Below are 413216 nucleotides of genomic sequence, written 5' to 3'. Positions count from 1 at the left end.
CGAAAATATTACCTATTTGCTGCCTTGTAAAATGTTCGAATGTGACATACCCCTCTCCCGTAAAAAAATCTTCCTGAATTTTTAGGAAAAACAAAGAAAATCTGAATTTTAATATACAAATCTTACTCTATTTGCAAAATACTTTACCAGATTAACCTATGCAATAATTTCTATGTTTCTTTCTGGTACAAACTATTGCAGATTGATCTCGTGTTTGAGTTTTAACTCTGCTTACCTCCTAGAAAAAGGTAAACTGCACAAATGATGACTACTACTGCGATTATACTAAGGGCTGTTGCACTAATTGTAATCATGTTCTGCTTTCATTCATGGTGATGTTCCTGAGCAGGTCTTAACATTTGATCAATGCAATTTACCCATTTTCTGCATCAGTTAATTTATCTATGCTCTATAGAACCATAGCATGTAGTGTATAACTTAGAAAGGAAATATTGTGAAAAGGAAAAGTGCTGAAAGGATTTTCTGGACAATACAATGTTGATTTTATGTTAGTAATTACCATAGTATGCATGATGGTTGCTGATTAATGGAAGTCTATTCCTGGAAAATCACATTCTGTTCCATTGATTAATATACCACTAAGCTGCAATTGTATCATTACTAAATACCATGAGCAGTGATCGATCATTGTAAATACGTATTTGTTACCTGACTTAACTTCTGTGAAATGGTCCCATAATATCACCTCCTACCTTCTGAAATGGGTATTCGAATGCTGATAGTCTATGCAACTGCACTTTTGATGGCATAAACCAGCACATTGTGCACATGGAATACAGTTCTTGACATTGCCACTTCTTGTTCTCCATGAGACCCTTGATCATGTGCTTTCCATGATACTTCTGTCCACAAAGTTCCTGGAACTACAACACTTGGTCCACACTTCGTTGATATACACAATATCCTATCATGTATGATAAAATGTAACTGTTTGCAATACACCTGATACTCTTTATCACTTGCTTGCACCCTCTTCAGATCTTTCAGATAAAATGCAGAGACTTGCAATGCCCAAATCTTCCTGCCAAGCGTGTCAGCATTTGTGTGTTTCACACCCAATTTGGGGATTACATCATATTGGAATTCACTTAGTTTCAAAGTCCAACTCATTAGATCACTTGAAGGGTCTACCATTTTAATGCTGCATGATCAGTAATCACTTACGACTTCATGTCCATCTAGACAACTTCGAATATAAGAAATACCTTTTCAGTGATATAATAACTTTACTTGGCATTATTAAGCTGATGAGATGCATATGCGATTGGGTGTTCTTTCACATCAATAATTTGCCACAAAATTGCTCCTAAAGCTGTCCCACTTGTGTCACACAACAATATGAATTCTTTTCTAAAATCTGGAACAATCGAAATTGGATGCAAAGTAAACACATATTTTTAAATTTTAAATGCTGGCTGACACTCAGGTGTCCAGCTACACGTAACACCTGTATGGAATAATTTTGTTAGTGGCTGTGCCACTTCAGCAAACCCCTTCACTAATTTTCTGTAGAAATTTACTAAGTCTAGGGAAAACCGTAATTGTTCAACTATCTGAGGGACCAGAAAGTCATATACTGCTGACGTAAGGCGCATATCTGTCCTTCCTCCATCTTGGCTAACTATATGTCCCATATAGTTAACCTGTACTGTGCAGAGTAACACTTGTCAATACTAAATATGTAAGTAAAGCCTTCTCCAACTTGTCAAATACCATCTCTAAATGCTGAAAATGTTCTTCTAGACTTTTTGAGAATGCAATTATATGATCTAGATTGACCATGCATTTTTTCAATTTTACACCTTGAGAACTCAATCGCATAAACAAATCTTTAACATAATGCAGCGCTTCAGCTACCATAAATTGTTCAGAAACTAAAAAATGTAGCCTTCATTGGCATGGTAAATTATTTAGTTTCCCTAGGTTTCAATGCCAATAATGGTATCTCCTTCAGAACCTATAAATACACCCATAGAGACATATGTTAAACATTGAAATATAACATCAATCTAAAAATTTCATAATAAGGAAAATCGTGATACATTCAAAAATTAAATTATTTTGAAGGCCAAATGCTGGCCATGTCACAGAATAAAATTAATAGAGTATAAACACACATAATCATAAGATTATCTCTGTCAATACTAAAAACAATAAGACAAATATAGACCGAGCTACGCCGAGCCAGGAATAAGGTCACATGTAAGTAACAAGGAAACTAGGCATCATCAGCAGTTGTGTGGTGAGACTCGGCCGCGCTCGCTATAGAGACAAACTGCCTCGAAATTACTTAGAGCAAAGTAAATTGTAAACAAAATGTGATGGGAAATAGTCCTGCAAATGGACGAATGCTTACCTATTGGTACAGTACATTAAACAACTTTACTGATAACTAGCTACTATGTCAGAGCATGCAAATTTATATTCAAATATTTTAATAAGAGAGCAAAACCCCACTACAGTAACTAATAAATTAGTATGAGAAACACAGTATTGTGAAGTATAAAATATCTTGAACATTAAACAGGCAATTAAAGAAACACTTTTGCAACTGGCGCCATTACCAGTACAATACAAAATACACTACTGGCCATTAAAATTGCTACACCAAGAAGAAACGCAGATGATAAACGGGTATTCATTGGACAAATATATTATACTAGAACTGGCATGTGACTACATTTTCACTCAATATGGTGCATAGATCCTGAGAAATCAGTACCCAGAACAACTACATCTGGCCATAATAACAGCCTTGATACGCCTGGGCATTGAGTCAAACAGAGCTTGGATGGTGTATACAGGTACAGCTGGCCATGCAACTTCAACACGATACCACAGTTTGTCAAGAGTAGTGACTGGCGTATTGTGAAGAGATAGTTGCTCAGCCACCATTGACCAGACGTTTTCAATTGGTGAGAGATCTGGAGAATGTGTTGGCCAGGGCAGCAGTCGAACATTTTCTGTATCCAGAAAGGCCAATACAGGACCTGCAACATGCGGTCGTGCATTATCCTGCTAAAATGTAGGGTTTCACAGGGATCGAATGAAGGGTATAGCCACGGGTCGTAACACATCTGAAATGTAACGTCCACTGTTCAAACTGTCGTCAGTGCGAACAAGAGGTGACAGTGACGTGTAACCAATGGCACCCCATACCCTCACGCCAGGTGACACGCCAGTATGGCAATGATGAATACATGGTTCCAATGTGCGTTAACCACAATGTCGCCAAACACGGATGCAACCATCACGATACTGTAAACAGAACCTGGATTCATCCGAAAAAATGACGTTTTGCCATTCATGCACCCAGGTTCGTCATTGAGTACACCATCACAGGCGCTCCTGTCTGTGATGCAACGTCAAGGGTAACGATAGCAGTGGTTTCTGAGATGACAGGCCACGCTGCTGCAAACGTCGTTGAACTGTTCGTGCAGATGGTTGTTGTCTTGAAAACGTCTCCATCTGTTGACTCAGGGATCGAGAAATGGCTGCACGATCCGTTACAGCCATGAAGATAAGATACCTGTCATCTCGACTGCTAGTGATACAAGGTCGTTGTGATCCAGCATGGCGTTTCGTATTACCCTCCTGAATCGACCACTTCCATATTCTGCTAACAGTCATTGGATCTCGAACAATGCGAGCAGCAAGGTCGCGATACGATAAACTGCAATCGAGATAGGCTACAATCCGACCTTTATCAAAGTCGGAAACATGATGGTACGCATTTCTCCTCCTTACACGAAGCATCACAACAACGTTTCACCATGCAACACCAGTCAACTGCTGTTTCTGTATAAGAAACCGGTTGGAAACTTTCCTCAGGTCAGCATGTTGTAGGTGACACCACCGGCGCCAAGCTTGTATGAATGCTCTAAAAAGCTAATCATTTGCATATCACAGCATCTTCTTCCTGACACTTAAATTTCACGTCTATAGCACGTCATCCTCGTGGTGTAGCAATTTTAATGGCCAGTAGTGTACATAGAAACACAATGTACAAACACACTATAATAAAGGGAGAAGGCAGATAGGAAACAGCATTGGCCATGCGAAGTGGACATTAATGACATTAATGTTCTCTCACTAAATCATCACTCACCTGTGTCATTTCAGTTGTAGATGAAGTATTCAAATAACAAAATCAGATAAATATTTTACTACATAATTTTTATCATCACTAATTACTATTTTCACAAACAACAATAGCAGAACTAACTTCAATTCTATATACTTAAAACATTCTAAGAATAATTTGAACCAAATATCAATGTATTTATTAAAGAACCAGAATCTGTGTGTGGTGTACATATAATTTTTATTAATAAAAATAAGAAATCTAACAAAAATTTCTCTCCAAAATTCAGTCGAATATAGACATAATTAACAATAAGTTTACATATAATCATAAATAATTCTCTATGATTATTGTTGAAAAGAATAATCTGTGGTTTATGTAAAAAAATTTCCTCACCTTTTAGAATAAAATCGTCATCAAGACGCTATCACACAGCATGTTAAAGAAACGTGTTGTAAAAAATATGAAAATGTCAGTAATGGCGAAAAAATTCAATCTAAATATTTAAAAAATTCAACAGAATTTATCAATGAACCTGGTCTATATTCTATAGTTATGAGATAAAAAGATGCCTTTTGCTGAAAATTTTGTTGTTGTTGTGGTCTTCAGTCCTGAGACTAGTTTGATGCAGCTCTCCAAGCTACTCTATCCTGTGCAAGCTTCTTCATCTCCCAGTACATACTGCACCCTACATCCTTCTGAATCTGCTTAGTGTATTCATCTCTTGGTCTCCCTCTACGATTTTTACCCTCCACACTGCCCTCCAGTACTAAATTGGTGATCCCTTGATGCCTCAGAACATGTCCTACCAACCGAGCCCTTCTTCTAGTCAAGTTGTGCCACAAACTCCTCTTCTCCCCATTTCTATTCAATACCTCCTCATTAGTTATGTGATCTACCCATCTAATCTTCAGCATTCTTCTGTAGCACCACATTTCGAAACCTTCTATTCTCTTCTTGTCTAAACTATTTATCGTCCATGTTTCACTTCCATACATGGCTACACTCCATACAAATACTTTCAGAAACGACTTCCTGACACTTAAATCTATACTCGATGTTAACAAATTTGTCTTCTTCAGAAACGCTTTCCTTGCCATTGCCAGTCTACATTTTATATCCTCTCTAGTTCGACCATCATCAGTTATTTTGCTCCCCAAATAGCAAAACTCCTTTTCTACTTTAAGTGTCTCATTTCCTAATCTAATTCCCTCAGCATCACCCGACTTAATTCGACTACATTCCATTATCCTCGTTTTGCTTTTGTTGATGTTCATCTTATATCCTCCTTTCAAGACACTATCCATTCCATTCAACTGCTCTTCCAAGTCCTTTGCTGTCTCTGACAGAATTACAATGTCATCAGTGAACCTCAAAGTTTTTATTTCTTCTCCATGGATTTTAATACCTATTCCGATTTTTCTTTTGTTTCCTTCACTGCTTGCTCAATATACAGATTGAATAACATCGGGGAAAGGCTACAACCCTGTCTCACTCCCTTCCCAACCACTGCTCCCCTTTCATGCCCCTCAACTCTTATAACTGCCATTTGGTTTCTATACAAATTGTAAATATCCTTTTGCTCCCTGTATTTTACCCCTGCCACCATCAGAATTTGAAAGAGAGTATTCCAGTCAACATTATCAAAAGCTTTCTCTAAGTCTACAAATGCTAGAAATGTAGGTTTGCCTTTCCTTAATCTAGCTTCTAAGGTAAGTCGTAGGGTCAGTATCGCCTCACGCATTCCAACATTTCTACAGAATAGAAACTGATCTTCCCCGAGGTCGGCTACTACCAGTTTTTCCATTCGTCTGTAAAGAATTCGCGTTAGTATTTTGCTGCTGTGACTTATTAAACTTATAGTTCGGTAATTTTCACATCTGTCAACACCTGCTTTCTTTGGGATTTGAATTATTATACTCCTCTTGAAGTATGAGAGAATTTCGCCTGTCTCATACATCTTCCTCACCAGATGGTAGAGTTTTGTCAGGACTGGCTCTCCCAAGGCTTTCAGTAGTTCTAATGGAATGTTGTCTACTCCCAGGGCCTTGTTTCGACTGGGATCTTTCAGTGCTCTGTCAAACTCTTTACGCAGTATCATATCGCCCATTTCATCTTCATCTAAATTCTCTTCCATTTCCATAATATTGTCCTCAAGAACACCGCCCTTGTATAGACCCTCTATATACACCTTCCACCTTCCTGCTTTTCCTTCTTTGCTTAGAACTGGGTTTCCATATGAGCTTTTGATATTTATGCAAGTGGTTCTCTTTTCTCCAAAGAAGTCTTTAATTTTCTTGTAGGCAGAATCTACCTTATCCTCTAGCCATCCCTGCTTAGCCATTTTGCACTTCCTGTTTATCTCATTTTTGAGACATTTGTATTCCTTTTTGCCTGCTTCATTTACTGCATTTTTATATTTTCTCCTTTCATCAATTAAATTCAATATCTCTTCTGTTACCCAAGTCTTTTTACCTACTTGATCCTCTGCTGCCTTCACTATTTCATTCCTCAAAGCTACCCATTCTTCTTCTACTGCATTTCTTTCCCCCATTCCTGTCAATTGTTCCCTTATGCTCTTCCTGAAACTCTGTACAACCTCTGGTTCTTTCAGGTTATTCAGGTCCCATCTCCTTAATTTCCCACCTTTTTGCAGTTTCTTCAGTTTTAATCTACTGTTCATAACCAATAGATTGTGGTCAGAGTCCACATCTGCCCCTGGAAATGTCTTACAATTTGAAACCTGGTTCCTAAATCTCTGTCTTACCATTACATAATCTATCTGAAACCTTCTAGTATCTCCAGGATTTTTCCTTGTATACAACCTTCTTTCATGATTCTTGAACCAAATGTTAGCTACGATTAAGTTATGCTCTGCACAAAATTCTACCAGACGGCTTCCTCTTTCATTTCTTAGCCCCAATCCATATTTACCTACTATGTTTCCTTCTTTCCCTTTTCCTACTGACAAATTCCAGTCACCCATGACTATTAAATTTCTGTCTCCCTTCACTACCTGAATAATTTCTTTTATCTCATCAGACATTTCATCAATTTCTCCGTCATCTGCAGAGCTAGTTGGCATATAAACTTGTACTACTGTAGTAGGCGTGGGCTTTGTGTCTATCTTGGCCACAATAATGCGTTCACTATGCTGTTTGTAGTACCTTGCCCGCACTCCTATTTTTTTATTCATTATTAACCCTACTCCTGCATTACCCCTGTATGATTTTGGATTTATAACCCTGCATTCACCTGACCAAAAGTCTTGTTCCTCCGGCCACCAAACGTCACTAATTCCCACTATATCTAAATTTAACCTATCCATTTCTCTTTTTAAATTTTCTAACCTATCTGCCCAATTAAGGGATCTGACATTCCATGCTCCGATCCATAGAACGCCACTTTTCATTCTCCTGATAACGACGTCCTCTTGAGTAGTCCCTGCCTGGAGATTCGAAAGGGTGAATATTTTACCTCCGGAATATTTTACCCAAGAGAACACCATCAACATTTAATGGAGAATATAAAATTAAAAAAAAAATAAAAGAGATGTATAAAAATCACATAACTCACTTAGAAAATTTAAACAAAATTCAATAAGATAACATTCAAAATTTAAATGGAGTAGTTGATAGAGCTAGAGAATGTTTACATAAAAGAAAACAAGAAATCAATACATTATTAACTCATGTTGTTCCTCAAGCACTCAATGGAAATTTAAGACCAATTTTCGTTCACTTAAAATTATTTTATTATGACTGTGGCAACAATAATTATATAGAATTGAAAATAAACATCGTAATTGTGAAGAAACGTTGAGAATTAAAAACAATCCTACTTCAGTAATTTTATATCAATGAATGAGACAAACCTTAAGAATTATTTGTTTTCAGAATTATTTTAATATTTTAAATATATACACTCAAGAACAATTGATTGATGATATAATAAATCTAAGTGCAACGAATTGAGTTTATATTTTTTTTTAACATTTCTAAACAATGGACAAATAATTTCTTCTTTTAACCGATCATCAATACTCTCTTTACGAAAAATATGATTAGATTTAGTTTTTACAAATTAATGATTTTTGTTACTTAATCATACAGAACATTCATTATATTCTCAGATTGTACGATTAGCTCATCTGTTTAAGATATTTGTTGTGTGAATGACTCAGATAATACTTGATATTTTGATTATATAATCCAAAATAACTTTATCGTGTAATGCTATTATAAAATGTTCAGATAATATTTGATTACTTGATATTTCATCCCAATCAGCTATATATTGATATTTTGTTATTAAATCTTCAAAAAAGATTCTCTTATGAAAGGTTCTGATAATTGTAGGTTTCCTGTTAAGTTGTTTCAACTTAATTTATTTTCAAATCTTTATACTGTTTCATTATAAATGTCCATTTTGTTTCATAATCATTGAATATTTTTAAAATAACCAAAACTTTATTTCTGTATGTTTCAGGTAGTATAGAATATAATCTATACGATTCCTCAAAACATTAATTTTCAAGACAATAATTAATTATTGTGATGATTTTAGTTTTTAATATCCTTTAATTCCTAATTCATTTCCTGTAGCTAAATTAATTTATTTACAGCATAATTTTGTAGTTCATTGTTAATAAGTACAATAAGTAATTGTTTTCAAAGTTTATAAATTCGTTTAATTCCTCATTCTTGTGATTAAACTTTTAATTTCCTAACAGTATAATTTTTTTACTTCACTGTTGTTGTTATTGATTTCTACAATGTCATAATAATTAATCAGTTCAATTAGTTGTAGTTTTCTTAGTTATGAATAATATTTAAGGCCAAATTGTTTTGCTCTAGCTTTCAATTTGTTTACTTTAGACTATTTAGACCCACAATCCAATAAGAAATAAATTTTATTACATTCATAAAAGAAATATATAAATTTTTATTCATCTTCAGTGGTACAGATATTTAATATTTCAATGCCCGAATTGTCAATCTAAGGATTGTTCAGTGAAATATCTTGATTACAAATGATATTTTACCTTTTCTATATGGAATTCGAGGTTAGTAGTCAGGTTAAAATTTTAAATGTATGTATTTTTTAAGTGAAGATATTTGTAAATTTCGGTAGTTCATGAAATGTTAAATATCTATTGAGAAATTTTGATAGTGCCAATTTCGTACTATTAAGAGGGAATGAAAAGAAAATACAAAGAAAATGGGTGTAACCAAAAGCTACTCCCTTCGAACACATATATCAATTATTTCTCAATAGAAGCAAATTTCCAATTACTTTCCTCATATTTAATTTTTGTATAACAGTCATGAAATTATTTATATTCATCTAGTACACTAAATATATGAAAACTATTTGTTTCAAACAACACAAATTTAAAAATTTCAAATGATTCTGACATTAATTAATATTGTTAATTTTAATTTTAAGATCATAATACACATTTTCTTCTTTAATAAATCAATTAACAGAACGAATATAATAATCAATACCAAAAAGTATTAAATTATCAATAAAGCTCTAAATTTATATATATACAAGTATTTTTAAAAGCTATTTTTAAATTAGGTACTTGATGAACATGATGGTAAAATATTGACAGATTTAAATCTCGTCTCCCAGATGGGAATAAAATGTAATGAAAATTATCATAAAACATAGGAAAATTTAAGGTTGTGCGTTTTGCTCCCCCAGTCCAATGTACATCCTCATAATGTTTTTATCAATAAATCTGTATTTAAGAGAATTTAAACTCGTTCAATTTAGATGTAACAAAAAATCAACAATATTTATCTTCATCAAACAAAATTAATATAATTTTAATCCCACATCCCAGGTGGTCTTAACTTGTAAAATAACATTACTTTTATTTAACCAACTGTGAATTATCAAACACAAACCTTTTAACATATAATTTATTATCTTCCATTTTTTAAACCTTTTCAACAAGATATACAGCGGGATATTTTGTTTTCTGTACTTCATACTCATAAAAATTTCCTTTTATTTGTTCACTAGTTAAAACCCTTAATTTATATGTTACCAGTTTTGAATGAATAACATCTCGATTTCAGAAATTCTTTTGACGAATTGGCCGTATACACTTCTTCAATAATTTTCTTAGACTAATTCTAACTTTATCACCAGTCTTAAATTTGCTCTATCATTAGATGTAAGCCCCATCTACGAGATGGGTTTTAAATTTTTTTCATTAACTTGTATTGGTTTCAGTTTTGTCATTGATTGTTTTGTGTTGTTATAATTCTTCGGTTTCTGGTGATTTGAGGGAAAAGTGAGGTGATGTTGTGCAAGACTCATACTGCCCCTTGATTATTTAATTTACACAAAGTTCCTTTGCCAATCTTCTTTTCAGGATAACCGGCTGAGATAGTCTGCCCCACTTCTTCTCCAAAAATAAGATGCTGTTTCTAGGAATTTTCTCTACTCTTAAAATAACTCCATACACTCAAGATACTATGAACTCCATCCCACTATATTTTCACAACATATAACAGTTTTCACATACATGGATCATTTTTCGTAAGTTCAACTATTTCTGGTCCGTCAGATACTATTACATATTCTTTACCATAAATACAGTTCTATAAATATTTCAAAGTTCTAGTTAGTCCACCATCCGGACCTCACGAAAGTAAGTAAAAAGTAAGTGTTTTTTTTCTTTTTCACAATTCAACTGTTCTTAATAATGATGGACTTTGCACTGTCACGGTGTGTGGTGCACTTGCTCTTTGTGCTTGGTGTGTAACTTCTGAAATGAGCACTGCAGATACCTGCATGCAGAGGACAGGAACAGAATACAGGATAGACTTGAAGAGAATTCGGTGTGGAAAAACGAATAAGGAAGTAACACCGAACCCAACTCAGGATCCGACAGTCGTCGCACTGCCCGTTAACACAGAATGTTAATGTCCCTGGGGTACTGATGTCACTTTCTCCTGGACCCCATGGATCTAACATTAACTTCACTTGAGAAAATGCAAACCTGTACTTTTCGTTAATTTTGTGTGAAAGTCTCCCCATAACAAAACAATCACTACTTTACTAGGGAAAAATGTTCCGCCAGACTACTTACATTTACAATGTCAAAGTTGACTATTTCTTCCCTGACATTCTGTCCTTCATTATTTACACACGGTCGATCTGTGTTCTCTTTCAAAATATTCATTTCCTGTCTTACAGAATTCAATATATAACCTTACATACAATTTCACAAGATTCTAAACTTTCATTAAGCTCAGGTTCTTTATTATTACTTTTGGTGTCAAATTCTAGTTTCTCTGTAAAATTCTAAAATCGCTCTTCCTGTCTTTGGTTAAATTCAGTAAATAGTTTATTGACATGAGTATTTAAATAACTGAATAGTTCACTCTTTAAATCTACCTTCAGATTCTCGACTTTATTGTTCAGACTGTCAAATTCAGTCTTTAGCAGACTTATTTTTGTTGCTTGATGGTTTAAGATTTTACTTTGTCCACTTAGAACCTGACTCTGAGCATCTAATTTGATGTTCAAATGTATATTTACTGAACCTAACGTAAGACCTTGAGCATTTAAGGTTTCATCCAAAACCTTTCTTAAAGTAACACTGAGTTCCTATCTTAAAGAAGCAATTCGATCACTTAGTTCTTGTCTTACAGAAGCTCAATCTGCATCAAATCTAGCATTTAATGTTATACTCTGGGCCTTGATTAAATTTATTACTTCGGACAAATTTGGCATGTCCTTATTCACCATTCTGGCCATGGCTGCTTCTTCAGTTTCTGTAGGTTGTTGTTCCTGCCCCATAGTTTAATCTTTTTTTGACCTTGTGGTCATTAAAAAAATTCACCTCTAAGAATACTAACCACACTACATTACATTCAAATAGTTATTGTCCTTAGCTCACCCGGCATAGAGTTTTGTAGAATCGGCACCAGTGTATAGTACTGGCACTGGCAGCGTCGAACGTTGGTCTCGGCGTCGGCGTCGGCGAGCGGACGAGAGTCAGCAATTCAAACAGCAGCCGTTGCAGTCAGGTAGGATAGTGGGTTACTGCGTTGGAGTCAGCGCCTGGTTACTGCGACAGTGTCAGCTGGTTACTGCGTTGACTTCGGTGGCTCATTACTGCGTCGACGTCAGCTGGTTACTGTGTGTGTGAGGATTGCTTCCTTCCCACACTCAAATTCTCTTAATCGTATTCTGCGGACCAATTTCTATGTCTTGTTATTATGGGTTGCTATGACGACTCTCAACTTTTTCTTATCCCAATTTTCTCCAAAAAATTCCTCCTTTTCATGTCCTGTCATGATAGCCACGTTCTGGCGGTTTACAGTGATTAGAGGCAACAGTGTGGTGCTGTTGTGCAAGACTTACACTTCACCTTGATTATTGAACTTACATGAAGTTGTTTGCCGATATTCTTTTCAGGATAGTTAGGCCACCATCCGAACCGCACGAAAATATATAAAAGTAACTGTCTTTTTTTTTCTTTTTCACAGTTCAACTGTTCTCAATAATGAAGGTCTTCGCACTGTCATGGAATACGGCGCGCTTGCTCCTTGTGCTGCGCATGTAACTTTTGAGGCGAACACTGCGGATACCTGCCCAGGCCGATTAACCACCCGATACACGCCAGTCCTGCACACACATAATCATGGAGCAGTAGACGCAGTTCCACTTTCACACTCTCATCTTTAAAATATCGCATGTTCGAGATGGTGGAAATACGAGTGTCTCTAGAATTTCACCCAAAATTCTCCAGGCACTACACAATCATCAAATAATACCGACACTAGTCCATTTATAGTTTCATTGTAAGTCAAATTTTTCCACATCCTTATTTAAAGTGTTCTGATAAATCTTTCAAATATTTTTAAATCTGTAGAAGTTAAATAATGTTTAATATTATATTTTTTCATTGCATCTTGAAAATCTTTAATATAAGATTCTTTACCACCATCTGTTAGTAAATTTTTTGATTTCTGTCACTACGTTTTTTTCAAAAGCAACATCTACATTTTAAACTATTTTATCTTTAACTAGAATAGCCCAATCCAATTTTGGAAAAACATGAATAACAGTTAATAAGTATTTGTATCCGTTGTTTATTTCCGAAATTCCTTTCAAATTTATTAAAACCATTTCTAATAAATCAGGTTGCCATATATCATCAAATTTTTTCTCATTGGTTTACGTAATTCATTATTTCTTCACGGTTGAACGATTCGTTCACCCTAGCACCTGCTCCAGTACTTTGTAAGGGCGTTGCGGAGATGATGCATATATTTACCATAACTCTTTAACAAAGATACTCTTTTTAGTTTTACATACTGTACAAACACCTTCAAATCTATGTTTTTCATTTTTTTAATCCTCCGTGAGGATTACATGTTTCCACTTCGAACAGTAAATGCGATCCTCCATTTATATAGATGAAAAATTTAATGAGATTTAAATTTTTATCAAATACAATTTACCTTACATCAAGTGGAATAGTTTTTATGATATCCTTTAATCTTACAGTTAGAAAATTTGATTTGTGTACGATCATTGATTGATTGAATAGTATTTATTTAATTCAGTTTATCAGATACACTTACTATAATATCAAAATCACCAGATTCCAAAAATATCTCATTATATTCTTACCTACAACAATAATTCTTTAAGACTGAAATCATTATCGAAATTGTGTATTTTTTGTTCATCTCCACTTATAACAGCAAATTCAATTGCTTGTCCATCATATTCTATGCTTTCTAGCCTATCACACCTATCTAACACAAATGTAAGATCTGTATGCATACTTTTCAATTTTTCATTGAGCTTTGTAACTCTTTCTAAAAATGTGTTTTAGTATATAATTTTCGAATTGTGTTAGAATACTTGTATAATTAGGTTTTGTAACATATTCTGTTTCTCAGTATTGATTAGTAACCTCATCACAACCGTTTACTGGATCATTATAACTACTATTCTTCTACCTTTAAAAGCAAAATACACTTTAGCTGGAATAAAATTTTCACTCTGCAGATTGTGTGCTGATATGCAACTTCCTGACAGATGAAAACAGTGTGTTGGACAGAGACTCAATCTCGGGACCTTCTTCACACAACAGCTTAAGTGAAGTTTTGAAGGTAGGGGATGAGGTACTTTCAGAATTGAAGCTGTGAGGACAGGGTGTGAGTCGTGCTTGTGTAGCTGAGATAGTAGATCACTTCCCTACAAAAGGCAAACGTCCTGAGTTTGAAGCTCGGCCTTGCATATGCTTTAGCTGCTTTTAAAATGGCATTTAGCTCTTCGTGAAATTCATTTTTTATCTTTTCTAAATTTATCTAACCATTAATTGTGTGACCTTCAGGCTGCAGCTTATTTGCAAGAATGTCCATTTATTAGATTCAAACTATCATTAAATTTATAATTGTCTGTTAACAGTTTGAAAACAAACAGACACAGATGACCACAAGCTACTGCATCAACGCTTTACATTATCTCGATATTGTAATATAGATAATTTTTTCCTAAATGGTTAACTGGTTAACTACAAACAACTTTAAAATTTTTTGATTTATAATAACAATTCCAACATGAAGCAACATAAGCAGAACTATGAAAATTGACTATTCCACATTCAAAATTTTTTGGTTCATTAGGTAATTTGTCAATCATATAAACACCTGTTAAATATTTAATTTTTAATGCCTTTACAATTTTTTCTATATTAAAATTAGAGAAAGGATTGTTATATTTTTTAAATATTTTTTTAAATTTTTTTACAACCTTCCTTTTCCTCAACAGTTATATCTTTTTTGTTCTTCTAATGCTTCATCTGGTTTTATGTCATTTATTACTTCATTTACGATTTCGCAGAACCAGCATCTAGTGAACCAAAATAGATATGGTGATGCAGCTAAAACGCAACTTCATGTTTTGTTAATCTAAAACTTCCTTTCTTTTTTGTTCGATATTCGCTGATCTTTTTCACAACAGGAATATCAAATGTTATTGGTGATTTTCCACCAATTTTTTAGCTAATAGTAGTGGTAAAAACACAACTTCATATTTTATTAATCCTCAACCTTCTTTCTTTTTTGTCAGACATTCACTAATTTTTCTCACAACAGGAATACCTAACGTAATAGGTAAATTTCTACCACTTTTTGTATCTCTCTTTCTCTTTTGGCCATCAGTTAGAAATTGATCAGTGCATTGTAACTGTTCATTATTTACTTTAATTTTAATTGATTTTGGTTCGGATTTGCCACATGTTAGCAACTTATAGTCAATACTAAAGTTATACACTTATACATTTTATGAACATTAACTATTTTACAATCCCTATCCTTTATTTCTGAAGCTACTTTCATTTTGATTTCCATTCATGTCTACTGGAAAAAAATCCAAATTGATCATTCTAACACTTACAGCACATTTGTTTAAAATCATCAATTTATAAGTCACCACCAATAACCTCATATTAACAATGTTATGAATGTAACCCCTATAGCATTTTAATTTATTTAATATATTTTTATTCTATATTAATGGTGACAATCATAAACCTTGTTAATAACAAGGTTGCATACAACAGTAAGCAAGCATCTGTCATTATTGGTGAAAATAATGATCCATGGTTTAAAGCAAAAGATGTTGCAAAAATATTAGAAAATAAAGACCTTAACTATTCGATTAGATAATTTTCTCAAAACCGGTATTTTCTTTTTTGTGACAATTATGTAATGAAAGTGTTGATAATCTTAAAATGAGGTGGCTCACTGATAATTTGTTTATTTGTTCGATGAATTGCATGTCAATAAATAATAGCTTATCATTCAAATGTAGGGCATGAAGTCATTTACTGAAATGTAATTATGTACAGTCGTACTCAAAATTATCCGAACAATCTGAATTGCATTTCGCCTGATTCGCATACAACCCTCATATTGCAGCTGTCTAGCTGGTCCTCTAATCGCTCCTTGGTACAGTCGTTTGACAATTGCAGTGGTTCCAACAAAACACCACTAGAAAACACGGCTCTGTATCACAATAACTCAAGATGTAAAGTAATACCACGATACTACAAATATCAGGGAACATCTTATCTCAGATCAGACTGTCCTTAAGGCTAGTAAGCTTGCATTTATTACAATAAATGACATACCTGAAATGATACCACTCTCATTATTATGTCAGATAGGTAATGCATATAGTAAGTTCGTCGTATTCATGATTTCCTCTTCAAAGTAACATACCGTACTTATTATTTAACACAAAATGACATTAAAAATTTAAGTTTTTCTTGAGCTGCTAGTTGAGAATATGAATGAACTTCCTATGAAACGACGAACCATCTCGTTCTGCATATGGATTCAAACCCAGGTCATGCAGACTAAGCAAAGATTTCGTGACTGACGGAAACTAACAGTCGTTCCTGACTAGGCATACAGAGAGTGACATACCACGATTTTAGACGGTATCAGTTAGGAAATATCAACTTTAAATTACATAACGTAAACATTTTTAACGGACACGAATTCCTACCCAGCATCTATTGTTCCTGTTAACGAATTATGAGAGATGTTAAATATTGCTGCTTCACAAGTAACTTTCTTGAAATGCCGTGAGGTAAAGCTTTATGTTGGACAGGGATTCGAACACAGAACCTAATCGGATTGTTACTGACACAATCAGCTGTGACATGTTTTAACTGAAATGACGAGTCAAAATATTAATTTTTTCCTTCCCAGGACTCCAACCCGGCACCTATCGCCATTATGTTCTAGAGAAAACGAACGATAAATATGGCTTTGTTACACTAGCAGCGACATGTGAGCATATTTGAACTAGAAATAATGTGACGAAGAGTTCGGTGCTGACTGGTAATCGAATCCGACACATCTCGTTTCTGACTACACACAAAGAGACGTCAGCTACCGAATTTTTCTCCACCAGCAGCTCGGAATAACTTCCTTGAACTTACAGTGATCTCGCAAATAGTTCTGTGTCTCACTGAGAGTCAAAAACGTCATATATAGTTAGTGTTGACAACGAATGAAAATACTTTAAAAAACAAAATTATTATCCACCAGCAGATAGGTGTTCTCATGCTAGAGCTTGATTATACATAATGAAAACTTAAGTGATAGGCAAGGATTCGAACCCATTCACGTGCAATATGTGGAGATGTTCAGGAATCTGCAGTTTTGAACAAACAACAAATTGTAATCGAGCTGCCGGCTCGACTGGCCGACCAGTTCTAGGTGCTACAGTTTGGAACCACGCGACCGCTATGGTCGCAGGTTCGAATCCTGCCTCGGGCATGGATGTGTGTGATGTCCTTAGGTTAGCTAGGTTTAAGTAGTTCTAAGTTCTAGGGGACTGATGACCTCAGAAGTCCCAAAGTGCTCAGAGCCTTTTGAACCATTTTTGTAGTCGAGCTGTATTGTCACAAAGGGATCAAATTCCGCGTTAAGGGCAGTCTTAGTTGCATTCCCAGTTCAGAACCAATTTTATTGACATACAGAAGCTCAAATAAAAGATGCAATAAGTGTCCTATGACCCTACATAGCGTTTGTTTCGTCACTATAAATAAATAACTACTATAAGAAAGGATACTGGTGATAGAGTTTCTGCATGTTGCCACTCCTGACTTTATTGTGGTTCAACCTAATGTCTACTTGTTAGAGAAGGAATATCATGTTTAATGTGAATTTCAGACCACAATGCCATTATACCTTCTTCACTTGGCATAGACAGAACAGAATAGAATCCGTATCTCCCTATCAAAAATCATCGGCAGAAGTTGGAATCGAACCCAGACCACGAATATATGAATCTATCAGCAATCCAAGAGACCACCAAATCCTCTTCTCCGGGGCTCATTTTTCTATTGTAACGCCGTTGCGCCACACTGGATGAGACTGCTGACACACAGTCTCCCTGTTGTGGTTTGCAGCATGTTCGGTAAATTCATTTACTTGATTGACAGAATCGCCATGAACTAGCTGCCTCGGCTACCCAGTGCATACATTCGGCTCTATTTTGTAATCACCGAAATAAAATCACGTAACTGCCACCTACACAGAACCGCCAACAGTGTAGGATGCAGAAATTTAAATAGCAAGTGTTCCTTTCCACTTGAGCTACTCTATTGGGCTATCTGTTTGTTGAAAACGTCATGCAGTGCAAAAGAAAATCTGTAACTGTCTGTCTCTCAGAAGTCTACACCTGGCCATATGCATTATCTCACGACACTGTGGAATGCGGAAGTTCTGGAGGAATTGTAGTTGACATTTTGAGGGGCTGTAGCTACAGTTCAGTTAGTAGTGTAATGGTAAGTGTCGTACGCTGTACATAGGACGTCGCGTGTTCAAATACATTCTCTGCTAAATTTTTTAAAACGCAATTCTGCTGTCTGCTGAAGTTATCAATCTAACGGAACTCTGAACATAATTCCATTCACTTCTCAACCCAAAATAGTCGCATGTGGAAAAAGGGTCAACTACTGAGACATTATGTTCTTTTCAGGTTCAATATATGGCCAGGCAGCAGATGCATCTCAAAACTTTTGTATTATGTATGGGGAGAGCGCATCATGCCAAAATGCATCAGAAAAGTATTTTCTACATTAGCTGTCGTGTGGTAGTGGCATTTTACTCTTCTTCAAACCTTGTTTGACAGCTTTAACTCAGAACAAGTTTTCTACAGGCATGTAATCAACAAACTGCATGTTCATTTTCAGACTGTTATAGATAACATCAGAGAATTCGCATATATCGTTGATGATTAATTTCTCTCTCGTGTTTACTATTTTTCAAACAACACTAAAAGAAACCCTAAGAAAATTGTGCACTTTATTATAAAAAATGAAATAATACTACCCACGATAACGTTACAACGCAAGTCTGTTTTAATAAAGTTGAGTATCTGTACACAAGCGTGCCTCTATCAAACAGAATTAATAAAATACTACTCACTTAGATTTAGATTGGGTCTGTGTTTAATTGGTATGCTGTGTCATACTCAAGAATTATGCAAATGTAGCATTTCATAAATAAAGTTATGTCTTCCTATAAACCCAAAAATTGTTTGTCAGCAACGGAAAGAGGCATTACCTGTTGTGCTTCATTGTCAGTTTATCATCATTGCACTACGAACCGAACGTATTTTCTTGCATTTTCCTTATCGATGTCTGATCTGACTGCTTGCAGCTCTTTCACAGAAGGGATAAAAATGTCACACTCAGCGAGAATGGAACCGCGAACCTGAAAGGGCGCTTTTTTACATGTCTGTATGTTACCACAGAGCTAGCGAAGAAGAATGTACCTGCGATTTCTATTAAGAGGCCAATAGTGACTAGACCTCGTAAATCGCTATTTAAAGGACAACATTAGTTGCGATTTTTACGTGCTACGACTTTCCTGGGCTGAAAACCGTAAATTTACAATCTTTTCTTACACCTCAAGCGATAATAACTCAGATTATTCAATGGAACTGACAGGAAAAATCAAGTGAACTTTGAGGCTTAATTCCGTGCACACCAGGAAGTAACTCGTCGATCACAGAGTTGGAAAACATACCTTTCCTTGTTGCCAAATCTCAGTTACAGTACGAGCAGGAAGAAGACGAACCAATGTGTTCCTACAGAGGGCTGGCATCTCAAAGACGCTGCTGGCACGGCCTGGAATACGTAATGCGACTGATTCGCATTTCTGTAACTAGGTTTAGGGACTAGAGCGGAGTTATTAATAATACCCAGAACTAACTGTAAACTAAGCATCATAAATCAGTAACTCTCATAGTTGTTTTTATATTTCTTTTGTAAGTGTACTCAAAGCTAAGAAACTCATTCATGGACGTTTTCGTCGCTGGCCGACTGTCGAGCACAACAATTGAGGTCCATACATTAATTAATGGAAAAGTGAACGCTGTTCGAAAGTGATATTGGAAATATTCAATTGGATTTAAGCCGACAAAATTGCCCATATTTAAAGCTACCCAGAGAAAAAGTAAGTTGCTAGAGCCACTGTTACCAAATGCGTGCAGAGAGTTCCTAATTGCTACTGTGGAAATTTAGCATAGATGCCTTATAGTAATCAAGAGGTTCATTTCTTTCATACTTATCATCCTGGCATGTGAGTCTTACATGAAGAACAATACTGAAATTCGTATCGTTGACGGTCGATTCCAAATTCTTCAGAGGCGCTTGTATTGTGAAGCAGCTTGGCAGTAAGAAAGGCGAGATCAATGACCATTAATTAACACAACTTGCTGTGTCGAGCTACCAAGAGGACTTGATGAGTAAAGGTTTCTTCCAGTTTCGTTACTGATTTTTTCCTGGAAATTGGCAGCTCTATAAAATAAATCAGAAAAACAAAGCTCGCACATGCTGATCCCTGTGCCACAGTTAAATCTGATGACTCATTGAACCATTGCGATACGAGATATGGGAGGGGGCATGGGGCTACGGACACACTGCTGCTAGCACGCCACTCTCATCATGGTATTGGTCGCTCAGCCTCATAACGCATCGTAAACGATAATAACTTACGTGAAGAATAGCATTTCTTTAGCCAAAAAATTTAATATTCTGTCTCAGTGTCTAGGGGTTATATAGCATGAGTCATTCAGATGGAAAGGGAATATCAAGTGAATTTAGCAAGTCAATTCAGTACCATACATGGAAGTGATTGCACTGTCACAGAGTTGCCAAACTTTTGTGACGATGTTGCCAATTCTCAGTTGTGCTAGGAACAGCTCTGTAGCGGCATGCAAGGAGAATCACGTGTTCGCGTCATTGAAGGATATGGAGAGTTGGTGTGGGGTTTGGTTAATATGCAGCGTTTTCTCCTACCAGTTGTGTCAAACATTCAGGTGTATAAAACTTCAATCATGATTACAGTTTCCCACAAAATATATACGAATAAAACACTTACGCTGTTACTTTGTGGCAAACGATTATTTCAGTACAATAAAAAGTCTTTGGAAATCAACTTTTTCCACCTGTCACGAAAAGTAAGATAACAACTTTGCACCTCGAAATCGATTGCATCTATGTGCAATCTTGTGATCATACAAGTAGAATTTCATGAATTGCACGAGAATGTAGAAAAATGTTGGTGGCCCTGGATGCTATAAGAAACACAGTTAACTAATTATTCTGTGCCACGTAATAATCAATACATTTGAAAATTCAGAAGAGAAGGAACTAAAAATTATGCCCATTAAGACAGAAAGAAAAGTGCAGATGCGGGCAGATCTGCGCTTTTTTATCTTCAGATCTACACAAATAATGTATACTAACCAGCATATTCACTGCTTTCGTAATGTTTCCCTCTTGTTTAGTCTTCTAATGATCAACTGGATCCACACCCATGAGTCTGATTGTTTCTTTGTATCCTTCCATCTACTGTCTTTGTATGTTATTGCTCAGTGTTAAAAAAGCAAAAGGTCATGCCTGCTCCCTCAAGGTATTAGAACGAAGTCGCAAGAAGGCTAATGAAGTATAATCAAAATACATTGAGATGCCAGTTTGTCTGTCGTCATGGTGTTAATTCGACAGAAATAGTTAATTATTATTGCCTGCATCACCGGCATCCCATTGTTGTCTTCTCTTCCTGACATTTTTATATTACCTTGAACACAAGACGCCGAGATAAATATGTATATTCTCCGTGACGAAACATCCCACATTCCTTTCATCCTGATCCATTCGTTGCGTGCATCGGCAGCAATGAGTGATAGGAAAGTTGTTGTGAGGCAACGAATAACAATAACAAAGGTAGTAGTAACAAATCAGTAATCAAGGATGTTTACTGCATTACAGACAATTGTTAAAGATTAACAAAATAACCAAGAATGGCTGGGTGTTTAATTGGCAAACTGCATAGGTGTCCTTACCAGTTTGTTAGTGAATTCTGTTCTGGTTGTTTCCAGAGGGAAAAGAGAGAACCCGTAGCCATACATATTGCTAGTACAACGAGATATTACCTACCAACTATCCTTACTTTACATCATGAGACGAACATGGCATCACCGAGTTGATATTTTAAAATACATTTCTGTTTTCTCTCCCTGTCTCTCTTACTCTCTTTTTATTTTTCTTTTAATTTTCTGAGATAAGCATCAAGAAGCGCGAATAATAAACAAGCAGCCATATAATCCCTTTACAGTTATTTTCATTGTTTATATAATGCAAAAATACATCTTTTAAGTGTATTAGTCCATAATTCCAATTGTTGATAATCTACTAGTGAGCTTGCGCGCATTCGGTGGGGTGAAACCGATCACAGAAGCAAGCAAAACACAAATATTTCTTGCACCATGCGCAACACACAAACGAAACCTCGCTGCACTGACGTATTGTCGGATATATTGCTCGGAAAACATATCTGATTCATGTTGCTAAATACAGCTCTATCAGATATCAATGTGGATGCGTACCAAGTGTATAAAAGTATATCTTGAAATACACAGAAAGGCACAAAGTGGTAGTCGACTGAAACATAGCCATGAACAAGATTGTAACTGTGGTCGACAGCATCGTCGTCTACCACCTTGACAACTCGAACAGTGACAGTGCTCGGCCGGTTAGTTACGTTTACTGATATCAAAGCTACAGCATAAAATCACAAAAATGTTAATAGCCTAAAGATCATTAACTTTGGAACATATAGTAAAGTAAAGCAGTCATCAGTTAGAAGATTGGTTTGAAGAACACAGTGGTTTAATAGGCACGGTCCTGTTGGAGGTGGTACGTCGTTGCTTTCCTCCGACCATTGAGTTGATGTGCCTAGACAGTTAATAGGGGAACTTACAGTTTCACGTGGTTTTCGGATCACAGTGCAACTCGGCATTTTTCACATCAATAAACACTACCCAAAGGGAAATGAGTGTAAAACGGGAGATTAAATTCGGGGGACTGACCAGGGATAGAAGCCGAGACCTCCGTACTCGCAGTCTTGCTGTTTATCACTTTGCTGCCATGTAGCCACCTCTGTGGCTTCTGCTTGGCATTCAAATTAAGGATATCTTGTTTGTGCCTGCGTTGGCACTTGGGCGTCCCTGCACCAAAGTAAAGAGAATTGAATTGAATGTAGTGCCTTCAAGTTGTCATAAACAGAGAAGGAGAAAATTAAACGACATAAATGGTCTCTCTGTAATGCCTCGATCTTCATTGCCATTATGCGTTTTATGAGAAAAAACGTACACTGGAAGGTCATGTTGTTTATTTAAATGATTACAAAATCAGGTAAAACGAACAGTGTAGTTGTCAGTAAAAGCACATTACTGTTGTCAGTATGATGTTGCACTGCCCAGGGCCTATAATGATAAAGGGCCCGTTTAGATCAGGCGTATTGTATACAGAAGTGGAAGAGAGAGCACTACTAAATTCTACAATCCGGATGCGTTGCATACACACAGAAATTACTGTTACAGTTTATTTATGGGTTAACTGCGTATTTTCTGATGAGAAAGAACATTGGCAAATAGTCTTCGCAACATTAGGCTACTTAAACTGGTGTCACTCTTAGCTAGAATTTATGGTCAGTGACTAAGTGTAAGGTCAATGGGTCGGATGCAGGTTTTGCAACTGTGAAATACTTTCCCACATTACAGAAGCGAATATAAAATTTGAACTAATATTGAGAAAATTTTGAACTTGGGTAGCTTAGAATGAAAATCTTTCTGTTTTTTGCAAAGGAAAACAATTTATTTTCTAAAACATTCTCTGTAATACTCAACCTGAAACAGGTCACGTCGACCAAATCATATGGAAGAACTGACAGTGACGTATATTGAAAGGCAGTAAGATCCCTTGGCTTTTGGTTTGGCAGTATTCGACGGTCATTTATAGGCGCAAGTAAATAAAGAGAGACAGCGCGTTTTTGTTATCAAGTGATGTCTTCATCAATTACTTCAGTTTTAATGTAATCTACCAGTAATTGCTGATGTTTGATATTAATATGAAAAGAATTCCGTTATGAGGGTTGTATGCGAATCAGGGAAAGAACCTGTTCTTGGGCAACTACTTCTATAATGACCAAAAGGCATTAAATGATGTTCAAGCACATGTGTTCCAGCAGCGATATGAAGAAAATGATAGTAATAATGATGTCCATTATAATTATCCGGGCTGTTATGCCGTGGTCAGTTGATGAATTCTGTGGTAATGATGGTAATAATCGAATTATCCGGTAACTTCACACTTCACAGTGGATTTTCTCGAACTACGAAATTTGCTGAATTAGTGAAAATTTCAAAATGCTTCACATTGGGGCTATGATGCCTAGAAGAGTCTTTACATCCTGCTGACATGAGAATAGCATAATCTCCGTGCCAGAAGCATGCTTCTACTTAACCATTTAATAGACTGGCATTTTTTCCACAATGGCCAATTTTGTAAGCTAAGCATATGATCCGTTACAACACACTCCTGGGGCTGGGAAATGTGGCCACAATGGTCTGGTGGAACGAACAATCACAGGTGAAATGCGTGGGTTCAGGCATTTACTTTTAAGAGGCACAAACATATTTACTTTACCTCTGGTAACCTTACAAGAAAGATGTTATAATTCAGAATCCGCATTAAACATCACGTTCGTTCATTTCCAATTGGGCAGAGTCGGTTTACGTTGGGAAATGACATAGGCGGAAGACATGGTAAACAGAAATACTGTCGCCAGTAACCTTACTTACATTAGAAAATTTTATTTTATTAGATGAACCGATAGACATTTAAAGGAACATGGGTTTTACTTGCACTTGATTGAACTACAGACGTTGAAAAATTTGGGCTGGAGTGTGATTTGAATTCGTATCTCCTCTCTTGAGGATGTGAATCTCTCGGAACAGTATAGTTCAGTCATTTCCTTCCTTTTCCCAACACTGCAATCTTCTCTAGGTCTCCTCCAAAGGTAAGTATGTGAGTCGGAATACTGATCCAGTACAAAAATATTCATAATTTCATTTCAAGCCCTATCACGTGCACACCGGCCTGCTAGTGAAAATTAACATGCATTTTTAATGTCTGTTCAAGTGTTGCCAACATTCACAGTAGGTGTAGTTATTTCTGATCAAACACACATACATCTTACTGTTGGTGAGTAACCAATTGATACTTAAGCTATATTCGTGGATGATAAAGAAGGATGGTAGGTGTGTGGTTTGATTGTCGCTCAGGGACAAAAATTTGTATCCTTATTTTAGATTCAAACACCCAGCAGTTGGTAAGAAAAAACGATACATAACATTTGATTTTGCTTAGTTAACAATCCGATTACGTGTTGGGTTCGTATCTCCATCACAGAATTTCACATCATGCACTTCATCTTTAAATGCATGCACACCCTGTTACTTCTGAATGGAGGTATATCAGACATCTTTCGTGATTAGTTAACAGAGACGAAAGGGTCTTAATAGGAGTCCCGGTTTATTACAAAAACTGTGGTCTTTTATTTTCAGGTTTACATTAGGTAACCGATATTGGCGAAAATTTCGGTAATTCATGACTCTTCATGGCTAATCAGCAATATGATTAGATTAGATTAGATTATTAGATTTGATTCGATTAATATTTGCTCCATAGATCATGAATACGATATTTCGTAACCATGTGGAACGTGTCATTTTAGTGAAAGATTTCTTTACATAGCATGATGCAATTTATTTACAACAATTATTTATTCTCTAACACACACACACACACACACACACACACACACACACACACAGATTTTTATTTTTATTTGTTTATTTTGCTCGACTATCGGCCAGGAACGAAAACGTCCATGAATGAGTTTCTTAGCTTTGAGTACACTTATGAAAGAAATATAAAAGCAACTATGAGAGTTACTGATTTAGGATGTTTAGTTTACAGTTAGTTCTGGGTATTATTAATAACTCCGCTCCAGTCCCTAAACCTAGTTACAGAAATGCGAATCAGTCGAATTACATATTCCAGGCCGTGCCAGCAGCGTCTTTGAGATGCTAGCTATGGTCACTTCCCAGCCCTCTGTAGGAACACATCGGTCCGTCTTCTTCCTGCTCGTACTGTAACTGAGATTTGGCAACAAAGAAAGGTATGTTTTCCAACTCTGTGACCGACGAGTTACTTCCTGGTGTGCACGGAATTAAGCCTCAAAGTTCACTTGATTTTTCCTGTCAGTTCCATTGAATAATCTGAGTTATTATCACTTGAGGTGTAACAAAAGATTGTAATTTTCCGGTTTTCAGCCCAGGAAAGTCGTAACACGTAAAAATCGCAACTAGTTTTGTCCTTTACATAGCGATTTACGAGTTCTAGTCACTATTGGCCTCGTAATAGAAATCGCAGGTACATTCTTCTTCGCTAGCTCTGTGGTAACATACAGACATGTAAAAAAGCGCCCTTTCAGGTTCGCGGTTCCATTCGCGCTGAGTGTGACGTGTTTATCCCTTCTGTGAAAGAGTCAGATCAGACATCGATAAGGAAAATGCAAGAAAATACGTTCGGTTCGTAGTGCAATGATGAAAAACTTACAATGTTGCACAACAGGTAATGCCTCTTTCCGTTGCTGACAAACAAATTTTGGGTTTCTAGGAAGACATAACTTTATTTATGAAATGCTACATTTGCGTAACTCTTGAGCATGAGACAGCATACCAATTAAACACAGGCCCAATCTAAATCTAAGTGAGTAGTGTTTTATTAATTCGGTTCGATAGGGGCACGCTTGTGTACAGATATACAGCTCTATTACAACAGACTTTCGTTTTTAACGATATCGTGGGTAGTATTATTTCATTTTTTATAGTACAGTGCACAATTTTCGTAGGGCTTCTTTTAGTGTTGTTTGAAAAATAAAGAGAGAAATTAATCATCAACGATATACGCGAATTCTATGATGTTATATACAGGGTGGTCCATTGATTGTGACCGGGCCAAATATATCTCGAAATAAGCGTCAAACAAAAAGACTACAAAGAACGAAACTAGTCTAGCTTGAAGGGGACACCAGTTGGCACTATGGTTGGCCCGCTAATGGTGCTGCCATAGGTCAAACGGTATGAATTGCGTTTTTTTTTTAATAGGAACCCCCATTTTTTATTACATATTCGTGTAGTACGTAAAGAAATATGAATGTTTTAGTTGGACCACTTTTTTCGCTTTGTGATAGATGGTGCTGTAATAGTTACAAACATATGGCTCACAATTTTAGACGAACAGTTGGTAACAGGTAGGATTTTTAAATTAAAATACAAAACGTAGGTACGTTTCATCATTTTTATTTTGGTTGTTCCAATGTGATACATGTACCTTTGTGAACTTATCATTTCTGAGAATGCACGCTGTTACAGCATAATTACCTGTAAGTACCACATTAATGCAATAAATGCTCAAAATGATGTCCGTCAACCTCAATGCATTTGGCAATATGTGTAACGACATTCCTCTCAACAGCGAGTACTTAGCCTTCTGTAATGTTCGCACATGCATTGACAATGCGATGACGTATGTAGGCAGGCGTTGTTGGTGGATCACGATAGCAAATATCCTTCAACTTTCCTCACAGAAAGAAATCCGGGGACGTTAGATCCGGTGAACGTGCGGGCCATGGTATGGTGCTTCGACGACCAATCCACCTTTCATGAAATATGCTATTCAGTACCGCTTCAACCGCACGCGAGCTATGTGCCCGAAATCCACCTTGTTGAAAGTACATCACCATTCTGTCACGCAGTGATACATCTTGTAGTAACATCGGTAGAACATTACGTAGGAAATCAGCATACATTGCGCCATTTAGATTGCCATCGATAAAATGGGGGCCAATTATCCTTCCTCCCATAATGCCGCACCATACATTAACCGGACAAGGTCGCTGAGGTTCCACTTGTCGCAGCCATCGTGGATTTTCCGTTTCCCAATAGTGCATATTATGCTTTTTTACGTTACCGCTGTTGGTGAATAACGCTTCATCGCCAAACAGAACGCGTGCAAAAAATCTGTCATCGTCCTGTAATTTCTCTTGTGCCCAGTGGCAGAACTGTACACGACGTTCAAAGTCGTCACCATGCAATTCCTGGTGCATAGAAGTATGGGACGCATGCAATCGATGTTGATGTAGCATTCTCAACACCGACGTTTTTGAGATTCCAGATTCTCGCGCAATTTGTATGCTGCTGATGTGCGGATTAGCCGCGACAGCAGCTAAAACACCTACTTGGGCATCTTCATTTGTTGCAGGTCGTGGTTGACGTTACACATGTGGCTGAACACTTCCTGCTCCCTTAAATAACGTAACTATCCGACGAACGGTCCGGACACTTGGACGATGTCGTCTAGGATACCGAGCAGCATACATAGCACACGCCCGTTGGGCATTTTAATCACAATAGCCATACATCAACACGATAGCGATCTTTTCCGCAATTGGTAAACGGTCCATTTCAACATGGTTAATGTATCACGAAGTAAATACCGTCTGTACTGGCGGAATGTTACGTAATACCACGTCCTTACACGTTTGTGGATATTACAACGCCATCTATCACAAAGCGAAAAAAGTGGTCCAACTAAAACATTCATATTTCTTTACATAATACACGAATACGTAATAAAAAATGGGGGTTCCTATTTAAAAAATCGCAGTTGATATCCGTTTGACCTATGGCAGCGCCATCTAGCAGGCCAATCATAGCGCCATCTGGTTTCCCCCTTCAAGCTAGACGAGTTTCATTCTTTGTAGTTTTTTTCGTCTGATGTTTATTTCATGAGATATTTGGCCCGGTCACTATCAATGGACCACCCTGTATAATAGTCTGACAATGCACATGCAGTTTATTGATTACATGCATGTAGAAAGCTTGTCCTGAGTTAAAGCTGTCAAACAAGGTTAGAAGAAGAATAAAATGCCACTACACACGACAGCTAATGTAGAAAATACGTTTCTGACATATTTTGGCACGATGTGCTTTCCCCATACATAATTTTAACTGAATCGTAGCTACACCCCTCAAGAAGTCAACTGCAATTCCTCCAGAACTTCCGCATTCCACAGTGTTGTGAGATAATGCATATGGCCAGGTGTAGACTTCTGAGAGACAGACAGTTACAGATTTTCTTTTGCACTGCATGATGTTTTCAACAAACAGATAGCGTAATAAAGTAGCTCAAGTGGAAATGAACACTTGCTATTTAAATTTCTGCATCCTACACTGTTGGCGGTTCTGTGTAGGTGGCAGTTACGTGATTTTATTTCGGTGATTACAAAATAGAGCCGAATGTATGCACTGGGTAGCCAAGGCAGCTAGTTCATGGCGATTTGGTCAACCAAGTAAATGAATTTACCGAACATGCTGCAAACCACAACAGGGAGCCTGTGTGTCAGCAGTCTCATCCAGTGTGGCGCAACGGCGTTACAATAGAAAAATGAGCCCCGGAGAAGAGGATTTGGTGGTCTCTTGGATTGCTGATAGATTCATACACTCGTGGTCTGGGTTCGATTCCAACTTCTGCCGATGATTTTTGATAGGGAGATACGGATTCTATTCTGTTCTGTCTATGCCAAGTGAAGAAGGTATAATGGCATTGTGGTCTGAAATTCACATTAAACATGATATTCCTTCTCTAACAAGTAGACATTAGGTTGAACCACAATAAAGTCAGGAGTGGCAACATGCAGAAACTCTATCACCAGTAACCCATCTGATAGTAGTTATTTATTTATAGTGACGAAACAAACGCTATGTAGGGTCATAGGACACTTATTGCATCTTTTATTTGAGCTTCTGTATGTCAATAAAATTGGTTCTGAACTGGGAATGCAACTAAGACTGCCCTTAACGCGGAATTTGATCCCTTTGTGACAATACAGCTCGACTACAAAAATGGTTCAAAAGGCTCTGAGCACTTTGGGACTTCTGAGGTCATCAGTCCCCTAGAACTTAGAACTACTTAAACCTAGCTAACCTAAGGACATCACACACATCCATGCCCGAGGCAGGATTCGAACCTGCGACCATAGCGGTCGTATGGTTCCAAACTGTAGCGCCTAGAACCGGTCGGCCAGTCGAGCCGGCAGCTCGATTACAATTTGTTGTTTGTTCAAAACTGCAGATTCCTGAACATCTCCACATATTGCACGTGAATGGGTTCGAATCCTTGCCTATCACTTAAGTTTTCATTATGTATAATCAAGCTCTAGCATGAGAACACCTATCTGCTGGTGGATAATAATTTTGTTTTTTAAAGTATTTTCATTCGTTGTCAACACTAACTATATATGACGTTTTTGACTCTCAGTGAGACACAGAACTATTTGCGAGATCACTGTAAGTTCAAGGTTGTTATTTCGCGCTGCTGGTGGAGAAAAATTGGGTAGCTGATCTCTTTTTGTGTGTAGTCAACAACGATATGTGCGGGGTTCGATTACTAGTTGTTCAAACATACTCGAATGTCGCTGCTGGTGTAACAAACCCATATTTAACGTTCGTTTTCTCTAGAACATAATGGCGATAGGTACCGGGTTGGAGTCCTGGTAAGGAAAAAATTAATGTCTTGTCTCGTCATTTCAGTTAAAACTACTGCTACTGCCGAGAAAATCCTATATGTCACAGCTGATTGTGCTTCAGTAATAATCCGATTAGGTTCTGTGTTCGAATCCCTGTTTGACACGAAGCTTTACCTCACGGCATTTCAAGTAAGTTACTTGTGAAGCAGCAATATTTAACATCTCTCGTAGTTCATTAACAGGAACAATAGATGCTGGGTAGGAATTCGCGTCCATTAAAAATGTTTACGTTATGTAATTTAAAGTTGATATTTCCTAACTGATACTGTCTAAAATCGAGGTATATCACTCTCTGCACGCCTAGTCAGGAATGACTGTTAGTTTCTGTCAGTCGCGGAATCTTTGCTTAGTCTGCATGACCTGGGTTTAAATCCATATGCAGAACGAGATGGTTCGTCGTTTCATAGGAAGTTCATTCATATTCTCAACTAGCAGCTCAAGAAAACTTAAATTTTTAATGTCATTTTGTGTTAAATAATAAGTATGGTATGTTACTTTGAAGAGGAAATCATGAATACGACGAACTTACTACATGCATTACCTATCTGACATAATAATGAGAGTGGTATCATTTCAGGTATGTCATTTATTGTAATAAATGTGAGCTTACAAGCCTTAAGGACAGTCTTATCTGTGATAAGGTGTTCCCTGATATTTGTAGTATTGTGGTATTACTTTACATCTTGAGTTGTTGCGATACAGAGCAGTGTTTTCTAGTGGTGATTTGTTAGAATCATTTTCAATAGTAAAACGACCATACTGAGGAGCGATTAGAGGACCTGCTAGACAGCTGCGTTATGAGGGTTGTATGCAAATCAGCGAAATGCAATTCAGGTCGTTTGGATACTTTTGAGCACGACTGTACATCATTAACTTTTAGTGTGCCATCAGTTATTTATAAAACCGGAAAATTTTATCAGCAGATGCTTTAATTTTTATTAACATCTTGAAACTTTCCGTCAACATTAAGGTTTTTTCGTGATTTAGAGTCGGAAGTGCATCATCCATGATTATATCTTTGGATTTATTCATGGCAGCTATGTGCTTTGAAAACAATGGAAAGTAAACACTGCTGAGGTCATCGGTCCCTAGACTTACACACTACTTTAACTTATGCTAAGAACTACACACACACCCATGCCCAAGAGAGGACTCGAATGTCCGGTGGGAGGATCCGTGGAATCCCTGATAGGGCGCCTCTAACCGCACAGAAACCCCGCGCAGCAATCAATGTGACGAAATATCTACAAAACTAAGGATCAACGACGAAAGCACATAAACAAAATACACAACATAAATGGAGTGGAAGATTATAAGAGGGAGACGTTGAAACAATTATATGAATATGTGATGTCTCTTCTTTCGGTCAGGTCAAAAAGAACAGACACCAAAAGGAATCAGCAGCTGTGATGCATGTTATGTAAATTGAAGGATGAAGGGGGAGAAAGGAAAGGAAAAGGACTACTGTTATCTACTGGATCAGAACTTTGTACGACATCAGTGGCAACAAGTGAAAATGCGTGCCATACTGTGTTTCGATGGTTGGATCTTCTGCTTACTAGGCAGCTGCCATAAGGCCAATTCATACTGGCCGTCACGGCACCATCGCGTCACGGAACCGCCACACCAACCTGTATTCCCTCTGTCGGTCTCGTCATGGCACATCAAGTAAATTCAAGACACGTGATCTCAACTCACGTGGCTGTCCTCAACTGTTTTTTTGGCGGCAATTGCAATCTTCACAAAATAATGTTCGTTTGTTTTTATGCTCTGCCGGCCGGTGTGGCCGAGCGGTTCTAGGCGCTTCAGTCGGGAACCGCGCGACCGGTACGGTCGCAGGTTCGAATACTCCCTCGGTCATGGAAGTGTGTAATGTCCTTAGGGGGTTAGTTAGGTTTACGTGGTTCTAAGTTCTAGGGGACTGATGACCTCAGAAGTTAAATCCCATAGTGCTCCGAAGTACAGAGAAGGACGACCGAAGTGCAAAACAACCCAAATATGACTGTAGGTCCGAAAAATGTCAATGTGTGGAACAGAGGATAAATTTCGCACACTATACAAGGAGCTCGAGGAATGTGCATTTTATAAGTAGTGTGGAAAATCGAAGCACCAGATTTTTCATTTGTTACATCAAATTGGACCCTATTTTGCTGAAAGGCTGCCATCACATCCCATGAAAACTTGGTTTCTTTACATTAAGCTGCTTGTCCAGTGCAGATATTTGTGCTGTTGTCATATCATCACCTGTATCAGCTGATTAAACGGCTGTACATATTACTAAATAAGATGTTTTGGAAACATAATAAATGTAAAATATTACTTACCAAAGTGTTTCTCGTCTCTCTTGTCTCGACTACATGTTTTAAGAACCCGGTCTGCAGCTTCAAACCAAGCAAGGCTGGGTTTATAAATACCGCCTGTAGACGCACCACTCGTAAGTGATTTCAGTACTTTTTTATGTTCATTCATGTAAGCATTTCGAATGCTTCGAATTTTTAACTTTGTTGTAGCTACATCAATTCCAGGTACATATTCACGCATACTGTTTACTATTTCAATTAATGCAGCATCTCTCAAATTTCTGTCTTTGTAAGATTTGCTTTTGTGGTTCCAAAGGCATTCTCGTTCTTGATACACCTCCAAGAATCTCATAATAGTCGCTGTTGACCACTTTTTCGACATATTAATAGCAAATTCACAAACAAAAGCACTATCTGCGAACGAATACGCACTAGAAACGTTTGAATCCAGCCGCGAGGTAGCAATCGAATGACGTTATTCGATTGTGGAGAAGGCAAAATGGCGCAACAAAGTAGAACCACAGTCTAACATAACAGTCGGGACACTTCGCCTCGATTTTGTTGCCTACAGCGCCAGCAGCGCCCCAAGCGGCCGGTAGGTTGAACTGTGGGTTCGGCGCGATCGTGAAAGCGAGTAGTGATTGTTTATTTTGATTTATACAATGGTTTTTACCATTGGGAGGGTTTGTAGCGCAATAAATTGCAGCAACAACAGGAAGTAGACACCACAGCTGTCTCTTATTAGGTTTCCTAAGGATCATGAGAGGTATATACCATCATGCTATTAAACTGTATCGTCAGGATTCACTTGCAAACTATATGTGTATAAATGATGAATGTTTCGTTTTAGGAGAAGAAAATGGCTAGTTAATAGCAGATGAGAAGACCATATGAAGAAAGACCCAGTTTACCTGTATAATAATATTAGGTTTTGTCCGCTACATTTCGAAGAAAACCAGTTCATGAACGCAGACAATAACAAACTCGTGTGGAATCCAGTACCCACACTGTTTGACATCCCAAATAAGCCACCTCAACTGACGATGAAGAGGAAACTGCCACAAAGATTCGACAGTCAATCTAAAGCTGCAAAACAGTCGTATGACACAGAAGCAGCCAGTTCAGCTCTCCATGTATCAGTGCCAGATTCGTGCGAATCGTCACCACAGACGTGCTTTGAGGATAAAGTGGTTAGATTGAGTGCAGCTGTTCTTGTCTTACAAAAGCGTGCGAAGTGTCAGAATGTGCAGATCGAGCGAAACTATTACGGGACAAGGAAAGTGCCTACAGACAGATTGTTTGAAAATTATTCAAATATTTGGTTTTTCGTGAAATGTAATGTAATCAGCTCATTATAATGTTTTCAGCATATTTCTGCCACTATTTGGCAGTTGCTTGTCCCACTTAGAATAATATAAAGATGAAGGTCGTACTTGTGGCAACAGGCGACAATGACACACACAGTAAGCCTACAGAACGATAAACGAGCTGTCGATCGCTTTTGCATGTAGAGGTTCATGTCTGTGCTTCTCACATGTGAGTCTGTGTGTTTATATTCTTTCGATATCAACGTGGTAAGCTGCAATTCTGTACAATGTCACAAGTGTTTCTCCACGAATGTGTTGTAGCTTGCCACTCTATTCATGGTTTTTGTCCATACTTGCGCTTATTTTAGAATCATTAATAGAAACATGTATGCCTTCTGATACTACGCAAACTCTTGGAGGCAATAAAATAACTCGAATAATTCGGAAATTACGTAGGAAATGGATGCAAACAAACATTATGCTTACGACGCGTCTGACGTTCACCTTACCTGCCGCTTGGAGCGCTAGTGTCTCTCCATCTGTCAAACGGCAACAACTTTTACAGCAGTGAGTGTCGCGACTGTTATGTTAGACTGTGGTAGAACCAAGTTCAACTTTTTGTGGCGTGACAAAAGTTGCGCTTCTTAAATGGCGCCACCGAAAACTAGGAGTTCACACATGCAACTACAAAGCAACTGCAGTTCGCCATTCGCAGTGGCGATACTTTTGTTGCCTGTGTGAACCCGGCTTAATACGACACGAAAATATGACGCTTTTGGCCTCAGTACTGTAATTCCCTTTTGTTTATACACTTACAATAATCAAGAAGAGAAGGTTGTGTCATTAAAAGCGTGCATTCTTAATCCATTTCTAATCACTTTCGTTGTGTTTGTGTCGATAACTGATAAAGCCGGAACTCCAAAAGCAATGATTGATAGTTTAGAGGCACCGATTTGTATTCGTTGCATTTTCAAGGCAAATGCTAATTTTAAATGTTCAAGTTTGCAAGAAACTTACCTTATTTCCTGTGGTGTTCCATAGATGTATGCAGGGATGATATAAGCAAGCCAGCTGTAACAAAGTGAAAGATTCGTTAAATTAGGAATGAAAAGATCTGAATTTAAGATTGTCAGGCCCATTGTAGTTTACACATGTGCTTTGTTTTTAAATTGTACCTACCAAGTGACATTCATTGTGGCAAATAACAGCAATTTACAGGGTAACACAACAACACAGTGGTTAATGTAATGATCTAAATAGCCTGGACTTAGATATGGAACTTTGCTTTAACACATATGTAACCCTTTTAGTACTTATAATTTAACCACAGTAACAGGTGTTTCACACATTTTACTGAAGATTTAATTAACGACATGTAGTTACATTACTTTTATATTAAATTATTGATTTTTAAAACATTAATCCCCATTTCCAGGGTATTTCTTGCCAGGAGTTTTTAGTTACTAGGGAATAACCAAACAATGAAAACCAAGTGTCTTGCTCACCTCCAGAAAGCTCTTCGCGTTGGAGTGATAGGAAATCTAAAGTCAAATCACAGAAATAGAACCATACTGTAATACTTTACAGTGTATAAAAATTTCAATTATATATAAGAAAATAGTGCTTAAATAAGTCCACTTATGAATGAAATGTGAATTGCTTAAACTTTAGACTATAATCAGAACGATTAGTACACCCTTAAGCGACGCAAGCCGGCATTTTTTTATCAAAACACTTCACTACTACACAGAATCAAAACACCAGAAGCGAATGTCTTGGGGTAGCTAACATGGCGGATCTTCACATGGGTCGGCTTCAAGTTTGTGACGTCAGGACAACTCTTAACTGCATGTTTTTATAAGTGTAAGATTATCTCTGTTCCCGCTGGTTATTTGAATTTCGTGGACAAACCGCTGTTTTGGAGGTGTCAAGTTTGTTGCAAACTTACTGTTATTTAAACCAACCGAATTTATACAGATCACTGTGTTTGTAATTGTAAAAGAAATAATTACTTAGACACTATGTTTTCCTGACAGGCAATTTTATCACTGTAAAAGCCCAGCAGCCGACCGATGATGGCAGGGCAGTCGATTTTGTTTCATTTGGTATTCGTTTGCTGTTTTTACAATGAAGTAGTGTGAATGGGTTCTGTTGTTGCAGTGTTATTGGTGAATTAGCTCCGGTTGTATACATTAACGGATATATATGTTGCGAAATACACGATTTGTGGTGCTCCACAATTTACCCAATTTTGACTGTTACGAACTGACGCAGCGGTGTACCTCTTCTGCACACCTGTGTAAAAAAATGACATAAGTTCAGTATCTGGGGTAGTGTGTGTTATTGTAAATCCTGATTGTGGTGACACGCAGGTCTCCAACTTAGTCCGATGTCTAAAAGTAGGTCGTGTTTATTTCCTAAGCTTTATAAGCAGTTTTCCGAACTTTTTATTAGACCCCATGTTACAGATAGGTTCGATTCGAAGTGTAATATTTTGCTGCCCGTGTCGTTTGTACATATTTCGTGGTGTCAGTATGTGTTGTGGTGCGTTGTGTATTTTGAAAACATTTGATAGTTATGCGAAAAATTCATTCTATATTGTCAATTGCAAACTTAATTTGTGGCGTTAAGAAACTTGCAACAGTATGCTCGTTCAAAACCAATCATTTCAGTATATACTAAAGTTCGTATGTACGGTTCAGTTGTGTCTATGTAAATACATGTATAACGGTACAGGTATTTTTGAGAATTTTCGTTATTTATCATTGTGCGTAACATTTGTTGGTAAATCGTTGTTTGAGTTACAGTTACTGTAAATATCTAACATCGTGTCACAATAGCTTTTCTATTAATAAGTGTGTGTAGCGGCTGCATTTGTCGTGAGTTAACGTGAATTTCGAATTTGTTTGTGACCGCAATTTTAAAGTTTCTGAGAAGCAGTAAATTTTATACGAGTATTTTCCCATGTGTGTGGCTATATCCACACCATGCAAACCACTGTAAGTGCATGGCGGACGGCAATCCCATTGTATCAGTTATTAGTATTTATTCCCGTTCTGTTCGCTTAGAGAGACCGGTGTTCGCACTGGTAATTTGATATCGGCCTCATGATCCATAGGGGATCCTTCTTAATAAATATCTCGTTTTATTTGATAGTTGGTACAGTTCTTAAAAGCAAATGGTAATGCTTTTAGCTTATCACACACATAAATTAAATGAGAATCAGCACGCTTAAAGGTATTGTTTACGCTTAAAGATTGCACAATGCTGCCATACTATGTGTGCTGTGCTTGGGCACAGGATGAGTTAGTTGCTGTTCGTAAGCAAATTGAAATCGCACTGGTTGCTGTCAAATGATTGGAATGTGCTGTGAATGGGTGTGTTGCGATGGCTACTAATCAAGTTACCAGAGTTACCTCAAGTACTGTTCTGTGCTGTTCATACTGTCATATCTGCAGGAAGTACACAATATATTACTACTTGCCCACTTGACTGTGAGTTTTGTGTCAATGGTAGGGATCAGGGTGTCAGCCCCATCGTCCTAACCAGGAAGTTTGGGGTATTATCTTCCAGTAAGATAATTTCATCTGTGGGAAGTGTGCTGTGTCCCATGTCAAGTGGAGGTGAACCCGAAAGTTTAGGGGTCTGTTAATCATTGGCAGTGCAAATATGTAACCAATAATGAGACCCCTTAGGAAAATGGCAGTAAGGGATGAGAAGGAACACCATGTGCTTTCAGTGGGTATGTCTGGGGGCCTTTGTTGGGAAGACTACTATTATGGAACACACTGATGGGACAATGTGTAACCAACTGCAGATTATGGCACATGTTGGGACAAACTGGGTATGTTGTCTGGGCTCTGAGATGAGTCTTGAATCATTCCAGCGACTGGCAAAGAAGATTGAGAATTCCAGCCTTACTTGTGTAGTTTCAACAAAGTTTACAATTGGTTCGATTGTCCTCAGAATAGATTGTACCCCTGTGGTTTTCAGTTGAGTGGAAAGCTTGAATTAGAGAGTGTGTAGGTTCTGTGACAAACCAGGATGCAATTCCTAGACTGGCCCCATAGGGTTGAGAATTGTAGGGTCCCCCTAAATGTGTTAGGTGTGTACTACACATCAGAGGCTACTTCCCAAGTAGTTGACTGTGGTAATTCATACAAAGGTTCTTTTAAATTAGGTGACTCCATGCAGTCCACATAATGATAGCTGCAGGAGACCTGAAAGTATTAATATAATAATGTATTAATCTAATAACGTAATAAATGAAAGAAATGCCCCCCCCCCCTCCCCAAACTATCCCATGTCCAAAAGTATTATATTCCTAGTAGCTAACTATTGAAGAATTCGTAACAAATTGCCAGTGCTTTAATTTAAGTGCTAGCAAAAAGCAGTGAATCTTACATAGTACTGGGCACAGAAATCTCATTAAAACACTAAGTGAATAGCTGTAAGAATTTTGGGAGAAATTTTAAGGGTCAGTCAGTATCAGGGGTGGGTGTTCACTTATGGTAGGGTCCTTAATGACCACCACTCACCCCCTGATACCAGCAAAAACTTTAGAGGAGACTTCACTTTGCTTGTACAGGAATACACCAGTCATACTGTCATTGGAGGAGACTAATCATACAACAGTCAATTGGGATGGGTAGTTTTGTTGGTGGTGGATCTGAAAAGCCATCCTGCCTTCTCTGAAAATTGCCAAGAATAGATGTTCAGAACCACAGTCATTCTGGAAATACATTGGATTTATTGGCTACGTGTAGACCTGACCTCTTAAAAGGTGTCCACATTGAAATTGTGGTATGAATCACCATAAAGTAGTTGCAGCAGCGACAATTGCCAAAGAACAAAGGGCAAATAACAAAAGTAGAAATATTTCTAACTTCAGTTAACAAGATAAAGAATCAGCTGTGTCTGAAGATTTTAGTTCAGGACAGGAGTATGTAGAGGAACTATAGTTAAAGTTTGAAAGAATATGTGACCATGCATTGGAGGGTTCAGTAGATATGTACCTAGTAGAAAAGTTCACCTCCATGTTATACAGTCACTGTAAAAAAAACTTCTAAAGAGACAGAGACTACTGCATAATTGATGTAAAACAAAAGTAGATAGAGATATGCTGAAAGTAATATATGTAACTGTCAAGATGCTTACACAGGAAACTTCAATGACTGTTATAGCAGAACATTACCAAAAGATATGTCACAAAACCCAAAGAAATTCTGGTCATATGTGGAGCTTGTTAATGGGACCAAAGTTAGTATCCAGACATTTATGGCTAGCCTAGAAACAGAAAATGAAGGTAGTAATGCAAAGCAGAAATAGTTAACTGTTTTCAAATTTTCCATTAGAAAGGAACACACAGGAGTATAGCCCCAGTTTAATTCTCGTACCACTGCAGAGATAAGTGCAATAGATGTCAATGGCATTGAGAAACAGCTGATATTGTTAAAATTGAACAAAGCTCCCAAGCTTCTATGCCAGAATTGTGTCTGTGTCAAACTCCCTTTTATCCATAAGACACTGAATATCCCTTGACTAAAAAACTGTGCCTAGTAGTTGAAAGAAAGCACATGTCACACGTTTACAAGGAGGCCAGCAAAAGTATTCCCCCAAAGAACTACCCAATATCATTAATATCAAGTTGTGGAATTTTAGAACATATCCTGAGCTAAGTTTAATGTAGTTGAATAGGCCAACCTCCTCTGACATACACCATGGATTCCAGAAACATCATTTGTGTGAAACCCAACTAGTACCTTTCTCCCACGCCATCCTTGAAAGCCTTGGTCAATTCAATCAGATAACAGTGTTTCTTGATTTCTGAAAGGTATTTGACTAGGTACCACATATAAGCTTATCGAAAATGCTATTATACAGAATATTAAGCAAAGTTTATGAGTGGATTGAGTATTTTTTGGTGGGTAGGACACATTATCGTGGATGGAGAACCATCAACAGATGTAGAAGTAATTTGGGGAGTGCCCCAGTGAAGTGTGTTACGCTAATGATATTGCGGACAGTTTTTAACAGATGTTGCAGTTATGCATACTGAAATATTCGATTAGATTAGATATATTTTTTGCTTCAGCAGATCTGTAGTGTGAAAATCCTCAAGGATGTAAGAACATGTCAGAATACTGGATGTGGGAACATCTCAAATTTATACAGTCTACAGTAGTATTTGACAAGAAATGAATACACAATGAATATGTGCAAAGGAAAACAGATATCCTAATGTACCTTCCACAGACCGCAAATGAAATGGCTCTCTTGAGTGTGGAATAAGTCAGAAAACTGAAAAGTATTTCTGTTTAAAAGTTAATAGCAAAACTGTCACAAGACATGTAAATGTTTGGTATATATAGAGGCGTATATGATAATTCTTTGACTATTGTAACCATTCATCATGAAATACAAATATCATTTTCCAACATTTATGTATGCTGACCACATTACTGTGTTGAGAAGTGAGATTATACTCAGGACTCAGATTGTTTCATGGTATTAGTACTAAAAAACACACACACACACACACACACACACACACACACACACACACACACACGTCATTTGGTTCAATTACGAAATTAAGCAATAGTGTAGGAGTAGTGGGCTCCTCTTAAACATTTTATGCCTACTGGCAAGTTACTGAAGAAGTGGATAAAAAAAGAAAGGCTGTACTAATATTCAGTCAGATCCTCAAAATTTTAGAGCGGTGCAAAGCTTGGTAACTTGCTATAAATACTCATAAATATAAAATTGTACGTCTCACAAAAACGAAAGAAATGTATCTTATGACTCCAATGAGTCACAGTTGAAATAAGTCAACTCATTCAATATGTATCTGAGTGTAACAATTTATAGCGATGTGAAACGGAACAACTGTGGTTAATTTGTAGAATACCAAGGCAATGCAGTTAATCTACAAAGGATATTTGTCACTTGTGCACCTTTTCTAGATAAAGTGTGTAGGATTCTTACCAGATAGGGGTAACAGGACATACTGAACGTGTAGAAAGGCCATACAAGTGGTCACAGGTTGCACCCATGGGACATCATGCGGGTGCTGAAAGTACTGAACTGAAGGGCTTATGAAGATAGTTGCAAACTATCCCATGAAAGCCAACATAGAGAAATTTGTAGAACCAAGTAATCTATAAATATACTACACCTGCCTACACAACACCCCCATAGGAAATGTAAAGACAAGATTATACTAATTACAGCATGTGCAGAGGCGTTTAAGCAGTAATTCTTTTCACACTCCATATGTGAATGGAATGGGAAAAAGCCCTAATGACTTATGTCTGTTTCTGTGGTACTACACAATCAGATTCCAGTAAACCCTGTATTTGCATTTTCATTGTATGACATATACATTTGGAACAGTTATTTCATGCAAATGCAGCCAAGTTCACAGTAATCCCCCTAAATATGTGTTTTGCAAAGTTTCTTTAGTCACTAACGACAAATGCTGATGTGGCTCCTTCGAAAACAGCAGCTTGTGATCCATGTGTTAATGACTATTCTAGATGTGGGAACATCTCAAATTTATGCAGTCTACAGCAGTATTTGACAAGAAATGAGGTTACTGTTAATGAATTGAACTCTTGTAGTTGTCGATATTTTTGTTACTCGTAATGATGATGCATTGTCTTGGCACAGAGCTTATACACTAGTCTCCTGTTTGGGGTAGGCAGTTGCTGATTCACTGTAGATAAAAAATCAGGGATAGCTCTCTTAACAATTTGTACATATACAGCTAATTGCTACCTGACTTCGGAATGAAATTCCATATGATAAATATTTCATTCTTAAGAACCCTGTATTTCCTGTTGGTATGACAGTGTGTTGAAAATTGGGCTCTTGGAATTGTTATACTCTGTTTTTGATTAAAAAGTAACAAAAGTAACCGAATGACGGCATATAGTTGTATAATTTTGTGGTAGTTAACAAAAGTTTGCAAGTTGTACATGTGGATATGAGGAAGTCATATCTCATCACATAGTGTTATCTGTGAAATGATTCTGCATTACCGTTAATGCACATCCCTTCACTGAAGAGGAAACACACCCAGTACATGCAACTGAGGAAGGCTATTGAGTAAATAATTTCTTTTTTTAATACAGTTCTTTTACCGTTGCAAAGGCCAGTTGCAAGAGGCAAACTGCCTGCTATTTTCCTAAAAGTTGGCAATAACTATATGTTTTTGCACAGACTAAGTTTTGTAAAACTGTTCCTGTAGTCCCTCAAAGTGAGTGTGTTTTCACTTCACTGTTGTGTTTGTCATCTTTGCATTGTGAGCATTGACGCTTATGTATTGGGCCTAGCTCACTGCCAAAGAGGTCAGGCCACCTGGTGGTCCGTCGTCTGTGCTGCTGGTTTCCCAGGCTTGAATTTAGCTGATTGTCAGACTGCCTGATGCTTCATAGAACCATCGGGCAGTCTGTTTTATGCAATCCATTATCATGGTGATGCCTGATTCCACATGCAAGGCCCTGGTCGGGTAGTCTCACCGTAAGCGCAAGGCAAGCCATAGTTCTCTCCCTTGCAGCACACGATGTGTACGTCAGCTGTGTTCCCCCACACTGCAGACACGTATTCTAGCACTGGTTGGATCAGTGCCAGATATAGCATAATTCCATAGTGTGGAGGAAGCGTTGATTCTGGATTTAATAGGGAGTAAAGTACCTTCAGATGTGAGTGACCGTTCCCCCATGCCTCATAGATATGTGGCTTTGAGGTCAGATGCCTATCAAGAGTTACCCCTAGATACTTAGCCATGTGAGACCAGGGGATAGGGCCTCCCATGATTCGCAACAGCTGAAGGTCCATGGGCACTCTACATTGTGTTATTACGACCGACTGACTTTTAGTGGCATTGAACTTAAGGCGCCGTTTCGTAGCTCAGACTCCCAGAATACCGCACACTTCCTGTAAGTGGTGGTGAACGACATCAGTCCTTCAGGAATGCGCCTGGAGTGCGGTGTCGTCTGCGTATAATGCTAGTGATACCCTATCTGTGTGTGGTACATCAGCCATATACACGAAGTACAGCAGGAGGCCAACCCCTGCGGTACTCCTACACGTATCGGCCCATTAGTTGAGATGCCATCTTTGGCATGAACATGAGAAGTCCAGTCATGGAGATGTGATGTGATGAGTCTCAGTAGTTGGTGTTGCATGCTATGACTGTGCCAGAAGCTGAACTGCTCAGTGGGGATCAGCCCCTTCCTGTTTACATGCTCCATGAGTTGTTTGATGTAAATTCTTTCGAATACTTTATCCAGAGCAGGGAGCAGAGTTATTGGCCTACAGTTTAGAGGAAGCCTAACATCTTTGCCTTGTTTGGTAATGGCAACCACCACTGTGTGTTTCCATGCAGAGAGATAGTTGCCAGTGCGCATAACGTAATTGAAGGCATTTGGGATAGGCTGCAGTGCATCAGGTAGGAGATGTTTCAGCATAAGGGCTTCCACCTTGTCGCAGATGCAGGTCTTCCTCATATTTAGGGAGCAAAGTTGGCTGTCAGTTTACTTCTCAGTGACGGGTTCATTGGCATCATGTGCATTTTCTGCAAGGAAAATATGCAGCCGTTGTAAAATTTGTGTGTGCTCTTCATCTAGATCATCCTCTATCCGAATGTAGTTTCTCGCAAAGTAATCAGCCAACATATTGGCCTTGGCATAGGGCTTGCAGACAATCCCTCTGCCGTCTTGCAGAGGAGGAAGATTGTTCGCCTTCCTTAGGATTTATTTATTTATTTATTTTTTTTTTTTTTTTTTGGTTAGTCGCCAGGCAGAGCCATCTTTAATGCAAAGCATGGCTATTTTGTGTGCCCAGTCGCAATTTCGATGGGTTTCCACAGCCACCCTTATTTTGTGGGGCAACTGGTTTAGGTGGCATTTTGGTGGAGGGTGGCATGTAATTTGCCATTCATGGAAAAGCCTATTCGTATCTGAAATGACCTGCAATATTTCAGGAGGGAGCAGGCGTGATCTGTCAAGAGGCCTTAGTGTGGCACGTCTACAGCCCGGTGAGTGTCCACTGTAAGCTGTCACACTGTCTCGTCTGTCCCGACAATATCCAGATCTGGGATGGCAGCAAGAGTGTCCTCTCTAAACTGTTCCCAATTTACCCTCTCTAGTTGCCGATGTCGTTTTGGTGGCTCCACACTGTCGTGGCTCCTCTGTGTCGAAAATGACTGGCAGATGGTCCGATGAGAGAGCCACTCGACTTGTGGTGCAATGTCGAGCGCGTCAGGATGGTTCTGTGCATTGTTTGGGTAGTGCGTTGGGTTGTATGGCCCTAAAACTACTGCCTTGTGCTGCTGAACTATGCTTAGTAAATTGCGAACATTATTGTTCGCTACTCTGAAGTACCAATCAGCGTGTTTTGCATTAAAATTTCATGCAGTAAAAAGTTTATCGCAAAGCGACAGTAATGTTTCAAAATCTTTTGATTCTTGTGGTCTTCTAGGTGGCCGATAAACTGAGATGGATGTAATGTGATCGGACATTGTTTCTACCGCAGTAGCTGTGGCCTCAGTTGTTGCTAGTTGGGGGAGCTGTACAACATAGTGTTTGGGTGAGGTCTTAATGTAGATGGCAGTACCACCTCCAGCTGTAAGCCTGTCAGTGTGGTGGCAAATGAAATTTGCCACCCACGTGTGGCTGGCAGATTTTAGGAAGGTTTCCTGGATGAGGCAGATGTCAATTGCCTCATCACGAAGGAACTGATGGAACTCTCCTTCCTGGAGACATATGCTGTATGCATTCCATGTGCATACAGTTAGGCCACAAACCGTATTATGCATGGTGCGCCTGTGTTGCCTGTTGATGGTAGGCCGCAAGTGGCGTTTGCACTGCCGTCGCAAGGAGCGTGGGAAGAGTCTGGAGCAATTCTTTGATGGTTTTTAGAAGAGATCAGAGCTCATCTCTTAAATCATTGTGGTTTGCACCAGTTTCCTCATTTGCAGAGGTATTTATGTTTCGCAGGTGTCTATCATGGCTTGTTTGGCAGCCGGCCACTCCCTATTCGGTCTGCAACCACTTGTGACTTCAGAAGTGAAGAAGGCAGCTGGATGTTCCCTATTCAGTCCGCGCCCACTAACGACTTCCTTAGCGGAGATTTGTGCGACTTTCATTCCAGCCCACTGGCCAGCGTGATTCACGTCGGCGTGCGTGCCATGACCGTTTGCGTGCTTTTTCATACGTGGCTGTTCTGGTACAGCTGGAGGAGGGTGTGCAGCAGCCTTTTCCCTCCTTACATTACTAAAACTAAGCCCAGGAGTGACTCGTCTGGCTGGAGTGTTATTGGCGCTCTGCTTAGCATCGGCCTTTTGGAAAGGGTCATATCCGCATGCTAGCACTGGGGCATTTCCTCTGGCTTTGCTTTGCACTCATAGCTCTCATGCGGCCCATTGCATTTCATGCTTTTGGGTGGCATAGTGCAGATGATTTAGACCGTAGCACCAAAAACATTGTGTCTTTTGACCCTTGTCACGAAACTTTTCTACCTGTATTTCAGTGATGTTTTTCAGCTGGTATACTTTCCTGTTTTCTATATTGTCAATCAAGATAACCACAAACAGTGGATTCTGTTTATTTGTGTGTGGTTTCTGACGCAGAAACTTAATTCTTCCAGCTCCTCTTTGAGTTGGGCTGGATCCATTTGTAAAGGTAGTTAGCAGAACACTACCTTGAGCAGTTTGAGAGGCTCAGACGAGTGGGTTTAGTATGGTAGACCTTGGGCCTTAGCCACACACATAACTGCATCGTAGTCCTCTTGTGATTTCACAGTGATCTTATTAGTATCGCGGCCTGCTGTCCTAATCACCACAGAAGACTTAGGCTGGACTGCACTAGGTAAGAGCTGTTGAAAGTTCTTAAAAGCACTTGACCATTGTATAACAATGGGAGGAGGTGTGGCCATCTTTGGTCTACTTGGCTGTCCATTGTTATCATCAGATGGTGCATCAGTGAATGTGACATACCGGTTTGCAGTTGGCAGCAGCTGTGCCTGTGTGGGTGCAGCTGCCCTGGCAGTGTGCTTTCTGTTCGGCAGTTGGTAGCCGTCCTCAGTGGAGAGGTTGTCCTTGGCTGCCTTCATGCCTACAGCAAAGGACTTCTTCTTTGTGTGTACCTTAGGGGGCACCTTGCTTTTTGAAGTGGCAGGCTTCTTAATGGAGATTTCCTCAGAAAATGCCACAGGGGCTTCTTGGAGAGTGCGTTTGCGTCAGGTTGTGCCCTCGCAGTTGCGTCCACCTCCACCTCTGTCTGGTTCCTGGCCGGGATTAATCCTTTCAGGAACGCCAGACTTCCACAGACCACAGCTGTGGTTGCAGAAGCCTCTGAAGTGCCAGTGCAGCTAGTAACTGTGCCATTTGCAAAACAGGTGTCTCGTCCGTAACACAGCTTTTGCTAGCACTGACGGTGCAAGGGGCAGGTACCACTGGAAAACAGCCAGTGCACGTCAGTGGCCTCCCCCTACATCTAACACACATGCTATGGTGTTTGAGAGCAAGCCCCGCCCACCACTCGTGCTGATTTACGGACTGTGTTACCTGTGTGTACAACCGAAGCCGTGTCTGCTGGCATAGTGCTCCTCACATTGGCATCCATTACTCCCACTATAGACAAACAGTTTCTTACTTAGTGCAAATATAATATGTTATGGTACTAGACTTCTCGTGTACAGAGTGTGTAGCCAAAGATGAAAGCAATGTTAAGTGACAGAATACATCACAAAATCTTTTGGCAACGGAATCTTGAATCTTTGAATGTGTAGATGATTACTCCCAAAACTTAAGCAGTGACTATTTGTTCTCAGTCTAGCTCCTAGGCTCATTATTGCAGCTGCTGCATAATGTTCTCTTCTTATAGACTTATTTTGAGCACTGAATTAAGTGTTTGTTCGCACAATGTAAACTTTCACGGCTGGTATTGACATTGCTTAATACAAAATCCGTGTCACTTCAGGTAGGGGGCTACCTTCATAGGCTCAGATGTTACTGAATTTAGCATATGTTAAAATTCAGGAGTAAGTAGGTAACATGTATTTTTTTTTTTTGTTTTCTGCAAAAAATTTCTGCCCCAAGATACAGGCCTCCACAGATGACACTGCAAACACCATTTTGAAGATGCGAATTTTGGAAAATTTTTAAAATGTTGTATTTCTGTAACAGTTCTAGATATTTTGTTAGAGTTTTTTTTGTTTGAAATGTAGTTGCTTTATGATTACAATGGCATCCTCCATTTGGACATACCTGTCAGAATTCTTTTACTGCCACTTTTTTAATTTTTTTTTTTGTAATTTGCAGATTTTTTTTCCAAAAATCCCGATCCAGAAAAATTAGATTTTTTTCTGTTGATTATTATCTTGTAGTTCTATATTCTCACTAAGGGAGAGCTTCCTCTTTTTTGTTGGACAGGTTTTATTTTAAAAAATAATTTTTTTTTAACTTTCAGGGGTAATGTATGTCTTCACTGAAGTTGTTTCTTACTAATTTCTCTCTTACAATGTTTATTTCTATTGCCTTAGTTGCAGTTATTTCTTATCACTTTCTTTGTTGCAGTTTTTTTTTTTTTTTTACTTTCATTGTTGCAGATATTTTTTACACTTTGTTTTAGTTTCTTGGCAGTTTCCTTGTAATGGTTGTTCATTGCAGGTTTCTGTATTGTACTTGTTTGGTGCTAATTTGTTTACTGAAGAGGCTTCTAAGATATCTGAGACCGTCCAGTGAGTTCGTGTATTCATAAGGAATTTGCCACTTGGCACAGTTGCAGTGTGTTTTGTGACAAGCACTGTTTGAAATGTCTTCTGACTGCAGCCACAGGAGAGTGAAGTGTGCTGACTGTTTGCATATCCATAAAAGACTGATATATATATAAGACAAAAAAATAAAACACACTTTGTTCAAGTTGGGAATAAGTCTTCTCATTTGAAGACTCTTTCAAAGTGAAGATGTTTCCAGTGATGACTTTTTGTGTTCTAAATGTTTTGACAGAATAACAACAATGATAGTATCTGAACAAGGTGAAGCCTCCCATGGTGCAGATTTTGCATCAGTAGTGGAAGAATTACATACCCTGAATCAGTCAACTACAGAGGTAGGTGGATCATTCCACACTAAATGATCCAGCAAAATGAAATATAAAGCCCAAGGTTTTTGGATTTCCAAAATTTACGTGTGAAATGTACGCATAAAGATAAGAAAACATCCCAATCTATGGGGTTCTGAGTTGTAAAAATTTTATCTTATATTGAAGTCGAAACGAGTTTTATCTATTCAAAACATATAGAATGGCTTTTTTAAGATTCAAAATGGTTATAGTAGACGTTATGTAGAGGTTATATAGAAGTAAAAGGTTTTAAAACTATAATTTGGAAGATCAGCTACTTAAAACAGTAACTTATTAGTACATTTTTGCTATGCATTTTTAAATTGTGGCAAAGCTTTTACTGCAGTTGTAATTTTATTTATCTTTTTCGGTTTATTTAGCTGAAGTTAAAGCCAAGAAACATGCAACATTTTTGGAGTCATGAGGAGTGTGTTGAAGTTCAGACAAGGCAGTACTACTATGCAAGTATGCACATGAAAAATTCACCAGGCTGTCTGCTGTCTTCCGTCAAGACATGAAATTCAAGTCAGGACATGAAACCCACCTTCCCCCCACAGCCTGCCCGTACTGCAAGTCTGTCACTGTGCATTTGGCTCTGTTCAAGTTAACTGCCTAGTGTTTTGTGGTTAGTGACATTTTAAATCATTGTTATATAAAAACAGTTATAATTTTATTTTTGAAACTATTGTTTTGTGTGTGTGTGTGTGTGTGTGTGTGTGTGTGTGGTGTGTGTGTGTGTGTGTGTGTGTTGTGTTTCTTACCATGGAGATACGAGCAAGTTCAAGTAACGATGAAACTAATTTTAAGTGTTCAGTAGGTTCATTACTAAATTTTTATGTGAACATACTTCACTGACAAAAAACAAAGACATTTATTTATTTACGAAAAGTTGTTCTTGATAAATTCTTGTTTTAAAGATAAGTAACTATTTTGTGGTTTATAAAGGAGAACACTTTAAATTGTCATTCACTTATGTACAGCACTACACCATGCTTGGATAGGAAAACACCTGACTGACACACAGTAACTATTTCAGTATTATTGCACGGAACATGGAACATATATAAAAACACTTTGCATAACATATTACAAGACAAAGAAAATAATTAACACTTAACACTCCTCCTTAATAATTTTTCTTCTTAATTCTTGAAACACATTTACAGTCTGTGGCTTTGTGAGTATGTCAGCAAGTGGACTTGAACTGTCCACATGTTTCAGTTTGACAGTTGTTCCCGTGTGGTGTTGAACAAACTTTTGTGAAATTTCAATGTGTTTCTTGCCTCTTGTTATTTTTCCTTCATAAGTATTCTTCAACATTCGTATTGCAGCTTATTGTTTATTCAAGCCTGAAATTGTAAGTTTTTGTCCAAGGTGTCATATCAAACATATATCATCGATTGAAGAGACAGCAGCTTGGTATTCTGCTTCAGCAGTTGAAGTTGCCACAAGACGTTGCTTTCGAGCATACCATACAATGGGCCCTTCTCGTATGATAAGACTCCACTGGTGGAGCATCTGGTTGCAATATCACCACCATAATCAGAATCAGTACAAGCAAGCAATGTTGAGCCTCCATCAAATAATATGCCATACTTCATAGTTCCTTTTAGGTACCGAAAAATTCATTTCACCATTTTCCAGTGACTAACCATTGTTTTATTATTGAATCTGTTTAAGTAATTAACAGCAAAACTAATATCCGGACATGATATTGTTGCAAGCCACAGTCTCAGGACTGAAGACCACAACAACAACAACAACAACAATTTTCATGACATTAATTTGCTGATTGATGCTATTTCTGACTGTTTACTGATATGCAATGAGTCATTGATGTGTTTGTGTGCTCCTTTTTAAAATAACAGATGAATAATTACATATCCAGTTTTGTACGTGGGTTTATCTGAGCAAGCTTTTAGATTTGTCCTGGGCCCATAACCTCTTGATAAATTCTTGTTTTAAAGATAAGTATCTATTTTGTGGTAGATAAAGGAGAACACTTCAATACATCATTCACTTATGTACAGCACTACAGCATGCTTGGATAAGAAAACAACTGATGGACACAGAGTAACTATTTCAGAATTATTGCATGGAACATGGAATATATATAAAAACACCTTGCATAACATATTACAAGACACAGAAAATAATTAACACTTAACAGTTGTCTAAAGAAGAAGTAGAAATTTTAGTTTGGCATACTAATAAGCAGTACAGTGAAACAGATGATATTTGTTCCCATCATTTGTGTTATTTTTGAAAGTATTTCGAAAAGAACCAAAACTCCTGTTGTGATCCATTTAAGAAACATTCTTTAACAAAGAAGAAAGAGTTGAGGGTAATTACTCTGTAAAAAGCAAAATATTTTAAGGAAAATAAGAACATTATTTTAGTGCCAGGAAAGCTGTTGTGCAGTAAATGTGAAAACTGTTGAATGAGGCAATACCTACTTTAGATCATGAAGATATTGCTCTGTTTGAAAGTGACGAAGCAAATGAGAGTGAATTAACCAATGCAAAAAGAGTAGTAGAAAGAGAAAAGTTGAACGATACTCTTTTAGGGTTGGATGCGACACCACTTAAACTTCAGTCGTTATCTACCCAAGCGAAGAAAAAATTTGCTAAAAAGAAGTTTAAAAAGGCAAAAGACAAGGTTAAAAAAAGTTGTCATTTGTTTTGAAAGTACAAGAATCCAACGACTCAATTGAGTCTGACAGTACAACTCAAAGTAATGAATTGAAGACAAAATCTGAGGATCTCGATCATTTAATGGGTGCTATAAAGGAAAAACTCAAGACAAACTTAACCAAACGGGAAAAAATACAAATATTAACAATCACTCCAAAGTCTCGGTCTTGCAGAAAAGCAGCAGAGAAATATAATGTAGCAGAATATTTAGCGTGGAAAGCCAGAATGCTTGCAAATGAGAAAGGTATTTTGGATTTGACAGAACCCAAACAACAAACCCTTCCCCAAGAAACAATAGACACTGTCCAACTGTTTTATGAAGATTATGAATTTTTTTACATGTTGTCAGGTGCTAAAGACAAAGTTAGTATAAAAAAAATTCTTACAAGCAGAAAAGAATTCTCTTATGCAACTTAGAGGAACTATTTATTGCGTTTAAAGAAAAACACCCAAATATTAAAATCGAATTTTCCAAATTTTGCTCCTTGAGACCGAAATGCTGTGTGCTTGCTGGTTTACTTGGAATTACAGTGTGTGTGGTTGCTTGCACCACCAAAACGTTGAGGTTTAGCAAATGCTCTGAACCAGCCTGATAAAGAATCACTACATACTGTGATGGACAAATTGGTTTGTGATAGACAAAACAGAAACTGTATGTCAAGACATTGTGATGTGTGTCTGAAAACAAGCTACTTATAAGAGAAATACTAGAAGATTACGATGAGGATGAAGACATTAAATTTTTGCAGTGGGTTTCAAGTGATGGCAGAATGACTTTACAAACAACGCTACTACCTTGCAAGGAGTTTACTGATTTTACTATAAAAAAAATTGAGTCTCTGATACCTCATTCTTACATCATAAAAACTCAAAACTCTTACTACATGAAACAGAAAAAAGAAAATTTGGCATTTAATGAGGTTTTAGTTCTTATGGATTTTGCAGAAAACTATAACTTCATTCTGCCAAATGAACTGCAATCCTACTACTGAGGCCACTTGAGCTGCTCAGTTCATCCAGTGGTGATTTTTTCTAAAAAATGAAGATTCCACCACAAAAGAAACATCGTTGTGTTTCATTTCAGATGATCAAAAACATGGTGTACCATTTGTTTATTCAGTACAAGAAAAAACCATAGATGTCATAAAGCAAAACTTTCCTGACGTTGACCAGATTGAGTATTTTACAGATGGTTGCAGTGCTCAGTATATAAAACTTTAAAAGCATGGTAAATTTATGTTTTCATTATAAAGATTTTGAGTTAAATGCAAGCTGGTCATTTCATTCTACAAGTCATGGTAAAACAACATGCAATGGGATCGGGGGCACAGTCAAGAGAACTGTTACCAAAAAAAAATTGCAGAGCAGTAGGCAAAGTTAGCAGATAATAAACACTGAACAAATGTACAATTTTTGCAAAAGTTTATTCTCAAAAATAGATTTTTTTTTCTTTTTAAAGGAGGAAGAAATTGAAATTAAAAGGGCAAAGCTTGAATCAGATTTCAAGTGGGTCAAACAATACTGGGTACAAGAAGTTTCCATTATTTTAAGCCAGCTTCTTGCGAAGAAATTACAGCCAAATGAGTGAGTTCAGACTTTGAAATTTTGTTAAAACAAAATATTTTTATGACTATTCAAACTATTAAAACTAACCTACATTTTTTTGTTGGATGCATTTATTAGCAAAACTGGTGGATAGGAATGGTTCTGGGTTTCAGTGAAGAAGAAGGGGACAATGACAATCTTTTTATGCACCCTCACAGACCAGCAGAAATTTTCTTCTGGCCTTAAAAAGAAGACAGATGTCCTGTTCCACCACCCATCTTCTATGTGTAATAGCTCCTCCAGAGGTAGCATCTCAGTTCGGCAGATCATATAAGATTAATGCTAATTCCCGAAAGGAAATCATCAAAACATGGAACAGTTTCAATGCTTTATTGTAAAAAAAACCCTTAGTGGATATTTAAATCTAATTATTGTACATACTGCTTCATATAAACTTAGTATAATACTACAACTGAATAATTACTAAACTTTAAAGTCACCAAAAACTCTTTATACAAAGGATTTGTTTGAAAACAAATAATTGCCATCTCATGTATTCAAATGTAAGTAAACCTATTTTGTAAAATTCTCAATGTATGTATCTTTTATTTTGAAATAATTGATACATAAAACTAGTAGTTTGACTGTTGTATTGACTTCAGATATTTAGTTATTGTATCAAACATGTATTTTACAAAGTAAATTACAAAATTTGACTTCAATTTGTTATAAAACTGTTACAGCTCAGAACCCCACCATTTTTTTTTACACCATTTGAAAGGTAATTTTATGTTGTGTTCAAAAATATATGACTATATTGGGTTATTTGAAGAGAGATTTCAGCTATTAATAATTTTTGATGCCTACACCACAATTTTGAAATTAACAATATTTTTAATTTCAGTACAGTTTTTCAACATGAAAGAACATTATAAATCGGAATTATGTAGATCTAGCAGTTCAAGTGTTTAATTTAGAACAAAACAGTGAAAATTTTGTGGCTCTAGCTTCAAAACTAATGATTTTGCTTCAAATTGTATAAAAGCATGCACGCTTCAGTTACGTCTTAATCGCCCTCAGAAAAATTTAAACAGTGATAACTCAGAAACTACTTGTTAGAATTGGATGAAACTTGAAATATTTTCTTTTCATTATGCATACAATTCAAATATAAATTTTCATAAACATCTGTGACAGGTGGGTATAGGGCCTTGGATGATTTGGCATGGAATGACCCAGATGTTAGTTCTGTTAAGAAACTGTGATCAGTGTAGTTGAGTCATAAGCTCTGTGCATCAAGAAAGTGCAGAAAAATTACTGAAGCTATGGATGAATACATTACAGCAAAACTGACCACACTCTTCAAATTGGAAATTCCATCTTCAGAAGAAAATGAACCAAAGCGCTCTTGCACCTCTTGCGAGGAATTTTTCACAAATATCAATTCAGCTGTTGCATACTGCGCATCCTACAGTGAAAAGGTGCAAGTTTTAACTATTATTCCAGAGACATTCTCAAAGAAAACAATATTGAACCATGTTCCATCAGTGTCAAAGTGCATGGTAGACAAATCAAGAAATGTGAGGTCTGTAAAAGGAGTCCTTGGAAGACCAGATCCCTATTGTGGCCATTCTATAGAAGCAGCTCAAGTTCAAATAGTACAGCCCTTTTATCTGGAAGATAAATGGGACTGTTCTCTCCAGAGTGGCAACAAGAAGACGCTATAACTGTAACAGTCGAAGATAAAAAAGTTTTGAAAGTGAAGAGCTACATGACTCGCAGTATTGAAGAAACTTTTGCAATTTATGAGAGCAACTATACAACTCCACATATTGGAAGATCAAAATTTATGCACTACGACCTAAGTGGATAGTTCCACACCCACCTGGAGATGTCTGTTTATGCGTGTGCTACGTGAATTTTGAACTTTGTGTGATAACTTTGAAGAACTTACTGGAGCACGTGACATATGACACCTTGGTTGGGCGTGTGAAGTCATTAGTGGTCTGTGACATAAAGCGAGAAACTTGTTTGTTTCAAGAATTTGGTGACTGTCCTGGAGAGGAAGGAATGTCTTTACAGATACTTGGCCTGGAAGAAATTACATATATGACATGGGAGGAAAATAAAGTAATTAAGAAAACTGTTGCCTTTGATAGTTTCGTGGACGAACTTGGTAAATAGTCAGTGAAAGCAGTAACACACCAGCATCTGAAGAAATTGCAACAACACCACATTGCAGAAGTGAAAAGGTGTGTACGGGCTGCAGGACTATGCATAGTGCTTCACTGTGATTTTGCTGAGAACTGGTCTGTAATTCTCCCACAAGAAGTACAAGGGTATCAGTGGAGTAATGATCAGAATACAGGAGTGACATATTTTCAAAACAAGACTACAAGTGTTGCAGTTATAAGTGATGACATAGGATATGACTCAGCACATGCTTTGCTAGCAGTGTGCAAAAGTCTTAAACTGCAAACAGGGGCAGAGAAGATCATCATTATTTCTGATGGTGCTCCTAGTCATTTTAACAATCATTACCAGCTGTTTGAATTGAGTAAGTCGCTTGTGCCAACTGACTGGGTATACAGTGCTACTGGTCACGGGAAGGAGCCTTGTGATGGCATAGGAGGCCTGCTGGAGCACCATGCTACGAAACAATTTTTCCAGGCCAAATATAGCTGCGATTCAGAATGCAGAGGATTTTACGAGAGTCATGAAATCTTACACATCCACAGCCCTTATTATTTTGTCCAAAGAGGAAATTGAAGATTCTGTGAGTAGAAAAAATAAGAATGGTCCAAAGAAACTACTCAACTTTTGGACTCAAAGTGATGGGCAAACTCATATTGCACACACCTTAAAGAGCAAGAAAGAAGAAATTTTGTTTGTTCGGCCAACACCTTGGAAACAGAAGGATAATATTCAGATTCACAACCAGAGAAAGGGGATGCTTGTGGCGTGTGTGTATTACTGTGACTGGTGGATGGCAGGGATTATAGACACCAGTTATGAGTTAAACGAAATTGTAGTGAACTTTATGCTACCACATGCATCAGTTGCTGAATATAGGTTTCCAGCTGAAGGACAGCAACAATGCCATCAGTGCTCACTTCCTGCTCACAATGTTTTGAAGATTATAAGTGCTCCAGTTCCTATTGGTTCAACAGGAAGGTATCACTCTATATCAAAGGAAGATACTGAAGCAGTGGAACAAATTTTTAGTTGAAACTTCCTGGCAGATTAAAACTGTGTGCCCGACCGAGACTCGAACTCGGGACCTTTGCCTGTGCTCTACCATCTGAGCTACTGAAGCACGACTCACGCCCGGTGTCACAGCTTTACTTCTTCCAGTATCTCGTCTTCTACCTTCCAAACTTTACAGAAGCTCTCCTGCAGACCTTGCAGAACTAGCATTCCTGAAAGAAAGGATACTGCGGAGACATGGCTTAACCACAGCCTGGGGGATGTTTCCATTCTGGAAATTTTTAGTTCATTGACTGGCTAATCTCAGTACAAAACAGAGTGCACAGAAGTTGTATAAATTGAAACCTTTAAGTATTTGGACCTTTCGCACACATTTTGGAACCATTTAAAATGCTTGAAAAATGAGTCTCTTACTCATCTTTCTAAACTAAAATTATGTTTAATAAGGCTAGGTTTTGAATTTTATGAGCCTATTATGTGATAATGACCTGTTCAACCTAAAAGTGGCAGATAAGTCTGAATGGAGGATTTCTTAGTAATCATAAAGCAATTATCTTTCAAATAATAATAATAAAACAACAGAATATCTAGAACTGTTCCAGAGAAACAGCATTTTAAAATTTTTTCCAAAATTTGCATCTTCAAAATGGTGTGTGCTATGTCATCTTTGGAGGGCTGTAGCTTGGTGTGGAAATTTTTTTGGTGAAAACAAAAAAAAAAATATGTGTTCCTTACTTAGCCCTTCATTGTAACACATGCTAAATTCAATAACATCTGAGACTATGAAGGTAAGATTTTCCTAGCCTGCCTGAATTGATATGGGCTATGCCTTAAAACTTTTCGGCTAACATGCTGTGATCAATGTACAAAACTTTCTTCGAACATTTTCTCTCTGACTGTACGTTATTTATGTTTGCAGTATTTTATACATTACGTATTCAACTCAAAAGCAATTTTTTTTTCAGTTATTTACATGTTATGAATTGAAAGTTTGCACGCTTTCTTAAAATGAAGCAGTCAGTCAAACCAGTTACGGTGGCACTCAGAGTTAGGCCTTTAACAGAAAGTGAGAGAACTCGTTCCATTGCGAGCATTATTAAGCAACCTAGCAATCCAAAGGTAAGTTACTCTTCTTTGTGGGGTTCAATCTAGATATGTTAGTGATGGTCATAGTGTAAATAAAATAAATTGGTCTTTCAGTATAAGATAACATCTCTGGCCTTCCAACTTGTCATAATAGAAATAACCTAGCCAATTATCAAAGTTCTTGGTGCTTGCAAGTTCTGTAAATGGCTCATTGTTTATCACACAGTTAATAAGTGTGCCCAATTCCTAATTTTTTGGATGTGCATATTGGTATTTACTGAAACTGGTAAAAATACATTTTGGAGCATCTTAAACTTCCACACTTTCTCACTGAATGCCTCAGAGACAAACAAATCAAGAAGTTACACATTTTAGCTATTTTTATGTACTAGTGACTTATTATTCTTGTCAGCTAATGTTTTACAGGAAATAAGTTTTTTTTTCTGTCCCAAAATATGGGTTTGTACATAATTCTTCTATAGACATTTGAGAGACTTTTGCGATTTAACTATCCTATTATAACTCTCTTGACTGGTATTATGCCATTTTACATACCTTCTTATATCAGGCTAATCTTTCCATATGTGGATACGTGTCTCGTATGGCTAGATATATGTACTCTAGTCATTGTCCTCGGTTGCTTTCTTTTCAGGCATTGTTGTTTCATGTGCCAAGTTGCTATGCCCCTATAGACTGTCCACCCTTTTGATAAGGGTTTTCAGAAGGTTTCTTTTATAACCTGTTGTGTGCTTTATGTTTGCATTTTGTACTTTTTTGGCTACAATTTATATGGAGTGTCTATGCTCTGAGTTGTGCATTGTGCAGATCAGATGTTGAGAATGCATGGCATGTTTGGATGGAAGCAGTCAGTGGTTGGGTACTATGAAGTAGCCAATGTCAAGCTATTAACAGAATGATTTAATTGGATAGATAAATTTAAAAAATCTACTCACCAAGCTGTGGCAGAACACACACATACAAGGTGATTATAATTGGCAAGCTTTCAGAGCCAGCAGCTCCTCCTTCAGGCAGGAGGGTTGGAGGGGAAGGACGAGGGGGTGAAGGAAAAGGACTGGAGAGGTGTAAGAAATGGGGAGAATTGTTAGGGGAGACTTACCGCGTGGGATGAGAAGGAAAGACTGATTGTTTGGGACTGCATCGGACAAGACTTGAAAACCTGAGAGCTTAAAGGTGGAAGACAGGCTAATATGCAAGACAGAGATTACAGCTAAAACATCGTGCACGAGTTCATAAGAGTGAAAAGGTAAGTGCATTGTATGTAACAGAGGTGGGACAGGGGACAGCAAAAAATAGACAAGTCAGAAAATGAAAGATGTAGGAAACTAAAATGGAGTGAAGAAAGAAGTAGTTACTGTGAATAAATGCTGAGATGGACGGGATTAACGTAAATTAAGGACAGGTGGGTGGTGAGAACCAAGGACATGTTGTAGTGCTAGTTCCCACCTGTGGAGTTCTAAGGAACTTTGTTGTGACTCGCCGATCTTTCAAAGTGCCGCCGCGCAGTTAAGCGCGTCCTCTACATGCGGCGCTGTCTGCCAGCCATGCAGCAACTGCGCCACCTAAGTGGCCAGCCAGCCTGCGGCCGCTAGACTTGGACTCAGTGCTGATTTGACTGTTACCATGTACACATGTCTTACTTTGTCTACTTGCTCTGTGACTGTCTTGTGTGTCTTTGAAATATATGTGTTCAACTTGACGTTATAACAAACTTGTGACTGGGGGAAGAATCCAGATGGCGTGTGGTGGTGAAAACAGGCACCGAGGTCACAACTGTCATGTTGTAAAGTATGCTCTGCAACGGGATATTGTGTGTTGCCCATATGCACCCTCAACCTATGCCCATTCATCCTAATTGATAATTTGGTGGTAGTCAACCAAGTGGGATGAATGGGCATAGGTAGAGGATGTATATTGGTAACACACAATGTCCCATTGCAGAGCATGCTCTACAACATTACAGTTGTGACCTCAGTGCCTGTTTCACCACACACGCCATCTGGATTCTTCCTCCAGACATCAGTATCTCAGAACTCTGCAGGTGGGAACTAGCACTACAACATGTTCTTGATTCTCGCCACCCACCTGGCCTTAATTTACATTAATTTTTTCCGTCTCAGTATTTATTCACAGTAACTATTCTTTTCTTCACTCTGTTTTAGTTTTCTACATCTTTCATTGCCTTACCCGTCTATTTTTCACTGCCCCCCTCTCACCTCTGTTACATACAATGCACTTAGCTTTTCACTCTTATTAACTCATGCATGATGTTTTAGCTGTAACGTCTGTCTTGCATATTAGCCTGTCTTTCACCTTTAAGCTTTCAGGTTTTCAAATCTTGTCCACTGCAGTCCCCAACAATTAATCTTTCCTTCTCATCATGTACGGTAAGTCTCCCCTGACCTGCGGTTCTGGGTGACTATCCTGAAATCTACCCCTTTTCCTAGACCTCTCCAGTCCGTTTCCTTCACCCCTCTTCCTTCCCCTTCAACCCTTTTGCCTGAAGAAGGAGCCACTGACTTTGAAAGCTTGCCTAATTATAATCTTCTTTTACGTGTGTGTTCTGCCACCGCTTGGTGAGTAGATTTTTTATTTATCCATCCATCCAATTAATTTACTTATTCAAAAACTGATTGTTTTTGTTATTATATTAACAGAGATGTCCATATGTAGGAAAATATGACTTGGTCTTTGTGTACGAACAGCCCTTCCTTCACTATCTGTGTTCCTCATATTAACGATTGTATTATGAAGGTATGTATAGTGATTTTTCTTACTTATTATGTTGAAACAGTTATCAAGACCATAGGAAATAGGTCATTCAGTGTCAAGTCTGTCAAGCAACCTTGCCCACCATCTCAGATTTGTTCTTCCTATAGAGACAAATACATAGCATTTTATCTCTGTTTTCATTTTATGGCATTTCAAAATTGGAGAATTTTGGCATTTTTTAAATATTGCATGGCACGAAACAACACTTGCTAACATTTTTAAAATAAATTAAAAAAGAGTATTATTATTTTTGTTTCTTATTTTGTTAATGAGAGAGAGAGAGAGAGAGAGAGAGAGAGAGAGAGAGAGAGAGAGAGAGAGAGGGGGGGGGAGAGAGAGAGAGGGGGGGGAGAGAGAGAGGGGGGGGAGAGAGAGAGAGGGGGGGGGGAGAGAGAGAGAGAGAGAGAGAGAGAGAGAGAGAGAGAGAGAGAGAGAAAGTCCATTGGGACTATGAGATGCACTCAATGTCTGTGATATTACTTTCAAAATGATGGAGCACAGCTGTCAGTCATCCTTTCCTTTCAGGCTTTATTAAAGCAAATCTAGATTTTGGATAGTGCATAGCCATTATCAGTGCACCATTTCATAGTTTCAATACACGTCCTAGTATGTCAGTCCCCTGTTGTCCAGGATTCTGTCTCAGTTCATTCTTCTTCTTCTTGTTTCGAACGGGCTTACTTTCAACCACACTTGTTCAATTGTTGGGCTTTGGTCTTTGTCCAGTACTGTCGCATCTGCTGCCGATGTAACTCCTTCCTTTCTTTTGTCCAGGGGCTACCTTTCCTTCGGGGGCTTTACCTGAAATCCTCGGGCTTCCTTCAGGGTACGTCTCACAGAGTGTCTGTTCTGTAGATCAGTTATTCCCAGTTCTTTAAGGATACAGGGTACTTTTCCAGCTCAATATTATGTAAAAATCAACACCTATTTCTTTCAGGCACTGTTTATAATGTATATGTTTTACAGATTTTTTATTGATGTCAAGTAATGCAGCACACTTTCTAAACAGATTAGAAGTATTTTGAATATTTTTGAACCTGCTTAGGTTTATTTAAAAAATTACAAAGAAATTGATGCAGTTTTATCCCAAAATGCTTCTTCAAATTGAGGTACCATTTAATTCAATGTTATACATTTGAAGGAGACCAGATTTTTACCAGATATGCATGACATGGTGGCTGAGGTACTAGACCTATTTAATTCCACCTATTATGTATATTACAAGGATAAAAAAATATCACATCTTAATTTTAATTTTGTAATTTTTTTCCTAATAAAAATGTTATTTTTTCTATAATTTAGCTGATTCTGCAATAAAGCTTAGGTCTACCACATAAGTATGGACTATTGCAAGTTACAGAAAAAAATTAGAGCAATGCTTTATAAACTTAAGGAAGTATTTGTACCTGAATTCTGAAAAATACAACTTGTGGGAAGTTGCGAATGAAGATATGACTCCAATTAAACTGTGCCTCAGAACATTTCTGAAGCATAGTCTTCATTATGCAGTATTTCTTTATCTTAAAGCTTCCTCTTGGCATTCCTTTTGCACTTCTTGCTTCTTTGGCAATTTGAAGAGCGAATCTTTCAGCTTCATGCACTTGTTGTCTGTTACATGCAAGCAATTGATCTTCCATATTAGAGCCACATTTTATGCCTAAATTTCTCAGGACTTCCAACTTTCCTATCACTCCATCATTGAAACTGCATCTAGTACACCAACTTTTAATGTAGTTAGTCCTACAAAAACATTCTTGGGTAATCTTTCCCATATGCAGCGGTTCAAACTTTCATTTGTATTCTGAGTGCCCCCATGAAGGCATTTACTAATCAAAACAGGGTCACTCAGGTCTCTAAGAAATTGGTTTTATTTAATTCATAACAGGTGCAGAAAGAGGATGTTTATGATGGTATATTTGACCACTTTTTTTTGTTTTTGGTAACCACACCAAGAATCTGCTCCTTTAGGGCAAAGTAAGTGGAAAGGTTGGTCATCTGTGGACAACTTATGAAAGTAGGTGGCCCATACAGCTTTTCTCATTGCTGCAACATCATTCAGAGGTGCATTTCGTCTAATGGCCAGTCCATAATAATTCTGAAGAAGGTCTGTTTGAGTTTCTGTCAATATGCCTCGGCCAGACAGAGATTTTCCATCAGATAGCAACCTTCCTTTCATTTCTCCTCGTAGCTTCCTCAATCTAGCACCCATACTCTTTTGCACATGTCCACAACACTCCAGTTTTGTTACCAAGGTATCACCACAAACATTGAACACATTAATTTTATTGAAAGCTTTAGAGTCCCCATGGCCTAGGTGCTTCGTATATCTAACGTTATAAATGGGCACCGACCTCTGAAATATTTGTAGAGCTCCATCAGACTCCATGCCTCCACTGTAACCATCATAATTCTTAGAACACTGATGTTCAATATGTCCTTCAGTGTTACCATGGCAGATGTGGCGGTACTTAGATAAGCACTCAACATCAACAACTTTTCCATTCTCCAGAGAAGTAGCACTTACAACACCATTCAAGGAACGATGTCCTCGACGTTGCCACGCCCCATCAAGTGCAACAGAAATGTCCCTGCTTCCACTAATATTTACAATTTCTTCTACTACATGTTTCATAGATGCTTTAGACACAACTGTCAAGACACCTAAAAGTGTTTTTATGTACTTGCTGAGCCTACTGGGACGAGGAGGAAGTTCTATCAAACCACAAAACGTTTGAGCAGCCTTTTTTCCTTTTCCCATTGCACACATTGCATACCCTAACGTCAAATTCACATCATATGAATTATGCACAATGTTCTAAGTCATTTTCGAGGTAGATTTATTGCAGGATCTACACAGAACAACTAATTTTGATGCTAAACCCTTCCTGTTACTTTGTTGTTCAGTTATTTCCAGACATTTTTTACATTTCGCCACTTCCTTTATCAAAGAAGATAAGATGCCCACATCAACAATAACAAATCTACTACAAACAATGTCATTGTTAACACAAAACTTTGAATCACCAGGAGGCATGCCATGTGGGAGTGTTTTCCCTGAAGAACTGATACATAGGTTACTTTCAGCACTGAGGCTTGCTTTGTTTGTGAGCTGGTTACCACGGAATTTTCCTGTTTTGAATTTCTTGGTGCGTGGCATAGTTTGTATTTATTGCACACTAAAGGCTATGTACTTCCACAAATATATGTAGCACTTGGGCAACAAACATTCAGCAACACATCAACAAACTGCTTCAGTGAAACAGAGTAAATTCTAGCAAAGATAATCATTGACAGACACTAGAAACCTGCACTGTTACTAACAAATACAATGTATCATACGTGTAATCGCAGGAAACAGAAAGTTCAGCGTTATTTTCGAAATAATACTGGTTTCTGTAACAGAAATAAAGGGGGAATGGTGGAATACGTGACTGTAACTTTAAAATTTGGTATATATAGGTCATTTTTCATTTGAAACCCTATAATGTATATATCAGTGTAATCAGGAAAGACTATAGAATTTAATAAAGTCATAAAAAATTTCGATTTTTCCACCATTTATAAGTACCCTGTATCCTCAATATCCTTTTCAGTTTCTGTCAGCCAAGTGGTGCGAACCTTCTTGTTTTGCCAGAAGGTGAACAGATGGTTGGTCAATCTGTTTGGAGACAATCTTGCAACATGGCTATAGAAAGCTATCCTCCTTTTTATTGCACAGTCAGAGAACCTCTTGATATGTTCGTAGAGCTCGGAGTTATGTCGCCTTCTGAATTCCCCATCTTCTTCTATCAGGTGTAGGATCTTCCTGATTATTCTCCTCTGTCTGACTTCCAATTTGTCCATCAGACCTCTCCGGTTCATGGCATACAGGGCTTCTGGTCATATAACTGATGTGTAGTGCTTAAGTTTCAGGTTGTGTGACATCCATTTTTTGTTGTAGGCGTTCATAGTCAGTCGATAGGCAGTTCCAACTTGTTGACTCTCATGGATAATGACATTTTTCCTGATAATTTGGATTCAATCCATGTCCCGAGATACTTAAACTTCTCAGCCCTTTTGATGTTTCGCTGGTCTAGTAACATCTCCCCGTTAGCTTCTTTGATGTTGGTGAAGAACTGTTTTCTTCAGTGACATTTGAAGACCCACTTTGGCTGCCTGTTTTCTGAGGCAGTTTACCTGCATTGTTGTCATTTCAAGAGAATCAGCAATCAGTACCATGTCATCTGCAAAAGCCAGGCAATTTACAATCAGTCCTTTGTTCTTACAGCCCAGATAGACACCAGTCTGAACACCCCAATTGGTCAGTTCCTTGCGCCATCTCTCACAACCTTTTCGAGGACACAGTCGAAGAGAAGTGAGGAGAGTCCATTCCCTTGTCCCACTCCATTTTTTATCTCAAAGCTTTCTGAGTTCTCACTTCTAAATTTGACCTTAAAATGGGTGTTGGTCAAGGTTTCTGTAATGAGTCTGTGGGTTTTGTTGTCTAGTCGTAGTTTCTGGAGTATTTTCTGAAGCGTTTATCTATCAACGGAGTTGTAGGCCTTCTTGAAATCAACAAAGGTGATGACCACTTTGTGGTTTCTCATCTTGGAGTGTGCCAGTACAGTTTTAAGGTTGGGGATCTGTCCAGCACAGGATCTGGTCTTCCTGAAGCCTCCCTGATATTCTCCCAGCTGACTATCCAGTTCGTCTTCTGCCCGTGTTAGTAACGCCTTGGAGAGAATCTTGTATGTTACCGGGACAAGAGAAATTCCATGGTAGTTGATCAGATCAGTAAAATCTCCCTTTTTGTGAAGCTGGTGGATCAGGGTCGTGTTCCAATCAGGCAGTAATTTCTCTTGTTTCCCTTGTATGTTACCGGGACAAGAGAAATTCCACGGTAGTTGATCAGATCAGTAAAATCTCCCTTTTTGTGAATCTGGTGGATCAGGGTCGTGTTCCAATCAGGCAGTAATTTCTCTTGTTTCCCAGATGTCCTGGATGATCTTGGTGAGCATGCCTACTTCATTGCTTCCAGCACATTTCCAGAGTTCAGCAATGAAGAGTCCCCTCCAGCTGCCTTGTTATTCTTTAGAAGCTGAATGATTTGTCCAACTTTTTCCAGTGAAGGAGGCAGTCCAGGTTTGGTGTGGTTCGTTTGCAATCGAAGTCTTCGCTCGGTGGATCACAGTTGAGTAGGTTTTTAAACTATGGAGCTAGTAGGTGGCAGTTGGCCTTGTTAAAAACCAGTTTGCTCTGCGAGTCTCTGAAGTGGAGGCTTGGCCGATTGTATTTTCTGAGTGTCTGTCTGAAGGCAATGTAGAAATCTCTGGAGTTATTCTTAGTGAAGCTCTCTTCGATTTGGGTTAATTGGTTTTGTGTGAAGGTCTGTTTGGTTCTTCGAATTATCTTAGCTGTAAGCCTTCTTTGTTCCAAAAAGTTCTCTCAATTTTTCTTGGCTTTCTAACAATTCCACTTCCCCCAGAGCGTCTTGTCTTTGGGCTATTGCATTGTTACAGTCTTCATTCCACCACAGATGCTTCCTACTTCTTGTGAGGGAGTCGAGTTCATTGGCCGTCTTTACAAGAGTCTCCCTCAGTTGGCCCCGGCTGTTGAAATCTGTACTGTTCAGTCTCTGGCTTACTTCTTGTCTGTTCTTAAGTCGCTCTATGTCAAATCTTACCAGCTTGGAGGTTCTGTGTACTCTAGTGTTTCTAGGCTGCAGTCTCATTTTGGTCTTTGAGAGGTAGTGGTCTTACTCCAGATTGACACTTCTTAATACCTTCACATTTTGTATTTCCTTTAGTGATTTTCTTGAAATGGCTACACGATCTATCCAGAATTCACCCAAGTTGGTGTTAGGAGAAATCCAAGTCTTCTGCTTCCTTGGCAGGTGTTTGAAGGCTGTACACTTCATGACCAACCCAAAAGTCCTACAAAGATCCACCAATCTTTCCCCATTGTGGTTGGTTTTCATATGTGCTGGATAGTTGCCCACTATATTTCTGTACTTTTTCTCTCTTCCCAGTTGACCATTGAAGTCAGCAAGCAGTATGATGGTGTTTGTCTCTCGAACTTTAGAGAGAATATATTCTAAGTCTTCCCAGAATTTGTCAGTTCTGTCTAGAGTGCATCCGTTGTCCTGGTTGGCTGGAGCATGTACGTTGACTACATTGTAGCCCTTCTTAGCACATTTGAGGGAGAGTATGGATACACGACTGCTTGGGGAGGTGAAGGCAATCACTGAATCCAGTATCTTGTAACTGATTATAAATCCTATACCTAAGTGGGGTACGTTCTTCATTACCCGTTGACCCACTTTTCCCTAGAGCATTCTGTATCCTTGGGACACGAAAGCATGATCATCCGTGAATCTGGTTTCCTCTACTGCTGTCAGTACTGTGTTGTGCTGTGTTGTGTTAGTGAATCGGTCAGATGTTCCATTTTACCCACTTTGTGCAGTGAATTAGCATTAAATGTTGCAAAGAAGCTTTGCCGTCTTGCTCTGAGTTTACGTCTGGTGAATTCAGGATGCTCCAACTCATCCTCAAAGTACGTTGGTGTGGACTCCCCAGAATCCAAAGGTCCGCTAATGTCACCTTGGGTGACGGTGGATTGGTTACCACCTGGGGTAGTGCATTCAGCGAAATTTCCCTCCATGCTCAGTTGAAGATTATTTTTTGTAGGAGAGTGGCAACCCACTGTCCAAGATATTGCCCAAGTTGTTAGCTTGAGAGGCTTATTATTTGGGGTTGTCACCCCTAGACAGATTGCCTTCACCATGGCTAAAGACCCCTGTCCACCCCACTCTTTACTTATGACAACAAGTGATGGTAGGAAAAAGGACAAGGCAGGTATAGGATGAGGATAGGTAAGTTGGGACAGATGGGCTGTTGTGGGACACACTTTGTATGTTTATTCAAGTTAAGACTTCATGAAAATTTTTCAGAATTACATTGACTATCACATAAATGTAATAGGAAAATTCTCAATCCATTTTTCCAAAAGTATTCCTTATAGCAAGGGCATTCACCCATGGAAATACTTCAGATGTGTGTATTTTTTTCACCCATCTACCACATGGGAAATTTTATCTCAGTTTTTATTCAGAAATCTTGCAGTATATGTTACTGTTCATTTAGGCTATCTGTGGAAATATCTTTTTTTAACTTTTTGTTTTCATTGTTATTATCCTTTTCAACCAGCCCGTGCACGACAGTGCACGGTACCATTATGTTCTAAAAAGCTGTGTGCGAAAATGCAAGTTTTCAGGGGTTAATATCTCACATTCTGTTGATTCCAGAGATGTTTTAGAAAGCCATTGACCTAGTGATCATTTGTATACCTATCAAAAGATCTGGCATACTGCAGCTACCGAGTCAAAATTTAAACATTACACACTCCCTTCAGACCAAGCAGATCGAGTAAATCAGTTAGTTCTTTTGCATTACACGTGGTCTAGGGTGGGCCTTAGATGGCTTATAAAAGCACCATGTGTTCAGGGGCAGTTCCTGAGAAAACTGCCAAAAAACGTGATTTTTGGGTATCTAAAGTACTAATTGTGGGAATGGTCACTTCTATAATTTTTATTCATGGCAAATTGACAAAATTTTTACCATGTGTTTTTAAGATGATCTCTGGGAGCTTTGAAACATTTTTCGATATCATTATCCATTACCGAGATCCAGAGATTCAGTTACTGTACACATGCACATAATATCCAGTCTGAGGTGTAAATGTAGTTTTAACTGACAGTGAACACATGACAAGGGTTCTGGGGTAATTGTGAGTGTACCGAGGTCACCATACTATGTTTTTAGTCGTCGCCATTTTTTCACTGATAAAACTGACATGCTGCTCCCGTAAAGTGGGCACTTCCCACCTATACAAGCTGTCTTGACCTTGAAATTATTCAGTGGTGCCACCTGGCAATGTAAACACTTAACAAAAAATTTTCTCCTCATATGAAATTCTTTGTACTTCAAACCAAATACACCTTTTCTTTGGTTTACTGTAAGTGTAGCCTAAAATATTCATTTTTATCTAAAGGAGCATAAAGTGAACTGTAATTGGATGGGAAATGATTTTGTTTTAATCCTGTATTAAGTATACTTATTTGTTGTTTATGTACATTTATGTACGTCAAAGTATGTAAATGTATCTAAAAACAAAGATGATGTGACTTACCAAGCGAAAGCGCTGGCAGGTTGATAGACACACAAACAAACACAAACATACACACAAAATTCAAGCTTTCGCAACCAACGGTTGCTTCGTCAGGAAAGAGGGAAGGAGAGGGAAAGACGAAAGGATGTGGGTTTTAAGGGAGAGGGTAAGGAATCATTCCAATCCCGGGAGCGGAAAGACTTACCTTAGGAGGAAAAAAGGACAGGTATACACTCGCGCGCGCACACACACACACACACACACACACACACACACACACACACACACACACACACACACACACACACATCCATCCGCTCATACACAGACACAAGCAGACATTTGTAAAGGCAAAGAGTTTGTTTTTGTGTGTATGTTTGTGTTTGTTTGTGTGTCTATCAACCTGTCAGTGCTTTCGTTTGGTAAGTCACATCATCTTTGTTTTTAGATATATTTTTCCCACGTGGAATGTTTCCCTCTATTATATTCAAAGTATGTAAATGTATTGAAGTATATAAATAAACCATATAAACTTTACTGATGTACAGAATTCACATTATGTAAGCAGCACACACAGCTGCAACAAGGAAAAGAAGGGAACCAGCCAAAAAATGCTCCTGTCGGAGCACAAAAAAGTGAGTATGCCCCTCTTTAAAAGACTGACGGCAAAGTGAGGAACCAGCTGCCTCAACCATCATGCCATCTTCCTCACCAAAAAGTTTGGCATTCAAACATATGCACACTTTTTGTCATGAAAAAGAGTAAAGACAATATCTGTGTAAGAGAGAGGAGACAGTGCCAGTGGGAGAGAAAGATAGATGAGACAGTGTTCATATGGAAGAGAAAGTGGCAGTAAATGAGACAAGGGCGATGGATGAAGACAGTTAGCATTGAGAGCGAAGGAAAGTGGAGATAGTAATGGTCAGTGAAAGACAGTGGCAGTAGAAGATAGCTGGATGCAGATAGTAGCAGTGGGAGCAAAAGAGAGAGGAGACTGTGGAAATGAAAAATTGTAATGAGTGGACACCATGCATATTCTTTGGGGGTGGGATCTGTTGCATCCCTTCCCCCCCCCCCCCCCCCCCCCTCCACCCCCACCGGCAGACTATAACTTGAAAAAAATTATCCTCTTTCCCCATATGCCATACACTCATGTGTTGAAGTTCCTGGTCTGTGGCTCAAAACCCTGAACAAATCATCCCCAAGGACGTGTATGGGGAGGAGGCGGTTGAAGAGAAAGACAGCAGACTGTAGGCGAGAAAGAAAGAGACAGTGGCAATAGGAGAGAAAAAGAATGGGAGAAAGACAGTGGCACTGGGCCAGAGAGACAGTTAAAGGGACATGAATGGGATAGTGGTGTGGAAGAGTGAGAGAAAGGGATGGAGACAGTGACATTGGAAGTAGCAAACAGGTGAAAGTGGAAGAGAGACATATATAGACAGTTAGACAGTGGCAATGAGAGGGAGTTGCTGAGTATGAAGGCTTAGGTACAAAGAGAGACTGCACAAAAGGATGTAGAATGCTCTGTGTTAAAAGACCAAAAATATGTTTGCAAACAAAAAAATTTTTGGTTAGGGAGGCAGAAGGAAAATTGAGGCAGCTAGTGCCTCATTTTTCTGTCAGTCTTTTAAAGATCATTGTAGTCACCTTTTCTGTGCTTCGACAGGATAATTTTTCAGGTGATAAATAATACTTTGTCTAAAAACCAGGAAAAAAAATGACAGTAGTTATGATTTATGAGTGAGCAAGTGGGAATGGGGGATGTCACAGGTCCTGGATGAAACTGAGATTTTAAGTAGTTGTAAGTTTACACTAGCTCAACCAACAGCAGTTAAGAAATAAAATTAAAACAGTAACAAAATTTCTGATTATTTCACCTTTTTTACCACACTGTATGAAGGTACAGTAATTATAACAACAATTTTTTTTTCCTGAACAGAGCACATATGCTCTTCTGAGAATTGATAGGTTCTTCCACTTGTCCTGGGAGGTTCTAGAATATGAACATGAGAATGTGACACTGGCCAGATATACTGGGGCAATCAAATGATTCTCATGGATGCATAAATTGAACTGAAACATCATGTTCTGTTGTATATAGCTAAGCGGTGATCCCAAAGTACTACAAACTGTAATATTTACAAGCTACACATCTAGAAGCAAATTTTCTTTAGTCGCAAGGGTTGTCACTTTATTCCTTACATTATATTTTTGGATGTGTTCCATAGCACTATTTATTGTAGTGGTTTCCAACTTCCCCAGTCTGTCGGACGGCTTAAAGTTAAGAAAATATCCGATTCCTTGAAATATTTGAAGTCTTACAAAACAGAGTCTGAGATTCAAACTGCTTAAAATAGAAATTAACTTTATTGGTGAAAAAATTTACAGTTGCTCGCTCCATGTAAGATCTGCACTCAAAAGCTGGAAACTTGTGCAGGTCTCACTAGTACTCAAGAAAGTAAAGAGTAATCTGCTGATTAGACCCTTACCACTGATGTCAATTTGCAGTAGGATATTGTAACATATATTGTGTTTGAACATTATGAAATACCTTGAAGAAAATGATCCATTGAAACTGTCAGCACGGATTCAGGAAATATTGTTGTTGTGGAACACAACTAGCTCTTTATACACCCAAAGCAGTGAGCCCTACCGAAGGATTTCAAATTCATTCCATATTTCAACATTTTTAGAAGGTTTTTGAAACTGTTCATCACAAGTGGCTTCTAATCAAATAACATGCTTATGGAGTACCATTTCAGTAGTGTGACTGGATCATGACTTCCTGTCAGAAAGGTCACAGTTTATAGTAATTGACAGAAAGTCATGGAGTAAAACAGAAGTGATATCTGGCATTCTCCAAGGAGGTGTTATATAGGTCCTCTGCTATTCCTAATAGCTGACCACACATGAGCAGATTTCTGCGATGGGCCAAATCTGTGGGCCAGTTCTGTGGATAATTTTTACAGATCTGGCCTGCTGATCTCAGGTCTGTCGTTATCCTCTAATGTGACTCGTCAGGCCAGATGCCGGAGGCCATAGGTGATTTCAGGAGTCTTGATTGTGTCTCACTGAAAGTACTTTGTACAGTGCAGGCTTTTTAAGACATTGTTTGATGGTTATACATTTTTTGGTTTGCAAAATTCATTTACATTGTCAAGAAGTAGTTGTTATAAAGAATAGTAGGAAGAAAATTGTGACATCCAATGGCAGTTTATACACTGTGTTCTCGTGTACCTCTAAAAAGAAAACTCGCACCAAATGGGTGAAAAAATGCATTATCAAAAGGCAACATTCTAGCCGTATAGTCATGATTCAGAATCTTCAAGATTCTGAACCTGGTTCCTACAAGAGATGCTTAAGGATGTGTTGGTTTATTCATGGCATAAATTTCTTTTTGTTGATGTAGAGCAACCGGTCCGGCACAGAAAACTGTTTTCTAATGGTTAATGGTGTGCTTCTGGGTGTTCTTCGGAGTTGTTGTTTCCATTTTATGCACAAAATTTTGCTGACTGATCCAGTTGTCATCTTCAGGTGCTGTGAGTTTTGCTGTTGAGTGTACTGTAGTTGCTGTCTGGTGGGCCTCGTGCTGTAGAAACAAGACACAGTAATGTGTGAAAGTATTTCATCATGACCAAGATTTGAAGGTTTCATCCTTTGCAAAGAAAAGCAATTTGTAATCCTTGTAAAATAATGGACGTAGCACAGTAATGCATAATAAAATAGTGGAATAGGACAATAACTTTTTATTGGTTCATCCTTTCCTTTTTTTCCCTTCTTTCAGAGGCCACCACTTCTGAGTTTTTTTCTGAAAGTTGATTTGAAATTTTCTAGACTATTTTTTATTACACATTGGAATTTTGTGTAGAAATGCTTCAACCATCTCTTCATACACCCTCCTTTTTACATTCTTGTTCATGAGTCATTTTCTACAAAGCCTTTCATGGTATAATTCTCAAAATTGTTTGATGTGGTCATTGGTTCATTCACTCACAATATTGGAAGCAACTAGAACTGACTGTCACATGAAAACATCATGAAAAATCATAGACTATCTGAGCTGGGCCTTTTGCAGAAATCTGTGCATGTCCAGCCAAAATGAGGCTGGATTGCCCGTTCAGAGAACTGCAGGTAAGGATCTGAAGGTCGTGTCTCCACTAATGCACAGGCAGGGGCTGCAGGTGTTCCAGAATCTGTTGGAAATATCCCTAAAATGCACCCGTTTATGGCTCACTAATCTATATAAATGATTTTGCTGACAATATGAGCAGCCCTCTGAGATTGTTTGCAGATGATGCCATCGTTTACTACCTAGTAAAGTCATCAGAGATCTAAATGAACTGCAAAAAGATTTAGACGAGATATCTGCATGGTGTGAAAAGTGGCAATTGACTCTGAACAATAAAAAGTGTGTAGTCTTCACTTCAGTACTAAAAACATTCCGTTAAATTTCAGTTACACAATGAAAGTACAGATTTGGTTGTAGATTTGACTAAATGCCTAGGGATTATGGCACAATTACAAACAGCTTCAGGTGGAACCATCAAATGGAAAGTGTGGGGAAGTTGAACAAAAGACTATGTATTATTGGCAGAACACTTAGAAAATGAAACTAATCTACTAAAGAGACTGCCTACATAACACTTGTCCGTCCTCCTCTAGGGATTATGCAATTTTTATCTGATGGGATTGAGGAAGGAGATTGAAAAAATTCAAAGGAGGGCATGCTCGTTGTGAATTATAGTGAAATGGGGGAAGGAGTGTCACAGATATGATATGTGCGAAGGAGTGGCAACTAGCAAAACAATGAAATTTTTTTGTTGCAGTGAGATCTTTCCAAGAAATTTCAATTGCCAACTTTCTCCTCCAAATGTGAAAGTACTTTTTTGACATCCATCTACATAGGGAGAAATGACTGTCGTAATAAAATAAAAGAAATCCGAGCTCGTATGGAAAGATATGTGTGTTCATTTTTACTGTATGCTGTACGTGTGGAATGGTAGAGAAATAGTCTCAAGGTGCTTCAGTGAACTCTGTGTTAGGCACCAAGTATGGATTGCAGAGTAATTGTGTAGTTGAAACTGTCAAATTCAGTTTTTCCAAGGAAAGTCCGAGATAAAATAACAACAGTATGGAAAGGATAGATTGTTACTGACCACATAGAGAGGCACAATGAAAAAGGATTGCTGAGTATAATTAACTAATTTTTAATATTTCTAGTATTCTTTTTCATTGTGCCTGTCTGTGACTCAATACCTCCTCCATATGGTCAGTTTTTTCATGTTTAGTTGCAAAGAATGACCACTTAGCCAGCACTGATCTTAAAATCATTTTGATGTAGACTTACTGTAGGTTTATAAATTTTTCTGTTGCCTTGCACAATCATTAATACAATAGTGGAATCACAATTTTTAAATTTGATGACTGTACAGATATGTTTCATATTGTCAGTATGACACAAAGATACTTAATTAACCTTTCAGTACCTTTTTAGCTTAATTATTGCAGGATGTATAGTGCAGGAGTCAAATATTCAATTGTACCCATGGGCTGCGTCCTGGACGGTAAAACAGTAATTTTCACTGAAGTCCATTCACACTGTGATGATGTTTACCTTAGGTGGACCTATAATTGCATCATATTACTTTGATTGATACTTTGCAGTGTAAGTATGTGGAAAATGTTTTTTTCAGATTAGATGAAAGGTCCTGAATAAAGTCAGCCATGTTTGTAAAGGTGTGATTTTTTGTGTTCAGTCTGTCAGAATCCACTGAATAAAGGCAGTTGTCTTACTTCATCACAGTTTTCAGTTTTTGTTTTTTAAGAAACTTACTAATTTTTCATTTGGAGGACATTAATTACATTGGTGTAGCATAAACGCGCAGGTCAAGTTTTCACATAGTATTGTCTTTTTGAGATCCATTATAGTTTTCTTCAAATGGTACTGCGTCAGGTACTAAAATTATGATCTGATGGACGGTACAGACACATACTGAGTGGCCGCCATTAGCATGTGCTAAAATGCACAGTCTGGGGGAGAGTGAACAGAATTTACAAAAACCTACTTTCATTTCAGAATAATCACTTCTAAAATTTGAATAGAAACCATATAAAGGGCATAAAATCAACCATTTTCTTTCATATTGTTTTCTTCTCTTTGCATTTCCCATCTTTCATACCTGGTAAAATTCTAGTCCATTCAATACTTTGGTAAAAATTCATTGCTATGTCAGTTACTTCAGGGTTCGGTTTTCTCTCTCTCTCTCTCTCTCTCTCTCTCTCTCTCTATAAATATGTAAATGTATCAGTGTTTGTCACACACAGTGTTTCAAATTTTTGTTAAGACCAGTTCAGTGACATGGTGATGAGCTCAATTTGTTTCTTGTTTGTAGCTTGGTGTAAATTATGCCTAATCTTCTTGAGCAATAAGTTCACACCAATAGCCGTTTCTTCTACAGTATTTTTTGATATAGTACCATTTTTTGGCGTTTCAATTTCTAATACAGGTTTTGTTTCTTTTTTATATTTCCCTTAGTTTTCAAGTTTAACTTTTACACATGTCTTTTGACAGTTCTCATTAAGTGCATGCAGTTTTAGAGATGAGCACCTTAGTTTTGTGAAAGTAGTATTCAAAGAGTTCATAGATATGGAAAAATTGCTACCAGCATGCAGATATTTGCAGTTTTTCGATTGAAATATGACCAATCATTTGAGCCATAGTTTTTCGATAAAATATTATTTATTAAAATGAATATCACTGAAAATATAAAAAAAGCACTTAACGATTATTTTTACAGATGTTGGGGAGTGTCCCACAACCTTTATGTGATATTTACTGTAATGCTGAAGTGTATTTTTGCACAAAATAGAACACAAAAATGTAACTTTCCAATTTTTTTCCAGTCTTGGTGGCTCAAAGCAGTAATTTTGTTTACATCCCTTATACTTCAGAGTATATAACCACCAAATTTCACACATTTATTTGAAAATGAGTTGGAAACTTTCTCAAATCCCTGCCAACAATCCGTCGTGTTGCTTTGTTCCACTAAAATCCAATTTTTGTTGGATTTTGGTATAGATTTTAATGAATATCTTGTAAGTAATGTTGAAGAAGGTGGAATATCTAGCTTTTATGCGTTGTCTGTCTCCTTTACATGTGAAGTAGAATCTCTATAGTATATTTGCAGTTTTGGTAATTGTCTTTTTTCATAGATATGCTGTAAATAACACTGCAAATTATGAGTCTAGGGTTAAGCAGCTAGAATAAATTTCAGTTTTATTCTTTTGGGTGTGTAACCTTATTGTGATATGATAAATCTGCTGAATGTCTGTACAATTTCCTCTCTGCTTTTAGTTGTCTGGCCTCACAGCTGATGAAAGTTGATGTCTTTTCAACACAGGCTTCTGTTTTGTCTTCTTCATTCTGTTATTGTTTTCAGTTGTTTCTATTTCAGATTTTGATTGTATTGTTTTCACATTGTCACACATTCCCAGATAATTTTATTTATCATTATACAACTCCTGGCATCCCTTAAATGAGTCTATTTGAGATTTTATTTTCTTACTGTCTTTGTGCCTTAGAATATTTTTGTCAAATGACTGCCCCTGTCTATGCGTGTCTTCATTTACTAAGACACTAAACTTCATTTTTGATTTGATTTGGTATGTCACCCTATTTTTAAGTAAATGCTCATAGTCTACATTCAGGCTGCCTGTTTTTAATTGAGAGTACTAAGAGTCTATGATTGCTTGAAATTAAGAAGTTCTTTATACTGAACAATTTCTTTATTGTCTGGCAAAGTGTCAGTAACTTCATTTTTACTTCCATTTGGTTCTTTTCGAGTCCAATTTCTGATTGTTTTCTTTGTGAAGAAATTGTTAATGTAACGACTGTTATCTATGGTATCATATCCAATGTTTCCCATTGAAGTAAGTTTCTGTGATATTGTATAAAAAATCCTTCATTATAGTCCTATTGTTATATTTGCTGCCATTTATTGATTTTTGTAACAGTGGATTACCAACTAGGTAACCTTTTTTTTGGGGGCGGGCAACCACAGTCAAACTTTGACATTTTTTCAAAGAAAATTCCGCATTGGCTGTATGAATGATTTTTATGAAATCTGCGACTGGCTTTGCACCACTTATCGGTGCATCCTCAGGCAATATACACTATTTATAACATGATAATGTTGAACATTGCTCTGTAGCCACTCCCCACCATTCACGTCCAATATACCGTCATCTGGTGAAAGCGGAAGTTAAAATTTAAAAATCTTCTTTAAAAAAATTTTTAAACGATGGGAGCGGCAATGACCGTGCAAGTTGAGAGGAGCCACATGGCAGTGGACACGGCCTGCCTCAATTGTAGTGGTTTTCTCCACCACTTGATTGAGCTATGACATCTTTTAAACGCTTCCCCTGCCCTTCAGGAGACTTGGTTTCCAGCAACGCGTACCCTGGCCCTTCGTGGATGCTAGAGTTATTAGAAGAATTGTGCTATGTATGACACGGTATTGGGTGGAGTTTGCACATATGTTCTAAACACTCTGTATGGCGAACTTGTGCCTTTTAATACACCTTTGGAGGCAGTGGCTGTTCAGATAAGGGCATTTCAGTTTATTATTATGTGCAATGTTTACCACCCCTCCCATTGGTGATATGTCTCAGAGCGTATTGATTAAAAAACGGTCTTGGTTGCAATTCTAGTTTTTTATTTTTCAGAAGTGCGAATCGTTCAGGGAAAGTTTCCTGTGCCTTTCCATCTTTGCACCCTTCCCTTTAATTAGGTAATACATGCAAAATCAAGCACGGTAGCCATCCCATTGTGTGTGTGTGTGTGTGTGTGGGGGGGGGGGGGGGGGAGGAGGATCATCTAGTACCTGCATGGTGGTAGCCCCTGACCACACAAGGATCATAAGGCATTTCGCCTTATTTAGGCATCTTCAGGTTATCTTTTCTAGATGGACGTGGAAACACCAAGATCTGCATAACGCATTCCCGTTCACAGGAGTGAGTAACAGAACTGATTCTGTTACTCGCTCCTGTGAACGGGAACGCATTATGCAGATTGTGGTTTCTCCGTGTCCATCTAGAAAAGATGACCTGAAGATGCCTAAATAAGGTGAAACACGTTGTTGAAAAATAAAAAACTAAAATTGCAACCAAGACTGTTTTTTAACCAATACTGTTAAGCACTGGTTTGCTGTATGCCACATATGGATTGGAAGAATTTCAGAGCGTATTGTTGCATTGGTTTCTCAGCTCCCCACACCTTTCCTAATCTTGGGTGACTTCAATGCCCATAATCCTTTCTGGAGTGGAACCATGATCACTGGCTGTGGTAAAGACCTCAAAAACTTACTGGCACAACTTAACCTTTGCCTCTTGAATACTGGTATCCCCACACTCTTTGTTGTGGCACATGGAACTTCTTGGCCATTGACCTTTCCATTTTGAGCCTTTGTCTTCTCCCACCCATCCACTGGAGAGTCCATGATGACCTGTGTGGTACTGACCATTTGCCAGTCTCCCTGTCCCTCCCTTAGCGTGCTGTGGATGCCTGCCCAGATGGGCTTTCAACAGTGCTGACTGGGGTGCTTTTGCCTCTGCTGTCACCCTTGGCTCCCTGCAGCCTGGAAATGTTGATAGGTAGTCCAGAATACAACTACAGCCATTCTTTCGTCAGCTGAGTTGCTGATTCCTATTCCTCAGACATGCCCCGATCGAAGACAGTACAGAGTCCATTAGAGATCGTAGGCAAGCTCTCCAATGCCATAAACAGCACCCATCAACGGAGCATCTCATTGCCTTTAAGCGGCTCCTTCGCCCTCAATAAAACGACAGAAGAGAGAATGCTGAGAATGGTACTTTTCAACCCTTGGACTTGAGCCTCAGCACGTAAGGTTTATCAACTTGTCTTTCATGTTCTAAAACAGTGGGTGGAGTGAAAGCATTATCTTTTACTGCACACCACCTGGAGCCATATAGTACTCCATTCAGCAAATGAGAATTTGTCGGTGTCCTGATACAACTCCAGGGCCGAACTGCATCCATAACTTAATGATAAAGACCTTACCGGTGGATTGCCAGCTTTATATCCTTGCATCTTTAACTGCTTCTGGATGAGGGTGCATTCCCGCTGCAATGGCGAGAAAGCATCATTGTTCCAGTGCTGAAATGGGTAAGCACTCACTAGAGGTGGACAGTTATCGCCTAATAAGTCTCACCAATGTTCTCTGTAAGTTGCTTGAATGCGTGGTGAGCTGGTGTCTGTGTTGGCTCCTTGAGTCTCAGGGTCTTCTGGTTCCATCCAGGATCGTTCTTTCTAAGGCTGATAATCTGCTTCACCTGGAATCCGCCGTATGAACAGCTTTTGCCCGACATAAATACCTTATAGCTGTCTTCTTCAATCCTACAAAAGGCTTATGACACTACATCGTTGCTTCCTTACACGATTGGAGTCTCTGGTGTCTGCTCCTGAATTTTTATCCAGAACTTCTTGTCGCACCACATTTTCCAGGTTCAAGTTGGTGGTCCCGACAGTACACCCCTCCTCCCCCACCCCACCCCACCCCACCCCACCCCTCATATCAACCGTAGGGCTCTGTACTGAGTGTCCCTCTCTTTCTAGTAGCCATCAATGGTCTACCAGCTGCTGTGGGGCTGTCAATATCACCCTCCTTGTGTGCTGAAGACTTTTTCCTCTACTGTTGCTCATCTAATGTGAGTGTTGGTGAATCTCGACTGCAAGGTTCCATATGAATAGTGCAGGCATGGTCCCTCACACAAGGCTTTTGGTTTTCAGTTGCCAAGACTTGTGTCATGCATTTCTGTCAACATCGTACTGTTCACCCACAACCAGAACCGTATCTCAACGTTCAACTACTCAATGTGGTGGAGACTTACCACCTTTTAGGACTGGTCTTCGATTTTTGGTTGATGTGGATTTCTCATCTTTGCCAGCCTAATAGAAGGTGCTGGCTGCGCCTTAATACACTTTTCTGCCTGCACCTTAATACACTTTGCTGCCTGAGTAACACCAGCTGGGGTGAAGTTTGTGCTACCCTTCTGAAGCTTTACAAAGTCCTGATACAATCCCTTCTTGATTATGGGAGTTTGGCATATGGTTAGGCATCTCCCTCAGCATTGTGGATATTGGATCTGATACACCACTGTGGGGTTTGACTTGTGTCAGAAGCCTTTCGAACCAGCCCTGTGAATAGCTGACTCATGGATCCATTGCGGATCTGGTGCCAACAACAGCTTATCAGTTGTGCTACCCACATTCATAGCTCCCCTAAGCATCTAAACCACCATCTTCTCTTTCCAAAGCCTGAAATTCATCTCCCACAGTGGCGGCCCATATCAGGGATTAAGTCGCAATCAGCATCCAGTCCATCCTCTATGACCTCCAGTTGTTTCCTCTTCCACCTTCCCTCAAAGCCCTCTTACATACATCTCTGTGGTGGATCTCTAGGCCATAGCTTCGTCTTGACCTGTCACAAGGTCTGAAAGACTCAGTCCCTCCGGAGGCTCTCCACTGCCAATTTTTCCCCAACCTTGGAAAATCCCAGAATTCAGAAGTAGTCTATAGTGATGGTTCGATGGTTACTGGTCAAGTGCACTTTGCTTATACTCACACGGGACGTACTTAATTGGGTTCCTTGCTGGATGCCTGTAGTGTTTTCACTGCGGAGTTGGTAATGATGTCTCATATTCTTGAGCACATCTGTTCTTGCACTGGTGGGGTCCTTTCTCATCTTCAGCAACTCCTTGAGCAGTTTACAAGCTTCCAACCAGTATTAACCTCACCATACCTTAATCATTGCCATGCAAGATTTCATCTTGAACAATGTGGAGGCTAAGTGACCTTCGGCTGGACCTCGGGCCACATCAGAATCCCGGGGAATGAACAGGCTGATAGCATGGCTGTACTGTTTACCAGTAAACTTGACTCTTCAGGTCAGTATTCCGGAAACAGACGTCCGATTGGGAGCACGCTGTCAAGTTTTAGGAATCTGGAATATGGACTGGCTCACTCTGACTTTGTCAAACAAACTGTGGCTGATAAAGGAGATGACAAATCTGTGAGAGTATCAGCATTCCATTGGATATGCTATGCATCTATGAAGACTATATTCTGCTTATACTTTAATTTCACATTTCAGCAAGACATTCTGAGCAGTTTTGTCATACCATTTTCATGGATGTCAAACTGATTTTGGTCTACTGACTTTGATACCATCTGTATGACTAAAGAAATTACGTGTTTAACAATGATGGAAATTCCTAACTGGATTAATATGTAAAACAAAGAAAAGGCAACCACTCACCTATTGTTGATTGATGTATGGAGCCTAGAAATGTGCAACACAAAACTGTATTTGCACTAGCTTTTGAGCTCTTTCCCTTTCTCTAGTAGATATTTCTCTGGCAGTAATGTGCACTCACTCGTGTGCGTTTTTTTTTTTTGTTTTTTTTTTGTGTGTGTGTGTGTGTGTGTGTGTGTGTGTGTGTGTCAAGGGTTCAGTTAGTTTTTATATTACCTCGTTGCTGATCTTCAGCTCCTAGCAGTCTGTGAACTCCTGACTCGTTGTTATACTGTTTTATGTCTGTTGAAGAATGCTATTTATATCCAGAACCAGAACTCCACATCTCTGATTTGTGTGAAGGCTTTTATTATGCCTTTTACTACAAGTGTGATCTGAACTTAATCAATTCGGTACACCTTCTGTGAACCAACTCCATGCTTGCCAAGCAAAAAACGAAGAGTCTGTACATTAGCATTTACATTATTATTATTATTATTATTATTATTATTATTATTAATCTGATGGTCATTGGTATTCTATGATATCATGTTTTGTGCACAGGATTCTTTGCCAACACTGATCATTCTGTGCATCGGGAGGCCAATCGTCACTTTAATGTTTCTTGGGAGACAGGGGACACACTAAGCTAAGCTCATGTGGAATACCTATAATTAAAAGAGAGAGAGAGAGAGAGAGAGAGAGAGAGAGAGAGAGAGAGAGACACCTGCTCCTTGGCAAGTCGTCCCACTAAATAATTAAACTTTTAACCTGTGTACAATTTTTGTAGACAAACAAATGAACAGATCTTCTACTAATAACACCTGTTCATTTATATTTAAAATTGACACAAAATTTCCCCGTCATTCAACGAAATCATTTATTTTCATGAACTTTGGTCACACGTCACCTGGGAAATCTCGTAACATCACTGTGTGTGTGTGTGTGTGTGTGTGTGTGTGTGTGTGTGTGTGTGTGTGCGCACCCACTTATACTAGAGAAAGCTTCTATAAACACTAGTTTCTATTGTGTATTTCTTTGCACCACACATTAGTCAGCCATATGTGAGTGGTTGCCTTTACTTTATTTTGCAAAATGATGCCATAAACTTGTAGTTGCTGCACAGATTAAAGTGTATAAAAGCAACTATAATGTTGTAGCCACATAAACGAACAACATGCTACAGATTTCGTACAAAGTGCAATTCTAAGCCTCCTCTCTAGAATGATCACAGACAGCAACAAAATGGACATCACTGAAATGATTTCGATTGCAAAAGTGGAAATATTGTGCTCAAGCAAACCTGACAGCAATGAGAATAAATTTTAATAGCAAATTTGCTCAAAAGTAGCAAATGATATGTTCTAGTCAAGTATACCTGGACCAGCCAAACCAGGCACTCATGTAAAGAGTGTATGTGGAACTTAGCAAGGAAACTCCCATTTATCAGTGCTTGACAACACTGAAATAGATCTGAGTACATATATAAACAATGTAGTGAGTTTTATTCAACAATGACATTAATGTAGTTTCTCTTGAAATAATATTATCAGTAGATCATATTCTTATGCTTTATATACTCATGTCAGACTCATGAACTACTGTTGTAAATACTCTTGTACTTGCTTGATTTGACAATCATACTGAGATAAAAAATGACCGATTTTGTAAAATGTGAGAAATCGTTTTCATGTACATTCACATGACAGCTCCTGGCAATCACTGTTTGCCTCTACACAAATAAAATGTACACAACCATGATTCAGCAGCCATACAGACAAGCTCATGATGAGTTTAGTACTTATCAAGTTCAGGTCAATAGAAACCATCATCTATTCTGACTGTGATGAATATGACTGATGAAAATTATTATGAAAGACTCTGTAGTACAGATGGATGTGTTAATAGTCCTCAACATGCAATTTTTCTGTATGCCTTACACAATCCGCCCATGCTGAGATTGTGATGCTCTCAATCGCTGCGTGCATAAGACTCTCAACCTGTGCAATTTTAGAAGTATTCCTTTTCTCTGTGAAGTAGGGTTTCAGCTGCCTCCATCTCACCTCGATTGGGTTTTAAGGGCAATGATATGGTGGCAATTTAATTACGTGGTGCCCATGTTGTTAAGCAATGTCGTCTGTATCATAGATACTGTATGCTGGTTTATTTGTGCTGGCAGCCAGCATCAATTCCGCTCTGGTTTGTAACAGATTTTGAGAGATACTATTGCTTAATAACCAAGTAATAATATTGGAGTTCTTGGTATATGTATTAGGGCTTTGTTGAGTTGCACTGAGTGGACACTGGCATTGTCCATCACAATAACTGAATTTGAGTGGAAGTATGATGATAATTGTTTTGTAAACCATTGTTGAAATACAGCATATGTCGTGTCAGTGCAGAACTCTTAGACTTTGAAGCCTTAAATATTAATTTACTATCAGGAATAAACCATGTGTCCACTGATGCTGCACGTACAGTTGTAAGAAGACTATATATACCTGTTGGAACCAACAGGCCTATCATTCGCTTTCCGGCACTTTGCCCTAGCATGGTTCTGGTTCACGTAAGTTTCATTAATATAATAAATGCGAGATGTTCCTTGTCTCAAATCTCCTGCATTTTTCTTAAAAATACTGTCCTAGCAGTCACAGCAACACTTCTCTTCATAAGGAATTTTCTCCCATTGCTTATCTTCAATATGCTTAGCATTGTCCATCGATTGCTGCTAAAATCAAAGTTTTCAGTTGGGTACTCGTGCCTCGAATACTCTTAACGCTTTGGGCGACTTAAAGTGGTGAAGTATGTGTGAAAACTCCCACTTCTTTAACAATATGACCCACTTGAGATGGTCAGCCGGCTTTCCTTGCTGGTTAGCTTGCTGCTGCAACCTCTTTTCCTCTTTGTCTCTGAAGTATATTTGCTAGGAACAGGAATTTCTCAAGACTCATTCTTCTTGTAAAATTAAGCAGATGTATACAGTTTCTTTTGCTTCACTTAACGATGTATATTTAAACATCAGACTTTTGCAAATCTCATTCACCACCTAAACAAATGCTGTCATGTAAGTCTCCTCGTGTATCCAAAGGTTAGAAACAAAGTTCATTTACACATATGAGAAAGTTGGCTTAAAACCCAAGTCCATTCTCATCCTGAATATGAATACATGTCTTATCCTTTCCAAGTCCAAGACGAGCATTAATTAACAATATTTCAACTGTTCTTCTTTTTTGCACTACAATAGTCAAAGTTATAAAACAGCACAGAATACATAAACACTCCTTGTTCTTTCACTACGGCTTCCATGGTGCGACCGGCAAACACTTGTCTGTGCTGTTTGATCGCCGCGTCTACAGTTGTCTTGTGATAAACTTCAAACCTGCTCACACAGACAGGTGATGCGCAGTAAATAGGGTTCCTTTCTCCCACTCACAACTAAAATATCGGGTGTTCGAGACGGTGGAAGGCAGAGTGGTTCTAGAATTTACACAGAAATTCTTGAAGCGCTACAATACAAATGGAATATAGTATGATGCAAAAAAACCTTGGAAAAATTATCAAAGTCGCCTACCACCTTCTTATGATTGCATCACATTCCTGGCAGTTTAAAAGATACTGATCCAGTGGCTTTGATAGATGCAGTCACTTCACTGGGAATACACTGTACAGTTCTCAGTCACACATCACGCACCTCTGCCTCTCTTGCCTGGCTATTGGTAACATTTTGGCGAGCACCACTTGGCCACAAGTCATCTTCTTCAGACTGTCTTTCAAAGAGTTATACACTTGGGGCACTATAGCTCTTGCTTGCTTGTCTATGTCTGGGCACCTTTCTGATCCATCAACCTTAACAAATACTTTGCAAACAATTTAGCCTTTAATACAGTAGAATATTAAACAGTTCCATTCTGTAGCTTTATTAAGCCCACAACACATCTGACCTCCAAAATGATCTGACACTCTAATACTATCGAACCAATGACCCATTTTACCCTAAATTTCCTGCACTTCATGTCTATAGTCACAAATTTTTTGTCATCAGACTACTGGTTTCGGCCAGACCAAAACTGGTAGTCTGATGACAAAAAATTTGTGGCCATAGACATGAAGTAAAGGAAATTTATTCTATATTCAGGTCACTGTTCAATTTGTGACCAAGTCGCAGCTTGTGAGATTATTTACCTTAATTATTTTCTTGTTTTGTTTTCCTTTCCTGATTTTTTTCATGATGCTGTGCAGTGCCATCAACGCTTGCCATATTACTTCTCCATCTGCAGAGGGTCAAGGGCTGGAGGAGAGCTTTGAAGTATTCAAATTATGTAAAGGTCTTTTAAAAACTCTTCTGTATTTTGTTGTTCTGCCACTACAAATACAACACTGGGTGAACAGAACTCGTATCTGTACATCGGAACAATTTCTCTGTGTCCTCTTACAACAGAAAAAAATGACATTCCTCTTCAGTTTCTTTCAACTGTTTCTGGGCATTGTCATTGTTCGCAGCTTCTCTTGTTCTCTGCCTTTCAAACCACTGTCAAGCCTTGATGCCAAAGCATAAATGACCCCTTCACAGCAGATGGACACACACAATCGCTGTTATGGTGGTGGTGATCTGTGCTCGTGCAACTTGCCCTGACTCTGTGCCGAGTTCAAAGTTCTTTATGTGTGAATTACCTAAACAATGTTTTCACATGAACATCTTTCATCCGATTGTGAGGAAGAGGTGTAACAATATGTACATGTAGAAGACCTAACCACTACACATTCAAAGTACACTCAGCAATGCGTGAAACTTGCTCAGATGATTGAATGACGCTGTTGGCTGGAGCGTCATGTGGTACATTGTCTCTTGCTACTACGCATTGCTCCACCACCCACCTTCTTACCTGCACACCTCTATAACACCTGGGAGGACAGTTGTTTACTCGACCATGCAGGATCGTACAGCCACTTCACATACCAGGAGCCAGGAGACTGTCTTGGTTTGTACTAGATACGTATCCACACAGAGAGTGCGATGATTTGTGAAGCACCATGGATTGTTAGCACTGCGACTTGATGCGACAGCATAGGGTGTTGACAGTGGTGCTCCCAATGACAACACTGGACACACGAATTGTACCATGTCATCCAGATTGCTTTAGTTGTTGCATGATGTCAGCACCTGGCCTGATGGTAAACAATAAATAAAATAAAAAAATAAATAAAAGGTGTGCCACTGGTTACACAACACAATCAGCTTTGGCTCGCGTAGTTGGTAATATGGACAACAGGCATTATTTCTGTTAAAGTCCATGAGTTTGTCCTATCTTAAAGTTCTCTGTGACACATTTCTAGAAAATAACACAAGACTACTGTTGCATGTGCTGTCATGACCTCCCGTGAAACAGAGGATGTTCGACTACTACTTTGGCCAGCTCTAACCCATTGAAAACATATGGCCATCGATTGCCAAAGAGATTGGCACACCACTGTGTAACAGCCACTATGCTTGCTAAACTCTAGTCTAGAGTTAAAGCAGCATGAAATGATATACATGTAGTCAAAGCAACATGTTTCTTGCCACATACGTCTCGTGAAGTACATTTTGCTTAAGTGGAAGAAATTAGATCTCATATGGAACTTAATCACTGGACTTTCATCCTATTCAACATTTGTGCATGGAAGAAGATAGAGGCAAATGATAGTGGTACATGAAATATTCTTACCATGCACCATGAGGTGAAGTCACCATATGTGTCATCCAAGCTCAGTTAGTCAGTGCCCAACCAAGTTAAAGCAACTGTTTCTGTCAAAGGTACCAAATTTTGCTCCTTGTATATCCAAATTTCATCCACAAGCTTAATCATGTATTCTACTACTATACTGTACACACACACAGTAATAAACATTTCATTATTTGATGTGCTTTCTAGTGTTGCAAAGTTAATGGCATGTAGTGTAGTATGGAAACAGAGGTTGAAACACAAAGGACCAAACAATGAATTAAGTTTACAAGTTTGTTTCACTGGAGTTACATACAAATGCTTAAATTAAAGTTTGTGAGATAGTATACTGTAGTTGCTCAACGGAGGAAAGGTGACCGGATCTGATGGGACTCTTGCACAATTCTATACAGATTATGTGAAATAACTTTCTCTCTTCAAGTAGCAGTTTATATTAGATTGCTGTAGCAGTAAGTTATTGGCCACAGGCACGTGAATAAGCCTATAATGCCAACATCAGTATTTTGCAGAATTGTGGGACACATTTTAGGCTGCTGTGTTATGCTCTTCTTTGATACTGAAAATTTGCTCTGCAAGAATCAACAGGATTTTACAAAAACTGGTTTTATGAATTTAGCTTGTTGTGTTCATCCATAAGATCCAGAAAACTGTAAACAACTGAAGTCAACTTGCAATTATTGCTTTATGGAAAGCTTTCAATACAGTTTTGCAGTGTTACCTGATGAGCAGTATAAGAGATTGTGGAATATCAGACAAGATTTGGGATTCATTGGGCAACAAATAGAACTCAGACACTTGGCTCTTATCAAGGGGAAATTGTTATAAGTGGAAATATACCACAAGGGAGTGCTCTGAGTGTGCCACTATCATGATATGTGTAAAGTACTGGTCTGATGGATAATGCCTGAAGCTCCATCAGACTGTTTACGGGTAATGCTGTATACAGAGGGAAGTTGCAACAGCAAAATAATAGGGAAATGTGACATTTTTGTTTAGGGACTAGCTGTTGACCTTTAACATAAACTAATTTAAAGTTGTATGTGCAATTAGCTGGAAAGACTTAGTAATGGTTTTCGACGCAATTGATGATCAGTCAATAGGAATACAGTAGTCGTGACCATTTAATATCTGTCATCCTACATCACTTAACTGACTGAATTAATAGAGGTAACGTAGAAGGTGGAAAGATCAGCAGCATGTGACATGATGAGTTTGGTTAATTAGTGGAACTGAATCATGTAGGCACTTATTCAAATCCAAAGGCAGCTGCTACAGTAACGACATTAAGCATCATGCAAAGATTTGCTCTTAAAATTTTGAAAATGTATATTTCTGAGAGAGTCAAGCATTTATTTCCTCTCAGATATAATTTGTGAAGTGACCATGATGATAAAATGGAAGAAACTAGATGTCATATGGAGGCTTATCGACAGTTTTTCATCGTATTTAATGTTTGTGGATAATGGTGCATGAATACTCTTACCAAACACCACGAGGTGACTTGTGGCATACAGGTTAAAACTGCAAATGAATCAAATTAACGAGATAGAAAGAATAATCAAGCTGCTGTTGTGTACACCAGCAAACAGATAAATAAAAACTGATTAATTAAATTTGTATTAAGAATTGGAAAAAATTGAATATACTGAATACAGGTTTAATTCCATTAAGTTGTGCTACTTGGAACCAAGGATTGGAATTTTGATGTAGAAAAATAATATGTGCTACATCAAGAAATACATTTTGAAATATATTTGTCTTTCAAAACCACAGATTGAGTGAAGGATTGCCTGGTATTGAAGTAAAATTTCTGCTTTTTTTAAAAGTGTGTTGTTTCATAAAGTGTCCATTTTACTTATTTTGACACATGGATACAGATTTCTATTTTTCCATTCCTTCATGAAATGTGGAGTATCCCGCTGACCATCACATATCTTGCGTGATACTGTCTGTTAATGTTGCAAGGGTGATGTGTGATCAAAGAACAGTTGATAATATGACAAGTAGTGTAACTGTATGACATTTTTCTTTAACATGATATCCTAAGCATCAATTTTTGCTTTTACTGTGAACTGCATGTGTTTGTGCCTGTGCTCACACTTTGGAAGTGGGGAAAACATTATGTTCACTAGAAACAAAGCAACTTGTCATTGCTGGCACAAGCAATGTAGTTTTGGTATGCCATAACTGCTCATCCCGGAAGCATACAGTGTTACTTAATATAGTATTTATAGCTATACAAACTCTTTCTAAAGAATTTTAAATATGTTAATAATGTTATGAGAATTTGTGATGAGAATATTTGTTTCAGATATGCCTTTTCACATTTTATGCCACCAGACATGCATAGATTTTGTAAAGAGCTGTGTTGTAAATACAGTGAAGTGATTTTTCTTCTCTAGCTTGCCATATTGTTTTGGTATTCATACAGCATAAACTGTTTGTGGCTGAAGAACCTTATTACGATAGTTATTGCTTCATTGATCAGGAACTTCCTTTGTTTCAGGTTGTTATTATAGGAGAGCGTGGATTTTCTTTTGATCATGTATTTATCAAGGAAGGGCAGGAGACCATTTTTAATTTACTTATGACACCTGTCATAGAGAAGTTATTACAAGGTGTTAATTGTTCTGTTATTGCCTATGGACAAACAGGAACCGGAAAAACATACACAATGGGAACAGAACCACAGGTAAATACATGTGATGCTGTGTTTCCTGATTATCTATAGGCTGTTTGTTGCCAGTATTTAACAAAGTAAACCAGTTAAACTTTTATTATTTATTCTGTTCAGTCTTATGTTACTTGATTGTAGTTACTTCATTAAAGTAACTCACTCAGAGTTGGATTAGCAACAACATATGTCTTGAAACACAGAAAAATCAAATACTACGAAACATGGCCCCTAACTCATTTTGCAGACTGAACTGTGAAAGACTGATACAAATTATGAAATACAGAAACCATTGTGCACAAATTGAATTTTCTGTTTACAAATAGCTTTCTTAATAGCTAGAAGCATAAATGGACCATGTAGAATGTTGACATCCCAGCTAGGACATTGTTACATGATACACACATCATCAGCGAGAAAGAAGCTTCCAGGTGTGGGATAAACAAGATGGAAGTTGAATACCAACTCATTGGAGCTGTGTGTAACAAATGATTTATGTTGTGTAATGGTAAGCTCTAACACTGTCCTACTGGACCCAGTGGAAATGATGCCTTTGATTTGTTCTTATGGCAATCCTCCACTGATCCATGTTTCCTTAATGAAATTCTTGGATTGGCTCACAGCTAGAGACCATTCCTGTGGGGAAACTTTAACAATACTTCTTTTGTCTGCCTTTGCACCTCTCTAAGGATAAACTTTTTGTTTTTTCTTGCCATATTAGTTTTTACTTGAGGCTTGCATAAAGTCAAAATAAATGGAAATTGCACGGAAGATGCCTGGTTAAGCTGTGCCCTTTCACCATAATCAGTTTCCACAGAAACCAACTTGTTAATGCGGCTGCAAAGGAGGCTTGCTCCCTTACATGTCCTGCTCATTGCTCTGTTTCCCCTGCAAGCTGTTACCACATAATATGACCCAGAAGACCATGTTATGATGAGTGGCTCTGTGGTTAGCAATGCAGAGCAATAAGCTGTGGTTGGCGAAATTTTCAATGGGACCAGCTCCTTCTGACTATGATGAACTGAAGAAGTAGCACTTACATGTCTCAGAGTGACACATAGCTCTCTCTTACATCATGAGGCATCACCAGTGTGTCAAAGATGCGGTATGCAGTTGTCAATATGACGTATTTTAACTGAATGTTTTATATGACAACATGAGGGCAGATATATGTCTGCCACAGTATCTGCTGTCTATTTTAACTGATAATAAGGCAAGTATGGTTTGTGTCTTAATGTTTTGTGTGATGTCAGGACTCTTTCCCAAAATCGTAGTTGTGCACTTTCAGTGTTCTGGCGTAAAAGTCAAGTGCTGGCCATGGTCAGGAATGGTAGTGCCGACCATGAAGAAGATGTCAGCCAATAGTACGCTGACCGATCCCTCTCTTGGATGAGACCAAGACAGCAGCGGCCTCTAGGTGAAGAGAACATAAGTGCCTTGATGCCTGGCCATGGTCCAGCTGAAGACTAGCTGTTCTACGAGCTCTACAGCAGCGACTTAGGAACTGTTTTGTTTCACTTGTATTAGGAGTTGTATGTGTCTGTCACCCATTGTGTGCGACACACCGTTGTAAATTCTCAGAGTTAAGTATTGTCATTTATCTTGATTTGCTTGAATTGTTGTCTAGCGATCCGAGAAAGCAGGTTTCCTAGGCACCCCATACTCGACGAACAGGCAGGACACAACTTTTAGTGTGTCATCCAGTGGTTTAGTCACCAATTATATGGTTTGGTCACCCATTATATCCAGTAGTCACACAGCCACAGTAATCTGGCTCCATTTTAAATGTATCTCTGCTGGTATTTTATACTTGTTTTTAAGTAGTTATTCTGCTGTGTTCTACCTAAATTTTATCGATAGCTTTGTATGAATCTTCTGATGCCAATTTTGTATTTTAAATGTTTCTTTGTTGTTACAGCTTTGTTTTAAAATTATTTTTAATTGGTTTTCCTATTTCATGCAAATCACATAGCCAGTCCATTGACTGGATAGCTTGTTTTTTTGGCTGTACAGGTTCAATTAATGCTGACTTATGCATGCTAAGTTTAGCTTTCTGTGAGGCAACACTACCTGTCACACACTCTCCCTCCCTAACGAAATCCTAAGGACTTTGTGTAACATGATGGACTGGTGTTGCACTTTGCCCATTACTGTCATTGAATTTGGGAGGGGGGGGGGGATTTTGTAGCAGAAAAATATTAAAGTGAAAACTGGTCATTTCTTCACATTGATTCTAATTCTCCTGCTACCTATTGATACATTTGCAGCCAACAAATGTGTTTTCAGATGACCTCTTTTTCCAGCGGATCTTGTGTTGGGATGTATCACACTGCTACAAAAACATGACTCATACAAAAACATTAGTTCACATCAGCAGCTGACTAATACTGCAATGCTTGAAACATTACACTTCATTACATGAGATAAAGAACATGGAAACAGCTGATGCTCAACAGCATGTGCTTCTGTCCAAAATTGGTGTGGCTGCAGGATGTTCTCTGTCAACCTAATGGTGGGCAGAAGGGGAAGCTGGCTTGTAATTGTGATTTCTGTACAGGGACAAACTATCAAAAATCCCATGTTATTTTATCAAATTATTGATATTTGAACTTTTCTTCTTGCTGATGTTTTCCTGATATGCATCTAGAGCCTGGGGCACTGGCTTGATGTCAGTTGTAAACTCCATTTCTCAAGGAGATTTGGAGGCCTGCTTTGGCTACGTGAGTTGACCTTATTTTGACTCCGTAGGTCTTTGCATAAATTCTCTGTTCTGCTCTTGAAGGTGTCTTAAATCTCGCTTCTGAATTTTACTTTGTCTCAATCAAGGCCTGATGTGTAATTGCTCACTTTGTTGTCAAAGCATCTTTCTTTCAGGCTTTGGAATTGTGCATTTTGATCAGTAGGGTCTTAGGCCTTCTAGAAGTCAACAAAAATCACCACTAAATTTCTGTTTCTGAGCTTCAGATATGAAAGATCAGGGTGTATATGCCCGGGGAAATCTGTGAAAAAACCCGAAAATTTTCTCGTCTGGAAGAAATGCGGGAATGTTTTAGAATTCCAGGAATTTTTCATTGTTTTGGTTTTCAGTTAACTTTTTGTAATGATACTCTAAAAAAGAGTTTTACTTTAGCCCACTACTGCAGAATACTACTGCAGCAATAAAATATAAACGAGAGATTAACACCAAAATAAAACTTCAGATACAAAGAAAATGCATCATTTACAACAACAAAACACAGTGCACACAGAAGCATCTGCCAAAATCAAAATGGTCACAGACTGCAATACTTCATGACAACAAACTGCTTTCAATGCGTCTTTCTTGTGGGCCTTGTTTCGATGAGCGTGATGTCACAACTGTTTACATTTCAAACAGGCGGTGGGAAAATATTGCGAATGGTGGTTTGAGAAGTGTTACTTTCAAAGAATTATGCTACGTGTGAGAACGCGCGGTGAATTTCTTATGCCTGATTCTTCTTCATTTGCCGTTTCCATAGGGTTGCTAAGATTTTCTTTGGGGACCTCAAAGGGTGAAGACGGGACAAGTCTGTTCTGTAGGAGACGATTTGACACCAAACCACCTCCGGCGTCTCACTCAAGTACCCGAGAGGTAGGGATCCTGGGGAAGGGGGATAGGAAGGGTTTCCTGTCTTTGGGGCTTTCTTCTCTCTCTCCTTCGATCCTAGCAACCACATTTATTTTTTTCCTTTCTTACTTCTCATCTTGAGGACCTGTCTGTCATTTCACTATTTCCATATTCATAAACATCTATCCTTGAAGTCCTTCCTTATTTCCATGGTTACTAATAACCTACGTCTTACCTTTAGATAAGAAGGCTGAAGAATCAGACTACATGAACACACATCCACATATTTATTTTTTATTTTATTTTTTATTTTATTTTTTATTTATTTATTTTATTATCCATCTTTAGGCATTAAAAATGCAATTGATGTCGTCATTTGTGTACATATACAGTTTACATAACTAACAGAAATGGTGTAATATATTGTAGATCATTATTGTCTAATAAGATACAAAAATTTGTCCTTGATGCTGCACAAGGTATTTGCATTATATTTACATGTATAAGTTTAATCTAAGTGAAACTATATTAATACTGGCACTTAAGATCATCTTTAGTGCACATTATAAACTCTTCTTCTGTATAAAAAGCTTTTTCTCTAAGCCATTTCTTTGTGACACTTTTAATCTCATTAAGTGACACATTATGTGCCTCTATTGGCAACATGTTAAATAGTTTTATTCCCATGTACCTGTAACTATCTTGAGTTTTCTTTAGTCTAGCAACTGGGATGTCAATTTGTTGTTTTATACGTGTGTCATGGTGATGGATAGATTGTCGTAGTTTGTGACTATGTTGGTTCTCTTTTGTGTGTATCAGACAACTTAGTATAAAGAGGGCTGCAACTGCTAGTATTTTTAGATTTTTGAAATATGGTCTACAAGACTCGTTATTTCTGACTCCATGGATGCATCTGACTGCCTTCTTTTGCCAAATGAAAACTTGTTTTCCTCCGGGTGAGTTTCCCCACAACAAAGTGGCATATGTTAAATGGCTGTGGAAAAAGGTATAGTATGCATTGAATAATAACTTACCACTAACACAGACCTTAGTTTACCTAACAAATATGTCACACGTCCTAACTTAGTACAAATATAATCGGTATGACTCTTCCACGTTAATTTTGGATCAAGATGGATCCCAAGTAGTTTAGCTGAGACACAATCAATCTCATCACTCTTAGCACACAAGCTAAAGAGAATATTTACAGTTTTATCATGATTTATATGCAAGTCATTGAGTTGGAACCACTTGATGGCTGCTCTGAGATGAGCCTCACTTTCCTCGTTTAATTTTCGTAACTCTTTCCCTGCTGTAACAGCAGCAGTATCATATGCATAGAGTTTGGATTTACATAACATGATGCTGGGCAGGTCATTTACATATATTATAAAAAGTAAAGGTCCAAACACAGAGCCTTGTGGTACACCCTGCATGATATCCAAGGCATTTGACCTCATATTATTAAAGTACACAATTTGTTTTCTGTCGCTCAGATAGGATCTGATCAGAGATAGTTCTCAGCCTTTAATACCATAGCAGTGCAGTTTTTCTAGTAGTATCCTGTGACTGAGTCAAATGCCTTGCTGAGGTCCACAAGAGTGGCATTAACTGATAATCCTGATTTGAATGATGACAATATATATGAAGCAACATCTTAAACTGCTTTTGCCGTTGACAGGCCGGACCTGAAGCCATACTGAAAGTCACTAAGAATATTATTTACAGACATGTTGACTGATTTGGATCTGTATGCAATATTCCACTACTTTTGATATGATGGATACAAGGGAGATTGGACGGTAATTATTAGCATAAGACTTGTCACCTTTCTTGTGCAGTGGAGTAATGACTGCCATTTTTAAGGATGAAGGAAAACAGCCACTGACAAACATCCGGTTCATAAGAGAACAGAGTGGATGTGGCTATTACAACTGCTATTTTTTTTATTACAAAATTGGAGAGACTATAAATGTCTTCTGATTTTGAGTAACTTAGTTTTGCTATTGCAGTTTTAATATCTGTTACTTTTACTTCTTTCCATTTAAACACAGGAACCATATCCTCAAAATTTTGTAGAAATGAATTTCTGTTATTTGATATATGGTTGTTGTCACATTTACGGATATGTTCATTTGCAGCACTGTTATTCATACTGGCAGCATTAATGAAGAAGGTGTTGAAATCATCCGGTGTGATACAAGCATCAGATGAATTATTTTTGTTAACATCTTTATTTCTACCCAGATGAGTCTTGATAACAGTCCAGGCTGCTTTGCATTTATTTTGGGACTTATTAATATAATCATCATTTGCCATGCACTTGCTTAACCTAATTTCTGCCTTGTATTTGTTCCTCAAACTTATGTAGTTTGCTTTTTCGGCTTCACTATTTTTTGATTTGTCATAGGAAATCATAAACAGAGTTCTGTGCCTTTGTAGGTCAGGTGTGAATCAGTTATGCGCTGATGTGAGACCATGTTTCCTCATAGTTCCCTTATTTTTTCTCATTACTTTAGGGCAGCAAGTTTAAAATGTATCTGACAATGCACTAATGAATAACGCTTTTTCAATATGATTACTTTTCAGCAGAATGTAATTCCAATTTGTCATCTTTATTTGTGTTCTGTAGTTATCAATGTTCTCTTCATTCAAAAGCCTAATGTACTTAATTTTATTGGAGACAGATGCTGGCTCTTCTGTTATCAATTTTAACCAAATACCTTTATGGTCTGATAAAAAATTAGTATTGAATAGCCCTAGTTCATACTGATTTGTCTCAACATTTGTGATTACATTATAAAGGCAGGCAGACTGTCTTGTTGGGCTTTCATTAATGCAGTGCAGATCATGTGATCTTAGCGTATTCAGAAGATTAAGTTGTTTAGGTGTGTTCTGCCTTATATCGATATTTATGTCACCAAAAATTAAAATCCTATATTTAGGCCACTTATCGAGGTGACCTGAGTTGAAACAAAGCCCCGGAAGTAGACAACATTCCATTAGAACTACTGACAGCCTTGGGAGAGCCAGTCCTGACAAAACTCTACCATCTGGTGAGCAAGATGTATGAGAGAGGCGAAATACCCTCAGACTTCAATAAGAATATAATAATTCCAATCCCAAAGAAAGCAGGTGTTGAAAGATGTGAAAATTACCAAACTATCAGTTCAATAAGTCACAGCTGCAGAATACTAACACGAATTCTTTACAGATGAATGGAAAAACTAGTAGAAGCTGACCTCGGGGAAGATCAGTTTGGATTCCATAGAAATATCGGAACACGTGAGGCAATACTGACCCTACGACTTATCTTAGAAGCTAGATTAAGGAAAGGCAAACCTATGTTTCTAGTATTTGTAGACTTAGAGAAAGCTTTTGACAATGTTGACTGGAATACTCTCTTTCAAATTCTGAAGGTGGCTGGGGTAAAATACAGGGAGCGAAAGGCTATTTACAATTTGTACAGAAACCAAATGGCAGTTATAAGATTCGAGGGACATCAAAGGGAAGCAGTGGTTGGGAAGGGAGTGAGACAGGGTTGTAGCCTCTCCCCGATGTTGTTCAATCTCTATATTGAGCATGCAGTGAAGAAAACAAAAGAAAAATTCAGAGTAGGTATTAAAATCCATGGAGAAGAAATAAAAACTTTGAGGTTCGCTGATGACATTGTAATTCTGTCAGAGACAGCAAAGGACTTGGAAGAGCAATTGAACGGAATGGACAGTGTCTTGAAAGGAAGATATAAGATGGACATCAACAAAAGCAAAACGAGGGTAATGGAATGTAGTCGAATTAAGTCGGGTGATGCTGAGGGAATTAGATTAGGAAATGAGACACTTAAAGTAGTAAAGGAGTTTTGCTATTTGGGGAGCAAAATAACTGATGATGGTCGAAGTAGAGAGGATATAAAATGTAGACTGGCAATGGCAAGGAAAGTGTTTCTGAAGAAGAGAAATTTGTTAACATCGAGTATAGATTTAAGTGTCAGGAAGTCGTTTCTGAAAGTATTTGTATGGAGTGTAGCCATGTATGGAAGTGAAACATGGACGATAAATATTTTGGACAAGAAGAGAATAGAATCTTTCGGAATGTGGTGCTACAGAAGAATGCTGAAGATTAGATGGGTAGATCACATAACTAATGAGGTACTGAATAGGATTGGGGAGAAGAGAAGTTTGTGGCAGAACTTGACTAGAAGAAGGGATCGGTTGGTAGGACATGTTCTGAGGCATCAAGGGATCACCAGTTTAGTATTGGAGGGCAGTGTGGAGGGTAAAAATTGTAGAGAGAGACCAAGAGACGAATACAGTAAACAGATTCAGAAGGATGTAGGTTGCAGTAGGTACTGGGAGATGAAGAAGCTTGCACAGGATAGAGTAGCATGGAGAGCTGCATCAAACCAGTCTCAGGACTGAAGACAACAACAACAACAACAACAACAACAACATCGAGGTGTAGTATCAGTTTCTGTAAGGCCTGTGTAAATACTTCAACCTCATTATCAGGTGTGCGGTATACAGACACAATTATGAGTTTTAACATGGGCAGTAACATTGCTGCTATTTCCAGTACATTTACTATACAGTAATCATTAACACTAAGGGCACTGTAATCCAAGTCTATACCACTACTAACATATATATAGAGTCCCCCCATAGTTGTGTGTTGGTCTACAATAACCTGTTACTAAATCACAGCCTGGGGCTACATATAACTGCAGTTGGTCTTCACTTAACCAGTGTTCATTGATACATAATATAATATTCTTGTTCACGCCTAACAAAAAACTCAGGTCATCAGTTTTGTTTCTTAATGACCTGATATTTATATGTACAAATAATAATGAGTCATCTTCACAAAGGGGTAGGTCTGGATTCCTCTGTAGCAGTATATCAGTTTGTTCACTTTGCTTGTACATTCTTCTGTCACTTTTTGATTGTGTACTTATACACTTCTACACAAACATTAAATTATATAAGACAAAGCCTGTCACGATGTGATAACTGCCAGGTGTTTTGGGGGAGAAAGATGTGTACATAAGGAATTATGCTCACATATATGGGGAGTATGACAGTTCTACACCAAATATACATAAGAAGAGGTACACATACATAATGAACAACTATAAATTAGTAATGAGTAATGGATAAATAAGAAAAAGGTGTGAGCAACCTCAGTGCAATAAAAACTCTGATGAACTGAAGGATAAGGGGGTGCCAGTAGTATATACAGACACAATATCTATTGAATGGATAGAAGTTGATAAGTAGAGGAAGACTCTAGGGAGCGAATGACATATTAAAGAATGAATCCGAAGTTTAAAATAAATTTTCAGCTTTACCAGAAGATACTTAATTATGGTAGACATAGAAATGTATATTAGAGTAATGAGCTGTGAGGCCTACTCAGAAAGGATAAGGGGGGTGTACCTGGCATTCACTAAGCATAAAGGGCAGATGTACCTACCTAGAGGTAGGACGATCTGAGGAAAGAAAGAGGAAGTGTACTCCTAAGGTCAACCCACAAGCAAGGAATAGGTGCTGATCCTAGGAAAAGGGGACAGTATCGTGACAAAAGACACAAATTTTATAGGAATTATTGTGGAAAGTGTAAATTCCATCAAAGACTAGCATTATTTTGTTTCGTGGAAATAAATGAGTGTCAAAAGGACACTTTCGCCCAGAGTTCCTCCAAGCTACAGCTAATGAAAATTGTACATATTAGGAAAAAGGTAGTACAAAAAGATAAGAATAGAAAATAAATTACTCATGTGTCATAAACACTTGGATTTTACGATTTAAAAAAGGAAATAAAGAAAAGAAAAAGAGTCCTCACAATTCCTAAATATTAGTAAAGCTGACTAAAACCTCGAGTGTATGCTCGTGTCTTAATAACAAGGTGAAATAAGGAAAGAATCAAGAAACCATAAACGAAAAATTGTTCAAGAAAGAACAAAGAATTGTTACTGAAAGAAGAGATTTGTATATAAACTTATGATGTATGCTGTTAAAATATGAAATGCTATTATGGGTGGTATTACTTGCATAATGATTACATATGAAATATCGTGTGTTTGATCTGTGTTTTTGGGGGGTGGGGGGGGGGGATATGTAGTGATTTGAGAATTTCTGTGTAAATTCTAGAACCACTCAGCCTTCTACTGTCTCGAACACACGATATTCTAGATGTGAGTGTGGGATGGTAAAATCCTACCTACTGCGTGTCAAATGTCTGGTTGGACGGTAAAATCCTACCTACTGTGTGTCACATGTCTGGTTGGATGGTAAAATCCTACCTATTGTGCGTCACATGTCTGTGTGTTCAGGTTTAAAATCAGTCACGGGAAGAAAGTAGATGTGGCAGTCGAACGGCACCAACAAGTACCCATCTGGAAATCCATAAATGTGTTAGTGCGTGTGTAAGGAAGAACCATGGAGTTATTATGCCACTCTGTGCTTATTGTGTCACTGACTATTGTTATGTGAAACAAGAACAGCCGAGGAAGTACTCTTATAGACTCTTGACTCAGTCTTGGTAGAGGCAAGACGTATTTTCAGATTCATTTTAAGAATGTCATGGTAGTCAAGCCAACTTTCTTTTAACTGTAACTCATTTTATTTCTAATGTTTGACGGTACGAGGTACTTAACAGAAAGTTACATATGTATGTTGAAAGTGTGAATTACATTGTGATTGAAAGTCAGATACATTGTTAACTGACCTAAAGGAAAGTTTGTATGTCTACTCATTTTATCTGTAGAAAGAGGCTTAAATGTTCCTGTACCTAACACTATTTGACGGAGAAGAAGTCGAAAGATTTTCTAGCAGCTGACTATCCCGTAAAGAAGAGGGGCTGCAGAATTCCAAGTAAGCCACCTTGTAAAGAAGTGGAATGCGGTTTGGGGAAATAAATCAGTATAACCCACATTCACACTTTAAATCGTCAGAACGTTAGACCGCATTGTATGTGTTTTGTTTAAATGGATTGTTGGAAATGAATTTTGCTGGGGGTAAACCATCCAAAACAAAGTTAGTGAGAGTTTGTGAGAAACTTGCTCCGTAAGTTTGAACTGTAAAGAAATGAGCCGCAGAATTCATAGGGCACACAAGAAACTTTTGCACAGAACGAATGTTACGTCAAAAGCAAATGTGAAATTTATTTCTCAGTAACAATTGGAAAGTTTACTGGTTTTGTATGCTGATTTGTTACTGTCCATGTGACATGGGTTTACCACTCCACATCAGAAATAAAAAAACAAATTGGTGAGAAGAAGGAGGTAATGCTGAAGGTTTCACATTTGCAGGATGAAATCTGTTCACTGCGGGAGTGGGGGGTTTGAACAAAGTGAACTGACATAAAAGTGAACTAAGTAAAAAGTTCATTCTGACAAAAAAAAAAGAGAGAGAAAGAAGAAGTAAATCTTTCACTATTATGCCATGGCATTTTCAAATTTCCATTACTAAATGTGTTTTAAGTCGTGTATTTTGTCTGCGTCATTACGATTTCTTAATGTATAGACTACTTACATTGTCAGGTATTGGAAGAAAGCTTTGTATTTGTGCAAGTAAATAATCTCCAAACAACCCAAAAACCTTCATGAAAACCAAATATGTATGGGCAAATATGGAAATATTTTCAAAAATGTATGGAACTTACATGTCAAAAACAAGATATAAAATCAATTATTGCTAATTAGGAGGTGTACTGAATAGGTGAAAAGTTATAGCTTGCTATATTTCAGCTTTGTCAATTCCCAATCATTAGTGTAAGTATGTGTGTTCAGTAAAACTTTTCTGTGTTTGTGGCTATGTCACGATTTTGTTCTCTATACCACCGTTTCACCATCAGCATGGTGTATTTTTGCTGACGATTACAACAGCCACAGAAGCCTATACTCACTCTTAACTTTGTACAATGCATTAAGTAAAGCTAATTTTGTGAATGTTCATACTGTGTCCCACATAACAAATTAAATCTAGTTTTACAATTTTTACAGGCCTTTGGTGACACTTTAAACTCTGGTCTTATATCAAGAACAGCTGGAAGATTATTTGAAAGCTGTATCATCTCTGATGATACGCTGACCATATCTGTTTCCTTTGTGGAAATATATAATGAAGAGGTATTTGAATTATTAACTGACCAACCAGTGAGACTGGATGTGAAAGGTAAGAATATATGGAAATATAATTTTTTCCCATGAACTAGATGCAAGCGAATTGGGCCTATGTTTCTCATGGAGATTGTGATAATTCTTCTTTGTGGAGAGTACCACAGTCAGATAATTATTGAATATGGTACTTTTTTTTTTTTGACGTAGGCTGTTATTTATTTTCAGTATCAGTTTCGGCTTATGAAGCCTTGGCCAAGTATCTGTACAGAAAAGCATATTTACATTACCGGTATGAAATAAGAACATAGTGGTGTGAAGGTAGATTAGTGGAAAATACAGTTACCTTTAAATTTACCAAATGTTTAAATTAGTAGCATTTTCACAATCTGTGTCTCAATTTGTATTGGTTTACAAACTATTACTAGGTGCTTTGACAGTTTGTGAATATGGGGTGGGGAATATGCACAGGTATAATTTTGACAAAAGAATAAAGTTGCGGGTGTCCAATAATCTCATTGTATAGAGAGGGAGGGGAACTAATAAAATAAAATAACATAAAATTATTAAAAGGTGTTATTGAATTTGGAGTTTGAAAATTTTCTGCGACATTTAAACAGAGAGCTGAAAATGTTATTAACTGTAAACACTATGTCAGTGACACATTTGTTCTGTTGAATGATGTAGAATATGGAATTGCTGACATGTATATACAATTAAATAGTATGCTCGATATGATCAAATTCACCAATGATGTAGAAGTAAATAACTGTATTATCTTTTTAGGTATGACAATAAAGAAAAAGTATTCAGTGCACAAATTCAGAATTTATTGAAAATCAACAACTACACACGCATTAATTGGTAACAGATCATGCAATACAGCAATTCACAAAAAAAAGCATACTTCTAAACAATGTTATGGAGAATGATAAGTTTTCAGCTGGATGAAGGTAAAACTAACGAAGAAATAACAATCCTTCGAAACCTTGCCAAAGCAAATGATTTTTATCCAAAAATGATTTAAGAAATGTATAAGCAAAAATTAGAAGTTGCACAGAAGTCAGCCACTGAACATCTTACTCCGGGAAGAGGAATGACTAAACAAAATAATAATTTTGCAGTTGCCCCTATTACGGTAATATTCGAAACAAAGTAGCCAGAATTAAAAAAAAAAATTGGTTTCACCCAGATAACAATATTAAAAACGTATAAGACATGGCACCCACAGTAGAGAACCATTATATAAATCAGGAATCTTTAACTCTTAACTACTATAGACCATCTCTCACACCGCTGCAAATTTTTGTGACGATATATTTCTCACACCCCTACAAAGCCAAATGGACTCTTCTGTTTACCTTCCTATTGGCTGTCAAGTTACAGGTGCCAGCATTGTTGCTGCTCTTTGTTCCGTAATTATTAGCCTTCAGAGGTCTCACAGATGTACCATAGTGTTTGTGTGCCGTGTTTTTGTTGCATGCTACTGTTTCTCCATGGCGGGGAAAGCTAGGCCTTCTATGCAACGTGTGTTATGTGAGGCAGATGTGGATGTTCAGGATCTCCCCGTTGAATCTTTGGATGAAGATTTTGATGACAGCGATAACGACCCTGATTTTGAGATATTTAGTGATCACAACACTAATTCAGAGCAGGTAACTGAAAGTGACGAAGATGTGACAGCTGATGAAGACGGGGCTTACTTCTTCAGTAAGAATAGATTTTTTCGATGGAGAAAAAATCAGCCACCAGCTAACGTAAGAACAAGGCAACACAACATCGTCTTGCAGCTTCCTGGACTGCGACAGATGGCGAAAAGTCTTGGAGAAAAATGTGCTGTTTTGGAGGTATGGAAACTGTTCTTTACACCAGACATTCTAGACGAAATCATTCGATGGACAAATCTGAAAATATCTAAGCTTACAGCACAGTATGCTAACGATCGCTTATCCTATCTACAAGATATTGATGTCATTGAATTGAAGGCTCTAATTGGTCTATTAGTGTATTCAGCCATTTTCAAGTCGGGGAACGAGTCTGTTTACAGCTTGTTTGCAACTGATGGAACAGGCAGAGATGTTTTCAGATGCACTGTTAGCAAAGAAAGATTTCTGTTTTTATTGTCTGCATTACGATTTGACAATCCAGATGATCGGTGGAAAGAAAGAAAATGGACAAATCAGCAACAATTTCACAAATCTCTTTGCGTTATTGCTACTCTGTAGATGCAACAGTGTGTGTCGATGACATGCTTGTTCCTTTTCGTGGAAGGTGTGGGTTTAGAATGTACAAGCCAAACAAACCGGCAAAGTATGGCCTGAAAGTTTACGGTTTTACAGAAGACATGACTGATTTCCTCCGTGCCCAAGAAGTCAAAAGCTGCAATACTGATCTCTTCTATGCACCATTCAGTAAACAATGGTCCTGAATCAGGAAAACCTGAGATCATTCTGGTTTATAACACAACAAGAGGTGGTGTGGACTGTCTCGACCAAATATGTGCAGCTTACACGTCAAGTCGCCAGACAGGAAGATGGCACATTAGTGGATGTTGCTTGCGGTGTAAATTGTTATGTGGTACATCAAGCTTATCCAAAGGCGGAGGTAATGTTGAGATTGAGCTTCATGAAGACTCTAGCAAGAGACCTAGTTGAACCTCAAATGCCAGCCACGATGGCTGAGCGGTTCTTGGCGCTACAGTCTGGAACGGCGCGACCGCTGCGGTCGCAGGTTCGAATCCTGCCTCGGGCATGGGTGTGTGTGATGTCCTTAGGTTAGTTAGGTTTAAGTAGTTCTAAGTTCTAGGGGACTGATGACCTCAGATGTTAAGTCCCATAGTGCTCAGAGCCATTTGAACCGTTTTTGAACCTCAAATGACGCGTAGAATTGAAAATTCCCCAGCAGACAAAGAAAGGAAAGAAAATGGATATTTTGGTAGAGTCTAAAATTTTTAGTCATTTTAAAAATTATAGACAAACAAACAGAAATGAAAAACACAAGATATGTCTATAGCTTTACTAGAATTTTGCTTGCAGCTAATCAAGAGAAAAATGGTGATTCCATTTGTAATCCCCTCGCTAACAGATGAGATGAGCTGTAAGTAATTTCAGCACTGACGGATAAAATTATTCATATTACCTACATATTAAATGAAACTGAAATTTTTGAACTCCCCATTTTGTAACACATTTTAATATTTTTTTCTTATTTTATTAGTTCTTCTCTGTACTTATACGTACTTATGCACTGCAGTTATGAGGCACCCAAACTTTCTTCCATCAACATTTTATTCTTTGTTCAAAATTAAGTATGTGTATATTTCCTGCCTTATATGTACAAAATACATGCCAGGATACGTAGACCAGTTTGTAAACCAATATGAACTGAGACAAAGGTTGTGAAGATGCTATCAATTTAGACATTTGGCAAATTTAAAGGTAACTATTGCTTACCCTAATTTGCTGTCACATCATTGTACTCTTTATATCATATTGGTAATGTAAGTATTTCTGTCTGTACAAATATTCACTAGACAGTGACTTCAGAGGCCAAAATCAGTGGTGAAAATAAGTAAATAACAGCCTAAGAGAAGAAAAATGTCCTGTTCATTCAGTTGTGATGATTGATTGAGAAATCACACAATCTTTTTTTTTTTTTTTTGTGAATGTGAAACAAAACCACTTAAAATACACATGAATAGACCTTTTGATGAACATTCATTGAAATCGTTGGAGATGATCTTATTTATTTCCAGTCTTCATTCCTGAGACAATTATTGAACAAAGGGGCTCCATAGAAGACAACATAGATATATATTGAACAGGGGGCTCTGTAACAGACAACACCCATGTATTCTAATGTTAACCCATTGGCACTGCTGGTTACGGCTGCAGTGGGCACTGGATCATTGAGACTGGGTGAGGAATCAGTGGAAACATGCCACATGGTCAGATAAATCACTTTTTTTGTTACACCAGGTCGATGATCATGTTCGGATATGTTGTTCAGAAAACGGCTGCTCAAAACATGCACTGCACCATGCATACAGCTCAGTGTGGGAGTTATTGTGCAATGGGACACATTCACCTTGGGTCAGTGGTAGTGATTGAAAGAACCATGACAGCTGTTGAATACATGAATGTTATTGAGAACCACTTGTATCCCTTCTTTCTTGATGACTTTTCTGAAGGTGACGGCATCTTCCAATGGGATAACTGTCAAGGCCAGAGTTGTGCGAAATGATTTGAGGAGTATGATAATAAACTCGTATTAATTGCTTAGATACCAAATTTGTCTGATCTGAATTGGATGGAAAACATCTGGAAGATATCGGGAACCAGATCTGTACCCAAAAACAGCTGGTCTGTAATTAATAGAAATTGTGTGGCCTTTGCATAATAATCTGGTATCACATACCTTCAGAAACATACCAAGGACGCAAACATGCGAAGAAGCAAGTGGTCATAATGTTTTGGTCCATCAGTGTATGTACAGGATGAAGAAGAAATTCCGCAGTTAGCAGTTGGCATGCGATTCTTCATCCCAATTCAAGACAAAAATGTATCTAGAAAAAACAAGTCCCATCGATAGGTTTAATAGAAATTCAGTTTCAGAAATAAGACTGATAATGCTGTAACAGTGTGCAGCTTGCCCAAGAACATGTATTGTGCTATGCCAGAGCTATCCCATTAACTCAGTGAAGTTAAGCAATGCTATGTGGAATGGATATCCAAACTCTTCAGTGTTTGAGTTGTGCTCGTGATGAACTTCTTCTTTCTTTTTTTTCCTTTTCCAGTTAAAGCATCAAATTGTATCAAATTCACAATACCACAGCGTGGTATCTTGTGTATTTCTTTCCGTTATTGTTACCTTTATTCAAACATCAAGACATAACATGAGCTTCTTACAGATGTTAACTATCACTTTGTTTCATTCATGACACAAATAAACCCAACAAAAAGCAATAGTGGTTATAGTAACGTCATCTGTATCCATTGAAGTACAAAAAACACAGAAAATAGGCTACAGTAGACTGCACATTATGCTATCACAATGATTCCATTCTGTATGTTTGACATCCAGCCTTATCTTCACACAGCCAGTATGTACGTGTATGGCCAACGTTCACCTTAGAGGTGATGTTCAAAGTGACCACATTGTATTTGCAAACACTTCACCACTTGCTGGATCACACTTTGCTGGACCCTATGTGACACATCTGCATCCACCATTTCTGAAGCAGCATGCACAGTAGCTATTAGGCCGTCTGCTTCTGTGAGTGGAGTACCATAAACTAGTTCCTTTAAGCATGCCCACAAATAAAAATGTAATGGATTAAGGGCCAGGAAACATGAAGGCCAGAACATTGGACCTGCATGATCAGTCCATTTCCCTCGAAACGCTTCATTTAAATACCATATTTACGCGATTATAAGATGAGGTCTTTTTCCCATTTTATCATTATAAAAATACGAAGTTGTGTTATATTCGCAGGTTAAATTATTGCTGCTGAGGTCAGTATTTTTACATTATTTAATGGAGTGATGTATGAGTTGTCTTACATTTACTGATGTAGCTTTGGCTGTTCATTTCATACAAATTTATTTTGAAGAATCCCGAAGGGTAAAGCGTATCAAACAATACTTGTATATCTAAAAAAAAAGATGATGTGACTTATCAAACGAAAGTGCTGGCAGGTCGATAGACACACAAACATACACACAAAATTCAAGCTTTCGCAACCAACGGTTGCTTCATCAGCAAAGAGGGAAGGAGAGGGAAAGACGAAAGGATGTGAGTTTTAAGGGAGAGGGTAAGGAGTCATTCCAATCCCGGGAGCGGAAAGACTTACCTTAGGGGGAAAGGAGGACAGGTATACACTCGCGCGCGCGCTCGCGCGCGCGCACACACACACACACACACACACACACACACACACACACACACACACACACATATCCATCCGCTCATACACAGACACAAGCAGACATTTGTAAAGGCAAAGAGTTTGTTTTTGTGTGTATGTTTGTGTTTGTTTGTGTGTCTATCGACCTGCCAGCGCTTTCATTTGGTAAGTCACATCATCTTTGTTTTTAGATATATTTTTCCCACATGGAATGTTTCCCTCTATTATATCAAACAATACTTGGATTCGAATAGGCTCAAGGTTTCCTGGTATTCTGAATCACTTGATACAGTATCACCCTCGCTCGAACAATCATGTGACATTTGACTTGTGGTGCTAGTGCAAGGGTGCAGAAACTATGAAATAGTGATTACAATATTATGCTCTGCTTAAAAATGGACTATTTTGTGAAACACAGGAGGAAATAACATTAAATTCTATCAACTTAACAAACTTTCATTGTATTTGAACAAGACTGGAATAAATCTTGTCCTTCAAAAACTATTACTTGATTCTGAACTCAAGTCAATATTTTATTTGTATATGAGAAATTGACTTACCAAGTTTGTTCAAATGAGAGATTCAGTCAGTGTACACTTTAGACTGATGATGATGTTTGGTTTGTGGGGCGCTCAACTGCGTGGTTATCAGCACCCGTACAATTACCCAATCTTTGCTCAGTCCAATTTCGCCACTTTCCTGGATGATGATGAAATGATGAGGACAACACAAACACCCAGTCATCTCAAGGCAGGTGAAAATCCCTGACCCCACCGGGAATCGAACCCGGGACCCCGTGCTCGGGAAGCGAGAACGCTACCGCGAGACCACGAGCGGCGGACACACTTTAGACTACCAGAGAAAATGGTTTTACCAGCTTTTAGTCAGCTTTAAAGAAGATGATGACATTAAGATGAAATGAGAAGAAAATTAATCTAGAATCAAATGTCTAAGAAATCAAATAAATTGTATTAAACTGACTGTAATTGTTGTTGTGAGAATAAATTTCAAAATAAAGACCTGTGGTGGAGATAGTACAGACAGGTTGTTCTAGATCACAGGATGAGCAACAGGTTGATAATTGGACTGAATAGTGACTGTGACCTTCCATTTATGTATTAGTTGCGATTTGTACATCCGACCTGCACCTTAGAACATATTGCCATCCATGTTTCACTGTTGCTCAAGCACAGCACTACAGAAAATTGGAGGGGGAGCAGTGACCCAGCTTGGCTGGGAACTAGAGTGTGGGCAGGGAGAAGGGATTCAACAGGCAGAAATTCCGTTGTGCAGCCAACCATTGGAAAGTACACTGTGTACTTCGGCTTTTTATGAACATCTACCATGTTCATACTGCAGTTTGCCTGAATGTATTTGCCCTCGGAATTGAATTGACCTCAAAATTGGACAAATGCTCAACAACATACATGTCTACAGGAGGCACTAAGTCTCACATGTTTTGTATAGCCACATTGTAGATGCTCACTGTGAGTTATGATGGGAACAATGCTAGGTGTATCAGCTGCTGCTCCTACACAGCCAATGAGACAGGGTGGGCAGACAATATGTTTTGAAGCAAGAGACTCTGTAATATTCTCATGTCAGTACAGAGGGGAAATCCACTATGTGTTCAGAGGGAGGGGCAGGAGGGAACAGCTATATTCTTGGGTCCCACAGAAACCACAACCTCAGAAACTGTAACACATTCAGAAGAAACATACAAATATTTAGACAATGGAGATATAACTTTCACAGCTGTCCTGTTAGGATGACGACGATGATGATTAAAAATTGTGATATCACAGATAACAGGCTAAGTAAACAAAAAAGACATTGAGGACAGAAATAAATGTAAACGATTTCTCTTTGTTTGTTTTTTTTCTACTTGTATTATCAAAACATACACAGTAAATGGCATAAATTTAGGTGTAATTTTAACTTTCTGGACAGATCCCTTACATCAATAAAAGTTTGTAATTTTGATTAGTCAGAGTATGTTAAAAAATAAATTTTTCTCAAGGAACCCCTTAAAAAAGGTGGTTCGTTGTTTACTCAGGTAAAGATGGTAGTTATGCATGTTCATTCAAAATTGTAGCAGTGCACCATCATGCTGAAACTGTAGCTGTTGCTCAGGAGCAAGTGGAATATTTTCTAATGCCTCAGGCAAATCCTTGCAAAAAGACTTACAATATAGAGATGCATTCAACTTGGCTGGCAGTAGGTAAGGGCCCAAAAGTACTCCTCCCATGATTCCATCCGACAGGTTTATGCCAGAGCATGCCTGAAAGCCACTCTCATAGGTGATATGTAGGTTGTGTTGTGACCAATAATGGCTGCTGTGGAGGTTGAAAATACCTTCATGGGTGAAGCTAGATTTGTCAGTCCATAACATATTATTCAGAAAATGTTCATTGTCTTCCAATTAGTGCAAAAGCCATTTACAAAACTGTACTCATCAAATGCAGTCTTCTGGTCACTGGTGTTTAGTTAATGTGTAATGATAAGGATGCAGTTCCTCAACATGCAACACTTCAACAATCAGTATTTGATATGTCTGGAACTGCCTTGACATATAACTGATACTTGTCTGAGGTGATTGATGAACTGTTTCAAGAATCGTGTCCTCTGCTTGTGGAGTCCTCTGCTTGTAGTCCTTCAATGACATCTGTCCATGACTTGCGGGTGAAGTTTACTGGTTTCATGAAGGCGTTAGTTAGTTAGTTGCATGTTCCATTGATCAATCTCACAGTAATCATTATGATGTGGAACGTGTCAAACGCATGAGAATGCATGCATGAATGAAGGTTTTTTTTTAAGCTTAATTTTTTTTTTTACTTTCCCCATGCCCGTAAGTGGCACAAAGTGGATATATTATACCTATAGATTTATTTATTCCTATTCAAAAATCCATCTATAGTATAGAAGGACTTGTCGAGATATGATTCCAATTTATTTTTAAAACTGTTACTGCTGTTTATCAGACATTTTATTTCATCTGGTAATTTATCGAAGACTTTTACAGCAGCGTATTTTACCCCTTTCTGTGCCAAAGGTAGGTTAAGTAGAGGTTAGTGTAAGTCTTTCTTTCTTCTGGTATTATAATCATGAATATCACTGTTGTTTTTAAACTGGTCCATGTTGTTGAGAACAAATTTCATTACTGAGTAAACGTACTGTGAGGCTGTTGTAAGAATTCCTAACTTTTCAAACAGATGCCTACAAGATGTGTGACTATGAGCCCCACACATTATTCTAATCATTTTCTTTTGAGCAGTGAATACTTTTTGCCTAAGTGTGGAATTATCCCAAAATATTATTCCATATGACATCAGTGAGTGGAAGTATGCAAAGTATGTTAGCTTGCTAATTTCTGTATCCTCAAAATTAACAATTATTCTGATTGCAAAAGTTGCTGAACCTACTCGCTTTAGGAGATCCAAAATATGACTTTTCCAATTAAGATTGTTGTTTATAAGTACACCCAAAAACTTAGTATGCTCTACCTTGGCTACTGACTTCTGTTGATATGTTATATTTATTGAAGGAACTGTACTCCTTGCAGTAGAAAATTGGATGAACTGTGTTTTTTCAAAGTTCAGAGCAAGCATGTTCACAGAAAACTGATCAATAACTTTTCCAAAAACATTGTATCATTTTCTACTGGAATTTCTTTCACTAAATTAATAATGATGCTTGTATCAGCAGCAAACAGTGCCAGTTTAGCTTCTTGCTTCTGATAAGAAGGGAGGTCATTCACATGTATCAAGAACAGAAGGTGACCCGTGATTGAACCGTATGGAACACCTAATGTAATTTCATCCCAGCTAGATGAAGTGGAAAAGTTCCTTAAATCACTTAAACCATATAAAGGAACTTTTTGCTTCCTGTTCTGTAGATATGACTTAAACCACTCATATGCTTTTCCATTTATACCATAGAATTGTAATTTCTGTAACATAATGTCATGGTTCCCACAATCAAACGCTTTTGGTGAGTCATAGGCAACAAAAAATATTCCTTTTGGGATGGTGCCTTTGAGGATACCGTGCAGCATATACACGAGCAGCAGCAGCATATGCGCACAGTTTAATGGCTCCCACTCTAATGTGAAAAGCTATTGCCACAGAACAAAATTATGTCCTGCTTATAAATGACGAGAATTAGGGAACAAATGTCTAAAAAATACAAAAGGAACCTGACAATGATTGAAACCATAGCTCAATGGCTAAATGAAACAGCGTATTTTTTGTGATAATATAGAGGAAATGTTGAGTCACAGACAGGCACAATGAAATGAAATGCCTGCTATACGTTTAAGCTTTCTGCCAGAATGCCTTCTTCTGAAGTAGAAAACACACAAGTACAGCTCACACACATGGCCACTGTCTTTGCCTACTGAGGCTGAACTGCAACTGCACTTTATGAGAGAAGCAATCTGTGGCTGGTGGGATTAAGGAGTAGACTGGGGTGGAGAAGGGGCGGGATAGCTAGGTAGGGGTGAGGGAAGGTATAGTGCTGCTTGTGAGAGCCTGCAGGGACATGGTGGGGACAGATTCAACCCAAAACCCATTTGAATCCTTCCTGACTCAGATCACTCCTCCATCCATTTGTGATACACTGCAGCTGCTCCCAAATCACCTCCTGTTAACCGTCCAGTATTACTTATCCTGTAACTTTGCCTCACCATCATTCCCCAAATCCCTTAACATGGAAACAAACCTTACATCTTCAGAAAGAGCCGCACTCCACTGCCTGAAAGGTGGTCCTGATCTTACAATTCTACTGCTGACAGAGGCTCCACCACTGTAGTTTTAAACCACAAGGATTACTTGACAGAGGGTCTCCACTAGCTATCAGATTTGTCCACCTACAAACCCTGCCACAGTGACCCTATTCCAGAAATCTAACAGGATATCCAGTCCTCCTCGAATCCATAGGGCCATCACAGAATCTCTCTCCCTCCCTCCCCCCTGCCCTCACAATCACCACTTCCCACACTCCTGCCTGCTACATGCTTCCTAAAATCCATAAGCCCAAACACCCAGGATACCGCACTGTGGCTGGTTACTGTGCCCCCACTGAGATGAGAGAGACTCTCTGCTCTAGTCAGTGAACACCTTCCGCCTATAACAATTTTCTCCACTGAGTTTCCACAGTTCCTGTGCCATTACCACATGGTGCCCTGCTCATCACCCTTAATGCCACCTCCCTCTTCACTAATGTCCCTAATGCTCTTGGTCCTGAACACTAACTTCCCCAGTGCCTGACTGACTCCAAACATACAGTGTCCATCCTGGTCACTATCAACAACTATATCTCTTCCCATAATTCCTTCTCCTTTGAAGGAATCACCTACAAATAAATCCATGGTACAGCAGTGGCACCTGCGTGGCAACAACCTATGACAATCTATTCATGGGACACTTAGAGGGATGTGATGTGATTTTGTAAACGTCTCAGTGTTATCTTGGGTCTGTAGATGGCTACTGTTGTCGCCTGCAGCTGTTAGTGCTGTGCAATTGAAAGTGGGCAACAGCTCTGCGAGTTGATGGGGATCTTCTTATGCCGTCTCAACTCCAGAAGTAGGGGTGATGTACACTATCCATACCATAACTTAGTCTTAGTGCAACACTGAAAAGAGGAAGTTCTCAGCTGACCACTGAAAGATGAGAGATGAGCAGGACCAGAGTCAAAATTAATATTATGAGTATTTGCATTTTTTAAAATCTCTCTCTTTTCCTTTCTGATATTTTCAAAAACCAAGTGTCTGCTATTCACCAAACCAGACTTCATCCATCATTTTGTTCCTCTGATTGCCACTGCTCCACTTCTCAAAATTTTCAATACCAGAATGCACATCAATAGTTATTCTATTATTCCTTATTATTCTATCATACATTCACTAAGATACTTCTTCCATTTTGGAATGACAATGAATTTATGTTACATATACAAATACAGTTGTCTTGTTTTAGGAATAGTCATCCTCCTACTGAAAATAAATATTTACAATAAAATAAATATTTGAACATTTATGATACTTGAACATCTTTCTGGACTACATTGGTCTCATTTAATTATTATTGGCACTGTAACAAAACTAACTAACTATACACACTCTTGCTGATTTATCAACAATGAGGGCAAGGAAAATTTCTATCTTAACGTTAATGAAAAAATTTCTGAAATTAATTATTGGTTATGAACTGCAGAATAAAATTGAAAAAATTGCAAAAAAAGGACATTTAAGGAGATGAGACAATGATTAATTGTAAGAACCAGAAGTTTTTGATAGTTTAAGGAGCATTAGATAGTTTAAGGAGCATTAGACAACATTGGACTGAGGCAACATTGGACTGAAGTGGGGAAAGAAATACAATAGAAGATGAATGAATAGTTTTGAGAGATGAAATAGTAAAGGCAGCATAGGACCTTGTGAACAAAAAGATGAGGCATGGTAGAAATCTTTGGATAATATAGGGGATCCAGAATGAGATTTTCACTCTGCAGCGGAGTGTGCACTGATATGAAACTTCCTGGCAGATCAAAACTGAGTGCCCGACCGAGACTCGAACTCGGGACCTTTGCCTTTCGCGGGCAAGTGCTCTACTATCTGAGCTACCGAAGCACGACTCACGCCCGGTCCTCACAGCTTTACTTCTGCCAGTATCTCGTCTCCTACCTTCCAAACTTTGAAGGTCCGGGTGTTGAGTCGTGCTTCAGTAGCTCAGATGGTAGAGCACTTGCCCGCGAAAGGCAAAGGTCCCGAGTTCGAGTCTCGGTCAGGCACACAGTTTTGATCTGCCAGGAAGTTTCAATATAGGGGATATTTAGTTTTTGGATAATATAGGGGATATTTAGTTTAATTGGCAAGACAAGGAACTGTTAAAATGGAGCAAATGAAGTAGATGAAAGTGACTATAGATGCTAAAAAAATGATATTTACAAAATGTGCAAAATGGCTAAGCAGTTATGGCTACAGGACAAATGGAAGCCTGTAGAAATATTCATGGAAGGAAAGACATGTGCTGCCTATAGGATGATTGAAGAGACCTGTGGAGAAAAGAGAAGCAACTGTAGTTAGTTAGTTACGTGTTCCATTGATCAATAGCACGGAAAAACCGTTATGATGTGGAATGTGTCAAATGCACAAGAAATGTGCACAGGAAACAAGGTTTCTTTTTACATTATAGTGTTATACCTAAATATTTCTATTATCTATCCCAGTCCCTTAAATGGCACAAAATGCATATATTATATCTCCAGATTTATTTACTCATATTCAAGAATTCATCTATGGTATAGAAGGAGTTGTCAAGGAGGTATGATTTCAATTTGTTTTTGAAACTATTACAGCTGTCTGTCAAACATTGTATTTCATCTGGTAATTTTGTCAAAAAGTTTTATGGCAGCATATTTTACCCCTTTCTGTGTCAAAGATAGGTTAACTAAAGGATAGTGTAGATCTTTCTTTTTTCTGGTATTGTAATCATGAATGTCGCTGTTGATTTTAAACTGGTCCATGTAGTTGAGAAAATTTTTTATTACTGAGTAAATGTACTGTGAAGCAGTTGTAAGAATTCCTAACCTTTTAAACAGATGCCTACAAGATGTGCGACTATGAACCCCACATATTATTCTGACTACTTTCTTTTGAGCAGTGAATACCTTTTGCCTAAGTGTTGAGTTACCACAGAATATTATTCCGTATGACATCAGAGAGTGGAAGTATGCAAAGTATGTTAGCTTACTAATTTCTACATCCTCCATATTGGCAATTATTCTGATTGTAAAAGTTGCTGATCCTAATCGCTTTAGGAGATCCAAAATATGACTTTTCTAATTAAGATTCTCATCTATATGTACACCCAAAAACTTAGTATGCTCTACCCTGGCTACTGACTTCTTGTGATGTGTTATGTTTGTTGGAGGAATTATATTTTTTGCAGCAGAAAATTGGATGTACTGTGTTTTTTTTCAAAGTTCAGAACAAACCCATTCACAGAAAAGCAATTGATAACTTACCCAGAGACAAATAATTTGTATCATTTTCTATCAGACTTTCTTTTACTGGATTAATAATTATGCTTGTATCATCAGCAAACAGTGTCAGTTCACCATCTTGTTTCACATAAGAAGGGAGGTCATTCACATATATCAAGAACAGGAGGGGACCCATGATCGAACCTTGTGGAACACCCAATGTAATTTTACCCCAGTTAGATGTAGTGGCAAACTCCTTTGAATCACTTGAAGCATATAAAGAGACTTTTTGCTTCCTGTTCTGTAGATATGACTTAAACCACTCATATGCTGTTCCATTTATACCATAGAATTGTAATTTCTCTAACATACTGGCGTGGTTCACACAATCAAATGCTTTGGATAAGTGACAGAATATTCCTACTGGTGACAGTTTACTATTTAAAGACTCTATTATGTAGACAGTGAAATTGTATATTGCTGTCTCAGTGGAACAGCATTTCTGAAATCTGAACTGTGATTTACTAATCATCCCATTACTGTTGAGATGGCTAACCACTCTTGAGTACATTACTTTCTCAAAGATTTTTGAAAATGCTGTAAGCAAGGCTACTGGCCATAATTATTGACATCTTGGTTTCCCGTTTTTTGTAGAGAGGCCTGACAACGGCATATTTTAACCTGTGTGGAAAAATACCCTGAGTCAGTGATGCATTACATATGTGACTCAAATCATCAGCTGTACTTGCTCCACATTGTTTTAATAACTTGTTAGAGATGTCATCTACTCCAACAGAACATTTATTTTTCAATGATTTAATAATTTTCCTTATTTCACAAGAGGTTGTTAGATGAAACTTAATTTGACTAAAATTTTTCAAAACTAACTCTTCCATGTACTGCCTGGCTTTTTCTTTTGAACTCTTCTCACCAATTGTTAAATACATTGGCTACCTGTGTACTGTTGGTTAAGATGGTCTCATTCTCTTTAACAGCAATACTACCTACCCCAGTGGTTACTTTTCCTGTCTCCCTTCTAACAACATTCCATATTGATTTGATTTTATTGCTGGAGTTGTTAATTTCTTCTCTAACATACATATTTCTTCATTTCCTTACAACTTTTGTCAGTATGTTACAATAATTTTTATAGTGTAACACTACTTCTGAATCTTTACTAGTTCTTGCTGTCTCATACAATTTTCTTTTTCTTTCGGAAGACACTTTAATACCTGTAGTAATCCAAGGTTTCTTTGAAAAGTCTTGTGGTGTTATATTTAGTAATTTTCTTTGGAAAACAATGTTCAAAAAGGGGTATAAATTTATCAAGAAATATGCTGCATTTATCATTAGCCATTTGGCTCATTATATACATCTTCCCAGTTTACATCTCCTAAACTTTCTCTGAGGTGATCTATAGATACCAGGTTCAGCACCCTCACACTTTTACTTAATGGTTTCTGAAATGTACGCCCTGTTAGGTTTTGTAAGTTAATCAGTTGTGCATCATGGTCAGATAATCAGTTTACCACTACATCATCTTGCTGTACAAATTCATTATCTATTGGAGTACTACTGTCCTGAGCTATACGTGTTGGGAAATTGATCACCGATTCTAAGTTATTTGTTGTTAACAACACTTCTAGTTCACTTTTCCTGTCAGAATTGCTTAGAAAGTTACCACAGATTAAGAACTTCTTTTTTTTTGTCTGACAGACAGCGTAATAGGGAGTCAAACTTTTTTATGAATAGCTCCCAATCTCCTAGTGGAGACCTGTACATTGTTGCTAATATCAACACAACATTATCTAGCTGAAGTTCACATGCACAAACCTCAAAGTGCTGATCAACACAAAATTTGCTTACTTCAACAGTTCTGTATTTATACCCTTGTTTTATGAAAATGGCAACTCCTTTATCCATACTACACTCCTGGAAATGGAAAAAAGAACACATTGACACCGGTGTGTCAGACCCACCATACTTGCTCCGGACACTGCGAGAGGGCTGTACAAGCAATGATCACACGCACGGCACAGCGGACACACCAGGAACCGCGGTGTTGGCCGTCGAATGGCACTCGCTGCGCAGCATTTGTGCACCGCCGCCGTCAGTGTCAGCCAGTTTGCCGTGGCATACGGAGCTCCATCGCAGTCTTTAACACTGGTAGCATGCCGCGACAGCGTGGACGTGAACCGTATGTGCAGTTGACGGACTTTGAGCGAGGGCGTATAGTGGGCATGCGGGAGGCCGGGTGGACGTACCGCCGAATTGCTCAACACGTGGGGCGTGAGGTCTCCACAGTACATTGATGTTGTCGCCAGTGGTCGGCGGAAGGTGCACGTGCCCGTCGACCTGGGACCGGACCGCAGCGACGCACGGATGCACGCCAAGACCGTAGGATCCTACGCAGTGCCGTAGGGGACCGCACCGCCACTTCCCAGCAAATTAGGGACACTGTTGCTCCTGGGGTATCGGCGAGGACCATTCGCAACCGTCTCCATGAAGCTGGGCTACGGTCCTGCACACCGTTAGGCTGTCTTCCGCTCACGCCCCAACATCGTGCAGCCCGCCTCCAGTGGTGTCGCGACAGGCGTGAATGGAGGGACGAATGGAGACGTGTCGTCTTCAGCGATGAGAGTCGCTTCTGCCTTGGTGCCAATGATGGTTGTATGCGTGTTTGGCGCCGTGCAGGTGAGCGCCACAATCAGGACTGCATACGACCGAGGCACACAGGGCCAACACCCGGCATCATGGTGTGGGGAGCGATCTCCTACACTGGCCGTACACCACTGGTGATCGTCGAGGGGACACTGAATAGTGCACGGTACATCCAAACCGTCATCGAACCCATCGTTCTACCATTCCTAGACCGGCAAGGGAACTTGCTGTTCCAACAGGACAATGCACATCCGCATGTATCCCGTGCCACCCAACGTGCTCTAGAAGGTGTGAGTCAACTACCCTGGCCAGCAAGATCTCCGGATCTGTCCCCCATTGAGCATGTTTGGGACTGGATGAAGCGTCGTCTCACGCGGTCTGCACGTCCAGCACGAACGCTGGTCCAACTGAGGCGCCAGGTGGAAATGGCATGGCAAGCCGTTCCACAGGACTACACCCAGCATCTCTACGATCGTCTCCATGGGAGAATAGCAGCCTGCATTGCTGCGAAAGGTGGATATACACTGTACTAGTGCTGACATTGTGCATGCTCTGTCGCCTGTGTCTATGTGCCTGTGGTTCTGTCAGTGTGATCATGTGATGTATCTGACCCCAGGAATGTGTCAATAAAGTTTCCCCTTCCTGGGACAATGAATTCACGGTGTTCTTATTTCAATTTCCAGGAGTGTAGATCTACAAATGTAAGATGAAAAACTATATCCATTTATACTGACATTTTCCATCCCCACAGTTACATGGTGCTCAGACAGACAAAGTATATCAATCTCGTTCTTATGTCTGAGATCATCTAAACACATTATCAGCTCATCTACTTTATTTTTTATTCCCCTGATATTTTGGTGAAGTACGTTGATACCGCCCTTAGCTTTATCCCTATTTGCTGTACATGAAGTTTCTTTTCTTCTATTTTCCTTGGTTGTTGACCGTTTGGAATTTGGCTTTATCCTAAAAAACCTGTTGCGTGGTCCCAGTAACCACAGGGATCACCCCTTGTGTGACTGTGGCCTCCATTACAGTATCTGCTAATAGAGAAGCTAACTTATCTTTTTCCTTCCTATTAAGGTGCAGGCCATGTGTAGTGTAATCCCACCTACCAATAGCATCAACTGGAACAACACTCATGTGAGACTTTGCCGGTGTCTGGAGCATCCCATTCAGCTCAGTGTTAACACGCCTTACAGCAGTGTTTCCCCAGGGCTGATCATGGTGCTGAAAGACCTCCACAAACCCCACATTCGTGTGCCCAGTTTCTGCTCCTATTTTATCCAGGTCACTCCTAATACTATATCTTGGATTCATAGCCAGGCTGTTTCCTGCTCCCCTATGAATATCAAGAGCTCAGTATCAAGCTAGTGCTGAGCAAACAAAGGAAAACTAATGGTGGAAGGAATGTAAAGAGGGTCTGTATTAGAGATGGGTTGCTCGCAAATGAACGGGTCCAAAGCAACGGTTCACCAAGATGAACGAAAGGACTGAGGAACGAATTCCAAGAAACTGTCTTTCATAGTTCTCTTTGGTTGCGGCATTCTGCTTATAGTTCCCAGAAGCGAGGAACGAACGGTTCATAGTTCACTTCGGTCACGGCGGTGTACTTATAGTTCCCGGGAACAAGGAACGATCGGTTCATAGTTCACTAGTTCACTTCGGTTGCGGTGGTCTCTTCGGCAGTTTTCTTTCCAGCCTTGGTCCCGTGCTCATCTCAGTCTCGGTCTCCCTCGGCCGTACCCATTGTTCTTCGCTTGACCACCTGTCGCAGTTCCACTGCCGACTGCTTCTAGTTAGTTCAGTATCCAGTTGTTCGTTTTGTTCACTGCACTCGTCCATTTTACATGTGTTTCAAACTGTTCTTGCACTTGGCTCTGGCTATTCAGCGTCCACGACCATTAATTAAAAAGTATTTTATAGTTACGTAAATTACATAAAAATTACGTTGTATGTAATAGGTATGTCTTTTCAGGTAACAAAAGGGCATATCAGCTCACTTCATTATATTGATGAACAGTGGAAGACATACTTATAACAAGACTAGATTTTTTAAAATTTGTATATATTTTGGTTTCATCAACTTGATTTAGCAACTAACTTTCAATAATTTGCTTAGTTTGTAGTGTAAGAAATTTCATATAAAATGATTTTCGTGTATCTTTCATATACAAAACATTATATTTAGGAAGGCTCCAATTATTTTTAAGTTTGGTTGTTTCCAATTTGCATTACCTGCCAGTTTGGTTTCTTTGGAGAAAAGAAAAAAAAAAAAAAACAGTGTGGGTTGTGGGTCATTTTGGCTCTGTTGAAAAGACATAGATTGCCATAAAATCGTATTTACTTATCATCACAAAAACATTTGTTCAGAAGGAGCTTTCAAACCAAAAACGTTATTACTGCGAACTTAATTATTATTATTGCTGCATTAACTTTAATAATGCAACATAAAAACCTAATGTTTACTAAGTGTGTGAGGCGATTATGATGAGAAAACCACATTTTATTTTAAAACTATCTATTCTTCCATAAAGTCTCCACTTCACCTGGGAATTCGGAGATAACGTGAAGTACATATAGGGTGTAAATGATTTTGTTTAGAACATAGCATAGCTGTGTAGAGGAAGTAGAGACGAAGATTTTATACAGGACACTTGTGGTCTATTAAGTTGGCAAAAAGCCACCAACAGGTTTAGAAGACAACATGAACTATAGCCCATGTGCGTTGTGTGAGATTTTCATGTTCTCTTCTCCAGCTCTCTACACCCAAACTATTAATGCTAAAAAAAATGAATAGGACCTTTTATGTAGGAAATTTAATGTAGTTAAATATTATATCGGGATACGTTTTCACTAGAGGCCATGGTTTTCCACTTATAAAAGAAAAACGTAGAGAAGTAACTTTGAAACCTTTTCCATATTACAAAATTAGAAATTAATTTTAATACCTTCAGCTGCTGACGGGTGTTAATAGGCATTATTATATATCAACGGGAGCAGGTGAAAATGTGCGTCCCGACCGGGACTCGAACCCAGGATCTCCTGCTTACATGGCATACGAGGGCACAAAGGGCACAGAGGATAGTGCGACTGCAGGGACTGTCGCGCGCTCGCCTCCCGCGCGACCCACATTCTGAGCTTGTACGTCCACACACTACATTTGTAGTGTCCCACCCCAACAACACACTCATTACTCGTGGAAGACATTCTTACCAAGTCTCGTAAGAGTTTGGGGAATATGTGTGCATCCGCACCGAAGAAGATGAAGGTCATGCTCGGTATTGCCAGAACCATACACTTATATGGATATGATGTCTGTTCTGTCGGTCATATCCGAAAGAACAGACACCATTGATGACCTGCAGCCGTCTAGAACGAAATCAGAAATTAATTTTAATACCTTCAGCTGCTGACAGGCATTGATATACAGGGTGGTTCGTTGATTGTGACCAGGCCAAATATCTCGCGAAATAAGCGTCAAATGAAACAACTACAAAGAACGAAATTTGTCTAGCTTGAAGGGGGAAACCAGATGGGGCTATGGTTGGCCCGCTATATGGCACTGCCATAGGTCAGACGGATATCAACTGCAATTTTTTAAATAGGAACCCCCATTTTTTATTAAATATTCGTGTAGTATGGAAAGAAATATGAATGTTTTTGTTGGACCACTTTTTTCGCTTTGTGATAGATGGCGCTGTAATAGTGACAAACTTATGGCTCACAATTTTAGACGAACAGTTGGTAACAGGTAGGTTTTTTAAATTAAAATACAGAACATAGGTACATTTGAACATTTTATTTCGGTTGTTCCAATGTGATACATGTACCTTTGTGAACTTATCATTTCTGAGTTCACAGTCTGTTACAGCATGATTACCTCTAAATACCACATTAATGCAATAAATGCTCAAAATGATGTCTGTCAACCTCAATGCATTTGGCAATACGTGTAATGACATTCCTCTCAACAGCGAGTTGTTCGTCTTCCGTAATGTTCGCACATGCATTGACAATGCACTGACGCATGTTGTCAGGCATTGTCGGTGGATCACAATAGCAAATATCCTTCAACTTTCCCCACAGAAACAAATCCGGGGACGTCAGGTCCGGTGAACGTGCGGGCCATGGTATGGTGCTTCGACGACCAATCCACCTGTCATGAAATATGCTATTCAATACCGCTTCAACCGCCCGCAAGCTACGTGCCGGATATCCATCATGTTGGAAGTACATTGCCATTCTGTCATGCAGTGAAACATCTTGTACCAACATCGGTAGAACATTATGTAGGAAATCAGCAGACATTGCACCATTTAGTTTGCCATCGATAAAATGGGGGCCAATTATCCTTCCTCCTATAATGCCGCACCATACGTTAACCCACCAAGGTCGCTGATGTTGCACTTGTCACAGCCACTGTGGATTTTCCGTTGCCCAATAGTGCATATTATTCCGGTTCACTTTAACGCTGCTGGTGAATGATCCTTCGTCGCTAAATAGAATGCGTGCAAAAAATCTGTCGTCGTCCCGTAATTTCTCTCGTGTCCAGTGGCAGAACTGTACACAATGTTCAAAGTCGTCGCCATGCAATTCCTGGTGCATAGAAATGTAGTACGGGTGCAATCGATGTTGATGTAGCATTTCCAACACCAATGTTTTTGAGATTCCTGATTCACGCGCAGTATGTCTGCTACTGATGTGCGAATTAGCCGTGACAGCAGCTAAAACACCTACTTGGGCATCATCATTTGTTGCAGGTTGTAGTTGATGTTTCACAAGTGGCTGAACACTTCCTGTTTCCTTAAACAACGTAACTATCCGGCAAACATTCCGGACACTTGGATGATGTCCTCCAGGATACCGAGCAGCATACATAGCACACGCCCATTGGACATTTTGATCACAATAGCCATAGATCAACACAATATCGACTTTTTCTGCAATTGGTAAACGGTCCATTTTAACATGGGTAATGCATCATGAAGCAAATACCGTTACATGTTACCACTTACTTATACCTTTGTGACTATTACAGTGCCGTCTGTCACAAAGCGAAAAAAGTGGTCCAACTAAAACATTCATATTTCTTTACATACTACATGAATATGTAATAAAAAATGGGGGTTTCTATTTAAAAAACACAGTTGATATCCGTTTGACCTATGGCAGTGTCATCTAGTTTCCCCCTTCAAGCTAGACAAGTTTCGATCTTTGTAGTTTTTTCGTTTGACGCTTATTTCGTGAGATATTTGGCCCGGCCACGATCAATGGACTGCCCTGTAATATCCTGCTTACATGGTAGATGCTCTATCCATCTCAGCAACTGAGGGCACAGAGGATATTGCGACTGCAAGGACCATCTCACGCACGCCTCCTGCGAGACCCACATTCTGACCTTGTATGTCCACACACTACATTCATAGTGTCCCACCCCAACAAACTTATGACTCGTGGAAGACATTCTTACCAAGTCTCATAAGAGTTCGGAGATTATGTGTGCATCCGCACAGAGAAAGGTCATGGCCGGTATTGCCAGAACTATACACTTACATGGATATGGATATGGTATCCATATAAGTATATAGTTCTGGCAATACCGGCAATGACCTTCTTCGGACATGTCCGAAGGGAACAGACACCATATCCATATAAGTATGTAGTTCTGTCAATACCGGCCACGACATTCTTCTTGTGTGCAGATGCACACATATTATCCAAACTCTTACGGGACTTCATAAGAATGTCTTCCACGAGTAATGAGTGTGTTGGACATACAAGGTGAGAATGTGGGTCTCGCGGGAGGCGTGTGCTAGATAGTCGCTGCAGTCACGCTATCCTCTCTGTCCTTGGTGGCTCAGATGGATAGAGCGTCTGCCAAGTAAGCAGGAGATCCCGGGTTCGAGTCCTGGTCGGGCACACATTTTCATCTGTTCCCGTTGATATATATCAACGCCCGTCAGCAGCTGAAGGTATGAAAATTAATTTCTAATTTCGTTCTAGATGGCTGCAGGTCATCAATGGTGTCTGTTCTTTCGGACATGTCCGAAAGAACAGGCACCATATCCATATAAGTATAAAGTTCTGGAAATACCGGCCATGACCTTCTTTTGTGTGGATGCACACATATTCCTCGAACTCTTATGGGACTTGGTAAGAATGTCTTTCACGAGTAATGAGTGTGTTGGGGTGGGACACTACGAATGTAGTATGTGGACATACAAGGTGAGAATGTGGGTCTTGCGGGAGGTGTGTGCGAGATAGTCCCTGCAGTCGCACTATCCTTGAGTCTGGCTGTCGCATCTGAGCGATGCAGACGTGCAGTGTGTGCTCTCCGCCGTCAGTCGGGCCCGCGCGCCTTGTTTACTTTCTTCGGGTGACACTATCATGATGCCTTAGCGGTACAAGACCATGGCAAACCAATACAGAAGATCAACCTTGAAATTCACATTCCGGAATGACTTTACCCGACCAAAGACGCTCGAAGTCAAACGCTTTTTAAAAGAGGAAGCCAAGATCCCAGCTGACGACATTGTCGGCATTCAGTTTTCTATCGCCAGTAGTACGGTCTATGTAAAACTCATAAATGGAGCTACATGCGACAAGGTGCTTCGTGAGATGAAACAAGAACTCCGCTTCTGCCACGCAGACGGAAATGTTGGCAATGTTGAGGTCTGCCATTCCGCAATGGAACTGGGGACTATACGCATATTCGAACTTCCATTTGAACTCCCTGCGGCAGATGTTGCGGTGGCGCTCCACCCCTACAGCACGGTACACGAACATGTTGCTGAAAAATGGATCGAGTTTAAGACGTATCCAGTACTTAATTTAGAACGCCAACTGCGCATTGATCTCTGATGACACGTGCCATCCTATCTACCGATAGGAGGGTGCTGGGCCATAGTTATTTATGACAGCCAGCCGAAGATGTGTTCCGGATGCTGCAGGGAAGGTCACCTTCGTTCCAAGTGCCTCCAGCGTCGGATCACACAACTCCCATCAAAGGACGTAGCACCTCCACCAACAAAGACTATTCTCCTCGTGACTTACGTGGCGGCGCTCACGACGTTCTCCACAAAACAGACACAGCTGACCGATTTAGCGGTACAGGAATCACCTTCCATGGACAGAAACCTGGATGATCCACCGGCCTGGCCGGTTGTGGGAAATAGTACTATGACTCTGGAGCTGCCGAACGCGACAGACATTGACGACAGCAAGATGGCAATTGATTCCCTTATTGTACCAGCCGAAGCATTTGTCCTGGCGGGGCATGAGTCAGTGCCGTCTTCTGACAATGGAGGCCACGTACGGAAACAGCGATCACCAAAGCGCCGAAAGCGCCGTCGCCGGACCGTGTCGGAACACGGCGGTTCACATTCGGCTGGGTAAGAACAACTGACCTCTCAAGAAGCCAACCACGAGGCTGAGGCCGTTTCCAGTGCCTCCAACCTTGCAGAAGAGACAGAGAAACATGCAGCTTTCGACTACCAGCCCATTGACATAAACAGTGTGCAGCAGGAAGGTACCAGTGCAGGCAGCGAAGTCGCCCGGTCCCTTACTATCAAACATTCCGAGGCTATGGTACATGAACAGACATCCGCACCCGCTTTGTGGGCCGAGGACGTCGAGACACAAGATTCCAATCCGGGGCCAGCTGAGGCACCGCCAGATCATGCAGCATGAGGACTGCGCTCAGCGGGGGGTGACATCACTTCCAATGTTCGCTTCTCTCCAACATCAACATGGATAACTTCACCCAACCAACATGTTGCCACGCTTACTGCCTGGCGACAATGAATATCAACATGATAAATTCTCCTGTCAAGATCCAACTTTTGAAAGAAACAATAAGAGCCATGGGAGTTGATTTTGCTTTCCTACAAGAAGTGAAAACGACTGCACTCCCAAACTTTTATGGTTACGCCACATATGTGATGCCCGGTAGCCTTGCAAACACCAGAGTGGTAATATTAGTGCGTGATGGTATTGACATTACTGACGTCACGTATCTTCCATCTGCACGAGGAATAGCACTTACAGCACTCAACACACGATTCATTAATGTTTACGTGCCGTCACGACTGTGCCAGATTCTACACCACAGATGTCGCCCCCCTTTTCCTTGGACAATACAACAACAGCGTCTTCGCCGTCGCTTTTAATTGCGTACTTCAACCCAAGGACAAATCCCACACTACATGCCCTGTTCGGAACTGGGTGCGATGATCCAAGAACTTCACTTGTGCGGCACATGGGAAAAAGTCCACGGTAATCGCTCTGGCCACGCTCATCTTACCTGCCATTCGGCCAGCCAACTTGATCGCATATATGTGTCACAAAATCTCACACAAGTAGTGGTGGCCACCAAACTATGGCCTCAGGCCCATTCCGATCATATTGCCTATATCTGCGCTATACACCTACGCCCCCAACAAGTCTGGCGCAGCAATGGCTTTTGGAAACTTAATATAACTCACCTCCAGGACCTGGAATGCCATCGGCAAGTTGAAGCAACGTGAACTGACTGTGAACGCCGTCATCCATGAGACACCTCAACCCTGGAGTGGTGGCTCCTCTGTACCAAACCAGCAATCCGCAGGACACTAAATTAAGTTTGGCAAGGACGTGACTGCGTGGCATCGACAGGCCCTAGATTTTTACTACCTGGCACTCAGAGACCTTGACGCCTTACCCCCTTCCCCAGAGAGACAACATGACCAAAGCAGAATCAAGGCTCACATACTATCATTGACAAAGTGCCAACTACAAGGTGCCGTAGTCCGCTCGTGACGACACGACCGAACGGCTGCAGAGGAACTCACTATACACCACGTTGTGGCAGATAAGCGCCGACATCGCCAACACCTAATCACACAACTCAGGACACAAGACGGTTGCTTCTGTATGACTCAAGCAACGATAGTAAAGGCAGTGGAGGATCATTTTCATCATCTTTATCAGGAAAGAAACGTAAATGACGAGGCCACTACTGAAGTGTTACAGTAGGTAACATGTACTATCGACGAGGCTACCGTAAATGCACTAACAGAGGAATTCTCATTCGAAGAAGTCAAAGACGCTGTGGACGAAGGTTTGGCCAGTAAGTCTCTTGGGCATGATGGACTGCCCATCAAATTCTACCGGACCTTCCATGACATCATGATGCCTTGCTGGGTTATAATTTTCTGCGAACTTATGTCTCCAGACTGTTGTGCCGCCAGCGTTTGTAGAAGGACTTCTCATATCAGTACACAAGCCAGGCGGAGGGCGATCGATTAATGACTATTGACCACTTACAATGCTGAATGCCTTTTACAAGATTATCGCCAGGCTTATGGTGGGCCGTATTAAGACGACTTTGCCGATGATTCTTGCTCCAGAGCAGATGTCGCAGGGGGGACAAGCCAACATACACATGGCCACCGGTGACTGCAGGGTCTTAATAGCGATCGCCTCTGCGTGCCGTCTAAGAGCGGCGATCGTCTCCATCCATTTCAACCGCGCCTTTGATAGAGTGCACCACAACTTACTCCTACGAGTGATAGACCGTATGTGATATCCCTGGGGCTCATTGACACCCTATGGCATCTTTGGACTGCAGCGAACTCACACGTCCAGATCAATGGAAGGACGGTAGGACCAGTACCCATTAAGAGGTCTCTGACAGGTTTGTCCCCTGTCTACCTACCTTTATGTAATCACACTCGAGCCACTCCTAGGGGGCCTTAACCACAACCTATCTGGCATCACGCTGCGGGACGTCACCTTTCGCTATAGGACATACGGTGACGACCTGCTACTGCTGGTTTGTTCCAACGACGAAGTTCAAAGCGTACTAACCTGGATCGAGTGATACGGACAGGCTTCAGGCAGTCTTCTGAACATCAACAAGTCGGCGGCGTTTGATATTGGGCGTGGTCTTGGACCGGAAGCCCTCGCTCCCCTCCCACCAGTTTCTGATCTGCGATATTTGGGAATCACGTTCACGAAGAATGTACATAAAACAGCTGCAGCAAACTACCGACAGTTACTACAGATCATATGCGCAATGGTGCGACAAACCTGCTCCGGAACTTGAATCAGCTACAACGCGTTGAATACTTGAACCTCTATGTGGCATCAAAACTCAACCATGTGGCACAAGTCCTCCCACTACTGCTGCAGATAGGTCGCCGGCTTCAGGTGGTCTTCAGTTACTACATTTCCGCAGGTCATATATTTAAAGTACGATACGACACTCTTACCCTCCCACTGCACAAAGGGGGGCTGGGATTGGTCAACGTTAGGGCGAGAGCAGCTGCTCTTTACATTAGCAACATGAGGAAAAGATGGAAAAGTCAACATACCACTCTCACGGGTTGTTTACTACAGGTTCTGAGCGCCAGTCTCTAACGTCCTGCCAGTGTTGGTTGCGCAAGTCGCCCCACAGCTCTCCCATGTGTTGACATTCATTCTTGATTACCGCTATGTCAGCTTGATCCTCTCCGCCACATGTCCACCGAAGGCGAAAGATTTTTATATAAACCTTCTGCGGGCTGTTCCCCATAACGTGGTGGAAAACAAGTACCGTACGGTTCACTGGTCAAGAGTGTGGAAAACAAAACACCACAACTTTCTGTCATCCACAGTTTGTTCGAAGTGGTATCAGATTGCCACCAAAAAATATGCCACAGGACAGCGACTTCACGCTATTGGACTGGCATACTCACTTTATTGCCCAGATTGTCACCTCTTGGATACCGATGAACATCATTTTACATGCGCATCATCGTCCGGAGTTTGGCGATTAACACAGAAGATATTGGCTTGTTATCTCCAGGTCACGACTGATATGATTGACCCTCAGACCTTACTCTGTCCAGATGAATCTTACTTTCCTGCCGCAAAATATCATGCGCTTAGTAAAGTTCATCAACTATTAGCACAAGAAAAAGCTAATGAACCCACTTCAGTAGCTTCCTCTCCAAAGGAACTTCCATCGTCATCATCTTTTCCAACATTAACAATTTTTAAATTGTGGAAAGCCTTTGACAACGAAGTGGCAAAAACAACACAAACTTACGATTCTCAGGCTATGGCTGTAACTGAAATGGACAAATAAATTTCTGCTATGTTGCTCCCGAGGGATGGTGATCCTCTGTTGTGGTGGGAACAAAGGAAACTTCTCTACCATTTTTCATTGGCCCTAAATAGTCTGTGCGTATCAGCGACTTCAGTACCTTCAGAGAGGATATTTTCGAAAGCAGGACAAACACTGACTGAAAAAAGAAATCGATTGGGCTTTGAAAAATTTCAGAAATTATATTTATCAATGGCAATGTTTAAGTTTGTACATGTGTTCTAGAAGCTGTTAAATAAAGTTTTACAGTGAAGTGAAATGAATTTATCTAAATAGTCCCATGTACCATTTTCACATTTCAAATTCGGTTGGTAATCCTTTGGAGGAATTATGGGGCAATCTGACTGCTTTAAGTGCATTCTAATCTCCTTCACATTTGTTCAAGTCGCCAATTTTTTTTAATAGCATGTGTTTCGAAAATGTCTGATCCCACTTGAGTTTATAAAATGTGTGTTATTTATTCAAATACTACCATTTTTGTACTACCCGTAATACTTTTTTTTGTTTGAAATGAGTCTGTGTTGTGAAAGAAAGATATGTCAATTGTAATAAAAAAAAAAGTTTCTACAATTTTTATCCAACACTGTAAAATGTAGTGTTTGTAGGGTACAATACTACTAGTCTTGAGCGTCCGCAGAAATTTTTCCAAGGAATGGGCAAGGCTCTAAAATAGCCATTGTTGATATAAATTAATTGATCCCTTTTGAGATGTGTCATGACAACAGAAATCTCTGCGAAATGATGGATATCGACGCAATATTCGTATTTATTATGGGTAGACTACTTTGATACTTATAAAACAGGCATGATTCACGATTATCTTCTTTGAAGTAAACATTTATGTGTTATTAATATGATTCTGGAAATGACACAATTCTCAAGTTGACGATCTAACATTATATCACTTTATGATAGCATTTGACATGTATTCAAGAGAATTACCAGTAAGTTAGGAAATAAGACAGCAAAATATTTAGAAAATATATTTTTGTCAAGTACTAGTAACGTCAAACTGATACTGGAAGCGTATGAAATGATCAGAAATGATAATACTATTGAATATAAATAAAAATGAACCAGTCGTACAGAACCTTTGACTAATCTTTCTCGAAAGTGATAAAGCAGAAAATTTTCTTTTAAGGCTTAGCGCAAAGCACACGGCATTCTGTTAAACAAAACATTGCCGACTTACAACCGAATGAAGCCTGTGCTCCATAATCGAGTGTCTGCTGTCATATTTTGTGAAGAGAATATGATAACTTCTACAATATTATTTCAGTGGTACAGGATGGCACACGAAAAATCAGCCCCGAGTACTAGACTGCCCATTGTCCCCCCACAATAGTCATCTATTGTTTCGCAGTTGTTGCTTGCATTAGCTTATTTGTTATTTCTTCACTGCCTAATTATTACATGTGTATCTGTTTGTTGTATCTGCTTGTAACGGGAAACAAATCGTGCCTAATAGGCGAGCAGTCTGAACTTGGGGCCGGTTTTCTGTGCGCCACCCTATATTATTTCCCTGCGATCAGCCACACGATGCTATAGTTGGCGAAACGAGAGGTTCTGCAGAATCCGGGAAATTACTTGTACAAGTGTGTGAGAATTCTGTAATGAATAAAAACTTTGTACTCCAGGGAGGAGGCAAGTGCCCCCTCTTGGTACCCTCCATCCTTCAGTCACCTACACTACTAGTTTTCAGGTTTTCATAAGAACCATATACCAAGCACAAATGAACGGTGAACGAGTAAAAATGAATGGTTCCCAAAAAAGAACAATCACCAGTAAACTAGTTCCCAAGGATGAATGAGTTTGCCCATCTCTAGTCTGTATAAGGGGAAAGTACTTGACAATAGTATTATAGAAAGGGAGAAGGACATGGATGACAGTGAGATGGGAGAAACACTGCAAAGATATATTTGGTGTCTGTTCCTTTGGACACGTGTGAAAGAACACACACATTTTGATCCTGCAGCCATTATGAATCAAGACACAAAAATATTAATGACATTAGTTGCTAGTGGGCAATGATTTAAATCAATGGGGAAAGTTGAAAATTTATGCTGAACCAGATTCCCACTAGCAGCTAATGTTATTAATTCCTCTGTGTGTTGACTGCAAGAATAATTTGAAATATCATTGAAAGGCGTAAGTGGAAACAGGGCTTCTGGAGTAGTCAACATTAGCTCAGATTTGATGAGATCCTAGGGAGAGCTAGACATGACAAGTTGTCAAAGAAAACACTCCAAAAATGAATTCATGGACTCGAGATATTGACGACACCAGTTATGCAAGTATTGATATATCTGATTATCTTTACATGGACTGCATAGGGGCCTGAAGATGACACCATTGAGATACCAAAACTTGTTGTCAAAATAAAATAACTTCTCAAAACATGTGGCTGTTTGACAACTTTCCTTGGTAAATAACTAACAAAATTATTCCACCTGACGTGCCATGTATATGAAACAAGCTAAATACCCTCAGACTTCATGAAGAATGCAATAATTCCAATTCTGATTAAGGCTGAAGCTGACAGGTATGAATACTACCGGACCATCAGTTTAATAAGTCATAGTTGCTAAACATTGACACAGTTTGTATATAGAAGAATGGAAAACATGGTTGAGGCCGACCTTGAGGAAGATTTGTTTGGATTCTCGAAAAATGTATAAACATTTGAGGCACTACTGAACCTATGACTTACATTAGAAGAGGGGATGAAGAAAAGCATACCTACATTTATAGTATTTTTAGAATTAGAGAAAGCTTTTGACAAGTTGGGCTGGACTAAGCTCTTTGAAATTTTGAAAGCAGCATGGATAAAATACCGGAAACAATAGGCTGTATGCAGCTGACATGTACAGAAACCAAACTGTACTTATAAAAGTCAAAGGTCATGAAAGAGAAGCGGCAGTTGAGAGGGGGGTAGACAGGGCTGTGGCCACAGTGTCATTCAATCTGTAGTTTGAGCAAGCTGTGAAGGAAATGAAGGACATATTTAAAAAGAAGATTAAAATTCAGGAAGTAGAAATTAAAACTTTCAGGTTTGCCAATGACGTTGTAGTTAAGTCATTGTAAAGACGTGAACATTGAAGAGCAGTTGTATGGAATGGATAGTGTTTTGAAAACAGATTATAAGATAAGTTAAGAAGAAAAATGGAATGTTGTCAAATTATATCAGACGATGCTGAGAGAATTAGATACAGAAATGAGACACTAAGAGTAGTATTTTTTTTCTGTTATTTGCGCAGCAAAATAATAGATACTGGCTGAAGTAGGGAAGATATAAAATGCAGACTAATAACAGCAAGAAAAGTTCCTCTTAGAAAGAGGAATCGGTCAACAATTCTACACACATAAATTCAAGTCCCCTGCTCACTTCTGTCTAGGTCTTGGAGTAATCTCAGGAACTGTTGTAGGAATTTTGGTACGATTTTTATTAATAGGTAGACTAATGTGTGAGAGAGGTTTGTGTGTATAATGTCTTTGAAAACGATGTAAATGATCTGAACCTCGTTGCTTTAAATGTAGTCTTTGTCCTCCTCCTTGTGGTACTTGGTGGAAAGTCATTGTGTAATGCAATGAGGTCATTTTTCAGAATCTGTTGAAAGCAGACATGTTTAGTTTGAATTTGTAGCTCAAGGGAGTACATGCATGTTGAATTTTGCCAACCTGGTATTTGAAGAGTTGAAAATACAAAAAGCTAAAACTAGAGACAATTCATTTATTTTGTAGTTAGTGATTCACCAAGCAATCGTAATACTGGAAACAATTTTCTTTGCACATTCAAGACATATGGACACAGTCATATTGATCAAAATGCAACAAGACCAATTTCAAGACAATTATCTGAGTAAAAAGTTAAAGTGAATATGCCCTTCAGTGACATTTTGTTCAGAATAATGTTGTCTGAATTATTCATCAAATAATAATAATTTGCTGCTTAAACTTCTGTCCCAATCTGACTTACAACTCTTGTCACATAAGATAATGTGGGTTACTTTAACTTTGAAAGAACACAGCCCGTAATCCTTACAATTGAAATGCTTAGATTATTTGTTTTAATTATGGAAACATGCTATTACTGCCAAGAATAAGTACTGCCGTCACAGACCCTTATGTATACATGTACAGATATGTTCAGATGTGTGTGTATACACATCAGGGTGTATACGACCCGGAAGATCCGGGAGAAAACCGGGAAAAACCCGGGAATATTTTAGAATTCCGGGAATTTTTCATTGTTTTAGTTTGCAGTTAAATTTTTGCAATTTTAACTGGTAAGAACCCATACTCTAGTAAAGGACGTTACTGTATCCCGCAACTGCAGAATAACACTTCAACAATAAAACATAAACGAGAGAAAAAAATCGAAAATAACTTAAATTGCAAAGGAAATGCGCCATATACAACAACGGCACACAGTGCTCACTCAAACATGTGCCAACAGCAAAATGTGTCAAAGGCTTTAGGAAGACTATGCAATGTTTGGTAACAACAAACTGCCTCCAATGAGTGTGAAGTCACAACTGTTTACATTAGATTCGTTTTAACAGTTACGAGTGGGCTCATGTGCATGCGCAGTTGAGTGGCGTTTGAGTAGTAGATTCTCCAGCTTCTGGCTACAGGAATGTGGCTGCTGGCTGTGCAAACAGTCGCAGCAAGCAGTTAGATGCTATCAGGAAAAGGGGGTGCCAAATTCGTATTCTTGAGGGAAAAAAAAACTTGTTTCACAAAGCGGTTAGCATCCGGGGCACGTTGGTCTATCGATTAATCATATGATTTTGAAATGCATCCCTGTTGGGTTTTGAACATCTTTGAACACATTTTAAGTTGATTTCTGAATGAATAATAAGTTGATTTTTGAATGCGTGCACAGTGTACGTGATGTCAGTGTCAGGAGAATCCTCGTCGAATCTAGAAATAAACTTTCCGCAGACAAAAGGGGATGGGGCTACACGAGCTGAGCAGAGTAAAGCCGAACAGATGAATGCCAGTCGCTGTCTGATTATGTGGTTGATTGGGTTTGCGAATGATCAGCGTTGTTATAATTACTAGTGAAATCCATAGATTCAGACTACCAAATGGAAATAAACGACTAACAGGAGAGAAAGATTATGTATTGTCATCTCGGTGTATCCAGGTAAATGAAATTTTGACAGAAAATTTTTGGCCGGATCGCTACACTAGCAAGGACCAGTTGTACAGTCCCCGGCTTGAAGCTGCTTAAATTCTATTCTGATAGTAACGCGGAAAATGTGTTGTACGAACATGTAACAACCCCTAACCGGAGAATAATTGCCTGTGATTCTGGCAGGGATAGTGAAGTTAACCGGCGAACTAATTTTAACAATGGCAGGAATAGATACAGAATTGGTGATGACAAGATTGTTTGTTACAACGAGGAAGGATAAGAATCGAAGACATCACACAAATTATGAAAGAATGATTCCAAATTTATATAAAAATTTTGTTATACTACTTTTCGATCTCATGCTTGAGAAACTGGTGCGTATGAATGAAATGTGAAACTATTTCCTAACATAAAGCTTTTTGCTTGTAGGAGGCCTAATAGGCATTTGATATTGGTACTCCATGAATTATATTCTCTCATGTTATAAAAATTACCATTTGTGCCAAAACAGTCTCGTTTATTTGGTTTGTGTTATAAAATTTCTGCAATATTAGAAAGGCCTATTTTGTTTTACCTAGGAGACAGTGACAAAATAGACATAATCGGATCGAAAAATCACACCAGTCTTGGGTATTACTTGTGTTAACAGCTTTTTCAGTATTAGATAACGACATTTCGATTTTTCATGTAGCAGAACGTTTGACAAACTTTGATGAGGTAATAGATTCTTCTGCAGAAAGGAAAGCACGCTATGTAAAGTTGTAGCAAGATTAGAGAGAGAAAAAAAAATTGCTAGGAGCTAAGGATTGAAGAAATGTGTATTTTCTTGCTTGTCTCTTGTCTTTATTGGTTTTATGTATCCAATATTTAATTTCATGTCACACAAAACAGCAAGTTATTAGCTAATAGGCCATAAAGAGTGCAAATTTTCTGAAGTGTTCTTGTCTCACGATTACAAATAATCCCATTCACTATTAATTGCAAAAGTTTATTTTAGAGGGGCAGGCTGTCAAACCGGCTGACTGAGAGCAGGAGAGGCACCACAGGACATTTCAGTTTCCACTGTCTTGAATATACCAGGGGACACCACGCCAATAGAAATGTTCTTCTTTTGAAGCAAACCAATCAGACAACCAATTTTCGACTTCTTCGTAGGAATCGAAGTGTTCCTCAGCCAATGCGTGTCCCATTGATGAAAACAAATGGTAGTCGGAAGGGGCCAAGTCTGGCGAATACGGCGGGTTGGGTAGCAGCTGCCGCGCAGGATTAGCCAACGGTCTAAGGCGCTGCAGTCATGGACTGTGCGGCTGGTCACGGCGGAGGTCCTCCCACGGGCATGGGTGTGTGTGTTTGTCCTGAGGATAATTTAGGTTAAGTAGTGTGTAAGCTTAGGGACTGATGACCTTAGCAGTTAAGTCCCATAAGATTTCACATACATTTGAACATTTTTGGTAGCAGCTCCAAGCCAAGTGTTTTCATAGTATCCTGAACCAGTTTTGCTTTGTGTGCAGGTGCATTGTCGTGTAAAAAAATTACTTTGCCATGTCATCTGGCCCATTCTGGTCTTTTTTCGATCAATGCATAGTTCAAATTGATCATTTGTTGTTTGTAGCGATTAGTATTCACAGTTTCACCGGGTTTTAGAAGCTCATGATACGCCACACCTTTCTGATCCCACCAAACACAGAGCATTGTCTTCTTGCCGAATCAATCTGGTTTTGCAGTCGATGTTGATGGTTGTCCCAAATTAACCCATGATTTTTCCCATTTAGGATTCCTAAAATAAATCCATTTTTCATCGCCAATAACAATTCAATTCAAAATTGATTTTTTTCCAAGTCTTTGAAGCAAAATTTGACAAGTGGTTTTTCGGTTTTCCATCTGGCTTTCATTCAATTCATGTGGCACCCATTTTCCACACTTTTGGATCTTTCCCATAGCTTTCAAACGGTCAGAAATTGTTTGTTGTGCAACATTTAGCATTGCTGCAATTTGCTTCTGACTCATTCATCTTCGTCCAATATTGCTAGCAATTCAGCATCTTCGAACTTTTTTGGTGGTCTTCCACGTTCTTCATTTATTACATCAAAAATCATTATTTCTGAACCGTAGAAACCATCTTTTGCATGTTGCTTCTGATAGAGAATGATCACCATATGCCTCGACAAGCATTCGATGCGACTCTGCAGCATTTTTTTTTTTTTTTTTTTTTTTTCAAATGAAAACAAAAAATTTATGCTTTTTGCAAATCATCACTTTCACAAAATCCAACATTGTTAACACGATGAAAACATTTGTTCCATGACTTTATGCATACTAAATATCTTTCACAGATGTCATACCAACCAAACAAAAAAAAAATTAAGGCTCGTTCACAACAAATGTTCCCTATCGACACATTTGTATCTTAATGCTCATTTCATACCAGTACGCCTGGTAGTTTGATGGCATCTATTACAAAATATACACGTTTCAATACTGCAAAGTGAAATACAGTGAAATGAGATAGAAGAATGCTGTATGAAGAGGCGTGGGACTGCACTTTGGCGCACGTAAGACCAAACAACATGTCTTACATTTCATCAAACACATATGTTTCGTGTTTCAGACTTTTCAGAAAGATTTGCACTGCTAGATGAACATATTTTTGAAAATTCGATTTTTTTAGTATTGAGTATTAGCAAATATCATAGATCCAGGGCCAATGTGCAGAACAGTCTGAGTTATAGAGGATAGTCTCCACGTAACCCGTGTTTACATTTAGTGATTGTGCTGTTTCCCCTTCGTTTACTCTCACGTCAAATGAAAACAAAACGGATGTCTGTGGCCGGGACCTATCAAGTGAATTAAAATACAGTCACACAATTATGGAAGACTAAATTATGTTATTAGTTTCTGATTTTATTTTTTTTCCACCTTTCTGACAGTCAAGCATTAATTGCCTTGCAGAACAATGAAGTTATTTTTGTCTGTTTGCTAAAGAAGTTTGACTTTTATTAACCTTTTCCGCAGAGGCAGTCAATGTATTTGAAACGAAATATTTAATTCCACATCTTCTAGCACGTATGGCATTATGCCATAATAAAGAACCAAACACGATATAATACAGTACTGGTGCTCCAAGAAAATTTACATCCCGAAAACCACACTGAAAAGCTTAATATCAGGTCGAGGTCTACTTCATTGTGAATCAGGACATATGAATATTCACTTTAAGTATGCATTTTAAATATGCACATTTTAGTATGGTTCATGAAAATTCCAATGCTCTTGAAGTATCCTCTGATGTCTTGTTTGTTTTTTGACTAAATGTATGATTTTTCAATGTTTTACACATACGTACATACAGGCCGCCTACGTCACGGTAGCTGCGCAAGTGCGGTGTCGCCTGTTATCTGCGCTCTGTGGCAACTGCTAAAACGATCCTATTTCTAACAGGTCGCAGGAAAATATTGCGAATGGTGGTTTGAAAAGCGTTACTTTCAAAGTAAATATTCTTTTATGTAAGTTGAACTATGTGCAAGAATGTACCACGTATTTCTTAAATCACAGAGTGTTTGACTCTCATTTAAAAATCGACTCTTTGATGACGAGTCATTTAGACAATTTTCGAACCCTAAAGATCAGACATTTATGTCATTATTAAAATTTTTACTGGCACATTTGTGTGATATATCTTAAAGTGTAACACACCCAAAAAAGATCAACATTATATGCGAAAGATTAGCTTCTCTTGCAGCTTATTAACCTTAGAGACCAATATTATATGTGAAAGCTTTGCTTTTCTTGTAGCATCACTATGTATATTAATTTAAACTATTAACTTTCCTGTTTGTGTGTTCATGCTACTTAACAGTGACGTTGCTGTTGGCTGATTACGTCACATGTCATATGCTCTGAATATTCACTGTCATCGGCTGGCGAGATCGCGTGAGATGAGCTATGACTGGCTCACAAAAGCGCATCGCAATCTCGATTTCAATGATCCGTAAAGTAATATGCGGTGTTCGGTGGAATTCCAATGTATACTTTTGTAATACGAAAATACGCAGCGTACATGTTGCTGCACATCAAAGATATTTCCAAAACATGTCTTTTTCTCTGAGCTTCGGTTCCTAAGGTGCTGGGAAATTCAACGCCCCTGTATAAAACCATAATCATTCAAAGGATTGATAAATTTTGCAGAGAAAATATATTGTCACTTAACAATGAAAAAGTGTGTTTTCACCCAGGAGAAAGTGTATTTTTAACCGGGAAATCCGGGAAAAATCTGGAAATTTTTTTTCCTTGTCCGCGTATACACCCTGCACATTCTCTTCCTTCCGACACTGCAATACATTCTCTGTATGCAAGTGACTCTACAGTCTGCAAATTTGCTGGCTAATCAGACACAATGTCTGCCTGTTCATCTTTGCTAAGGAGTACTATCTAAATAAAAGTTAACACTGATGAGGCAAATCATGTCATTGCACTTGTTATCCTTAGCTACATGAACAAACTTGCTTTAAGTTTTTTTTGCCATATCTTGACTAGCATCTCATGAATACACTGCTGGGTGCCTGTGACGATTGGTATCTTGGCAGTATTGGTCATAGTGGAAGTACTGATTGTACATTCCTGCACATGAAGGTGATAGCTTTCATTATCTGACAATGCCATGATAAATAGTTGCTATCACTACTACTACTACTACTACTACTACTACTACTACTATTGCTGCTGCTGCTGCTGCTGCTGCTGCTGCTGCTGTTGCTACTATTGCTACTGTTATTCATGTGAAAATGGTGCCTCGTAACTGTTTGTATACACTTGTTAATTAAATCCCACTGATTTACACCTTATGCCCTTAAAATTGTTCTCAAAGCAATTCTTTGCACAAAAGAAACCCAAAGTTTGATCCCCCCTTTGGGGCTTAAGAATTTTTGTGAATACATGTATGGCAAGCATTGGCTCCCAAGTTATTGCAGCACCTACTTCCTTTACTGTGCTGCAATCTCTCATCTATGACTATACTTCCTTCTCTTACTCTCTTTCTCATGGTGGCAGTCTTTGGTGTCGACCTCAGCTATTCCTTAGGTTTTTCTTTCCTTTCTCAGGGTATTCACTCATTTACTTTACATCAACTTTTGGCTGAAGTGATTTTTAGTCCCCTTCTGGACTTGATCTTTATTTTACAATATTTTTTCTATAGTGTGGACCATCTGGGGAAGAACACCTTAAATAGCACCTCCTGCATGCAGTGTTAAGGATCATCTGCACACAACACCTTCGTAGAATCTTGTATACACCACAAAGCCAACGTGGTAGTCAATCTGATGTGGTTGCATACCCTTTTGATTGAGTCCCCTAATAACACAGTGATTACACTGATGATGCCCGAGCAGCTTGCTTTCCATGCACACTGAGCAGTAGATGCTGGACTTCGTGGGGCATCAAGACTCCCAGCAACAGCCTTTGTGCCAGATGGCCTTTGCTGTGGTTAGGTATCGCCCATGTGGTATCAGGACAGACATTTCTCACATGAAACCAAATCAGCACTCCGACTGCCCTTCTCTCTGTGGACTCTGCAGCACCATCTTTGGGAACCACTTCCCACACCCGGTCAGTGAAGCAGCTTTCTCCTCTACCAATGACAGGGTTCCTCTCTCTGGAAAGCCACAGATCGGAGGCCTCACATCAGCCAGTAGCTGAAGCAAATTCACCTTATGTGTTCCATGGTTGCCTGCTCATCATCCATACGAACACTTCTAATGCTTTAGATGACAAAAAGCGATATGGAGCTGGTTTGCAAACTTCCCACCTCTCTCCCATAGGTTGACTTACTTGGTATGCACAGCTAATCTTCTGTGGATAGCCGGCCCCGTCGATCTCCAAAAACTTCTTCTCTGAAGAATAATTCTGGTTAAGGGAATTTATCAGACTCTCTCTCTACTCTTGAAATAATTTGGTACTCGAAGAATACTTTTAGTTCAGTTATGGTACATTTCAACTTCCACAAAAAACAAATTCACCGTTTCTCATAAAATATTCAAACTTGTGCGAGTCAACCAATTCATCAAACATAAGACTCTATTAGGATACATTTACAACAGGGTTGGTTTGAAACCGCCAGAAAATATGAACATTTCTTGCTTCTAGCAAGTCCAACACATGAATTACTTAAAAGTCTAATCTTATTTCTTCATTTGTTCTTGACAATCATCACAGTCAGTACACCAGCAAAGAATAGCACAGGTTCTTCTCTACACATACACTGTAACTCTATGGATCGTACAGCAGGTATGTGTCGGCCACCATTCGGCCACATTTTGCTCGTGACTGTTTTAGACGTGCACACACAAACATGCAATGCGCAGTAGGTCGGATTCGTCTCTCTCATGCTTCTATTTAAAATATCATGGGTTCGAAACTGAGGAAGGCGAAGTGGTTCTAGAGTTTAACAGAAATTCTGAAATTCTCGAAGCACTACATATTTCCCCCCTCAGATCGAACATGCGATATGTTATATACCATCATTATGTACATTTATATCACGTAGAATAACAATTCATCTTTCAACAGTGTACCTTGTTCTTTGTTCTTTTAATAACCGTGAATACCCTTTTTCTTATTGTTTAGCTATTCCTTATTTTTTTTTATTTTACTTTAATTATAAAATGTCAATATTTCAATCAATGTTGCAGTTAGCTCTTTCAATATTTAAAATTCATGAGGACCAATTTTATTTTCTTTTTTCTGTTCTTTATCCAGTGGTAAATTCCAGGTGTTCAGGACACTTGAGTACTTTATTCTTTATTATAATTCCTTGTACTATTTTTTCCTTAGTACGTAGTACGTAGTTTGTAGTCTGGGGGAACTCTGGGCAAAATAAAAGTGTTACCTTTTGACACTCGTAAACTTACCTAAAACATAGTAGTGGTATATGGAAATCAAACTTACCAGAATAATTCCTATTAAATGTGTGACTTCTGTCTCAATACTGTCCTTTTCCCCTAGGTCATACCTATACCTTACATGTGGGTTGATCCTATGAGTGCACTTCCTGCTTCCATTCTGGTAGGTACACCCCTTTATAAAACATCCCTATTCCTCAGGCCACAGGTCATCCTATCTCTATGTGGGTACAGCTGCCCTATATCCTTAGCAAATGCCGGGTACGACCCCATTATCCTTTATGAGTAGGCCTTTTTGTTCATTGCCCTAGTGTACATCTTTATGTACACTATAATTAAATATTTCCTTGTAAAATAAAATCTATTTTACACTTCACTCTCACTTCTTAGTACCTCCTGTAATACTCTAGAGTCCTGTTCCACTTCTCAACTTCTATAACCTTAGTAGATACTATGTCTACACGTATTAATCAACTCATGGTAGATCCTATGTCTACACATAATGATCAAGTCCCACTACTCTATTTCCAGATGTCCACATATCTTTTTCTCCTACAACTCTTGGTGGTTCTTACATCCCTTAAATCTGTAACTACATTGTTGGTGTTTTCGTATTTCTTTGTGTGTATGCTGAAGTATTTTCCTGTAGTCTGATTCTTCGGCCTTCTTATCTGAGGCATCAAATGAGAAGTAAGAAAGGAAAAAAGGTAGATGTAGTTGCTAAGATCCGAGAAGAGAAAGTGGACATTCCCACCTTCACCCTTGAGGTCCGCGAAGAAAATCTTAGCAACCCTATGGAAACGGTAAATGAAGAAGAATAAGGCACACTTGTTGGTGAGGGTCATTTGAAAGGTGTGATGTGTGTTTCGTGTTAGTCATGATTTATCTGGTAGTGTAAATCATGCTTTTACCTACACTACCCACCCCCTTTCGACTTCGATACAAACCCTCCTGTCTACGTCACATCTCATAAAAGGTATAAAATATTCTGTACCAAGTATAAAATTATATATTCCATTATCACAGTTATTTAATTAGCCTCACAATATTGTGTTTTCCACAAATATATTATTCCATTCAGTTTAGTAAGAAAAATATGTTTCAATGACTTTAACTCAATTATCTTACATTCAATGTGAAAATGGTATTCTCTCGATTTCAGAAATGATTTTGAAAGTTATGTGCCAGGTATGGTTACTTAGAACTATGTGGGGGGGGGGGGGGGGGGGGGGGGAGGGGGGGAGGGGGTGGGGGAAGGGTTACCAGGCAGCTTTCAAGAAAGCCATATTTGGAATCATTGTAATTATGATTCACATTAATAGAATATGCAAATTTAATGATGTTGATTTCACCCAGACTTCTGCCCACAGATTTGCACAGAAAACTGGTGAAGAGATTACTTACAAGGACTAATTCAGGCAAAAATAAAACCTAACTATACGTGGAGACCGAATCGGCTGCTGTCGACATTACAATCAACTGTCTTATGTTTCTAGGGGGTGGACATTCTTTAATTGCTTTTGTGCACTCAGGATCTGGTTTGATGCCGTGCACCCCTACAATATGCCCTAGAAACTTAAGCTCTTGTCGCACAAAGTGTGTTTTAGACAGTTTCACTGTAATACCTTTTTCTTTAAATTTTTTCAGGGTCTTACTTAAGGTTAGACAATGTTCTTCCCAGGTAACAGAGATTATGAGGATATCATCAACATATATTATTAAATTCTTCAATAAATCTCTTCCTAATGCCTCATCCAGAGCACATATAAAAACGGATAGTGAGATATTTAGTCCGAATGGTAACACATTGAAATCAAACAAAAAAGCTGTATACTTCTTTGATTCAGGATGTAGCCAAATTTGCCAATATCCTGCCGTCAGGTCCATCTTGTTAAAAAACCTTGCTTTTTTAAATTTGGATAGTAATTCATTGATGTTAATTGGTCTGTCTCGTTCTGTCTCTATACGCTTATTCAGTGCACGCGCATCTAGCACTAATCGTACAACTCCTGTAACCTTTTTTTACCACTACTAAAGAGTTATTCATGATGCTAGAACTCTGTTCTATTATATTGTTGTCAATCATTTTGTCAGTTTCCTCCTTAACTGCTTCTTCCAAACTTACCGCTATTGGATATGGCTTACAGAAAAATGGAGTGTCGTCTTTGATTGTAATCGCTTATATTACCGGGACGATCGGAAAATACTACTTCATATTCCATTAGAATTTTATATAAATCTAGTTTTTGTTCACTGGTTAATATTAGAGATGCATTTACTTTGTTTTGTATGTCAGCTCAATGTGGTCTTTTGTAGGTATTTTGTGCATGAAATTAACATACTTATTATGAACAAAGCCTCTCTATGACCTGGGCGCCTGCCCTGGATCCGTATCACATTGCGTTTTCCTCATTATTAGTAATCACTGGGTGGTTACCAATCCGGGGTACTACGTTACTACTTTGTGCTCTGTTATTACTTGGCACAAATTCCTGCAAAGTTACTGGACCCAAATTGAAGGTGATAATTATCATTACCTTAATTTCTGTTGCTCTGGTGTACTCTAGCTAAGTAGGGCTCTTGTTTTTTAAAATTATTATTACTATTCCTTTTCACTTTGGTGTAAGCTCTCATTGCGGTCCTTATTTACGGCATCAAGTGCGCCCACAAAGGACAAAAATTCTTCTACGATAGTTAAGCGTATGATTAAAATTTGAACTAACCACTCTTCTTCTATTGGCTTATCTAAAGTACTTTGCCCGCGTTAAATACCAGTTCAAATACTTTCTCATTGTTCCCCACGTATTATTGTAATACTTCGGGTCCCACAAATCTGATATTAGTTTTTCCTGTGCACTAGCGGACCAGTATTTTTCCTTAAATTTCTTCTGGAAATCTCCCCAAGAAGAAAAGTTCTCAATATTTACACTACCCCACTCTCCGGCTTCCCCTAAAAGGTATCCAACAGGAAATTCAATCTTTTTCGAACCTTCCCAATTCTTCAGTAAGGCTTGGTTAAATCTTTTCAGAAAATGAGTGGGATGTACTTCCCCATCTGGCTTAAACTTAGGGAATTGCCTAGAAACCCTGAATTGGCTTCCTATTGTAAACCTGTCATTACCTCACTAGTCAATATCACGTTAGGAGAAGTTATCCTCTTATCTACCATGTCCTGAATAATTTTGAATTCTTTCCATAATTCATCCATACCTTTCTTGGTATCTTTGAGCTCAGAAGATAAGACAGGAGATATGTTCTCGGAGATTACTGTCGCGGCAACTTTTCGGTCAGTTATTTCCTATACCTGTTCCTCCAGACTACTTATATTTGTTAAGTCTGAGGTTGCTAGTTTCTTTTCAAAGTTTCTTTCCACATTATCTACTCGAGTGTTAACGCCTCCAATTTGCAATTGAACTATTGGTATTAACTTATCCTGTTTTTCAACACTCTCTCTCAAATTGCACATCTTTGCTTTACAGCATCAAATGTAACATTACATACACTACATGAATTACTTAGAAGTCTAATCTCATTCCTTCATTTGTTCTTAACAATCATCACGGTCACTAACCCAGCAAAAAATAGCACAGGCTCTTCTCTACAGATACACTGAAACTCTATGGATCGTACAGCAGGTACTTGTCGGTTGCTGCATCCATATTTTGCTTGTGACTGTTTTTAGACCTGCACACACAAACATGAAATGCGCAGTAGGTCAGATTCGTCTCTCTCCCACTTCTATTAAAAATATCGTGGGTTTGAGACGGAGTAAGGCCAAGATGTTCTAGAATTTACTTGGAAATTCTCGATGCACTACACACTGATTGCAGACAAGCTCTCTCAAGAATTTCTGGCACCAAAGGCTGTGGAGTGGGAGGTGGTGGTAAAGGAGAAGGAGGAGGAGGAGGAGAATCAGGATAAGGCTGCTCTGCTGACCCTGGAGATGCACCCCCCCCCCCCCCCCTCTCCTCCACCCTCCCCCCATGCAGTCGGATTATAAACCAATGTTCATTGATGTGGTTCCATCCCTATTGGTGGCAGGAACTGATCCTGGGGCATGACCGATCCTCCTGGTCCCTTCATGTGTAAATTGGACATCCATAATGTGATCATCTGGTGGAACTGTAATGGATATTACTGTCACCTGCCAGAACTACAACAGTTTATTTCCTTCTCTTTTTCAATCTGCATTGCTCTACAAGAAACGTTCTTCACTGATGCCCACTCTCAAACGGCCTGTGGTTATCGTGCATTTTTACAGAACTGTGCTGGCCCTGAAAGATCATCTGGATGGGTCTGTGCATTGTTCGCACAGATGTCATCAGTGAGTGGTTCTCTTTTGTATCATGTTGGAAGCAATAGCGGTGCAGGTGCAAATGACCTGTGATCACCATTCACTGCTTTCAAATGAAAGCCCCCCCTCCAAGTGGTCACTTAGTTACATTGAGGTGATCACCTTTACCCGACAACTTTCCCCTGTTTCTTGTACTTGGAGACTTAAGTGCACATCACCACCCTGTGGGGGAATACAACTGCGTCTGGCAAGTGCCTTCTGCTTGACCAGCTCCTTACTGACCGTGGTTTGTCTCTCCTCAGTGATGGTGCTCTGCCCACTAAAGTGCTGCCCATGGCACCTTTTCACGTATCAACCTACACTACATGACGACCGTTGTGATAGTGACCACTTTCCAGTGATCCTGTCACTTCCTTACCACTGTTAGATGGATTGGCTACTATGTTGACACTTTGAAGAGCCAACTGGCAGTTGCTGCTCTCTCGCTCTCTCTCTCTCTCTCTCTCTCTCTCTCTCTCTCTCTCTCTCTCTCTCTCTTTTCAGATGGCATCAAAGAGGTTGTGCGATCACCCTCTCCGCTGAAACTGATATTCCCCTTCCTACAGTGCCCCTTCATTGCCAGTCAGTGCCATGGCTGACCAAAGACATTGCAATAGCTGTCTGAGCTCGCCAAAGATCTCTGCAACATTTGAAGCGATAGAGGGAGAACCGATAGAGGTACTGAAGGTACCCTCCGCCACGCACCGTCAGGTGGCTTGCGGAGTATGGATGTAGATGTAGATGTAGATCCTTCGCAGACCAACCTTACCACTTATAAGTGACATTATACTAAGGATTGCTATCCAGTTAAAAACAGTAAGAAGTAATGCTGGAAGCACTACATTGCTTTCCTGGGACGTATGGCTCAGGTGTGGGCCAAGCTCTGTATTCTATTGGGCCGGCGAAGATCCGCAACTGTACCAACTGTCTTCCTTCAGGATGGGCTCTGTATTGACACATTGGTTCTTGCCGAACAACTGGTGACTGAGTTTGTGATCGTGTCAATGTCCTTTTCTAATGCGGCTGCCTCCCAGAACATAGTACATAACGGAATGTATACCGCAGAGACAGGCTGGACAGTGAAGGGGGAGGCGTGTTTATAGCGATAAGAAGTGCAATAGTATCGAAGGAAATTGACGGAGATCCGAAATGTGAAATGATTTGGGTGAAGGCCACGGTTAAAGCAGGCTCAGACATGGTAATTGGATGTCTCTATAGGCCCCCTGGCTCAGCAGCTGTTGTGGCTGAGCACCTGAAGGATAATTTGGAAAATATTTCGAGTAGATTTCCCCACCATGTTATAGTTCTGGGTGGAGATTTTAATTTGCCGGATATAGACTGGGAGACTCAAACGTTCATAACGGGTGGCAGGGACAAAGGATCCAGTGAAATTTTTTTAAGTGCTTTATCTGAAAACTACCTTGAGCAGCTAAACAGAGAACCGACTCGTGGCGATAACATATTAGACTTTCTGGTGACAAACAGACCCGAACTATTTGAAAAAGTTAACGCAGAACAGGGAATCAGCGATCATAAAGCGGTTACGGCATCGATGATTTCAGCCGTAAATAGGAATATTAAAAAGGGTAGGAAGATTTTTCTGTTTAGAAAAAGTGACAAAAAGCAGATTTCAGAGTACCTGTTGGCTCAACACAAAAGTTTTGTCTCAAGTACAGATAATGTTGAGGATCAGTGGACAAAGTTCAAAACTGTCGTACATTATGCGTTAGATGAGTATGTGCCAAGCAAGATTGTAAGAGATGGAAAAGAGCCACCGTGGTACAACAACCGAGTTAGAAAACTGCTGCGGAAGCAAAGGGAACTTCACAGCAAACATAAACATAGCCAAAGCCTTGCAGACAAACAAAAATTACGCGAAGCGAAATGTAGTGTGAGGAGGGCTATGCGAGAGGCGTTCAATGGATTCGAAAGTAAAGTTCTATGTACTGACTTGGTAGAAAATCCTAAGAAATTTTGGTCTTATGTCAAAGCGGTAGGTGGATCAAAACAAAATGTCCAGACACTCTGTGACCAAAATGGTATGAAACAGAGGATGACAGACTAAAGGCCGAAATACTAAATGTCTTTTTCCAAAGTTGTTTCACAGAGGAAGATTGCACTGTAGTTCCTTCTCTAGATTGTCACACAGATGACAAAATGGTAGATATCGAAATAGACGACAGAGGGATAGAGAAACATTTAAAATCTCTCAAAAGAGGAAAGGCCTCTGGACCTGATGGGATACCAGTTCAATTTTACACAAAGTACGCGAATGAACTTGCACCCCTTCTTGCAGCGGTGTACCGTAGGTCTCTAGAAGAGCATAGCGTTCCAAAGGATTGGAAAAGGGCACAGGTCATCCCCGTTTTCAAGAAGGGACGTCGAACAGATGTGCAGAACTATAGACCTATATCTCTAACGTCGATCAGTTGTAGAATTTTGGAACACGTATTGTGTTCGAGTATAATGACTTTTCTGGAGACTCTGTAGGAATCAGCATGGGTTTCGAAAAAGACGGTCATGTGAAACCCAGCTCGCGCTATTCGTCGACGAGACTCAGAGGGCCATAGACACGGGTTCACAGGTAGATGCCGTGTTTCTTGACTTCCGCAAGGCGTTCGATACAGTTCCCCACAGTCGTTTAATGAACAAAGTAAGAACATATGGACTATCAGACCAATTGTGTGATTGGATTGAGGAGTTCCTAGATAACAGGATGCAGCATGTCATTCTCAATGGAGAGAAGTCTTCCGAAGTAAGAATGATTTCAGGTGTGCCGCAGGGGAGTGTCATAGGACCGTTGCTATTCACAATATACATAAATAACGTGGTGGATGACATCGGAAGTTCACTGAGGCTTTTTGCAGATGATGCTGTGGTGTATCGAGAGGTTGTAACAATGGAAAATTGTACTGAAATGCAGGAGGATCTGCAGCGAATTGACGCATGGTGCAGGGAATGGCAATTGAATCTCAATGTAGACAAGTGTAATGTGCTGTGAATACACAGAAAGATAGATCCTTTATCATTTAGCTACAAAATAGCAGGTCAGCAACTGGAAGCAGTTAATACCATAAATTATCTGGGAGTACGCATTAGGAGTGATTTAAAATGGAATGATCATATAATGTTGATCGTCGGTAAAGCAGATGCCAGACTGAGATTCATTGGAAGAATCTAAGGAAATGCAATCCGAAAACAAAGGACGTAGGTTACAGTACGCTTGTTCACCCACTGCTTGAATACTGCTCAGCAGTGTGGGATCCGTACCAGATAGGATTGATAGAAGATATAGAGAAGATCCAATGGAGAGCAGCGCGCTTCGTTACAGGATCATTTAGTAATCGCGAAAGCGTTACGGAGATGATAGATAAACTCCAGTGGAAGACTCTAAAGGAGAGACGCTCAGTAGCTCGGTACGGGCTTTTGTCAAAGTTTCGAGAACATACTTTCACCGAAGAGTCAAGCAGTATATTGCTCCCTCCTACGTATATCTCCCGAAGAGACCATGAGGATAAAATCAGAGAGATTAGAGCCCACACAGAGGCATACCGACAATCCTTCTTTCCACGAACAATACGAGACTGGAATAGAAGGGAGAACCGATAGAGGTACTCAAGGTACCCTCCGCCACACACCGTCAGGTGGCTTGCGGAGTATGGATGTAGATGTAGGTGACGAATGGAAGATGTCCACCTGTCCTTCGCCACCCAGCATGACAAATTATGTAACGAACTATTCACTGACATTGCAGTATCTGCCAGGCCATTGGTCACTCCTGCACTGTATATCGACAACTTTTGCATTTGATACAGCTCCCACTCTGTAGCCTTGGCTGAATGCCAGCTCCAAGATGTCATCCGAAGGCCTCTGCTTGCACCCTTTCCTGTAGTTTCCAGTGCTCTCCTGCAAAAATGTAAGTCTTACATATTTGTTGTCATACCACAGTCCATACTGACCTAGAACCTTACATGGCTATCCAGTGCTTGGACGTTGCTCCATGGTCCCAATTTTTGTGACTCCTCTTCGACAAGAAACAGACATAGCTGCCCCTTATTTGTCAAGACTAATTGTGTACAAAAACATAATACTCTCTGCTTCCTTGTCCACACCTCTTGGGGTGTGTATCGTACTACACTACTTTGTATAGCTCTGCTTTTCTCTGCAGTTACCACACTTAGGTCCAAACCCTTTTGGACTATGGTTGCCAGGTTTATGACGCGGCGGCACCTTAAACTTTGAAACTGTTAAATCCAGTCCATCATTGAGGAGTTCAGCTGGCCATAGGAACCTTACCAAAGGGGGATTTTCGTTCTTAAGTTCCAACAATATTCTCTCTTGCAGTTACCATTTAACAATTCCAGTTCATCCAACATATCCAACTCTTTTTGTATTTCTCTGGGCCCCAAGTTTCGGGGGTATCCCAGGGAATGAACTGGCTGACCATTTGGCTAGAGACGCAATTACATTCCCCCCATTTGCTATGAAGATCCCAGGTGCGGATTTGTGGATGCAACTAAGGCTCTGCTCACTCAGGGATAGAACAGCATCTGGTGGACTACAGTCACTTCTAATAAACACCTTATTATAATGGAGGCTGCTGCTGCATGACACTTTTCCTTCCATTCTTTCCAGAGGGAATACACCATTGTAAGTTGCCTCCCCATCGGTCATACCAGACTGACCCATAGTTTTATTTTACGTAACAATCCACCTACACATTGTGATATTGGAGCCCATTTCCTGGCAAATGACCTTCCTTCTGACCCACCATTCTAAGCATAGTATCCTGAATTCTTTGCATTTTGTGTTGGCAGAAGGCTCACAGACAACTGAAGTGGCTTTCTGATTCCTCTGTGAGATTTTTGTTCTCAGATACAACATTTTAAACTACTGATGGGTATCCACAGGACGCAAAATCAAGAATAATAAGGAACGCATCACAGCTCCTAAATCAGTCATCTTTAGAAGAGGCTGTTATTAAAAATCTCTTCCATTGGGTGCTGAAACCATCTACACTTTATGGGTTACCAAAGAACCACAAAATGAATTCTCCTCTTTGCTCCATTGCGAGCACCAACTTCTAGGCAGGTAATACATCTGGCCAACCTCTTTACACCACATGGGTAACTGTGTGCGTCACATCAAGAACATAGAGAGTTTTATCAACAGAATTAAACATCTGCATCTAGGGCAAGGTGATATAATGGTCAATTCCTTTTTAAGCTTGTTCCTGTCAAAGACTATATAGATCTCCCCTCACTGTTGTTTGATAGTACAGTTATGATATTATTTAAGCACACACTTGTTGCATTTCGTGTATCACGGCCAGTATTTTGACCAGTTGGACAGCATGGCAATGGGAAGTCTGTTAGCTCCATCCATATCCAACCTGGGAAAGTGGCCGTAATCACTGCCAGGTACTGCAGGCTACTACTGGTGAGATGTGCAGAGAAAACACCACTGAAGAAGAGAGCAAGAAACATGCATTTTTGCCTTTCTGTGGCATGGTGTTGGGAGAAATTAGCCAGCTCCTGAAGAGAGACAATATTCCATCAGTATTCAGGCCCCCAGCAAAATATGACATCTCATAAGGCCTGTGAAATATAATCTCAGCTTCAGAACACCTGGTGTGTGTAAGATACCATGTCTGTCTGTCTGTTACTATGTAGGCCAAACAGTACGCACTGTGGAGCAATGATGCATGGAACACGAGAGGTGCTTGCACCTACACTATCCTGAAAAAATGTGATGAAGCAAGCTGGGATATTTTTACTTCCCCTCTTGTTTTGCCATCTGCCTCCCTAAAATTCATTTTTTCATGTCTGACTAATTACCATTAACCCTAACACCCCTAATCTTGGAACTGTCACAACATGGATTGGGGGGGGGGGGGGGGGGGAGCGCAAAAAATTGCCCTCACATTCTTTTCACTTTTCAACATTTTTATTGTTTGTTCGTTTCTTTTGTTTTGGTTATTTAATGAACTAGGAATTTCTTTACTAGTTTGCAACACACTTTCCATAGTTATCAGGAACATTATAACATATACAAATACAATCAATAAAGTAATAAGTATGAGAAATATTACTATATTTTTATCATGAAACTAACACTTTCATATACATCAGACTTATATTAAGAAATCATAAAAGAATGTACAATAGCAAACCACAAATAAGAAAACAGAAAATCAAAGTCAGAAATTACAATTGACTTTTTCCTTCCTACTCACTTTCAATTTCACAACCTTTGCATATGATTGTTTTTGCAGGATGAGTGGAACACATATACTTGGAACACCTGCAACAAACTATAGACACTTTTGTCATTTTCCTTTTCAAAGGTTTTACTCTTCAAACAGATGTGACATCTTCCTCTTGAATAAAATTCAACAAATTGAACAGTTGCAGTAGTCTGTGGGCAGCATTTTCCCTTGAACACTTTCCTTTGCAGAGATGCTAGGCTTTTGTAAACCCATGATATTCTTTGCTCTCTCTTCCACAGCTGGCCTAATGAGCTGCTGACCTAATTCTAGCAGATACAGCCCTATTACATTATGCTTGTTCTTATTCCAGTTTGGGTTGTTTATCATAAGAATTGTTCCACCATTGAGGCAGGCATTATCTATCAAGGTGAAGAAGAGAGATATTGCCACCTTCTCGTTTTACTGAATGATGTTGCGTCATTTGATCAATGCTGTCTATGCCCCCTTTGGTTTCATTGTAGTAGAGATTGATTATTATTATTATTATTATTATTTATTTATTTTATTTTTCCCCCCCTCTGTCGACTCATCCACCTTGTTATCATTGTGTTGTGTGGAAAGAAGTAGAAGATTCTTAGTAGGCTTCAGTTTGGAGATGTATGAAACCAAGGTAACTGTTGCCTGTTTTCGGAACTGTGAATAAGAGCTTAGAGGATTATAGCTCTCGACCCTGCATCTTCTTTAGCTGTTCTGGTATGTGTTTTCTGTTACTCCTCAATGTTCCCACCAAAGTTAACTTGTCATCATTGTAAAGCTCGTCAAGTAGGTCTATGGGTGTATAATAACGAACTGTTGTTATATTTCTTCCACTTCCTGCCAGTGGATTCACTAGGCATCTAACAAATGCCTTTGCACTCCATTCCTCGGCAGGTCGTTCATTCATCCTTGCATAGGCCTCCATTTTTAGAACATACCAGGTGTTTGCATCTGATAACATCCTAATCGATATGCCATACTTCCCAGGCTTGTCTTTTATAAAGACCTTAAAGGGACATCTTCCTCAAAATAGGGAGAGCATTTCATCGATTGTTAGATCTGCACTTGGTATATAGTATTTCACAAACATTTTGTCAATTTTGTTGAAAACTTTACAAAGGGGAAAAACTTATCCTGTTTTTGTGTTTTGGTTCTTGTTTCTGTATCATCAGATCTAATCAGGGACAGAAGTTCTCCACATCGAATACGACTCATTGTAGCTATGTAGATATTCTTTCCCAGTACTTTCCCCCATAAGTCCACAAGAGGCAGTCTAGTGTCATTATTTGTGCCCATGATTATCAAAATACCAATGGAGGTGTACATTTCTTCTATGGTTGTAAGTTTTAAGTTCGTATTACGAGCTTCTTGGTTTGTATAGTCCACGATAATCTTCATTATTTCGGAAGTTATAAACTTTTTGAAAGATTTCTGACACACTAGAAGTCAAGCCTTCAAGAGTCAAACCTTCACGAAAATTCACTATATTTTGTACTGACCTGCGTACTTGCCTTGGAGGTGCAGTAATATATTCCCTACCACTTCTTGCTGGAACAATGATGCTGGAAACAGCTGCATGCTGTTCATCAGGGGATGAACTATGCGAACTTGACTCATTTTCAATTGCTGTGTCACTGTAGTATGTCACAACTGTATCTTCTTCTTCTGGATCACTTTCATCATCTTCACTTATCTCCTTCATTATAGCTGACACCTCTTCATCTGTGAGAAACCTCTGATACTGACGAGATATATTATTAGAACTGCGAGTAATGTACAGCTGCTCGAACAACAAAGGAGATTTATTTCAAAACAACAATGGCAACACAATACAGTGGTACCAACACTCAGAAACTGCAATTCTTTTGTTATGCCATGTTGAGAGATATTTTAATGAGAAAAGTTGTCTCACCAATGTATAAAGGCGGGGGAGGGGGGGGGGGGGGGCAAAAGCTGCCCATACTTAAATTAAATATAATAGGCAGATTTAAAGAATTCACAAAAAATTATGCTTGCTTCTTCACTCCAACAAATAGATATATTACACAAATAAAACAGATACTGCAGGCAAATTTGGCTCCCCCCCTCCCCCCTCCCTAGTAGTGCTAGGGTTAACATACATGAGTATAATCAGCAGTTTCATAAAGGAGATAGGTTGGTCCTCAGGTTTAAAGAATATAACAGCAGATCTAATTTTGTTCTTAATTTTATGTAGGTAATTGACTTTCTAATTTATTTTGACTATTCCCAGTTAATATCTCTTGTTATAGGGTGAAATCAGTAATTGTTTCGTAACTTAAATTCTATTGTTGACTTATAAATAAATATCACTTCTATACTAATTATAAACATTTGGAGGAACAACTAATGGCATTCTTGAAGTATTTATTTGGCCCTATTCGAAAACATGTTAGCAAAGCCAGCCCTTAATTAATTCCAAAGTAATTACCAGTTTTGTCAAAAGTATTGTGTGCATAACTATATCTGTTAATTTCATGATTTATACAAATAATTTGTCCTAACTCTTGTAGTAGAAGAAACTTTTAAAAAGACAGAATTTTTCCATGTTTTCAGTTAATTGAATGCGGTAAGTTTCAATTGTAATTTCTGAAAATTAAACATCGAACAATGTGTAGTAGTTTCAGTGCCTATTATTGTGATGATATATAAGGGTCTGATTTTTGGTCCCGAGGCAGTCAGTTCATGGCCGAGTATCAGACGAGAAACCTGTATTGGTTAGATCAACAACTATGCATCAGCTTAATCGTGAAATAAGTGTAAGACAAATAGGACACATGTTAAAACAATGACAGTGTCTGTTTAATTCGAACCATATTATTCTGCAAGAACTGTGAACTGTGTGGTTAGGTTTTTACTGCTCATAGATGTTCAACGATAAACTATTGTAGTAGTATGCTGATGTATGACTGCAAACTATTAATGAGGCTTATCGAAAGTTAAACAATAGTGCACTGGCCATATAAGTGTGTATTGTTGGGGGGATTGTGAACAGTGAAACTAAAGAACTGTGAAACGCATATGTGCACCTGTCTGCGACATCATTTAAAGTAGTCAGTGTTGAACTCCCCCCCCCCCCCCCTCCCTCCCCCCATTTTTCAGCCAGTGTAGCAACACAGTACATTGACACTGAGGACAATCAACAAGGAGATAAAGCAGGCGAACATCACAAACAGGCTTTAGAAAATCGACATTGGTTTGTTTGACGAAGCATCATCATTATGAGAACAATGAGATTTTGGACAACATTGTAAAATAAGCTATAGAAATAAAAATGGGAAAACGCCATCAATAAGGACAGTCGTTTGCAACTCAGCACAGCTGGTACTCAGCCATCACCTGGTTGAAGTGGGCGTGATGGACCCAGGATGGAAACATTACTATATTTAGTGAGGAAGAGAGCACCACTGATGTCATAGCCAGCAGCGTGGCTGTATAGCAGCGTGGCAATGGTGACATGGCTGTCATTCACCATTAGACAATAACTGAGGAGAACTCGGTTGAAAGTTCATGGGATTTTAACCACCTAATGCGGCTGAAAACTAGTACACTATTAGCAGTATTATGAGGGCTGATCAACAAAGATTGAGACTGATTTTTTCCTGAACTTCTGTTATAGTTCCCTATGTGTACCGCGAACATTTGAAAAGAATGGGTTTCTTTGTATAATGTACATACGCGTTATTACTCTTTTATGGGTAAGTTGATAGTAATGCTCTAATTTGTAGACACTGTTTGCATTTCATATACTAGACCATGGAGGTGACGCAAGAGAAGTACACTGTAATAAAATCCTGTGTTTGTTGAAACCATACAATCACTGAGACTTATGGAAAGCTGCAGCAAGCATACAGTGAAGATTCACTACCTCGTGGAGTAGTGTTTAGGTGGTTCGGGGACTTCAAAGAAGGCCAACTTGTCTACATTAATGAGGTAGGCCTGGCGTTTTGGCTTCTACTGTGACTGAAATCATCATCAGCACAGCTGCTGTGATTGGCTGTAAGGACTGGCAGATAATATTACATAACCTGAATGAAGTGTTGAGAATGTCATACAGCAGTGTCTTTAAGATTGTGCACTATCCTCCTCATATGACCCATGCTTGTGCCCGTTGTGCACCAAGTCTGTTGACTGCCAAACAAAAGGCTGTGCAAATGGAGACAAGCTGTAACGTGCTGTGTCTCTCTGCTGATGGAACAAATGTGTTTCTGGAACCTATTATCATTGGTGATGAGTCACCGCTGCATCATTGTAATCCTGAAGGACAATGAGACAGCCATCAAAAGAGACAAAAATTGTCCCATCTTCAGGGAAAGTTATGGTGATCACATTTTTTGACTGTTATGGAATGATTTACCAGCATGCAGTTTCCCCTCCTACTAGTGTTAAGCAGCATACTACACATCAGTATTAGCTAAACCAAGGAAGAACATTGCATTTCTTGGACTGGGTTGCGACTTCATTACAACAGTGTGCGGCCTCACGTTGTAAATCAACTCCTGTAGTTTCTAGCTCAAGTCAACATTACCTGTGTACTGCATCCACCTTATAGCCTCGATCTTGCATCCTGTTATTCCAACCTGCCCCCACCCACTCTTCCCCCATTTGAGAACTCTGAAGCAGTGCTCAAGAAAAATGAGGTAATTCTCAAGGACCTGATAAAGAATGGCCTGCACAATGTGTTAGAGGACTAGCAGAGATGCTATAAAAAGTGCATTCAAGTAGGAGGGGAGTACTATGAAAAAGATTGTGGAAACATTCAAACTGAGTAATAAATATGTGTCAAAATTTGTCTCAGTCAGCCCTCATATCAAAATGAGTAACTATTTAAACTTTTTTCTACGTTAAAAGGTACCTTCACTGAAACTTTTCCTTTTTTGTCTTAAAACTGTTTTGTTATTTTGTTACAAGGTGGATAGGTGGCCTAAAAAAGGCACTTTAAACCATTCTGTTGCAGAACTTGACTCTTCTGCTTCCAAAGCAACAACTAGTCTTCCCCTACATATTATTATGATAGCTGACAGTGATTCCAATGCATTTCCTTAAAAAAAACCAGCCAGTTAATGCTTCTATTAGTAATAAATTCAGAGAAATTGTTAAGAAGTTTGGAAAGTATGTTGATGGTTCTATATCTTTAGAATTCATAAACAATAATTATAATTCTCATTGTGGTATGCGCAGCAAAATTCTTCCAAAAGCTGCTGGCCATTCCATATCGAACACTCCCGCTACTACTTCGGTGCCTATGGTAAACACACCTGCTTAAACATTAAATCCTTTAACACCACTGCCAGTAACATCTTCCAGGCTTTTCTCAGCCACATCTACTCCAATCACATTGTTCACAAACAAATCTGTTGGGATGTTTCCTCCTCCATCTTTTCTTGCCCACCCACTTTTTTCTCTCCTGACCATCATAGCTTCAGCTTCCAAAAATGTCAGCCAGTGCCACCTAGTCTATATGTTCCTATGTATTAAATTCAAACATTGATTCTCGAAGAATATGCTCAGTCATAATTGAGGAAACATCGCCCATTTCTGGCTAGTGAACTCCTGTTGGTTGGCGACTTGTTAAGTCACCCAGTAGCCTGCGCTGCCACCACACCACACTAACACATGTAAAGTGTGCTTGCCAACATTTTGTGTAGAGAGGAGGAGTGGTCCTTCAGAGATGGGAGTGCTGGTAGATGTGAAAGTATTTTGTGAAATGCTGAAAATATACTTTTCCAGCAAGTGAAATCCTATGACAGAAATGTGATACGGTTTAGCAAAAGCACATTTTAAAGACTTTCATGTTCAAATCTGTCATGACACAGTTGCAACAACTACATACACTACTCATGTATACACTTTGCACAACACACACCACACACTATGGATCGTAAAGACTGGCAGAAGTGATAGAGAGCATGAAGCAAAACTGCAGCACCTGAGCTTTCTTTCAAATTTAAATTTACGTCAAGCCTAAAGTAACACTTTAACAGTGGTGAGCGTATGCAGTGCACCTCGTAAGAAAAGCGTTACACAATAACAGCAATGGTGACAAAGTATTTCATTAAGCAGATGTCCACATTTAGCTGCTGTGATGTTTTTATTTAATTCAAGACGTTCATTGGTTTGCGCTTTTTTCGTTGTGAGCATAAAGGATGAGCTCTCAAACATGCGCGTTTTGAACGTATAATTTGTAGTCATAGCATGCCGGAAAACAACTCGATTAGCTTGTACCCAGATAACAATTTCAATTTTTTGATAAGTTTTTACTTGCTGTTAAATGTCTGACTTTTAAGACCTGATGAAATTCATTACCATAAATTATTGTATAAACATTGTATTGTACATTTAATTTCCTTGACTTGGACAGATTTTATACAAAGTGTTGGAGAGGATTGAGATTTTTAATCATACATGTTAATTATGTGTGTGTGTGCTTGTATTTTTGGGGGCTTTAACATTTTCCTCAATTCTACATTTTTCCTTAATTATGCGTTTTTCTTGATATTGGGTCTTTTGAAGTCAGGACCACATGAAAGCATAAAATAGGGGTTTCATTGTAACATAAATACACTGACAACTGATTGTGCTCTCATAGATTAATTTGTAATGAAATCCTGTTGCTATGTAGGGACCCATGTTAGGTTGATGTCATTGGTTTTAGTCCCTTCTTATAACAAAGGGCATGAGGAACTATGGTTACGTAGACCATACTAGTAATATAATAATAAACTGCCGATCTTCAATATTATTTAGCCACTGGTGATTACTGTTTAACTTATATATGTATCCAAATTTCCAAATTTAGAATCTATTTCTCACTTGTTAAAGAATTCTTTATGTTGCTACAGTGTGACAATGGATGTTCATGTTGTTGTCCCCCCCCCTTCCCCCCTCCTGTGTATTGTCTTGTACAAGAGTTTGTGAATTACCATAATTAATGTGTGTGCCGTACGTGTGTTCACTCCAATCAGGTACCGCCTGTAAACTTAGGTGCTAACTGTTTATTGGCCCAGGTTGCATAATTTGACATAGTATTCTAAAATATACAATAACATTGGTTAGCGGACGTTTGCGGCAGTGCATGGCAATTTGGAATGGCATATTTGCTGTCAAATTGGTTTCTCTACATACCATTTCAAAAACTAATGGAAATTTGGTGTGTATCTTTCATCTTCCTCAAGTAAACATACTTCCACAATATCTTGATGCTGTAGATCAGTGGTCAACAAACATTTTTGCCCAAGGGCCAATACTGACATTGTGGGGCGGCATCTGGGACCACATATTTGTTAATGAGCTCCCCAGTAGACTAGCTATAGTAAGGGCATAATAAGTTAACTGCCGATCCCTGAAAGTCACAAGCCTGCACCATCAGGAACACTTTGTGTCAACTATTCCCAGTTTCTAATTGCTGCCACCCTCACTGTCATCGAAGTTTTGACATTGTAATTGGCTACTGAAGTATTGTGTTGTCTGTGTGAGCAGATGATTAATTGAATAATAACATTAATTGTACTTATATTTAATGCATTATGAGACATGATGACGAATGTTTACTAAACGTTTTGATTGTGATTTTTCATCTACTCTATGCGTTATTTTACAGCAGCCTTAATTTAATGTTTCTGCTGCAAGTACCACATTTGAAGATGACTGTATCTGTAATACACATTCACAAATCCACGTCACTTCTGTGCCGACATTCATAACACAGCAGCTGATCAGTACAAGTTGCATGAGGTGTCAGTATTGGAAGACAAACAATAAAACATATCCCTGCTCACCTCCTCTAATGCTGCTGTGACTGTGCTACTTACCTTTTTGGTGTGAGTTAAGAGGTTGTTTGATGGTCTCCATCACATGCATTGTAATATGCATATGTGACACAATTATTTCTTTATTTTTCTGTTCTGATTGTATATTTGTCATCGTTGGGATGTGAAACCGGGACCCTCGGTATGATGACCTGACGCTCTACCAACTCACCCACAAAACCACACACATTTATTATCCACAGGTACACTTTTGCTGTGCTCTGGTAGTTCTGGTGTTACTTGTAATAAACGTTTATGCCAGTTCTGCTGGACAAAAGCACATATTATGAAGTAAATCATAGTTTCAGTTGATATTCTGTCGACATACAATGTTTGTTACTGGACCTGGAGGTTTGGGTGTCAGTTCATTTCCGAATTCACCAACATCAATTAAGATTAAGCACAAGTTAAAATATCACTGTCTCTGTAAGTACTTTTGTTGATTAATGGGCAGAAAAACTGTACTCTTAAGAAGCTTGTATTGTATTCGTTTGTTAGCTGCTAGATGCATTTTGTTATAAAATATGGCTTAGAAGCATGGGATGCATGAATACTTGATTCAGGTCGCATGCCGGCTGTGGTTTGACAACAACCATTGTAGATGGAACACCATTGTGGGAAGTAGTTTCTAAAGGTGGCAAAAATGTTGTTGGTGGAGGCTCTTCTGGTGGTGTCTGTCAGATATATGTTTGTGCTGGGTGAAATAGTGGGGTGCCTGGTATGAGCTGGTTGGTATGTTTAATTTTCTGACCCACTTGAGTAATAAAACCTGGTGGGGTGGAGTTTTGAATGTTGGCAAGTTGCATCTCACAGGTGTTGTTGATGGAGTTGTATCATTGATGGCTTGATTCGCTGAAGGTGGGGTGGTGTTTTCCTGTGAGGATTGTTTGTGTGGTGGGGTTTGCCTTGGAAAAGTTGGAGATTCTTCCACTGTGATGTAAGCAGACTTCACTGTCTTGATAAGACAATGTTGTGCCCATGTCATCTTGCAGTATTACAACAATGTGCAAGCCATATTTCAATAGTGGATAAGACATCCTGTATGGGGAACACAACAGCAGCTTGACTGCATCAACTCATAACCAAGCTTGCGAACGGGTTTAGAGGTCTTTGCGAAAAAAATGTTTACTTTGTGCTATGATTGGGATGCTGCTGGAATAAGTTGCTGCGTTGTGTGCTGCAGTGTCTATGCGAACTCTTGCAGTACGTGGACTGGGGGAGTTGTAACTTCCTGGCTGTCTATGAGGTCCATTGGAACATGAATTTGCTGTCCCTAAACTAGTTGACTCTGGGCTATATCATTGTCAGTTTTAATAGCTGTACTTAGTGCATCGCTCCAGGCACTGTCGTGGCACATGAGCACTGCTTTGAGTGTTCTATGCAGCCATTTCACCATTCCATCACTTGTGGGGTGGTAGCTCATTTAGTTTTGTGAACTCCACAAAAAACAAGCATCCAAATAGACATCCATGATCCATGGTAAGTGTAGCCAGAACTGTAAATCTGGCAATTTACATGCAAACAAACTGTTTAGCTATGGATTCTGCTGAAATATCGGTAATTAGTGTAGCTTCTGGCCACCAGGTAGAGTTATCTGCTATTGTCGACAAGTACTTGTACCCGTTGGAATATGGGACTGTGACAACTGACTTTGTTTTGTTGGAAAGGTAAACGTGCTCTTGATAGCTAGCAGGACTGTTTATTGGATCCTGGTCATGTAAAACATTGAACCAGTACACGTGCAGAACTCTAGGGTGAGAAAGATCATGAACAACGTGGTATATTTTATCTCAGTGTCTCATGGGAATGTATGGGTGTGGTTGATCTTGTGATGTGTTGCATCATTAGGCAACTTGCAATGCCAGAAAGATGACTTCCTTAACTGGAGTTATCACTGCGCAATAGCATTTGTAGTTCTGGAACCATGCGTTGAGTGTCACCAATGTTTGGCTATGACACTCCACTAATTGCATTGCATGTCTACAAGAGACAATACTTGACAATGTTTTATGAACTGCTTATATGGTAAACGGTCACAAGATATTGAAATACTCTAAATGTCTTGTGCACCAAGGTGGGCTTTGCTGACTATTTCTCTGGAAAGCTGAGATGAGAGGTCAGTGATCTGTGAAGGTGATGAATGTCTTTGCTTCAAGTTCGGTGCAGAAGTATTTTTGTACATTGCCAGTAATATCAGTGCGATGCTGACCAAAGGCCTTGAGTCTGTGTAACTTTACAGGAAAAACATTCTAACAGCTACAAAGTTCCCTATACCCGTTTTTGTAATGCTGTGCCAATGACCGTCTGCTGTTAAAGCTAACTGTGCGAAGAGACTTGGATGAAAGAGCAAGGTAGTAGTCAACACTGCATCCCTAAGTCTGTTGAAGGCTTCTGCCATCGTCTGTATCTGTGGTGCCGACTGTTTGCAGGCGGTATATTTTACATTAAGAACATCATTAAGAGGGACTTGGATTTGTGCAACTTTGGCAAATATCATCAGCAAAAGTTTGTCATGCCTACAAAGTGTCTTAACTTGTTATAAGTTTTTTGCTGGGGCATTTTCAAAATTACCTGAACACGGTCTGTGCTGACACTTACCCTCCATGTCCTAAACATTTAATAGGCAGCTTCCCGAATGTGAACTGTAAATGCTCCTTGTGCTCTTGCTCGTCATGAGAAAAAAACCGGATGCCATCTATAGATCATCATCATCATCATCATCCTCATTTAAGACTGATTATGCCTTTCAGCTTTCAGTCTGGAGCATAGCCCCCTTATAAAATTCCTCCATGATCCCCTATTCAGTGCTAAGATCAAAAGATACCTTCTTTTTTTACTCACCAAATGAAGTGGTAATGTCCAGGGGCTGTCTGATAATCATATCATACCTGTGTTCCCTGTTCCACTCATAACACTTCTCCATTATTTGCCGTAAGCTAAAGATCTGGTCCTGACAATCTCTAAGAGGCCTAAACCCACACTGATTTTCATCCAATTGGTCCTCAACTAATACTCGCACTTTCATTTCAACAATACCTGAGAAGATTTTACCCACAACGCTGATTAAAGAGACACCTCTGTAGTTGTTACAATCTTTTCTGTTTCCATGTTTAAAGATTGGTGTGATTACTGCCTTTGTCCAGTCTGATGGAACCTGTCCCGACTCCCAGGCCATTTCAATTATCCTGTGTAGCCATTTAAGACCTGACATTCCACTCTTTGATGAGTTCAGACTTAATTTCATCCACCCCAGCAGCTTTATTGCACTGCAATCTACTGACCATTTTCTCCACTTCCTCAAATGTGATCCTGTTCCCATCATCATTCCTGTCCCATTCTACCTTGAAATCTGAAACATTACTGATCGTATTTTCACCTACATTGAGCAACTCTTCAAAATATTCCCTCCATCTGCCCAAGGCATCCACAGGATTCACCAGCAGTTTTCCTGACCTGTCCAAAATACTTGTCATTTCCTTCTTACCTCCCTTTCGAAGACTGCTAATTACACTCCAGAATGGTTTTCCAGCAGCTTGACCCATAGTCTCCAACCTGTTTCCAAAGTCTTCCCAAGATTTCTTATTGGATGCTGCAATTATCTGTTTGGCTTTGTTTCTTTCTTCAACATAACTTTCTCTGTCTACCTGAGTTCCTGTATGTAGCCATTTTTGATACGCCTTCTTTTTCCTTTTACAGGCTGCCTTGACTGTGTCATTCCACCAAGCTGTTTGCTTCATCCTACTTTTACACACTACTGTTCCAAGACATTCTTTAGCCACTTCTAGTACTGTGTCCCTGTACCTTGTCCATTCCTTTTCCAATGACTGTAATTGACTGCATTCAACTAACTGGTACCTTTCTGAGATCGCTGTTATGTACCTGTGCCTGATTTCCTTATCCTGAAGTTTCTCCACTCTTATCCTCCTACATATGGACCTGACCTCCTGCACTTTCGGCCTCACAATCCCAATTTCACTGCAGATTAAATAATGATCAGTGTCATCAAAGAACCCCTGAATACACGTGTGTCCCTGACAGCCTTCCTGAATTCCTGATCTGTTATTATATAGTCAATGACAGATCTGGTTCCCCTGCCTTCCCAAGTATACCGGTGAATGTTCTTATGTTTAAAAAAGGAGTTTGTGATTACTAAGCCCATACTGGCACAGAAATCCAAGAGTTGTTTCCCGTTCCTGTTGGCCTCCATATCCTCTCCAAATTTACCCATAACCTTTTCATACCCTTCTGTTCAATTTCCAATCCTGGCATTAAAATCACCCATGAGCAGAACACTGTCCTTGTCCTTTACTCTAACAACTACATCACTGAGTGTGTCATAAAAACTATCCATCTTATCTTGAGCTGTCTCTTCACAATGCGAATATACTGACACAATCCTAATTTTCTTGCTAGACACTGTCAAATCTATCCACATCAGTCGTTCGTTTACATACCTTATTGCAACTACGCCGGGTTCCATTTCTTTCCTGATGTAAAGCCCTACACCCCATTGTGCTATTCCTGCTTTGACTCCTGACAGGTAGACCTTGTATTCTCCCACTTCCTCTTCTTTCTCACCCCATACCGGAATGTCACTAACAGCTAAAACTTCCAGCCCATCTCACTTGCAGCCTCTGCCAGCTCTACCTTCTTCCCAGAGTAGCCCCCATTGACATTACTAGCTCCCTTTCTCATTACCATTTGTTTGCCAAGTCGTATCTTAGGAGTCCCTGGTTTGTCAGTTAGAGGTGGGACTCCGTCACCTCCAAAGGTCCGAGGCATTTTGCTCTGATTGTTGCCAGCATCACATTTAAAGTACCAGAGAAGCAGGTTGCTAGCCTTACTTGCTCCGAGTCCCATTGGGTTTTACCCCTAACGGTTGAGGGACTAACCGGTGGATTTGGTAGTCTTTGCCGTATGAGCACAAAGGTGACCACGACTCAGAATATGTCTGAGATGCCCAGCCTTATTCCAAAGTAACTGGTATCCCAACTGTCGGGACCACTTACTTGGCCACTCATACGTTGCCTGTTGTTCATGAACTAGGACATGACTACAGGAACCTACACCATGAACCACCATCTATAGATGCAAAACAAAAATTGAGACCTCTCAAAACTTCATCTATAAAGAACTGCCATGAATGCGCTGCATTGTGCAGTGAGAAAGGCATATATTGGAATTCAAATAACCTGAAGTGGATAATGACGGCTGTCTTGGGGACATATTATCTCAAGATCAAAAGATACCTTCTTTTTTTACTCACCAAATGAAGTGGTAATGTCCAGGGGCTGTCTGATAATCATATCATACCTGTGTTCACCCACATATCAAAATGCTGCTTGCTTTCAGCATAACTTCCTGGTGCTAAGTGGCGGGTGCGGGCAGAGACTAGCTGTCAGGAATTGTCAAAATGTAGTGCATTGTTGAATGCCCCACTTTCGTACAGCGTATGCTTGGTTTTGTTAAGTCTGGAAAGCTCTGTAGAGGCTGTTGAAATAGATCGTCATCCTCAATAGTGGCTGTGGTTATGTTTGGTCTTGTCATCATTGTTGCTGGGATTTTGTGTTCCAGATCCATTATAATTATCTGACAATTGTGTACATGTACAAGAAGCTCAGAACGGTTTAGAAAATCCACCTGTGAGATGGGGTGAGAGACTGAGCAACAGTAAATGTCCATTTGCCATGTATTTGGATGCTGAGGTTCACAGGGAGGTGAGCTACACCAAAAATAGGAATAATTGTATCATTTGTGAGCCCCTGCTGACAGTGTCCACTGAGGGGGCACTGTGCTAATGTCTGACCTACTTGATGCTGTTCACTATGTCTTTAGCAGAGTTACGCTTTACCGAAGCACTTGATACTTGTGGGTATGAACACCATGAGGTGGTGGAGTTCTCATGACTTGCTTTCATTTAGTGTGTTGGGTGATTTAACTGTTGTTTGCAGCTGATAACACCTTCTACTGATTGCTTTTGGCATTTGGGTAACAGCACAGTTGTTTGCACCTCCTGGCCTGATATCCAAATTTGACGCAATACCAGCATCTTGAGGAAGTGTGACTTTTGTTGACTCTCGATTTAGAGTTGTTGTTGTTGTTGTTGTTGTTGTTGTGTGGGTTGAACATCCTCTGAGCAGCAGTAGACAGCAATATTCTCTTCTAAAATATTGAAATGGCACTGTAGATCTCTTAATGTGCCCAAAAGTTAATTGTTTTCCTTATCTGTTTCGGCACATCTGGCATCAGTTTGAACTTGCAATATGTTGCTTTCTATAACATCACCATGACAAAGCACCCAGGGCTGAGCTCGTTATAGAACACTTATTCTGAGTGGGTGCTGCAGTAGGGGAAAAATGGGAAATTGTGTCCTCTTTGTCCGCTGTAGTCAATAGTCAGTAATTATAACCTGTCATAAGCCACCAAAATGGTACTAATCATTGATGTAAATTGGCGGAGCCACATCGTGCACAATATGGCTTCTGAAAAAAGGTTCTGACCCACCAAATTATGTAGATGCCTTAATAATTCTGAGGGGCTTAAATTTGTGATGGCTTCCTCATGTAAAATGTGTTGCATATGTTGTTCCCTTGGCTCTGACAAGTGTTTTATTATGGTGTCTTTAAAGTTTTGATATGATTGCTAGGTGACTGGCTGTGATATCTAGTCTCGCACCACTTTAACCAATTTGTGATCCTTGTTGGCAAAGAGAAGATTCAGTTTGTCTTTGTTGTTGTCACATCACATTGCTGAAAGATGCATTCTGCTCAAGCAAACCATTCCTTAGGATAGTTATCCAGAAAGACAGTATTCGTACCAATTTTGTTGTAGGTGAAGTGTTCATTTGTGAAAATTTTTCAGCTTTTCTTTCTTTGCTCAATTGACTGGTGTGCTTCCAGGTATGCAGCTGAGTTTTAGTTTCCATTATACGCACAATATTTTGATGACCAACCTAGTCATCATTTTGAGGTGCTGCGGATTTCCCTGTTCCATGTACTCACTACACTTGGGTTCCAACCAGACTGTGAACTGTTGTCAGGCAGGCATGCTATTTATATCTGAATTTGCCTCAGCTGTAATTTATTATATGGTATCAACAATAGTTAAACCTGACTGGAGGCCAGGTAGCCTCGAGTATACATAATAGCATTCCATTCCCCCCCCCCCCCTCCCCCCCCCCCCTCCCTATCACCTTGGAGCCATCTTAATGATGGCTTTTGCAAATGTCAGACTTAATACTATGGTTGTAATTACACTTATGAAATACACTATATTCTGTAGCTGTTGCTTCTTATGTCTATTTTTTTTACATTTATCACATTACAACTGATATGCTAATGCCTCATGTTACAATCACTATCTTAAAATTCGTTGAAAGAATATAAACATTTTTCTATTAGGAAAGATTTTAATTTTGTTTTAAAAACATTTCCCGTATACGTTCTTAGAGAGTTTGGTAGTTTGTTATACCAAATCAAACCCCTGACATATGGACTTCTAGCAGTCATTTTTAACGTTGTTCTGTTAAGGAAATTGTTACACTTGGTTCTAGTGTTGTGATCATGTACATCACTGTCATTGATGGCTTCTGTTGGTTGACTTACAAAATACAAATATTTTGAAGATGTACAGAGAATATATTGTCAGATATTTGTGCTGCATAAACATGATATGAATCTCTATGTCCCATCCCATGTATGTGTCTTATTGCTCTTTACTGTGGTAGTAGTAGTATTATTTCAGTTCAATTCAGTAACTGAGAAAGTGGTAAAGTGTCCCATAATATACTAAATTTCAGTGCTTGGCTAGGAACTATCTTTGCGAGCTGGCTGAGGAGGTATATGGCACTACTGACTTTTCCGCATACGAAATTAATGTGGCATGTCCACCGCAAATTTTCATCAACATACACACCCAGGAATTTACAGTTACCAATTTCTGTTGCAGAGACATTACACACACTATTCATATTGTTGTGGTGAGAACTGTGTTTTAAATGTCAGTAGTTGAGATTTGGTGACATTCACCTTGAGTCCCTGATCATTGAAGTATTTTTTACGTCTATTACACCACTAGTAGCAAGAGATTCTAGCTCATTAGATTCACTCCCATAGAATAAGATTAACGTGTCATCTGCATAGCTCACAATATGGGAGTTAATGGGTTGTGCAATGTCGTTAATATATATAAGGAAGAGAAAGGGTCCAAGGATTGAGCCCTGTGGTACACCTTGTAATACAGGTTCACTAGTGGACTGGGAGTTCGTGATTTTATTTTCTAGTTTGTATCACAATTTAGTGCATTGCTTATGATTCAGCAAGTATGTGGTTAGAAGATTCATGGCTTGATTCCCCAATACTATAAGATTTTGGCTTTTTAAGAAGTACCCTACTCTCAGCATTCAGTTGTCGAAATATTGTGCATATAATGGGAGCTCGAAACTAATGAAACTACTGTTTTCCAAATTAGAGGACTACCACATAATAGGTTATTGTGATGCAGATTGAGCAGAGATTCCAAGGACAGAAAGTTGACAATTGGATATGTTTAAATCTCAAGCAGCAGGAATATCTGGCTAAACAAGAAATAGCTAACAGTAACAGTTATGTGGCTATGTCCTCAACATGTCAGGAGGCTCTGTGGCTTCAAAGGTTAGACAGTGGGATATCTCCAAACCACAAGAATGAATGTATGAAACTACAATGTAAACTACAAGACAGCAATGTACTTGTCTAAGGCCAGTGGCAGCAAGAGCCAAACCAATCATATAGACACTAGAAACCATTTCCTATGAGAGCCAAAGTAACTGTGGAGCATGTACTTTCAGATCTAATGTTGGCAAACATTAATTGATCAAAGATAGAAAATATGAGAAATCTTCACAAATGAATGCTTCACCTATAAAAAAAATTGTTACGAATACTGCCTTTCTGGACAACTATCCTAAGGAATTGTTCATTTGAGTGGAATGCATCTTTCAGCAATACGGTGTGACAACAACAAAGACAAAACACTGGTAAAGCCTAACCAACATCTGCTACCACACAATTTTCGACTGCAGATTTTGTTTTCCTGGCATGAGTATAGTGTGGCTGTGAGAGTTTTGAAACTTTGTCTCGCTTTTTAAAGAATGTTTTCATAGCTATGGTATAACTATTGCGTTCTGAATTTTTTACTTCCTGTATTATCTTGTACAAGAGTTCATGTTACATATTTACCATTGTTAGTGTGTGTGCAATAAATGTGTTGGTTCCAATCGGATATGCCAGTAATTTGCTCTGCTAAGTACAGTGACAGCTGTCTACAAGCTCAAAGTTAAAATATAGTTCAGTTATGAATGATTATCAGGGTGTCTACGACCCGGGACAACCGGGAGATCCGGGAAAAACCTGGGATTTTTTTCATCCGGGAGAAAACCGGGAAAAACCCGGGAATCTTTTTGAATTCCGGGAATTTTTCATTGTTTTAGTTTCCAGTTAAATTTTTGTGATTTTGACTGGTAAGAACCAATACTCTGACAAATAAATTACTGTATCCCACTTCTGCAGAATAATACTGCAGCAACAAAACATGAACGAGAGAAAAGAACGAAAATAAAACTTAAGTCGCAAAGAAAATGCGGCATATACAACAACAAAACGCAGTGCTCGTACAAGCGTCTGCCAACAGCAAAGTGTTTCAAAGGCTTTAGGAATACTGTGCAGTGCTTCTTAACAACAAATTGCCTCTAATGAGTGTGACGTGACAGTGTTTTACATCAGAATCGTTTTAATGCAAGATCTTTTAATGTTTCACATGCACGAACATGTGGGCTTCCTGCGTCATCGTAGCTGTGCAAGTGCGGTGACGCCTGTTATCTGGCGCTCTCTGGCAACTGCTGAAAAGTACCTTTCTAATAGGTCACGGAAAAATATTGCGAATATTGCTTTGAAAAGTGTTACTTTAAAAGTAAATTTCCTTTTATGTAAGATAAACTATGTGAGAGAGTGTATGACGAATTTCTTAAATCACAGAGCGTTTGACTCCCATTTAAAAATCAACTCTTTGGGGACAACCGTATGAAGAGTTTCGAGTCCAGAGGATCAGACATTTACGTCGTTATTAAAAAATTTTACTGGCGCATTTATGTGATGTATGATGCGCAAAAAAGATCAACAATATATGTGGAAGCTTAGCTTCTCTTGCAGCTTATTAATCTTAGAGACCAATATTATATGTGATAGCTTTGCTTTTCTTGTAGCAACAATTGTACATTAATTTAAGCCATTAATTTTTCTTATTTGTGTGTTCGCGCTACTTAAGATTGATCTTGCTATTGGCTGACTACATCACGTGTCAAACGCTGTCATCAGCTGGCGAGATCATGTGACATGAGCTGTGACTGGCTTCCAAAAGCATGTCGGAATCTCGATTTTAATGCTTCAGAAAGTAACATGCAGTGTTTGGTGGAATTCAAATTTATACCTTTGTAACACGGAAATATGCAGTGTATATGTTGCTGCACATCAAGGATCTTTCCAAAACGTGTTTTTTTCCCCCGAGTTTCATTTTCTAAAGTGCCGGGAAATTCTACGCCGGTGTATAAAACCATAAACCATAAAAGGATTGATAAGTGCCAAGAAAAAGTATACTGTCACTTAACACGGAAAAAGCATATTTTCACCAGGGAGAAAGTGTATTTTCAACCGGGAAATCCAGGAAAAATCTGGGAATTATTTTTCCTTGTCCATGTAGACACCCTGGATTATGTATTGCCCTTTTCATCTTCTGCTACTCAAGGGTTAGGCCTAGAACCTGTTCCGGCCTCACTGTCTCTTCCTCGGTCTACCGACACTTCTCTTGACCTGTGGTTTATAATCCATTGCTAATTTAGGAAGCATTGTGGTGGCATATGAAATACATATTCTGTCCATTGTTCTTTGTATTTGATTGCCTTTTGGGTTATCAGTTGTATCCCTAATTCTTCTCTTATTACTTTGTTTATAATTTTATCTTCCCTACTGCAGTGTTTCACAGATCTTGGACATTTCATTTCTGATGATTCTTGTTGGCATGAATCTTTGTGTCCTCCAACTTTCTGCCCCATATGATAAATTGAGAACTCCCATAAGCATACAAAATTTTTCTCTTTCCTTGTTTTACACTTACGTGTTCTCCTTTCATAATTTCATTGTATTTTTATGAGTTGCTTTTATTATTTGAAGCATTCTTATCTGTATGTTTTAAATGTTTTTACAGATGGTACATTAAGCTTTAAGATGGGTAATTATTGCTCTCTAATGATGAACTAATTAATGTAAAGCCTAGGCCCTGCTATGGTTTGAGTTTTAGAGTAATATTGATGCCTGAATCTGTTGGTCAAAGTGTATCAGCAGTGAAAACGTTTGGAATAACTACAACCTGTAACATAGTGCCTTTGGGCAATTGTAGCTGGACAAAGTAGTAGGGTTGTTTTAAGTGTGCTGGTAGTTCACATTGGTAGACAGAAGTGTGTGATTGTTGTATCTCAAGTATTTTGATCAATTTTGCGGATGTGAAATGCACAGTTTTGTAACTATATTCTTTGTGTAACTGACACTATGTGTGTAATGTATATATACTTCATGAAAACGTTTTATGTGGAACTATGCGCAGTTATTGTATGAATGTGACATATAATTGTTCTCCTTTGGTACAGGTGGCACAAGGATGGTCAGATTGTGACCAAATAGATTGTATTAAAGCTGGTCAGCACTGTTTATGCAAAATACTTTGACTTATTACCTTGTATTTTACACATATGCTCCTATTTTTGCGTGTAAATTTTGATTGTTTTTCTGCCAGCAAGTAATTAAATAGTATGGTGCATTCTAACCCCCCCCCCCCTCCCCCGCCCCCTCCCTCATTTTTAAAGGTAGTAGTGATTTAGAGAAACCCAGAAGAAGCTTAAATCAAGGTCAGTCAAGGCTCTCCGAATCTGAAGCTTCTTGTTTATAAGTCTTGCATCTCACTCCTCCATTACCTTAACATGTTTTCATGTGACCTCTGCTAATGCTTGGGAATATGTAAGACTGAAAAACTGGAAGAGATATTATTTTGTCTCTATTGCATGTCAACACTCTTTTCAGATTACTGTTTTCTAATTACCAGGTCTGGTAGAAAATTTTAAGGACTGTCATGTCTTTTTTGTGCCTAAATCTAGACAAAACAGAGGGTAGAAAGAGGGATAAAATGTTGGTATATATAAACACTAATTATTTGGTGAATTTCTTACAACCATAGAAAAACAGAAAAAATAAATTAGTAGTTTGTACATATATTCACCTATCAACCTCAGGAAATTGGTCTTTGATTGTTTTGAGATACATTTAATCTACAGTTGTTATGTACTGTTTGACCCTGTTCCAACTACTTTATTTATTGTGTGTGTGTGTGTGTGTGTGTGTGTGTGTGTGTGTGTGTGTGTGCCAGTATTTGTTTTGGGGGCAGGGGGTTGGTTGGTTAGGAACAGGAGGCTATACATTAGCTGATGTGTGTGTCATACAACTAAAGAGAAATGAGATGATAACGTTAAGTTCTGTTAATTTTTAATTTGCTGAATAAATATTGTATGGTCACGGAACTTAAGGTTTTCAGATTCGAGGCCTGATGTCTGTACCAGTGAAAACAATGGATGATGTTGGCAACCTTTTATGCAAGGGAACTAATAATCGTCATACAAGACCAACACTTCTTAATAGCAGCTCCTCTAGATCACACGCCATATTCACTTTTAGATTATGTCGGCATATTGGGTGAGTTGTCATTAATTTATTTATAATTGTCAATAATTTAACTTGCATGAATGCAATGCTAGCAGCCCATGCACTGATGTTCAGTGTCTCTATAGGAATTATCTAAGGTAAGGGGAACAAAACTGAGTACACAAGAACCTTGTTTATCGTGAGCTGGTGGGACCAGATGTCATCTGGATTACATAAGTCTGGACAAATCCGGAAATATTCTAGTAAATGCTAAAACTCTAATATTTACTGGAGTATATAAATGTTTTATTTTGACACTAACAAGAAACACTTTTTCAGCACTTAAACTCTATATATACTGTAGTCAACTTACGTTTATTTTCTGAAATAATGTGTAAATCTCTTTTGTTTCAAACTTGTGCAACATAAGAGAGCAGCACAATTGCAAAAATCTTTTACTACCGTCAGTTTGGCTGAAGCTGTTTCTGGCTGATGTACTAGATAAACCATTAGTTTTCCAGCAGTGCCATTGCCTCTGCTTGAGGGATTATTTTTTCACTTGAAGCACTATTTTCGTTGTCCCCTTCATAATCACTGTCATTCTTAGTAGTAGAACAGGAGACAATACAAATTTCGTCATCAGTCATCATGCTGCAAGATCACTATCATGTACATCTGAGCAACCAGTAATGTTTGCTGACATTTCAAGGAATTCAGCAGTGCTGACAACCTCACAGACTTCACCAGTGGAATCACAATTAGCAGGCCATATGGTTTTCCACCACTTCAGTGATAGTTCAGTAATTTGATCATAAGAAGATGCAACAATAAAAACCAGATCTTTGATATGTACTGATTTCAATACAGAAATCACACCAACTTCTTCTTCTTCGATTTATTTACCCAGAAACTGTTTCCTGGACACATGTGTGACGTTCTCCAGTACACTTTGATCCATTGCTTGTAGAAGAACCTTGTGTCAGGAGGGAAGTGCTTCACTCTGATGTCACCATTAACGCTTCCCTCCTCGATGTGAAAGTGCATTGTCAATAAACAGTATGGCCTTTGGCAGAAGACCCTCTTCCTCAAAATATCTTCTGACACTTGGCACAAAATCATCATGAAACCAGTTTTTTAAAAATACCACTGTCCATCCATGCATTTTTTGTGAGTTGTAGACAGCTGGCAAACGGGGCTTACTAACATGTTTCAGTAAACTTGTATGTTTTGGTTTCCCTACCAACAGGAGAAGGTATTTATTTCTGCGTATCGCTGCAAGCCATTAATTTGGAAGCCAGCATCTTAGTGGGTAACACATGACAAAGTCCAGGATCATCTGCATTATAAATCTGGTGCGGGGATAAGATTTCAGAGGAAATAAGTTATTCAAATTCTTTTGGGTGAAATTTTTCACAGCATCTGCATCCCTCGTAAAAATTTTACTTGTAACTGAAAGCTGGCGTATGCCATTATGACCTTTACATCTTTCCAACCAACCTCATCTGGCTGAGAAGTTTGCCATTGAATTTTTGCTGTTTAAGTTTAGTACCTTTTCCTCCAGGATAGGACCAGATATCAGAATACAATGCTCTCTTTTTCTCACTGAAACAAATGAATAATTCTTCTTCCAGTGTTTAATTTCTTGCATTCTTTATTGTACTGTGCCACTGTCTTTAGTCAACATTTTGAAGCAAAAGTTTTCAGTTTCATTTTGGTTCTTCCTCCAGTCTGACACAATTGATGTCCATACACCATATTTGCAACATTTTTGCTGCTATATTCAGCAGTTCACCTTTCTCTGTTTAGGGTTTCCATTGTGCCCATTGAAACAACCACTTTCTTTTGCTCTGAAGCCATTTCACTCACACACTCTCAAAACATGGTAACAAAAAAACAATACTGATGCAACACTTTAAGGAACAGATCCTAACTAGCCATAGCAATGATAGCTGGAAATGTAGGACTGCTGATGTCAAATGTTATCTGTGGTGCTAACATAACAACAGTACATATACTATACCCTGCACATTTTCTTGTTAAGGAGGAAAAGGAAACAAAAAATGATCCATATAAACCAGAAGTCAATGTTAATTGGGGCCAGATAAATGAGGTTTTTGTGTACTTTCAAACTCTTATTGTTTTTCTTATTTATTTTTTCAGACATTTACTTCACTGGGCAAGGTCAGGACCTTTAGCCCATCTCTTAAGTCAAACCAAACATCCTTAGTAAGTTACCATTGCAATATATGTAGTACCTGAACAGTATGTAATAACCATAATGGTAATGGCATATGATGATGATGATGATGATGATGATGATGATAAAACAAAGACCGAGGATGAGATGGTCAGATGAAGTTAACCGACACCTCATGTTCTGTTATTACCAAGCAACAAACCTAGGAACCAACACAACTTAATACAGATCACAAGTATACACAACATTTATTACCAGATACCCAGAATTAAAATTTTTAACAGAACAAAGACTAGCTGATCAGATCCGTGTAATAATAAAAAATAACAGGATACCCCAGTCAGAATTAGAAAACATCAAACAACAAGTACAACAAATACTGGAACAAAATAATGTGCAGTCAGAAGAAGAAGAAAATACAGTAACGGACTCGGACATCTCAGAGCAAACAAACAAAGACTAACATGCATCAATTAAACAATCAGAGGAAAACTAAATCTTAAGACAGCCACCAGAACAAGCACAAATGGAACACGAAGTGACACACATGTTACATATAGAAGAAAAATTTCAGCTGACATATATAGAATACAAAGACACAAATACAGACATTAGACCATTCTTGCATAGACCACCAAATAACCTACAAGTTGAAACAACAATAACAACTATCAACACAATCATACACAACGAAATACACTCCTGGAAATGGAAAAAAGAACACATTGACACCGGTGTGTCAGACCCACCATACTTGCTCCGGACACTGCGAGAGGGCTGTACAAGCAATGATCACACGCACGGCACAGCGGACACACCAGGAACCGCGGTGCTGGCCGTCGAATGGCGCTAGCTGCGCAGCATTTGTGCACCGCCGCCGTCAGTGTCAGCCAGTTTGCCGTGGCATACGGAGCTCCATCGCAGTCTTTAACACTGGTAGCATGCCGCGACAGCGTGGACGTGAACCGTATGTGCAGTTGACGGACTTTGAGCGAGGGCGTATAGTGGGCATGCGGGAGGGCGGGTGGACGTACCGCCGAATTGCTCAACACGTGGGGCGTGAGGTCTCCACAGTACATCGATGTTGTCGCCTGTGGTCGGCGGAAGGTGCACGTGCCCGTCGACCTGGGACCGGACCGCAGCGACGCACGGATGCACGCCAAGACCGTAGGATCCTACGCAGTGCCGTAGGGGACCGCACCGCCACTTCCCAGCAAATTAGGGACACTGTTGCTCCTGGGGTATCGGCGAGGACCATTCGCAACCGTCTCCATGAAGCTGGGCTACGGTCCCGCACACCGTTAGGCCGTCTTCCGCTCACGCCCCAACATCGTGCAGCCCGCCTCCAGTGGTGTCGCGACAGGTGTGAATGGAGGGACGAATGGAGATGTGTCGTCTTCAGCGATGAGAGTCGCTTCTGCCTTGGTGCCAATGATGGTCGTATGCGTGTTTGGCGCCGTGCAGGTGAGCACCACAATCAGGACTGCATATGACCGAGGCACACAGGGCCAACACCCGGCATCATGGTGTGGGGAGCGATCTCCTACACTGGCCGTACACCACTGGTGATCGTCGAGGGGACACTGAATAGTGCACGGTACATCCAAACCGTCATCGAACCCATCGTTCTACCATTCCTAGACCGGCAAGGGAACTTGCTGTTCCAACAGGACAATGCACGTCCGCATGTATCCCGTGCCACCCAACGTGCTCTAGAAGGTGTAAGTCAACTACCCTGACCAGCAAGATCTCCGGATCTGTCCCCCATTGAGCATGTTTGGGACTGGATGAAGCGTCGTCTCACGCGGTCTGCACGTCCAGCACGAACGCTGGTCCAACTGAGGCGCCAGGTGGAAATGGCATGGCAAGCTGTTCCACAGGACTACATCCAGCATCTCTACGATCGTCTCCATGGGAGAATAGCAGCCTGCATTGCTGCGAAAGGTGGATATACACTGTACTAGTGCCGACATTGTGCATGCTCTGTTGCCTGTGTCTATGTGCCTGTGGTTCTGTCAGTGTGATCATGTGATGTATCTGACCCCAGGAATGTGTCAATAAAGTTTCCCCTTCCTGGGACAATGAATTCACGGTGTTCTTATTTCAATTTCCAGGAGTGTAAATTAAAATACGACTATTTAAGAGTTACAACTACTGGTTTATGTAGGAGCACTCACTACACTAAATATACACATTAGGCAGAGATCAGAACCAACCAACAAACAGAAGAAACCCACAATACCAGCATGGCAACACAGGCTACAGATCAGAACAGAAAAACTGAGAAGAGATATCGGACAGCTAACACAATTTATAAGAAATGAAATATCAGACAAAAAATGAAAAAGGTTAGGTAAAATCTCACAACAAGAAGCAATAGAGCAATTAGATGAAAAGAAGCAGAAATTACAAGCATTGGCCAAACGACTTAGAAGATACAAAAAAAGTGAAAATGGAAGGAAACAAAACCAAAAATTCTGCACAAACCAAAAGAAATTTTACCAGACAATAGATAACGCACACATTAAAATAGAAAATCCACCAAACATAACAGACATGGAACACTTTTGGAGCAACATATGGTCAAACCCAGTACAACATGATAGACATGCATGGTGGATACAAGCAGAAACAGACACATACAAGATGATACCACAAATGCCTGAAGTGATAATCTTGAAACATGAAGTCACCCGAGCAATTAATTCTACGCACAATTGGAAAACCCCTGGAAATGATAAAATAGCAAATTTCTGGCTAAAGAAGTTCACTTCAACACATTCACATCCAACTAAATTATTTAACAATTACATTGCAGACCCATACACAGTCTCTGATACACTTACACATGGAATAACTTATCTGAAACCTAAAGATCAAGCAGACACAGCAAACCCAGCAAAATATCGCCCAATAACATGTCTACCAACAATATACAAAATATTAACTTCAGTCATTACACAGAAATTAATAACACATACAACACAGAACAAAATTATAAATGAAGAACAAAAATGCTGTTGCAAAGGAGCACGAGGATGTAAAGAGCAACAGATAATAGATGCAGAGGTGACATTTCAAGCTAAAACTAAACAAAGGTCGCTACACTATGCATACAGTGATTACCAAAAAGCTTTTGATAATGTACCCCACTTATGGTTACTACAAATATTGAAAATATACAAAGTAGATCCTAAATTGATGCAGTTCCTAAACATAGTAATGAAAAATTGGAAAACCACTCTTAATATCCAAACAAATTTAAATAATATCACATCACAGCCAATACAGATTAAGTGTGGAATATACCAAGGAGACTCATTAAGTTCTTTCTGGTTCTGCCTTGCTCTGAACCCACTATCCAACATGCTAAATAATACAAATTATGGATACAATATTACTGGAACATACCAACACAAAATCACACATTTGCTATACATGGATGATCTAAAACTACTGGCAGCAACTAATCAACAACTCAACCAATTACTAAAGATAACAGAAGTATTCAGCAATGATATAAATATGGCTTTTGGAACAGAAAAATGTAAGAAAACTAGCATAGTCAAGGGAAAACACACTAAACAAGATGATTACATATTGGATAACCACAGCGACTGCATAGAAGCGATGGAAAAAACAGATGCCTATAAATATCTAGGATACAGACAAAAAATAGGAATAGATAATACAAATATTTAAGAAGAACCAAAAGAAAAATATAGACAAAGACTAACAAAAATACTGAAAACAGAATTGACAGCAAGAAACAAGACAAAAGCTATAAATACTTATGCTATACCAATATTGACCTACTCATTTGGAGTAGTGAAATGGAGTAACACAGACCTAGAAGCACTCAATACACTTACACGATCACAATGCCACAAATATACAATACATCACATACATTCAGTGGGAGTCATCGACGTAAAAAACCTATATTACGGACAGGTAGACAATTTAAGAAAATTCTTTCTAGAACGAGCAGATACTAGCAAAATACACAAAGCAATCACTCATATAAATACATTGGCTACACCACTGCAATGTCATAACCACTTCTACAACCCTTTAGATCACATAACATCAACAGATACGAAGAAAGTAAATTGGAAAAAGAAAACACTACATGGCAAGCACCCGTATCATCTAACACAGCCACACATCGATCAAGACGCATCCAACACATGGCTAAGAAAAGGCAATATATACAGTGAGACGGAAGGATTCATGATTGCAATACAGGATCAAACAATAAACACCAGATATTACAGCAAGCATATTATTAAAGATCCCAATACCACAACAGATAAATGCAGACTTTGCAAGCAACAAATAGAAACAGTAGATCACATCACAAGCGGATGTACAATACTAGCAAATACAGAATACCCCAGAAGACATGACAATGTAGCAAAAAATAATACATCAACAGCTTGCCTTACAACATAAACTAATAAAACAACACATTCCCACATACAAGTATGCACCACAAAATGTACTGGAGAATGATGAATACAAATTATACTGGAACAGAACCATTATAACAGATAAAACAACACCACATAACAAACCTGACATCATACTCACCAATAAAAAGAAGAAATTAACACAACTAATCGAAATATCCATACCCAATACAACAAATATACAAAAGAAAAGAGGAGAAAAAATTGAAAAATACATCCAACTGGCTGAGGAAGTCAAGGACATGTGGCATCAGGATAAAGTTGACATTATACCAATTATACTATCAACTACAGGAATCATACCACACAATATCCACCAGTACATCAATGCAATACAGCTACATCCAAACTTATATATACAACTACAGAAATCTGTAATTATGATACATGTTCAATTACCCGAACGTTCCTAAATGCAATATAACATATACCGTAGAGTTAAAAGGAAGTCACGCTTGATCAAGGTCCGCGTCACTTTCCATTTTTGACCAGACATAACGTCTGAGAAAAGAAAGAAAGAAAGAATAATAATAATAATAGTAATGTTGGTGGTGGTGATGATGAATATTGTATTAAGTGATTTAAATATTTTTCTTTGAATGATACATGTCTTTTTTGTAATTGGATTTTGCGTGCCTTTGTAATAAATATGTGGCTTTTCTTTTGAATGAACATGGATGACAATAATGTTTCTATTCTGTATTGGCTGTATATTTATTTTCAGTGGGTAGTTGTTTTATAGTTATAATTGTGTGTAAATTTTAAAACAAAATTCCAAATTGATAAGTTGAATACATAAAGTACCTGCATATTTCAGCACCTCATAAAAAAGCAGTACTCACAATTTGTACTGAAAACACAACAAGGCAATGTGTACCCACAGTTAATATGGTCTTCTTGCTGACTAGTCAGTTCCTTTACTATTTAAGTTTTCCATTTTTAAGGAACCTTAGGAAAGCACTGTTACAATAAACTGAGGATAAGGATGAATTTGCTTCAGGTTGCAATTAAATTATGTACAATTTTGTTTCAAGATCATCAGTTTCAAGGTTTCCAGCCACATCATCAGATGTAAATGTGAACTGGTGAAACCCTATAGCTTTGTGGAAGGAAAAAAGTGCAGCTTCATCATAGGAATGGCAAAGATAATCACAAATTAAACTACATTTTTTGACACCAGTCAGGTCTCAAGTTGCGGTAGATTATTAATTGTCACATGTACTAAATAACCCTTTGTAGAATATGTTTCTATAAACACATTACTTAAGTCAAACCCCTCTTTTACGTTTTTGTGTGATCCAGATGAAAACAACACAAAACTGAGGAAAATGCAGAGTTGAGGAAAATGTTGAAACCACCCCAAGATACGGACAAAAACTTGTATAATTGACGTATGTGATTAAAAGTCGCAACGCTCTCCAATACTTTGTATAAAATCTGTCCAAACGAAGGTAATTAAATGTACGATATGATGTTTTATACAATAATTTATGATAATGCAGGGTGTGTATGCACTGGGACGTCAGGAAAAAACCTGGGAATCTTTTCATCTGGGAGAAAACTGAGAAAACTCGAGGATTTTTTAGAATTACTGGAATGTTTCATTGTTTTAGTTTTCAGTTAAATTTGTGTAATTTTGACTGGTAAGAATTGATACTCTTACAAAGAATTTTAATTTAGTCCCCTTCTGCAGTATAATACTGCAACAATTAAATACAAACGAGGAAGAAAAAAAACCAAAATAAAACTTGCAAAGGAAATGCGCCATTTACAACAACAAAACACAGTGCACACACAAGTGTCTGCTAACAGCAAAATGTGCCAAAGGCTTTAGGGTGAAAAATATGCAATACTTCATAACAACAAACTGCTTCCAATGAGCGTGACGTCACAGCTGTTTACATTAGATTCGTTTGAGCACTTGCCAGCAGGCTCATGCTCATGCGCAGTTGAGTTGTGTATGAACAGTACCTTGTTCTGCCCCTGGCTACTTGAAGTGCAGCTGTTAGCTGTATTGGCAGTAGCAACAAGCAGCCAGATGTTACCGGAAAACTTTTTCTGGCGCGCCTAAGCTGCCAGATTCACATATGCACAGAGCAGTCTGAGCTGTAGTGGGGAGGTGAGTAGCCTCCATGTGACCTGTGTTTTACTGTTTTGTCTTCGTTTACAGCTCTCACATCAGATGAAACAAAACAGATTTCTGTGGCCCGGAGTTATCAAGTGAATTAAAATACATACACATAATTATGGAAAGCTAGAATATGTTATTAGCTTCAGTTTTATGATTTTCTTTCATTTCCAGGTTTTTGGCAGTCATGCAGTAATTGCCTTGCAGAACAATGAAGTTATTTTTGTTACTTTGCTAAAGAAATTTACCTTTTACTAATCTTTTCCGCAGAGGCAGTCAATTTATTTGAAACACTGTTGGCTAGTGTCAACTATTTGCTGAATTTCAAGTGCACTTTTTTATCTTCCGGCGCTTCTGGCATTATGCCATAACCAAAACACTGGATAATACAGTAGTGGTACTCCAAGAAAATTTGCATCCTGAAAACCACGATGAAAAGCTTAATATCATACTGGGGCCTAGTTATTTGTGAATCTGGACATATGAATGTGCTCTTTGAGCTGAATTATGCATTTTAGTACGGTTTATGAAATTCTGATGCTCTTGGAATATCCTCTGATGTCGTGTCTCATTTATGGCGTAATGTAAGCTCTCTTAATGCTACATACATACGAATATATGGGCTTCCTATGTCATTGTAGCTGCACATGCACAGTAACGTTGTTTCCTGGCACTCTCTGACAACTGCTGAAATGAACAGGTCGCGGGAAAATATTGAGTATGTTGGTTTGAAAAAAGCATTGCTTTCAAAGTAAATTTCATTTTACTCAAGATGAATTATGTTACATGTGCGAACATAACAGAGTGTTTGATTCTCATTTAAAGCTTAACACTTTGAGGGCCAGCCACTTGAACAATTTTGAGCCAGAAGACCAGACATTTATGTCATTATTTATAATTTTTGTGACACATTTGTCTGATGTATCTTAAAATGGAACACATGCAAGAAAGACCAATATTATAGGTGAAAGCTGAGCTTTCCTTGTAATTACACTATCTATACCATTTTAAACCATTAACTTTTCCAATTTGTGTGTTTAGGCTACGTAACAGTGATGCTGATATTGTCTTGACTACATCACATGTCCTATGCTCTGAATATCTGCTAACATCAACTGGCGAGATCATGTGACACGAGCTATGATTGGCTTACAAAAGTTCATTGCAATCTTGATTCAGTGCTTCAGAAACTAATGTGCTGTGTTTGATGGAATTCAAATATATACTTCCATAATATGAAAATATTCAGCATGAAAATATGCAGCGTACAAGTTGCTCTACATCAAAGATCTTTCCAAAACGTGTTTTTCTTTTTGTCTGGGGTTTGGTTTCTAAAGTGCTGGGAAGCTCTACACCGGTGTATAAAACCTTAACTATTCAAAGGATTGATAAGGTTTACAGTTCCGAGGGCACTGTCACTTAAGACAGAAAAAGTGTATTTTCACCTGGGAAAAAGTGTATTTTTAACCAGGAAATCTGGAAAAGATTCGTGAATTTTTTTTTTTCTTGTCCGAGTATACACCCTGTAACGAATTTCTTCAGTTCTTAAAAAATTGCAGGCTTGTAACAGCAAGTAAAAACTGAGATTGGTATCGGGGTACAAGGTAATCAAGCTAGTTTTTGACATGTTACAACCACAAATTATGCGTTCAAAATATGCATTTTTCAGAAATGATTCTTTGTGCTTACCAGAAAAAAAGAGCAAACTGATGAACATGTTGGATTAAACAAAAACATCACAGCAGCTAAGTGGTTAAACCGCAAGCATTAATGCAAACATCTGCTTAATGACAAACTTTGGCACCATTTTTGTTACTGTGTAGTGCTTTTCTTACAAGCTGCATGTCATATGCTCACCACCATTAAAGTGTTGTTTTAGGCTTGCTGAAAGAAACAGAGATATTAAAAAGTGAGTTTACTTCCCCAGTTGATGTTAAAAGTTTTTTGGAAGTTGGCTCAGTGAATTTCTGTACAGTATGTAAAATGTAAATTTGAAAGAAAGCTCAGGTGCTGAAGTTTCGCTTCATGCCTTCTGTCACTGCTGCCAAGCTTTATGATCTACAGTGTGTGGTGTGTATAGCACAAAGTATATACGTGAGTAGTGTGTGTAGTTGTTGCAAATGTATCGTGTCAGATTTAAATGTGAAAGTCTTTAAAATGTGCTATCACAAAACCTTTGTTCTATTTCTGTGTGACATCTGTGGCGTAGCACGTCTTATGCACAAAAAGTATATATTCAGCACTTCACGAAATGCTTTCACCCCTACCTGTACTCCCATCGTTGAAGGGCCACTTCTCCTCTCCTCACATCCAGTAGGTGATCTCATTTTGGGTGTGTTAGTGTGGTGTGGTGGCTACACTGATTATTGGGTGACTTAACAAGTCGCCAGTCAATAATAGTTCACTAGCCAAACATGGGCAATGTTTGGTTGATTATAACCTCGTGTATTCTTCGAGACTCAGTGTTTGAATTTAAAAGGTTGATGTTTGATATTCTTGCTGAATACAGTGCATCAGAATTACATGCAAAAAAGAAGAGACTGATTTCTGTGTGGCACAAGAAAAGGTGGTGGGTGGGTCCCTTCGTCACGTAGTGGCTCGGTCCGGAAAAATTTGCATCAGCTATCTTGCTTTTCCATTACCCCTGCAGCCTAGCAGTAGTTGTATCATAATTGCGTGGTGAAGCTAAATGTTGCAACTTGTGTTGACAAAACTAGTTGTCATAGGAAAGACGAAGATGCTCACAAACTAAACTACATTTTCTTGACAAAAGTCAGCTCTCAAGTTATGGTAGATTATTAATAGTCATATGTACTAGATAACCCGTTGTAGAACATATTTCTCTAAACACATTATGTGAAACTATAATGAGAATGTCAGTATGTAATTATGGAATGAGCTTAGAACTTAAGTTTATTTTTGCCTAAGAATGATAAAAAACATTATTTGACTACAGCAAATTAGTGCATTATCAAAAGTACCATAAACCTACAGGTATGTTACTCATGAATTGCTGAAGGAATGTAACGTAGTCAGGCTCTCTAACACTACAGCAGAAGAACTGCATTAATCAAAGTGACCATCTTCCTCAAACAAGCTATAGACAAACAATTATCTTGACACTGCTTGATATGAACAAGACATTTGATACCGTTAATACTGAGATCTTGTTTCTGTAAGTTGAGTACTTTGTTTTTCTCAAACAGTACACTCACATGGTGTGGCACATGCATGTAAAACAGATATTAACATGTTGTTTGTTGATTGGAGAAACCACCATATAAAAATGCTGGAGGAATAGATACCAATTAATTGTCTGTGGATTGGAAAAGTGATTATGGGAAAATATGCTCTAATGAGTTGCCTGGGTCTCAATTCATGGTCTGTGGCTTTCTCGCTGTATATCCGTGATATTTCATCTATGATATGTTCTTGTAATTATCTTATGTACTGTAGTGCTTTGAGAATTTCGGAGTAAATTCTAGAACCACTTGGCCTTCCACCGTTTCGAACACCCAATATTTTAGAGGTGAGTGGGAGAAACAAATACGCCCTACTGCGCATCGCCTATTTGTATGTGCAGGTCAAAAAACTGTTACGAGGGAAAGATGGATACGGCGGTCAAACAACGGCAGACAAGTATCGCCTGTATGGTCCACAGAGTTTCCATGTAGGGGTAGAGAGGAACTAGAAAAGTTTATGTAGTATTCTGTGCTCTTTAATGTCTGTGTTGATTGTAAAAAGATTAATGAACAATTGAATATAGATTTCTTTGCACATTCGTGTATTGGACTGGCTTGAGATTAGAGACTTTTAACTTAATTCATGTCTTGGCTGTGAAAGAAGCAAGACACATGTATGATGTTCATAAATTATTTGGTTATCTAACCAGTGATATTTGGTTATCTAACCAGTGATATTTGAATATGTAAATGTATGTAGTAAATGAGTCTAGTGTTTAAGGACTAAGTTAGCTTGCATGAGTCTGTGGAATGTAAAAATATAAAGTGATTGAACTGTAAAGTATTCTACGAGCACCCAAATTATTTCAAGGATAGAGAAGTAGTTTAATAAACTCCTTTAACCAGCTATAGTCTTCGAAGAAGAAGCTTTTGGGAGACCGACATAGCTGATTACACAGAGAAGAGGATCAGCTACACACATTGTGCAAGTTAACTGAGTTGAAGAGATGTGTGAGCCTTGCAACCCAATACCACACTGTCTCTTGTCGTCCGAGAAACGTTAGAGTATTTTGATAACATCCAATATATCTAAGTGCTAGCCCTAAGAATGTCATGTATGCCACATCAGATAAAATATTAGCTCAGTAAAACTTTTTGTTCGTTTTTTTTTTTAACCCCCTGTAGGCCATATTCGGTATTGTTTGCAATGTGTCAGTAGGTTAAAAATAAAATACATGTACTCTGTGAAAATATAACCACTTATTGGCCATTTACCCAGGGTTGCCACAACTTCTGGGGGAGGCAAAAAAAAAAGTGTGGGGCTGGGCACAGCTGAGTACATGCGCCACTTTCCAACTCCCTCATTCTTACTGCATCTCCCCTTTGTACCACTCCCCTCAGCTTGCAGTCAGTACTGCCACCACTTCTTGCCACTAGCCTAGCAGCTGGTGACGAGAGGCAGGAGGACTGGTTTGTTTGGATCTAATTCTCAGAGATTGTTGATGCAGTAGCGAGAGATGGTGGTCATGTATGCACGAGTTGTGTCTGAGTGACTGTGTGAATGTGTGTATGCTTTTGTTTTCTGACAAAAGCTATGGCCGAAAATTTAGTTGTGAGTGTGTGATTCTGTTGTACATGCCTGTCTGCGGCTCAGCGATCATCTTTACAGTGAGTTGCTACGTATCCTCTTTAGTATTGATTCTCAGAATATTCGCGCAAGTTATCTGTCGCATGGATTGGTAACCACATTCTCATTTCATCAACATGGTGTCTGTGACATGTGAATAGCTGGCCACATGAGTGGACTTCCATGACAGGCCAAAACCGCAGGCCGTTTGTATGGGTATCTCTAACGGATCAGGCCTGCCAATCTGAAGCCCAATGTTTCCCACTAACGTGAAAGCCCTGCCCATTGGATCTAGTCTCACCAATCTGCCAGCAGTCCGGGTCTGTTTGTGTGTGACATAATGTGGCGAATTTTTGTGGTTTATCCAAGGACCCAGGACTGCGGTGCTCCTTGGCAGTCCAAAGGCCACAGGCACTGGGTTTCAGGAATTGCAACTGTCTCACTGCAAGTACATTGTACAGTTCAGCACTTTATAGACATTTTATTTATTCTAGTACATTTTAGCACTTGGAAAATAATTTATATATTAGAAACAATGGACAATAAGAAGATAATTGTGACAGCCACTGGTGGTTTGTACACTATGTACTCATACATATCTCGAAAGAAAAATCACACAATACCTGTAAAATCAAACAATGGAAAATCCAGGATGGAATGTAACAATACCAGAGAAGGAAAGTTGCTACTCACCATATAGCGGAGATGTTGAGTCCTGAGATTCACACAATTAAAGCTTTCGGCCATTAAGGCCTTTGTCAGCAGTACACACACACACACACACACACACACACACACACACACACACACACACACACACACTCAACTTGCACACACATCTGCAGTCTCAGAGAGCTGCAACCACACTGCGAACAGCAGCACCAGTGCATGATGGGAGTGGCGACTGGGTGGGTGTAAGGAGGAGGCTTTGGCGGGGAGGGAGAAGGATAGTATGGTGGGACTGCAGACAGTGAAGTGTTGCAGTTTAGACGAATTGCAGGAGAGAAGGTGCGGAGGGGGAGGGGGTAGTAGCGGAAAGGAGGGAAGTAAAAGAAATTAAAAGACTGGGTGTGGCGGTGAAATGGCGGCTGTGTAGTGCTGGAATGGGAACAGGGAGGAGGCTGGATGGGTGAGGACAGTGACTAACGAAGGTTGAGGCCAGTAGGGTTACAGGAACGAGGGATATCATGTTTGCCAGCGTGTTCAGCAACAAGGTGGTCCACTTGTTTTTTGGCCGTAGTTTGTCGGTGGCCATTCATGCAGACAGACAGCTTGTTGGTTGTCATGCCTACGTAGAATGCAGCACAGAGGTTGCAGCTTAGCTTCTAAAACACATGACTGGTGACACAGGTAGCCCTGCCTTTGATGGGATAGGTGATGTTAGTGACTGGACTGGAGTAGGTGGTGGTAGGAAGATGTAAGCGACAGGTCTTGCATCTAGGTCTATTACAGGGGTATGCACCCTAAGGTAAGGGATTGGGAGCAGGGGTTGTGTAAGGATGGACGAATATATTGTGTAGGTTCGGTGGATGGCGGAATACCAAGGTAGGAGGGGTGGGAAGGATAGTGGGCAGGACATTTCTCATTTCGGGGCACGAGAGGTAATTGAAACACTGACGGAGAATGTAATTCAGTTGCTCCAGTCCCAGATGGTACTGAGTTATGAGGGAATGCTCCTTTGTGGCTGGACTGTGGGACATTGGGAAGTGGTGGGAGACTTGTTTTTGTAAAAGGGTGGGAGGATAATTACGGTCAGTGAAGGTTTCAGTGAGACCCTCGGTATATTTTGAGAGGGACTGCTCGTCACTGCAGATGTGATGACCTCGGATGGCTAGGCTGTACAGAAGGGACTTCTTGGTATGGAATGGGTGGCAGCTGTCGAAGTGGAGGTATTGCTGGTAGTTAGTAGGTTTGATATGGATGGAGGTACTGATGTAGCCATCTCTGAGGTCAAGGTCAACATCTATGAAGGTGGCTTGTTGGGTTGAGTAGGACCGGGTGAAGCAAATGGGGGAAAAGTTGTTGAGGTTCTGGAGGAATGTGAACAAAGTGTCCTTGCCTGCAATCCAGATAGCAAAGATGTCATCAATGAATCTGAACCAGGTGAGGGGTTTAGGATTCTGGTTTTTAGGAAGGATTTCTCTAGATGGCCCATGAATAGGTTAGCATAGGATGGTGCCATGCAGGTGCCCATAGCTGTACTGCGGATTTGTTTGTAGGTAATGCCTTCGGAGGAGAAGTAATTGTGGGTGAGGATATAGTTGGTCATGGAGACTAGGAAGGAGGTTGTTGGTTTGGAATCCATATGGCGTCTGGAAAGGTAGTGTTCGATAGCAGTAAGGCCATAGGGATTAGGGATGTTAGTGTACAGGGAGGTGGCATCAATAGTGACGAGCAGGGCACCGTGTGGTAAAGGGACAGGAACTGTGGAGAGTCGGTTGAGGAAATGGTTGGTATCTTTTATATAGGAGGATAGGTTCCGGGTAATAGGTTGAAGGTGTTGGTGAATCTTTTTGTTGTGCCTATCGCGACTCAGCATCTCCGCGATATGGTGAGTAGCAACTTTCCTTCTCTGGTATTAATACCTGTAAAATAATAGACCTAACACAGTGACTAATAACTGACAATAATGAACATAGCAGAACCAACATTTTATTGGTGGTCACCTATAGTGTTGATTTGCACAAATCTTCCCTGCCTTGTACACTTCTTTCAAGAGACCTACTTTTTTCTGAGGTTATTTCTGAAATCAGTGGAGGTATTTCAAATCTGTTTTCTACTCCAAGAACACACATATTTTTATCTCAACTGTGTTTCGATTTATTGAAATAAAATAACAAAAGTGATCTTAATGAAAGACATATCATTTGCTTTCCTTTCTCAATCTAACAATAGTTCATTACAAAAGATGTTGATGTTAGTGCGAGGGTTGAATGAAAAGTGATGCCGCCACCTTCGTTATTTGGGTTTGGATGGAAATATTATAATAACGCAAACACAGAAATAATCCTTAGAATGTGATCTTTAATCGTCAGTATTCACTTTTCCACAAAATAACCAGCCAATTGGATATATTTCTGCTAACGATGAACAAGTTTTCTGAAGCCGTCACGGAAGAAGTCGACACTCTGTTTCCGCAGCCACAGTCTCAGAGTTCTGTCAGCATCTTCATCAGATTACCCCACATATCATCTTTCAGTATTGAGAGCAGATGGAACTCAAACAGTGCTAAATCTGGACTGTATGGAGGATGCCGTACGGTGGTGAGATTCAGTCTCTGAAGCTCTGCTGTGGTGACACATGAGCTCATCGTACACAGACCTTCTGATAGCCAAACAAAGCAATAATGTGACCCACACGTTCTTATTAAATGCCAGTTGAGCTTGCAGTTTCTCTCTGAGTGATACGATGATTGTTCTGAATTAATCTGTCAACATTTTGCTTGTGAAATTCAGTGGTTGCTGTCACAAGACGTCCAACTCTTTGTTTGTCTTGCACGTCAATGTTCCCGCCTCAACATCTTTTAAACTTACTCGCTTATGTAGCCATGGCAAGAAAATCGTGAAACAGGGGAAAAAAGATTTGTGTCCTTCAGGCTGAACTAGAAATGGTGTACTTCGAATTAGACAGGTTGAAGGGGGGAAGAGAGAATGGGAGCTGGTAACAGGTAACAAGTTGTAGTCAGAAGCAGAAAACCCCAGAAATCACATTTCAGATTCCAGTGAGCAATCAGTTTGATCTGTTACCTGAAGTAGAAGAGCCTCAAACAGTGTTTGAGCGAAGTAGGCTGCAGCGGACTCATAATAACGATTGTGAAGCTAGGTCAGGAGTAAAGTCAAGCAGGAAGAAAAGAGTTCTGCTGTTAGGTTGCAGTTATGGGAGAGGCAGAGGCCAGTTTCTACAGGTTAGGCTAGGAGTCGAGTAGCAGGTCACAAGCATTGTGGAACCTAGTGCTAAGTGTAGTCAGGTTACAGAAAACCTAGGAGCCTTGTGCAAAGATTTTGATGGTGAGGACCAGGTTCTTATAGTGGGAGCAGCAGGAAACAGCCTGGCTAGCAATTCGGATTATAGTATTAGGTTTGACCTGGATGTAATAGGAGCAGCAGCATCTCACACTCGTGTGGGGTTTGGGGATGTTTTGCAGTGCCATGACCGGCCTTGGTTTAATATGGCTGTCAACTGTGTTAAGAGAGAGCCGGACGGCTTACTGTTGGCAGAAACTAAATCTCATATCTGTGCTGTGCCTGTTGATGCGATTGGGAGGTGGGGCTACACTAGTCATGACCTGAACCTGAATAGGAGAGGAAAAGATAGATTGGTTGATTTTCTTGCAGAAAATGTAAGGAGGGCCACATGCACTCAAGACAAAATACCTGTGATTACTGGAGTCAGAGGGACACATTTTTTAGATTAGAGTCAGGTTACAGACAGAAAGTATTGAAAGAAATTAAAGCAGAACAGTGCCATAATGTCTGCAACAGTATCCAAAGAAATGAAATTTGTGTATTTCATCAGAACATTAGAGAACTGAAAAATAAGATAGATGAGCTTCTTGTATGCCTAGAAAATGGGGTAGATTCTGAAGGTATAGATGTTTTGTGTCTCTCTGAACGCCATGTGACCGCAGGGATGGAGAAGTTAAATTTAAGGGATTACAGATCAGCATCTTATTCATGTAGAGCCAACATGGAAAAAGGAGGAGTTGCTACTGATATAATAACTAGACACAAAGTAAAAAATATTGAAACGAATAGTTTTTGTGTAGATCAGATCCTTGAAGCATGTGTTTGTGAGTTGCTACTGCAATATACTTCTATAGTAATTGTGACAATCTATAGATCCGCTCAAGGTAACTTTCAGTTATTCATGAAAACTCTAGAGCTATTATTGAGCTACCTGTCAGACAAAAAGAAGCAGTTAGTGGTTTGTGGTGATTTTAATGTAGATTTCTTAAAAGATACAAATAGGAAAAATGAGCTATAATCTTCATTTGGTTGTTTCAGTCTAGTATCTGTTGTAAATTTTCCAACTCGTGTGCAGCAGGATAGTAGGTCACTTATCGATAACATTTTCAGACAGTGTTCAGGCAGAAACAATTAATGTGTACCCAGTTGTTAATGGGCTATTTGATCATGATGCACAGTTAATGGAAATAATACATATAGCACCTTACAGGCTTGAGGAAGGTTCATACAAGGTAGGAAGGCTTATTGATGCAAACAGGGTACAGAGTTTTAAGGGCAGCCTAGAAGAAGTAGAATGGGATTAAGTATACACAGAAAATGATGCTGATGCCAAATTCAATTTATTCGTCCATAAATTTGTCTCAGTATTTGAGAGTTGCTTTCCTGAAATGTTATTGAAAAAGGCCGTTACAAAGTCAAGTAAGTCATGGATTACTAAGGGAATTAAGATGCCGTGTAAGAGGAAGAGGGAAATATATGGACAGGCCATAATAAGTCAGAATCCGACATTACTTGCTTACTACAAAAGATACTGTAATATTTTAAGGAAAGTCATTAAGAAGTCAAGAAGCGTATGTGTTCTGACAGAAATTAATAATGCGGATAATAATATTAAAACTATATGGAATATTGTCAAACGGGAGACGGGGCAGCCTGACAGTGCACAGCATACTATAGCAAAAAGCTAAATGTTGATGTTGTGAGTGATCATTCACAAGTTGCAAGTATTTTTAACAATCACTTTCTGAATGTAGCAGCAAAAATAGGTTTAAAGGGTTCAGTTGAAGAAGCAAAAAAAAAAAATGTTAAAAATGTCATTCCCCAGGACTTTAGGCCTTTAGAAATAGCACCAACATCCCCCACTGAAATTAAGGGAATTATAAATATACTGAAAAACAAGAGCTCGTGTGGTGTTGATGGAGACTCTAACAGAATTTTGAAGTGTTGTTCTAATTTAGTAAGTGGAGTCTTTAGTGATATATGTAATGCTTCGCTGGCACAGGGAATTTTCCCAGATGGATTGAAACACGTAATTGTCAAACCTCTTCATAAGAAAGGGGGCAAGAGTGACTTAAATAATTATAGACCAATCTCGTTGCTGATTTCATTTTCTAAAATATTCGAAAAAGTTATGTATTCAAGAATAGTTTTACATTTAAGTGAAAATAATTTATTCAGCATGTCACAGTTTGGATTCCAGAAGGGTTACTCTACTATCTACACAATACCCATCAAATAGCACAAACCCTAAATAACAAATTATCGCCAGTTGGTATTTTTTGTGATGTTTCCAAGGCATTTGACTGTGTGGATCATGTCACACTAGTAGAAAAACTCAGGTTTTATGGAACTGAAGGCTATACACACAGCTGGTTTGAATCATACTTATCGAACAGAAAGCAAAAAGTTGTGCTGAATAACACAAATAATGTTGAAAGGGCAGTAAATTCTAGTGAATGGGGAGTTATCACATAGGGAGTCCCACAGGGGTCAATTTTGGGTCCTCCGCTGTTCTTTATTCATGTGAATGACCTCTCACTTAATGTTCAGCAGGCAGAACTTGTACTTTTTGCAGATGACATGAATGTTATAATAAATCTCATTCCAGAAAAAGCAGCTGAAGATATTGCTAAGGATGTCTTTCAAGGAATTATTAAATGGTTCTCAGAAAATGGACTCTCCCTTAATTTTGAAAAAAAAAAAAAAAAAAAAAAAAAAAACAACACTCTATATCCAGTTCTGTATACCGAGTAGAGTCATACCAACAATTGATGTAGCATATGAACAGGGCTCAGTTAACAGGGTAGATTTCTCCAAATTTTTGGGTGTTCACATTGATGACAACTTGAACTGGAAGAAGCATATTACTGAGCTACTCAAACAATTAAGTTGAGCTACTTTCGCTCTTCGTATAATTGCTAGTCTTGGTAATAAACAGATCAGCCTCCTAACGTAATTTGCATATTTCTACTCAATAATGTCTTATGGAATAGTTTTCTGGGGTAACTCACCACTTAGACATAAAGTATTGATTGCACAAAAGAGAATAATTAGTGGTGTTCATCCAAGGACATCATGTAGGCACCTATTTTAGGAATTAGGTTTTTTAACTGCACCATCAGAGTACATATATTCGCTAATGAAATTAGTTATAAATAATCCATCTCAATTCGCGAAGAACTGTAATGTTCATGCATTCAGTGACCTTTCCTATCCATTATTGAAGCTGTCAGTTGCTTAAAAAGGAGTACATTATTCAGCAACAAAGTTCTTTGATCATTTGCCCAACAACATAAAGTGTCTGGCAGGTAGCAGATCAAGTTTTAAATCTAGATTAAAATAGTCTCTTTTGGACAACTCCTTCTGTTCCATGGACGAGTTTCTGTTTCAGAACTGGTAAGAAATTTGTGCCTCTAAATGTAGTTGCTTGTGTAGAACTAACAATTACAGTAAAATTAATATTAGCACTATTCATGTGTGTATATATATATCTTGTAATCTGACTTGCTGCACATCATATCGATAAAATAATTGTAAAAATGATCTACAGAACATGACATAACTAAACTAAACCAAACCAACGGCACACAGTACTCACATCAACACAATCACCATAAACTGCTTTCATTCTTTGATGAATCTCCTTTGGTTTGGCACCTTTTGCTGTCAAGAATTCAATGACTGCACGTTCCTTAGATCACATTGACCGACTGTCTGCACAGGGTTCCATACTTTACATTGTACAACATAACCGTTCAGTGCTAAGGCTATGGAACAAGCCAGTACCTGCCGCATACCAATGCTGCCAATTTTTAAAAAGTTACGAAGGTGGAGGCATTAGTTTTCAGTCAACCCTCATTCTTAAGATATTTGCTCACACGGGGGAGAAATCTACCAGTCTACCATGGGGCCTCAGCTTTTGCAGCATCTTTCCCTTCTGTGGTGCATGTCTATCCTCTTGCTATTCCTTTTCCCATCTGTTGGAGAAAATGTCTGGGGTGTTTTTGGTAATGTTTCACACTGTCTGTAGCTGACATAAGAACAGTCTCACCATTGTTTTTCATTCCTTTTTCGTATCTTCGTTCACCTTCTCCTATCCTTCATCTGTTTTGGTGTTGGAGGCTCCTCTTTTTTCTTCTTCCTCCCTGTGCGCTCCTGAAGGCCGGCTCACGCGTCTGACATGTAACAGGTGACTGGACAATTTGTAATTCCCACCCCGCGTCGACAGGTGTAGTTCGCGCGTACTCCCTAGTACAGATCAGGACCAGGGAAGGGTTACTGCCTGAGCTACTACCTTCCCAAATTGCTGATTGGTCCCTCTCTGTCAGGTGTCTGGGAGTTGTGACCTGATGTTTGAACGATCACCTAAAGCGGGATGCCCCCTTGTGAAGGGGCCCCCAGTTTGGAGGAGCATGCCATCAGAGACACTGGCAATCATGGGGGATTTCCTCGCAATGAGCCAATCATCTTCACTTCCCAATCAACTTCTAAAAAACCTAAACCGAATGAGGCTAACGATTCAAAGAACCTCCCAGCAGCACCACGGTTCCTCATGGGTTCATTTACTGAAGACAGTCAGTCCTTCGCTACAGTAAATCCGTATATTATTCAGAAAGATGTTGATGCAGTTGCCGGCCCTGTGAAATCCTGCTCTCGTTTATAGAATGGCACTTTGCTTTTGGAGACTACTTCTGATTCCCAAGCACAACAGCTGCTTGCCACTTCACTTCTCCAGGGCTGAAGATCTATAGAACTCTGAATGCTTCCTGTGGTGTTATATAGGCTGCTCGATGGTCTGACTGAGGCCGAAATCCAAACATACCTCTCTGATCAGGGTGTCATTGCCGTCCATTGGGTGATGAAAAAGATAGATGCCACCTTAGTGCCTTCTCACCTTTGATAGAGAGGCGCTTCCGTCCAAGATCAAAGCAGGCTATGAGGTTCTCACAGTCCGACCGTATGTTCTGACCCTCATGCGCTGCCACCAGTGTCGTCATTTCAACCACACTCATGTCTTGTCGACACCCGGCCAAATGTGTAACCTGTGTTAGGGATGCGCAAGAGGGTGATCGTGCGCCTCCTTCTCCCTGATGTGTCAACTGCACCGGTGACTATGCCACCTCCTCTTGAGATTGTCCCGTGTATCTCAGTGAGTGGACTGTCCATGTTATCCGGGTAAAGGAAAAAGTTCCTTATTCGGTTGCTCGCAAGTCATTGGTTAGTTTGGCTAGTCGCAAACCCTGTGTTCTACCATCTGGTACTTACAGTACTGTTATTGTTACATCTTGCTTCATGAAGGATATAGCCATGCAGACTTGCGACCTCAGATTCAGCTCTGAATATGTGAAATCGCCCAGTCTTATGGTAGCATCGCAGTGCTCTCGTCCAGCTGCGCAACAAGCCGTCAAACTCTCATCTCATGGGGCAAAGTAACTAGCTACGCAACTGACAGGCTGGGAAGGACAGAATGTATAGTCCCATGAAAATTCCTACATCCCTCCAGCCAACCAAAACCTGAGTGTTTCTCTGCTAATCGGAATAGATCGAAGAAGTTCAACAAAGACAAACAGTCTTCTCCTTCACCGACTTGAAGATTTTCTTCCACGGTGTTGCCACATTTTACCTGGCCTCCTTGTCGCCTGTACACTCTGCCAACCGTTTTTCTGCATTGGACCCCGCACGCTAACAGCAGAAGAAAGCCAATACTTAGGTGGACTTCATGGAGCAGGTTCCTCCTGTCTCTGTGCCCTGTACCGGCGAGTCTTCACAGGGTGGCACTTGGCAGCTGCCGACTTGACACCCCTTCATTTTTTCATCATGACTCCCCTCCAATGAAACGTTCGTGGCCTTCTATTCAGTGAATAAGATTTATGGCTGTTTCTAGAATCACAGTGTCCACTTGTACTCTGCCTTCAGGAAGCAAAATAGCATCCTCATGACCGCTTTGAGCTTTTGAATTTCTTCCTGACCCATTTTGACCTTCCACCCGAGGTCGGCATTCCATCTACATCTATATTTATACTCTGCAAGCCACCCAACTGTGTGTGGTATAGGGCACTTTACGTGCCACTGTCATTACCTCCCTTTCCTGTTCCAGTCGCGTATGGTTCGTGGGAAGAACGACTGCCGGAAAGCCTGTGTGTGCGCTCGAATCTCTCTAATTTTACACTCGTGATCTCCTCAGGAGGTATAAGTAGGGGGAAGCAATATATTCAATATCTCATCCAGAAACGCACCCTCTTGAAACCTGGACAGCAAGCTACACCATGATGCAGAGCGCCTCTCTTGCAGAGTCTGCCACTTGAGTTTGTTAAACATCTCCATAACGCCATCCCGCTTACCAAATAACCCTGTCAACCTGACCTGGTACGGATCCCACACTGATGAGCAATACTCAAGTATAGGTCGAACGAGTGTTTTGTAAGCCACCTCCTTTGTTGATGGACTACATTTTCTAAGGACTCTGCCAATGAATCTCAACCTGGCACCCGCCTTACCAACAATTAATTTTATATGATCATTCCACTTCAAATCGTTCTGCACCCATACTCCCAGATATTTTGCAGAAGTAACTGCTACCAGTGTTTGTTCCGCTATCATATAATTATACAATAAAGTATCCTTCTTTCTATTTATTCGCAATACATTACATTTGTCTGTGTTAAGGGTCAGTTGCCACTCCCTGCTCCAAGTGCCTATCCGCTGCAGATCTTCCTGCATTTCGCTGCAATTTTCTAATGCTGCAACTTCTCTGTATTCTACAGCATCATCTGTGAAAAGCCACATGAAACTTCCGACACTATCTACTAGGCGATTTATATATATATTGTCATGGGGGAGTCATGCTGCTCATATGGGATGATGTTCATAGTCAATCCATCTTCCTAACTACCCATTTTCAAGCTGTTGCAGTTCGCCTTTTCCTTCCTCAAATGACCTTTTGCCTTTGTATGATTTACATCCCTGCATCATCCAGTGTCACCAGGGCCAACTGCCTCCAGCTTATTGGTAGCTACCTTATCCATTTCTGCTGCTCTGTGAATTTAATGCTCACCATTCCATTTGTAATACTCCAGAACCTGTCCGAGAGATGCCCTCTTGGCTGAGTTTCTTAATCAACTTAACCTTTTCTGCCTTAACACAGGAGCACCTATGTTCCTTTCAAACTCCTCGCACACCTATTCCCATTTGGACCTATTCTTCTACACTGCACATCTTTGTGCATCATGTCAAGTGGACCATTCTTCCTGGCATCTACCCGAGCGGTCATTTCCCATATGCTATCCATTTGCTGACTCCTACTCCACCTCCATTCACACCCAGATGGCAGCTTATTAAGACCGACTGGAGGCCTTACTCATTCCTGGCGACCTTTGATAGACGCAATTTCCGCAGTTGTGATGACCAGATGAAATACCTTACAAACGTTATCCTTATTGCTGCAGAACATTCCATTCCTTGCACTTCCTCTTTACCACGCCGTGTTCCATCCCTTGGTGGATTGAGGTGTGCCGCAACGCAATTCTCGTGCAGAGATGTGCTCTCCACGTTTTTAACTGTCAGCCTATGATGGGAAACTGCATGCATTATAAACAGATGCTTGCACAGTGTCGTCGTGTTCAAGATAACAAAAAAGCTAGCTGGATTTCATTCATCAGTTCTTTTAACAGTTCCACCTGTTCTGCCTCTCAGATGGCTCTCGGGGACTAAGTTCCATTGCCCAATTTCCGGCCTGACAGTAGCAGACGATGTCATCATGGACCCTGTTGCTATCTCCAACAGCTTGAGCCACGTCGGCAGCTCGTAGTCTAGTGGCTAGCATTGCTGCCCCTGGATCATGGGGTCCCAGGTTCGATTCCCGGCTTGGTTGGGGATTTTCTCTGCCTGGTGATTTGGTGCTTGTGTTGTCCTCATCACTTCATCATCATCATTTGTGACACTGGCAAGATTGGACTGTGAAAAAGCTAGAGTGTGTAACGATTGGGACTTTCATGGGTTCTGGTGACCACAGTTGAGCACCTGACAAACCAATCATCATCATCATCATCATCATCATCATCATCATCATCATCATCACCACCATCACCACCACCACCAACTTGAGCCGCCATTTTACAGAAATGTTGAACTCCCACTGTCAACCTCCCTTCCTTCGTTGGAAACGATCAGAGGAGGCTTGTGCGATAGCCTTCTCTTCACAGAATCTTGAGCGTTACAGTGCTGCCTTTACTGTGAGGAAGCTAGATCACGCTCTCACTTCATCCTGATCCTCCACCCCAGGGCCAGACGCTGTTCTCATTCAGATGTTGCAGCACCTTTCTCTTGTGGGCAAGCACTTTCTGTTTAATATGTACAACAACATCTGGACAGAGGGCACGTTTCCCAGACGCTGGTATGAAGCCACTGTCATACCCATACCTAAGCCTGGTAAGGACAAACCCCTTCCTTCTAGCCACCGCTCCATTTCTCTCACCACCTGTGTTTGCAAGGTGCTGGACATGTGACTCATACCCGGCTGGTATGGCAGCTCGAGTCTCGTAATTTACTAACCACTGCAGTGTGTGGATTTCGAGCATGCCGTTCTGCGGTTGACCATCTTTTCACTTTGTCCACCCATGTCATGAATGGTTTTCTTCAGAAATCATAGACTGTGGCCATGTTTTTCGTTTGGAGGTAGCCTATGTCACCTGCTGAGGGACTGGTACCCTCAGTACTCTCTATATGTGGGGCTTCTGTGGCTGCCTGCACTGTTTCCTTAAGGAATTTTTAAAAGACTTGAGTTTTCAAAGTATGTATGGGTTCTGCCTTGTTGGACAACTTTATCCAGGAAAACGGTGTGCCTTAGTGTTCCGTCCTGAGCATTGTCCTCTTTGCTATCGCCATTAACCCTGTAGTGGTCTGTCTCCCACTGGGCATCTCCGGCTCCCTTTTTGTTGATGATTTTGCCACCAATGCCAATCTTCACGGATCTATCTCATTGAGTGACGTCTTCCGTGATGTCTCGATTGCCTTTACTCATGGAACTTTGACAATAGCTTTCATTTTTCCACTGACAAGATCAGTGCAATTGGTTTCTCCCACCATATTTACATCTTGGGCCTGTTGCTCTTCCATTCATTGAAACTACGAAATTCCTGGGGCTCCCACTCAATAGGAAACACTCTCGGTCCTACCACATGTCTTACCTGGCAGCCCACTGTACATGGTTTCTCATTGTCGTATGTGTCTTCAGTGGTACTTCCTGGGATGCACATCGAACCGTCCTCCTCCGTTTGTACCATTCCCTCGTTCTTTCGAAAATAAACTATGATAGGTGCTTTGTTTATGCATCTGCACATCTGTCCCTCTTATGCCGTCTCAATACTATCCTCCATTGTGGCCTCCATTTGTCCAATGGCACCTTTTACACTGGCCTCGTTGAGAGTCTGTATGGAGAAACTGCTGAACTACTGCTGTCCTACCATTGTGACTTTCTCCTCAGCTGATATGTATGCAGTTTGTCTGTCATGCGTGGCCACCCATCCTGTACCGCCTCCTTCGATGACTCCTTTGATTGCCAGTTGTGTCCCTCTTCTCTGTTACCTCCTGGAGTTTGCTTTCAGCTCTTGCTCCAGCAGATTAGCTTCACGTTCCTTGCAACTTTCTTGGTGGGTGTGAATTCTTCACCACCTTTGCTTCATGCGGCAGCCCGTATTCACCTTGGCCTTCATTTGCTTCCTAAGGACACTACACCAGCATTGTTCTAGTGCCTTCAGTTTCATGATCCTCGCACAGAATTTCGTGATAGTACCTGTGTGTATGCTGATGGCTCTCAGACTGACCATGGTGTCGGCTGTGCCTTCGTTGTTGGTGCTGACGTTTTCAGTAATGGCTTCCAGCACACTGCTAAGTATTTACAGCGGAGCTCTTCGCCCTGTATCGGGCAATAGAGTACATCCGGTGACACAGTCTTTTCAATTGTGTCATCTGCTCACTTTCCCTCAGCACTCTTCAAAGCCTCTACGCACTGTACACAGTCCATCCCTTAGTGCAACAGGTCCAGGAAAACTTTCACTTGCTCACCGTTGATGAAACCACTGTGATGTTTATATGGATTCCTGATCATGTCAGTCTGACATTAAATGTGGCTCCTGATGCTGCTGCCAAGGCTGCAGTCCTTGTACTTCAGCCCACTAGTTCTTACATTCCCTCTGATGATCTCTGTGTTGCCATCTATCAGGAAGTGGTGTCACTTTTGCATCGCCATTTGTCCCTCCTTCATGGGAATAAGCCCTGGGTTATTGAGCCTCTCCAGCAGTTTGGACGACCTCCTCTCGGCCCTCCTGCCATGAAGAGGTCATTTTAACTAGGTTGCATATTGGTCACTGCCTTCTTAGCCATCACCATTTGTTAAGTGGCGTTCTCCACCACTTTGTGTTCATTGCGCCCAATTTTCAACTGTTGCCATTGCCTGATGGAATGCCCTTTTTTTTTGACTGTTTATGTTCCCATTTGGGTTTGCTGTCTGAGTTATCAGCCGTTCTAGCGAACGACGCCTGGGCTGTCAACCGCGTTTTAGTTTTTGTCCGTCATAGCAATATGGCGAAGGCCATTCAATTTTTGGTTGTGGGCCTCCATTTGTCTGTTGCATATTTTAGAGACCTTTCTCCGCGTCCCTGTTTTTAGGTGTCTTCTCTTCTGACATTGGGGATTGACGTGTAGTCTTCTTTAACTCTTGTATTTGTCTTTGTGTTTCACAGTTTTGACATGGGCGTGTATGATCCTAGTTGTTTTTGCACCCTAAAACAAAATGGGGGAGAGACATGGAAGCCCTTACATTTTTGAAAACTTATGTCTTTATTTACCCTTGAGATCTCAAAATTTATCAGGGAAAAATGCTAAATCTTATCTGGAAATCAGGGAAACATCAAGGAATTTCACTTGGGGAAACTTGTGACAATCCTGTTACCTAACTCGATTTTTAAAATCCTAATCTACAACAAAATTTGATAAATCTGATCCAACAACGTATAACTGAGCTGTTGAGAACATTTGTGGTGTAAGCAAAAAATGTAGTTTTGAGATATTTAAGGCTTTATTAGAAATTCTGTAAGTTTTTACATTTTGAATGTATCCAATTTTATTTGTTGCTACTTATAGTTTAAAGATTAGTGTATTTTGTGATGTATTTCATTATGATTCATATTTAACAGTTTTGGAGGGACCTCTCCCTCCATTTGTACCAATAATGCTTTCAGTGTTTTCACAGGAACACGTGTTTCAGTACTTATATCATCATAAAATTAACATATACCAATGTTGCCGTCAACAAAATGTGTATTTAACATTAAGTGAAATAACTTTATTGAAAAGCTTTACAAATAATATTAACAGAAGTGTGCCCACTATACAATAACATACATAAACTGTAAAGACAACTTATTAAATATTGTAATAAAATGTAGCAGTTGCTTCTAAAATATGGGATTTTTAACTATTATTATGTTCCATTAAATGCCTGCAGGATGGTGCATACTGACTTTATTTAAGTTCTTCCTCTAAACCACTATCATCTTTGTTGTTCTACACTTTCAAGTTGGTATAAAATTTGTGAAACACAGATGGAATGTATGGTAAAGGTGTAACATGTCTTGTATCTTTGCATGGCTCAGGTCTAGTACCAGAATAGAGTTTCCGTTGCGTAAGCCGAGTAAATTCTTCTGTTTTCTTTTTTGTGTGTAAACAAAGTTCCTGAAATTCCACAAGTTCATTCAAACTCTTCTTGTAAAGCATGATGTAAGGCCTCTCTTTCTGCTAGCCAAGCCAGAAGTAATTTATGAAGGATATAGAGCACAAATTTAAGGTCTAATCTGAGTCCTTGTCGTGGTAGCACTAAGAAGCTATGCTGGTATGCAGATTGTTTTTAGCTGCACCCGTCTTCTGCTGGTCCTTAAATGAATACACACTTTTTAAATGGACCGCCCAAGTGAGAGCACTGCCAATAGCTACCTTCAAGCAGTAGCTTCATCCCATCAGTGGGTATCTAGTACCTTGTCAAAAGAATATAACTGAAATCTAATGACAAACCAGAGATCTCTATACAGTCAAAAAACAGCAATGGAAACTTGTGTGTACCACTCCATAAATTATCTCCCTTGATCTTTAGGTACGAGGTTGCAAACTTTCAGTGGTATAGCTCAGATGTTTGTGAGTAAATATGACACTAGAAAGTCATGGGTGGAAAATAAATAACAGAAAGAGTAAAGATAACCACACATGAAATAACTGAACCATTAACCAGTTGAAATGCATATAAACAAGACTTAAATTGTCACTTTGCTTTAGGACAATGTCCTTCATCAGAGGAAACTAATGAAAACATACACTTCCACACTGTTCTGGCCAGGACAATGTAGACCTGTCTTCTTTTGTTTGTTAACTTTGAAGAATTTCGTTGTTCGTAAGCTTAGCAAGAGCACCAATCTTGAATCTTGCATATGTACTTGCTGACCACTCATTGGGTTTTCTTTATCAATAGGCTACACCATTTGGTTTTTTTTCTTCTAGTGGTGTGCAGTGGTACTGCAGTGTGGGAATGCATTGTGCACCAGAACTGCAGACTGCAAACAAACAAAGATTAATTACATAACTTCATTTTTTCGAGGTGATATTTGGAACAATAACTACCCCTCATATATTGTGAGTGGTTACCTTTACTCTTTTCATTAGCTGATTGTTTATTTTTCTCATTCACTAATTAATACCATCAAGTAATAAAACAACATTTTATTTCACCTTAAAAGCTAAGGTAAAGATAGTTGCCTGGGGAGGCTTCTATCAAGCACATAGTTTACATGAAAAACATTTTCATGATCTTTCCACTTTTACCACTCAATTACATTACTGGTTTGGAAAGGTATAAACTATACAGTATCTACCAAACTGTGGCCATCTTGGCCTTAATAGAAAGAAAATTGGGTGGGCGAATCATCGTCTTTATGTAATGTCTGTCCTTTCCATATTCACTAACAATTTGGTCATACATAAAGCTAAACTGTCCATGTTTTATACCTTATCTCTTAATTCTGTGTTCTTTGATAATTTTGTTTTATTTCTTTTCTTTTTACAGTTTTGTATGGACTAACAGGAGTAAATTCTTTTGTTGTTGATTTCTGCTTCATACGCAGCACAAATGTGCAAACATGCTACATTTAGTGACACTGAAATGAACATTATAAGCTGAACTTGTATTTACTTTATAATACCCTGTTAGTGTTGCTTCAAGTAGTGTTTTTTTTCAAAATCTATAACTGAAAACAAGCTCCTACTCTGTGAGTGATTCGTGAAAGTTACTTATGACTCGTATATTCTCGTCCTATCTTGCCCAGTAATAGCTGTTAACTAAGTGAGAAACAACACACAATGTGCTTCCTCTGGTGTATGATATAATACTAACAAATATCATGTGTTACATAGGATGGGACATTATGGTTAACATGCTGGAGGAGTATAGTCTTTGCTCATGCTATATGTATAGTTGACTTGAGAAATCTTCTATTGCCCTGTGAAAGTAATTTGACCTTTCTTCCTATATTTATCTGAAATATTTTTTTCCAGGAATGATGTACTACTGTCAGAGTTACACATGGTAGATCTTGCAGGATCAGAAAGAGCAAAGAGAACAGGCACCTGTGGTGATGCTTTCCAGGAAGCTGTATGTATCAATAGAGGCCTGCTGGAGCTGGGAAACGTAATTCAGAGCTTGTCATCAGGCCGTCATGGAAATCATGTTCCATATCGAAATTCTCTTCTCACTTCTGTGCTACATGGTTTGTTACAGAATTAAATGTCAATTATTTATGTTATATTTAAACATAAGTTCGGCAATGTATGGTAACTCTGCATATATAGAACTGTAAACTTTGCAACTTTGGACATTTTATGATGGTGCTTTTAATTCAGTCAATAAGTTTATTATTTGAGATTTGCAGCTAAAGTTACTTAGCCGATTTTTACCTATTTTTGTGGAATTTTTAAACAACTGTGTAACTTACTCTTTAGTTATCATAATGTGATAGTAATTATCACCCCACCCCCCAAATTTACAGTATGCAAATTGATGTTGCTTTTATAACAATACTATAGAAACAGAAAAACTCATAAATGGAATACACGTTTATGAGCTTTGATTGTTAACGAAATGAATACATTTCCAGCTAAAAGCTTCTGTTTAACCCAAGTAGATGGCACAGAAATTGCCTTGGCTCTCCCAAGCAGTGTAGTACACATGCAACATAACATTACAGTCTCAATTAATATACATTAGCAGACACAAATTTGTCCTTTACTCAACTGTTAAAAAAATCTTTAGTTGGCAGCTTGATATTCTGATGGCCAGATAAGCACAAAATTCCTTTTAAAAGGACCACAGAGATCGGTAGACGAAAGTGGTATCTCATATTGCCCCCTCCATTTCCCGTGTCGCAGAATATAATTCCCATAACAATAGAGCAATAATTACTATATGATCCTCAACAGTAATGTTAATAACTGACTATACTACTTAAGTATCTTTGAACAGACATTCATATTATCATTTTCCTTTCCATAAATTTTCTCAACTGGAGATAAGAACAACTACTGTTTCTGTAGAAACATTTCTTCTCTATGCTTTCATAACTTTAACATCAGTCACGTCAAATGTAAAATAATAATAATAATAATAATAATAATAAACCCCGTGGAGGCCCAGGAAACAAATAGGCCTTCGGTATTTTCTGCTAGTCGTAAAAGGCGACGAAAAGAACAAACCACTAATAGGGCTAACCCCCCTTTTACTGTGATTAGTTGGTTCAGGACAGAACTAAAGAAGCCTCGGACAAGTGCCGTCATGGTCGGGTACGACGCTTGAACCCTATGCCCGCCCACAATGGTAATGACACTGCTAGCCAACTGGAAAATGATTTAAATCCAAATAGAGGTGTTTTGCAGGATATGCTTCCTGCAACCACCCTAGAAGGAAAACAAAGACAGAGGATGAGATGGTCAGATGAAGTTAATCGACACCTCATGTTCTGTTATTACCAAGCAACAAATCTAGGAACCAACACAACTGGATACAGATCACAAGTATACACAACATTTATTACCAGATACCCAGAATTAAAATTTTTAACAGAACAAAGACTAGCTGATCAGATCAGTGTAATAATAAAAAATAACAGGATACCCCAGTCAGAATAAGAAAACATCAAACAACAAGTACAACAAATACTGGAACAAAATAATGTGCAATCAGAAGAAGAAGAAGAAGAAGAAGAAGAAGAAAATACAGTAATGGACTCAAACATCCCAGAGCAAACAAACAAAGAACAACACGCATCAATTAAACAATCAGTTGAAAACTAAATCTTAAGACAGCCACCAGAACAAGCACAAATAGAACACGAAGTGACACACATGTTAGATATAGAAGAGAAACTTCAGCTGGCATATATAGAATAAAAGACACAAATGCATAGACCGCCAAATAACCCACAAGTCGAAACAACAATAAAAACTATCAACACAATCATATACAACAAAATAAATGAAAGCACAACTATGGAAGAGTTACAACTACTGGTTTATGTAGGAGCACTCACTACACTAAATATACACACTAGGCAGAGATCAGAACCAACAAACACACAGAAGAAACCCACAAAACCAACATGGCAACACAGGCTACAGATCAGAATAGAAAAACTGAGAAAAGACATTGCACGGCTAACACAATTTATAAGAAATGAAATGTCAGAAAAAAAAAAAAAACGAAGAAGGTTAGGTAAAATCTCACAACAAGAAGCAATAGAGCAATTAGATAAAAGAAGCAGAAATTACTAGCATTGGCCAAACGACTTAGAAGATACAAAAAAAGTGAAAATAGAAGGAAACAAAACCAAAAATTCAACACAAACCAAAAGAAATTTTACCAGACAATAGATAACACACACATTAAAATAGACAATCCACCAAACATAACAGACATGGAACACTTCTGGAGCAACATATGGTCAAACCCGGTACAACGTAACAGGCATGCACGGTGGATACAAGCAGAAACAGACACATACAAGATGATACCCCGGATGCCTGAAGTGATAATTTTGCAACATGAAGTCACCCAAGCAATTAATTCTACTCACAATTGGAAAGCCCCTGGAAAAGATAAAATAGCAAATTTTTGGCCAAAGAAGTTCACCTCAACACATTCACATCTAACTAAATTATTTAACATTAATGATATGAATATAATGGAGGGAAACATTCCATGTGGGAAAAATATATCTAAAAACAAAGATGATGTGACTTACCAAACGAAAGCGCTGGCACGTCGATAGACTCACAAACAAACACAAACATACACACAAAATTCTAGCTTTCCCAACCAACGGTTGCTTCGTCAGGAAAGAGGGAAGGAGAGCGCGTGCCAGCTCTTTCGTTTGGTAAGTCACATCATCTTTGTTTTTAGATATAAATTATTTAACAGTTACATTGCAGACCCATACACATTCCCTGATACACTTACACATGGAATAACTTACCTGAAACCTAAAGATCAAGCAGACACAGCAAACCCAGCAAAATATCGCCCCATAACATGCCTACCAACAATATACAAAATATTAACGTCAGTCATTACGCAGAAATTAATAACACTTACAACACAGAACAAAATTATAAATGAAGAACAAAAATGCTGTTGCAAAGGAGCACGAGGATGTAAAGAGCAACTGATAATAGATACAGAGGTGACATATCAAGCTAAAACTAAACAAAGGTCGCTACACTACGCATACATTGATTACCAAAAAGCTTTTGATAGTGTACCCCACTTATGGTTACTACAAATATTGAAAATATACAAAGTAGATCCTAAATTGATGCAGTTCCTAAACATGGAAAAATTGGAAAACCACACTCAATATCCAAACAAATTCAAATAATATCACATCACAGCCAATACAGATTAAGTGTGGAATATACCAAGGAGACTCATTAAGTCCTTTCTGGTTCTGCCTTGCTCTGAACCCACTATCCAACACGCTAAATAATACAAATTATGGATACAATATTACTGGAACATACCCACACAAAATCACACATTTGCTATACATGAATGATCTAAAACTACTGCCAGCAACAAATCATCAACTCAACCAATTACTAAAGATAACAGAAGTATTCAGCAATGATATAAATATGGCTTTTGGAACAGACAAATGTAAGAACGATAGCATAGTCAAGGGAAAACACACTAAACAAGAAGATTACATATTGGATAACCACAGCGACTGCATAGAAGCAATGGAAAAAACAGATGCCTATAAATATCTAGGATACAGACAAAAAATAGGAATAGATAATACAAATATTTAAGAAGAACCAAAAGAAAAATATAGACAAAGACTAACAAAAATACTGAAAGCAGAATTGACAGCAAGAAACAAGACAAAAGCTATAAATACTTATGCTATACCAATATTGACCTACTCATTTGGAGTAGTGAAATGGAATAACACAGACCTAGAAGCACTCAATACACTTACACGATCACAATGCCACAAATATACAATACATCACATACATTCAGCAACAGAAAGATTCACATTAAGCAGAAAGGAAGGAGGAAGGGGATTTATCGACATAAAATACCTACATTGTGGACAGGTAGACAATTTAAGAAAATTCTTTCTAGAACGAGCAGAAACTAGCAAAATACACAAAGCAATCACTCATATAAATACATTGGCTACACCACTGCAATTTCATAACCACTTCTACAACCCTTTAGATCACATAACATCAACAGATACGAAGAAAGTAAATTGGAAAAAGAAAACACTACATGGCAAGCACCCGTATCATCTAACACAGCCACACATCGATCAAGACGCATCCAACACATGGCTGAGAAAAGGCAATATATACAATGAGACGGAAGGATTCATGATTGCAATACAGGATCAAACAATAAACACCAGATATTACAGCAAGCATATTATTAAAGATCCCAATACCACAACAGATAATGCAGACTTTGCAAGCAACAAATAGAAACAGTAGATCACATCACAAGCGGATGTACAATACTAGCAAATACAGAATACCCCAGAAGACATGACAATGTAGCAAAAATAATACATCAACAGCTTGCCTTACAACATAAACTTATAAAACAACACGTTCCCACATACAAGTATGCACCACAAAATGTACTGGAGAGTGATGAATACAAATTATACTGGAACAGAACCATTATAACAGATAAAACAACACCACATAACAAACCTGACACCATACTCACCAATAAAAAGAAGAAATTAACACAACTAATCGAAATATCCATACCCAATACAACAAATATACAAAAGAAAAGAGGAGAAAAAATTGAAAAATACATCCAACTGGCTGAGGAAGTCAAGGACATGTGGCATCAGGATAAAGTTGACATTATACCAATTATACTATCAACTACAGGAATCATACCACACAACATCCACCAGTACATCAATGTAATACAGCTACATCCAAACTTATACATACAACTACAGAAATCCGTAATTATTGATACATGTTCAATCACCCGAAAGTTCCTAAATGCAATATAACATATACCGTACAGTTAAAAGGAAGTCTCGCTTGATCAAGGTCCGCGTCACTTTCCATTTTTGACCAGACATAACGTCTGAGAAAAGAAAGTAATATTAAAATGGGAATAACGAGACCTTTTATCATGAAACTTTCGAACAAACTCTTCAAATGACCATTTTCTCCAGCGTCTCACCCTTTTCCACTTTGCCAAATCCATTTGCAACTTAAGATGACCGAGATGCATTTATTTTTTACGAATTTCTGTTGTAAAAATACGTTCACTCTTTCTCTCATACAAATGGTTCCCGATGTCAGTGAATCTGTTAACATTGGGTACTTCAGTTATTTGTTATACCTTCAGCAAGTGATAACCATTTCACTTCCTTTGATTTATAGCTATTTCATATCACTGTCAGAACATGTTTGTTTAGGACAACTTTTCCTTTTCATTTGGGTGCTCTGAAGCTAAAAGCATCTTAAATTACAGTCAGTTTACTCCAAGCATTACCTACATACTTCTGTTACCATCATCAGCTCCTCAGCTTAACATAACAAAAATATCGATCCAGGGAATTCACCTAACATCACTTCATAACTATTCTCCCATCACACATTATCTTTCTCCTAATTCATAAGAACTTTCTTTTGCTCCAAGGTATCCACGTTACTGATGTAAGTGACAAGTAAGTGACTTTTTTATGAAAAATGAGAGTATAACATTGCCTCTATTCACTTAACAAGCCGTAATTGTAATTTGCCAACCCTACTTGTTCATAAACTATTCTATCAGTTCTATAATCTTTCCATGCACTTGGCAACAATAAATAAAATGACCTCATATTAATGTTTTATTTTTAATACTTACACTAATTAAACTCATTTCTTAAGTCAGTCATCCCTCCAGTTAGTGCAGTTACTACAGACACCAGAATTACTTTCTATTATCCCCTCAGGTTTTGTAGTAGCCATGTTCTGTATTATAAAGCCGCCTCCAGCCTGACACTCCCTCTGCGTTTATATACACTACACATAGAGCTTATACTATATGAGATGGAAAAAAGAAAAGAAAATGCATTATGGATACACATATTAGCAAAACGTTTGGTTCACTCTTTTCTCACCTGCCATTATATAAATTCACTTGCAATACATACAAAATTGTAATAAAAACTAAAATTTGAGGTGGCCGTTGTGCACAGTTCTTATAGCCTGGCAGATATGATTGATCTGGTTTCATAACCTTAATTGTAAAGTCACAACCATCCCATCATTATGGTATGTGCCATAAAATAGTTGTCATTGTTGTGGAGCCAGTCGTCTTCTTTTATATTTTTTTTTGAGTAGCTTGACAATTCACTCTCTCTTTATTGAGCAAGGTGGTGCAGTGGTTAGCACACTGGACTTACATTATGGAGGATGATGATTCAAGACCGCATCCAACCATCCTGATTTAAGTTTTCCGTCATTTCCTTACATCACTTCAGGCTTCTTTGAAAAGGTGTGGCTGACTTCCTTCCCCATCCTTCTCTAATCCGATGGAATTGATTACTTCGCTGTTTGGTGGAGCTCTCATTTGTCATCAGGTGAGCCATATGAAAAGATTTCCATTGTGATTATGGTGGCACAACGTGAGTTAACAGACTTTGAACGAGAAACGGTAGTTCGAGCTAGACACATGGGACATTCCATTTTGGAAATCATTAGGGAATTCAGTATTCTAAGATCCACAGTGTCAAAAGTGTGTGGAGAATGTCACATCTGAGGCATCACCTCTCACTGAAGTAACCCAGTGCCCAATGGCCTTCAGTTAACAACCGAGAGCAGTTGCATTTGCATAGAGTTGTCAGTGCTAACAGACAAGCAACAGTTTGTGGAATGACAACAAAAATGTTAGACGTACAACAAACATATCATTTAAGACAGTGCAGTAAAATTTGGCGTTGGTAGGCTATGACAGCAGACATCTGACTTAGGTAACTGTGTTAACAGTAATATTGCATGCAGTGCCTCTCCTGGGCTTGTGACCATATTGGTTGGCCCCTAGATGACTGTAAAAATGAGGCCTGGTCAGATGAATCACAATTTCAGGTAGGCTTTGGGTGTGGTGCAGATCCCACCAAGCCATGGACTCAAGTTGTCAACAAGGCACTGTGAAAGCTTGTGGTGGCTCCATAATGGTGTGGGCTGTGTTTACATGGAATGGGCTGGGTCCTCTGGTCCAACAGAACTGACCATTGACTGGAAATGCTACTTGGAGACCAATTGCAGCCATTCATGGACTTCGTGTTCCCAAACAATGATGGAATTTTTATGGATGACAGTGCACCATGTCAAGAGGGCCACACTTTTTTGCAATTTGTTTGTAGAACATTCTGGATAATTCAAGCTAATGATTTTGCCACCTAGATCATCCAACATGAAACCCATCAAACATTTATGGGGCATAATAGAGAGGTAAGCTTGTGCACAAGGTCCTGCACCAGCAACACAACCTTATGGATGGCTATAGATGCAGCATGGATTTATATTTCTGCATGGGACCTCCAGTGACTTGTTGAGTCCATGCCACTTTGAGTTACTGCAGGATGCTGGGCAAAGGGAGGTCCGACATGATACAGGGAAGTATCCCATGACTTTTTGTCACCTAAGTGTATTACCACTTCAGGATGAGGGATTCTTAATATTATATATGGGTCTTTAAACTGTTGAAAGAATTGCTGTTTCCTTCCCCGATTTATTGCTCTTGTTAATCCTTTTAACATATACTGTCTCATCTGTCTTAAATTTATTAACATTTGTTACATTCAATACTGGTGTATTATTTATTGGGCACTGTTTCGTAATTTTTTCTAACAATTTCATTTACGGTTTCTTTTTCAAGTCATTCTATTCAAGGATAACTAATCTCCTTTAATACTGGTTCACCTATTATTCCTCCTTTTACAGTTTCTCGGGGTGCCATTCCTGTGCTAAAGTGTGGCAAATCGTTTAAAATGATTTCAAGCTGGGATATTAAGTCTGGCCAGTGGGAATGTCACTTCATACGATGTGTTCTTAGAAGCAACTTACTTTCATCAACTTTTCAGATCAATTTGAGGTTTAGGAAATGGAGAGATTTCGGAAAAGTTGACCAGAACCACGGGTCAGGGGAGTCTTTTACTTTCATCCCTATTCCTTCACTGTCAACCCTTCTGCCAGAAGAAGGTGGCACTGGCTCAAAAACTTGCAAATTTCTACCCTTTTATGTGGCGTGCTCGAAAAGTAATGGGAATTTTCTTTTCTTAAAGAATCTTTATTTATTCACTAACATCAATTTTGTCCACTTCAAAGTAACTCCCCCTCAGATATAATACACTTGTACCAGCTTGTTTTCCAATCTTGCAAGTACTTCTAGAATTCACTTTTCATTGTGGTGTTCAGCTCCTTCAGCAACTTTGTTTTTATCTCATCAGTGGTCACAAAAAAAAGTCCTTTCATGGTTCTCTTCAGCCTTAGGAATAGAAAGAAGTCACAGGAGGGTCATATCTGATGAATACAGTGGCTGAGACAATTTAATGGGTTTGTTTTTTTTTTTCCAAAAAATCACAAACAGGCAACGAGGTCTGAGTGGGAGTATTATTCTGAGGCAATTCCTGTAAATGTTTTTGCCACAGTTCTGGTTGTTTTCTTCACATTGGTTCAGGTAGTATTTCGTACTGATGCACGACCATAAGGTAAGAACTCTGCACTAACCCATCATAATCAAAGAAATCATTCAGCTGTTCCTGAGTGATGTCTACCTGACATCATTTATAGTCAAAATTGAACAGTTTGGGAACAAACTTTGCTGCTACATGTTTTATGCCCAAAACATCTGAAAAAATTGGCTTGGTATGAGCCAGAGGACATGCCAACATCATCAGAAACCTCTCTGATGGTGATACAGAAATTTTACAGAACAATTTTCTTTCCTTCTTCCACATTGTCATCAGTGATGATGTGTTTGGATGTCCAAGGCAGTTGTCATCTACAACGTCTTATCTACCCTTTTTGAAACACTTATACCACTTTTAATCTCTTGTCTTACTCATAATAGATTTGCCAATAGTCACAGTCAATATTTCAAATTCAATGCTGCAGTTTATTCCATTCTTCAAGCAAAATTTAATGCAGATTCTTTGATCCATCTTTTTTGTATGTAAAAATTCGCTGAGCAGTTTGAAAGCATGTATAACCGTTTCGACTCTCAACAGTAAACTAAATACCCAAAACAGCTGAAAATTCAAACATACATCTGGAACACATATATCAAGACAAAAAAATTTGAAAAGTGAATGTGTAAAGGCCACAAAATTAAGAAAATATCCATTACATTTCGATCACACTTCATATGTGTGTTCTCCTGCTGCCGGTAACTTTTTTACCTGATTCTTTTGCGTTTCTCCCAACACTTTGGTACTTCACATTGATTTTATACTTTCTCTTTCCGAACCCTGTTTTCGTGAATGCTACTGAACTGCTGGCTATTTAACAATTTTTCTGCATTGTGTCTTTATTAATTACTGACTTCTGCAGCTGTTCCTAGTTGATTCAGAGTTCTGATTTCTGCCTTTAGTTTTTTTTTTTTTTTTTAAATATGTTATCCTTTTTACTTTACTGTCAGCATCAGTATCCATTACTTTTCTTAAGGCCAAATACTGTTCCATTGGAAACGGAGCAGTCAAGGCCCAATAAAATTCTCAGTGTCAAATCTGTTACTACTAACTTGGATTTCTGGATGTGAATTCCTCCTCAACCTTTTTCTTTTGGAACCTGTGGTTTGGTTGATGCTTGTACTTACATGCGTAGAATGTGCAAGTGCCTACATCATCTCATAAGGTGATCTGAAAACTTATAATTTCCGTAGATAATTCATTTGCCGCTTGCAGTAGTCAACTGGACTCACTGCTCAGTTCCAATCTGTCGTGCTGATTGTTCTTCCTCATTTGGCAGTAGTGCTATGAGCTGAAAGAGAGGCTGCTGTCAAACTAACATCACCAAATCAACAAACACCGAGACATCAGTCTAACTTATATATTCTTCAACATAATAAACAATATTTTATGTTAACACCTTGCAGAACATCAATTTAATATTACAATTGCCAGAGCAGACAATGCTCTGTATGTGACAGATCACCAGCCAAGGTCTAGATAAACACCACTTGGTATCCCTGCACAGGAAGAATCCGGTTGCACATTATCGTACATGGTGCTATTCCATGTGCTGAGCTCATCTCTGCTGCAGCACCAACACGGAATAAGGAGTAAGCGGCTCCAGATCACAGAGCAGGTGGTGATGTTTTAACATTTGTTATGCTCCCCAGACATACAGCTTCCCCAGATTATTCCATCTCTACACAATATTTCACACACAGTGGACCGTCTGTTCTTTTTTCCTAACGACAGACATATTTTGTCAGCTAAGTTAAACCTTGAGTGTGACATGCTATTTCCCTGTGACACTACATATCCCGCCATGGAGGTGAAATATGTCAGAATCATTCATTTCTCTTTAGCTTGTAGTGCTTCTTGAATAACTTAACGCCTTTTTAATATTTTATTACTGGTACTGACACTTTACACATGCCTTTTAATACTACTCATGATGTTATTTTCTTTTGAGATAAAGAGAAAATAGAAACTTCATAATTCGATTTCAGTTTATTTTTTACAATATTTGTATACCTTTGCACATTTTTCAGAACATATTTTTTTTTTTAAATTTATTTTTCTGGTGCCTGTATGAGGAACCATATTCCAATTTTGGAACTTGTGTGAAAGTTTTCACTTACATTCCTTTACATCATAATATGTAACTCTTTTGTTATTCTCCTGCAAAAATTATCACTGCAATTAATACTGCTTTGTCGTTTTGTTGGTGCTTTTGGAATAGTATCTCTTAATTTCTTATAATAACCAAAACATTACCTACATTCAGAGAAGAAAATATTCCTGCATTATTCATGATACCTTATGGATCAGTGTTCTATATCGAATCTAATTTACTCCCTACAGATCATCTTGTCCCTGAGTCCATCATACCGAGGCATAGGTCATCTCAGCAGTGATTCCATTTAAACTTCTTCTTCTTCTTCTTCTTCTTCTTCTTCTTCTTCTTCTTCTTCTCTTTTTTTTTTTTTTTTTTTTTTAAAAGGCCTGGCCCAGGTCATCCACCTAGGCTATTTACCATCTAATCTCCGTATCTATACACATTTTGCTGCCCTTAATGCTACTTTGTGGAGCACCTTACCTCCTTGCATATATTGTTTTAATTTGGCTCTCATCCTCCTACATAACACTACCCTTAATTTTTTAAAAGATATTTCATGTTCTTTCTCCCAGTAGCTTTACATTGATCCTCTCCTTTGAGGTGTTCTGTGTTACCATCTTAACAATGGAGCTGCTTTGTAGTAATTTCATACCCCGTTTCTCCTGTTCAGTTAACTGTTATCTGCATATTTAAGAAGTTAGCACAGCATTCACTTCCTTCTAAGAACCTGGCTTACTTTTGTAATGTTCCCTCCACTCTCTCCCCCTGCCCTACACAAAGATGATGTAGCTAACATCAAAAGCAACCTCAGTACAATAAGTTTTTTCTTGTTTGTATCTGTTAGTATTTACTTGTTAGTGTGTTTGTGTGTATGTGCAGGTATGTTTGTACTCGCGTATTAGGCCTGTGCCCTCAAACAGTCATGTTTCCAAGCCACTGGTCTCAAGCCTGTTGTTTCTTCTGTTCACTGAGCCCCTATACAATATGTTTAAAACCAACCCCACATATGCACATTGTATAAAAGGTAAACAATAATGTCTCCATACGATGAGTATGAAAGTTGGTGTCACACACTTATCAAGACATTGTAATTGTAATGGTATTGCACTGTTGTAGATTTTTCTTGTAGTTAGAACTCAATTATCTTATTCTCCCTTTAATGTAGAGCATTACATGCTACCTGATATCCACAGGTATAAAATATATTTATATTTCATAAGGGTTATTCATCATTTTTCATTGCAGGTACATTTACAGTATTTCTTTATATGTTTCTTCTCAGTAATGTATTTTAAGTAATAAGATAGGGCAGTAGAAGTATAGTGATTTGCTGATGAAAGAATATTAAGAGAGTGAAGAATCAGTGTAAGGAAAAGGAAAAGTTGAAGTACTACATTGACTAACTCGGTGCCTTACATGCACCACAACACATAGACCACGTAAGGCCATGGTTTCCTTAAGGTTTCAATGAATTTACAATGTTCCACCTCCTGACCTTGGCCCCTAGACTTGTATTGTTTCCCAACATTTGGGCATCTGTTCTGTGGCGTCGACGTATCTTGATGTTACATTTATTGCTCTTACATTCTCTATGTTTCCAGCATGATTGGATACAAACATATGTGATATTATGTTTTGTTGTTCCCACTTCCTTTTATTATTACATCATTGTGTAGCATTATTGACATTGCAAAAATTTGTTTCTTTTCTTTTCTGAAATCTGTTTGAGTGTCGGTTGTTCTCATGTTCCTTGCGAGATGTATTGTCCCTTCATATGGATTCCCCTCGCTTCGTATTTAAAATATCTAAACCTCCAATAGAACAGAAAAAGATTGTTTACTGTTGACCAACCTCAATACTATATTTATTTTCTAACAAAGTAAGGGAGTCTCCTCACTAGTACTTTTAGTAAGTATTTCCTCCAGTTGGTTGTTTAAATACTTCCCCCTGGTCGGATGCACTCTGTATATTTCTTATAGCTACTTCAAGAATTGATAAAATATTTTGGGTCTAGTAGGTCCAAAGTTAATTTTTCCTATGCAGCCTCAGACCAATACTTTCTTTTAAAGATTTCCTGAAAGTCGTTCCTTGATCTGAATTCTTCTGAATGTGCTGTACCCCATTCAGCCACATCCCTGTCTGATAACTCAATGCAGGATTTACCTTTGTGGAATCTTCCCAACGTTGAGGCAAGGGTTGTGACAATACTTGTAAAAAACATGTAGGATGTACATCTCCATCCAGTTTAAATTTAGGGCATTGCTTTGCCAAATTTGTGCTGCTCCCTAATTGAAGTTTCATTTGGTACCACAGTAGTATTCAATCTTATTCTTTTCTCTAGCTCCACCTTTATTTTCTCTATTTCATCCCACAATGAAATAAATTCATGTTCTGTCTTCAAAGCATCTTCCTCCAAATGAGATGTGTTACTGAACGTAAAATCTTATTCATGATATCTCTGATCAACTATAGCTTTCATTTTTTCCTCCAAACTAGTGTCCTTTTCAATCCCTAAAGTCTCTAGCCATTTTTGGATGTGTCTCACCTGGCCATGCACATTGCAGAATTGATGTTACTTGTTCTCATTCATTTGTAGTAAAGTATTATTAAATTCTAGGAACTGTTCTCGTACCTTGTTCCTCACAAAACCACATTGTTTGTCCTTTCGTCTCCAGCCTCCCTTTTATATGAATCTAATGACTTTTGTAAGTCTAAAATTCTATTGTTTGTTTCTACTTTCTCTTGCCTCGATTTACTGATACGGATATGTAAAACGTTTCCCAGCTTTTCTGAACTAGTCTTTGTATTTTCTGTGCTAGCAAACACTTTTTTCTTTCACTCTTTAGTTCATTTGTGGTATTGTGTGTTATTTTGCTTAAATCATCTCTTAAGTCATGTATCAACTAATTTGTTAGTTCAAATAGTAAATCACAGTGGCCTATCAGTATTTATGATGCCATTTTACACATTATTATTGGCACATGAGCACAGATACACAATATACTCTTAAAGATTACGTTTTTGTTTAATCACAGACACTCCCATTCGCAGTGTCACTATCATATACAATTCAATTGCCTTTGTAAATAAATTGTACATGATACTATTGACTATCACAACATCCTGCTCAAACTACTAATAAAACTTTTTGGCACTTATCAGTGCACTGGATTTGTGGGCTGGACTGAAACAGCAATGGGTTGTCTGGTGTTGGTGCCGTGGAGCAAAGTCTTAGTGGTCTCGTCGCATAGATTTCCCTGATGAATAATCAAAGCAGGGACAAGTGTTCTTAGACAGCAAGCTGCTTGGTCAGCTGCTCTCGCTTTTTTGTTATCAGCAATTTGTGTTTCATCAACTGGTGTCATCACTCCTTTTTGTATTTTGTTGATAATTCACTGTAGTCAGACGCATTTGCTTTTTCCCACTACTAATAAACAATTTTTCATGACTTCGCTCTACCAAAATAGAATTGTTTTTTTTTTTTTCATTTGGATCATCTAAGGACCATGCACCAATTTCAATGCTTCCTCCTTTGTTGTTGTTGGTTCTTTTTCCTTATTCTTTCATCTTTTCACTATGTATCCTTCTCCTCAGACTATTTTGACCCTGTCTTCTTCTCCCTCCTGCCTTGGAATCCTTCCATTTTTAACACTTTCCTCTTGAAACTCTCTTTTTCTGTTGCATCTTTCCACTATGTTGTTTCTTTCCAAATCTTTCCTAACTTCTTGAATCCAGGCTATTGTTGACTTCTTGTCCCAAAGATATTTAAAAATCTGTTTGGTTAACCTGTTGCTGTTCATTCTGTTCAATGTATTGTTTTTATTATTATTATTATTATTATTTTTTTTTTTTTTTTTTTTTTTTTTTTTTTTTTTTTTTTTTTTTTTTTTTTTTTTTTAAATACAGTTTAGTTAATGTCTGTTGTCAAGGGCAACCATCCTATTTTTGTAGCAAAATCTTTCTTGTTTTGCAATAGTCGCTCTCTTTCCACTGCTCTACTATAATTCACATAAGCCAGAGGGCGCCAAATCGGTGTCCCAGTGGTTTGATTGGAGCTCGTACTTAAGTGTGTATTATGTGCAATTGTGTAAACAGTCTCATCAGGTGTTTTGAATACTCATGATATCTATAAGTAATTCGATAACCCTTTGCAGTAGTGGATCACCTGCTAGTTGTGCATGGATCTGTAAGAATAGAACACTGACCAATAAGATATTATGAATAATGGAGAAGTATTTTCCTCCATGAATGAAGGTAATGTGTTGGTTCTTATAAGAAATTAAGAAATGGTATTCTAAAATAGTACATCTGTTAGTGGATACCAGGAGTGAAGCTAGTATATTATCTTAGGAATTTTGTGTGGAAAATCAGGAAAAATATAAATCTCATTCATTCACATTAACCAATGTTCACCTCATTCCAAAAGAAAACAGGTTGAGGAGAAATGCACAGCCAGTTATCCGTGTTATTGATAGTGGATTTTAATCTGAGAGTTTTATTGGGTCTTGACTGCTTGGTTTCCAATGGAGTAGTACTTAACCTTAAGAGAAGTAATGGATATTGGTACTAATGGCAAGGTACAAAGGATCACATTAAAAATAATAAATAGCACTTTTATTATTTCACTGACAAAAAAAATCTAAAATCTTTTGATTAATATTTTAAAATCAATTTACATATGACTACCTGAAGTTAATGATGTTTCTTGACCATTTGCTAATTTAAATATTTTTCTTTTTAACTTGACCTAAGAAAATTAACATGGGGTACTGGACCTCTGCTTATTTATTATTCAAACTTTTATACATGGGTCGACAAGGTGTTGAATAATAGAAAACAACTTAATACCCCACTAATTCTTTTGCAAAGTCTGACCTACACTTCCTACCCAAAAAGAATAAAACAAAAATCAGAGCAAATCTTATAATGCTTTTCAACTTTTATTCCTGCCAGGGAGGAGAGAAGACTTTTCCTTTTTCAGGTGTTGCCTTCTAACCTGCCCTCAGCTCTCCCACTGTCATTTTACACAATATTTTGTAATGTCTGAGAGTTGAAGTGCACTCTTTTTCCTACCTTACTGTGTATTAATATAAGAGTCTAGAATATGATACATTACTGTGCTTCAGGATGATTGCTCAGGATTGACACTTTTGAAATTTTTTTTACCAAGATCCCCAGACAGGCAAAGGGGCAGTGATTTTATTCATTAAATTAGTTGTAATAATAATGGCCTTCAAATTTAGTGGCCAGCTCTGGTTGGTTGATTTTTTTTTTTTTTTTTTGCAAGTGATGGCATTGATGTCTGACAGTATCTGTGGTCTACCTTCTCATTGCTAGATGACTGCAGTTGCCATGGCTCTTTTAACTTTAACCAGTGTAATCCACATGCAATCTCAGAATCTCATTTAATATTCATTAGAACACACACACACACACACACACACACACACACACACACACACACACACACACACACACACAAATTTGTCCTTTACACATTTCTTCAGGGTAGGGGGAGGGAGGTGAGCCGGAAATCTTTGATTAGCATCTACACATTCTGATGTGTGTGTGGGGGGTGGGGGGCGGATGTCTCACAGTCTCTTTTGCAGATAGAGCCCTACATGTCACTTGCAGTTGTCTACAAATTCATTACTCGCCTAAAGTGTACCTTCAAGCCTTGCATTTTAGGTGCAGCACCGATTATCGAAAGTGTACAAATACAGTCTCCTAGGAGAGTTGTATATTGATATGTGGTTGAATTAGTTAATTAAATTTATTGTTGTTATTTTGTTTAGTAATGTTGGATATCCTGGGTTCATTTCCAGTATCAATTTATATTCTTTTGTAACAGTTCTTGTATTTATAAGTTTGTCATATAGTATTTTGCCTTTATCTTGCTGTTAAAGGCTCTTTACAGATTCATAATATGATTGCCATGATAGCGTGTGTAAGTCCTTCAGAACTTGACATGGCTGAGACTCTCAACACACTTCGTTTTGTTGAGAAATCCAAGAAGGTTATGCAGGCGATTGAGATAAATAAGGTTGTCCAACGCCACAAGGTATGTCCATAACAAGTTATTATTCTGAACTTAATATAATAGAAAATTTCTCACATGAGACATACTCCTAAATAATTTTTATTGTTATGATGGATTGGATATATAGGGGAAGGCAAAGGATGGTGTGTGGCTTGGCATCGAATTGGTTGAGTGTCATACTACAAATCCACAGTTCTGGCATTCAGTCTCCAGTTCATCATAGGTTTTTTCCTTTTTCTTTTCCCTTTTTTTCTCCTCTCTCACTTTATTGCTTTTTTCACCCCGGGAAATGATGTGTACATACAAAAAAATGTCAAGTTGCATTATGGTTCAGATTCCATGTTAAATTATGAGTGTTCTTATAACTGGGTGTCTCAGTTCAAACATCTTAGGAAGGCAGCTGCATTCCATCTCCAATAGAACGTTCTGGTTGGAGACATCTTTAGCTGTCTGAGTAGTAAAGTAGAGAAATCGCAAATGCTGTTAAACTGCAATCCCATTATATATCTAAGTCTGAAGATGTCTGGTTACTTTTATTATTACTAATCAAACAGTGGGAAATCGAGGATGGAATGTAACAATATTATGAAAAGGAAGATTGCCACTCACCCTTTAGTGGAGATGCTGAGACACAGATAGGCACAACAATAAGACTGAAAAAATAAATAAGCTTTCGTCCAACAAGGCTTTTGTCAAACACACACACACACACACACACACACACACACACACACACACACACACACACACCTGCAGTCTCTGCCAGCTGAAGGTACACTGTTAGCAGCAGCAGCAGCAGCAGCAGCGGCAGCAGTGAGTGAAAGGAGTAGCAACAGGGTGGGGGTAAGGAGGAGGCTGGGGCGGGAAGGAGGAGGGGTAGTAGGGTAGGGGGAGAATGAAACTGCTGGGGAGCTTGCAGGGACTAGGTGGAGAGAGTATAGTGTAGCTAGGCGTAGTTGGGAGGTTGGATGGATTGCAGAAGGAGGTGGTTGGGGGGGGGGGGGGGGAGGGAGGTAGTGGAACAGGAGATAAGTAAAAAAATTGAGTGCGTTGGTGGAATGAGAGCTGTGTAATGCTGGAACAGGAACAGGAACAGGAACAGGGTAGGTGCCTGTTGGGTGAGGACTATGACTAATGAAAGTTGGGACCAGGAGGGTTACAAGAACATAGGATATATAGCAGGGAGAGTTCCCACCTGCGCAACTCAGAAAAGTTGATGTTGATGGGAAGGATCAATATGGCACAAGCTATGAAGCAGTCATTGAAGTAAAGGATGTCATGTTGGGCAGCGTTTTCAGCAACAGGGTGGCCCACTTGTTTCGTGGCCACTGTTTGTCGGTGGTCATTCATGTGGATGGACAGCTTGTTGGTTGTCATGCCCACATAAACAGCAGCACAGTGGTTGCAGCTTAGCTTGTAGGTCACATGACTGGTTCCACAGGTAGCCTTGCCTTTGATGGGACAGGTGATGTTTGTGACCGATTGGAGTAGGTGGTGGTGGGAGGGGGAGCAGGTGTAAGTGGGGATGGGCTAGCATGTTGTGTAGGTTCGGTGAATAGTGGAATACCACTGTGAGAGGGGTTGAAAGGATAGTGGGCTGAACATTTCTCATTTCAGGGCATGACGAGAGCTAGTCGGAACACTGGTAGAAGATGTAATTAATTTGCTCCAGTTCCGGACGGTACAGAGTTATGAGGGGAATGCCCCTCTGTGGCTGGACAGTGAGATTTTGGGAGGTGGCGGCCGACTGGAAAGATAAGGCACGGGATATTTGTTTTTGTACAAGGTTGTTTCAGTGAGACATTGTCCTCACCCATCCAGCCCCTTCCCTGTTCCCATTCCAGCACTACACAGCTCTCATTCCACCAACACGTGCACACACACACACACACACACACACACTCCCCCCATGCCCTCCATCTAACCTTCCGAGTGCACCTAGCTGCCCTACCATCTCTTCCCCTCATTCCTGCGTGCTCCCCAGCAGCACTCCACTGTCCCCTACCCTACTATCCCTTGCCCTCTCCATCCCAGCCTCCTCCTTACCCCCACCCAATTGCCACTCCCATCATGCTATACTGTTGCCGTTTGCAGTGTGGCTTCAGTTGCCAGAGACTGCAGTTGTGCGGTGTGTGTGTGTGTGTGTGTGTGTGTGTGTGTGTGTGTGTGTGTAGTCTATCTTTGACAATGGTCTTGTTGGCGGAAGGTTTATTTGTGACAGTCTTTTTGTTATGCTTTTCTGTGACTCAGCATCTCCGCTTTATTGTTACTAATTGTGCGACAATTAGACATTATTGCAGAAGAACAAATAAACTGTGTACATGATTTACAAATTTACAGACCCATTATTTGTATAATTAATAACATCTGCTGTAGCGTCCAAGAAGTCCAAGGGGTTTCCAGGGTACGAATTTTGAGGACTCACTCTTCAACAGTGTGTCTGACAGTCAGTGTTTGACAGCCACAGGTGTACTTCGAAGAGGTAGTCTCTCCCCATCTGTATCTGTAATTGGCCACCACATCTCCCGTTGTTGGTCTGGATCCTGTTGAGTTCTGTATGTTCTCTGTGGCAGAGTAAGTTCTCATGTTTTGTTATGGCTTGAAGAAAGCTGTGAAGCCATGGTGGAGTAGTGTTGTACCATTCTTGTGTGCAATCTTCATGTAGATTGAAGTTATGTTCCACAGGGATGCTAGCTGTTTTCAGGGGGGATGTCTGGAGTAGAGTCTGTTGATTTGGATAGGAGGTATTTGCACATAAATTGGTAGCTGCTGGTTGTTGCACATTTTCTTATATTCTCTCAGAAGATTATTCTTTCTTCTCAGGTTAGCTGATGGAATGCATCTCAGAATACTGGAGTGGACGTGATCATGCCAATAACAATCCACAAGAATCTTTACCAATACCTCGATGTGTATTCTGTTATACAATAGCCTTTCAAGTAATTTGCACATCATACGAAGATTTAACTTTTACAAGCTTTTGATGCCAATGGCTCCTTCTTCTGGCAGAAGAGTTGAAGGAGAAGGAAGAGCGATGAAGGAAAAGAACCGGAGAGGTTTAGGGAAAGGGGTACAGTTCAGAAAAGTCACCCAGAACCCCAGGTCAGAGGAGATTTATCGCACGGGATGATAAGGACAGACTGATTGTTGGGGACTGCACTGGACAAGATTTGAAAACCTGAGAGCTTGAAGGTGGAAGACAGGGTAATATGCAAAACAGACATTACTATTAAAACGTTGTGTATGAGTTAATACGAGAGAAAAGCTAAGTGCATTGTATGTAACGGAGGTGGATTGGGGGACGGCGAAAATAGACAAGTCAGAAAATGAAAGATGTAGGAAACTAAAATGGAGTGAAGAAAGGAGTAGTTACTGTGAATAAATGCTGAGATGGAAGGAATTAACGTAAATTAAGGACAGATGGGTGTCGAGAACTGAGGACATGTTGTAGTGCTAGTTCCCACCTGCAGAGCTGTGAGAAACTGGTGTCGGAGGGGGGTTATCCAGACGGCATGTGTGGTGAAAAAGGCACCAAGGTCATGACTGTCATGTTGTGCACAGCATGCTCTGCAATAGGATATTGTGTGTTGGCTGTATACACCCTCTGCCTATGCCCATTCATCCTGACTGATAACTTGGTGCCAATGTAAACGGCAGAACAGTGCTTATGTAACAGTTGGTAAATGACATGTCATTTCACACGTGGGTCTCCCTTTGATAGTGCATGTTTTGCCAGTTACAGGGTTGAAATAGGTGCTGGTAGGAGTGTGCATAGGGCAAGTCTTGCAGTGGGATGGTCACAGGGGTAGGAGACATAGGGTAGGGAGATGGGTGCTGAAGGAACATAGGGCCTGACAAGGATATTGCGGAGATTGGGCGGGTTATAAAAAGCTATTCTAGGTATACTGAGAAAAATCTCAGACAAATGGATCTCATTTCAGGGCATGATTTTAAGAAGTCATGGTCTTGTTGAAGTAACTGGTTGATACATTCAAGACTAGTATAATTCTGGTGACTAATTGGATGTGATGGCACAGGAAATCTGCTTTTGAACTAGGCTGTTGGGATAATTGCATCCAGCGCAGGCTGAAGTGGGAGTGGTGGTGTATTGCTGTAAAGTGTCTGCATCCGAACAAATACATTTGCCTCAAATGCCAAGGCTGTGTGGGAGAAGAATGTTTGATATGGAAAGGGTAGTAACTGTCAAACTGTAAGTGCTGTTGTTTGTTAGTAGGTTTGATGTGAACGGAAGTGTGTAGCTGGCCTTCGGTGAGGATGAGATCAACATAAAAAATGGCACGGGATTGGGAATAGGACCATGTGAAATTTAAGTGGGAGGAGGTATTTTACAGGAATTTTAACAGGTCAGACTCACCATGAGTCCATACAACAAAAATGTCATCAATGTATCTAAACCAAACTGGGGGTTGAATGCTTATGGATCCCAGGAAAGTCCCCTCCAAGCGACCCATGAAAAAGTTGGCATAGGAAGGAGCCATCCTGGTTTCCATGGCCGTAACACTGATCTGTTTGTATGTCTGCCTTCAAAGATGAAATAATTGTTGGTAAGTATAAAGTTGATTAAGGTGAGCAAGAAGGGTGTCATAGGCTTGGAATCAGGCGGGCATTAACTGAGGAAATGTTCAACGGCAGACATACCATGTACATGGGGGATGTTGATACAGAGGGAGGTGGCATCAGTGGTGACAAGCACAGTGTTTGGTGGGAATGGGATGGGTATGGCTTTCAGATGATCTAGGAAAATGAGTGGTATCTTTACATCTACATCTACATCTACATTTATACTCCGCAAGCCACCCAACGGTGTGTGGCGGAGGGCACTTTACGTGCCACTGTCATTATCTCCCTTTCCTGTTCCAGTCGCGTATGGTTCGCGGGAAGAACGACTGTCTGAAAGCCTCTGTGCGCGCTCTAATCTCTCTAATTTTACATTCGTGATCTCCTCGGGAGGTATAAGTAGGGGGAAGCAATATATTCGATACCTCATCCAGAAACGCACCCTCTCGAAACCTGGCGAGCAAGCTACACCGCGATGCAGAGCGCCTCTCTTGCAGAGTCTGCCACTTGAGTTTGTTAAACATCTCCGTAACGCTATCACGGTTACCAAATAACCCTGTGACGAAACGCGCCGCTCTTCTTTGGATCTTCTCTATCTCCTCCGTCAACCCGATCTGGTACGGATCCCACACTGATGCGCAATACTCAAGTATAGGTCGAACGAGTGTTTTGTAAGCCACCTCCTTTGTTGATGGACTACATTTTCTAAGGACTCTCCCAATGAATCTCAACCTGGTACCCGCCTTACCAACAATTAATTTTATATGATCATTCCACTTCAAATCGTTCCGCACGCATACTCCCAGATATTTTACAGAAGTAACTGCTACCAGTGTTTGTTCCGCTATCATATAATCATACAATAAAGGATCCTTCTTTCTATGTATTCGCAATACATTACATTTGTCTATGTTAAGGGTCAGTTGCCACTCCCTGCACCAAGTGCCTATCCGCTGCAGATCTTCCTGCATTTCGCTACAATTTTCTAATGCTGCAACTACTCTGTATACTACAGCATCATCCGCGAAAAGCCGCATGGAACTTCCGACACTATCTACTAGGTCATTTATATATATTGTGAAAAGCAATGGTCCCATAACACTCCCCTGTGGCACGCCAGAGGTTACTTTAACGTCTGTAGATGTCTCTCCATTGAGAACAACATGCTGTGTTCTGTTTGCTAAAAACTCTTCAATCCAGCCACACAGCTGGTCTGATATTCCGTAGGCTCTTACTTTGTTTATCAGGCGACAGTGCGGAACTGTATCGAACGCCTTCCGGAAGTCAAGGAAAATGGCATCTACCTGGGAGCCTAGGAGCCTAGGAGCGAAGTCTTTGTGCTGTGGGTTGCAGGTGTTGATCAACTAAGGCTGATATAAGTTCAGTGAGTACATTGAAGCCAGCAACTATAGGATGACTAGGACGATTGGGTTTGTGGATCTTAGGAAGAAGGAAAAAGGTGGGGTGCGTGGATTTGGGTGGGGTAAGAAGTTTTACGGATTGAGGTGTAAGTCTTTGTGAGGGACCTGAGATTTTTAGAAGGGATTGCAGGTCAGTTTGAATCACAGGGGTGGGATCTTGATGGTAGATACTGTATGTAGAGGTGTCAGGAAGCTGGCATAGACCTTCACTAACATACTCTTTCCAGTCAAATACCACAGTGATGGATTCATTGTCTGCTATGGAGGATAATGATGGACTCATCAGATTTAAGGGAATGTAGAACTTGGGAGTTCTGCAGAGAATAGGTTAGGGTCATGGTGGAGGGATCTGAGAAAAGGGTGTCAAGCAATGTTGGATTTGAGGAATTCTTGGAGGGCTTGGAAGGGAGGATGCTGAGGCCACGACTTCCTAAAATCCCGCCCTGAAATGAGATGTTGCCCACCACTCCTAGAATAGCTTTTTGTCACCCTCCCGATCTCCACAATATCCTTGTCAGGCCCTATGCTCCTTCTGCACCCATCTCCCTACCCCATGTCTCCTACCTCTGTGACCATCCCCACTCCAAGACTTGCCCTATGCACCCTCCTAACAGCACCTATTCCAGACCTGTAACTGGCAAAACATATACTATAAAAGAGACAGCCACCTGTGAAACGACACGTCATATACCAACTGTTATGTAGGCACTGTTCGGCCTTTTACATGGGGGATTTTCTTGCAATAAGCAAAATGTCTTCACAGTCAATGGCTACAAAACGTAAACAGAATGAGGCTAATGACAAAAGAATATTGCCCATTTATTTAGGTCTATATGAACTAATTAAGAGTGCCTCAAATAATTATTTCATATTTCTGATTAGAGTTAGGACTACTGTGATTTATACATATACCTCTGTATTGGCATTAGACAGAGTTTAACAAGCCTAAATGATGAAACAATGCAGTTTGTGAATCTAGCACGAGTTTCATCAGTGTCAATGAAGCTTATAACAAAACATTTCTGATTTGTTTGCGGTAACTGTTGCAAAGTATTGTGATCGAACATTAATATGTAGGAAAACTCTGAAAGAAGGTCAATAATTTAGGAGTAAAGGAGAGCACTGACTGAATAACAGAGGCCTTGAGTTTTCATCAGGTGCACAACAAAGAAAATGAGAACTTGCCAGCTGTCGGAAGAAATCCTTTTGACACGCGCGCGCGCCATACGCACACACACACACACACACACACACACACACACACACACACACACACAGTAGGGTTCAATGGCTGCTTTGCAATTCACCTTTTCTGAACTATGTAAATGGCTGTTATCCCTGCAACATATCCTTTGGTGCAGTTCTCATCCTGGCCTCATTCTCTACAAACCCACTGTACCCACTTTCTCCAGCCCACAGTTTCCACTACCTCTGTTCTGCCACTCCCTCTCACTCCACACTTCCACGTCATCATATTCATGCACTACATCTCACTGGCTCCACTAACCATGTATCACACTTGCAGCCTATGCACCTGCCACCTCTTTCTCCTGCATTCCAAGCCTGCACACCTGCTGACTTCCTCCGAGGCACTAGTTCCCCATCCCTAACCCCTCTTCCTGCTTCTTTTCCTTCTGCTCATTCCAAATGACACAACCTCCACCCTACCTTAGTCCACCAGCCAAGCTACAGTCCTAGCACACTTTATGACATACAGCTAAAATCACATTAGGGAAACATGTAATTTCGAGCTGCGAAATCTTTTGACGAAACAGTTGTCTCCCTGTTGTCGTCTTCAGTCCTGAGACTGGTTTGATGCAGCTCTCCATGCTACTCTATCCTGTGCAAGCTTCTTCATCTCCCAGTACCTACTGCAGCCTACATCCTTCTGAATCTGCTTAGTGTATTCATCTCTTGGTCTCCCTCTACGATTTTTACCCTCCACACTGCCCTCCAATACTAAATTGGTGATCCCTCGATGTCTCACAACATGTTCTACCAAGTGATCCCTTCTTCTAGTCAAGTTGTGCCACAAGCTCCTCTTCTCCCCAGTTCTGTTGAATACCTCCTCATTAGTTATGTGGCTTAGCTTTATTAGTACTGGTTTTATTCCTGCAGCAGTCACAAAATAAATTATAGGCTTCTCTGTGCCCACCATGTTAGTCCCTCACATCACACAACTGTCTTGAAATGGCCACCTGCCATAGAATTCCATACAGAGTAACCTTTTACAATTTATTTCGTAGTTTGTATATCCAGTCAGGAGCAGTGGCTCTGTTATGTGAGAGCTCCAGCATGCTACCTCTTCATGAACTATGCATGACTGTGTCTACACTCTCTCAATAAACAGAACAAGGGTCTGCTTAGCCAAATAATTAATCAGCTGAAAGGCGAAAACAGAACTCTCTCATGTCAACCAGTAACATTCAGTAGTAGCAATTAAAAGCTTGTAAGATAATGAAGAAAGGAAAACACAGCTGAACATGTGGACTGTGTGTCAGAGCAAAAATGAATTCCAGAAAATGAGCAAATTAAATTAGCCAAATGCTATTTTACTGACATGTTTCGGTGATTTGGGTGCATAAATTTTTAGGGTATTAATTAAAAAATGTAGACTAATAGTTCTAATGTATTCTAGGATTTTGGTATTATTGCAGTGTGTTTGGAAACTTGGTTGTGAACAATACCAAGTCACAGTCTGACAAACGAAGATGTATGAAGATAACCACCCACAGATAAGTGATGTGTGGATTCCTTGATGATCAGATAATCACACTAGTTTTCTATCATAGGCTCTGGTGGTTGTAAATATGACAGATGACTTCTGAGGTTAGGAATGGGAAGAAATTGTTGAGAATGGAAGGAGATTAATCTGAGTGGCAGTAGCAAAATGTGGATTACTTCTCAACAACTCCCATTTACAAAGTTCATAAGAACTGGTGCAGCAATAATAGGGTCTAAATTGCGTGTGTATTGATGAAAATGTCAAATTCATCAGTGTGTGATTTGCCTTAGGTTTGTGCTGGCAATTGATGTGGTTTGACAGCTGTCATGTCCATTCAATTCTGAACAGTAATTTCAACGGTAATATGATTTGGTCCTGCCTGTCTTCCACTTGCCAAGCAAATTATGGTAATGAAAATTTCTTCTGACACCCTGGCTCAAATTATCTAATGCCAAACATCACCAAACATTAGCTACAATAGGGTACCACCTCCAGATAGTTTAATGCTCCTTACAATGCTTTGACGATCAAATCAATCCTTTGGAGTACCAACTGCTCTGTTTTGATTATTGTAGATTGTCTTTCAACACTATGATCATAACAGGACTAGCATGTGGCACAGACTTGTAGTGAATTTTTCCTTTACTCTTAAAATTAAAACTTCTTTTGGGAACACAAATTTCTGTTCCTGTTTTGACCTGCCATGGTGCACCTCACTTAGACACAAATTTCAATGCCTAATCAGCTTTTAGTATCCTATTGACAAGGGTGGTTTGAAAAGCTCTCAGAACGGAATAGAAAAAAAGTTCTTACATCACTGAAACTTTTTTTTTTCCTTCAATGTAGTCTCCTTGTAGATTAATGCACTTCGTCCAGTGGTGTTCCAGTGCCTTGATCCCATAGTGAAAATGAGTTTCCTCCAGGCCTGCAAAATAGTTGTCAACTCCAGCTATCAATTCTTTGTTTGAAGTGAATCTTCGTCCACCAAGAAAAGTTTTCAGTTTTGGGAAGAGTTGGAAGTCTGATGGAGTGATATCAGGTGAATAAGGCGAGTGTGGCAATAATTCATACCTTAGTTCATGTAATTTTGCCATGGCAATGGCACATGTGTGCGGGTGTGCATTGGCTTGATAGAAGATGACTTTCTACCTTGCTAAACTTGGCCTTTTTTGCTTATCTTGTGTTGAAATTTGTCTAGGATGTTAGCATAGTATTCCCCAGTAGTTGTTTGCCCAATGGGGAGATAATCTACAAACAGAAGACCCTTCGCATCCCAGAACACCAATACCATGACCTCTCCTGCCGAAGGAATTGTCTGCTTTCTTTGGTGGCGGAGAATGAGCATGTTTCCACTGCTTTGACTGTTGTTTTGTCTCTGGGGTATAGTAGTGCACCCAAGTTTCATCTATGGTTACAAACCAGTGCAAGAAATCTTGTTCATTTCTCCTAGAATGGGCCAAACATTGTTCAGATATGTCCATTCTCATGTGCTTTTGATCCAGTGTCAAGAGTCGCGGCACCCATCTTGCAGATAATGTTTTCATTTCTAATTCTTCAGTTAAAATGTGGTATACCCTTTCAGATGACATTTGGCAAGCATGAGCAGTTTCACACACTTTCAATCGGCGATCCTCCATGATCATTTTGTGCACTTTTGCAATGATTTCTAGAGTAGTGACACATTTGGACCGCCCACTGCGCGGATCATCATGTAAGCTCTCCTGACCAAATTTAAATTCATTTGTCCACTTGGCAACAGTTGAATATGAAGGAACAGAGTCCCCCAGTGTATTCTGGAAATCGGCATGGATGTCCTTTGCTATCATATCATTCTTTAAGAAGTACTTAATGACTGCTCGAATCCCGATGTTTTCCAACTTTGCTAATCACTATGGAGAAACAAAAACAGAGCCACGCTCCGCCACAGCTCTCTTCCAAGAGCACTGACCTGGCACGTATTTACAGGCAACAATCCAACGAGTATCACATGAACAACTCGTTGCACTAGTGATGACCTCTCGTGGTGATTCTGAGAACTTTTCAAACCACTCTTGTAGTTGTCATTTTAGTTTCACGAAGGCTATGCCAACATGTTGCCACATGTCTAAAAATCTGACTTACTGGATATCCATTTAGTCTTCAGTTTGTTCACATCACATTGTATGTTTTGTGGTACTGGGTTCCTCGTAGTGTGAGACAGAGTTCAACTTACTTTAGAATACTGACTGTCAGATATAACTAACTGTTTCATGGTGTGTGAAAAAATTATAACTTGCCATTTTCGATTGTGCAAGGATTAATTTGTAATCTTTGTCTGTATCTGTAAAATGCCCCACTGGTTTAGTCTTTTGTACATCTTCCACAACTTAACACTACAATTCATAGAGATATTGAGCATGTATATGAAGTGCAATTATCATGTTTTCTTGCTATATGTAGAATAATTTCAAAACAATTATGTACAGGAAATATATCTTATCACCATAAGTGATATATGGTAATGTATTTTTTTTTTTAACAGAATAAAGCCATACCAAATTCATCTGCAATTCGTCCCAGATACCCACTTGCTCTACACAACTATCAGTATAGGTAAGTTTTATTTCTTCATTGCTTTATAACTTTTAAAATGATGTACTTTCTCTAACTTTCAGCTGCATTATGCAGTATTGATTACAATGAATAGAATTATGCAGCTTGGTTACTGTGTTATAAAACTAACACAGGGTTTTAGCATTAGGCACATATGTGTATAATGATTGTTTAATATTAAGGAGTGTAACAGGTGCCCAAAGAAAGAATATATCCTGTTAAGTGCCAGACTGCAAATTCCAAGCTCTGGGTTTCAATCCCAATTTTCTTCTGAAATTTCTTCTGTGACATGTTGTTTCTCTGACCTTCAGCAGCAATTTGTAAATGTGCAAAATGCCAAGCTGCATTGTAGTTAGCATAGTTAGCAGTCTGTATGAAATTGTAGGTCTCTCCTATAACTTATTAAGTAATTACAGAAGTCAGAGGTAAGGGCATACTATCTCTAACAGGACCGTGCCTAACATGGTACTGTAGTGTTCAAAAAAATTTCTGGTTTGAAGACAGCTTCACACCTACAGCAAAAATATCCTTGATCAATAAAATGGCAACATACTAACATCCACAACATTTTATTCATTGATTAGCTGAGTACCTGGCATTGCCTGGGTATGTATTTATTCCATTCTTCTATTGGTCAGTCTCCTGTCTGTGTCCATCGCCACTAACCCCGTCTGTCTCCAATAAAACCTTCTTAGTTTATAAGCTGCATGATTTCGAATAGCTGTCTCCGCCATTGTCATCATGAGTTCAAATCACTGACTGCTGGCACTGGTATTGTGTTCTGCTTATGTAGATTAAAGGCAGTGTCTCGAACCTTCCAGAGAGGGCAGGAATGGCGCTTGTGGGGAAGGCAAGTTTGGCAGTTCGTAGTGGCTCCGTCCTGTGCCAGGACCAAGTGACATCACATGGTGCGAGCAGGCAATGGCACATTTGAAACTGCTCTCTCACGTCCCTTCAATTGTCAACCCCACATCTCTACTTAGACTCAATGTCCATAGCCCATCCCCATTCACTACAAAGTGTGTACCCTTGGTCTCTGTTGAAACTGTTGCTGTTTATTCTAGTGTCGGCCACTTCTTTGATAACAGAATCCCAGTATGATAGTGTTTCAGGCAAAACTCTCATTTTTACAAACTGTATTTTGTGCCTGTTTTCTGGGCAACGTTGAACCACAGCCAACAATTTCCGAGTTATGTTTGTTTGACAAGTTGGTGAATGCTTTGAATAATGCTTGGCAACAACGAGAATAGTTTGGCCTTTGTAAGTGCTATCACATTCTCAGGGGAAGCCTCACATGCCAGGAACTCAAAGACATATGTTATTTTAACAGGGCATAACATATCTCTTGTCTTGGAGGTGGGCCAGAACACTGGTCCCAGGTCTTAGTCCATGTCTCTTCAGCATGCACAGCATGCATTGTATCTTTGCTGGTAGTTGCTTCACAGTATGGAAGGTATGCGGCTGGCTTGGCCTCTTCCACAGAATCACGAGACTTCTTTCATTGGTGGCACTTGAAAGCTTAAGCAATTTCTCCCTTGCTGTAACAACTTTCTCTGAACAGGTGCTTAAAATTCTGAAATTCAAACTTTAGATGTTCACCGTGAGAAATAATTTTTTAACTGTATACTAACTTCTTACATATCACTTTCTTGTGTACAAGGTGGTGAAAACTGTTGGTTTTTAATTACCAGTTAGCGTGTGTAGATTTACTGTACATTGAATGACCAAGCTAGCAACTAAAACATCCAAGAACAGAAGCTTGCCACCTCTCTCCACGTCGACAGTAAATGTAATATTGTAATGGACACTGTTCATGTGGTCAACAAACTGCTGCAACATTTTCAACATGAGGACATATTGAAAACACATTGTCAGTGTACTGTAGGAATCAAGATGGACACAACCTCACAGAGTTCAGAGCTTGCTCCTGAAAGTGGTCCATAAAATAGCTCGTTATGGCTGGAGAGTGTGGGGTTCCCATCAATGTGCCATCCGTCATTTCATATTATTCGTTGCAATACAGAAAGTATGTTGTCCTTAAAGTATGGTGGAACAGCTTGTCTGTCTAAGGTTGAAATCATTAGGCCAAAAGTTCCTCTGGATCTTATACCTTGATTCTTGTAGAAAGTTACACAATGTGCAAGCTAACCATTATATCATTTGGGCCTATCTTTATTTTTCCATGGGTCTCAGTGAATGACTACGAGTTAGCAATGTAATTCTTGCAGTGCCACAGTTTTGGTGCTAATAACACTGCTAGATGTTTTGCCAATTTGTAGGTGGGTGAACTGATTTCACTAAGTATAGGGCTCAGACAATAGTTTCTGGGTGTATATTCAGCAATCCACAAAGCGTGGGAGGTCTGGCAGCACATTGCATTAATTTCTTTGTCACTTCTTCTGGCATACCAGAGTCCTTAATTAACTTCCTTGTCTTTATGATGATGGTCTGTGTAGAATCACAACTAAGCTTCTAATGTATACCATCTAATAAATGAAGCACCTTCTGTGGTTGTCACTCTCAGGGGCTCAGTATTTGTTTGCCGAGTATGGGCTTGAAAACTCCGAGGTTCCTGAGCTGGGGACTGGTAAGTGCCGCCAGTCCTCTGTCACTGTAAGCTCTGGGCATGCTTCAGCAACCACTGTGTTGCGCAGCAGTGGAACGTTATGTGTCTCAGGGAACAGGGATCTTGGCTTGACCTCCCATATCGCAAGGATGTATAAAAAAAACCTTAATCTCAACATGTGCTGTGTGCTGATGGGATGCATGGCTGTTGAGGTGGAACAGTTGTTATTGGGCAACCTCTGGGGGACCTGCCGCACCTCAGTTGTATTAAGGCTTACCCAGACACATGGGGCTCTGTCTGAGTGGACCCTTATTTCCCTAGTTGCTCGTGGAACCAAAATGGAGCCTCCGAAATTTTCTTTACCCCCTCCCAGCAGAAAGGGTGGGCTGCTGGAAGGTACAAACACCCAGTTGAACAAGAGGGCTCGTGTAGCCAGTCTTCCTGATTCAGTCGGTTGTAATAGATTGCGTGCTGTTTCCCAGAATGTGTTTCTTATAGTTAAAAGAAATTCCTTGGGGAGTATGCAATAGAAACTGAATTGCACACCTTGAACTACATCAAAGGTGTTGTGACTTGCAGGGATCTGGTTGACATTCCCGTAGAAGAACTGAAAGCCGCTTGGTCCCGGGAAGGTGTTGTCGATGTGCAACACATTATGAATGGGTTGGATGGCGATCTCGTAAAATCAGACTCTTTTATCCTTACTTTTAACAGCATCAAACGACCAGAGCATGTGAAAGCAGGATTCCTACGCCTAAGTGTACGACCTTATTACCAAAATCCATTGAGATGTTTTAAATGCCAGCACTTCAGGCACACTACTCTTGGCCATAAAGGAGAAACCGCTTGCGGGAAATGTGGTAAAGCCGCCAATGATGGAGTTGTTTGCTCCTCTCCCCCAAGGTGTGTCAACTGCTCTGGGGATCAACCTCTGTGGAGCAGGGACTGCAGAGTTTTTCTTGAGGAACGGAAGATCCATGAGATCAAAACGACAAAGCGCATCCTGTATGGTGATGAAGCCAAGAAGTTATACAATTCCATGCAGCCACCTACGCAAGTCCATGCAGCCACCCACGTTCGCTGCATCCTTTTCTTTCATTCTGAAGCAGGCAGTCGTGAAAACTTAAGCCGCTACACAAACAGAGGTTGCTGCTGTCAGCACTATGAATAGGTATATGTGTGGAGATAATGGAAATTGATTAATAATTATTGCTTGAATAACTGGAAAAATTGATTGGAAAGAGTAGTTGAAAGAAATTTGGTGGTAATTTATGAATTTATGCACAATCCTGGGCGAACTTTAACTGATACCAATATCAACAGAGCTTCAGTATCAATACATTCAAGGTCAATATTCATAATTTGCATTATGTACTGCTTCACATTAATTCCATTGTATTCCATCTTGATTGTGACAATGCCGATGGAGGATTGCTCCTCCAGGTGTCGGGTAAATTCTTCTTGTCTGCTCCGAACCTCTTGATGCAAGATCTCAGCGACAAGAGAAAGATGAACAGACATGAGTGGACATCTTGAATGTACGAATAAATTTTGATTTTCCTACTAACTTTTTACAACACTTTTAATGTACGGTTGAAATACACATTTTTAACGATGCTAGTATGACGGATCCAAGCATACGTCCGTAACCTACCACTTTTCAAAACAAACAGGTGAAGACACAGGAATTAATAAACTGAAGAGTGTATTTCTTATTTTGTTTCATACAGATGTATCAAAAATTATCCTTGACACAAAACGACTCGTTAATTTATCTTTGTCAGGGTCTATAACCCATTCAGTTTACATATAGCTTAAAAAAAATTGGTTCAACATTATTGGGCACCCACTGTGCACTGACGTGATACGTAGGTGCACAGTGTCTGAACTTATTTCCCTTTTTGAGTGTTGATAATCCTGGCTGGTATGGGCATAGGAGTTATCCTGAATGGTTATCAATTTATATGGGCATGTCAGCTTCTTTTAACACATACATATATAAGTTTTGTGTCCTAACAAAGTGCTTGTTGTAACTGCATAGTCCCATTGTGGTCAGTCAGCACTGCACAGTGTTTAGCTTGCGAAGCATGCACGCAAAGCAACGTCCGCTATCATCCCAGTTCGCACTCACATGTTCAATATGAGGCCAGAGTGTCCATGTCATGTGTGTACGGTAGCTTTCACTGCAGAAATTTGTGAAGCTTGTGTTCAGCTGCATGATCCTTTGTGAAATCTTTGATGAGGTGGCAACTGGTTTCCATATCAGTGACCCGAGGAATTTACTTAACATCGTCGCTCTGACTTATTCAGTGGGGAGAGTACATCTGACATCCATCGACCAGGTAAGTTCCTTACTGCTTTTACGACGTTGTCGAGCACAGAAAATTCATGCCACACAAAGTATTGCCATTTTTAGTTTATCACGCGTACACCCACATATTGTTTTATCACACTTACGCTTAACAATTTGCAGCCAGGTTTTGTATGGGTTTGCACTTTGTTTTTGTGCACCTTTCGTACAGTTGCATTACGTAAAGTTTCTGTAGTGTCCTTTCCACGTGCTGTACACATAACATAATAAAATACAAATACAATAACAAAATACACTTATCCTATTCATTTGCTGACATGACATGTCATGTCCTTTCCACGTGCTATACACATAACATAATAAAATACAAATACAATTACAAAATACACTTACCATATTCATTTGCTGACATGCCATTATTGTTACTTATACACATTAAAGCCTGTAACATATTATCTCCCCTTTTTATACATAGTGTCACTGCTTTTCATTTTGTTTTCATTTTCGTTACATTACTCGATCCCAATTATGTAAGTACACATTTTACTCTCATTTAGTTATACATTCTTCATATAACATTTATACAATAATAGATTCTGTTTTCATGTATAGAATAAATTCACATACATTTCATTTCCATTTACAATGACTTCTTGTGGGAGCATATTTATCATTTCAAAAGAATCAAAGAATTAAACAATAGTAGCTACAATAGACACTACGCACCGCTCAGGTAACTACACATGGCCTTGCCCCTCTAGCATTGTTCGGAAAGGACCTACAGACTACAAGGTTCAGGAAACTCCACAGAAAGGCATTTATGTGCTCAGTTACGTCTCGTTAATGGACTTAACTGTGATCTACAGTGCAAGATAGTTTGTTGTTTCTAAGAACAACTCAATTCTGACCTTACCAGTCATATCAAATACTCATTCAGTGTTTAAAAGTGCAGCTCACTATTTACTTATATAAAGAGTAACCATTTCAAGTGCTAAGGTTTACGGAGTTGTATCATAAATATGCTATCTTACATATAACCCGGCATGAGTGAGGTCGGGTATGTCATACCCGAGGTGTTTTGAAGCGCTGATTATTGAATGTCATTGTTGCCACACAAACCTTGCTGTCACAGTAGCTGGAGGTGACTGAGTGTTGAGTTTATTGTTGTGCCAGTGTTAGAGGGAGATACAGGTGTGCAAAGATGGCTAGGGAACATCACACCTGACCTCGTAGTCGGTGTTACATTTTTGAGCTGTCAGGATATTTATGAGATACATAGTTATGTATATTATTCTGTGATTTATTTTTAGACTTTATATTTCTCAGGATGTCTTACAAAGAAAATGAATGTCAGCTACATGAACTACTAGAAGAAGTTTTAGAAAACTGTTCAAATGCTAGTTCCTGTGATTCCGAGAGCTTAGAAGAGATTGACAAAGTTTGTCAAGGAAGTGAAGAAAGTGATTCAGAACAAGAGGGTATTTTGTATTTTTCGGAAGAGCCAAAATCTGCGTTAGCAGCTCCTAGTCAGTCACTTGAGGCACGTGGGATTTTTTTATACATCCAAAGATGGTACAAAATGGATGAAGGGTTGACCTAGGCAAAGTGTTCGTATTTGTTCAGAGATTATTATTACCAATTCCCCAGGCGTAAAAGGTATTAGAAGGTAATATCATTATGTTAATTAATCAAAGTAATTGTAATTTTGCATGAAAAATGTCACTCATCTCGTTTTATAGACACCACTATTAATAACCCAAGTAAAAAATAAAAAAAAAAATAAAAAAATACAAAACTTAATGCACGATTATACTATCAAAAACTTGTCATCCGACTTTCGGACACCTCACAGCTGGTGTAACAATTTCTCACCTCATTCATGCTGGGATAATGATCATAATACAATGTTTACATAAGTATAACAAACATGCATATTAAATTTTAAAGCTGTTTGACACTTTTACGGATAGTCGACGCTCACAGTAGTTAGGTTTTGAACCCTTGATTATTTGGTAGTTCTCAACCTTAGTTCAGCATGGTAATATGCGACTTAACTGCAACCGTTTTCTTCCTCGCATACTTTCACACCATCACATTCCTATGTATTATAAACTTACAACTATATTTACACGCAGTGCGTTCTTTTCTTATGTTTATGCGGTACCTAACCCTCTACAAGCATTTATCTTTCTTCACTTTAGGATGTGTCGATGCATCGTTTCCTGGAAGAAAAAAACTTAATACTAACTTAAAACTAAATCTTCGTAGATAAGTGTGTAGTTGCTCAGTGGCTACGAATACCTTTTTCATGTAGTCAACCATATATTCGTTCACTTCGGTGTGCAGTCGTGCTATCACAAAACTTATTTAATGTCATGTGTGCATCTCTATTCACCTTATAAATCTGAAAGATAAAGTGTAGTAGAGGCATGTTGCGACCTCTTATTCAATCTGCCACTTACGCTGTACTCTCTTGTTTACCTTCAGCATGATTTTTCTCAACTATCAAGTATGACTAGTGTGTGCACTTTCAGTATTTAAATTTGTAACTATTATACATATATAGATATATTGTATATTGTAGTGTAGCTTTAGTAAATATCTCGTAGCTTAGTGTCCCTTCCCTCTGTATATAATCCTTTAGCTCATCTTTGTGTGTGTGCATTGTGTAAATAGTCATAGATGTAGTATAGACTCACTCTTAATTTTCTATGTCTCTGTTTATTCAATAAGATTTACAGATCTTAGTGCGGGCTGTAGCTCATCAGGTTTTGTTTGGTTTGGGAACTCCAACACCCACAGCTGTGCCTGTCTGGCACTCACGTGCTTGTGGTTTGTTGACTAGCTTGCTCCTAACTGCAGGTCCACTGTGTCACTCTATACCACTGGTGTCACGGCGAGTTGTGTATTGCATTGCACACTACCGTGCATTTCACAAATTCATGTATTTGTTTGCAGCTGGGCTACGCGCAAGGCAAAACGTTGTATTTAGAGTATCGTAGTCTCTAGACACATAAAAGTAAAATTCTTTCTTGTTACAGCCATTCATCTTATCGTTTACACATTTGATGTATAAGAAAAGTAACACAGACAAAAATTTTCCTTATGAACTAACACCATAAATTCTGGAATGTGATTTTCCAGCATCCTAAATATATTATTATTATACATGTATACAACTTAGAGGGTATACAGCCCTTCTTGAGTATATAAATGTTCTGAAGTCTTTGCATGGGTAAAGGCCCTTGTCTATAACTGTGTTCGTGTGCACCAATGTGTATGCTCTCGCGTAGGAGATTTTAGTAATTATGTATGGTCCAGTGTATAGTAGAACTTTGCCACTTACATCGCAGTTATCCATTTTTTTGGGATTTGTATGTGTTCTAAGTAACACCTTTTGTCCTTTATCAAATTGTTTGTATGTTTCAGCTTTCTGTCATAGATTCCTTTCCTACATTTAGACCAGGTTTTAAGGTCGATTACTGCTTGTCGTATTTTATGCTCCTGTGATAATTCCAGTATCCGTACCTTGGTCAAAGATTTTCTCACTCGTCTACTTGTTTGCAATTGAAAATCGTCTCATTTGGTGTAAATCCAGTTGATTTATGGGGAAGGTTGTTAACAACTTGTAAGAAAGGAGTGACATATTCAATCCACTTGGTATGTTAATGAGGTGTATAGGTCCTCACAAATCTGTTGAATTCCTTAAACACCCTTTCTATGGGGGATTCTCCGGGATGAAATTTGGATTCTAAAATGTGTGTGATTTAGTTGGAATCTACAAACTCTTTCCATTTACATCCAACAAAGTATGAGGCATTATCTCTGTTAATGACTTCTGGTTTTCCTACTCTTGCAAAATAATCCTCTTTGATTCGTATTATAATTGAAATGGGTGTAATGTTTTGTACAGAATACAGTTTTACATATTTGGTGAAAATATCATACAGACCTACTATATACTTTAGTCTCCCCTCACCTCTGGGATAGGGTCCAGCTACATCCAACAATACGTTTTTTAGAGTTTTTTTAACCATAATGGGATGTAGTTGTATCTGTTGGAGTTGTTAGAATGTATTGCTTTCTGGCAGACAATACACTCTCTTATCAGCTGTAGTACTTTTCTTCTTAAGTTGGGGAAATAACCAGATTTACCTATTTTGTCACTGCATTTTGCAGTGCCATAGTGGCCCCAAGTATTGTGTGTCTATAAGGTAAAATCATACACATATTCCTCTGGCAAACATACGTGCCATTATTCTTGTTCCGGATGGTTCCTATGGTACAGAAGACCTTTGTGAATAGTGAAAAACCTTTTTAAATTTTCATCGCCATTTTGCACAAGTTTCACTCTTACCTTACTCCGGCGTGTGTCTTCCTGCTGTAATTGCTTCATGTGTTTACACATGTGGACATAGTATGGTCAGAGTGTTTTGTCTTCCATCAACATAACTCTTATTTCACCTTCCTGCTCTAAAAAATCGTTAAATTCCTTTAAGCCGTGTGGTAATCGAGAAAGAGCATTGGCTATTTTGTTTTGGTTTCCTTTTATGTACACTATTTCAAAATCAAATCTTGAAAATACATACCTCACCTGGCTATCCATCAGTGTAGCAATTTACAAGTTAACAAAAATGATCAGGACTGATGGTCACAGCATAGTTTTGTGTATTTACCACAAAGTAAATATTAAAACTATTTAAGGGACCATTGGTAACTATAGGTCAAACGGTTGGTAACTATAGATATCAACCACGCACAGGCAGGGTGATGACTCCAGCGAGCAACCAAATGGTGTAAATTGTCCTGAAGATGACCCCATCAAGGGTTGAAACTGGTTGGCGGCAAAATAAATAATGTGTTTGTGACTGTCATTTTGAATAATTGAACAAACTATTTTGTTTTTGGGATCACAATTAAGTTTATTAACGAGATGTAACTGAGCACATAAATGCCTTTCTGTGGAATTTCCACAACCCTTTAATGTGTAGATCCTTCCTGGAGAATGCTAGAGAGGCGAGGCCATGAGTGGTGAGTGGTATCTATTGTAGCGACTTTTGTTTACTTATTTGATTGTTTTGAATTGATAAATATGCTCTGAGAAGAAGTCACTGTAAACTGAAATGAAATGTATGTCAATATATGCCATAAATGAAAACAGAATCTATTATTAGATAAATGTTATATGAAGCATGTATAACCAAACGAGAGTAATATGTTTACTGCTGTAATTGGAATTGAGTTATGTAATGAAAATGAAATTTGACAGAATGTACTAAAACCAAATGACAAGTAATGACCCGATATATAAAAAGAGCAGAGAATATGTTTCAGACTATAATGTATATGACTGACAATAATGACATGTCAGCAGATGAATAGGATAAGTGTATTTTGTAACTGTATTTGCATTTTATTATTTTATATGTACAGTATGTGGAAAGGGCACTACAGAAACTTTATGTAATGCAGCTTTATGAAAGACGCTCAAAAACAAAGATCAAAAATATACAAAACCTGGCTGCAAAGTGTTAAGTGTACGTGTGTTATAACAATATGTGGGAGTGCGTGTGGTAAACAATACTTCGTGTAACATGAATTTTCTGTGCTCGACAACGTCATAAAAGCAGCAAGGAACTTAACTTTGTCGATGGATTTGGGTGTACAGCTGGTCTCCCCAGTGAATAAATGAGACCGACAAGGTGAAATAAGTTCCCCGTGCTGCTGATTTGGAAACCAGTTGTCACCGCATTGAAGATTTTACAAAGGATCACACATCTGAACAGGAACTTCACGAATTTGTGCAGTGAAAACCACTGTAAACAGAGGACATGGGACATGGGACATGGGACTCGTACTGGACATGTGGCTATATGTAAACTGAATGAGCTATAAACAAAGACACCACCAAAAGTACAGTAACGAGTTTTTTGTGGCAAGTAAGAAATACACTCTTCAATTTATTAATTCATGTACCGGTATCTTCACCCCGTTTGTTTTGGGAAGGGGTAGTTGTGTATGTATGCTTGGATCTGTCGTATCATCGTTGTTAATAATGTATATATTAACCATTGTGTAAAAGTATTACAAAAAATTCTTAGAAAAGGAATATTTATTTGGACAGTTATAAGTTCAACTCATCTGTTCATAATTTCACTCGCTGCCAAGATCCTGCATCAAGAGGTTTGGTGCAGATAAGAATAATTAATGCTGTATCTGGAGGAGTGTTCCTGCATTGACATTGTCACACTCAAGACTAAACACAGTGGAATTAATGTTAAGGTAATGACTCAGAAGTGACAGGCAACTATGAACTCAGTTTACTTATACTAAAAATATTGTGCTTCATGTGCTTTAGACAGATTGACAGTTTCAATGGTTGCGTTGATTATTTGGTACCGCACACTACTGGAAGCAACAGTACATAATGCAAATTATGTTTATTGACCTTGAGTGTAATAATATTCAAGCTCTGTTGATACTGGTATCAGTTAAAATTCACCCAAGATTGTGAACAGCTTCATAACTTACCTTCAAAAGTTTCTAAACTATTCTTTCCAGTCATTTTTTCCTATTATGCAAGCAATTATTAATCAATTTCCATTTTCACATCACTATTCAGCAGTCATTCATTGAGACCCTCGAAAATAAAAAGGCCAAGGTGACATAATGGTAAGCCTGGACATTGTGTCACTTTTTATGAGTGTGCCCGTACAATTCGTGCTGGAACTTTTGGCTGAGCTCTTCAAATGGTTCAAATGGCTTTGAGCTCTATGAGACTTAATTTCTGAGGTCATCAGTCCCCTACGAATTTAGAACTACTTAAACCTAACTACCCTAAGGACATCACACACATCCACGCCCGAGGCAGGATTCGAACCTGCGACTGTAGTACAGTAAATATACACACACTGACGGGTCACCCTGTACACAAGGAAGTGGTATGGAACATGTTGGTACGCAGGGAAAATATTATTTGTGATGAGAACATCTGAAGTCTGAATTTCTGTGTTTCAATCTCTAGTTCAGAGAAAATGGTTACAGCAGGGGAGAAACTGCTAAAGCTTTCAAGTGCCACCAATGAAAGACGCCTCATGAATCTGCAGAAGAGGGCAAGCCAGCTGTATCTGTTCCATACTGTGGAGCAAGTATTAGCAAAATAGGATGTGTGCTGAAGGGCCATGTACTAAGACATGAGACCAGTGTTCTGACCCCACCTCCGAGACAAGAGATGCGTTACACCCTGTTAAAGATAATACAGGTCTTCGAATTCCTGGTATGTATGGTGTCCACTGTGACTGTGGTAGCATTTAGGTAGGTCAGACTATTCACACTGTTGCAAAGCATTCATGAACTATTCATACTGTTGCAAAGCTTGCCCAGAAAACAGGCATAAAATACAGTTTGTAAAAATGATAGTTTTGTCTGAAACACTATCATACTGGGATAGTGGCCGACACTAGGATAAACAGCAACAGTTTTGATGGAGACCAGGGGTACACACTTCGTAGGGTATGGTGGTGGGCTATGGACATTGAGCATAAGAAAAGCCGTGGGCTTGACACTTGTAGGGATGCGAGAGAGCAGTTTCAAATGTGCTATTGGCTCCTCGCAACTTGTGATGTCACTTAGTCCTGTGGCGGGATGGAGCCACTACGAACTGCCCAACTTGCCTTCCCTACAAGCACCATTCCAGCCCTCTGGAAGGTTCCAGATGCTGCCAGTAAATCTACATAAACAGAACACTGCGCAAGCTCAGGCAATCAGTGATTTGAAATCCTGATGACAACAGCGGGGCAGCTATCAAAAGGCTGTAAACTGAGAAGTTCTTATTGACTCACAGCATTGTGAAAAACTCCAAGAACACAGTCTGTCTCTGTCCATGTTCTCCACCCCTCTCTCTGTCCATCTTCTTTTCCCCCCTCTTTTTGTCCATCTGCTCGTTTACCCTCTTTCCATTTACTGCTTCCCCCTCTGTGTGCCTGCTCCTTTTGCTTCTGTCCATCTCCTCCTGCTCTTCTCTCTGTCCATCTCCTCCTTTCCCTCTCTCTGTCTAGCTGCTCTTCTCCCGTTTTTCTGTTCATCTCCATTTTTTTTTTGTGTCCATCTCCTCCTCTCCCCTCTCTCTGTCCACCTCTTCTTCCCTTACTCCTCCCCCTCTGCCTGTTCATCACCTTCTCCCCCATCTCACTGCCTATTTCTTCCTCCCTCTGTCTCCGTCCATATCATCCTCTCTCCTTTCTCTGTCCATCTACTACTTCCCCCTTGCTGTCTGTCCACCTCCTTGACTTCCCTTCTCTGTCCCCATTATCACACTACTCCCTGTAGGAGGCTGCTGGTTGTTACTCACTGTAGATTGTGATACTCTAGTACCAAGAGCCAGAGTCTCTGCTTTTCCTTGTTATTCTCAGAGAGGTTGTCTGCTACTTCATTTTTCCTTCTTCAGACTTGTTTGACCACACTGGAAGTGTCCGCGCCATTTCACCTCTATATCATATTATAGTACATTATTTCCATACACTTCCAACTAATCAGCATGGATTATTTCAGCATTATTTCCCTTCAGATGCAGACAATAAAGTACTGCATGAGAGTTCACCTTATCAATTGGCTGCCCCATTTTGTTTCGGCTCATCTAGTTGCATGCTACAGTACTTTGGCACAAAGATATTATTCTGCACCAGGAGTGCAGACAGTTATCTACAGACAAACAAAATATTACCTAAGTAATTTTATTTTTGTGGAAATGATAATTAAAGCTTTATTACTACCCCTATTATGATCTGGAATGAGTCAGTTTACGTTTATAGTACACTTTTTTTTTAATAAGAAATGTGATAATCTGGCTGACCATGACTATCTCTTGCATTGATTTTGACGTAATGTAAACTTTTTCTATATATATTTAATAACCAATTGCACCATACAACTACGCATTCGGAAACTGTTCCATGATATAGGAATTATGAGTTTGATACAATTTCGGTTTGTCTTTGAATTTAATTTTATTTTCTGTTACTCACCATATAGCAGTGAAGGTGAGTCGCAGGTAGGCACAACAAAAGACTACGACAAAATGAGCTTTTGGCTAACAAGGCCTATGTCAGAGATACAACTCTCTCTCTCTCTCTCTCTCTCTCTCTCTCTCTCTCTCTCTCTCTCTCTCCTCCCCCCCCCCCTCCCCCCCCACGCAAACCCAACTCACACACACGACTGCAGTCTCAGGCAACTGCAACCACACTGTAAGCAGCAGCATCAGTGCTAGAATGGGAACAGCAAAGTGGCTGGATGGGTGAGGACGATTAAAGAAGGTTGAGGCCAGGAGGGTTACAAATGTAGCGCATATTGCAGGGAAAGTTCCCACCTGCGCAGTTTAGAAAAGCTGGTGTTGGTGGGGAGGATCGATATGTCACAGGCTGTGAAGAGATCATTGAAATGTAAGAAGTAATGTTTGGTGGTGTGCTCAGGAACAGGGTGGTCCACTAGTTTCATGGCCTCAGTTTGTTGGTAGCCATTCATGCGAACAGACAGCTTGTTGGTTGTCATGCCCACATAGAATGCAGTACAGTGGTTGTGGCTTAACTTTTAGATCACATGACAGGTTTCACAGGTAGCCCTGCCTCTGATGGATAGGTGGTGTTTGTGACCGGATAGGAGTGGGTGGTAGTGAGAGGATGTATGGGACAGGTCTTGCTTCTAGGTCTTTTACAGTGATATGAGCCATGAGATAAGAGATTGAGAGCATCTGTAGTTATGAGCAGTCCCTCTTGAAATACACTGAGGGTCTCACTGAAGTCTTCACAGACCTCTGTTATCCTCCCAACCTTGTTCAAAAACAAATCTCCTGTGCCTTATGTTTCCAGTCTGTCACCACCTCCCAAAGTTCCACAGTCCAGCCACAGAAGAGCATTCCTCTCATAACTCAGTACCACCCAGGACTGGAGCAACTGAATTAAATTCTCCGTCAGGGTTTCAACTACCTCTCAGTGTGCCCTGAAATGAGAAATGTCCTGCCCACTATCCTTCCGTCCTGCCCACTATCCTTCCGACCCCTCCCATAATGGTATTCCAAAGAACCTACACAATACACTCATCCATCCCTACCAACCCCTGCTCCCAACCGCTTACCTCATGGCTCATATCCCTGTAATAGACCTAGGTGCAAGACCTGTCCCATACACCCTCCCACCACCACCTACTTGAGTCTGGTCACAAACATCATCTATCCCATCAGAGGCAGGGCTACCTGTGAAACCAGTCATGTGATCCGAAAGCTAAGCTGCAATGACTGTACTGCAGTCTATGTGGTCGTGACAACAAACAAGCTGTCTGTCTGCATGAATGGCCACCAACGAACTGTGACCAAGAAACAAGTGGACCATCCTGTTGCTGAGCACATGGCCAAACATTACTTACTTCATTTCAATGACTGCATCACAGCTCTTCCCTGTTCATCATCTAACCCGTACCCTACTATCCCTCCCCCTCCCCACTGCAGCCTCCTCCTTACCCCTACCCAGTCGCCACTTCCATCATGCACTGGTGCTGCTGCCTGCAGTGTGACAAAAATTGCCTGAGACGGCAGTTGTGTGTGTGTGTGTGTGTGTGTGTGTGTGTGTGTGTGTGTGTGTGTGTGTCGTCTATATTTGATGAAGGTTTACTGGCTGAAAACTTTATTTTTGACAGTCTTTTTGTTGTGCCTATCTGCAACTCAGCATCTCTGCTATATGGTTTGTAGCAACTTCCTTTTCATAATATTGTCACTGCAACAAACAATTTTTGTCAGTGAAGAGTCTGCCAGAATATGATGCCATGTAACAGTAGCTAATAAAAATATGAAAAGTAAGTTGTTATCTTTTTCACATTTTCATCTCTTAACTCTGATATTACCCCTAACACAGGAGTTTTGGAGCATAGACATTTGACAAGGTCTGTAACATGTGCATAGCTGCCAACTATTACAGATTTCTGTAATTATTATGGATTTATCGCTTTCATTATTGAGTAACAGAGAGGTACTAAAAAATTACGGGAATGGACATTATTGATTTCACGTTTAAAAAACAAAAAATGATAAAAGATACTTTTATGTCTGCCTGGAGCGGCAACAATAAGTTGGAATTGGCAGCAGGGCGTGACTGGGGTGTGACACAAGATCTGATGGCCGAGAAAAGATTGGTCTCAAAGTAAGGCACCAGCAATCTGGAAGATTACTTATCTTTATTCTACACACTGAAACAGGCACGTCTATTTCTCTCATAGCAAGTAGCTACGTAATTGAGTTCACAATACAATTCACAAATCCACAGTGCAATCCAAGTTGTAACTAAGTTCTAAGCCCAAGGTTGTCATACAAGATCTCTACAATAACACTTCGATATTAACAAAGCTAGCAAGGAAAAGTGAGTGGCCCTGGCGTCAGGTCTGTGCTTCCATTGTATCTTGTGGCCATAGAGGGAGCTGGAGGCAAGAACTATTAAATGGCGCGACGTCTTCAGCTGGAGATAATGCCATGAACCTCCGGCGGCTGCGACGTGAAGCTAAGGCCGACCACTGCGCATGTCTGGCGGGGCTGAGCGATGCCAGAGCGTGCGTGATTTGGTTAGGTCCGCGGACATAGCAGATACTGTTTGCTTTCTGTCAGTCATATTCTACTAAAATGTTTTATAGATTGTAATGATATCTTTGCAGTGTACATAGTAAACCAATCTACAAATAATTTCGAGTTACAAGTCTAGCGCAACAACCATCTAGTGGTGAAACTAAGAAAACTGGTAGACAAGTCATCCATGCAGGGAAGTTGTAACCACCTATAAACTGGTGCATGTGCACTAGGTGGCAATAACCTGTGCATGCCTCCAGAACATAGTTATGTGATATTTACATTAGAGACCAAAAAATATTTAGTGAATAATAACAAAAAGCAATTTAATAAATAAGAACAACAGAGAATTTGTCTAGTGCACATGCGTGTAAACACACTGTCACTTGATAAACAAAGTAAGAGCCTACGGAATATCAGACCAGCTGTGTGGCTGGATTGAAGAGTTTTTAGCAAACAGAACACAGCATGTTGTTATCAACGGAGAGACGTCTACAGACGTTAAAGTAACCTCTGGCGTGCCACAGGGGAGTGTTATGGGACCATTGCTTTTCACAATATATATAAATGACCTAGTAGATAGTGTCGGAAGTTCCATGCGCTTTTCGCGGATGATGCTGTAGTATACAGAGAAGTTGCAGCATTAGAAAATTGTAGCGAAATGCAGGAAGATCTGCAGCGGATAGGCACTTGGTGCAGGGAGTGGCAACTGACCCTTAACATAGACAAATGTAATGTATTGAGAATACATAGAAAGAAGGATCTTTTATTGTATGATTATATGATAGCGGAACAAACACTGGTAGCAGTTACATCTGTAAAATATGTGGGAGTATGCGTGCGGAACGATTTGAAGTGGAATGATCATATAAAATTAATTGTTGGTAAGGCGGGTACCAGGTTGAGATTCATTGGGAGAGTCCTTAGAAAATGTAGTCCATCAACAAAGGAGGTGGCTTACAAAACACTTGTTCGACCTATACTTGAGTATTGCTCATCAGTGTGGGATCTGTACCAGATCGGGTTGACGGAGGAGATAGAGAAGATCCAAAGAAGAGCGGCACGTTTCGTCACAGGGTTATTTGGTAACCGTGATAGCGTGATGTTTAACAAACTCAAGTGGCAGACTCTGCATGAGAGGCGCTCTGCATCGCGGTGTAGCTTGCTCGCCAGGTTTCGAGAGGGTGCGTTTCTGGATGAGGTATCGAATATATTGCTTCCCCCTACTTAAACCTCCCGAGGAGATCACGAATGTAAAATTAGAGAGATTAGAGCGCGCACAGAGGCTTTCAGACAGTCGTTCTTCCCGCGAACCATACGCGACTGGAACAGGAAAGGGAGGTAATGACAGTGGCACGTAAAGTGCCCTCCGCCACACACCGTTGGGTGGCTTGCGGAGTATAAATGTAGATGTAGATGTAGACTATACCGCATGTATTGTGTATGGTCCACTGGTATTTTTGGTAATCACTACATTGTGTTCAGTGGTATTAGTTTTCCATTTAGAAATCAAAAACACTGTTTTAGTAATTTTGTAAAAAATGCAAAGAATCTTTTTTTTTCCCCCCCCCTTCCCCCCGGGAGCTGTTAACAGTGTCTGGAAAGAAAAGCCTGACAAATATGATGAAGCAAAATCAAACAGTGTGAAAGGTACATTGTGAAAGTGAGAAAAATACTGTATCAAATTGGCTGTATCAATTGGCTAATATTTTGGAACACCAAAGTGTTAGTACAGTGAATAAAAGTGTAATGAAGAAATGTAAAACTGGCCGGAAATTTCAGAAACAGTGTAGTAAAGAATGGCTATGTTTGGTAAAATCAGATAAATCAGACCAACATATGTTTTGTGCAGTGTGTTCGCAAGACATTTCTATAAAGCATTCTGGTCGTGATGACTGCTGTTGTCATGTTCTATCTAAAGTACATGTAGCCTTAACAAACCTTAAGTCTTCAAATCCATCATTGTCATCATTTGGTATAAAACCTGATGTGTAAGACTCTGTCACCAATGATGAAATACTTTTTGGTTCATTTATCTTTGAAGATTGCCTGCCAATTTCTTGTGCAGATCATACACTGAAATGCCAAAGAAATTGGTATAGAATGTGTATTCAAATACAGTGATATGTAAATGGGTAGAATGCGGCCCTGTGGTTGACAAACGCTATATAACATCAAATGTCTGGCGCAGTTTTTAGTTCGGTTACTGCTGCCACAATGGCAGATTATCAAGATTTAAGCGAGTTTGAACATGGTTTTATAGTCAGCACACGAGGATGGGGCACAGCATCTCTGAGGTAGCGATGAAGTAGGGATTTTCCTGAACAACCATTTCACAAGTGCACTGTGAATGCCAGGAACCTGGTAAAATAGCAAATCTCTGACATCCGTGCGGCCAAAAAAGATCCTGCAAGAACAGGACCAACAACAACTGGAGAGAATCATTCAGTGTGACAGAAGTGCAACCCTTCCGCAAATTTCTCCAGATTTCAATGCTGCGACATCAGCAAGTGTCAGCGTGTGAACCACTCAGTGAAACATCATCGATATGAGCTTTTAGAGCCAGAGTCCCACTCATGTACCCTTGATGACTGCACGACACAAAGCTGTACGCCTCGCCTGGGCTCGTCAACACTAATGTCGGACTGTTGATGACAGGAAACATGTTGCATGGTCGGACGTTTCTCGTTCCAAATTGTATCGAGCGGATGGATGTGTACAGATAGAGAGACAGCCTCAAGAATCCATGGACATTGCATGTCAGCAGGGGCTGCTCAAGATTGTGGATGCTCTGTAATGGTGTGGTGTGTGTGCAGTTGGAGTGATATGGGACCCCTAATATGCCTAGATACGACTGACAGGTGACATGTATGTAAGCATCCTGTCTGATAACCTACAGCCATTCACGTCCATTGTGCATTCTGAGCAATTCCAGCAGGAAAATGCGACATCTCACGCGTCCAGAATTGCTGCAGAGATGCTCCAGGAACACTCTTCTGAGTTTAAACATTTCTGCTGACCATTAACTCCCCAGACATGAACATTATTGAGCCTATCTGGGATGCCCTGCAATGTGCTGTTCAGAAGAGATCTCCACCCCCTTGCTCTCTTATTGATTTATGGACAGCCCAGCAGGATTCATGGTGTCAGTTCCCTCCAGCACTACTTCAGACATTAGTCGAGTCCGTGGCAAGTCGTGTTGCGGCATTTGTGTGTGTTTGCGAGGGCCTTACATGATGTGACTTCTGAAATTTTCCCGGCGTATTTCTTCTTCTAATAATTTCCGGGTATGCAGCCGGATCCCGTCGACATTCGGCAGAATGTCGACGGGATCCGGCTGCATACCCGGAAATTATTAGAAGCCTTACATGATATTAGGCAGGTGTACCAGTTTCTTTGGTTCTTCAATATACTTCACAACTGTTAAAAAAAATGTTTCCTAATTCTCAGATTGCTAAAAAATACAGTTGTGGAAGAACTAAAACTACTGTAGTTACAAATTCTTTGGCTTCTGGAACACCGACTGATGTAGTAGAATAATTGAAAGAAAACCCCTTTTCTCGTGCAACTGATGGTAGCACAGTTGTTAAAGATGTGAAACTATATCCAGTTGTTGTTACTTACCTAGGCGTTAAACAGGGAAAGATGTGCACCACAATACTATTCTTACTGGAATCAACTTTAAATACTGGCAAAGGAATTTTTAATCCTTTGAGTGGCGGACTGCTAAGAAAAGGAATTCCGTGGAAAAATTGCATTTCATTTGCGTGTGATAATAAAAATACAATGGTGGGACATATAAAAGAAGATACTACTTTCCTGAAGAAAGTTCAATCACACATAAAAATACAATCTTGTTCCTGCCACCTGCTTCATTTATCTGCACAAAAAGGTGTGAAGAGCCTGCAATATTTTGATGCTGAAGAATTTGTAATGGACACTTTCTACTTTCTTCAAAAAGAGTTCAAAAAGACAATCTACTTTTAAACTTTGTCAAAATATATGTGGCACTAGATCCCATAAAATACTAAAGTATGTTTGTAAAAGATGTCTCTCCATGCTCCAGTCAATAGAAAGAATAACTGAACAGTGGGAACCTCTTGTAAAGTTTTTCAGTGAGAAAGCTTCAAAAAATGTAAACAACTCTCACTTATCTACAGTGCACCCCAGTCTAAATGGTCCAGCAACGAAGCTATCTCTTCTTGTCTTGCATACCCCTTCATTATTTACCAAAGCAAATGTATTCCTTTAGAAAGAAGAGCCAGTAATTCACAGACTTCATAGCATCCTAAATAACTTATTTACAGATTTAATTGTGGGATTTATAAATCGTTCTTTATTACCTATTTCCGGTAGTCTTCTGGAATAAAAAGAAAAATCACAAAGGGAATGAAGATATTGTCATTGGTGTAAACACTAGAAGCTATATTCATCATACCAAGCTTGAAAAATATGTTATTACAAAATTTTATGAAGATGTCAGAAGATTTTTCATCAACTCCTGTAGTTATGCCAAAGAAAAATCTCCACTACATGGTGACTTCTTTAAAAACTTGGAAGTTATAGATATTGGATCAGGGGAAAGAAAATCTTTGTTGTCAGTTGTAAAAATGAGCCATTTCCTGATGTTCTGAGTGAGTGTGGGGAAAAAAACCATTAGAATTGCAGTTTTCAAAATTCCAGCTTGATGACTTTGGAATGTTGGAAGAAGAGAGACCTGATACTGCTTGGTACAGAATACCTGCTACGTGTGATGCATTTGGCATTAAAAAGTATCCGTCACTGAGCAAGCTTGTGCTTGCATTACTGCTTATTCCTCATAGTAATGCTGCCTGTGAGAGAGTTTCTAGTATTGGTAGGAAAAACTACTGAATACATGAACCTTGAGTGCTTTGATCACCAGTGAAATGAACCATTTCTCTTCAGGAAGAGAATGCCACCAAAATAATTTTTCAAAGGACCAGATACAGGCTGCAAAGAGTTGAACAAGATTACCACTCAAGAGAAAATTATTGTGTCACTAGTGAATACTCTGTATTACACAAGTAGAGGTAGATCCAGGAAGAAGTGGCAGTGGATGGGAAACACTTGAAAATATTTTTGTGTAAAAACACTGAAAGCAGGCTTCTAATTTCATGATGTAAGTGGATTCAGTTTACATGTTTTACTTTCTTTTTAATTAATAATTTGAGAGATATATGTGTATTGATTTTGTAGTATTTGTAAGTTACAGAAATGTTTCTAAAGCACCTTATGTTTACTAAACTGATTTTATCTTTTTCCAGTATTAGCTTTTTACAATTCTCTAATTTCTGGCGAATCTTCTCTATTTAGGGCCAGGAAGTATTTGAAATATAGTGTTTAAAGGCCTAAAATACAATTCTAATTTTTAAAATTTTACAACTAAATCGCTCCAAGCGAATACTGGAATTGTTCCTTTGAAAGGGCATGTCCGACTTCTTCCCCCTTCCTTGATGAAGCTTTGGCTCAGTCTCTAAATGGCCTCAATGTTGATGGGATGTTAAACTCTAAGCACTACCCCCACCCCCCTCCCAGTCTACATTTTCCAGGGGAGAACCCGCAAACCTGCTTCCATATTTGCCACGTGATTAGTGATTACTACTTCTCGAGGGTGGTAGTTATGCATGTGGCTTACAGTTCATTTTCTTATCGATATAAACGCCTAAGAATTTAGAATATTTTGTTTCATTTATTAGTTTACTGCCATATGGTATTCCTGATTGTCTAAACAAGCCTTGTGCAGTACAGAACTAGCAGTATCATGTTTTATCTCAATTCTGTGACATCATTTCTAGATAACCATCTATGAATTTTCAGAAAAATGTTATTTACTTTTTTAAGTGCCAAAGTTTCTCCATTATAATTGATTCTAATACTTACATTGTCCGAAAAACACCTGTTTATGATTCTTGGATGTGTGATGGCTGACCATTTATTTATAATAAGAACAAGAATGAACCCAGTATCCATCTCTGTGATATACCTGTAGTGATTGTTAACCATTCTGAAGATGTTGTTTCATTGTATGCACTCCCTGTATTTCTTAAAGTGACACTCTGCAACCTCTTAGTTTGACAGAATGATAACCAATTACCAGTAAGGTCTTCAATAGTACTATATTTGAGCTTCTTTTGTAGAACACTATGAGCCGCTGTATCAAATGCTTTTGACAAGTCACAGAAAATCCCAGTTGACTGTACTAGGACATTTAAATTTTATATAATCTAATTTGTGACTTACAAATGGCATTTTCTGTGGATGGACCTTTTCAAAATCTAAAGCGAGATTGATTAAATATCTAATTTCTTAGGAAGGCTTATGCTGAAAGTTTATATGTAACACTCTTTTCATTGTGCCTGTCTGCAACTCAATGTTTCGTCTTGACAGTATGTAGCAGTTTATCCTTTTCTGATATACTTGATACTCCAACCTGGACTTCTCATTGTTTTATTTTTGAGATAAGTGTGTTATTTTACTCCTTTAATTATTTTTTTCTGCTACCTTTGAGAAGAGAAATTGCCAGTGACACTTACTGATAATCATTACCATCTGTCTTATTACCTGGCTAGTTAAGAGGTCTGACAAGAGTTTATTTCAGTCTGTCTGAAAATATCCAGTTGACTGTCATATACTGCATATGTGGATGAATACACTGCATATGTGTAAATAGCAGAACTTAGTAATTTGCTTAAGATATTTTCAATCCCTTTAGAGTATTGCCTGTAAAAGCAATTCCGTAATTTATTTTGCAGAGGATGGAGTAATTGTGGTTTTGCTGTATGTATTTGACAATGACATTGTGTTTTGTATATATTCTTTTGCTTTATCTATTGAACTATCAACAGCAGTCTTCTGAGCTTCTTCAAAGAAGTGCTTATTAAAAGTGTTGGACTCCCTAACTACTGTTAGTTTTTGGTTGCTTTGTTTAATAACCAAGTCATCATATTCTGTAACTGATTTTCCAGTTTCTCTTTTAACTCTTGCAATATAGAGTTAATATTATTACCTGAATTACTAATCTCATCAAAGAAAATTCAGTTGAGGAAACAAATTTGTGACAGAATTACTAGCCATTACTTCCCATTAAGACAGATAATTATAAAATAAAAAGGAACACCTACCTAGGTTTCAGAATGATAGGTCCTTCCTCATGAAGGAGAGAGGGATAAGCTGGGGAGGGGTAAAAAGGAAAGCCAAGTCACTTAGCCCCCACGATGAGAGGGACCCACCCATCTGAAGTGTGGATGGGATTTGCCAAAGATGAAATTATTTTCAAACTTTATGCAGAGGATTATTTTGAATTTTTTGGTCATGCCCCTTAAGAAAACACAATATTTCTTATAATATGAATTTCGTTGTACTTTTCTGTTTGTCCTAATCGTCTTATGTATTTTCCTTTTACTTGCTCATTATATTTCAATTGCTTGGCAATTCAAGGCTTTCTTGAAGTCATATTGTCATGTTTATGATTTTCTTGGAAAAGCAGCTGTTACATTGATAGAAATCCATCTGTACATGTATTAAATTCAGGTAAAGCCATCTGTCACATTCTACCTATCATTCCTGTAAGGCTGCCTTGCAGTTTCTTGTTGTCTTTTCACAAATCACACCAACTGTTTGTCAAGAAACTATTGTGTGTTGTGTGTCATCTGCCACTGAGTAGTGATTATAGCCCTTGACTGGCAATGTGTGGATCACCAGGTCAATTTTCACTTACTGTAATTAAGTACAATTTAAAATTTGTAATTGCTGGTGGCTTCTAGGACATGTTTATGTAATATTGGAATGTATTAAAACATTCCAGTTACACTGGAATCTCTATTTTATGTTTTTGTGCAGTCCAGACTTAAAATGCAAGGAAAATGTTAAACCCCCAAAATACGAGAACATATGTAATTGGCATGTATGATTAAAAAATCTTAATCCTCTCCAATACATTATATAAAATCTGTGTGATTGGAGGAAATTAAACGTACAATACAATGTTTGTACAATAATTTTTGGTAATGAATTCGTCAGTTCTTTAAAAAACCATAGAAGTGTAACAGCATGTAAAAATTCATAAAAAAAATTGGAATCTGTATCAGGGTACAAGGTAATCGAGCTACTTTCTGACACGTTATGACCACAAATTATAATCAAAACATGCTTTTTTGAGAGATCTTTCCTTTGTGCTCACCCAGGACAAAGCAAAAGTTGATGAGCATGGAGAATTAAACTGAGAACTGTGAAGTACGGTGAGAGCTGTCAAAATCTAACATGTGGGTGGGGGTGGGGGTGTATTCCTTCTCTTGAGAGAAGGAACTGGCTCAGTGAATTTCTGTACGCTGCGTAAAATATACATTTAAATGGAAGCTCAGGAACTACAGTTTCACTTCATGCCTTCTATGATTGCTGCCAGTCTTAACGATCTACAGTTTGTGCTGCGAAGTATATATATATGAGTCGCGTATGTAGTTGTTGCAACTGTGTCATGACAAATTTGAACACTAAATTCTTTAAAATGTGCTATTTCAAAACCGTTGTTCTATTCCCATTCTATTTCTCTGCAATAGCTTATGATCTGCACAAAAAGTATATTTTCAGTACTTCACAAAATGCTTTCACCCCTACCTCCACTCCCGTCATTGAGGGGCCACTCCTCTTCTCCACATTTCCAGCAAGTGAGTTCGAGCTCATTTTATGTGTGTTTGGAGTCGTTAACTGGAAATGGCCTTGATTCTGACAGCATATTCTTCAAGACCCATTGTTTGAATACAGAATGTTGACAGTTGGTATTGCTCAGGCTGGAACACTTCACGTTGACTGTTGTTTTTCCATTGCTGCCGCAACCTAGCAGTAGTAGTATCATAATTGTGCGGTGAGGCTAAACACCGCAAGTTGGGCTGGCAATGTCACTCATGGATTATGTCAGCATTTCTGTCTAACATCTCTCCTCCCTGCAATGGTCTAAAATATTCCCTTAATTCCATCACCACCCTCAGCATGAACCGTCTGTCTTTTGTACCACTTATAAGTCATTTGGTCACATCAAATGTCAATTGGAAGAAACCGGGATGCAGTCAGGTGAGACATCAAGTAATAATGTAGAAATGAGCTAAACCTTACTTGGAAGAAATGTAAACCTGGGGAATTTTTAGCATTGATCTTGTGGGTTTTTCTCCAGGGCTATGAATTGATGATGTAGAATCACGAAAAATGTAAAATCAAAGAACATAAAATCGAAGTTCCACTGTATGTATAAATAGGAGCAGCACAACATGCGCAGACATGCAGGGCAACTCAATTTATATTTTGTGTGCTTATACACATGGCTACAGTGTTAAGCGTTACATCTTGTTGACAAAACTGGTGGTGTACCTAGCATTTGTTTTTGGTTGCTACATGACATAGTTTGGTGGAGAAGTTGGGTAACACAAACATTGACACCATTGCCGATCCAATTAAAGATAGCCATTATTTGAATGTCTATGTATCTAAATAATTATTAGAATAATTAAATCATTCACAAAAAAAATTATTTGCAAATAAACTTTTTTGGTTGAAGTGATTATTCCATCTTGCAAATACAGATAATTATTTGTTATTTGTTATTTATTATTAGTAAGAGGTGGGCTTACTGGTAGTTGGGAGCTCCAACGTCAGGCGAGTAATGAGGCCCCTTAGGGATATGGCAGCAAGAGAGGGGAAGAAAACCAATGTGCACTCCGTGTGCATACCGGGGGGAGTCATTCCAGATGTGGAAAGGGTCCTTCCGGATGCCATGAAGGGTACAGGGTGCACCCATCTGCAGGTGGTCGCTCATGTCGGCACCAATGATGTGTGTCGCTATGGATCGGAGGAAATCCTTTCTGGCTTCCGGCGGCTATCTGATTTGGTGAAGACTGCCAGTCTCGCTAGCAGGATGAAAGCAGAGCTCACCATCTGCAGCATTGTCGACAGGACTGACTGCGGACCTTTGGTACAGAGCCAAGTGGAGGGTCTGAATCAGAGGCTGAGATGGTTCTGCGACCGTGTGGGCTGCAGATTCCTCAACTTGCGCCATAGGGTGGTGGGGTTTCGGGTTCCGCTGGATAGGTCAGGAGTCCACTACACGCAACAAGCGGCTACACGGGTAGCAGGGGTTGTGTGGCGTGGGCTGGGTGGTATTTTAGGTTAGATGGCCTTGGGCAAGTACAGACAGGACAACAGCCTCAACGGGTGCGGGGCAAAGTCAGGACATGCGGGGACCAAGCAGCAATCGGTATTGTAATTGTAAACTGTTGAAGCTGCGTTGGTAAAGTACCTGAACTTCAAGCGCTGATAGAAAGCACCGAAGCTGAAATCGTTATAGGTACAGAAAGCTGGCTGAAGCCAGAGATAAATTCTGCTGAAACTTTTACAAAGGCACAGACGGTGTTTAGAAAGGATAGATTGCATGCAACCGGTGGTGGAGTGTTCGTCGCTGTTAGTGGTAGTTTATCCTGTAGTGAAGTAGAAGTGGATAGTTCCTGTGAATTATTATGGGTGGAGGTTACACTCAACAACCGAGCTAGGTTAATAATTGGCTCCTTTTACCGACCTCCCGACTCAGCAGCATTAGTGGCAGAACAACTGAGAGAAAATTGGGATTACATTTCATATAAATTTTCTCAGCATGTTATAGTCTTAGGTGGAGATTTCAATTTACCAGATATAGGCTGGGACACTCAGATGTTTAGGACGGGTGGTAGGGACAGAGCATCGAGTGACATTATACTGAGTGCACTATCCGAAAATTACCTCGAGCAATTAAACAGAGAACCGACTCATGGAGATAACATCTTGGACCTACTGATAACAAACAGACCTGAACTTTTCGACTCTGTATGTGCAGAACAGGGAATCAGTGATCATAAGGCCGTTGCAGCATCCCTGAATATGAAAGTTAATAGGAATATAAAATAAGGGAGGAAGGTTTATCTGTTTAGCAAGAGTAATAGAAGGCAGATTTCAGACTACCTAACAGATCAAAACGAAAATTTCTGTTCCGACACTGACAATGTTGAGTGTTTGTGGAAAAAGTTCAAGGCAATCGTAAAATGCGTTTTAGACAGGTACGTGCCGAGTAAAACTGTGAGGGACGGGAAAAACCCACCGTGGTACAACAACAAAGTTAGGAGACTACTGCGAAAGCAAAGAGAGCTTCACTGCAAGTTTAAACGCAGCCAAAACCTCTCAGACAAACAGAAGCTAAACGATGTCAAAGTTAGCGTAAGGAGGGCTATGCGTGAAGCGTTCAGTGAATTCGAAAGTAAAATTCTATGTACCGACTTGACAGAAAATCCTAGGAAGGTTCTGGTCTTACGTTAAATCAGTAAGTGGCTCGAAATAGCATATCCAGGCACTCCGGGATGATGAAGGCATTGAAACAGAGGATGACATGCGTAAAGCTGAAATACTAAACACCTTTTTCCAAGGCTGTTTCACAGAGGAGGACCGCACTGCAGTTCCTTCTCTAAATCCTCGCACAAATGAAAAAATGGCTGACATCGAAATAAGTGTCCAAGGAATAGAAAAGCAACTGGAATCACTCAACAGAGGAAAGTCCACTGGACCTGACGGGATACCAATTCGATTCTACACAGAGTACGCGAAAGAACTTGCCACCCTTCTAACAGCCGTGTACCGCAAGTCTCTAGAGGAACGGAAGGTTCCAAATGATTGGAAAAGAGCACAGGTAGTCCCAGTCTTCAAGAAGGGTCGTCGAGCAGATGCGCAAAACTATAGACCTATATCTCTGACGTCGATCTGTTGTAGAATTTTAGAACATGTTTTTTGCTCGAGTATCATGTCGTTTTTGGAAACCCAAAATCTGCTATGTAGGAATTGTTATATCCTAGCCAGTAATGCCAACCGAGCCCGCTGCCAAAAGGTTGGCAGCATCAAAGTCCGGACGCCGTCCGCATAAGCAGAGCCAGCGATACAGGAAATCGCCGCAAGTCTGCGCGCGCCACCGCTGGCTTCTGGCTTCTTAAGTGCTGGAGTCGCGAGCGCTAGGACAGTTCTGTATTCGCCACTCAGTTGTATACTCGCCACCGATTTGTGTACTTGCGAGTCAGTTGTGTGTTCATCGCAGCAGAGTTGTTGTTTGTCGTCAGCCGACGCTGACCTAGCCGCTCCGACTCGAACTAGACAGATTTCTGTAGACACGGAGTTCACTACTGTGATTCTGTATCTTCGTTAATAAAGATAAGTACCGACTTTTATTTAATCAGAGTGTTTGGGGTTTCATCTTTCTGTTGACTGTTCCAGCGGACCAGTCGGCCCGCTATTAAAAGTGTGGCGGTGACTTCGTAAGCCGATACTACAGCGAAGTGTTTGTCGCTATGAACGCCGCCACAAAAGGAATCAACATGGATTCCGGAAACAGCGATCGTGTGAGACCCAACTCGCTTTGTTTGTTCATGAGACCCAGAAAATATTAGATACAGGCTCCCAGGTAGATGCTATTTTTCTTGACTTCCGGAAGGCATTCGATACAGTTCCGCACTGTCGCCTGATAAACAAAGTAAGAGCCTACGGAATATCAGACCAGCTGTGTGGCTGGATTGAAGAGTTTTTAGCAAACAGAACACACATGTTGTTATCAATGGAGAGATGTCTACAGACGTTAAAGTAACCTCTGGCGTGCCACAGGGGAGTGTTATGGGACCATTGCTTTTCACAATATAGATAAATGACCTAGTAGATAGTGTCGGAAGTACCATGCGGCTTTTCGCGGATGATGCTGTAATATACAGAGAAGTTGCAGCATTAGAAAATAGTAGCGAAATGCAGGAAGATCTGCAGCTGATAGGCACTTGGTGCAGGGAGTGGCAACTGACCCTTAACATAGACAAATGTAATGTATTGCGAATACATAGAAAGAAGGATCCTTTATTGTATGATTATATGATAGCGGAACAAACACTGGTAGCAGTTACATCTGTAAAATATGTGGGAGTATGCGTGCGGAACGATTTGAAGTGGAATGATCATATAAAATTAATTGTTGGTAAGGCGGGTACCAGGTTGAGATTCATTGGCAGAGTCCTTAGAAAATGTAGTCCATCAACAAAGGAGGTGGCTTACAAAACACTTGTTCGACCTATACTTGAGTATTGCTCATCAGTGTGGGATCCGTACCAGATTGGGTTGACGGAGGAGATAGAGAAGATCCAAAGAAGAGCGGCGCGTTTCGTCACAGGGTTATTTGGTAACCGTGATAGCGTTACGGAGATGTTTAACAAACTCAAGTGGCAGGCTCTGCAAGAGAGGCGCTCTGCATCGCGGTGTAGCCTGCTCGCCAGGTTTCGAGAGGGTGCGTTCCTGGATGAGGTATCGAATATATTGCTTCCCCCTACTTATACCTCCCGAGGAGATCACGAATGTAAAATTAGATAGATTAGAGCGCGCACGGAGGCTTTCAGACAGTCGTTTTTCCCGCGAACCATACGCGACTGGAACAGGAAAGGGAGGTAATGACAGTGGCACGTAAAGTGCCCTCCGCCACACCCCGTTGGATGGCTTGCGGAGTATAAATGTAGATGTAGATGTAGAAGTAATGAATAACATAGAAAAGCACCACATTTTCTTCGTTTACTTCATGAAAAGAACTCTGTCATGGATGGCTTGTGTTCGTTCCTGTGCCTCGGCGCTTTGTCTGTAGGGTGAATAATTATTAATGTGTTGTACAGGAGTGTGTCTTCATGGCTTGGTAGGTAAGTTTCAGACAACAACGCTTAAGGTCTAGGGTTCGATCCCCTGTTGGTTGTAATGATAAAACTGCCAAGTTTCACTTTGTTTAGAAGTGGGCTGTAAAATTTGGTTGAAAGATTGAAGGAAGTCGTACATACCACCTTCAGTAAAACAATGACTAGTAAAGCCCAACAGTGTTTAAACCAGCCTATGAGTTGAGCACAGATTTACTTAACTTATGGTGAAACAAACATAACATAAAAATGTTTGATAGGCAAATGGGCTACATTTTAACATATCCCATTTGACTGGCCCTGCACTTCCCTCCCTCTCCTTACAAACTTTCTGGACCACTCTGCTTAACTACACAAATATAAGAATGCAACCAAAAGAGATTCTAATATGGATTCTCTCACGTTTGTGCTCCTACAAAGACAAAGTAAGGAAAGTGGTTGGTAATCAACATGCTTTAAATCTACTAAAGCAGCATTAATCAGAGTGTATTGCAAAACTGCACAAAAATATAATGCTTTTTGGAATGCTGCTGGATGTACAAAGCCATCCAAAACAATTGAAAGTATTGTAGAACGGACACTGAGTAATCTTTGCGTTAAGAGATGGAATAGTTTGTATGACAAATTTATTCAATCAGAGGTTAATCAATGCAGTTGCATAGAGCTTTGAGTTTTAAAAATGTTACTACAGATACTGAGTTTGAATACATAAAAAAGTTTATTAAATGTGCAGGGCCTATTACTGAAGTTTCGTGTACAATAAGATGACAAAAGTCGTGGGGCAGCGATACGGACATATACAGATCCCAGTAGTATCACACACACATAGTATATAGGGACAGTACACTGACGGAATTGTCATTTATACTCAGGTAATTCATGTGAAAAGGTTTCTGACGTGATTATGAACACATGACTGAAATTAACAGGCTTTGAATCTGAATTAGTTCAAAAATGGTCACATGACTCTAAGCACTATGTGACTTAACATCTGAGGTCATCAGTCCCCTAGACTTCGAACTGCTTAAACCTAACTACCCTAAGGACATCACACACATCCATGTCCGAGGCAAGATTCAAACCTGCGATCATAGCAGCAGCGCGGTTCCAAACTGAAGTGCCTAGAATTGCTCGGCCACAGCAGCCGGCTCTGGATTGGTAGTTGGAGCTAGACACATGGATCATTTCATTGCATTTCATAGCATAGAGCTGTCATTGCTAACAAATAAGCAACACTGCGTGAAATAACTGCAGAAAACAATGTGGGATGTATGACAAATGTATCCATTAGGACAGCACAGTGAAAATTGGCATTAATGGGATATGGTAGCAGTCAGCTGATGTGAGTGCCTTTGCTAACAGCACAAAATCACCTAAAGCGCTTCTCCTGAGCTTGTGATTGTATTGGTTGGTCTCTAAATGACTGTAAAACCATGGGCTGGTAAGATGAGTTCCAATTTCAGTTGGTAAAAGCTGGTGGTAGGATTCAAGTGTGGTGCAGATTCCACGAAACCATGGATTCAAGTTGTCAACAAGGCAATGTGAAAGCTGGTGGTGGTTCCATAATAGTGTGGGCTGTGTTTACATGGACTTTAGTGGTTCCTTTGGTCCATCAGCTACTTGGAAACTATTTGCAGCCATTCATGGACTTCATGTTCCCAAACAATGATGGAATTTTTATGGATGACAACGTGGCATCTCACCACGCCAGAATTGTTCACGATTGGTTTGAACAACATTCTGGACAATTTGAGCGAATGATTTGGCCACCAAGACACTCAACCTGAATCCCATTGAACATTTGTGGAACATAATCAAGAGGTCAGTTCATGCACAAAATCCTGAACTGCAGAAAACAATGTGGCAGCGTGGCTCAGTATTTCTGCAGGGAATTCCAATGACTTGCTGAGTCCATGCCACATCAACTTGCAGCACTACCCTAGACAAAATAGGTCCGACCTGATATTAGGAGATATCCAATGACGTTTGTCACCTCAGTGTATACTAGAAGAAAAAAGAATATTTGTTACGAACTTTTAGTTCCATGCTTGATGTGTCTACATAAAAGGATACAAGAACTAGAGGATAGCTCCCTTATGTTTTACAGCATACTGGCAACGTCCTACTGAGAAAGTGTCAAGAGGTGGTTTGAAGACTTATTTTGCCTTCCTGCGCCAACAAACGAACATGCAACTATTGCTGCGCTGTCTTATCCATGCTTTATAAACAAATAGTTCACCTGTGTTGGTAACTATGACCAAGGGAGGCTTACAGTGAACTACATATGTATAACAGCCAAAGAAATGCCGAAGAAATCGAGTGATGGGTTTGAAGTGAAATACTGAGAGAAAGAGCAAATTTATTTTTCAGTTTTGAATCGAATTAGGGATGTGAATCTGACAGGAACTTGAAGTTATTTGCCAAAAACTAGAGTGAAATTGATGATTTCTCAGTTTTTTTTTTTTGCATAAGGAGATGGTGATTTCACAGTCTTATATCATTATACTGAAATCAGGAGATGTAACATACCATTATCCTCTTTGGCAAGCAAAGACGTATTTAGAATGACTAAAATTCTTCCACATGCAAGTACGCTTTCTAATGAGGTGTTTGAATGACGAATGAAAACTAATTTTAAAGCAATGAAAACTACATTTGTTCTATAAATGACAAAAGAGTTAGATTAATAAATGCTTTCGGATTGCAAATAATCTGTTGTTTGCGATTTTTTTCATGTAGATGAATAATTTTTCAATTAAATATTTTTATTTGTTAGTCATGAAAAGTGAATAATAATTTTACCTCTGTTCCTTATATGTCATTCAAGTAAATTTTCCAACTTTGAATCCAATAAAGGTACCCAGTTCATTATGAACAGTACATTCCTCCTTGGTTCAAATGGCAAGATAGGGTGACACACACACACACACACACACACACACACACACACACACACACACACACACACACACACACACACACACAATATCTTCCGTTTATTACCAAATTGACTATTCGTTAATGCTTCAGAGGTCTCCTATCAACCAAACTCTTCTTTTGATGAAGTTATGTTGTGATTTTTCGTCCCCAGTTTGATTCAGTATCTCGTCATTTGTTGTGTAATTTATTCTGCTAGTCTTCATCATTCTTCTATAGCACTACATTTCAAAAGCTGCTACTCCCTTCTTGTCTGTATTATTGATAATTCAGAATGCACTTCTGTATAAAACTTCTGTGGTAACTAATAGTTTTAGAGAAGACTTCTCAACACTTAAGTTAGTATTAGATTTTAACATTTTATCTTTTCGTAAAAAGCCTTTTTAGCAATTGCATGTCTACATTCTATAATTTCTTTATCTCTACTATTGTCAGTTATTTTGCCCTCCAAATAACAGAACTAATCTATTGCTCTTAGTATCTCACTTCCTAATCTAATTCCCTCAACATCACCTGATATAATTTGACTGCATTGCACTACTGAAGTTTACTTTTGTAGTTGCTCATATTACAGTCTGTTCTCAAAACACTATCTATTCTGTTCATTTGATCTTGCAATTTCTTTGCCATCCCTGCAGAAGTGCAATGTCATTGGCATAATTCCATTTCCAAATTTCTCTTTGGTTACTTTACTGCTTGCTTAGTGCACAGATTGAATAACATGGGGGATAGGCCATAGAATATTTTGTGACTTATTTTTCTATCAGCGGGGATAGGAAAGGGCTGCTGAAACATTTCAATAGTCGATCTACAACTCTAGTATTTTGCTGGGTTTTCCAATTCTGTCAGTCGCTGTACACTATCAATGTTCTGACAATCCTAACATCTTCTAATTGATCGACTATATAGGTGTAAAATTCCAACTAGATATTTGCATGAGAGTGTCTCGCAAGAGACTCTGAACAATTTTTACAGTAAAATCTGAACATCAGTTGTCTTTTCAGTGATGATTTCTGTGAAGTCATGAAGGTCATGTGTGCCCCATTCCCTTCACTTGTGGTCTGACAGACTTCACCCACAAGACAGAAGGACCTATCTGTAGACATCAGCCAGCTGGAGTGGCCGGTTGCTTCAGTTTGGAACCGCGCGACCGCTACGGTCTCAGGTTCGAATCCTGCCTCGGGCATGGATATGTGTGATGTCCTTAGGTTAATTAGGTTTGAGTAGTTCTAAGTTCTAGGGGACTGATGACCTTATCTGTTAAATCCCATAGTGCTCAGAGCCAATTTTTTTTTATTTTTGTGGCCCTCATCATTGACAAACACAAAATCAGTACAACTGCGATCTGCACAAAAATAAGAAGCCTCCCAAAAGTGGAATGGTTTCTGCTATTACTTACCTTGACCCCCAGGCATCTTTCATCAGCCGATGGAGATCGAGGACATGGAACATCTTATTCTACAAATGTCACCTCAGCCACAATCCTATCTCACTCACTTCTCAATTCTTGTGTCCTTGAACTATTAGAACTGCAGTTTGGCTGCTGCAAAAGTTATGGGTGACCTTTCTCCCTCTGTATTTTATCCCTTTTAGGGAGTGTTGTCTGCTCCACATGCCTTCTGACTTGAATGTCGCAGTGGACTGTCAAATTATTCTTGAAGTTCCCATCTTCAATCTTGTCTTCTTCTACTTGAATGTTCCTTCCCATAATGCTGTTTTCAAGTCAGAAAGTTCACCAGGTGGGATAATTTTGTCATGGCTGATTCTCCCAAGGATCTCAGTACTTCAGGGGTTGTCACCTACTCCAACAACCTTTTTTCCACTTGGGTCTTTTAGTGCTCTGTCAAATTCTTCTCGCAGTATCATATCTCCTGCCTCAGCTTCATCCACTTCCTCATCGCTTTCTATAATATTGCCTTGATGTTCATTCTTCTTGTGTACCCCATTTATATATTCCTCCCACCCTCCCCTTCTTCTCTTAACACTGGCTTGCCACCTGAGCTGTTGATAGTCATCCAGCCGCTTTTCCTTTTTCCAATAGTCCCCTAATCATGCATATTTCTACAACCTTCATTTGTCCTCTAGCCATTCCTGCTGAGCTGCTTTGCAATTTCTGTCGGTCTCATTAATAAGACATCAGCTTTCCATTTTGTCTGCTTCATTACCTTCTCTCATCGCTTGCATTAAATACCTCCTGTGTTATCCAAGGATTTCGACTGTTTATTATCTTCTTGCCTGTGTAATCCTGTACAGCCTTCACTATTTCATCTCTTGAACCTGGCTATTTGTCTTCTGTTGTATTCCTTCTTCCTGTTTCAGTCCAGTGTTGCCTAATGCTCCTTCTTGAAACTCTAAACAACTTCTAACTCTTTCAGTCTGTGCAAATCCCTTCTCATTAATTTCCTATCTTTTCAAATTTCTCCAGTTTTAATCTACAGTTCTTTCAGTTTATCCAGATGCCATCTCGTTAATTTTCTATATTTTGCAATTTCTCCGGTTTCAGTCTGCAGTTCATAACCAATAAATTACGGTCTGAGTCCACTAGTGCAACTTGCAATTTAAAATCTTGTTGAAAATTCTCTTGTTTTACCATTATGTAATCAATCTGAAACCTTCCAGTGCTCCCAGTTCTCTTCCACACATGGAATCCTCCTTCATGATTCTTAAACCCAGTGCCAGCAATGGTTAAATTACACTCTGTTTCACTATCTGAATAATTGCTTTTATCTCATCATACAGTCTTTCAATCTTTTCATCATCTGTGGAACTAGTTGGTATATATACTACTGTGCTGAGTTTTGCTTCCTGTCTGTCTTGGCACTATAATGATACGTTCAGTGTTCATAGTAGCTTGCCTGCATTGCTATTTTCATATTCATTATTCAGCCTGCTCCTATCCGTTACATTGATAACACTGATTGGAGGTCTTGTTCATCCCCTCACTGTAATATACTAATTCTCACAATGTATAGTTTCGGCCTATCCTTTTCTCTTTCTAAATTCTCTAACGTAGCTACCAGATTAAAAGACGTAATATTTTACTCTCTGACACAAAGAATGCCAGTTTTGTTTTTCCTGAAGACATCATTTCGTGCAGACTTGGGTTAGAGATCCGAAATGGAGAACTATTTAACTTCTGGAATATTTTACTTCTTAGGATGTCATCATTAATGCATACATATCTAACAATTGTCGCGAAAAACAAACTGAAGATTTTCATAATTTTACATCTTGTACCTATTGTTAAGTCTTCTGTACTGCACCCTTATATTCCTTGTCTGTTTGCTGATAGCAAATATGTCAGCAGAATTACTTTTGTGAACAATCAGATCTGCAAATTATGACATTACAAATACTGATGCAGGTAAATTATAATAAACGAGACAAATTCAGTGATACGGCTATTTCACAGACCTGAAAACAAATTAGGAAATATAAATTCAGTTCAAGTTGACATTTTCTTTTATTGTGATGGGTTGGATGATACATCAATTGGACATTTCTGCCTTTTCAACAGTGGAATCCTATGCAAAGAAGGGAGTAGAAGCTTTTGAAATGTAGTGCTACAGAAGAATGATGAAGAGTAGCCAGAGGGATTTGAATAAAATAGAGTATTATCAACATCTATGTGTATCAGATTTATTGTTATAGTGTCATAAAAAACTTGGCAATGCTGACAGCTTGAAGGGTGGGGGTGATTGGGGGATGAGGGGTGGGTGTTAGGTTGGGTGCTTGGGTGGTATGATGTACCTCAACATTGTGAAAACTGTGAGCAATACAACATAGGACTAGTCGTTATGGAAAAAGTGAAACATGAATGGGAATTTTCTTTTACAGCTGCCATCTAAACATTATTAAAAAAATTATTATTTAAAAAAAAAAAAAACATTAATGCTTATGAGAATGCTGTCTGACATATATTGGAGGAACATTACCTTTTTCCTCAAATTAATTTTTTTGTTATTGGGAAATACAATCCACAAGTGTGATTTAGGTAGCACCGAGTAAATAATTCGTATTTTTCATTCATTTTTGCTTTATGATTTTTATGTATATTGAAAAAAATTATTGATCTATTATGATGTAGATTGCAATATTTCTACAACAATTATGTAGTAAATTATTCTAAATGAAAGAAAATATAAAGTCGTGATACCAAAGACTGATGTAACATTGCAGTATATACCAGTTGTTATACAGCAAATGGCTGTTAAATGCACAAACAAATAAATTATTTTGTGGTCTCATTTTCATTCTTTCAGAGATTGGAATAATATGTTACAATACAACAAACTTCGAAGTCAATAATTAAGTGGATTAGATTTCTATTACAATTTTTTTGGAATCTTGGGTTGCTTTTACATTCAGCCTTTGGTGTGGGTATAATTCCTGATATACCCTGTTTGTCAATATACTATCTTTGCAGCAAGCTGTCATATCCTTGCAAGAATTTTGTTCATAACTGATATTACAAATAGTCGTGCATAATTATTGTGGAAGGTTTTGTTGTACCAACAACATAAGAAACACACCATCACTCTTAGAACAAATGAATTGGCATCTCACAAGTACAAAATGGAACAAATGAATTCAATGCTCGTGTTGCTACATGCCAAGTAAAAACAGTTATTGACAAAATAAGTCATGTGCAAAGCCAGTGGTGAATGAGAGCCAGTGCCAGTCACATTCACCACATATATAGGCACGCAGGGCTGTTGAATATGCCTGTGCAGACATTGTGCGCTGTCGCTCGGCCGCCACGTAGCCTCCTAGAGGCCACTGATGGTGACAATGGCCAGTGATTGATGCCTAGGTGGTAGTTTGGCAGTTGTGACATCCCTTTGTCCGTGGGAGAGGTATGAGGTGCGACTCTGTGTGTTGACCCATGCCTGTCCAGGTGTTCTGGCAGTTCTGTGAACCAGGCCAATGTCATCACGGGTGTTGGACGGCCCCTCCAGCATGACTAACTCCCAGTTGGCACGGACAGGACCATATGTCTGGAAGGTACCTGCCAGGCAGCGCTGTTGGCATCTCTGTGTCTCCTTCACAGACAGTACATGTTGGATCCCAGCACAGGCACAGAAGGGAAGAGGTGTAAGCTGAGGTCAAGGTCTTGGTCTGCCTGATCATCGCTGATATCCAGCCTGTCTCGGGGAGCCTATAAACAGTGGAAAATGAGAGCAGGGCCATGGGTGATGCACTGAGTGAAGGCAGGAACAGCTGAGGAGCAGAGGGTGTGACACACTTGTGGCGTAGGTCGACGGCAGCGTCGTGACGAGCCATTGCCAGAGGTTCCAGAGGAAGGGGAAACCAGGCACAGCTCATTTTGATCACTGTCCAATCTCCTGTGTCCAAAGTGAACACTTGCTGTGCTGTTGCTAATGACCATGAGAATCCCCCTGTCCTGGTGTGTGAACACCTTTTCCCACATGCGAGTGTCCGGCCAGAAGTGGAGAGACGGCACTGCAGACAGGCCCCCAGTCAATGAAAGCATGAGATGGTGGGCTGGTGACAAAGTATGAATGCTGCTAGACCCTTCTCCCTTATACCTGTAGGAACTAAAAAAAAAAAAAATAAATAAAAAAATCTGGGTGCATGACCCTTTCAGCCTCACAATTTGATAAGGGGTGAAAAGGTTTTGACAGCCAATGGTGAATGCCATTACCACCGGAATGTGCTAAAAACTTTGCAATGAAAGTGTTGTTCATTGTCCAACACCAGCATGAGAGGAAGACCTTCTGTAGCGAAAATCCTGCCGATGCAGTGACTGTTCCTAGAATGAGATTTTCACTCTGCAGCACAGTGTGCACTGATATGAAACTTCCTGGCAGGTTAAATCTGTGCTGGACTGAGACTTGAACTCGGGACCTTTGCCTTTCATGGGCAAGTGCTCTACCATCTGAGTTACCCAAGCACAACTCACGACCCATCCTCACAGCTTCAATTCTGCCAGTACCTCTTCTCCTACCTTCCAAACTTCACAGAAGCTAGTCTGTGAACATTGCAGATCTGGCGGTGCTGGAAGGTAGGAGACGAGGTACTGGCAGAATTGAAGCTGTGAGGACAGGTCGTGAGTTGTGCTTGGGTAGTTCAGATGGTAGAGCACTTGCCCGCAAAAGGCAAAGGTCCCGAATTCGACTCTCAGTCCTGCACACAGTTTTAATCTTCCAGGAAGTTTTACAGTGACTGTCGTCGCTGCTCTCATGGAACAACAGTTGACCACGTAAGGTAAGATGGGGTTCACATTGATGACAATCAGCCAAGAATGGTCCTTCAAAGTTGACCTGAAACCATTCCCATGGGTAGGATGGAGTTGGCCAGGAAGAAAACGGCTGTGAACTGCTCTGAGAACAGTTATGAACAAGAAGCTCGAACTGTTGGTCTATGCCTGGCCAGTACACGTGGTGCCGGGTGAGCAGTTTGGTATGAGAGGTGCCCCAGTGACTCTCGTGTAGGAGCCTTAGTATTATGGGGCCCAAAGGTTCCAGTGCAATCACCCACAGAGGCTGCTGTTTTGTAATAAGGAGGATAATGCTGTCTGTGAGAATGAGCCAATGGTGAAGGTGAAAATAGTGGTGCAACAGGCTGGAGTCCCAACTGGGAATGTGGTTGGGCCAGCCCTGTTAGATGTACTGCTGCACCTGTTGCAAAATGTTATCTTTCATCATTGCTGCTGCCACATGGGAAATTGCGATAAGAAAAGTGTCCACCATGTGCTGAGCCTGTTCATCCAAGTGAAAGCAAAAAATCTTTTCTTTGTAAATTCCATGTCAGATCCCATAGGAAGATAGGAAAGGGTGACGACATTGGTGTATTCTGTGGTATTATGGAAAAGAACTTCATAATGATACCTGCTGAGAAAGTGCACCCAGTGCTGCAGGTGGTGGACAGTCCTCTCAGGGAGAGAGTAATGCCTTATGTTCTGTGGTGAGGTGAAACTTTGTTGCAGAGAGGAAAACAGTGAACTTCTTCTATACTGAGATGACCAAAGATGAAAGCACTCAGATGTCCCAAGCCTTCTGCATCCTTATGTGCCAGGACAGGCACCATCAGGCCCCAAGGTGTCTCTTGCCATCACCAACTCTTGAACTGGTTGAAATGTAATCAGTGAAGAGGCTGTTATGAGGATTTGCTTCAGAATCCTGAAATCTTGCTCACATGCTTCCGACCAGACAAAAGGGATGCCCTTCTTCTGTAGACTGTTTAGCGATTGCATAATCAATGCCACACCCGACATAAATTTGCCATAATATGTGATCATCACCAAGAAAGACTGGAGTTCATATGATTTCCAGGGTTAGGAAGCTTGATGATTGCTTTGATCATCTTCTGTGTGGACTGAATACAGTCATGGCAGGTCACTAGCCCCAGGTATTCCACTGACAGTTGAAAGAAGACTGACTACTTTATGTTGCATTTGAGATCTGCAGACTGGAGTGCATGTAACAACCACCACAAGTTTGCTAAGTGTTCTGCCATTGTAGATGCATCACCACAATTTTGTCAAGGTAATTTATGCAGCTGGGGACATGCTGCAGCAGTTGTTCAGGGAATCTTTTAAAAAATGGCTGGGGGTGCTGGCCACCCCAAAAATGAAACATTTGAACCTATAGAAGCCATGCGACATGTTGATTACAAGAACTTCAGTGAGAACTAGTTTTGAAATAGGCTGTCCTCCCACTGGCGCCGAAAAAAATTCTATAAGGTTAAAGAATGACATTTGTCTTTATCTCTGACTGAGATTTAACTTTAAAGTTAAAGTTTCCACACAAGCACAGTTTGTCTAATGGCTTTTTTATGACAACTAAGAGCATTGCCCACTCACTTGGAGACATAAGTTCAATGACGTCAACTTGTTGAGTTCAATTTTGACAGCTCCTACAATGCATGGAAGAAGCAGTGATGTGCGGATGCCTTTAAAGTGATGTGAACCACAAGGTTCCTTGCCTTGCCAACACTCACAGAAAATTAGGCCATCCAGTTCCTGAAATGGTATTTGTTCCGAGATCAGTTGGATGGCATTCTTGATCACAAATCCAAAGGCTGAGAAAGCATTGAGGCTGAAAAAGTTCTCTGTATCTGTGTTGTGGACCACTAGAAAGCTGTGGTGGCATAAGACATGTTTGTATGTCACTACGATTGTGATTTTTGTCATTGAAGTGGAATTTTTTGCTTGGTATATGCAACCAAGTGGTGTGCTTTGGATAGGTTTGAAAGTTTAACAGGGATGCCAAGATGTTACGATGTCGTAACTGAGACTTGTTTGTCACACAAAATGAGCATAATGAACAGTTTCTGAGGGGCACTCCTGGGTGTTGAAAAAACAGACTGACACCTTATGCCCTTCCTTCTGGCATGCCTTGCACTGTGTCCACCTATCAGGGACACTAATTTGTTTTTGCAAACATTCTGGGCACAACAGAAATATGTGCTGGTTGGGGGAGGGGGGAATGATTGCTTTCCTTGTTTTCAAGACTGGGCCAAAGGGCAGCAGGGTTTGCTCTCCGCAGTTGCATATCCCACTTTCGCTATGTCTTCTGGGTCTGATGTGATGGCCACTGCCTCACCCCAAAATCGAAGTGCTGCCCTGGCCCCAGGGAACTTCGGAGGACTGAGCTAATTTTAAAACACCCCACAAAGAAGGATCTTCAAATTACAGAGCTTTCTGATGCATTTGCTTATCTTAGCCCCCCACCCTCAAATAATTGCGTCCCATTATAATCACTTTGGCATACAATTCTTTATGTACATGAGTCTCAAAACGTCATTTCATACTGAGGCCCTGCAGTTCAGCTGCCCATGCACACTAGGATTGGTTGGGCTGTTTACGACACTGATAAAACTCTACATGGGGCGCAATAACATGAAAGTAGGTAGACAGCAAAACACACATTTCATCGAACGACAGATGTGCTGGTTCAGAGAGAGGGGTCAGTTTGCACAAAAGCTAGAACATATTAAACGAGACCCACGACAGGTAAAGAGCTTTGATCATGCCACAATCCATTACCTGAAACATCGTAAAATGCTATTGGAGGCATAGGCCTCCCACTCCTCCACCAACTCATCATATGGTGGGAACGGTGGTGGATTCGCAGTCAACTGCCGGGAGAACAGTGTGGACAACAGGGCCTCCTGTTGTTTCTGTTCCTGTAGCAGATGTTGGAGAAATTGATGGAGCATGACTTCCATCGAACAAATATATTGGCGGCTCGCAAGTACAAAATAGAATAAAAAGAGTACTCTGTTAATGGTGCCATATGTCAAAGAAAACAGCGAAGTAAGTCACGCCTGGGGCCAGAGCTGAAAGAGGGTGAGTGCTGGTCTGCACTTGCCTGTATTGGCACACTTAGCAGGGGCCACTGAATATGCCTGCACAGTAGTTGTGTGCTGTCTCTTGATCACCATGTCACCTCCCAGCGGCCACTGATAGAGACATCAGCCAATGCCCAATACCTAATTGGTAGTTTGATGGTTACCACAATTTTGTTCATTGCATTCTATAGATGATGAATAAATGTTCCATCCACCTCTGACTTCTTCAGTGTATGCCAACTGGCTTATATAATTTCAATGATTTCCTTTAAGTAGCATTTTGTTGTGTTGGTGTTCAAATTCCTGCAGATTTTCCATCATTGTCACACACTTTAATATTTTTAAATCTTTTAGTTGTGCTAGTGATTTTTGGTTTTGCCGTGTAAATAGCTTTATTAAAAATGATACTTCAGAATATTATACATACTATTAAACTTTTGCAGTTGTTTTCTTCATATGTGTAAGTATAATGGCTTATGGAGATCTAATGCTGTATTGTCTACAACATAGGTTTTAGATGAAAGTTTAAGTGTTCTGCCCATTGTTGAATTTTCATTTAATTTTTTTTAACTCCAAGGTTTCCCTATTGATGCATGCTTCCCCATGTCAGCTCATATCATTTACTGCTGTGTTGAACCTTCCAACTAATTATCAAAAATGTCACCAAGACAACATGTTTCTCCTGGTATACCAAGAAAGTATTTTTTTCTCATGTGTTTTGTTATTAATGTTTTACAGAAATATGTTGTACATTTTTCCCTAACATTCAGAATTAGTTATAGATGGGCATCTTCTGAAAGCATTAGTTCTTTGACAACAGACATTGAACCTTTAAAAAGAAAATATATTTCTATGGTAACATATCACATGCTAATTTAATGTTTCACCCAATAGTTCTGTTGCAGGAAATGCAGGAAACAGGCAGTGTGGAACAGGTATATCATCAGGTCCTTTTGATAGTGTGTGTTCCCTGAATACAGAGGAAAACATCTCGTCAAAAGTGAATGATGGAAGTGGATTTATTAGGTAAATTGCTCTGCGAAAAATTCTTATACATTCCACAAAATTTATTTGAGTTCATAATTTTATTGATATAGTATAAAATATTTCTCATTGTCTTCTTACTTTATATGAGATTATCTACTTCAGCACAAAGTCTGAAATATAAAAAAACATAAACACATCAAAAAAAAGTTTGCCATCACCCCGGTTCCCAGAACTCCTGAAGATAGACGTTGACTGTGGACATTGTATCACTGACACAGTCCCTTTGACTGTCTGGAGATGTCACTAAACCCACCCAAAGATGTACATGACCATGCATGAGCAACGCCTATTAGATGGAGGGGGTCCGACAGCTGATCAGTTCCAGTCATTTCACCAGGAAGGAGGTACACGGCTCATGTTGTCTGCAGTTCGACATGCCTAGACGGTCAATACCGAGGTTTGATCACGTCCACATTGTTACTTTGTGCCAGGAAGGGCCCTCAACAAGGGAAGTGTCCAGGAATCTCAGAATGGACCAGAACAATGTTGTTCGGACATGGAGGTGATACAGAGAGACAGGAACTGTCGATGACATGCCTTTCTCAGGCCGCCCAAGGTCTACAACTGCAGTGGATGACCGCTACCTACGTATTATGGCTTGGAGGAACCCTGACAGCAATGCCACGATGTTAAATAATGCTTTTTGTGCGGCAACAGGACGTCGTGTTATGACTCAAACTGCGTGCAATAGGCTGCATGATGCGCAACTTCCCTCCCAACATCCATGGCAAGGTCCATCTTTGCAACCATGACACCATGCAGCATGGTACAGATGGGCCCAACAACATGCTGAACGGACTGCTCAGGATTTTCATCACGTTCTCTTCACTGATGAGTGTCACATATGCCTTCAACCAGACAATCATCAGAGACGTGTTTGGAGGCAACCCGGTCACACTGAACGCCCTAGACACACTGTCCAGTGAGTGCAGCAAGGTGGAGGTTCCCTGCTGTTTTGGGGTGGCATTATGTGGGGCCAACGTATGCCGCTAGTGGTCATGGAAGATGCCATAATGGCTGTACGATATGTGAATGAATGTCATCTTCCGACCGATAATGCAAGCATATCGGAAGCATATTGGCAAGGCATTCGTCCTGATGGATGACAATTCGCACCCCCATCGTGCATATCTTGTTAATGACTTCCTTCAGGATAACAACATTGCTCGACTAGAGTGGCCAGCATGTTCTTCAGACATGAGCCCTATCTAACATGTCTGGGATAGATTGAAAAGGGCTGTTTATGGATGACATGACCCACCAACCACTCTGAGGGATCTATGCCAAATCACCGTTGAGGGGTGAGACAATCTGGACCAACAGTGCCTTGATGAACTTGTGAATAATATGCCATGACAATATCTGACAGAATTTAAAAAAAGTAACAAAATTACATGAATCATATACCACACTGTTAATAATTACATGAACAGTGGGGGGATTCACCATACATCTACCCACTTTTGAGTATAACCAGCATCTCTCAATACTATGACTCGTAGCAATACATTCCCCATGTGTTTTGACAACTGACATATATGATTCATGCTCCCAGCAGGAAATGCTCCAATGGTGAAACAGCAGCTTTTAGATCATTGGTTGGATCTCAGGCAATTATGGTGGTCACCGTGATTTACACACGCAGTCGTATTTCGTGACAAAATAGTCTTATTAGTCACTATCACAGTGCCATACTCATAACAATACATAAAATCACTTTAAATATGTGGCTGCTATAATTTTGACATGCAAGGAGAAATGGTTCTAATGAGGGAAAGAAGTTTATATTTACTGGTGTTTCAACAATGACTACCGTGCAACTATTAGTCCACTAACTTTTCGTTGCATACAAAGCATTGTTCTGGGCAGCATGATGTTGCCGGGTTATGATGTTGTGAGCAGGATACAGGTAGTTCGGCTTGTTAATCTATTCTGGCGAAATGTGAACAAAGTTTCTGCACAGCTGTACCAGTAAGCCAGTGGCGATTAACAAACCACAAGACACTGGTATGCACCCGTTGTTGACATGTCCCCTCTTGCAAAGCACATTACATAGACAGTGTTCATTTATACACTTATTGCACTGTCCATGACACTTCCTTCCATGACTACACAGTTCATCACAATCATATATCTGTAGCCACAAATACACAGTTCATAGAACTGTTCTTTTACGTGATGCACACTGTAAACAATGTCCACTCTTCTTGCATTTCAAACTTCTGCAACGTCATTGAAAGTCAGATATACTGCACAGTTCATTAAAGTCTCCATTTATAGGGCATGATAGAATGCAAAAGGCAATAGTTCCACCACTCGAATATCAATGCCAGTAAAGTTCATATGAATAAAAGCACTGTTCGTGTTGATCGCAACAAAGTGTTGTTAGCGGCATGTTCACAGTCCGATTTATTTGGTCCTAAGGTTCACTGGTGATGGCATTATGTACCACAGTGATAATGCAAATTGACATTCTCATAGTTCGGTATCACTGACCATACCGTTCTGGGTGCTTTTCATAAAAACAGTTTCATTATCCTGCACATGCTTCACAGGCGCATCATCCGCCATACCTTCTACTACATGTCCTCTGTTCGAGTATTGATATAGCAATTGCAGTCCCCTGCCTAGAGATGTTATGTCATTATTGTAAATTACATAAATCTTTATAAATGTTCTTGACTGCATTTTTCACAATTAATAATATACCAAAAAGAAATTCACAAACTTTTCCACATTTCCAAAGCAAGAAACATATTTATCCATTGGCAAACAAAATAATCACAATTACATCTTTACGTTAAAAACCACAGTAGTACAGGGTTATTACAAATGATTGAAGCGATTTCACAGCTCTACAATAACTTTATTATTTGAGATATTTTCACAATGCTTTGCACATACATACAAAAACACAAAAAGTTCTTTCAGGCATTCACAAATGTTCGATATGTGCCCCTTTAGTGATTCGGCAGACATCAAGCCGATAATAAAGTTCCTCCCACACTCGGCACAGCATGTCCCCATCAATGAGTTCGAAAGCATCGTTGATGCGAGCTGGCAGTTCTGGCACGTTTCTTGGTAGAGGAGGTTTAAACACTGAATCTTTCACATAACCTCACAGTAAGAAATCACATGGGGTTAAGTCGGGAGAGCGTGGAGGCCATGACATGAATTGCTGATCATGGTCTCCACCACGACCGATCCATCGGTTTTCCAATCTCCTGTTTATAAAATGCCGAACATCATGATGGAACTGCGGTGGAGCACCATCCTGTTGAAAGATGAAGTCGGCGCTGTCGGTCTCCAGTTGTGGCATGAGCCAATTTTCCGCGGGCTACGCGTGAAACTTGCCCGCACGCATTCAACCGTTTCTTCGTTCACTGCAGGCCGACCCGTTGATTTCCCCTTACAGAGCCATCCAGAAGCTTTAAACTGCGCATACCATAGCCGAATGGAGTTAGCAGTTGGTGGATCTTTGTTGAACTTCGTCCTGAAGTGTCGTTGCACTGTTATGACTGACTGATGTGAGTGCATTTCAAGCACGACATACGCTTTCTGGGCTCCTGTCGCCAATTTGTCTCACTGCGCTCTCGAGCGCTCTGGCGGCAGAAACCTGAAGTGCAGCTTCAGCCGAACAAAACTTCATGAGTTTTTCTACGTATCTGTAGTGTGTCGTGACCATATGTCAATGAATGGAGCTACAGTGAATTTATGAAATCGCTTCAATCATTTGTAATAGCCCTGTACATTACATCACCGTAATAACATATGCCAGTAGAAACAAAAGAAAAAAATAGAAAATGAAAGAAAATCATGGCAAAAAAATTTTTGTGTGTAATTAGCAATGCCTTCACAACCCGCATTTAGCGGGGGACACTGGTTCAAACATGCGTCTGGCCATTCTGATTTAGATTTTCCCCGATTTCCCTAAATTGCTTCAGGCAAATTCTGAGATTGTGAGCTTGTGCTCCAGGTCCTATGACCTTGTCAATGGGATGTTAAACATTAATCTCCTCCTCCCGCCTAGTCTCCCTCTTCGCCACCACCTTCCTCCTCTCTCCTCCCCCAACTCCTCCCTTTCCCTCTTGCTATCCCTTATTTGCTCTACCCTAACTCCTATCACACCGTTGTGCAGCTGCTGACTCATCTGTTGAAAGACCTGCCTCACATTGCCATGCTACACTCTCCTTGCTCCTTGCAAACTTCCTTCCCAACCCCCTCATATCCATCTACCTAGTGTGTGTGTGTGTGTGTGTGTGTGTGTGTGTGTGTGTGTGTGTGTGTGTGTGTGTGTGTGTGTGTGTGCGCGCACTCACGTACTCTTACTAGAAAAATAGCAAGAGCTTGAAAGCTAGTGTTAACTGTTTTCTGTTACATGTTTCTGTGCACCATTGACCCATCTTCTATAGCTAAGAGCCTGCCTTTCCCTTATTTTGTGTAATTTTCTGTTCTGGAATTTCCGGTATTGGTTTAAATTGCCGATTTGTCTTTCTTCCACCCCTTAAGCCTTTACATTTGTTACTGTCTTTTTTTACTTACCTACAATTCATTTGTCAAGTCTTTATTTATCAATAACTGTATTCTTCTCCTCTTCAGAACCTGTCTTTAAAACACAAACCAGCCATCCTCTGTTGCACAATTTAAATGCCTACTGTTGTAATGTAGTTCTTCTTGACTGTTAGCAGATCTCATGTGCTTATATATGACTGCGATTGTGTTTTTTCTAGTTGTGCATTTCAGTTTGCAGTAGAGGCATTTCTATTTGCAAATGCTGCTATTACCTCCTGCTTATTTAATACATTTCCTGGCCTTCCTCATAACTTACTGCATGCTCTATGTACAGTACTTACCATTTATTTCTGTTTAAACACTTTGAACATAAGTTTTCCTCTTCTTATATTTGACTGTTATTTGACAAATTTTCAGTCAATTCTTTCATCTCCTGACCGTCCATGGCATGAATCCCTGCTCATTCTACCTTCACTAATTCCGAAAACTCTCCTCTCCTGTTGCAAAACTTTAACCACACATCCTCTTTCCAAAATCTTGTCTGGCACATGGTATCCCATCTAATGGGCTTACCATTAAATTGGCATCTCAGGTTGCCTCCCTCTTGCTGCAAGAACCTTCACCTTTTCCAGTTTCATCAGTCCAATTCGATTAGTCTCATCCTTCATAGCTGTACAATCCAAGCTCATACCATACTCAAGAGCCTCTGTTCCTTTTGCAGAATCCTTTTCCTCTGTGATAGATCTATGCCTTTCAACAGTTGGAACAGCCTCTCAGTACCATCCGAAGAAGTTGTCCCATCTGCTCCTGTCCTATGCCCTCATGGGCTTACCTATAACCAAGAAGGAGCCTAAAACTTCCTCCGACTACTGTCAAGGAAGCTGACTACTGTTGTCAATCTGTCCCGCAAAGTACTTTCCCCCTTTAAAAGTCTCAGTACTTCCTAATGGCTTCACCTTTAATCCAAAACTTAAATTCAACCATGTTGTATGCGTAAAGACCTTCTTTCCTTTGCCTGTTCTCTCTAGTGCAGACATTTCTTTGCTATGTATGCCACTGACAACAGCCAACCCAATCCCCTTCTCTCTCCCCCCTTAATAGGAGCTTGTTTAAAACTGTTGTAACCTCACCTCCAACTCTGATCCTTCTGTCCATCCACCCAGTCATCCCTTGGCTATGTTTCAGGAATTATTCACTGCTAACCTGGCCTCCCCAGTCAGTCAAACATCACTCCTATGGAACACACAGCTATCTGTCACCTGAAAACCAATCCAGAGTTTATTTTTCTTCCAGCAGACAAAGGCTCCACCACACCACCATAGTGGTCATGAATCATACTGACTGCGTAGCTGGGTGTTTCTGCCAAGTTTCCAACACTTCTGCATTCAAATTGAACAGAGTGTATACACCCTGGGACAACTGGAAAAGACCCATGAATTTTTTCATCCAGGAAAATTCCAGGAAATACACTGGAATTTTTCAGGGTTTTTTATTGTTTAAGCATTCCATTAAATTTCTGTAATTCTGACTAGTAAGAACTGATACTCTAACAAAGAATTTGACATTAGCCTGCTACTGCAGAATAGTACTGCAGCAATAAAACACAGACGAAAGAGCACCACCAAAATAAAAGTTACGTTTGCAAAGAAAATGTGCTATTTACAACAACGAAAAACAGGGCACATACAAGTGTCTGACCACAGCAAAATGTGTTAAAGACTTTAGGACAAAGATTATGTAATACTTCGTATCAACAAACTGCTTGACATTCTTAAACATAAAGGGTAAAGGATGGAAAAAAAGTTCTTCCGTAGACCACAAATTGTGCAACAACAATGGCAAAATTATAACTATATTTTTTTAAAAAAGGTGCAAGGTGAGTTCTTGAGCAGTTTTCACAACTTGTTATTGGCTTTTCTATGGAGAAGTCGCTCGACAGAACATATATTCAGTCAGGCAACCTGTGAAATGTTCAGTGCACAGTAGAGAATTTTACAGTCTTTCTTCTTTGGGTCAAGAAGAATGTTCGATTCAAATCGTTGGCGAGTTGCGTAACGTTAATGGCTACTGTCCCATTACCTTTTATGTATGTTATGACGCATATATTCACAGTTTTGCTGTTATTTGGCAAAGCAAACTAATTTCAAAGCAAAAAAATAAAACTAGTTGTGGTGACACACTAATCTGTAGCTTTGCTCGAGGTATAGGTTAGATTGGAGGGTAACAGTTTGGTTGTGAGTTAGCATGCTGACAAATGTAATACTAAAATAAAGAGCTGGTTGTGGTTACAGACTGATCTGTATGTTTGCCAGCGTGACAAAATTGCCAATAACGTCTCATTATGGTCGCCATATTATGTACGGCATTTGTCCCATGTTTGCTATGTCACTGGTCAAAGTCAACGACTCATATCGAACAGTTCTCTGTATCCAAATGTTCAGCCGCAATGTAAGCTGTGTGCTTAAAATCCTGCCTAACCACTTGCTTGGAAAAAAACAGCAAAAACATTTTGACTATCAGTATTACATGTGAAAGCTTCTCTTTTCTTGATGAAAAATATCTTCTAGTAGCCTTATTTCGTTAAGCAGGAATGCAAATGAATGAAAAAATCATCTAATAGCATTATTTTGCAAAGCAGGAATACAAATTATCATGCCATATTTTCCTGAATTCGAAGTTCTTTGTCAGGACACTGGGAGCGCTACTACAGTCTCTGTTTCTGTATCATAGCATGGGCATCACACTTCTTATATGTGTTCAGAAACTACCATGCCATAGTTGGAGAATTCATATTTATATTCTTGTAACACCAAAATAAGCAATGTATATGTTCCCAGAATGAGATTTTCACTCTGCAGTGGAGTGTGCGCTGATATGAAACTTCCTGGTAGATTAAAACTGTGTGCCGGACTGAGACTCGAACTCGGGACCTATGCCTGTCACGTGCAAGCGCTCTACCATCTGAGCTACCCAAGCACAACTCACAACATGTCCTCACAGCCCTAATTTCGCCAGTACCTCATCTCCTACCTTCCAAACTTCACAGCAGCTCTTCTGCAGACCTTGCAGAACTAGCACTCCTGGAAGAAAGGATATTGCGGAAACATGGCTTAGCCACAGCTTGGGGGATGTTTCCAGAATGAGATTTTCACTCTGCAGCAGAGTGTGCGCTGATATGAAATTTCCTGGCGGATTAAAATTGTGTGCCGGACCACGACTTGAATTCGGGATGTATATGTTACGCGTGCAATAAAGATCTTTTCAAAATGTGTTGTCTTTTACTGGGAGTGCTGGTAAGTTCTGCATCGGTTTATAAAAGCTTTATCATTCAAAAGACTGGTATGTTCTACAGCTCTGAGGGAAAGTGTATTGTCACTTAACATAGAAAAAATGTACTTTCACCTAGATTGTAGTGTATTCTCACCTGGAAAAAAGTGCATTTCCACCCCGAAAAAAGTGAAGTTTTAATTGGGAAATCTGAGAATTTTTTTCTTCAAATTCACATATACACCCAGTTGATAAATCCATCAGAGGCGACAAATAATGTCAAGTATTCTTCAAAAAGTTTACTACCAAAACCAAGAAAAACTGTTTGTCTAATCCATGTAGTTTGAAAACGAACAAGTTGGTCACAAAAAATTAAATTCTAGGTCTCTTTCAGACTGTCTTGAAGCAAAGTTCAACTAAACATTCAGTTCCTCCGTCAATTCAGGGAGTTCTGTCTAGACACGAAGTTAAAATTCCCTTGGAACGATCTACTGTCAGTGTACTACAAGAATAATTTAAGCAAAATTTTAAGACACCCACAACCATGAAGATAGATCCATCAGTCTCATTGAGGCAACCCAGGGCTTTGCCTGTAGCAGCAGTGGCTGGTTGATGGTGAAGACAGCAGTGTTGGCATGGACTATATGTCCGACCTGGAGTCCTGGCTTGGAGTGAACTGCTGTTTGAGAGCTGTGTGCCTGCCTAAATACTGTCCGATGGATCCTGTATCTTGGGATGTATTTTCAGTCATGTATTGCGGAAGCAAGCAGGTTCCCGCAACTCGCGACCTCAAGTGATGCTACTAGGTCCGCCTAGTAGAAAACCAGGAAACCTCGTTTTTGGCAGAAAGTGGTTGCCTGACACATGCTACCCCCGACACTGAGCATATGATGTGCCAACCTCGAAGGCATAACATTGTGGCATATCATCCACCCCTCTGAGAAGGGCCAAGGGGGCAAGGCTCACCTTGATGTGTTCCTGCTGCTCTGTGTCATCAGTGGTGGGCAGGCTTGGGTCCTTCATGATGTCCACTTCCATTGGTGTTGGTACTGCAGGAGCAGGCTAGCCCACAGCACTGGGAGTTGAGATGATCTTGTGTTGACTTTTTGTAGCCTCTCCTAGCTCTCGCTCTCTGGCAATGGAACAGAAGATAATCCATGTTTGAGATTTTGCCTTTGCGGAGTCATATTGGTTTTATATGTTTCTGGCAGACCATGACGCTAGTCAGGGTGACTTTGGCCATGGCCCTGCCAAGGAGGTTTGTTACTTTTGCAGGGAGCCACTGTCGTTGTCCCCTAGATAAAATGGTATAAGGGTGTTTACAAGTTTTTCATGACTGTTGCTTGCTGACGGACAGATGGATGATCGAAAGTCATGATGTACAACGTTGAATACTTAATCTTTCTGCTGGTGAGGCTCTGTCTTGTGAAGTGCATGATACGAAGCTAGGAACAAAGTCAGGGATTTGTCCAGAGAGTGATGGCATTGTAATTTTGATATTTGATTCTTGAACGTGTGGACAGACCTTTCTGGTAGGCTGTTAGAGGCCAGATGGAAAGGTGCTGTATGAGATGTGATCAAAAAGTAATGGGAATTTTTAATCTTGCAGGTTTTATATTGTGTATTTCCAAAACATTTTTATCTTGTTTGTACAAGTGTTGCTGATGTGTGTTTGCATATTCAGCTGTATTGAATATTCAGTTTAGTGTTGACAGTTGAAAAACATTTTGTGTGTTTTCATGTGCTCAGTGAATTTGTACTTTCGGAAAAGATCGATCAAAGAATTTGCATCTAAACATATCAAAGAACATCGAGAAGACATCAATTACTGATGACATTGTGGAAGGAGTAAAAAAAAAAGAAAGGTTTTGGAAAATTGGCATATCCTTTGGGTCAAGCCAAGCCCGCCCCCCCCCCCCCCCACCCCCGCCCTGCCCCCCCCCCCCCCCCCCCCCCCCGGGAATATATAGCAGCAAAGTTTGTTCCAAAATTGTTTAATTTTCACCAAGAATGATGTAATGTAGGCATCATTCAGGAATTTCTGAATGAAGTCAACAATTATGCAGAATTTTTAAAGAAGGTTATAACAGGTGACAAAACAGGAAAACATGGGTATACGGGTATTATGTTGAAAACAAGGCCCAGTTGTCCCAATGGAAACGGCCTGATTAGCCGATACCAAAAAAAATTGAACAAGTTTGATCACATGTGAAGGTTCTTCTCACTGTTTTCATCGATTTCAATGGAATAATACATCATGAGTTCCTGCCTTATGGCCATGTGGTCAAAAACGAATACTAACTGGAAGTTTGTGCGCTGTTTACGTCAAGTAATCCAGGAATTCGGGAACACTGAGGGAGTAGATGGGATTTAGAGTCACGTATCTACAGTCCCAACACGTTGAGGAGGCCTATTCCTAATATGTTTACTGCGCCATAGTGTCCACAAGGATGCGGGCCCTGATGCAGTGATTTATCTTGCTATTGCAGTTAGTCCCTGTCTGAAAATCCTTGGGCTGGAGGATTTTGGTGGCAACCACTGGTACAACTGCCAGTTAATGATGGTTGTGGAAGAACTTGTGTGTATTTGCAACTTGTGCTGCACATCATCAATGTGGATCATCAGGGAGATACTGTTTGTGGTAGTTGAAGACACTGATTTGATATGTGCTGCATCCTTGGAAGGTTCATTTGCAGTCAGTGTTCCTCCTTCTAGTGGATCGACCATTTTGTAGTCCACTGGCATTTTGTGTGTCAATTGAAATACTTCTGCTCAAAGGCTTGATTTCCTACACATACATTGTGTCTGTAATAATGACACTGATGATAGGGTGCAATATAGGACACTGGCTACATATTGGCAATTGTCGGCATTGGCACATCAGTGCCAGATTGTTCTGTGCCATTTGCCAATCCATCCTGGCTGGTGGAGGGGATCTACAGATTGTCATGGTTGCAAAAACTTGGGCTGGGTTTTGCAAAGTGCTGTCAAACACAAGGATTGTTCGAAAGCCCTAACGATGGGCAAACGTATTTGTAATGAAGTGTCTTTCAGTTTTAACAAGTCTGTCTAGACTGTGGCATCCAGAATGTGCACTAGTATTGTGTCTGTGACTAATGAAGCTGCATATTAGTGATTGCCTTCTGGATTATTGCACACAAATGTACAGTCCCTGGATACTGCTTGTAGCCATGCAATCCACTCTTGTCTATTGAGCTTGTGAAAGCTAAAGAACTTTTGTCTCATTCTGGAAACTTTTGTCTAGCTGCTACATTCAAAACTTACACTTTGAAGACCAGCCACTTAGGCCCAGAGGACCAGCCATTTATGCCATCATTTAACATTTAACTGGCATATTCACATCCGATATATTTCAAATATATATTTCAAGTCTTCAAGATTAGTTTCTCTTATTTGTTTTAGTTCTTTCATAGGGTACAAATTAAGCAATAATGATAGCAAAAAGTATAATTATCCTTCAAAAAGAAACACAGTGTGAATTTTTGAGCAATTTCACAAGTAATCAGCTTTTCTATTCAAAAGCTGAAGTGCTCAATGGAACATGTATTCAGCCAGGTAATCCACAAAATGTTTGGTGCACAGCAGTGAAATTTACAATAAAATTAAATTAAAACAGCAAAAAGTTTTTGACGACCAATATCATCTATTCATCATATTTCACAAAGAAAGAAGATATAGTATCGCGCTGAATTTGAAGTTCACTGCCAGGCCATTTGGAGCACTATTACAGTCTCTGTTTCTGTATTGGAGTATGGACATCACACTTCTTATATTTTGGTGTTCTCTGTTTGGAAACTGCCGTGCTGTACGATTCAGAGGACTAATATGTCTTACAGCTCGTAGGGACGTGCATTTTCACCCAGAAAAAAGCATGTTTTTAACCAGGAAATCTGAGATTTTTTTTTTCTTGTCCACCCATACAGGCTGATTGTGCACATATACAATTCTCCTACCAAATGGTCTCTGCCTTTGTTGACCAACACTTCCAAACCATTGTTCATAATCTCACACCGTACATTCAGGACAATGCTCACTTCCTTCACTGCCTTTTTCACAGTCCCTGTCCCATTGCCACCAGACACCGTGTTTCTCACTTTTGTCATGATGACCTTACACACCTACATCCCCCGTGCTCATGGCCTTCCAGAACAGTACCTTTTCCATCGCCCTGATACCAAACAGCCACCTTAATCCTCCTAGCCAACCACATGCTGACATACAATGATACTAGTTTTGAAGGCCAAATCTGTGAACTAATCGATGGCACTGCCCTGGGTTCTTGCTTGGCAACTCATTTATGGGCCATTGAGAGGAATCCTTCCTTTACAGTCACCACTTAAAGCTGCTTGTCTCGTTCACCTTCAGTGATGATATTTTCAAGATCTGGACTGATGGCTAGTACGACCTTTGCAACTTCCTCAATAACCTTAGTACCTATGCTGAAACCCACTTTATCTGCTCCTTCTCAACTCAATGAGTCACCTTTCTAGATGTTGATCTCCACCTCTCATATGGCTCCATAAATATGTTTGTTCATGTCAAGTGCACCAACCACCAACAGCACCTCCACTTTGATAGCTCCATGCCAAAAAGTCTCTTTCATACAGCTTCATCACTGTTGGATGCTGCATCTGTAGTGAAAGCAGGAGCTGTCAAGATATGCAGATAACCTTACCAGCCTTTATATTGTATCCAGCTTATCCTTAAACAGATCTGCCATGTCATCTCTTCCTCTGACAGCATTAACCCTATTAACCAGCCACCAACCAGCACTCCTTTAATCACCCTTGTCTTGAAAACCACAACCATATCATTCACGAGGGCTTCAGCCACCTCTCATTTTGCTTGGAGATGAAGGATATCCTAATCGAAATCCTGCCAACATTGCTCGAAGTAGTGTTCTGCTGCCCACCACACCTACAGAATATCCTTGTCCATCCCTACTCCAATCCTGCACCTCATGAGTCACTCCCTTGTGACTGACAAAGGTGCAAGACTTGTCCCATACATCCACTAGCCACCTCCTACCACAATCCAGCCACAGGCTCTTCCTGCCCAATAATAGGCAAGGCCCTGTATGAAACATGAACGGCCACCTCCAAACTGTGGCAGACAGCCACATCCATCACCATTCAATTGTTGAACATGCTGCACACCACAACATTAATGACTTCAACAGCTGCTAGTGAAGCAGCATGTGCCACTTTCATACTCTCTTCCAGCACAAGTATCTCTGAACTACACAGGTGGGAACAGCGTACCCTGCACTGTTGCAGTCCCCCTGACTTAAAACTCCTTTGAACTTGTTTCTTACTGCCTGAACATACATTTTCCCTTACCTCTTATATCCATACCACTCCTTCTCCATCCAGATTTTGTACTAACTTTTCCCACTACTCTTCCCCTCCATGTGGCCAATTTCCCTCCTTCCGTCCAACCCTATTATAAGCTATTATTGGCTTAATCCTTCCTGTACAATTTCAGGTTATGTAACATTATCTCAATCCTGTACATGTATATTTCACACTTCAGTTTTACACAAACATTACTGTACGTGAGTCACTGCTCACAAATTCAACTCGTCTCATTGTTTTCATGGCCTCAGCTGCTGTCTGTGCACTGGCCTGACTGCACTCTCGTCTTCATGTTGTCAAACTTCTGTCTCAAAAGTTTTGGTGAAGTTGCCCTGCACACTGCCAAACATGCTGCTGATGCCTACAGAATGACTCCAACCGTCACCAAGTTCCCACTAGCATTCTCTACCTGCACAGACTAATTAGATCTCCTTCTCCTCCTCCTCCTCCTTCTCGATTATATATTGTTCTTCTTGGAATTGGCTTATTTTTCTCATTATTATATATTAGGGATACCTATTTTTTTAATTATTCTCTTCGTTCATCTGACTCTGCATACTTTCCCATGTCTCTTTCCATAGTTGCCACAAATGCTGTTATAATCCATAATATGATCTGGCACTTCATGAACACAATAATTCTTCAGTCTAAATGTTTATTTATTAAGTTGTACATCAACATTATTGCACTTTAGACCAGTCCTTTTTGGGAATATTTTAAATACAGTATTCAGATAGTATTTGCATTTGGATGACATATGATAACCATTTCAGATAATTTTCCTTATTTGCATTGCTATAGTATCAGCCAGAGACTGTATTATTTGTTACTTGTTTCTTGTGATAGTCTCAACTCGAAATTGCATTTTCTTTCACTGAACACATGTTAAATTGCTTCTGTAATTTTTGTACCTTATCTTTCTTTTAGCTAACCAAACTTTTAATATTTTCAAACTTATACAAGAATAAGTTCAATATGTTCATATACTGATGATGTACATCTACATCTACTTCCATACTCCGCAAGCCACCTGACGGCGTGTGGCAGAGGGTACCTTGAGTATCTCTATCGGTTCTCCCTTATATTCCAGTCTCGTATTGTTCATGGGAAGAAGGATTGTTGGTATGCCTCTGTGTGGGCTCTAATCTCTCTGATTTTGTCCTCGTGTTCTCTTCGCGAGATATACGTAGGAGGGAGCAATATACTGCTTGACTCCTCGGTGAAGGTATGCTCTCGAAACTTCAGCAAAAGCCCATACTGAGCTACTGAGCGTCTCTCCTGCAGAGTCTTCCACTGGAGTTTATCTATCATCTCCATAACGCTTTCGCGATTACTAAATGATCCTGTAACGAAGCGCACTGCTCTCCGTTGGATCTTCTTTATCTCTTCTATCAACCCTATCTGGTACGGATCCCACATTGCTGAACAGTATTCAAGCAGTGGGTGAACAAGCGTACTGTAACCTACTTCCTTTGTTTTCGGATTGCATTTCCTTAGGATTCTTCCAATGAATCTCAGTCTGGCATCTGCTTTACCGACGATCAACTTTATATGATCATTCCATTTTCAATCACTCCTAATGCCTACTCCCAGATAATTTATGGAATTAACTGCTTCCAGTTGCTGACCTGCTATATTGCAGCTAAATGATAAGGGATCTTTCTTTCTATGTATTTGCAGCACATTACACTTGTCTTCATTGAGATTCAGTTGCCAGTCCCTGCACCATGCGTCAATTTGCTGCAGATCCTCCTGCATTTCAGTACAATTTTCCATTGTTACAACATCTCGATATACCACAGCATCATCCGCAAAAAGCCTCAGTGAACTTCCAATATCATCTACAAGGTCATTTATGTACAGGGTTATTACAAATGATTGAAGCGATTTCACAGCTCTACAATAACTTTATTATTTGAGATATTTTCACAATGCTTTGCACATACATACAAAAACACAAAAAGTTTTTTTAGGCATTCACAAATGTTCGATATGTGCCCCTTTTGTGATTCGGCAGACATCAAGCCGATAATCAAGTTCCTCCCACACTCGGCGCAGCATGTCCTCATCAATGAGTTCGAAAGCATCGTTGATGCGAGCTTGCAGTTCTGGCAGGTTTCTTGGTAGAGGAGGTTTAAACACTGAATCTTTCACATAACCCCACAGAAAGAAATCGCATGGGGTTAAGTCAGGAGTGCGTGGAGGCCATGACATGAATTGCTGATCATGATCTTCACCACGACCGATCAATTGGTTTTCCAATCTCCTGTTTAAGAAATGTCGAACATCATGATGGAAGTGCGGTGGAGCACCATCCTGTTGAAAGATGAAGTCGGCGCTGTCGGTCTCCAGTTGTGGCATGAGCCAATTTTCCAGCATGTCCAGATACATGTGTCCTGTAACGTTTTTTTTTTTTTTGCAGAAGAAAAAGGGGCCGTAAACTTTAAACCGTGAGATTGCACAAAACACGTTAACTTTTGGTGAATTGCGAATTTGGTGCGCGAATGCGTGAGGATTCTCTACCGCCCAGATTCGCACGTTGTGTCTGTTCACTTCACCATTAAGAAAAAATGTTGCTTCATCACTGAAAACAAGTTTCGCACTGAACGCATCCTCTTCCATGAGCTGTTGCAACCGCGCCGAAAATCCAAAGCGTTTGACTTTGTCATCGGGTGTCACGGCTTGTAGCAATTGTAAACAGTAAGGCTTCTGCTTTAGCCTTTTCCGTGAGATTTTCCAAACTGTCGGCTGTGGTACGTTTAGCTCCCTGCTTGCTTTATTCGTTGACTTCCGCGGGCTATGCGTGAAACTTGCCCGCATGCGTTCAACCGTTTCTTCGCTCACTGCAGGCCGACCCATTGATTTCCCCTTACAGAGGCATCCAGAAGCTTTAAACTGCGCACACCATCGCCGAATGGAGTTAGCAGTTGGTGGATCTTTGTTGAACTTCGTCCTGAAGTGTCGTTGCACTGTTATGACTGACTGATGTGAGTGCATTTCAAGCACGACATACGCTTTCTCGGCTCCTGTCACCATTTTGTCTCATTGCGCTCTCGAGCGCTCTGGCGGCAGAAACCTGAAGTGCGGCTTCAGCCGAACAAAACTTTGAGTTTTTCTACATATCTGTAGTGTGTCGTGACCATATGTCAATGAATGGAGCTACAGTGAATTTATGAAATCGCTTCAATCATTTGTAATAGCCCTGTATATTGTGAATAGCAACGGTCCTACGACACTCCCCTGCGGCACACCTGAAATCACTCTAACTTCAGAAGACTTCTCTCGGTTGAGAATGACATGCTGCGTACTGTTATCTAGGAACTCTTCAATCCAATCACACAATTGGTCTGGTAGTCCATATGCTCTTACTTTGTTCATTAAACAACTGTGGGGAACTGTATCGAACGCCTTGCAGAAGTCAAGAAACATGGCATCTGCCTGGGAACCTGTGTCTATGGCCCTCTGAGTATTGTAGACGAATGGCATGAGCTGGGTTTCACACGATTGTCTTTTTCAAAACCCATGCTGATTCCTACAGAGTAGATTTCAAGTCTTCAGAAAAGTCATTATACTCGAATATAATACATGTTCCAAAATTCTACAACTGATCGACATTAGAGATATAAGTCTATAGTTCTGCACATCTGTTCGACGCCCCTTCTTGAAAACGGGGGCCTATAGATACATCCAATTACCATGTCTGAGCCTGCTTTAACCGTAACCTTCACCCAAATTATTTCACATTTCGGATCTCCGTCAATTTCCTTCAATACTATTGAACTTCTTATTGCTATAAACATGCCTCCCCCTTCACTGTCCAGTCTGTGTCTGCGGTATACATTCCAATCTGAGTTTAGAATGTCATTACTGTTTACATCTGGTTTCAGCCAACTTTCTGTCCCAAGTACTATGTGGACATTATGGCCGTTTATTAATGAGAGCAGATCTGGGACCTTTCTATAGATGCTCCTGCAGTTTACTATTAGCACATTAATATTGTTATTCCCTGTTGCATTTTGCCTACTCCTACCTTGCCGCGTCTCAGGAGGCGTCTTGTCGGGCCTAGGGAGGGAATTATCTAACCTAAAAAACCCACATACATACACGTACTCCGCTACCCTTGTAGCCACTTCCTGCGTGTAGTGTACGCCTGACCTATTCAGGGGGACCCTACAGTGCTCCACCCGATAGCGGAGGTCGGGAAATTTGTATCTCAGATCTCCGCAGAATCGTCTAAGCCTCTGGTTTAAGCCTTCCACTCAGCTCCTAACCAGAGGACCGCGATCAGTTCTGGGAACGATACTACAGATAGTTAGCTCAGATTCCACCCCGCGAGCGAGGCTTTCCGCCTTCACCAACTCCGCCAACCTCCTGTATGAACTGAGGTTGACCTCTGAACCCAGATGGCAGGAGTCATTGGTGCCGACATGAGCAACAATTTGAAGTCGGGTGCACCCAGTGCTCTCTGTCACCACCGGCAGGGCCTCCTCCACATCTCGGATTAGACCCCCCGGCAAGCAGACAGAGTGAACACTGGCCTTTTTCCCTGACCTTTCCGCTGTTTCCCTAAGGGGCTCCATCACCTGCCTAAAGTTGGAGCTCCCAATCACTAATAAACCCCGCCCCCCGTGTGCCTGCTCGGACCTTGCTGAAGGAGCAGCCACATGTCCACTCACAGGCAGAGCAAGCGATGCCACATGGCCAGCCTCCACATTGACCCTCAGCCTCGTGCGCCGTAAACGCCGCTGAACCCACCACTCTCCTTGGGGAGAGGGTGGCCTAACCGTGCCCGGTACCCGTGAAGATGTCTCGACAGCCGGGACAGTGGGTGAAGCATGTAACACCTGGGGTGTACCATGCGATGCACCAGACTCCCCATTGTTGCTACACTCCGAGGCAGCAGCCTGAAGACGGCTGACCGCAGCCAGCAACACGTTCAGCTGTTCGCAAACAGTGGCCAACTCCACCTGCGTCCGTACACAGTAGTCACACATCCTATCCATCCTAAGAGATCAATTTACTGATAGAGCAGTATACAGTATTATCGTTTCTTGTTTCACTTTTCATAGGTAGGCCAAATAGTTCTTTTCATTAAACATCTAAGACAAGACAATGGTTGAACAAATAAATGTTTCAGACACCACAGTTTAATGTGTTTCTGCAGTACCAGATTTGTCAGGGATAGGGGCTGGCAGAATCTGAGAAGGATCCAGAAAAAAGGATTTTTATGGTTAGGGGTGGAGGATGTGCTTTAGCCAGGGAAGGTGTTATGTTTCTGAAAGGGACAAATAGATGGAGCACAGGTTCATTGGGGGTAGGGATGGTGTAGGAATATGGGAAAGTACAGGGGAAATGGATTAGACACAGCATTAAGTGGTTGTAAGGGGAACTGGATAGCAGAGCGGGTGTTCGGGGAGTGAAAAGAAGGAAAGTATTGTGCTGAGGGCACTAGGATAATTTTGTGAAATCAGGATATTTGATTGTGTATAAGGGAAAAGATGTAAAATTCTGACAGGTGCAATGTGCCAGTGGGATGGTAGGATTCAGAAGTGAAATCTAGTAGTTGATTGCTAGGAAGATGTTATAACTGTGATCTGGTGGATGGGTGATTCGTAGAACAGCATGTGACACAGTCATAATATCTGTGATTGGTGCAACAGGGTATCACAAAAAATGCTCACGACCATGTTGGTCGGAACCAATGGTGTGTGTGTGTGTGTGTGTGTGTGTGTGTGTTTGTGTAACAAAAGTTGGATGGATAATACAGGAGAATACTTATATGTAAATTATGAGACAGGGACAAAGGACAGATGACACAAGATTTAGGATGGAACTCTGCTGCAAAACTGCACAGGTTTTTATGTCGGTAAGACTACCAGCGAGCTGTCCACCAGGATGAACGACCACCACCAAATTGTTGCCAAGAAGAAGGTTGACCACCCGGTGGCACAACAAGGAACTGGGCGTTTCAATGGCTGCCTCACAATCCTGGCCATTTGGATCCTTCCCTTGACCAACAGCTTCTCTGAAGTACGCAGATAGAAGTTATCCTTGCAATTAATTCTTCTCTCCCATAACTGTTCTGCCCTCCATCTCTGGTAACCCTCTGTCCCTACAATGGTTTCCCCTTCCTCCTTCCTATCGCTCCATCCCAGTTTACGTCCCTGTCACTTTCAGTGTGCGTTGCTCCTCTTCAGTTGTGACACCTGCACATCACATGCGTAGCCTGTGTACTGGCCACCCTTCCAACCTGCAATCCTAGTTAGTAAACCAGATGCCTCCATCTGAGTTGCTACCCATCCAACCCCACCGTGTCTTCCTACCTCCCGCCTCTCTCTCCCTCTACACAACCCACCCGACACAACACCCACCCATCCTGTTGAACTGCAGCACAGGCATTGTTCCTCCAGCTGATGCCATGTAGGGACACAGGTGTGTGTGTGTGTGTGTGTGTGTGTGTGTGTGTGTACTCTAACTCGAAAAAGGATTACTTCAGAAGCTAGCAAGTTACCTTTCTTTTTTTGTGTGTGCCTGTCAGTGACCCAGTGATTCTCATTTTTCGTGAATGGTCTGCCTTACTTGTAAAGAATGTTAATTTGTACATATCTTAATCACATTTTTACAAAGTTAGTTGTAACTGTGACATTGAGGGGTGAAGATTATATCTTCCTGGTTGGTGTAAATTTCTGGGACGGTTCTGTGGAAACAATAGTGGATTGTGGGTGAAAGCATTCTAGATATTACTTAGTGTTAGGTATTGTGCGAAGAGATTCTGATAGTGGTTTTGAAACAGAGCTTCCAGTGGATAAAGATATGTTTTTAAAATTTTGTTGTTAGTTTACCTACATTACAGATGTAAATCTGTGGTCTACTTCCCAATTCATGGCTCCGTTAAATTAACAGTTAGAATTCTGTATGGTTGCTGGCACTCAGAATCTACTTCTATCTTTTTTTTTTTATTATTATTTATTTAGATATTGTATAAGTGCCTTGCTATGCTTTCACTTTCTTTTAGATAATTTTTAAAGAAATCAGTGCTCATTCACCAGAATTATATGGCTTACACATGGAATGCAGCTTTCTTTTTAGTATGTTTAAGAAATTTGAAATGCCACCATTTCAGTAATGCTCTCATTGTCCCACCCTCCAAACACGTACACGTCAAATCCCACTGTCCAAATTATAAAAATATTTTTGGATTTTCTGAAAGTTGTTGAATAAGGAATTTATGTACTGCTATATTTTAAATACAGTTTAACTTTAAAGATCATTTATTTACAAAAATAAATGTGAGTATGGCATACTTTTTCAGTCCCATTGTGAAGAGGTGCTGTGACCAGATTGAAAGTAACCTCAATGAGAAAATAGAGCAAATTGTGCTGATGACTGTACAGAAGGAAAAGAAAACTAGAAATTGCGTTGCAAACAATGTTTCTGCGATGGTTTATAGTCCACTGCTCCACAACTCTAGAGAACTGCTGCCTCTTTCAAATGACAGAAAGACAGTGTTTCGGTGAGTGTGTTGTATATAATAGAATAACTGATGAAGAGAGTGGTTAAAGGATTTAAGTAATGAACAAAAATAACATTTTTGTTTATGCATTTCTGCTGTAACCCATTTATGAGTTAGTTATTATAATAGAACTTCTTATAAGTGATAAACAAATTGTGAACTGTATAATGTCTAGTCCAAGTTTTATCCAGGAAAGAGATTGAGAAATTCCAAGAACAAATGCGAGAAGCAATGAAGTTAGAAATGAGAAATATTATCCAAGAAGAGGTAAAACTAGCACTCACTAACACTATTTGCTCAACTGTTGAAGTCTTGCAGAAGAAAAAATGTAGTCCTGGACGAGCAGCACCACTATTGTGTCGTAGGCTGGTGAGTCAAATTTCAGAATTATTTCAAACATCTAAATGTTATAGTGATAACTTTGCTCATAATAAGTGTTTGCATGCCTGTTCCTTCTCTTAAATACATCAGAATGTGTATGCAACTGAATAAAGACCAATAGAACTTTTAATTAATGTCCAATAGACAAGAAATCACTCTTAAAAATAATGGAAACACTAGGCATCAGAATTGTGTAGCAAACTATATTGCCAATAATATCGAGTAGTACTCTGCAGTGTAGCTACTCTCTGAATTCATCCACTACATCTCTCCAAGATGCATATCATGATGTAGCATAGAACCTCAAAACTTTCATGCAAAATTGTGTGTGTGAGAGCAGAAGGAGTTTTGTGCATTTGCAATTGTAAGCAGATTAAATATCATAATGAAGAAGCAATGAGTGTTATTGTGTAGGACATGACTGTTTATTCTTTGATGCACTATTGTTTTTATAGTTATAATGTTGTCACCTTTTATTTGGAGTCCACTTTGTTGTATATAGTGCACATATTCGCTTTTCTCTTCGTTACTTTGTGATGTTCGAATTTTAGTGAGTCATTTCACCACCACATTTGATACATTTTTGTGTTTCTGCAATTGACCCACAAGACATTCACAAATGGACGACGTCACTGTGCAGAACGAAATCACTTAAATCAGTCCACTTTATAGCACTCGCTGCCATAATCACAAAAAATTTCTCTCGAAACTCAAAAATGGTTTTATTTTTGGCACTAGAAATACATTGCCTCTGTTTACCTCTCATCAGTTATGTTGCAGAATCATCCTATTGGCTACGCGTAACTGACACGGTTTCAACTTATAAGCAGCAGATAAGCACTCCTGCAACTGCCACTGGGCCTGATCTAGACTTCAGCCACAACAAGGACCAACCAAATGAAGCAGTGCAGTTGTTAAAACTCCAACCTCATATTTGGGAGGTTGGAATTTGCTCTGCCCAACAATCCTGATTTACATTTTCCTTTGTGATGTTCAAATTTTAGTAAACAACAGTGAAATTCAAGAGGGTCTCTTAAAAACTGTCAGATTTGGGACATTCTGGCTGGACCTGTAAAAGCTTTAGTTCTATTTCTGATTTGAAGTAGGTGAGGTTTTTTTCCAAATGAAGATATAACTTACGATATTTGTAACAATGAGTAAAGGTTAATAAGTCACTGTTCATAGTTATACATAGTTTGTAACCCACTTGTTCATTATCTGGAGAATGAGGATGTTGTTGTTATGATTGTCTGAGAGATTTTGAAGCTCATATGAATCAGTTTGTTGCTAGTTACTTTAATGTGTTGACCAATATATGTATCAGCATTCAGAATGGGACTGTGGACTAGTCAGATTTATGGTTATGAAGTAGTGGTTGGCTCCTTCAATAGATGACTTGAAGATGGATTTCTTAGACTCACAGCATTCCATTTCATCTTATTCCATCTTCTCACATATGAGTTAATGCATTACTGGCAAATATAGCACACCAAAAATATTAGCACTTGCTTATCATCAAATATCAACTTTTGCGTGTTGTTCATATGTGATTTTGCAGAATATTTAATGAAACACAATTTTATTATACGCAGGACTCATGGGAAATACTTGTACGGTATTGCCAGTGGTTTGGTAAGCCACCACTACTTTACTGTTTCATCAATAAAACAGATCTGTTTGGACATTTTGCTGCACTGAAGTGTTATGATACTACATCAGTCACTGGAGGTATGGATCTACTGTAACTGAGTAGTAGCTCATTACCAAGACCTTGCAGTAGCTTCAGAGCACACTCATTCTGTGTTAAAAGCATGGTGTTGCCCTGTGAATTGAAGAGCAGGGTATCTGTGTGTGTTGCCATCAGCGGCTCAGCATTCATTCACGACCCCAAGGTTCCTGAACTGAGGAATGGTAAGGGCCAGCAGTCGTCTGTCACCATAAGCTCTGGGGATCCTGGCTTTATCACCCGTATTGCAACGATGGTAAAAACCTCCATAAAAAAAACCCTCAATCTCAAGGTCTGCTGCGTGCCCATGAGATGCTTGGCTGTTGAGATGGAACAGTTATTAGCGGGCAACCTTTGGGGAGCGTGCCACACCTATGTTGCATAAGGTTTATCTAGGTACACAGGGCTCTGTCTCGGTAGACTTTTATTTCCCTAGCTGCTCATAGGACTGGGATGGATTCTTCGAAATTTTCTCTTCCTCCCCTCCCAGCAGAAAGAGCAGGCCCCTGGTAGCTACCAACACCCATTCAAGTAAGAGGGCTTTTGTAACCAGTCTTCCTGATTCTAGACTTATTCAGAGTGGTAGAATTTACAGTAACAGAACACATGCTACTGGCCAGAATGTGTTTTTTATAGTAAAGTATTCTCGAGTGACTCCGTCAATGGGGCTTTCATGGCCGCCTCCTGCTCTTCATATGGTCTTTCTGGTCTAAGTGCTTTTTTAGATCCCGGGTTGGGGATGTGCTGTGAGATCGTTTTGAGCAGGAAAATGGTGTTCCTCAGGGCAGTATTTCATGTGTTAATTTATTTTCCATAAACAGTATCACAAATATGGTATGGAGTCCTGTACAGTGCTCCTTATTTGTGGATGATTTTACTGTTTTCTGTTTCTCCTCCAGTTTTGCAACAGTGACCCGTCATATGCAACTTATAGTGCAGAGGTTAGAGGAGCAAGCTGCAAAGACGTTTTTTCAGTTTTCTGCAGAGAAATGTGTGTGCTTGTTCATTTTAATCATGCTTGTCATATTTTTAATTTACCTGGCTTATGAGGGACTCATCATTTAATGATGGCGTCCTCTTGGGTAAAATATTCCGGAGGTAAAATAGTCCCCCATTCCGATCTCCAGGCAGGGACTACTCAAGAAGATGTCGTTATCAGGAGAAAGAAAACTGGCGTTCTACAGATCGGAGCGTGGAATGTCAGCTCACTTAATCGGGCAGGTAGGTTAGAAAATTTAAAAAGGGAAATGGATAGGTTAAAGTTAGATATAGTGGGAATTAGTGAAGTTCGGTGGCAGGAGGAACAAGACTTCTGGTCAGGTGACTACAGGGTTATAAACACAAAATCAAATAGGGGTAATGCAAGAGTAGGTTTAATAATGAATAAAAAAATAGGAGTGCGGGCAAGGTACTACAAACAGCATAGTGAACGCATTATTGTGGCCAACATAGATACGAAGCCCACACCTACTACAGTAGTACAAGTTTATATGCCAGCTAGCTCTGCAGATGACGAAGAAATTGAAGAAATGTATGATGAAATAAAAGAAATTATTCAGATAGTGAAGGGTGACGAAAATTTAATAGTCATGGGTGACTGGAATTCGGTAGTAGGAAAAGGGAGAGAAGGAAACATAGTAGGTGAATATGGATTGGGGCTAAGAAATGAAAGAGGAAGCCGCCTGGTAGAATTTTGCACTGAGCACAACTTAATCATAGCTAACACTTAGTTCAAGAATCATGATAGAAGGTTGTATACATGGAAGAACCCTGGAGATACTAAAAGGTATCAGATAGATTATATAATGGTAAGACAGAGATTTAGGAACCAGGTTTTAAATTGTAAGACATTTCCAGGGGCAGATGTGGACTCTGACCACAATCTATTGGTTATGACCTGTAGATTAAAACTGAAGAAACTGCAAAAAGGTGGGAATTTAAGGAGATGGGACCTGGATAAACTGAAAGAACCAAAGGTTGTACAGAGTTTCAGGGAGAGCATAAGACAACAATTGACAGGAATGGGGGAAAGAAATACAGTAGAAGAAGAATGGGTAGCTTTGAGGGATGAAGTAGTGAAGGCAGCAGAGGATCAAGTAGGTAAAAAGACGAGGGCTAGTAGAAATCCTTGGGTAACAGAAGAAATATTGAATTTAATTGATGAAAGGAGAAAATATAAAAATACAGTAAATGAAGCAGGCAAAAAGGAATACAAACGTCACAAAAATGAGATCGACAGGAAGTGCAAAATGGCTAAGCAGGGATGGCTAGAGGACAAATGTAAGGATGTAGAGGCTTATCTCACTAGGGGTAAGATAGATACTGCCTACAGGAAAATTAAAGAGACCTTTGGAGATAAGAGAACCACTTGTATGAACATCAAGAGCTCAGATGGAAACCCAGTTCTAAGCAAAGAAGGGAAAGCAGAAAGGTGGATGGAGTATATAGAGGGTCTATACAAGGGCGATGTACTTGAGGACAATATTATGGAAATGGAAGAGGATGTAGATGAAGATGAAATGGGAGATACGATACTGCGTGAAGATTTTGACAGAGCACTGAAGGACCTGAGTCGAAACAAGGCCCCCGGAGTAGACAACATTCTATTGGAACTACTGACAGCCTTGGGAGAGCCAGTCCTGACAAAACTCTACCATCTGTTGAGCAAGATGTATGAAACAGGCGAAATACCCTCAGACTTCAAGAAGAATATAATAATTCCAATCTCAAAGAAATCAGTTGTTGACAGATGCGAAAATTACCGAACAAACAGTTTAATATGCCACAGCTGCAAAATACTAACACGAATTCTTTACAGACGAATGGAAAAACCAGTAGAAGCCGACCTCGGGGAAGATCAATTTGGATTCCGTAGAAATACTGGAACACGTGAGGCAATACTGACCTTACGACTTATCTTAGAAGAAAGATTAAGGAAAGGCAAACCTACGTTTCTAGCATTTGTAGACGTAGAGAAAGCTTTTGACAATGTTGACTGGAATACTCTCTTCCAAATTCTAAAGGTGGCAGGGGTAAAATACAGGGAGCGAAAGGCTATTTACAATTTGTACAGAAACCAGATAGCAGTTATAAGAGTCGAGGGACATGAAAGGGAAGCAGTGGTTGGGAAGGGAGTAAGACAGGGTTGTAGCCTCTCCCCGATGTTATTCAATCTGTATATTGAGCAAGCAGTAAAGGAAACAAAAGAAAAATTCAGAGTAGGTATCATAATCCATGGAGAAGAAATAAAAACTTCGAGGTTCACCGATGACATTGTGATTCTGTCAGAGACAGCAAAGGACTTGGAAGAGCAGTTGAATGGAATGGATAGCGTTTTGAAAGGAGGATATAAGATGAACATCACCAAAAGTAAAATGAGGATAATGGAATGTAGTCGAATTAAGTCGGGTGATGCTGAGGGAATTAGATTAGGAAATGAGACACTTAAAGTAGTAAAGGAGTTTCGCTATTTGGGGAGCAAAATAACTTGTGATGGTCGAAGTAGAGAGGATATAAAATGTAGACTGGTAATGGCAAGGAAAGCGTTTCTGAAGAAGAGAAATTTGTTTACATTGAGTATAGATTTAAGTGTCAGGAAGTCATTTCTGAAAGCATTTGTATGGAGTGTAGCCATGTATGGAAGTGAAACATGGACGATAAATAGTTTGGACAAGAAGAGAATAGAAGCTTTCGAAATGTGGTGCTACAGAAGAATGCTGAAGATTATATGGGTAGATCACATAACTAATGAGGAAGTATTGAATAAGATTGGGGAAAAGTTTGTGGCACAACTTGACCAGAAGAAGGGATCGGTTGGTAGGACATGTTCTGAGGCATCAAGGGATCACCAATTTAGTATTGGAGGGCAGCGTGGAGGGTAAAAATCGTAGAGGGAGACCAAGAGATGAATACGCTAAGCAGATTCAGAGAGAATGTAGGTTGCGGTAGGTACTGGGAGACGAAGCAGCTTGCACAGGACAGAGTAGCATGGAGAGCTGCATCAAACCAGTCTCAGGACTGAAGACCACAACAACAAAAACATGAAGGACTCAGTTCTACATTTTCAAGACTCCGTGAGGATTCTGGGCTTTATTTTTGCTGTCGTGGTTACCGCACCTGAGAGACCTGAAAGCAAGAACCCAGAAGGCACCGAATATCATAAAGTGCCTTAGCCACATGTCTTGGGGAGCACACAGGGCATGTCTGCTCCAGTTTTATAGAGCTTTTGTGTGTTCACGGTGAGACTATTGCTGCGCAATGTGCAGGTCATATCTTACCTGATGATCACTGACACTGCCCACCATGAGGGGATTAGGCAGGCCACAGGTGCTTACAGGATCAGCGCCATTCGCAGGCTGTAGAAACATCACTCACCGTGTGGCGGCAGCTCCTCAAGGTGTATCAGGCTTGTAAGTTCCTCGCAGCTCCGACTTCATCTTCTGCTCTATGGGTGCTCATCCACTTCTGAAATGCTTTTTCTCCAATTGTCATAAGCAACAGTGCTATTTGGAATCTGCATGCAGCGTGTGATGGAGTCACTTCATCTGGAGCATGTACAGTCCTAAATCCAGTGTTTTTACTGACCATCACATTGGTTACTGCAGAAGCGCAGGATGATTTTAGATTTAGTGCAATACAGGAGAGATTCCACGGCTGCATATGGCTTTAATACTTTATTTTCTCATCTTTTAACTGAGCACCTCAATTCTACAGCTGACATGATGGGTGGGTCAAAACAGGAGGACTCCGTTGATTGCTCTGTTGTCTTCCCAGATCGTGTCCTCAGGGTCCAACTGGCTGAAGACTTGACTGTATTCAACGAAGAACTGTGTGTGATATTGTGGGCACTGGAGCAGATGAGACTAAATTCCTTGTCTGTTCTGATTCTCTGAGTACCCTTCACTCTCTACAGCGTTTGTACCCAGTGGATAACATAGTCCAGAATATACAGGACATCCTCATTCAACAGGTGGGAAAGGAAGTGTCTTTCCTTTGGGTACGAGGACACATGGGTATTGCGGTTGTAGCAGCCAAGGAAGTGTGTAGTGATCCTTGGTTATTTCAGTGTCCTATCCCCCTGCATACCTTGATGTTGAAATATGGAGTTACAAGTTGATGGGAATCCAAGTAGAAGCTGCATTTAGTTAAGCCCACTATGCGGCCATGGTGTACTTCCTTTCAGTCACGACGTCCTTCTTACTCATCTTTGTGGAGGCCACAGCCCTATAGTGCATGGCTTCTTGCTCTGGTGAGAGGGCTCTCCAATGTGTGGTGCTTGTTGCATACAGATCACTGTGTGCCACACTTTACTCATTTACCCATCTCCATGTGCCTTTCTTTAAGCTCTTCTGTGGTTTTACGTATGTTTTAATACCATGTATAGCACCTTTCACCTTTCTTTGGTGTTAAGGCCTGTGAGGTAGAGTGATTGTGTGGGTCTACGCAAGAGAGTGAATTAGTGTAATTTTAGATTCTTCCTTCTCAGTGTGTGATAAAAATTTTAGACATTTTGCCCAAATTCTTTTCTGATGGACTCTGGAAAGTAAGTGTTTGAGATTGTAGTTGTAATGCTTACTGCTCTGCCACTTGCACAGATATCATGCAAGAGTAGTTGAGGAAATTTTTCTACTTAGTCCCAGTGGAACATATGTATGTATTAAGAAGGTAAAGAAATTTATCAATGCCTTAGTCCGGCAATATGGCATTTTTATGGCATGGTTACATAAAAATGCTACAATAGACAAAGGCCAGGCTGTAGTTGTGTATCTTCTGTAATTCTTTAGATATGTTCTGCCCCCTCACCTACAGAGAAAAGATATGTTGATGCATCTCATTGACTCCCTTATATTCACAAATTAACTTAAAAAATATTCATAAAAGCTGTGGGTGATAAATGAAAAAAACATGACAGCATTACTGGTTATGTAGAAGGCAAATAGATCAGGTCTTTGTTGGCAAAGTAAGTAATAAACAGCTTTTATTTATAATACTAGGTTATTATATATGATTGAAGTGATTTCACAGATTTTCTGTAGCTATATTTTTTGACGTACTGTCACAGAGCTTTGCACACACACAACTCAAAAACGATTTCTGAGATATTACAAGTGTTCCATACATTCCCTCCAGTGACTCCGCAGATATCAGGTCCATAACTGGGTTCTTCCAGGAGAGCATGGAGGCCTTGACATAAATTGCTGGCCATCAACCCCACCACAACTAATCCATCAGTTTCTCAATTTGCTGTGTAAGAATCCACAAACATCATGATGCAGATGGGATGGAGCACAATCTTGTCAGTAGATGACGTCCACACTGTTGGTCTCCAGCTGTGATGTGAGATAATTTTCCAGCATGTCCAGATACACATCTTGTAACAGTGTTTTCAAAGAAGAAAAAGGGACCGTAAACTTTAAACCATGACACTGCACAGAACAAATTAACTTTTGGTGAAACTTAAATGTGAATTTCACCCACAGATTCACAGATTAAGCCTATTTTTGTGCAATTCACAAACAATTTTGCTTTTCAACTGTGCCGAAAATTCAAAGTCTCTGCTTTGTCTCGTGAGTCAGGGCTTGTAGCAATTGCAAGCATTAAGGCTCAGCTTCACTCATTTCCTTAAGATCATCCAAATGGCGGTTGTAGTATGTTCGGCTCCCTGCTTGCTCTGTTTGTCAACTTCTGTGGGCTACATGCAAAATTTGGCAGCAGGCAGGCAACCGTTTCTTCACACATTGCAAGCCAACCTGTTGGTTTCCCCTCACACAGGCATCCTGAAGCTTTAAACTCTGCATATGATTGCTGAATGGAGTTGGCAGTTGGGGGATCATGGTTGAACTTCAGTCTGAAATGTTGTTGCACTATTACGGCAGACTGATGTGAATGCATTTCAAGCACAACATATGCTTTCTCAGCACTTTTTAACATCTTACCAAACTGCTTACTGTTGCGTTCTTGTGGCAAGTATCTGAAGTGCGGATGCTACAGTACAAAACTTTTAAGTTTTTCTGTGTGAGTGTTGAGTTTTGTGATAATATGTTAATTAATCCAGCAACAGTGAATTTATGAAATGGCTTCAGTCATTTATTATAACTGGTAGCAGTGAACATGAGACAGTCATAGTAAAAATGATTATACAAGTCAAATTTACATGTTCAGAAACAAAACAAAGAGGCAGTAGTGCCGTATCATTGCTCTGGGCTGGAGCATTTAGAAGAACTCCAGTTTAGAATAATAACAATGGTCCACAAATTTTCTCTTTTCATTTTTTAAAGAAGCAAAAGTAGCCTGATATTCCATTTCTGAGAGTGCTTGCGTTCCCGCAGCAGCGTCTGTGAAGCTTGCCACCCGGCCTTCAACAATGGATACCGCCTCCTGTGGGACCCTGTGTTTAACTGCCTGATTCTCGCTAACATCTACCAAATCCCCATTCTTAACGTTCTCCATTACGAACTCTGTTAATTACAGTAATTCTTAATTTCTGTCCCACGTGATTTCATCTCTTCACTTGCGGTACACTATGTGGATGACACTTCGTTCGCAACAATGTGCAAATTCGGCTCAGGAGACAATCCCAAGATTAAGAATTGTCCTGTCACCAGCATCGCCACGTGTAACATCCCCCTTCCCTTCTATCGACAATGTTAGAAATATATGACCGTATAAACATGTGCCTAAACAATTGGAATAAAATTTTGAAAAGGCTATCATTCCAAAGATTCAACATAAAGTTGATAAATGAGGGGGAGGTTAACAAGATGCCTTCCAGGACAACTTATTCCACTTACTTAATTACTGTAAAATTTAGTATGGTTGTTCAGAAGGTTTGTGTTGTCATTCACGTACTGTGCCAACGACTAGGGGTACCACGTGGATCGGAACAGAATAATAAGAGTTCCTGAAATAATTATAGCTAAAAGAAATACGGTCGCCAGCCCAATTGGGCAAAATTTCTGTTCAGTAGGTGAATTAATGAGCCGAACAGTCAATGTCATGAATTACTCGAACACGCGCAGCGACAGAGGGCTGCATGCATGTTAGAAAAACAACTGAAACATTTATGTAATAAAGCGAGAAAGAAAATAGTTTGCACTCGAAATATCATTAACTAATAGAGCTGAAATTTCGAAAACGTACAAGATAACACTTAGATTAATGGGTACTTACTGTTGTAAGTGACAATGGCGCTACCTCACAATAACGTCTACTATTTTCATATGAATTTTGGAAAATGGCAAAAAATAATTAAAAGAAACTCTATTGACTTCTGAACAGGGAAGTAGAAATTGATAATTACTGTATCAAAAGGTAAATATTATACTTTAGCACGACTGCAAGTCAAAATGTGAACCAGAACTTTACTAACAACAAATTACAATAATCACTGATATTTGCACTCACTCATTAATTCTAGTTAGTGCTTTTGTTCATAGTGCCAGGAATCATTTTAATTTGATTAGTTGATTTGCTATTTGCAACAATTAGATCGCCTCAGATTAAAGTTCAAATTTGAAGTTAGTGAGACTGAAATTACTGAATGTTTTAAGTTCAAATCTTTAACTGAATCATTTAGTTCATAAGCAAAATTAATTGGCACTGCAATTTTTATTTTTCATAAACGGTACTCGGATTATTGTAACAATAGGACAGGACAGGAACATACTTGGTGATTGATTTTAGGAGAATCACCGGTAAACAGTTTTGATTGAACTGTGGTAATTATTCACTCGCAAAATACCACAAAGCTGAGTAATGCCGTTACAAAAGTAGTTGACAATAAGCTGAGATGCAGCAATCTTACTTCAGTCCATTCTCAATGTGACGAAGTTTCTGATGATGATACTGCTGCTGGCTCCTTTCCATGATAATTAGTGAGCACGGGAGTTATTTGCAATGATACTGGCGTTACGGGTTCTTGATGTTTCTGCAGCCAATATTTCCACTGTCCACGCTCATCACTGGACATGTACAGCTAAACAATCACTCCTCCAATAAAGGGCACGCCATCCATGCATCCGCACTTCACCAAGTCTCACACCAGAGTCCTCTCTCTGTGTAGCGTGCGCTCTGACATAACACCCTTCTGCATCCAGAGACGTCACTACTCCAACGATACTTATTCGTTGGCAAAAACCTAATTATTTCCCTAACATTCCCTCAGTGATTACTCAGCGATATTTACATAAGATACACAATTGATTATACAGCAAAATGAACAAATTAATTCATACATTGTGTACATATAAATTTACATAAAGATAAAAGCAAGTAGATATATAATAATAAATGGTCAAAGAGCACATCAGCATGAAAGTGTTACAAAGTCCCGTTTCTACATTATTACATTTATCTTCAATGTCAAATTCTAATTTTTTAGTTAAATCCTGAAATCGCTTATCCTGTATTTGGTTAAACTTAGTAAATAGTTGTTCGACGTGAGTATTCAAAAAACTTGTGAGTTCACTCTTTATATCTAATTTCAGATTTTCTACTTTATTATTATTAGAGTCAAATTCAGTCTTTAACAAAACTATATTAGCTGCTTGACTGTTCAAGGTTTCGCTTTGGCTACTTAAAACCTCACTTTGAGCATCTAATTTGATGTTTATTGTGTGTTTACTGAATCTAACTTAAGACTTTGCTCACTTAGTTCTTGTCTTAAAGAAACATTTTAAGCATTTAAATCTACTCTTTGAGCATCTAACTTAGCATTTAGTTCTGTTCTTAAAAAAGCATTTTTATCACTTAGTTCTTTTCTTAAAGCTGCTGAGTATGCTCTCTGGGCCTTAAGTAAATTCTCTACCTCAGACCAGTCTGGCACCTCCATACTCACTGTCATAGACTTGGCTGGTTCTGAAGTTTCCCCTGATTTTTGAATGCTGTCCATATCCCTATTGATTTTCAACCTAGTGATCATTTAACACAACTTCACCTCTAAATATACTAGCTACAGCATTGAATGTTGGTTGCGGCATCGGCGTCAGCGAGCAGGCGAGAAGTCAGCAGCGGTGAACGACAGCCATTGCAGACAGCAGTGCTGGCGGGTTAGTACGTTGGCATCGGCGGCTAGTTATTGTGTCGGGATCGTTGGCTGGTTACTGTGTTGACGTCAGCTGGTTACTGCGTCGGCATTGGCTGGTTACTGCATCAGCGTCACATGGTTACTGTGTCGGCGTCGCCTGGTTACTGCGTTGACATCGGTGGCTGGTTACTACGTTGGCTTCGGCTGGTTACTGCGTTGACGTCGGTGGCTGGTTACTGCGTGTGTGAGAATTGCTACCCCCCCACAACCAAATCTTCTTAATCAAAAAGTTGAAATCTTCCCTCCGTTCTTTTGACGTTATTATCTTCTTCCGTCTTACATTGTGTTGCATTCGTAACTTTCTTCCTTTGGTTCAGCAGACACAACGCATTTACTCGAAACAGTTTCTCAGTCTTGTTATGCCTAGTTACTATCGCAACTCAAGTATCTTCTTCCCGTTTTTGGCTTACAATTTCCCTTTTTCTTCAAGTAGTGTCACTTGGTTGCCACGTTCTACTGCTTTCTTGGACAACAACAGACAGTGCTGCGTTGGGTTGCACGACTAACATGTCTCTTTCAGTTGACTCATACATTGTGCATGCAGCCGATCCTCTCCTTTGGGTCATCAGCTACGTCACTCTCACTGTTTAATTCTTCTCCGAAGACTGTATCAGGTTAAAGGGAATAATATTAACCAACACTCTATTCTTGAAATAAATCATGTAGTCATAGAATCTTTCAATTCAACAACAGTATCTTTTCAACTCTTATCCCCAAAGTAACAGTTATTCTGTACCAGCTCCTGCAAGCCAACTGGTTCTAAGATAAATGTCAGAATCAACGAAACACCTATACAGTTACATACGTGCTGCCTTATGCAGAGCCAAGACATGAAGTAAGAGTCTCTATACAATACACACTTCATCTGTCTCTGTAACAATCCTCATGACACCACAAACCACGGAACATTATACCAACACTCTTTGACTTTTTGATATAAATTCCAAGGCGCTTCTGGTAACCACTTGTTGGGGCCGCTCGTCTGACGCAGCACCTGGCTTCTTGTGACAGCTGTCCCTCCTACACACACAGATATGTGTGGTGCAGTGAAAAGGCTCTCTCACCCTTGTCATTAAAATATCGGGTGTTCGAGACGGTGGAGAGCCAAGTGTTTCTAGAACTTACACCGAAATTCTCAAAACACTACATATGGAGGTTTCAAAGCCAATGCTGTAGGGGTTGCTGCTACCTGTGGAAGTGGCACAGTTGTGTAAGAGAAAAACACTGCTTACAGAGGAAATGGCCTCCATGAGTAGTTCTGATACCTGGATAAAAAAATGTTGCCAAAGAACTCCATTGATCCAAACAAATTTGTTTGCCGACCATGGGATTAATGACAGTATTTATTAAGGCTCTGTATAGAAATGGAGCAGCATCTCAGTAGTTGTGTAAGAGGTGTTCATGACTCATCACAGATAAGATCACAAAGTGGATATTCATTGGTCCAAAGATTTGCCAGCTGTTGGGGACACGCACACATTGAGTCCACTCTAACCTCTGATCAGCTGAATGTGTGGCATTGTTTTCATTGTGTGACAGCATAGTTGTTGGGAAACAGGAGAGCCAAAAATTACAGGGGCCTTTCGAATGAACTCATTCATGCTTATAAGGTCATTAGCTGCATTGTGACCCTGACGATGCACTTCCTTTACAACCACTTCACTGTGTTGCCAGTAACTGTGGTGCATGTGGTGATGAGCACAGCGATGGTGCCACCAGTACATTTCTTTCATGATACAGCTGTACACAGGATGGTGGACTGCTGCTACGTTGGCTGATTTCTGCTGGATGTCACCAAGAAATGCTCCAGGCACTACCGGCAAGAGGAAGGCAAAGAAATGACTTGAATGAATTAGTTACCTAAGTTTATTTCATGTATGTATCCTATTGATTATGCTAGCAATATACGTGAAACATAAAGTCCCCGTTTCTTGTAACCTTGAGCTCGGAGACAATTTTAATCATCATATTCGTGTTCAGTGCATTGGAATCTATGAAGATTGCCTACTTCAGCTTCTGCAAAAACTCCACTGTGAACCAGTTTTATTGACCAAACACTGGGCAGATTTGTGTCCAGAAGGTCTCTTCTTGAAGATAGACACCCATCTATGGTATACAGTGCCTGTAAAGAAACTTCAAAAGAAACATGGACTGCTACACAATAGGTATAAACCAAAGGATACATGCAGGTCAAAAGGACAATGCCTAAAGCCTTCTATGGTTAGTGAAGTGAAACCTTATTGAGAAATGTTTCAAAAACCCCAAAGAAGACAGACTATCAGTAACATCAGAGTTAGAGTCCATACACGTGTGCATGACATGGAAACAAATTTATGGTAACAAATCAAAAGGAGAATTGCTGAATGCAGTTTTCAATTGTTCCTTTACAAAGAAAAATTACAAAGTCCAGCCCAACTCCAGTTCCTGAACCACTACAAATACGAATGAAATAGATATTAGTGTCAGTGACATTAAGAGACTGCTAAGTGAAACATGGACGATAAATAGTTTGAACAAGAAGGGAATAGAAGCTTTTGAAATGTGGTGCTACAGAAGAATGCTGAAGATTAGATGGGTAGATCACATAACTAATGAGGAGGTGTTGAATAGGATTGGTGAGAAGAGAAGTTTGTGGCACAACTTGACTAGAAGAAGGGATCGGTTGGTAGGACATGTTCTGAGGCATCAAGGGATCACCAATTTAGTATTGGAGGGCAGCATGGAGGGTAAAAGTCGTAGAGGGAGACCAAGAGATGAATACACTAAGCAGATTCAGAAGGATGTAGGTTGCAGTAGGTACTGGGAGATAAAGAAGCTTTCACAGGATAGAATAGCATGGAGAGCTGCATCAAACCAGTCTCAGGACTGAAGACCACAACAACAACAACAACAACAACAACAACATCAACAATAATACTGAACAAATTTCCTGAGCCTGATGGAATCCATCTGAGATTCTATACAGAATTTTGTGATGACTTAGCTGCTCTCTTAAGATACTGTATATACCTTGAACAATAAAAAAAATGCATTGGTCAGTGCTTGCAAGAAAGCACAGATCACACCCAAGTACAAAAATAGTAACAGAAGTAACTCACGAAACTACCAGCTGCTGTCATGAAATCCTTACACAGTAGAAGTATAGAACATATTCTGAGCTCAATCATAATGAGATATCTCAAACAAAATGACTCCTATCTGCCAACCAGCATGGAGTTCACAAAAATTGGTCATGTGGGAACCATCTTGCATTTTTGTGACAAGACATTCTGAAACATGTGAATTAAGGCAGTCAGATAGATGAAATATCTCTTGGCTTCCAAAAAGTGTTTTACTACAGACAGTGGCAAATCTTGTTAATGAGAGTACAGTATTATGGAAAGGATAGATTGCTACTCAGCATATAGTGGAGATGATGAATTGCAGACAAGCACAACAAAAGGACTACTAAACACATAAGCTTTTGGGCAGAAGCCCTTCTTCTGAAATAGACAACATACACACACATGTTTGTGCAAATGCAACCTACACACATATGACCACTGTCTCTGGCCAGAAACTACAGCCATATGAGAAATCACATGAAATTTGTTTGAAAGATGCAGTATGTTGTGTTGTGTGGAGAACCATGAACAGATGGAGGTAACTTCAGTCGTGATCCAGGGAAGCATGTTGGGACTCTCACTGTTCATGCTGTATGTTAATGGCCTGGGTGACAATATTAATAGTACATCAGACTTTTGCAAATGATGCACTAGTCTGTAAGCAAGTACTATCTGAAACAAGCTGCACAAATATTCCATGATATCTTGATAAATTCTGAAGTTGTGCAACAATTGGAAACTTGCAAAATTTATTTGGAAATGTAAAATTTTCTGCAATTTGTAAAACACAAAATCATAATTTTAGCCAAATCATAAAAATTCATAAGCTGATCAGCTAGGAAAGCAGCTGGTAAGATTGCTTACCAAACTCTCATGTGACCCATCCTAAAATATTGTTCTTGTGTGTCGGACACATACCAAAGAGGCCTAACAAGTTATACTGAATGTATTGGTACACAAAGAAGAGCAGCACAATCAGTGTCAGGTTTGTTTGATCCACATGAGAGCATTGCTGAGATGCTACAAAACCTGAACTGACAGGTACTTGAAGATGGACACCAGTTACCTTTGATGGCTACTTACAAAGTTTCAAAAAATAGTATTAAGTGAGGAATTTGAGAGTGTAGCTTACATGCACTCCTGTAGGTAGGGACCACATAGCAAGTGTTGACTAATTACAGTAAGCACAGAGGCACTGAAGCAATTATTCTTATCACGATCCATAAGTAATGGAATGAGAAGAAATTTTGATACACAATTAACCTCTGCCATGTACTTCACAGTGGTTTGCAGAGTATAGATGTAAATTTATCTACATCACTCTTCTTGGACACTGAAAGTGAACTGGTGCTTTGTTGTGACACATTGGCAATAGCAGGCATACATGGGTGATGTTGAAAGCTCTCAGAACAAATCTTTCACTCTGCAGTAATGTGTATGTTGTTATGAAACTTCCAGTAGTTCAGACTGTGTGCTAAATTAAGACCCTAACCAGGAATTTTTTTTTCAGGATATATTTGTTTGTATACTCATCGTTTAATCATTGTTTAGAGTGATATTGGATTTACATTTACACGTACAGGATTAATTTATAATTTGAGTACACGTATTATTATTTTACAATAGACTTACACGTGAATGAATTAAATAGTCATATACTCAGGGAGTGAACATAGGGGGAACATATGCAGGAATTCTGCACTGTCACTCATGGCAAGGTCGTAGTGGAGTTGGTTTGTTGTAGACCTTCCTCACACCTTTAATGAAGCATCTGTATATGTGCATATCGCTATCCAATGACTTTTGTCACCTCACTGTACAAGCCGTATGATTATCCATGTTTAATATCACCCAGACTTCATGTATGAAGTTACACTTACTTTTGTAGCAAATCTTTAATTGGAGTCAAATTGAGGAATGGTTAACACCACACTTTGGTTAGTAGAATAACTATAAATAATATAGGAGTAAAGTAAGAACCCACCGAACCCCAGAGGTGTTGAAATGTTGACAGTCTCATGAGCAAGACATGTACATCTACATCTATGTGATTACTCTGCTATTCACAATAAAGTGCCTGGCAGAGGGTTCAGTGAACCACCTTCATGCTGTCCCTCTACCATTACACTCTTGAACGGCACGCGGGAAAGACGAGCACTTAAATTTTTCCATGCGAGCCCTGATTTCTCTTATTTTATCGTGATGATTAATTCTCCCTATGTAGGTGGGTGCCAACAGAATGTTTTTCACAATTGAAGGAGAAAACTGGTGATGAAATTTCATGAGAAGATCCCTTCGCAATGAAAAATGCCTTTGTTTTAATGATTGCCACTCCAATTCACGTATCATGTCTGTGGCACTATCTCCCGTACTTAACAATAATACAAAATGAGCTGCCCTTCTTTGTACTGTTTCGATGTCATCCATCAGTCCCATCTGATGCGGATCCCACACCGCACAGCAGTACTCCAGAATAGGGCGGACAAGCATAGTGTAAGCAGTCTCTTTGGTAGACCTGTTGCACCGTCTAAGTGTTCTGCCAGTGAATCGCAGTCTTTGGTTTGCTCTACCCACAATATTATCTGTGTGTTCGTTCCAATTTAGGATATTTATAATTGTAATCCCTAAGTGTTTAGTAGAATTTACAGCCATCAGATTTGTGTGACTTATAGCGTAATCGAAATTTAGGTGATTTCTTTTAGTACTCAAGTGAATAACATCACACTTTTCTTTATTCAGGGCCAATTACCACTTTTCGCATCATACAGATATCTTGTCTAAATCATTTTGCAAGTCCTTTTGATCATCTGATGACTTTACAAGACGATAAATGACAGCATCATCTGCAAACAATCTAAGACGGCTACTCAGATTGTCTCCTATGTCGTTAAAATAGATCAGGAACAATAGAGGGCCTATAACACTTCCTTGGGGGACGCCAGATATTACTTCTGTTTTACTCATTGACTTTCCATCTATTACTTCTAACTGTGACCTTTCTGACAGGAAATCACGAATCCAGTCGTACAACTGAGACGATACTCCATAGGCAGGCAGTTTGATTAGAAGACGCTTGTGAGGAATGGTGTCGAAAGCCTTCTGGAAATCTAAAAATATGGAATCAATTTGACATCCCCTGTCAGTAGCACTTATTACTTCATGAGTATAAAGACCTAGTTGTGTTTCACAAGAACGATATTTTATGAATCCGTGCTGACTATGTGTCAGTAAATCGTTTTCTTCGAGGTACTTCATAATGTTCGAATACAGTATATGTTCTAAAACCATACTGCAAATCGACATTAGTGATATAGGCCTGTAATTCAGCGGATTACTCCTACTTCCCTTTTTGGATATTGGTGTGACTTGAGCAATTTTCCAGTCTTCAGGTACATATCTTTCTGTGAGCGAGTGGTCGTATATAATTGCTAAATATGGAGCTTACTCTGAGAGGAACCTAACTGGTATACAATCTGGACTGGAGGCCTTGCCTTTATTAAGTGATTTAAGCTGCTCTGTTACACCGAGGATATCTACTTCTATGTTTCTCATCTTGGCAGTTGTTCTTGATTAGAATTCAGGAATATTTACTTCGTCTTCTTTGGTGAAGGAGTTTTGGAAAACCGTGTTTAATAATTCTGCTTTAGTGGCACTGTCATCAGTGACATCACCACTATTATCACGCAGTGAAAGTATTGATTGTGTCTTGCCACTGGTGTGCTTTATGTATGACCAAAATCTCATTGGGTTTTCTGCCAGATTTCGAGACAGAATTTCATTGTGGAAATTATTAAAAGCATCTCGCATTGAAGTACGCGCCATATTTCTAACTTCTGTAAAACTTTGCCATTCTTGGGGATTAATCTGATTCGTTTTGTGTACCATGGGGGATCAGTACCATCACTTATTAATTTATGTGGTATATATCTCTCTATTGCTGTTGATACTATCTCTTTGAAAACATTCCACAACTTTCTACACTTACATGATCAGATCGGAAGGAGTGAAGACTGTCTCTTAAAAAGGCGTTCAGAGCATTTTTATCAGCTTTTTTAAATGGATATACTTTGCGTTTCTTTTTGATGGTTGTAGGTGTTACGGTATTCAGCCTAGCAGCAACTGCCTTGTGGTCGCTAATCCCTGTATTCGTCACAAGAATCACTATTTGTCGAGGATTATTTGTTGCTAAAAGGTCAAGTATGCTTTCACAACCATTTAAGCTTCGAGTCGGGGAGGCCCTACGATCGGCCCCATGGAAAGTTTTTCACTGCCTGCCAGACTTTGGAATGATCTCTCACTCGACCACAGGTGAGGGGTCAACCTCAGTGCAGGCAGTACCCCGGGAGGTCACAGCAGTGGACCAATCGGAAGACACGTGGGACGTGCTCGACGTCCCTCGCATCCCCGCATCCGATCCCCCACAGTGACGCCCATTGGCAGCAGCCTCAAGCTGTGTGACGGAAGCTAACACAGCCTGAAGCTGTGAGTGAAGGGTCGCCAGCTCAGCTCACATCTGTACACAACAATCACAGTTCCTATTCATTACTGCATTCCTCCTGTTTGAAGCTTGTAAAAATTTGTAACAAATGAATGGTGTACTCGCCTTAGTAGTAGCAGGAACTAGTGGTGCACTCTCGCTGACAGTCTAACTGACACTGAGCTGTTCTAACCAAAAAAACAAAAGCCTGCACGATATGAGAGTCAATACAATGGTCGATAGCAACGGCTGTACTGTACACTACACTGTTTTTGAAATAAAAGGTTGTGCCTAGTAAGCACTCAAACACGCAAGAGATTACAAAAATAAACTAGTAACTACACAGCTAACTGAAAATAAGTCACTCCTGTTTGAAGCTCATAAAAATATGTAGGAAGCAAATGGTGTACTTGCCTTAGTAGTAGCAGGAACTAGCGATGAGCTCTTGCTGACAGTCTGACAGAAAAGTTTGCTAGCTTTCACGTGAATTCTCAAGCTACAGCACTCTCTCTCTCTCTCTCTCTCTCTCTCTCTCTAACACACACACACACACACACACACACACACACACACACACACACACACACACACACACACACGCGGGCTCGCGCGCCTGTATGGCAGCACTGTGCTGTCTGAATACACTGTGCCAGGGCTACAGTTCTGACTAGTTTCATTTACATGAGGGATTTTGTTAGATGGGGTACATGAAAGGAGAAGGAAGCGGGGAGCAGAAAGGTCTGTTGGGGCAGAGTATTATTCATTGTCTGGGAGGGAGTCAGCAGGTATGTTGAATAGGAATGTAGGTGGGAGAGACAGAATATGCACAAGATGAGTCTGTGACATAGGCATTGGCACTGTTGATTTCATTGCAGTACGTTATGTGGTTTATAATGGTGTTGAGGATTGGGTTGGGAGGGGTAACAAAAGAGAGGAAGGAAAGACTGTGAAGGGGAGTGTAGGTGTAGGATGCATAGTGTTAGGGTCCTGGAGCAGGGTGGGGATGTGTGGGAGCAAGGGCCTAGCAAAGATTGAGTCTAGGAGATTATGACATTGAAGGGTGTATTGGTTAGACAACCCTCATCTACATAGTTCAGAGAATCAGGTATTGAGATGAAAAATCCAGATGGGCTGAGTTTGTGAAGTAGCCATTGAAATTGAGCTTCTTGTGCTCAGCAGGGTGTTCTACACTAGGTGTAAACTCTGCTGTTAGCCACAGTTTGGCAGTTGCCATTCCTTTGGGTGGACAGATGGTTGATGGGATCAAGCGCACATAAAATGCTGTGCAGAGCTTGAAACACACCCCATATATGACATGTATACTTTCACAGATGGTACTACCTGTGATGAAATAGGGTAAGCCTTGGATGGACTGGACTGGATGGACTGGAGTAGGATGTGCCAGATTGATGTATTGTTCAGCTCTCACACTGGCTTCTTCCACATGGGTATGAAACATGCTTCAAAGCATTGGGTATGAGTGTGCCTGTAAATGACGCAATGCCTCTTCTACTCAGTCAGTTGTTATATTTGCACATAAACTATTTGTATTTTACCAGGAATTTCATTACCATATGTGTATAAAAACTAGTGCTTTTGTGTTACTTGCCGTTTTGTTGACAACTGCTATATTCCGGGTGATCAAAAAGTCAGTATAAATTTGAAAACTTAATAAACCACACAATAATGTAGATAGAGAGGTAAAAATTGACACACATGCTTGGAGTGACATGGGGTTTTATTAGGGTGGGAGGGGGAGTTCACAAAATGTCTGTCATGACGCTGGACAGCAAAACATCAGTGACTGCGCATGACAATCGTGTATACAAGGAGCAGTAATGACAGAGAGAATCAGATGTGCCAGCATTCACAGCATGTTAATGTTACCCGAAAAGGCGCTTTTAGTGAAGCTGCATTATCAGAATGGGGAATGTGCTAGTTCAGCAACACGATACTATCACCATAGGAAGGGGATTCAAATGGCTAAAGGTCTGTTGACAAATGCAGCTGTGGCGAGAATGATTTCGAAGTTCGAAGCCACGGGTTGTTTAGACGATAGACCCCATAGTGGCCGACCGAGCACAAGGCGTAATGTTGCTGAGACAGTTCAGGAAGAAATGGAGACTGTAGTGGGTTAGTCTATGCAGGGGGAAATCAACGCTCGTGCAGTCGCACGTTGCACCAGCATTCCAGACACTACTGTTTGGTTGGCACTGAGGCGTACGTCCAATACTATCTGTTCAAAATCCATCGGCATCATGAACTGTTACCTGCCGATTTAGTGAAGCGGAGGGCATTTGTGGTGTGGGCGTTTCAAAAGATGGCGGAAGATGACGATTGGTTGAGTAACATGTTGTGGACCGCCGAAGCTCATTTCACGCTCCGAGGGTCTGTCAACGCCCACAACTGCAGAATTTGGGCTACCAAAAATCCTAGAACTGTCATGGAAACTCCATTGCACGACGAGAAAGTCACGGTATGTTTTGGATTTACCACATCTCTACCATTATTGGGCCTTTTTTCTTCGAGGAAATGCGTGATTCTGGTTTTGTAACTGCTACCCTGACGAGTGAGAGGTATGCCGATATGTTACAGAATCACATCACCCCAGCCTGGCTGATAAACACCTGCTGGAACGTACGATGTTTATGCAGGATGGCGCTCCACCCCATATTACTAGACGCGTGAAAGATCTCTTGAGCGTGTCGTTTGGTGATGATCGTGTGCTCAGCCGCCACTTTCGTCATGCTTGGCCTCCCAGATCCCCAGACCTCAGTCCGTGCGATTATTGGCTTTGGGGTTATCTGAAGTTGCAAGTGTATCGTGATCGACTGACATCTCTAGGGATGCTGAAAGACAACATCCGAAGCCAATGCCTCACCATAACTCCGGACATGCTTTACAGTGCTGTTCACAACATTATTCCTCGATTGCAGCTATTGTTGGGGAATGATGGTGGACATATTGAGCATTTCCTGTAAAGAACATCATCTTTGCTTTGTCTTACTTTGTTATGCTAATTAATGCTATTGTGATCAGATGAAGCGCCATCTGTCGGACATTTTTTGAACGTTTGTAATTTTTTTTTTTTTTTTTGTTCTAATAAAACCCCATGTCATTCCGAGGATGTGTGTCAATTTGTACTTCTCTATCTACGTTATTTCGTGATTTATTCAGTTTTCAAATTTATACTGACTTTCTGATCACCCGGTACATTAATATTGCAGAGTACTCATTGTTATGGCAATGGTTGTGAACCATTCACCTGAATGTACGTAAGTGTCCTTTGTTTCTTTCATTGATTATTCTGTGCAAATCTTCAACAACTGTAATTTGGATAGAAATATTGTATACTTGTTTAGTTTTACAGTGTTAAGGTGAGCAAAGTTGTGTGTGAGTTACATAATTTAGCTTCAATTACACGCTAACTCAAAATACATAACCTGTTGACTGTGCTTGATTCATTCTGTTCTACAAAGCTAGCAAATTGGATGGATGAAGAAAAAAATTCACTGTTGATGTTAATCAAGAGAAGGTAAGAAAATTGTTTGTTTGAGACTCTACAAAATTATCCCATACCCTGAGCATAAGTATTTTCAGGTCATGGAATACTGTTGCATGTACGTAGTATGTATGAAAATGAGTGTATTTTTGTATGATGTCAAGTGCAACTGTTTCAATGCTCTGCAATGCTGCCTTTCCTAAAGGTTTTATGTTTATTAGAAAAAAGGGGATTCCTATAAAAGAAAAGTTGCCACGTGGGAGAGTTTATGCTAATGTATCTGAGTGTGTTTATGTGAAAATGCTACAATAAAAAATGGATATATTTCATACAGTTGCTCTGTATAAGTAGAGTAATAAAAACACCAGTGTATTGTGAATTAATTGAAGAGTAGTATTTAAGCTGAAATAATAAATACTATTAAAGATATCAAAGCAATAAAATTATTTGTAATGGAATTCTGTGTTACTTAATTTTTGTGTGGCTTTCAATTTATGCATGAAATTTGTAAAGTTCCTGTATTTGTTCCATTATGAAACCCATAACTTTAAAAAAAATTGACAAAATTCTGTTATAGTTTGTAGATGAAATTAGAGCTATAGGCCACTGCTGTCACAAGCACACATTTTTGTCTTTGCTAATTTCAGAGTGGACAGCTAGATGAGAGAGAGAGAGAGAGAGAGAGAGAGAGAGGTAAAGTGAGTAAGGTTAATCCACCTAGATGGCAGCAGGGAGTTGTGGAATATGTTCAAGCTTAGTTGTGTGTTGCTATTATTAAATATATAATAGAAATTGCTCTTTCTTTGGATACATTATATTTTAGTATTAATCTGTTTGAAATTTTCAGGATTTTGAACACAACACATCAGCCACAGTAGGTCAAGAAGATATAAAAGCCCAGCCAAGGCGCTCTCTGCGTATATTTGGGAGGGAGAAACAAAATATTTCTTCTTGTAAAAGAAACAGTCTAGTTACTAAAGACATTCTGCCAAATGTTGATTTTAGGGAAAATGGTAGGCAGATGCTTTGCAGCACACCATTGCCCTTCCCTTTCATTTCCTTGGGAAAAGAAAAGACACAGGATGAACTAATCACTCCAAAGAAAGGATCATTCCTGTCTCCAAAGAGATATGACTGCATTCCTGACAGTTTGGATTATGGAGGTACATGTGACGCTCCAGATTACTGTAGAAGAGAGAAAACAAACAGTGTGGAAGCACAGAATACAAGGCCTCGGCGCTCTATGCGACTTTCTGTGAAGTATTTGAATAATGTGGAAGAATCAGTTAGAATTCAATACAATCGAACCAAAGCTGCACTTCCCACACCAAATGGGAACGTCTCAACTCAACATAGGAATTTACAGGCACAGAATACACCAATATTGAGAACGAATACAGGCCAAATTAATCTGGGCAGTTGTGATCCTGTTAGTCAGTGTTCTCATGCAACAGAAATTATTACAGCTGATCACAGTCCATTGCCTGAACAGAAGTCCCTACAGGCATTTGATTCAGTGATACAAACTGGCAACCACCATACTATCCATACTCGAAGTGATTCTCATCTTCACAGATACAACAATCATCATTATTCTCATACTGTAAGAGGAAGATATCTTAAAGAACAAACTGATGATTTTACGGCACTCAACAGTCACGTCATATCTTCATCTCAGGAGCAACAACAAAGTGCAGTTGGCAGTATTGCAAGAACAGATAAAATAAATTATCATAGTCAAAAGGTTGTGTTGAAGAACAGAAACAAGAGGTGCACAAGAAAAATTAATCATCATAAAAGTAAGTAATAATGTACAGAAAGTTCTAGTTGAGAGTTATGAATTATTTAAGAATAAAGGAGACAACTCACTGAAAGGCAGAAGTGCTGCGTCATCAATAGGTACACAAACAAAAGGTACAGAGCTTTGCTGGCTTTTGGAATTCATTTCCCTTTTCAAGCCAGTAGGAAAAAAAAATGTCTGCGCGCGCCCACACACACACACACACACACACACACACACACACACACAAACTATGGGTTGGGGGGGGGAGGGGGCAAGCAGCACGAGTTACCTTAGTTTTAGGCGAGGAAGGGGTTACGGGAGCAAACAATGTGCTGGAAGGATAGATCCCACAAACAATGTGCTGTGAGGATAGATTCCATCTGTGCAACTCAGAGAAAAGCTGCTAGTGGTGGGGAGGATCCATATGGCATGGGATATGAACCAGCCATTGAATTTAAATCTCACACATTGTGCTCTGCTGCATGTTGTGCCACTGGGTGGTCTGACTTCTTTTTGCCAACAGTTTGGCAGTGGCCATTCATTCTAGTTGACAGACCAGGGGTTTGGAGCTTTGGGAAGCTAGGAATGTAGGAATGTTTCCACTAGATGACCCGTGAAGAGATTGGCATAGGTGGGTGCCCATGGCTCTGCCATGAATTTGCTTGTATACCTTCCCTTCAAAGGTGAAGTAGTTACGTGTTAGCGTGTAGTTGGTTAGGTGTACAAGGAATGAAATGGTCGGTCTGGAATCTGTAGGACATTGGGAGAGCTAGTGTTCAATTGCGGCAAGGTCATGGGCATAAGGGATGTTGGTGTACAGGGAGATTGCATCAATAGCGACAAGTAGGAATCCGGGAGGTAAGGGTGGGGGTATGGTGGGCAACCGACACAGAAAGTTGTTGGTATCTTTAATGTGGGAGGCTACATTTTGGATAATTGGTTGGAAATGTTGATCAACAAGGGCCAAGATTCTTTTGGTAGGGGCACTGTAATTGGCCACAGTGGGGTACCTAGGATTGTTAGCTCCCGGCAGACAAAGGTTCCACCACTGTTGTGATGAACTGGAGTGACTTCCTGGCAGAGGGCCTCTTCCAGTTGTCCAACAGCTCGACATACAAGCTCTGTCAAAGTGACAAAAATCCGACAAGTCCAACATAACCTCCAATCGTTGCTGAAACCCCTAGGCCCTTCCCAGAACCTCTCCCCTGAATTCATCTCACTACTCAGCCCAACAACAGCCCTCACACCCACCTTCTACATGCTCCCCAAAATCTACTAACCTAACAATCCTGGGCACCCCGTTGTGGCTGGTCACAGTGCCCCCACCAAAAGAATCTCAGCCCTTACGATCAACATCTCGAACCAACAGTCCAAAACCTAGCCTCCCATATTAAAGAGACCAACAACTTCCTGTGTCGGATGCCCACCATACCCATACCATTACCTCTTCGATCCTAATTCGTCACTGCTGATACAGCCTCCCTGTATACCAACATCTTTCATGCCCATGACCTTGCTGCGATTGAAAGCTAACTCTCCCAACATCCTGCAGATTCCAAACCTTCCACTTCATTCCTCGTACGCCTAACCAACTTCATCTTACCCCATTACTACTTCACCTTTAAAGGGGAATGTATATAAACAACTATGCCGCAAGGTTTTACGGCTTTGGGAGATGAAATGTCATAACCTTAGCACGCACAACAAACTGCGTGTCATTAAGGAGACTACGAATGTGTGGCAGTCCTCCATGCGGGCCTCTCACAGGGACTCTGTGGTTCTGTGCCGTCTCCGCATTGGCCACACTTGGGTGACACACGGTTACCTCCTTCACCATGATGACCCATCTAAGTTTTGGTGGTGCGCCCGGCTGACAGTGGCCCATATCTTTGTGAGCTGCCCTCCTATGGCCGCCCTGCAAAGGACTGTTCAGTTACAGGACTCATTGCCATTAGTATTAGCTGACAACGCCTCGTCAGCTAATTTAGTCTTACGTTTTATACATGATGGTGGGTTTTATCATTCTATATAAGTTTTTGAGCATGTCCTTTGTTCTATTGTGTTCTCCACTCTAATGATTTTAGGCTGGATGTTTTAATTTGTCGCAGAGTGACTTGCTTTTCCTTTTTATTCTCATGGTCGGCCAGCCACAGTCATCTCCTCTCTTGTTTTTACCCCTTCTGTCTGTTTCTTGCTCCTCTCTGAGGTTTTCTGTTTTGACCATAGTAGTGTTGGATGTCCTTCTGTCGTTTTTCTGGTTCTTCCTTTCTCCTGTTACTGTGCTGTATGTCTCCTTTCTTTTCTTCTTTCCCCTGTGTAATTATTTTACTGGGAACAAGAGACCGATGACGTCACAGTTTTCCCTCCCCCCCTCGTCAGTAGGCGGACAGCTGGCTGTGTGTGTGTGTGTGTGTGTGTGTGTGTGTGTGTGTGTGTGTGTGTGTGTGTGTGTTTGCCTATTAATGACGCAGCACATAAAAGTAACTTTTTTGTGTTGTACATAATTGGTGCAAAAATGTGAGATCTCAGTTTGTTTGTATTTCTACTTCAATATTTTGCAACTTATCTTGAACAATGAACTGTAGAGTACCTACAGTTACAGTTGCGGTCAGTATCTCACATCATACTAAGGAAGGAAAAAATATTTGCATATTCCATGACTATATTTATTTGATTTCATTTGTTTATAGCATGCTGTCAACTGAAGTTACTGAGCATGTCTCAATGCAGTGCATTCCCATATTCTACTGAGTAAACTTTTCTGCATTCTTCAAGTGTTTCTACAACAAACATATTCAGGAAAATCTGACGACAGTATGGTGTCTTTCTTTGCATTAGTGATTAACATTTTCAAATTCTATTCTGAGATTTATTTTTGCACTGAGGTGACAAAAGTCACGAGATACCACCTAATATTGTGCAAGACCTCCTTTTGTCTGGTGTACTGCAGCTGCTCAATGTGACATGTACTCCTCGGGCATGGATGTGTGTGATGTCCTTAGGTTAGTTAGGTTTAACTAGTTCTAAGTTCTAGGGGACTAATGACCTCAGCAGTTGAGTCCCATAGTGCTCAGAGCCATTTGAACCATTTGACATGTACTCAACATGTTGCTGGAAGTCCCCTGCAGAAATATTGAGCTATGCTGCCTGTATAGCCATCCACAATTTTGAAAGTATTGCCGGTGCAGGATTTTGCGCATGAACTGATCTCTCGATTACATCTCATAAGTGTCCGATTCATGTTAGGCAATCTGGGTGGCCAAATCATTCACTTGAATTGTGCAGAATGTTTTTCAAACTATTCCAAAAAAGTTGTGGCCCTGTGATACGACGCATTGTCATCCATAAAAATTCCATCTGTTTACTCTTCTATAGTGTTACATTCACCAGATTTTTTAGTTCCTCCGGAATTACTTTGGATATGGTGTTCAACCAGATTCACAAGTGGAAATTTTTCCCAAGAGACATCAAATACCATGTGATCACTAGAAACTGACAAATTATTTTACATTCTAGAAAAGATCACTTTCCATTTATAAGAAATTCCGCCTCATCATTGAATTAATGAATAGAACTGTTTGTTTAAATGAACGTTACATAATCTTCTGAAACCTATGGAGGTAATCGAGTTTTGCTACTTTCAGATGTAAAGAGTTTGTCTTTAAAGAAAACCTTCTGATATGATTTAAGAGAGAGGTTAATGTGCTGTAAACTTCTGTCCATAATCCTTTCATAAGTTTACTGTCATTATGCATCAAATTTGCAGCTTTAACATTTGTTAACATTGAGGTTCGCCGATGACATTGTAATTCTGTCAGAGACAGCAAAGGATTTGGAAGAGCAGTTGAATGGAATGGACAGTGTCTTGAGAGGAGTATATAAGATGAACATCAACAAAAGCAAAACGAGGATAATGGAATGTAGTTGAATTAAGTCGGGTGATGCTGAGGGAATTAGATTAGGAAATGAGACACTTAAAGTAGTAAAGGAGTTTGCTATTTGGGGAGCAAAATAACTGATGATGGTCGAAGTAGAGAGGATATAAAATGTAGACTGGCAATGGCAAGGAAAGCATTTCTGAAGAAGAGAAATTTGTTAATATCGAGTATAGATTTAAGTGTCAGGAAGCCGTTTCTGAAAGTATTTGTATGGAGTGTAGCCATGTATGGAAGTGAAACATGGACGATAAATAGTTTGGACAAGAAAAGAATAGAAGCTTTCGAAATGTGGCGCTACAGAAGAATGCTGAAGATTAGATGGGTAGATCACATAACTAATGAGGAGGTATTGAATAGAATTGGGGAGAAGAGGAGTTTGTGGCACAACTTGACAAGAAGAAGGGACTGGTTGGTAGGACATGTTCTGAGGCATGAAGGGATCACAAATTTAGCATTGGAGGGCAGCATGGAGGGTAAAAATCGTAGAGGGAGACCAAGAGATGAATGCACTAAGCAGATTCAGAAGGATGTAGGTTGCAGTAAGTACTGGGAGATGAAGAAGCTTGCACAGGACAGAGTAGCATGGAGAGCTGCATCAAACCAGTCTGAGGACTGAAGACAACAACAACAACAACAACAACAACAACAACAACATTTGTTCTATTAACGTTTAGCCACAACATTTTTATGTGGTACTAGAAGGAAGAATGATTATTTCTGATTCCATATTTGAGTAGATTACGGACTTCTTTATTGTTAAATTATTCTGACATCTTTACCACATAATTTTTGTTCATTTTTTCCTTCAGTTACAAATGAAAGCTCCTGTTACTGTTATAGCTTGTTCACATACCTGATTAGTTCTGGATTTTTCAATAAGGAAGTTCAAACTCTGATTCCTGTAAGCTAGGCTGTCCTATATATCTTTAAAGTTGTCATATTCCTAAACTCACTTGTTTATGAGCTGCAGTTATCTTTTGTGGTGTTGCCATGTGTGTGCCAAAATCTTCTGTTCTGTCACTTGTAACCCGAAAAATATTTTCAAATAACATTTTTAAACAATATGTGCTGTTCCATTCAAATTTTCATATTCACATGAGTTCTGCAACTGGTTTATTTAATTCACTTGCTATCAGATTTGCTGCTTTCCAATTGTCTTTTTGTTATTTTTCATACTCTGCATTTTGATCATTTGTTGACTCGATTTACATTTAACTCTGTAACGTCCTTCAAGTTTGTCAACATTGATTTTACAAGGTTTTGTAAATGGTTACTCCTTTCATTCACTTGAGTAGAAACTGTATTATCTTGCGGTACATGCTTAATTTTTTTAGTCTTTATGTATGTGTTCCTGTGGCCGGGGCCCACAACATTTCATAAAAAGTACTTAGTGGTTATAATTCAAGTGCAGCTACTCACAGAGATCCAGTGTGGGTCATAATTATCATAGGGCAGCAAAATTTGGTAGATATGCTAATGTGTTAATGCGGAACTGAATTGTGCTGTAAAACAAATGAGATGCAGTTGTGGGCACCAAGTGCAAATCTGGCACTGTACACCATATGATGGTATGACATCCATGCTGTCATTTGACAAACCGTAACATGTGAACAATATGGTTATTGAGAAGAATGACCACTTGATCTTAGTGAAACTGTTTTATGTGTCCAGCAGCAATTACAGTGTTGCATTGAGAGAGTGTCACCTATTGCAAAGTCTGTGGAGAAGTCAAATGTCATTAAATTGTTTAAAGAAGGTGGTAATGAAATCTGAAAACGTGAGCGAGCTTGGTGTGGCACGTGGAAGAGGAAGGCATCCTATACCAGTGGAAGTTATTGACAAGGTTGCTGTTACTGCAGTTGACCATGCAGCATATGCCTCGAGTAGTGCTAGTGTTCATACAGTGTCACAAGGGCTTTCCATCCCGTGGTCAGCAATATGGAAAGTTTTGCAGTCCATTTTTTTTCTATTTTGCTGTCACTTATTCCAGCACCTGCCATTTTGGAATATGTATGATGGTTGAGCACAGGAATTTTATTATGATACTCCATTGTGAAACAATTTCAGATGGCCAATTTCAGTATTTTGATCTCCCCTCTGTATGTATAGTGCATTTTGATACTGAGGCTTGCAGAATCAATAATTCTTATCTGCTTATCGACTTTCAGGAAAACCAGAACCCCATAGTACATCTAGTCAGATCCATTAGCAAAAGTTGCTTTTGAACTCATTGAACACTTCTCACGGCTTTTACTCTACTTAAACCTGTGGTGGAGTCTTTCCATTTGCAGCAACTCTCTAAAACTGATATTGATTTTCATTAACTGATTAAAAAAGTTTGAATCTGTTAATTTAAGAGATAGCTGTCATGAGTCCATTATCAGGCTATGTGCTTGAAATAATTTTCATACTGTACATTCAGAACAATCCCACATAAATCGCTGTATCTTGTAACAGTTTTAATCACATGAATTTCAAATTCTATACCTGTAAGTATAATCAGGAAATTTATTCATAGTATTCTCCAGTTTCTCTTTACTCTGCCAACACAACTTCAGACATCTGATTATCTTGTCCTTTTTTTATTATGCTTAATGTCACACAGATTATTTGAGCTTCTGAATTTGTAATAAAAATGTCACTAGATGCTAGAGAGCTTTTTATGGCAGTAAACACGCTTTCACCCTTGGCATCTAGTCTATCTTTGTGACATTTATTTCAATCTGAATATAGGACTTCACCGTTATTCACTTATTTCACTTGACTTATTGTTTCTAATTTTATGTGTCAATATTACCTTTAATAACTGATACTAATTCTGCAAAATTACTTTGTATACTCCTGCAGTTTACTAAAATTAAATAATAGTTTTTTTCTCTTTGCGGTTGTAAGGGTGATCCTTTTCTTTTGATAACAATGTGGCTGATCTCTCTTCATTTTTAGCAGGCAGTTCATCATCGACGTAATTAAGATGTTCCTCTGACCTAAAAACCACTCGAATGCATGCCGATGTGCTTCCAAGTAGCAAGTTGCTTTGTTTAGGGACACCTAATTTATTGAAGCCCGCCCTTTTGTTCTCCTTCTGACAGTAGAGAGTGAGTGATTGTCTGATCCTCTGTTTCAGAACATTTCCAAACCAGAAGACCAAAATTGATTGTGGGTGTGATGCTGCAAATAGCGAATTGTGGTTAAACCTTTCATGTGATGCTGGCTGCCTTCATCAATCCAGCTATCCATTTACATGAATGTAACATTTGTGTTTTCAAATTGAGTACTTTGCTAAGTCTGAATAAACCACCAAGGTGTTCTGCGGTTTTTTTAAATTGCACAAAGCAACTGTAGAACAGTTTAGTCATGGGTCAGCACACCACATTGTGCACGATGTGCTCCAGTTTCACAAAGTGTCTGCAAGATAGGTGCCATGGCAGCTGACTCCTGAAATAAGAGAATGGCGTGTTGATGCTTGTGAAGAACTTCTTTGGCGCTTTGAAAGAGAAGATGATGGCTTCCTTGCAAGAATCGTTACTGGGGACGAAACCTGGGTTCACGTCCACCAACCAGAAACGAAGTGAGCGAGCAAGGAATGGCGCCATTCCTCATCACCAAAACCAAAGAAGTTTCGAACAGAACCATCAGCAGGGAAGGTTACGCTGACTCTCTTTTGGGACGAAAAAGGCATCATTTTGGAGCATTACGTGCCTAGAGGGACCATTGTCACCAGTGCATCATACACAGATCTCCTAAAAAATCATCCGCGGCCTGCAATCAAATCAAAGTGACTTGGATTACAGTCAGCAGGTGTCCTTTTGCAACATGACAATGCAAGGCCCCACATTGCCCTTACAAGAGTTGCAACCATCACAAAACTGCATTTTGAGTGCCTTCCTCATCCGCCATACTCACCAGACCTTGCCCCAAGTGATTTCCATACATGTGGACCACTCAAAGATGCAATGGGAGGAAAGAAGTTCCATTCTGATGAAGAGGTACCCCACGCGGTGCATGAGAGGTTGCACGGACTACCAAAAGAATTTTTTGCTTAAGGAATTTATGCACTTCGTAAGCGCTGGAGGACTTGTATTGAGCGTGGGGGAGATTCTGTTGAAAAGTGATACAGCTTTGTACCACTTCTGCACAATAAATAATATTTTTAAAAAGTATTTAAGGTTTTCATTTGACTCACCCTCGTATTAGGGTGCATCTAAAACTGTCTGTTCAAATTTAATAATTTTTAAGCAATATTCTGGTAACCAATATGTATCTGCCAACTATGCACTTGCCGTTTCATTTTTCTCTGTTGATTTTAGAAATTCTATTTGGTTGAGGGCTTTCAGTGCTTTGGTGGAAGATTAAATAATAGTTCTTTCAGATTCATGGTTTTGTCCAGGCTGCAGCGTTTTCCTATGCTATAGCTGTTTCCTATGTAACTGTATTTATTTGGGATGCACGAAGTGTATTATTTATGACCATGTTTGAATTTACTCTGTTGAGTGAGTCTCGGACTTGCATTTACACATTCCAAAGAAAAAATTACCTTCGCTAGTGTGGATAGTATTCTTTGCAATGCCCTTGATGTCATTTCCAACTATACTGTTGTGGTTGCTGTCCAAATTGTTGCCTTCAGCATCATTTATTATTACGTAATCCTTCGCGTTAATATGTTTCACAAAAGAGCCTGAATCTGCTGTTCGAATTCTGCACCAGTTTTGTCATGGAGAAGCATGCCAATCACCTAGGTGTAAGACTTCCTTGGTCTTCTTAATGCTTCCCCTTCTAATCTTAACGTGTTCCTAATGTCCCATACTGTCAAACAGCTTCTGGACTTAGTGGATTTTCTTGTTACTTTTGTCCAGCTTCTAAAGCAGTGGGATAGCAGGAGATGTCCAGGTTGATGCTATTAGACTTGCAGCATTCAGATTTGATAAATGTGACTGATAACCCAGTCTTATGATCTACCATATTTACTCGAATCTAAGACGCACTCAAATCTAAGCCGCACCTGAAAAATGAGACTCGAAATAAAGGGAAAAAAAAAATTCTCGAATCTAAGCCGCACCTGAAATTTGAAACTCGAAATTCAAGGAGAGAGAAAAGTTTTAGTCCGCACCTCCAAATCGAAACAAAGTTGGTCCATTGTAATATGAGAGACAATTTAGGTCGAATGAATGACGATACACCTACAGTAGTTTGGTTCGAGTTGTAAGCTTAGCAGTTAAGCTTTACCAGGTAGCCCTTGCTATGCGTTAGGCACTCCGTCTGTATTTATACGGGTACCCTTCCTTTTTCACGTGCTTCGTCTGGTTTGAATCGATTGCTTATTTTGCTTTGATCTGATAAGTGCCGTTTCTTTGTTAGAGGTGTTTACGTCACTCTAAGCTGAAAATGCATCACTGTACTGTGTCATGCATTGTTTGTCGCATTCTGATAGTGTGTGTTTACGGCCTGTCGCCGCTCGCGGCATGGCTTGCTTTTGTGCGCGCTACCGCTGCTTTTTAAAAAAGAGAGAGAGAGAGAGAGAGAGGAATCGTCTCATTAACGAAACAATGGAAAGAGACTACTATTTGTTGTTACTTACACTGCTGCTTTCTTTGATAATGATCAACAAGAACCAAATAATAGACTGCGTATGATAGAACATGTTCTGAACGAGAGTTAGGCGAAAATTTTTCTCCGTTTGAAAATCTTTACGGCCGCTTCTTTAGTACATCAAATTCTGCACAGAAATTATAGTCATCTTAGATTTTAAAATCTAGTCAGTTGCCGTGCTTCATTTCAGGTAAAGTCCACATCCCTGTTTATTAGGCCATTCACAAGTGAGGCGAGGAGAGTATAATGTGGAATAATTGAAAATAAGGTGCAGGATGACATTTGTTAAGATATCAAAGGAAAACTTATTTGATACCTGAGAGAGCTTAGTGGATAAAAACTGTAGAGGGAAAAATGAGAGCAGAATATATCCAACAAATAATTGAGGACATTGGGACAAGTGCTATTGGCAGATTGCATGAAACCAGGCAAAAGACTGATGACATACAAAAAAACAGCAATATTTGTTGAGCCTGCTATGTGGAACATGGTGTAATATTCATATTAAATTTTGAAATTAATTACTGTGGAATATTTATTGAACCTTCATCAAACTAGTTAGAATTTTGCTTTGCTGAGGAATCCAAGTGGAAAATGCATTATCCACTTTCAGATTTGTTGTCCAGCTTTTACAGTATCAGCCTTAAAGTATGCAATTATTCAAGATATTGGTAATGGCTAACAACTACTGCCACACATCTTTGTAAACAGACCATGTTAAAATGTTTAAAATATTGACGATGTAATTTGAAAGTGTTTGAACAAAGATATGTTCCTGTTTGAACTCCAGTAAATCTTTACTTTGAAAATTTAAATATTGTTCTTATAGTAATGCATTTGTTCGTCACCTATTTATACTTACTGTATCAATTAATAATGATAGTTGCTCTGATAATTGTTGTGAAGCTGATAGTGCAACTGTTGTCTCTCTCTGGAGAGTCCCAATTTCTGAAGTTGTTTGGCAACTAATTTTCATACAGGTAAACCATTTGTAAGTTATTTCTTGCTTATTAATTTTATCTCATTAATGCTGTTAATTATTACATTTTTACAGGTCCATTTAGAAGAGAAAGCATCAAAACACCTAAAAAAATAATCATGATGAAAGAACTTGTAGCACATAATGTTGGCAATAATATTCATCAGGAGCATATGAACCGAATAATTTCTTTACTAAACACAGGTAACACAAGAGAATTACAGAAGCTACCAACTATTGGACCAAAAACAGCTTTAATAATTAATAATTACAGGTAAATATTTTGCACTGTTGGTTATGTTTAATTTGTGAGAGAGTGAGTTTGTACACATGTGCATGTCCACACAAGACAACTGCAGTCTGGTGGCATGTGTGGTGTAGGCGATAGCCAAAAACTAATGAGTAGCTTCGTTTTATTTTATTTTAAATAAGCTAGTGAGGTTCTCTTTCTGTCAAATTTCAGAACATGTTACTTTACAGAAGGTAGTGAGTTTCTCTTTCTGTCAATTTTCAGAACATCTGGTTCTTTACAGAATAAAACCAATCATAATGTTGCAGTTATTTTTCAAACGCTTCATGTAGGTTATTCGGGTGAATTCAGTCATGTGTGTGCAAGCTTCCAAATAATGATCCAGATCTTTGGTAATGACGGTATTTGTTAATCATTGGCCATCATCCCAAGAACAACCAAGTGGATGCCTCTCATCCTTGGGTTTGAGTGACCTGCCCTTCCTTTGTAGCAGTCCCCAACTTCCAACTCTACATACTCCTCACAGAAGAAACTAATTGTGCAGAGAACTAGGGTAGTTTCCAGTACTTGTAGGTGTGTTTATTGCCAGTAATAAGAATTTTGCCTTCTGGGGGTAAGCTCTGGCCCACTCATCTGTGGTACAATTGTAGCTTTTCATTTCTCAACTGGAACCATAAAATTAATGTTTCATCACATGAAAAATATTTGTTATTGCTTAATTTTGTTTTGATCCATTTCAGAAACTTATCTGGGGAAACATTTGAATCAGTAGACGACTTAAGAAAAATTCCTGGTTTAAATAAAAACTTTCATGAGAAATTTGCCCTGGTAAGTGTTTAACATAAAGTAACATTCTTTTTGTTTTTTTATTTGTTGTGTGCCACATGAATTGAAAAATCAACTTCATAGTACAGTATTTTGTTCATGCAGTGTAATTTAGTTTCTTAATCTATAGTGTTACTAGCAGAGAAACCTGGTGTATTTATTTATAGCTGTCCCACCAAGCCTGTCCCACACAACATCTGGCCTTGTGCGTGATATTTATGATGTCATATCTATTAAACTAAGTGTTATACAATGATATAATTGTGTTGGTACATTCAGCAGCATGTGTGGATACTGTCTGCAAAATGTGTTGCGAATGGAGTTAGTAGCAACAGAGTAATAAACTAAATGTCAAACATTATGCAGCCTTTTTTCATGCATCTCATTGTTTTTAATGTCACACCTCCTGAATTATGTGTTGTAGAATGATATAATATGTGCTTACATTCAGCGGTATATGTGCATGCTGTTCGTAAAATTTGTTGTGAATACAGTTAGTAGTAAAGAACTAATAATTTACAACGTAATGCTTTATGAAATACTTTTACTGCATGAACTTTAGAAAAGTTGTATGTGACAAACATTTTTCCTTTCATCATTTTGTCGGGTTTGTCAGTTAGAAATTTTTTATCAAAATAGTGAAGTAAGCTGATATGCCGTTTTGTTACCTGAAAAGATGTATGTATTACATACCATGTAATTTTTATGTAGTTTACGTGATTATAAAATACATTTTAATTACCGGTCATGTACATTGAATAGAATACGAAAAGAACCAGAAGTTCAGAGTTCAAAAAGTGTTTGAAACAGATGTAGAATGGGGCGTGCAAAACACGAAACGATCAACAACTTGATACTGATTACTGAACTACCTATGAACAGTCGGCAGTGGAACTGCAACGAGTGGCCACACGCAGAAGGACGAGTCTGACCGAGTGAGACCAAGACAGACGGGAACGAAACTGCCGATTGCGCTGTCCCGCTCCAACTTCGAGCTAAGTGGCTCGCTAGCACTTTTGGACCCACACAAACTGGCCGACTGCTTTATATTAGCGGCATCTATTATTGGCGATTGAACTACAGAATCATAAATGATCTCGCTATCAGCACAGAAACTTAGCTTTGTCATGTAGGATCCTTCTGCCACGGTATTGCTGCCTATGTTGCAGTTGAAACTGACGCTGAAGGTCTCGTAGCCTCTGCTGTGGTACTGCAACCGCCGCTGCACAATGAATCACCGTTGAAGATGTCGCTGCTAGCTGGAACTACGTGTACTTGCAGGGTGTATACAAACCGGGAGATCCGGGAAAACCCAGGAATTTTTTATTGTTTTAGTTTTCAGTTAAATTTTTGTAACTTTTAACTGGTGAGAACCAGTACTGTAACAAAAGATACTTCTGTATCTCGCTATTACAGAATAATACTGGAGCAATAAAACATGAACGAGAGGGAGAAGAAAAAAGAAAAAGTTGCAAAGGAAATGCTCCATATACAACAACAGAACACAGTTCTTATACAAGTGTCTACCAACAGCAAATTGCGTCAAAGGCTTTAGAAAGCCTATGCACTGATTCATAACTTCAAATTGCTTCCGATGAGCGTGATGTCACAACTGATTACATTACAACAAAATTATGAAAACCACAGCCCTCAGTCGCGAACACAATTTGTAACGTAGGTTTCGGTGTCGCAAGTGACACCTCCTTCGGACAAAATTAAAACTAAATGTTACAGCATAACGTACCAAAAAATACGAAAGCTGCGGTCATATCTCACAGCATTAGATAGAATTAAAATAAAATGCAACCTAGGTGCGAGCCCCTAGGGGCTGCCATGTGTCCTCTGCTACAGTCAACACAAAACAAACATCATGCGACTTGTGCGTCACGGCAACTTCAAGACAATACCGCCACCTGGTGGCTAATTGGTAAAACATTGGTAAACATCTCTCGTAACTGCAGAGTGGGAAATAAACACCTGAACGGTGTACATGAAGTAATTACAGTAGCGGGATACTGCATGATATAAAATACAACTAATGAATGACTGGCTGTAGTACAAAAATTCCATGAAAAAACTGGGAACTTTTTATCCTTGTCCGCATATACACCCTGTACTACAGCTCAAAACCGACTTTCTTATGAAATGTAAGTAATCCATCTCACTAAATGAAACGTTTTGTGAAATAAGTTGTGATAAATCTTTAGCTGAGAACTTCTCACATAAGCTTTCGAATTCATTACTGTTCACAATTGCAAGCTTTGAACTGCCACTGCTTTTAGCTTCAGATGGCAGTGAAACTTTTTTTACGTAAATATTGGTTTTTCCTTGCAGCAACTATAATTTACCTTTTATGGGACCGTGAGCTGATAAATCAATTTCTTGCAGTAACAGCCGCTCTGGGACGCTCTGTAAGACTTCCAGTGTTTGTACGAGTGCTGGAATTTTCATGTAGGTTTCAAACCTGAAAGTAACCTGAAGGTATTAGATTAAATGAAGACAGTAGGCTGCATTAAAATTTGATTTCTACAAATGTAATTTCTCTCCAACATATTGTGTAATATGAATCATATTCATTTAGTAAATGATGACTGATAAGTGTCGCAGAGAAGGTATTGTCAAGCTTTGCCCCAAATATGAGTAGTGTGCAGCTTTTCCATTATGTAACTGTTGCTATGGAATTTCTTCCTCCTCGTCCTAATTTTCTTCCAGCAGTCAATACAACAACAAATCGCCGTCACTAATTTGAGAAATTTGCACCAACTGTTCATGACTGAGTTGAAGACTACTTGCACATAGCCCCGTCAGGCAGTGCACAAGGTGCCAGTGTGCTCAAATAAAATGCTTTAACTTCTGTTTTCTCTATACTGTAGTTAGAAATGGTTTTCCTTCCAGCTTTAAAAATGATTTCAATATGTTAGCTACATATGTATAACCTAAAATGAACCAATGTGAAGTAGCCAGCAACCACATTTTTTACAGAAAACCCTTCAAATTTTTTGCTGCAATGTAATTGGAAATTTGTGTGCCATATAGTTTCCTCAGAATAGAATGAGAGGTATTATATACAGTAGTGTAGGAATTCAGAATAAGTTATTTTTTATAGTTTAATAAGCTTTTATTGTTTACAGCAAGTAAATTGGAAAACTCATTTTACTCATGTACAGCTGGCTCTGAGTCGCCTCATGGGACCCATTCATTATTTTGCTGTGCGGTCTTTTCTCTTACTAATGCTCATTACATATTTCTGACTTGAACAGTACAGTGAACAACTATTTACTTGTATGTTAGCTCAACAGCTTAAGTGCACAATCAATACAATAAACAAAACAGATCCGTTCGCCTTTGGCTTTAGACCCTCCTGTTTACTTGTTCTCCTCCCAGTCGTTTTGAATTGTACATCCTCCTCTTGAGAATTTTGAACAGTGTATTCACTGTTACTAGCTAAAATTTATTGCTGAAATCAGTTACTGAATTACATATTGGGTATCCTCATATCCTTTTCTAACCCCTCATCTGTTGGCGACCTCAGCATGTGTCCCTGAATATTTTGTTGCCACTGTCAATTATCATTGAACTGTTTACAGTAACTCACCCCCCTTTGCTACCCTCCTATTCATGATAAACCATACTTCTATTAGACCATTTTCTAATTGTGTTATATTACCCTATATTTGTCTGACCAGAAATCCTTATCTTCTTTCCACATCTCTCTGGTTTACCCCCTAGTAGATCTAGACTGAGCCTTTGCATTTCTGATTTTCAGATCTAACTTTGCTACTACATTCACACTTCTAACATTCAACACTCCAATTCATAACATGTTAACCTTTCATTGGTTATACAGTCTCTTTCTCACGGTCAGTGCTCCTTTGGCTGTACCCTACTTCAGATATGAATAGGGGCTAATCCATGATATTTTTCAAATGGCAAGATCATCATTACACCTCTTCATTTACATGCCACATGTCCTGTGGCTATGTTGTGTTGTTGTTGTGGTCTTCAGTCCCGAGACTGGTTTGATGCAGCTCTCCATGCTACTCTATCCTGTGCAAGCTTCTTCATCTCCCAGTACCTACTGCAACCTACATCCTTCTGAATCTGCTTAGTATATTCATCTCTTGGTCTCCCCCTACGATTTTTACCCTCCACGCTGCCCTCCAATACTAAATTGGTGATCCCTTGGTGCCTCAGAACATGTCCTACCAACCGATCCCTCCTTCTGGTCAAGCTGTGCCACAAACTCCTCTTCTCCCCAATCCTATTCAATATTTCCTCATTAGTTATGTGATCCACCCATCTAATCTTCAGCATTCTTCTGTAGCACCACATTTCGAAAGCTTCTATTCTCTTCTTGTCCAAACTATTTACCGTCCATGTTTCACTTCCATACATGGCTACACTCCATACAAATACTTTCAGAAATGACTTCCTGACACTTAAATCTATACTGGATGTTAACAAATTTCTCTTCTTCAGAAACGCTTTCCTTGCCATTGCCAGTCTACATTTTATATCCTCTCTACTTCGACCATCATCAGTTATTTTGCTCCCCAAATAGCAAAACTCCTTTACTACTTTAAGTGTCTCATTTCCTAATCTAATACCCTCAACATCACCCGACTTAATTCGACTACATTCCATTATCCTCGTCTTGATTTTGTTGATGTTCATCTTATATCCTCCTTTCAAGACACCGTCCATTCCGTTCAACTGCTCTGCCAAGTCCTTTGCTGTCTCTCACAGAATTACAATGTCATCGGCGAACCTCAAAGTTTTTATTTCTTCTCCATGGATTTTAATACCTACTCCGAATTTTTCTTTTGTTTCCTTTACTGCTTGCTCAATATACAGATTGAATAACATCGGGGAGAGGCTACAACCCTGTCTCACTCCTTTCCCAACCACTGCTTCCCTTTCATGCCCCTCGACTCTTATAACTGCCATCTGGTTTCTGTACAAATTGTAAATAGCCTTTCGCTCCCTGTATTTTACCCCTGCCACCTTTAGAATTTGAAAGAGAGTATTCCAGTCAACATTGTCAAAAGCTTTCTCTAAGTCTACAAATGCTAGAAACGTAGGTTTGCCTTTCCTTAATCTTTCTTCTAAGATAAGTCGTAAGGTCAGTATTGCCTCACGTGTTCCAGTATTTCTACGGAATCCAAACTGATCTTCCCCAAGGTCGGCTTCTACTAGTTTTTCCACTCGTCTGTAAAGAATTCGTGTTAGTATTTTGCAGCTGTGGCTTATTAAACTGATTGTTCGGTAATTTTCACATCTGTCAACACCTGCTTTCTTTGGGATTGGAATTATAATATTCTTCTTGAAGTCTGAGGGTATTTCGCCTGTTTCATACATCTTGCTCACCAGATGGTAGAGTTTTGTCAGGACTGGCTCTCCCAATGGAATGTTGCCTACTCCGGGGGCCTTGTTCCGACTCAGGTCTTTCAGTGCTCTGTCAAACTCTTCACGCAGTATCGCATCTCCCATTTCATCTTCATCTACATCCTCTTCCATTTCCATAATATTGTCCTCAAGTACATAGCCCTTGTATAGACCCTCTATATACTCCTTCCACCTTTCTGCTTTCCCTTCTTTGCTTAGAACTGGGTTTCCATCTGAGCTCTTGATGTTCATACAAGTGTTTCTCTTATCTCCAAAGGTCTCTTTAATTTTCCTGTAGGCAGTATCTATCTTACCCCTAGTGAGATAAGCCTCTACATCCTTACATTTGTCCTCTAGCCATCCCTGCTCAGCCATTTTACACTTCCTGTTGATCTCATTTTTGAGACGTTTGTATTCCTTTTTGCCTGCTTCATTTACTGCATTTTTATATTTTCTCCTTCATCAATTAAATTCAATATTTCTTCTGTTACCCAAGGATTTCTACAAGCCCTCGTCTTTTTACCTACTTGATCCTCTGCTGCCTTCACTACTTCATCCCTCAAAGCTACCCATTCTTCTTCTACTGTATTTCTTTCCCCCATTCCTGTCAATTGTTCTCTTATGCTCTCCCTGAAACTCTGTACAACCTTTGGTTCTTTCAGTTTATCCAGGTCCCATCTCCTTAAATTCCCACCTTTTTGCAGTTTCTTCAGTTTTAATCTACAGGTCATAACCAATAGATTGTGGTCAGAGTCCACATCTGCCCCTGGAAATGTCTTACAATTTAAAACCTGGTTCCTAAATCTCTGTCTTACCATTATATAATCTATCTGATACCTTTTAGTATCTCCAGGGTTCTTCCATGTATACAACCTTCTATCATGATTCTTGAACTAAGTGTTAGCTATGATTAAGTTGTGCTCAGTGCAAAATTCTACCAGGCGGCTTCCTCTTTCATTTCTTAGCCCCAATCCATATTCACCTACTATGTTTCCTTCTCTCCCTTTTCCTACTACCGAATTCCAGTCACCCATGACTATTAAATTTTCATCTCCCTTCACTATCTGAATAATTTCTTTTATTTCATCATACATTTCTTCAATTTCTTCGTCATCTGCAGAGCTAGTTGGCATATAAACTTGTACTACTGTAGTAGGTGTGGGCTTCGTATCTATCTTGGCCACAATAATGCGTTCACTATGCTGTTTGTAGTAGCTTACCCGCATTCCTATTTTCCTATTCATTATTAAAACTACTCCTGCATTACCCCTATTTGACTTTGTGTTTATAACCCTGTAGTCACCTGACCAGAAGTCTTGTTCCTCCTGCCACCGAACTTCACTAATTCCCACTATATCTAACTTTAACCTATCCATTTCCCTTTTTAAATTTTCTAACCTACCTGCCCGATTAAGGGATCTGACATTCCACGCTCCGATCCGTAGAACGCCAGTTTTATTTCTCCTGATAACGACATCCTCTTGAGTAGTCCCCGCCCGGAGATCCGAATGGGGGACTATTTTACCTCCGGAATATTTTACCCAAGAGGACGCCATCATCATTTAATCGTACAGTAAAGCTGCATGCCCTCGGGAAAAATTACGGCCGTAGTTTCCCCTTGCTTTCAGCCGTTCGCAGTACCAGCATAGCAAGGCCGATTTGGTTATTGTTACAAGGCCACATCAGTCAATCATCCAGACTGTTGCCCTTGCAACTACTGAAAAGGCTGTGCCCTTCAGTCTGCATTGATATAATTTGTATTCAGAATTTAATTAATACCCAGGATGTTTCAGTTATTAGTCAAAGGTGTTTCTCAAAGATCATGGTAATAACTGACTAGGTGAGCCGAAATACTAGTTGAAATATGACAATGGCATACTGCTTCCAATATGTCAGCGCACAGTATACACTTTCAGTTGAATATTGCTTGACTTTTTATTTCAAAACATAAAAAGTTAAATACCATTTTCTTGTTATTTCTGTTCAGAAGAAAAATAAAAAGTTTCATTTAGGAAGACCATAGTGGTGTAAAGAATGTCATAAAAAGAAAAATACTCAATTATTTATAATTAGTTGTATGTTGGTAGTGTATGAGGTGGTGTTATTTTATAAGACGTGTTGTTTCATAAAACACAATGAAAAAATTATTTAATATCATGATATTTCATGTATCTTGTCTGTGGTTCTAGGCAAACCTTGTCATATGAATCATCCCTGAAGATATAACCACAGGCCACCAATATTTTACACTGAAATGAAAACACAGAGGGTACTTGCAGTGTATTGTGTGCAGTTATTTCACTTTAGAGAAAATAGTAATAAACAGAATAGGAGGCTCAAGGGTGCCTCATAAGCACTCTTAAAGCTCACATTTTCTGAACTGCAAATGTGTAATTTTTGTATATATTAAGAACTTAAGTTTTTTGAACTTATTATACTTGTCTTCTAATTGATGTTCAAAACTTTAGATATTTTCTTTATCTAATAAATGATATGTACTACTGTGAATACATTTGTAGAAATTTGATGATGTTTTGGGGTATATCAATAAAAATATTATACCTTCCAACCTCCCTTACCTTCCTTCTATAGTTTAATTTTGCAGTGATCTGGCATTGGTCTGCAATAGTTAACACAGAGAACATGAATTGTTGCTAAGAGAGCCTGACCAGATTGCCTAATAGGAACAAGTGTCTCTTCACTTTATGAATATTAATGTTCCTCAGATTGAAGTGAAGAAATGTTGCTTTAAAGGATAATAGTACAGGCCATTCTACTTCATTTACTGACTTTCCAAAAACAACACTCTTTCTTACAATGCCTAACCCAGCAACACTTGTCTTAATAGTTAAAAAGTTTTCCACATTCACATTGAAGGTTGCAACTGTATTGCTCTTCCAAATTAATCTTTCAGGTTGTAAGTGTCCACAATAAACTTTTTATAACTGTTCACATTATAAAATTTTTCACCAATGAAAGCTGCTGACAGACAATGATGAGCTGTTTCATCCACTGATGATTTCATATGCAGTTATACACCCTACAAACCATACCATTACTCACTACTGCCCTCACAAACAGCGTAATATTTCCAAATTCATAAATCATCACTTCAGGAAACTGTTAAAATAATTCTGACATAATGCATCTACACACAATTGTTTTGCACAAAACCTGAAAGTTGATGTCCTTTTCACATTCTGATGCATCCCCAGCAGCTCTTGGGCATTGTTGAAAGAAATAGCAAGACAGTGCTTCTGCTGGATAAACACACTCTCAGTTTCAAAAGTTCCAGAGAACGAACCAGCAATGCGTAAATGACACAATTTAATGTCACACTGTTATCAATAGTCATACCATTTATAACCTGTTATAATAACTTTGGTTTAATTAGGATGGGAAACATATTTTTTTTGTGGAAGTTTCCCACGCCTTTATAAAAAATGAGTTTGAAATGCGATTGTGATGAATTGAGGTGCTTCCAACTGCACTGATGTTTTAATAGCTCAAGTATGTGTGAATGCTGTAGGTAGGTCTGGGTATTCAAAAAGCTCCCATGATCGGAAGATTAGCGATAGATAGGTGCCGGCATTCAGAACTTTTAAGAGCTTCAAGCGTTCCTCGTCGGCTATACTATTCATCTTTATTTAAACATTCTCTGCAGCTGTTTGAACGAATGAATTTGCGTCACTTGCACTCCGCACCAAAATAAGTTCCTGTTTAGCGTTCATAATAATTCGCTGTATGTCCTCAAAATAACCCATAAGCATATTTAGTGGCACGCAAGCGGTAAATCGGCTGTATCCCCCCTCACCATCAGGTGCATCTATGAACAGTCCCGCATTTTCCAAGCTGTTTGAATCAGAGGCTGAGGCTGAAATGTACGTCTTAAGGGTTGACGTTATCCCAACATTGTGTGAGTGATCTATTTCAATACCATTAAGTTCATAACATGTCTCTTGAAAGGAATGCTAGTGCATTTCGCGTGAGCTTCGATAGCATTACCACAGTGCCGTCAGCTTTCTTAAATGTACAGTCCAGATGCAGGAAGCTCTTGCAAGGCAATGTTACGGCATCCTGATGCTGGGTGACAATCCTAATTTCATCATTTTCATTGTTAAATGTGCTTGAAGCATAGGGTTTGTGTGAGTGGTATCCATGACGTATAATTCGGTCATCATACTCTACTGACTGAGTTACATTGAGCGACGTCATTCTGCAGTTTTAAACCTGCTGAAGTGAGGAATTTGTAATTAAGGTGTGTTATCACCTTGCCCTTCCATCATGCACTGACAGGTTGTGAGCTGCTGGGTGTGCTAGCTTTATACCGTACTCCCATCTCGCCTTAGATGCAAGCGTACAATGATCTCTTCTCCTCGAAAGTTAATAAGCTGATTATTCTGGGCAACAATACATAGTTCTAGGTAATCCAATGTCTGAACTGTCACCGGGAGATGTATAGCGTTTGTGGGGGCTTGAACTATTTTATACCCAGTACCGACTGTAGGGAAGAATCCGTAAATTGAGTGAATCACCTTATTGTTGAGGTATGAGTTTGTGGCAATATTGCACTCAACATGGATTGTGCTGACTGGTAGTATATCTGCAGCTTGATCCGATGCGTAAAATTTAGTCGCGCCCTTCACCAAAACACGATCCTTTGCAAAACCTAGCAGTGGACCTATTGAATCTCTCTGTCTAAAGTCAATCCTAGCACTCTCTGTCCGTATTTCAGATTTAAGGGTATTAATGTTTGTGTGTAGTTCAATATCTTTTCCTGACTGTTTTAAGACTTCGTTTAAATCATCAATATTGTAGGCACCAGGTTGTATTTGTAGAATCTCCTTCCGACCATCAATTTCCAGATGCAGTTTATTGTTGCTCTTGTGATATTTGGAATGGTGTTATACGTCTCCAGACCAATCAGCGCAATACTCTAGTCCCCTGCACTTAAATCAATCGGCGGAAAGTAATTTGCACGTAATGCTGATTCTCGCTCTTTTAAAGTCAGAGTATACGACATTGCATCTAAACCTCAAATGATGGATGTGCATTCAATGATGGCTCTTTTATAAGTGTGGATGTTCGCACACCGTCTCTGATGGGTAGAGGTGAAAGCGCGCATTCCAGATTTCTCACCGCTCGATCTAAATATAGCGTGCATTCCAGAGGTTTGCTGATGCAGGCGAAGGCTAATTTGTCGTGGCTGTGATGAGGAACATAACGCAGAGATTCTTGCACAGGTATGTGTTAAAGTCCTGATATCGCCGGAAATTGTAGAAAACACGTCTTTTGCTGGTGAAATAGCGTTGTAATTCTTCAAGTGGCTGTAAATCCCCAAATGAATCGAAATATTGTACTGTATTTGCACTTCTCTTAACATACGCCACCCAAAGGGTCCCTGGACTCCCAGCAACATCTACATTTACAATTCCGCACACATTAGTCCGCCACATGGTCTTCGGTAATGTATCCCGCATAAAGACGCCACGGAATCCACGAATGTGAAGTTTTTCTTTAACAATATTAATGAGATCAATATTCGTGAGTGCTTGATCAGGTAGGATAACTAACAAACTTTTTTTATTTATGAAGAGACCTAGTCCTTTTGTAGTGGTTAATAAAAAAAGAAAAGAGAGAAGAAAAGAAAAAAAGGTTGAAAATGTGGGAAGAAATCGTAAGTGTTTTTTTTTTATTTTTATTTTTTTTTTTGATCGTTAATGACCGTGAAAAAAGGGAAATAAAGAAAGAAAAAAAATGCAAATCGGACTTTGTATTACAGAAAAGTTATCGGACTTCGTGATTCGGAAAAGCTATTGTTGGAGTGGTCCTTGTGGCGTTTTTGAGCAAAAGTTAAACCAATTTCCACTACAAAAATTATTGAAAAGAAACAGAGAATAACAAAATGTAACTGACAGGGGAAGTGGCGTAGATAAGAGATCATCCTTTACCAGGTTACCTTATCTTCTTTCGTGCGGCGTCCAGGCTTCAAAAATCTCCTTCATTTCAGCGTGAAAAGTCTGCTCCGAAAACTTGCAATCGTCCAGGAATCACTAATTTATATCAATTAAAATCATCTTGATACTGTATGCAATTTAATTTACTTTGCTACTTCCATCCTCCGAATTTATTAACAACTTCCACAATATGCCTACACATTAAAATCAGATCAAGACTAGCTAAAAAGTTGTTTTTTTTTTTTTTTTTAAACGTCTTCATCAGATCACGTCTGCCTTAAGCTTCGGCTATCAAGAGACAATCAAGAAACGGATAGAAAACAAAAAAGAGTTACAATTTTAGTATTTTCTCTGCCGCCGAGCGCTTATACCGATGCGACGGCACAATTCATGTCTGAGGGAACGAGTGCAGCGCGGCGAAATTCAAAGTCCCGCTACATCGCCCCCTCGACTGTCACACTAAAACATTTAGCGTGGCAGGCTAGCAAACCTAGAAATCAATATATGCTTATTTTCATTGGAAAGGCCACGTGCATCCATAGGGGATAAACTTTACCAACACTTACTTTCTAAACCTATATAATAAATACAATTATTACAGTTTTGATCCTTTTTACACAATTACTATATATTTACATACAGTTTGTTTGAACAAGCTGCTCGCGTCTCGCGGGCCCCGAGGAATCGCTTCATGACGTCATCAGTAAGGCTGAAAGCGTGACAGCGCTGCCCGGTGACTAGACCCGTAAACAACTCTGTTGACGTCACACGTTGGCTACAGTGTTAATACAGACTTGCCTTCGGCTGTTGTTTTGGAATGTCAAATCAATCCAGATTGTTTGAATGAAGCTTCTGTTAGCAGAATAAAATGTAGAAAGTAGGTTTAAATGTGAATAATCTGGATTATGGTGACATGCTAAATCCGCAGCGTAGTCAAAGTTACATATTAGAGTCGTACGTGATTGATTGAAGCCAACTGATTACAAATTATTGGTCAAAAGGCAGAGTGATTTATAGCATAACACATATTACGCATTGCGGACAATGTGTCTAAATGTTTTTAATGCATTAACTGCAGCTTACTAATGTAGGCTAACTACCACTGAGACGTTTGCAGCACGAATTTGTCTTTGAACCCATACCAGCAGTAGCAAATGCGGAAAAACGAATCAAACATGTTAAAGGATACGTAGTGGAATGCCCATTGCATTTTTCCAGTTTGTGTACGATATCTGTACGTAATATGCATCAAAACACGTCGGATGATTGTTCATTTTCTAATATATGTTTTTTGGGGATGACCTAGGAGTTTTATTTTTTTTATTATGAGAAATGCGTTAAATGTGGGAAAGTGCATTTAAATACGCAGCAAACAAATATTAGGCAAAGACACACGTCTGTCTGTTACCACAACCTTTATTTCTCATTCGCTGTGTTCCACAACTGTCAACGCAATTATCGCTTTTCAACCTAATGTAGATTAGATTAGATTAGATTTACTTTCATTCCAATTGATCCGTAGTGAGGAGGCCCTCCAGGATGTGGAACATGTCAGAAAAACAACAATACATGACAAATATTTACAACTAAAACAAATAAGCTAATGTACCATTCCACAGGTCCCAAGTGGAATGATCGTCATTTTTTAATGAACACTAAGAGTCATTTTACAAATACTAATGCACTGAATTTAAAATAAAAAAGTTTTTTTATTTATTTATAAGGTAATAAACATGTAATACAACTACTGTAATACTTATTTACAATGAACACATTACTGCACTGAAATGGTGCAGAAGTTAGATTACACGCACACACACACACACACACACACACACAAATTTTCAGTGAACACATTACTGCACTGAAATTGTGCAGAAGTTATGTTGTACTTATATACAAATCAGTTGGTTTTACTAAGAAATTCATCAATGGAGTAGGAGGAGTTGGCCACCAATAAATCCTTTAGGCTTCTCTTAAACTGAATTTCATTGGTTGTTAAGCTTTTTATGGCTGCTGGCAAGTTATTGAAAATGTGTGTTCCTGAATAATGCACACCTTTTTGTACAAGACTAAGTGACTAAATCCTTGTGAAGATTATTCTTATTTCTAGTATTGATTCCATGAATTGAGCTGTTGGTTTGAAAAAGTGATATATTTTTAATGACAAATTTCATTAAGGAATAAATATATTGGGAAGCTGTAGTTAGTATCCCTAGTTCCCTAAACAGGCTTCTGCAGGATGTTCTTGAGTTCACACCACATATAATTCTTACTGCACGTTTTTGTGCCCGGAAAACTTTAGCTTGGCTCGATGAATTACCCCAAAAAATAATCCCATATGACATTATGGAATGAAAGTAAGCATAGTATGCCAGCTTTTTCATTTTTATATCCCCTATATCTGACAAAATTCGCATTGCAAACAGAGATTTGTTAAGACGCTTCAGCAGTTCTGTGGTGTGCTCCTCCCAGTTGAATTTATTATGAAGCTGTAATCCCAAGAATTTAACACTGTCCACTTCTTCTATCTTCTTGTCATCGTATGTTAGACATAAACTCTTGGGACACCCCTTGAACTGCATGTAGTGTGTTTTTTCAAAGTTTAGTGACAAAGAATTGGCTAGGAACCAGTGATTAATGTCCACAAATATTTTATTGGCTGATCTTTCTAAGACTACACTTGATTTGCTATTTATTGCAATGTTTGTATCATTGGCAAACAAAACAAACTTGGCATCTGGTAATGTTACTGATGAAAGGTCATTGATATACACAAGAAAAAGTAAGGGCCCCAAAATGGAACCTTGTGGGACCCCACATGTAATTAGTTCCCAGTTGGATGATGCTTGATACATGTCTCTTTCCTAATAACACCCTTTGTTTCCTGCCAGAGATATAAGATTTGCAGCATTTCCTGTAATACTATAATATTCTAGTTTACTTAAAAGGATATTGTGATTTACACAGTCAAATGCCTTTGACAGATCACAAAATATACCAGTTGCCTGCAATTTTTTGTCTAATGAATTAAGCACATTTTCACTGTAAGTGAAGATAGCCTTCTCAATATCAGAACCTTTTAGAAACCCAAACTGTGACTTTGACAGTATGTTATTTGAGATAAAATGGTTATGAAGACGACTGTGCATTACTTTTTCGACAATTTTTGAGAATGCTGGCAACAGTGAAATTGGACGGAAATTTGATGCTATTTCTTTATCTCCCTTCTTAAACAGTGGCTTAACTTCAGCATATTTCAGCCATTCAGGAAATATTCCACTGATAAACGACTGGTTACACAGATAGCTTAATATGTTACTTAGCTCAGAATCACATTCTTTAATTAACTTTGTTGATATTTCATCATACCCACTAGATGTTTTTGATTTTAAAGATTTTATGATGGACATTATTTCTGTTGGGGTAGTGAGGGTCAAATTCATATTATGGAAGTTACTTGAAATGTCTGGTCTAAGGTAATCCATAGCAGCATCTACCAAACCTGACAACCCCATCTTTTCAGTATCAGTTATAAAATGTTTGTTAAAAAGTTCTGCAACACTGTACACATCTGTCACCAATGTATCATTTACTCTTAATGCTATTTGTTCCTCTTCATGTCTGGTTCTAACGGTCTCCTCCTTCACTATATCCCATATTGTCTTTATTTTGTTATCTGATATGACTATCTTTTCCTTGTAATATATTTGCTTTGACATCCGTATTACAGTCTTTAATATTTTGCAGTATTTCTTATAATGTGCTATAGCATCAACATTGGAAATGTTTCGGATTGACAGATACAGTTTTCTTTTTGTTTTACAAGATACCCCTATTCCTCGAGTAATCCATGACTTTGCTCTAACCTTGGTAAGTTTTGGGGGAAAGCAGTGTTCAAATAAGGTAAGCACTTTATTAGCAAAAATGTTATATTTTTCATTCATGCCATGAGCACTGTAAGCATCAGTCCAGTGAATGTCTCTGAGGAGTGTCCTAAAATAATCAATTTTTGGCTTACTGATTACCCTCTTGAGCTCAGATTTAACAGATTTTATATCCTGTTCAGTATTAACATTGCCAGAAGGAACTGCATTTCATGGTCTGAGAGGCCATTGACTATTGGTTTTGTAATATAATTTTGTTCATTGGACTTTTCTATAATGATATTATCAATGGCTGTTTGTGAGCAAGTGGCTATCCTAGTGAGGAACTTTACTGTGGGAATTAAGTTGAATGATAGTGTTACTAACTCAAATGAGTTCTTATTGGGAGAGTCTTTAAGGAAATCTACATTGAAATCACCAGCAACCACTATTTCTTTGTTTTTGGTTGTTAAATGGGCCAGTACAGCTTCAAGGTGGTTTACAAACAGATTAAAGTTACCTGCAGGTGCTCGATATACACTTAATATTATGAAAGATTTTTTGTGAAAATCTAATTCTGTTGCACATGCTTCCATATGCTGTTCTAGGCAAAATTTATGAATGTCTATGTTCTTAAATTTATGACAGTTCCTGATGAATGTGGCAACTCCTCCTTTCTCCATTTCTGATCTACAAAAGTGAGATGCTAACCTAAACCCTGTAACACTTAAAAGTTCTATACCAGTGGTCACATGATGTTCAGAGAGGCAGATTATGTCAGCTGGGTTTGAAGACTCTAATTCATCTATGCAGATAGTTAATTCATTAATTTTGTGCTACAAATAAAGTTATTACCACAGACAACGTTTCTAGGGAAAAGGTGGGGGGGGGGGGGGGGGGCGAAATCCAGTATAGTGCTCTTGCCCAGATATGTGCTCTTGCCCTGTGTGTGTTACCGATATGCTTAAATTTTGATCGTTGTTTTTCTGTAAACAAACAGCTATACGCCAATCACATCTTCCTGTATGTAGTTTCTCAAAAATCCAGTTTATGTGATCTTAAGATAAAAAGAGCTCAATGAGGGAATATTAATAGATCAAAGCAATACTGACATCTCCAAATTGTAAGACTGCTATAGATGCAAGTCACTGATTGTCAGAGTGTGTCACTGGGACAAAACATTTGAAGTAAATCACGAAACTTTAGGTTAGTTCAACTATTACTTCTTAATGTAGTAGGCAGTCACAATTTTCTTCCATATTTTTATGTATATACATACTACACAAGCAACCAAATAGTACTGTTCCACTCGCAAATAGAGAGAGGGAAAAAAGGCTGTCTGTCATCCGATCCCTGATTTCTCATGCCTTCTAAATTTTCTCAATAGTGTTATACAAAATAATACTCGCACATAGTTTGAAACTACTGGTAACCTATCTAGAATCCAGCCTCTGACTTGCTTCAATGTGTTGCTTAAATCTGACCTGGATCTCAAACATTGGAGCAATACTCATGAATGTGTCACATAAGTGTTCTATACGGGTGGTCTAAGTAATCTTCCCCTCATTTCCAGTCACAAAACATATTCATCTTCCCAGAGAAAGGAAGTAATGACCCTGAAAGCTAGAAATAGTTTTTTTTTATTCAAGTGCTGTTTTTCTCTCATACTTCATACAAAGCAATTCAGAATTTTACAATGAGTACTGGCAGCCCTACATATAATGGTAACATTAAAACCCTGTTAATTTGAACCTTAGTGTTAACTAGCATATGCATCCTTGAGTCGAAACATTACGTATAATTATAGAAGGAGAGGCTAATAAAATATATTTTTTTACTTTGTATTTTTTTAATACCTTAGGATTTTCAGTTTTCTGCCTGATGTCTAGCAGCAACCTGTTAAAGACTTTCGATCAGAATGTGAAATTCGGTTGTGAATCGTAGGCAGGGATGTATAGTCTACATGGATATTGTTTTTCCTTCCAGTATTTTGCAAGTTCATTTCACCAAACAGAGTAAAATTACCCCTATTATGAACAGCAAATACTATTAGGGAGTAAATATGTTGACATGTAAGTGAAAGACTCCGAAGTCCCTGAAGAGACTTCTGTAAGAAGCTGCACTATCGATTTTACACAATAATTTTACTCACATGGATCAAAAGTTCTGTTAACTTGCCATATCAGATTTGAATAATATCGCAATCTTTTCATAACAGCCTCCATCACTGTCACCAGTAATGGTGCTGGTATGTAACAGTATGGTGTACTGTAGCAGCACATTAAAAGTGTTTCAATTGAATTGATTCTGCATTATTTCTCTTCCCCATGTCCTTGACATTAATGCTACCAAGTTATATTCTTGTATGGTAATTAGTTTCCATGTTATAACATGTTAAATATAGAAAGTGTAACTGTAACCAAGCAGTAGTTTTCTTTGATGACAATATCAGTTCCAGTGCACAACTGAATTTAAAAATCTGTCTTGTGGGGTGAAAATCCGTTACTGCTGCTATCTTGTGCTGACAATGAGATGACTTTCATAGAAATACTGAATTATTTCATTTGTTATACAGTTTCATAGTTTTTGTAGTTGCTCATGATCTTTACACTTGCATGCAATGGGTGTAGCATCAGCATAAAGAATTATCCTTGAATTGGAGGAGCAGTATTTTGTCATTTACACAAATCAACAAAAGAAAGTGTTGTTGTTGTTGTTGTGGTCTTCAGTCCTGAGACTGGTTTGATGCAGCTCTCCATGCTACTCTATCCTGTGCAAGCTTCTTCATCTCACAGTACCTACTGCAACCTACATCCTTCTGAATCTGCTTAGTGTATTGATCTCTTGGTCTCCCTCTACGATTTTTACCCTCCACGCTGCCCTCCAATGCTAAATTTGTGATCCCTCGATGTCTCAGAACATGTCCTACCAACCGATCCCTCCTTCTAGTCAAGTTGTGCCACAAACTTCTCTTCTCCCCAATCCTATTCAATACCTCCTCATTAGTTACGTGATCTACCCACCTTACCTTCAGCATTCTTCTGTAGCACCACATTTCGAAAGCTTCTATTCTCTTCTTGTCCAAACTAGTTATCATCCATGCCTCACTTCCATACATGGCTACACTCCATACAAATACTTTCAGAAACGACTTCCTGACACCTAAATCTATATTCGATGTTCACAAATTTCTCTTCTTGAGAAACGCTTTCCTTGCCATTGCCAGTCTACATTTTATATCCTCTCTACTTCGACCATCATCAGTTATTTTACTCCCTAAATAGCAAAACTCCTTTACTACTTTAAATGTCTCATTTCCTAATCTAATTCCCTCAGCATCACCCGACTTAATTTGACTACATTCCATTATCCTTGTTTTGCTTTTGTTGATGTTCATCTTATATCCTCCTTTCAAGACTCTGTCCATTCCGTTCAACTGCTCTTCCAAGTCTTTTGCTGTCTCTGACAGAATTACAATGTCATCGGCGAACCTCAAAGTTTTTACTTCTTCTCCATGAATTTTAATACCTACTCCGAATTTTTCTTTTGTTTCCTTTACTGCTTGCTCAATATACAGATTGAATAACATCGGGGAGAGGCTACAACCCTGTCTCACTCCTTTCCCAACCACTGCTTCCCTTTCATGCCCCTCGACTCTTATAACTGCCATCTGGTTTCTGTACAAATTGTAAATAGCCTTTCGCTCCCTGTATTTTACCCCTGCCACCTTCAGAATTTGAAAGAGAGTATTCCAGTCAACATTGTCAAAAGCTTTCTCTAAGTCTACAAATGCTAGAAACGTAGGTTTGCCTTTTCTTAATCTTTCTTCCAAGATAAGTCGTAAGGTCAGTATTGCCTCACGTGTTCCAACATTTCTACGGAATCCAAACTGATCTTCCCCGAGGTCGGCTTCTACCAGTTTTTCCATTCGTCTGTAAAGAATTCGCGGTAGTATTTTGCAGCTGTGACTTATTATACTGATAGTTCGGTAACTTTCACATCTGTCAACACCTGCTTTCTTTGGGATTGGAATTATTATATTCTTCTTAAAGTCTGAGGGTATTTCGCCTGTCTCATACATCGTGCTCACCAGATGGTAGAGTTTTGTCATGACTGGCTCTCCTGAGGCCATCAGTAGTTCTAATGGAATGTTGTCTACTCCCGGGGCCTTGTTTTGACTCAGGTCTTTCAGTGCTCTGTCAAACTCTTCACGCAGTATCTTATCTCCCATTTCATCTTCATCTACATCCTCTTCCATTTCCATAATACTGTCCTCAAGTACATCGCCCTTGTATAAACCCTCTATATACTCCTTCCACCTTTCTGCTTTCCCTTCTTTGCTTAGAACTGGGTTGCCATCTGAGCTCTTGATATTCATACAAGTGGTTCTTTTCTCTCCAAAGGTCTCTTTAATTTTTCTGTAGGCAGTATCTATCTTACCCCTAGTGAGACAAGCCTCTACATCCTTACATTTGTCCTCTAGCCATCCCTGCTTAGCCATTTTGCACTTCCTGTCGATTTCATTTTTGAGACGCTTGTATTCTTTTTTGCCTGCTTCATTTACTGCATTTTTATATTTTCTCCTTTCATCAATTAAATTCAATATTTCTTCTGTTACCCAAGGATTTCTACAAGCCCTCGTCTTTTTACCTACTTGATCCTCTGCTGCCTTCACTACTTCATCCCTCAAAGCTACCCATTCTTCTTCTACTGTATTTCTTTCCCCCATTCCTGTCAATTGTTCTCTTATGCTCTCCCTGAAACTCTGTACAACCTTTGGTTCTTTCAGTTTATCCAGGTCCCATCTCCTTAAATTCCCACCTTTTTGCAGTTTCTTCAGTTTTAATCTACAGGTCATAACCAATAGATTGTGGTCAGAGTCCACATCTGCCCCTGGAAATGTCTTACAATTTAAAACCTGGTTCCTAAATCTCTGTCTTACCATTATATAATCTATCTGATACCTTTTAGTATCTCCAGGGTTCTTCCATGTATACAACCTTCTATCATGATTCTTGAACTAAGTGTTAGCTATGATTAAGTTGTGCTCAGTGCAAAATTCTACCAGGCGGCTTCCTCTTTCATTTCTTAGCCCCAATCCATATTCACCTACTATGTTTCCTTCTCTCCTATTTCCTACTACCGAATTCCAGTCACCCATGACTATTAAATTTTCATCTCCCTTCACTATCTGAATAATTTCTTTTATTTCATCATACATTTCTTCAATTTCTTCGTCATCTGCAGAGCTAGTTGGCATATAAACTTGTACTACTGTAGTAGGTGTGGGCTTCGTATCTATCTTGGCCACAATAATGCGTTCACTATGCTGTTTGTAGTAGCTTACCCGCATTCCTATTTTCCTATTCATTATTAAAACTACTCCTGCATTACCCCTATTTGACTTTGTGTTTATAACCCTGTAGTCACCTGACCAGAAGTCTTGTTCCTCCTGCCACCGAACTTCACTAATTCCCACTATATCTAACTTTAACCTATCCATTTCCCTTTTTAAATTTTCTAACCTACCTGCCCGATTAAGGGATCTGACATTCCACGCTCCGATCCGTAGAACGCCAGTTTTCTTTCTCCTGATAACGACATCCTCTTGAGTAGTCCCCGCCCGGAGATCCGAATGGGGGACTATTTTACCTCCGGAATATTTTACCCAAGAGGACGCCATCATCATTTAATCGTACAGTAAAGCTGCATTCCCTCGGGAAAAATTACGGCCGTAGTTTCCCCTTGCTATCAGCCGTTCGCAGTACCAGCACAGCAAGGCCGATTTGGTTATTGTTACAAGGCCACATCAGTCAATCATCCAGACTGTTGCCCTTGCAACTTACTGAAAAGGCTGTGCCCTTCAGTCTGCATTGATATAATTTGTATTCAGAATTTAATTAATACCCAGGATGTTTCAATTATTAGTCAAAGGTGTTTCTCAAAGATCATGGTAATAACTGACTAGGTGAGCCGAAATACTAGTTGAAATATGACAATGGCATACTGCTTCCAATATGTCAGCGCACAGTATACACTTTCAGTTGAATATTGCTTGACTTTTTATTTCAAAACATAAAAAGTTAAATACCATTTTCTTGTTATTTCTGTTCAGAAGAAAAATAAAAAGTTTCATTTAGGAAGACCATAGTGGTGTAAAGAATGTCATAAAAAGAAAAATACTCAATTATTTATAATTAGTTGTATGTTGGTAGTGTATGAGGTGGTGTTATTTTATAAGACGTGTTGTTTCATAAAACACAATGAAAAAATTATTTAATATCATGATATTTCATGTATCTTGTCTGTGGTTCTAGGCAAACCTTGTCATATGAATCATCCCTGAAGATATAACCACAGGCCACCAATATTTTACACTGAAATGAAAACACAGAGGGTACTTGCAGTGTATTGTGTGCAGTTATTTCACTTTAGAGAAAATAGTAATAAACAGAATAGGAGGCTCAAGGGTGCCTCATAAGCACTCTTAAAGCTCACATTTTCTGAACTGCAAATGTGTAATTTTTGTATATATTAAGAACTTAAGTTTTTTGAACTTATTATACTTGTCTTCTAATTGATGTTCAAAACTTTAGATATTTTCTTTATCTAATAAATGATATGTACTACTGTGAATACATTTGTAGAAATTTGATGATGTTTTGGGGTATATCAATAAAAATATTATACCTTCCAACCTCCCTTACCTTCCTTCTATAGTTTAATTTTGCAGTGATCAGGCATTGGTCTGCAATAGTTAACACAGAGAACATGAATTGTTGCTAAGAGAGCCTGACCAGATTGCCTAATAGGAACAAGTGTCTCTTCACTTTATGAATATTAATGTTCCTCAGATTGAAGTGAAGAAATGTTGCTTTAAAGGATAATAGTACAGGCCATTCTACTTCATTTACTGACTTTCCAAAAACAACACTCTTTCTTACAATGCCTAACCCAGCAACACTTGTCTTAATAGTTAAAAAGTTTTCCACATTCACATTGAAGGTTGCAACTGTATTGCTCTTCCAAATTAATCTTTCAGGTTGTAAGTGTCCACAATAAACTTTTTATAACTGTTCACATTATAAAATTTTTCACCAATGAAAGCTGCTGACAGACAATGATGAGCTGTTTCATCCACTGATGATTTCATATGCAGTTATACACCCTACAAACCATACCATTACTCACTACTGCCCTCACAAACAGCGTAATATTTCCAAATTCATAAATCATCACTTCAGGAAACTGTTAAAATAATTCTGACATAATGCATCTACACACAATTGTTTTGCACAAAACCTGAAAGTTGATGTCCTTTTCACATTCTGATGCATCCCCAGCAGCTCTTGGGCATTGTTGAAAGAAATAGCAAGACAGTGCTTCTGCTGGATAAACACACTCTCAGTTTCAAAAGTTCCAGAGAACGAACCAGCAATGCGTAAATGACACAATTTAATGTCACACTGTTATCAATAGTCATACCATTTATAACCTGTTATAATAACTTTGGTTTAATTAGGATGGGAAACATATTTTTTTTGTGGAAGTTTCCCACGCCTTTATAAAAAATGAGTTTGAAATGCGATTGTGATGAATTGAGGTGCTTCCAACTGCACTGATGTTTTAATAGCTCAAGTATGTGTGAATGCTGTAGGTAGGTCTGGGTATTCAAAAAGCTCCCATGATCGGAAGATTAGCGATAGATAGGTGCCGGCATTCAGAACTTTTAAGAGCTTCAAGCGTTCCTCGTCGGCTATACTATTCATCTTTATTTAAACATTCTCTGCAGCTGTTTGAACGAATGAATTTGTGTCACTTGCACTCCGCACCAAAATAAGTTCCTGTTTAGCGTTCATAATAATTCGCTGTATGTCCTCAAAATAACCCATAAGCATATTTAGTGGCACGCAAGCGGTAAATCGGCTGTATCCCCCCTCACCATCAGGTGCATCTATGAACAGTCCCGCATTTTCCAAGCTGTTTGAATCAGAGGCTGAGGCTGAAATGTACGTCTTAAGGGTTGACGTTATCCCAACATTGTGTGAGTGATCTATTTCAATACCATTAAGATCATAACATGTCTCTTGAAAGGAATGCTAGTGCATTTCGCGTGAGCTTCGATAGCATTACCACAGTGCCGTCAGCTTTCTTAAATGTACAGTCCAGATGCAGGAAGCTCTTGCAAGGCAATGTTACGGCATCCTGATGCTGGGTGACAATCCTAATTTCATCATTTTCATTGTTAAATGTGCTTGAAGCATAGGGTTTGTGCGAGTGGTATCCATGACGTATAATTCGGTCATCATACTCTACTGACTGAGTTACATTGAGCGACGTCATTCTGCAGTTTTAAACCTGCTGAAGTGAGGAATTTGTAATTAAGGTGTGTTATCACCTTGCCCTTCCATCATGCACTGACGGGTTGTGAGCTGCTGGGTGTGCTAGCTTTATACCGTACTCCCATCTCGCCTTAGATGCAAGCGTACAATGATCTCTTCTCCTCGAAAGTTAATAAGCTGATTATTCTGGGCAACAATACATAGTTCTAGGTAATCCAATGTCTGAACTGTCACCGGGAGATGTATAGCGTTTGTGGGGGCTTGAACTATTTTATACCCAGTACCGACTGTAGGGAAGAATCCGTAAATTGAGTGAATCACCTTATTGTTGAGGTATGAGTTTGTGGCAATATTGCACTCAACATGGATTGTGCTGACTGGTAGTATATCTGCAGCTTGATCCGATGCGTAAAATTTAGTCGCGCCCTTCACCAAAACACGATCCTTTGCAAAACCTAGCAGTGGACCTATTGAATCTCTCTGTCTAAAGTCAATCCTAGCACTCTCTGTCCGTATTTCAGATTTAAGGGTATTAATGTTTGTGTGTAGTTCAATATCTTTTCCTGACTGTTTTAAGACTTCGTTTAAATCATCAATATTGTAGGCACCAGGTTGTATTTGTAGAATCTCCTTCCGACCATCAATTTCCAGATGCAGTTTATTGTTGCTCTTGTGATATTTGGAATGGTGTTATACGTCTCCAGACCAATCAGCGCAATACTCTAGTCCCCTGCACTTAAATCAATCGGCGGAAAGTAATTTGCACGTAATGCTGATTCTCGCTCTTTTAAAGTCAGAGTATACGACATTGCATCTAAACCTCAAATGATGGATGTGCATTCAATGATGGCTCTTTTATAAGTGTGGATGTTCGCACACCGTCTCTGATGGGTAGAGGTGAAAGCGCGCATTCCAGATTTCTCACCGCTCGATCTAAATATAGCGTGCATTCCAGAGGTTTGCTGATGCAGGCGAAGGCTAATTTGTCGTGGCTGTGATGAGGAACATAACGCAGAGATTCTTGCACAGGTATGTGTTAAAGTCCTGATATCGCCGGAAATTGTAGAAAACACGTCTTTTGCTGGTGAAATAGCGTTGTAATTCTTCAAGTGGCTGTAAATCCCCAAATGAATCGAAATATTGTACTGTATTTGCACTTCTCTTAACATACGCCACCCAAAGGGTCCCTGGACTCCCAGCAACATCTACATTTACAATTCCGCACACATTAGTCCGCCACATGGTCTTCGGTAATGTATCCCGCATAAAGACGCCACGGAATCCACGAATGTGAAGTTTTTCTTTAACAATATTAATGAGATCAATATTCGTGAGTGCTTGATCAGGTAGGATAACTAACAAACTTTTTTTATTTATGAAGAGACCTAGTCCTTTTGTAGTGGTTAATAAAAAAAGAAAAGAGAGAAGAAAAGAAAAAAAGGTTGAAAATGTGGGAAGAAATCGTAAGTGTTTTTTTTTTTATTTTTTTTTTTTTTGATCGTTAATGACCGTGAAAAAAGGGAAATAAAGAAAGAAAAAAAATGCAAATCGGACTTTGTATTACAGAAAAGTTATCGGACTTCGTGATTCGGAAAAGCTATTGTTGGAGTGGTCCTTGTGGCGTTTTTGAGCAAAAGTTAAACCAATTTCCACTACAAAAATTATTGAAAAGAAACAGAGAATAACAAAATGTAACTGACAGGGGAAGTGGCGTAGATAAGAGATCATCCTTTACCAGGTTACCTTATCTTCTTTCGTGCGGCGTCCAGGCTTCAAAAATCTCCTTCATTTCAGCGTGAAAAGTCTGCTCCGAAAACTTGCAATCGTCCAGGAATCACTAATTTATATCAATTAAAATCATCTTGATACTGTATGCAATTTAATTTACTTTGCTACTTCCATCCTCCGAATTTATTAACAACTTCCACAATATGCCTACACATTAAAATCAGATCAAGACTAGCTAAAAAGTTTTTTTTTTTTTTTTTTTTTTTTTTTAACGTCTTCATCAGATCATGTCTGCCTTAAGCTTCGGCTATCAAGAGACAATCAAGAAATGGATAGAAAACAAAAAAGAGTTACAATTTTAGTATTTTCTCTGCCGCCGAGCGCTTATACCGATGCGACGGCACAATTCATGTCTGAGGGAACGAGTGCAGCGCGGCGAAATTCAAAGTCCCGCTACATCGCCCCCTCGACTGTCACACTAAAACATTTAGCGTGGCAGGCTAGCAAACCTAGAAATCAATATATGCTTATTTTCATTGGAAAGGCCACGTGCATCCATAGGGGATAAACTTTACCAACACTTACTTTCTAAACCTATATAATAAATACAATTATTACAGTTTTGATCCTTTTTACACAATTACTATATATTTACATACAGTTTGTTTGAACAAGCTGCTCGCGTCTCGCGGGCCCCGAGGAATCGCTTCATGACGTCATCAGTAAGGCTGAAAGCGTGACAGCGCTGCCCGGTGACTAGACCCGTAAACAACTCTGTTGACGTCACACGTTGGCTACAGTGTTAATACAGACTTGCCTTCGGCTGTTGTTTTGGAATGTCAAATCAATCCAGATTGTTTGAATGAAGCTTCTGTTAGCAGAATAAAATGTAGAAAGTAGGTTTAAATGTGAATAATCTGGATTATGGTGACATGCTAAATCCGCAGCGTAGTCAAAGTTACATATTAGAGTCGTACGTGATTGATTGAAGCCAACTGATTACAAATTATTGGTCAAAAGGCAGAGTGATTTATAGCATAACACATATTACGCATTGCGGACAATGTGTCTAAATGTTTTTAATGCATTAACTGCAGCTTACTAATGTAGGCTAACTACCACTGAGACGTTTGCAGCACGAATTTGTCTTTGAACCCATACCAGCAGTAGCAAATGCGGAAAAACGAATCAAACATGTTAAAGGATACGTAGTGGAATGCCCATTGCATTTTTCCAGTTTGTGTACGATATCTGTACGTAATATGCATCAAAACACGTCGGATGATTGTTCATTTTCTAATATATGTTTTTTGGGGATGACCTAGGAGTTTTATTTTTTTTATTATGAGAAATGCGTTAAATGTGGGAAAGTGCATTTAAATACGCAGCAAACAAATATTAGGCAAAGACACACGTCTGTCTGTTACCACAACCTTTATTTCTCATTCGCTGTGTTCCACAACTGTCAACGCAATTATCGCTTTTCAACCTAATGTAGATTAGATTAGATTAGATTTACTTTCATTCCAATTGATCCGTAGTGAGGAGGCCCTCCAGGATGTGGAACATGTCAGAAAAACAACAATACATGACAAATATTTACAACTAAAACAAATAAGCTAATGTACCATTCCACAGGTCCCAAGTGGAATGATCGTCATTTTTTAATGAACACTAAGAGTCATTTTACAAATAATAATGCACTGAATTTAAAATAAAAAAGTTTTTTTATTTATTTATAAGGTAATAAACATGTAATACAACTATTGTAATACTTATTTACAATGAACACATTACTGCACTGAAATGGTGCAGAAGTTAGATTACACGCACACACACACACACACACACACACAAATTTTCAGTGAACACATTACTGCACTGAAATTGTGCAGAAGTTATGTTGTACTTATATACAAATCAGTTGGTTTTACTAAGAAATTCATCAATGGAGTAGGAGGAGTTGGCCACCAATAAATCCTTTAGGCTTCTCTTAAACTGAATTTCATTGGTTGTTAAGCTTTTTATGGCTGCTGGCAAGTTATTGAAAATGTGTGTTCCTGAATAATGCACACCTTTTTGTACAAGACTAAGTGACTAAATCCTTGTGAAGATTATTCTTATTTCTAGTATTGATTCCATGAATTGAGCTGTTGGTTTGAAAAAGTGATATATTTTTAATGACAAATTTCATTAAGGAATAAATATATTGGGAAGCTGTAGTTAGTATCCCTAGTTCCCTAAACAGGCTTCTGCAGGATGTTCTTGAGTTCACACCACATATAATTCTTACTGCACGTTTTTGTGCCCGGAAAACTTTAGCTTGGCTCGATGAATTACCCCAAAAAATAATCCCATATGACATTATGGAATGAAAGTAAGCATAGTATGCCAGCTTTTTCATTTTTATATCCCCTATATCTGACAAAATTCGCATTGCAAACAGAGATTTGTTAAGACGCTTCAGCAGTTCTGTGGTGTGCTCCTCCCAGTTGAATTTATTATGAAGCTGTAATCCCAAGAATTTAACACTGTCCACTTCTTCTATCTTCTTGTCATCGTATGTTAGACATAAACTCTTGGGACACCCCTTGAACTGCATGTAGTGTGTTTTTTCAAAGTTTAGTGACAAAGAATTGGCTAGGAACCAGTGATTAATGTCCACAAATATTTTATTGGCTGATCTTTCTAAGACTACACTTGATTTGCTATTTATTGCAATGTTTGTATCATTGGCAAACAAAACAAACTTGGCATCTGGTAATGTTACTGATGAAAGGTCATTGATATACACAAGAAAAAGTAAGGGCCCCAAAATGGAACCTTGTGGGACCCCACATGTAATTAGTTCCCAGTTGGATGATGCTTGATACATGTCTCTTTCCTAATAACACCCTTTGTTTCCTGCCAGAGATATAAGATTTGCAGCATTTCCTGTAATACTATAATATTCTAGTTTACTTAAAAGGATATTGTGATTTACACAGTCAAATGCCTTTGACAGATCACAAAATATACCAGTTGCCTGCAATTTTTTGTCTAATGAATTAAGCACATTTTCACTGTAAGTGAAGATAGCCTTCTCAATATCAGAACCTTTTAGAAACCCAAACTGTGACTTTGACAGTATGTTATTTGAGATAAAATGGTTATGAAGACGACTGTGCATTACTTTTTCGACAATTTTTGAGAATGCTGGCAACAGTGAAATTGGACGGAAATTTGATGCTATTTCTTTATCTCCCTTCTTAAACGGTGGCTTAACTTCAGCATATTTCAGCCATTCAGGAAATATTCCACTGATAAACGACTGGTTACACAGATAGCTTAATATGTTACTTAGCTCAGAATCACATTCTTTAATTAACTTTGTTGATATTTCATCATACCCACTAGATGTTTTTGATTTTAAAGATTTTATGATGGACATTATTTCTGTTGGGGTAGTGAGGGTCAAATTCATATTATGGAAGTTACTTGAAATGTCTGGTCTAAGGTAATCCATAGCAGCATCTACCAAACCTGACAACCCCATCTTTTCAGTATCAGTTATAAAATGCTTGTTAAAAAGTTCTGCAACACTGTACACATCTGTCACCAATGTATCATTTACTCTTAATGCTATTTGTTCCTCTTCATGTCTGGTTCTAACGGTCTCCTCCTTCACTATATCCCATATTGTCTTTATTTTGTTATCTGATATGACTATCTTTTCCTTGTAATATATTTGCTTTGACATCCGTATTACAGTCTTTAATATTTTGCAGTATTTCTTATAATGTGCTATAGCATCAACATTGGAAATGTTTCGGATTGACAGATACAGTTTTCTTTTTGTTTTACAAGATACCCCTATTCCTCGAGTAATCCATGACTTTGCTCTAACCTTGGTAAGTTTTGGGGGAAAGCAGTGTTCAAATAAGGTAAGCACTTTATTAGCAAAAATGTTATATTTTTCATTCATGCCATGAGCACTGTAAGCATCAGTCCAGTGAATGTCTCTGAGGAGTGTCCTAAAATAATCAATTTTTGGCTTACTGATTACCCTCTTGAGCTCAGATTTAACAGATTTTATATCCTGTTCAGTATTAACATTGCCAGAAGGAACTGCATTTCATGGTCTGAGAGGCCATTGACTATTGGTTTTGTAATATAATTTTGTTCATTGGACTTTTCTATAATGATATTATCAATGGCTGTTTGTGAGCAAGTGGCTATCCTAGTGAGGAACTTTACTGTGGGAATTAAGTTGAATGATAGTGTTACTAACTCAAATGAGTTCTTATTGGGAGAGTCTTTAAGGAAATCTACATTGAAATCACCAGCAACCACTATTTCTTTGTTTTTGGTTGTTAAATGGGCCAGTACAGCTTCAAGGTGGTTTACAAACAGATTAAAGTTACCTGCAGGTGCTCGATATACACTTAATATTATGAAAGATTTTTTGTGAAAATCTAATTCTGTTGCACATGCTTCCATATGCTGTTCTAGGCAAAATTTATGAATGTCTATGTTCTTAAATTTATGACAGTTCCTGATGAATGTGGCAACTCCTCCTTTCTCCATTTCTGATCTACAAAAGTGAGATGCTAACCTAAACCCTGTAACACTTAAAAGTTCTATACCAGTGGTCACATGATGTTCAGAGAGGCAGATTATGTCAGCTGGGTTTGAAGACTCTAATTCATCTATGCAGATAGTTAATTCATTAATTTTGTGCTACAAATAAAGTTATTACCACAGACAACGTTTCTAGGGAAAAGGTGGGGGGGGGGGGGGGGGGGGGCGAAATCCAGTATAGTGCTCTTGCCCAGATATGTGCTCTTGCCCTGTGTGTGTTACCGATATGCTTAAATTTTGATCGTTGTTTTTCTGTAAACAAACAGCTATACGCCAATCACATCTTCCTGTATGTAGTTTCTCAAAAATCCAGTTTATGTGATCTTAAGATAAAAAGAGCTCAATGAGGGAATATTAATAGATCAAAGCAATACTGACATCTCCAAATTGTAAGACTGCTATAGATGCAAGTCACTGATTGTCAGAGTGTGTCACTGGGACAAAACATTTGAAGTAAATCACGAAACTTTAGGTTAGTTCAACTATTACTTCTTAATGTAGTAGGCAGTCACAATTTTCTTCCATATTTTTATGTATATACATACTACACAAGCAACCAAATAGTACTGTTCCACTCGCAAATAGAGAGAGGGAAAAAAGGCTGTCTGTCATCCGATCCCTGATTTCTCATGCCTTCTAAATTTTCTCAATAGTGTTATACAAAATAATACTCGCACATAGTTTGAAACTACTGGTAACCTATCTAGAATCCAGCCTCTGACTTGCTTCAATGTGTTGCTTAAATCTGACCTGGATCTCAAACATTGGAGCAATACTCATGAATGTGTCACATAAGTGTTCTATACGGGTGGTCTAAGTAATCTTCCCCTCATTTCCAGTCACAAAACATATTCATCTTCCCAGAGAAAGGAAGTAATGACCCTGAAAGCTAGAAATAGTTTTTTTTTATTCAAGTGCTGTTTTTCTCTCATACTTCATACAAAGCAATTCAGAATTTTACAATGAGTACTGGCAGCCCTACATATAATGGTAACATTAAAACCCTGTTAATTTGAACCTTAGTGTTAACTAGCATATGCATCCTTGAGTCGAAACATTACGTATAATTATAGAAGGAGAGGCTAATAAAATATATTTTTTTACTTTGTATTTTTTTAATACCTTAGGATTTTCAGTTTTCTGCCTGATGTCTAGCAGCAACCTGTTAAAGACTTTCGATCAGAATGTGAAATTCGGTTGTGAATCGTAGGCAGGGATGTATAGTCTACATGGATATTGTTTTTCCTTCCAGTATTTTGCAAGTTCATTTCACCAAACAGAGTAAAATTACCCCTATTATGAACAGCAAATACTATTAGGGAGTAAATATGTTGACATGTAAGTGAAAGACTCCGAAGTCCCTGAAGAGACTTCTGTAAGAAGCTGCACTATCGATTTTACACAATAATTTTACTCACATGGATCAAAAGTTCTGTTAACTTGCCATATCAGATTTGAATAATATCGCAATCTTTTCATAACAGCCTCCATCACTGTCACCAGTAATGGTGCTGGTATGTAACAGTATGGTGTACTGTAGCAGCACATTAAAAGTGTTTCAATTGAATTGATTCTGCATTATTTCTCTTCCCCATGTCCTTGACATTAATGCTACCAAGTTATATTCTTGTATGGTAATTAGTTTCCATGTTATAACATGTTAAATATAGAAAGTGTAACTGTAACCAAGCAGTAGTTTTCTTTGATGACAATATCAGTTCCAGTGCACAACTGAATTTAAAAATCTGTCTTGTGGGGTGAAAATCCGTTACTGCTGCTATCTTGTGCTGACAATGAGATGACTTTCATAGAAATACTGAATTATTTCATTTGTTATACAGTTTCATAGTTTTTGTAGTTGCTCATGATCTTTACACTTGCATGCAATGGGTGTAGCATCAGCATAAAGAATTATCCTTGAATTGGAGGAGCAGTATTTTGTCATTTACACAAATCAACAAAAGAAAGTGTTGTTGTTGTTGTGGTCTTCAGTCCTGAGACTGGTTTGATGCAGCTCTCCATGCTACTCTATCCTGTGCAAGCTTCTTCATCTCACAGTACCTACTGCAACCTACATCCTTCTGAATCTGCTTAGTGTATTGATCTCTTGGTCTCCCTCTACGATTTTTACCCTCCACGCTGCCCTCCAATGCTAAATTTGTGATCCCTCGATGTCTCAGAACATGTCCTACCAACCGATCCCTCCTTCTAGTCAAGTTGTGCCACAAACTTCTCTTCTCCCCAATCCTATTCAATACCTCCTCATTAGTTACGTGATCTACCCACCTTACCTTCAGCATTCTTCTGTAGCACCACATTTCGAAAGCTTCTATTCTCTTCTTGTCCAAACTAGTTATCATCCATGCCTCACTTCCATACATGGCTACACTCCATACAAATACTTTCAGAAACGACTTCCTGACACCTAAATCTATATTCGATGTTAACAAATTTCTCTTCTTGAGAAACGCTTTCCTTGCCATTGCCAGTCTACATTTTATATCCTCTCTACTTCGACCATCATCAGTTATTTTACTCCCTAAATAGCAAAACTCCTTTACTACTTTAAATGTCTCATTTCCTAATCTAATTCCCTCAGCATCACCCGACTTAATTTGACTACATTCCATTATCCTTGTTTTGCTTTTGTTGATGTTCATCTTATATCCTCCTTTCAAGACTCTGTCCATTCCGTTCAACTGCTCTTCCAAGTCTTTTGCTGTCTCTGACAGAATTACAATGTCATCGGCGAACCTCAAAGTTTTTACTTCTTCTCCATGAATTTTAATACCTACTCCGAATTTTTCTTTTGTTTCCTTTACTGCTTGCTCAATATACAGATTGAATAACATCGGGGAGAGGCTACAACCCTGTCTCACTCCTTTCCCAACCACTGCTTCCCTTTCATGCCCCTCGACTCTTATAACTGCCATCTGGTTTCTGTACAAATTGTAAATAGCCTTTCGCTCCCTGTATTTTACCCCTGCCACCTTCAGAATTTGAAAGAGAGTATTCCAGTCAACATTGTCAAAAGCTTTCTCTAAGTCTACAAATGCTAGAAACGTAGGTTTGCCTTTTCTTAATCTTTCTTCCAAGATAAGTCGTAAGGTCAGTATTGCCTCACGTGTTCCAACATTTCTACGGAATCCAAACTGATCTTCCCCGAGGTCGGCTTCTACCAGTTTTTCCATTCGTCTGTAAAGAATTCGCGGTAGTATTTTGCAGCTGTGACTTATTATACTGATAGTTCGGTAACTTTCACATCTGTCAACACCTGCTTTCTTTGGGATTGGAATTATTATATTCTTCTTAAAGTCTGAGGGTATTTCGCCTGTCTCATACATCGTGCTCACCAGATGGTAGAGTTTTGTCATGACTGGCTCTCCTGAGGCCATCAGTAGTTCTAATGGAATGTTGTCTACTCCCGGGGCCTTGTTTTGACTCAGGTCTTTCAGTGCTCTGTCAAACTCTTCACGCAGTATCTTATCTCCCATTTCATCTTCATCTACATCCTCTTCCATTTCCATAATACTGTCCTCAAGTACATCGCCCTTGTATAAACCCTCTATATACTCCTTCCACCTTTCTGCTTTCCCTTCTTTGCTTAGAACTGGGTTGCCATCTGAGCTCTTGATATTCATACAAGTGGTTCTTTTCTCTCCAAAGGTCTCTTTAATTTTTCTGTAGGCAGTATCTATCTTACCCCTAGTGAGACAAGCCTCTACATCCTTACATTTGTCCTCTAGCCATCCCTGCTTAGCCATTTTGCACTTCCTGTCGATTTCATTTTTGAGACGCTTGTATTCTTTTTTGCCTGCTTCATTTACTGCATTTTTATATTTTCTCCTTTCATCAATTAAATTCAATATTTCTTCTGTTACCCAAGGATTTCTATTAGCCTGCGTCTTTTTACCTACTTGATCGTCTGCTGCCTTCACCACTTCATCCCTCAGAGCTACCCATTCTTCTTCTACTGTATTTCTTTCCCCCATTCCTGTCAATTGTTCCCTAATGCTCTCCCTGAAACTCTCTACAACCTCTGGTTCTTTCAGTTTATCCAGGTCCCATCTCCTTAAATTCCCACCTTTTTGCAGTTTCTTCAGTTTTAATCTACAGGTCATAACCAATAGATTGTGGTCAGAGTCCACATCTGCCCCTGGAAATGTCTTACAATTTAAAACCTGGTTCCTAAATCTCTGTCTTACCATTATATAATCTATCTGATACCTTTTAGTATCTCCAGGGTTCTTCCATGTATACAACCTTCTATCATGATTCTTGAAGCAAGTGTTAGCTATGATTAAGTTGTGCTCAGTGCAAAATTCTACCAGGCGGCTTCCTCTTTCATTTCTTAGCCCCAATCCATATTCACCTACTATGTTTCCTTCTCTCCTATTTCCTACTACCGAATTCCAGTCACCCATGACTATTAAATTTTCATCTCCCTTCACTATCTGAATAATTTCTTTTATTTCATCATACATTTCTTCAATTTCTTCGTCATCTGCAGAGCTAGTTGGCATATAAACTTGTACTACTGTAGTAGGTGTGGGCTTCGTATCTATCTTGGCCACAATAATGCGTTCACTATGCTGTTTGTAGTAGCTTACCCGCATTCCTATTTTCCTATTCATTATTAAAACTACTCCTGCATTACCCCTATTTGACTTTGTGTTTATAACCCTGTAGTCACCTGACCAGAAGTCTTGTTCCTCCTGCCACCGAACTTCACTAATTCCCACTATATCTAACTTTAACCTATCCATTTCCCTTTTTAAATTTTCTAACCTACCTGCCCGATTAAGGGATCTGACATTCCACGCTCCGATCCGTAGAACGCCAGTTTTCTTTCTCCTGATAACGACATCCTCTTGAGTAGTCCCCGCCCGGAGATCCGAATGGGGGACTATTTTACCTCCGGAATATTTTACCCAAGAGGACGCCATCATCATTTAATCGTACAGTAAAGCTGCATTCCCTCGGGAAAAATTACGGCCGTAGTTTCCCCTTGCTATCAGCCGTTCGCAGTACCAGCACAGCAAGGCCGATTTGGTTATTGTTACAAGGCCACATCAGTCAATCATCCAGACTGTTGCCCTTGCAACTTACTGAAAAGGCTGTGCCCTTCAGTCTGCATTGATATAATTTGTATTCAGAATTTAATTAATACCCAGGATGTTTCAATTATTAGTCAAAGGTGTTTCTCAAAGATCATGGTAATAACTGACTAGGTGAGCCGAAATACTAGTTGAAATATGACAATGGCATACTGCTTCCAATATGTCAGCGCACAGTATACACTTTCAGTTGAATATTGCTTGACTTTTTATTTCAAAACATAAAAAGTTAAATACCATTTTCTTGTTATTTCTGTTCAGAAGAAAAATAAAAAGTTTCATTTAGGAAGACCATAGTGGTGTAAAGAATGTCATAAAAAGAAAAATACTCAATTATTTATACTTAGTTGTATGTTGGTAGTGTATGAGGTGGTGTTATTTTATAAGACGTGTTGTTTCATAAAACACAATGAAAAAATTATTTAATATCATGATATTTCATGTATCTTGTCTGTGGTTCTAGGCAAACCTTGTCATATGAATCATCCCTGAAGATATAACCACAGGCCACCAATATTTTACACTGAAATGAAAACACAGAGGGTACTTGCAGTGTATTGTGTGCAGTTATTTCACTTTAGAGAAAATAGTAATAAACAGAATAGGAGGCTCAAGGGTGCCTCATAAGCACTCTTAAAGCTCACATTTTCTGAACTGCAAATGTGTAATTTTTGTATATATTAAGAACTTAAGTTTTTTGAACTTATTATACTTGTCTTCTAATTGATGTTCAAAACTTTAGATATTTTCTTTATCTAATAAATGATATGTACTACTGTGAATACATTTGTAGAAATTTGATGATGTTTTGGGGTATATCAATAAAAATATTATACCTTCCAACCTCCCTTACCTTCCTTCTATAGTTTAATTTTGCAGTGATCAGGCATTGGTCTGCAATAGTTAACACAGAGAACATGAATTGTTGCTAAGAGAGCCTGACCAGATTGCCTAATAGGAACAAGTGTCTCTTCACTTTATGAATATTAATGTTCCTCAGATTGAAGTGAAGAAATGTTGCTTTAAAGGATAATAATACAGGCCATTCTACTTCATTTACTGACTTTCCAAAAACAACACTCTTTCTTACAATGCCTAACCCAGCAACACTTGTCTTAATAGTTAAAAAGTTTTCCACATTCACATTGAAGGTTGCAACTGTATTGCTCTTCCAAATTAATCTTTCAGGTTGTAAGTGTCCACAATAAACTTTTTATAACTGTTCACATTATAAAATTTTTCACCAATGAAAGCTGCTGACAGACAATGATGAGCTGTTTCATCCACTGATGATTTCATATGCAGTTATACACCCTATAAACCATACCATTACTCACTACTGCCCTCACAAACAGCGTAATATTTCCAAATTCATAAATCATCACTTCAGGAAACTGTTAAAATAATTCTGACATAATGCATCTACACACAATTGTTTTGCACAAAACCTGAAAGTTGATGTCCTTTTCACATTCTGATGCATCCCCAGCAGCTCTTGGGCATTGTTGAAAGAAATAGCAAGACAGTGCTTCTGCTGGATAAACACACTCTCAGTTTCAAAAGTTCCAGAGAACGAACCAGCAATGCGTAAATGACACAATTTAATGTTACACTGTTATCAATAGTCATACCATTTATAACCTGTTATAATAACTTTGGTTTAATTAGGATGGGAAACATATTTTTTTTGTGGAAGTTTCCCACGCCTTTATAAAAAATGAGTTTGAAATGCGATTGTGATGAATTGAGGTGCTTCCAACTGCACTGATGTTTTAATAGCTCAAGTATGTGTGAATGCTGTAGGTAGGTCTGGGTATTCAAAAAGCTCCCATGATCGGAAGATTAGCGATAGATAGGTGCCGGCATTCAGAACTTTTAAGAGCTTCAAGCGTTCCTCGTCGGCTATACTATTCATCTTTATTTAAACATTCTCTGCAGCTGTTTGAACGAATGAATTTGCGTCACTTGCACTCCGCACCAAAATAAGTTCCTGTTTAGCGTTCATAATAATTCGCTGTATGTCCTCAATATAACCCATAAGCATATTTAGTGGCACGCAAGCGGTAAATCGGCTGTATCCCCCCTCACCATCAGTTGCATCTATGAACAGTCCCGCATTTTCCAAGCTGTTTGAATCAGAGGCTGAGGCTGAAATGTACGTCTTAAGGGTTGACGTTATCCCAACATTGTGTGAGTGATCTATTTCAATACCATTAAGTTCATAACATGTCTCTTGAAAGGAATGCTAGTGCATTTCGCGTGAGCTTCGATAGCATTACCACAGTGCCGTCAGCTTTCTTAAATGTACAGTCCAGATGCAGGAAGCTCTTGCAAGGCAATGTTACGGCATCCTGATGCTGGGTGACAATCCTAATTTCATCATTTTCATTGTTAAATGTGCTTGAAGCATAGGGTTTGTGTGAGTGGTATCCATGACGTATAATTCGGTCATCATACTCTACTGACTGAGTTACATTGAGCGACGTCATTCTGCAGTTTTAAACCTGCTGAAGTGAGGAATTTGTAATTAAGGTGTGTTATCACCTTGCCCTTCCATCATGCACTGACGGGTTGTGAGCTGCTGGGTGTGCTAGCTTTATACCGTACTCCCATCTCGCCTTAGATGCAAGCGTACAATGATCTCTTCTCCTCGAAAGTTAATAAGCTGATTATTCTGGGCAACAATACATAGTTCTAGGTAATCCAATGTCTGAACTGTCACCGGGAGATGTATAGCGTTTGTGGGGGCTTGAACTATTTTATACCCAGTACCGACTGTAGGGAAGAATCCGTAAATTGAGTGAATCACCTTATTGTTGAGGTATGAGTTTGTGGCAATATTGCACTCAACATGGATTGTGCTGACTGGTAGTATATCTGCAGCTTGATCCGATGCGTAAAATTTAGTCGCGCCCTTCACCAAAACACGATCCTTTGCAAAACCTAGCAGTGGACCTATTGAATCTCTCTGTCTAAAGTCAATCCTAGCACTCTCTGTCCGTATTTCAGATTTAAGGGTATTAATGTTTGTGTGTAGTTCAATATCTTTTCCTGACTGTTTTAAGACTTCGTTTAAATCATCAATATTGTAGGCACCAGGTTGTATTTGTAGAATCTCCTTCCGACCATCAATTTCCAGATGCAGTTTATTGTTGCTCTTGTGATATTTGGAATGGTGTTATACGTCTCCAGACCAATCAGCGCAATACTCTAGTCCCCTGCACTTAAATCAATCGGCGGAAAGTAATTTGCACGTAATGCTGATTCTCGCTCTTTTAAAGTCAGAGTATACGACATTGCATCTAAACCTCAAATGATGGATGTGCATTCAATGATGGCTCTTTTATAAGTGTGGATGTTCGCACACCGTCTCTGATGGGTAGAGGTGAAAGCGCGCATTCCAGATTTCTCACCGCTCGATCTAAATATAGCGTGCATTCCAGAGGTTTGCTGATGCAGGCGAAGGCTAATTTGTCGTGGCTGTGATGAGGAACATAACGCAGAGATTCTTGCACAGGTATGTGTTAAAGTCCTGATATCGCCGGAAATTGTAGAAAACACGTCTTTTGCTGGTGAAATAGCGTTGTAATTCTTCAAGTGGCTGTAAATCCCCAAATGAATCGAAATATTGTACTGTATTTGCACTTCTCTTAACATACGCCACCCAAAGGGTCCCTGGACTCCCAGCAACATCTACATTTACAATTCCGCACACATTAGTCCGCCACATGGTCTTCGGTAATGTATCCCGCATAAAGACGCCACGGAATCCACGAATGTGAAGTTTTTCTTTAACAATATTAATGAGATCAATATTCGTGAGTGCTTGATCAGGTAGGATAACTAACAAACTTTTTTTATTTATGAAGAGACCTAGTCCTTTTGTAGTGGTTAATAAAAAAAGAAAAGAGAGAAGAAAAGAAAAAAAGGTTGAAAATGTGGGAAGAAATCGTAAGTGTTTTTTTTTTTATTTTTTTTTTTTTTGATCGTTAATGACCGTGAAAAAAGGGAAATAAAGAAAGAAAAAAAATGCAAATCGGACTTTGTATTACAGAAAAGTTATCGGACTTCGTGATTCGGAAAAGCTATTGTTGGAGTGGTCCTTGTGGCGTTTTTGAGCAAAAGTTAAACCAATTTCCACTACAAAAATTATTGAAAAGAAACAGAGAATAACAAAATGTAACTGACAGGGGAAGTGGCGTAGATAAGAGATCATCCTTTACCAGGTTACCTTATCTTCTTTCGTGCGGCGTCCAGGCTTCAAAAATCTCCTTCATTTCAGCGTGAAAAGTCTGCTCCGAAAACTTGCAATCGTCCAGGAATCACTAATTTATATCAATTAAAATCATCTTGATACTGTATGCAATTTAATTTACTTTGCTACTTCCATCCTCCGAATTTATTAACAACTTCCACAATATGCCTACACATTAAAATCAGATCAAGACTAGCTAAAAAGTTTTTTTTTTTTTTTTTTTTTTTTTTTAACGTCTTCATCAGATCACGTCTGCCTTAAGCTTCGGCTATCAAGAGACAATCAAGAAATGGATAGAAAACAAAAAAGAGTTACAATTTTAGTATTTTCTCTGCCGCCGAGCGCTTATACCGATGCGACGGCACAATTCATGTCTGAGGGAACGAGTGCAGCGCGGCGAAATTCAAAGTCCCGCTACATCGCCCCCTCGACTGTCACACTAAAACATTTAGCGTGGCAGGCTAGCAAACCTAGAAATCAATATATGCTTATTTTCATTGGAAAGGCCACGTGCATCCATAGGGGATAAACTTTACCAACACTTACTTTCTAAACCTATATAATAAATACAATTATTACAGTTTTGATCCTTTTTACACAATTACTATATATTTACATACAGTTTGTTTGAACAAGCTGCTCGCGTCTCGCGGGCCCCGAGGAATCGCTTCATGACGTCATCAGTAAGGCTGAAAGCGTGACAGCGCTGCCCGGTGACTAGACCCGTAAACAACTCTGTTGACGTCACACGTTGGCTACAGTGTTAATACAGACTTGCCTTCGGCTGTTGTTTTGGAATGTCAAATCAATCCAGATTGTTTGAATGAAGCTTCTGTTAGCAGAATAAAATGTAGAAAGTAGGTTTAAATGTGAATAATCTGGATTATGGTGACATGCTAAATCCGCAGCGTAGTCAAAGTTACATATTAGAGTCGTACGTGATTGATTGAAGCCAACTGATTACAAATTATTGGTCAAAAGGCAGAGTGATTTATAGCATAACACATATTACGCATTGCGGACAATGTGTCTAAATGTTTTTAATGCATTAACTGCAGCTTACTAATGTAGGCTAACTACCACTGAGACGTTTGCAGCACGAATTTGTCTTTGAACCCATACCAGCAGTAGCAAATGCGGAAAAACGAATCAAACATGTTAAAGGATACGTAGTGGAATGCCCATTGCATTTTTCCAGTTTGTGTACGATATCTGTACGTAATATGCATCAAAACACGTCGGATGATTGTTCATTTTCTAATATATGTTTTTTGGGGATGACCTAGGAGTTTTATTTTTTTTATTATGAGAAATGCGTTAAATGTGGGAAAGTGCATTTAAATACGCAGCAAACAAATATTAGGCAAAGACACACGTCTGTCTGTTACCACAACCTTTATTTCTCATTCGCTGTGTTCCACAACTGTCAACGCAATTATCGCTTTTCAACCTAATGTAGATTAGATTAGATTAGATTTACTTTCATTCCAATTGATCCGTAGTGAGGAGGCCCTCCAGGATGTGGAACATGTCAGAAAAACAACAATACATGACAAATATTTACAACTAAAACAAATAAGCTAATGTACCATTCCACAGGTCCCAAGTGGAATGATCGTCATTTTTTAATGAACACTAAGAGTCATTTTACAAATACTAATGCACTGAATTTAAAATAAAAAAGTTTTTTTATTTATTTATAAGGTAATAAACATGTAATACAACTACTGTAATACTTATTTACAATGAACACATTACTGCACTGAAATGGTGCAGAAGTTAGATTACACGCACACACACACACACACACAAATTTTCAGTGAACACATTACTGCACTGAAATTGTGCAGAAGTTATGTTGTACTTATATACAAATCAGTTGGTTTTACTAAGAAATTCATCAATGGAGTAGGAGGAGTTGGCCACCAATAAATCCTTTAGGCTTCTCTTAAACTGAATTTCATTGGTTGTTAAGCTTTTTATGGCTGCTGGCAAGTTATTGAAAATGTGTGTTCCTGAATAATGCACACCTTTTTGTACAAGACTACGTGACTTTAAATCCTTGTGAAGATTATTCTTATTTCTAGTATTGATTCCATGAATTGAGCTGTTGGTTTGAAAAAGTGATGTATTTTTAATGACAAATTTCATTAAGGAATAAATATATTGGGAAGCTGTAGTTAGTATCCCTAGTTCCCTAAACAGGCTTCTGCAGGATGTTCTTGAGTTCACACCACATATAATTCTTACTGCACGTTTTTGTGCCCGGAAAACTTTAGCTTGGCTCGATGAATTACCCCAAAAAATAATCCCATATGACATTATGGAATGAAAGTAAGCGTAGTATGCCAGCTTTTTCATTTTTATATCCCCTATATCTGACAAAATTCGCATTGCAAACAGAGATTTGTTAAGACGCTTCAGCAGTTCTGTGGTGTGCTCCTCCCAGTTGAATTTATTATGAAGCTGTAATCCCAAGAATTTAACACTGTCCACTTCTTCTATCTTCTTGTCATCGTATGTTAGACATATACTCTTGGGACACCCCTTGAACTGCATGTAGTGTGTTTTTTCAAAGTTTAGTGACAAAGAATTGGCTAGGAACCAGTGATTAATGTCCACAAATATTTTATTGGCTGATCTTTCTAAGACTACACTTGATTTGCTATTTATTGCAATGTTTGTATCATCGGCAAACAAAACAAACTTGGCATCTGGTAATGTTACTGATGAAAGGTCATTGATATACACAAGAAAAAGTAAGGGCCCCAAAATGGAACCTTGTGGGACCCCACATGTAATTAGTTCCCAGTTGGATGATGCTTGATACATGTCTCTTTCCTAATAACACCCTTTGTTTCCTGCCAGAGATATAAGATTTGCAGCATTTCCTGTAATACTATAATATTCTAGTTTACTTAAAAGGATATTGTGATTTACACAGTCAAATGCCTTTGACAGATCACAAAATATACCAGTTGCCTGCAATTTTTTGTCTAATGAATTAAGCACATTTTCACTGTAAGTGAAGATAGCCTTCTCAATATCAGAACCTTTTAGAAACCCAAACTGTGACTTTGACAGTATGTTATTTGAGATAAAATGGTTATGAAGACGACTGTGCATTACTTTTTCGACAATTTTTGAGAATGCTGGCAACAGTGAAATTGGACGGAAATTTGATGCTATTTCTTTATCTCCCTTCTTAAACAGTGGCTTAACTTCAGCATATTTCAGCCATTCAGGAAATATTCCACTGATAAACGACTGGTTACACAGATAGCTTAATATGTTAATTAGCTCAGAATCACATTCTTTAATTAACTTTGTTGATATTTCATCATACCCACTAGATGTTTTTGATTTTAAAGATTTTATGATGGACATTATTTCTGTTGGGGTAGTGAGGGTCAAATTCATATTATGGAAGTTACTTGAAATGTCTGGTCTAAGGTAATCCATAGCAGCATCTACCAAACCTGACAACCCCATCTTTTCAGTATCAGTTATAAAATGTTTGTTAAAAAGTTCTGCAACACTGTACACATCTGTCACCAATGTATCATTTACTCTTAATGCTATTTGTTCCTCTTCATGTCTGGTTCTAACGGTCTCCTCCTTCACTATATCCCATATTGTCTTTATTTTGTTATCTGATATGACTATCTTTTCCTTGTAATATATTTGCTTTGACATCCGTATTACAGTCTTTAATATTTTGCAGTATTTCTTATAATGTGCTATAGCATCAACATTGGAAATGTTTCGGATTGACAGATACAGTTTTCTTTTTGTTTTACAAGATACCCCTATTCCTCGAGTAATCCATGACTTTGCTCTAACCTTGGTAAGTTTTGGGGGAAAGCAGTGTTCAAATAAGGTAAGCACTTTATTAGCAAAAATGTTATATTTTTCATTCATGCCATGAGCACTGTAAGCATCAGTCCAGTGAATGTCTCTGAGGAGTGTCCTAAAATAATCAATTTTTGGCTTACTGATTACCCTCTTGAGCTCAGATTTAACAGATTTTATATCCTGTTCAGTATTAACATTGCCAGAAGGAACTGCATTTCATGGTCTGAGAGGCCATTGACTATTGGTTTTGTAATATAATTTTGTTCATTGGACTTTTCTATAATGATATTATCAATGGCTGTTTGTGAGCAAGTGGCTATCCTAGTGAGGAACTTTACTGTGGGAATTAAGTTGAATGATAGTGTTACTAACTCAAATGAGTTCTTATTGGGAGAGTCTTTAAGGAAATCTACATTGAAATCACCAGCAACCACTATTTCTTTGTTTTTGGTTGTTAAATGGGCCAGTACAGCTTCAAGGTGGTTTACAAACAGATTAAAGTTACCTGCAGGTGCTCGATATACACTTAATATTATGAAAGATTTTTTGTGAAAATCTAATTCTGTTGCACATGCTTCCATATGCTGTTCTAGGCAAAATTTATGAATGTCTATGTTCTTAAATTTATGACAGTTCCTGATGAATGTGGCAACTCCTCCTTTCTCCATTTCTGATCTACAAAAGTGAGATGCTAACCTAAACCCTGTAACACTTAAAAGTTCTATACCAGTGGTCACATGATGTTCAGAGAGGCAGATTATGTCAGCTGGGTTTGAAGACTCTAATTCATCTATGCAGATAGTTAATTCATTAATTTTGTGCTACAAATAAAGTTATTACCACAGACAACGTTTCTAGGGAAAAGGTGGGGGGGGGGGGGGGAGGGGGCGAAATCCAGTATAGTGCTCTTGCCCAGATATGTGCTCTTGCCCTGTGTGTGTTACCGATATGCTTAAATTTTGATCGTTGTTTTTCTGTAAACAAACAGCTATACGCCAATCACATCTTCCTGTATGTAGTTTCTCAAAAATCCAGTTTATGTGATCTTAAGATAAAAAGAGCTCAATGAGGGAATATTAATAGATCAAAGCAATACTGACATCTCCAAATTGTAAGACTCCTATAGATGCAAGTCACTGATTGTCAGAGTGTGTCACTGGGACAAAACATTTGAAGTAAATCACGAAACTTTAGGTTAGTTCAACTATTACTTCTTAATGTAGTAGGCAGTCACAATTTTCTTCCATATTTTTATGTATATACATACTACACAAGCAACCAAATAGTACTGTTCCACTCGCAAATAGAGAGAGGGAAAAAAGGCTGTCTGTCATCCGATCCCTGATTTCTCATGCCTTCTAAATTTTCTCAATAGTGTTATACAAAATAATACTCGCACATAGTTTGAAACTACTGGTAACCTATCTAGAATCCAGCCTCTGACTTGCTTCAATGTGTTGCTTAAATCTGACCTGGATCTCAAACATTGGAGCAATACTCATGAATGTGTCACATAAGTGTTCTATACGGGTGGTCTAAGTAATCTTCCCCTCATTTCCAGTCACAAAACATATTCATCTTCCCAGAGAAAGGAAGTAATGACCCTGAAAGCTAGAAATAGTTTTTTTTTATTCAAGTGCTGTTTTTCTCTCATACTTCATACAAAGCAATTCAGAATTTTACAATGAGTACTGGCAGCCCTACATATAATGGTAACATTAAAACCCTGTTAATTTGAACCTTAGTGTTAACTAGCATATGCATCCTTGAGTCGAAACATTACGTATAATTATAGAAGGAGAGGCTAATAAAATATATTTTTTTACTTTGTATTTTTTTAATACCTTAGGATTTTCAGTTTTCTGCCTGATGTCTAGCAGCAACCTGTTAAAGACTTTCGATCAGAATGTGAAATTTGGTTGTGAATCGTAGGCAGGGATGTATAGTCTACATGGATATTGTTTTTCCTTCCAGTATTTTGCAAGTTCATTTCACCAAACAGAGTAAAATTACCCCTATTATGAACAGCAAATACTATTAGGGAGTAAATATGTTGACATGTAAGTGAAAGACTCCGAAGTCCCTGAAGAGACTTCTGTAAGAAGCTGCACTATCGATTTTACACAATAATTTTACTCACATGGATCAAAAGTTCTGTTAACTTGCCATATCAGATTTGAATAATATCGCAATCTTTTCATAACAGCCTCCATCACTGTCACCAGTAATGGTGCTGGTATGTAACAGTATGGTGTACTGTAGCAGCACATTAAAAGTGTTTCAATTGAATTGATTCTGCATTATTTCTCTTCCCCATGTCCTTGACATTAATGCTACCAAGTTATATTCTTGTATGGTAATTAGTTTCCATGTTATAACATGTTAAATATAGAAAGTGTAACTGTAACCAAGCAGTAGTTTTCTTTGATGACAATATCAGTTCCAGTGCACAACTGAATTTAAAAATCTGTCTTGTGGGGTGAAAATCCGTTCCTGCTTTTTGTAGTTGCTCATGATCTTTACACTTGCATGCAATGGGTGTAGCATCAGCATAAAGAATTATCCTTGAATTGGAGGAGCAGTATTTTGTCATTTACACAAATCAACAAAAGAAAGTGTTGTTGTTGTTGTTGTGGTCTTCAGTCCTGAGACTGGTTTGATGCAGCTCTCCATGCTACTCTATCCTGTGCAAGCTTCTTCATCTCACAGTACCTACTGCAACCTACATCCTTCTGAATCTGCTTAGTGTATTGATCTCTTGGTCTCCCTCTACGATTTTTACCCTCCACGCTGCCCTCCAATGCTAAATTTGTGATCCCTCGATGTCTCAGAACATGTCCTACCAACCGATCCCTCCTTCTAGTCAAGTTGTGCCACAAACTTCTCTTCTCCCCAATCCTATTCAATACCTCCTCATTAGTTACGTGATCTACCCACCTTACCTTCAGCATTCTTCTGTAGCACCACATTTCGAAAGCTTCTATTCTCTTCTTGTCCAAACTAGTCATCGTCCATGCCTCACTTCCATACATGGCTACACTCCATACAAATACTTTCAGAACGACTTCCTGACACCTAAATCTATATTCGATGTTCACAAATTTCTCTTCTTGAGAAACGCTTTCCTTGCCATTGCCAGTCTACATTTTATACCCTCTCTACTTCGACCATCATCAGTTATTTTACTCCCTAAATAGCAAAACTCCTTTACTACTTTAAATGTCTCATTTCCTAATCTAATTCCCTCAGCATCACCCGACTTAATTTGACTACATTCCATTATCCTCGTTTTGCTTTTGTTGATGTTCATCTTATATCCTCCTTTCAAGACACTGTCCATTCCGTTCAACTGCTCTTCCAAGTCTTTTGCTGTCTCTGACAGAATTACGTCATCGGCGAACCTCAAAGTTTTTACTTCTTCTCCATGAATTTTAATACCTACTCCGAATTTTTCTTTTGTTTCCTTTACTGCTTGCTCAATATACAGATTGAATAACATCGGGGAGAGGCTACAACCCTGTCTCACTCCTTTCCCAACCACTGCTTCCCTTTCATGCCCCTCGACTCTTATAACTGCCATCTGGTTTCTGTACAAATTGTAAATAGCCTTTCGCTCCCTGTATTTTACCCCTGCCACCTTCAGAATTTGAAAGAGAGTATTCCAGTCAACATTGTCAAAAGCTTTCTCTAAGTCTACAAATGCTAGAAACGTAGGTTTGCCTTTTCTTAATCTTTCTTCCAAGATAAGTCGTAAGGTCAGTATTGCCTCACGTGTTCCAACATTTCTACGGAATCCAAACTGATCTTCCCCGAGGTCGGCTTCTACCAGTTTTTCCATTCGTCTGTAAAGAATTCGCGGTAGTATTTTGCAGCTGTGACTTATTATACTGATAGTTCGGTAACTTTCACATCTGTCAACACCTGCTTTCTTTGGGATTGGAATTATTATATTCTTCTTAAAGTCTGAGGGTATTTCGCCTGTCTCATACATCGTGCTCACCAGATGGTAGAGTTTTGTCATGACTGGCTCTCCTGAGGCCATCAGTAGTTCTAATGGAATGTTGTCTACTCCCGGGGCCTTGTTTTGACTCAGGTCTTTCAGTGCTCTGTCAAACTCTTCACGCAGTATCTTATCTCCCATTTCATCTTCATCTACATCCTCTTCCATTTCCATAATACTGTCCTCAAGTACATCGCCCTTGTATAAACCCTCTATATACTCCTTCCACCTTTCTGCTTTCCCTTCTTTGCTTAGAACTGGGTTGCCATCTGAGCTCTTGATATTCATACAAGTGGTTCTTTTCTCTCCAAAGGTCTCTTTAATTTTCCTGTAGGCAGTATCTATCTTACCCCTAGTGAGGCAAGCCTCTACATCCTTACATTTGTCCTCTAGCCATCCCTGCTTAGCCATTTTGCACTTCCTGTCGATTTCATTTTTGAGACGCTTGTATTCTTTTTTGCCTGCTTCATTTACTGCATTTTTATATTTTCTCCTTTCATCAATTAAATTCAATATTTCTTCTGTTACCCAAGGATTTCTATTAGCCTGCGTCTTTTTACCTACTTGATCGTCTGCTGCCTTCACCACTTCATCCCTCAGAGCTACCCATTCTTCTTCTACTGTATTTCTTTCCCCCATTCCTGTCAATTGTTCCCTAATGCTCTCCCTGAAACTCTCTACAACCTCTGGTTCTTTCAGTTTATCCAGGTCCCATCTCCTTAAATTCCCACCTTTTTGCAGTTTCTTCAGTTTTAATCTACAGGTCATAACCAATAGATTGTGGTCAGAATCTACATCTGCCCCAGGAAATGTCTTACAATTTAAAACCGGGTTCCTAAATCTCTGTCTTACCATTATATAATCTATCTGAAACCTGTCAGTATCTCCAGGCTTCTTCCATGTATACAGCCTCCTTTCATGATTCTTGAACCAAGTGTTAGCTATGATTAAGTTATGCTCTGTGCAAAATTCTACAAGGCGGCTTCCTCTTTCATTCCTTCCCCCCAATCCATATTCACCTACTATGTTTCCTTCTCTCCCTTTTCCTACTGACGAATTCCAGTCACCCATCGCTATTAAATTTTCGTCTCCCTTCACTACCTGAATAATTTCTTTTATCTCGTCATATATTTCATCTATTTCTTCATCATCTGCAGAGCTAGTTGGCATATAAACTTGTACTACTGTAGTAGGCATGGGCTTTGTGTCTATCTTGGCCACAATAATGCGTTCACTATGCTGTTTGTAGTAGCTAACCCGCACTCCTATTTTTTTATTCATTATTAAACCTACTCCTGCATTACCCCTATTTGATTTTGTATTTATAACCCTGTAATCACCTGACCAAATGTCTTGTTCCTCCTGCCACCGAACTTCACTAATTCCCACTATATCTAACTTTAACCTATCCATCTCCCTTTTTAAATTTTCTAACCTACCTGCCCGATTAAGTGATCTGACATTCCACGCTCCGATCCGTAGAACGCCAGTTTTCTTTCTCCTGATAACGACGTCCTCTTGAGTAGTCCCCGCCCGGAGATCCGAATGGGGGACTATTTTACCTCCGGAATATTTTACCCAAGACGACGCGATCATCATTTAATCATACAGTAGAGCTGCATGTCCTCGGGAAAAATTACGGCTGCAGTTTCCCCTTGCTTTCAGCCGTTCGCAGTACCAGCACAGCAAGGCGGTATTGGTTAATGTTACAAGGCCAGATCAGTCAATCATCCAGACTGTTGCCCCTGCAACTACTGAAAAGGCTGCTGCCCCTCTTCAGGAACCACATGTTTGTCTGGCCTCTCAACAGATACCCCTCCGTTGTGGTTGCACCTACGGTACGGCCATCTGTATCGCTGAGGCACGCAAGCCTCCCCACCAACGGCAAGGTCCATGGTTCATGGGGGGGAACACCTGCTTGGTAGACTAAGAAGAAACTAGACTAGAAGAAAGTATCCCAGTACAAAGTCCTGGGTACCCCGTATTACCTATCAGTAATGTTAGATCTGTGTGTGCCACTCGCCATCCTTATGAGTGAAAACTGATTTGTGTTAGATAATGTTTTATTAAACTGTGAACAATTATCAGCATAATTACTAGCCATTTTCCCTTAGCATTTACTGTCTCTCTCTACAAGCAACTGATAGAGATTTAGCTAAAACAAATCTGTAATTTCAGATGGAGGACTGTCTATATCTAAAATTATGTTTCCTTTCCCATCTATAGCTTATCGCAGAAAGTTCAGTAACACCTACAACACGTAGGAATTACATCTTTGAGCACCAATTATTGCCACTTTTTGCAACATCACCATAAGGTTTGATATCCCTACTGAAAGATGAGCAGAAATTCTTTGTTAATGGATGCATAATAAGATTCTTTTTTGGTATATCAGTGCTCAGTAATAACTGAAACATTTGGTTTATTAAAACATGCTATTATGTCCAAATAATTGTGGTTATTTCCTAGGCTCGTAAAGTATTGGAGGATGATCTTGGTTTGCAGGTTGCATTATCAACACTTTTTCTTTAACTGTAAATATCCTCATTAAGCAAATCAGATGTACTTGTCAAATTGGGAAGACGACACAAAAAGGCCACACATACACAAAATAATAATAAAAGGAAAGATTCCAAAAGTGTTCCTGACAGCAAAATGTAAAACTTAATTGTTTTTGGGTTATATTACTTCTTATATCCTTCATTCAAAAACTTAAGAAGGCTGTTAGTTTAGTGTCTTCAAGGCATAATGCTGTTTCATTGAGCATCACAACAATCAAGTCTGAGATAGTAGTGTACTATGATACTACCTATGAAGAAATTTATGCACTGGATGTGAAGTGCACAGTTTAGTCTACCAAGCAGGTGTTCCAGAAGATGGCCCTGCACTGTTCTATACCATCATGAATATAGCTATACGTTAGTGATATATTCATCACCGACAGAAATTGAATACTCACATTTTTGCTTCAAGTTTCTGAAATGGCAGTTGATGAGATCATATCTCAAGAGACAGCTATCAACCCACACTTTCAGCATGAGGTAGGACTAGCAATTACCAGAATTCTGAAATGTGGATCTTGTAAACCTAGAGTTGCTCTAGGAAAACAATTAAGATGTGACACGTGTTCCATATCAAAGATGAGAAAATAAAAGGTGAATAAGAAGTGTGAAATGACTGTGTTCGACAGCCGGGGTGTCCGAGCGGTTCTAGGCACTACAGTCTGGAACCACACAACCATTACGGACGCAGGTTCGAATCCCGCCTAGGGCATGAATGTGTGTGGTGTCCTTAGGTTAGTTAGGTTTACGTAGTTCTAAGTTCTAGGGGACTGATGACCTCAGAAGTTAAATCCCATAACGCTCAGAGCCATTTGAACCAACCATTTTTTGACTGTGTTCAAAGCTATGTAGACTTGTTTAATTCCTGGTTTAAGTAATTCACATTATTTCATTGCTGTTTCCTGCTGTCATCCATTAATACCTCAATGTCAACAACTACTTTGTTACTTTAAAACCTTCAGCATGTTCACTGTGGCTGACACAAAGGTCAATAAGAGCTAATAACACCATGCTTTTAAGTGTCATCAGCAGTGAAAGTATTGATTCCATGAATTGAGCTGTTGGTTTGAAAAAGTGATATATTTTTAATGACAAATTTCATTAAGGAATAAATATATTGGGAAGCTGTAGTTAGTATCCCTAGTTCCCTAAACAGGCTTCTGCAGGATGTTCTTGAGTTCACACCACATATAATTCTTACTGCACGTTTTTGTGCCCGGAAAACTTTAGCTTGGCTCGATGAATTACCCCAAAAAATAATCCCATATGACATTATGGAATGAAAGTAAGCATAGTATGCCAGCTTTTTCATTTTTATATCCCCTATATCTGACAAAATTCGCATTGCAAACAGAGATTTGTTAAGACGCTTCAGCAGTTCTGTGGTGTGCTCCTCCCAGTTGAATTTATTATGAAGCTGTAATCCCAAGAATTTAACACTGTCCACTTCTTCTATCTTCTTGTCATCGTATGTTAGACATAAACTCTTGGGACACCCCTTGAACTGCATGTAGTGTGTTTTTTCAAAGTTTAGTGACAAAGAATTGGCTAGGAACCAGTGATTAATGTCCACAAATATTTTATTGGCTGATCTTTCTAAGACTACACTTGATTTGCTATTTATTGCAATGTTTGTATCATTGGCAAACAAAACAAACTTGGCATCTGGTAATGTTACTGATGAAAGGTCATTGATATACACAAGAAAAAGTAAGGGCCCCAAAATGGAACCTTGTGGGACCCCACATGTAATTAGTTCCCAGTTGGATGATGCTTGATACATGTCTCTTTCCTAATAACACCCTTTGTTTCCTGCCAGAGATATAAGATTTGCAGCATTTCCTGTAATACTATAATATTCTAGTTTACTTAAAAGGATATTGTGATTTACACAGTCAAATGCCTTTGACAGATCACAAAATATACCAGTTGCCTGCAATTTTTTGTCTAATGAATTAAGCACATTTTCACTGTAAGTGAAGATAGCCTTCTCAATATCAGAACCTTTTAGAAACCCAAACTGTGACTTTGACAGTATGTTATTTGAGATAAAATGGTTATGAAGACGACTGTGCATTACTTTTTCGACAATTTTTGAGAATGCTGGCAACAGTGAAATTGGACGGAAATTTGATGCTATTTCTTTATCTCCCTTCTTAAACAGTGGCTTAACTTCAGCATATTTCAGCCATTCAGGAAATATTCCACTGATAAACGACTGGTTACACAGATAGCTTAATATGTTACTTAGCTCAGAATCACATTCTTTAATTAACTTTGTTGATATTTCATCATACCCACTAGATGTTTTTGATTTTAAAGATTTTATGATGGACATTATTTCTGTTGGGGTAGTGAGGGTCAAATTCATATTATGGAAGTTACTTGAAATGTCTGGTCTAAGGTAATCCATAGCAGCATCTACCAAACCTGACAACCCCATCTTTTCAGTATCAGTTATAAAATGTTTGTTAAAAAGTTCTGCAACACTGTACACATCTGTCACCAATGTATCATTTACTCTTAATGCTATTTGTTCCTCTTCATGTCTGGTTCTAACGGTCTCCTCCTTCACTATATCCCATATTGTCTTTATTTTGTTATCTGATATGACTATCTTTTCCTTGTAATATATTTGCTTTGACATCCGTATTACAGTCTTTAATATTTTGCAGTATTTCTTATAATGTGCTATAGCATCAACATTGGAAATGTTTCGGATTGACAGATACAGTTTTCTTTTTGTTTTACAAGATACCCCTATTCCTCGAGTAATCCATGACTTTGCTCTAACCTTGGTAAGTTTTGGGGGAAAGCAGTGTTCAAATAAGGTAAGCACTTTATTAGCAAAAATGTTATATTTTTCATTCATGCCATGAGCACTGTAAGCATCAGTCCAGTGAATGTCTCTGAGGAGTGTCCTAAAATAATCAATTTTTGGCTTACTGATTACCCTCTTGAGCTCAGATTTAACAGATTTTATATCCTGTTCAGTATTAACATTGCCAGAAGGAACTGCATTTCATGGTCTGAGAGGCCATTGACTATTGGTTTTGTAATATAATTTTGTTCATTGGACTTTTCTATAATGATATTATCAATGGCTGTTTGTGAGCAAGTGGCTATCCTAGTGAGGAACTTTACTGTGGGAATTAAGTTGAATGATAGTGTTACTAACTCAAATGAGTTCTTATTGGGAGAGTCTTTAAGGAAATCTACATTGAAATCACCAGCAACCACTATTTCTTTGTTTTTGGTTGTTAAATGGGCCAGTACAGCTTCAAGGTGGTTTACAAATAGATTAAAGTTATCTGCAGGTGCTCGATATACACTTAATATTATGAAAGATTTTTTGTGAAAATCTAATTCTGTTGCACATGCTTCCATATGCTGTTCTAGGCAAAATTTATGAATGTCTATGTTCTTAAATTTATGACAGTTCCTGATGAATGTGGCAACTCCTCCTTTCTCCATTTCTGATCTACAAAAGTGAGATGCTAACCTAAACCCTGTAACACTTAAAAGTTCTATACCAGTGGTCACATGATGTTCAGAGAGGCAGATTATGTCAGCTGGGTTTGAAGACTCTAATTCATCTATGCAGATAGTTAATTCATTAATTTTGTGCTACAAATAAAGTTATTACCACAGACAACGTTTCTAGGGAAAAGGTGGGGGGGGGGGGGGGGGAGGGGGCGAAATCCAGTATAGTGCTCTTGCCCAGATATGTGCTCTTGCCCTGTGTGTGTTACCGATATGCTTAAATTTTGATCGTTGTTTTTCTGTAAACAAACAGCTATACGCCAATCACATCTTCCTGTATGTAGTTTCTCAAAAATCCAGTTTATGTGATCTTAAGATAAAAAGAGCTCAATGAGGGAATATTAATAGATCAAAGCAATACTGACATCTCCAAATTGTAAGACTGCTATAGATGCAAGTCACTGATTGTCAGAGTGTGTCACTGGGACAAAACATTTGAAGTAAATCACGAAACTTTAGGTTAGTTCAACTATTACTTCTTAATGTAGTAGGCAGTCACAATTTTCTTCCATATTTTTATGTATATACATACTACACAAGCAACCAAATAGTACTGTTCCACTCGCAAATAGAGAGAGGGAAAAAAGGCTGTCTGTCATCCGATCCCTGATTTCTCATGCCTTCTAAATTTTCTCAATAGTGTTATACAAAATAATACTCGCACATAGTTTGAAACTACTGGTAACCTATCTAGAATCCAGCCTCTGACTTGCTTCAATGTGTTGCTTAAATCTGACCTGGATCTCAAACATTGGAGCAATACTCATGAATGTGTCACATAAGTGTTCTATACGGGTGGTCTAAGTAATCTTCCCCTCATTTCCAGTCACAAAACATATTCATCTTCCCAGAGAAAGGAAGTAATGACCCTGAAAGCTAGAAATAGTTTTTTTTTATTCAAGTGCTGTTTTTCTCTCATACTTCATACAAAGCAATTCAGAATTTTACAATGAGTACTGGCAGCCCTACATATAATGGTAACATTAAAACCCTGTTAATTTGAACCTTAGTGTTAACTAGCATATGCATCCTTGAGTCGAAACATTACGTATAATTATAGAAGGAGAGGCTAATAAAATATATTTTTTTACTTTGTATTTTTTTAATACCTTAGGATTTTCAGTTTTCTGCCTGATGTCTAGCAGCAACCTGTTAAAGACTTTCGATCAGAATGTGAAATTCGGTTGTGAATCGTAGGCAGGGATGTATAGTCTACATGGATATTGTTTTTCCTTCCAGTATTTTGCAAGTTCATTTCACCAAACAGAGTAAAATTACCCCTATTATGAACAGCAAATACTATTAGGGAGTAAATATGTTGACATGTAAGTGAAAGACTCCGAAGTCCCTGAAGAGACTTCTGTAAGAAGCTGCACTATCGATTTTACACAATAATTTTACTCACATGGATCAAAAGTTCTGTTAACTTGCCATATCAGATTTGAATAATATCGCAATCTTTTCATAACAGCCTCCATCACTGTCACCAGTAATGGTGCTGGTATGTAACAGTATGGTGTACTGTAGCAGCACATTAAAAGTGTTTCAATTGAATTGATTCTGCATTATTTCTCTTCCCCATGTCCTTGACATTAATGCTACCAAGTTATATTCTTGTATGGTAATTAGTTTCCATGTTATAACATGTTAAATATAGAAAGTGTAACTGTAACCAAGCAGTAGTTTTCTTTGATGACAATATCAGTTCCAGTGCACAACTGAATTTAAAAATCTGTCTTGTGGGGTGAAAATCCGTTACTGCTGCTATCTTGTGCTGACAATGAGATGACTTTCATAGAAATACTGAATTATTTCATTTGTAATACAGTTTCATAGTTTTTGTAGTTGCTCATGATCTTTACACTTGCATGCAATGGGTGTAGCATCAGCATAAAGAATTATCCTTGAATTGGAGGAGCAGTATTTTGTCATTTACACAAATCAACAAAAGAAAGTGTTGTTGTTGTTGTTGTGGTCTTCAGTCCTGAGACTGGTTTGATGCAGCTCTCCATGCTACTCTATCCTGTGCAAGCTTCTTCATCTCACAGTACCTACTGCAACCTACATCCTTCTGAATCTGCTTAGTGTATTGATCTCTTGGTCTCCCTCTACGATTTTTACCCTCCACGCTGCCCTCCAATGCTAAATTTGTGATCCCTCGATGTCTCAGAACATGTCCTACCAACCGATCCCTCCTTCTAGTCAAGTTGTGCCACAAACTTCTCTTCTCCCCAATCCTATTCAATACCTCCTCATTAGTTACGTGATCTACCCACCTTACCTTCAGCATTCTTCTGTAGCACCACATTTCGAAAGCTTCTATTCTCTTCTTGTCCAAACTAGTTATCATCCATGCCTCACTTCCATACATGGCTACACTCCATACAAATACTTTCAGAAACGACTTCCTGACACCTAAATCTATATTCGATGTTAAAAAAATTTCTCTTCTTGAGAAACGCTTTCCTTGCCATTGCCAGTCTACATTTTATATCCTCTCTACTTCGACCATCATCAGTTATTTTACTCCCTAAATAGCAAAACTCCTTTACTACTTTAAATGTCTCATTTCCTAATCTAATTCCCTCAGCATCACCCGACTTAATTTGACTACATTCCATTATCCTTGTTTTGCTTTTGTTGATGTTCATCTTATATCCTCCTTTCAAGACTCTGTCCATTCCGTTCAACTGCTCTTCCAAGTCTTTTGCTGTCTCTGACAGAATTACAATGTCATCGGCGAACCTCAAAGTTTTTACTTCTTCTCCATGAATTTTAATACCTACTCCGAATTTTTCTTTTGTTTCCTTTACTGCTTGCTCAATATACAGATTGAATAACATCGGGGAGAGGCTACAACCCTGTCTCACTCCTTTCCCAACCACTGCTTCCCTTTCATGCCCCTCGACTCTTATAACTGCCATCTGGTTTCTGTACAAATTGTAAATAGCCTTTCGCTCCCTGTATTTTACCCCTGCCACCTTCAGAATTTGAAAGAGAGTATTCCAGTCAACATTGTCAAAAGCTTTCTCTAAGTCTACAAATGCTAGAAACGTAGGTTTGCCTTTTCTTAATCTTTCTTCCAAGATAAGTCGTAAGGTCAGTATTGCCTCACGTGTTCCAACATTTCTACGGAATCCAAACTGATCTTCCCCGAGGTCGGCTTCTACCAGTTTTTCCATTCGTCTGTAAAGAATTCGCGGTAGTATTTTGCAGCTGTGACTTATTATACTGATAGTTCGGTAACTTTCACATCTGTCAACACCTGCTTTCTTTGGGATTGGAATTATTATATTCTTCTTAAAGTCTGAGGGTATTTCGCCTGTCTCATACATCGTGCTCACCAGATGGTAGAGTTTTGTCATGACTGGCTCTCCTGAGGCCATCAGTAGTTCTAATGGAATGTTGTCTACTCCCGGGGCCTTGTTTTGACTCAGGTCTTTCAGTGCTCTGTCAAACTCTTCACGCAGTATCTTATCTCCCATTTCATCTTCATCTACATCCTCTTCCATTTCCATAATACTGTCCTCAAGTACATCGCCCTTGTATAAACCCTCTATATACTCCTTCCACCTTTCTGCTTTCCCTTCTTTGCTTAGAACTGGGTTGCCATCTGAGCTCTTGATATTCATACAAGTGGTTCTTTTCTCTCCAAAGGTCTCTTTAATTTTTCTGTAGGCAGTATCTATCTTACCCCTAGTGAGACAAGCCTCTACATCCTTACATTTGTCCTCTAGCCATCCCTGCTTAGCCATTTTGCACTTCCTGTCGATTTCATTTTTGAGACGCTTGTATTCTTTTTTGCCTGCTTCATTTACTGCATTTTTATATTTTCTCCTTTCATCAATTAAATTCAATATTTCTTCTGTTACCCAAGGATTTCTATTAGCCTGCGTCTTTTTACCTACTTGATCGTCTGCTGCCTTCACCACTTCATCCCTCAGAGCTACCCATTCTTCTTCTACTGTATTTCTTTCCCCCATTCCTGTCAATTGTTCCCTAATGCTCTCCCTGAAACTCTCTACAACCTCTGGTTCTTTCAGTTTATCCAGGTCCCATCTCCTTAAATTCCCACCTTTTTGCAGTTTCTTCAGTTTTAATCTACAGGTCATAACCAATAGATTGTGGTCAGAGTCCACATCTGCCCCTGGAAATGTCTTACAATTTAAAACCTGGTTCCTAAATCTCTGTCTTACCATTATATAATCTATCTGATACCTTTTAGTATCTCCAGGGTTCTTCCATGTATACAACCTTCTATCATGATTCTTGAAGCAAGTGTTAGCTATGATTAAGTTGTGCTCAGTGCAAAATTCTACCAGGCGGCTTCCTCTTTCATTTCTTAGCCCCAATCCATATTCACCTACTATGTTTCCTTCTCTCCTATTTCCTACTACCGAATTCCAGTCACCCATGACTATTAAATTTTCATCTCCCTTCACTATCTGAATAATTTCTTTTATTTCATCATACATTTCTTCAATTTCTTCGTCATCTGCAGAGCTAGTTGGCATATAAACTTGTACTACTGTAGTAGGTGTGGGCTTCGTATCTATCTTGGCCACAATAATGCGTTCACTATGCTGTTTGTAGTAGCTTACCTGCATTCCTATTTTCCTATTCATTATTAAAACTACTCCTGCATTACCCCTATTTGACTTTGTGTTTATAACCCTGTAGTCACCTGACCAGAAGTCTTGTTCCTCCTGCCACCGATCTTCACTAATTCCCACTATATCTAACTTTAACCTATCCATTTCCCTTTTTAAATTTTCTAACCTACCTGCCCGATTAAGGGATCTGACATTCCACGCTCCGATCCGTAGAACGCCAGTTTTATTTCTCCTGATAACGACATCCTCTTGAGTAGTCCCCGCCCGGAGATCCGAATGGGGGACTATTTTACCTCCGGAATATTTTACCCAAGAGGACGCCATCATCATTTAATCGTACAGTAAAGCTGCATGCCCTCGGGAAAAATTACGGCCGTAGTTTCCCCTTGCTTTCAGCCGTTCGCAGTACCAGCATAGCAAGGCCGATTTGGTTATTGTTACAAGGCCACATCAGTCAATCATCCAGACTGTTGCCCTTGCAACTACTGAAAAGGCTGTGCCCTTCAGTCTGCATTGATATAATTTGTATTCAGAATTTAATTAATACCCAGGATGTTTCAGTTATTAGTCAAAGGTGTTTCTCAAAGATCATGGTAATAACTGACTAGGTGAGCCGAAATACTAGTTGAAATATGACAATGGCATACTGCTTCCAATATGTCACACAGTATACACTTTCAGTTGAATATTGCTTGACTTTTTATTTCAAAACATAAAAAGTTAAATACCATTTTCTTGTTATTTCTGTTCAGAAGAAAAATAAAAAGTTTCATTTAGGAAGACCATAGTGGTGTAAAGAATGTCATAAAAAGAAAAATACTCAATTATTTATAATTAGTTGTATGTTGGTAGTGTATGAGGTGGTGTTATTTTATAAGACGTGTTGTTTCATAAAACACAATGAAAAAATTATTTAATATCATGATATTTCATGTATCTTGTCTGTGGTTCTAGGCAAACCTTGTCATATGAATCATCCCTGAAGATATAACCACAGGCCACCAATATTTTACACTGAAATGAAAACACAGAGGGTACTTGCAGTGTATTGTGTGCAGTTATTTCACTTTAGAGAAAATAGTAATAAACAGAATAGGAGGCTCAAGGGTGCCTCATAAGCACTCTTAAAGCTCACATTTTCTGAACTGCAAATGTGTAATTTTTGTATATATTAAGAACTTAAGTTTTTTGAACTTATTATACTTGTCTTCTAATTGATGTTCAAAACTTTAGATATTTTCTTTATCTAATAAATGATATGTACTACTGTGAATACATTTGTAGAAATTTGATGATGTTTTGGGGTATATCAATAAAAATATTATACCTTCCAACCTCCCTTACCTTCCTTCTATAGTTTAATTTTGCAGTGATCTGGCATTGGTCTGCAATAGTTAACACAGAGAACATGAATTGTTGCTAAGAGAGCCTGACCAGATTGCCTAATAGGAACAAGTGTCTCTTCACTTTATGAATATTAATGTTCCTCAGATTGAAGTGAAGAAATGTTGCTTTAAAGGATAATAGTACAGGCCATTCTACTTCATTTACTGACTTTCCAAAAACAACACTCTTTCTTACAATGCCTAACCCAGCAACACTTGTCTTAATAGTTAAAAAGTTTTCCACATTCACATTGAAGGTTGCAACTGTATTGCTCTTCCAAATTAATCTTTCAGGTTGTAAGTGTCCACAATAAACTTTTTATAACTGTTCACATTATAAAATTTTTCACCAATGAAAGCTGCTGACAGACAATGATGAGCTGTTTCATCCACTGATGATTTCATATGCAGTTATACACCCTACAAACCATACCATTACTCACTACTGCCCTCACAAACAGCGTAATATTTCCAAATTCATAAATCATCACTTCAGGAAACTGTTAAAATAATTCTGACATAATGCATCTACACACAATTGTTTTGCACAAAACCTGAAAGTTGATGTCCTTTTCACATTCTGATGCATCCCCAGCAGCTCTTGGGCATTGTTGAAAGAAATAGCAAGACAGTGCTTCTGCTGGATAAACACACTCTCAGTTTCAAAAGTTCCAGAGAACGAACCAGCAATGCGTAAATGACACAATTTAATGTCACACTGTTATCAATAGTCATACCATTTATAACCTGTTATAATAACTTTGGTTTAATTAGGATGGGAAACATATTTTTTTTGTGGAAGTTTCCCACGCCTTTATAAAAAATGAGTTTGAAATGCGATTGTGATGAATTGAGGTGCTTCCAACTGCACTGATGTTTTAATAGCTCAAGTATGTGTGAATGCTGTAGGTAGGTCTGGGTATTCAAAAAGCTCCCATGATCGGAAGATTAGCGATAGATAGGTGCCGGCATTCAGAACTTTTAAGAGCTTCAAGCGTTCCTCGTCGGCTATACTATTCATCTTTATTTAAACATTCTCTGCAGCTGTTTGAACGAATGAATTTGTGTCACTTGCACTCCGCACCAAAATAAGTTCCTGTTTAGCGTTCATAATAATTCGCTGTATGTCCTCAATATAACCCATAAGCATATTTAGTGGCACGCAAGCGGTAAATCGGCTGTATCCCCCCTCACCATCAGGTGCATCTATGAACAGTCCCGCATTTTCCAAGCTGTTTGAATCAGAGGCTGAGGCTGAAATGTACGTCTTAAGGGTTGACGTTATCCCAACATTGTGTGAGTGATCTATTTCAATACCATTAAGTTCATAACATGTCTCTTGAAAGGAATGCTAGTGCATTTCGCGTGAGCTTCGATAGCATTACCACAGTGCCGTCAGCTTTCTTAAATGTACAGTCCAGATGCAGGAAGCTCTTGCAAGGCAATGTTACGGCATCCTGATGCTGGGTGACAATCCTAATTTCATCATTTTCATTGTTAAATGTGCTTGAAGCATAGGGTTTGTGCGAGTGGTATCCATGACGTATAATTCGGTCATCATACTCTACTGACTGAGTTACATTGAGCGACGTCATTCTGCAGTTTTAAACCTGCTGAAGTGAGGAATTTGTAATTAAGGTGTGTTATCACCTTGCCCTTCCATCATGCACTGACGGGTTGTGAGCTGCTGGGTGTGCTAGCTTTATACCGTACTCCCATCTCGCCTTAGATGCAAGCGTACAATGATCTCTTCTCCTCGAAAGTTAATAAGCTGATTATTCTGGGCAACAATACATAGTTCTAGGTAATCCAATGTCTGAACTGTCACCGGGAGATGTATAGCGTTTGTGGGGGCTTGAACTATTTTATACCCAGTACCGACTGTAGGGAAGAATCCGTAAATTGAGTGAATCACCTTATTGTTGAGGTATGAGTTTGTGGCAATATTGCACTCAACATGGATTGTGCTGACTGGTAGTATATCTGCAGCTTGATCCGATGCGTAAAATTTAGTCGCGCCCTTCACCAAAACACGATCCTTTGCAAAACCTAGCAGTGGACCTATTGAATCTCTCTGTCTAAAGTCAATCCTAGCACTCTCTGTCCGTATTTCAGATTTAAGGGTATTAATGTTTGTGTGTAGTTCAATATCTTTTCCTGACTGTTTTAAGACTTCGTTTAAATCATCAATATTGTAGGCACCAGGTTGTATTTGTAGAATCTCCTTCCGACCATCAATTTCCAGATGCAGTTTATTGTTGCTCTTGTGATATTTGGAATGGTGTTATACGTCTCCAGACCAATCAGCGCAATACTCTAGTCCCCTGCACTTAAATCAATCGGCGGAAAGTAATTTGCACGTAATGCTGATTCTCGCTCTTTTAAAGTCAGAGTATACGACATTGCATCTAAACCTCAAATGATGGATGTGCATTCAATGATGGCTCTTTTATAAGTGTGGATGTTCGCACACCGTCTCTGATGGGTAGAGGTGAAAGCGCGCATTCCAGATTTCTCACCGCTCGATCTAAATATAGCGTGCATTCCAGAGGTTTGCTGATGCAGGCGAAGGCTAATTTGTCGTGGCTGTGATGAGGAACATAACGCAGAGATTCTTGCACAGGTATGTGTTAAAGTCCTGATATCGCCGGAAATTGTAGAAAACACGTCTTTTGCTGGTGAAATAGCGTTGTAATTCTTCAAGTGGCTGTAAATCCCCAAATGAATCGAAATATTGTACTGTATTTGCACTTCTCTTAACATACGCCACCCAAAGGGTCCCTGGACTCCCAGCAACATCTACATTTACAATTCCGCACACATTAGTCCGCCACATGGTCTTCGGTAATGTATCCCGCATAAAGACGCCACGGAATCCACGAATGTGAAGTTTTTCTTTAACAATATTAATGAGATCAATATTCGTGAGTGCTTGATCAGGTAGGATAACTAACAAACTTTTTTTATTTATGAAGAGACCTAGTCCTTTTGTAGTGGTTAATAAAAAAAGAAAAGAGAGAAGAAAAGAAAAAAAGGTTGAAAATGTGGGAAGAAATCGTAAGTGTTTTTTTTTAATTTTTTTTTTTTTTTTTTTGATCGTTAATGACCGTGAAAAAAGGGAAATAAAGAAAGAAAAAAAATGCAAATCGGACTTTGTATTACAGAAAAGTTATCGGACTTCGTGATTCGGAAAAGCTATTGTTGGAGTGGTCCTTGTGGCGTTTTTGAGCAAAAGTTAAACCAATTTCCACTACAAAAATTATTGAAAAGAAACAGAGAATAACAAAATGTAACTGACAGGGGAAGTGGCGTAGATAAGAGATCATCCTTTACCAGGTTACCTTATCTTCTTTCGTGCGGCGTCCAGGCTTCAAAAATCTCCTTCATTTCAGCGTGAAAAGTCTGCTCCGAAAACTTGCAATCGTCCAGGAATCACTAATTTATATCAATTAAAATCATCTTGATACTGTATGCAATTTAATTTACTTTGCTACTTCCATCCTCCGAATTTATTAACAACTTCCACAATATGCCTACACATTAAAATCAGATCAAGACTAGCTAAAAAGTTTTTTTTTTTTTTTTTTTTTTTTTTTTAACGTCTTCATCAGATCATGTCTGCCTTAAGCTTCGGCTATCAAGAGACAATCAAGAAATGGATAGAAAACAAAAAAGAGTTACAATTTTAGTATTTTCTCTGCCGCCGAGCGCTTATACCGATGCGACGGCACAATTCATGTCTGAGGGAACGAGTGCAGCGCGGCGAAATTCAAAGTCCCGCTACATCGCCCCCTCGACTGTCACACTAAAACATTTAGCGTGGCAGGCTAGCAAACCTAGAAATCAATATATGCTTATTTTCATTGGAAAGGCCACGTGCATCCATAGGGGATAAACTTTACCAACACTTACTTTCTAAACCTATATAATAAATACAATTATTACAGTTTTGATCCTTTTTACACAATTACTATATATTTACATACAGTTTGTTTGAACAAGCTGCTCGCGTCTCGCGGGCCCCGAGGAATCGCTTCATGACGTCATCAGTAAGGCTGAAAGCGTGACAGCGCTGCCCGGTGACTAGACCCGTAAACAACTCTGTTGACGTCACACGTTGGCTACAGTGTTAATACAGACTTGCCTTCGGCTGTTGTTTTGGAATGTCAAATCAATCCAGATTGTTTGAATGAAGCTTCTGTTAGCAGAATAAAATGTAGAAAGTAGGTTTAAATGTGAATAATCTGGATTATGGTGACATGCTAAATCCGCAGCGTAGTCAAAGTTACATATTAGAGTCGTACGTGATTGATTGAAGCCAACTGATTACAAATTATTGGTCAAAAGGCAGAGTGATTTATAGCATAACACATATTACGCATTGCGGACAATGTGTCTAAATGTTTTTAATGCATTAACTGCAGCTTACTAATGTAGGCTAACTACCACTGAGACGTTTGCAGCACGAATTTGTCTTTGAACCCATACCAGCAGTAGCAAATGCGGAAAAACGAATCAAACATGTTAAAGGATACGTAGTGGAATGCCCATTGCATTTTTCCAGTTTGTGTACGATATCTGTACGTAATATGCATCAAAACACGTCGGATGATTGTTCATTTTCTAATATATGTTTTTTGGGGATGACCTAGGAGTTTTATTTTTTTTATTATGAGAAATGCGTTAAATGTGGGAAAGTGCATTTAAATACGCAGCAAACAAATATTAGGCAAAGACACACGTCTGTCTGTTACCACAACCTTTATTTCTCATTCGCTGTGTTCCACAACTGTCAACGCAATTATCGCTTTTCAACCTAATGTAGATTAGATTAGATTAGATTTACTTTCATTCCAATTGATCCGTAGTGAGGAGGCCCTCCAGGATGTGGAACATGTCAGAAAAACAACAATACATGACAAATATTTACAACTAAAACAAATAAGCTAATGTACCATTCCACAGGTCCCAAGTGGAATGATCGTCATTTTTTAATGAACACTAAGAGTCATTTTACAAATAATAATGCACTGAATTTAAAATAAAAAAGTTTTTTATTTATTTATAAGGTAATAAACATGTAATACAACTATTGTAATACTTATTTACAATGAACACATTACTGCACTGAAATGGTGCAGAAGTTAGATTACACGCACACACACACACACACACACACACAAATTTTCAGTGAACACATTACTGCACTGAAATTGTGCAGAAGTTATGTTGTACTTATATACAAATCAGTTGGTTTTACTAAGAAATTCATCAATGGAGTAGGAGGAGTTGGCCACCAATAAATCCTTTAGGCTTCTCTTAAACTGAATTTCATTGGTTGTTAAGCTTTTTATGGCTGCTGGCAAGTTATTGAAAATGTGTGTTCCTGAATAATGCACACCTTTTTGTACAAGACTAAGTGACTAAATCCTTGTGAAGATTATTCTTATTTCTAGTATTGATTCCATGAATTGAGCTGTTGGTTTGAAAAAGTGATATATTTTTAATGACAAATTTCATTAAGGAATAAATATATTGGGAAGCTGTAGTTAGTATCCCTAGTTCCCTAAACAGGCTTCTGCAGGATGTTCTTGAGTTCACACCACATATAATTCTTACTGCACGTTTTTGTGCCCGGAAAACTTTAGCTTGGCTCGATGAATTACCCCAAAAAATAATCCCATATGACATTATGGAATGAAAGTAAGCATAGTATGCCAGCTTTTTCATTTTTATATCCCCTATATCTGACAAAATTCGCATTGCAAACAGAGATTTGTTAAGACGCTTCAGCAGTTCTGTGGTGTGCTCCTCCCAGTTGAATTTATTATGAAGCTGTAATCCCAAGAATTTAACACTGTCCACTTCTTCTATCTTCTTGTCATCGTATGTTAGACATAAACTCTTGGGACACCCCTTGAACTGCATGTAGTGTGTTTTTTCAAAGTTTAGTGACAAAGAATTGGCTAGGAACCAGTGATTAATGTCCACAAATATTTTATTGGCTGATCTTTCTAAGACTACACTTGATTTGCTATTTATTGCAATGTTTGTATCATTGGCAAACAAAACAAACTTGGCATCTGGTAATGTTACTGATGAAAGGTCATTGATATACACAAGAAAAAGTAAGGGCCCCAAAATGGAACCTTGTGGGACCCCACATGTAATTAGTTCCCAGTTGGATGATGCTTGATACATGTCTCTTTCCTAATAACACCCTTTGTTTCCTGCCAGAGATATAAGATTTGCAGCATTTCCTGTAATACTATAATATTCTAGTTTACTTAAAAGGATATTGTGATTTACACAGTCAAATGCCTTTGACAGATCACAAAATATACCAGTTGCCTGCAATTTTTTGTCTAATGAATTAAGCACATTTTCACTGTAAGTGAAGATAGCCTTCTCAATATCAGAACCTTTTAGAAACCCAAACTGTGACTTTGACAGTATGTTATTTGAGATAAAATGGTTATGAAGACGACTGTGCATTACTTTTTCGACAATTTTTGAGAATGCTGGCAACAGTGAAATTGGACGGAAATTTGATGCTATTTCTTTATCTCCCTTCTTAAACGGTGGCTTAACTTCAGCATATTTCAGCCATTCAGGAAATATTCCACTGATAAACGACTGGTTACACAGATAGCTTAATATGTTACTTAGCTCAGAATCACATTCTTTAATTAACTTTGTTGATATTTCATCATACCCACTAGATGTTTTTGATTTTAAAGATTTTATGATGGACATTATTTCTGTTGGGGTAGTGAGGGTCAAATTCATATTATGGAAGTTACTTGAAATGTCTGGTCTAAGGTAATCCATAGCAGCATCTACCAAACCTGACAACCCCATCTTTTCAGTATCAGTTATAAAATGCTTGTTAAAAAGTTCTGCAACACTGTACACATCTGTCACCAATGTATCATTTACTCTTAATGCTATTTGTTCCTCTTCATGTCTGGTTCTAACGGTCTCCTCCTTCACTATATCCCATATTGTCTTTATTTTGTTATCTGATATGACTATCTTTTCCTTGTAATATATTTGCTTTGACATCCGTATTACAGTCTTTAATATTTTGCAGTATTTCTTATAATGTGCTATAGCATCAACATTGGAAATGTTTCGGATTGACAGATACAGTTTTCTTTTTGTTTTACAAGATACCCCTATTCCTCGAGTAATCCATGACTTTGCTCTAACCTTGGTAAGTTTTGGGGGAAAGCAGTGTTCAAATAAGGTAAGCACTTTATTAGCAAAAATGTTATATTTTTCATTCATGCCATGAGCACTGTAAGCATCAGTCCAGTGAATGTCTCTGAGGAGTGTCCTAAAATAATCAATTTTTGGCTTACTGATTACCCTCTTGAGCTCAGATTTAACAGATTTTATATCCTGTTCAGTATTAACATTGCCAGAAGGAACTGCATTTCATGGTCTGAGAGGCCATTGACTATTGGTTTTGTAATATAATTTTGTTCATTGGACTTTTCTATAATGATATTATCAATGGCTGTTTGTGAGCAAGTGGCTATCCTAGTGAGGAACTTTACTGTGGGAATTAAGTTGAATGATAGTGTTACTAACTCAAATGAGTTCTTATTGGGAGAGTCTTTAAGGAAATCTACATTGAAATCACCAGCAACCACTATTTCTTTGTTTTTGGTTGTTAAATGGGCCAGTACAGCTTCAAGGTGGTTTACAAACAGATTAAAGTTACCTGCAGGTGCTCGATATACACTTAATATTATGAAAGATTTTTTGTGAAAATCTAATTCTGTTGCACATGCTTCCATATGCTGTTCTAGGCAAAATTTATGAATGTCTATGTTCTTAAATTTATGACAGTTCCTGATGAATGTGGCAACTCCTCCTTTCTCCATTTCTGATCTACAAAAGTGAGATGCTAACCTAAACCCTGTAACACTTAAAAGTTCTATACCAGTGGTCACATGATGTTCAGAGAGGCAGATTATGTCAGCTGGGTTTGAAGACTCTAATTCATCTATGCAGATAGTTAATTCATTAATTTTGTGCTACAAATAAAGTTATTACCACAGACAACGTTTCTAGGGAAAAGGTGGGGGGGGGGGGGGGGGGGGCGAAATCCAGTATAGTGCTCTTGCCCAGATATGTGCTCTTGCCCTGTGTGTGTTACCGATATGCTTAAATTTTGATCGTTGTTTTTCTGTAAACAAACAGCTATACGCCAATCACATCTTCCTGTATGTAGTTTCTCAAAAATCCAGTTTATGTGATCTTAAGATAAAAAGAGCTCAATGAGGGAATATTAATAGATCAAAGCAATACTGACATCTCCAAATTGTAAGACTGCTATAGATGCAAGTCACTGATTGTCAGAGTGTGTCACTGGGACAAAACATTTGAAGTAAATCACGAAACTTTAGGTTAGTTCAACTATTACTTCTTAATGTAGTAGGCAGTCACAATTTTCTTCCATATTTTTATGTATATACATACTACACAAGCAACCAAATAGTACTGTTCCACTCGCAAATAGAGAGAGGGAAAAAAGGCTGTCTGTCATCCGATCCCTGATTTCTCATGCCTTCTAAATTTTCTCAATAGTGTTATACAAAATAATACTCGCACATAGTTTGAAACTACTGGTAACCTATCTAGAATCCAGCCTCTGACTTGCTTCAATGTGTTGCTTAAATCTGACCTGGATCTCAAACATTGGAGCAATACTCATGAATGTGTCACATAAGTGTTCTATACGGGTGGTCTAAGTAATCTTCCCCTCATTTCCAGTCACAAAACATATTCATCTTCCCAGAGAAAGGAAGTAATGACCCTGAAAGCTAGAAATAGTTTTTTTTTATTCAAGTGCTGTTTTTCTCTCATACTTCATACAAAGCAATTCAGAATTTTACAATGAGTACTGGCAGCCCTACATATAATGGTAACATTAAAACCCTGTTAATTTGAACCTTAGTGTTAACTAGCATATGCATCCTTGAGTCGAAACATTACGTATAATTATAGAAGGAGAGGCTAATAAAATATATTTTTTTACTTTGTATTTTTTTAATACCTTAGGATTTTCAGTTTTCTGCCTGATGTCTAGCAGCAACCTGTTAAAGACTTTCGATCAGAATGTGAAATTCGGTTGTGAATCGTAGGCAGGGATGTATAGTCTACATGGATATTGTTTTTCCTTCCAGTATTTTGCAAGTTCATTTCACCAAACAGAGTAAAATTACCCCTATTATGAACAGCAAATACTATTAGGGAGTAAATATGTTGACATGTAAGTGAAAGACTCCGAAGTCCCTGAAGAGACTTCTGTAAGAAGCTGCACTATCGATTTTACACAATAATTTTACTCACATGGATCAAAAGTTCTGTTAACTTGCCATATCAGATTTGAATAATATCGCAATCTTTTCATAACAGCCTCCATCACTGTCACCAGTAATGGTGCTGGTATGTAACAGTATGGTGTACTGTAGCAGCACATTAAAAGTGTTTCAATTGAATTGATTCTGCATTATTTCTCTTCCCCATGTCCTTGACATTAATGCTACCAAGTTATATTCTTGTATGGTAATTAGTTTCCATGTTATAACATGTTAAATATAGAAAGTGTAACTGTAACCAAGCAGTAGTTTTCTTTGATGACAATATCAGTTCCAGTGCACAACTGAATTTAAAAATCTGTCTTGTGGGGTGAAAATCCGTTACTGCTGCTATCTTGTGCTGACAATGAGATGACTTTCATAGAAATACTGAATTATTTCATTTGTTATACAGTTTCATAGTTTTTGTAGTTGCTCATGATCTTTACACTTGCATGCAATGGGTGTAGCATCAGCATAAAGAATTATCCTTGAATTGGAGGAGCAGTATTTTGTCATTTACACAAATCAACAAAAGAAAGTGTTGTTGTTGTTGTTGTGGTCTTCAGTCCTGAGACTGGTTTGATGCAGCTCTCCATGCTACTCTATCCTGTGCAAGCTTCTTCATCTCACAGTACCTACTGCAACCTACATCCTTCTGAATCTGCTTAGTGTATTGATCTCTTGGTCTCCCTCTACGATTTTTACCCTCTACGCTGCCCTCCAATGCTAAATTTGTGATCCCTCGATGTCTCAGAACATGTCCTACCAACCGATCCCTCCTTCTAGTCAAGTTGTGCCACAAACTTCTCTTCTCCCCAATCCTATTCAATACCTCCTCATTAGTTACGTGATCTACCCACCTTACCTTCAGCATTCTTCTGTAGCACCACATTTCGAAAGCTTCTATTCTCTTCTTGTCCAAACTAGTTATCATCCATGCCTCACTTCCATACATGGCTACACTCCATACAAATACTTTCAGAAACGACTTCCTGACACCTAAATCTATATTCGATGTTAACAAATTTCTCTTCTTGAGAAACGCTTTCCTTGCCATTGCCAGTCTACATTTTATATCCTCTCTACTTCGACCATCATCAGTTATTTTACTCCCTAAATAGCAAAACTCCTTTACTACTTTAAATGTCTCATTTCCTAATCTAATTCCCTCAGCATCACCCGACTTAATTTGACTACATTCCATTATCCTTGTTTTGCTTTTGTTGATGTTCATCTTATATCCTCCTTTCAAGACTCTGTCCATTCCGTTCAACTGCTCTTCCAAGTCTTTTGCTGTCTCTGACAGAATTACAATGTCATCGGCGAACCTCAAAGTTTTTACTTCTTCTCCATGAATTTTAATACCTACTCCGAATTTTTCTTTTGTTTCCTTTACTGCTTGCTCAATATACAGATTGAATAACATCGGGGAGAGGCTACAACCCTGTCTCACTCCTTTCCCAACCACTGCTTCCCTTTCATGCCCCTCGACTCTTATAACTGCCATCTGGTTTCTGTACAAATTGTAAATAGCCTTTCGCTCCCTGTATTTTACCCCTGCCACCTTCAGAATTTGAAAGAGAGTATTCCAGTCAACATTGTCAAAAGCTTTCTCTAAGTCTACAAATGCTAGAAACGTAGGTTTGCCTTTTCTTAATCTTTCTTCCAAGATAAGTCGTAAGGTCAGTATTGCCTCACGTGTTCCAACATTTCTACGGAATCCAAACTGATCTTCCCCGAGGTCGGCTTCTACCAGTTTTTCCATTCGTCTGTAAAGAATTCGTGGTAGTATTTTGCAGCTGTGACTTATTATACTGATAGTTCGGTAACTTTCACATCTGTCAACACCTGCTTTCTTTGGGATTGGAATTATTATATTCTTCTTAAAGTCTGAGGGTATTTCGCCTGTCTCATACATCGTGCTCACCAGATGGTAGAGTTTTGTCATGACTGGCTCTCCTGAGGCCATCAGTAGTTCTAATGGAATGTTGTCTACTCCCGGGGCCTTGTTTTGACTCAGGTCTTTCAGTGCTCTGTCAAACTCTTCACGCAGTATCTTATCTCCCATTTCATCTTCATCTACATCCTCTTCCATTTCCATAATACTGTCCTCAAGTACATCGCCCTTGTATAAACCCTCTATATACTCCTTCCACCTTTCTGCTTTCCCTTCTTTGCTTAGAACTGGGTTGCCATCTGAGCTCTTGATATTCATACAAGTGGTTCTTTTCTCTCCAAAGGTCTCTTTAATTTTTCTGTAGGCAGTATCTATCTTACCCCTAGTGAGACAAGCCTCTACATCCTTACATTTGTCCTCTAGCCATCCCTGCTTAGCCATTTTGCACTTCCTGTCGATTTCATTTTTGAGACGCTTGTATTCTTTTTTGCCTGCTTCATTTACTGCATTTTTATATTTTCTCCTTTCATCAATTAAATTCAATATTTCTTCTGTTACCCAAGGATTTCTATTAGCCTGCGTCTTTTTACCTACTTGATCGTCTGCTGCCTTCACCACTTCATCCCTCAGAGCTACCCATTCTTCTTCTACTGTATTTCTTTCCCCCATTCCTGTCAATTGTTCCCTAATGCTCTCCCTGAAACTCTCTACAACCTCTGGTTCTTTCAGTTTATCCAGGTCCCATCTCCTTAAATTCCCACCTTTTTGCAGTTTCTTCAGTTTTAATCTACAGGTCATAACCAATAGATTGTGGTCAGAGTCCACATCTGCCCCTGGAAATGTCTTACAATTTAAAACCTGGTTCCTAAATCTCTGTCTTACCATTATATAATCTATCTGATACCTTTTAGTATCTCCAGGGTTCTTCCATGTATACAACCCTCTATCATGATTCTTGAACTAAGTGTTAGCTATGATTAAGTTGTGCTCAGTGCAAAATTCTACCAGGCGGCTTCCTCTTTCATTTCTTAGCCCCAATCCATATTCACCTACTATGTTTCCTTCTCTCCCTTTTCCTACTACCGAATTCCAGTCACCCATGACTATTAAATTTTCATCTCCCTTCACTATCTGAATAATTTCTTTTATTTCATCATACATTTCTTCAATTTCTTCGTCATCTGCAGAGCTAGTTGGCATATAAACTTGTACTACTGTAGTAGGTGTGGGCTTCGTATCTATCTTGGCCACAATAATGCGTTCACTATGCTGTTTGTAGTAGCTTACCCGCATTCCTATTTTCCTATTCATTATTAAAACTACTCCTGCATTACCCCTATTTGACTTTGTGTTTATAACCCTGTAGTCACCTGACCAGAAGTCTTGTTCCTCCTGCCACCGAACTTCACTAATTCCCACTATATCTAACTTTAACCTATCCATTTCCCTTTTTAAATTTTCTAACCTACCTGCCCGATTAAGGGATCTGACATTCCACGCTCCGATCCGTAGAACGCCAGTTTTCTTTCTGCTGATAACGACATCCTCTTGAGTAGTCCCCGCCCGGAGATCCGAATGGGGGACTATTTTACCTCCGGAATATTTTACCCAAGAGGACGCCATCATCATTTAATCGTACAGTAAAGCTGCATTCCCTCGGGAAAAATTACGGCCGTAGTTTCCCCTTGCTATCAGCCGTTCGCAGTACCAGCACAGCAAGGCCGATTTGGTTATTGTTACAAGGCCACATCAGTCAATCATCCAGACTGTTGCCCTTGCAACTACTGAAAAGGCTGTGCCCTTCAGTCTGCATTGATATAATTTGTATTCAGAATTTAATTAATACCCAGGATGTTTCAATTATTAGTCAAAGGTGTTTCTCAAAGATCATGGTAATAACTGACTAGGTGAGCCGAAATACTAGTTGAAATATGACAATGGCATACTGCTTCCAATATGTCAGCGCACAGTATACACTTTCAGTTGAATATTGCTTGACTTTTTATTTCAAAACATAAAAAGTTAAATACCATTTTCTTGTTATTTCTGTTCAGAAGAAAAATAAAAAGTTTCATTTAGGAAGACCATAGTGGTGTAAAGAATGTCATAAAAAGAAAAATACTCAATTATTTATAATTAGTTGTATGTTGGTAGTGTATGAGGTGGTGTTATTTTATAAGACGTGTTGTTTCATAAAACACAATGAAAAAATTATTTAATATCATGATATTTCATGTATCTTGTCTGTGGTTCTAGGCAAACCTTGTCATATGAATCATCCCTGAAGATATAACCACAGGCCACCAATATTTTACACTGAAATGAAAACACAGAGGGTACTTGCAGTGTATTGTGTGCAGTTATTTCACTTTAGAGAAAATAGTAATAAACAGAATAGGAGGCTCAAGGGTGCCTCATAAGCACTCTTAAAGCTCACATTTTCTGAACTGCAAATGTGTAATTTTTGTATATATTAAGAACTTAAGTTTTTTGAACTTATTATACTTGTCTTCTAATTGATGTTCAAAACTTTAGATATTTTCTTTATCTAATAAATGATATGTACTACTGTGAATACATTTGTAGAAATTTGATGATGTTTTGGGGTATATCAATAAAAATATTATACCTTCCAACCTCCCTTACCTTCCTTCTATAGTTTAATTTTGCAGTGATCAGGCATTGGTCTGCAATAGTTAACACAGAGAACATGAATTGTTGCTAAGAGAGCCTGACCAGATTGCCTAATAGGAACAAGTGTCTCTTCACTTTATGAATATTAATGTTCCTCAGATTGAAGTGAAGAAATGTTGCTTTAAAGGATAATAATACAGGCCATTCTACTTCATTTACTGACTTTCCAAAAACAACACTCTTTCTTACAATGCCTAACCCAGCAACACTTGTCTTAATAGTTAAAAAGTTTTCCACATTCACATTGAAGGTTGCAACTGTATTGCTCTTCCAAATTAATCTTTCAGGTTGTAAGTGTCCACAATAAACTTTTTATAACTGTTCACATTATAAAATTTTTCACCAATGAAAGCTGCTGACAGACAATGATGAGTTGTTTCATCCACTGATGATTTCATATGCAGTTATACACCCTATAAACCATACCATTACTCACTACTGCCCTCACAAACAGCGTAATATTTCCAAATTCATAAATCATCACTTCAGGAAACTGTTAAAATAATTCTGACATAATGCATCTACACACAATTGTTTTGCACAAAACCTGAAAGTTGATGTCCTTTTCACATTCTGATGCATCCCCAGCAGCTCTTGGGCATTGTTGAAAGAAATAGCAAGACAGTGCTTCTGCTGGATAAACACACTCTCAGTTTCAAAAGTTCCAGAGAACGAACCAGCAATGCGTAAATGACACAATTTAATGTCACACTGTTATCAATAGTCATACCATTTATAACCTGTTATAATAACTTTGGTTTAATTAGGATGGGAAACATATTTTTTTTGTGGAAGTTTCCCACGCCTTTATAAAAAATGAGTTTGAAATGCGATTGTGATGAATTGAGGTGCTTCCAACTGCACTGATGTTTTAATAGCTCAAGTATGTGTGAATGCTGTAGGTAGGTCTGGGTATTCAAAAAGCTCCCATGATCGGAAGATTAGCGATAGATAGGTGCCGGCATTCAGAACTTTTAAGAGCTTCAAGCGTTCCTCGTCGGCTATACTATTCATCTTTATTTAAACATTCTCTGCAGCTGTTTGAACGAATGAATTTGCGTCACTTGCACTCCGCACCAAAATAAGTTCCTGTTTAGCGTTCATAATAATTCGCTGTATGTCCTCAATATAACCCATAAGCATATTTAGTGGCACGCAAGCGGTAAATCGGCTGTATCCCCCCTCACCATCAGTTGCATCTATGAACAGTCCCGCATTTTCCAAGCTGTTTGAATCAGAGGCTGAGGCTGAAATGTACGTCTTAAGGGTTGACGTTATCCCAACATTGTGTGAGTGATCTATTTCAATACCATTAAGTTCATAACATGTCTCTTGAAAGGAATGCTAGTGCATTTCGCGTGAGCTTCGATAGCATTACCACAGTGCCGTCAGCTTTCTTAAATGTACAGTCCAGATGCAGGAAGCTCTTGCAAGGCAATGTTACGGCATCCTGATGCTGGGTGACAATCCTAATTTCATCATTTTCATTGTTAAATGTGCTTGAAGCATAGGGTTTGTGTGAGTGGTATCCATGACGTATAATTCGGTCATCATACTCTACTGACTGAGTTACATTGAGCGACGTCATTCTGCAGTTTTAAACCTGCTGAAGTGAGGAATTTGTAATTAAGGTGTGTTATCACCTTGCCCTTCCATCATGCACTGACGGGTTGTGAGCTGCTGGGTGTGCTAGCTTTATACCGTACTCCCATCTCGCCTTAGATGCAAGCGTACAATGATCTCTTCTCCTCGAAAGTTAATAAGCTGATTATTCTGGGCAACAATACATAGTTCTAGGTAATCCAATGTCTGAACTGTCACCGGGAGATGTATAGCGTTTGTGGGGGCTTGAACTATTTTATACCCAGTACCGACTGTAGGGAAGAATCCGTAAATTGAGTGAATCACCTTATTGTTGAGGTATGAGTTTGTGGCAATATTGCACTCAACATGGATTGTGCTGACTGGTAGTATATCTGCAGCTTGATCCGATGCGTAAAATTTAGTCGCGCCCTTCACCAAAACACGATCCTTTGCAAAACCTAGCAGTGGACCTATTGAATCTCTCTGTCTAAAGTCAATCCTAGCACTCTCTGTCCGTATTTCAGATTTAAGGGTATTAATGTTTGTGTGTAGTTCAATATCTTTTCCTGACTGTTTTAAGACTTCGTTTAAATCATCAATATTGTAGGCACCAGGTTGTATTTGTAGAATCTCCTTCCGACCATCAATTTCCAGATGCAGTTTATTGTTGCTCTTGTGATATTTGGAATGGTGTTATACGTCTCCAGACCAATCAGCGCAATACTCTAGTCCCCTGCACTTAAATCAATCGGCGGAAAGTAATTTGCACGTAATGCTGATTCTCGCTCTTTTAAAGTCAGAGTATACGACATTGCATCTAAACCTCAAATGATGGATGTGCATTCAATGATGGCTCTTTTATAAGTGTGGATGTTCGCACACCATCTCTGATGGGTAGAGGTGAAAGCGCGCATTCCAGATTTCTCACCGCTCGATCTAAATATAGCGTGCATTCCAGAGGTTTGCTGATGCAGGCGAAGGCTAATTTGTCGTGGCTGTGATGAGGAACATAATGCAGAGATTCTTGCACAGGTATGTGTTAAAGTCCTGATATCGCCGGAAATTGTAGAAAACACGTCTTTTGCTGGTGAAATAGCGTTGTAATTCTTCAAGTGGCTGTAAATCCCCAAATGAATCGAAATATTGTACTGTGTTTGCACTTCTCTTAACATACGCCACCCAAAGGGTCCCTGGACTCCCAGCAACATCTACATTTACAATTCCGCACGCATTAGTCCGCCACATGGTCTTCGGTAATGTATCCCGCATAAAGACGCCACGGAATCCACGAATGTGAAGTTTTTCTTTAACAATATTAATGAGATCAATATTCGTGAGTGCTTGATCAGGTAGGATAACTAACAAACTTTTTTTATTTATGAAGAGACCTAGTCCTTTTGTAGTGGTTAATAAAAAAAGAAAAGAGAGAAGAAAAGAAAAAAAGGTTGAAAATGTGGGAAGAAATCGTAAGTGTTTTTTTTTTTTAATTTTTTAATTTTTTTTTTTTTTTTGATCGTTAATGACCGTGAAAAAAGGGAAATAAAGAAAGAAAAAAAATGCAAATCGGACTTTGTATTACAGAAAAGTTATCGGACTTCGTGATTCGGAAAAGCTATTGTTGGAGTGGTCCTTGTGGCGTTTTTGAGCAAAAGTTAAACCAATTTCCACTACAAAAATTATTGAAAAGAAACAGAGAATAACAAAATGTAACTGACAGGGGAAGTGGCGTAGATAAGAGATCATCCTTTACCAGGTTACCTTATCTTCTTTCGTGCGGCGTCCAGGCTTCAAAAATCTCCTTCATTTCAGCGTGAAAAGTCTGCTCCGAAAACTTGCAATCGTCCAGGAATCACTAATTTATATCAATTAAAATCATCTTGATACTGTATGCAATTTAATTTACTTTGCTACTTCCATCCTCCGAATTTATTAACAACTTCCACAATATGCCTACACATTAAAATCAGATCAAGACTAGCTAAAAAGTTTTTTTTTTTTTTTTTTTTTTTTAACGTCTTCATCAGATCACGTCTGCCTTAAGCTTCGGCTATCAAGAGACAATCAAGAAATGGATAGAAAACAAAAAAGAGTTACAATTTTAGTATTTTCTCTGCCGCCGAGCGCTTATACCGATGCGACGGCACAATTCATGTCTGAGGGAACGAGTGCAGCGCGGCGAAATTCAAAGTCCCGCTACATCGCCCCCTCGACTGTCACACTAAAACATTTAGCGTGGCAGGCTAGCAAACCTAGAAATCAATATATGCTTATTTTCATTGGAAAGGCCACGTGCATCCATAGGGGATAAACTTTACCAACACTTACTTTCTAAACCTATATAATAAATACAATTATTACAGTTTTGATCCTTTTTACACAATTACTATATATTTACATACAGTTTGTTTGAACAAGCTGCTCGCGTCTCGCGGGCCCCGAGGAATCGCTTCATGACGTCATCAGTAAGGCTGAAAGCGTGACAGCGCTGCCCGGTGACTAGACCCGTAAACAACTCTGTTGACGTCACACGTTGGCTACAGTGTTAATACAGACTTGCCTTCGGCTGTTGTTTTGGAATGTCAAATCAATCCAGATTGTTTGAATGAAGCTTCTGTTAGCAGAATAAAATGTAGAAAGTAGGTTTAAATGTGAATAATCTGGATTATGGTGACATGCTAAATCCGCAGCGTAGTCAAAGTTACATATTAGAGTCGTACGTGATTGATTGAAGCCAACTGATTACAAATTATTGGTCAAAAGGCAGAGTGATTTATAGCATAACACATATTACGCATTGCGGACAATGTGTCTAAATGTTTTTAATGCATTAACTGCAGCTTACTAATGTAGGCTAACTACCACTGAGACGTTTGCAGCACGAATTTGTCTTTGAACCCATACCAGCAGTAGCAAATGCGGAAAAACGAATCAAACATGTTAAAGGATACGTAGTGGAATGCCCATTGCATTTTTCCAGTTTGTGTACGATATCTGTACGTAATATGCATCAAAACACATCGGATGATTGTTCATTTTCTAATATATGTTTTTTGGGGATGACCTAGGAGTTTTATTTTTTTTATTATGAGAAATGCGTTAAATGTGGGAAAGTGCATTTAAATACGCAGCAAACAAATATTAGGCAAAGACACACGTCTGTCTGTTACCACAACCTTTATTTCTCATTCGCTGTGTTCCACAACTGTCAACGCAATTATCGCTTTTCAACCTAATGTAGATTAGATTAGATTAGATTTACTTTCATTCCAATTGATCCGTAGTGAGGAGGCCCTCCAGGATGTGGAACATGTCAGAAAAACAACAATACATGACAAATATTTACAACTAAAACAAATAAGCTAATGTACCATTCCACAGGTCCCAAGTGGAATGATCGTCATTTTTTAATGAACACTAAGAGTCATTTTACAAATAATAATGCACTGAATTTAAAATAAAAAAGTTTTTTTATTTATTTATAAGGTAATAAACATGTAATACAACTACTGTAATACTTATTTACAATGAACACATTACTGCACTGAAATGGTGCAGAAGTTAGATTACACGCACACACACACACACACACACACACACAAATTTTCAGTGAACACATTACTGCACTGAAATTGTGCAGAAGTTATGTTGTACTTATATACAAATCAGTTGGTTTTACTAAGAAATTCATCAATGGAGTAGGAGGAGTTGGCCACCAATAAATCCTTTAGGCTTCTCTTAAACTGAATTTCATTGGTTGTTAAGCTTTTTATGGCTGCTGGCAAGTTATTGAAAATGTGTGTTCCTGAATAATGCACACCTTTTTGTACAAGACTACGTGACTTTAAATCCTTGTGAAGATTATTCTTATTTCTAGTATTGATTCCATGAATTGAGCTGTTGGTTTGAAAAAGTGATATATTTTTAATGACAAATTTCATTAAGGAATAAATATATTGGGAAGCTGTAGTTAGTATCCCTAGTTCCCTAAACAGGCTTCTGCAGGATGTTCTTGAGTTCACACCACATATAATTCTTACTGCACGTTTTTGTGCCCGGAAAACTTTAGCTTGGCTCGATGAATTACCCCAAAAAATAATCCCATATGACATTATGGAATGAAAGTAAGCGTAGTATGCCAGCTTTTTCATTTTTATATCCCCTATATCTGACAAAATTCGCATTGCAAACAGAGATTTGTTAAGACGCTTCAGCAGTTCTGTGGTGTGCTCCTCCCAGTTGAATTTATTATGAAGCTGTAATCCCAAGAATTTAACACTGTCCACTTCTTCTATCTTCTTGTCATCGTATGTTAGACATATACTCTTGGGACACCCCTTGAACTGCATGTAGTGTGTTTTTTCAAAGTTTAGTGACAAAGAATTGGCTAGGAACCAGTGATTAATGTCCACAAATATTTTATTGGCTGATCTTTCTAAGACTACACTTGATTTGCTATTTATTGCAATGTTTGTATCATCGGCAAACAAAACAAACTTGGCATCTGGTAATGTTACTGATGAAAGGTCATTGATATACACAAGAAAAAGTAAGGGCCCCAAAATGGAACCTTGTGGGACCCCACATGTAATTAGTTCCCAGTTGGATGATGCTTGATACATGTCTCTTTCCTAATAACACCCTTTGTTTCCTGCCAGAGATATAAGATTTGCAGCATTTCCTGTAATACTATAATATTCTAGTTTACTTAAAAGGATATTGTGATTTACACAGTCAAATGCCTTTGACAGATCACAAAATATACCAGTTGCCTGCAATTTTTTGTCTAATGAATTAAGCACATTTTCACTGTAAGTGAAGATAGCCTTCTCAATATCAGAACCTTTTAGAAACCCAAACTGTGACTTTGACAGTATGTTATTTGAGATAAAATGGTTATGAAGACGACTGTGCATTACTTTTTCGACAATTTTTGAGAATGCTGGCAACAGTGAAATTGGACGGAAATTTGATGCTATTTCTTTATCTCCCTTCTTAAACAGTGGCTTAACTTCAGCATATTTCAGCCATTCAGGAAATATTCCACTGATAAACGACTGGTTACACAGATAGCTTAATATGTTACTTAGCTCAGAATCACATTCTTTAATTAACTTTGTTGATATTTCATCATACCCACTAGATGTTTTTGATTTTAAAGATTTTATGATGGACATTATTTCTGTTGGGGTAGTGAGGGTCAAATTCATATTATGGAAGTTACTTGAAATGTCTGGTCTAAGGTAATCCATAGCAGCATCTACCAAACCTGACAACCCCATCTTTTCAGTATCAGTTATAAAATGTTTGTTAAAAAGTTCTGCAACACTGTACACATCTGTCACCAATGTATCATTTACTCTTAATGCTATTTGTTCCTCTTCATGTCTGGTTCTAACGGTCTCCTCCTTCACTATATCCCATATTGTCTTTATTTTGTTATCTGATATGACTATCTTTTCCTTGTAATATATTTGCTTTGACATCCGTATTACAGTCTTTAATATTTTGCAGTATTTCTTATAATGTGCTATAGCATCAACATTGGAAATGTTTCGGATTGACAGATACAGTTTTCTTTTTGTTTTACAAGATACCCCTATTCCTCGAGTAATCCATGACTTTGCTCTAACCTTGGTAAGTTTTGGGGGAAAGCAGTGTTCAAATAAGGTAAGCACTTTATTAGCAAAAATGTTATATTTTTCATTCATGCCATGAGCACTGTAAGCATCAGTCCAGTGAATGTCTCTGAGGAGTGTCCTAAAATAATCAATTTTTGGCTTACTGATTACCCTCTTGAGCTCAGATTTAACAGATTTTATATCCTGTTCAGTATTAACATTGCCAGAAGGAACTGCATTTCATGGTCTGAGAGGCCATTGACTATTGGTTTTGTAATATAATTTTGTTCATTGGACTTTTCTATAATGATATTATCAATGGCTGTTTGTGAGCAAGTGGCTATCCTAGTGAGGAACTTTACTGTGGGAATTAAGTTGAATGATAGTGTTACTAACTCAAATGAGTTCTTATTGGGAGAGTCTTTAAGGAAATCTACATTGAAATCACCAGCAACCACTATTTCTTTGTTTTTGGTTGTTAAATGGGCCAGTACAGCTTCAAGGTGGTTTACAAACAGATTAAAGTTACCTGCAGGTGCTCGATATACACTTAATATTATGAAAGATTTTTTGTGAAAATCTAATTCTGTTGCACATGCTTCCATATGCTGTTCTAGGCAAAATTTATGAATGTCTATGTTCTTAAATTTATGACAGTTCCTGATGAATGTGGCAACTCCTCCTTTCTCCATTTCTGATCTACAAAAGTGAGATGCTAACCTAAACCCTGTAACACTTAAAAGTTCTATACCAGTGGTCACATGATGTTCAGAGAGGCAGATTATGTCAGCTGGGTTTGAAGACTCTAATTCATCTATGCAGATAGTTAATTCATTAATTTTGTGCTACAAATAAAGTTATTACCACAGACAACGTTTCTAGGGAAAAGGTGGGGGGGGGGGGGGGGGGAGGGGGCGAAATCCAGTATAGTGCTCTTGCCCAGATATGTGCTCTTGCCCTGTGTGTGTTACCGATATGCTTAAATTTTGATCGTTGTTTTTCTGTAAACAAACAGCTATACGCCAATCACATCTTCCTGTATGTAGTTTCTCAAAAATCCAGTTTATGTGATCTTAAGATAAAAAGAGCTCAATGAGGGAATATTAATAGATCAAAGCAATACTGACATCTCCAAATTGTAAGACTGCTATAGATGCAAGTCACTGATTGTCAGAGTGTGTCACTGGGACAAAACATTTGAAGTAAATCACGAAACTTTAGGTTAGTTCAACTATTACTTCTTAATGTAGTAGGCAGTCACAATTTTCTTCCATATTTTTATGTATATACATACTACACAAGCAACCAAATAGTACTGTTCCACTCGCAAATAGAGAGAGGGAAAAAAGGCTGTCTGTCATCCGATCCCTGATTTCTCATGCCTTCTAAATTTTCTCAATAGTGTTATACAAAATAATACTCGCACATAGTTTGAAACTACTGGTAACCTATCTAGAATCCAGCCTCTGACTTGCTTCAATGTGTTGCTTAAATCTGACCTGGATCTCAAACATTGGAGCAATACTCATGAATGTGTCACATAAGTGTTCTATACGGGTGG

General features: G+C 39.2%; 1 protein-coding gene across 11 annotated transcripts; it reads left to right on the top strand.

Moving 5' to 3' along the window:
* Positions 1 to 36080: 36080 nt before the first annotated feature.
* Positions 36081 to 404360, top strand: LOC126191122 (kinesin heavy chain-like). 11 transcript variants are annotated; one of them, XM_049931931.1, is made up of 17 exons: positions 36395 to 36681; positions 48792 to 49036; positions 52564 to 52688; positions 56822 to 56975; positions 88415 to 88600; positions 100168 to 100339; positions 171002 to 171167; positions 202284 to 202495; positions 218999 to 219153; positions 230378 to 230448; positions 273807 to 273938; positions 294426 to 294626; positions 294818 to 294995; positions 318748 to 319699; positions 330262 to 330460; positions 331177 to 331264; positions 338836 to 339179. In XM_049931931.1, the coding sequence occupies exons 4-17, from the start codon at positions 56865 to 56867 to the stop codon at positions 338851 to 338853; spliced, it is 2841 nt and encodes a 946-aa protein (XP_049787888.1). In that variant the 5' UTR covers positions 36395 to 36681; positions 48792 to 49036; positions 52564 to 52688; positions 56822 to 56864; the 3' UTR covers positions 338854 to 339179. The 11 variants fall into 11 exon arrangements, with proteins under 11 accessions (XP_049787861.1, XP_049787911.1, XP_049787880.1 ...); XM_049931923.1 differs by lacking the exons at positions 36395 to 36681; positions 52564 to 52688 and adding an exon at positions 36144 to 36206; XM_049931913.1 differs by lacking the exons at positions 52564 to 52688; positions 338836 to 339179 and adding an exon at positions 404016 to 404360.
* Positions 404361 to 413216: the final 8856 nt, after the last annotated feature.

This window comes from Schistocerca cancellata, chromosome 1 (assembly GCF_023864275.1).
Source record: "Schistocerca cancellata isolate TAMUIC-IGC-003103 chromosome 1, iqSchCanc2.1, whole genome shotgun sequence".
NCBI lineage: Eukaryota > Metazoa > Arthropoda > Insecta > Orthoptera > Acrididae > Schistocerca > Schistocerca cancellata.
Note: the sequence above shows the minus strand (reverse complement) of the source record. Positions and strands in the feature narration are given on the sequence as shown.

Bases quoted from the DNA above. Each gene is read 5' to 3' on its own strand.
- LOC126191122 (XM_049931913.1), top strand. From the start codon at position 56,865: ATGAAGCAGTCAGTCAAACCAGTTACGGTGGCACTCAGAGTTAGGCCT. The intron at 88,601-100,167 runs GTAAATACATGT...CAATTTTTACAG, and splicing joins CAATGGGAACAGAACCACAG to GCCTTTGGTGACACTTTAAA. The intron at 294,627-294,817 runs GTGAGTGTGTTG...AGTTTTATCCAG, and splicing joins GACAGAAAGACAGTGTTTCG to GAAAGAGATTGAGAAATTCC.